Genomic DNA, 576,716 nt, shown 5'->3' on the forward strand with positions numbered 1-576,716 from the left:
GCTGGCCAGGGAGCAACCCACATGGCGATGCAGACCTCTCCTATCTAGCCCGCTGCTCCCCTTAGCAGTGTATTTCAGTCAGTCTGCCTGTTCTGCTCCCCACTCTGTCTCTGGTGAATCCTCTTACTGCCCGCCCCCTGCATCTATGGCCTGTATCCTAGTTCTTGTATGCATAAATAAATCTTAAAAAGAACAGAATTAGTTTTATTATTTGTCATAAATAAAGATGGCTCTATGGTATTACAGCACAATAAGAAATATTTTAGTAGAGCAATTGACTTTCATTATAATTTTTAAATGTACTTTTACTTGAAATTAAAACCAAATTAATTTTTATTGTATGTATCATTAAATATTAATATTCTAATTTATATCTAATCTATTTTTGAAGCCACGAAGCAAGGGACACATGACAACAAATTTGAATTTGGTAGGCAAACTGATTATGAAAAAAAAAAATCCTAAATTTTGTTGCCAATTAAAAATTCAAACAGTATGCTTCCCCAGTTATTTTATAACTGATTTTCATAGTAAAAAATTAGAGGAAAATATTTTAGGAAATACAATATTGGGGATAAGCTTTGGAAGTAAAACGTCACCATAAGATATAACTCATTGGTACAAATGCAATCAGAAATATGAAATTCACTGAAGTATTTTGTTATACATTTCTATGTAACTTATAATAAAGGTTTGTTTTGAAATGTGAGAGAAATGGCATCATTTATAAGTAATGCTTGCATTTTCCATAAATGCAAAGTGGAAAAGAGACTTGGTAGCTTATTACTTTTTGGAAAATGTAGTATTTTAGATATGATTACCAGTTCAGTGGATAATACTTATTTCTAAACTTTACTATTTATTAAATAAGAAATAAGCTAAATTTAAAAAGCTGTCTAGTTACAATATGAACTTAAAAAGCAGTTGCATTTTTATATACAACTGAACAAGAATGAAGAAGAAAAAAAAAGTTAAGAAAATGATTCCATTCATAATTGTATCAAAAAGGTAAAATACCTTGGAATTAATGTAAGCAAGGAGGTAAAAGACCTATAAAATAAAAACAATAAGATATTATTAAAGACTATAGATCCTGGGCCTCACTGGTGGTACAAGGGATTAAGTCTCAGCACTATGAAGCAATCTGCAGGCAATGCAGCGCAAGTTTGATCCCCCCCTTCCCCCAGGGAACTAAGCCAAATAGTGCAGCAGACCTCTCCTGTCTTGCCCCCTGGTCCCCTCAGCAGTGTATTTCAGTACATCTGCCTGTTCTGCTCCCCACTCTGTCTCTGGTGAATCCTCTCATCCTCCCATACCTCTGGCCTACACCCCAGTTCTTGTATGCATAAATAAATAAAAATAAAATCCTTTTTTAAAAAAAATATAGATCCTGATGTAAGGAAATGAAAAAAACATTCCATGCTCCTGTGTAGGGACGATCAATATACTCAAAATGATTATTCTAGCAAAAGACAGATATAAATTTAATGAAAACACCATAAAAATGCCAACAATATTCTTCAAAAGAAATTGATCAAAAATATTAAAACTTATATGGAATTATCAAAGTCTTCAAATAGCTAAAGTAATGCTCAGAAAAAGAGAAATGTAGGCATTATATATCTAAACTATGAAACACCATTAATTAAAACAATGTGGTATTAAAATAAAAACAGACACATAGATCAATGGAACAGGATTGAATGTTCAGAAGTAAATCAATGTATATATTAATACTTAACTCATGATAGAGGAGCCACTGCCATGCAATGGGTAAAAGAGAGTCTCTTTAAATAGTGTTGGGAAAACTGGATGACTGCATATAAAAGAATAAAATTGGCTCACTTTCTAAGAGTGAACAAAAATAAATTCAAGGTGGATTAAGGACTTAGATATGAGACCTGCAAAAAAAAATATATAGAAGAAAATATTAGTGATACATTTCTGACATCATGAATGAGATAGTTTTGGAGATTCACCCTTACTGCAAGGGAAATGATAGTAAATATAAACAATTGGGTTTATTTCAAATTAAAAATCTTTATACAACAAAAAATATAAGTAGACTAAAATATTTTACTGAATGGGACAAAATACTCACAAATTACACAACTGAGGAGTTAATACACAAGATATACAAAAATCGTATTCAATTTTACAATAAAAAACAAACAACCCCATTAATAAATGGGCAGCAGATCTGAACAGACAAATTATAAAGTCCTCCACCAGTTCTGGAGATGATATTTCAACCCTATTACACTGCTGGTTGAAATATAAACTGATGCAGCCATTATGGAAAGTGATCTAGAACTGACTTAAAAAACTAAAAATGGAAATACTGATGATCTAGTAATCTACTCTTAGGCATCTATCCAAGGAACATGAAACAATCAACTCAAAAAATTATATGCTCTACAATGTTTATTGCAGCATTATTTACAATAGCTAGGCTGTGGGAACACCCAAGTGCCCACTGAGAGAGGCCTGGATTAAAAAGATGTGGTATATCTACACAATGGAATAATATTCAGTCATTTGGAAAAGCAAAATGTGTCCATTTACAAAAAAGTGGAAGGAGATCAAAGGAATTATGTGTAGTAAACCAAGTTAGAATGACAAAGATAAATACTGGATGTCTACATAGCAGATGATTTAACAAAGCAAAGTGTTTATGAAAACTAGCTTTTTATAAATAAAGCTTCTGTGGTTAAGAGAAGGGAGGAGGGAGAACTGGTCAAAAGTGTATAAGGATGGTGATAGGAAAAAATAAAAATATTTCTCTTAATTAATCTTATTAAAATGAAAGACTAAAAATGTCCAAATCAATAAAATTAAAAGCTAAGTAAGTGTACTTATAGAAATGACACAGTTTGCACAAATTCTATTCCAATATGAAATAAAAATCTTATTCATTCACTTAAGTTTGCATAGTATGGGCCTCCCTGGTGGCACAGGGGTTAAAGACAGTGCTATCAGGCTATCACCAGCCATTGAAGCATGAGTTCGATCCCTGGCCAGAGAGCTAACCCACATGGCACAGCAGACCTCTCCTGCCTTGCCTGCTGCTCCCCTCAGCATTGTATTTCAGTAGATCTGTCTGCTCTGCTCCCCACTCTCACTGATCAATCCTTTCACCCCCTGCACCTCTGGCTTATACTCCAGTTCTTGTATGCATAAATAAATAAATCTTTAAAAAATAATATTTTTTTAGAAGTTTGCATAGTATCTTAATATCTTTTGAAGGAATAAGTATACCTAGTAATGACAACATTGTGGAGTTGATATTAAATGCAAATAAGCCAGGTCTAATTTTGTTTTGTTTTTAATCATAAGATTATTCATAGGTTATTTTAAGTTACTGGAGCAATAACTTGATTATGAAGTTTAATTCCATCAGTACCTAATCACCAACAAATTAATAGACTAACTTTCTCTGAAATTTCTGTTCTCAAAATCTATTTTCTTGTCTATACATTAAGGCAATTAAAGAAAATAAAACAACTGCTGTATTAAGGAACCAACAGTTTAAGTTAATAACTATATTTTAATGTTATCTATGGTCCTATCAAGAAAAATATTAGTTGTATGTATAAACCACTTGAGGTATGTGTCATTTCTATAACTTGATAACTCTAAAATTGAATGAATGCCTCAAATATAAACATTAATAATCATATTTATTTTGAGAAATAAGGTATACTTCTACCGTAATACTAATGAAGTCAGTCTAATTAGAAAATAAATAAAATAAAGCATTTTAAATATATTTTAACATTGGTAAAAACAAATCCAACCTCAGAAGAGAAGGAAATAATGTCCAATTAAATATTGATCAAATACCATTATCAAATAATTCATCTATAAAATACTTGCTATAAAAGACTCTGCAGCTTGTCAAAAGCAAATTCTTTTTTTGGCATGGCCATAGTAGACATATAGTCACCTCTCATTTGTCTGTGTCCCTAGGCCCGCCTTTCCCTATACTGGAGATGGAGGTAGCAAGGATCATCTCATCATCAAATATGTATATTTGTTTTACTATATGCAACTTAGATGCAAATATATAATGAACCTTATGCTAAATAAAAATGTGAATTTCCTGATCTCAACATTTAATGAAAAATCTGTGAGCATACTATAACATGAAGAATATAGCAAAATTTGGCTATCTGGCCTCAGGGCAAAAATTCAGGGATTCATGCCAATTTCAGGAATGAGTTTTGTTTGGAAACTGAGTTAAGACTTCCATGTATGCTGCCTTTTGTGGGTTGGGTGGACAGAAGGGGTTATCATTCAGTATCTATCATCTATCTATCATCTGTCTTCCATCCATCCACCTACCCACCCACCCACCTACCTATCTAACTAGCTTATTTAAGTTGTGTCTATTGAGGTAGCATTGAGGTAACATTATGTATGTTTTAAGGGTGTAAGTTCATACCTCTACAAATGTATGTGATCACAGCACTCCTACCATCAAAGGAGTATCTCCCTTTTATAATGAAAAAGAAGTTAGTATAGTTTCTTTGCAGTGTAGTACAGCAGATTAATTCTGCAACAGTAAAATCTGTATTGATTCACCACGTATTGCTTCAACAGTGGGTGTGACAAATAGGTATTTCTGGGTCCCTGCAATACCCTTTAACAATAAAGGCAAACAGAGATAAATTGAAACAAATAGCAAATCCTTCCAGATGACTACATTCTTATGGAAAAACCCCAAGTCTCTGCACTGCTAAATGAGATTGTTTAGTAAATTAAATCAAGATCAACTGCTGATCTGCTTAATGTAGACTCAAACCTCCTGGGATCTTTCCTTCAAAAACAGGGTGCTTGGTTTAAAATGAGGAAATAGCAGTCACTTCTTTCTGGCCTTTGCAAACCAAGTCAAAATTAGGTTTTGAAATCCACAGGGCATTTAAAAATCACAAGCATCCGATAGTAATATATTTTTTTAAGATGGAAAGACTAATGTAAGTATAAAAAAATGATGGCCAAATTTTATGCTAATTCTAAGCTAGTGGTAGAATGAAAACTTTATTTTTTGGAAGTTTGTATAACCACAGAAGATAAAGAATGATAGCAGGATATAATTTAAAACAAAATTAGAATGTTTCTATTAATTTCTTACCTTCCCACATTTAGTAAATTTCAATCCTATTATCTTTAAGCTAAAATTAGGAATATATTCCTAGTTCAGATAGTACAAATTCAGTGTATACTTTTTTAATCATTAGGTTCTTGACTTTGGTTAAATCACATACATCTGACACCAGTATGCTTTTTTTTTATGTATTCAATATTATGGCGTGTCTTTCAGAGGTATCTAAATGTTAATTATTAAGGTTATGAATAAACATTTATTTGTAGGCAAAAGTGAATATCAAAACTTTTAGTTAACTTGAATGCATTTATCAAAAGCATTTAATAATCATTACACATCAACAGTACTTTCTCTCATATTACCTTGATCTTTCTTCCACTGCCAGACACTATCATTTACATAGTTAACATTTCCCCCACATCTCACCATTTAGTATTCATATGATGTGGACAAACTTAACCTGATCAAATTGCCTTACTTTAAAATGAGGATTAGAAAATTTACACTGCTTTCTTATAGAGTTGTTGTAATAACTAAGTCAATATCATCTTGGGAGTTTTTAAAAGAGGAAAAAATAGGTAAGTAGAGAGCTAGAAAAACATATCTATACATATAATGTCATATACAGTATAACACTTCACGTATAAATAAATATAATTTACATAAACATTTAGTACATAGGAAATGTATTTAGGAAAAGATGGAGGCAAATTGGTTGATGTTTATTTATACATTTAGTTATATTTAATAAAAACCTCCATCAGTCTGGACCAAAATATGAGTGAAGATAAAAAACTACATTGTTTTTTCCCGAGAAGGCTCCAGTTTTTGCCTTTACATGTAAATCCTTCCTGTTCTTTCCCAAAATAATTCTTGAACATCTTTAAAACATGATGTTCACTTATGACATTTTTCCTTATGTGACAGCAAGTAATGTATTTAGCTCAGCAGACTACCTGACATCTACTGAATATTTTTTAGCTGTAAGTTGTTATAAGACCACTTTCCTTTGAAGCCATTTCATTTAGTAACACACCTTATCTCTTTTAGTCTCATTTGCAGGTTAAAGTGTTTCCTTGAGTGATATAATGAACTGGTATAATTAGCGATGGAAAACTATGTGAATTCAGCAAACCATTTGAATATGACTTAAAATACACAAACATCTTGGATTTAAATCATCAGAGAATTAATTGCAGTCCTATTTCTGAGCAATTAGAGCAACTTATCAACAAGTTTTACTTATTAGTAATTAACCTTTTATAATACCCTATATGAGCCATCTACCTAGTAATCTAAATACAGCAAATAATTCTTATGGAGAAACTTTATAGAGTTAGTGCGCCCAGCAGTGTTTATATTTTACTCACAGTATATTGTATAAAAAATTACAGGATTCTTAAAATGTACATTGGGGGACAATATTTCTCTAAGATCAATATAATTGTAAAGGAGTGTGGTAAGATTATGCTTTGGCCTATCCTTGGAATCCATAAACCTATTACTGCTTTTTAATATCTCTGAATAATTGTGAAGCTCCACATTGGTAATGATTTGTAATTTACACTGTGAGCAGTTGGTGCAAATTTTTGTTCTTTGCTTGACATCAATTTCTGAAATGGTTAAAAAAAAGGTAGCTGGTGGAAGTGAAGGGAAATGCAATGGTCTATGGTAGTGATTGTTCTGAGCCAGATGACACAGGCTCTGATATGGTATTTTCAATAGTAGAATGTTCTGGATTTGCTGTAAAGGGAAAGCATATTTTTAATTTCTAAAGTTACTGGCTTATATGTTGCCTATGGTGGTAACTGATAAGAATGTTTAAATCTCAGAACATCATATTCCTTTAAGATTATAAAGGGTGGTCCACCTTTTTTTCATGTGGTTAGCTGTTGCTTTTTTAGCACTTCTAATGGATCTTTCTCAGCTTTTCCTTTTCTTTCTAAATCTATTTTTTATTCTCATGTTTACCTTCATGAGGGTATACCATTATTAAGTATAACAAAGTATAAAATACATCTCAATAGTATGGATCATCTACATAGGACAAGGTACACTGAAGAAAAATTTTATTTTACTTTTGCAATCAAACCGATTGGAACAAATCCATACAATAGAGCACACCATTAATAAACAACCATGACTATTTTTCTATAAATATATTTTCCAGTTTATTTTCACTCACTGAAGTTTTATGTTATTTTGTTATTTTCTCAATCTCCATGTACGCATGATTCCATACTTAGATACACACACAGCTTCCATTCAATCAGTGGTTAGATGGGCAAATAAATATAATCAAGTACTTTGTATATGGAGGTTAGGGCTGTTGTGCAAGACTTACTTTCTAAATAATCCAGTGAAAAGACATATTCTGAATATTTTTATTTATGCACATAGAGGTGTTTAGTAATTTATCATCAGACTTATCTTGTCAATATTCATAGGAAGTTAATTTCTTTTAAATCCTTTTTTACAAGCTTGAAGAATGAATTACACATCTGCATTTTGATTTCCTCTTAAAATATTTTTCTACAAGACTTGTCATCAAGTCAGAGGGGACAGGAGAGCATATGGGCTGTCCCACAATGTGACATTTGGTAACTACTCTCAGTCTCAGTTTTCTCATTTAGAAAATGATACTACCCTGAAACTTGCATCATAAGTTGCTGAGAAAATATATAAAACAATTCTAAAAATAATTAATATAATGTTTCACGTGTACATTCATTCCCTATTGCCAATGCATCTTTCTTCACAGTATTATTGAAATAATTGAGTCAATTTTTGCTAGTCTCACCTTCTACAGCTTCAACTATTTCAATAAGATAATGTATGTGCAACAATGTTATAATTTTGGATAAACATATCTTATAATGCCTGTTATGAAGATTCCCAACATATGTTTTCATATGAATATAATGATGAGTATTTTTATAACTGTGTTCTAAAGTATATTAGCCGAATACTTTAGTCGAATAGTTTAAATATCTAATTGATTGCATTTTTTTAGTATCCAATTAGTTAGGACAATAAGAATAGTTTAATAGGTTAAAATAGCTTTCATTTGCCCATTGATAAACTGATAGCATGAAGATCTCAAATTGAAATTTTTGTCAAGGAAAAGTAATTTGGAGAATATTAACTAAGTTTGGGGAGGGTAAACACAAACCTGTATGATTTTACTTTATACAACTCATAATTCTATAAGTAGGTGCTATAATTATTACTCTCCTACCTAAAAATGCTGAAATTTGAATATTTAAAGTAATTTGGATTATAATCTAGAGCTTGTACTGTGAATTAACATTTCTTTGTATAGTAATACAATTTATAAATCTCTACATATAGATCAACCTATGGAAATGGGTACTATTTCAATTTTTTACCAGGAAACAAAATTTCAGCTCTCTTCTGAAAATCAAAATTGCATATATGTATATAGCAAAATCCTATTTCAAACAGGGAAATTAATAAGCAGTTAAAGAATAGAAGAAGGAAAGAAAAAGCAAAACAGAAGGAATGCAAAACTAATCTATTAGCAGAATTATCTCTGGGAAGTAGCATTACAGACTTTCCATTTTTTATATTACATATTTATATTATACATTCTAGCTTAACCCTGCATAAGAATTACTTTCTTAATATAAAGGGAGATAGTATTTAAAAAAGAACCTCTCCCCCCAAAATACCAATCCACTGCCAATTCTAATATTTTAAGACAATAATTATTTGTGCCTAAACTTTTTACTTACTAGAAATGAAAGTAAGTCTGTAAGAAGTTAAACCAATTTATACTTTGTTTGAGATTACAGCGATAAAAGGATTCCAGAGAAGTTTCTCTAATGAAATGTAGTATTCTTCATTTAAAAAAAATCATTGTCCTATAAGGATGCACAATGTAGGATAATATTAATTATAAGTAATTACTGGTTCATAAATAAATTCATATTCTTAAAGCTTCAGCAGGAAAATTGAAAAGCAAAGCTTAAAAATTCAACATAAATTCCAGTAGGAAGATTATGCAATATGTAAATACAATTTGCTTTTAGCCATTTAAAATTGGCTTCATTCTGGTTACATATTTTATGTACTGATCTTAATGAATTCCATATGTTTATTTATTTCCAATCTTGAGGTTTATATAATATAGAGAATTTAAATGAGTCAGAGACACTTTCTCACCTATTGTATCCCCTTATGCTTTATAGCTAAGAAATCAAGATTTTACAAGTGGGTGTCATGTAAATGCTGACAGTTATTTGTCTGTTTTTGTTTGGCTTTTTTCATACTTTTTTTGTCATACTTTTGGTTTTCCAATAGACATGTATCAGTTACATAAATTAACATAATTAACACATTAACATTTCTTAACATAGAGCTCTGTTGGACAGATTGGACAGTGCTCCTCTCCTAAAGTCATCAATTGCCTTCCTCTTTGCCTCTCACATCCCCATATGCGGTTAGGAAGATGACAAAAGACACTGGGATAGGAGGGGCAAGGTAGTAGCAGAGAATATGAAAATGTCTTGTGGTTGAAAAAGACAAGCTACGAAGTTCGAATATAAGAAATATCGTGTGTTTATCCCAGTGTTATGGCAGAAAATGAGATAAAGGAGAGGGAAGATTTCCCCATTGATAAAAGTCATCCCGAGAAGTATCAAGGTGACAGGAAACCTGTGTCTGGTGGTCACATTTGCTTCCCAAGGGGTTCTAAGAAAATTGGAGAACAGAATCTAAGAGCCTCCAAATTTCCACTGGAAATATAGCATTGCTATACTCCTCCCACTTTGTGAAACATGAATTGGGGTGGAACAGAAGTATCAACAAAAGTAGCATTTAGTAAACTTGTTACCAGGTTTTAAGATGGCTAGCTCTCTCTCTCTCTCTCTCTCTCTGGTCAAAGAAGATAAATTGGCTGTTGTTAAGGCTCCCAATGGTGTAAGAATCAACTTCCTCTCCAGTTTTGCCAATTCCTCTTACAAAAAGTGTAAGAGACTGAGATGTAAAGTATCATCTCAAGCAGAGCGATCTTTGCTCTCATTGTAAGTAAACTTTTGTGCACCGATACATTCTACGTAAAGAGACTAGGATATTAATTTTTATGATTAATATGGAAGACTGATACCTGTCAGTTTCCAAAAACAACTATTTTATTGTTAACTCAGACATTCTAATAGATGATAATGTCCAGGCAAATACTACACAAAATAATGGCAAAAGGAAATTCTTTGCTTTAAAATATTTAACATTGAGTGATACTTGCACTTTGTGTTCTTAACACATGATTGCACAGCTTATATAAATAAATTGCTGGTTTGAAATCGACTCATAGTTTAAGGCAGAATTCTGATTTATAGATTGACGAATAAAAGCCTGAAATTGGTTTCATGCTTATTTAATCATGTAAGTGGTTTTTTTTAATGTCAACATAGTATTTAGATTATAAATGAATCCATTTGTTATAAAGTTGTAGTCACACTTTACAACAAATGTGGAATACTTTCACCTACATGGCAAATTTGAGGGAAGATCAAAGTAAACATACAATTCAACATAAATATTTTATTATAATTTTTTAAAGTAAATATTCCTCCTATTGAAATAAAAATAGATTGTTAAGACTATTTAAGATTTTAAGTTTTTCCTTTTAATCAAATTTACTAAATTTGAACTTAAGTCTGAACTTCAACTTCCTCTTCTTCTATAAAGTGGGATTACTTGTATTTCCTTTACAGGTTTATTGTAAGATTTAAGGATGTTTCATGTAAGTTTGCTTGTGAAAATTCTAGTACTTTGCCTGGCATGTGTGCTCAAAAAACAGATGGCCCCACGATTATTATTAATATTCTGCCTTCACCAAACATTATTTATGTAGTCTATTTTGTAAATGATCATATAATTGGAACTTTTCAATCATTTACTACATAACTTTTTGTAGTAAATGTTAAATCTTCCCACAAAACCTGCAAAAATGGCACTCAAATGGAGCTTTCCATAACAGGAAGTTTCTTGATTCTAAAATACTCTTGATATTCGCCACTTAGATTATTGATCACTGTTCTTTACTCCATTAAAAAAAAATCTTATCTTCTACAATATTTACACTATGAAATTCTACAAAAATGTACTCTAAAAAAGAGACATAGCTATAGAGAGAAAGAGAATGAAGGCTTATGTTTTTAAGGGCATTTGTGGCTTTGAAAACACCAGCTACATATTTTTAAATGAAGAACTAAAAGAACAAGATAAGTATTTTGATAATAAAGTTTTAAAAACCACTTCCATTAAAAGAATTAATGAGAACCTTTAACATCTCATTCTTTGCCAAATTTATTTTAAAACTGTTAGTGCTTCAAATGTTAATTTAAATAGCCTTAGTTCCATTAATATACTGAAAGTGAAAATTAGATAATTTTTACACATAAGACTGGAAAGCATTATTTGAACTCTTAGTGGCATCAAATTGATTCTGATTTAGTCCTACTTGAGTAAACTAAGATTTTTTTTGTTGGACAAATATGAGCAGGCAAAGACTTTCTTACCTATTCATGTTATTATTACTATTTGAAATTTGTTTTGTGCCCAGACTAACTGCCTTTGGTGTTTTAATGTGTTATGATTTGTCATAGGATTATCATATGCCAGGTGTTACAGCATTATCTGAACAAATGTATAGGGTATACACACGAATAACTTCAACTACACTTTGATGGAATACACTGAAATTTAAAACCACAATTTACCATGCAAGCTTAATATGACTTGCACAGGTGGATGTCAGACATGAGAGTGTATGCATAGACAATTCCCCAGAACTGACAGGATACCTCTTCTGCCATCTTTGGCAGTCACTGTTTAGAAATTAATGAGAATATATATGAATTCATGAAGAGATCAGCTGGGAACTAACATTATCTACTAATACTGACAAGAAAGAAAGTCCCCTCTCCCTGGGCAAATGTGTGTTAGTTAGGACCATGCTTTGAAAAATTTTCATTCTAAGATTTCTGCTGAGAAGTCACTAATTTATAGGGAAATACTGACTCCCTGTTGCCAGGGAAATCTACTATATTCATTTCTGATTATTTTAAGAGTCGGGCAATTTTTTCAGTGAATGACTGCAATGTGTACACAATTATAGTTTACTATATTCAATTTCAATCTCAAGTCCCCATACTGCCAGGTGGAGAAAAATAATCTGTCAGTTCAGATTGTGGTCAGGGGTTCCTCTGTCAATTCAGGGATTTATGTTCCTCCTATTTCCACCCCAGCATTGGATTTAGTTCTGAAGGTATTGATGGGGGCAGAGCTGATTTTCTCAAATTTTCAGATTGTATCTGCTGTTTCATCTGCATCCTGGTTAGTGGGGGTACAGGCCGATGCTGCTATACCCTTCCCTTCCTCCCTGCAGAGGTGATTGGTTTATGGACTTCTCAGCTATACCTGCCCCATGCGTGTCAGCACAGAGAACACACCTATAGGACTGCACCTGGAACATGCTGGTGCAGGGGGATTCTGGGAAGTTTGTGCTTCCCTGGACTCCATCTGAGAAAATTTCTCTTCTGTATTCAAAACCAACTGAGGCTTTGATTGGATTTTTTATTGATGTACAGATCACACACCTTATGCCACACTACTATCTTAGCTATTGTTGATTCTTGAGCTTTCCTCTCAACCTTATCTTGAAGCTGCATGGAGACAAGTGGATTGGAGTGTGTGTGTATATATGTATATATGTAGTTATGGGAGTCATTTGAATCCGTTAACAGAAATTTTATGTCCAAAGTTCCTCTTTCATAAACCTTCTCTCATAAACCATTTTTTTTTGATCTTTTAAAAAACAAAAAACTTTTTAAGAACACTTGAACTTTTCACACTCAACAAATAAACTCACAGACATCATCTCACACTTCTGAGATTGGCCGATATCAAAAAGACCAGAAGCAACAGTGTGTTAGAGGAAAAGGAACCCTCATACACTGCTGGTGGGAATGCAGAGTGGTTGAGCCCCTAAAGAGAACGGTATAGAGGTTTCTCAAAACATTGAATACAGATCTACCATATAATCCAGCAATTCCATCCCCGAGTATGTACCCAAATGATGTAAAAACACTAGCTTAAATGTATATATGCACTGGTAAGTTTACTGCAACACTGTTTGCAATAGGCAATTTATGGAAACAACCTAAATTCCCAAGGACAGAGATGTGGAATACATACACAATGGACTACTACTCAGCTATAAGAAAAGATGAACTCTTGCCATTGCAACACCATGCATGGAATTGGAAGAGACAATGCTAAGTGGAGTCTCAGGAGGAGAAAAAGCAAATATCAGATGGTTTCATTTATATGTGGAATATAGAGAAACAATACAAAGGGCCAGACAAAACCAAACCAATAACAAAACTTAAGAGTGTGACTATAGAATTGAAACGACGAGACAGGGAGGGTAGAGGGAAAAAGAAAGAGGTGGCACAATGGACTGTGGTGGAGGACTGTGGGTGCCTTGGAGGTGGGTGTGGTGTGGTGTCGTGCCATTTGAAAAGATGTTATCCTATGCCTCTCAATCATATGAAGTGTTGTAAACCAATGTTACCTAAATAAGTTTTATTTTTTTAAATGTAAAAAAATAAATACAGAAAAACTTAAACTCAACAGTCAAGATTTTTTGTTTCTCTTGTTCAGCACTGGTGTTTCTGCTGTGACACCCTGCCCAGAGTTAATTCATTCAAAGATAAGGTCTAGAAAGTGAGATAACTACAGGTTTCTAAAACAACAATAACACCAACAGTAAAAATATTACAATGGACACAGGCACATAATGATTAAATATATTGAAGTAGTAACAAACTATGACTGGTTCTCTTTCATTGCTTTAAAAAGATCAAGCCTATTATTTGTAAAGGATCAGAGGAGAATGAACATTGGATATCTGAATTAGAGATTCTTTCTCCCCTTGGTTTTTAGAAAAGCAAAATTTTTAAGAGTCAGATCAGATATGAAATGTTACTGATAAGTAAAATTTCACAATTGCATTCTCTGTAACTTTTGATCTTTGTATCTGCAGTTTAACAAAGGAACTTGATTAGTTGACACTTACGCGATATTAGTTATTTTAACAATTTGAATTTCAGGAAAATTATCTCCGATGAAGAGATAGATTGACCGAATGTAAGATCTGCCTTGATTCCTTGAAATAGTCTGATTAGGAAATAGCTCTCATTCTTTAACTTCTAACTGATAGTAACTGCCTCTTTTCTTCCCCATAATATCCAAATTACTTAACTTCCGACAACCATGACCTGACTTGCCCTAGCTCTCCGGCTTTTGCTTTTTTCTGTTGCCTTCATGTATCTGGGTCTCAGAGCCCTCTGGCCTGCTGCCTTCAACATTGGAGCTTTTCACAGTCCGTGAACTGACATGGCCCACTCCCTTCACCAGTGGTGCTCCTTGCTTCCCCTCACTGACCAGGCTCCTGCTTTCATTTCCCAGGTCCCTTAGTTCTCTATACCCTGGTCAAAAGGAACCTCCAGGCTCTCTCAGATCTCTTCTTTGGCACTTCTTTAAGACTCAACTAACTCTCTTGTGGATATTTTTGCAATAAAAAGAGGACCAGACCCAGAGAGGAAGACATGGGTTTTACCTATTTCAAACATGGCAGCAAGGTCACTTCAAATCAGAGTGTTAGTTCAGTTCTGTGGGCTTCATCGCCGCCCTTGCACTGCTTTCAGTCTGAGATTTAGTGGCTATAGTTTTCAACCCCTGTGTACAGAAGTCAAACCTCAACTATGCTCGTATTGAAAAAATATTTGTTGAATCAAATAGAATGTCAGGTGAGAAACCGGAAGTTTATCGATAAATCCAATGGGGAAAATAATGGTAAGGCCTAGTTATTTTATTTGACTAAATAAATGGTAGTGATAATAAATGACATTTCATTGGCAAGGGAAGGTGAGGAGTTGTTATGGGTTCCCTTTCCTGTCTTCTATCTCAGTCAACAGCTGTGATTTTCTTCTCATATCTTCCGAGTAAAGGCTTTAATACTGTTTCTTTGTACAATTAAGAGATAATATACAAGGTAGTTCACAGCAAAGAAAAGGACTAAAGGTTAACTACTCATTCACATTTCATTTGACAAGCTTCTGAGTAAGCTCAGGAAGCCATGGCAGGTAAATACCAAGTGAGATCACTTTATTTCAAAGAAGATAAAATGAATTCAGTTCCTGGACAACAATCTAAACCTTTTTCAGTATTTCAGCGAGTGATATTTGGTGTTTTAGTTCACTGCTATAGCTTCATGGTGCTACAGATTATCTATCTATTTCAGAGAAGATAAAACATAAGCTTACCTCTATCCTTCTTAGCCCATCACATCTGCTATTCAATTATGTGCTCTTTGCTTGTGGGTACCTGAAATAGTGAGAAAGAATAAAACAAGAAATTTAATATGACTCAACAGCATTTTGTCAAAGGCAAATATTTGCAATATTAATTGATGACAGACACACACTTCATAAAACTATTAGCATGCAACTCCAGCTGCAAAAACTGAACAGCAATATGCCTAGCTGGTTAGCAGCAAAAAAGTAAACCAATCACATCGACAAAAGCCACCATAAACAAAAAAACTGTATTTAAAAGATGAACGGTTTTGGCATTCATCCCTACCATCAAGTCTTTCACTTTCTTTTTTCCATCAAAATTTAGCTTACGTTTGATGTTAGCAAGAGTTGCATTACTATTATTGTTAATTTTAGTTCTGTTTATTACCTTGAGGGTTATATCTTGTAAAATAATTTTGATGCCTCTAGTTAATGTTAATTAGTTGTTTTAATAACCTATAGACCTATTTGTTATGTTTTTGTAGGTTTACTTTTTTAACTATCAGGAACTTAATAACTGAGAATATTTAACATTACTGTTGCATAGGCAAAATTACAGAGTTACTATTAGTGTTACCTGTTTAACGTTTAGTCATCCTTTGAGTCCTGCGACATATTTCCTTAATAATCATCAGCCATCAAGTCTGATAGTCTCAAAAGAAATATCAGCCCTCTAAACTGCCTTCAAGGGCGGTGATATTTAGCACTGAAAATTACAAATAAAGTTTTTGAGGTTGAATAGCAACAACTGGCCAGTGACACTGATGATTTGTTTGTCAAAACAAATTGTTATAAACTACGCAAATGAAGTCCACACACTCCTTTGAGTGAAAACAAAGTGAATCTACGCAATGCTTACATGTTGGATGGGATATTTAATGTGCGGGGAAACTCAAAGGTTGAAGAACTAGGCATTTAGACAGTGGTAAGTGGTAATCTTACCTCTTTATACTCCATTACTCTTTCTCACGAGAGACATGCTAATGCAAACAAGTCAATCAGAATTTGTGTTTAGCAAGATAAAGCTTAGAGGATAGTTTAAAATCCATTTATTATTCTAAATCCATTTTTTTCCATTAACATGTTATACATTAGTGTTTACTAACCATGATTCATGTAACAGTTTAGTTTGTTAACTTTTAAATTATTTAACAACCATAAGTTATTAATACATTTTTAAGTATTACACAAATATCTTAAAACAGGCTTGGGTTCATTTTTGTAATTTTTAAATAGAAAACATTTTAGGCATCTCTTGAAGAAGAAATAAAGCAGGCATTTAAAGCTAGAAAACAAGTAATTCCAAATTTAGTTTTTACAAAAGTTTTCAGCTTTATTGACAAATTATGGCAAACATATTTGACAAATTGTGGTTTCCTATTTAGAGAAGCTTACACATGGAACTTTATGTGTGTTTTTTTTTTCTTTTTTAACAAATACAGGTTAAAACACTGAACAAATTCAGTTAGCTACATACATACAGTAGCTGCTTGTTTTCAACCCCATTAAAACAGCATTTAAAATTAAATTTACAAACTTAATATCGAACATCTTCATCTAACTAACAGATATTAAAAGACAGATTAAAACATCTTATCTACAACTTTATTATCAGCTAGTTCAAAAATCATATTACAGTGTTTAGCAACCCTAAACAAAGGTTTTGCTATTTGATTGAGACTCAAAATCTGTTAACAGATTCATGCTCTTTCTTAAAAAAAAAAAAAAGAAAAAAAAAGATTACACACAACAATGAAAAACAACCAAGAGAGTTTCATCCTACTGAAGGGTTTATAGACAATGCTCGCCAACGTCTTTTTTAGTCCGTTTTGTAAAATAATACTAATGTCAATGTCACGCCAACAGCATAGAGGGAAATACAAGAAATATATGGGAGTAATCATGAGCAGTTATCCCTAGAATAGAAAAAAAAAGGACTATTACTTGTCTTGTTGCTGTTTATGTGGAGACCACAGGCTATCAATTGTCTTTGAGGTGAGGTCACAGGTGAGGAGGACCTTCAATATCTACCATAGGGGTGCTCCCTGTATCCCCCTCTGGCTGACCTTGGCGGCGGTGCCTTCAGGCTGGAGCGGGTCGTGGCCCATTCTTCTGGTGCTACGAACAAAAGAAAGACGGTAACATTTACGTGGCTTCAGTTATCAAAACAGTCCTTTAAGATGCAATAGCTAACAGAGGGAAAGAAAATACAAATTCTCAACACTGATGACCAAAATCTTACTACCTTTTCCACACCATCAGATCATTAAAAAATAAAGGATAGATTTTGAAGTACAACCACTTGGAACTAAACTTGCAGGATATTTTTCAAAGAAGAGAAAGTTAAATTCCTTGGATAAGGACTGTGTAACAAAATAGAAAGAGGAGTGTCAGTGGAAATCACTCCTCATTTAATCTTGCATATAGACTTCTATAAGGAATTGGATATAAAAAATCAACCAGTGGTTCTTTGCCCTTGATTAACTTGAGAATTATTTGGGAATCATAAGATGAAAGGAAAGGAAATTAAAAATAACTAAAGCCTGTTATCTTTCTCCCAAACCAAATGGCTAGAAAAGTACAGCGCAGGACCTACATGTTTTTTCAAATGGTCCCCTAGATGAGAGGTCCAGGGTTGAGCTCTATTGTGCTAAACTGTCTTAGGCAAAGTTAGTGAGAGATAAGCAGGTATGAAGTAGAGTGAAACTTAAGCAGCAGTATTAGAAAAGAAAAAAAAAATCAGATCAGCTTTACCAAGTAAACAACTTGGAAAATAAAGATTTATTAGTACACTAGGAAAACTCCTCATTTACCTGTACATCAGATTTCCAGTAACCTCAATGTTTTGGAACCTAGCCAAAAAATAAGACACAGGCTATCAAACTTTTGAGCACTGTGACAAACAGCTTTTGTATACTCTGTCTCCACAAGAGGAGTGCAGTTTTTCAAAGGCTCAGGGATGAATTCTGGATTTATGGTGACTTTTTATGTGACTCCAGAAAGTAGGTTATCTGGGTCAGATCATTTCAATCAGAATTCAGTTCTTTAGTGAAGCGTAGATTTCACCCATGGGATATCATGAAAGGAAGCATAGGCATATGAAAAAAAGTTACCAGAGAGTGACACATTAACATTGACAGCTGATCCTAAAAGTGGTGGTAATGGACATATCAAGTGGAAAATCACTATAGACTGAAGCCAACTGATGTAGGGCATACACCCCTGGATATTTTAAGTGTCGCTAAGAATAACTTTGTAGAGTAGTTTAGAAAAATTAAGGAAAAATAATGAGAAAAATTTAGATTGCACTTATTACACTATAAGATGAAGGACAATGGTTTACAAAGTGGAAAAATGATCAAAAGACTATCAACATAGGAAAAGATAACATTTAAAAGATAATAAATTGGTTTCTAAAGGGACCCTTCATCAGGACATCTTTATTACAAATGATACCTAATGACAAATACAATGATACCTTTCTCTGTTTAAGGTACATGCTTATGTTTATTTCAACATGTTACAGGACAAAAGACAGAAGTGAGACCCTAAATAAACATGAGGAATGTTGTCTTTGCTCAGAAGGAGATCTACCTTGACTAGGGGTTGGCAAATTGCCATCTGTGAAAGAAAATTGGCCAGCTGCCTGGATTTGTAAATAAAGTTTTACTGGAACACTGGTGTGCCTAGTTGTTAACATATTGTTTAACTAGCTCCTTCACTCTAAAGTCAGAGATGAGAAATTGTGACAGAGACCATACTGCCTGCAAAGCCTAAAATATTTATATCTCTGGGCTTTTACAGAAAAGACTTACAGACCCCTGCTCTAGATCCTGTTGCTCTCTTTTTTTTGGGGGGGTGGGAAATTGTGGATGTTCATCTTTCTGATGTGATTTTTTGAATAGAAATTTACCCCTAAGCCAGCAGAATTTCTCAACATTATGGAAAAATAATTTTGTGTATGTATTTTATTGAAATGAAACAACACTTTCTTTGATGTACTAGAAGGGAAAATGGATTTTGCTTGCAAGCAGAAAGTCCCTTCTTGGGTGTATGGAATATGGATTCACACTTTATTTGTGAGCAATCAAGATATGTCAATGTCTTTGTGCTCTGGTTGTAAAATTTATACAATTTTACTATTGTTTTTGACAATTTTTACTGCCTTTGTCTAGAGTGTTAGAAATGCATGGTTGCAGTCTATCAAGTTTAGTAACAGAAAGGATACAGGTTTTAAGTTATTCCAGGGAATAACTTTGATATCATATAATGTGTCATTGTACATAATATGGTTAGTCAATCCCCTCATCTCTCACCAGAAACCTGTATTTCTTTACTGTAAGTATCAGAGATAGAAGTGATTCTTAGGAATCCAAAAGGATTCTAACTTGAGTCCACCATGGAACCAAAGGAAGTGACAAATCATTATATTAGATAATAAGATTTACCTGAAATTATAAAAGCCTAGAAACATATTTAGAATTTATTGGTATTCTTGGGATTCTAGTCAACAAAGAGGATTTAAAATATTTTAAGGCTTCATAGATATTTTGGAATCCTGGCCAGTTGTTTCTGTTTCCATGATGTGGCCTAAGATGTCATTCAAAAAAATCATCACAGACAACAAAATTTAGAGATAATCTGACCTTTGGAAAATGAGAAAGGAAGTAAGATGCTTTAAATATCAAGATCGTTGTCATATGAGAAGCACTAGCTAAACTATGCGTGTAAATCAAGCAAATAAGTAACAAATGACTCCTTTGGGAGGGTGTAAAATAACTTATCTACAGATTAAAACTACTGGGATGGTTTACAGAATTAGAGATCTGGAAATAGAAAGCGGGGAGATGAGAAACAGCTTAAATGACTTGATTAAATTCCTACCATCTCTGCTTCCCAATTCAGATTTGAATATATTATATAATACATGAAATAAATGGAAATGGGGCAAATAAAGCATTCATTAAATCATTTTTTTCCTTTAAATAAATAAATGGTATTACTAAATAAAAAGAAACTTTTAATTCAATTATGCAAATTAACTAAAACAAAGCTCCTATTCAGAAAAACATTGTTAGCAATTAGGTTGTAGTATTCTATATATTTAAAATTGATCAATGCTTTATTTTTTAAAGTACACCTCTAGTTTTTTATTAACTCAGACTGAATTTTTTACTCAGTTGAATCAAGTTTTACAGAACACCTTAGAGTCTGTCTCCATTACATGCTAATAGGCATCACTGAGGAGCATTTTGCTTTGATAAAGGGGTATAAATTACCCATGTAACTCTTCTTGTGCAGTAAATGTTACTCTAGTTACTTCAAAAACTTTTGCATCTCAAATAATCTGCTCTCAGCAGAATCAAGCCTATTAAGTGAAGTGCATTTCTCCATTTGTTCTCATTCCTGCCTTGGGACCATGTATTTTGGGAAGCATTCAGAAAGAAAAATCTGGATGATTTTTAAAAATTGCAAAACTGTGTTCTCTGGATATTCCAGAGATTCTATAAATATTGAGGCCTTGGAGGTAAAAAAACAAAGCAAGGGGCCAATTTAGGAAAAGTCAGTGTTATTTAACTCTTCAAAAAATAATCTTTTAGTGTATATCACCTTCAGAGTAAATTAATTTTATAGATCAGTTCAGAATAGATATAGGTTATTCATACTTTGATAGACCTAATAGCTACACATCTGAGATCTGAAAAACAATCTAAAAAGAGAAAAGGAAGGGAGGGAAGGAAGAAAGAAGGAAGGAAAGAACAACAGAAAAGGACAGCTCATGTTATTTTTGGCACGCTGTAAACCAATATGCAAAAAACCACAAGTAAAGTAGGAAAGCTAAATTAATCTCTATGATTACAAGTCACTAGTGTCTGGTTTGCCAATCACATAAAGAACATTTCAACACAGTTGATTGAAAATCATCCTGACTCTGAGTCAGTTTGTTGCTCTCAGGTCGGATTTTGATCGCTCTGTGGAATCGAGTCTATTTAAAAATGGCTTTCACATACATACTTACATGATTTTTTTCCTTTTTTTTTTGGAAGGGGGGGCTACTTATTTCCAAACAGAATATTACGTGTGATGCTTTGCTGTTGGTGAATCTTATTATAACAATAACATCTACTGTCTTTATTTAACTTTAAAATACCCTATTATTTTTTAAAAAATGAGGATACTAGCAACAATTCTCAGGGTCAACACAGTGATAGGCACTATCTCTCTCTCTCTCTCTAGCAAATAATCATTCATTTTTCTGCAAGGTAGGGGTGAATGCTGCCTTTCTTCTAAAGATGAGAAAACTATAGCTCAGAAAGTATTGTTACTGGGATGATGCAGAAATTTTTATCTCTGTTTTATCATCTTTTCAGAACTCTGCTCACAGGAAAGAAGTTCCTAACTACCACTACCTCTCTCTCTCTCTCTCTCTCTCTCTCTCTCTCTCTCTCTCTCTCTCTGTGTTATTTATTTATTTATTTATTTATTTATTTATTTATTTATTTATTTATACTTAGAAAACAGGACTTAATTTATTTTACTCTCCTTGGATTATATAATAATTGGTGATTCTGACAACAAACATTTAATTAACTAAATGAGTGAGATTCAGCTTTAATTTTGTTAACAAGAATGTGAACTGCTTAAATTGAATTTGTTAAGGTACAAAACTAGGTGTTTATTCATCCAAAGTAAAAGCATGGTTGTATGTTCTGCTCTGAGCATTTTGAAATATTAATGGATTTTTGGAACTAGCTATTAGGTCTATCAAGTGGCTCAAACCTTGCAGAGATTATTGTTTTAAGATGCAGAGAGTAGGGCCTCCCTGGTGGCGTAAGGGGTTAAGATGCAGCCTATGAAGCTATCTGCAGCCACTGTAGCATGAGTTCCATCAATGCAGCGGCAGACCTCTCCTGCCTTGCCTGCTGCTCCCCTCAGCAGTGTATTTCAGTCAGTCTGCCTGTTCTGTTCCCCACTCTGTCTCTGGTGAATCCTCTTACCCCCACACCTCTGGCCTGTACCCCAGCTCTTGTATGCATAAATAAATAAATCTTTAAAAAAAAGATAGAGAGTAAAACAGAATAGTTCTAAAGGAGAAATACAGATGACCAGCATCTGTTTTCAGAGATGAACATCAGGCATGTTTGAAGAGGTAATTTTCAGTTTACCCTCATCATGCGTTCAGGAAATTCAGTTTCTAAGAAGCATTTACATTTTTTATCACTGTTTCAAATGCTTTAATTAGATATTCCCTATTAGAAAAAAGTAACACTTGGCCTGACCCATTTGGAGAATTAGTGAGTAACGGACCCTTCTATCAGCTCTCTATTCTCTGCTCTACAATTTCATGATGCACTTGGCAGACACTCAGTAATTTTTTACTGAACAAATTATATTTAAATAGTCTATAGCTTCATTTTGTACCATAAAAGAAGGCCTGGGTTTCCCACAGATGAATACCTTTATTTCAAATGGGAATACCAGGGCAATGTTGAGCCCTGTATTTGAATTTTGGTTCCGTCCTCTTTCTTGTTGAAAGTTCCCTCTGTCAAATCCCTTCTTAAATGCTGCTCAATCTAACAATGCAATGACCAAGCTTTGTCTTTTCTTTCTTAATGAGGATTTTAACCCATCCATTTCTATTCATAGCTGAGCTTATTCCACTGCAAAAACATTATCATCTTCCCATTTTCTTTTTGTAGCCTAGGGATGGGAACCCTTTCATAACATGTTTTCCTGACCATTTTCCATTTTTAGAGTTATCTTTATTTAACACCCTCAATTTAATTCATGTATATACCTAATTTCCAAGTCAGAGTGTGGTTTCACAATTTCATCTTCTGTACTTAAGCTAAAGTAGTTTGAATGACTTTATTTCTGATTTTGAGCTCCAAACGGGTAAATAAAGAAAGAGACCAACAATTTTGTGGCTACCCTAAGAATCTGTATTTCCATATGAGCATGAAAATGTTTCTGCAGATTTATGTTTAGTATTTTGTATTTAAAAAAACAGATCCTTTTTCTCCCAAATAATTCCAAGAAACATCCCAAGTACCAATAGTTTAGCTTTCATGGTGAATGATTTTAATAAGCATTCATGTTCCCAAGTGAGGGCATAAAGACTTGGAATGTTAGGAAGAATCCCTGCTACTCACATAGGTTGTGCTTAGTGTTGTTTTGAAATTGTCTGCTCTATCTTAGCCCCTAACTTTACACATTTTACACATTATCATATCTAATGCTGACTTAAATCTTTTCATTTCTAATTACTACCCATTAATGACTGAGATAGTTATATACATAGATAAAATATTTCATTGTATTCTTGACTCTGTTGTTCCATATCTTGCAGCTATAAAATAATATAAACAGGTACCTGATATTTTTAAATAGTGTATCTCTATCTTCTTAATTTGGAGTTAAGATCTTATTAAATAAAAAGGAGACGGTGGAAAATGGATTTCCAAAATAAAAGGTACATGGGAAAAAAATAGTGAGTGATAGTTGGACACAATATAGAAGCTTGTCTGACTTGATTAAAAAAATACTTTTATTATAGTCAAAATCCTGAATCACTCAAAAGCCTGAAGCATTCAGGGCCTCCCCTGGTGGCGCAGCAGTTGAGCACTGGGTTGTGAGGCTGCCCACAGTCTCTGCAGCGCCAGTTTGATCCCCGGCCACTGGTGAGGGTCCCAAAAAAAAAAAAAAAAAAAGCCTGGAGCATTCAGGCAGAGACATCTCTTTTTGAGGTTACATAAGGGTTTTATACGAAATAATGGAAGGAAAAATAAAATGGTAATATAAAATAGTATTTTATACTTTTCAAAGAATTCTAATGTCTACTTCAGTGAAGAATGTAGGCTTGGTGACAGAACTTCACAGACAAAGAGACTGATTTGTAGCTATTTGATGGTCTCACTCCCCCAATATCTCTCATGTCTATACTTGAAAACAGAAATGAGCCTAGAGTAGTATATTCTCATACCACTTTAATTATGGGAATTAGGAAAAATCAGCCTTTAAGCAAAAAAAAAAAAAAATGTTAACCAGGCTGTTTGACCAGCTCTGAGACCATGTCCTCTCTCTGCAAAATCCTGGAATTACCTGGAACAACTGGAGTCTCATTATTATTCATGGAGGGCCCCTTTGTCCACTCCTAATAATTTATGCAAATGAGATGACTCAGGATGGATGCTGGTCATGCCAGGGAGGCCAGCCAGGACATTAGAAGGTTTGGGGTCTGACCAGCCTTTCCAACCTGGGACTGGGAGGAGACTAGAGATTGAGATGATTCAATCTGTCATGCCCACATAATGAAATTATAATAAAAGCTCTGGACAATGAGGTTTGCATGTGCTTCCTTGGTTGGCAATGTATCATATTATGCTTACTATATTTATTACAGTATTTTATATTATACTTTATTATATTACATATCATTTTATTATATATCAACGTACAGGAAGATAATATGGCTCCGAAGGTTTCAAAAGCTTTACATTTGACACTCTCAGACCATAACCTGTGTTTCTCACTTTGTCTGGTTCTGATATCTGTCCTTTTTCTATATTAAAGCCCTAATTGCTAGTTTATTCATTTCCTTAGTTCTGTGAGTTATTATGGCAATTCATTAAACCTGAGGGGGAAGTAGTAGGGACCTCCAAATTTATAGCTGGATGGTAAGAAGTAGTTAGGAGGGGTCTGCCAAATTTCTGACTGGAATGTGAGGTGTGGGCAGATTTTTGTGGAGATATACACTCTTTACTTGTGAAGTTTAACCTAATTCTGAGTACCTACCCTAGTATCTTTGTTGAGCTCCCCAGTCTTCCCAGTAGCCATGACTGAACGTACCCTGCTAGAATTTCCAAACGTCATTGCCTTCTAGGGTATCTGTATATTGTTGCTTCTGTATACCCCTGAGCATGTAGGGCCTTCCCTTATATCTCCATGACAATTTTCAGGGTCCTGAGACAATGACCAAACTATTCTGTTCTGACTCCTCCATTGAGTAAGCATATCTTGTTACCAAGTGAGCTAAAGTTTTGACAAAGTACTAGCATGGTTAGGTCATTTGTACAATACTAAAAGATATTGATTATAAGCCATCAATAACTATAATTACATTTTCTACTGACATAGTTTTTCAGCAATCCATATATATCAGTTCCCACTGAGTATTTTGATAAATTATAACATGTTTCATAAATGAAGTGTAACACATTTTAGAACATTGTATCTTTATTTTTTAAAATCCATGCCCTCTATAATAAACATAAGTCTCACAAGACACTGGAAATTCTGTACAGACTCCCTAAGCTGTTATGTCTCCTGGATATATATGGTCTTAGCTGGTATATTTTCATGTGGTTAAGAAAATATTTTCCCAGCCCTATATTTTGTATTCTAAACTGTGTATTTTAAAAACTCTTCTTTCTACATTCTAAATGTAAATCTGTATCATATTAAATGTACATTTTGTACATGATCACTTAACTACCCCTTGCCCTCAGTTAAAATGATTGTGCCATTAACTCAGCAGAAAAGAACATGATAAAAGACTTTCCTATAGCTTGTTTTATTGTTTCATCAAGACAGCTGTTACATGCATGTGGACTGTAATATTTTGTGGACTCTGTCTGTTGGGTGAATTTCATACAAAGTCAAGTATAAAATTTCACTTGTGCAAAAAGGGGCTAAATTCTATTTTCCATTATTTAAAGGCATACTTGGTGTTCTTGTCTATAATTGCCTATAATACAATGTTTGCTTACAAAATGCTCATTGTTCTAATTACATTCAGTCAAAGCACATAATTTGTGTGTTACCTTCAAGAATGTAAAAAGCAAGTTTTGGTCATTCCTAGTAAGATGACAGACTACTTTTCATGATGCTCTCTGAAATTTATTCTCAATCTTAGGGCCACTTAGGAAGTTTTTAACTGATGACCAGTTCTCACCTCCAATGATTGTGATAAAAGTGGTCTAGAGCAATAACTGGACATTATTATTATTTTAAAAATTTGCAAGGTGATTCTGAAATGTGTATTTAAGCTTAAAACATCTCTGATTAAAATACTGAAAAGCAGGTTGCAATTTTGCCTAAAACAGTTGAATTCAAGTGCATATTAAAAAGTTGAAACTGTAAATAGATATAATTTAAAAGTCACAATGCAAGCAATGAAGTAGTGGTGCACTGATCTTTTTGATTATTTAGTGTCTATGGAAGACAATCTGCATTTATTATGAAGACTAGTTGGATTAGATATCCATCTCATTGCAACTTCTGAAATAATAAGGAACACAAAATTAGCTACTTCTTGTTAATTTTATAACTGCAGTTTAAAATACTCTAGAATCACAATTTCATTAAGCCTTACTTCAGTTAAAAACAAAGTTTAAAAATCTATATTAAAAATGAAATTGAATAAATCATGTTGATATATTTTTCTCATTAGCATATCATGTACAAATTTCAATAAAAAGTAAGTTGTTTATATATTTCAGTTTTGAAAGTGACCTATAATTCTTGTCCATGTTGAGAAAACTCATTTTCATTTGCACAGTCAATTTTCTCTAAGTTATATTTCTATTTATTATGAAAAAATGGACAGTCTTTGTTCTGGAATCACATGGCAGGCATGATTGCCAGTTAGCTCCATTTTCCTTTGCTTTATTCACAGATTAATCAATGCAGGGCTTATTTTCACACTGGGATAATAATCACTCCAGCTCCTCAACACAAAATGAGTATGTTCATGTTCTGCAATCGAGTTGAAGTGAGGCACTCAACTGTCCTAGAATACGGCACAAAAATTCTTTTTGCTTTCATTCATTTCAAGATAGTGTATTAATATTATCCTCCTTGCTTCCACACAGCTGTCATCTAAAATGCCACTAAAGAATGGGTGCATAATTAGCTCTTCAATTCATACATTAAATATATTTTAATAAACAGCTCTTTTCTCTGAGAAGAGAATATTGCTGTCCATTCTCAGCTGTCAGTCTCAGAGAGAATATAGAGGGTGTTTCTTATGTGAAATGTTATTTAGTCACGCTGATTTATCCACTGCATCTAAAATGCACCCTTATTGAATTATGAGCTTTTCAGACATCCGAAACAATTATAGTGACTCTGGTAAATTAGAAAATATGTTTAAAATGCAGAAACTGATTTGGAATTTCTGTGAGTCAAATATTCATGTCCCAAAATAAATTCAAGCTATCCAAAAGTCATGCTTTGATATTAATTTAATAATGATTTTTGAAAATCAATTAAATATGTAATAAATTTTAATATATCAGGTATTTAATCTAATGAATAATATAATTGTCTTTTAATACTAGTATTTATTTAAGTATTCCATATTTAAAATTTTGTATTTATATAGCTACAGTAGAAGTTTAACATTTATTATTACATTGTTTGTAAATATCTTGAATAATTTAATTATAAGGAAATCCAGAATTATAAATGATTTTCTCTGGAGTCCAAATGGGTTTGTTACTTCAACATGAATAGTGGCCTTAAAGGAGAAAAATACAATTTCACTCTGGTGATACATACAACACAATGCATGAAGATTCAGAGTGCACTGTCACACTGAATGATTGAATTTTTACTTCACATGGTTGATTTCAAACCATTTTAGAAGGAAGTCCAAGTGAGATATACCACACAGGAGTCTTTGGAATGCAAGACCCAATTATCCTGGAGAGCACTTTTTCCTCTGCCAGTGTCTCTGTTTTCACAACAGTTCTTTTTCTTTTTTTTTCAGGCATCTGGAAACAACCCCACAGTTGTTACTGCCAACCTGTGCAAGAGAGGGGGAAGTTTGGGGCAAGGGACTGTGTACTTTCTCACACACTGGCCCAGAATTGAAGCTATTTTATAGAATATGGACATTCCAGTGAGATTTAGTATTTTTTACTGACCATACAAACAAATCTGAAGAAGATTTGCTAACCATAATGGGAGCAAACAAATAAGTGGAAATATAAAATTTACATTTTGGAATAAATGTCATTGATTTAAAAGGCAGTGCACAGTTCATTAAAGATAGATTGTAAATGAATATTGTATATAGTTAATAGTCTAGTTAATATGTGAGGTATGAGAAATTAATTAAAAAACATCAGTCTATATTTGACATGAGTGGGTCCAAAATCACTGCCTCACATGTATATTTAAATTTTATCGTCTGCTTGTTTGGATATCACAGAAAGAGCGACCTATCAGCAAGAAGCTTGTACTTAAAACTCCCTCTACATAATATTAACACAAAAATCCGAGTGCATATAATGCATATTAATGCAATTAGGCTTCTCGATTATGATTTTGAGCTCTTACTATTTCTCATCAGGTAACCTGGTCCCTGTATACTGTCTATAAAGAATATGAAAGCATGAGAATTCTCCAAATTTAAATCTCATGACCACATGGATATATATGCAAGAATTGTTTTTACTTCCTGGTTATACAAAAGAAGGGAGTATCCCTTTTGAACTGAACATTTTAATGGTTAATTCTGATAGTTCATGTGAGAATATATTAAACTCTGTATCTTGTTAGGTATAATCTGATTAAGAAGTAAAAAAGAAAAAACTTCTTTGTGATAGAAAAATAAGGTATTTTAAAGTAAAATAGCCTACGCTGTATCCTCTTTTTAAGTAAAGTATATATCATGATGGTTTAAAATATTGGTAAAATATATTTTAAAATGGAAATAATGAGTAAATATGGAAGTGAAATTCAGGGTGATTAACATTTCTTTTTAAAAAGAATTCTTTGATAGTGTATGTGTGTTATTTTCAGAGTAAGAAAAAAATAACTAATTTTTAGATTAATCAGACCTATGTATCTGCTTAGATTTCTAAATGCCAGTGGGAAAAATTTCTTTAAAAATAAGATTCATTTCAAGGGTGCATCATTTAAAGCATAGGAACTTCTTTTCAGAGTTCCTGAAAGCTGTTCTGTGGTCCAGTGTGTATCACAGATGGGTCCCCCTGAGCTGACAGGATCCTGGGGCAGGGGTATAGCCTTGGGATGCTGGTATCCTGGCTTCTAAGCAGCCTCCTTCCTCACTTCACTGTGCTTCACACATTTCTAGCTTTATGAGATATACCCCTTGAAAAATGGTTGCCACCCATTGATTAGATTTTTTTTACTTCAGCCTCTGAAATATCATCTTCTGACTCCAAAAAAAAATAAGTAAATAAATTCTGTCCAGAATAATTATTTTCTGACATGAAAACCAGGAAGCACTTTCCAAATTAAAATTCACAGATTTTGATATATCAACATTTTCAAACAAAGAGTAAAACACCTTGGATGTGAAGTGTATTCTTTAGCTAGTGCTGCTTGCTCAATAGCATCAGAAAAGCCCAGTAGATCAGAAAAGATCACGACCCAGAAGAGTAGTCTGTGTTTAAGCATATGTGTGTCTTGTCTTTGAACATTAAGAATATGGCCCATTTGGCTAAATTTTAATTAGTAAAATATGTAAAAAATGTTATTAAGTAAAAATTCTGGTCTAATTGTTTCCTTACTCTATCTAGGGAGTCTAATCTGTTTCTGCATTTTCCTTATTACTTTATTAAAAAAAATGATGAACTGCTTTCTCTTAGTAGAGAATTGCTTGTTGGTCATTTGATACAGAATGAAATCTAGTGTGAATGGGAAGTGCAGATTCTAAAGTAAAAGGGATAATTAGTCTCTAGACTTTTCTGCAGCAGCAGAACCAAACAACCAAGAAGAAAGAATTAGCGGTGGTCCTGGCTCTCCTGGTCAGCCCCACTAGAAAGTCTGAGAAGGAACAGTTCATATGTACATACTTTTCTCCATAGCCTTACACAATATTAACATTTTAAAATGTAAATAACTGAGACACAGAAAGTTTTTCTCTTATTATCAACTACTCTGTTAGATACCATAAAATTCATGCTGCCACTGATTTCATGTCATTCTGTACTGTTTCTCGAATTGAAGTGCCAAGTATAAGAAACAATAACTGTATTTTACAAATGAAAATCCCATGTTTTAAAAAGTGATTTATAAATAATAGTATAATTTTTCATTAGAATGCAAACAGTATTTCCAAGACTGAGAACGATGCTCTACATGTGTTGGCCATTAAATCAAAATGCGTTAAATGATTAATATTCTCTGACCTTCTACAGAACTGTTGCATTACGTAGTTTATATTATGCATTATTTTTTATATGTAGCCACATGTTACTCATTACTAGACAGTAGGAACAAGGTAGGGGACAAAGTCAATCATGTATACCATCGTGTTCTGAGAGCCTGGCAACAGGAATGTTCATATAAGTGAATGGATTAAGCCCAGGTTGTATCTTACTTATCTATCATCCTTAATAAATAATCATACAAGGCATGTGACTTGAGTCCTGTTTTATTAAAGGTGTGCTTAGAATAATGGACATGTACTCATTGCTGTGCTGAATTCAGGGAATGTTGCAGTGATTAAGTGTGAATGCTCTGGAATGTTAGGTAATCCCTCAGCTTGGCCTGATGTGGCTTTGGAAAAGGCCTAGGTTTTAGATACTGTTTTTATTAAGCACCACATGAGACCTTTGAATCCATCATTCCAATAAGGGAAAGATACACATAGAACAAAATTAAAAGCTATATTTTCTGAGGAAGCTCACCAACTGAGTCAGATCTGTCCAAATTGCAAATTTATCCATCTATTTTTTTTTCTGTGAAATAATTTCTGAAAATACGTTGTAATTAAATGTAGTCTATCCCTATCTCTCACAACAGTGAAAAATTAGGTCGATTTAGTGCTAGAGAAGCTGGATTTTGGAGAAGAGTGAGTCTGGAGCTCATTTTGGATTGATCCTTTATTTTCTTCATATAAAATACCATAGAAGACCTTGTTCGTTAGATTAGTGAAACAGCAAAAGGCAGGAATTAGAGAAATCTCACTAAACTGAATACCCTTTCTAAAGAAATACAATCCTAAAGCACCAGCTCCTGATATTTTCTCCAGGTTCCATTGAGCTATGCCCTCACCTTCAACAACAGCAATGACAAAATATTAGACACACCTGAATTCACATTCTTGTTCTGAAATTTGCTAATTTTTTACTGAGACAAGTTACTAAATGCTATGCACCTTAGTCATTTATCTGTAAAACAAAGATGACAATATGAGCACATACTCTCAAGGACTCTAACGGGGATGAAATTATATAGATACACATATAATTCATAATAAAGATTATTTCTGTATTTGACCTTCACTATAAACTGCTCAGTGCAGGTCATAATAAATGGGCAATCAATAGAAATTTATATAGCTTTCCAACCACCGACAATATAAGAACAGAAGGTGAGCCTCATAGTGATACCTCTATACTGATACCACCTCTTCCACAGTTAATCTCATCATAAAATGGAGGTGAGAGTACTTAATATTTCAACTTATTGCTAATGAAGAAATGAGGAAATATATTTAGGTAATCAGCTAGTTAATAGCAACCACTGTGCTGGTCAGTTATTTTTCTACTCCTACTTCTAAATTTGGCCTTGTGATATTCCTTCCAGGAATGTTTGTCGATTTGGTGAGTGTTTCAAGGAGGATGACCTTCTTCCATTACTTCCCATGTCTGAACCTTCCCTTTTGCTTTCTGAAGGAACTATATACTTTCAATGGTAGCTCCAAATACATAAGCAACAATCACTGTCTCTTTTACAGGCCCTCACAGAGAAGAACAGAGTAGCCTTGGTATTATTTTAATAAAAATCTATGACTAAACATTTAAGTAAGGGTTATTTTTGAAGGTTGCATACGCACTTTTTTAAGGAACCAGAAATTATGTTTTAAAAATGATGATACATCAAAGGTAACAAATAAAATCTTACTGAATTGAAATACAATTAATTTAAGTGGCATTTTAATTGAATAACATAGTTCTGAAATTACTTAATTTCATAGACTGATATGCTTATTGACTACTAATTTTTGTGGGCCAAGTATTATTTGGCATTTTTAAGAACAATGCATGCTATAAAAGAAAAACTAGACAGCTATAATCTCTAAACTTAAAAGATTTAATATATTTTAAATGCATATAACTCTGGTGATCTTTATGATGTCATTGTTAAATCAATGAGTCAGACAATGGCTATAGTAAAACACAAGAGATACTGTTCAGAAGGCTCACTATTGCAGTTGAAAATAATCTGTGATTGTGATTAATTGCTTTTGAAATTTCGATCAAAATAGATCTGTCCAATTTTCTGGCAATGTCAAATCTCACCATGGAATTACATGAATCAATTTAGTCTGGACTTCTGTAAAACTGGGAGGGAGAAAGATAAAAGTAATTTCTGAATTGTGAGTGACTGATAGATGCTCTGATTTTCACAGTTTTAGTAAAGAAAAGGTCTTACCATAGCTGTCATAGGCATCCTCACTTACTCCATGACCGTAGTCATAGTATTCAGGCACACTGCAACAGATTTAGACAGCAATCAATGTTACTGTAATCAGAGGGAATCAACCCAGAAACTTATTTGGAATTTGAAAGCAAAACATGTGCTAAAGTAATACTGTAAGAACCTGTAGGCATAAAACACAATCCCAAAGAAATAGCCAGTAAGAAAAACACAGGTGATTGACAAGGAGTGCTATGATTTTCTCACAAACACCTCAGTACATCTTTAAGTCTGTCTTCCAACTTCATAAAGCAAATTTGCTGTGAAAAAACAAATGCTTCAAATTTTGTTCAAGAATAAAGTTATAAAAGGTCTATATCCAAGAAAAACGGCTATATGAGAAGAGAATCTGGTGAGTCATGTATGACTTTTTAATGTTGTTACCTTAGGAAATATGCATCCATTTCATCTTTATTTACAAACACTGAAATTATATTTATGGTGCCTTCCAGCCCTCCCACAGCATGGCCATGTACTTCCCAAGTAAACTATTTCTTTTCATTTAATCTTTTGCTAAATGCTTCCACATTTCAATAACTGATTAAAAAAAATAAAAAGGTGTTCTTCCTCCATTTCTTACTGAAGGTCCTTAGTCTTTCCTGACTATAGTTGCCCTCATTTGTCCTGCAGCAAGTTAATTCTTTAAGGTACCATTTCCATTAGCACCAAGTATCTTATATATCTTGCATCCTCAAAAAGTCCTCCTTAACCTGTGGTTCTTTCTAGCGACTATCCCTTTCACTATCCCTTTAAAGCCACATATTTTGGTAAGAGGTGACTCTACTTACTCTTTTCATTATTTCCCCTCTCATATGCTTTTGAAGACATCCCCATCAGGCTGTCTTATTGAAACTGTTCTTGATACCACCTTGACATTTTCAAATCCAATGGCCAAGGCTTGATCCTCATTTTACCTTAGCACCATTTAAAATAGTTGCCCATTTCCTGCTCTCCCTCATGTAATTCGCTTGCTTCTGATATGTCCTCTCTGTTGGATCTCCTTACTTCACTTCAGTTTCTCATTCTTTTGGAATCTTATTGTTTCAACCACCAAATCTGGAGACCACTGGGGCTAGTTATTACAATTTTTTTTCTATTCTTAATTACACCCAGAAATCTCAATTGGCCCAATGGCTTTAAATACCATGTCTACTCTGATGCCTTCCAAATTATACACCCAGCTTTGGGACCTCTCCTCTCCTCTAGTCTCATATATCCATTTGGATGTCAAACTCATCATATACAAACAAAATTTTGATTATCATTCCAATTCAGACTCTTTAAATTCTTCCCAATTGCATAAAAGATAATGCCTTAGTGTTAGCCATGCCATGAGCTTTGGCACCCTCTTCTTTCTCACACCTAATATTTTTTATATTTATTTATTTAAATTTATATGTATATTATACATAATTTTTCACATTTTTTACAATGTTTGCTTTCTTTTCTCAGGTGTAGTCCCCAAAGAATTTCCACCACCAATTCACCCATGCATCATCACCATAGTCCCTTGTGCTCTTCCCTCTCTCATTTTGATCCCTGTCCCTCCCCTGTAGAATGTCTGTTTTATAGCTGTTTGTTTTTGTTTTCTTTTATTATGTTTTTTAATGTTATTATTTTTCCCTAATGCCTTATTTGGTCCCCCTATATTCATTCTATAAATGAAACCATCTGGTATTTTTCTTTTTCCTTCTGACTTATTTCACTGAGCATAATCCCTTCTAGCTCTAACCATGTTGCTGTGAATGGCATTAGTTTATCTTTTTTGATTGCTGAATAGTATTCCAGTACCACACATAATATTTAATCCAACAACAAATTCTTTCACTTCTACTTGCAAATTATATACAACATTTGAACATTGAACATTTCTGAACATCTGCACTGTTATTATGACAGTGATTAGAGGTTATTTCACATAACATCCTTCTAACAGGTCTCTGTGGCAGCCTTCTCTGTTTCTATTTTTCACATAGCAATTAGAGCAATTCTTACAGAAGTCAGTTAGTTTTCTACTCACAGTCCATTGGAGGTTTCCTATATCCTCTAGGAAAAAAGCAAAAATTCTTATTTTGCTTATAAAAGTATTTCTTAGATCTCACCTTCTACTATTGTCCCCTTTACTCACTCTGCTGAAGGTATACAGAGCAAGTCCCTGAAAATGACCAACACATTCCCATGTCAGGACCTTTTGATTTGTTGTTCCCATGACCTAAATCATGGTCTTTGTAAATACTTAATTTTCCTTTCTTCTTTCAGAATCATTCAAATGTCATTTATGGGAGTTTTTCTTCATTTATCTATTGAAACTAGCATTGCTTTGTTCATCTTAGCATTTATCAATCACCACTGCACATATTATATAACAAAACACACAAACACACATTTGTTTATTTACTTATAGGCTATGTTCCCACTTCTATAATGTAAATAAATAGCTCCCTGGTAGAGGACTTGGTTTCTCCTTTATTCAGTTGTCCTCATTGTTCAAACAACCAGCTATAGAAGGGTTGAGGTTGGGTGATAGATACCAAAAAGTTAGACTAGAAGGACATATCGAATATTTTGTTGTTGTCTTTATCACTCAGGGCAATCCGATAGGTCTTATTATATTAAACAGTTGGATTTCATGACATTTCACTAGTAATAAGGAAAAGTAAGCAAATAAATATCTATATATTAGAGATGAAAAGAGAGGAGTGTTTGGTCATCTTTATCTTCCTGGGAGACCATAAATAATACACTAATTCAATTTCAATATAAATAAGTTGAGAAAAAATTATCTTAGGCAGCCCTCACAAACCAGAATTATACAGAATTTTTCATACAGAAAACTGTATGGTAACTTGTTCTCTGCATTCTCAGGCAGTTCACCAAAGGCTGGATGCTTATCTCTTCTTTTACATTTTTATCTTAGTGGAAATGATGCAACCTAGTTGAGAGCCATTATATATGTTCAGCAAATTTTGAAAAATTAGATACATTGATACCTGGATGATCAAAAGGTGATAATCATAAGAATATGATAAGAATAAATAGGGAGCATCATTCCTATTTTTAGGGAAAGAGAAAAAAATGAGGGCAATAGACAAAAGCTTTTCCCTGCCTTCATCAGTAACTTTCCCATGAGTAAGCCTGGTTCTGTTTACCAAAGTGTGAATTAGTGTAGCACCAAACAGTATCTAGTAGAGTGACTTTATTGGATATAGTTTTTAACTGATAGAGTTGGATATTATTTTTAACTGATAGAGAGAAGAGAGCGAAAAAGAACAGTCATGAGAAAGAAGATGAAAAAGAAGCTACAGTTATTGTCTATCTTAAGTGATGCTTAAACAACTTAGAAGGAATTTTAACATTTAGAACTCTCAAGAGTGAAAAGTCAAATATGCAAGAATACTGCAGAACAGTGAGTAATGCAAACTTATGACAATAATTATAGTATAGTCTTCACCTTTGTTTACCCAAATATTATTAATCATTTCTTCTACAGGAAAATATTTTCTGTGAATGAATAACTGTGCAGCTGGTCAATCTACTCCACACCACCCTTGAAACAAGATATGCCTTTGTGATTAAATCAGGAGACATGGGATGTACAGAGAAGTGAGGTGGCACCCGAGGGCATCTTGAGGCCCTTTTGAACTTAAGAACAAATTCCTCATATTGGATTCATGCACCATCACCTCCTCATGCATTGAAATTGATACAAATAGAGACACTACCTTGGGAAGTCATGAACTGTACCATGGGAAGCACTTCTGCCCTGAAATGAGCAGAGGGAGCAAAATTACTCTATATACCTACCTACCTCAGGGGTTGTGATGAGAAAAAAAAATGTTTCTTTTTTTCCTGCTTGATGCACAGAATTTTGATTTCTGCCAGAAATTTAGTTGAATATCAAAATCAGCATGTAGATATGCAGAACTGTCATTAAAATCCCCAAATGTGGGATATCAGCTTAGTGGAAAGGTGAAGGATGCAAGAACACATTGTAGGATAGAAAAGTGATGGCCTTTGTTACGTTATTGCTAGAGAAAATTTGGAAGGCAGATCATATAGGCCAATTATACTTTGGCACTAGTTGGAAAAAGTGATCCTTGCTGTTTTATAAATGTATGCAAAATATATGAGTTCATATACGAACAGGCCATTTTTCAAGAAGAAACAAATGTGTTTTCTAAGGGAGGCTATTATGCCTGATTTGTTTGTTAGTCTACAATTTAAAATGAGAGAGGGTTCAGAAATTTGGGGTTGGGGATGAGAACAGGCAATTGTTTCTAGATTCTATTAGCAAGAGTTAATGAGTTTTACTCAAAAATGCCCTCACATTTCCCATTAGACTTATTGCTAAATGAGATATCTAGGAAAATCTTCAGGTCCCCAAACTGCGCCAGCAGGAAGCATATTACCAAAAATTATGAAATCACCAATGAAGGAATACTCTAAAGCACTCAATTCAGATATGGCCATTTAATGAGGAAGACCATTTAATGATCAGGATAAGGAAGAATCTTACAATAAAACCAGAAAAGAAAAGGTTGTCAGATGCACTAACCAGAAAACTTATTTTAATATTGATGTGTTTCAATCTCTGCTTACCAGGATTATAATTGTTGTTGCCTATGGAAAACACAGTGTTTCTTTCTGTTTCTATTGTAATTATCCCACTCCATTCCTACCAGTTTATATTGGGTATTATTTAAAGAGAGGATTAAGAGTAGAGAAAGACAATCTGTCTATCATTAGAAAGGTTGCCAGATACCATAACAAGACCTAATGTAGAAGTATGCACATTTCCAAGATTCTGGATTTTGAGTTAGTGGAAATAACTGGAATTGAAATCTGTGGCCAGAAGTTAGGTATCTTTGTTTGTTTTTCACAGAAAGAATGGTATTCTCTCATACTTGGGTGGCTAGAGGGTTAGGTCATGAAAGACTATAGTTGTTCCCCTTCAAAATTTATTTCTCTCTCCTTACATAAAAGAGATTATCCACTCAAGATTACAAATCCTAGTCTCTCTTTCCTTTTGAGCATGGACATCTGATGAGTGATGGATACAAATTCTTCATGATTTACATAAAAGTATAAATGTCTTGTGCATTACTTCCCTTCAACACCCATGCACCTGACTGGAAATGTCAATAATTGGAGCCATATGTCAACTGGAGCTAATGTCAATGACTGGAAGATTCATGTTAATGATGGTGCAAGGGATTGAATATTGGTGTGTCTCAAAATTCATGTGTTGAAATTCCAATCTCCAGTTATAATAGGAGATGGGGTTTTGAGAGGTAATAAAATTGTGAGGATCCTCATAAATGAGATTACTACCTTATAAAAAACATTTTTTTTTTTACTTTCTTCCATGTAAGGAAACAATGAGAAAAATGGGAAAAATAAGGAAAACAACCACTCATTTATTTTATGAGAGGAATGAAATTCAAAGTTTAAAAATAATGTAATTTATCAAAGCAGGTATGATTTTTACACTGCTCTACTGTTTTTCAATTTTACCACCATATGGCTTGGCTAAGCAAAGTAGACCCTAGTATTGTCTCTCTGTGTTTCATTTCACTACTTCAGGAAGTTGCTATTTAATTTCATTTGTTTAATATATTATGGTGTTTAATTATGTTGAAATCTGAGTAAAAGTGAACAAATGAATTCAATATAAGCACAACCTGGTTTTTAAAAATTTTAATTTACTATTATTTATCTTATGTTTTAGAAAATAGTGATCAAGATTTCTAAATGCACTGTTACAATAATGGTGGTATTAATTAAAAATAAAGTTAAGATAATTATGGGTGATTTGGAACTTGATTACTCTGGTGGTTATAGCAGATGTAATTTTCCTAGAAACTGGCACATATATAAAATCACAATATAACATGTTAGCTGTAGTGATTCATTGAAAAATATCTAATTGTCAATAAAATTCCATGACATTTTGACCTTTTGAAATGAAGATCTTAGACCTGAATATATATTTGGGAAAAATAATAATAAATAGAGTTAGTAACAGAGGGAGAAAATATTGAATTTAATGTTTATATAGAAAAATGTGACTTTTGCAAATAGTGTTTTAAAAATTCTTTTCACTTTCTATCCCTTCTAGAACAAATCTTACTACAGATTTGTCTTACTACAGAAACTAATTACTTATATTATTCCTCTCTTACCTTTCCCAACATATTCTTTCTCTTTTATTATTCCCAGTTATATTAAATAATTGTATAGTAACCATAAAGGAAAAGTAAAAAACTTAGCAACTACAGATAGATACAGTCTATTTTGTAAAACACTAAAAATCAAATAAGTGGGACTGAAAAACTCTCATGGAAATTACAGTCTAGCAGAAAAGTCATTAAACAAGTGATAAGGAGTGATTCATTCTCCTCCCTCTCCCCATTCATCAAATGATGAAACACCAAAAAGAAGGAATAATTAATCACTCAGGTAAAATGGGTGAAGACGACTTACTAGCAGGCGGTCAGCACCAGCAGAGCTCAGAAGCAAGAAAAAGTGTGCCTTCAGCAAAACTCCTCCAAAGTGGCTAGGGGGTTAGGGTGGGAGAGAGGTGCTCAACACTGGATTCAGACAAAGTTTCCACGGGCCATGTCTTAAAGGACCTTTTAGTCATGCTAAAGAGTTTGGATTTTATCAAAGAGCATTGAAGAGGCCTTTACATTTGTTTCCATTGTCCAAAAATTAACAATGATATAAGAAAAAAAATAAATTTAATGAAAAAAATTTCAAAAAGGAAGCACTGAAGAAAATGAAGGATTTAAGAAGGGAACAGACATGATTCTATATTGCCTTAAATCTCTCTGCTGGGGATAGTTTTTGTTTTTACTGCTGTGTCATCAGCAATTGGCACAGTATCAAGCACATAGTAGGTACTTAAAAATATTTATTCTATAAATGAGTGAATTACTAAATTCCTATAAATATTTATTTTCACAATTGCTATCTCCTTTGTGTTTATATATTTCTATTTCTTTTAACTCCACAAGCTTGGTGTTTTTGTTGTTGTTATTATTGTCAAACCAAAACATGTGTGAGAAAATTTGCATGTTAGGATAAATTATTTGTGAACGTAACATAATTATTTCATTTCATCAGATGCTATTTTCAGGATCTTCAGTTTGAACTGCTGTGTTTTCTTTTTTCACAATATTGCAGAGATTAAAAGGATAGGAAATACATAATTCAGAGCTAACTTCATTTAGCAGCTCAAAAAAGTATTTTGGAAGATTTGATGGATATTGAGAGCAGTATATAAAATTAATTCTGATGTTCTGGAGGCCCAAATTTCAATGTGTAAACTACAAAGAAGCATGACTTAATAAATTATCCTTTTGCTAATGTTTTAGTAACTTCTACGGTATAAAACAGAATCCACATCTATTAAATGCTACTTCTTTATTGATTTAAATCTTCTACTCTACTCCCTCACCACTTTTACAACCTGATTTTCAGAACTGAGAAAGTTAAAACAATAAGGTTCCTTAAATAAGAAATTAAGTTATTTGTCTCTTTGAAATTCTACTTCCTCTCCCCTCATGGAAGCAATAATAGCTGTAATAACCACAAAAACCTGCGTCTAATACTTTCTAGACACAATACATGGCAAACTCTGCTAAGTGCTTCACAGAGCTTGTCTTATTTGATCATCACAGCAATTTTTAAGTTGGTGATATTAGGCAAAGTACTAAAGAGGAAATCTATGTTAAATTGATTAAATTGCTTGTCCTAAATTACCCAGCTCTTCAGTGGTGAAGCTGGGAGGTGAGCCCTGGTATACCTGATGATAGAGTCTACGTGGACCACTTACAACTCACCCTGTCAATTATATGTATTCAGACAGTCATTCTCAGTTTCATCTGCATAACATCAGGCTAAAAGATGGGAAACAGTTTACTTAAAGTCAGTATGATATTGGGCTAATTGTGATTAAGAAGAGCAGATGAGTCACGAGGTTGCCTCTGCATTATTTGTCCTATTCCTCTTCAGAAAATTCTCAGCTACCATCAAGAACAAGGGCTTGATTCATCATACAACCTACTTAGCATCCTCTTCCTCCCACTTCAATTGTTCTTCCAAGAAGTCTTTTCAGACCCCCAGTAACCATAAAATGCCCCCACAATTCTATGCATCTTCCATATATAGCACTGTCATTGTTCCAATTACACTTTTATATGTGCAGTTATTTACTTGTCTTCCCAATTAAATAGGATTTCCAAAAGGTCAAGGTCATCACTGTCATTCATTGTATTTGGGTCATCACCGTATTCATAAGGGAAAGCCCAGTTCCCAACAAGCAGATGCTCAAGAAATATTGACCAAATGCATGAATTAAGGCCCTGGAACTTCTGAACTTTCTAGTAATTCCAATTTAAACCATTTATCTTTAACCTACGAGCATAATCCCACAATCCATTGCATTGATTACTAACTTTGAATCCCTCCCTCCCAATTTGGAGAACTTAGTGCTATCTTCTTACAATCTAATTTTATTCATTTACAATTTGTTTTAAAAACTATATGATTTAGGATCTAGTGCTATCTCATTTCACTGAGCCCTTCTCATTCAATTCTTTTTGGAACAAACTCCCAATCTCCTTTACCAACTTTCTTTATCCTTCTGTGATTTAAGTCTAATTAGAGTCAGCCCTCTAACCATATATAATGAATGTATGGGAGACTTAAAGGTTTTGAGATACTCGTATGAGGAAAAGAAGACTTAATGCTTACTTAGCAAGTTTTTAGGTGGCAGGATAAAAGATGTTACTCACAAAAGAATAGATATGTCTTAGTGGAATTGGACAATATACATTCAAGTTATGCCAGGAAATCTCAGCCTTGGGGTAGAAAGTATGGAGACTGAGAGAGAGGGGGGTACATAGGCAGGTAGGTAAGTAGATAGACAGGCAGGCAGATAGATAGATAGATAGATACATAGATAGACAGACAGAAAGATAGATAGATAGATAGATAGATAGATAGATAGATAGATAGATAGGTAGGTAGATATTAGCTAGGCAGATTGAAAGGTAGAGAGCACAATAACCCCTTTTTTAATATTTTTGTGCATAGTATTTTTTTTAAATTTTTTTTTTATTTATTTATACAAGCACTGGGTACAGTCAGAAGCACGAGAGGGTGAGAGAATTCACCAGAGCCAGAGCGGGGAGCAGAGCAGGCAGAAGGACCTAAGTACACTGCTGAGGGGAGCAGCGGGCGGCAGGAGAGGTCTGCGCGCCATGCGGGACCCTCCTCCGGTGGCCGGGGAGCAGCCGGGGATCGAACAGGCGCTGCAGAGGCTGCTGGCAGCTTCGCAACCCAGCACTCAACAGCTGCGCCACTGGGGAGGCCCACAATAACCCTTTGATTCATTTTTCTGGCCAGTTTTTTTTTAAAGATTTATTTATTCATGCATATAAGAGCTGGGGTGTAGGCCAGAGGGGTGGGGGATTGGTGAGAGGATTTACCAGAGACAGAGTAGGGAGCAGAACAGGTAGATCGACTGAAATACACTGCTGAGGGGAGCAACGGGTGGGACAGGAGAGGTCTGCTGCACCATGTGTCACCTCCCTGGCCAGCATTGAATTTGTACTGCAGTAGCTTCAGACTGATTCATAGTGCTGATGCTTAACTTAACCCTTGTGCCACCAGGGAGTCCCCCAGTTTGTTTTTAGAAAGGTCAAGGATATAAATTTAACACTCAAAAGTAATTCCTTGTGAGGAAGAAAAAGTCCTTAATCTCAAGAAAGGAGAACAATGAAGTCTCAATTCTCTGACCTATTTATAAGGAAATTGGTATTTCTTCTAAAAATGACACAATATAAAATCAGGTATTTGAACTTAAATTTGAGAAACACTATTTGCCATTTTATTGAGTTTGTCATCTTGTGCAAATCATTTAATCTCTCTAAAATTCATTTCTTCTCCTTTAACATGGCAATAATGATATCTACCTCAAGTATTAATGAGATAACTGGTGACAGTTCTATGATAAGTGCCTAGTACTTAGCAATGACTCAATAAATATTAATAATGGTTGACTGTCCAATCAATAAAGGCATAGATATAAAGCTCCTCTTTTTCATATTCATAAAGGTAGCAATGCTGATAGAGATTCCATCTTCTTGAAATATTCTGAAACATGAAATAACCATACATGCCCTCTTAAGTTTCAGTTGATGGTATTTAATGTTCACAGGATGAAATATAAGCTGATTATTCATGAGGGAAGTGACATATTTTCTCTGCTCATAGATTAAAGATCTAGATAAATGATCTATATAAGGCATCTAGTGTGGAATTATGATCAGCTTTGCAACGATCACCTTTCTAGAAAATGGATGTTTTAAGAGAACAACTTCATGGCCCAAATGAGAGTGAAAAATAAATTTAGACATGCTTTTGTTTTCTGGATTCAACATTGTAAATACCTTTCTGCAAATGGGCTCCTTTTTTAGACACTGTAATAATTTTTTACAATTCGGCTTTTATTTTTTTGCTTATTTTGACCCTTTATTGCATAAATGAGGGGTGAGCAATTTTATAACAAAAACATTAATCTTCTGTTTTATCATGTGGAATTATCATTATAACATAGCAATTATTTTCCATAAATAAGACCTTCAACTGACTAATTAGGCTCAGTGGTACATGACATTACTAAATGAACTGTTACATGCTTTTTGATACAAATACACAGAAGTTATTGAACCATAGTCTGAAGTGGGGCATGATTTAACTGTATACATATATTTCTTCGACTAGGTCATAATTCATGAGTATCAGTACGATTTCAGAGCTGTAAACACCAGTATAATTTCTAATCACTTTAATACTTTAATCTAGTTGACTTTGAGACTGAATTCATTGGTGGAAGCTGCACTTTGGTTATTTGTTAATGGTGATTTATATTCTTTGCCATTCAAATCACAAATGGACTCTCACATGTGTTGTGTAATGTTCCAGAACTGCTTGCTTCTTATTAAAGGATTATCTTCATGCATCAAACATTGGGCATTTAAAAAAAATTAAAGAGAGTCTAGAGAAAGAATATATAAATAAAAAAATGATTCCATTTTAGTAAGACTTTAGGTGAGGAAAGAGACCACATTCATGCAGAAACTCTCAGGAAATAACTAATGTCAGATGAGGCTCTGTCTCTGCACCACCACTGTGATGTAACATCAGCTTCCCCATTAATATTCAGACAGATCATGATGTTCAGAGTAGGCATTTTCTAATATGACCTAATATGTGTTACCTTGGCATGTGGAAATAAGCTCATGTGTGGCCCTGTGGTCTTGAAAGAAACTATCACCATAACTTAAAAAATGCCAAATACCTAGATTTAGGGACAGATCAGATGAAAGCTACTTTAAGGCACAACAAACATCTAGAGGCAAGGTTTTGTCATATGAAGGCTTCCTCTACTTGGCATGTGAGACTCCACCCTCTCTCAAGATACGGCAGGCTGCTATCCTGTTCCTTAGCATAGGATATAAATGCCTCATTTGTTCCATTTACTTTACAATTTAAAGCCATGTAAATTCTCCAAATCAAATTTGGTCATTTCTCACACTAATCAAATATTAATGTGTTTGCTCCTCCAGCCCAAGAAGAATCTAGAGGGATGAGAAAATCCTTCCCCTTGCCGCCCCCCACCCCACCTGGGTCCTGACAGTGGTATGCTTTGAACCGAGTTCAAACATTGTATTTTCAAATATCCTTTTTCAATTCAATCCTCAGAAAGCGAGTGATAATCTCTTAGCATAGCATACAAGTCTCTTTTCTCCCTGTGTTCTAGTGACTCATCCAAAATCTTTCCTACCACTCTCCTAATTGCCATACCCTGCAACCCAGCATGGTGGGCCCCTTCATAACTTCACGTTTTTGACTTGTTTATCCTCTTATGTAGATGAACCTTCCTTAATTTGTTCACCTAGGAAGATCCTCCTCAACAGCCACCTTCTTATTAAAGCTTTACCCCAAGTGGGCCTTGCTGGTGGCTCAGGTGTTAGTCTCAGCACTCTCGAATTATTAATAGTCATTGCAGCACGAATTCAATTCGATCCGCAGCCAGGGAGCTAACCCACATGATGCAGCAGATCTCTCCTATCTTGCCCGCTGCTCCCCTCAGCAGTGTATTTCAGTCAATCTGCCTGTTCTGCTCCCCACTCTGTCTCTGGTGAAACCTTTCACCCTCCCATACCTCTGGCCTACACCCCAGCTCTTGTATGTATAAATAAATCTTTAAAAAAAAAAAGCTTTACCCCAATTCCACCTCTTCTCACTAGCTTTCTCTAAGAATTTGCTCGTGTCTTTGTGTACAACAGCTCCTACTGTATCAGAGCTCTTTTACTGCTTTGTTTTTACTTCCATCTAGTACAATGGCTATCAATATCTAGTGTTCTTAAGTATCACATGAATACTGTAAAATCATGCAGATTCCTGCACTCCATTCTTTAGATTCTGAATCAGGTGGCCTTGAAGGGGCCCAGAAATCTGCAATTTCACTTGCAGATGTTTCTGATGCAGTCACACTCAATAAGAAAAGAAACTACCTTGTCAACACCAAAGCCTGAGCTATATCTTACGTGTTTTGAATACATAAATCCAAAATACTGACTTTCAATGAATGTATGTTGACTAAATGAATATTTTTAAAATGCTGCATAATTTTTTTGTGAATAATTTGTAAGATAACTGACAGTAACGTCAAGTAAATTTGTCGCTATGTTTACAACTGTTCTCATAAAATTTTAATTATTGGCCAACATCAATTTAAAGGTTGCTACTGAACACTATCATTGTCCTCTATTTTCCCAAAAAGTTTTAGAAACTTATTTAAGATGAAGAATCCTAACAGGTGCTAGAAAGTATAATATGCTTGTTTAAGTATTTTAAAAAGTAGCCCAAAAACAACGAAAGGCCTAAACAAGAAGGTGAAATATCAGAGATAAATGTACCCTTTTGTGTTTAGGTTAAAAAAATCAATTGCAGAGATGCAGGAGGGTGTTAGAGCTGACTTGACAGCAGTTCATTTAGAAATAACCTAGGTTTTCAGTTGAAAACAAAGTCAATAAAATCCAATAATGTGACAGTCACTTAAGAAAACCAGATGATATTGAGGATTTTAAAACAAGAAGCATGGGATGCAATAATGTCATTTCTTTGCACCAGTCAACTCTCATCTGATCTCAAGATCATTGTGCTTGATGGACATTTGGACAATTGGGATACTTTTAGAAGGTAATAACCAAGGTAATAGGTGACATGGCAATCAGGGGATTCCAAAAACTTTTGAGGAAAACCACATTATGAGGGCATGCTTGTGTTGGTCTCAGTCCATTGATAGACTGGAAGTACCTGGGAGCACTCACCTGGGATTCAGGTAAAATTCCCATAAATTCTTTCCTTTTTAAGTTAACAATATCACTGCACCGGCCCTTATGAGTCTTATTATGATTGTAAGATGCCCTTTAGCAATAACTATGAGGAAAATGAAAACATAGATGTTTATTACGTATAAGACAAATTACATGGCACATCTGGGTCACAGTGAAATTGAGGGACCTGCTTTTATTGGGGCAGAATGTGGGAGTTTAGAGTTTCATGGGCTTAATATTTACTGGCAAATTGCAATCATAACAGTGTGATCTTACATAATAGAGTGGGAATTTAAAGCATGGAGAGAGAGACAAAAGAAGGAATCAAGTCAGTCCCAACCAATTAGCTATCTAAATCAATCTGGATTTATAAAACAAAGAAGCCTCAGTGGAGGGAGGCAGCCTGGCTCTTTATCTAGTCTCCTGATTGGTCCTGAGTAGCCCTCTTAGATAAGGACGCTTCTTTGATATTGATGCCTAGGCAATCAAACCCTAAGTCAGGCACTTGCATTTCAGAAAAGAACATGAGCTCTGGTATGTTACCGTACAAGGCAATTATGTTGGACACTGGCTTATTATTGGCAATGCAAATGTTGCTTAACAAACAATCCCAAAATGTTAGCACTGTAAAACCAAAAACTCCTTACATCATCCCAATTTTTGTCATTTCTGCTGGTCCATGGAAGCTTTGTTAATAAGTGGACCTTACTGCTTACAGCCATGGACAGCTGTAAACAGGACAAGAATCCATACAGCCCCATGGGGGCTCCTATACAGGGACAATCATCAATTATCTAGCTTCTGTGATTTTGATTAGACTGGGTAGTAACTGCTCTAGGCTGTACTAGCTGGGGGCTCTGTTCCAAGCCATATGTAAATGGAGCTGACATGGCCCTCCCTTAGGTTGGGGTTCCATGTGTGCTCATTCAGGAGCTGGGACAAAGAGCAGAGCAGCTACCTGGTGTAAGCTCTTCTCACAGCAAGGACGAGAGGGTAAGTTGGAAACACACAGTCTTAAAGACTGGACTTAGAAATGCCATAATGTTATTAGTCAAAGTAAGATACCTGATAGGAGTCAGAAAAACATACTTTCTTTCTTTCTTTCTTTTTTTCTTCTTTTTTTTAGAAGGACTGAAAAAAAAAAATCACACAGTGAGGGGCCAGGACACTGGGAGGGATGAAGAAAAACTATAGTCAAAAATGCACTCTGCCACACTCTGGAGCAGACTCTGAGCAGACTGCTCTGGATATTGATAGAAGGACATTATCTTCACAAACAAAGGCTGAAATGTGAAAGAAGTCCAGTTTTATTATGTGTAGCTTCACAAAGCTGATTAGTGATCAATGTATAAAAATGGAGATTACAGGGAAGGTGATGTTACTTCAATTTAAAGTTTCCAAATAAGCTAAGGTGTTTAAAAAAGGAAATAAAGTGTTTCGGATACAATGTGGTATTAGAACAGGGCTCAGTCTTTGGAGTTGAGCAAGAATCAGTTCAAAGCTTAAACCTTCCACCAATAAAACTATAAAGTCTTGGGCAAGGTAAATATTCTGAATCTTTTAGCACGGTACTCATCCTATGCTATGTGTTTCTTTGTATATCTGTCTTCTTCCTGCACTGTCTCCAAATTATTTCCTTATAGTCACCGAAAAGATATCTTTCACAGGTCATATAGCAGCCTCAAATAGAAAAGACACTTTGTTACTGTGCTCTCTGAAGCATTTTCTGGTTAGACTTCTTTTTGATTTTGATGATAATTGTGTGAACAGAACTGAGGAACCAATGGATTTGGCTATCTAAAGATATGTTTGGTTTGATATCTATAATGTTATTAATTTTTAAATATTAGTTGTCAGCATCTAAAATCTAGACATTGCCCTGAATAACTTACGGGGTAAGTTATATTTTCCCCAAATAGCCACCACAAAAATTTCCATTGTTTACCATGCCAATACATCATTGAATGGTGAAGTCTAATACCTTTTCTTTTGAGTCAGTCTGGACTTGTGATTTGCTTTTACCTAACAGAATAAAGCTAAGTCAGAAATGGCAATGCAGCCTCTGTTTTTTTTTGGGGGGGGATGGTAGTGGGACTGGAGATGAATACTCAAGGCGCTCTAAGAAACCATGTTATGAGGAAGTCCAAGCAACATGAATAGCACTGTAAGAGAATCCCAAACAGCAGTCCATTTATATTATCAGTTGACATCTAACATCAAGTGCTAGACACACTGGAGAAGAATCTCCAGATGATTCCATTTTCTAGATACATCAGAGAACAATATTCAGATGATTACAAATTCTAGCTATTGATTTTCCCTTACCCATGAGGATTCCCTGCTGAGGCCCCAGAAATGGGGGAACAGAAACAATTCACTACCACTTGCATTGTTAAAATTCCTCACTTGCACTCTTAAAATTCCTGATACACAAAATTATTAATCATAATAAAACTTTTTTATGCCACTTAGTTGTGGGGTGGTTTGTTATATAACAAATAGTTGGAAAGATTAGATTTCCAGATTTTCTTGGAAAAAAGACTTAGCACTACTGGAACCTTGCCTCCATGGATTATGTGGCCAAAATATCTGAAAGTTGAATACAAGACAGTTGCTTTAGGCAGAGCACACACTTTCCAATTTGCCACATTCTCTACTACTCCTTATTGTTATACTTTGACAATTAGTACATTTATAAACACTCTTAATCCCTTAAGTAGGTTTGTTAATTATCTATTAAATAAGTTTCTTTTTGATGGTTTGTTTAAGCTTCTTTATCAGCCATTGAAACCAGAACTTCAATATAGGTTCTTTAAATGATCAATGCTAGGCTTTTTGCAACAGTTTGTCAAGATTGTAAGATGATCGAACTAACGCTTCCCATTTCTGAAGCTCTGATTGTATAAGGTTTGTTCAATACTGTCCTGTTTCCTGATAAGAAATGCCCCCATGTCTTTTGAAATTATTATTAATCAATTAATTTTAACTGGGTAACATTGGGGTACCCCAATCATGTATTACTACTATAGTGTGTGCACCACCAACTTGCCCATATTCCACCACCAAAGACCAATATGCCTCCTTTCTTCCCTTTTCTTTTCCCTCTCCCACCCCCTCCCCTCTTGGCATCTCAGTTCTATAGTCAGCTATGCTAAAACCATGAAATACATAGAAGAAAACATAGGCAAAACATTTCACGACATAAGCTTTAGTGATGCCTTTAGGGATTTATCCAAAACAGCAAGGAAAACAAAAGAGGACATAAACAGCTGGGACTACATAAAACTAAAAAAAACTTCTGCACAGGGAAAGAAAACATAACTAATATAAAAAGATATCTATTGAATGGGACAAAGTATATGCACACTGTACATCTCACAAAGGACTGATATCAAAGATATTCAAAGAACCCATAAAATGTTACAAAAACAGAATGAATGCCTCTACTTCTAAATGACACATGGACTATCCTGATGAAAATAAATATTGAACCAAGGTTCAATTATTAACTGAGAGATGTCCTTAAATTCTCTTTAGGGATTCATTGCTCAAATGAGTAGGGAAAATGGCTTTTCTAACTATACTTATTAGAGTCTTACGGAAAGTACTTAAATGTATATTTTTAAATATAAATGAATTATTTAGGTAAGTATTTATCATTGAAATTATCCTTAATGTTGATTTTTAAATGATGCACACCTGAAATTTGTATAATGTTATAATGTAATGTCACTTCAGTAAGTAAAATCAAATACAATCAATTCATAATAAATAATTTTAGGTACCCATGACTTCTTTCCTAAAACTACCAGCTATCCTATATGTTTAAAATACATGTGATATGAGGACAAAAAAATACTTTGCATAGGAAGCTGTATTCTCAGCTTTTTCAGGTAAAATCAAATGCCAATATCCACTGTTGATGCTTGGAGAGTCCTTTATATGGTAGGAAAATACAAAAAACTTGTAGAATAACTGTGGGAAAATATCTCACATCTAATAACCTGCAATTTCACTCTCATTGTTGGCTATAGTTTGAGACATAAGAGAATTAAATTACAAAATGAGGATGAGTCACTATACCAAATGACACTTAAATGAATAGGACAAACTGTGTTATAAACATAATGTCGTAACTTTTATTAAATTGCTAAGTAATTACAGTGCCTTACTTATACGTTTTTATTAGAAGGGATTCTGTAGTTACTTAGTATCAAACAGGTTCACATTAAATTTGCAGCATTAAAAAAATAGTAGTGAAGTAATTTCATTTTTGGTCTTGCTTAGAAGTATCCTTTGGTCAGAACCTTTTGGAATGCATGCAAGTAACTTGCTACATTCTTGTTATTTTAAATTCATATTTTCTCTGGCCTATTCATATACATAATGGAAATCTACTGAATTAATGAGTCAATTTAGATTTTTAGACAGTATTTATTAGTCTTTATGCCTATGGCCTCTTGAGTTGGTATATATGGTTTTGAATCCAACATTTACTACTTGAATGAACTTGGGAAAGTCACTTAATATTTTCCAGCTTCAATTTTTCTCTGCCTTACACAATGCTGCAAGGATTTAATGAAATAAAGTGGGCAAAACAATCACTACAGCAGCTAGCACAAAACTAATGTTAGTTATTATGAATCATTAATTCCAAAGAGACTCTCAACAACAGAGCAGATGTTTCCATCCTGTGGGCTCTGACCATTGAGGAGCTACAAAGTTTCTCAAAAGGGTGCAAGCACCTATATATTCACAAATGTATCTATTTGTTTGTTCACTGCATATTCTGACTTTTTATAGTATACACTTTCTTAAAGTATATCCTTTTATTTCTATAAAATATAATAAAAGCAATACTGTTCATTTAGCAGTTTCATGTCATCATTTATATCTTCCAGCAATTGATACACTAATGTGTAGAAATAGTTGTTGAGGGTATGATAGCAATTGTTGTAGTGGATCTCTTCCATTTGTCAATTCAAGTCCACTCTTTTCTCCAGCTTGCTCTAAACCCTAAAGATTACTAATGTCAAGTTCTTCTACTCAGTTTCTAGTCCTCTTACCTCTTAATGGGTCTAGCTACTGAAGCAAAGGTCGGAGACTGGGAGGAAGGAAAAGAGTAAGGTTGGGGTATTAATTCCCCAACCTTCCTCTTTGTGGGATGGCCACAGGCATGTCCATGGTTCTGAATCAAAGGTCTCAGTTCCTTTCAGCAGGCATCTCTAACAGCATCTCTTTGTCCCATTCATCCCTAGTTTTGGGGGCAAACATACTACCCTAGATATGCTAGCCCCAGGGTATTGCATTGTCCCTTTCCCTCCCTTATTACATAGACCTCAAATTATCCTAATTTAAAAGTCTCTTTATTTTTTGCCATAGTGTGTACGTGAAAGTTACAGACAGTCAAAAACGATCTCATTCTAGAAAATTTTGGGGACCACAGTCATATAGGAGAGGGAAAATTACCTTTGGCCTCCTGGCACATTCCTTCATGAATCTAAATAAGCTTTCCCTTCCTGCCTCCCAGGTTATGTGAGTTCCTCACTTGATTCATACTTTACAGTAAGGACAGCAAAGATTTTCAGTTTGAAATTTTTGCCATTATGCCAATCTACAGTTAAAAATTTTCACATTCAAGTTATATTAGCATTAAAATCAAAGATCAAAATTGGTCTTGTAACTTTCATTTGTGATTCACTAATTGTAGTTAAGTACATGAAAGTTACGTTTTCCCCTACATCTGTGCTTTGGTTTGGGATAGGTTCTCACCTAAAATTTGGCCATTGGGAGACACCAACAGTTGGTAAAGCTTGTGAATTTATATATATGATTTCAGAAGATTGAGCTCTGAAAATGTTAATGGCTTTGAAGAGTACATAAAAAAATGGGTGTAAGAACATGAATAGAATTTAGTGTTTGGCCCAATTAGCGGTGTTAATCACAAAATGTAACTTGTCTTAAGCCAAAAACTTCAAGTAATTGAGTTCCCCTGGAAACTGCAGTATCAGTCCTCCAATTTGAAGCTTGCATAATAAATTCCTCAATCTATTTCTTCACTTTTACACCTCATAGACACTGACCAAGAATAAAAAAACGGGAAACATACCTCATATCATTATCATTTTTTTGCCAGTCCTTATTATGCAATTTAGTTGAGTTGCCTGGTAAGGAATCTTTAGTAAAGTCCCTTTCCTGATCATTTAAAATTTTCCAGAACTAACACCACCTTACAAGACAACTGGGGATTAATTAAAGTTGTTATAGCTTCTGAACTTCAGGTGAACCTTTGTGGGGTTTTACTTTGTGAGCTTCCCTTTTCATCGAAGATGATATAATTATTCTATTGAGGCACCTGCCCAGTTCTGTTTCATATTCTCCACAAATTCTGTATTCATCTGTTCTGACTAGTCAGTTAACGATCATTTTTCCTTAGAAAATATTACATTTTATCTCAGTTCTGCCAAGTCACACATAATGTACTATTTTACCTTTGAGATTCTAAATCAGCACTTCTTCTAATTTTGACTATGATGATGCCAAAATAATATTCAAATTGCTTTAAATGCTATAGAAATTTTATGATTATATATTTCTCTTTATTCCACTTTTCAGGAAACTTTCTCCATTTTCCTCCACACATTCAAATTATGTTTTTTTTCCCTTTCAAATCATACTTTTAAGAGTCTAATAAAAATGCCATCTCTTGAAAAAGATAAGTACTGGATGGTGTCATTAATATGTGGAATATAGAGAAACTAAACTAAGAGTCAGATAAAGACAAGTTTGAAAACTAACACTTGAAAGCTGACTATAGAACTGCACCCAGAGGGGGAGGGGAAGGAGTAAAAACTATGGGAAGCCTACACAAGACTATAGCGGGGGACTATGGGACTATGGGTGATTTGGTGGTGGGTGAACCATGTGGCAATACTTGAGATGGGGGTATACAAATATCATCTCAGTTAAAAATAAATTTAAAAATAAATAAGAAAATTAATGCTGGACTGATTCTCATAAAAATAAATTTTCTCTCACTTGTAATTCCTAATACTTGATTAAGATGTCCTTGCTTTTCTTCTATTTATTTGTAAGGTTTATGAAAATATTTCTCCTCAAGTCATTAGAAGACAATATACCTGAAAATAGCACTCTGGACACATAATAATTTAGTAAGTGCTTATTTAACTCAACTGTTAACTTTATCTTCTACAGGCATAATTGGATCAACAGAAACAAAATGTAAATTTTTTTACATCATTGTTCATTTTTAAACAATATTTGCTTCCCCCCACCCCTCAGGTGTAGTCCCCATAGAGTTTCCTTCCCCAATGCACCCATGCACCATCACCTCTGTCCCCTGTGCTTCTCCCTCCCTCCTTCTGATCCCTCTCCCCCCTCCTCCCCTGCAGGATGTCTCTGTTTTATAATTGTCTGCTTTTGCTTTGCTGTGTTTTGTACTGTTATTATTTTTTTACACTGATGTCTTATTGGGTTTCTTATATTCCTGCTATAAGTGAAACCATCCGATATTTTTCGTTTTCCTTCTGGCTTATTTCACTGAGCGTAATTCCTTCTAGTTCCATCCACATTGCTGGGAACATTAATGAATTCTTTTTTTTTTCATTTATTTAACAAAGCTTTATTGAAGACTTCTAGTGTGCCAGATACTCTATAAGTATTAAGGATATGTTTGTACTAAAATAGATCATTAATAAGTGTTATATAGAATATTAGTATCAGGGTAACTAATCTTGGAACCTGCTTTCTTTATCCCTTCTTGTTTAGCACTAAGCAATCTCAGAATCACATACATATTTTGTCAGTAAATATGAAACATATAATTTTGAATACTGCATCTCTTTGAGGGATGATGTTTTTACTTTTTTATCTCTACAGTGTAGATACATACAAGGCCTGGCATTCATGTTTCAACAGTCATCTTTCCAGCACATACTCTGTGAAAGATGCAAAGCCAGCTACTATGGGGAACATGAGAGGTCCTGAGTAGTAAGGGTAATAACAGGCATACACAAAAATGATCCCAATATAAGAGAGAGAAAGAAAGACAGAGAAATTCAGATCAAAAGAAATATGATAGGAACTACTAGAATTCAGGGCAGGAACAGGTTATTCCAAAATAAAGGACTAGGGAAGACATTTTTTGAAAGAGTTTCTTTTTGATGGGGTAGTAAGTTGAGGAGATTTTTCATAGACAATTGAATTTATAAGAAAGGGAAAATAAAAGATAACAGATGTTCATAGAAAACATCTTTTTTACCTATATTTCATTAAAACAAGATAAAATATTGTCCCCAAATTATTACATATTGTCATTATTTTTATACATAATTATGTTCCATTATTCTACTATGCCCTTTACAAATAGTTGAAGATAGACTTTTCTAATTCCCATTTTTTATGTTCCTTGTTAAACCCATTTAACTCTGAATAGAAGAAAGATGCAGACATTTCTTCACTTTCATAAGATTATTCCAAAATCTCTATGAGCTAAATGTAGCTCCACAGAGATATATGAAGAAATTGTTTTACTCTATTTTAGTTGTATTCGCAGTATGTGGTAATTGTGTTTTCGTACCAAATTATTTCCGAAACAATTTCTAAAACAATATTATCACTAATTTTATGCATTGGTATAAAATAATGAACTAACAAAATGACTGACAATATTAGCAGATAGTATAAATTTTCAGCAAATTTGCAAACAATACTTTATGCAGTATCTGTGATGTGAACCAAAGCTTTCCTCTAATTTATTTCCTAAATAACTATTGTGTGACAATATGTAATTATGACAATTAAGATCCTACACACAGTGAAAGTTTCTTAGCTCATAATTTTTTTTATTTACCTATTACAAATTAACTGATTACTCAAAGTTGAAAATGGTCATTTACATAATGGTAAGTTATGCTCGATTTTAAAGATATCAGTATACATTCATCAAATTACCTATAGATCTCTCTTTAAATAGAACATCCCTTCACCCATTTTTACTGTGCTTCCCATTAGTCTATGAAAAATGCACACTTATACACTACTTGTAAATTTCCCCCTCTACAATGAAGTTAAAGTTATTTCTTTACCACTTCCCCTCTTCCAAATAGTACTCAATGCATACATATCTCTTTGGGTATCAGTGAAATTGATCAAGAGGTGATTAATGCTCTAATGGAACTCGTTCCATTGGTTTCTTTTAATCACACATAGGAATAACTTTAACTGGCATAAAGACTTTTGCTTTCTCATGAAATTTGTAATTTTTTTTTAGAAAACACACTTTGGGTGATTTATATTTGTAAAAATTCATTGGCTGCTTGCCAATTTTATACATAATTACAAAAAGTAGAAACAATCCAAATGCCCTTCAACTAGTGAATAAATTGTGGTATATCCTTACAATGAAACATTACACAGCAATAAAATAACTAAGGAATGATATGTAAATATGAATAAATATTAATTACATTAAGCTAAATAAAGAAGCCAGACTCAAAAGATTTCATATTGTATTGCTTCTACTTATATTCTAGAAAAGAAAAAACTGTAGTGACAGAAAACAGATAGTGATTTGGCTTATGTGGGAGCTTATGTGGGGAAAAAAAAGTTGTCCATAAAGGGTCATAAAGAAACATTTTGGGGTGATTAAAATACCTTACATCTTAATTTGTTGATGGTTACATGGTAGTTTGCCTTTGCCAAACTCATACAACTATACCTTAAATGGGCAAGATTTGCTGAATGTAAATAATACCCCAATAAATCTGACATTGAAAAAGTAAAAATTCATCAATGTCACAAATTTTGAGTCAATTTAGAGCTATATTCAATAGTCATCAAGAAACTCATTAGAAAGAAAAGAAATTCTTGTCTCCCTAGACAAGATATTTTAAGAATTTCCCCCTTTTCAGAGATCAATAACATTTCCTTATCTTCTGTTCGACAAACCAAAATTACAATTTAGGGGAAAATTCATATTAAACAAGTGCCTTGTTTTCACTGTTGTCTTAATTATGAACTCACTAAAATGATCTCTAAAAATAACAGCATTTCATTAAATACAAGCTTGTTTAATGAGTTGATTGGTTATGATAATCATCTAGTCTTAAAACACTACTATTTAATTATTAGCAATTGCTAGATGATTATCCTCTACTTCTCACAGTAAGCAACTTAATAATTCAGAAAGACGGTGGAGAAAAACCACTGCTACAAACTTGAATAGAATATAACTTATATTCAGAGCATGAAGTGGTAACAGGACTACAAAAGAGGCTGAGAAGGGTGCTATAGACAGCAAGCACCTTACCTTTGTGTTTGGGTGGCATAGCTGCTATCATAAGCCTCATAGGTCTGGTCATCATATTCACCCCCATAGCTGTCATCATACCCCTGAAGCAGAAAATAGTAGAAAGACCTGTTAGCAGTCCATTTGGTTAACATTTGATTTCGGTTAGCAAGATTTTATGTAATCTGAACTTGGTTTAGTTTCTATGTTTGCTTAATTACTCTGCATCACGTTTTACTAGGTAAATAATCTCCTTGAATATTTCATGTGCCATTAATGTTCAATAATTAAACTCAGCATATCGAACTAGCAATACCTACTCTAGGATTTACTTAGAACTTTGATACTAACGAAAGATAGTTTAAGGTACTTAATATAAATTTTTTTTTGAAAATATTACGGGTAGATAATAGCAGCCCTGTTAGCCTAATGGTGGTATTCACACATTTGTTGCAACTCCACTGAGAGTTTTTTCTTTCACTTATAATAATAATAATAATAATAAAGACTGAAACTCTAAAATACAAGGTCCTTAAATTGTCTCTATAGTTAGGAAAAAATATGTAGTTGTTAATGTAAAAATAAAAGGAAAGAAAGGAGGGTAGGGAGGAAAAGAAGGAAAACAAAAAGATATGTTAATGCAACAAAATATTTTATTTTGTTGTGCATTATATACCTTTTAAATTTCATGAATAAAGATGAGTGGTTAGTTTGATTACCTGACTAAATTAATGCTAACAGATCTAATGCAGACATGTCACTGCAGAATGTACCAGGTTGCTTGCAACTACCTACACACTTCAGTTATCCATCACTGTTGAATGATTTAATTTTATTTTCCTTTGTGGTCAGTGACTTTACTTTAAACCCTCTCTTTTAGATTTTTCATCTCTTATTTTACTATTAATTTTTGTGTTATTAAACAAAATGGTTAATGTTGCTTGGCTTATGGATGTTGGTCATTTTCTATTGACTAAGCCACTTAGACAATTAAGGACTTATTTCTATTGTTGAATCTTCCCCTTATTTTTCCCTATATCTGTTTCCTAATACAGTTTTACCATTATTTTTATTAGGTGATATCTACATTATTATTAATTATAAATAATAGTGATTTAATAACGATCATTATTAATGCAATTTTTAAAATTCTCATTTACATTTTTGTTTCTTCTCAAGTTAATAATTGCTCATTCAATTATTTTCTTGTTTTTTTAATATATTTAGAAACAGTATCTTCAGTTGATCCAATAGTTACATTAACAATATTTTCAAATATTTAATAACATAATTTATCACTTCCTTTTGTGAAATAAGGAGACTAGCTCCCTCAGGACATTATTTTTGCTGGTCTAGTTTGATTGATTTCCAGGCCTCAAGGCAAAGTCAGAGTAGTTTTCCTAAGACACCCCTCAACCACCATCACCCCCACTGTTGTGTGCAATTCCCTTTGATCACATTCTTTCACCTCTTTGTTCTCATTTCTTGCTGAAATATACATTTTAGGAAACTCTATTAAGAGGTATACTGGAGAGAAATTTTCTCTCTCTCTGGTTTTCTCTTCTTCCATTTTACCTTCACTTCTATAACAACTAGTTTTAAAAAAAATATTACCTTGGTGATATGTATTTTTAATTATATAAAAAGCTAAAATAACACTAAAATGTATACCTCATCTACTATTCATCTAGATAAACCAATTAATGTTATTTTGTCCCATTTGTATTATCTTAGTTTATATATATATTTTTTTTTCTAAACCATTTGCAAGTCTGCTCTAGAAATATATTTTATTACTAAAAACTTTAACTTGCATTTTTTAGTATAAGGATATCTACCTACATAAATACAGTAATATTAACTCTCCCCTAAGTTGGAAAAAATTCCCAATATTTACTGTGGGATCCATAGTTAAAATTATGCAATTATCAAACATATAATTTACAGCTATTTTTTTTAAAATCAAGTTCATGAATTACATTTGGTCATATCCTTTTTGTCTTTTTAGATCTAGGATAAGTCCTCCAGTCTTTTATTGCTTTCTACAACACCAAACTTTTGAGGATTGTAGACCAATTGTTTTGTAGACTATCCCACATTCTGAATGTGTCTACTTCTTATAATTCTATTTTGCTTCATTATTTTTGAAAGAATACTACACATGAGACAGTGTGTTGAACATTTTCTAACTGCAAATTTTAAGTTCTAGTTCTACATGTGATTGGCTAAGTACATGTTTAAGCTAATAAAATATTTTCAATCAGAATTTTGAAAGTTTTGATTCAATGTTTGATACCATTACATGTTACTATTGAGAATTCCTGCTATTTATAGATGAACACATTTTGTTCTATATCATTTGATATTTCTTTTCTGGATACTTCTACAATTTTCAGTTTTGATGTTCTGAAATTTCATTGTGCCAATGTGTGTTTCTTGTTAGTTGTGGTTGAGCTTGTTCAATCTGGAAGCTTATAATTATACAATTCTGGAAATGTGGGTTAATTTTTCTTTTTTCTGATTTGTGAGTCTATTTTATGAGCTATTGACTCTTCTGATTGGTACATTAATTTTATCTTTGTTTTCTAATGCAACATCTCTCATTCTTTATTTTACTCAATGAGAAGATTCTATAAATTCATCTTCTAACCTTTCTATAAAATATTTAACTTCAGTTAAATACACACACACATTAACAACTGCAAGGATGAGGATAGTTTTCCTTATTCTCAGGTGGAGGTTAAGTATCCTATTCTCAGCCCAAGTGTTCATCTCCTGTCTGGTGCAGTAAGAGTTAATGAGCCTCATGGCTGGAATTTCCCAGAACTGAAATAGGCAGAACAACCCAGATGTCTCTCCTGGGGATCCACTTAAATCAGTAATTAGGGTATTAATGATATTTTCCATAGGGAGGAATATTTTCTCAAGGGGGTATAATCCTCTTTGCAAGCATCCAGACTATTGTTCCTTGCTATGATTATAAAGATATGGATGGTTTCATTCACTTCTACATCTTATTCATTCACACAGGAAATACTATACATTCAATATGGCATCAGTCACGGCAGCTGGTGCTGGGCAGGGAGCAGGGCACAGCAAAGGCATTCCTGGAGCTTATACACTACCTGTCTTTATTTTTTTTTCACGTGACCATTTTTTATCTCTTCCCCGCCTCTTGTGCCCCTTGTCCAAGTCTCTCCTCCATTTCTCTGAACCTCAAAGCCCTCAGGATGTTTACTGATATCCAGTAGTTTTGGAAAGTGTTTTTATATTGTCAAATTATCTGTTATATGAATGTCCAATATTTGTTTTTATTGTTCTGCCTTGTTTTGCTCCATGTAATTTTTTTTTCAAATTCTCTCCATTTTGTTGAAAATAGCTACATTTCATCCTTTCTTATGGCCACTGATGCTATTTTCTTCTGAAGAAGATCAAGTGCTCCTGGTAGGCAGTTACAATAGCAGCAGTAACTGGAGAGCTGGCTTGTAGCAAAAAGATAGAAGATTTTGAAGCTTAAACCATCTAATCAACAGATATAACTTTGGATGTCATCAACATATAAATGATGGGTAAAATAATAACCATTGTTCAGAGTGTCCACTGAGAGTTTAGGCTACACCATACTTGACATAAGTATAATATTCTAAGTCCCACTTCCCCTCCATAATTAGGAAAGAAAAGAAATGACAGCAAAGAGCACTAGCTGTAAAACAATCGTGTTTTCTAGAAGATGTCCTATTCTATAAAGAAACTCAGACTTGAATTTTTAAAAGACATTATTTCTTGAAACGTCTGTTGGGTAGGTCTACTGCCCACCTGTGACTATGCAGGTGCCTCTCTTTTTCTTTCCCTCTTTTTTAATAAACCTGTCCTTTTAAACTGTAAAAAAAAAAAAAAAGATGGGTCTGTTGTAAAATTCCCATGCCAATGTATTTTCTTAATATTGACCTGTGTGCACCTCTGACTGTATGTGACCTGTGAGTTATATTACTACCCTGTATACACCAAATGATTCTGACAAAGATGGAAAGCTAAGCAGCGTGTGTGTATATTATTAAATTTCCTCTAGATACATAACTGTTCTAATTGGTATAAATTCACAGAGCTTTTGAAGATTTCTTACAATTCAGAAAATGAAATCATCACATAAAATACTTTAGAGCATCTCTCATCGCGTATTTTGGAAAATGCAACTTTCCAAAATACGGTGTTACTGACAGTGTGGTTAATGGCTATTGTATTGAATTTAACTATTTATATACAGACTATAGCTTAATACAATATTAGAAAGTATAAAACTGGCATCTTTTTGTCAACTAAAGAGAAGCGAAAATGTCTTATGGTGCTCATAAGCTACTGGGACTTCCCGAATAAAATCATTTGGAAATTTATATGATATGAAATATCATCCTGCCTGTTAAATGCCCACACTTTTTTAGAAGACTTAAATTTAACAGGCCTTGGTGACAGATTTAGCATTTGGTCATTATTCTCATTTGGGGTTTTATTTTCTGTAAAAGGTCAGTGGGTTTATAAAGAAAATAAAAGGAAATGATGTGGAATTTTCTAATACAATTGAGAGGAAAAGAAAATAAAGTCAAGCATGCAATCAAGCACCATAAAACATTCTAGAATTAAGTAATTTAATTATGAGGGTCAAGATCATAAATTTGTCATCAAACTTTAAAATACTAGACACAGAAGCAATTTGTAAATGGTGCCCTTTAATGTTACTGAACATAACAGGTTAGATAGAAACGTGGCATTTAACTTTCTTTATGAAGTGTAGTTAATTCTTTTAAACATATGTCCCTTTCTTAACCTAATGCATTAAATCATAAAATTCACAGTAGGTCTACTTCATATATAATCTCTTATTACTACAAAAACACTTAATGACCTTTAAGATTAAAGAACATGTTATCAAATATTATTTTTTGTGTGAGAACATATTTTTATTAATAATCAATTTATAAAAAAATTACATCAGGGCCTCCCCTGGTGGTGCAAGCAGTTGAGCGGTGAGCTGTGAAGCTGTATGCAGCCTCTGCAGTGCTGGTTTTATCCCGGCCAGCCGGTAAGGGTCTCACATGGCATAGCAGACCTCTCCTGTCTCTCCCGCTGCTCCTCTAAGCGGTGTATTTCATCAGTCTGCCTGTTCTGTTCCCCGCTCTGTCTCTGGTGAATCCTCTCACCCTCCCGTGCATCTGGCCTGTACCCCAGTTCTTTATATAAATAAATAAATAAGTCTTTAAATTGTTTTTTTTACATCATTGTATCATCAAATATTATTAAAGTGAAAGCTCAACATGGAATATTGTTTTAATTATCAATATTCCCTTCAGATGTAAATGATGACAATACTTAGAACCAGTGATCTGCTTGATTTTGGATTATTTATACTTTCTTATGTTTCTTTTCTTAAAAGTTTTGTTGCCATGTGAATACGTCCCCACAGTTTTGTCATATACACTGTTTGATTTTATGTAACTGAGTTTCTTATGAAATAACAAAGATTTTAATAGTGTCCCCCACTGGTTTCCTCCTGTGGATTGCTGACTGGTTTGGAACAGCCTGGATGTGAATCCTCCCCACTGTGTAGCTTTTGTTAGCGATGTAGTAGGTCAGTTCACTCACATGTGTGGGAAGTCGTTATCTGTTCAAAACAATCCTAGTGCATATTGGTTGACATGATCAGCAGGGGGTCACTGCACCTAACATTCTTGCTCTTTAATGAGGCGATACTTGAATTTTCTGAGTTTCCTACCAAAATCAATAAATATGTCTCTAATAATGGGAAGGTAGTCTATTATATTTTCATCTCTTAAATAGATTTCAATTTTTTAAAAAATTTTGCATATATATGTACATTCATTGGGAAGGTTGGAAATTGCATATTTCTGAGATCCAACTGTGGAAATAAAATATCACAATGTCTATATAAGGCCATTTCTCAGCAATGCATGTGCATATTCTATATACAAAATTAATCTCTGGGAAGGCTATTTCTAACTTTTAAATTATGTCAGTAAAATAAAATTAACCCATGAGGTTATGTATATTTAAAAATGACATTAGTAATGTTCTATTCAAGTGAACTTATAGGCAACAAGCATGTTTTGGGAGACCACTAAGTACTGGTATGAGAAGTGCCTACACACATAGTATTTCATTAAAAACCTAAATCAACCCTGTATGTTTCATACCTTTTTAACTATTTTACAGATTAAAAAATAAATAATTTCATTAGGCCATACTCCAGCAGTAGTTGGCCTGGCTAGAATTCAAACCTAGTTTCTGACATTGCCTTATTCTTAATTTCTGGCTGTTTTACTAAAAGCCTAATACTGATGGCAAAATACAGTACTTATGACTATTTTTTGAGCATGTAATGTTTTAATCACAATAATAACACAGTTTGAAGTTTTAGCTGTTGAAATATGTGCTGAGGAAATAATTCATACATATTTTGGGTTAATAATGTTTTCTTATATTTTTTTTTAAATAAATTTTATTTTTATATTCCCCGTACAATTGCAACCCCCTTATTTTGACCCCAATCCCTCCCCTCCACACCCCCCACTCCCCATAGAGTGTCTCTGGTTCATAGTTGTTTGTTGATTTGGATTTTCACTTTCTTATAGTTATTTATTTTCCTGGTCCCTTATTTAAGTTTTCTAGATTCCTGCTATGAGTGAGAAGCGATGTTTCATCTTTAAGTGTGAATAACTCTTCAAGGCCTGAGATTGTGATCTGCTTATAAGTTAAGGAACTGGCCGACTGCTGCTTCATGAACGCTGGCCTGACATGAGACTCCTGGGTCAGTATAAAGGGAATTCATTGCTTACAACCAGGCAATTGCCTGAGCTTCACATTGGTTTCTGTCAGTTTCCCATGTGTCCCAGACCCCACAGGGGCTGTGCATGCGGGGCCAGTTTGGATGCCTGTACACAGGAAGGAACAATGAACTTATGGAATCTAAACGTAAGCAGAAGCAAACCTATACCAATACTATTCGGGGGAGGTATTAATTCATCCCCCCCAATTTTTTTTTTTTTTTTTCCTGCACACAGTCCTAAGAAACAGCACAAATAGTAGTCAGGATCCTGCATCCCTTTCATGCCCAGTCAGAAAGTGTGGGGGCACTCAGGGTCCATGGCAGATTGTTTCTTCCAACAAGAGATAGTAAAATGCATGATCTGAGAGTCCTTTAAAAGTGATTTACAGTATTAAGGAAGGAAAACTAAATTTTTATATTATTTTCTCATTTACAGATAAATAAATAAATATCTGAAGGTTAGGTCAGTAGATAATGATTTGGGCCTTAATTTTATCTCTTCAGCAAAATTTAATGGGCCTCCCTGGTGGTGCAGAAGTTAAGTCTCAGTGCTGTTACATCCATGGACTGAGTTAGATCCTAGGCCAGGGAGCCAGGAAACTGACCCATATGGCACAGCAGACCTCTCCTATCTCAACCGCTGCACCCCTCAGCTACATATTTCAGCAAATCAACCAGTTCTGCTCCCCACTCTGTCTCTAGTGAATTCTCTCACCTCCTACACCCCTGGCCTATATCCCAGTTCTTCTACACAAAAATAAAAAAATAATAATAAAAATAAATAAATAAATAAGATCTCCTGTATTTGTTTTTTTCCCCTAGTATGCAGTGAAATATATATTTTTTATAAGATTCCATTGTCAGTAGGGTACCCTCACCTCCATTTTTATAAATACTTTTCAGTAATTTAGGAATCAGACAAATATATTTAATTCAGTTAATGAATGGCCAATGAAACAGGAAGTTGATAGTAATGTGCTAAATAGCGGTAGTTTATGACAGTATCTATTTTAAATGTGTTAACACATTTATGTTATTCACATGGTAAGCATCCTAACTGCTTCAGCATAGAGCCCAAAGCAAATGTTTTAAAATCAGTGTAAAAATCTCTAAGGTCTTCTCAGTCAATCAACAGAAGAAAGTCAGATGAAATGGGGAATGCTGTTATGATTAAGAAAAGGATGAAATTTTTGAAGACAAGTCATGCTTTTCACTTCCAAGCACCAAGAGGTTAAAGATGAATAGAAGGGCATCACCCTGTCTTAATGTACTTCTGATCATAGGCATCTAATGGGCTGACCATACAAAGGAAGAGGTTTTTTTAGTCTTTTTACCTCCTGAATGCTGTGCAGTGCCTTGAGATGGCTGCTGAGGGTTTTGTATTACTACTCTACACTATTAGAAACCAAAGCCTATAATTTGTTAGCATCCACGTAGCTGATCTGATTCAAACTCTCTGAAGCAGGGAATAAATAAGAAACAAAACAAAACAGAATGCTAACATTCATCATTCCATAATGACCCTTGCCACGGTTCATGGTAATACAATTTTGGTTGTTGAAACAGGGGTTTTACAGCTTATAAAACAAGAGTATGATGGCATGATGTAGCTATGTAATATTTTTCAATAATTCTTTCCGTTAAGATCAAAGTTCTGACCTTAAGTAACATTTTTTTTTCAATTAGATAGCAATTTGAAAATCTATCATTTACATTCATAAATAAAGCTACTTTGATATTTTGCTTTACACAACTATCACTTTCTAACAAATAATGCATCAAGCAAATGTGAACCAAAATGAAATTATAATTTTATATAAACCAGCTAAGTAATTTTCATTTTCATGGCATTCTTTTCTGTTAAATGTTACTATACATAACAACAATCCCTTTATTAACCTAAGAGGAAGACATTCCTAATCTTTTTGCCATTTCTATGATTCAAAATACATCAAGACATACTGGTGTCCTACTATTCATCTTTAATCTTTCGGTACTTAAGAGTGAAAAAGAGGAGTTGTCTTCTAAAACTTGATTGTATTCTTAGTCATGAAAGCATGACCAATTTTATTTTTCTGAACTGTTTTCTGTTTCAGTGGTGTTTATTTTCATTGAGAAAATGTAAATATTCAAGTTAAATAGGCTATTATTAATAAAATACTAATTAACATTAAGTTAATTAACAATTAACTTATTGACATTGCCTGATTATGCAGGGGTCCCACTAATGAATTAGATTTAGTTCTGATCTTAAGTATTCTACTTTTTAAACTACTATCTCCAAATCTGATCAGGGACTTTGGTTGTTTTTTTTTTTTTTTTTTTTTTAATACAGTTGAATCTCTCCTTGAAGTTGATGACTCAGGACTACTTTTCAAAATAGCAAAGATGGAGGCTGATAATATGATATATTAGCAAGTAGGGACCTCCATGTTTACTGCAACCAGACTGTATTTTAAGTTTTAAGGAGATGTCTTTGAAAAACTCAATCTAAAGATGCATCAAATTTATTGTACGGAATTTTGCTTTATTAAAATTTTTACATTTACTATTACAAGTACCAAATGTACATTATTTGGACTAAAATGATCACTTTTCCATACAGAAACCCAAATTTTGATCGAAGAATAATTAAAATTGTTGAATTTTTCTATTAGCTATTCATTTTCGCGGTATTCACTTCTTTCCAAATTTAATATTGGGTTGGCTTATAGAGTTAAAAACTATTGACTTTCATTCTTGGAGACTTCATACATTCTAATGCAGTACTGCTCAACAGATATTTCAGTGATGGTAAAATTTCTCTATGCTCTCTGCTATTTAATATGGTAGCTACCAGTTATATGTGGCTATTGAGCACATAAATGTGGCTATTGTGACCAAATAAGTAAATTTTAAATTTCAATTAATTTAATTTTAAACTTAACTAGGTGCACATTGGACACTACCATGCTGGGCATTGAAGTACTAGTGAATAAGTATATATGAAATTTTGAGCTGTCCAGAAAATTTTTCTAATTTTTTTTTTCTCCAATCCAAACTTAACCATAGAGAGAGAAAAAAGGAAAAAAAAAAAAACAAACAAATTAAAAAAAAAAAACAAAACCACAGGACACAGATTTCATAAATGATGTTATTTTGATTGTAAAAAGAGTGGTTTTTGTATCTGTCATCCATCCCCTACTTCATCTCTTCGTGTCCCATTGTAGATATTATCCTTGATTTTGCCTTTTGTGATTTTGAATGATTTTGCTTTATAAAGAATGAGAAGGACTGTGAGCTTGGAGAGCATTTCTTTAGACTTACATCTTATTAAAAAAAATGAAGAAATCATTAAAGACATAATAATCTTTGATAATTGAGAAAATTTCAATATATGAACATCCAAACAACAGCAAAGAGTAATAATGAGCTGGGGAAAATGAGAAACACTTCTTGATTTTGTACTTATGTTTTTTATAATCATTTTAAATAATCAACAAAAGGAGGAAAAACTAAACCCATGTGTCTAACACTTTGATAATTTAAAATCTGCTATTTTAAGATAGAATCTTATATGTTATCATTTCCACTATATTCCTTATTGTTCCTTTATAAACTAATAGAAAGATCTCAGGGTTTTATGCTTAAGGAGGTTTTCAATATTCACAAAATTGATAATAAAGAGCTATTTTAAGAATATATAAGATTACTATTTGGAAAAGGGCAGTAGATACTTGAAACATTCTATTTGTGATATTATCTACTTTTTAAAAGAACAGCAGCAACAAAACAACATACTTGCCACAAGGAAGATCTTAAATATAAGTAAAAGAAAACAGGGACCTTAAAGATCATCACAAGAGATAAAAGGTCACCTTTTTATTATTCTAATTTTAAGTAAGTTTGATAAATTAAATAAACAAATGTGGTTCTGAAGGGGCTGCCAGTAATACTGGAAAGGTCATTTTTAACAAGTCTGGGCTATGCTGAAATCTCAGGTCCATGAATAAGGGCTAAATTTTGTTCCTGTGACAAATGGTAACAGAATGAAAGGAGCACAATGATGGAGGTGAGATTAGCACAAGAACTGGGAAAAATTGAGAGCAACAAGGAGAACTAGCTAGATATGGCTATGTGGTTCAGGCTCTTCTGTCTGAATTTCTGTGAAACATCCTCGGTTAAGATTGTTCTAGTCACACAGCTCCTAGTGAGCTTTCTTTAAGCTTTCACTGTTGTCTTTTACATTGTCTTTTTTTTTTTTTTTAAGATTTAATTTTACTTACTTAGGCATACAAGTACCACGGCATAGGACAGAGGTGACAGGGGACAGTGAGAGGATTCACCAGAGACAGAGTGGGGAGCAGAACAGGCAGATCTACTGAAATACACTGCTGAGGGGAGCAGACAGCAAGACAGGAGAGGTCTGCTGCACCATGTGAGTCAGCTCCCTGGCCTGGGATTGAACTAATGTTGCAGTGGCTGGTGATAGCTTCATAGCACTGAGACTTTAACCCTTGCGCAACCAACGAGGCCCCTAGTCTCTTACATTCTTGACTCAGGCACCACCAGTTAGGCCCATTCAACTCCCTACACCACCACGGCACTGTGCTCCCCAGCTTTACCCAACTTCTTTGAAAAGCAACCCAGTGTTCCCAGACAAATCTACCTTCTGATTCTATGCTTCTTTCCTTTCTAGATTTAACATTTCCCTCTCATATTTTTCTTGTTTACCAGGGAGTATCTGTTCCCCTTCTCGTTTATGACTGAAAAAAAAAAAAAAAAGAAACTCAAAACTAGGAGACAATAAATCATCGCAGGGATAGTCCAATTTGACAGTGCTACAGTTCTTTCTAAGATTGAATCCGTATGTTCTAATTTTATACTGAGTAGCCTTGCACTCGAATGGCGTCATGTCTTATCAGGAGTAAGATATATAGGAGGCAAAAGAGTAATAATAAAAAAAACTAAAAAAATAAAATTGCCATTAGGTAAAACTAAAAAAAGAACAAGGTAAATGACAACAACAGTTTTAATGTTATCCCTTTTATTACCATATATAACCAAAAACATCTAACTTTTTACTATGTCACAGCATCATCAAAGACATTTGAGTAATACATTCTGGGACCTATGCTAAGAAATTTACATAGATAGTTCCATTTAGTTTTAGGAGGCTGTTACTCATTTCACCCCCATTTTACAACTGAGAATACTCTTGTATGATTTCTGAAAGTAACATTGTAACTACCTAAAGCTAAATCAATGGCTTGATTTCTGAAGTTCTTTAATAACCCTGTCTTTTCTATTATATATTTTTTTAATATTTATGGTCGATTTTCTAACTGCTCCAACTACTAAAAGCTTCTACACATTAATTCCTACATAAGGGATATGTGGCATGTTTAAGCACCTGAGCTCTAGGGAACTGGGAATGGTCTGTGAATCTGGCAAAGGAAGCTATCTGTGACAGAAACATTAAGAACTGCATGTGAAACAAACTTCTCATGGGGTCATGCACAGTAAGATATATCCTAATGCAGCAGCGTAAACTTTATAATGTGCCCTATGTGGGGAAAAAGGCCCAGAGAAAAGAGGATAGGACCATCAGCTAAATGACACAGAATGAACTGCTCATGATGTCATCGTCCTGCTTTTGTTAAATAAGCATAACACCTAATGGCTGAATAGTGTTGGATTTCCCCTGGAAAAGCAGGAAGGAGCTGCTCACTTAATTCTAAGAATTAATCAAATTTGTACATTCTGATAGAGGACCCAGTTGGCAGAGATACTTGATGACATTTCCTAGTTTGCTATAGTTACCGTAACCAAATAACACAGACTGGGAGGTTTACACAACAGAAATAGATGGTCTCATAGTTCTGAAAATTGAAAGTCTAAGATCAAGATGCAACTCCCTAGTGGTGCAGGGGTTAAAGACACAGTGCTGTCATGCTATCACCAGCCACTGCAAACATGAGTTCGATCTCTGGCCAGGGAGCTACCCACATGTCCCAACAGACCTCTCCCATCTTGCCCGCTGCTCCCCTCAGCAGTGTATTTCAGTCAATCTGCCTGTTCTGTTGCCCACTCTGTCTCTGGTGAATCCGCTCACTGTCCCAAGACACCTCTGTCCTACACCGCGGCCCTTGTATGCATAAATCTTTCAAAAAAAGAAACCTATAGAAAGGTTCGATTTCTTATAAAGTCTCTCCTTGCCTGGGTGCTTTCTCATTGTCCCTTCACATGGTCTTTCTTTTGTGTGTACATAACCCAGCGTCTCTCTGTTCTCTCCTCTTCTTATAAGGATACCAGTCATGTTGGTTTAAGGTCCACTCGAACAATACCATGTTTAAATTAATTAACTCTTCAAAGGCCCTGTCCCCAAATACAGTCACATTCTGAGGCTGGGTGTTAGAACCTTGACATAATAATGTTAAGAGGAACACAACTCAGGCTATAACAGGAAGTAAGACATCAAGAATCAAAGGAAAGGGTGGGAAGAACCTGTGGCATCACAGATCTAGGGGAAGGTTTTGGGTCAAATCTAGTCAGACTGCCATGAGTCAGAGTCCCATTCACATTTTGGGTGACTCTTGGATTATTCTGCAAGGTTAGGGCTACTTTCCCATTTTATAGATGAGAAAAGTTAAGGTTCCTCAGGTTTAAGTCACTTCAAGGACTCACAGATTAATGAACAGCAGACAGATTTTTACTTACATTTACTGATTTAAAATTCTGTTTTTTTTTCATTACATGATGCTATTAAATCTACCCTTCCATAAGCTAAAATATCCAATATAATTATAGCTAAAATACAAAAAGTTTTGTTACTCAATTGTGTTATTTTTAAAGTTTTATTCCACTATTTCGCTCTAACATTTTAATTTTGTTTATAGACTTTAACAAGCTTAAAATCCTAATTATTTCACTGGGAATAATATATTTTGAGTGCCTGTAAGGTGACAGCCACTACTTCAGTGATTGTGATACACAAATGAGTAAAACAAAAATTTCTCCAACAATTGAGCTGACAGCCTAGTTGGTGGTTTAAAGTGGAAACATAGAGTAAACAAAGTAATTAAACTGAATATGTATAATGTCATATGGGGATATTATGGAAAATAACATTTTCAAGATTTAGACTGAGGGGAAGTGGGTGTGTAATTTTTTTTATTTATTTTTTTAATTTTTTATACAAGCACTGGGTACAGTCAGAAGCACGGGAGGGTGAGAGAATTCACCAGAGCCAGAGCGGGGAACAGAACAGGCAGAGTGACAAAATACGCTGCTGAGGGGAGCAGCAGGCGGCAGGAGAGGTCTGCGTACCATGCGGGACCCTTACCTGGCGGCCGGGGATCAAACCGTCGCTGCAGAGGCTGAGGGCAGCTTCACAACCCAGCGCTTAACCGCTGCACCACCAGGGAGGCCCGGGTGTGTAAATATTAATAAAGTAGTCAGGGCTGACTTTCGTGAGGGGGTGATTTATGTATCACTGTTTGAACATGAAAACATGTTCTAGATTAAAATGAAAACAACAATTAAAAAAAAAAAAAAACGTGGAGAACTCACTAGAACCCAAGACCTTAGTTAACTTTCATTGGGTATTTTATTCATGACCATTTAACCCATATTCACACATGTGTCAGAAAACAAATTAAGAACTACTTTGGAAATAGTGATTCACAGGCTTGACGGAAAGGCTGCTCTCGAGATGAGTAAGCAGACCTTTCCTGCTGTTTTCCCTCACTCTCTCCCCACTCTCTTTGCCTCTCTCTTCTACTCTTTCAATTTCTCATTGCTTTCTGTCTTTTAGTAGTCTCTATTTGGCAGGAAACATTCCCACCATCTGCTCTGTAATCACATTTTTCAGTTGCTAAGCAAAGAGAGAAGAAAATTCCCTTCCAATTTCGGATTTCAAGCTCCTAGAGAAAAACTCTGATCAGTTTAGGTTGCATGCTGCACTTTATACCTGTCATTATGGCTGGGGGAAGGGAGTAAGAGCTACCCCAAAACTATCTTACTTCTTAGAAAGGAGAGGGTCAGATATGTAATATTGGGATGCCAATTTTGATCCCCAAAGCTGTATGGAAACAGGAGATGTGGAGAAGGACAGGAGTGTGAAGATATGGCATCCATATAGAAGGGTTAACTACAGCACTCATCTCCACAATCAATGTCTATTGTACAATGGTGTGGAAGACTGATCATGGCTCCCCCAAAGGTATATCCTGTCCTGATCCCAGGAATATTTAGCATTTCTTCATTTGGCAACAAGGCTTTGCAGATGTAATTAAGGATTTTGAGATGAGGAGATAATCCTGCATCATCTTGAGTGGACTCTAAATATGTCACAGGTGTCCTTAATACAGAGAGGCAGAGAAAGACCACACATCCTTCCCCCACCCCCAGGGAAGGCTATGTGATGACACAGCAGAGACTAGAGTGACACACTCACAAGCTAAGGACTGATGACAGCCACCAGAAGTTAGAACAAGCAAGGAAAGATTCTCTCCCAGACTTTCTATCGCCCTGAGGTCACCTTGCTTTTGGACTTTTGACCTCCAGAAATGGTGAGAAAATTAAAGTCTATTGTTTTAAGTCACCAAATTTGTGGTGATTTCTTATACAAGATATAAATAACTAATACAGAATTGGAGAAGCAAATAGGCAGTGATTGAACTAGAATTCTCTTCTAGCTGATAAGATAGACACTGTCTGCATTGAAATACAATTCATGTTTTCTGACAGGGAGTCACAGAAAATGGAGAGATGCCCTGCCTGTTATTCATGAGAGAGTCAAGGGAACACTACAGGCTTGAGAGCAGATCAACCCTCAGTCCTATGTGCGCTGCAGACTTAGTGTTCAAAAAGTATCAGGTGCATCTATGACTACTTCCCGAACTTTTGTCTTCTTTAAATTGTGGTACAAATTTGAGAAGCAAAGACTTCGCTTAAGAGTCACACAAGTGCAGGATTCTGTGAACCCACAGAAATAAGTAACTGCCGATTGGGTATGGACTATGCCTATGCTTCTTTGCATCAGTCTTCACACTTGATACATTATCCTTCATAGGACTTGACTCATGGTTTTCACGATTTTTTAATTGATTATTGGAAGACAATTCAATATTGAGTGTGAAGACTATTTACTGACACAGTGAAATGGATGTAAGCCAAGAAATAATAGAAAAAGAAAAAGTTGGAGCACAGAGAGAAATAAGTAACAAATAAACATGAATGAAATTAGGGAAATGTTTCTTAAACCATAACTTTGAAGGCCAGTGTAAGGCGTTGCCGTGCTGAAATGGAAATGATAGCAGTGTTTTTAAACTCACAGGTTTAATGGGTGGAACATTTTCAATGTCAAGTTTTTCTTCAGAAATTTTCATTACAGTTTTGATGACAATGCCAAAATTTATAATAGAACTTAGTACAACCATGTCTATTTGAGCTCAAATGATGTACTTAAATGATTTTTCACAAGTTAATATTTTTCAAAGGTTACTTTCAGGTACTCTCTTCTCTTAATAACTTAGCATGTATAGGTTAGTTACCCTATGTGTAGGATATTTTATTCTCAAGGATGTGTGAAAACAGACCACCAATAGATAAGCTACAAATAATTTTTAAAGAAATGTTTTAGAATTTAGATATTTTAAAATATCAATATCAATATTCTGACTTAAGTGGTCTGTACGGGGACTGAACATTAGTAAATTCTTAAAGTTTCCAGGTTATAGCAATAAACAGCTAGGTTTGGGGACTCCTGCTTTGGAGCCTTGCTAGGCTTTGACTGTGGAGAAATATGCTGAATAAGGCTGAATATTCACTAAAACTAGTCTACAGAAAAATGGCCTATAAGAAAATTTAACTGCAATGAGAATCCTGGCAACTGCTGAGGTTAGCTAGAATACATGAATAAAAATCAGTATATTATTTTTTAAACTTACTTTAATAATTAATTAAATGGGGGAGGGCCTGATACAGATTTATTGGGCCAGAAGGAGGAGTCAGGGATGGCCAGTGCTATCATTCGGAAACTGCACTTGTCTTTCACTTTTGAGTTGCTTAAGCAACATCATCAGGTTAATTCGTTGCTCTAGGGACAATCCTGCTACGGGTGTGTAGGGTAAGTAAAGTATCAGGCTTTTCTGCCCTCCTGCCATTAGATTAAATGCATGCCTGATGGGGGACACCTGGAGTAGGATGTGGACATGTGTAGATGGGTACACCTGAGCTGAGAGACTGGGCTTATAAAGGTGGTGTCACAGGGATGCCAGCAGAGCGAAAGAGAACCAGTGAGAAGAGCAAGCAAAGAGAGCAGCCCCTGCAGAGGAGCAAAGGCCATGAGAAAATGCCAGAGCCCAGAAACAGTGAAAATTTGCTGGGGGCTAGGAGGCATACCAGGCTCCTGGCCCCGCGCCGCACCCCTGCCTGTCATGTGCCTGGTAAATCCCAATAAAAGCCTGCAAAAGCCAGGGCCCCAAGACTCTCCTCCTTCACCTGTCTGCATAGGGTCAGAGAGATCCTGCCCTGTGCCCTTCCTGCCCCTCCAGGCTGCCATCTTAATAGTGTCGATACTGACTCTACTATTACAGTGGCTTTTGGTGGGGAATTTTGTGCAGTAACCCATTTTCTCAACCAGAGACATAGTTTTGGCAAATATATAGATGTATGGACATTCTAATTAATTAGGAACTAATTTTAACTCGTTAAATATGAGTTAAAATATTTACAGAGGTACATATTTACATAAAAATTTACAGAGGTATCTTTACTATAGGCCAAGTACATTATGAATTTTGTTGGTTTCAGAGTTGACCTATGACTAGCACTGAGCATCATTAATTAGCAAATAGCTCATATTGGAAATGCCAATCAGGAAATACAGTGTAATCTAGTATACTGAAATGTGAGCCTATAAAAATAATCATCATTAAATACCTATTTCTCCTTCCTGTCACTCCTCGATACCACTATTTGAATTTTAATAGCTTTATTCAACAATAACTGATACATGGTAAACTGCAAACATTTTTCAAGTGTGTAGTATGGCAAAGGTTCACAGCCGTGTCCACACATAAGATGTGCCAGTGAAAGTATCACCCAATCATGATGCTGAACTTATTCACCCAAAAGTTTCCTTATCATTCTCTAAATCTCTCCTTCATCCCTCCAACCATCACTGCGCCCAGCCCGCCTCACCCCATCCCCAGGCAACCACTAATCTGTCTTTTGCTACTGTAGGCTAGCTTGAATTGTCTCAAATTTAATATAGAAGAAACAATACAGCATGATTTGCTGTCTTTCATTTAGCGTAATTATTTTGCGATTCATTTCTGCTCTTGTTTTCTTCAGTTCATTCTTTTTGATTGCTGACTGGCAGTTTATGGGATAAGTTTGTTTATCTTTTAATCTGCTCCATGTTCACTTGAGAAAAATGTGTTTATTTTGCTGCTTTAGGGTAATGTTAGAATGCTATATATTTTTATAACCTTTACTCTGTAACCTAGTTATATCTTTGTATTTAAAGCATAATTTTTGGAGACTGCATAAAGTTAGATCTTTTTAAATTATTCATTGTGACAATCTCTGCATTTTGATTGGGGTGTTTACAACTATATTTTGTGTAATTGGGTGAGATTTAACACTAACATCTGCCCCATTGCCAGCAGTGTTTGGTATATATTAAGCACTTGATTAATGCCTGCTGATTTTAATGAGTTAACCAAAGTTCCAAGTTGGGATTTGTTGAATGTTGTACATGGTATTTTGGGTAACTTAGAGATGTGAAAGTTAGATCCTCCTACCCCCTCACCTTATTTTATAACTGTATCAAATACATCCCACAGGGTCCATATTTTTTCTAAAACAAGAGTCCAACATAAAATGCAGTTTTGTTGCATAACTTCTAGCAAATTACTTTATCATCCTATGGTAGATTTTTTTATGTCCATCTATAAAATAGATATATTAATTCTGTCTGTAAGTAAATGATTGTTGCATGGCTAAAATGGAAGTCCATTTGTATGCAATAGATAAGAGTTTACCTCACCAGCTACTTAAAATGTTAATGAAAAAAATGATTAGTTCTAAGGACTCAAACCTTTCAAAGAATTCAATGGAAAAAGTTTAAGAGAACAGTCACTATTTCTTTGTTCAAAAGAAAAAAAAAACAATATTTTAAACTAGACATCTGCTTTTATATGCAGGCTAGCAATGTTGTTAACTATGGTAGTTACCAATCCATTGCTGATCTGGCACTGGTACACTGGAAGTACTTACACTTGCACACTCACTGCTTTATCCATTTATTTTATTTTATTTTTTAATTTAATTTATTTATTTATTTATTTATTTATATTTTACATCTTTTTTTTATAATGTTTGCTTTCTTTTCTCAGATGTAAACCCCACAGAATTTCCACAATCAATTCACCTGTGCACAGTTATCAAAGTCCCTTGTGCTCTTCCTGCTCTCATTTCTGTAATTCATTTCTTTATATCCTTCTGAAAAACACATAAATTAAAATTCTATATCACTCACAGAGTGCACTTCTAATGTATTTACAAGAAACCAATTTTAATCGTAATTCTGAACCTTTTTGCATCTCATGATTTAAAATATGAGAAAATATTAGCAAAATGGACTTATTGTTCTTAATGATCTCTCTTTAGGCTTTTTTTTGAGAAGAATTTTGTTTAGTCTGCCAGGTTTTAGAAGTATCCCCAAAATTAGCAAGCTCTTCTAAATACAGATGAAGTCAAGCTCATTGAGTCACTTGCTACCAGTAACTTACTCCTTGGCCATTTTGTAAACATCAAACTAGTTTGGAAAACATGAGCTCTTCCTTTTCCCTTATTCGAACATTTCAGCCTCAAGTTATGGTGAACAGGTGGCTGCTTGATAGAATTGATGGGCATCATAATGGTAGGACTTGGCCAACAGACAAATTAAATGAACACTAGCACCCTAAAGGAACCAGAATATGTGCAAAGGATTGCCATTTCAGCTTTAATTAACTTTAGTCTTTGCCCAGAACAAGCTGTCTTTTGAGCCTGACCTAACATTTTTAAATATCTGAGCCAGTTAAGCAGGTGCTAAATGGCAAGCTTGACTTAATGAAGAACTCGGTTCACTTGTAATTGTTTACTTATTTACAAAATAAATTGCAAAAATAATATGCATTTTAAAAAAAGGTCCTAATGGTGAACATCATCTAAAAACAGTTCATTTAAAATGCATATTGTATTATTTTTAATTGAGAAATTCTTTTCTACATGATCTGACTAAATATTTGGAAGTTATTGTAAGTGAGGAAATGTAATAAACTTATAATTGTTTTCCTAAAAGTATTTGTACTGTTTCTAAAGAATGTTTACAAATAAGTATAGAAATGGCAAGAACAAGGCCCCAGCAGATAACAGGTACCAGTGGACCAGGCAGGACTCTGCAAATGATGATTTCTAAATGAAAAGCCATTGCTAACAAAATAGAAAATCAAGAATTTTAAGACTATTTTATGACATTCCTGGTTTTAAACTACTTGATATGAAATAAGTCATTTAAATTTTATTTTAAAAATCAATAGTTTTTCAGGGTTACTTCACATTAAGTTTAAATGTAAATATGTTGTCAGATATAACACAAATAGATTTATTACTCCTAAAGCGACAATTTTGGGAAATGACATGGGGAAATGCTTATGTAGTTTGTAAATTTCTCAATAGTTGAGTGGTAAAGAATTTTATTTGTGTCACCTGTTGTTTATTAATATTTAAGTTATTTTATGTTATAAAATTCAGGTAAATAGTGCTGAAATGTATCAGGAATGAAATTAACAACAGTTTTTTGTTTGTTTGTTTGTTTGTTTTTTACCAGAATATGTTCCTAACTATTTTTTATGGACTGGTTTGATATGTTATTGGGCGTAGCTATTTCTGTTATCCTTTAGGTCAGACTTCCTAAAGAACCTCTTTTTAAACTTTGAAATGTGCGGTCGGTGAAGAGATGTATCACATACATGATGCAAATAAGAATGCAGATTAGAGAAAGTAATTGTCAATCACAGAGGCTGACTTCCTTTGGAATTAATCAAGGTGGTTGGGTTTAAATTTAACTGACACTTTTGACTGTTACATATTTTAGAAAACAAGGACATTTCTGCTTAGCAATTTCTATAAAGACCTACTTGATTTTGTGCCAATGACACACCATATATGTTTACGTTTTCACTAATAATAATAATAGTAATAAGGTGGTGATACCAGCTTATAAAATTCTAATGTCTCATTTCAATCTGAAAGATTTTGTACACACCAACTAATACGCCCCTGAATATTTATATAGGTATTTGGTACTATCTGTCTGGAGATTAACACCATAAATGTCAAATAAAGATCTTCTAGTACAGATTTTTTTAAGCCTGCTGATGGAAATCCTATGACATAATATACATATGTATAAAATGGAACTGTCATTACATATTCAAGTTACAAAAAGTTTGGAAGATTAGTATGATGTAGTAGAAAACCAAGGAATTTGAAACTAGATTAGTCATTATTTAAATTTTAAATTTAACAGGTCTTCATCCTGTAAAATAGTGATACTAATTATAAACAAAGTTTTTGGGTAGGGTGGGGATCATTAATTTTTACAACTAAACAAAGATGCCTGGGTACCAAAAAAGTATAAAATATATTATTTTTCCTATATTTGCTTTGCCCCATTAGGTTTTTTTTTTTTAAACTTTTATGTAATATCTGTTATTACTAACAAAATAAGTTGTTATCATATCAAAGAATGTAAAAATAATATAAAAATATTGTGGTCTAAAGTACCAGAATAAAACTTTCAGTGGTTTTCATTGCTATGAGTACTTTGTAGATGTCATTACAAAATGACTTAAACTGGTAAAAAATACTTTTCGCTGGTTATTTTTTATACAGTTCAGTGACCAGCCTAGCATAAATCAAGGGCATAGTCCATGAGAATAAAAGAAATTGAGCAATTTGGGGAAAGGCTCTAGAAAATGAAATCCTTCACAACCTCTCCATAATCATTTCTCAGGTTTAGCAATGGAATAACTGGTCACTTAATCTTCCCTTTTTTGGCCCTGGGAAGCAACATTGAAGAACATGTATGTCACAAACAAAATAAGGCCTCTTAGCCATTCTCAGAATGATGTCAGAGAATTTCAATTGCAATTCCTTGACCAAAAGTGAAATTCAAAATCTCTCAGAATAGGATTAACAGGAGCAAGAGGGTAGGACAAAGAGCAATCACTCCCCACCCCTGCACCTCCCAATCCTTTTTTGCCTGCAGCTCTTCTGAAAGCAGCCACACAGTAAGCCAGCCTGATCTTTCTTCCATTTCTCCAACACCTCAAACACTCCAGATGGAGGCAGGCATGGAGGAGGCCATTATTCAGGGTCCTCTTTTTTGACTTTTATAAATTTGACTTCTTCATTCCCCAGTCTGCCCTTGAGATTTATTCTATTTACTCTTCCAAGAAGAGCTCCAACTTCTTTATATATGAGCATAACATCTATCCAATTTCTCTCCTTATTTTTGATCTTAATCAGAACAAAAGACAACCAGTTGAGTCACAGAAATCAAAGGGGCCTCCTAGAATGCGTAATGGAAATGGGATGGAAGACCACAACAGCGGGTCCTATTTTGTTGATTCATATATTCCCCACTCCTGGCACTTAGAAAGGGCTGGGTATATTATTCTTGGATAAATAATTAGGGAGGCAAAGAGTTCCTGAAAAGCTTGTGCTGTACAACAGTATGTAAAATTCTGAGCATACACAAATATGAGATCATTGGGAATCCCTTCAGAGTTGAAAATGGGGGAAAAATTTAGGTGATTGTTTTATACTCAATGAAAGTACATATGAATCATATGGTGTTAAAATGGATATGTATCTGGAAGACCTCATTCACCAGGTTTTAGACTTACATAGAAATATAGTATCACTCTGTGATTAACCCTTTAAGATAAATGCAGTTTGTAAATTACTATGCAGAATGTTGTGGACATGGTCTATATTTTGTCTTATATTTCTCCACCCTCTTCCAGTTGTGCCTTGAATTATTTTTCCAAAATTTCAAAGACATATAACCAAAATTGAATTAAAATAAAAATACTATATTGCATATAAATTAATGAAACAGAGCTACTAGAGGCAATTGCTCAAATTACAAAAGGGGCTTTAGAAAGAATCTATCTTTTCATTCAAAGAGCATGTGTATCAGTTTCCTTTAAAAGTAAAAGGATCTTATCACTTTCTCTAATTTCCAGCTTTTCTTTGGTGTCATTGATGATTTTTAGTTATAAAAAGGGTGAATGCTTGCAGTAATAGCATGTGATAGATAACCATTTTTATAGTTCGAAAGGTTGCATTTTAGGCTGAAGTTAAGTAGAAGTCACCTAAAAATATCTATGATAAAACTTACACTGCATTTGATAAAATAACAAATTTTATTTTTAGAAGACCTGGAATAGAGGATTAAAAAAGTGTATTTTCCATGCTGTACTAGTAATTCATTGACAAAGAGGCAGCAATGCTAGAAACCGCTGCCAATACACAGGAGTAATGAAGGTATTTTGCTTCTCATTTGCAAATAAACACTGAAGCAGAGAATGCCAAGCAATCATGGGGAAACATTAAAAAATTCATTTTAACTATTACTTATTCATTTGGGAAAGAACAGAGTGGAATTATAAAATGACGCAACAATGAAAGCATCTAGAGAGACTGATGTGTAGAGAAAAAAAGAAATACCTACGATGCCTATGTTCCCTGGTGATAGACGCCTCAAAGGAAATGCCCTCTTTAATTTGGGAAAGAACACAACATATGTTTGGTATCTTGCCAGGATTTCAGCACTCATATTGAGGGTATGGAATATTATCTAAGTAGCTCTAAAAAGAAAGGTTGTAAGATTTTACATTTTATAGCAGTTGTCATACTGCTTAATACAAACATTTACCAGAGGATATCTTTGTGACAAAGAATGACTATGCTAATACATTAACATCAACTGCAAAAGTCAGACTTTTGAGAATTTCACTCTATGGACTAACAACGTTTAACACTAACATGTTTGGGTCAACTTGTTACTGGCTATTATACCCAGGACTGTGTGATATGCTTTTTCATCTTTAATCCCATGTGTGCTTCCTATCATAACTCAACAAATCAAATATTTCTTCTCTCAAATTAAAGCTGAAGAAATTTAGAGAGGTTATGATAATTTACCCAAGACCACACAGTTGGATAATATAACAGCCAATTCAAGTACCATGTGTTTCTCTAAGAAGAGAGCATAGTAAGGATGGCTCACAGAGGAGGATATTAAAAAAATGAAGTAGGGAGTTAAAAGATAAAAAGAGGATTCTTGGATACAGGTGTCATAACATAGGGCAGTTTTCTGAAGACACAGGACAGATGACACTCTTTGTCAGGACATAGTGCCAACACATCACAGCTCGCTTTCTTTTGTCTTCATTCCTTTTTTCCCTTCACCGTCAATTCCAAATGACATACTCCATCCCATAATGTCATGTGGCTTTAGATGATATTTTTGTTCCGTCAATTTCAAGAACAAGATGTAAGAAAGAACAAATTGACTATTGACTGGAGGCCAACCCTTCTGCCTTGATTTTAGACCCTTAGCAATTTGGTTCCATTTACTTCTGTAACCTTATTTCCCAGTGTTTTGCTCACTGACAATCCACTACTCATTTCCTGTCTAACCTCTGTTAATGTCAGACTATTTTCACATTGACATTTCTTTTCCCTCTGTTGAGTTTATTGCTCAAATGTGCCAAGTTTCTAATGTTTTAAGGGAGATAACAGGGGTGTTTAGTTTACTTGGCAATATTGGGACATTTTCTCAATCATAATTCGAGCTTCTAAACTAAATAGCTTTCCATCCTGCCATCCACCAACAAATTAGAACAAATTTCTCTATTTAATACTGCTAATTTAAATATATCAATGGACTATAGTGTACCAATTTTTATTAATTTTATGATACCAAAAATATTTATTTAATCTCTCTTGGTTTCACTGCTAAACATACCCCTAATAGGTAAATTCTCTAATACAGAACTCTCCCCCCCCGGGGAACTTAAAAAAATATATCCCCATGGAATTATTATGATATAGGATAATAGAAAAGCTAGACATTTGTTTTGATACTCTGGCAATAATATAAGGTTGAAAACAGTATGGGAATAGTTGAATTAGTTTTAGAACAGTTTTACATGGGTATGTGGTTGAAAAAAAATTTTAATTAGAATCACAGGGAGAAAAAAGTATGGTAATCTGTAGAAGACAGTGGCAAATGATATATTTCTTCTGAGCATATCAAATTGGGAAATAAATCAAAGAATAAATGTGACAAGAATGTGTATAAAATATTTTACTTCTTAAATCTCTCAGAAAACAACCTCATGAGATAAGACAGACCAAATATGTCTATTAATACTAATAATTAACATTTGATGGCTATGATTCTTCAGACTATTGTAATTTGTCCTCATCAAAAATCCAAGATGTAGATGGTATTCATTCCCATTTTACTCACCATAAAATGAGGTAAGAAGTCTAAAACCACACCGCTAGAATGTGTTCAAGTTGAGAGTGAAATCCACACCTGTCTAATTTTAAAGTATTTATAGATAGAACCAACTATAAAATACTCTAAAAAACAGAAGAAACCATCAAGTTGCAGTAGTTTATTTCCTCTCCTGGGTTACATTTCAGTACACTAACTCTATGTATCTTCTAAAGACAGGCAACATGTTTTTAAATATATCTTGTAGCCTCAGCACCCATAGACAAAGAGCTTTATTTAATTGATGACTTAAAAGCAGTGATCTGAGTGAATTAGTTCAGTTATTTTATGCACAACAATTTTTTTTCAAAGCAAAGTTGGAAAAAATATATCTCTGTACCAAAATGCCTATTGATTTTGAAAAATATGTAATATCATATTTTACTACACATGACAGAATTCTCTTCTGAATTCACTGATTCGTTCAAGATTATTTTCACTCCCTCCAAAAAAATCCAGCTATCATTCTCTAGTAATTTCTGTCTCACAAAACAACACTCAGTTAACCCTAATCATGGATTTTCTTTCTGAAATCTCTATTTCAGCTCCTTGGAAAAATAATAAACCATTTATGGTACCTATGTATCTGTTTCTATCCACTGCTGTCCACACGAAAATCAGCTTGACTACAAATGGAGTGTCTGCCCTTGTGAGTTTCATGTGGGGCTCCTATTTGAAATCATTTTGTGTTCTCCAGGGGCATCTTCACACATATGAGGTATCTATCCTATTTAGCAGCATATGGGCCTTTCTCTGTAACTTAGATCAATTTATTACAGAAAATGATGGTGTTATGTTTGAAATGCCTGGTAAAGTTCCTAAAGTGATAATCATGTAAGCCACTGGACAACATTTAAAAATAGTAAATCCCAAACATATGTTGCAAATTTTATGAAAATATGCTCAATCATTTTTACATGGTGCAAAAGCACAAAAACAGCAATTTAATTTTATTTACATGGATTACCTAACATCTCTTTCATTCTATCTCTAGATACCAGAATAGTGTTAAGGATTTTAAGACAGATATGTGTATAATTTATTCCCATAGTAACTCTCAAGTCCATGTTTATAAGGAATAGTTTTTTAAAACAAAGGATGAAGTAAAACCTGACCAAATATGGATACTATTCCCAAGATAAACTGGAATATCCCCTTTAAAAAATCAATTTTAAAATGTCCAATCTTTTTTACAATTTCTTTCCAAAATCATATAAGTGTATAAACTTGAATATTACCAACAAAATCTACTCTTCAAAACAAGCAAATTATAAGTTAAAAAGAAATAAAACAAGTAAAATCAGCATTTTCCATGTTATACATTTTCTATTTTTTCTCTTTCCTCAAAGTTTTAAAAATGGATGTCAGTTGTTGCTGCTGAAGATCTATAAAATGAAGCCAATAACTAAGTACATAGAACACCATTTAAAAATTTAGAGACAGAGGCCTCTGCTGGAATAAGGGGTTAAGTCTCAGCAGTAGGAAGCTATCTGCAGCCATTGCAGGATGAGTTAGATTTCCGGCCAGGAAGCTAACCCACATGGCACAGCAGACCTCCCATGTCTTGCCCACTGCTCCCCTCAGCAGTGTATTTCAGTGGATCTGCCTGTTCTGCTTCCCACTGTCTCTGGTGAATCCTCTCAGTCACCCCACACCTCTGTCCTACACCAGAGCTCTTGTATGCAGAAATAAAATAAGTCCTTAAAAAATAAAAATTTAGAGAGAAAGAAACTCATTGTGGACTAACTTTAAATCTTTAGCATCTCATTCTGGAAATTTTGGAAGATGAATTTTATCCAGCAAATATAAACATGATAATGAACCCTACTGGTTCCTCTATGGCAAATTAAGAATTTGGATACATGATGAGTAGGGTCACATTGAAGTATATATTTCCAGGAAGAGAAATTGGGGAGTGTTTTTGGTTTGGGGAATGTTTTTGGTTTGTTTTGCTTTCCTTTTTTTGGTTTTGTTTTGTTGTATTTTTCAGAGTTGATTACCCAGAATCCCTATCCCATATTAGGAAACCTAAATCTCTAGTTATTACTGATACTGTTGATTGGCTGGTGATCTCTGGGCTGATTGGTTAGTTTTCTCTGCTTATTTTTTTCCAGGAAGTGGTCTCACTGTATAAACAAAGAATCAGCTTAAAAAAAAAAAAAAGACTTATTTTATTTATTTTATGCATAAAAGAGTTGAAGTTAGGCCAGAAATGGGGGGGGGGGGACAGTGAGAGGACTCACCAGAGACAGAGTGGGCAACAGAACAGGCAGACTGACTGAAATACACTGCTGAGGGGAGCAGCGGGTGAGACAGGAGAGGTCTGCTATGCCATGTGAATCAACTCCCTGGCCAGGGATGGAACTCTTGTTGCAGTGGCTGCGGACAGCCTCATAGTTCTGAAACATAACCCCTTGTGCCACTAGAGAGGCCCAGAATCAGCTTTTTAATCATTATTTTGGCAGGTTCAGGTCTGTGCCCTTCTCATCAGGCTGGGTGTTCATGCCAGGATTTGTCACCTCATGGTTTGAACACAAATCAACTGATTTTAGTTGCCAGTTTTGTGTTTCTGTAATAAACGATCAAATACAATTTCTGAAGTGCTCAAATATAACATCTGCACTAGAAACTTGATTCGTTTTTATTAGTTCTGAGGATTATATGAGAGATTAACATGACTTATAAAAATTTAGATAGATTCAGTACTCAAAAAGCTTTAACAGAGAAATTAGTTTTTTTCTCCTCCAGGAAACTCATATTGACCACCAACCTAGCAGCATTTGTGCTTAAAATTGTGTATCCATTAGCTATTACTACATAAAAAATACCACAGACATTTTAGCAGCATACAACAATAAGCATGCATTTTTCACTCATGTATCTATGAGTTGTCTGGCTGTGCTAATCTAGGCTGGCACCCAACCGGGGGTTGTGTCCACATGTCTCTCATCCTTCTTGGACTAGAGGGTCACTCAGGCTATATTCTTTTCATGAGAATAGCAGAAATGGAAGGGGACTCAAGCACATTTCATGCCTTTTATTAGTTTGTTTTCATTATATGCCATTAGCTTAAGCTAGTCTCATGGTCAGGGCCATAGTGGAGAAGCACGTGTGGTCCACCAGGAAGGTATGGCAACAACATGGTGCATAATGTTACTACAGGAGAGTGAAAAACTGAGTCCATGAGTTGACATCACTACTATGTAGGAGAGAAAGTGAAATTTCTACAAAATGTAAGTCACTGGGTTAGAAGGAGTAAAGATCCCCAGCCTTCATCAATTTATCTGTAATCAACTACTTCTTATCACCCATTTTCTGTTCATTTTTGTACCTGGCTTCTTCTGCTAGAAAGTCTTGCTCTCCCCTTTCCTAATCTGATAGATTTTTTACTTTTCCGCTAAGCTCAAACATGCTCACCCATTATAGAAAGTACATCCATCCATCTGGCTTAGGTCAAGAATACATTTCTGCCCCTCTAGCCCATAACTTTTCACACAATGGCCTTATTAGAAGACTTTGAATGCTTTTGAATATTTTTGTTCCTAACATTGCATTGCCTCTAGCATACAGCAAGTGCTCATTATTTTTTTTTGAAAGACTTTAATAAAAGAAAACACAAGAAGAAAGGAAAAGTGATGTGTCTCTACCTTCAAAAGTCATGCCATATGATCAAAAAATGCTTATTTTCTTAATAGCTTTATGCATATGAATTTGAATTAGAATTATGAAAACTTATTTATTAAAATGAAGTCAATAAGTAGAATACCATTTAAAAATGTAGCACCCTGTTTGCCCCTTTAAAACAACATAACATACATTTATTCCATGGAAGTAATTGCATTTTCACTTTATCTAGAACTATAACATGCATAGGACATTAGTAAGAATAGCCATTGCCTATATAAGCATGAGTTTGGTTGTCAATCATAAGTAAACAACTGAATTGCTGTATTAGAGAAAAGATGCAATGTTTAATTATTATTGATGGTTGTTAGAATCACTTGATAAACTCTAGTATTACCCTTTAAAATTAAAAAAAAAAGGGGGCCTCCCCGGTGGCGCAGCAGTTGAGCGCTGGGTTGCGAAGCTGCCCACAAACTCTACAGCACCGGTTCGATCCCCAACCTCTCCTGCCGCCCGCTGCTCCCCTCAGCAGTGTACTTCATCAGTCTGCCTGCCGCGCTTCTGACTGTATCCAGTGCTTGTATAAATAAATAAATATTAAAAAAAAAAGGGACACACTGAGCAATTAGATCATAGCATTCAAATCTCATTAAAGTATGAAAACAACCTTAGAATGATTCTATCAAGAAAGTCTCTTTAATTCATTAAAAAACACTGAAATTTTAAATCTAGCTATAAGTATAGAATTACAAACTAGGAATAATTTTGGAAAATAGTATCCAAACTAAATTATTTTAACATTTAGTCTTAGAATTACTGAATTAATGGATTATATAATTTGAAACACATGTATATATTTAACAACTTAGAATTAACAATCTTAGTTCTGTGTTGTGGGGTGTAATTTCTTATTAAGCATCTGGAATATTTATTGCATTAATCATTAGAGTAACAAAATAACTTTTACAATGATCTATTTTATTTAATGACTTTGTTAGGAAATACACTTTGTCATTCAGTGATTCTATGAATTATTCCTTTTGCATTAAAAAATCAATGTCAGAAGTATAACATGTGAGAAATAACTCATAATATAGATAAGAGTGATTTTTTGAGAATATGACCCATTTCATGATAGCAGTTTTGTTTCCTGAGTAGATTTAATCTCAAAATTAGCACTGTATGTGGTAAATCTTGAAGTAATAAATGGTGCCAATATTATTATAATGAAATGCATAAATATGATATGTTCCACCTAAACTCTGCTCATTATCAATTCTAGTGAATATATTAGGCTGAAGGTAAAAATATCCACTTATTTTCTTTACTTACAAAAAGTAATTTCATGTGGTTCAACCAAGTAAAAAATGTTTGTGAACAAAACACTCCACATACATGTATAGTTATAAAGGAAAACTAGTGTTTCATTTTTTATTTATACTGACATTAGAATGTTAAAGTTAGTATAGTTATAGGCTTTAAAATCTATGCATAAAACAGACAAAAGAAAATAAAATGTCATGGACAAAGAACATAAGACATGCTTTCAGAATCTAATATTGGGTTAAGAGCAAATTTTACAAAATGAAAATCTTCTATTTTTGTCTCTCACCTCCACAAAAATTGCAAACTGCTATTGCTATTCACAATGTAGAAAAACTAATATTCCTGTTCTTTGTGCGAGCACAAATCTATGTATACATTTCAAAGAGAAACTGGACATTTTTCAAAATTTAATTTTGTGTATGCCCTCGAACCTACAATAGCAATATGTCCATAGAACTCTACCATATCATACAAATAATCTAGAGTGTACCTGCAATTGGACTGCTTTTTAGCAAAACAAGTAAGAGAGTGAGTTGAAATCCTGCAGAGTTTGTAACATAATAACTGGATTGGTGGGTGGGAACAACAGATGCAGATTCTGAATGTTGTCTATGAGTATTCAGTTAGTCTTAGTAAATTAACTATTCAGTTGTTTCAAATTTGATTTGTAGAAGTATACAATGTAAATCTGATATTTTTGCTTTTTCTCAGTATGTTTAGCAAACACACGTACACACTGCCCCCCCGCCCCCGCCCCAGGAATAAGAAATTGTTTGCAGTGTCTTAATCTCATAATCTAAAAATAAACCCAATAAAAAATTTAAATAATTTAATTTATCCACATTTTCCATTAAATAATCTGTGGAAATATGTAATTCGCAGAATTATACATGTAATATTCACATACTATAGGATACTTAATCAATTAAGCTATTTTCATTATTTGTAAATATTGCTAAAAGTGTACTATTATGGTGTGCACAGTTATGATGTCATTATAATGCACAATGATATAACTTACCAGGTCCATTTAATTAGACACTTATTTTATTTTCAACATCTGGCTATAATAGTGCTGTACTGAACATCTGTGCATATAAATCTTTGACTCATTTCTCCTTATCTTTGTAGGACAGCTTTCTAGAAATAATACTGACTGCCAAAGAGTGTCCATCTCTATTTAGTATAAAATTATGAGTGAAATTACATGACTTCAGCATGACCACAGTTTCAGTCTTGTAATTTTTGAGGATTTTATATAGCAGATACAGGTAATAAATAATTTATACATCTTAACTCTTACCTTTTTTTTTAATTGCAGAGGAAAACCACAGATTTTTCTTTACAAAGTGACTACTCAGCTTTATCTATGCCTCTCATTTTAAAAATGTCAAAAAGTATCATATTAATAAGCACTTCAACTGTCTCCTGCTATGGATCTGTATTTGGTTTTATTTTGTTGACGTTGTAAATTGGTCTAATCTATTATCAATCCAGAAAGCCCTGGTATTCTTCACTAATAGTCGATACCAATTTGAGTAACAGGATTTCTAACTTTCTTACAATCAGATTAATTTGGAAAAGTTATTCCTTCCTTCCTTGGTAAAGCAACATAATGTCATTTTGCTGTAAACACACACACACACACACACACACACACACACAAGAAATTTGCTGTGAAATTGAGGCTACCAGTGAGGGGAGATAGAGGGTGGACAGCAGGGTGGTAAGGGGCACAGGGAACTATGGTGGGGGACTCTTGAGTGCCTAATGGCGGAAGTGATGTGGCAACATACATCTGAAGAGGTGTGATCCTGTGCCCCTGATTCATATAGAGTTGTAAACCAATGTTACCTCAAAAGAAAAGTATGAGTTTTTAACGTGGACTTGGATTTTTTAAGCACTAAAAGTTTATCATAATCAGCTCAGCTTAGTAAATATGTACTCTTCTCTCTAAAACTACATGCCTCTTAAAAGTTGTTTTATGTGTTATTTTGAATAAAAACACACTAATGTACATCATAATTATGATGTTAGAGGTAATCTAACCTATTCTATAAGAATGATATTGTAGTGAATTCTCAAATTTATTGGAGATGATTTTTTCTATAAAAATTCTAACTCAGTGTTGGTCAAATATTTGAACAGTTTTTATTTAGTGGTATAGGCAAAACAATGAATTTATATGTTGTTAAAATATAAAGTTTTCTATTAAAAATTGTTGCGAAGTAAACCTTAGTCAATTTCATTCTCTGAAATATTTGTTATTTTTTACTTCTGGCCATGTCATCTATGACTAAAGAGAAATATGGGAGTACTGAAAACTATTCTACATAGCTGTTAGATGAGTTTTGCGCGGTGATTATTCCTAGCTTATTGTCATTTCAAACAAATCATTTGCTTAAAACTATTGTATTTTAATGAGAGTGGGAGAATAGTTTTTTCCAGCTGGAGCTCAAATGTTGCTTTATTTTATCATGCAAAATATCAGTGTGAGAATAATTTGTTGGTATATATTTGACACCTAATTGTAAGATATTTATGTAGTATCTCACACATATTCCTATTTGGCTTTTGTAAAAGATTCTTGCATATTTTATGCAAATGTACTATTCCCTTGTTCTCAAAGATAGACAGCACATTCTAATTAAGTAAAACTCTATTATAGAGCAAATTCAGACAGGCTAATTGTATTTAAACTTAAAACTTCCAAGTTCTTTTTTTTTTCCTTAAGTTCGCATGCTGAATCTAACAGAATAATTTTCAATGAGTTTTACTAAACCAAATTAAATGGAATTTATACAAAATATATTATTCCTAAAAGTGAAATGTTCATAGACTACACTTACAGAAATTACATGTCATTATGTTTGAAAACAGGCATACGAAATTTTCCCTTAAATATCTTTTTTACATATTAAATCCAAGATACATGTAAAATCTGATGACGGTAATTAAAGAAATGGTAGACTAAATTTAAGAGTAGGGTTTCTAAACTCAAACTTCAAAAATTCGGTTTGCATTATGGATTTAACAGTTACTTGGGCAACTTCTTAACCTCTTTATCTTTTGGCTTCTTTACTACAAAACTATTACGATAATAGTAGTTATAAACAGAACAGTATTTTGTATCAAATACTCCAATAAATACTGATACCATATTAGTAGTAACTTACTTTGTGTAGTTACATATTCAGTCACTAGTTAATATTTGTTGAAAACTGCATGCAGAGTAAGTGTAGATAGGAGCAGTTTGTAAAGGTAAGTTGCAAAAGGAGAAAGACAAATACAGAAATATTTCATTCGTGTGGTTTATAAAGAAAGAAAACACAAAACTATACCATAACAAACTCTGGAAATCTGACTGAAGAATTGAGGCTATAGACGGGAAGGATGCAGTGTAGGGAGCAAAGTTGGGAGGGGACCCAGTGGACTATCATGGAGGATTATGGGTGCATTGGTGATGGGTGTGGTATGATAACATACATTTAAAGAAGTGTGAAACTATATTCCTAAACCATTTAAAGTGTTGTAAAACATTATCAGTAAAAAAAAATGCAATTTACAAAAAGAAAATCTAGAGTATTTAATATTATAAAAGTTACTAGGAGAGCATAGCGTAGCGACAAAGTAAAGTTAATGGAGCCTTTGGCAGTGAATACGAAAATAAAAGTTATATATAAAGTAGGCTTATTATGGAAAGAATAAACAACTAAAAAAGTGAAATTACTATGCACACAAATCATGGAAAGAAGGAAAATGTAGTGTTAGTATTTTAGAAGGAACTATCTACTATAGGCAGGTGACGTTTTTTTAAAGGTCTGTACTGATGATTAGTCAAGGAAAACTCAAAAGAATCAAGTTAGAGACCTTGCAAATTATGTTTCTAACATTTTCTTTTGTCACATAAAGACAGCTTTTGGGTTACAGGAATTGTGTTGGTTTGCCATAAATTCATTATTCTAAATGGCTTGTGACCAGGAGAATAATTTTCACTGTATTTCTTTCGTGTTAGGGTTTCAGTTAGTACCTTTAATGGATGCACCAATGTGATCTATAAATAAATCTATATTGGTAACCAGTGATCGCCCACCTAAATACATTACCTCATTTAATTCCCATAAATATCCACAAAAGGCATGATTATGCTTGCTTACTGTCAAGGAAACAAACTTTCTTTTCTACCTGTGCTCAAAGTCCCAGAAATCATTAACTACAAAAGAATGATCCAAAGTCCTTCTTTACTTCTAAGAGTTCATGCTTTACTTGTGACATCACACTGTCTTGATACAATTCAAAGGTAGACATTATATAGTGTAGAAATTACAGGGCACCAGGAAGCGATGGGAAAATGAAAACAATTGATATCTTAAAAACACTGTTCATTTGAAACAAATACCTACATAAAAAAAAGCAGGCGATGGAAAAGCATTTGTTTTCAAACTCTAAGGAGAATGCTAAAGCAAACAAAAAATTGCAGCCCACAAAATACTTTAGCAATTATCCACATCCATAAAATAAAAGGGAAGGTCCCACTGTTAATTAGGAAGTGTAAATTTGAATGATATTGTTATTAGAAAGTTAATTGAAATTTGTGGAAAATGATATTTTAAAATGTGGGAATATAAATATTCATTATTCATGTTGATCGGCTAGTACTGAATTGACTCAAGCATATAACACTTGTAAAATCAATGACATTTTATATCCACAACAAGACTATAGATTGTACTGACCAAAATGAGAAATGCACTTTACGTATGAAGAGTGCTTTCCAAAAGATGTCTTTATTAGAAATAAATAGAAAACTGTGTAAAAATAAAATACTATCAGGATTTCCTCCTTATGTGCTCACCAGAGTGCTTTCCTACCTTTCTCTTTTCGTGTTTTGAAGGATTTGCCCTTAAGTTTCAACAAGATTTCTAATCCATTAGACTTGAAGGATGCTTAAATGAGTGTGATATAAAGCAGCAATTGCTAAAGATATTAATCAAAGATCTCACAATATACCTTACTTGTGATTTTTTCACAACAAAAGCAGAGGCAGACAACAGCGTCCTGAATCTGCAAAAATAATTCTTTAACAGCAGTTCAACTTACAGAACTCTTGACCTACATTATTTCACATGGTACTTAAATAACTCCAATTCATCACTTGGTTTTTCTCCTTTAATTTAGTTTTCTGAAGATTTCATTCATTGATTTTTAATTAAACTACCTTCTGTTCTTGAGACAAACCTAATTTTTCCATGGTCAGTTTTTTGTAGTTAAATTATTATTATAATTGCTGGATACAGGTCATCAATAATTTCTTTAGGATTTTTTGCATCTGTGCTCATTCTTGAGTGATAGTGTTCAGTTACTTGCCTTTCATGCACTGCCCTTTTTAGATTGTGCTGCTTGAGTTAAACAGCTTCAAAAATTAATTCATGAATGGCTTTTGAATCTCTATATGCAAGAGTAGTTGGTGTGAACATTGGCATTTGCTCATTGTTTCAAAAACCGAAGTACTGAAATCATTAAGGTCAAGAATTTTCTCATATAAGCGACTGGTGATGACTTGCAATGTCTCATTAATGGTTTAGGGTCACTTTCAATTTTTGAGCCAACTTTGTCACATGATATTTTTCTGTGAATTTGTCAGCTTAATCTAAATTTTAACATACATTGGTATTATGTTGGTTATATATACTTTTATTATTTGAATGTCTATAATTTGTTCTCCTTTGGGATTCTGGTAATTTATAAATTGTCTCTTGATTATTTAAATCAAACGTTTATTACTTTTTTAAAAAATTACATTTTTTTTAGCTTCTTGAATGTTTCTTGTTCATCAATTTCTATTATTATCCTTTTTTTCCCCTTTTTTTCCTTTGGGATCATTTTGCTTATTTTTCTCTTTGTCTCTTAAAATGTATGGCTGGCCCATTAAAAGTTAGCCTATCTTTCTTAGTAATGGGTATAAGGCTCTAAATATATTTCTAAGTAAACTTTTAAGTACATTTCCAAGATTTAATATGAAATATTTTCATTATAGTTGAATTATGAACATTTTCTTATATCCATTATGAGTTCTACCTTAAAATACTGATTATAAAAAACATGGTTCTTATTGCTTTGGAGGTTAATATATTGATAGAGAAAAGTCTCTGTATATTATATTCAGAGGTCTTTAAAATAGGACAGATTTGCTCTAAAACCCTTTTTATGAAAAATGTTTCTAAATCATCTGATGTTCCTGAAAATAAAAAGAATGTGATTCTGCTGTTATTAAGAGCATTGCAAAAACTACAAATCATTACAACCTACAGTTTTGTGAGTCTAAAGTGCTGAAGTTTTTATAATTATGAAATTACTCTCTTCTTTAGAATTTTTTTTTTGCTTTACTGTTATTCTGCTCAGATATTAACATAACTAATTAAATGTGTTTTCCTTAAAAAAATTAGTATTTTCCTTAAAAAAATTACCAGATTTATGTATACATGCTTTCGATATTGTTTACTCTTGGTGTAGTTCATCTATAAGTATTATAATGAGTGTTATATATGGATTTAATTCCTACCATTCTATCTTGTTTTTGAATTATCTTTCATGTTCTATGCTTTTTTTTTCTATCTTTAATCTATTAATTTTTTTGTTCCATTCTGTTTTGCTATTTCAATATACCCACTACATTAATAACTCAGTTTACTAATCCTTTACCAGATGTGAGCAGACCGTAACGTTCTTACATAGATTATCCTCATTTGATGATCACAATTACCTTGTGGGGTATAATCATTACCCATTTCACTGAAGGGGAATCTGAGGCTTACTGATCTAATACTGTGCATGAGATCACAGAATAGTGGGGCCCAGTACACACAGCCAAAATTGACTTCAAAACCTTTGCCATAAATGATAACATTTTAATCAGCAAATAAGCTGTTTTCTCCAGAAAGGAAATTTGGTTTTTCTATGGCATATGAACTAACTATATTCTAAACTCCTGAATTCTCTGTACACTTGACTGGGTAGAAATTAACTAATCAAAAAATTTTTGGAAATAGTGTTTTAATATCAGATAATATTGAAACTTCAATATTGTCAAATATATCATTCAGTATATCAAATGATATAAGAAGAGAACATGGAATCTAAATGGTAGAAACTTTGCAAACTATGAAACTGCTGAAATTTGAAATATAGTCAAGACTTCTTCATAAAGTACCAAAAAGTAGTTCATTACAAATTTAGAAAGTTGTAGGCACAAATACATAATATTTTAAAAAGCATTGTCTCTGAAGAGAATTTTGGTGTATCTGACAAATTTTGCTAGAAACTGAGAAAAAAGTGATCTCATTTTATTTGCATATTTTCTTTACTATCTTCTAGTAATATACTATCTATATACTAGACATTCTGTAGCAAACTATTCTTTTTTTTTTTGTATGCAGTTGTCCATTTTTCCCAGCACTACTTACTGAAGAGAACTTCTTTGCCCCATTATGTATTCTTGACTACTTTGTTGTAAAGTAGTTGTCCATATATGTGTGGGTTTTCTTCTGGGCTCTCAGTTCAGTTCCAGTCATCTATGTGTCAGTTTTATTCCAATGCCATACTGTTTTGGTTACCATTGCTTTGCAGTTCAGTTTTAAGTTGGAAAATGTGACTTCCATTTTTCTTTTTCCTGAGCACACTCAGCACTAGGAAGAACACACAAGGAATTGGCCACAGACTGGGGAGAGCGATAGCATTCAGGTTCACAATTGTTTGGCCCACAATCAGGTAAGGAGAGCCCAAGGAGACTATTAGCTGCAGTATTTTTAGGAGCTCAAGAGAAGTGAGATGGCACAAAATCCCTTATCTGCCTCTTTTCCAGTCTCTTCTTTTCCCCAGTCATAAAAGTCACACCTCAGTACTTTGGTAGCTGCAAGGGAAAGAGAGCTTCTCCTGCTGCATCTTGCACAACTGATGTAGCTCAACAATCACTGTTCTTGTTTTACCCTAGCAAGAGAGTCACTGCCAACAGATAACAGCTGCATGCAGTGAATCCTGGAGGAATTACTGTTTTTGGGGGGGTTTCTCTTAATGTTGCCTCCACCACGACCAAACGTCATTTCTTTCTTCTCCAACAGAGTGCTGGAATTTTCCCTTTGGAAAGTCTAGATTTCTGAAAATTCCATCATGTGTGGACATCTGCCCAAGTTAGCACTCTCCATGTTTCCCACCTCATCCTCCACCCTCAATCCCTAAGAGAGGGATCAGGACATGTTCTCTGTCTCTGCTGTCTCAGGCTTATGGAGTTCTGTCTGATTATTAGAGAATGCACAGGGCCTCCCTGGTGGCACAGGAGTTAAGACGCAACCTATGAAGCAATCCACAGTCACTGTAGCAAGAGTTAGATTCCCAGCCAGCCAGGGAGAAAACCCACATGGCGGGATAGACCTCTCCTGCCTTGCCTGCTACTCCCTTCAGCAGTGTACTTCGGTCTGTCTGCCTGTTCTGTTCCCCACTCTGTCTCTGGTGAATCCTCTCACCCCCCGCATCTCTGGCCTGTACCCCAATTCTTGTATAAAAAATAAATAAATCTTTAAAAAATCATACATTAATATATACCTATTATATATACATATACTAGTTCATACATATACATACATACTAGTATATGTATAAGATAAAAACTACTGAACGTTTAATTATTTAAGTAGTTATGTAATTAAATGTTAAGTTGCTAAAGGTCACTGGAAATGGATAGAAAATTAAAGAATTGATCATGAAAAGAGACACTGAAGCCTCAATTTTTATGGACTATTTAATAGCTCCATAAAATGGAGTCAAAGAAGTAAGTAAAAATCTAGAATTTAAACATCCTCTATGAGGGCCTCCCCGCTGGCACAGCGGTTGAGCGCTGGGTTGCGAAGCTGCCCACGGCCTCTGCAACGCCGGTTCGATCCCCGGCTGCTCCCTGGCCACCTGAGGCGGGTCCCACATGGTGCGCAGACCTCTCCTGCCGCCCGCTGCTCCCCTCAGCAGTGTACTTCGGTCCTTCTGCCTGCTCTGTTCCCGCTCTGGCTCTGGTGAATTCTCTCACCCTCCCGCGCTTCTGACTGTACCCAGTGCATGTATAAACCAACCAACCAACCAAATAAATAAATAAAAACATGCCTCTATAAAAAATAAATAAATAAAAAACATAAATATCTTCTATGAGACTTGGTATTCTTTTGCTAGGTTTTTGCAGTATCTCTCATGAATCTAGTACAGTAAGATTATAGTGCTCTAGGTTTTTTTTTGTCTTCAAGATATCTATTCCAAAACATTATACATTTTTAAAGCATTTTAAAACATTTTTAAAGCATTAATAGGTAGTCAGAGATGTAACCAGGCACAGATATAAGCTATGTGTATTCTTTTTTTCCCCTTTCGTTTCATCATTTTGAGTATCTTGAGGGCTTTTCATTGCAGATCCCTAATGTTCTAAACTAAAAAAAGAAAACGTATTTCTATTTCTATGTATAAATTTACTAAGCCCTTTTCATTCACATTACTTGTGGTTTTGTGAATAATATATATCTTCAATAAAATAATCAAAAGATAATAGCAACACTATGACACCTTAATTAAGCAAAGTGATGGCTTAGAATTTCTTGTGTAAAAGTGAAATTTCTTTCAAGCACATAATCACTAAATCTCTTTTGGTAGACTGCTTTTCAGTTAACTCCCTTTCAATTAGAGTTTCTTAAATTAATTTCATGATATATGAAATCAAAACCACCATTAATACTATTATGACCCCGAATTTATCCATACTATTATACATTCAGATATGGGATATACTAACACAGTGTTTAGAAGAAAAAATATAGCTGGGTGGGCAGTAAGGAGGGATATGAGGTATGTTTTATTCTTACTTTTACATCCATTTTCTCCTACTTTCAATACTTGTAATTCTACTGTTGTTCAACAGTGCTATGAAAATATTATTTATCAGTATTATTGATTTTGATGATTTTAAAGTAGAAAGTTATGTGCATTAATCAAAACATGACTACCAAAGTCACATGCATACTTCTCTGTAGCATTTCCTCTTTAAGATCTGTCTATAAATAACTGCAAATGACTTTTTTTTTTCCCCTGAAAGGGGGCGGGGGACCTCTGCTTTCTTAGCAGCCACAATGCTCAACTCCCCTCTTCCTCTTGGCCTGGATATGTGTACCCACTCTTTTCTTGATGAACTTGTCAGCCCGCCTGTCCTTGGAGACATCCATCAGCTCTATGATGTACAGTTCATAGGGGGCAAAGCCACACACCTCCAAGTTTACATCCCTTATGAACTTGAAGTACACACTGTGGTGCCTGCAGCAGTGGCAGTGGTGGCTGTGTCTCGGCTTGTGCAGCTTCTTCATTGCATTTGGGCCCTTGTTGAGGCCCAAGACCATGGGGTAGAGCAGAACCAGGCCTGAAACCTACAATGGCTGCTGTGGCAGAATGCAGGTGAAGCTCAAGGTGGAATTGTAAGAATGCTGTTCACATCTGTGCTAGTGTCAGTGAGCTTCTCTATCCTTTGAGCTAAGAATAAAATTTCTTGGTCCCTAATTAATTGTGGTATAAAATTTCTACAAAGGGAATAACTAAGAAGATTATTTCATGTTTATGTAAATCACCTCCTATAGAAACGAACTGCATATGACTACATAATTTAGAGTTGGAATAAGACAGTGCTATTGAAAAAATATTTTCAAGGCAGTTCTCTTACCAACAATGCAAGAAACTTTAGTGAGGTGATCACATCTGTTCTTTTCTGCTGTGTCTCAGTTCCTTCAAACCCCTCTCCATAAAGTATGAAGTAAATGCTACACGTGTCTCATAGTCATCATGCTCAAAGTTAATTGGGTACTGTATTGGAGAGTGGTCGTGCAGTGGAGGTAGTAGTATATTTACTCCCTTAATATAAACTAAACTAAAAATAAAACTTGCTGTGATGTGCTGTTCTCAGGATCCTCCAGATATTGGTCTTAACTTAGAAGCTGGATCTGCTTCTTTGGCTACAGAGCCCACTGTCACTGTAGGCAGGGGACATACCTTCACAGCTCCACCTGCATGTCTCACCTGTAAATCTCCATCTGATAGTCTGGCATGAAATTTCATTTCTTAATTTACATTTTATAGTTATATTTAATGTACATTTTTATGTTATAACTAAGAATACCTGCCTATTAAATAATGTCTAAAGGAAATTACAATATTTTCATCCAAATTCTAGTTGCAAACATGGACAAAGGAGTCTCCAATGACTTCTGTCTTCCTCAGTGCATGATGCAATATTTAGAAAATGTTCTACATCTTATTTTAGGAAGGTAGGGAGTTAAAATTTCCTTTCTTCAGTATTTTATCTATAATTTCATACACTTGTCTTAGTGCAATTTGTAGCCTTGGGCCCTGGAAATGTCTTTTGTTCTCATCTATTCACTGGGAAATCTCAACTAAGTCCTGAAAGTGTCATCAAAGAGACACGTAAGGGGAGTTACATTTGTGCCTCCACCCTCCTCATAGTGGAATGTGGGAGGATGAACAGAAAGTGGCAGGTTGAATTAAATATGTGAGTGCACATGCGTGGGTGCCTTTGCATGAGTGTATTCTAGAGAGAAGAAGAGAGAAGCAAAGACACGGAGAGTTATGCTCTCCACATCACCTGATAAGGAGAAGATAAAACAGATTTAGGGAAACTGTCTCAAAAACCTAGGGAAAAAAGGGAGATTAAGAGAGGTTTCTTATCCTGTGTTATTCTTGACTGTAATACTGATGTAATTTGAATCTTGACTTTGTTTTCACAGATCTCCAGAATGTGTTTTTTCAGTCATGGGCTGAATCATGCTGCTCTGTTTCCACCTCTCCCCTCCTCCTCTTCCTCCTAATAATCAATTCTTTAATTGTCCAATGTGAGTGCAAACTGGAATAAAACAATTTGTCAGTTGTTTGCAGACACAAAGACACAATTCTTTTATAGCCAGCCCTGTTGCCTATGGAGACAATTTTATTAAAAAGTGTAAGAATCAAGGTTGTTCCCAGCATCCCATTCAGAGGACAGAATGGCCACGGGCATCCTTTCAAGAAGAAATATTAAAAGCCTACAGACACTGGAGCTATAGTCGTACTTTAAATGCACCTGTTATCAAAACTCACACAGTTGCATGTATGTTCTCATATTATCAAGGTTATTTAGATAAACATAACAACAACAACATAATAATAATAGTAGGCACTTACTTATACTCCCACTATGCCTGGCACTGCTTATGGCACTTTTACACGCATGATTTCATTTACTCTTAATAACAACCCCATGAGGTAGGCACACTATCATCCTTGTTTTAGACATCAGAACATAGAGGCATAGTAGTTAAATAGTTCATACACGGTCACACAAATAGTGGTGGAGCTAGGACATGGACCTAAGAAATCAGACTTCAGGGACTATGCTCTGGCCACTGGTACTGAGGCAGAATTTATTTCTCAAAGATAACTGCCTCAATATTGCATATCCAATTTTTTTTCCTTTAGCATAATATTGATGACACTTCTGCTCAAGAAGTGGGGTCTATAATGCTTCTCCTCCTCCTACCCCTTTAAATCAGAGCTGGGGTTTGGGACTAATTTGGAAATGATGCTATTCTTTTGATGCTTCCTAATAAACATTGTTTCCATAGGAAACAGAGCTGCCTAAGAAAGAACCTGACTTTGTGTCTGAAAACAACTGAGTAATTCAAGCCAGATCAAAACAGGGATTCAGCTTTTACCTGCTTCACTATGCTGTGAAGAAACCCAAATTAAGGTGTAAGAAGAAAGACTACATTGCCAGGTAGTCACACTCTACCCATGGCCAGGTGTAGGACAGTCACACCCATGGCCAGGTGTAGACACCCTGGGGGATGCCAGCTATAGAAGCATCCCCATTTTTCCAGTTCCCGCCACCATCTGACTTTCCCCACACCAGAGACCTGATTGAGAACTGTCTAGTCAATTCCTAAATTCCTGATTTCCAAATCCCTCCAAGAGATTATAAAAAATAACTGTTGTTTGAGGCCACATTTTGTGGCTTCTTATTTAGCAATATATAAACAGAACATCTTTTCTATAGAATATAAGTGGATTCGATTTAAAATGAAGCACAATTACTATATATGTATATGTACTTGTAAAAAAAAAAAAGTGTTTTAACTGTAAGTTTACATTTTGTGATATATATCGATGTCCCAAATAGAAATATTCTTACTATCACATCATTGTTTAACTTTCAGAAATTGGTTTAACCCAGTTACCAGTTTTGTTTTGACATCTGTTATTTCAAAAGATGGGTCAATTTCCAAAGAAACTCTAGTAACTAGGCCTTAACAGTTACAAGTTTTCATTTTTAAATTTATTTTGTTGAATTTTTTAAAAATATAACTTACTTTCTATACCTCCTTTAAACATACTGTGTTGTAAGCTAATGTAAAAAAAAATAGAAAATCTAAAAAGATGAAAAATACAGTTTACATACTATCTTTCCTATGTCAAATCATTTCTCATGATGAAAGCAATCTGCAGTCCTGCAAAATATCCCTTTTTGAATAATTATAATAAATTAAAAACAAAAATCACCAGACAACTATGAATCGGAGACATTCTGCAAGGGAGAAGAGAGGAGAGGGATCAAAACAGGGCTGGGAAGAGCACAAGGGACTATGGTGATGGTGCATGGGTGAATTGGTGGTGGGAATTTCACGGGAACTACACCTGAGAGGCGAAAGCGTACATTATACAAAAATGAACAATAATGTAAAATATATATAAAATAAAAAAATAAATGAAAAATACTAGAAATGTTTTCTCATTCATTCAAATAGGAAAAAAATTCCCTTTTTTTTTTTTTTTGTGAAATATATTCTAATTTGTGAATAAGATACTACAAAGCATCATGAATAATCCAGCCAGAAGACCCCTACTGGATAACAATATTAAATCAACTGTTATGTTAGGGAAAGACTTGAAGAACAAATTAAATTCTTATTCATTCACTCAAATAAAGCGACTGCTTGAATGCTCACCCAGTAGGCATTATCTCATCACTCAGTGGACATCTTACTTCAGAAGGAACATTTCTCCTGGCAACCTTAATTACTTTATGAATTTAAACATATATATGTGTATATATAGGTATAAAGTAAAATGTGAAAGCAAGCGATCAAAACCATTAATAGTTTAAATCTATAATGTTTATTCATCTTAAATATTTGAGCACAGAATTCTTTTCAAAAGGCAACCATATTGAGTCCCTTGTTTATATGTATGTCTGCTAGAGAGAGACAGAACCCATTAATATAACTGAGACTATTCAAATGGGTCCTAAAACAAAATAGAAAACAGATTTTTTATTAAGTTAAACTATAAAAATGAACCTATGTCCAAAGTGCTAGTATAGTACCATCAAATGCATTTTTTTTTTTTTACTAGAAGTCAGTATAATTACAATGAAATTGAACATCAGCATTAGGTTTCTGATGAAGTATTGACCAAAGAACAAATGTGATTTCTCTCAGTGCATGATCTATTTTCTCCTAAATGTAACTCTGTAAAATGCCACCAAAGGAGTCATTGCCAGAGTCATATCTTTGGAGTGTGTGCTCATTACAGACAAAACACTGAAAATAGATATGTGAGAAATGCATTCTTCGTGGGGTATTTTTAGATTGGATATGAATTACAGTCGCACTTTCTATATTTCAATTAATATAACTAATGGAAAGATAGGACACTGTAGGATTTCTGAATGAAGTTAGAAATTATAGGAATGTGAAAAATATATCCAGAGTACCATTTCATACATTTTTTGCTTTTGTTTCTAAATTAAATTCTAATTTTCTTTTTCTTCTCTTTTGCTACATCTATATATACTAAAGCAACAAATTTGTCTCCTCTGAGAGGAATGAAGGGAACAAAGTAGAAAATTAAATAACGTTAATTAAGTTTGGCATAATAAATGGGTCTAAAGCAATTTGTTAAAGGCAACATCTATTTCTTTAATTTTAGGATTGAAATAAAAACAACAAAAACAATTTTCTGCAAAAATAAATTTCTGAATACAAATTTTCTATTTAAGTACTAGCAAGTGGACTTCATCAGAGAAAAACAGTAAAGTGTCAAGAAGAGATGGTTCATATTTAAGTACGAACCTCCTTTCACTATATTTGCAGAAGTCAAAATGTACTAATATCAGACTAATGTTTTGCAGTCCCTTCATGTAGATGGCAGCAGAGTAGGCATAATAAATCAATAGAACAAATTGTCAGACCAGTAATGTGGCTTCTGTTGTTCTGCTTCTCATTAAAAGCAGTGGCAATTGAAGAAAAGCTATTACTGCATTCAGAATTCTTAATGAGGTTTGCTACCAATTAGTTTACTGTCTAAGTATATGCTTTGACATTTGGTTAGCTAGGAACCTGAGCAACTTTTCATGCAAAAATATATTACTACGCATAAGCCTGAAATGCTTAGTTATTCTAATGTGTAAGCCAGTTAATAGAATAGGTTCTTGCAAAATATCGTAAGAAAACATTGACCTTCAAACTTCTACCTACTTCTGAGCTGAAGTCAAATCAATAATGAGACCTAAAGCCAATGTTTTATTGATATCTGAACTAATGTGGTTTGCAATTTTTTTTTTTATTATTAAGCTTTGTAAACCAAAGTCAGGTTAAATTATTTTGCCCAGAAAAATGTCAGCCTCCCAAAACTGTCTGACACATGTGATGGAGTTTCTTTGACACATTCTCCTCCATACTCTGTTCTGTCTGCTAATCTTTTTTTGAGTCACTTCAAGGCTATGAATAAATATTGCAATAATTTTTATACTGTAACAAGGATTTTTAACTGTATGAACCACAGGGGAAGTCTGGCAAATTGGTCATTGAACATTTTTAGCTTTATCATTGTAAAGAAAGATTCAAAATGAAAAGAAAATTTGTAAGATAAGTGAAATCTATACCTTGTGTCAGAAAATCTCATGAAAATTCATGCTAAAAATAACAATATTCACATCATACATAAGAGATTTTTAAGCAATTATTAAATAGACACTGTTTATTACAACTTTAGAAAGAATATGAAGAAATAGCAAAAAAAAAAAACCCAACAACAACAACACTGACTTAGGGACAAAATCTCTGTAACATTTAGAGTATCTGAAAATTAAATACAAAAAGCTACTTCTAAATCAGAGTTGAGTAAAATAATGTAGTACAATCTAGAGAGCAATGAATGGAGGTTCTTTTCGGGATACAGAAGGAAGGATATCTAGAGACAACATATTTTTTGATATCTCTGCTACAATATCATTTGCTTAATCTAGTTCTTTTCTACTTGGATGTCTTATTTATTCCAATCACAAACACATTTAGCATTTTCCTCACTGCCTTTCATATTTCTATCAATTCAGTATGTAAATGTCACAAAACCACCTCTTTCTACTCCCTTGAGATCTATATTCAGCCCATGATCAAATATGAGCTTCTTCATGTATCACCTGGGTTACATTTCTTATTTGACTTCCAACATCACTGAATATCCTTTTAGCTACTGGATCAAAATGTCTATATCATAGGCTCCATGTGTTTTACATGGAGAAAAAAGTTATCTCCTTTAAGTATTATTTTGAAAAGTCAATAATGTTCTTCTCTTCCTGTCTTAGATTATGGGAAGAAATCTTTGTATTTCTCATGGTTATATATAAATTAATTAGCTTTTCTTTTTTCTTTTTTTTTTTTTAAGAAGATTCACATTTATTTATTTATTTATTTAAAGATTTATTTATTTATTTATACAAGCACTGGGTATAGTCAGAAGCGCAGGAGGGTGAGAGAATTCACCAGAGCCAGAGGGGAGAAAAGAGCAGGCAGAATGACGAAGTACACTGCTGAGAGGAGCAGCGGGCAGCAGGAGAGGTCTGCGCGCCATGTGGGACCCTCTCCCGGTGGCTGGGGATCGAACTGGCGCTGCAGAGGCTGCAGGCAGCTTCGCAACCCAGCGCTCAACTGCTGAGCCATCGGGGAGGCCCTAAATTAATTAGCTTTTCATTCTATTTTGATATTACTAGATGTCATGATAATGCTAGAAATTTTGCCTTCCTTTATATAAGACATACTAATTTCACTTGCTTTCACTTGCTTTAAGTCCTTTTTTAATGGAAAGCTTAATTAAATTCCATTTATTTTTCTACTTTTCTTCCTTTTAGAGAGGAATCTGTACGTTTCCCAACTCACATACATAAACCAAGAATAAAAATTGAATTTTATAAAAACAATGACTTAAAATGTATAAAATGACAATCTGAATATTTTCTTCACATTCCTATCATCTCTAATTTGTAATTTTCTTCACATTCCTATCATCTCTAATTTGTAATTCCCAAATGTCTTATTTTTCCTTCAATTCCAATAACAGTAATTTAAATGTGACATTTTTTTTAAAGATTCACTCATTTATTTATTTATTTATACAAGCACTGGGTACAGTCAGAAGTGCGGGAGGGTGAGAGAATTTACCAGGGCCAGAGCAGTGGGCAGAACAGGCAGAAGGACCAAAGTACACTGATGAGGGGAGCAGCGGGTGGCAGGAGAGGTCTGCGTGCCATGTGGGACCCTCCTCCGGTGGCCGGGGAGCAGCCGGGGATCGAACCTGCGTTGCAGAGGCTGCGGGCAACTTCACAAGCCACCGCTCAACCGCTGCGCCACTGGGGAAGCCCTAAATGTGACGTTTAGACTGCAATTCATATTAAACCTAAAAAACACTGCAAAGAAGTCAGTTGACCTCATATCTTTCCAACCATCAAGACAACATTATAAATCATGAAAGAAATCACCACTTCGGAAAATAATAAATACATATGTAACACAGTGAAATTTCCCTACAAGAGAACAGAAATAAAAAATATGAATAAACCATAGATTTAGAGGTGAAATGAGTACCAATATTTTATAGTATACTACTGATATTCTTATATTGTCCTCATGTTAAAATCATATTTTAAGACATCAGATTTAAGACATACTTGAAGACATCCATTGTTGGACCCTGAGAGTCCCTCATAATCTAACAAAGCTTGCAATTAATAGGATTAATATCCCTCCGAGAAAAGTTTTTGAGTTTATCATCAAATATCATGTGTCCAAATAAATACAGCTGGGAAGACTGTAAAAATTACAGGAAAATTAAATCCCACAGCAAACGGAGAATTTAGAAAGGAAAAGGTGGGCCTCCCTTGTAGCATAGGAGGTTGAGAGAAGCCTGTGAAGCTGTCCGCAGCCTCTGCAGCGCTCGTTCAATTCCCGCAGGCCGTGGAGCAACCCACGTGGCGAGCAGACCTCTCCTGTCTCACCCACTGCTCCTCTCAGCAGTGTATTTCGTCAGTCTGCCTGTTCTGTTCCTCGCTCTGTCTCTGGTGAATCCTCTCACCTTCCCTCACATCTGGCCTGTACGCTGACTCTTGTATAAATAAATCTTTGAAAAAAGAAAGGAAAAGGCACTGTGGCATTTTGAGAATGGATTAAAGAAGGAAGGAAAAGATAACTCTAGATGAGAATGTTACTATTATTTGAGATATTTATAATGAGATTTTATATTTATTTATAATGTTGTCTTGTTGGTTGGAAAGGTATGAGGTCAAATGACTTCTTTGCAGGCATATATTACACAGAAGGAAGACTAACTTTCACTGTGTGACAATATTGTGTTTAAAATTATCCTTACTGTTATATTATTAAAGTCTACTGGCCACCAAGACCAAACTATAAACAAACAAAACTGGGCATATTAGCTTGTTGCTATCAGGGAGATCACATAATTGGGCAGACCATTAAACAGAAGGGATTGGTGAAAATTTGTGTAGTTAGTAGTTGCTGGGACTATATAAGTCTGTGAGGAGTTACTGTTTCTGCACTTTTTGGATCTAATAGTTCTGAATAAGCTGATATTATAAGAGTTTTAGCTTAGTTTGTCATGAACACACTTATTTGATACAGTTTATCTGTCTTACAAATTACAGTACAGTCTTGCAAGGTGTGGTTAATATGTGAATTCTTAGATCCCTGTTTATCACCTTGTTTTTTACTTTACCAGAATCAATATAGTCAGATCTCATAAAGTTAAATGAAATTAACTCATGTTCTGGAATGAACTTGATAGTAACTAATCATAACAACAACAAAAACAACAAACCACTTCTTTCTTCCTTGGGGATCTCCTGTTCATAGAGGTGGTGCTACTGCGTACTAGTCACTATTTTCCTTCCTAGCCCATTTTCCTTCCTAATCCTAGTCCATACTAGGCCATTTTTTTCTCCTACTTTTCCTAGCATCCCACTGCTGCTCATCATCTGTTGGACCACCCCACCCCATTCCTATCCCCATGTCAGTAACAAAGAGTTCAGTTCTGGGTGTAGTCTGGCTGAACCCCAACAATATTAATGAAAGAAAACACTGAAATTGTTTATTCTTTTATGGATATATGACTAAAAATTTACAGTAGCTGACTTTCAAATACCACTCAAATGAGAAATTCTACAATTCCTTGTAGCCAGTGGCAAAAATATGGCAATAGGTCCTCAGACTGAAACAGTTGTTTACTTATTCAATAAGAACCATAACTTTGAGCTACTGTTACCTTCTCTAATAATATTAAATAACAACCCACCATGATAGAAATTATAATAAATGATTACAATCCAGTTATGGGCTAGAGTAATAAGCATTATTAAAAATTGCATGCATAATGTTAATATGATTCAGCCTTATCTAAAATTTGGAATTACAGAGGTTTGTTTGAGTTCAATTGACTGGTGTGAAGACAGCATAAATAACATGAAGAAGGTAATAACATCCTATCCCTCCAAAATGCCATTACTTGTGCATAAGTAGTTAAGTATATACTTTAACTTGCAGTTTTAACAAAGGTTATGGGTTCTTGCTGAACTATTCATGTATCAATATTTACGTTGTCTTGATGATTTACTCTACATTTGCAAGAGGTTGTTTGAGATTTTACCTAAGGTTAATGACCATGGACATAAAAGAAAGTAACTATTTTGTAGGGTGTTTAATTCCATGATCCTGGAATTACTGGAGGGCTAGTGTGGGATGGATATTCATGAACATTTCTAAGCAATGACTCTACCGCAAAGCAGTGATGACATTTCTTGAGATTTACATTTAATGGTAATGAAAATCAGCATTGCGGAAGATGGTGTTAAAGTTAAAAAGAAAAGCACTTGTTTTGGAAAATAAGATGAAAATCACTGCTCTATAACTTTTTATACCTGTTTAGAAGTCAAGAACTATGCCAATGAACCTCAGCTTCCTTTGCTTAGTCCTCCATTTGTTACTTATATTGTAAAAAATATCACATTAACTGCATTGCTCTACCACAGAAGAATGGTAATTACAAAAACCCTAACTAATATATCAAAAACAAACAAACAAACTCATAGTATTCTTTATATCTACTGGTACACAGACTTTGTTTTGTGCTATAGGAAAAATGTAAACACTTCGTCCTGAAGAAAAATGAGATAAATTAGATATGAAAAACTGGATGTCATGTTTTAAGATAGTTTGCTTAAGAAGTACATTTCCTATGGGGGAGATTTTCAGTTCTCAAAAACTTTGTCTATTTTTACCAACAACTGTGGCTTTGGATATTTGTTAGTTATTAGCCATATCAGTACCAAGTCAAAGTTGTGGTTTTGTACAATATGCCCTGAAAGCTCACCCTACTAACCTTTACACAGACTTACAAGTCACTGGTGCATAATAAGTATAGCCTCCACTTAATGAAGCTAGATCTTTATATTTTTAACACTCATTTGGAAAACCAATTAACTCTGGCTCTATTGAACAAATTGAACAGGAAATAAATCAAGTGTTAAAACATTGGTGACGAGCCAGACTTTCTGTAATTAGGGTGCTGATATGCCCAAGGCTGTCTATGTGAAATTCTATATTTTGATTGACAACATCCACAGATTAAAGGCATTGCTATTTTATCAAAATTCACTGCCCTATCTGTCATCACTATATCCAGAGACTTGAATCACAGGGAAAGTTACTTAAAAAAAAAACAAAAAAACCCACACACAATTTACAATAGAATTTCACTTACTATTTTATATTGATCTTGCCGAGATAATATCTACTGTAATAAATGACAATTTTATTGTTCTTCACGTAAGTTCCAATTTAGAAAAGACATTTTGCTGACTGTTTAAAAAAAGCTTTCCCACTGTTGGGCCTCCCCGGTGGCGCAGCGGTTGAGCGCTGGGTTGCGAAGCTGCCTGCAGCCTCTGCAGCGCCGGTTCGATCCCCGGCTGCTCCCCGGCCACCGGAGGAGGGTCCCACATGGCGCGCAGACCTCTCCTGCCACCCGCTGCTCCCCTCAGCAGTGTACTTCGGTCCTTCTGCCTGCTCTGCTCCCGGCTCTGGCTCTGGTGAATTCTCTCACCCTCCCGCGCTTCTGACTGTACCCAGTGCTTGTATAAATAAATAAATAAATAAATAAATAAATAAATCTTTAAAAAAAAAAAGCTTTCCCACTGTTATAATCAGACTATTAGGCAGGGAAAGCATTTTGAAATAAAAGAAAGGGACTGCAGGAAATAGAAGGATCAAGGAAGAAAAAAAGAATGACAGTAAGAATGTTAGGGACACTTAAGATTTATTGAAATTTGATATAATCTAAGATAACGAGAAGAGGATTGACTAAAAAGAGAAGGAGAAGCTCCAACAGTAATACATTGGGAGTGTGAAATCTACACTGCTCCCAAGAGGCTGAGGAACCAGCATCCAGAAAAAGGAGGAGCCCAGTGTGCAGACAGAGGTACCTGGTTTGGGCGAGAGAATTCATACAGTCTGACTGGGGTCTGCATGCAATGTACATTCAATATGCCTTGTATGGATGCTGTTCCAGGTTCCCCACACAATTCTGACACCGGAAAATGGAAATGATATGAAGATCACTGAAAATGTGTTTCCCTTTATAAATTGTTAAATCATATTTTATTATATTTCTTCCTTTCCTGTGAGTTTGGTTACTCTAAATGATTCCTTTCGAACCTTCCAAGTTTAGAAGTATAGTAAAACTGGGTTCTTGATCTATATAGTTAACAAATTAAGCATAATAAGATTATACCATACATTCTTGTTACCCTCTAACAATTCTTTTTTTCTTGATTGTTTAAGCAATTATTTTCTAGAATAATGTCCCAGTAGTTTGATTAATATATCAAAGAAAATACGTAAATCAGTATAAATTGAATTACTAAATCTCAAGGATCTGGGAAATCTCTAATGACCTCGGTAATAAATTTAGGATATGATTTCATGAAATAATTCCTCTAAGTTTCTCTCTTCTTTTGATTTTTCCCAACATCTTTTTCTTTCAAGAATGTTCATTTTAGCTGTGATATTTAAATGCATGCTCACTTAGCCTTTGTACCAGCCCTTTTGTAAGGCATGCATTATTTAATTTGTGAAAAATAAAGTAATGATTTCATTCACACAAATAATGTTAGGTAAATGAATGTGATTGATGAGGCCAATAAAGGGCGTAGATAACAAGGGTCTGAGTAAAGAGTTTTTCTATCCAATTTAATGGAGAATTTAAATGAAAATTTTTATATATTACTTTATTTTCTTCAAAATATTACCTAGTATAATGTAACTTTAGCAAACAAAACAAAATTCTGGATCTTATTTTGCCCCTATTGTGATTTTCTTTTCTCTCTTCTTCCTGAGACATTTTAAAAATCTGGTTTCAACATTTTTCTGACCGTCTTTTTATGTTAGATAGAAATATCTATAAATAATATTACATTTTATTTGCAACATTTTGTCTCTTATTCTACTGATTAATAACTGAGGCCATTGTTTTTCCCGAGTGAGAGCCACACCCTTTATTCCAAATAGAACTTTACAGAAAATTTGACTCCTGCTTATGGAAACTAGACTCAGAATTAGAGGAAGCAAATTTTCCACTCTTCTAGAAACTATGTAAAGAAATACAGGAAAATAAATGACTGAACATGACAATTGTTGAAGTTAAGAGACATGAGCAAAGTAAGCAGGCTGATGAGGAAAGATACTTCATAGGAAGTGACTTCTAACTGAGATCTACTGAAAAGGAAGAGATGTGTAAACCAAATCTAGGAATGAGCAGCCCTGGTAAATTTTTGAATTTTGAACAAATGTGAGCTTTTCAAGAAACAGAAAGCATTCTCTTGAAATCCTCTGAAATACATTCCATTCTAATCATTTATTTTCAGAGAAGGCACAGGAGGTTCATTAATTGCCCAAGCTAGAAAGCGGTAAAAAAAAAAAAAAGCGGTATGTATATGTTTTAATATACATACAAGTAATTGGCTTGTGAGCAAGAGAATTAATAATATGGGTTAGGAAAGGTGACAAGAAGCTTTGGTTTGTTGTGAATGGAGACTGCATATTTGACTTCTTTTTTTCTTTCAAAATGAAATGGGAAAAAATTTAAGAATTGTAGCAATAGAGTGATACCTGATGTGTATTTTAGAAAGATGATGCCTGTTGTGAAAGAATGGATTACTGGAGAAGTTAGTAATGAAAAGTCCTTAGAAGGATCCTAAGGAATTCTAGCTAAGAAATGATTGTGGCTCAGATCTGGCCACAATGTGAATGGGAAGGTTTGGGATGTGTGTTCTGATCGAAGCAACGTAACTTTCTGATGGCTTGATGTGGAAGGTGAAAAATGGAATAAAGAGGATGGCTTGAGCAACAGGTGAATGGAGCTATTTCGGAGAAGATGAAGAATAATGGACATGGGACCATTTTGACAGAGTCTGAGATTATAGAAATTCAGTTTTAGCTATTTTAAGCAGGAAGTTAGATTAACAAATATATATCTTAGGGAGAGTTTAATTCTAGAAAATCAATTTAGGTTTGATGAATGATAAACTATTTATAGGGTCAAACCAATCCATGCTTCCTATCAAGAATAATTTTTGTGTTTAGGGAGTGTCTGCCAGTCATATTTGTATTTGTAATTGCTTTGACAGAAACTTGTGTGTTACAAACTCATACCACCCATTTATGCAGCGGGGATCTCATTTCTTATGACTCCTTCTGTGCTTGTGAAACACACTTAATAAAACTAATCACTGTGGCTGTGGTTTTTGATTACGATTTTTGGAGATAAATTAAATGACAGTAAACACCAGATAATTGGGGGAAGCAAGTGCTACCTAGACAGTCATAATTGTCTATGACCCTTTCCTCTCAGGTTTGTGGTAAATAATTTGATGGAAATGAATAGATTCCAAATGCTTAAGAAGAATTTTACTCAGAATTAGGAAATCTATTTATATGGGCTGACTACTTTAGCTGACTCAGTCTGGATTTAAACCTAAGATTATTATTTCCTTTCCTTTGATTTCCAGAGGTTAAGCAATATTAGAGACTTCTATATTTCTTTAGCAGTTGAACAGTTTTCCCCTGGTAATCTGATCGTTTCCATCTTAGAATATCTGGCTTTCAATTTTCTGCTACTTCAGCAATTTAAAAAATGTCGTTTTCAGATCACCACTGTCAGATCTACTGGAGTGCTACTTAAACAATATAAAAACCCAGGCCCTACCAATAAGTCTTAAATAAGAAAGCCTAGATTTAGAGTTTCATATTTTAATAAATACCCAAGATGATTCTTATTTTTCCTAAAATCTAAGAATTGTTTTATATAATCTATCAAATGTGTGCAATGTATTGCCCATTAATTGACATGGAATATGACTAAGGACTCAGCCTACTTCACCTGGAAAATTTTCAGTGCTAATGCACAGGTATCCATGACCTAAATGATGACAGCACATAAACAATAAGATAACACTTATAAATGACCTATCGCTGAACAGAAGTTGAACATTTATTGGCGAGCTTATTCTTTCCATCTCTTCTTCTTGCTTATGTTCCATTATCTCTTTTTAGTTTGCTACAGTAATGAGAGGTAGAAGCTCAATTTACTATTGCAATGCATTCTTTCCCATTTCTAAGTCTTCTGGAAAAAATGAATTCTTTTTAGCTAAGTTTTAAATGCCTTACAAACTGCTTCCATTATTGGCAAGTTGATCACATCAGCAGATTTATTTTTTCTATCAAAGTAGTTTCTCATGTTTATATAACTCTAGGACTACATAAAACAATACCTAAGGACCAAGAAAAAGGATTCTTGTTACAAGAACAATTCAACAAAGTCCAGATTTTATAGTTGACTAGTATAGTCTAAGGCTTGAGTCTGCTAGTGTGCTTACCTAGATAAGACTTCCTTTATTTATGCAGTTGGAAGACATAGTTAGCCCACTGTGTGAAATATTCCATGAATGCTTTTATTATTTGCAATTCTTCCTTTTCTCTTTTCTTAAATTACTCTCAAAATGACCTCATTAATTTGAATGACTTTAGTAACCACCTCTGTGGATAAATCTCAATTGAATGGTCCCAAACCAGCTTATTTCTGATGAATTGAGAACAATTCCATCTGTTCAAAACGGAGTTCATCCTCTTTCCCTATATTTGCTCTTCATCCTTGTAGTCTATGTCAATGAATGATATCAACATTTTCCCAGGTTCCTAAGGCATCATCACTGAACCCTCTGTTCTTTTTTTTTTTTCACATCTAAAACTAGCAAGTACTATCAATTTGTTCTCTAAATATCTCCTGAATGTCTTCATCTTACTGTACAAGTAAAATATTGTACATGTACTCACAGTATACATTCAATTGGCTTTATATTAGATTACCTTCTTTAACCAGTATTTAAGCATCATCTCTAACCAGTGCTTCATTCTTTCTATATGTTTTCCCCTCATCATCTTCTTGCACTGAATTCTCTATACAGTGTTATAAGCCTCTTTTTTAAATATTTAAAACCATTTAGTGGTTTTCCATTATTATGATAAACATGTAACCTCTTAAAATATCCTAAAAGTCTCTTGTTTATGTGGCCTCAGACTGACTCCCTAGGTTGACTTATTTCTACTCCTTATTTCATACTTTTTCTGTTCAGTTCTCTGAGTGTAGAAGATCAGCAATGAGGCTAACACTGGAGCTCTCTAATTCTACCTTCATTCTTCAAACTGTGAAATGGGTTTTAATCTCAGTTTACAAATTCTCTCTTCCCCCTTCTCATGCAAATTCTCTCATTCCCTTACAGAGAGATCAGTAGTATCTCTTTCCTCTGTATCCATGATAGCACATAATATTTCTATGGCAATACATGAAATTGTTTACCATAATTGACTGTTTTTGTAACTTTATATTGCAACAGTTGGTTAACTCCAAGAGGACAGGCAAAATTAACATTGTAATTTTTTTTTATATATATCCAGTGTCTGACATGATGCCAAGGTTAATCTAACGTGCTAAAAAGTGAAAGATGTGCTAATTCTAACGAAAAGGTGTTTTCTTGGTTTACTGAGTGGAGGCAGACGCTAAGCTTGACACGACACAGAAGCTAAGGGCCCTAAGGATGGATTTAGCCATGTCTACCATGGTCAAGAAGTGTAGGGCTACTGAGATATATTCCAAATTATTGCTACCCCACAGTTCTCACTTAGAGTTCTCTCCAGCTTTTTGTGAAGGGATAATTAAGAGTATATATTGGAATCCTTCATCAGAGTTGTATATAATTTTCTAATTAAGCTAAAATGTTTCAAATATGTTTTGTTCTGCTTAATCTTGTGGGCTCAGACTTTTGTAACTTAGCATTCTTCATAAAATTCTCATTTAAAGAAGTTTTTTTCTAGATAAAGAAAAGGCTAGAATTTTTCTGATGGTGATAGGTTTACAGTCAATGGAACAGGTGAGCAAACTCAGAAATAGACTATTTCCCTGAGAATGCTATCCCAATGGGTAATTTATCTCTGAACACGATGAATTTTATAAGCAAACCAGTTCAGTTTTATGGTTCTATTTCATCATTGGGGCAATTGCACCCAAATGGTTTTCCATTATTACCTTTCCTGGCTTTTAGGATATATATATATATATATATATATATATATATATATATATATATATATGAATAGTCACTTCCTGATAATAGCATTGGCTTTTTGAGTATTTATGTGTTTCAGATGATTTTGTCAAAGTTAGGATAAAAGTAAAAGTTGCTCAAATTTACAATTTTCAAAAAATGTGTTGCAACCAAAAAACATGGACATTACAAAATTAAAATAAAGAAACTAAGGGTCAATAAAACATGCATACAGGCCTATTAATGAACAGTGCCTGAATAACATATCTAAAATACCAAATTAATAATCCACATCAAATCATGTAGAAATGTTTACTATTGATCCTTTCTTAATTTAGTGATACGAAAAAGCATTTAGTTTTATTTTTGGAGTTTTCCCAGAAGAGAGTTTTTCCCCCTTATTTTAATAATACAAAAGATGCATAACTTTAAAAGTTCAAAGGGTATTTTAAGAACTTGAAGCACTTAGGTTTATGGCTGGCAAAGCTCTGAATCAGTTTTTGCTCCTATTTTTATTCATCTTGTCTAGTCAACATCTAATAAAAGCACATTACTCTACTTAGAATCTGAATTGGAAGACATATTTTCAAATACATCAGGAAAATTAAGGTACTCTACAAAAACATAACATACATATAACTGAGGAGATTTGATTTACATTTTAATAAAACATCAAATTATTTGGTTTAGGTGGTTCAAATTCAATTGTTTATGAATACCAACTTATAAAAAGTTGCTTGACATTTAGTAAAAACTTAAACTTACTGAAAATAAAAGTTACTACACATTTTTATTTCATGAAAGTAATACATTATCAGTCATGTCATTCAAATGGCTGGTTGCCTACTGTACCAATATTAAAACTAAGCAAATGTGTTGTGTTAGAGGATTTTAAATCTATAATTTCACAGCACTTATTTGAAAATTTTTCAGAGGCTCAATTTTCTATTATGTATTTAATTCAGTATTCAATTTAATATTCATTTTATTTTAGTTAAAATCAAGGGAAAATTATTTCATTAGCCAAAAGCATGTGGGAAGGATATAATTTAGGTTCTAAAAATGGAATTCATTTATGTTAAAAGGGCATTTTCATAAAATATTATTAAAGCCCTTAAAATTATATTTGTTAAACAATCCTCATCTGATCATACACACATTTTCTTTTTTCTGAAGTAAATGAATTTCAATTTAAAATAGTGTTTCCATATTGGGATACATTATGAGGGTTTTTTTTTTTTTTTTTACGACCTACCATTATTTTATATCCTTGTTAATTTTTTCTCACAACATATTGATAGGATTTCTTCTTTCAGGTGTGGTCACCATAATTCTCCCACCACCAAAGCATCCTTACTACTCTAGCATAGTCCATTGTGCTCTTCCCCCGACCCCATTTTCTTCCCTCCTCCCTATTTCTCCTCCCATCCTGGATGCTTCAGATCTATGTTCAGCTCTCAAGAGTCAGTTTAAAGTTTGTCTGTCTGACCCTTTGTTTGTTTTCTCTGCTTTCCATATATAAATGAAACCATACAGCATTTATAATTTTCATCCAGGCTTGTTTCATTTATAACACCTTTCAGCTCCATCCAAGTTGCTGCAAATGGCATAAGCTTATTTTTCTTGATTGCTGAGTAGTATTCCATTGTGTATATATACCACATATCTTGATTCATTTTTCTGTTTTGGGGGCATTTAGGTTGTTTTCATACTTTGGCTATTGTAAACAGTGCTGCTATAAACATAACAGTGCAGGTTTCCTTTTGAATTATTAGATAACATTATTAGGTAAATTATTAGTTAAATTCTATGAATGGAATTTCTGGATCACAAGACAGATCTTTTTTCAGTCTTTTGAGGAATCTCCACACATCTTTTCAGAGGGACTGGATCATTTTACATTTCCACCAACAGTGCAAGAGGGTTCCTTTTCTTCCTACACCCTTACCAGCAGTTATTGTTTCTGATTTTTAAAATAATTTTTGCATGAATAGATACAGATATTTGAGCTGAATTTGTTTCCATAAGTAACTGTCATAATTCTGTATCTAATCACATTTAATCCTCTAATGTGACTACATATGTAGGTCTGACAAATAGGACCTGTCACTATGTATTCATGCTAAAATTATTTTGTATAGTTTCATAGTAAGTTTCACTGCAGGTAGAAAAAATATATTATCTGGGGGTCTTACCAGTTAATATAATTGAGAGAGTTATGAAAATTCATGGGGAAAATTCATGGGGAAAACAATCACTATCTCTAATCTGTTGTTGCAGTGACCATTAAATTTGTACTTGTGCCGAGAGAATTTGGTTATGCAATATGTTCACCATAAAAGGTAGCACATTGTAGTGACTAAGAATTCAGGCTATGGAGGCCAAGTGCCTGGGTTAAGATGGTGATACTACCATCTAATGTCTTTGTTAATTAAAGCAAATAACTTCATCTCTTTGGGTCTCAATGTTCTCATATAGTGAATGAGAATATAGTCTATTTCACTTTATTGTATGAAGACTAAATTAGTATTTGTAAAAAAAAGAAATTTAGAATGGAAACTGCCACACATAAAATATTTAAAAATTGATTTAAGAAACAAGGAATGTCACCATTTGAAAGACAACTGTCCCTTCCAAAAATAGACTGGCTCATTGGGGCATCATTAACAATGGAGCCTATGTATAGTGGCCCTCTATAAAGTGAATGGTAGAGGGCACTGAAAATATCCACATGGAGGTGTGCAGAATTGTAAGCTACTTGTGTCTTAACATTCTTTATCACAAAATTTGATTATCTCAGTTTTCTTTGGAGAATCTACTAGAACTACATTTTACCTTAGGACATTTTGTTGTTTAAAATATGCTTTAATTTCAGTTTTGAATTTTTCTTGTTCCTTTTTAAAGCACCGTCAGACTGGAGATCTTATTAGGTTGTTGGATGCTTCAGAAGAGGTTTCTATTATTCTATTCTTATTATTATTCAGAATAATAATCAATTTATAGAGATTAATTTACCCAAGATGCTACAGCTAGTTCGTATGGTAGAATGGAACTGAATCAGGTTCAGTCTTGATTTCATAATTTAAACTATTAATTATAGGGCCTCCCTGGTGGGGGAGTGGTTGAGCGCTGGGCTGCGAAGCTGCCCGCAGCCTCTGCAGCACTGGTTTGATCCCCGGCTGCCAGGTAAGAGTCCCACATGGCCCACAGACCTCTTCTGCCACACCCACTGCTCCCACAGCAGTGTACTTCCTCAGTTTGTTTGTTCTGTTCCCTGCTCTGGCTCTGGTGAATTCTCTCACCCTCCTGCACTTCTGACTGTACCCAGTGCTTGTAAAAATAAATAAATAATCTTAAAAAAAAAAGACTTTATCTTCCTCTTTAAAAAAAAAAAAACTATTAATTATACATTATATTACATTTTATTCTTGTTCAGGCACTTCTCTGATTTTTTTTTTTATTAAAAGATACCTTAAGGATTTGTGAAATATCACTAAGAGGGTCTACATGGTAATAAGTCAAATAGTAGGGCAACAAAAAATTCCTTCTCTCTTTTTAAATTATTTTATCTTTCAAACCAGGGATGCAAATAGGAAATTGAATATCCTTCACTTGACAAAACATGTACAAAGATTTCTAGATTATAAGTAATAAAATAAGGGATTTTTCCAAAAGGTTTATTTTCTCCCTAACCTATTTTCAGACACTAGCCCTGATTTCATATCAAAAGTTGTGCCTTTTAAAAGTTTTCTGATTATGACTATTTTCTTTTTGCTCCTTTGCTTTATTCACTCCACTCTATGCTCCCTGGAGGCTGACTTCTATAGGCTATGTTTTTTTTCAGTATCTCTTGATACCTGGTCTTCTCCTTGGTTAGAAGAAGGGGAGTCAATGACAAGAAATCAGAGGACAGGAAGAAAAATATTATGAGGATATTTACCCTCCACTACCTCCCTTTCTGTTCAACCAAATGGCTTCTGTAGGACAGACCCTCCCTGCTCTGTGTGGTTGCTTTCACAGATTCCATAATAGTGCCTTCAGCTTTCCCTGTCAGGGAAGATTCCATAGGTTTCTTGCTGATACTGGCTCCTGGCTGATTCACTATCCCTAGTTGAGTGGTCCCTTCATTGGTCTCCCCTGAACATTTTGTATGAGTATACCATCTGACCAGTGCTGGCTTACTGGCCCATACAGGTAGTAAGCACTAAGTTTGACCTTTCTGCCCTCTAAAGAATCTCATGTTGAATTTTCAAAGTGATAGGATAATTCATTGTCTCCTGTCTGCTGTAAAAATGCTTATTTGCATAAAAATCAGTGGTTCTTTGGAGAAATATTTTCTACTTATTTACAAACATGTCATATAGAATTTGGCAAGCAATTTGAAAGCAGAATACTTTCATACATTTTTTAGTGTGATTCAGAGAACCCAAAGTAACATTAAAAGTGAACCCATAATAATACATAGAAAAATTGACTGCCAGCTAAAAAGCACTAAAGACTGTGTGTGTTCTTTTGTTCAATTAAACTAAATCTATAGAACATGGTTTTAGCAAGGAAACCACTAGGACTACATCAAATAAACTCAACTTTACTCTATTAGAAAATATAGGGCAGCCAAAAATGAATTCTATCACCAAGTACTGAAAGTAGAATATACTCTTGGGGTTTCACAGAAACCTATTTAGGACAAGCCCGTATTAGTTACAGTTTTACACAGCAGTTACTAAGCATCATTAATTCACTCATCTCTCAATAGCTCTTTGCAAAGTGCCAGATAAACAGCATGAACATGTTATCAAGGTCAGAGTTGGTAGGAAAGTGTTAAAGCAGCCTTCCTATGACCCCTTCACTCTCTGTGGGAGAGGAAATATATGTGCTGTCCCTTGAGAGAAGGAAAGCCTGAAAACACAGTTTATTTTCCTGGACTATCGTAACTCCAGGTAACCAGACACATGACACATGCTAGGAGGAAGGAATCTTCTTTACTGAAAGTGCTAGGCACTTGTCCCTGGCTCAAAGATTCCACATGGTCAACAAATCCAGAATTTCTGGACTTCTGGTTCCCTACAAAATTCATATAACTAAGACAACATGACAGGATAATGTACTATATTGCTCAAGTTGTCATAATAAAATATTAACTGGGTGGGCTTAACAACAGACACATTTTCTCACAGTTATTGAGGCTGAAAGCCCAATACCAGGATGCCAGCACAGTTGGGTTCATATGATTTCTCCATATATGGACAAAGCTTCTCACTGGGTCTCAGATGGAAGACCCATCTGAGAGGAAGAATGTACACGTTGTGATAGCTCTTCTTACACGTGTTCTAATCCCTTCATAAGGTCTCTATCCCCATTATTTTATCTAAACCTAATCATCTTTAGAAGTCCTTGTCTCTTTATACCATCACATCAGGTTAGGGCTTTGACAAATGACTTCTGAGGGGAAACAGTTCAATTCATACCTGATAAAAATGGTGCTATTACATAATTTAAATGCTCTCAAATCTGTAAGGTAACCCTAATGAACTTACCTAGAGACATTGCTTTGGGACATGCCTGCTGAAAGAAGACTCTAAGAGTCGTTTTTGATGTCCCAGACCTCACTTTCCTTTGCCAGAGCCTCTAGATTGCCTATATTCCGGGTAGTTTTTGAGGATCTGATTTTCAAATCAGATCCTACATCTAGGGAGGATATAGTATACAAATAAGCACAGAGATAACATCTAATTACAAATTTTGATGATGGATATAAAGAAAAGGTGTAGGATATCTTAAGAGAGTATAATAATATGACCAAATGTATATTTGTGTCTTAGCAAAGGTTTCTCTGAGGAAGTGACTTTAGGATTAATGGCTAAATGTCAAGTTCAGAGTAGCAAAGAGTTTTACAGGTTGACTATGGGGTCAGAGTGTTTTAAGTTTCCTTTAAGTACTCCTTGTATGATTAACTGTTATCATTTTTCTCCAATGTCATTATTAACCTAGCATTTGATAAAACATCAAGCACTAATCATAACTGATGATTAATTCATTAAAAGTATTTTTATTCTTTAAGATGTGCCTCAAAGTTTCTCTCTTTTGTTTATCTTGTCTGTACTTCTCAGGTACCTGAAAGATAACGATTTCCATATTTTTTTCTTCTTCTCTATCCCTTGACCTACATCAGCTACAGCATTTATCACATTGACACTCCATGCTCAGTTATGAGACTCCAATGTCAGATACAATATTTTGCTATCTTCCATTTATATTTATGCACTTTTATTTGTATTTGTATATTGCTCTACACCTTGCATATAGGTAGTATTCCATGCAAGCTTGACAAATAAATAAACAAACCTCAGGTTATAAGGTTGTAAACACTTAAATTTACTAGTATGCAATGGGTTAGGATTATTAACTTATCTTGGAAACCATTAAGTGCAAGTGAAATTACTGTTAATTTGGTAATATCCGTTACTATAACACCAGTTGTGTGTCTAGTCACATTAATTTGTACATATCTGTTAATATAATAGAGATTGTGTGTTTGTATGTATAGATGAAACTAAAGATCTATGTAATTCTTTATATTATTAACTTGACATGGAAAAATAAGCTATTGAGGAGAGATATAACCAAAAAGCTTAGAAATCAAAGGGATTTAATAAAAGAAAGTATAGTAATCTTATTTATTAAAACTATTTATCTGCATGTTTATTAAGCACTGTGGGAAACAGCCACATAGCTACAGGTGGGCCAGAGTAAAGTAGACATGTTCTTCATAAGCTCATATAATAAAATTCAATAAAAATCAATTGCAAGGCCTCCCTGGTGGCACAGTGTTTGAGCACTGGGCTGCAAAGCTGCCCACAGCCTCTGCAGCACCAGTTCGATCCCTGGCCGCTGGGCAAGGGTCCCACATGGCGCGCAGACCTCTCCTGCTGCCCGCTGCTCCCCTCAGCAGTGTACTTCGGTCCTTCTGCCTGCTCTGCTCCCCGCTCTGGCTCTGGTGAATTCTCTCACCCTCCCGTGCTTCCGACTGTACCCAGTGCTCGTATAAATAAATAAATAAATAAATCTTTAAAAAAATCAGTTGCAATGTATCAATTTGAAACCAGAGTATCACAAGACATTCCACATTTTGTGCAGGAAAAATGGCAAGATTGGACCCATAGTCTGGGACCTTAAAGAAAGTTCAGCCAAAGCGACAGAATAGCAGGGAATGCAACTGGATGAGCCCGACTGGAAAGCAACATGGAGAGCAGAAGCAGGTTTTAGAAATCTGATTTTATTTTTTATTCTCTATTCCCAAACATAAATATTCCAAAATAACTGCAAGAGAATTTCTTGCAATTTCTACTCAATTTATTTAGAATCAATGCTGTAATAAGTTGAAAATACTTTAAGCTGCGTATAGATAACATCCTGAGAGGCTTAAAGCAAAGGAAATATGGAATCTGCAGTGAAACTACATTTTCTACAACCTCTCTAACTATGTTCTTGAAGCAGATAATAAAGGGAGGCTGAGGGTATACTGATATAGCAGCCAAGAGAAACAAGTCAGAAGGAGAAAGAAAAATATGAATGATTTCACTCATATGTGAAATATAAATAAAACAAAGAAACAGACAACACTAACCCAAAACTAACTTTAGAAAACAGACTATAGAGGGCCTCCCCAGTGGTGCAGTGGGTTGAGCTCAGCGCTGTGAAGCTGTCCACAGCCTCTGCAGTGTGGGTTCAATTCCTGTCCCACCAAGGAGATACCCACATGGCGCAGCAGACCTCTCCTGCCTCACCCGCTGCTCCCCTCAGCAGTGTACTTCCGTCCATCTGCCTGTTCTGCTCCCCACTCTGTCTCTGGTGAATTCTCTCACCCTCTCGTGCCTCTGGCCTGTACCCCAGTTCTTGTATAAATAAATCTTTAAAAAAAACAGACTATAGAATTAACCAGAGAGGGAGAGTGGGTGGGTAGGAATGGAGGGAAGGGGATCCAATGGACTATGGTGGATGATGGTGCCTTAGTGGAGGATGTGCTGCGGTAGCATAACTGATACTTCTGAATCAGTTATAAGCCAATATTATCTCAATAAAAATAATGCAATTTAAAAAAATCAAAAACTGAAAAAATGTAAATTTAGTAAAAAAATAAGTGATAAAATAATGTGGACTCAACCACAGCTTAGTCAGCTTTGAGTGGTTAGTTTTCTGTTGTCTTTTCTTTTTTAGGGCAAATACAAAGTGAAGTATAGGGGCAGTAATATTGAGAGCTATAAATTCAGGAGTTGTCAGAGATCTCTAACATCTATCCAAGTATTCCCCAAATTTATCCTTTCCCAATTCACTGCCTTTGGAAGAAAATCAGAAAGAATAATTGGTGAGCAATGGATAATTTCAGCTGCCTAGCTTTAATTTTTCCTAAAGTGATGGAGAGAGATGTATGTTGAAATCTCCATTTAGTCTTGACTTCTGCATTTCTGCATCCTGCACAAAATTTATTTTTGAAGCTTTTGATTCCATTTGCTCTCTCATCTTATTGACACAGAGGTTGGCAGTCCAACCTTTTCTCATTAGTCTGTCTGCTTTAGGTTGACACTTGTATCCCCAGCTTCTCATTGTAGGTCAAATGTCATGTCTAGGTCCCTGTTAAAGGTAGCGTGCCATTCTACCTCTGAGCCAAAGGGTAAAGTATAAGCTGTAATAAATGCCTCTTTCTAGGAAGCAGTATACTCTAAAGTCATATTTTTAGTCATGACAATAAAATAAAAATTACATTAGGGATATAGATAATTTGAACATCTTATAACATTTTATTTCATTAAATCTAAGAATAGCTATAAGTAGGACATTATTTTGTATACCATTAAGGTTGGAAAGTAGTAATTTTACTTCAATTCTTGATGCAGAGATATACCTCTTTTTCAAAGATGTCATAATGTGAAAATCATACATTTACAAATTTGAGAAGAGCTGTAGATACACAAAGAATTTTTTTTTCTTAACATGCTTAAAAATGCACAATGAGAAGTCAGAGAATCAGCAGTTTCCCTTTTTTTAAAGTTGGTAAATCTCTGTGATTAGCATTAAGACTCCTGAAGCCTTTGTAAGATGGTTTCTATACCAAAGGAATTCTTAGATTTAAAGGACATCGGGCACTATTTATTTGCTGCATTAATTCTGGAAGGTTATCAAATGTCTGGCTTATTATTAATATGTTATTACACTTTAGACTAAAAATCACAACAGGCAAAAAGTATTTATAATGAATGAATCACCAACTGCACAACTTCTAAAGGCAACAAAGGGAAAGAGTGCTTACAATGTACCCTCAGTAATTATTGTAAAAGGTATGTTGAAATCTACACACCAATTATTATTGCTATTTCTATCCCCTTCATCTATTATCGAACATGGAGTAACTTTAGAAAGATATCCTGAAAGCCTAGTCAATATTATTTCTCAGAGCAATTTGTATTTCAAGTAGATTAGTACAAGAAACTTTATAATATAACCCAATTAAAAGTTGCGAGTTCCCTGTACTTTTAAGAATGTGATATTTTCAACATATACTAATTCTACATAGTATAATCAAAAAATTTATCCATGATTTCTCAGATATTTTCTTAAATTGTAGTTATAACCTAATTATATTAACAAAATTTCCTATTGGTAAATCCATATGATGTTATTTATTCAAAATATGTCAATATAGAACAATTTAAGGAATAACATAATTGCATATTAATTTTCCATAACAATTTCCATGGGCAGTCTTAATCATAGTAAACATACTCTAAACATAATTAGGGGTAATGAGTCATTAAATGAAGATATTTATAACTAATAAAGTGGGAAAGCATAGAATGTCATAAATCATTCTAGATACTATACAGAATCTATATTTTATTCAATTGGGCCACTTTATATTTTGGGGTTTGATAAGCACACCTTACTTAAAAGCATATTCTCTAAGTCTTCTATGCATGCCTCAAAAGTTTAAAGTGTTGAAAATACAATAAAGTGTTTCAAAATAATTGATAATATGACAAAGTAAATGAAGGTTGCAGTGGACATTAGGAAATCTAAATTCAATGGCCATTTCTGCCTTGGGAAAGCCCTGACTTTTTTTCTTCAAACCAGATAACTAGAATACATATCTAAAAGGATTACTGGGAGGAACACATAAGAAAATGTTTGTAAGAGCTTATTTTAAACTGTGAATCAAGTTGGGCAGCTAGTACTTTGTTAGGGATTAGGGCCAGCTGACTAATAACAAACTCTTTAAGAACGGTGCAAACAGAGAATGATAAATGATTGCACTGCAGTCATGGCCTGGCTGCTGCTGATCCTGATGCATTTGGAACCTAAAAGACCTGTGGTTCTATTAGGAAGAAGTCTCAAAGCATCATGTGTATAAATGGGTTTGGAGATAGAATCATAACTTTTTGGTTTGAAGTCAATAACAAAGAATCAATTTTCTAAATTCTTTAAAAGATCAGATATAGGTTTCATGTTTTTATCTTTAAAATAGTGAATTTTAATCAATATATATTAAAATTAACAAATAGCGAATTAAAATGAAATTTTAGAAATATCTTAATAAATTATAAATATCTGGATCACATATACAATTTTGCTGATCCTTATTCATACATAGGGGTCACAATTCAATAATTTTTTCTTGTTACAAGTTGCCTATAAAAAGCCCCATTTCTTTTTTATTATCTCAATGGAGTTACCAGAATAGATGTTTAAAGGACAAAATGGGAAGGCTGTTTACATTAGATATCTCAGTATATCCATGAAATTACAGTTTGTGGAGCTATTATTGACATTGGTATGAATGATGTCTGTAGCACAGAGTCTTGACAATTTGTTAGCAATGCTTTCTGGCCTGAGTGACATTTTCACATTACCTACATTCTTTGTCCTGGAGTCTTTTCAAAGCTCTTGCTGTTGATTAAATTCTAGGCCAGGCAATTGCTAACATCTCCAAAATGTAATATTTTTGAAATAGCTTTGAAAATGCTATTTCATTCACACATCCTGGAAGAGTTTCTTTTCCTATATAATACCATATGTTCAGCTTCTATCATATATTCCCAATTCAAAAAACCTTCTGTCTTATGATGCGTCACATCAATCAAAAAGGTGTTTATTTGGAAGACATTTGGTGGTGAGCTATAACATTCCTTCCAGATACAAATTAAATGAAACCCAGCATATAGTTCTTCATCATTCATCATTTGAGGTAGTTGGACAAGACAAGCTTTAATGACTTGAAAAACTCTTCCAAGGGCAAGTGTAGCTCCAGACATTTTGGTGTCAAAAACACTACAGTAACACAGAATTTGTGCTCAGTTTCTCTCCATAATAAAATGTATTTCTGGGACTTTTTAGAAGAACATAATATCCCTTAACAACTTCCACAATTATCTTCAACAAATTATATATATATATATATTCATATATGAGATATATACATGATGTATATATACACAAATATAAGTATACATACATATGTGCGTGTATATCATTCTCTTTTCTTCTCTTCCCTGCCTTCCCATCTCCTTCTCTCTCTCCCACATTTCTTTTCCTCTACCTTTTATTTGTGTAATGATTTCTACAAGTGCTTTTATATAGCAACCAGTTTGGCTGAAGATTAACATGGAAATCAAAAAAACATATGACTATATTTTGGTAGATTTCTAAATGGAATAACTTTACATTCCTTTTCATTCAAAAATAGTCTTTACCTATATTTTGCTTAATGACAGTAATAGTTTTGCTTTGAACCAATCATGTTATTTCTGTATATACTACTAAACATTAATAGCTTCAGAAAAAAATCTTAAAGTATAATTAATTAAATAAAGGGAGTACTTTGTGGTGCCAAATGCATTTTCCCCATTTTTGGAATCCAAAGGATTTTTTTTCCTTCACCCCACTTCTTCAATATTGTTACAAAAACAAAAAGGATATGTGTTTTAATCAGAATATGAAATACAGGATAAAATGAAACCACATAATGAAGTGAACATATGAACAAGTAAATGTAATCACTTAGCATCATAAAGCTAATTAACAGCAAAGATGATGTGTTTTTCACCTTTGATAGTTCTGATTCTGGTTTAATTTTCTTTATCATAATTGAAGTAAAGAATACTCTCAAAAGTTAATTCCTTTTGGTTTAAGGGCATCTATCATATTTGCATTTTTATGTTAGTTCCTTTAGACAGAAATGCAAAGATGTTACTATGCCAACATCCTTAGATGATGAGAATTATAAGGTAGAGACTTGGTTGTTTTCTTGTGATTCTAAGTACGCGGTTTAATGTACAATTCTCATTAGGAAGAGTACAGTGAAAATAAGTCAATTAAATCTTAATGCACAGGTGTCCTTTTTTTGTTAAAAGGAAAATTTAATAGAAAAATACTAATCTACTTCATGATTACTTATAAAACTAAGCTATATTTATCATAAGATTTATTAAAACTTGGTGTTGAAAATTTTTAAATAAACACATGATTTGAAAGAAAAAAGTTAAGTATTATTTCATTTTTTAAATCTCTCTGCTTTTTCCCTTTTCCCCTTCCTTTCTCCCCCCAGCCTGCCCTACTTTTCTGCCTCCATCTTTCTTAATCTCTTCTTTTCTTTCAAAGTTGTGTCCATAAGAGCAAAGTGCATCTGTCATATGTCTAACTGGAACTCTTTTCCCCAGAATGATGCTTTCACTATCACAGATTTGACTCTCCTCAGTCAAGATTTTTAAATTTGCCAATACGATTACAAAAGTGAGAAAAGTTTGAGATTCATGGTTTGAATTTTGGAGCTTGTAATCTGTAGTGATGCAGCCAAAATCTACTGCTGACATTTTGACTAATGCAGAAGGAAGTAACAACTTCAGACAGTGTCAGTTGCAGAAAACTTTTCAAAAACACTTTTCTCATGCCTACAGAGTGATTCTAGGCTAAATGTTTTCATTAATGTGCTTTGTTTGCCATAAGGGTGAAGTATAGGGGAGTCATTGGTAGATGTCAGGAGTCTTACTAATAAGTTATGTTGTATGAACCTTGGACACAGCTCATTAATCATAGTGTTACATTTTTCTCTTTTCATGGCCTAAAGACACTGCCATCAGCTGGAGCCATTTCAGTGCCATTTCCAGGATTCACTGAGATAATCAATATAAAAGGTTTTGAACGACACAGGGTTCTGTAGAAAGGTAAGGACTTATTCTTAAAAGTTTGTACATGATGCCTTGCAAACCCTTTAAGGAATCCGATATACTCCCTTAGTATAAAACAATATTGTATTAACATTATTTCTAAATTTCAAATACATAGAGCTGAATGTTTGGTGTCAATCATTGCACCATTGCACGTATGTATTACCCTTCAAGGGAAACACTAATAGGAATAGTTAAAGTACTAAAAAATTTAGAATAGGCTGCAGACATTAATAAATTACCTAATCAGTTTTGAAATCTAGTAACAATTTATTTCCTCAGACTTTCATACACATATTGAGAATTTGTTGTTTATTTTGTTATTTTTAAAGTTGGGGAAATATCCTAGGATGGCAGACTTGTGAGCAACTTAATAAACCCACCAGGTCAAATCGCAAGTCTCAGTTTTTAAAGTGATAACCCCAAGGTTCATGAAGGATTAAGTGCTACACAAAAGGTCACCACCTGATTCAGGACGAGCAGAACTAGAGTGGAAACATCTTCTGATTCTCATTCATGGTTTCTTTTTCACTACCAAGCACACGTAATCACACCTGTTTGGGAGATTTAAGGGTCTGCTCAATATCATCAACCAACATTATTTCTCCTTTTGCCATCATTTCTTTCTTTTTCTTTTCTTTTTCTTTTTTTGCTAGAAGTGACCATACAAACTACTCTGGAACCCTTTTCTCTCTATGTGACTATTTTGGTAATCAATGCAGAAACTTAGTCCATATATTCAAAATATTTACCAAGATTTTTATGCCCAAACTCCACATAGGGCACATTTCATATTTTTTCCATTTGTAAGATATAACATTGGATGAGTCTGAAAAACTGACAAAATGACAAGAAGATAAGCAGGTTGTCTTCTTTAACTTTATGATTTTTTCATGTTTTATTATCTATCTACTCAGATAAAATTAGGTGGGACACATTTTTAATGCTTCCAATAAATAAGAAAAATGTGCCTGCAGCATGAAAAATCCTATGACTACCTTGCATTATTTGCAACAGATGAATCTAATTTGTATTCAGATACCAGTGCTATAACTAACTAGAGAAATAAAATGATGTCTATGACCTCTCTTCAATTATTTAGTAAGGATGAAGTGTCAATTGGCTCAAAGTAATGATGCCATGGTTATATTTAGTGTTACACCTATTAGATGGAAATTCAAGATGAAATATGCATATAAATATTTATATATATATACACATTGGATTAATAGCCCTGAAGGTTAAACAATCCATAATCACCATATTACTTTTAGGAAATAAAAGTGTTTTTACTTCAATTAGTTGGTGTTGACAAGATTCTTAAAATTCTTCTATCATATTATGCAGGAACAGTGGTATTTTTTTCCTTATACATTTTTATGCTAGAAAAGAAATGAAGTAGAATTATTTATCCATGTAGCAGTAGTAGCTGAAAACATTCACTCATGACACAGTCCTTCTAAACAAGGGCCATAGGAATTTCTAAAAGATCTCCAATATATAATAAAGTATAATTAAGAAACTTTAGATGTAGAATACCATCTAAATATACCATTTTGGGTTTAACCTTAAATGCGGGGATCTTAGTCATGTAGTCCATATACATTTCCAGACTTTCCTTATGTACAGATTCATTATTTTTGAAACTAGCATATGTAATTGGGTATGCTAATACTATTATAACTAAACAAAAACACTAAGATTCCAGTGCCTCATAACTATTCAAAGTGCACATTATTATTCAATATTTTGGCAGCTAGTGAAATAATAGAGACTATGTGGGATATCAGTTTAACACAGGATTCTGCATGACTTTCTGTGTCTGTTGTCACCAAGCTTTTTTGCTTGTTTTTTTTTTTTTTTGAGGATCGTCCCTTCCTTAAGTACCAACGACTAAACATGAGAAACCCTATTATTTTGGTGTAGGACAGAGTCACAATAAAACAAATAATTGAAGGTAATGGATTCATGAGTACTAAGTAAAAATGTTGCCAACCTTAGTGGAGGACAGAAACATTCAAGCATCACTTCAAATGAGACCATTTCTGCCCTTTCTTCAATGCATGACAGTATAATTGATGTAATAGGTAAGGGGTGATCACACCAGCAGGGAATGTTTCTGCCTCAGAGATGGAACAATCAAGATCACCTTCCATTTTCCATCACCAGCCCTAAGGGCCACAAAAAAACTGAGTGAGTGACAGTTACCACTGGAGGTTTTTCTGGTAGGGGCAACGAGTTAACAGCTTGTAGGAGACCACAGCCTTATGCAAAGGTTACCCATTTTGAAAAATTTCTGTGAACAATTCTCACTCAACAACTCAGGAAATCTACAGTATTTGCTTAGCAGTCTAATCAGAAGTGGAGCAAAAAACTGGTGACCTTTGGGAGATGAAGATGAAGCAGATATCCCTTCAGCAACAAGGAGGAAAATCTATAGCTGAGAACTCCTGTTGATCCTAGACAATGACAAAAGATTCTCTCTGGTGCAAGTATAAGAATCAGAACAAATTTAAACCCGGTACATTTTTCTTTAGAGCTAAGAAAAGGGAAGGAGAAACATTTGGAAAAGGCACAATGGAAGCACACTAATTTGATGAAATTACTTCTATTCACAAGTGGATTTTTCCATAAGAACAAACGACACATGTATCTCGGTTCAGTGTTGATAGACCACGTCTTATAGCTTCAAGTGTTGTGAAGTTAAAAGTTTGGGTAGTATGCTCAAATTTGTTTTAAAGAGTTTGTTGTTAGACATACTTTGTAAATCTTAATTCTTTAGATATTCCAACTGAAAAAAGCCCTTATGTTATATTTGAGTACTGCCTATAGAAAGAGATAACAATTTAAAGAAAAGATATATTATGAAACATTTAATAAGCAAAGCACACGATATGTTTTATTATTCTTAATATTTTCATATATCTCAAAAATACCTCTTTAACATACAATTTGCCTCAAAATATTTATATAATAAACCCCATTGTCAGAATATAAAAATAGGGCCTCCCCGGTGGCGCAGCGGTTGAGCGTTAGGTTGTGAAGCTGCCCGCATCCTCTGCGGCGCCGGTTCAATCCCCGGCTGCTCCCCGGCCACCCGAAGAGGGTCCCACATGGCGCACAGACCTCTCCTGCCCCCCGCCCACTGCTCCCTTCAGCAGTGTACTTCGGTCCTTCTGCCTGCTCTGCTCCCCGCTCTGGCTCTGGTGAATTCTCCCACCCTCCCGTACTTCTGACTGTACCCAGTGCTTGTATAAATAAATAAATACATCTTTTTTAAAAAAATATATATATAAAAATAAAAACACCTTGTCTCTTCAAAGAAATCAAAGTTCTTTAACTTATACTTCCTTCTTCCACCTTTATATAGCTCAGAATCAAAGAAAGATACAAAAGAGTCACTGAGGTCCAGAAACAATGGGGGATTTTTCCAGAATCCTATGATTACCTGTAAATAAGAGTACACTTGAATCCATCTATCTTTTTCCATCATTACAGCAAGCCAAACTACCATCATATTTCACTAAATGCATTCATATATAGCCTCAATTTCCTCACTTGCTTATCTCTAATTCATGCCTGTGCCGTAATTAGGGTGATCATTTAAAATTATGAATGTGTTTGAACATTCTTTTGTTTAAAAGTTTAAGGGTTTTTCATTGCTTACAGCCACCAAAAAAAAAAAAAAAAAAACCTGAGCAAAATCCTGTTCACTTCTCCAGGGTCATTTCTCACCATACTTTTACAGACTTTCAATGCTCCAGTAATTTTAAATTTCTTTTACAGCCCTTTGCCTACCTTAGGGATTTTGCAGATGCTTTCCTTTGACTGAAACACTGTTACCCTACTATAAGCGGTTAATTGTTCATAGCCTCTGGATCTCATCTTGAAGACCCTGGCTCAGAATAAATGCTTCTTCAAGCTTCCAATCTAAAACAGTTTATTTTATATCGTCACACAGCAATATCTACTTTTCTTTCATAGCAACTGGATTATAATTTGCAGTTATGTATTTATTTCTGTGGTTTTCTGTGCAATTTCTCTATCACCACACTCCATTTAATAACTGTTTTGAGTTGCTTTGCATTGAACATCCTGTCCCAGCAAAGGCTTGGCTAGTAGCAAGACAGTAAATAATGAATATATGCAAAAGAAAATACATGACTGAAAAGGTGGATAGGTGGCTGAATGAATAGAGCAAAAGACTAATATCTAAGGAGACAAAGTATTTAATAGCCAATTATACAAGGTCCTTTGTTGGCTATGTTTAAATCCTTGCTTTGCTATTTATATTCTGTGTCTTCCTTCTTTACTTACGTTTTTACGTTTTATTATAATAATAAAAGTGAAATGATTTGTAGAAGAGGAGAAGCTAGCAAAGAGGTAAAAAGTGAAGAGACTACAGAAAAGTGACATGTTAAGTTATTATAAAACAGTGAAAGGTCAAGACCATAGGTGTTTGGAGAGTCTTACATTAGAAGGAAGCAAAGTGATTACCTGGAAAAAAGGGAACTTATCATTTGGATATTGAAAGAAGGAAGTAAGGAAGGGTCATAAGGAAATATAGAACAGAAAATATGGAGTTCAGAAGTTCATGACTAGAGGCTTCATTTCTTCCTCCATTGGAATGAATATTCTAGGATCAAAATATCCACATGTTGTTGGTGCACTAATGTTAAGCAAAACGTAAGCCTTCCCAAGAGCAGGTTCCACATCTTTAAATTTACCTCCTATTCTACATTGATGTTTTGCATGTGGAAATATCAATAAATACCTTATGAATATATTTTTAACTTTGAAGAATGCAAGCTTTAAAAATTTCACCACTCATGTGTAAAATAAAGTAGCAAAATAGATCTGGAAAGTAAACAAGATCCAGAAGATTAATTTGGTTTTACAAGATTAATGTTACCCTCTGATTTTATAAACAACCTCATTCATAAATATTTATTGGGTCTTTACTGATGACATGGCCCTGGTCTTGGTACAATAGATTAAACACTCGTTATTTCAGATGAGGCTGGACTGACTTCATCTTCCAAATGAGCCTACACTTGCATCTTCCTGGGAACAGTATGAATCATTTACAACAGTTAGTACTGAAGAAGCAACGTCGATGTGGTAGCATTTATTATAAAACATACTCATTTGAAACAGTAATTGTTCTGCTACCAGGGCACAACCCTTTATAACATCCCTTAAACCGTTTTTTTATGAAGATGGAACTTTAATTTTTTCAGTAGCTACCAAGTGCAATGCTTGAGTACCTTTCCTCATTTGTTTTTCATCATGTATCACTACCCAGAGGCAATCATTAGCTAATTTGCTGATTTATGGCTGCAGTTTATGAGCTTTAAACAATGCTAAACCATTTTTGTTCCTTCCTGGTGCACTGGCAGATGAAGAATGTCTATCCTTTATATTCTTAGCTGTGTAAAGAAAATGCACCTCGCCCTATGTGTTCTTGGCTTCTATGACATCTGAAATTGCTGCCTTATTACTTTCCTGCTGGATCTTAACTGAAAGCAATGTTTACCTAGCTACCCAATCTGAAAGCTGCGAAGTTCTTTATGCTGCCACCTATGACAAAACAAGGTCAGAACACCAGTTTAACATGGGAATCTAATAGCTATTACATATGTAGTATTCTTGTGACATACATATTGAAGAACAAAATTGGTTACTGCTATGGAGGCTGACAGACCTGGCATCCTAGCTGTGTGAGACATGTTTTCATTATTCAATGAGACACACACATTCACAGTGAAAACTTGCTTTGAATAATGACAATCTAGAGTGACCCAAATTTCACAAAAAAGAGAAGGTTCCAAATGCTTCCCAGCACTGACCAGGTAGTTCTGTTTCACATGTCTAAAGACTTGAAAAGTTCAGAATATAAAATACCTTATATGTGTTTCTGAATGTGGGGGTAAAATACACATATCTGATGAACAATAACAAATGTGGATGTGGAGTAATTAAAACCATCATACATTGCTGGTGGGAATGTAAAATGGTGTAGCTACTTGGAAAACCGTCTGGCAGCTCCTTGAAGAATTAAATGCAGTCATGACAGGATCCCACAATTCCATTCCTCCCTAATATTGAATATGTTCTGGTAAACATTTCCAGAGACTGGAAAAGCTGTACACAAATATTCATAGCAGCATTATTCATAGCAGCCCCAAAGTAGAAATGGCCCAAATTTCCATCAACTGATAGATAAACAAGATGTGGTACAGCCATGCAATGGTCTATTGTTAAGTCATAAAAAGGAATAGAGGGGAACCAAATAAGACATTGGTGTAAAAAAATAATAACAGTACAAAACACAACAAAACAAAAACAGACAATTATAAATCAGAAACATCCTGCAGGGGAGGGAGGGAGGAGCACAGGGGACTGAGGTGATGGTGCACGGGTGCACTGGTGAAGGAAATTCTATGGGGACTACACTTGGGGGGTGGAAATATTGTTTAAAAATGAACATTAATGTAAAAAATAAATAAAAAAAGAATAAAGTACCAAAACAGATGAACCTGGAAAGGGCTGCACTAAAGACACAAAACAAGACAAAGCCACAAATTATGATTCCATTTTTTTTGTTTTTGCTTTTCTTTCTTTCATTCTCTTTTTTATTGAAGCATATAGAAAAAACAAACTCATAGAGACAAAAAATAGATGAGTGTTGGCCAGGGTTGCTGGGAGATGAGAATGGGCAGAATAAGTGATAATGGGGACAATTTCTTCTTAGAGTGATAAAACTGTTCTGAACTTAAGACTGTGCACATCTAAAATTCACACAACTGTGTGCATATATTAAAAATCAATGAAAATGCACTTTATAAAATGACTAGTACGGTATATGAATTATATCTAAAATATTCACATTAGTATTCATGTCTTCATGTGATAAGCTCTTAACTTTAGATATATTAGATAATGTTGGACCATTACTTTCCACCTACACATAGAAAGCTTATTTGGATCATTTTTTTTTAAAGATTTGTTTATTTATGCATAGAAGAACTGGGTACAGGCCAGAGGTGCAGGGGATGAGAGGATTCACCAGAGACAGAATGGGGAACAGAATAGGTAGACTGAAATACACTGCTGAGGAGAGCAGCAGGTGAGACAGGAGAGGTCTGCTATTCCAAGTGAGTAGCTCCCTGACCGGGGATTGAACTCATGCTGCAGAGGCTGCGAAGAGCTTCATAGGTTGTGTCTTAACCCCTTGCACCACCAGGTAGGCCCTGGATTAATTTCTTATAAGAAGCATTTTCAATTATAACAAACATTATTCCACATTTTTATCAAAAAGCCTATGCTTTTGTTTTTAAAATGTAGTTGTTAATATATGAAATTATCATCCAGTCACATTTGATATTTTTCCCCTCTTTGTAATAAATAAACCCCTAATTCTCTTTGCTTGAGTTTCTTTAATGTGCTTGATGTAGCAATCTTTTCTGTTTCAGAAAGGAAAAATTAAGTCATCGTTAATATTCACACCAATTTAAAATTTGAGCTGTTTTAAATTGATCCTAGTGCCGTTGGGATAGGGGAGTGATGGAAGATGTTATTTCAACTTTGTGTTTCTGTTTCTTGAAGTCTACTGAGAGTTCTATCTCACACAAAAACAAACACATTTCTAAAGGCCTCAAATTACTATATTTCTCAAAATCTATTCAATGATTTCAGATACTTTACTTCATTTCACTAGGGCTATAAAAATGATCTCTTAACTGGCATTGCCCAAGTCTGGTCCACCTCTCTAATTTATCCTACACATTTAATCTTCACTAAAGCACATTCTGTTAGTGCTCCTCTCCTCAAGAACCTTCAAATGTACCACTTTCTCACTGATCTTAGTAAAATTTCCATTAAAGTATTTTGACTTCCCCCTCCCCCGACACTAATTCTAATGTGGAATTTATATTCCAGTCAGCTAGAATCCTTCCTATTTTCTCATAAATCTTCACCATGATCACTGTGCTATCCCACCACCTGGAATGATTTCAATAGTTCATCACTACTGCTGCTGATCCATCCAGTTCTAAAGGCTGATGTCAATCACAGGCAACATATAATTCTCAAGAAAGCAGGAAATGTGTTTTGTTCCCTAAATTAACCATAGGGATTATAACAGTGCATTGTACAAAGTAGAAATTCAAGGGCCTCCCTGGTGGTGCAAGGGGTTAATACTCCACAGCCAATGCAGCATGAGTTCGATTCCTAGCCAGGGAGCTAACCCACATGGCCCAACAGACCTCTCCTGTCTCACCTGCTGCTCCTCTCAGCAGTGTGTTTCAGCCATTCTGCCTGTTCTGCTCACCACGCTTTCTCTGGTGAATCCTCTCGCCCCTGTACCTCTGGTCTACACCTCTGGCTCTTGTATGCATAGATAAATAAAATAAATCTTTTTTCAAAAAGTAGAAATTCAAGCAATAAATAAGTAAATACATTAATTTTAATTTATAGTTAAGTGGAGAAACTAATAACTTCTATTTATTCTTGGTTCTCCTGAAATCAATTCTCTTTTCTTTTAAAATCAAGCAAAACTATTTTTCACTGTATTTAACATATGGCTAGACATTTAAGTGTTTATATTTATGTCCCTCCTCTCATTTATTTCTTATTTCCTTCATTCTATCATATTTCACATTGAACCTGATGTCTCTTCAATCAATATTGGCTGAATGAAATTAATCAACAGGTAAACTCATGCCACTCGGAGCAACATGGATGGAGCTAGAAGGAATTATGCTCAGTGAAATAAACCAGAAGGAAAAAGAAAAATATCAGATGGTTTCACTTATAACAGGAATATAAGGGAACCAAATAAGACATCAGTGTAAAATAAATAATAACAGTACAAAACACAACAAAGCAAAAACAGACAATTACAAATCAGAGACATACTGCAAGGGAGAAGGAAGGAGAGGGATCAGAGGGAGGGAGGGAGGAGCACAGGGGACTGTGGTGATGGTGCGTGGGAGCCTTGGGGAAGGAAATTCTATGGGGACTACACCTGAGGGGGTGGTGGGAAGAAAATGTTGTTTAAAAAATAAATAAAATAAAATAATTAAAAAAAAAAGAAATTAATCAACAGGGATCAATATCCCTTATCTGCTTTGCATTTTTTTTTTTTTCTCTAAGCTAGTTCACAAGTGTATTACATACTTAGAAAGAGAAATACTTTACTTAGGAATGAACAAGGTAAACTCTGGGTATTTTAATTACTTAGTTTTTATGAAAGTGTTTTGTTTCGCAATTTTGGATTTTTATAAAATTTGCCTGTTAAAAATAAGTGTGATTGATATATAAGCCCTCACAAATAAATCATTCAAAAATTATGTAGATTCTGAAGGCAAAGATGTGTATTATAAACATTTTCCTACTTTACCAACAGTCAGTGCTAGCAGTGGCTATCACTTAATAAATCTGATTCACCTTTGGAACAGAATTGATGCCAGTGCAATTTTATAACACTTCTCAAATGGGAGACTAAATCTGAGAAAGCCTCTCTATTTATCACTCTCTCAAAGGAAGAGTGGTATTTCTTGGAAATGTTACCATTTCTAGGCAAGGGTAATACAGACCAAATTATAGACTACTGATCAAATTATATCCTGCATGGAGAATGCCTTATTGTGTTAATATTTAAGTGAACTTGCCATGTAATAGAAAATCTAAACCAAAGGTACTACCCTTATTTTACCAAGGTGGCTACACGATGAGTTTGCTAGGATGAGTCACATAGATATGTTCTGTCATACATTACTATCTTTCTGCTTGGTGGCACAGTGCATATCTATGTCTCCCTGTTAGCCATGAGCTTGGAAAAGTCTGGCCTGAGCTGGATTTTGCCATTAAATTAACTCTATTTGAAAATATTTCCACTTAAGAAATGAGTTAAAACTGAAAAAATACTAATCATAAATAATTTGCAAATACAAGTTTCACTATCCACTAAGAAATCTTGTAATAATTATTTATAAATCGATTTTCAAAACTAGAAGGTATTCCTTGTAGATTAAATAATTATAAAAGGTAAGGACTCCAAAAATGAACACTACAAAATCTGGTGGCTCTAAAAATATGATAGACTTCCTGCAAAAAAAAAATGTTATGTATGTATTATATATATATTTATATATGCCTGATAAACCTATCACCATTGAGTAAATGGTTGCATAAAAAGTCAGACATTTAAAAAATTACATTTACTATAATTTTCCTTCAATGCCTTTTTAAAAAAATGTTATTTGGTTCAAGTAAAATGATAGCTACAGGTAATTCATGTATGATGGTTTGCAGTGTAGTAGAGGCAGAGTAAAAAAAAATTATACATATATATATATATATAAAACTCTCATAGTTTATCCTAAGAAATTAGCTTACTTCCCAACATTTGCTGAGGAAAAATTTCGTTTGTATAAAATATATTATGAACATTTATTGCATACAGCAAACATTTATGTAGATTAAGTAAGTGGTTCTAATTTTATCTTCTATTTTGTAAGGTTTGCAAAGTTTCTCCCAGTGTTCACCTTCTCTGTGTAACGACAAACACAAATTAAAAATATGAGGCTAAAATTTCTGTGTTAAAAATAAGGGAAGAGATTTTCCTCCCTTCATTTTTGTCAGAGCATTTTATTTAGAAAACCTATAAGTACTTTCTCCTCTTGTTGAAATGTATATAAATTTCTTTTCTTTAAAGATTTATTTATTTATGCATACAAGATCTGGTGTACAGGCCAGAGGTGCGGGGGTAAGAGGATTCACCAGAGACAGAGTGGGGAGCAGAACAGGCAGATTAACTGAAATACACTGCTGAGGGGAGCAGCAGGTAAGACAAGAGAGGTCTGCTGAGCCATGTGGGTCACCTCCCTGACCAGGAATCAAACTTGTGTTACAGTGGCTGCGCATAGCTTCATAGTCTGAGACTTACCCCATGTGCCACCAGGGAGGCCCCAAAATGTATATAAATTTCTTTGAAGACTAGATAGGCCTTTTGTCCATCTTTGTGGCCTTGGAATATCTTTCTCAAGGACTTGTGAGCCATCCCATTGAAACATAAACATTAAGGGAGACAGCACCCAGTCCCCTAATTTCTGTAGGTGGTTAGAAACCTAACTGTGAAGGGTGCCATGCTCCAAGTTGCAAAATTACCTGCTATCAAAAAGATATGATGGGCCTCCCTGGTGGTGCAAGGGGTTAAGACACAACAAATGAAGCTTTCTGCAACCACTGCAGTACGAGTTTGATCCCTGGCCGGCCAGGGAGCTACCCACATGCACAGCAGACCTCTCCTGTCTTGCCTGCTGCTCCCCTCAGCAGTGTATTCCAGTCAGTCTGCCTGTTCTGTTCCCCACTCTGTCTCTGGTGGATCCTCTCACACACACACCCCCCACACCACTGCCCTGTGCCCCAGTTCTTGTATGCATAAATAAAAATCTAAAAAAAAATAAGAATTTTTTTTAATTTTTTCTTTACACAAATTCAATTATCTAACACAGATGGTCATTTCAATTGCCAGGTAAAGTTAAGATGAACTAACTGTGTGACAGATGGTTCTGTCAAGTCCTCTAACTTAAGGATTAGTCATTGTTTATCTTGAAAACATACATGGAATAGATTGTATCTGTTTCATTATGTAAATGGGAGAGGTTACTTTGTGTTTGCAGAATGCCTAAGATGTGCATCATATCTTGCTTAATGCTTAATCAATAATAAAAGAATTTTCTTTTTCTACTACATTTTGCAGAGGATTTCTGGACTGGGGGAAAGACATACCTTTTAATTTTATTTCCCCCAAATTGGCAAATTATTAACATATATAGGTATGTTATTCAGGGCAATGAATATAATCAACTAATTGTATTTCACAGATTAAACTATATTTGATAAAGTTTTTAAAAATACTGCTTCTACTAAATGTTATAAACAAATTTTATTATAAAATTGAGAAAACATAATGGATACTTTTGCTTTCCTCTTCTTCTTGGTTTATACACTTGCAGTAATCTCCAGTGCCCTAGCCCATTGTTACCATGCTGGCTCCTAAAACTCGATGATCTGCAGTTGTTTAAGTGTCACTGGGGTCAGGCTGTACACAGGGGCTGCAGTTAAAAGACAAGGCATGGTGGTCATGGAGAACTGGTATCAGGAAGCTGCTTTCTTAAAAGCTTTCTAAAAGAGTTCACTTTTTATGGAACACCATTTCTGAAGTAGACTTTTCTGCTTCTATTTCCGACAACATAAACTCCTAACTCCTAAAGTTTATCTACAGAAAATTATTTTAACATATATGTAAGTGAACAGGCAAAGCACACTATTACATGCATGTTACTCATATATAAAATGCTCTAGAAATGAAGATACTAAGAATGCACCAAAATGATATATTAATATTAAGAGAAAAAAAGGGGGCCTCCCCAGTGGCTCAGCAGTTGAGCTCTGTGTTGCAAAGCTGCCTGCAGCCTCTGCAGCGCCAGTTTGATCCCCAGCCGCCAGGAGAGGGTCCCACATGGTGCGCAGACCTCTCCTGCCGCCCGTGGCTCCCCTCAGCAGTGCACCTCATCAGTCTGCCTGTTCTGCTCTCCGCTCTGGCTCTGGTGAATTCTCTCACCCTCCCGCGCCTCTGACTGTACCCAGTGCTTGTATAAATAAATAAATAAATCTTTAAAAAGGAGAGAGAGAGAGAGAGAGAGAGAGAGAGAAGAGGTATATTTTCTTCTTAGTGGATTCCAGGAGATTCATATATCTTATCTGTTCTTCAATGTACTCAGCTCCTGTAATCTCTCTAAGGAATTTCCCTATAACCAAAACCAAAAATCCCTGTCCCCTTCAGAATCCTACCATCAGTCATTCATTTCTTTTATTGTGTTTATCATAATATTTTGTATACCTGTTTATTCCTTTTATATTGTAAGTTATTTGAAGGCAGGGGGATTTTAAAAAATAATCTAACCTATGTTGAAACAAAATGCAAGTAAAAAGTTTAACTCTGAATAGTTAAGTAAATGCATCGCCACACAAATCTGAATTGAACTATTTGGTTGCCAGATAAAATACTCAAAGCTTTGAAAGAAAGCAAAAAGATGGACACCACAATCATTAAATATCACAATAACAATAGCTGCCCAAGGATTGTGTAGGGATGAATTTGACTCACCTCACTGTTTCCATTTAATTAAGGAAGCCAGATTTTGCTGGCTAACTTGTATATTTTCTCCACTAATGATACAAATAATTTGTCTGACGGAACAGATAACCATAAAGATTGATGGCCTATTAGACACTAACCAGTTTACATCTAATTAATCAGCTTGTATGCTATCTTAATATTTCTTTATTAAATTGCCTATAAATACCCTAACTTCTTAAATGCTCCTCGAACTGATCATACTATCCATTGCTTCTTTCACTAACTAACGACACATATTCCTGCCCTGTCTGTCTGAGAGTAATGATTTTGCTTCTTTTAAAACCGAACTTTAAAAGTAATACTTATCTTCATTAAAATAGCTATTTCTTAAATCTCATTTATGTCTGACTAAAAGGCATGATATATTAAAATATTTCCCTTATTTGAAAATAAACATCACAATGTACATAAACATAAGTTTCATTCAAACTAAAATTCTTTTTATAAGCTCTAAATATAGAGAATTAGTAGCATCTTTCTTTGAAATATCAACAATGGGCTTATTTTAACCATTACCTTGCTAAGTCTAAGAAAACCTACCTGTACTTAGCATTGACTTTAGATTTCAAAGGTCTGAAATTAATGACCCTCAGGGAAATGAATTTTTTTCTTAAACTAAATCATTCCCAAAGACACAGAAGGAGCTTTCAATGAGATGCATAAAATGCTATTAATATGATTTATAGACCACGATTAAGTTTCTATGGAATTTTATAGTGAATAAAAAATCTCTTAAGATCTCCCTTGTGCTTAAAGGTTTATTAGAACTAATCTTAACCTTATGGTAAAACAGGCCCTCGCATGCTGCCCAGCTGTTGTGGAAGGAGCCTTTGCTCACTGCCGGGGATGGAAGTACAATATCCATGGACCACTAATACAATGAACTTGCTATCATCTTAGTTGACTTTGTCTGAACTTTGAAATAAAAAATAATTTTCAGATATGAATGCTTTCTAAAATTGAAACTTCTTCCCATAGCCACATATTACAGATCTGATATTTGATACCTTTACTTTTTTTGGCCCTAGTTTCAGTCCTATTCTATGGATTCATCTTTATTATCTTTTGTTCGTGGGTCTTCTGCTGTTTCAGTGAGTCCTTGCTTAAGTCACAGCTCTCGAAAGCCTAGCTCCAAGTCAGTTTACTGAGTCGGTTGCCTAACAAGGCTATTCTTAGTTACAACTTCACACTGTAGTTATTAAGATTATCTGCCATATACTTTTAACAATTTTCAGCCATTGAAATTATGTTTTTAGACTATGGAATAATGTAGAAAAATAATTTAAAAGTTGCAAAACAATAATTACAGTTATGTGACCAAAAGCGTGGGCATTAGGAAAAAAGACTAGGAATAAATGAACTAAAACATTAATGAGATCTTTTGCTACTCCTTTCTTTCATTTTGTTGACATTTTGATTCTATAGCTCAGTACAAAAATGTATTGAAAAGCAAAGAAAGAGTGCCCAAGCAATTAAATATTTTGAAAAACCTGAGCAGAATTTAAGTAAAAATCAAACTTAAAAAAAAATAAGAACTTTCTCCTTTCAACTCATTCAAACTGTATTGATTTTCGCTTCTAACTTGTTTTAATAAAAATCAAATCTCCCTTTTAAGAACTTCAAGCTTCAAATGTTTGACTCAAATAGCCAAACACCAAAGTTATTTAGAGATTGGTTACTTTTCAAGATGAGCTATAGAGATGTTTAGAGGGAAAACAGAAGTTCTCTATATAAAAGTCACTGAAGATGATTCTATCTTAGAGAAAGTAGAATTAGTTGAAAAGCCTCTTGATGCATATGATGGTGTAGGGTCAGGACTGGACCACTGAGCAGGTTTTCTGATCCCATGCGGACCGGGTAAAGGAGGAACCAAGAGTCCTCAGTGGCTTTTACAGGTTTTTTATTTAGATTTGCCAGGCATATGGTAGGCAGGGGTGCTGGGGGGCCAAGAGGCTGGCAGTCCTCCCAGCACCCAGCAAATCCTCACTCTATCTGGGCTCTCTGGCGTTCTCTCTGCTTCTCTTCTTCTCTCGGCTTCCATTCGTTCTTGGCTTCTCCTGGTGTTCCCGTGACACCGCCCTTAAAAGCCCAGTCTTAGCGCAGGTGAATCCCATCTATGCCCACACCCTACTCCAGGTGCCCGTCATCAGGCATGCACTCAGGACCGCAAGGATCCACCATCTATCCTGATGGCGGGAAGGCAGAAAAGCCTGACATTTTTCCTTACCCTACAGATGGCTTTTGGATTTAATGGTACAAGTGACTTTGAAGTGCTGCCTACCTTCTGTGGTGCAAATCTGAAAAGGAAGGAAGCTACAGAAGCAGTGGCTCCTCGTAGCAATGAGTCTGTATTCACAGGTAGGGCTGACAAAGTTCCCCAACAATGGACTCCATCTCCACTAATATTCATACATTTAAAAATAAAAAAAGCCTTCATTTATAAAGTCTGAATAAACAAAGTGCTCATCTGTCTTTCATACAATGACCATCTAGATGTGGGGAGAAAATAGCTTGCTCTCTTCTGCCATCTTGACTTCTCTTGTAAGTGTGACTGGGAGGCATGTCATGGCTCTGGGTAAAGGAACGCTACTATCATAAACAAACATATATGTTACATTTTATAACTGCTAAATATATTAGGATATTATAATCATTTGATTTTTGTCAATTTTTGAGAGGCACTTATATAAAGAATAAGTATAGAGATTTTGTAAACAGAGGTTAGCTCAAATTTCAGCTCTGTCAACTACTGACTGTTTTTCCTTTGGTAATTATGTATCTTAGCTTTCTGATCTGTGAAAAGCAGCAATAACAAGTATACTAGGTACTATGCACATCCCAGGCTTTCTCCAAGGGTTAAGTGATTCTACAAACGCATGCATATAAAAGTGACTGACAATTAATAGCACATGTAACTGCAATCCCTTGGTATACATGATTTCAGCTGAGCTGCCAGATTCACCATCAATTGCACCTGGGATTTTGCTGGTTTTTCCTGAAACCTGGGAAAAACACTAAGTCCACATAGGCAGAACCCAAAGGTTTAGGCCGCTCAATGCTCTAGGACACAGCAGTCCACAGATGAATGTACCGCACTGTCTTTCAGTTGGTAGGACAATTCTGAGATGTCTTCCCCGGGCTCTTGATGAGTCCCCATTGCTAATGAGCTCCTATTTTCCACAGCAATAATCACTCATTGACACACCTCTCATTGACCTTTTCTTTTCACTCGGCCTACACCTGAAACTTTGGTTGTGGGTCTCACCTCTTACCTCTTACCTACAACTAAACACTTGCTTCAGGGTCTGCTTTTGTCAGAACAAAAAAAACCAAGTCAGATCTTACTATACCTTTGCTCGGTTTCAGCTACACCCATGATATTTCTCCCTGTCTTCTCATCTCACTGCTTTTTCCTTTCCTGTTATATTTAAAGATATTTTATCCAGCTTATTGTTTCCCCTTTCTCTGATGCTAGATGCTAGATTTTCACTTTGTGCTTGCATTCTCCATTTAGGATTTTGTCTATGCCTCCTCTTCCCTGCCTCTTATATTATGTCCAGTGTCAACACAGAGATCATATGTCCTATGTTTTCACACTGGAGTGTCCAATTTTCACTGGTAGGGGTGGGAAACAAATAATAATGATTTATCCAGAATCCTGCAAGACACTGTATTAGCCTGCTAATAAGAGAAAGTCTCCTTTACTTTTACTTTCACTTCTTTGCAACAGTTATTTATTTTCACCAAGGGAAGATGACTGAGTCTAAAGGAAGTTTCCCAAATCTTTGTAAGGCTGCTTAAGTGTCTCATGGTTTTAATTTACTGGAAAACATAAGAACATGTGGGGGTATGATGAAAAATTTATACTACAGTCACTTTAATTTGAAAGATAATTGTGAGATATTTCCTATTTTAGAGGTAAGTTTTATTTTGGAGAGTTTCTTTTGCTTCTTTAAGTTTCAGAAGACAAATTAGATGGTGTCTTCCCAGATTAGTGAGTTAGTGTGCTGTTTTTAAAAAAACAATCACATTTGTTTTCTTTCTGATTTTCCCTAGGTTTACAGGTATGTTTTCTGCTAGCACCTCAATGGCAGTGACTTTTAAGACTTGCAGTTACTTAAAAAAGTCAAGACCCGCTCCTGGGATTGCTGGAGGTAAAATGGACCCAGCAATATAATGCAGTAGTTTTGTTAATCCTTCTGTGTTTTTACACATGGTGCTGGCAGAATATCTTGGGAAAAGACATTTTCTCAAGAACAACTGTAAGATGCAAGGCTGCTTCAAATACTGTGCTGATAAACTTGGCTCCATTGTGAAGAACCCATCTGAAAAAATCCTCTTGCTTCAGGACACATTTAGTAATACAAACAGTAATTCCCATAGTGATGACAGTGCCAAATAGACTTTCATTAAATGACTAGCCTTCACAGAAGTTCCTCTTTTAAGATAGATGGATGTCAGTAATTTTCCAAATTGTCTATTCAGAAATATTTGGAAAAACTGTTTAGCATAAAAGTGTTAGATACAATTAACATATTCATTCTTTCAACTTATATAGTGAAAACATTTCATAAATTGACTAAACATAATTTGAAAGTAGACTTTCATTATATCGGTTGACAGAATGGTTACATATTTTTTTCTTAAACTTTCACAACTTTATTATAATCCTTTTTTACAAACATAACTATAATTATAGATTAAAATGTAAAAATGTTGATCTATCATTTTTTTATTTTTTATTTTATATATTTTACATCATTTTTCATTTTTGTACAATGCATGCAATTTCATCTTGGTTATAGTACTCATAAAATTCCCACTACCCTTGTATTTATCCTACTCCCTTCTCCCCACCTGTAGTGTGTCTCTGGTTTATAGCTGCCTGTTGATTTGGATTTTTACTTTATTATAATTAGTCGTTTTCCTGATCCCTTATTTAGGTTTTCTAAATTCCTGCTAAGAGTGAGACCATCCAGTATTTTTCTTTTTCTTTCTGGCTTATTTCACTGAGCATGATCCCTTCTAGCTCCATCCATGTTGCTGCAAATGGCATGAGTTTATCTTTTTAGATTGCTGAGTAATATTCTTAATAAGGATTATTCATGTAAAGAAAAAAAAATCAAAGCTGGCATAACACCTTATTATCTTCCCATGTCTCTTCAGAATAATTGTTTCTGGATTCTGAAAGGATCTATAATCAGTCTTTCCATGGATAATGGAAAAAATAACTGCTTATTATATATTCAACAAATAACAATTGAAATGGTCACAATGCTTAAGAATAGGCCATGTTAGTGACATAACTGATATTGTTACCAAGTAAACCTCAGTAACTTACATACAGAGCTTCCCTTTGTAGCTTTTGGAATTGACTGAACAGTATGATCTCATAAACCTCAAGCAGGGCAATACCAATGCAATTATAAACATGTGTGGCAACTCCTGCACTCTGCAATACTCTGAAACTCTTGGCATTCAATGTTCTCCTTCATTAAATGACAGAGTACAACATGATGTGGATTTTTTTACTGACAGTAAATTCAAATTAATATTTTTAAATATCAGTACTTTTCTGTATCCATTCTTGTAACTTTGAATTTTAGCTGTTCTTTTTAATACTTGAAAGTTGCCTTTGTTATATAATGTTTTTATATTTAAATATCAGATGAATTTATTCATCAGTAGGATAATTTTGCAGGTAAAAAACAGTAACTAGCACTTACATACAATGGGTTACTACTCAGCAATCAAAAAGATAAACTCTTGCCATTTGCACAGCATAGATAAGGCAGAAAGGGATTATGCCACATGAAACAGGCAGAAGGAAAGAAAGAAATAGCAGATGGTTTCACTTACAGGGAGAATATAAGAAAACTGAATAAAGAGTCAAGAAAAAGACAAAACTTGCAAAGTGACCATAGATACAAGGCATATACCAGAGGAGGGGGAGGGGTCAAAACAAGGGAGGGATGAGCACAAGGGACTATGGTGATGGGCCACAGGTGCCATGGTGGTGGGAGAAGTATGGGAACTATATCTGAGGGGAGAAATCATATATTGTACAAAAATGAACAATGATGTAAGAAAATGAATTAATAAATTTATTAAAATTCTAAATTTATTTAAAATTATTAAAAATAATTTTTTGAATTTATTAAATTATTTAAAAATTTTATCATTAATGTATAAGAATGCATATTGATTAAACATACTAGCTTGCAGAACAAACACAAAAGTAATCTCTAATTTAAGAATTCATGATATTTAGCTCTTTCCTACATAAAGGTGTAAATTTTTCTCTTCCTACTTCTCCGCCAAAAACAGAAAGCACAGGGAATAATACATTATTAACGCAGTCAATATTTGTGTTTCTACCACAACATCTACCTTGGTTGAGAAAAATGTATCTTACAAGAATATGCCATTTAACATAGGTGAGATGATGAACACCTCATTTAAATGTGTCAGAAAGATCCTAGTAATGAGAACCATACAAATCTGAACAAGAAATCTGAACAAATGAACAAACTCGGTGGATGTCAGCCTCAACCCACTGTATTCCATCCCTGCGTCAGTCTGGGAGTCCAGTCATAGCTCCTGATGTTGTGATTTAAAACTTATTTCTTAACCCCTTTCACTCTCTGGCATGATTTTCACATTTATTTTCAACTTGCTAGTTAGAGTGATAAAACTAATTTACTTAATCAGTTTTTATTGATCATTCATTATTTATAAAACAATGTAGGAAAACAAGTCCTACTCTATTCTCAATGCAATTTACAGTCTATCAGAAGAGATGGGCAAATATGTGACTGACCACATTAAAGATAGACTGAACCAAGCATTACTTTTTTAAGGTGTTAGTTAAGGAACTATGGTGTGAATTATCAAGTGGGGGGCATGGACCACTGAGTGTACCTCCTCACTTATAAATGTGATGTGTGTGTATGTGTGCATATTTATGTCTTTGTGAGGTAGTAAGAGTTACATGCAGAATACATGCAAAGATGTGGAAAAACATAAAATGTTCTGAGGTAGTCCATCCATCAAGTTGAAGCGGGAGTTTACAGAATCTAGATGTGGGGGAAAGTGAATACAGGAAGTCAGACTTCCCCATGAAAATCCAGTTTCAGGGTAAACAGAAATGCTTTATAATATATTTATATCATAGGTGCCCGTAAGTGAATTCCTTTCAATCTGTTTCACTCAGACCCCACTTTTGCCTGAAGGTGACGCTCTTCAGAAATTGCACGATCTACACTGTCAGGACTGATTCAGGCTTAACTCTGAGAAATTGGTTGCAATTACATCTCTGTAACTGCTTGTCCTTCACAGACCAGAGGAAGCCTTGAACAAGGAATGTTCCACATTTCCATTAAGAACTGCATCTATCCTTCTCTTGAATTTGTCATGACTATAACTTACATCATTAAAATCAAGTTTCTAGTGGGTATCAAGCACAAATATGGTTCTGTGCCCTCTCTTATGAACTTGAGAATTATTTTAATCTCCATGCCCACAATAGTTAATTTTATATCACTTTTTTTTTCTGAAGTCAAAGTAGCATATTTGCCTATAAGTTTTTCTAAATTAAATGTAATTGCCATCACTGTATTATTTTATTATTCATTATCTTCCTGTTTCATCATTTACCATACGTTTCTGATTTTTTCCTGAGATTCTCTGTGAAGTCAGGGTATTCTAAAAAGAGTCAGGTCTATTTCCTTCTTATTAAAAAATGCCAGAAAGGAAGACATTATTTATTTATTTGTTTGTAGTTGTGGTATATCCTAGAGCAGGCGTAGTTGACAAATAAACGACCAACTTGAAAGATTAGGTTTTGTAACCTGTTCCAATTTCTCACTTTATGGCCTCCGAACTATTACCTTGAAATTCAGTTGTTCCCTCTCTGCCTTACTGATTGCTGAAGTCTCTAAGTGGCCTTAATGTCAAATCTAAGGTGCTAAATTTTATAACAAGATCAATTTCCACAACATTTTTACTGCCAAATACATTTTTTAAATGATGCATTAAATTTGAGTCTGTCTGAGGCACGATGGCTTAAACAGGTTCTTTCAGAACAAAACAAGTAGAGCACTTGTGTGAATATTTTTCTGACAGTAGCTTACAATACTAGATTATTACAAATGGCAGGGACATAGCACTACCAGTGAGGTGACATGGGAGAATTTATCATCAGAAGTAGGTAGCTTTATAGAATATTGGTATTACTGTACCTACATTCTTCTAAAAAAAATGAGGATCCAAGCTCATTTATCATGTAGCAAGACACTCACCTGCATTGTGACTCAGTCACCCAGCCTTCAGAAGCTCTGACAAAATGAGATTTTTTTCTTTAATGCTATTCAGCTGTCATAGTGAGCAATTTGACTATGTGCTGCATCACACATGTATATTTAAATGAAAAGGCCAAGGGGGGTTATAATAAAAATAACTCTATGCAAATCACCACCACCTGATGTTACATTCATGCATGTAATGTTTTATCCCTCCTCTGGGACAATGTAATTCCCAAAAGGAAAGGAACAAACTCAGAAATTCATAGAAATTAAAATTTCAGGGTCTTCTTTTTGCCACAATGGCAGAAATATGATCCCTGTATATTTGAATCTGACATCTGTCATGAAATAAATACAGAATGTAGTGAGTGCTCCTCATTGGCAAAATGTGGGTTAAATGCAGCCCTGTTATTGTTAGGGAAATAAATTGTATTGGAACAAAGTCACTCTCCGTGTACACAGTCATATATAATTTGCAAAAAAGAAGTACTCAGAGAGGTCTACTTGTTTTTCTTTTTCTCACTCTGCCTCAGTGGAATGCATTTGGGTCTTGTGCTCTGTCCTCTGACTTCTGTTTACTACTCATCCCTATTTATCCCCTCAGGGGGCTGCAGAGAAGTAACTTCCAACAGAGAATAAGGATAAAACTACTAAACAAAACAAAAAAAACTTGTTCTCTATTATACAACTGGAGCAAGGGCTAAAATTGCCTTTAGCAGATGGGTGCCTCTAAAAAAAAAATAGTGTAAAAACCACTGTGTTAGAGTGATATTATGTATAAAACATATCTTTAGAAAGTGATTCAAGCATTTGGCTGAAGCATTATATGACTACCTTACATTATTTTACTTATAGAAAAAAATGAATATCATTTTTCTCTTCTCAATCTTTTTTTTTTCTTTTTTTTTTTTTGTGGTCCCCTCGCCGGCAGCCGGGGAATGAACCAGCGCTGCAGAGGCTACGGGCAGCCTCTCAGCCCAGCGCTCAACCGCTGCACCACCAGGGGAGGCCCTCAATCTTTTTTATTTTAACATGAACAGTGTGGTTTTCATAAACAGCTGTCCAAAATGTTTCATAAATGAAGATTTTATCACTATGAAGATAAACTAAAAAACAAGATTTGTAGTTTAAAAAAGTGTAGTAAGAAAGTTAATATTGAGGGTGGGGGATCTGGGGAAACATTGGTGAAAGGGTACAAATTCTAAACTACAAGATAAATAATATCTAGAGATCTAATGCACAGCATAGCCATTATAATGAATGATCTTGCATTATATATTTCAAAATTAAGAGACTAAATCTTAAATGTTATCATCATACATACAAAAATTGTAATGATGTAAGAAGACACAGGTATAAATAAACTGTTTTGGTCTAATTAATTTCCTCTAGCATCTGTAATGCTTCTCATTGACCCCTCTTCTATTCCACTTCTATATAGATTATTACATCACCATTCACTGGCAAATCTTGCCTCTGGCATGCATCTACCTGCCTCAGTCCCCTTTGACACATTGTCACAGTCATCCGTATTTGTCCCTGGAATACTCAAGCTGCCCCCACTTATAGTCAACTTATTAAATTCTCTTCTAGGCCTTTTTTTCCACAGCTTGTTTCAGTATTTTGCCTCCAACCCATCTTCATTTTCACTGGTTCACATAGTCTGGTACATTTAATAGGTGGTCCCTTGAAGTATTTCACTCATTTCTTCTCCATTGATGTCACTTGCAAAAGCAAACAGTTCAAATGATATTTTTGCTAGCTTCCCCAGGGATAACAGAGCAGAGTGGACTGAAGCCTGACTGCTTAATTTGAAATCGCAGTTCTGCTGATCATTACCTGAACGATGTTGACTAACTTACTCCATCTCTCCCTACATGAAAGCCTTCACATATAAGAGGTTAATAGTACTTAACTCCTAAAGGTGCCAAGGAGTATGTGTGAATGTGTGTGTGAGTGTGTGTATAAAGTGCTTAGGTGAGCACCTGCCGTGTTTTAAGTACCAATTTGTTACAGCTTATAGCTTATGAGCACCACCTTTGGTATCATATTTATATATATTAGCCCTGCTGTTTACTGGCTAGGTATCTTTGGACATACCACTTATCCTCAGTTTCCTTAATTGTACAGTAGGAATAATATCAACATTATAAAGTTGTAATGATGGCAGAAGGCAAAATAACTAAGGATAGATTCTGGGTCATATTAAGTCTTCAAATCAGTTGTTTATGTTGTCATTATTATCATCATTATTATTACTATAATTATTATCATCATCATCATTTTCATTTTGTTGCCACTTTTCATTTGTAGACTTTCACGGAACTTGAGTATGCATCTAACTGCTCCATATTACAAATATGTTTAGTTTGGTGGTATTTCCAGCAGGTGTCACAACACCAAACAGTGCAGTAGGTTAGGAAAACATCAGCATATGTGTCACATGGTGAAGTTCCCCCTTAGAAATTGTACTTTATCCTGAACCTGTGAGCTTTGATTTTTTTCCAGGTATGTTACTATTCCCTGTTTAAAGCCAGGAGCTGTGCCTTTCACATCTGTATGCCCAAGACAGTATTACATCTGAAGTCAAGTATTTCTAGCTCTGTTCTTAGTTACTCTTAGTTTTATCCAATACTTTGACCCCAAAATTCCCTAATGGAAAAACAAGGATAATGCCTTTTACCTTTTAATATTAATGTGAGATGATATCTGTAAAAAACTTAAAATATAATAGGTACCTTTTCAACCCTCATTGCAACTCCCTGTGTAAAGTAGCATAAAACAGAATGTATGGTCAATACATGTTAACTTCAACCCAATCAAGTGGTTGCTAACTGTATTAGTCATATATATGTAGGATTTTTCTCAGCCTCTTGTTAATCTGAACCTAGCATTTGCAACAAATCAAAGAAAGAACCAAAGGTGATAGATACTTAGATTTAGAAATGTGCATAGAAAAGGAAAGTTGGAGAGGCTGTTGAAAGTGGGTATAGCAGCAGGAGTACAAGAAGAGAGGTAATGTTTGAATGAAAATGTTCATAAATAACTAGAGACTTGGAAAAAGAAATTGATAGGGAGAACCAAGTTTTAAGATGGTTTGGAAATGAAAACTGAAATTGCGTTACTAAAATAACCTTCTATGAATCTTTGTGAGAAGGGGGAATATGCCTGCGTGAAACTTGGTAGTTTGGGAAAGAATTTTAATGGAGATTGCTTTCTGGGAGGAATGTCATTTGTTATGTTTATCTTGGGATATTTGCTGCTTAAGTTATATATGAAAACTATCATATTGTCTACATTTTGAGTGTATTTTCTCATGTAAAAGAAAGAGTTAAATGAGATAAAGATATGGAGTGAAATATATTTTCATTGCATTGTATTTAGAGCTCTATGCATGTAATTTTGTTCTAAAGTTTACTGTATTTTGACAACACATGCTTACATTTAACAGCCAAAATGGCTCAGGCACCAACCAATCAAATGTGAGGTCACATGAAACAGAATGGACACCAACTGGTGCATTTGTACAGACAACCTGAACATATCAGTTGTGGATACTAGTTATTGGATATTAATTTTCCAGCTGGATATTAATTTTCCAGAAAAGGCATAAACTCTAACTGTTGTATTTAATAAAAATAGTTCATTGAAAGTGGCCATATGAAATTACAACATGGGCTAAAATTACAGCAAATGGGGATTTTTATTTTTTAAGTTTCAAGTAGTTGTCTCTAGTACTGCTGCAGCTCTTTGAAGAAGAGAAAGAACATTAAAAACAAAATCTCATTCTTTATGACATAGAATCCCCATGATTCATGAAACATGACTGCTGTTTTAATCATTTTCTTATACCTAAAATAGAAAAAAAAAAAACAGGGATGATTTGGGATTTATGTGTACAGGTTGAGAAGAGAAAAGAAAAGATGACCTGTAAAGAACAAGCTGGTCATGCCCCAGCTTCCTACCAGCTGCTTTTGCAGCTCTTCTGCTCTGTTAGAATCCATGGCAGAGTAAAACTGAGAACAACTCATTTAACATGGCTATCTATAAATCAGAGATTCTGCAGACGAATGAATATAGAGACATGAGGGTTCCTGAAAAAGCAAAAGTCCATCAAAGGCATATTCTCTGTTTTGCTTTTAAGACATACAAAGGTTTAAACAAATATATTGAAAATATTATTTCTCCCATTTTTAACAATAAAGGTAAATTATCTTCATTCATATTTTGACAGTATTAAAAAGCATTGCAAAGAACAATTGTAGATTCCCCAGTAATGTCTTTGGCTCAGAAAATATAAAAAATAATCACAAAGGTCTGTGCATGATGGAAAGATTTAGTGGTCACTATTTTCTGCTGAATGGGAAAACCACAATATAGGAAAGCCAAATGCAGACAGGGACACAATCCTGTTTCAACATTCCTATTTGGCTTGCTATCAAAGCCTTGACAATCTAACTAGGCAAGTTGTATTTAATTAAATTTTCCTTGCCATAAAATTGTAAGGGTGGTATTGCCAAAACACAAAACAATGTTTTTCAATCAGCAAAAGTAAAATGAAGTTTAGCATTCTTAGATGTGATTTGTCACCCAATGAAGAGACTAAACCTTTCAGTAAGTATATAAGCACCAAAATTATATTATAATCAACTCAGAAGATTATAAAATTATAATCAACTCAGAAGAAAAAAATGATTAGAAACGATTTGTTATTTTAAAACATAATTATAAAAAGAGAGACTGAACTCACTTCCATTATTAATTTTAACCCATGTGTATGAATCAAAGAGGAAATAAAATAACCTAAAAAATACAAGTAATGTTAAAACAAAAGAAAAGTAGCACTCCCTAAAACTGAGATAGTAGTTTCTGGAATTTTTGACAATGCTCTTCTCCCCATATTTGTAGCAGGGACTTCAAAAGTATCATAGCCTTTTTTTCCTTAGTAAAACCTAGTAGAAACTTTAAAATACTTTATGATATAATATTTTACATCAGCTAGACTCATCTTTAAAAGGTGCAGAGAGAAAACCTATTTTCATCCTTGTAAACGTTACAAAAGACATTAGTCATCATGGTAATTATAAGGCACAGGTTTGGATACAATCCTGAGCATTGTGGCCAATAAGAGAATCTGCATCTGTTCTAAAATGACTTAAAAATCTGAAGCCTAAAACATAATGCAAGAAGAAATGCTCAACTTCAGAAGAAAAATGTACCCAATTTTAAAAAGATGGCTTCTTATAATTTTTTTTTTTTTTTTTTTTGGTGGGACCCTTGCTGGTGGCCGAGATTCGAACTGGCGCTACCACCAGGGCATGCCCATTCTTATAATTTTTTTAAAGATTTATTTTTTTTATGCAAACAAGAACTGGGGTCTAGACCAGAGATGTGGATGGTGAGAGGATTCATCAGGGAGAGAGGGGAGCAGAACAGGCAGATCTACTGAAAACATATTGCTGAGGGGAAGCCAGGGATCGAACTCCTGCTACAGACTGTGTCTTTAACCCCTGTGTCACCAGGGAGAGCCCAGCATCTTATAATTTTTAATAGCATTTAAATATCACAATCTTTTCTATGGAAAATTGAAACACAGTAGTAACATATGTTCATTGTATGGGTTCAAAGATAGTTCATTAACCTAAATATTTGAGTTATTTTAAATATTAGTTACATTTCAAAAAACAAAAGTCTCCAATGCACTCTAGCAATTAATATTTACTAAGAGAAGACAAGGACATGAAACTCAAGCCAGATGTGTGATGGAATACAAATATCCATTCTAAAAACTCTAATAAAAATCTCCCTTCATGGGGTAAAGGCTTTTGGCTATTATACAGAAAAGTACCACACATGTCTTTTCTCAAATGCATTATAGATCAGGCTCATAATCTTTCCTTCCACAAAAATGGCACAAGAATTGATTTCAATTATCATTTAATACTTATTTCCTTCTCCTGTCAAAAAATGTTCTATACACATGAAATTGAAGGTTGGCAACCTGAACTCATTTATGGAACTTTTAAGGATTATTGATTTACCAGTGAAGTTTCTAGTTCTTTCATTGTAACTGGAAGGATGCCTCAGAGTCTGAATGAGATGTTCAGATGGACTGGAATGCTGATAGGAGTAGTAAAGACTGATGGAAATAAAAGCTTCTCAAAAATTTGCCAACATGATTTTATAAATTAGGTTAGCATGATTGATTATACATGGCCAAAATTTCTCATGTAGCAGTGAACTCACAATTCTTAATACTTTTTGGGCACCCTTCCTTATCCTTAATATGTAGGCATAAGGACTGGAAAAAATGTGAGGTAATTTAAAAATAAATTGGATATATATCTTTGGAAACTAGAAACTATTTTATGTACACTAGGGTTGTTTTGTTTGCAATGTTACGCCAACATAAATGCTGCAAGAGTTTGTTTATTTAAGTCTCTATGTTTTCAGTACAAATACATGTTTTCTTACATCACTGTTAATTTTTGCACAGTATTTGATTTCTCCTCTTGGGTGTTTTCAGTATATTTTGAACATATGCCTTTACATGAACATTTATTTTCCTATACGACCTCTGTTAAAAGGACAGACCCTGGGCCTCTCCTGGTGGCACAGGTGGTTGAGCACAGCGCTGTGAAGCTGTCCACAGCCTGTGCAGCGCCAGTTCAATCCCAGCCGGCTGTCGAGAACCCCACATGGCACAGCAGACCTCTCCTGTCTTGCCCACTGCTCCCCTCAGCAATGTATTTCATCAGTTTGCCTTTTCTGTTCCCCGCTCTGTCTCTCGTGAATCCTCTCACCCTCCTGCAAATCTGGCCTGTACCCCGGCTCTTATGTAAATAAATAAATAAAAATTAAAAAAAGAAAAGACAGACCCATCATAAGGAATAACATACTTATCAACAGCATGAACACAGCTATAGAGAACCATAGAAGAGAATGGTTTCAGTGGGGAAACAAATTAATAGGTTTTTTTCATTAAGCAGTAACCCACTCACAACCCCCAGTCCAGTCCTACATATACACTTTCTATTATATGGTGCCATTACTTTCCTCTACAGCAGTTTATGGACCTTGAAAAACTATAATGTTTTGCCTTCTATTTTTAAGAAAATGGCTACAAAATTATGGACACAAATTAGGCATGAACTTGGATCTCTTGAATGAGTAAAGCAAGCTCTACCAACTGCAAAGTTTTAAAAGCTGAAAATACTACAAATATCACAAAATCCTGAAAACAATGTCATGTTTTAATTAATTAGCTATCTGATATGCCCTATAATGTTTTTATTTTTTTTATAATTTTTTTTAAAACTATGGCTTTATTTTTTTATTTTTTTATTTCTTTAAAGATTTATTTATTTGTTTGTTTGTTTGTTTGTTTGTTTATTAATACAAGCACTGGGTACAGTCAGAAGCACGGGAGGGTGAGAGAATTCACCAGAGCCAGAGCGGGGAGCAGAGCAGGCAGAGGGACCCAAGTACACTGTTGAGGGGAGCAGCGGGCGGCAGGAGAGGTCTGCACACCATGTGGGACCCTCCTCCAGTGGCCGGGGAGCAGCCAGGGATGGAACCAGCACTGCAGAGGCTGCGGGCAGCTTCGCAACCCAGCGCTCAACCGCTGCGCCACTGGGGAGGCCCCTAATGTTTTTATTTTTTGAAGAAATTTTTCATGTAATTCAAATAAACACCTAATTTGACAATTTTATGTATTATAATATAATACATTCTATAGAAATTCATTATTTTCCTCTAGTATAGTAATAAAAAATTATGTTATTGATAATTTGGAAAAGCTTTAGTTTCACAACTCAACTAGTTAAATACTTAGGATTATGTATCTCAAATTTAGGAAAATCTCTATTGTTTCTTTTACAGTATAGCTGAATGATATGAAGGGATCTTCACAGAAGAGAGCTGATTCAATACAATTCAAATCTTTCTTCTCCACCACTAACCACATACACCCAGCACCAGTGCCAGAGTTCACAATTAAATAGTAGTCAGACCTTTGCCATCCCTGAGTATTTATGTCATGATACCAGGTGAGATAAGAGTATTCCTAGAATCATTTTCACAATTTAACATTAGCAATGTCTAAATTATATAAATAAAAATGTTCCACTTTACTCAACTAAATGAATCTCAAATTCAAACTCTATAATGCAATCTCACAAATTATTGTGCCCACAATAATTCATAGTTTTTATTTGTATAGCTCTTTCACCTACTTTATTTGTTTCATCTCCAGCTATATTTATGTATGTATGTATTTATTTATTTATTTTTAGTGCAATTGTAAATAAGATGGCTTTCTTAATTTCATCTTCTTCTATTACATTATTTGTATATAGGAAGGAAACTAATTTTGTCCTGTCGATTTTATATTCTGCCACTTTGCTGAGCTGGCTTATTGTTTTAATTAGCTTTTCCATGGAGCCTTTGGGGTTATTTATGTATATTATATCAGCTGCAAATAATGATAGCTTTACATATTCTTTCCCAATTTGGATTCCATTTATAGCTTTCTCATGCCTAATTGCTCTAGGACTTCTAATACTATGTTGAATAGTAATGGTGAGAGTGGACAGTCTTGTCTTTTACCAGATCTTAGTAGAAAGGCTTTCAGTTTTTCACCATTGAGAATGATACTTGTTGTGGGTTTGTCATATACGACTTTTATTATATTAAGACACTTTCCATTTAGCCCCATTTTTTTCAAGGGTTTTTAATCACACATGGATACTGAATGTCATCAAATGAGATTTCTTACTTTCTCATGTGCTTTATTCTTTCCTTTTTGTTGATGTGGTGAATTACATTGATTGATTTTCGGATGTTGAACCATCCTGTGTTTCTGGTATAAATCCTATTTGGCCATGGTGTATAATATTTTTAAAACACTGCTGGATTTGGTTTGCTAAGATTTTATTAGGGGACTTTAATATCTTTCTAGCAATATCATACTTAGTTTCAATTCAATTGCTGCTACCAAATGATTTACTTATAACTGTGAAGGTAAGATATATTTAAGGAACCCTTTCTGCCTTTAGGATGTAACAGTAAGTGGGGAAAGAATAAAAATTATTTCTAAGAGAAGGTAGAGTAAGATAAAATCCCTCCATAGTAATTAAATTTTAATCATTAATTGCTAGACAAACTCTTGTCTCTCCCACTAGGTGGCATGCTTCTGAGAGTAGAGACAATCTCTATAATCACAGTTTTGTTATTTCCAGCACTTAGTTTCTGGAGGTATTGAGCTCTTCATAGTTGGAATTATTCATGTAGGATCTGGGAGGTGTCTTTTTTTTTTTTTTTAAAGATTTATTTATTTATTTATACAAGCACTGGGTACAGTCAGAAGCGAGGGAGGGTGAGAGAATTCACCAGAGACAGAGGGGAGAGCAGAACAGGCAGAGTGATGAAGTACACTGCTGAGGGGAGCAGCGGGCGGCAGGAGAGGTCTGCACACCATGTGGGACCCTCGCCCGGTGGCCGAGGATCGAACTGGTGCTGTAGAGGCTGCGGGCGGCTTTGCAGCCCAGCGCTCAACCGCTGAGCCACCGGGGAGGCCCAGGATCTGGGAGTTGTCTTAAACATTGCTTACAGGATTTAAAAACTGACTAGTGGTGTGAAATATAAATGATGTACATATAAGTTTAAAACAAATACTACGTAGGACATTTTATGGCTAGATTATATATGGCTATATTTACAGGCTTTGCACACAGAAAACTAGGTAGAAATCTCAATTCCAGGATAGAATGTGCTCATCTACTAAAATAGTTCATCAGTAACAGTTTATTAATGCTATCATCAGATTAAGTGGAACTTGGTAGGTTTTCAGTGGCTTGAGTGCTAGTGGATTCTATTTTAATTTATTGTCCACTGGTAGAGTTGATCAGCTTAATATTTTATTGTGTGAGACTTGTTTTTTTTAATCTACTCTTTCAATTCCTAGTCCACTTCAATCATGATGATAGATCTGTAAAATGATCTTCTCAGCAGAAGGTCAGTTAAAAGAGGCCTTAAAATATTTAAAGTCTGCATTGGGGAATGTAACAAACTAAAATTCACATTTATTTTTTTTCAGACTCAGCTAACATTAATGATGGTTTTAAACAGCAATCTCATTTACAGTAAACTGTTTCTTGTAAGGCAAACTGCAAGGAGTGGATTTGATTATCTATATACATTCTATGTGGTCAGAAACTTAATGCTGAGACTCAGCAGGGGAGAAAGAGAAGTCTAGAGAGTGAATTGGCTCATAGTGTCATTTATAATAAAGGGAGCATTTCCTAAGAAATTTTATCTGAAAGTTAAGGACTCCTTTGAGATTTCTACCATCAACTCAGTATGGTGTTATTATTTTGTTATTGAGACACTTAAACTTTTGCTTTTTTTACCCCTTAGAGAGGAATCAATAGTTTAAAATTAGAGCAGAGCATAGCAGCTCTTGAGTATTAATCTGGGTTTTATGGAGACTTCAAAGATTCCTGTCAACAGCTTATCAGTCATGTATTAAACTTTGTATGTACTCACTGGATCTCTTTCAGGAAAAATAAATTAAAATGTTTTAATAAAAATAACATAAAAAGGTTTTAAAAACAGTATACATGATTTCCTATAACACTCAGTATATTATCAAAGAAAAATTTTGAGAGTCTTCCAAGCTCATAACATTTTGTCCTTCTCTGGAAAATAGTGTCTGCCCCTATTACTCTTTGGAATTAGGTCTCTAATAACCAAGCTCATACTGTATGAATCTCACTCCTTATCGATCCTTATGTTATCATACCTTAACCATGGTGGCTTATCCTAGCTTTGATTTTTAGAAACTTCTACCCTATATAGTGGCTAGTGTTAGAGACCTGACAAGCCTGGGTGAATATGATTCTCTTACCTGGAGATCTAGATTAGGACTGAGAGATAATGAGTCAGTTGGTATCTATAGATGGTTAGAACTGAACAAGTAAAACAATTTGTGCTGGGCCATGTGGATCAGAGAGACCAAATAACTGAATTTTCAGAATAAAAAGAAATTGAAATATATGTACAGAGAAAACAGAGCTGAGGTAGGGGAGAGATTCCTAATAGTTCTCATTCCTTTTTCCAGACTTAAGTCTTGATGGTATACCGATTACTGAATTTTATGACACCACAGCCATATAATGACCTCTCTCAGGTTTGCTTACTTGTTTACTGCAAAAAAAATAACAATTCCTTTTGATAACTGCAATCAATAGTCCCTAATTCATTCACAAAATGTAGGTAAATAACCGTGTCTTCAATGGGTTCATAACTAATTCAGGGCAGAAATTAAAGAATATAATAAATAATGAAATCTTACATAATAGTTACCTTTGATTAAATGCCTATAATGTTCTAGGTATTTATGAACGGTTATATTATACATGCTTATGAGTATTTATTTCTATTCTTCAACACAGTCTTGCAAGACTGAAATGATTACCCCATTATATAGAATGGAAATTCAAGACTCAGGGTGTTACACAGCTAGTGACACAGCTAGTGACACAGGTAGAATTCAAACATCAGGATGCTGCTGTCTGTTTGGAAAGTCAGGTCCTCTTTATCAAGCAACAAAACTCTTTCCTGAAAGTCAAACACCTTCAACAGGATCTCAAACTGAAATTTCAACTCCCCCCTCCAACTTCTCATTTCAATAAATGATGCCTCAATTTAACCCAATTATTCTGTCCAGGCTTGAGATTACATTCAATTCACAAAAATTATTTTACTCCTTTTTTTAAATACACCATATCTCTATGCCATCATCAATTCCCAACACTATTTTCACAGGCACTCAGAATCTGAGCACCCCCTCCAAGTCATCATTTTATCAATGGGGGATATTGCAATGAGTTATCACCAGTCTCCCTGTTTCCATCCATGTGTCCAGCCCCCCTCACATATTCTATTTTCCATGAAGCATAATCTATTTAAAATATGAATATTAAAAATTTGAATTTGATCATACCACTTTCTTGTGCAAAATGAAACTGCAAAATGTATTGGCCTGTCAGCCCCTGATAATGTCTACTACCTTCTCATACCTTCTGCTCTAACACTGTGTTTCCCTTGATGTTCTCCAAATATTTCAAATGGGCTCCAAGTCAGGGAAGTGATGCCTGTTGTCTCCTCTACAGCTCCTGGCCAGGACCCTCATTTAATGTACACATTTGCGTAAGTCTACACTTCACAGAGACTTTCCCTAATTTTTATGGCAGTACTCTCCCTCTGTCTGCAGAGCATTTATCTCTACATGTCATTACTTCATTTATCTACTTATATATGTTTGTCTTCTGTCTCCTCCCAGTAAAATGTAAGTTTTATGGAAGCAGGTATTGCTCATATTATTCATAGCTATACCTCCAGAAACTTCAAATGGAGTATGAAATAAGATAGAGGTTCAGTCAGTGAGTGAAAAATAAAATAAAGGGGCTAAGATACATTAAAATTGAAGTAAAAAGTTGACATTACATGGTTGTAAATATTTTCTTTAACTTATTCTAAAAGCTACTCTCCCTTTGAGATTCCCTCACTCAAGAGTTTTTAAAAAAAACTCTATACTTTTGTAGCTATTCTATATGTGTTTTGTATTCCAATGATTAATTTACTATAAATGTTGGTGATAATCTCCAGTGGTTTGCCAACCTTGTTCTCTTTCATAGTATCCTACATGCTGAGTAAATTCTTTGATTAATAACAATGTTGAGCATTATTACTTGAAGACATCTCTCTCTCTTTTACTTTTTGAAAAGGATTTGACTGTTTGAGCCTCTGTTTGGCAGGCAAAAGCACCACAGTGGTAATATTCATAAATAAGGTAAAGCTATAATGTCCCTCATTTATTAAAAATCAATCCCATCATCCTTATTACAGATTTGTAATTCATTCATTTAACAATGATTTATTTTGCACACACTGTGACTCAGGAATGAGGTGGCAGAAACAGGACATGGCTCAGTTTTCCCGACTATGGACTTGGTTACAGGGCTAGACTTGATTACTTGTTTTGTGCTTCTGTTTTTTCAATTTTCAGACAGTCTAATATTTTAAATATTGACTTTACATGAAATATATTTTAGATGATCTCATTAATCCTTTTTCAGTAGAAATGGATTTCTAAACAATAATCTGTCTTCATTCTTGTGTCAATATTTCCATTCAGGAGGTAACATTATTAAAAACTACAGTATATATACTCTAAGAATGAACATATTCTTGGTGACACCTCTGAACTATGTACACCTTACTTTAGGATTAAGTTTTGCTTGGTTATTAACCAGTCCATAAAACACTTAGAAGTTCTGAGTGCCCAGCATGTAACTGGGACTGTCCTCGATGAGTTTACCCTTAATGAATACTCATTCACAGAGGACATTTATGAGGAGAGCATGTCTATGGGTGGTTGAATGAAAATAATAGCTAGATCAGAGTATGAGCATGGTGCAGAGGTTACAGTCAAAATTAATTTGCTTCATAGCATGATCTTGCTGGCATCAATTCAATTTAACAGAGTGGACTTACTCTGGCTATGAAAGTGAATAGGGAACATCCATTTTATAATTTTCACAATTTTGCAGGAGAAATGGATACAGGGATTAGAATGCAATGTGATCAGTAGAAAACTATCAACCTGGATGAAAGTTCTCAGTGCATCATATAGTCTATGGGAAGCAAGGGCCATGCTTACAGACATTGCATTTCTTCTGTTCATTTGATTATTTTGAGGTCTCTATATCTACTAATCCCCTATTTTTTTCATATTGTGAAAGAGAAAGTAAGGATATCTAAATAAAAGACTAGTCACATGGAATTACATTAATGCCAAGTTTTAAAATATAATCATATTGTAATTGTCAAATACCCCTTTCCTTAGTGAGTTTTATGTGGAATCCCAAGTCTTCCCTGAGAGATCCTGTTGGTCAAGCTGAACATACAGTTAGGCAGGGGGCCTCTCACTAGGGCAAAAGTCCTGATATGAGGAACATACTAGGAAAGCCAATATCTGCTGAAAACAGCAGGCAGACATTTATTATGGCTAAACTAGCAAGATCAGCTAGACTAACTTACATATAAGAATTAGCAGAATATTAGGTAAGAATAGGAACTAGAGATAGTATGGAGTCCCCCAAGTGATAGCTCCTGGGCACTCCATCCTAGCTCGCACCAGACTATGATGTATCCCAGATATCACACCCCCTGTAACGCATCCCCACACATGTGAATTCCCCACATGCTCGTCCATCTTCTCTGAACCTGGTTCTAATTCAATACAAGACTGCGCATTGATCGGGCTGCACCTTTTAAGTGTAAGCCCCTCTAAAGTGACTTGGACTTTGAGTTATTTTTCCTTGTCCTGTGTCACTCCCAATGCTGTCACTCTGGGAAGCAACAGTTTTACGCTAGTCTTTGTCATGTTCCTGGAGAACAAGATGATTATATGATGATTATATGATGATTCACATTATATTCATACTCATTTCCATTTTGAAACTGATCATCATGTAAAGATAAGAAAACCTCAGGATAGTTTGATTCTTAAAATGCAAAGCTATTTATAAGATACAATAACCCCAATGATGGCACCTGTAAAAGGAAAGCTTCTTTCAAAATGCTCTCATTTAAACACACTACTGAAATCCTGTTGCAAATGACATTTGTTTTCTGCAACAAACATCATCTGCTATATTCATGGTATGGAAGTGTCTTTGATGCTTAGCTTGTTAATCAATTTAATTCTTCCTAACAACTAATTTCTCAAGGGTACTTACATATTCTTCATAAGCCTCGTGGGCTGGAGGGGGAGGTGCCCTGTATCCTGGCAGTGTTGGTGCCCCCCGGGCTCTTGGAGTAGGGACACCTCTTGCCACAGGGGGAACTGGAAGAGCTCCACGGGTCACAGTGGTCCCTCGCGGAGTGAGAACACCTCGTCCAGGTGGTGGGGGAGGAGGAACAGCACCCCCACGACCCCTAGTAGAAACAAGTCATGTACAAATGAGAAACAAGTGATGAGGGACAGGAACTAAAACAGACAAATCTCTCATCTCACAATCTTTATACTATGAGTAGAAAACTCAATTTGTATCTGTATGCTTGTGTGTATGCGCTCCATTGAGATTCTTTTTTTTTTAAGATTTATTTATTTATGCATATAAGAACTGGAGTACAGGCCAGAGGTGTCGGGGTGTGTGTGTGTGAGGATTCACCAACGACAGAGTGGGAAACAGAACAGGCAGATCAACTGAAATACACTGCTGAGGGGAGCATTGGGCACGTCAGGAGAGGTCTGCTGCACCATGTGGGTAGGTCCCTGGCCGGGGATCAAACTGGTGCTGCAGTGGTTGTAGAGAGCTTCATAGGCTGTGTCTGAACCCCTTCATAGGTTGTGTCTGAACCACCAGGGAGGCCCCCCTCCATTGAGATTCTTTAGGATGCAAAGTATGTGCACATCGTACAAAACAAATTTTATAAATACTGATTACTTATGTAAACCATGTAAAATACCTTGATATTTTCTTTAAGAAACAAAAACAAATACTATATCAAAGCAAACAAAAGACAACTCACTCTAATGTTATTGCAAAATTTTCAGGAAGACTCAAATTAGTGCATCATCTAATAGATGTCTCACTGGGCATCCATGAAACTGAGCTGCTGAATGTCATTATCTACTCCATGCTGGAATTTATTGACAGCTATCTGCAATGCTGTCATTTACAAAAAAAAAAAAAGCAACTGCACTGTAATAAAATGTGGAAATCTAACCATACTGATATCATTTTGCTTAGTACAGTAGCTTAAGGTCTCAGTCACTTGAAATTACAACTCATTGTCTCTGTTTTAACATCATGCATGTAACACACTGCCTGATACAGTTCTTGCTCTAATTTATTTTCCTCTGGTCCGACGGTGCTAGTGAAATACATTAATACTCTGCAATAAACAGAATAGACTGAATGTTCTGTAATGCAGTGTTTGACACAAAAATAACTTGTACTAAAAGCCTAAGATCAAATGGTTGCAGTCAACTTTTATGGTGTTCTGAGGTCTTTGGAAGGTTGAGTATTTGTCTGAAGTCTTTGGGAAAAAGCATGGCTATTTCACTTTCTATTATGTCTGAAAGTTTGGCCTCCAGAAAGCAGTGCTTTCAGCAGAAACACTAAAGCTTTGGGAAAAATGATGATCATTGGGATGTCAACAGTCACACTGTTTGGCTGCACCCACATATGGGGGATGTAGGTTATGCTTTCTCCTATGAATAGCAGTCAGCTGGCTCTTTCTTCCTCGCAGAGTATGAGCTTTTATGCGTGCATAGTAAGAATGCTGGCAAAGCTTTTAAAAGTTTTAAATAGATTAGAGGGCTGATGAATAGAGAAATTATCAAAGAATTTATTGTGAAAGCTCTCTCAGATTAGGAGAAGGTGAAATACAAAAGGCCCAAAAGGTCCAATGCTTGCTTCAAGCACAATATTGCCAGAAATACAGTATATTATCATGACAATATATAAACACATCTATAAAAAAGGATATAAAGACCAGCTTTACCTTCACTGGGCCTCCAAGCACCTATTTCCTCATAAGTTGGGTGATCATTCGCCCAAGTTTGCCCAGAATAGTTCTGATTTACAACTGTTGTTCTAGTTTCCTGTTCAGTTTAGCATTTTAACACTCTCCAAAGTATCCATGTGTGGGTAATAAATTATATGGTTATCCACTTTAAACTATAATCACAAGTCCTGACTGTGCCACTAAATAATCAGAGGTAAGTATTATAACTCCCTAGGCCTAAGGTGAAACTTTTTCTAATGGGTAAAACCAGATTTTCATATCTGTAACAATTCTTTCTGCTTTAAAATTATATGATGCTTGCATCAAATATAACTTCTCATCCCATCCCTTCATTGACTGTCTTCCAGACTGTCCTAGCAAGTGTGTCTCCTGAATCTGCCTCATTACCTCCTATTCACTCTGTCCTTTCCTTGGAGTATTACCCATTTGTCCTTTCTCCAATTCAACTAACGATTTGCATCACCACTTTTAGGATACTGCCCTTGCTGAGTCCATACTACAGTACTCTTTATTTTTCTAACTACTCTAAAATTCTCCATCATACTTTCTTTACCTCTTCCTGCTCACTTCTGAAACATGTAATCTAATTGTTGCTTCCCACATTGTTAAAAATACTCTTGAAATCACCGGAGACTACTGAATTCCCAATGCACTGGATTCATTTACAGTGTCCACAATGCTACTACCTCCCTGCTATATTTATTACTGTGTACTTTTATCTGGAAAATGGCCTTTTTGGACTTTGATGATTGTGCTTTTTTCTGTGTTTCCTTCTTCTTTCTTACTCTCCAGCCTCTTTCCCTGGCTTCTGAATTTCTGAGCCTTGCTTGGAATGTGGTTGTCCCCATTTTCTGTCCTCAATCCTATTTCTTTTTCTCAGGATGCACCCTGCAGTCACTAACTCTAATGTTGACTATTATCTCTTTCTGTCCTAAATTAGGCCGTGTCCTGGGCCATGCCTCATATCAAAGGTTCCTTAAATTATTTGCATAATAGAGTTACCTAAAAACCTCTGAGAAATTCCACAATCCAGGCCATATTCCAGGTCAGTTTAATTACAATTTCTAGAGGCAGGAAGACCTCAGTGATTACAACATACAGGCCAATTTTAGAACCACTACCTATGAGGATTTTGTAATTAAAATATTTTGACAAGCTTGTCATGTAGTCATTTCTAAGCGATTTTTAAGGTTGAGAACCAAGGCACAGAAAGGACAAGTCACCTGCCCAAGGTCACATTATCAATCTATAAAGCTAGGCTTAATGATCAGAATAATTATATACTTCATTTAACATGGTCTTTTACCTAAGCCTATTTGATAATATCATTACTCTTTCACTAGATTAGACATCAGAGAATTACCTTGGTCCTGGGCTACTCATTCTTTTCCAATATCTAGTTGGGCACTACTTTTTATAACATGTAATCTACAATCTAGTCCCACATGTCCACATTCCAAGGGTTGTTCATTTCTGCCTTGGAAAATGGACTGTAATGGCTTCCTTGTCATGCATGCATTTTTCTGTTTAACTCTTTCTGTCTCATTGCTCTAATACTTCTTTCTCTACCACCTATAGCAATGTCTGTTTAATATTTCTTAGAAAAAATATTTTTCCCTTCTTCAACAAACCCATTAGTTTTATGTTCGAGTTCTCATTGAGGTAACAAAAACATCCAAAATCTCTATATTTCATCTTTCACTGTTTGCTGTCACTCAGCATGTAGCGGTGATGTACGTTAGGGATATCGTGTATCTTCTTTTTCAATTAGTCAATATAAAGTATTATATATGTAAAACTTAGTTCTCTGCCATGCATTATTACTGAAAACTAGTTTGCAAAGATATATTTATTGAAATAAATCCCATTACTTAAAAGAAAATTCAGCGTATTAAAGTTTAAAAACATTCCAGGAATCATCTTTGTGAAGGATAACTGAAAGGCTTAATAAAGTCATAATTTCATAAATAGATACAATTTAGCATTCACCAGTTCATGCTTGTGAAAACTTATCAGTATGATTTTCTGTAGTGTGAAGCTTTTTTCCTTATTCCTTTTTAAATGAGAATATATTATTCTTCAAGTGGTTTGAAACAGAAGACAACAGAAGTCTGGTCCATTTATTTTATTTAATGTTAATACCATCAATGATCTCAATATAGCATTGTATTGAGTTTTAAAAAGTTCAATTTTCAGCATTAATTTTTCTTTCATTTTATATGCACAATATCAGTTCTGTTTGATATAAGGGATATTCAATCACATATTTCTTCTAAAATATTTGTAAGTTTAGATCATTCTGCACTATTCTTTATTAAATTTAAAATCAAACTATTGAAATTGAAATTTTATATTGTCGTCTCATATATGGCGAATATAAAATTATATTGAGGAACATCAATTACAAGCAAAAAATTTTTTCCAGTGATGATACTTATAATCGCATGAGTAGCTAATTAATTATTATTTTAAATGGCCAAAAGGTATCTAGAATAGAAAAAAAATTTCCCCCTCTATAGACATTCTAAATATAAGCTTAGATAACAGCATATAAAACTGCCAAAATTGACATTTTTTAACTACAAAAATGAGTTTCAGTATTTAAATCATAAGATTTTGTAGATTCATGGTTGTTTACAATAATATATTTTACTACCCATCATGTTAAGTTTAGAAATGTATGTCCATAAAAATGTTGTCACATTAATATTAGAAATAAACAAATGTTCCTGAATAGCACAAAAGAATTCTATTTTTAAGGATAAAATTGTAAAGTATAAAAATGTAAAAATGTGCCTTTAACATTTTCATAAGATGTTTTTTTAATCAAATGTAATTTCCATAATTGTTGCATTTTACCTTTTGATAATAAGTTATTTTGATACTTATTTGGAAATATATCATTCTTAATTTATTTTCCTGTAAGCATAAAACTCTTCAGGTGTTTATAACATAAATGTTAAAAATAGGTGATGTGATAATAGTGGTTGAAAATATTTGGGGCATAATCAAAGAAACAAATCAGCAATGTTGTTAGACTCTCTTATGATGATCTCAAGGCAATGCATGAAATAATATACTTGATCTGTGTCCTTTAGAGATTTGAAGGCCAACTATAATAGGGTGAAAAGAATGACTGAATTACATAGTCTGTATGTGAAGGCTATGAGTATTTTTTACTTTACCTCTTTGCAAACCAATTCTTTCTGTTGAAAGCTTTGACAAATTCAGACTACTACAAAATAAATTCTAATGCAGAATGACTCCAACTTCTTTGCAAAGTGAACAATATCAAATAAAATTCTCTGATAACCAAGGACATTGCAAAGTCAAATGCATCTTAACTTTAAATATTTTTATCATCATTCATGCTTCTGGCTTTCTAGACTAGTGTCTATCTGTCTATCAATCAATCAATCATCTATCTTTCTATTTACCTACGTACCTACCATTCTATCATCTATCTAGCATAACCTATCTATCTGGCATGGCTGTAGCAATTCAACGGTCACTGTAAGGCAGAGTCAAAATGTATAACTTTCTCTTCAGGCAAAGTCATTCTGGTTCAGAGAGGCAAATGACTGTATCATCCGCATGCCCTCATCCTGGGGACAGAACCAAAAACTAGTAAGTAACATTTCTTCCTCTTAATTTCTTAAGATAGTAAAGAGCTCAAACTGTGAATTCTGGAATCAGACTGCCTGTGTGACCTTGAGAAAATTCCTAACATATTTCTGTACCTTAATTTCTAGCCTATGAGTAATACCCCTATTATGGAGAATTTGATGAGACAATTTATGAAAGTTCCTGTGTGCTTTATTAAGCATTTGTTGTTATTGTTGCTAATGTGATTTATCTCTAGCTGTGATCATGACATAAAGCAGGTTAGCTAGAAAGATTGTCATCCTCCTCATTTGCTGTTAATTTATTTAAAGTAAGAACTAATGTACCTTGAAGGAGTTGTGGGAGCTATTCTGATCCCTCTGCCTCTAATACCTCTGCCACGACCAGAGTCTTCTGAGCCATTTAAGTAAGATAATTCACGTAGTTGTTCCTGACGAATTTCATCATTGTAGTCCTAAGAGAAAAACATAACCTGATGAGTGAAAACAGGGAATTGGGTCCTTAAAGCAGAACAAACAATAAGAAAAACAGTTTTTCTAGAACCTTGTATGCAAAAATATAAAATGACATAAATCTAAAATACTGTGTATATTTTAAGTTCTTATTTTTATATAGAGATATTGAAATTACTTTAAAAAATAAGGATGTACTGAACAGGAAGTCACATGAAATTTGCTGGGCTATCACTTGATATGTTAGCAAGAAAAGGGAAAGTAACAATATAGAGCAAAATCTTGAAATGTACCAAGGTTTTAATTGTTAACATGAGGATTACTGAAAAACAACTTTACTGGAATGAATGGTAGATTATGAATTACTGCATGATGTGCAAGTAAATTCTGATGCATAACCCAAAAAGGGGCAATCTCAGGTATCAATAGATCAATCCTGTAGTAGATACTGCACATGTGTTCAAATTTAAGTGGAAATTATAGTTTCAGACAACAGGGAAACTGTGCATCTAATGAATAATTGATAGGCAATGTTTAAAAACAAGAAATTTCTACATGTTCAAGCACTGGGCTGATGTAAGTGATAGTTGCAGCAGAAAGCAAATTTCATGGGATTAACCAGAGATTCAGTAAAAGTCAAAGGGCCTGTCTCTATCGCTCATCAGTGTGCAAATGTATCAGTCACTTCCATAGGACAAAAAGAGTGCATCTGATTCACTAAAGATAAATGTTATCTTCAAAAACTTATCAGTATTATCTATTTCTTTTTTTTTACTAATACACACACATGCATATGCACATCTGGTTGTACAGTACAAAACTGAGTAACTGGTTATTTTTGCCAAATGGCAATCTGATATTACTTTTTTTCCAGTAAACATACATTTTACTGAAACCAATGGAGTGAATTTTCTAGTGCTAAACAGAGGTCCAGGTATGAGACTAGAAATATTTGCAAAGAGCAGGCTAACAAAAATGATGTTTAAAGTTTAGTTGTTGGCCCCAAAACAAATGATGTTAGCTTAGCTCTGCACTTATGCATTTACATTAATATTCAATGAAAACTGACTACACTCATCCACACACCTCTATCTAGAAGATGGCAGGGATGCATTCAATATATAAGATTTCTAATGCACAACTTTATTTCATTTTCCAAAATCTGCCTTGACTACAAGCAAAAGTACTAGTCACTTCAAGGCACTTATTTTCTTATTTTTAACATATTGCTTTTATGTTTATCCTCTTCAGCCTCTGATTATAGTGATAATGGGCTCAACACAGTTGGCTGACAGGAGAAAATTGCAGTTTCTAACAAGTCATATATTATTCAATTTCTACCTCTTAATTTTCACATTCAAGCAATAACCAAACAGAAAAAAATAACTTGTCTATTATTTTTATCAGGATCAGGGAATATGATAAATCTCTCCTTCTAACTGAAGTGATAAAAATTAAACATTAATTCCATAATTTTTCTATGTAATACTCCCAACTTGAAAGGGGACCTTCACAGCTTCTTATCTGAAGAAAATCCATGGGCTTTCAGGGTCCTTATAAATTATTAAAAGTATTTTCATTTTGGCAACATTGAGGGTTGAAACACTAATGAAAATTTGCAGATGACTTCAATACATACAAACATTTACTTTGGAGCACATTTTTTTTTTTTTGTCAGAATCACAAAAAGTCATTATATGGACACGGTCTTACTCATTTTATGATGAATACAGGGGAGGGCAAGAGGAAGCAGAGGAAGGAAAGATGAGGAAGAAGGAGGAGAAATAAACCAATCAGATGGTATGACCAAATAATTCCCAATTTGCTCAATTCTACATTCATATCTGGATAGGTTCCACCACATTGACTCTGGAATTGGCTATGTGATTTATCTTCATCAACAAGACAACAAAAAAGCAGAAAATTATAAAGGACTTGCACATTGGGGCTTGCTCTTTCTTGTCACTGGATACATTCTGCCAGCAGGTGAAGAAGCCCAGATGACTTTCTGGTGTATGGGAGACCAGTTCTCACTTTGCTTCCCACCATGTGAATTACCAGACATGTGACTCGTCCATCTTATCTACCCAATACTGGGAAAGCTGATGGAGTCAGAAAGATCACCCACTAAACCTCAGAATGGGAAGAAATAAATACTAACTTGGTGCTTTAAGCCCGTATTATGGTTGGCTATTTTGTGTAAAAGCTAACAGATGCAGAGATCAGCAGAAGTATTAGAATCCAGAGTCAGAGAGGCACATCTCAGCAGTCTTTTGCTAGTGCCCTTCAAAAGGAGGGTTCAGAGAGCCAGATGTGATTTGATCTATTTTTTTTTTTTTTTTGGACAAGGTGTAAGCATGGTCTAGAGGTAAATATAAGTGAATGCCATACTCTGGCATCACCATACTTTTAATTGTTCACTTAAATTTCTGTCTTCAGAGTCTATGCTCACCAATCCAAGTGCAGACTGAATACAACTGTTAATCTTATTAACATGACTGACACTGCAACTAATTCATAGTGTACATAAAACATCTACTGTTGATATATTTATATAATCGAGTGTCTGATGAGCTTAGTTAAATACACTCTGTTTTAAGAAATGAATCATCTACCAGCATGAAGTCATTATGAGAATGCAGACCTCTAACTACAGCTATAATTGACTAATAATCCCAGTTGTTCTAAAATCCTATTCCTCCCAAGGTAATGTTACCCCTGAGCTTCATCTAGCCAAGACGCTAAAGTAGGCCCCTTCCTGGGAATCACAGAATTCCTCTAACTGTGCCTCCAAGACTCCCTGACAGTTTTGCTGAACTTCTCTTCAACATCAACACACCAAGCCAGTGAAGTCTGTTTTCACTTCTTTCCTTTAGGTCAGATATCAGCCTTCCTTTGCTTCCTTTGCTCATCACAAGAGCATTTTCTATAATCATATCCTTATATGTTTAAGCTCATATTTAATCTGCCTCTTGGAGGACTCACTAATATATTGTGGGCTCAGTTTCAGAACATAATAAAGTGAATATAACAATAAATTGAGTCATCAATTTCTTTTGGTCCCAGCACATATAAAATCATGTTTACATTATACTACAGTAAATGAGCATTGGTTCTAACTTTTTAAATTCCTAAGTGACAGTAGTTTCCCACAAGAGAATCAGCCTGTCCTTTGAAACTTTCAAGAGCCACCCATTTACCTTGCCTCTTTACTATGAAAATCCTAGATGGCATCATTCCAAAGAAATATTGTCTTTCAAGTAAACAATGTCATTATTTCTACAAATGCAATATATGTTTCTATATTAAAAAAAATTTTTTGCTAACACATGCTAACTATAATCTGAGTCATCAGCATTTTAGCATATTTTTTTGGTCAGGGTCTTGCTTCAAAGTCGATAGCTGATGACTCTAGGATGGTGGTTGCTGAAGGCTGGGGTGGCCATAGCAATTTCCTAAAATAAGACAATGAACTTTGCTGCATGAATTTATACTTCCTTTCACTTAAGACTTCTCTGTAGAACATGAGGCTGTTTTATAGCATTTTACCCACAGTAAAACTTCCTTCAAAACTGTAATCAATCCTCTCAAGCCCTGCCACCACTTTATTAACAAGTGATTGTAATATTCAAACCCTTTGTGTTCATTTCAACAATTTTCACAGCTTCATCAGGAGTAAATTCTATCTTATGGGCTATCTATCTATCACTTTCTTGGCTCACCCATAAGAAGCACCCATTAAATTTTCATCATGAGATGGTGGCAATTCAGTCACATATTCAGTCACATATTCACATATTTGAATTACATTTCTCGTTATTTCCACCACTTCTTCAGTTACTTCCTCTGCTGAAGTTTTGAACCCCTCAAATTCATCCATGATAGATAAAATCAACTTCAAATCCCTTGTTCATATGGTATTTTGACACCTCCCATGTTTTAAATGGCATCTAGAATGGTTAATATTTTACAGAAAGTTTTCATTACTTTGCTTAGATGCATCAGAGGATCACTATCCATGGCAGCTATGACCTTGTGAAATGTAGTTCTTAAATAACAACACTTGAATGACACAATGACTCTTTTATACATGGGCTGTTATATAGGAGTGTCTAAGGGGAGAAATCATATACTGTCTAAAAATGAAATTTAAAAAGGCATGAAAACAGTATTAATATTCTTGTACATCTACATCAGAACCCTTGGGTGATCAATGAAAGGAATCTTTTTTTTCCAGAAAAGAGGCTCTCAATAGTGGCTTAAAATATTAAGTAAAAAATGTTGTAAACAGATGTGCTGTCATCTAGGCTTGTTCGATTTATAGAGCAGGCAGAGTAGTTGTAGCGTAATTCCTAAGACTCTAAGGAATTTTGAAATAGTAAATGAGAACTGGTTTAAACATGTTAAAGTCATGAGTTACATTAGCCCCTCACAAGAGAATCAGCTTGTCCATTAAAACTTTGAAGAGCGACACAATGACCTCCCCTATCATATATTATAAGAGTACCAGATAGCACCATTCCAATATAATAACAACTCTAGATTGACACTCTGTTGTTTATTGTAGCCAACTTCACCAGTGATCTTATATAGCTCTCCTGAATAATTAGTTATTCTGCAGTTTCTCTATCATCACTTATTGCTTCTCCTGTATTTTTATGTTATGGAGTCAGCTTCTTTACTTAAACCTCATAAGCCAACCTATGCTAACTTCAAACTTTTCTTCTGCAGCTTCATCACTTCTCTCAGCCTTCATAGAACTGGAAAAGTTAGACCTTGCTCTGGATTGGCTTAAAGAAATTCGTGACTAGTCTGTTCTATCCACACCACTAAAGCTTTCTGCATATCAGTAGTAAAGCTGTCTTGCTTTCTTACCACTTGTGTGTTCATAGGAGTAGCAATTTTAATTTCCTATAAGAACATTTTCTTTGCACTTACAAATTGGCTAACTGGCCAAGAGAACTAGCTTTCAGTATGTGTTCACTTTCAATATGTCTTCCTCACTATGCTTAATTATTTTAAACCTTGGATTAAAAGTGAATGACATGGGCCTCTTCCTTTCACTTGATCACTTAAAGACCACTAGAGGATCATTAACTGGTCTAATTTCAGTATTCCTGTGTCTCAGGGAATAGGAAGGCCTGAGGAGAAAGAGAAAGACTAGGGAATGGAAGGTTACTGGAGCAGTCACAACACACACAATATTTATGGATTAAATTTGCCATCATACATGGATATATTCCTTGATACTCCAAAACAATTAGAATGGTAACCTCAAAGATGACAGAACACATACCACCACCAAATTTGATGAATCTCCAGGGAATTATGTTGAGTGAAAAAAAAAATCCAAATGTTTGCATAATGTAACATTTCTTTCATACAACAATTTTGAGATGAAAAAAATTTTAAAATCAGTGGTAGACAGGGGTTAGGCATGGGAAGACATGAGCTGGGAGGGCATGAAGAAATGATATATGATGATAAAAGCAAAATGGGGGGAATCTTTATAGTGTTGGAACTTTATTTAGCACCTTCATTTGTTTTTTTTTAAGATTTATTTATTTATGCATACAAGAACTGGGGTGTAAGCCAGAGGTGCGGGGTGAGAGGATTCATTAGAGACAGTGAGGAGCAGAGCAGGTGGATCTACTGAAATACACTGCTGAGAGGAGCAGCGGGAGAGACAGGAAAGGTCTGCTGCTACATGTGCACATCACAGTAAGAAAGAAAGAATACAAACAACCACAAGAAATGTTAAGACCATTCTAGTGAGACGTGTATGGCAAGATTGAGACTGTTAGGGATAAAAAAAATTTTTTGGTCTAGAAATGGCTAGAAGTGTAATGGTACCATTAAAGAGAGAAAGGAATAAATGAAGAAAAATGTTTGGAGGTGAAGAATTTATAAATTTTTTGAATCATGTTAAATTTAAAATACCAAAGAGACATTGAGGGTTACCTTTAAATATATATATGGGTTGGGGAAGTAAATTTAACTGTCATCTACACACACTTGGGATAACTGAAGGGCAGAAACTGCATAAGAGAACAATAATGTAGTAACAAAAATTTTTAATGATAATTTTATCACAAATGTATATTACTAAAAATAATTAGTTGACTTACTTGTTGCAATATTTGGAGCATTAAATTTTAATTGACCAAGTCTTTTTAAAAACTCAGGTTTTTCTAAATAGGTAAGCAACAAAATATATATCAGTGCAATAATAGTAATGAAACATCTAAATATTTCAAATAAATGCAGAGGAGAATTTTCAAAAACATTTAAATGTAGGGATACTTGAAATTATAAATAATTATCCTCGAGATTGAATATATCCTGGGTATTGTTATTATAACATATATATGTATATTATTTTGTAAATTCCAAGATCTACAACTTTACATTATAGTATTTATTTCCAGTCTATACTTAAGCACAGATCTGATTTTGAATCAATGTTTTATAACTAGCACATGAGTCTAACTGAAGCTAGAATATCCTGTTGAATATTTAATTGTTGCTTTAGTTATATAGAATCTTAAATATACAAATAAACAAAATATTCCAAGTTAACCTTGTAAAAGCTATTTTTTTCTGGCTTAGTCACCTTTATTTTATTTTGGAAATGCTATCTTTTCAGAAATATGCCACACAGTAGCTACTTGAATAATATTGAGTTCTAAGATTCTGGAGTCATAAAATAATTATACATATGAATGGACAGTTGCAGATTTATGACATATTTTTATGCTCAATTTGCTAATACAGCTGCTCATTAAGAAGAATAAAATAAGCTTATAAGTATTAATGATGATAATTTGTATTACTACCTTATTTTAATGTTATTCTATTTATTACTTCTGTATTAAAAGACATTTGAGAGATAAAGAGATAATAGACAAATGATCTTCTAAGACAAAACTTTATAAAGGACAGAGAAAGATAAAGTTATGATAATTCTTGATGAACCAAAAGTAAAACTAAATTACACACATTTAGAATAAGTAAATAATAAAAATCAACTTAATATACATATTTAATTTGTATGTAAAACTGGAATATTCAAATTTTAAAGATAAGGTGACCATATTATGAAGACAATATTCTTATAAAAATGAAGTTATGATATGGATAAAATTCAAATGTTATCTTAGATAGGATTTCAAATTACTGGAATTCCACACTTTAAATAATAAACAATGCTATACTACAGCTTATAAAACATTTACACAATAAAAATATACCTTGCCATGTATGAGAGTTACAGAGTGGTTTTAAAATTGTTGATCTGTGCTTTTAGACAGCAAGCATTCAAATAGTAATCGTGATTCTCTCAATGAATGCATCAAGGTTCAAATAACACATGAATAGCACAGGAAAACATTTTTAGAATTGATCCAAATTTCAATATTATTATTCCTGTAACATCAAAATTTTTGTTTTGTTTTGATTTGTTTTTGCTACCAAAATCAGTTTTTAAAATTTGCTATCTTAAAATAGTAACAACTATATTCACAATAGTTGCTATATGTTCTTTTTGCCCAGGGTGAGGTAAATTCACCCTGTGAGACCATTGCATGAAATTCATGAATGCCCTTTTTTGCATCTTCGACAAGGCTCCCCCACTGTGACGGCATATGTTATAAACAGCATACACAAAAGCTCAGAGCAAACAGATGTTTAGATGTTCCTTGAAAGGACTCCTGTTCATCGTGTGCATATTTAATGTATATGCTTAATTTCCCAGTTACATACACTCATATCCATCTGTTATGATGGCAGTGTGCCCAAATACAAATTGGGAAGATTATTTCACTTGCGTATACTTGCCAGGTAATGACAGGTGTAGGTAGGCTACCTGGGGAAACAGTGAGGAACCACTTTCCTGCCAATTTTTTTCCTCTGAGACTCCACCAGACACTCATGCTGCATGTTAAAACCATGATGATAGCCACAGTAGCATGTGAACGTGTATCTGGTTCTACCAATACCAAGACATCAGATGCTGTCAGGGGAGAGTTAAATGCAGATTGTAACATGTGTGGGCCATGACAAAGAGACCTGGGATTTCCTCAGCCCCTACAAACAGGTTAGGAGACTTTCACTAGAGTAATAAACAAGAACATGCAGAAGGTAATGGATTCTGTACCCACTTCTTATCTGTAGCTGAATGTAGAATGGGTAAGAAGGTATTTCAGAAAATAACTAGTGCTGTACAAGATGGTATTTAGCAAGAAATTTTAGGCTATTAAATAACATCTCTCACCCAACAGAGGGTGTGTTTTAAACAGCACAGACTTGGGACAGAAAAACTCATTAACAAAATGTGGTCAAAGAAAAGTAAATTAAGATTTATTAGAATATTTTCAGTTCATGACTCAGCATAAGGTCTATAGAAAGGCTTTATAAAACTTACTTATCAAAGGATATTGAATACCACAAAGGAGAAATGTGGAATTTGTATCTTGACTGCTAGTGATAGCAATTTCTTTACTTGTGAATGCTATCTCTTTTATTTCCATTGTTAGTCATATTGCACATTATCTAAAAATTATCAAAGAATAAGTTAATAATATACAAATGTAAAGGTTCAGCAGAATTATTGATAAAACTTATTTTTACTTTAGTAAACACTGAGCACTGACATATGAACTCTAGGAACCAACACCTTTGGAATGATCATCAAAAGAAGGATTCATTTCTTTGTAAATATAACTTCACCCATCCTAACTAAAATCAGTCACTACCTCAGGTTAGATTCAGACTGGTAGATAAATATTTAGATAATACTAAAACAGAACAGATCATTATTCTAAAACTATCAAGGTCTATTTGTTTAGGTACAGTCAAAATGATAATATTTTTTTCAGCAAATATTCTTGGCAATTTATCGAACATATGATACAAGAGCTTTGCTGCATTTTGAGTTGAAATAGGTATTCATTAATACTTTGACATATTCTATCTACCTTGATGTGTAAGTGTAAAAAAGAGCTCATGGTTAAGAAATAATTGATAATAGTTATTGGTACTTTGACCCAATAAGCAGGAATTCTTCTTAACAAATCATGATAAGGTCACATTTGGAAGAGGAGTAAAATTTTTGTGCATGAAAACAGCTAAGAGGATATAGCCATGTGGTGATTTTTTTTGTCAATAACCTCACAAAGCCAGGCCTTCCCCTGGACGTGGGTAATTTATATATTCAAGATGGAAATGTATTTTAACAAAGTTTAAAAAAATACTCAAAGGAGGGGGAACCCTACACTTCTACAATGGAAACAAAGATGTAAACCAATAGTAACTCAAGAAAAAAATATATATATTTTTACAAATACCTAAATGAATTTGCTAAAATAAGGTCTATTTTTACATCATTTTTTTGATCAGCAAGTAAGTGCCAGGCACAGCTGTAGGTGTTAGAGACACAGTTGAGGAAATCCCCTGAACTAGTGGGACTTAGGTGCATACCAATGACTAAATCCCTAAACTTGTGCATGAAATGTAATAGTAATAAACATTTCAAAAAAATAAGATCTACATAAGGATACAAGCCATCTGAATACTCTGAATCAGTTCAACTTTTATTTTTTTTGTTTTAAAAAATAGTTCCCAATATTACATTTTTTTGTGGTTGCAATATATTTTACTAAAAAATGCTGAACTCTATATTTTTGTTTTAGAAAGAAAACAATATTAACTGAGGATAGCTATGTAGATGGTTTGTTAGAAAATACCTCTGAGAACCTTCTTTTTTTTTTTTTCCTCCCAAATCAAAAGACTGTGATGATTTCCTTGGACTATATCTTTTTAGGAAAACCAAATCTGCTCAGTCATAGTCACTTCTGAAGCTCTTTAAAAAGAGAAAAAACAAGCTGCCCATGTCTTTTTTATTTGTCCTGTACCTATGAGTTACCACCAAATTTAATCATTAAAAAAGGTCTTTGCAGAGTATTGTTCTTGAATATTTAATTAGTATAGAGTAATATTTAAAAGTAATTAAATGCAGAATCTTCTGCCAGATGGGGAAGTTAAGGAAGACGGGTGAAGGCAAAAGGAATGAGAGTATCCAGTGAAGGTGAAGGGCATAGGTGAGGGGATAAAGGAAGGAACAGGTGATGCACAATTTGAGTCCAATGTCAGTAACTGAAAAAATGTTTTATTACTATAAATGAGTATAATACCAAGAAAAGTATTTGGAAAAAATGTGTCAAAAGATAATCTGAAATTCCCCAAGCAGCATCATGAAGTAAGTTAGAATTGCAAAGTGAAAAGAACATGGATTTAGAGTAAGAAGACCTGGATGTATGTGCTTTATTCTTTTCCTTGCTTTCACTGGTTCTGCTTTAATAAGAACTCATCTTTCAGACTGTTCAGCTAGGTTTCTTTTGTTCTTCAATTTACTAAGAGCTTCTAATGTATTATGAATTGTATTTACCTAAGTAAAGTGGATTTTCTCAACATCCAAAAGTGTCTTGTGTTCAGAACCCTCTCTGTTGGAGGAAACTTTCAGGCAAGAAAGACCTGGATTCATTTGCTCTTGTGGGCCCCTGCAGAACAGCTTGCACAACTGGGATGCTTTTCTGAAAGGGGATGGGTTATCTCTCTGGTATGGCTTCCCACTAAAATCCTTATACCACAGCCCATACACACAGCTGCCCTCAAGAGCTCTAGTCAGTCAAACCAGGCAGTCTCTGTTTCCTTCCTCTCTACAATCAATACACATAGCTGATAGTCAGAATCACCCTCATTTTGCATGTTGGAGAAAAGGTGCACTGCAGAAAGCCAGGAGGTTAGCAGCAGCGCTGAAGGTCCTTTCCTAAGGTGCTGTTCATGTCTTGCATCTCCTCCTCCATTAATCCTGTATCTCAAAAAGTAAAGGCAGTATCTGTTTTATTGGATTTGTGTCCAGTGTCAGATGTTTCAAATCTTTCCTCCCTAGCAAGATGCTTTCATCAAGGATATGGGAGAAATGGTATCAAAATTTAGCATTCAGGACACAACCTTTCCCCAACTCCCTCCCCCATTCATTTATTTTTAAATTTTTTTGCAAAGTGATCAGGGGAAGGTAGCCATTGAATTGTTCTATAAAGTCCATGCTCTAGGACTTATCAACATTATTTCTATGCTCTATGATTAACTAAGGCTACACTCTGATTCGTCTTTGTCCTAATTAGAGAAATTACAGGCTCTAAAGAGGTAAAGATAGGCTAAAGGAGTTTCAGTTTTCCTTTATTTCAAAATGCAGCATCAAACACCATCTAGATACTATCAACTCCTGTCCTGTGATTAACAGCGAGATTTTTATTTTGTTCTAAACATCTGAAATAACAGGTTTATACCACTCAGCACTGGGGACAGAAAGCAGGGTTTCTATTGAACATGCACAAACACGATGGGGCAAGCATCCAACAAGAGCTGGGAAGGAAGTATTTGGTACTCTTTTATTCTTCCTTCAGTGGAGAAATACATTATTATTAAACATAGTAATATCATAAATATGAAATATAACAAATATGTTTATTTGTTTGTATGTTGTTCCAGGTGCTGGGAACATAGAAAACAAGATATTTGTTTCTCAGTAAGCTTATATTCTAATGTGGAGAAATGGACTTTTAAGGCAAACAAAGAAATAAAAAGGTCATTTCAGAAAATAAAATGTGAAAGAAAGGAACAGGGCAACATGAGTGAAGTAGAAGCAGGAATAGATGGGAAGTCAGTAAAAACCACTCAGAAGAGTGAATAAAGTGAGTAATAAGTGAATAAAGAGTGAATAAAGGAGACCAAAATGAAAAGGAACTTGTCAGATGAGGAAGGTCATTAGTCTTAAATGTAACTGTATGTAATACAAAGGCAACATGCCAGGGATGAGTTGAGTCTCTGAGGAACAGTGAGAAAACCTGTGCATCTACAGCAAAAATTTAGTGAGCAAAGAAAGAGTGATATAAGGTTAAGAATCCTGAGTGGGCTCTAGATCATGATGTTGCTTTGTGGCTTTATTCTAAACATAATAGAAGACCATGGTAGTATTTAACTAGACAAAGAAATAACTACTTTTTATAAGTAGCAGAATATCCAGGATGCCATGAGGAAGATGGGCTCATTAAACTACAGTAAAAATGAGGGAGAGGTTTAGACAGTACTATAGTAATACATGGACTCGGTACTGCTGTCGCCTCTGCTCCTACCATGGAGCGTGGTGGAGAGGAAGAGCCATCGATTACTGTGGATATTTTTGGAGGGAAAACTGGCAGTGTGCTTAAACTGCTAGTCAATTATAAATGGAAGTTATGAAAAATGCAGATACAAAGGTGACTTCCAAATGTTTTGGTTTGTAGGATGAAATCAATTGTGGGTGTCATAACTGAGATGGGAAAGCTAGTGAATGTGAGTTTCCCTCTTGCTGCTCTCCATTCTTAAAAAGGAAAGCAAATATTATTTGTAGCCAACAGGCCATTTTAAATTGGGTTTTAGCAGGATTCTTTCTTATATTGGTAGCCTGCCTTCTGGGTAAATACTCAAATCTTTAAGAACTCTGCTAACAATAAAAACCACAGAAAACAGTCTGTTCATCAGATATGGAAAAATAAATACCTATAAATAAAGGCTTGTAGGGATCAAAAAGAGAGTCATGGAAATTTGTCAGAACAGTTAAGCATATTTTAAAGTACAAAGCAATGAATCCAAGACAGAAGAGTGACAGGTTAGGGAAGAGTTCAAATCCAGTTTTCCAAAAGGATCATGACTGAGGTGGACAGTAGAAGGGTGTGTGTATGGACAGCAGGTTGGGAGACTGAAGACTGGTGTTCACAAGATAACAAGCACTCACAGTAAGTACTCGATGGCATCATTATGGACAGGCTCTGGAAGGATCATTCAGAAATATGGACAGGTATTGAAGCTGGAGAAATGTCTCATTTTTTCTAGAGAAGAATGGTTACCAAAGACCAATTCTGTAATGTCAAGACTTATGATATTGACAGTTGGGGTGAGGGCAGAATTCAAACTTTGCTCCTAACTAGCTTGTACCTTTAACAAATTGTTTCTGGTCCCATTTTCTTATGTGGAAAGTGAAAACAAGATAATCCTTGGATCTCCACCTAACTTTTCATCAAAAGAGCTACTGTGGATATCAAGAGAAGGGCAGGTTACTAAATCATTACTTTTCCATAGCAGAATTGAAATATAAATGTATAGAATGTATATATGCTATGGACATGTGGAAATGTGGCTGTATGCTTGTCTATATAGTAATTTTTTAACAAAATGTATATTCAAAAGACACTTTGCAAGCCATTTTGTTTTGTATATTCTTTGCTATGAAGTCACAGAAACAAAAAGAAATTTTACAAAAAAGGATTTAAAAAATAGTATCAATAAACCCTTGTGAGAAAAAGAGAATATTTTAAAAAGAGATTTATGCTTTGGCTTGTTGTACTAGGTTTAATTTTGGTATAGAATATGAATTGTAATACAAGCCTTAGAGTCTAGCAGCAATGAAGGGTTTTTGTGGTTATTAAACACCTCAACTTTACTCAGGCATTTAGCAGACCGCAAAAGCCACTAATTCGCTGTCTTCTGCACTGTCACGGATATTGCTTCTAAAGCATCTGTAGTAAGTACAGAGCAGATCTATGCTTCTCTTTCCTTTACCACCCTCCAGATAATTTATAGATTAGAAATACATATCCTACTCTTGCCATCATAATGAGCAAAAACATTCTTCCAGAGATTTGATTCCTACTAGTTTCTATAACACAATTCTAAACCAATTCTCTTGAGGCTTGTAAATTGATCATTTTGAGGCATAGAACTGAAGTTGAGCACTTTTCATAAGGAAAATCTGCAAGAAATGGACAAATTTTTAGAAGCATACAACCATCTAAGATTGAATTAGGAAGAAATAGAGATCCTGAACAGACCAACTGCAAGCAAGAGAGTTGAAACAATAACCAAAAAACAAAAACCCAAGGGCCAGATGGTGATACTAGTGAGCCCAACCAAACTTCAAAGAGGAAATAATTATCTAGCCTCCTCAAACTCTTCCACAAAACCTGGGAAGAAGGAATGCTTCTAAATACATTTTAAGAGACCAAAATTACTCTGATACCAAAATGAGAAAAGGACATCATAAAAAAGAAAACTATAGACCAATATCCCTAATGAATACAGATGCAAAACAATCATAAACAGAATTTTAGCAAACTTAATTCAACAATATATTAAAAGGATAACACAGCATGACCAGGTGGGATTTATTCCAGGACTACAATGATGGTTCAACATACACTAATCAATCAATATAATTTTCCATATCAACAAAAGGAATGACAAAAATCATACGATTATGGCAATTAATGCAGAAAAAGCATCTGAAATGAGTTGGCATTAAATTATGATAAAAACTCTTAGTAAAACATGGATAGAAGGAGCATACCTCAACATAAGAAAGGCTATATATGCTAAACACCAGGTAGCATCATAATCAATGGTGAGAAACTGAAAGCTTTTCGCTAAGATCTTTAAAAAAGGATATCCACTCTCACTATTGAACAACATAGTATGGGAAGTCTTAGAGTGATTAAACAAGAGAAGAGGTAAATGCAATCCAAATTGGAAAAGATGTAGTAAAAACTATTACTGTTTTCAGATGGCATGAAAATATACATAGGAAACCCTAAAAACTATTAGAAACAATAAATCGGTTAAAATTCAGGCTACAAAATCAATGCTTGAAAGACTTGTATTTTTATACGCAGATAATTAACTAAAAAGTAAAAGAAACCAAGAAAACAATCCTGTTTATAATAATATTAACATCAAAAAGTATTAAATACCTAGAAACTAACAAATGAGGTAAAAGTCCTATTTAATAAAAATTATAGGACATTGATAAAAGAAATAGAACAAGAAAATGGAAAGATATTTCATACTCGTGGATTGGAAAAAATAAAATTGTTAAAATATCTATCTTACACCAAACAAAATATAGATACAATGTAATCCCTGTCCAGATTTCAATGTAATTTTTCAATGAAATAATGGTAAACATTGAAATTTACATGGAACCATAAAAGACCCCAAAAGTCAAAGCAAGTATTCTTTTTTTTTTTAAGATTTATTTATTCATTTATACAAGCACTGGGTACAGTCAGAAGCGTGGGAGGGTAAGAGAATTCAGAGTCAGAGCTGGGAGCAGAGCAGGCAGACCGACGAAATGCACTGCTGAGGTGAGCAGCGGGCGTGGCAGGAGTGGTCTGCGCGCCATGTGGGACCCTCGCCTGGTGGCCGGGGATCGAACCAGCACTGCAGAGGTTGCAGGCAGCTTCGCAGCCCAGCACTCAACCGCTGTGACACTGGGGAGGCCCCAAAGCAAGTATCCTTGAGAAAAAGAAGAGGAATGGAGCTACCATGCTCCTAGATGTCAAACTATGTTACAAGTCCACAGAAATAAAAACAGTATATAATTAGAATAAAAACAGACACACAGACCACTGGAAAAGAAGCTAAAGTCAAGGAAGAAATTTACATTTATATGGATAGTTGATTAATGACAAAGAAGTTACTGTATACGATGGAGAGAGTCTCTTCAACAAATGGTTCTGAGAAAACTGAGTAGCCACATACGGGAAAATGAAACTCAACGACTCTCCTACACCGAAATTAACTCAAGGTGGATTAACAACTCGGAGGTAATACTGAAAACTATAAAATATATAGAAGAAAACACACAAAAAACACTTCATGACACTGGTTTCAGGGATGCATGAACTCCAACAGCAAGGGAAACAAAATCAAAAATAAAGAATCGGACTATATTAAGCTAAAATGCTTCTGTACAGTGAAAGAAACTACCATTAAAACAAAAAGACATTCTACTGATTGGGATAAAATATGTGCATGTCACATTCCTGACAAAGGGATGATATACCTAAGACCTACAATGAACTCAAATAACTCAACCAAAAAAAAAAAAAAAAAGAAAGCAAATGAAAAAATGAGAATAGCTAAATAGATTACTTTCTCAAAGAAGACATACAGATGGCCATCAGGCACATTAAAAAAATGTTCAACATCACTTACTACCAAGGAAATGCACATCCAAACCATCTCACTCCTGTGAAAATGGCTTATATCAAAAAAAATCCAGAAACAAAATTGTTGGTGAGGGTGTGGAGAAAAAGATACTCTTACACACTATGGAAAACAATATGAAGGTTGCTCAAAATATTGAAAATAGATATATGATCTAGTAATTCCATGTCTAGGTAGCTACATGAAAAAAAATCACTAATTTTCAGAGATGCATGCACTCCTATGTTCACTGCAGCACTATTGACAATAGCGCTAAGGGATGGAAACAACCTAAATGCCCTTTGACAGAGCAGTGGATTAAGAAAATGTGGTATAGGGGCCTCCCTAGTGGCGCAGGGGTTAAAGACTTAAAGACACAGCACTGACATGGATAGAAATAGAGAGGATTATGGTACATGAAATAAGTCAGAAAGAGAAAGACAATCTGGATGATTTATTTGTATGTGGATTATAGAGAAAACAATCAACAACAAAAACCACCCACAATGGAACTGACAAAATGAAAACAAAATAAACTCTATACATATTCGTGCAGAAAAGAGGTTACTACAGTTGGACAGAGGAGTAGTGAGAACAAAAGCAGGAGGGAGTACGATGGTCTATGGGAAAGAACTATGAGTGTTCAGGTGGTGGAGGTGGGGGTAACACACATCTGGCCAGGTGAACCCACTCCCCTAAATTATATACAGTGTTAGAAACCAATGTTACTGGGCCTCCCCGGTGGTGCAGCGGTTGAGCGCTGGGTTGCGAAGCTGCCGGCAGCCTCTGCAGCGCCAGTTTGATCCCCGGCTGCTCCCCGGCCACCGGAGGAGGGTCCCACGTGGCGCGCAGACCTCTCCTGCCGCCCACTGCTCCCCTCAGCAGTGTCCTTCGGTCCTTCTGCCTGCTCTGCTCCCCGCTCTGGCTCTGGTGAATTCTCTCACCCTCCCGCGCTTCTGACTGTACCCAGTGCTTGTATAAATAAATAAAAAAATAAATAAATCTTTAAAAAAAAAAAAAAGAAACCAATGTTACTTCGGTAAAGGGGAAATAAAATATAGGTTTGCAAACATCAGATATTAAAGAGATTTGAAAAAATATATAAAATAGATTAAAATATTTAAAACAAACATATATCAAAACCACAGGTCACCAAAGGTAAGAGTGAATCCTAATGTAAACTACGGAATTTAGGTGATGATGATGTGAAAATGTTAGTTCATCAATTATTACAAATGTAGCACTTTGGTGGACGATATTGGTAATAAGAGACTATATACGTATGTAGGGGCTGAGAGGTATTTAGGAAATCTTTTTAAAGTCCTCTCAATTTGGTAGCAAACCCATGACTTTTCTAAAACTAAAATTAATTTTGTAAAAAATCAGGATGATTTTGATAGCACAATGCCATAAAATAAAATCCATTTTTTATCAGTTAAAACAATATATACAAGTTTAAAAAAAACATGGCACAAGAGCAGTTATTTGTTCACTCTCATGCAAGGAAGCTGCTGAAAATACCTCCATATGCACTGCTGATCTCAAAGGAGCCCTAAGTGCATCACGAACAGACCAAATTCATCTTTATGGCACCTCAGTGAATGATGAAGGGTTAGAACATTATTACCCCCATTACGGACTCGGAGGTTAAATGATGAATGTGAGGGAAATCACAAGCAGAAATTTAGTGGTGGAAAACATTTTAAATGACTTATATTTCTCATCTTTGTCCCAGTTAAATTATTCTTTTTGTATTTTCTTATCAGTCTGAGATCCTGTCAGTCTAGGCCTATTCAGACATTAGGCATGCTGAAATCAAAAGACCACAGATTTCTGAATCAGAGATCCAAGTCCCCTACTTGATGCATATTATAATAGGCTGCGAAGGGGCTGTGCTTCAGAATCCTTGTGTTCGTTTTAGAAAACAGAAATGTCAATCAAAAATAACATATTTTGCTTGTTACAAAACTGGTATTTTTGCTGCTGCTGCTGCTGGTAGTAGTGGTGTACATGTGTGTCTGATATGTATGTAAATGTGTGCATATGAAATGTTTGGCTAATGACTAAATACAAGGCAAGCAAATGATATAGATAAATGAGAAATAGGATAGGCTGTTTTCTACCACTGGGGACTGGAATGATGAGCTCCAGTTAGGATTCTGTCTGTGTAACAATACAAAAATTACCTTTCTTCCACTCTACTATTTATTTTATTATCTCTAAATGGAGTTAAAAAAAAGAAAAAAAACCAAACCTGATTCCACTTCTGGAAACTTGAAGATAACTCAGACTGTAATGTGAGTATTTAAGTAAACATCTATTATCCTCACACATGAACATTTCCATATATATGTATCTGTTAAGCAATTAGAGAATGAAAACTTGAGGGCAAGGATCAGATAATTAGAATAGTAGAACACAGCAGACTCCAGTTTATATGAAGTATGTCATTATAGAAAACAAATATCTAAAGGGGTCAGGGAAGGGGAAACAAGAGCAGCGGAAGTGTTACACAGAGAAATGTGGTTGAGTAGCTCCCATAACAAAATGGACAATAAATGACAGTAGTCATTCCTTGGCACTTTGGAAATCGATTGTACAAAGCCTGATGAGATCTAAATGCATAGTGTAATTAGATGAAAACTCTTATGTCAAAATTATTCATGTAAACCAGCTAGCTCAGGAGACTTTTTCTTTGTTAGCTATTATGGACTGGCTACATTGTGCCTAATTTCTATGTGTAGAAACATGACTACATGATCCTTCATTTTGTGTCTACTTTTTCAAAGGTAGACCTTTTGTCTGATTTCCTCATTTTGAATTCTTTCTGGTCATGTTCATGTGACTTAAAATGTAAGATGGGGCCTCCCTGGTGGCTCAAGGGGTTAAGCACGGCACTATGAAGCAGTCCACAGCCTATGCAGCATGAGTAGGGTCTCTAGCCGGCCAGGGAGCAAACCACACTGCGCAGCAGACCTCTCCTGTCTCGCCCGCTGCTCCCCTCAGCAGTGTATTTCAGCCAGTCTGCCTGTTCTGTCCCCATTCTGTCTCTGGTGAATGCTCTCACCTCCCACACATCTGGCCTGTACCCCAGTTCTTGTATGCATAAATAAATCAATCTTCATTTAAAAATAATTTTAAAACTGTGAATGAAAAATAAAATTATCTGTATTGGATTCTGGAAAGAATTCATACATGTGATGGTGTGGTCCCAATGTCTAAGTTAGATTCAGGAGTTGATACTTGTTATCTGTGCAGTTTAATATAATCATTAAGTCTTCTGGTGCCTACATTTTCTTATCTATAACCTAGAAATAATAATAATATGGTTGTGGGAGGATTAAACAAGCATACATAAATTCCTTAAGATAGTGTCTAGCACACAGTGAGCATGTGATAAATGTCAGCTATTTATTTTCCCCAAACAGATTACAGTCTCCCTTATTCTGATAAGCCACCTATTTAAATAAGGCAAGTCCATTATATTCATCTTATTTTATTTCTTTGAAAATTTTTCTTTTTTTTTTTTTTTTTTTTTTTTTTATTGGTTACTTGCATTTATTCCTTGGAGAAATGCCTATTCAGATTCTTTGAAAATTTTTCACTAAAAAAGGGAATTTTGACCTGCTAAATATGTGTGAACATATTTTACCCCATGTTTTTTCTTAAGTAGGAAAGAATTTTAGGGCTACAGTAACTTATGAAATATGAAAATATTTTCACTATTTATCCTTAAAAGGTTAAGTCCTTTAGTGAGAATGTGCTACAGGCAAAATCTGATTTGATGAATTCAGGAAAATTCATAGTCATGAATCAGTTTAGGGCTGCTTCTTTGTATAGCAAATTTAACCAAGAGTAAACTCAAGCTATTCTTGATTCAGTATCTGGAAAAGAGCCAATCCTAAAAAGGTCTGCAGCCAGAGCATACTTAGTGATCATAATATCATTGGTATGAAATGGGCTATGGCAGACCAATAAAACAAAAATACTGACTTTCAAAGGGAGGTTTTCTAGAAACACAGCTGGAAAGAAATGTTTCTATAAAAAAAACACTTATGATGAAATAGGAGATTCATGCAAATCACTCCATAAAAGCAAAAATTAATAAAATGTACATATAAGTAGAAATAGTAGCTGGTGTGTGTGTGGGGGGGTGGAGAATGGCAGAGACATTACTTATTTCAAAATCAAGCACTTTTTTTTAATAAAAGAAATAACTAAAAATGCAGGGAACTGTTTTAAACAAAAATAGTTATTAAAGGCAAAATTTTAAATTCAATTCATTTAAAAATGATGTATAAAAAAAAGTAAAATATAAAATAGTTCATTGGCTCAAATCAGTAGCCCCATTTTATTTTGTTGTTACATTGCTGTTAGCTTTGATTATTTATATTCCACAAATGAGTGAAACCATCTGGAACTATCTTTCATTTTCAGAAAATAGAAGGATCTCAAGTAGTCTCACTATTTAAATTGCATGGTAATATCCCTGGGCAATAAACAACAAAGGTCAAAGCTACAGGATAAGTTAAATTATCTTTAAAGTTCCTCTTATTTCCAGTGTTTTGTTTTCATAATCAATGGTAAATTTTACCCATCAATGAGTGTTCTTCTACCATTTATTTACTACATAACTTTGCTTGCAATTCAAAATAAAGAGTACATTCTATTAACTTCCTGAGCTTATTTATATACACAATAAATTGCCTGCTAGGAATCATTAGAAACTTTTAAACAGAGGTATCACATATATGCTTTAAAAGGATCACTAGGTCATTCTGTATGAGAATAGGCTGTGGGTAGGTGAAAACCCACGGCAGAAGTGGGCAGAGCAGTTAAAGCAATAACTTGTTTATTATAGCTTAGCAACCTCGGACTGAGAAAAAGCAGGTATATGAAAATAAAGCCAAACAAGCAGGAGGAAAACTTTTTACATATCCATTAACCACTCATTTTTTTTTTTTCCTTTCTAATTGCAGTTAGTTCATCCTCCTTAACTCCATACTGGTAATTGGGTAAAAGGTGGTCAGACATTAATGGGATGGATTAATTAAACCAAGAGCATAATATGGCCTTGAGTTTAAAACTGATAATACTGTTAAGCTATTTAATTTGTTCACTTAATAAGCACTTTTTTTTTTATAATGTGATGCCTCAAACAACAGGTAGGCTTGTAACTAGTTGAATTTATTACTTGTAAAATTAACTTGCTAGGAGAGTGACTGCTAAGATTTCCAACAAAGGGGCCTCCCTGGTGGTGCAAGGGGTTAAGCACCGCACTATGAAGTGGTCCACAGCCTCTGCAGCATGAGTTGGATCCCCAGCCAGCCAGGGAGCAAACCACATGGTGAGGCAGACCTCTCCTGTTTCATCTGCTGCTCCCCTCAGCAGTGTGTTTCAGTCAGTCTGCTTGTTCTGTTCCCCACTGTGGCTCTGGTGAATGCTCTCACCCCCCTGCATCTCTGGCCTGTACCCCAGCTCTTGTATGCATAGATAGATGAATCTTAAAAAAAAAAAAAGATTTCCAATAAAGAGTAGAACAGTTGACTGGATGCTCTGTTTCACAGGTATGAATTGTGTGCAGTGGTTTACAAAGTAATTACATCACTACTTAATAGTGATACAGTGGTATTTGTACAATCCACACTTTCTGAAAGGAAAAAAGCAAGATTCAAAATTAGTGCCATGGAAGCATTAATGAATGATAATTCATTAATATGTGAAAGCATAGTGAGAACCTGCGATGTACCAGAAGTAGTGACATTTCCTATAGTTACAAAGATAAATAAGATCCTACCTTTCCTTCAAAAATTCATAATTTTGTAAAGTAACATGATTTGAAATAGAGATATACACATATATACACATTAGTATTATCAGAAAAATTAACTCAATACTTCCTGTGTGTTACACATTTTATTTTGAATGTATTATAACTACAAATTTTCACATATCTATAAACTGGGTAGAAATATTATTGCCATTTTGAGAATGAGAAAATTGAGATATAGATTAAATTATATTCTATAATTACACAGGGAATATAAATAATTATGAAAATGTAATTATTTATATAGAATCATTGGGAAGTGTGTTTGGTACTACATAAAAACACTGTGGGTTTATCGAGGTCTCCAGTTTGTTTTTTAAGGTTTATTTATTTATAAATACAAGAGTTGGGGTCTATGTAGGCCAGAGGTTTGGAAAGGTGAGAGGACTTACCAGAGACAGAGTGGGGAGCAGAAAAGGCGGATCCACTGAAATACACTGCTGAGGGGAGGAGCAGGTGAGACAGAAGAGGTCTGCTGCGCCATGTGGGTTAGCTTCCTGGCCAGGGATCAAACTCATGCTGCAGTGGCTGCGGACAGCTTCATAGTGCTAAGACTTAGCCCCTTGCACCACCAGGGAGGTCCTGAGGTCTCCAATTTTGTAGAGACTATAGGGGAGGATGGATGTAACAAATGCGGTGGAATCTGTGTGACAAAAAAAAAGGCACAGAGCATGCTGGAGGAACTCTAAGTGCTAAGGGACAATGTATTTGTTTTTAAGCACTGTGCAAGAAGTATTCATCATTGCTGGAGGTTGTGAGGGAGTGAACTTAGAAGCAGAAGGGAGGTGGCAAAGTAGTAAGGAGGCAAATTGTAAAAGTGCCATTTTGAGGAGTCAGAAATTGATCATGCAGGCAAGGGAGTTACCTAGGTTTTTAAGTAGAGTACAAATGCTGAAAAAAGGCTCTGGGTTGAAAAGATGTTGAATTCTCTCCTGAGCTAGTAATTGTACAACATGCTGGGAGAGGGGAAGTGAGCAAGCACAAATTTGGGGTGCAAATTTGGAAGAACAAACCAGGATAGAATAGTATTAGGACAGCGTCCAAAGCACTGCACTCAAGGGGCTGCAGAAAATTCAAGTGTGATCTGGTTCAATGGAAATCTTAGCAAAGAAACAGGAACTTGGATTATTGGTCACAAGAATTCTTATTATCAGGCAGCATTAGGATGGGGACTAAGTCAATGATTTTGGAACTCAGAAAAGAACTTGAAAAAGATTTGTATGGTGCCATGAGCAAACTGGAGGGAGTGAGAGCCAAGGGAATGAGGGTACCATCCAGAAAGGAAAGCGTGAGAGAGCAACACAGACGAACAACCATTTTCCCTAGGCCCTTATTTAAAAAAAAAAAAAAAATTAACATCCTCATTTATATTTTTTCCATAATATATAATTTCTCCCCTCAGATGTGGACTCACCTCCTGAGTGCTCTGATACATGGTCTGCTTTCAAGACTCAGTCTTACAAATATTTCTTTGTTTGATCTTTTGTTTAGTTTCTCTAGATTCCATATATAAGTGAATCTATATCCTGTCACCTTCTGGCTCACTTTAGTTAGAATAATCCCTTGTTATTATCTTTTTTTTTTTTTTTTTAAGTAATTGTGAGCCTCCCTGGTGGCACATGGGGTTAAGTCACAGCACTATGAAGCTATGGCAGCCAGCGCAGCACCAGTTAAATCCCTGGCCAGGATGCTATCCACATGGCACAGCAGACCTCTCCTGCCTCGCCTGCTGCTCCCCTCAGCAGTGTATTTCAGTCAGTCCGCCTTTTCTGTTCCCTGCTCTGTCCCTGGTGAATCCTCTCACCCCTCCACCCTGCACCTCTAGCCTGTACCCCAGTTCTTGTATGCATAAATATTTTTTTTAAAAAAGTAACTACGGGGCCTCCCCTGGTGGCACAGTGGTTGAGTACTGGGCTGCGAAGCTGCCCGCAGCCTCTGCAGCACCAGTTCAATCCCCGGCCACCGGGCAAGGGTCCCACATGGTGCTCAGACCTCTCCTGCCACTCGTTACTCCCCTCAGCAGTGTATTTTGTTGGTCTGCCTGTTCTGTTCCCTGCTCTGGCTCTGGTGAATTCTCTCACCCTCCCATGCTTCTGACTGTACCCAGTGCTTGTATAAATAAATAAATAAATCTTAAAAAAAAATAAAAATAAAAAAGTAACTCTGTGTGTGTGTGTGTGTATGTGTGTGTAATGGAAAATTGTGGGAAATGGTTTCTAGCAAATCTCTGGCTTTCTGACTTCTTTCATCACCTCCATAATCCTCACTAACCATCATCTAGTGTACTTCATCAAGCAGTATTTTGTGACACAGTAAAGCTCAGGAGAAACTGCTTAAGATTTAAAATATGACAGAGTTTACATTACTGATTTTGTCAATGAATAGCTGGGAAAACTAGAAAATGTGCTTCACTGTTCAGAGAGACTAATAACAGAAACAACAATAACAAAAGTAAGAATGTAGAAGTCCATCTTACAGATCTTTCAGGGGAATAAATGATAACAGATATAAAGTACCAGGTTGGCACATAATAGATATGTAGCCTTAATTTTTTTAAGTTACAGAATAACCACTAGATGATAAATACTGGGGTTATTATGAGCAAGTCATGTTTTCACCCTCTAGAAACAAAAAAAAAAAATCAATTTTCAGTTTTACAGCAAAAAATAAAAACATTTAGTGTTACTAAAATTTGAGAAGTAGCTTCACAAGGTACTGACTAGTTCAAGAATAATGCTTGTTACCAATCCAGAACACTATAGAGAATATAAAACAGTTCCTGTCATTAAGTCGCTAAGCCAATTATCATGGGGCTATGACAATTTTTAAATATACATGATTACCCATTTTAAAAGCAAACTTTCCTCACATACCTGAGGTAAGGATTTGATTGTTTAAACTCCCTAATCTGTCCCTTGAACACCCTAACATTAGTGACCCAAGGGAGTCCTGTCATCATATTAATAATCCATCAGTTTGAAAACACAGGTTGACTCAATTCACAGTAAACAGATGAGAATATATTGTAACACATAATACATATAACATACATTTGTTGCACAGAAATGGGAAAACATAAGGATATATTACTTTTATTTTTTTAAATTCACTATAATGTTGCAGCATGTGAGAGTTCTCTGTATAGAAATAGAGTAAGTTGTGAGAGCAGATAATTATCAGAGTTTGGTTCACAAACTTAGAGATGGACATTGTCGATCTCTTCTCAGTAAGCTCTAGCAGATGGCAGATACCCCCTCCACTTGGTGGGGGTATCTGGTGAAGAGCTTTCTGGTGAAGAGGAAATGCCAGCCAGATGCTAACACTGCCTACATTGGTAAGTACACTATGTTATTGCGTTTACCTCACTATATGCAATGCTAAAACTTCCAAAGCGTACTGAGAATTTTCTATAGAAAACAATTTGATTGTTAACAATTCACATCTTGATTGCCTATTCAATTCAGTATATAATGCAGCAAACCTTTTTGCCCTGTATATTCAAACTTACACTTAGTAATTTTAGTTCCTCGAACTTACTTAGTGTAAAGTTCTAAGTTAAGCTGAATGAATTCTAGAGGAAATCATCACTTTTTCCTCCTTCTTATTTACAACTCTCCAATCTCCAGAGCAGAAAAACACTATTTATGTGATAAAATTATAATACTGTGATGTGGAAACAGGTTAGGGTAGAGGAAACATGAGTTTGTTATTTGTATCATCTCTATTCTGCTGAGCATGAGTATTTTGTTATAAATTGTTTGCACCGTTATTCAAAATGATCAAATCTTTCATTCCATTACTTCATTTAATCTGACTATATTTACATGTTTGGTATTCCTATCTATATGCTTATGTCAAATTTAACTTATGATCTATACTATATCTATAGCAGAATATAGAGTTTGCAATGCTGTGGAAAGACTATAAAATTAAAATTAAAATGATTGGTCTATAAGATTCTGATTCTCTTTTCCATTGTTACTATTATTTTTAAGGCTAATGAAGCTCTTCAGTGGTAAAATTTGAAAATAAATAGTATTACTTATTACAAAATATCATATTTTAACAATTTCATTAAAATTACAAGTCTGTTACAATAAAATCCCCTCTCTAAAGATGGCTGACAAAGGATCTAAATGAAACAACAGTCAATACCAATCTATGAGAAGGCTGAATATAGTGCTCTTGTGCAGATATGAGCATCACTAGAAAATAGACTGAGAAGAAGCACTACTGTGGGAAGCCATAAATAAAATAGTGGGATTATAAATCAGAATTTAGTAGTTTTTCATTTTAAGATTTATTTATTTGTTTGTTTGTTTGTTTGTTTGTTTATACAAGCTCTGGGTACAGTCAGAAGTGCGGGAGGATGAGAGAATTCACCAGAGCCAGAGAGGGGAGCAGGACAGACCTACTAAACACACTGCTGAGGGGAGCAGCGGGCAGGGCAGGAGAGGTCTGCGTGCCATGTGGGACCCTCGCCTGCAACCAGGGATTGAACTGGTGCTGTAGAGGCTGCAGGCAGCCTCGCAACCCAGTGCTCAACCGCTGTGCCACAGGGGAGGCCCAGTTTATCATTTTATTTGAACTACATTTGTGAGCTCTGGGCTTGATGGTGTATGAACTTTTCCATGTGTCATCAAATTACACGTTAGTGAACAGCCATGTTTCATTTTAGATAGTTGTGATAATCCTAGTTAAATACTCAGTACAAAAGTACCAGCCAATATAGTTTTTATGATGTATCATTATTTTACATTCTCGCTTATTTTTTTTCAATATAGGTTTTCTTCCCTCAGGTGTGGTCACCACAGTTTTCCCACCACCAAAGCACCCACAGTCCTCCAGGATAGTCCATTGTGCTCTCCATACCCTACTCCCATCCCCATCAGCCCATTCCCATCCCATTTCTTCCCTCCTCTGCTTCCTCCCCCTCCACTCCAGGACACCTCAGATCTATGGTCAGTTTTCAAGGGTTAATTTTAGTTTGTCTTTCTCTGATCCTTTGTTTTATTATCTATAGTCCAATTATAAGTAAAACCATTCAGTAATTTATCTTTCTCCTTCTGGCTCATTTCACTTACGATAATCCCTTCCAGTTCTATCCATGCAGCTGCAAGTGGCATGAATTATCTTTTTAGACTGCTGAGTAGTATGCTACATTTTCTTGATCCACTCATCTGTTGCATTCTTTTTTGTTTTGTTTACTTTTAGATATTCTAGAATAATAGTATTTTGGCAACCTGACTAAATCAAACTTATAAAATGATGCAAATTCCAAGTGCCAATGACATTTGTTTTCCACTATTATTTGATGCTTTATTTTTTAATATTTATTTTTATTTATATATGCATGCAAAAACTGGGGTGTAGGATAGAGGTGTGGGGGTGAGAGGGTTCACCAGAGTCACAGTGGGGAGCAGAATAGGTGGATCTACTGAAATACACTGCTAAGGGGAACAGTGGGCGAGACAGGAGAGGTCTGCTGCGCCATGTGGGTTAGCTCCCTGGACAGGGATGGAACTCATGCTGCAGTGGCTGGTTACAGATTGATAGTGCTGAGACTTTAACCCTGGTACCACCAGGGAGGCCCTTAATTGATGCTTTATACAACATTCTGTAATATGCAATTGTGCGTGCTATTCCTAAAAGTGTTAAAACCCAGTTTTAAAAGTAATCTTAAAAAATAAAATTAATGTATCCAACTTACATCATAGTTTTTTCTGAATCTGATGATTATAAAATCTTTTGTTTGAAGTAATTCTCAGAAAACAACTTTGGAAGAAAACCCGAATTTTATTAATAGTTATACCTTATAAAAACAAAATCTTAAGATTGATTTTCAACAGTAGCCCTTAACATGTGTAGGTGCAGGCCCAAATCAAAAGCTAGTAAGTGTTTCTCTACCTGTATGAATTTGGCTTAGGGAATATTTTATTACAGGACCTAATTTCTGTCACTTAGTCATCTTAATAGTAATATAATATGAGTCTGCCCAAAGGCCATTTTCCACCATCTGGATACATATGGGTTATTAAGACTTCCTCAATCATTCACATACAACTTACTGCTAAGTGAGGGGAATGCAGGAGTAGGAAATCCAGAGATTCAGGGAATATTTTAGCAAGTTAGAATATATCACAGGGAGAGATAAAATTGCTTACTCAAATGGGTTAATTTAGCAGAACTCCTTGATGCTATTAAGTTTTTGAACATTATTATGAAATAGAATAAAACCACACTGGGAATCCAAATTTGATAAGAAGAAAACTAGTAAGCTAAAAAAGTTATAAATTGTCTTTTAAAGCTATTTAATGAGAGGAAAGTCTATATTCACTATAGATATATAACAACTACAAATAACGGATTAAGTCATTGTTTGTAGTAACTTTTTGCATGAATGAAACATGTCATCCAATTGGGTTTCCTTGGTCCTCCCATTCATTAAATAAAAGATCAAGATTAATTGATTCCTTAACCCTCTCCTCCAAGCAAATCTAACATCCTATAGCTTGTCTTTTTTATTTGTAAAAGCAATGAAAACAGAGTGCCGAGAGATGGCCATGTTCTGATAAGTAGCAAATCATAGAGGAAATGCTCAAGGAGAGTAACTTCCCCCACTGTGTGCCAATGAATGGATCAATGTGTGAATGAAGCAGCAGGTGATAAGGACTCCATCCATATATCCCCTAGAGAAAGATGACTAGTGAATATAAGTTTAGTGAGAACATATGTAGAAAAAAGAAGAATCATAATGAAAACAAGTAAAGTGGAGAACCTCCCCTGGTGGCGCAGGTGGTTGAGCACTGTGAAGCTGTTTGCAGCCTCTGCAGCACTGGTTAGATCCCGGCCAGCTGGTGAGGGTCCCACATGGCATGGCAGACCTCTCCTGTCTCGCCCGCTGCTCCCCTCAGCAGTGTATTTCAGTCAGTCTGCCTGTCTGTTCCCTGCTCTGTCTTTGGTGAATCCTCTCACCCTCCCATGCATCTGGCCTGTACCTCAGTTCTTGTATAAATAAATAAATAAATCTTTAAAAAAAAAAACAAGTAAAGAGGAAAGTTAACTCAAGCAGGGTAGTTCAAGAGGTGCCTTGAGAAAGTTAAATACTAGATATCAATAGAGTTTTGTTTCATTTTAATGTCAAACCTAATATACACTGTATTCAGAAAAAGATAATTCAAAATTTACAAATGCACATTTTCTACTCAGGTGGGTAGAACTAACCTGCTGACAATTTTTATTTTAAATGAGTGACTCCTTGTATATTTGAAACAATGGAACCTAATGTCACATAATAATAACCAACAAATAATTTAATTGTGTTACAGAGAAACAAAACATTTTCTCTATCTGTATAATAGCAAAATCCATACACATTTTCATTGAAAAATCACCAAACATATATATATATATATATATATATACATACATATATATATATAACTATATATTATCACAGAGATAAATTATGTTAATTTTAGAGTATGTGACCATAGATCTAAACATCTCTTTTAGTCATCTGGCTGAAATTTTGAAATAACTTACCCTTGTACAAAAATATACAAAAAATCTGAATGTTGGAATGCTACCTAAAACATGACTAGATATTGATGTAATATATATATATATATATATACACATACATATAATCAAAGAAATGAGCTTTATATGCTCACATTTTTAGAAACAAAGAGTTTTAAGTATTATTTCATGCTTTTGAAACAGCACTGCAGACTATTCAATTCTTGAACCTAACAGAAAAGTGAGGCATCACTTGGTATAAGACATCATGGAATTTAAACATCACAATACCTTCTCCAGGTTATACAAACACACCTAACATGTATCATGTAATTAAAGAAGCACTCTCCTCGATAAACTGTACAATCCTGAATAATATACATCTGGACATTAAAATTTAGTGTTGAATTTATTTTACAAGGTTGGTTTTTCTTGTTTAGTAGAAAACTTGTTAAGATGCCAGAATTTATTTTATAAGAATCTAAAAGAAATTTAACTCTGAATCTCCAGGAACTGTATTATTATTTTTTTATGAACTGGAAAAAGCCCTCAAGTTCCAAATTGGATGAGAGAAACTTGGAATCCTGGAATTGTTTTAGATTTATTGAGGCAAAGATTCAGGTTATTGAGAAAGTATGTAAGATAGCATAAATTCATAGGAATAGCATACCTATCCCTTTCTTATTTTTTAAAAGCCTCATTTTTCATTAAAGGAATTTAGATAGCCTCATGAGGTCTAGGGTTGATTAAACAGGACACCAAAGAGAGAGCACCAGACAGTAAATATTGCCTGAGAGTCATCATCCCTAGAATTTAACAAAAGTTAGAGTATCTGGAGTAACAGTTTTTACAAATTTACTTATACTTCTTTTTTCCATTTGCCATAACCGATCTCACCTCTGTTAATTCTGTTCTAGACTAACAGTAGGACGAGGTTGATTGAGATGTAGCCAAGCAAGAAGGAAGTTAAATACTAGGGATGACTCAGTGGGAATCAGCAAAGAGGTTTTTACAGCAAAGCAAGGGGCTACACAAGAAAGGAAGATAATATGTCAATCACGGAATTCTTAACAGGTCATTTATACAATATATTGTGTTGGAGACTGTTAGAATAGGCATGCAAGCATAATATTTTATTACCTAGAAAATTATAGTCACAGAACATATTATTTGTGGTTTTACAATATTATAATAGAATTTTTGCCTATTATCCTACATTATGGAGGGCAAATTTCCCTGAATGAAATTATTTGTTTGGCTAAATGTTGCTAAATCCTTGATATTATTTGTATTCTGCACAATATATTAAGATTGAATGAGAACTGAGACAATTTAATACAACTCACTCAGTTTAAGGTTAATGAGATTTGAGAAACAGTAAGGTAAGAAGTTATTTACCTGAGGACAAAGTGGAAATAGAACACATGAATCCTCACCCTATCTGATCTTTTAGCAACTTAGTATTTTCTGGTGACATTATTTAACTATATTGACACTAACTATAGAGTATGTACATATTTTCCCTTGTATTCTTTGCTTCCCACCCCTCACTTTTTGTCTCAGAGTGTTATATTTTCTTTTTTACCTGTATTAACTTGGAAACTATTTTCATTATATACTTTATATAAACAAAATGACTTCAAAAAGTATAACATGAATATAGATAGTTTACATAGGGATGCCTCAATACTGCTGCTACTAAAAATGCTTGTACTTTATTCTGAACTGAAAATCCATTTTTTATTTTCTTTTTAGTTTGGTCTGTGTCATTTTAATCATATCCCCAGACATGTTATTATATTTTCAAGTCAATAATTATTTAGGTTTTACCATCATGTTTTCTTAACTTTGGATTTTTTTTGTGTCTTACATTCCATTATTTTCTTTTATGTTACTTTTCCTTTGGACTCAAGTATATTTTTTGTAGTTCTTCCAGTGAAGGTCTAAAGCTGATAAAATTACTTTTTTTATATATCTGAAGATTATCACTGCTGTTCTCTAACTCTTGAATAACAAATTGGCCCACAATTGAAATGAAACTTGATACTCATTATTTTCTGTCAGATTTTGAAAATATTTCTTTATTGTCTTTATCTAGTTTTGCTGATTAGAAATTTGTCTAATTTTATATTTATTGGTGACACCTTTATCCCTAACACCTTTAAATTTTAAAATATTCTTTGGTATCTTACAGTATAAATGAATGTGTCTAATTTATTCTTACTAGAATTTTTAATTATTTCTTCAGGCTTAATTTGTTTTCACTTTCAAAAATATGTTTTCATATTTTCACTTACAGAAAATATGTTTTCAAAGGGTGTTGCCATTTTTTTAAAATTCTCTTTTGAAAATCCAACTAGACATATGTAGAAAGTTTTAATTCCTCCATGATTTTCTCTTTATCTCCTGATGCTGTGTTCTGGGTAATATTCTAATATCCAGCTTCATCTACATTAGTATTTCCCATAGTTGTATTTGGTCCAAGCTTTTTGGGGAATTTTAGGTTCATTTTGTTTACTTCATTTTTAGAATTAAATTCTATTATTTAACTTACATAGGAGCAATTTTATATCCATAACTTATTGGGTCCTCTCCTAAATAGTTATATAAATTCCCTCTGAATTTCTGGCACTTGAAGATTTCATTTTCTTTCCATTGTTATTAGTTCTAATTATTCAACATGGCATTTGTAAATTAAAGGGGTAGTATAGTCTTTTTCCCATGTTGGCTAATTTCACCATCTTGAATAGGAACTTCAGTGAACATTCTACATCTCCAAGCAAGCAAGCACATATTGAAGGAGAAGATTAAAGTTAGTACATTGATGTTACCTGACTTTAAGCCTTACTATAAAATTATACTGATAAAGACAATGTGGTATAGACAAAGTAATAGACAAATAGATCAATGAAACAGGGTAGGACTAGAAACAGATCCATATAAATATTGTCAACTGATCATTTACAAAGGCACAAAAGCAATACAATGGAGCAAAGAAACAAATGTGGTGAAACATTTGAATAGCCACATCTAAAAAATATCTAGGTTGTTTCCATAATCAGATGAGTGGATCAAGAGTGCTGAAATATGGATGGAGCTAGAAGGAACTATACTAAATGAAATAATTCAGGACAAAGACATGTACCAGGTGGTATAACTTACATGTGGAATATAGAGAAAACAAACAAGAGGTCAGATAAATTCACACCCAAAACTAACCCTTGAAAACTGACTATGGAACTGAGGCGCCCAGAGGGGAAAGAAGAGGAGGAGGGGAATGCACACAGTGTCTAGAGAGCACAATGGATTATGGTGGGAGAATGTGGCGCTTTAGTGGTAGTTGTGCTATGGTAACAATACCTGTAGAGGCAAGGATCCTATACTTCCAAAATAAAACAATGATGTAGACCAAAATTACCTCAATTTTTTTTAAAACTCTAGAGATAGACATTACACCTTTATAAATTTTAACCTCAAATAAATCAAAGATCTAAAGTGCAAAGAATAAAAATTCCCAGAAGATAAAAGAAGAGAATACCTAGAAGATTTGGTGATATTAAGGTGATAACCTTTTGATACAACACCAAATACCTTATCCATGTAAAATAAATAGTTGATAAGTTGGACTTTATTAATGTTAAAAAGCTCTGCTTTGTGAAAGTCAATGTGAAGGCCGCAGATTAGGAGCAAACATTTGCCAAATAAAAAGATGATAAATGAATCTAACTCAAGTACACAAAGAACACTTAAAATGAAATAATAAAACATGATTAAAAATGGGCCATGTATTTAAGTAAACACCTAACCAAACTGATATGCAGGTGGCAAATGAACTTATTAAAAAAAAAGATGCTCTACATCATATACCATCAGGGAAAAAAGCAAATTCAAACAACATGAGATAATATTATCCAACTGTTAGAATAACCAAAATCTGAAATGCTGATAATAACAAATGCTAGCAAGGATGTGAAGCAATAGGAATTTTCATAGATTGTTTGTGTCATGCAATACGATGTAGACACATTGGAAGACAGTGGCAGTTTTGTTTACTTTTTTACAAAACTAAATATACTTTTACCAAATGATCCAGCACTTGCATTCCTTGGTTTTTATCCAAAGTAGCTGAAAACATACAGCCATATGATAACCTGCATATAGATTTTTAGAGGAGCTTTATTCATAAGTGGCCAAGCTTAGGAAGCAACCAAGATGTCCATCAGAAGGTGAGTGAATAAAACACTGTGACAAATCTAGACATTGGAATGTCATTTAGTACTAAAAAGAAATGAGCTACTAAGTAATGGCAAGACACAAAGGAAAATTAAGTGCATATTACTATTTGAATAAACCCATCTGAAAAGGTTACACATTGTAAAATTTCAAGTGTATGACATTCTGGAAAAGATAAAACTGTGGAGACAATGAAAAGATTAGTGGTTGCCAGCAATGGGACAGGGTGAACAGCACAGAGAATTTTTTATGGCAGTGAAAATATTCTGTATGATACAATTATGGATATAGTTCATTATGCATTTGGACAAATCTATACAATGAACAACACTAAAAATAAAACGAGTAAATTAGAGATTTTTGATGATTATGATGTCACAGTAGATTCATCCTGTATAAAAATGTACCTTTCTGGTGGGTGATAGTGATGATCAGGGTATTGTGGCTATTGCTTGTGTATTTATAGGGTACATGGGAAGTCATTGTACCTTCCACTCAATTTTGTTGTAAATCTAAAATTGCACTAGTCAAATGATATATTTTTATTTTTAAAATAAAAGATAGATTTAGAAAAGTTAAAGAATTAGGAGAAGTATTTATAGACAGAAGAAACAGGGTATATTATGGAAGTGAGGATGATCACAGTATATTGTGGGTAATTATTATTTTACCACCCTTGACCACACCAACTATTCAGAGAGTGAAAGACATGCAACAGATTCTGAAGTATTTTAAGAATCTGAAATATCTTTATTGTGAATATTTTAAGTAAGAGTGTAATGTGAAAGATCATTTTTCTGAGAATGTTAATTTATCAGTGTTCTACATTATGATATGGGAGAACAGAGTTAGGAAACATTGCAATTTTAAAAGGATAAATGCTCAGACAAGTAGAAAGGTAACAGAAATAGAAAAGAAAGGGAAAACTGACAGGAGTAACTAAATGTACTTACACTTACTATTTTCTACAAAAGATGTAATGTTTCTTGAGAAAAAATACAAAAGCATGAACTAGAAATAAAAGGAAATTTTATAAAGAGAAAGAAGCAAAATTATTGATCTTATGATACTATGGTTTCTGGTTTGCAGTGCAAATACAAAGGTAAAACGTGTGCAAAAAAAAAAGAGTACAAGATTTTTCCAGACACAACTTCTGAAAAGAAATCTAATTCATGTCCATCAGTGGTTTTCACTGGGGACTGTTTTACCCCTTAGCAGACATTTATCATTGTCCAGAGACATTTTTGATGAGCATGCTGAGTGGGGAAGTGGCTACGATACTGTCATATATAGTGGGTAGAGGTGAAGGATGTTGCTAAATAGCTTCCAGTGCACAGGATGACCCCTAGAGCAAAGAATTATCTGGTTCAAAATGAAAATAGTGCTCAGTTATGAACCTCTAATGTACATTCATGAAATATACCCTCACAACTGTTGCTAAATGAAATAAAAAGTAGGGTTTGGCCATTATGTTACACCATTATGTGAAGATATATGAAGGTATTCAATTAATCTAAGTACTAAACATGCTTCTCTGAGTTGCACAGGTGATCCACTATAACCTGCTCTACTTTTTTCCATTGTAGTTATCAAAATCAAATTTATTTTATTCTTATGTCAAATTCTAACTTACTTATTTTATGCTTATTGCATATTCCTGTTTTGCTCACGTGCAACTCTGCAATTATTTGAAAATAAGATCCATTAGTTTAGAGATTTTTGTTAAGTTAAGCATTGATATTTCCCATCACCAGTACTCAGTACTGAGTCAACTATTTATTTTTTTAATGATTTATGTTATTTATTTATGCATACAAGAACTGGGGTATAGGCCAAAGGTGAAGGGGGGCAGTGAGAGGATTCACCAGAGACAGAGTGGGAAGCAGAACAGGCCGACTGACTGAAATACACTGCTGAGGGTAGCAGTGGGCAAGACAGGGGAGGTCTGCTGTGCCATATGTGTCATCTCCCAGGGTGGGGATCCAACTCATGCTTCAGTGGCTGCCTCTAGCTTGAAAATATTGAGACTTAACTCCTTGAACCACCAGCAAGGCCCATGAGTTAAAAACCTAGTAAATACTTTTTGAGTGAAAGATCTTTGAAGAGGGCCTCCCTGGTGGTGCAAGAGATTAAGTGGCAGCAGTATGAAGCTATCCTCAGCCACTGCAGCATGACATGAATTGAATCTCCGGCCAGGGAGCTAACCCACATGGTGCAGCTGACCTCTCCCGTCTTGCCTGCTGCTCCCCTCAGCAGTGTATTTCAATAGATCACCCTGTGCTGTTCCTTTCTCTCTCTGGTGAATCCTCTCACCCTTCCACACCTCTGGAATATACCCCAGTTCTTGTTTGCATAAATAAATACATCTTTAAAAAAAAAGATCTTTGAAGAAACAATGTGACGGACAGAATTCCTTAGTACTGATTACATAATTTTAGGTAGAAACCAAAAAAATTTTTTTTTAGTTATAAAACCATCACCATGTATCACAATACCTTAACACCATATTTTTAAGGTTAGTAAAATTCATACAAATAAGTCAGGATCCTTATTTGGAAAATCCTTTGTTAAAATTTTTTAATTAATATTTCTTACAAGGAGATAATTATGTTCAAATGTTTGTTACACTAAAAATTCTTCTAAGCACAGCCAGAAGGCAGAATATATTACTAATTCTTCCCTAACACTTTCTCCAATTCTATATGTTTTATTTATATTTATTTTATTTATATTTTTATAACAAGATGGAAAAAAACACATTTGAGCCACATCTTTATTTTTGATGACTTTAACACCCAAGTGCCCATAGAAATATTTGCAAGTAAAGTTGTATTTATTTAGAAGCATTTTCTTTGCAATGTGTTTCTCTGTGTTCCCTGGAATCTAAATTTCCATTGATTTAGTTTTCAATGCCTTTCCTTGATTTTAATTTTCTATTATCCCCATGTAAAATTAAGCCAAACATCTTTCAAAATATACAAAAATATGCTAAGTATAAATAAAAAACATTGTTAATATCAAGTATAAAATAAAAATATGTAAGAGAGGATGCCTAGAATAGTTACATCAATACATGAAATCCATTTGTGATTTAGTAGTATTTATTTATATGAAAATGACTTTTCACTTACACAAAGCACTAAAATTGCACACAGAATGCTAAAATCCAGAAAAATAAAGAACTGGCTAATCTGCATTTATAAATCACATTAATGGGTTGTGTGTGTGTTTGTGAATGTGTGCACACTTGTGTGTGTGTGTTCAACAACATGTACACACATAATACAGAGTGAGAGAAAGAGTGAGAGAATGCAGGGTAGAGAGAAGTATACTAATCCTTTTATAAAGGTACTAGAAAATAAATTGGTCAGGTAAAGTACCAGGAATAGATACCCAGATACAATTCAGAAATCTACTCACAGATCATAGAATAAGTACTCTCTGTCACATTTAAAACAACCAGACATTATAACTATATTTATGTATCAGCTCTGTTCTCATAACTTAGATCCATACTGATGCCCTCTAGATTAATCACTTAAATTCCTATAGCAGTATTAGATAGAAAAATATCACATATAAAAATGCATGAAATTCACCTTCTAAGAATTACCTCTTCTTCCCTTTCTTTTCAAGTTCAACATTGAGTGCTTAAGAGAAAAATGGCCTTCAAAAGTAAAATGACTTGAAGCCTCACATTATCCAAGATGCTTTTGTGCTTGACACTACATCTGTATATCTATCGGACATGTGCTCGCAGTTGCTTTTTATAGTGCAGGAAACTGCCCTAAATTAAAGCCTATCCGAATATGCCTTAAACCTACTTTCTAAAATAAAGAGAAAAAACACTATGAGTACAAGACAACATAAGTAGACCTTTCTGGTATTAGAACAGAGAAGAGAATGATCTGGAGTGAACAAATAGACAAAAATGCAACAGAAATACTGATTCTTCTAAAATTGTATTACTGTTTCCACTTAGACTCTGTAAACCAAATTACAGGGATCAAGATCAAGAAGAAAGATATGACCAGTGTTTCTTTTTAAGTATGTCAGTCTTTTCTATTACAATTTACCCATTGAGATTAGACAGCTGACAATCATCCATTTCTTACCACGTATCTAATATTAGGCACCTGCAAAATTGAGGTATGTTCTCATCTGTCAGTTAATGTGGATAGGCAAACAAAATTTCAAATAAGCACAACAGCTCTGAAATAATAATTTGGGAAAGACTGGACAAGGTGCTTCAACTTCACTATTAATACAACATCCAATTCATTACTTAATTCCAGGGCACAGTCACTGACATTCTGATACATCCTGTCCTGGCATATTCACAGCAAAAATAAAAAGTTCACTAAATAATCTGAATTAAAACCTATAGTACTGAGGGCCTCCCCTGGTGGTGCAGAGGTTGAGTGCTTGGCTGTGAAGCTGACCACAGCCTCTGCAGCGCCGGTTCGATCCCCGGCCACCACTGCCTGCAGCCTCTGCAGCGCCGGTTCAATCCCCGGCCCCCGGTGAGGGTCCCACATGGTGCATAGACCTCTCCTGCCACGCCTGCTGCTCGCCTCAGCAGTGTACTTCGGTCCTTCTGCCTGTTCTGCTCCCTGCTCTGTCTCTGGTGAATTCTCACACCCTCCCACGCTTCTGACTGTACCCAGTGCTTGTATAAATAAATAAATAAATCTTTAAAAAAAATAAAAAAATAAAACCTGTAGTATTGAGTTAAACACTATTAATGAACAGATGGATTTTTCAGCAAGGGGAGTAAGATAGGATTGGAAAGTCTAAGGGAAATATGGAATTTAGTTTTGTACACAAGGATTTCTGACAGAGAAATTAAAATTATGGTCTACAACCATGTGATTCATGTCTCAATACTGGATCAAAAATTCAATTTAGTGGGTCTAGATGATCCAATTTTATGAAGAAAGAAAAGTGAAAAAACATACATTTTCAGCATATCACATAAGCAGCAGGAAATGTATTATGAAACTTCACTTCATATCTGTAATACAATAGTACACTGAGTGATAATGGGAAATGTGTACCTTAATGTAAGTCTCAGTTAAAGATTTTTAAAAACAACTGGCATTTGACAGCTAGACAGATGCAGCCTTGATTTCAGCTAAACGGGGAAAAAAAAACCTTCACATAGTAATGATACACTATGAGAAAATGATGTATCCCTACCTGCAAAAAATTTAGCATGGGTGTCCTAACAGAATACAAAGAAAAGTAGTCTTCTCCTAATTCACCTAAGGACAATATTTGAGAAATCAATGGCTATATGAAAGTTGCTATTTTAGTTAAATTTTATACTACAAAGATACTTGGGAAGAAACTATTTGGGGAATGCCAATACCTTTAAGAAATACAAATTTTATAAAATTAAATCAAATATCAGGATATTTTGTACAGATAAGTAACATGTATAGCTAATTAAGTGGTCTTGGAGTCTAAATTTGTATTAATATGTACTCATTTGTTTGTATGATTTATATCAGTGTCACTGTAATAATCACTAATGAACGAGTGCATTAAAATTATTTAAAATCTAGATTTTGTCTTTTAACTGAAAAAATCTTAGTAATAAACAAAATAGGTGAGAGATACAGGTATATATCTCTGCATGCATACACACATACATGTACGCACGTGCACACACACACACAGATTTTTACCACAAGGCAGACAATTCTTCAGGTTACATCAGTGTCCTTCAGATAATTGAGGAGAAGGGATGAGGCCAGTGACATATCCAGCCACATCTATGCATCTCTGAGGAAGTTTCTGAAACTCTATCATCAAAGTTATTTTTTTCTGTATTTAAGATTTGATTTTGTAGGACAGAAAATCCAATTCTTAACAAAGTGTCATTTTGAGGATGAAGTTAGAAATAATTCATGGTAGGCAGTTCATACATCTGTGGTTGTGGGGTTAGCACTGCTGGTAAGTGTGGGATTAATTCTGTGGCAAACTCTGCATACCCCACTTTTCAGGTTTCCATATGGAAAAATTCAGCAAGAAGAAAATACTTTCCATTCACACATGAAAGACCCCGTAACAGAGCTGATGTGTGAGAGGGAAGTAGTCTATTTTGCTCAGCCCCTCTCCCCTTCATTTACTGAGAACCTTCCTTTCTCTAGGAAGACATTCTCATCTTCCCCATATTCGAATCCTAATAACATTTTTTTTAAGATTCATTTATTTATTATTTATGAATACAAGCACTGGGTACAGTCAGAAGCGCGGAGGGTGAGAGAATTCACCAGAGCCAGAGCGGGGAGCAGAACAGGCAGAAGGACCGAAGTACACTGCTGAGGGGAGCAGCGGGCGGCAGGAGAGGTCTGCGCGCCATGTGGGACCCTCCTCCGGTGGCCGGGGAGCAGCCGGGGATCGAAATGGCGCTGCAGAGGCTGCGGGCAGCTTGGCAACCCAGCGCCCAACCGCTGTGCCACCAGGGAGGCCCCTAATAACAAATTTTTGACAAAAGTATGTGACTGCCCTAATGCTGCACTGAAAAGGTAGAAATTCTATTTAATTTCAGATATTATAGTACCCTTTGAAGATTTAAAGTCACTCAATTTACCTGCAATAAAGCTGATGGCAATTTTGTGATTTGCTTATCAGTCTCTTTCGAAATTGAAAGGAAAAAAAAGAGTTATATTAGTTCTCTATATTCCTAACTAGTCACCATGATTAGTATTTCTGAGCTACTCACCTCAGTGTGTCCTGAATGACCTCCCCTAAGTAAAAGACATATTATCAAGTGAGTACATTGAAATCAGTTTATTAGGAAGGCAAAAGACATAATTAGTACTTAAGCTAAACTATATATATTTTATAACTCAGAAGACACCCAATTCAATTCACGCTAATAAATAGTATCACTTTAAGGCACAATACAATAATTTTTAAAAAGTTTTGTTTAAAATTTCTGTTTTCAGAGTGGTAGACCTCTCCTGTCTCGCCCAATGCTCCCCTTAGCAGTATTTTTTGTCTGCCTGTTCTGTTCCCCACTCTGTCTCTGGTGAATCCTCTCACCCTCCTGCACCTCTATTCTGTACCCCAGCTCTTCTATAAAAATAAATAAAAATCTAAAAAAAAGTAAAATTTCTGTTGTCTCTCAAATTATGTATTGACAATAATTTTATAAATAGCACATGTGGGGAAATCTTAAAGAAAAACATTAAAAATTTCACTTTCAATTTTAGTTTTAGATTTGTGTAAAAAGGTAAGACAGTTTTGTGTATTTGTATAAAATTATCTAGACTAACTGTTAAAAGAATAACCTATACCTCCAACAATTTATTTATATTTTCAGATATAAATATTTTATTTATATTTTCATATATAAATAATTACCTATATCTTATTTAATTGTTAACACATAAAATTTTTTCCTTGAGTTATGGAAACATTTACTAAATAACAAAATTTGGTATTCTATCATAGCTGAAAGTTTTGAAAGGAATCAAACATACTGGTTGTTGTTAATATTATTATTGCTTTTCAAAAATGCATAACTGGAAGGTGAGTAGCTGTGTGACTGAAGATTCCTGTATCTTGGAAAATAGCAGTATTTGGCAAGCTTATTGGATGACAGCTGAAATACTGTTGTAAAAGACTCTGTGTGAAAATTCTATTTTGGTACATCTTAATTCTCTTTCCTTGGATACAGTACAGTTCCAAGAGTTGAATGGCTTGCTATTTAACAGTAAGTGCTGATGTTGAAAATTCAATATATTACTCTGGAGTAAATGATCGTGTAGTAATCACTACTGATACCACCAACTTCCTTCTGAAACAGATGCTAGGAAATGAATTTCCTGAATTAAGATAGTAGAGTGTTGAAATGCTCACTAAAAGTTAACATTCCAGATGTTCCAAGACTCTTTTAATCCTAGACTTTTTTATATAGATCGAGGTACCGTCTGTTTCCCCCATCAATCAATGATGTTGATGTGATTCTGAATCCCATGTTAACATACTTCACATTCAGTGTTATGAAAGTATATATTTACTATGAAATTATCTTGTCTTTATTTCTCTTATACTAGCATTTGTTTTATTTTCCTCCTGGGAATAGTATTATTTATCTTTAAAAATTTTAGAATGAATAAGATAAGAGATCCCTTGAGGTTTTTGTCATCTTTCCTTTAAGTTGTTTTGCCCATGATCTCCCCATGTCCTTAGGATCGTCCCCCATCTCCCCTGTTCCCCCGGAAAATAGGAGGCATGAGGTAGCATGATGACTGGTTGCAATTCATGCCATCTCTGTCTGTTCTGTGGTTCTCTCTGAAAGTACAAGAGAGTAAGCATCATTCAAATATGGGCAAGAATAAGTAAGAGAAATACTCTGATATCCCTGAACCTGCTTTGGGAGAGAATTTTCATATTATGACAATTACTGTTCACAAGGTATCTTAGCTGCTCCTTTTAAAAGTAGACTTGGAAATTGACAAATGGCTCCATATGCAAAGGATAGTAGTGCCTTGGGAGAAGAGACCCTTGGAATGAATTTAAACAGACTCTCAAAAACATTGGAGGTGAGAGGGTAACTGGGTAGCTGACATTTATCAATCTACCATTCATGTTTAGTTTTCATGCAAATAGCATATTTTAGTATTTAAAACTTAACTTTTTACTGTACTAGTATTGTACTAGTCTAGTGTTGTCACTACTTGTTTTTATCACAAGAAATTCTTTAGAGGACGCTAGAAAATTTGTCTCCTGACACAATGGTCAGGATTAGAGAGCATTTGTACAGCATCCTGCTGTGCTAATATGTCTTGATTGTCCACTCATCTAGTTCCTTTAAATGTATTAATCTGACAGGAAAATACTTTAAGATATTTAAAAGCAGGAATAGAAAATCAGCATGTGGTATAAATTACTGAATACTTTTATTATAGGATATACTAATCTTGGGTTAGTGACCCTAAAGTGACCTTGAAAAGCTATATACAGTCATGTTTAAAATGCACAATTTAACCTGAAGTGAATAAAAGGTATTTATCACATCAGTGTCTGCCTAAGTAATCCCTCTCTCACTTTGTGAGAATTTTTTTTTTTTTGCATACTGTCACGGAAGTTCAAAGTAACATTATTAGAGTTACTATAATTATAGTTTATAAAGTTCAAATAGCTTTGCTCAGACGAAGTAAAACACTATCCGTAAAATAAAAGAAAACCACACTTCACAAGAGCTCAACTGTTTATTAGAATTCTGTAATTATACCCAACACACTGCACTGAAGAATAATGATGTAACTGCCATCAGTTGTAAGTACTTGATGATCAAGGCAAAATTCCTAAGACTCCATTAACAGTTTCCAGTTCATTTTTTATTTACAAGTCATCATAAGAACACGGTAGAGCATTTTGCTTCATTCTTCACTTTTGAGTGATGACTTTAGTTATTAAGAACGTATTGTAAAACATTCTGGAACACTCCTCCCTAGTCTAGCAGGCAAGAGAACAAACCATCTACATGGACTTGAAGTCAGAACAGGCTCTATCCTATCCTTATTCAGGAATCTACTTCTCAGAGGACAAACCAGTCTTTCAGCCCACACTAATGACAAGGAGCCAGGTAAAGAAGATTTAACAATGGGTACAAAACATTTGCTTCTCCACAGTATATTCTCTAGAAATCAAGGACATAATTAAATTCTAGCTTTTACTTTCCTCTGCACATAGTTAGCATTAACATTTCTTTAGGTCAAGATACACAAGATGAAAGCCTATAAATGAAAACCAAGTGCTCCCCATTGAGAATAATTATATTTTTGACATCAGTGACTCAAGTGAAACTAAACTCAAACGTGTGATGGTTGGAACAGTTCTCAGAGAGCAAAACCTGTCAGATTGCTTCAGGGTTCAAATCTTTAATTTGATTATCTAATATACTCTTTGTCTAACTTTAATTAAGACTTTTACTTCAGTCAACATCATTTTTAAAGTATTGATTAAGTGGCCTCCCTGGTGGCACAAGGGATTAAGTCTCAGTATATCTATAGGCAATCACTTCAGCATGAGTTGGATCCCCAACCTGTGAGATGACCCACATGGCACAGCAGACCTCTCTTGTCTTGCCTGCTGCTCTCTCAGCAGTGTATTTCAGTAGATCTGCAGTTCTGCTCCCCACTCCGTCTCTGGTGAATATTCTCACTCCCCCACACCTCTCACCTACACCCCTGCTCCTATATGCAAAAATAAAATAAAATAAAAAACTATATATATATGGATTTTGGTTAAAAACTATATATAAAAAAAAAGCAGTGGGAGATTCACCAGTCAGAACCATAGCATGAATGGCTTGATGCAGGGATTTCAAAGGCTCTGGTGCCACTAAGCCACTGACTTATACTGACTGGTAGGAAGAAAAAATATTTCTGGATTTTCTACACAATCATTTTTCTATAATCTTGCCATGATAATGTTTAATTTTCTCAATTTGAACTTTTAAAGCTATTCAATGAATACACTGAACATTAATTCAAATTTAGACATGGCATTTAAATGTGCAAAATTTCATAAATTATCTACAACACATCAATCTCCCTTATCCCATATCCTGCTGCCTCAAATCAATTACAATTTTCCACCTAGATATCAATGACTACTACAAAACTAAAAAGATTTTATAATGATTACCACATTTGAATATGTAAAGTACATAGCACATGTTCTTAAAACAATATTATAACTTGCTATTGTAGAGCACCAAAAATTTGCCACCCTTAAGAAGTCTTGAGCAAAAGGCTGATTTCATGGGAGGCGCTCTGAAGGCTGGTTAGAGGTTGCTTTTGAAAGATATCTACACAAAAACTTCTGTAAGGGGAGACCTGACTTCTTTATCTCTTAAATAGAGATGGCAGAACTTAATCTGCATATCTGAGTCTACTGTGCATTCCTTGGTAACCTTCCTTTTCTCCCTTTAAAGGCTTTTTGTCTTACAGTTCTCCAAAGAGGAAATGCAAATGACCCACAGGTATATGAAAAAATATTCAACATCACTTGTAATCAGGTAAATGCAAATCAAAACCACAATGAGATACCACCTTACACCCCTGAGAAATGGCTCATATTAACAACAACAACAACAAAAAAGAAAACAAAAACAGGAAATAACAAATGTTGGTGAAGATATGGAGAAAAAGGAACTCTTCTATACTGCTGGTGGGAATGCAAACTGGCCCAACCACTATGGAAAGCTGTGAGGAGGTTCCTCAAAGGACTAAAAATGCAGCTTCCATATGCCCCAGCAATTCCACTCCTAGGAATCCTCCCAAAGGACACAAAAACATTAATTCAAAAGGGCACCTGAACCCCTATGTTGACTGCCGCACTATTTATAATAGGTAAGATATGGAAACAACCCAAATGCCCCAAAATACATGACTGGATCAAGAAGATGGGGTATACATACACAGAGGAATATAAACTCATGCCATTCGCGGCAACATGGATGGAAGTGGAAGGGATTATGCTCAGTGAAATAAGACAGAAAGAAAAAGAAAATGATTGGATGGTTTCAGTTACAGGAGGAATGTTGGGGGACCAAATAAGGGATCAGAAAATAATAATTATAACTAATTGAAAAACAAAATAGGCAACTACAAATCAGAGGCACTGCATGGGAGGGAGAGGGATTAAAAACAAGGGAAGGAAGAGCACAGGGATAAATTATGGTGATGGTGCACAGGTGAATGGGTGGTGGGAATTATATGGGGACTTTACTGAAAGGAGAAAATGTACATTGTACAAAAAGGAAGAATGATGTAAAATACATATGAAATTAAAAAAAAAAATTAAAAAACCCAAAGGCTTTCTGTCTTAGCCAAGCTATTTAACACAGAATCCGAGCCACAATAGTCCATATATATATATGGACTCTGCCCAGTTCAACATGACTTTTCAACATTTTTATGGGCATTGAAAATAAGAGTAGGCCCTTGATAAACACATTGATAAGGGTTAGAAAAAGAAAGATTGTAATGGCAAGTGCTTTTGCAAATGCCTTCATCCCCTCCTGCATACATGTGCTGATATGACTTAGACTCATCTAAATTGAAAGAAATATATTGAAATTTGAAAACATCCTTACAATTCTTTAAATTGTCTCAGGAAAACGCATTATTCTAGTTCGGTTTTGCCTGGAAGTGCAAAATTTCACTTAATGTTGCTAGCATTTTGACATAGCTGCTTTCATGTCTGATGACAAGGATGCTTTTCAGTCACCAACAGAAAAAGCTAGCCACTAGACTGATTGTTTACTGCTCTCAGGCATAAAATTGTAAAATCTGAACCTCCTGTTCATGCTCATGAAGTTCATTCTTCCATAGAAAAAACAAAGAGTGTATGACCAAACTATGCTTTAGAAATCTAAACAATTCTGCTGATACTGTTGGTCAGATATAGTGCCATGACCTCATTGCCATCTGAGAAGACACAAGTGCAGCTAGAGAAATAACAAATTGAGAGACTGGTCAGAAAGAGTGAGGAGAAGGGCATGGGGCACAAGCAAATAAAATCCAAGCAATATACCAGTTAACTCTGTAGCTAGCAAGGAAGAGAGAAAGTTGTGAGCAACTAACTTAAAGAAGACCTCTAATAAGTTTCTACACTGGAAAAAAAAAATGGGCCAGGAAAGGAAACAGGATGAAAACACCACAAGTGAATAAACAAGACATCAGAATAAAGTTGGCACAAAAGCAAGGTCTGTTAAATGGTAACAAAGAAATATTCTAGCAGGAGGAGGCTCCACAGACAACTCAATGCCACTGGGCATAACACTGAGAATCAAGCTTCAGTGGCATGTTATTATTTCCTGAAGCACCTGTCAAGTTCTGGCACTGTCTTTAGGGCTTCCTTTTCATTTTTTTTAAAAGATTTATTTTATTTATTTATGCATACAAGAGCCAGGGTACAGGCCAGAAGTGTGGGGAGTGACAGGATTCACCAGAGACAGAGTGGGGAAGAGAACAGGCAGACATGCTGAAATGCTTTGCTGAGGGGAGGTGGGTGAGGCAGGAAAGTTCTGTGCCATGTGGGTCAGTTCCCTGGCCAGGGATCCAACTCTTGCTGCAGTGGCTGTGGATAGCTTCATAGTGGTGAGACTTAACCCCTTGTGCCACCAGAGAAGCCCCTTACTTTTCCTTTTTAAATCTTAGAACTTAGCCCATGGTAGCTGTGTGTGTGTGTGTGTGAGGGGTAAACAGAGAGAAAGATATAATAATATTAATAATCATCATAAGTGTTTACTGATTGTCCTTAAGTGCCTATCGCCTATGTAAGTAATCAGAAAGATTCTATAAGGTCAAATTTATAATTATCCTCCATGGTGCTGTGGGATAGCACAGATAGCTTTGTCCATAGTCATAGCTAGTAAGCGAAGGAGCAAGGATTTGAATGTAGGCCATGTGGTTCTCAAGTTTGTGTTCTTAATATGCTATAATTATGTATTCAAAGCACAGCATACTGAAACCATGCAAACCTGGGAAATGTCACAGTTTGTGGGTCCTCACTGGTATGCTGACACCTGCAAGGCAAGACTTGCTGGTTTCAAAACCCAAACCCAAAGTAAACAATCCAGTCAAGAAATGGGCAGAAGAACTTAAAAGACATTTCTCCAAAGAGGAAATGCAAATGGCCAACAGGCATATGAACCACACTGACATACCACCTTACACCAGTGAGAATGGCACATATCAAAAAAACTAGCAACAACAAATGTTGGTGAGGATGTGGTGAAAAAGGAACTCTCCTACATTGCTGGTGGGAGTGCAAACTGGTCCAACCACTATGGAAAGCTGTGTGGAGGTTCCTCAGTGTACAAAAAATGGAGCTACCATATGACCCAGCAATTCCACTCCTAGGGATCTACCCCAAAGGACACAAAAACAATGATTCAGATTAACACCTGTACCCCTATGTTTACTGAAGCACTATTTACAATAGGTAAAACCTGGAAAAAACCTAAAAGCCCAAAAAGAGATGACTGGATCAAGAAGATGTGGTATATATACATAATGGAATATTATTCAGCAATCAATAAAGATAAACTCATGCCATTTGCAGCAATGTGGATGGAGCTAGAAGGAATTATATTCGGTGAAATAACCCCGAAGGAAAAATAAAAATATCAGATGATTTCACTTAAAGCAGGAATACAGGGAAACCAAATAACACATCAGTGTAAAAAAATAATAACAGCACAAAACACAACAAAGCAAAAATGGGACAATTATAAATCAGAGACAAACTGCAGGGGAGGAGGAGGGGGAGGGATCAGAGGGAGGCAGGGAGGAGCACAGGGGACTGATGGTACACAGGTACATTGGGGAAGGAAACTCTATGGGGACTACACCTGAGGGGGACTACACCTGGGGGAAGCAAATATTGTTTAAAAATGAACAGTGATGTAAAAAATAAAAAAATTAAAAAAAAATCAAAACAGCAAAACCCAAACCCCACTGATACGTGATACCCAACCTGCACAGGGTGTGGTGGAGGTGTAGGGGGCACAGCCAAATTGGCATGTCTTCCACCAAGCCAGGAGCCGCAGAGTTTCTCTTCCAATACCATTATACATATTTTTTCCAGCACATGTAATTCTGATTCTCATGAATCAATGTAAATGGCTTTCATTGTGTAACGTCAGCTAGTAGATTTAGAAAACATCATTAAATGTAGACTGCTAGATATGATACAACTCACTAATGAAACTGGAATCACAAATCCTGTGTCTTCTGTTTCCTGGATGTCAAGGATCACAGTTGTGGCATTGTTAGTCATGTCAAACACCTTCCACCAGTACATTTTCTGTTGTTGCGCAATGATTTTACCCAATATAACCACTGCCACGGTCACAGTGAGCACTGAGGGAAGAGATCACAGAACCCTACCAATCCGCTTCCTACCCTTTCATACACACACCCAGAAAATTCTACCAGGAGTTAATAAACAGAAAACATGGGACCAGGAAAATTTACCATGCTGCACATATCCATGTTTACAAACAAATTTACATACATTCTACCAATCTTCCTTCCTTCTTCCCGTATTAAATGTGTGCTTGAAGTCTCTAAAACATTGTACCTCAGTTCAAACACAACTGAAAACGCAAACAATAATACATCATACTGATTAGCTTTTTTAAAATCACTATCTTAAAATAATTTACATTAGTACCCTACTTTTATCATGATGATTGAATGATGCTAGTCCCTCATTTAGTCTCTGACCTCTCTGTTGACAGTTTAACCATTTCACTCTTTTCTCTATAGGCACATTCCATGATATGACAAAGACACAACAGAACAAGTACCCTCCTGAAGGTATGCTCTTAACTGAAGTTTGGCTCTCCCTTCTCTAAAGCCACATTTGTGTGGGCTACTTCTATACCTTTTGGATGTCAGAGTAACAAAAAAGAGGTTGTATCCATTCTCATCAATGTTGTTTCCAATGTTTAGATTTCTGTTTGGAGGGTAAAAAAAAAAAAAAATGTCTGAACACTTGAATAGAAGGCCTTTAGGCCACCCTTCTTCATATGCTGCTGTTTATGCACTGTCTGGATGTGAGCACATTCATTTATTACTTAAGTTTGGCTTATTCTAACAAACTATTCATTAACACAAAAGATTTCAAACAGTCCTATGGATATCTCTGTCAATCTCCTAGCTGTCACCACAGTGGCATTGACTTCTGGTCCACTTTCAGGCCGCATCTCATTCTCTCTTCGGTGTTCTTACTTTAACATTTGATCTTTCTTTGACTAAATAACTTATCTATCTCTTATCTTCTCTTTATTATAGTCCTCCTGTCCACTGCCTTCCCCATCTCTTGTGCTCAGATTTAACCCCATCATTATAATTCAAACCATGCCCTCGACAATGTCTTCTATTTTCCTGGTTCTTATTTCTACATTAAATTCACCCAAAACATATCCAAATCTGGACAAAGCTAAATATCTGCCTACTAGCACCTATATGCAATTGTCTAGTGCAATTGTCGTGGACAGTTGGAGGGAAAGCAATTCAGCAGAGTTACAGTGAACAAAAATGTCACTATTATAACCTCCACTGCTGCCAGTCTAACAGCTTCAAATGTTTATGGATTGTCTAGTCTCCCCTACTATCCGCAATAATATTATATTTGTTTTTTGGTTTTAATTCTTCCTAGTCTTCTGACCCAGCATGTGCTCTCTCCTACCTTTGCACATGACATTACCTTCTGCTATACAGGGAGTTACTGGATAAAATTTTTAAGAATGGAAAATGTTGCTTTTGATTAAAAATATCAGGGTATACTGTTAGTTTCCACTTCAGTGGCCACTATTCTCAACTAGCTGCATTTAAGAACTGCCTACAGAAAAAAAAAATTAAAGGTATATTTAAAGCTATCAGTAGTTTCTTTAAAGATTTAATCTTGGATGTCATGAAATTTCAGTTGATGCAAATGAGAAACACTGACTTGTGAAACTTCTTTAATTTAAATTTTATGGATATATCAGACACAAGTAAATCAAGTCTGGTAGCTCTTAATAAAGGCAGAGAATAAATTAAATGGAAAAACACACATTTCAGCCAGATTTCTTTTGGCATTAACAGGCAGTAAAATGATCCACCACACACTGCCAAGCTGCAGAGTTTTGTAGACCAATTCTTAAATGTAGTATGTAGTTTGTGGCAACCATCTGCTGAAATCTCTTTACTTCCTGTCATTTGACTCACATGGAATTAAAATATCAATAGAAACAATTTCTTCGGGGAAATTGGAAAACTTAATAGGGAAGCCAATTAAGGATTTCATGAGATTATACAGTCTAATTTCTTGATATTTCTACTATTCTTCATTATATAAAAGGCCTAAAAATAAAAAATAAATGTAATAAACAGTAGATGCTGCTAAGTGTAAACAGAAATATGAAGATAGTTAGGGGTTAAGCAAATGCAATACAGTATTGGATTCACCACAAAAGTCATGTTTGCAGTCATTGGCAGTCATAGAGAAATTTTAATAAAACAGATATCGTAATAAAAAAGCAAATCTTATTTCTATAACAAAATATTAAATGTGTTTAAAAGCCACTGTTAGGAACTTCTTGGCCCCTTATCTCTGTGCTCCTAAATTACAGTGAGGTTTATGTTTTTCCTCTTTGATTGATTTAAGACTTGGATCTTCATTAGAACAAACAAATCAAGGATTCCCTGTCTCATTATACGCTATGACTGATAGATCAAGACTAGGAGATGAAATATGGAGCCTATAATTAGTATTTAATTTCTTGATCTTTGTTGACAATGTTTCTCTGCATTCTTTTGGCGCCTGGTTTGGCTTTTGGCTTCACTGGTCTCTGTGATAGTCCCCAGTGTTAAAAATACATGGTCTTTCACACATCAGGGGTAGGAAGAGCACAAAGAACTATGGTAATAGTTCATGGGTAAACTGATGGTGGGAATTTCAAGGGAATATAACCGAGATGAGAAAGCACACATTACAAAAATGAAAAGTGATGTAAAAAATATATAAAATAAAAAATATAATTAAAAAAAAATACATCCTCCTTTAAGGTCCCCATTACTTCATATTTGTTGAAGCTGATCTCCTGACCCATCTAGGGTTAGAGAACCTATTATCTTTCCCTCAGTCTTGTAATCTTCCCTGGCTTTAAACTCTATGCACCCTTATTATCTGCCATTTCCTCTATTCCTACTCTCCTCAGATTTGTATCCTTCCATTATATGAAACCGCTAGTGAGAACTACCTGATTACAAAAAGGATTTATGGTGGCTCTGAAAAAATTTGCAACAGTCCACAATAATTCGCAGATACCAATTAAATTCTAAATGCAGCTAAGACAAAATGTCTGGATCTTTGAATCCCATCCTTTTTAGTTTAACCTGCAAGCTAATTTAATCCATTTGGATTAAGTTGTTAAATTTCCAGAATAATAAAAATATATTGTATTTCCTTTTTGAAGCACACAGATGGAATCTGGTGTCAATCATAGTATTCATATATTTTAAGCTACAATCCACACAAGTTTTAGGTAAATCATGCACATATTCATATTCATATTATTATTTTTTAAAAGATTTATTTATACAAGAACTGGGGTACAGGCCAGATGCTTGGGAGGGTGAAAGGATTCACCAGAGACAGAGTGGGGGGCAGAACAGGCAGACTGACGAAATACACTGCTGAGGGGAGCAGTGGGCACGACAGGAGAGGTCTGCTGCACCATGTGGGGCCCTCACCAGCTGGCCGGGATCGAACCAGTGCTGCAGAGGCTGCGGACAGCTTCACAGCGCTGTGCTCAACTGCCTGTACCACCAGCGGAGGTCCCATATTAATATTATTAATAGTATCTGACTTCATGAATTTTATGGTTGTTATTTCATGCTGAAAATATTAATCTACAGAGAGAGAAAGTGTTAATGTACACATATTGGGCATATCATCCAGGATAGCATTCTTGGAGATGATCTTTGTAATTCCAAAAGTTGTTTACCTGTTTAAGTCAAATTCAGAATAAAAATAATATGGATAAACTATCATTGGATATGTGTTCTTTCTAAGTAGATTTATTTTTAATAGGAATTATATAGAGTTGAGAGAAGACTTTGAATCAAAAAATTCAACCTTAGTGAGGTTAAAAAGTAAAAGAAACATCAAGAGATTCTAGTGCAGGGTAAGATGGAATAGGCATACTCACTCCACACTGCTTCTCCCACCTAATGCATAAAACAGTTACTTGAGGGCTCTCAAAACGAAGATTGAAGAAAAGCAAGATTTGAAATAACATTGAACTGTCGATGAGTTTACAACTTAATTCCCTTCCCTTTGTACACTGGCCTGGATTCAAATCTGTCCATTACTTGGAAATGAGCATTATCGTGAATAAAGAAAAACTTGAGCATTTTCCCTAAAGTGTCAAGTATGGCTTTGAAAAGAAGTGCTGAGAAAAATGCCATTGAACAAAGAATTCAAAAGGGTGAGGAATTCTTCAGTGCTGAATCAAGAGGGGTGGGTTTCATGCACAGGAATAGCCTGTTCAAAGGTCCAAAAGTGGGAGCAAGACTAACTTATTCAAGGGAATGTAAGAAGGTTACAGCAACATCAAAGATAAATTGTGAGGTAGGCAGGTAATGTAGCATCTTAAAGGCCATTGTAAATTCTTTAAATTTTACTCAGCATGAAGCAGAGAGTTTTTGCAAGGCTTTATACACAGGCTAAATATGATTTGACCTATGGTTTGCAACTGATCATTCTGGCTGCTGTGTTTGAAGTAGAGCCTGTGGAGAACACAGGAAAAATATAATAATTACAACAGCACATTTTATTTATTTTTTTTTTTTTTAATTTTCTAGAGGCATGTCTATTTGTTTGTTTGTTTGTTTGGTTTATACATGCACTGGGTACAGTCAGAAGTGCGGGAGGGTGAGAGAATTCACCAGAGCCAGAGCTGGGAGCAGAGCAGGCAGAAGGACCGAAGTACACTGCTGAGGGGAGCAGCGGGCGGCAGGAGAGGTCTGCGCGCCATGTGGGACCCTCCTCTGGTGGCCGGGGAGCAGCCGGGGATCGAACTGGCTCCGCAGAGGCCGCGGGCAGCTTCGCAACCCAGCGCTCAACCGCTGCGCCACCTGGGAGGCCCGCAACAACAGCACATTTTAAAGGGCTAACTTATAATAAAAAATGACTCTAATGTGATATACATGTATCTATATGTGATACAGATACATACACATGGATACACATGACTGTTCTTTAAGAGAATGCACTAGGACCCTGTGGTTCATGGGAAAATTAAGGAAATTTAATTTATAAATTCATTATGATCTGAAGGCAAGCATATCACATAGGCAATCTTCAATAAGTATGTCTCACAACTAAGCTTTGATAGGAATTGGACAGTCAGGTATTTGAGTTTATAATCTCTTCAAGGATCTGAAGGGCAAGTCTATTGTATTGCCAATCAAAGGTTAACACTTTGAAAGTTTACAGTTAAGTCTTAAAAAGCTAATCTTTGAACTCACTGACACAGGGGTTACTTTTGGTTATTTCTGATATATACAACAGTTCATAAGGATGTTATATGGCTGTAGAAATAAATACAGGGTTTCTCTAAGATGCTACCTTGTTAGACAGAAAAATGACCTCACATCTTGTCAGCCTTTGAGGAAGCAGTAACTGTGGGCACATTCCAGACTATTGCCAACTGTTCTAAAATGGACATGGTGTGTGACCCCCAATTTTGTACTCCATCGCTATAGTTTCTAAATCATGGACTGCAGATCCTGGGAAGTCAGATATTTTTGTGGGAGCTGTCAAGGTTTTACAAAGTTGACTATTTACCTACATTTGCATGTTAATTTTACCTTTTGATTAATATAGAAATACAAATGGATTTTTATCTCGCTTTCTAACAAAAATTAGATAGTAGTGCATTTATTTAGGCCAGGTAAGTCTTAGGTTGTGGTTTCAAAGCATCATTTCATTTTAACACAAATCAGATATACAACCCCAACCCCACTTACTCCTTATATAGAATATTGGTTCTGGATTTCAGCTTATTCAAAGTGAAACAAATTTACATTTTAAATGTGACATTAAATGTGGAAGAGGATTGTTCTTTTGAAGGCAAGTATGATTAAAAGGCTAGCCATATTTGTTATTCATTCTGTTATTATTTCTCAAAAAGGTAACAACATACTTGTTAATTATCAATTGAGTTGTTCATTTTTTAGTAGTGAAATAAAACAGCAGTAAATGTACTCGAACAGAGCACTGATAAATGAAATGTATGAAAATGTATGAAAAAGTAGAGAATATTTCTTGTCAGTGTGGTTACCTGAGCCTACATACAGAAGATGAGATGAAGGCATCATTTAAGCTAGTTATAAATTATGTCATTTAGTATTATGTAATATGTTATGAAAAAAAAATCAATGACATTTATTAAGAGAATACCCAAGGATAAAGAGATTTCAGGATGAGGTTAAAATCATCATTGTTTTAAGAAATAAATTCCCATAAGATAGTATCTTGATAGAACTTTTTTTGTTGTACTGTAAGTTTCTCAAGTACATTGAGAATGAATGATATAGATACCTGAACAAAAGGATACTTGGTGAAATACTGCAACACTGGCTTAAAAATTAGTTGTTTCTTTATCTCAGGACCTCTCTGACTCCTTAAAATGGTAATTTGGGCCATGCATCTCTAAGAAGGAAATTCTGAAGGCAGCATTTTCTGAACTTAATTGACCACAAGGCCACTCACACTTTTTCTTTGCTACCAGACCACCGTGTAAATGAATGTGCTCTAGAGTGTTCTGGGAAATAATGGCCTTGCCCATAATTTCTAAATTAAGAAAGCTCCTAAATGCAGTTTGAAGGAGGCACATGGTCTGCAAAATCTTACAAGTTCCTCCTAATCCTCCACATTTTGATGTGAAAGCCTGTATATACAGGCCCCTGATAAATTAAGGAGAAATGTTTCTTCCTGATAACTGCACCTATGGTCCATAAATTAGAATGAGTAAATTAGAATAATTTCTAATGTTAAAAAGTAAGCCTGAACAAAATTTTGTTATTTCCTTTATACCTAATTATATCAGCTTTTCCATTTAAAAAAAAAAAAAAAGGAAACTTTTAAAAATTTCATACTGTGCCCTATAGTGGTCAAATTTGTTATCCACTTGACTTAATGAAATATAATGATACCTAGGGCCTCCCCGGTGGCGCAGCGGTTGAGCGCTGGGTTGCGAAGCTGCGCGCGGCCTCTGCGGCGCCGGTTCGATCCCCGGCTGCTCCCCGGCCACCAGAGGAGGGTCCCACATGGCGCGCAGACCTCTCCTGCCGCCCGCTGCTCCCCTCAGCAGTGTGCTTCGGTCCTTCTGCCTGCTCTGCTCCCCGCTCTGGCTCTGGTGAATTCTCTCGCCCTCCCGCGCTTCTGACTGTACCCAGTGCATGTATAAACAAAACAAACAAACAAACCAGCAAACAAAAAAAAATAAATAAAGCATGCCTCTATAAAAAAAAAAAAAAGAAAAAAAAAGAAATATAATGATACCTAAAGATAGATTATAGATCCATAAATGTATTCATTTCCCCACCCCTGAATTCTGTCCCCCTCTCATCCTATAGTTCATTATTACATGAATTCAATTATAGAAAAAATCAAGGGTGAAATTTAAAGATCTATGATTTATGGTTCATTGTATCAAAATTAGTGTTATGGAGGAATAAAGATGTTCATTAAAAACCCACACATGTCATACATATTTATACATGTGGCAGAAGAACTTCTGACAATTGCAAAAATACAGTAAAACATCTTTAACCTTTTCACATTGTGAGAGTCTACTTCTATCAATCAATATTTATTGAGGCTGACAGCATATGTAGTCATATTAGACAGTGTGGGGTTTATAAGTACATCAAGCTCTGATTTCCAGTAGACTGGGTTAAGGGAAAAAGAGGATAGATATATGTGCAAATAAAATACCCACTTTCAATTCATTTTTCTCCAACATATTACATATGCACTAGCATACTGATCAATCAAATTTTAATTTCTGAAAAGCATACTGACTATTGCTAAAAGATAAAATTTTTCCCTTGAAATAAATAGCCTATTACCACTTGTTGTGATTGGATTTTTTATTTTTTAAAAAAGTAACTTCTGAAGAATTTAATTAGCTAATGTGATTTATACACATTCAGTTATATAAAAAATAAATTAAGCAATCATTGTCTCAGTCTAGTTATCAAGTGTTTCTGACAACTGGGTTGTAATATAATAACAGATGAATGAGTCAAGCAGTACTGGCAGAAATGTGCTTCAAAAGAAAACAACTTAAGCAGATTTCCACACAGTGAAGTTAATGAAGTTAATGTGTGGTGAAGTTAATGAAGTTAATGTGTTTAGGCAAAAACAGTCTATCAACAGGATGAAAAAAAAAAAGAACATTTAGTCAAATATGTGTGTATTTTGATTTACTCATAGGTAAACATCTGGGTACTTAGAAATATTTAAATATTTCACTCTATATTGCATTATAAATGTAATGCCATGAATATCAACTTCTATTTTGAAGAGTTTAAAATGCTAGTATTTGGGTCAAGATGAGCTAAGTTTTATTGTTCTTTGGAAAAGGGGAGTTTGGTGTTGGCTTCCTAGAGCTGAGATGGGGAAAATAAAGAGAAAATGTTGAACTCAACTGATAGGATCTTAGAGAGTTTTACCATGTTCCAGTGCTCAGATTCAGTTTGAATATATAGCCTTCGAAATCAGTCACAACCTTTAATGGATGTGAAAGCTTGAAGGCTTTGAAAGCAGTAAATGGGCACAGATTCAAACTGTGGCAAATATGGTTCCAAGGCAAGCCTGGGAGAAGACAGAAAGAGGATAGGCTTCCTGCTCTTTCCAGGTTCCTGACCTCTTAAGTACTAACACACAGACAATAAAGGTCCAATTAGGATTTGGAGAGAGGTTTAGTTTTCGGGTCAATGTTATTTTCTGCAGGAACTTCCCTCTGTCCCCAACTCCCCATCCGACCCCCCATAACACCATGTTAATGCATGTAAATGGATAGTACAAATCTTGAAAGGATTGATATTTTCCAGATGGACTGGATATGGAAGAGCGGAAAATCACTTTAGGTCTGTTAATAGTTGCTTTGTATAACTAGATGCCCTGATAGTTGGAATATAAATATTAATTAAAGTCATATCTTCTTGGAGAGTTGTTCCCTTGATCACTATATAGTATCCAACTTTGTCCTGATTACCTTTTTTAGTTGAATGTCTAGCTTATTGGATATGAGAACAGCAGTTGCTGATTTACTCATTGAGTTATTAGCATGTATGACCTTATTCCAGCATATTACTTTTAGTCTGTTTTTGTCTTTCTATTTTATATGGACCTATAGACATACAAGAAAATCTTGTACCATCACTAATTACAAGAGCAGCGCATTTTAAAACCACAACACTAAGATACCACCACACCCCTGTGAAAATGGTTCATACAAAAAAAAAGAATAGAATTAACATAGGTTGGTGAAGTTAAAGTGAAAAAGTAACTGTCATTCACTGTTGGTGGGAATGCAAGCTGGGAGAGCTCCTGTGGAAAATGATATGGAGATTTCTCAAGAATATAAAAATGGAAACCCCATATGAACCAACAAAACTGCTATTAGATATCGTAATAAAAAAGCAAATCTTATTTCTATAACAACATATTAAATGTGTTTAAAAGCCACTGTTAGGAACTTCTTGGCCCCTTATCACTGTGCTCCTAAATTACAGTGAGGTTTATGTTTTTCCTCTTTGATTGGTTTAAGACTTGGATCTTCATTAAAACAAACAAATCAAGGATTCCCTGTCTCATTATATGTCGGGGCCCAAACTTGAGGCCCAGACCTGAACATCCGGGTTCTTGCCTGAAGCAGGTACTGAATGTTAGCTCCAGGGAAGGTTTCAAGTTTCCTATTGTGATGACTGAACCTTTCCCCCTGCTTGCTACTGTGGCTTGTTTGCATTGGTGGTCTCTCCTTGCTAGAGATAACGAGAGACCTCCTCCTCTGAACCCTATATAACATTGTACACATTCCTGAATAAATGAGACTGGCGATGATCCTGGCTTTGTCTCCACTCCTCGCGTACCCCTGTCCCATACCAAGCCCCTGCTTCCTCCCCTGGGTACCCCGTTGATCTGCCCGGCTGGCCCGGACATTTGGCGCCCAGCGTGGGGCCCGGGTACGAGGAAGAACTTACAGAGGGAGAAGACGCCCGAAAAGGAAGCTAGCTAGCTCAGGAGGAAGCCTTAATGACGTGGGACCCTGCCGCGTCGTGGATAAGGTAAGCTCAGGTACAGCGTCTGAATCATGGGACAGGAAATAAGCCAGCATGAGATATATGTGAAGCAATTAAAAGTGGCACTTAGGACGCGAGGAGTCAGGGTCACAAAAAAGGATCTACTCCACTTTTTTGATTCTGTTCAAGACCTGTGTCCTTGGTTCCCTCAAGAGGGCACAATAAATCAAAAAAGATGGAAAAGGGTGGGGGGAACCAAACAACTGCCTAGAAGTGCTTCTCCCAGCACTACAGGGGCCCCATCCCCCAATGATCGCTGTGAGGACTTAATTCCGTTTCACAGTGATGCGAAGGATGATCCATCCAAAGAAAAACAAAAAAAACCTTTAGAGAAAAATGAAAGGGCCTCTCCCGACCGGCCCAAAATAAAAAAGAAAAACAAAATTTATCCCTCTTTGAGCAAGTTTACTTTTGTAGCTACAAACCCTCCTTGCTCATCTGAAGAAGAGGACGGAGTTTTTCCACTGCTTAACTCCAAAAGCGAAATCAAAGTTGCTTCGCAACCTACCCCCACTATCGCAAAAGGGGAGGATCCTGAGGCAGGCGAAGTAGATTGGAGCAACCTGGAAGAGGAGGCTGCAAGTTTCAATCCCCACTCTCCTCCTTATTACACGGCCGCTGTTGCCTCTGCGCCCTCACAACTCGCTGACCCTAATCTCGACCTTAAAAACCAAAATCGCCCACCTTGAGGAGCGCATGCGCCTACAGGCTCGTTATCATAAACTTTCCCTTCAACTTCAACAAATTCAGTTAACTTCTTCATCCAACTCAGATCCCGCTCCGCCATTATGGGGGAGGGGTGACGCCGAGGCCACTTCAAAGCCGCCGTTAAGGGGCGGGCTTGAAGCTGACGTCACCTTAAAGCCGCCATTATGGGGCGGGGTTAGCGCCGAAGCCACTTTAACTCCTCCCCCGGCTCCCGCGGCTTTGTCTGCTTTCCCGCCTCCCAAGAAGCCCTTTTCCGCGGCTTCTGTCTTTCCTGTTATTGAAGCTCCAGATGTTCAAGGCCACCTCCGCCGCTATCACCAACCACATAATTTTCAACATTTAAAGGAATTAAAAACCGCTGTTACCCATTATGGTGCTAGTGCCCCTTTCACTCTCACAATTCTTGATTCTATTGCAGAAGGGTGGCTCACTCCCCTAGATTGGCAAACTTTAGTAAAGGCTGCCCTTGACGGCGGAGATCATTTACTTTGGAGAACTGAATTTCAGGATCTCTGTAGGGACCTGGCCCGAGAAAATAAACGGGCTGGAAACCCATGGACTTTTGAAATGCTCACAGGCTCATGAGCTTCATCATCTCAACTCTCGCTCATTACTGCTTTTATTTAAAATTACTCGTGACCAAGCCAGACAAATTGTAAAAGCCTGCTCCACCTGCGGGACAGGTCTTCCTGTGCCCCATCTTGGTGTTAATCCCAGGGGCCTCGTCCCCAACGCCCTCTGGCAAATGGATGTAACCCATAATTCTCAATTCGATTCACGTTACTGTGGATACCTTTAGTGGGTTTCTCCTTGCCACCCTTCAAACAGGTGAAATCTCTAGACATGTTATTGCACACCTGCTCCACTGTTTCTCCATTTTGGGGATCCCAAAACATATTAAAACTGATAATGGCCCATGCTATACTGCAAAGGCCTTCAAAATTTTTTGCTCTACCCTGTCCATTCACCACACCACGGGCATCCCTTATAATCCTCAAGGACAAGGCATAGTTGAGCGTGCCCATCTTTCGTTAAAAACCACCATCCAAAAGATTTTACATGGTTCCTGGTACCCCTCTAAAGGTAACCCCCGCAATACGCTAAACCATGCTCTGTTCATCCTCAATTTCTTAAGGCTTGACGCTCAGGCGAAAAGTGCGGCCGATCGTTTCTGGCATACGGAAACGCAAAATCAGTTAGCAATGGTAAAATGGAAGGACCTTTTGGACAATACTTGGTACGGCCCTGACCCAGTTCTGATCTGGGGAAGGGGATCTGTATGTGTCTTCTCACAGACTCATGATGCAGCCCGATGGTTGCCTGAACGGCTTGTCAGACAAATTGATCATAAGCACCAACCCAGGGACATTCAACCTCCCTGAGGTATCTTTTACTTTTGATTTCTTACAGTATGGTGACCGCTTCCTGGCTCATCCTCTATGCTGAGATGTTACTTTTCTCTTCGGCCTTTGCCGGCTTCAAGGATCCAGGCAAGATTGTGCCTTTGACTCAACATCTTCATGGTAAACCTTGTGAGTACAGGTGGGGCTATTTCTCTACCGCTCCTAATGGGTATGTCTCTTACATTACTTGCCCTGGCCACATCACATATTTGGTCACTGTTGCAGGCTCCAGCCGTAAGTCCCGCTATAAATGCCTCCGGACAGCTATAGGTGGCCCCTCACATGGAGGGCAGTGTACCTGCACTTCCTTTGCTGAGTCAGTACACTCCTCGTGTTACTGTTATAGAGCAACCCTGGGGTGGGGGTGGAGTCCACAAAGCCTATATGAAATTAGCTTTGGGACATCCTTTTCCCCCTAACATTACAAGACCTTTTCTGAATGCATGGCCAATAATAATAAGACTTATTATACTGCTGTTCTTATCAGGACATCCCCTGCGAGTCAGCTATAGGCCTCTACCTTGCTGACCACCTGTGGTGCTAACAAAAAGGTGGGTGACACAGTATGCTGGGCAACTACTGCCCCAGTACATGTCACCGATGAAGGAGGTCCTCAAGACAAAGCCAGAAATCACTTTGTCAGTACAGTCTTAAAACAGCTTGCACCACGCCTTCCCCCTGTGCTTAGCTACCATCCACTTGCCCTTCCTGCTGAAAGACAAAAGTTGGGCATTGACTACAATACTTTTAATATCCTCAACTCTTCGTTCAATTTACTTAATTTAACAAATTCCTCACTGGCCAATAATTGTTGGCTATGTTTACAAATGGGTTTCCCTGTGCCTTTAGCCTTTCCAACAACCAATTCCTCACTTGCGCCCTACCATAATTGTTCTTTCTCGGTTCCCATCTTGGTTCAGCCTATCCCGTTTTTTGAGGCGCATTGTTTCACTTCCGATCTTAATACCTCTCTTGACTTGGGCGCACTAGCTTTTTCAAATTGCTCCACTTTTACCAATGTCACCTCTCAGGTGAATTCTCCTCTTTGTCCTCCCGTGGACACTGTTTTCATTTGTTGAAATAACCGGGCGTATACCGCATTGCCGACTAATTGGACTGGTCAATGTGTGTTGGGGTTCCTTCTACCTGACATAGACGTTGTTCCTGGAAGTGAGCCCATGCCCATTCCAACGGTTGACCATTTTTTCAGTAAAAGTAAGAGAGCAGTACACCTAATTCCCTTATTTGCAGGCCTGGGTATAACTGCCGCTGTGGCCTCAGGGACAGCTGGATTAGGCATATCTCTCTCACAATATACTAAACTGTCTCAACAACTTATTAATGATGTTCATGCTCTTTCTAGTACTATTCAGGATCTTCAGGATCAGGTTGACTCCTTAGCTGAGGTAGTCCTTCAAAATCGACGGGGCCTTGATTTACTAACTGCGGAAAAGGGGGGTATTTGCTTGTTCCTGCAGGAGAAATGCTGTTTCTACGCCAACAAATCAGGAATTGTCCGCAATAAAATCCGACAGTTACAAGATGACCTGGAAAGAAGACGCCAGGAACTAGCTGAAAATCCACTCTGGACTGGTCTCAATGGACTCTTACCTTACCTTCTTCCCCTCATGGGTCCCCTATTAACCCTTTTGATATTGGTTGTCGGGGGCCTTACATTTTTAACAAAATAATCTCCTTTGTAAGACAACAGATTCAGGCCCTTCAGGCAAAACCCATTCAGGTACATTACCATAAGTTAGAGATGCGAGATAAGGGAGGCTCTTACTCAGACTTACACTCAGTCTGAAGAAATAAGACTCCCTTCCCCTGTGCGATGGACTGGTCAGCCAATGACGGGTAAGATCGGGGGCAGACTCAAAATGGCTTGAGGTGCTAAATCGCCACACGTCTGTGACTCCTGACGACCTAAGACAGGCGCAGTCCCCGAGGGTTTTTGTCTTTTCGCTCTCTCATTAGAAATAATAGAAAGGAGGATATGTCGGGGCCCAAACTTGAGGCCCAGACCTGAACATCCGGGTTCTTGCCTGAAGCAGGTACTGAATGTTAGCTCCAGGGAAGGTTTCAAGTTTCCTATTGTGACGACTGAACCTTTCCCCCTGCTTGCTACTGTGGCTTGTTTGCATTGGTGGTCTCTCCTTGCTAGAGATAACGAGAGACCTCCTCCTCTGAACCCTATATAACATTGTACACATTCCTGAATAAATGAGACTGGCGATGATCCTGGCTTTGTCTCCACTCCTCGCGTACCCCTGTCCCATACCAAGCCCCTGCTTCCTCCCCTGGGTACCCCGTTGATCTGCCCGGCTGGCCCGGACAATTATACACTGACTGATAGACTAAAACTGGGAGATGAAATATGGAGCCTATAATTAGTATTTAATTTCTTGATCTTTGTTGCCAATGTTTCTCTGTTCACCAATACATGGAAGCATTTCTTCTATTACAATATCATCTATGTTTAATTTATGGTTGTGGATAGTCTAAACAGCGGTAAAGCTTTCTTATTTTTGAGGATGTTAAAGCATTTTCTTGCAGGGGAGAATAAACAATGTAACTACTGATTCTTCAGGAAATAATGTTCATAGAATCATTTCAACTGGAAGTGGAATTTTGGGTGACTGCAATAAAGTAACCTAACATGTGATAGCCCACAATCAATATTCTTCAACCTCATTTTCTTTTCTTTTTTTTTTATTTGCAGACTTTTTAATTTTTTTTTTATTTTATATACTTTTACATCAGTTTTCATTTTTGCACAATGTATGCATTTTCATCTTGGTTATAGTCTCCATACAATTCCCACACCCCTTGTTTTGATCCTATTCTCTCCTCCCCCGCCCCCGCATAATGTGTCTCTGGTTTATAGTTGCTTGTTGATTTTGATTTTTACTTTATTATAATTAGTCTTTTTTCCTGGTCCCTTATTTAGGTTTTCTAAGTTCCTGCTATGAGTGAGTCCATCCGGTAATTTTCTTTTAGTTTCTGGCTTATTTCACTGAGCATGAGCCCTTGTAGCTCCATCCATGTTGCTGCAAAATTGCATAAGTTTATCTTTTTTGATTGCTGAGTAATACTCCATTGTGTATATGTACCACATCTTCTTGATCCAGTCATCTATTTTGGAGCATTTGGGTTGTTTCCATAGCTTACCTATTGTAAATAGTGCTGCTATAAACATAGGGGTGCAGGTGCCCTTTTGAATTAATGTTTCTGTGTCCTTTGGGTAAATATCTAGGAGTGGAATTGCTGGATCATACAGAAGATCCATCTTTAGCAGACTGAGGAATCTCCACACAGCGCTCCATAGTGGTTGGACCAGTTTGCACTCCTACCAGCAGTGCAGGGGAGCTCCTTTTTCTCCATATCCTCTCCAACATTTGTTGTTGCTACTTTTTTTTTAATACGTGCCATTCTCCCTAGTGGGAGAATTCACCAGAGCCAGTAAGATGGTATCTTATTGTAGTTTTGATTTGCATTTCCCTGATTACAAGTGATATTGAACATTTTTTCATATGCCTGTTGGCCATTTGCATTTCCTCTTTGGAGAAATTTCTTTTTAGCTCTTCTGCCCACTTTTTGACTGGGTAGTTTACTTTGTTTTTGTTGAGTATCATCAGCTCTTCGCAGATATTTGCAAACAGTTCTTTATCATTAGTGTTGTGTGCAAAAATTTGGTGGGGTGTCTCTTTGTTTGGTTTACTGTCTTTTTTTGCTGTACAGAAGCTCTTTAATTTGATGTAGTCCCAGCTGTTTATCTTTGCCTTCACTATCACTGCTTTGGGTGATGTGTCTTTAAAAATATTATTGAGTTGTATGCCATGTAGTGTTTCACCTATATTTCCTTCTATATATTTTCTGAAGAAGAAGAAATCAAGAAAACCATCCCTTTTATTACTGAAACAAAAAAAAAAAAATCAAATACTTGGGAATAAACCTAACAAAAGAGGTAAAGGACCTATACAAAGAAAACTATAAAACACTGTTATAAGAAATAGAAGAAGACACAAAGAAATGGAAAGACATCCCCTGCTCATGGATTGGAAGAATTAACATTATCAAAATGGCCATCCTACCAAAAGCAATTTACAGATTCAATGCTATTCCAATAAAAATTTCAATGATATTCTTCAAAGAAATAGAACAAATATTGATGAAATTCATATGGAGCCACCAAAACCCCCAAATAGCCAAAGCTCTCCTGAAAAAAAAAAAGAAGGGTATGGAGGTATCACACTCCCAGACTTCAAGCTATACTAGAAAGCCATGATAATCAAAACTGCATTGTATTGGAACAAGGACAGACACAGACCAATGGAACCAAATAGAAAATCCAGAAATAAACCCTCTGATTTATGGTCAACTAATCTTTGACAAAGGAGCAAACATTACGCACTGGAGCAAAGAAAGTTTGTTCAATAAATGGTGCTGGGAAAACTGGATCGCTACATGCAAAAAAATGAAGCTTGACTACTACCTCACACCAGACACAAAACCAACTCAAAATGGATTAAAGAACTAGATATAAGACCCAAAATCATGTTTATTTTCTTAATAAAGAGTTATACTTTCTCATTTTTTTTATTTACATACATTTAGGGCTAGTTGGCAATAGGCAGTAAAGCTTCATATTTATTCACTGTATACAGAATCGTATTCCTTCTCAATGAGAAAACATCTCATGATGATAATGGGTAAAAATAAATTAAATTCTAACTGTGCTATAATTGATACAACATTTGTATCCTGTTTTACATGAAATTTGAAGTGAGAACTATGCTAAAAGGTAATAAATTACAGTCGTGGTGAAATTAATTCATGGTAAGATAAAAAAATCATTTAAGAAGAGAATATTAAGAAAACTGACTTTTCCATTATAGTTATCTTTTAGGTGGTTTTAAACAAAATGACCTATGCTTCTCAATATAGATCATTTAATTTTTTAACATAGAAAAATTTAGCATTTTAATGTAATTTTAGTCATACATTTTTATAGTCCCTTCTCCCATACTAAGAGTTTGATGCTTCTAATGTAAGACCCTTAATCTAAAATCCATGCATGTGAAAGTCCTGGGCTTTTGAGTTAAATATCAATATAGCTGTACATTTTTATGAATAGAGTATCAGAGGTTTTATCTGATTCGAATGTGATCTCAAAGTTACCTGTGATTTCCCAGGCAGTCAAAAATAAAAATGACAATATACCTTAAGAAGTCAAAGTCCTTATAATGTTATATGATGTGACATTACAATTCTTAATATGTCACGAGTTACATGGTATGCAACATTATCATTATGTTATCATTATCATTCAACCCCTGCCTTTATCTTTCTGCAAGGTGGATTTTGAGAGTGCTGAAAGTCAGTGAAATCAGTGGGATAGGTGAATATTACTGGTTCAGACATTTCATTTTGGCTTGCTGCTCCCTGTCCTGTATTTCAAGAAAATAATGTCCCAAATAGCATAATCAGAAACATTTATTCATTCATATATTTGTACTTTATAAAAGTCAAACTAATTTAAGCAACACTGAGAACATATTTGGACAATTTATTGAAAATCCCTAATACATATTCATTAAATGGATTGGATACTGCTATGAAGTTAGAGCTATAAAAATATGCATTTTAACTGGAATATATTTAAAGGAAAATAGAATCTGTTTTATTTTCTTTTAAAATTTTAAAAAAGTATCTTATTCAATTAAAGTCACCAAATATAGTAACACATATAAAATTATAATATTGCACCAAATATAATTATTATGTTTGAATTATTAGACTGCAATAGAATTTCTTTCCCTATATTTTACAAGAAATATTTAGATGCTTCCATTGAAATTTGAGAAAGAAAAGAAAGGAGAAAGGAAGGAATACACTATAATAGTATAGCAATGAAATTTGAAGCAGAAAATCATTTTATTTACTTCTAAAAGTACTCTGATATTTACATCAGTTTTCTAGTTGTATGCCTTGAATCAGTCATCATAGATTTATACAGGAATAAGAACAAGGGGCAACAGTGGGAGTATAGCTGAAAGGAGAGATTAAAAGGGCCAAGAAGGAGAGTGAGCTTGAGCTCTTAAGGCAAATCAACATGTAAGAAGGAAGAGCCTAGTTAAAACTATGAGGGAGAGGAAGACACTAAGGGCGGAGGGAAAGAAAACTTGGGAAGAAGGTATGAGTGAATAGGCACACAGAGAAAGGTGGATAATTTTAATGTCGAATAAATTTCTCTGCTCTGCATAGGATGACTCAGGATGCAGATATTTGTTTTTCATTTTGTAAATTACCATTTTTTGGTACTTAAAGATATGGTTTGTCCTCAAGTTGGGAGTGAAGATAAAGTGCTCAAGTTGTAATGTTTAAAGAAATCAAAAAAGAATACAGACAAGCAGTCCTTATTTAAAAAATACTCTGTTCAACTGAGTTTTGAGGATGCAGATATTTGTGAGGCTTGTATTATTACTTTCTCTGCTCTTAAGATTTTTCCATGAAAATCTTAGTCCCATCTCTGTCTCTCCATCTCTGTCTCTCACTGTGTGTACGCGTGTGTGTGTGTGTATATATGGTTTCAGTTAAAACTAGTTTTTATTCAAAGATGGAGCTAAGAGAGAGCCTAGCACTTATTTTATGATCATTGCCACCAACAAGAGACATGATTAGTCCTCTCCAGTAGAGTATGAGAGCGATGGAAAAGCAGTTGGGTCCTCATATTTTGATAATTTCCCTGAAGAGGGGGCATCTGATCTGATATATCTCTCTTTTGCTACCTGACCTTGAGCAATTCAGGCAACTTGCTGACCTCTAGTACCATCACTGGCAAATGAGGGGTTAGATTCTACCAGTTTTCAACTCCCTTTTTGGAACTCCATGGCTTTGAAAATTCATTAGGGGAATGGCAAAAATAAGGAATTATTTTCAAGAATTTTCTTCCCAACTATTAATACCTAAATTGCCTTAGAGACCTATCAACTGCCCTAAGATTAAAAATACCTTTCTAGCTCTATTATAAATATATAAATGTGTCTATAGGGATGACAAAGTGGGATAGATTTAATTCCTGCATTAGGGGTATCTAAATAAGGAAGGTTTGAAACAAGACTATCTTTGCTCATAGAAACTAAGATCAATATTGTTATTTTTTTAAAGATTTATTTATTAATTTATATAAGCACTGGCTATAGTCAGAAGTGTGGGAGGGTGAGAGAATTCACCAGAGCCAGAGCAGGGAACAGAACAGCCAGACTGACGAAATACAGTGCTGAGGGAAGGAGCAGCGGGTGCGACAGGAGAGGTCTGCGCACCGATATTGTTATTTTTACAGTATAATTTGTGTTTTTGTCACATTTTAGTTAAGATATCTAAGCTTTGAACAAAGGGACACCTTCCTTGTATCACAAATTTGTGCACTTACTAGGTAATTGTTATTCCTAACCACTGAGTATACCCCTTTAAATAAAGAATACTTCTTACATAATGAATCTTTTTTCATCATGTATAGTTAAGTCTGCATTTAAATAAGTGCCTAGAATAAGTGCCTAGAATAAGATTACACCTGCCCTTTGCAAAAAATAATTTTAGCTGAAATCTTACCCTAAATGTAGCCTGTCTATTTATGAGTTTAAGGAGTGTAGTAATTCACTTTTTACCTGTGAGGTTCTTCTTTCACTTTTAAAACAATTCCTCCCTAAGTCTGATAGCCATTTTTGTTTATAAATCATCTTTTGAATCTTAAATGTTTCAAGCCAGAAGTAGATTTAACTAAGAAGGGAAGGGCAGAAAAGGATAAAGTGTAAAACATCTTGGGAACATGAGCTAAAATCAGATGTTTTCTATCCTTTAGCATGTCCTGGGTAATAGGACCAGAAAGGTTGGATGAAATTATTAGAATACTCTGTTTGCTCAATATTATCTTAACTTAAAAACTAGTTGGGGATTTTGGACTCCTGGATAAGAAATGTGGCTGAAACAACACAAAGTTTCTTAAAATTCTAAGATTCTACTAATGTTGTTATAACAGAAAAACTAAAATTTGCATTTTAGAAAAAATACCCTCTAAAATTCTAAGTTTCAGTATAGAGAAAATAAAAACAGAAAATAAAGGGTATCCAGGAAATGGTAACAATCTAAAGGAAAACAGGTTTTCAAGAAAGTCAAAAGAAGTTTGTACTGAAAAAAAAATTAGTATCAATAGTTATTTCATATTCAGAACAATGAGCTATGTACCGATCATTTCCTTTATATACATTATATAGTGCCATGGTCCTGGTGATTAACTACCTAATGAAAGATGACACTATTACTACCGTCACATATCAATAATTTAACATTTCAGTGCATGTTACTTGACTGGATCAATTTAAGAAGTGTTTCCTTTTTCCATGATGTGAAGAATTAAAATGACTGCATATTTATATTGTCTCTCAAAAACATCATAGTATCCTAACTTTATGTGTTCAGTCATAGGAACCTAAGTACCCATTTTTCTTAATGTTAAAAAGTAGCAACAAAAATTCCAAATATCCCTGATTTCCATATAACCTGATAAATATGCATTTTCACCCTCTGCATGCCAGAAAATACTCTCAAACATCAGCTATTTTAATTTACTTCAATTATAATACCTTTAAACTCCTCCTCTCTTATATTTGCCATTTCATGTGGGAAAACTAGATGAAACTACAAACAAAATAGTGAAGGATACCACTATCAGGAGAAATCTGTCTAATATAGGGCTCTGAAGATAGAGTTTTAAAAAATCACCCTCTGAAATCAGCATTCTTACAAGACCAAATTATTATCCTCTAGTAATTATTGGTAATTATATTTATCTTCAAGCAAAATTAGAAATCCAAATATCCAATGGTAAACACAATATGGAATAGGCAAAGGTGATATTTTTCTGCCTTATTCAAACTAGTTTGTGCCCGGTATCAATAGCTCTGTTATTAAATATATATGGATAACTGGATCAAAGCTTAGACATTCTGGGGTCTCTCTGGTGGCTCAAGGGATTGAATCAGCACTCTGGAGCTGTAGGCAGCCACTGCAGCATGGAGTTCAATCCCCCATGAGGGAGCTAACCCACATGGCACAGCAGACTTCTGCTGTCTCACCTGCTGTTCCCCACAGCAGTGTATTTCAGTCAAGTCGCCTGTTCTGCTACCCACTCTGTCTCTGGTGAATCCTCTCATCCACCCCTACCCTGTACCTCTGGCCTATACCTCAGCTCTTGTATGTATAAATAAATAAAATATATCTTTTAAAAAAACTTAGACATTCTGTTCACCTCCTATTATCTAATGTGGAAAACAATGTTATTGTATGAAAATCATGGATTTTCAGGTAGACTTTGTTTTGCCATTTAATTATTCTCCTTATGTAGCTACATAATATTGATCAGTCTCAATCTCTTCTTCTATATAATAAGCATTATACAACCTTCTCAGCTTTGGGAGGTTAACAAAAGGTATTATCTGTAAGCCATCCACTAGAGCACATGGCATAAATTCCAGACAAATATCACTATAACTTTACTAGAAACAATCTGGAGATAATAGATATACAGAGAAAGGAGAAATAAGCCAAGATAATTTTAATTTATCCATTGTAAAATAGATTCAATATTATCTCAGAATTGGCTATTAATAGAAAATAAAAATTGTTCTTGACATATTTATCACTAAAGTAAACACAGTGAATTTCCAAAGAGGTTTATTATAATACTTCTACCACTAGAGAAAGCCCTTCATTAGTATTTGCATATGATAACTGGACAACATCTGTATCAAACATATGCAACCATCCATGTATCTAGTCTTCAAAGAAGGAGAGGTTCACCAGATGCTATACTGTCTTGTGGAGTATCTTATTATAAATATAGAACTACTGATTTATTAAAAAGTTATTTTGTGTCACATTTATTGTCTAAATTTAGAAGTTCTGCTGACTATAAGGTTACCTGAATGCTTTCTTTTTTAAGCTGTATGTAAAATGAACTATAAAGGGCATTAATTCTGGGAAGATAGTGACCTGACCTGAATACAGCTTCCTTGTAATTTTCACCATTTTCTAGTATGCCAGCATATTTTGGTCTGTGATGCTCAAGCCTATGTGCATGCCAGACTTCAGTTCTCTGGGAGGCCTAGATAACTGAAGAACTAACTAAATAACAAGTTATACCAGTGGATTTTAATACCTATGGTTTGAGTGAGTAGTAGATAACCCCAGAATGTTAATGGTAGATGGGATATTTGGGAAAGAGTTAGGCTTACAAAGATGTATACTTTATTCAAGTACAAAACTGCCATAGAGTCATATAAAAATGCCTTTTCTCCCTGGGCAGCAACAAATCAAAAAGGGCCAGAATGTGTAAGTCCACAAGGCTGGGAAGGTATGGGAGTTTGGAAAACAAGAAAGTATTTTTCAGGTTTTCATGAAGCCACCCCAAACCATATTCCCCACCCGTCCCCCAAGGATGGGTTCCTCAGCTCTTCATCCTCACTCGACAACAAGCACGGCATCACCCGCAGGTGATTTTATGAGACTCACCGGCCTTCGTCAGCTTACTAGTGCTTAACAGCCACTCAGCGCTTCCCAAACTCAGCATCAGTACCAGCTTTTGCCTTCTCAGTTGGCTTTTCTTCTCTGTCTAGCTGCTGGGCATACACAGGCTGCTTTGGCCATTAAGGTCCACTGGCCACCCCCAGATTCCCATCTCCTGGGGTGTACAAACAATCCTCCCCCAGGCTCCCAAAAAATTAACTCGCCAAAGTTCCTCTGCCTTCTGGCTGGATTGTCAGTCCAAATTCATCAGTCTAAGTCCATCAGTCCAAGTCCATTAGGCCTCTCCCTGCATCAGCACTGGCGAGCTCCGAATCATGGTCCTCTCTTCCCTGACGATTCTTGCTGCCTTGGGGGTCGTTGGCTGGTCCTCTTGGGCATCTCCTCCTCCAGGCCTGGTCTCGGCCCGCAGCTCCTGGATATTGTCCATCCCCTGTGCTGCCACAACATGTCCAGTGTTGTCACAGGCTCTCAGTCTGCTACTCCTGAGTCCCTCCAGGTCTTCGGAGGGCTCCATACCCATCTGCATGGATCATCTTGCCGACTTATTCCAATTGTAGGGGCAGGACAGGCCACAATGCAGGTTTTCTGATCCAGCAGACCAGGTAAAGGAGGAGAGAGTCCTGGAGCCCTCAGAGGCTTTTGCAGGCTTTTATTGGGATTTACCAGGCACACGGCAGTCAGGGGTGTTGGGGAGCCAGGAGTCTGGCAGTCCTCCCAGCCCCCAGCAAGTCTTCACTCTGGGTTCTCCGGCCTTCTCTCACATTCTCTCTGCTCTTCTCATGGCTCTTCTTCTCTCTTGGCTTCTCTGCTCCTGCTGGTGTCCTTAAAAGCCCAGTCTTAGCCCAGGTGAATCCCATCTACATATGCCCACACCCTACTCCAGGTGCCCGCCATCAGGCATGCATTCAGGACCACAGGGTTCCGTCTTATATCCTAATGGCGGGAGGGCAGAAAAGCCTGATACTTTTTACCTTACCCTACCTGTGAATTATGTACCACTTTTAACTGCAGGATAAATATTCAGTAATTTTTTTGAAGATTATATAAACTTTCTATTTAAACTTCTGAGATATTCTTTATATTAGATATTGATAAAGTTAAGAGGTGAAAGAGGTATGTTCTTGCATAGAAACCTACATCTTTAGGAATGGCTTATCTTTGATAACACAGGCCATTGTTTAGGAGTGCTGCCAAGCCTTCATATTATAGCATACATACGAAATTGTGAAAGTAGAGCTTTTGATTATAATGTCAGTTAATTGGAAATAAAGGACACATCAAGATGAAATCAAGGTACTAAGATTAAAAAAAATGATTCTGGGCATGTGAAAAGCAAGAATAGCTTATGGGGAAAAAGTAGCACTTCAGAATTAAGAACTCTAATATCAAATGAGATTTGAGATAATTAATAATAAAATTGATTTATAAGATTGAAAGCAGATAATCATGTCCTGATTCTAGATTCATAAAGTGAACATTGATATCTGTACTGGCAAGTAGTCTGACCCAACTTGCAGTAAGACTCATAGAAAAATCACCCTCAAATAGCTAACTATGGCTTCTTTTAGGTATCTTCCAGGTTTCACCAATCAATTACCAAAGCTAAAGTGGGTGGCTTTAATTATAGAAATACTTAAACTGTCACAATATTTTAGTTAGTTACATTATTATTTTTAGTTCTATAGACCTATATTATCTATTGCAATACCTCAGTCAAGAAGAAATATTCACTATTAGAGGATTATTAATTTATCCAAATATAATCAGAATATGATCATGGTGCTATAGCAATACAGGAAACACTTCTGAGTAAGTAATAATTACATAAATACATGTGGCTTTGTGCTTACTGTTATTAGCTACCACACAAGAACAATATAGTCATACAAAAGAAAAAGAGGAATTAATTGATTTGAAGATAAAATCCAAGGAAACTTTTGACATTTTAACAACCACAAAATGAAGGGATTTTATATAGGTTATGGATTCTTTTTCCCTGTCTGCACTGGATTTTTGTTTTGTATTATTACTGACCAGTCTTTAGCTTATAGGATGTTGTTGCTATAAATATTTAGCTCCTGTCATCAACCAGTCAAAATGTATTTGCCATTCCCACACCTTTGTAGGTCTTGCCATTTTTCAGTGTTGGTTTTACTGGGTAGTCGGATTTTGTTTAATACATTGTTTTCCCTACACAGTCACCCCTAAAGGTGAGTATATAAGAGATACTGCCAAATTTTTACTTATCAAATTATAGCATGAGTTTCAAAGATACACTTTTATGTTTATTATCTTCCAAAAGCATATACAATTTTTTCAGTGCATGAAAGTCTGTATTTTCCATCCACTAGACTAAAAATATAGCCTTTGCTTTTCAATTTTACTTACATATATTTACTTTCCTGTATGATTACTATTAGTACTCAGTGTAATTTTCCCATTTCAGAGCCAGGGTGAGTCTTCAAAGAATAAAAGGCAAAAATGTTCTCCATTTGCTTTTACCATAAAGAGGAAAGGGGTTTTATTTTTCCTCTATAGTCAGACTCTTGGTAGGTTCCAATATCTCAAACTTGAAATGATATAATATGCCTAATTGCCCATTTCAGAAATCACAGCTGTCACCAAGACACACAGTCAATCTAATGCAGGAAAGAAATAAACAATCTGGAATGATACAGTTTTTTTCTGTGTTGAACTGACTTAAAGTTTTATATGCAAGACTGGTGAAATGAACAATTACTACACATACCTACACAGTAAAAAAACTTTATATATATATAAAAGTTAATATGTATATGCTTTTTATATATTATACAAACCTCTAGCTATGATCATTAGACTTAAGGCAGGCATGACAAATACTTTTCAAATTCTGTCCACTCTGATAGTATTATAGAGCTGTGATGCTGTTTATTTTTTTTTTAATAGAGGCATTTTGTTTGTTTGTTTTTTATTTATTTATTTGTTTGTTTGTTTGTTTATACATGCACTGGGTACAGTCAGAAGCACGGGAGGGTGAGAGAATTCACCAGAGCCAGAGCAGGGAGCAGAGCAGGCAGAAGGACCAAAGTACACTGCTGAGGGGAGCAGCGGGCGGCAGGAGAGGTCTGCGTGCCATGTGGGACCCTCCTCCTGTGGCAGGAGAGCAGCCGGGGATCGAACCAGCGCCGCAGAGCCCGCAGGCAGCTTCGCAACCCAGCACTCAACTGCTGCGCCACCGGGGAGGCCCAGTAATGCTGTTTATTTAGCATACTGTGCAAGGAATGATTTTGAGGTCCTGGCAGGGCACACAAAAAATGGAGATTGTGATCTCTTAATTCTGTCAAAAATTCTAAAGGACATAATGATGTAATAATATATTTATTATCTGTGACCCTTATCCAATTCCTAGTTTGTGTGGAAGTCCTTCATTCCATCTATACTTAAATGAAAGAATGTATAAATACATTCATATTTATAATCTATAAAAGGATATACAAACAATGGAGAACTTTGCTGAACACATCATAATTTCCAATTATATACTGTTTTGTTTCAGGTGTGGGGGTGAGAGGTTTCACAAGAGAGAGCAGAGAGCAGAACAGGTCAACTGACTGAAATACACTGCTAAGGGGAGCAACGGGCGAGACAGGAGAAGTCTGATGTACCATGTGGGTTAGCTCCCTGGCTGGGGATCAAACTCTTGCTATAGTGGCTATGGATAGCTTCATAGTGCTGAAACTTAAACCCTTGTGCCACCAGGGAAGCCCACTGATTAAATTTAATTGAAGGTAAGAGGCAGTCAACTTAGGAAAATTAATCACTCATTATAAACTAGGTTGAAAAGGAAAGTATTCAGGGATGCCATGGGCTCCATTTACAAACTTAATGTAAATACTGCCCCCTAGAATTGTGCAAGGAACAACCTGCCCAACCACATGCAGCAGTGCTTGTGCCTAAGCTACAGAAGAAAGGAAGGTTTGTAAAACATAGGACAACAATATTTGTTTCGCTTTTGCAGTTTATAAAAGGATGAGGACATCTACATTGTTAATGCATAGCTTAGAATTTCATCTTTTTTTGTCACTCTGTCAAATTACTTATTTAACACCCCAATCTATATTTGTAAGACAAATTAGCATATACAAGGAAAATTTTAATATACAACCCACACAAAGCATTACAAAATTAAGATTAGCAATGTTCAAATTATTGGTATTTTATTGACTTGCCATTCTACTTGTTTTGTTAAGACTCCAGTGACTGAATGAACATCATCAGGCAGGAAATCTTCCCTAGGGCAATAGTTACTATTTTGTCTTCAACAACTGCTGAATTTAAATCATTTAAAATGCTGAATCTCTTTTGTTTCGAACACCTTATAGCACTGAGACATTCTGGGAGGAACTGAATGTTCCAAAGTAAAAGATCTAACCATGGAAAGATATTCCATTTTGTAGGAGAATTACATATCAGCAGAACTCCAAAGGTTTATTTTACATTAGTTTTCTAATGTCTCTTACTGGGTATAATTCTTTACTCACGTTGTTTGTAAGTGTTAATGTCTGTACATTTTAGCAGTTGTGAACGTTAACATTAAGTATGAAAAGAAACCTGGAAAACTATGTGATTTCCTAAAATTAAAAAAAATGGTAAAAATGAATACCTTCCTGAAGATGGATGAAGCAGACAGAACCTTTTCTTGAGGTGGAGGCAATGAAGCAACTGAAAATAACTATCACAAAGAAGTACTTTCACTGATTGCAAAATTGGCTAATATTGAGAGATCGCAGAATGATTATCTTTTATAAACTTATTGATTCAAAAATTTATTCACTTCTTGAGAAAATACTAAGTGCCACTTGTGTGTCTGGTAAAGTTCAAAATTAGGGAGCAAATCAAAGAAACTAGACAATATCTCTGCCCTCATGACATTAACATTTTAGCAGGGATAAAAACAGCAAATAAACAGAGTGTGTGTGTGTGTGTGTGTATACACACACACATAAACAAAATATCTGAAGGTGGTATGAAGTATGAGTAAAAGAAATAAGAAGGCTAGGGATTGATGGAACAGTGGATTTCAGAGTTGAACAGGATGACTAGTGATACTGTTAACAAAATATAACAAGATTGTATAAAAGGCTACTTTTGACTGTGGGGTAAGGAAAGATCGTCCAGCAAAGTTAACATTTTAGCTAAGATCAGAATGACAAGGAGATAGGTAGTGTTAACATTTTGGAGAACAATCTTCAAAGTTCCTCCCAAGTGAAGTCTATACCTGTAGTGCTGGGTGAATGGGAGACAGCATGTCTGCAACACAGTGTGTGAACTGCTGGACAGACAGAGAAAAAATCCCAGAGACAAGTAGTAAGATGACACATTGGCCAACATAACATTTTTCCATCTTTACCTGGATTTGTATTTTGAAGTATTTTGATTGTGGGGTACAAACCCCAAACCTGACCTAAATAGCTACATATGCCTCTGAATCACCCCTGATGATTCTCATTCCCATTCTATCAAACTGTCCAACAAAAAATGTGTCACACATGATGCTAAATAATGGGGATCCAAGAGAGAAACTGCTAAACCTGCTCTCATAGTCTATATTTCAATGGAGAAGATATAAACAAAGCACTATCTGGAAGTCTAAGAAGTAAGGGAGATGTATTGCTGGCATTCATAATAAAAATGTGTTAACCTAGCTTGCAGTCAAGGTACAGATATATATATAGCAATGAAATAGTATTACATTTCAAAAATTGTATCAACTTTCTTCCTATTACAATACTAAAATAGATCAAAACTTACATTTATATCACACTTCTTCATTGTCTATGTCCTTTTATAGACATTTATCACATTTAATATTCACAACAACTGTTATAGAGGCCAATTATAATTACCATTCTTTAAAAGATGAATAAGCCCAAGCTATGAGAATTTAAATGACTTGTTATAGTCATGGAATGAGTCAGTAATGTAGGCAGTCCTAGACCTTTTCTATATCACCAACATCAGCAAAGGCCTGATCTGAGCTAAATATAGTTAAACTGTTTTCTCAATAGCACTAGGTATTTAGTTCACAGGCTAAAAGAAGAGAGCATCCTCATTCCTAAGAAAAATGGTATCAATTTAGGGAGGTGATCAGATAAGCACCAAATAAAAAGTTGTACAGAAATTATGTGCTCATATGAAATTAAAAAAATAATCAGTATGATATGAGATTATCTTATGACCTGTATTGACAGAAATGTTTAAACTGGGCATGTACATAGATTATGGGGTTGGATTTAGATGCTTTTACATTCTGACATTTTCTGGGACATTTCCTTTTCCCATTCTCAAACTCACTTCCAATCAATGACTCTTACCCAACATTTCCTCTGAGGTTATTGCTTAGCTTAGAAATCTGTGTTTTTTCAATGTCCACGTTAATTTTGGTCTCTTTATCTCCCCCTCTCTCTCTCGAAGACTTCTACCCAGTCACTCCAGGAAACTTTACTCAGCTTGCCCTTCTAATTATCTTATTCCCAGCTCTAACTTTGAAACCAACATACATATTTGAAGGACCTCTTCCTAGGATACTTAATTATCAACTTTTATGAAAGCTTCATTCATTTAGCATTCCTCTGTTTCTCAGAACAGTACTAAATTCTTCTCAATCCACAATCCTGAATTTGTTGCCCTCCTATAACAGCAGTTTTTTTTTTCCAGTTTTTGCTTAATGTCAACAAATGCCTGGCTTTATTAATGTTGATTATTTTATACTGTGTTTGATGATGAGCCAGGACCTAGCACACTCTCACATTAAAATGCACTAGCTATTTTAAAACAATATCATTGTCTTATTACATGTTATATATCTAATCTTTTTTCTCCCACTATACATGCAAATGCTCTATATCAATTAAGAATTGCCAACAATATGTATCAGCTAACAAATGATTAAGACAAAAGAGAAAAATATATACGTTCAATTATGTATTTATGTTTATGTGTTGCCTAACCTTCATGGCTATGAACTGGTGCATATATTAATAATGTACTGAAAACAAATACTGCTGTCAAGCCATCATTATGTGGTGATATGCCATTTACCTTGCTAAATGTTTTTTGTAAAGTATTTTATTTTACCTTAATATCAACTCTATGAATAATGAGTTTGCAACACGAGTTTCTTTCTTAAAAGTCAGTAAGATCAAAGGCACATGTTTAAAAAAGAAGCTGATGAAAAACATCCGTATAAAAACTGAAAACCACTTACGGGAACCAGGAATTTTTTAATCTCTTCCAACGCATGACTCATACGTGAATAAGCTTCCCCAGGTGGAGCAAAGACTTCAATTAATACATGAAGCTCATCACTCAAGTGGGCATATTTGGCTTCTCCACTCTTCCTTAGTTCTTCTTCCTGTGAAAGAGGGTATTTTTAGAAATACAAATCTACTCATTTTGCATTGATTTAACATTTACTGAGAATATGACAAAAGGGTATAATCTAAGCAAATTTACCATAAGTAGAAACCCTTTGAGAAATAAAAATCTGGTACCAGCCATTTAAAGATTTTAAAATTATTTTTGAGTGTTTCAATGATTTAAAAAAAAAAAAACCTGGCATAATTATCATCTACAACAGATTTTAATCAGCTAAATGAAGACACAGCGTCTGAAAAGAAATTTCAGATACACCATTAACACTTTAGGCTCCAACACTACATTCTGAAAGAAAAGGATTGTTTTTATGTCTGATGAGCAATACGTTGCAGATAATAAGACAAAGAGTATTACTTTTCTTTAAGGAAACCACAGCTTCTAGTTATTCTTGAAGAAATGGTAGATGGTTACTTGTTCTCTAGAGTTGAGTTAAGTAGGAAAAACCACTGTAGGCTTTGCACTGCACTGTATAGGCCCTGGAGGAAAACAGCATTTTCTCAGACTGTTTCTCAGGTGGCCTAGTAGATAGCATGTAGCCTTGAGATGCAGTCCATATGTGAAGAGAGCATTAAATAACATCTAACCTTGATATACAGTTCTCATGACAAAACATATTTCTGTAAAGTAGGCCTAAACTTGGCCTTGTGCCCATTTTGTCTACAAATCACATAAAAGCTAACAGGGCTCCTCTGTGGGCCTCTCATGGCCACACACTGGGCACAGGACACTGCTGCAGCTGGACACCAGGGGGGCTGCAGCTGCTGGATGCTGCCACTGTTGCTATCTGTGTATCTCCCCTGCCTCATGATATAGACTTGTTCCTGCACCCCACATATGGCCTTCACTACCTTTTTTCTCATCTGCTGCCATCAAGACTGGGCAAGCTTGTAGCTGAGGCCCGACACTCATATTCTAGTCAATGCTTCCACGGGATCAGTGTAAGGGCAGGAATGGACCACAGTTCAGGTTTTCTATGATACAGCAGACCGGGGAAAGGAGGAGTCAGAGTCCTCAGTGGTTTTGCAGGTTTTTATTGGGATTACCAGGTACACGGCAGGCAGGGGCGCTAGGTGGCCGGTAAGCTGGCAGGCCTCCGAGCCCCCAGCAGGTCTTTACTCTGGGCTCTCTGGCCTTCTCTCGGCTTCTGCTTCTCTTGCTTCTCTCTCGGCTTCTGCTGGCGTCCCTGTGACGCCTCCCTTAAAAGCCCAGTCAAATCCCATCTACCTATGCCCACACCCTACTCCAGGAGCCCGCCATCAGGCATGCATTCAGGACCGCAGGTTTCCATCATCTAACCTAATGGCGGGAAGGCAGAAAATCCTGATACCTTTTACCTTACCCTACAGTCCACCCCCTCAGGGTTTTCTGCCATACAATCTACATACATACAATTTTCTTAGCAAACATAAACAATGCAGCCATGGCCCACAAAAGCAAATACATTACAATATAACAACAAAACACAACAGAACACAAGTAAGTCCAGGCAGGGCACCAACCTAGTGGCAAAAGACAATTATTGGTACCAGCAGATGATCCACCAAATCTGCTGCTGAAGGCACTGCTCATACAAGGGAGGGGAACCACTCACGGCATCTACTTTAACACACCAGAAGCCATCAGGCTTCTTGGCCTTTTCTGGCTGTAGTCTCGGCTACAAGCCACACACAGCATCCACCCCCAGGATGCACTCACTCTGGGACTGGCGATTCTATACTGTTGGGGGTAATCGCCAACCCTCAGGGTTTCTGTCTGCCGTTGCTCCAATATTTGGCTTTCATAGCCACCAATGCGACACGCAGACCCCTGCACTCAGACCAACCCACTGCACAAGCACATGGGTTGGGGATCCAAACTCTACATTTGGCTTGGGCTCCACCCCAAGCCACGTTCCCCACTGGTCCCCCAAGGACGGATTCCTCAGCTCCCCACCCTCACTTGAGAACAGGCAGGGCATCACCCACGGGTGATTTTACGAGACTCACTGTCCTTCCTCAGCTTACTTAGTGCTTAACAGCCACTCAGGGCTTCCCAAACTTAACATCAGTATCAGATTTTGCCTTCTCAGTTGGCTTTTTTCCTCTGCCTAGCTGCTGGGCATACACAGGCTGCTTTGGGCCACTGAGGCCCACTGGCCACTCCCAGATTCCCATCTCCTGGGGTGTTCAAACAATAGCATCCTCCCCCAAGGTCCCAAAAACTTAACTTGCCAAAGTTCCTGCGCCTTCTGGCAGGATTGTCAGTCCAAGTTCATCAGTCCAAGTTCATTAGTCCAAGTCCATTAGCTTCTCCCTGCATCAGCACTGGTGAGCTCCGAATTGTGGTCCTCTCTTCCAACGATTCTTGCTGCCTCAGGGGTTGTTGGCTGGTCCTCTCAGGTGTCTACTCCTCCTCCCCCCAGCGAGGTCTTATCCTGTAGCTCCTGGAACTTGTCCACCTTCTGCGCCGCCATGACGTCTCCAGCACAGTCACCGGCTCAGTCTACTACTCCTTAGTCCCTCCAGGTCTTCGGAGGGCCCCATACCTGTCTGCATGATCATCCTGCCGACTACGGCAATTGTAAGGGCAGGAATGGACCACAGTGCAGGTTTTCTATGATCCAGCAGACCGGGTAAAGGAGGAGTCAGAGTCCTCAGTGGTTTTGAAGGTTCTTATTGGGATTACCAGGTACACGGCAGGCAGGGGCGCTGGGGGCTGGGAAGCTGACAGGCCTCCCAGCCCCCAGCAGGTCTTCACTCTGGGCTCTCTGGCCTTCTCTCGGCTTCTGCTTCTCTTGCTTCTCTCTCAGCTTCTGCTGGCATCCCCGTGACACCTCCCTTAAAAGCCCAGTCAGATCCCATCTACCTATGCCCACACCCTACTCCAGGTACCTGCCATCAGGCATGCATTCAGGACCGCAGGGTTCCATCATCTATCCTAATGGCGGGCGGGCAGAAAAGCCTGATACCTTTTACCTTACCCTACAATCAGTTTATCTTCAAATTCATACCCACATTTCTCTCACTGTTGCCTCACTGTGGTCAACAGGAGTATATTAAAGGGGTGCTGGTGGTTAAGCATGATACTGACATTGATTCTGCATGAGCTACATATTCTCTAAGTAACCAAAAACACATTTCCATTGGATCAGATTTTTCTGATCCAAGCACTGAAGCCTGATTAATTCATTAATTCATTACAGGTGCAGAGAAAATTAGCATACTAACGGGTGTTAGCTATTTTACACATACCTCTATTCTCACAATAAACTTCTGCATTAGTCACAGATTTCAGAATGGCAACTGAGCTTAAAAAATAACTTTGAATAGCTTCAGCAATGCTGAAATTCAAACTCAGCACATACTGTAACTAGATGTGCATTTTTTAAGATTTCAGGGGAAAACGTGGTTTAAAAAATTGTATTCATTATGGTTTACTTTTATTGACACACACAGGGGCCTCCCCGGTGGCGCAGCGGTTGAGTGCTGGGTTGCCAGGCTGCCCGCAGCCTCTGCAGCGCCGGTTTGATCCCCAGCTGCTCCCCGGCCACCGGAGGAGGGTCCCACATGGCGTGCAGACCTCTCCTGCCGCCCGCTGCTCCCCTCAGCAGTGTACTTTGGTCCTTCTGCCTGCTCTGGCTCTGGTGAATTCTCTCACCCTCCCGCGCTTCTGACTGTACCCAGTGCTTGTATAAATGAATAAATAAATCTTTAAAAAGAAAACAAAACTTTTATTGACACATTTTCCAATAAACCAATAATTTTTCCAACTAACTTTCAAAAGATAAAAATAAAAAAGTGATTCTTAGTTTTATGTAGGAGTTAAATGGAAATGTGACTTGAGCAGACCTTTACTGGATAAGCAAGAACATATCTGTTGTTGACTTCATATGAATCTACTGTATGTCACATGTTAATGTGTTTGATTAGAAATGTCCATCATTTCAACCCCTGAAGGATGTATGAAAGAGATGAGATGTGTCTTGTTTCCTTCTGCATCCACACCTACTCAAATCCCTCTAATAGCAACACCTTCAGGCCTGAGCATCCTCTCTCCATTCCCCTAAGCATATTTTCTATCCTCAACTAGGAGTTTGTACCTAAAAGTATATCTCTTAGCATCTAATTCTCAATTTGGAAAAGAAGTAGTACCTGGCTGCAGGACACACAATATTGGTGGAGAATAAGCATTTCCTTCTCTTTTGGGTCCTGTTGGGATGCAGTTGCTGTTTGAGTAGTTAAATCACAGTCTTCCTGATAAGCCTACACTCCCCAAATTGCTTTCCAGCTGATATAGATTACCTCCTGGCTGGATTTTAGAATGTCATATAATAAGAGGTACTATATTCAAATAAAAATTATAGTAAATATAGTAAAATGATCCTGATTAGATATATCTGTATTTTAACCATTACGCTAATGTTCATGAATAAATGCAACTTTTTATTTAAAAATATTTTTGCCTCTCTCCTCAACATCCCACCAAACTCACCCTTAAAATAAAGAAATGAGGAAACTGAGGTACTTTGAGATTAAGGAACTTGCTACCCAGAAGTCAAGAATTAATCAGAATTCTGTTAAGAATGTCATCCAGAATTCACTTAAGCACGTGATAGCAATGGTAAAGAATTCAAAAAAGAGAAGTTAGCACAGCAGAACCCACAGTGAGTTACTAGTGGCTATTTCTAAAACTAAACTTTACCTCATCAAAGGTGTACTATATTTGAACTCACTCATTGGAGTGACTTTCCCCTAAGCAAAATATCCCAAGCTGTAGTTTCTTCTTCTGTGAAATTAAGATAATGGTACTTACATCAAAGGATTTTTTGAGTTACAAAAAAATTGAAAAAATTTTGTCACTATAAAATGCTCTAAAATCCATCCCTGTTTTCTCAAGAGGTGTTTTAAGATTTGGCTATTTCAACAGAAACCAAAATATATGTGACTCAAGAAAGTAAAAGAGATATTTCTCTCTCAAATGAAAATACAAATTATAGGTAGCTAGGGCTCTTCTCTGCAATCTTACTCTGGGATCCTGGTTTCTCCTCTCAACTCAAGGTCTTTAGAATGTTGTTCTCACATGTGCTGATGAAGGAAGTTGTCCATCACCACTTCTGAATTCCATATTAAGGAAAAGGAAGAATATGTGGATAGGAAAAAGCTTACTTTGAGGACATAAACAAAAGGATGCATCCATAAATCCTGCTCTTTTGATCTTTGTTCAAAAGCACAGTCTTTTTTTGATCAAGAGCACAGTCATACGGTGGCCCTGGATGCAGTGGAGGCTGTGAATGTGGTATCAGGCTGAGAAGTCATAAGACTACCTAAAATGTAAGAGCTTTGTTTATGACAGCAACACATATGAATGGGCACTCATGATAATGAGCTGTTTTTGCCATCCAGGGATAGGTAAAATGACAACTGACTATTAAGGTCTAATTTTGATAAAGAGCTAGCTAGTGTTTGCCAAATTTTATACAATAACAATACTACCTCCCCCCACTTTGGATTTATAACTGAAAGATCCAAGTTTCATTTTTTTTTTAATTTTTCTAAAGATTTATATATTTATGCATACAAGAGCTGGGGTACAGGCCAGAGATGCGGAGGGGTGAGAGGATTCACCAGAGACAGAGTGGGAACAGAACAGGCAGACTGACCGAAAATACACCACTGAGGGGAACAGTGGGTGAGACAGGAGAGGTCTGCTTCGCCATTGGGTTGCTCCCTGGACAGCCAGTGATCTAACTCATGCTCAAGAGGCTACCAACTGCTTCATAGTGCGGTCCTTAACCCCTTGCACCACCAGGGAGGCCCCCCAAGTTTTATTTAAATATAGGAAGACATCATTGCCATGCTGAATAACACAAGTATCTGGATACCAGTAAGTGTATTTGCAGTTATTTAATAAGTCACCTAGGCAGATCTTAAACAAGAGCTCCAAATAAAATTTGGAAAAAAATGTTTGTCTTTGCAATGAATGCATTATATAACAAGTTGATTATGTGTTTTTTTAATATTTCTGTCCAATTATCTCTTGTATCTTTGTTTTATAACAAGGTCATTGCACCCTGGGAATTTATATTAGGTATCACAAGAAACATAAAAGTAGAAAGAGCAAAAAATCAAAAAAATAAGAAAATTAAAAATGCTAGAAAAAAGTTGGGTGCAAATTGAAATGAATGGCTCCAAAGTTAACACTACATAAGACTTGTCTCCATCTAATCAAGCACAGAAAAGGGCACAGGAATTAAATCAAAATTATGTTAAGATGCACATAGTAGAAGTGAATCTATTTGAAATGGTACAAAGTTCTGTTAAAAATACAGCACAAACACTTGATATTACTTAATCTTACATGGAGAAGTACATTTATTCCATTGAGGTTGTTTACTTTATTGACCTTCCTTTAATGATTTGCAGTGTTGAACCACTACAGTGTGAAAGGGGGGCCTCCCTAGTGACACAGGGGTTGGGCACCGCACTATGGGGGCAGTCTGCAGCCTCTGCAGCACCAATTCAGTCCCTGGCCGGCCTGGGAGCAACCCATATGGTTCAGCAGACCTCTCCTGTCTCGCCCACTGCTCCCCTCAGCAGTGTATTTCAGTCAGTCTGCCTGTTCTGTTCCCCACTCTGTCTCTGGTGAATCCTCTCACCCCCTGCATCTCTGGCCTGTGCCTCAGATCTAAATAAATAAATCTTTAAAAAAAATGTGAAAGGGATAGTAAACTAATTATTTTATTTTATGCAAAAGTACTCCTTGAAAAATATAAGAGATTTAAAGAAAGTATTTAGAAAATATTAAATTTGGATTACATAACATATCCCCAAAACTCTCTACTTCTGTGTTATATCCTAAAGTAAAATACAAGTAAGACATAGCAGCTTTAATCAGTTATTTTAGAGAGAAAAGTAAAGTACTGAAAGAGTGTAATTTGAATTACACTGGTGTATTTAATTGTTAAAATGTTTTTTAAGAAATCTTTCTTAGTAATTATCATTACATCTTCTACAAAAGATAATTTCTGACTTGGAAATAATTTGACAATTAGGAAACTTTACTCTTATTTCAGAATAGCATTTCATTGAAGACAATGTGAATAAATCTCAAAAATTACAGATTTTTTAAATTAATAAACAACTCTAGATACACTATTTTATTTTCTTCAAGTCTGTATTTTTACATTAATAAGACGGATGCAGTAGGAGACATAATTTTATTGCTTCTTAGGTGACAGGACTGCAAATTACATTTCATAGATGATTATTTTATCTACATTGCTATATTTTATTAGAAATAATGCTATTTCCCTCATTTTACTGATGAAGGAACTGTGGCATAGAGAGAGAAACTTGTCCAGAGTTATGTAGACTATAAATCTTGGTGTTGGATTAGAATCCAGATAATCTCACACCAAAGGTCAAGATCTTATTAACTATGCTGGTATATATAACAGTAAGTAAACTTTTAATATGTCCAGATTTCCCCATGGATATTCTAGTTTCTCAGAAACTTTGGCCAGTGATCTCCCTGCAATTTCCTGATATCTAGTTCCATGCAGCACTTGTTGTCCACGGTATCACAGTGCAGGTTACAGGTCCTTATACATCAAGCACATCTCCCATGAGTTTCCTTACTCCTCACCCAAAATGATTCTGATTCCTTAGTAGCTGTGTGTTCATCAGTGATGGAAGATGTTATTTTCAAATTTCTTTTTTTTTTTTTAAGATTTTATTGATTGATTGACTGATTGATTTATACAAGCACTGGGTACAGTCAGAAGCACAGGAGGGTGAGAGAATTCACCAGAGCCAGAGCGGGGAACAGAACAGGCAGACTGACGAAATACATTGCTAAGGGGAGCAGCGGGCGCGGCAGGAGAGGTCTGCGTACCATGTGGGACCTTTGCCAGCAGCCGGGGATCAAACTGGTGCTGCAGAGACTGCAGGCAGCTTCACAGCCCAACACTCAACCGCTGTGCCACCGGGGAGGCCCTATTATTTTCAAATTTCTCTTTATTTCCTGCATTTTGAGGGGCTTATCTAAAATTGCTAGTGATTTCTCACCACACTGTTTAGCCCTAATTTTCTCTAACTATCAGTTGCAAACAAGGCATTAATCCAAAATTCTTAAGGCTGAGATCAGATTAATTTGAACAATTTCTCCTGAGTACTCAAGGAATAGCCCTAAACAAATGTGCTTTATGACGGGCCATTCTGTTTCCTTGCAAAACTTGTACAACAGTGAGGACAGAATGGTTTGAATTCTCCAAAGTATGTTTTTATTCTGGGGCAGGGACTCAAGTAAGCTCACGCTGGGGACTTTTTCTATTTCAGATGACAACACAAATTCTGCAAAATAGAACACAGTGTTAGATATCTCTTTGGGCTCTAGTCCTTAGTCTAATCATGTGGTGCCTGGATTTCTAAGTTGCCAGTGTTAATACAAAATTCAAAATTTCTTGAAACACCCTAAATTAGTCACTCTCCAAATAATTTATGGGTGATAAAGAGTTCACTTAAAATATCAAAGGGGCAAGAGAACCAAGATGTCATATTGATAATCTCATTATACACGACAGAAAAAAAAAATCCTCATTCTCTTGTCCCATGTCCTTCCTTGCTTCATTACACAATTTTACTTTTTCTCTTCTGCCTCTTTTGTATTACTTTCTTTCTCACCTGGAATTTCCAGGGGAATTTTAAATTAGTTTCACCTCTATTAAACAGAGTAATTTAGTTATGGAGTGCTAATTCCCAAGTTGATATGTCCAGCTCATTATAGAGCTCAGCAAAGTAAAAGGGACAACAGTTAAATGACTCTTCTATCCTTAGAAGAAACAGTGCTGATGTGGTGGGGAGGCTCCCTGGTGGCACAAGGGTTAAGCACCACACTATGAAGCAATCCACAGCCCCCGCAGTACCAATTCGATCCCTGGCGGGCCAGGGAGCAACCCACATGGTGCAGCAGACCTCCTGACTTGCCCGCTGCTCCCCTCAGCAGTGTACTTTGGTCAGTCTGCCTGTTCTGTTCCCCACTCTGTCTCAAGTGAATCCTCTCACCCCCCACATCTCTGGCCTGTACCCCAGCTCTTGTATGCATAAATAAATAAATATTTTTTTAAAAAAGAAAGAAACAGTGCCACTTGAAGAAACATGCTACTTGAAATGACCCTTTGGAATCACATACAGGTACATACACAAACATAAATGTAGAATTCATTAAAGAATTCTAGTGAAAGAAAATGTTTCCATTTTATCAAATTAAGTAGTCTACCGCTTTAGGGATTTATTTTATAATATGTGATAAATTATTTACAGTATGATGTGAAGCATGTATTCCCTTTTGTGATACTCTAGTCATTGGCATTTTGCCCTTCCAGTCCCCTGAAAGGCATGTATTACCATCATCACCATCAGAGAACTGAAATGCTATCCTGCTCATCATTTTTCAAAGACTTATGTCTTTATCTTACTGTATACATAATATATATTATATATGTCATATTGTCCTTTAATAAATATCAAACTACAAGAGTATTAGTCTTTACTCTCATTCATTTAACTGACTTCACTAGATTTAACAAGTATTTCTTGCCTTGTAAAATGTTTAAGCTAATGTTTAAGATAATCTCACAGAATGACCTCTACCACCTAAATTTATAAACAAGGAGTCAGTGGTATTTTTTCCCAAACTTATTTATTATAATCAAATATCAATCTTGTAGACACTCAAGTAGTCAGGGGTCCAGGAACATGTCCTGGATAAGGACTTAGAAAATGCCAAGTATAATAGTTCTTCTAGTTATGGTTCAAGTAATAACTGTAAACTTAAGCAGGTATTTTTTTCTTGGAGTACTCAGTTCCTTAATATGCAAAAGGAGAGGTTCCTAGAGAGGTACATTTCAAATGATGCTCTCTGGAGCCATACAGGTTCCAGAAATGTGCTTTATGATACACCTTGGAGCAAAATAAGGATTGTTCCCTATCCCATTAAACACCTTACCTTAACTTGGACTTGTTTATGTATAAAAAAATCTAGAGAAGAGGATATTGGTTCACAAAGTCACTAAACTAAAAACAATAAACAACATGAAATATAAATAGTCATCAAACTTTTCTTAATAAATTTCATGTCTCCCCATGTTACTTTCCTGTACAGGCGTTTTCAACTTGCTACTTAAAACTTTGTAGAAAATGCTACCTTACAAAGATTGTCTACTAAGATATTACTTGGAAAACTGAAAATCCAAAATGGCAACTATTCATTTTAATCTTTGGGCATCTACAATGAGGCAGCAACTGTGCATTTTACAAACTATGTCATAGAACCTTTAGATGGATACAAGAAGCAACAAAAGAACAAAAGGATTTTGAAGTCAGAAAGATCTAGATTTGAATTAATGGTTCTGCTATTAGGTGCAAGTACTATGCCTGGCCACTGTAAACACCAGAAAAGTTAAAGGTCTTTTTTTAAAATTTATTTATATATACAAGAATCAGGGTACAGGTCAGATGTGCGGGAGGGTAAGAGGACTCACCAGAGACATAGCGGGGAACAGAAAAGTCACACTGACCAAAATACACTGCTGAGGGGAGCAGTGGGCGAAACAGGAGAGGTCTACTGCACCATGTGGGTAGCTCCCTGGCCGGCCAGGATTGAACCTGCACTGCTGAGGCTGTGGACAGCTTTACAGCACTGTGATCAACCACCTGTGCCACCAGGGAGGCCCTAAATATCTTTTCTCTAATAATTTGGTTGCAGTTATTCAGTTACTAAGATATTTTTAAAATTGGTCTGCACAACTTGTAAGCCACACACATATGTTAATAGATATATATTATGAAAATTAAATTCACTTGGAAGAAAATAATTACAGACGTTTCAAATTAAGTGTTGCTTCAACACAACCAAGAGTGCATCAGTTTAACACTGGTTAGCTTATTCAGTTCATTTAAATGTGTAAGTTAATTCTAAGAGAAAATACTATAAACTTGAAAATTACCCTAAGCTAAAGAGCTATGTGTAACTTAGTAATTTTAACTTTCAAATAACTGTAAATATAATGTTTACAGTATGCCACATGAACCATGTTATATTGAAAGGCCATATTATTATGGTAGTTAACAATCCAGATTCTATTTATGATGGTCAGGATGAAAATTCCAGCTCTTCCCCTTAATAATGTGGAAACATGGGCAAGTGACCTCACTGTTTCATTTTCTAATTCCTCATGTGTAAAATGATACAGATAACAGTAATAACATAACAAGCGTTATTCAGTTATGAATATCATTATGCATTATTATGCTAAATATCTATGATCCAAAAGAATATACTAAATTATATATGAACTGAAAGAGTTAATGTGTTCAAATCTCAATTAATCTTCTAGTATAGATCTTTCAGTAACAGGAATAAACTAATATTTTTTTAAGCTGAAAACACGTGATATAGAGTACACATAGTTTTATATTTTGGTTTGACCTTAGCAATTATTATTGTCATATTTTATCATCAGAGTTATAATTTACTAGTGTGCCTTTTGTGGATTATTTCTTCTTAATGCCCCAGGGAACTTTCTTTTAACATAAATTCTTTTTTTTAAGTTTTTTTATTTTTTATACCAGAATGGGGGTACAGGCCAGTTGCATGGGAGGGTGACAGGATTCACTAGAGACAGAGTGGGGAACAGAACAGGCAGACTAACTGAAATACACTGCTGAGGGGAGCAGCAGGCATGACAGGAGAGGTTCTGTCGCATTATGTGGTCTCTCCGTGGCTGGCGGGGATCGAACCAGAACTGCCAAGGCTGCAGACAGCTTCAAAGCACTGCGCTCAACCGCCTGCGCTACCAGTGAGTCCCATAACATAAATTCCCTTAACAAATAAACAAGTTTGTTGTCTGCACAGCTCTCTCCATAAAGAAATTCAAATAAACACAATTTATTATTTATACCTTGGCCTGAATGATATTTATCTGAATAACCAATTTAAATGCATTTTAAATACACTTATGCAAAACTTCTTTTATGCCAGTACAAATTAGTTGTCTAAAATTTATCCACACAGTATTGATACAAATGGATGTATATAAATACATGATAGAGATGGCTTGATCCTAAAGAACACTTCAAGTTCTGATTGCCGTCACTTACAAATCTCTTCTTTGTTTTTAAAGATTTATTTATTTTTATACAAGAGCAGTAGGCAAGACAGAGGAGGTCTGCTGCACCATGTGTAATTCTCACTGGCCGGTCAGGATCAAACCTGCACTGCAGAGGCTGCGGACAGTTTCACAGCACTGTGCTCAAACCTCTGCACCACTGGGGAGGCCCTTACAAACCTCTTCTTTCTTGAATAGAATATGGCAAAAATTCTTCCAGGGGAAAACTATCAATGCTCCACATGGGCAGTTATGGGAGGGGACTCTTCACAACAGTAACTTACACCCATTCTAACATCTACTAGATTCATGAAGGGTAACATACAGGAATCATCAATGGAACCAGGTCTGATATTTTTAAAAGTAGGTCAGGAATTTGAAAGTCAAGAAGTGTGTTGTACTTAACAGAAGATTATCTGTGCTTCAGTTTGGAGATGAAGGTTTACTAACAGGTAGGAGCCTTAGTTCAGGAAAATCAAGTATTATACTATAGATTATCATCCATGGTGGTCTAACTTCTCAAACTATAAAAAGGACATTATCCAAAGCAATGAAGAATCTAAATATAATAAAAGGTATTCACTGTTCAAGAAAAAAAAAGGCAATCAATCTTGCTCAGATGGAATCTATAGAAAGATTTATAGGACTTCCCTGGCGGTGTAGGGGTTAAAGTCTCAGTGCTAATCATGGAGGACAGGAATAAAAAACTAAAAAGGAGGCACCACAAGACCAGAGGCTCACACAAGGAGGTGCTGGCAGCAGAGATTAGCATAACCATTGACACAGTTGTGGACACTAGTATCCGAGGTATGGTCTAAAGATATTGAGACTGAGCCCATTGTAGAATCTCCGGTACCTTTCAAATTCTACATAGTCATCCAAAATTAGCAACCAACTGACAGCTCACAAGGAGTGACCCCTCCCAAACAGAAGAAGACTGTATCAGTGCAGTCTCTGCACAGGCTGGGGCAGCAATCCCTCTGCCCACCTGTGACTATGCAGGTGCCTCTTTTCACCAACTCTCTCCCTCTACAGGGCGGCAGCCTTCTGCCTGCCTGTGACCTGTCAAGGCCACCCACCTGCAACCATGCAGGCCTCTCTTAGCAAACCTGTCCCTTCTGGGGCTGCTCTTCCTGCCCACTCTTCATTCCTGCTCTTCCTGCCGGCTCTTCCTGCCTGTCTATGCAAGTGTCTTTAACTGTTTTATCCATTCCCTGAAAAACCTGCCCTTTAAATATAACTAATGTCTCTGTCTCATGAAGAAATCTGGGAAACTCGCCGCATGTTGCTGAAAGGGGAGCTCTGGTGAAACCTTTCCCAGACTGAACCTAAGGACCCCACACTCCAAAACCACAGACTGCAAAAACGACAACACTATTAAGCAATTGCCAGTCACTTGGGCCTGAGTTCACTCCCTGGCCAGGCAGCTAACTCACATGGCACAGCAGACCTCTCCTGACTTGCCCGCTGCTCCCCTCAACAGTGTATTTCAGTCACTCTGCCTGTTCTGCTACCCACTCTGTCTCTGGTGATCCTCTCACCACCACCCCCTCCCCTCCACCCTTGGCCTATACCCCAGTTCTTATATTCTTAAATAAATAAAAATAAATCTTAAAACAATCTTTACAGTCTTCCTCCTAAATTATCATATGAAAGACTTCTGTCCCTAAACTGTACTTAAAATTCATTTGTTTAGTAATTAAATTAAAAACATTTATTTTGTAATGATATAGCAACCTAAGAACACAATTATCTAAACGTGTTTCCGTAACTTCATTATTCCCAATTTCAACTGATATAAATGGATTTTGTTGGGCTTCAAGAGAGGGAACTGTTATGGAAATGTGAAAACACTCCTGGGAAGTGGGTTGAAAATCATTGGTGAGACGCAGGAAGAGGGGAGCAGACCCTGGAAAGAACCTCACACTCAGAGATCCACAGGTTTTGTCGGGGAAAGATACGTGAATGCAATGGTTCTCTGGGAGAAAACATTAAGAAGCAGGTATCAGTATGCCTCATTTTTGAAGGTAGAGAAATCAGGACAACCAGGGACCAGAGTTAGTTCCATAGAACTTCCATTCATGAATTAGAGGATTTATCACTATTTGATTTCAACAATCACATCTAAAGTCAACAGACAAAAAAAAACAAACAAACAATGAAATCAGGTAGAACAACTGAGTGCATGTCATTTGAACACATACCAGCTAAATTGCAGGAAGAGAATGGTGAACATTTGTATAAACACATTTTAGGAAGCAGTTCAGGAAATCAAATGCTGGCACAAAAATTACATGGTTTTAAAAGACATGATTTCCAACATAAGGGCAAACGCAGATTAAAAATAAGAAATTTAATTCTCTCTGTTAAAAATAAAGGAAGATATTTCCCCATACTCCTTCTTCTCAGAGCATTTATTTTAGAAAATGTGTGATTTTAAGTGCTTTCTCCTCCTTTTGAAATATATAACTCTTTGAATACTAGATAGACCATCAGTTTTATGGCTTAGGAATGTTTTTCTCAAAAACATGGAAGCAATCTTGAAATATAAGCATCAAAATAGATAGCACCACTATCCCCCAGTTTCTGTGGGAGGGTAGGAGTTTAACTTTGGTGTGTGCTTTGCTCCAAGTTACAAAACCACTTCCTGTCATAAAAATATGAGAAGTTTGTATTTCCCTTGGATAATGTCAATTAGCTTAACAAATGGTGTGATAAAGAACTCTTTCTTGAGGATTACTTATCTTTAAATTGAGAAAAAGTACATCTGCTTGGATATACAAAAGCATAGCATGTCTTTGTATTCTCTTAGGGAATGCCCATAAGCTCTTAAGAGATTGTCGTTTACATTCTGGTTTAATGTTCATTCAAAATGTGTTTTCTCTACTATACTTATGGACTGTATTTGTAGACTGAGAGATTTTGTTCTTAATTCTATTCCCCCTATATATATATATATATATATATATATATATATATATATAAACAAATGGTATAAGATGCTATTGATACTCTACTCCCACCCACTAACATTACTATCTTCAAACCACCAACAGATATTTACATTTTTGCCTGAGGGCTTGCACTGTTTGCAGAAGACATCCTACTTAAGTTAGTAACAGGAAGGATCTGACATGAAGTATTACCTGTCCCCTAAGGAGTGATTCTCAACAAGTGATTACGTGGATTTGCTTTAAAAAAAAAAAAAAAGATTTATTTATTTTTATACAAGAGCTGGTGTACAGGCCAGAGGTGCGGGAGGGTAAGAGGATTCACCAGAGATAGAGCAGGGAGCAGAAAAGGCAGACAACAGAAATATAGTGCTGAGGGGAGCAGTGGGTGAGACAGGAGAGGTCTGCTTCGCCAGATGGGATTCTCGCCATGTGGGATTCTCGTCCGGGATTGAACCAGCACTGTCAAGGCTACAGACAGCTTCACAGCACGGGGTTCAACCCACTGTGCCAGCCACCCGGGAGGCCCCTGGATTTGCTTTTTAAATATCCAGCTCTCTAACCTTTAGATGGACTAACCTGCAGGTTTTCCTTTCTCCAATTACGTCCTTAAGAATATCTTCATTGGGCCTCCCTGGTGGCGCAGCGGTTGAGCGCTGGGTTGCGAAGCTGCCCGCAGCCTCTGCAACGCCAGTTCGATCCCCGGCTGCTCCCCGGACACCGGAAGAGGGTCCCGCATGGTGCGCGGACCTCTCCTGCCGCCCGCTGCTCCCCTCAGCAGTGTACTTCGGTCCTTCTGCCTGCTCTTCTCCCCCCGCTCTGACTCTGGTGAATTCTCTCACCCTCCCATTCTTCTGACTGTACCCAGTGCTTGTATAAATAAATAAATAAATAAATCTTAAAAAAAAAAAAAATATCTTCATTGGGGGCCTCCCCGGTGGCACAGCAGTTGAGCGCTGGGTTGCGAAGCTGCCCGCGGCCTCTGCGGCGCCAGTTCAATCCCCGGCTGCTCCCCGGCCACCAGAGGAGGGTCCCACATGGTGCACAGACCTCTCCTGCCGCCCGCTGCTCCCCTCAGCAGTGTACCTCGGTCACTCTGCCTGCTCTGCTCCCCGCTCTGGCTCTGGTGAATTCTCCCCTCCCTCGCTTCTGACTGTACCCAGTGCTTGTACAAATAAATAAATAAAATCTTAAAAAAAAAAAAAAAGAATATTTTCATTGTTCACAGGCTTGAACTTGTTTGAGACTGTATCTAATATGGTTTTACTCCATTTTTAATTTTACTTCCTCACTCCTCTACCAATGATTTTCAGGGGCCACCATTCAAATAAATTTCAAGTAATTAAACTTTGTGTCTTTTTCTAGGGAAAGGCAAACCAAACCATCAGGACAGTAGATTAAATTAAGAAGGAGACGACTAAAATCACACTTTATTTTCCAGAAAAATTAAATGCAAAGAAATGTACATGAATATAAAGAGTTCATAAAGGAAATAGATAGAAACACTGAAATAGACAGATCCACTAAAGTTAATGTGTAAATAATAGGAACTCCATAAGAAAGCATGATACAGAAAGAACAAAATTAATAAACAAAATATAGAAGACAATACTGCCCAGTCTATAGTTTATAAGAGTTCATCTTATTCCATTCTAGATTAAGGAGAAAGAGATTCATACTATGGTGTATCTCCCTAAAATCTCAACTTTTAGTTAAACATTTCGGCAAAAAACAAATAATAGCAGACTCTTAAAAACCTCTAAAACTAGAGCTATAATGGGAAAAATTGTAGTTGGCATTGGAATTTTCATCTAAAATTTTTTGAATTAAAAATATGGATATTATATTTCCCTGGAAATATTTACAGACCCTCTGCTGAGTGTTTTATGTATATAATTGTCATTTTACTAACTTACAAATGATATAGCATTTGATAAACTTTTTCAAGAACCAAGAATTTCATGAGTGCAGAGTTCCCAGGGTCATGGAGGCTGATGGGATAATAAAGTGATAATTCATTATTTTAACTATACTACTACAAAGTATGGCATTTATTATACTTTTCCAAGAAAAACAGTGTTTAGATAACCTGGAATTGAAATTAAAAAAAATTACTAATGCAAAAAGACAAGGCCCGTTTCCAAGTGAGCTCAGTAGCTAGAATTAATGAAAATTTAAAATGTTCTGAGTATTTGCCAAGTAAAGCAACAAGCAAAACAAAAGATGTTTGGCAAGAACATGTGGAAGATGGAAAATATTTTTATATCCCTTTACTTAGCATGATACCTGTGTCCTGTTTTCCATTTTAAGAAGAGGTGTCCTCATCTCATGGATGAAAAGATTTAATGAAATATGAAACAGGCATCTTTTGAATTTTGAATAGGACCCAGGAAGAAATTTTGATGAAAAGAAACCTATGAACCAATTAAGAAGTGAAGACAGCTAGTAAGCTGGGTAAGGGGCTCTCAATTAAGTCCACTTTAACCTGATGGTTATTGCCAGAATTGCTTTTGAGCCTCATGAAGCTGCAAGGGCAAGCTGCCACTGCCAAACAATAATGGAAAAGCAAATACTAGTAAATCCCAGTTGGCAGGAAGCAACAGGCCAAATTCTTGCTTCTGAAAGAAAATTTAGAGGTGGGATATCAATTTTAGGGAAGATGTCTTGTGCAACCAGACATGTTTGTAGCACACACAGCAGCAAGATACCAAAACAGGTCTGACCCAAGATGCTGTAGTGGAGGGACTACACAGAGAGGAAAAAACAAGAAAAACAAAAGGCCACAATAGCAGCCTAGGAAGTTGCTGTGGAGGTGCAGAGATGATGCCCACTGGGGAAGCAACTGCAACAGACATATCAATTTGATGATTACACTGCTAGTCAACTAACCAGGGGGAGATGCAAACACCATTCGGGCTGTAATATAGCCAGACACAACTAGAATAAACCTGGTAGCAGCATGAAATGGCATCCAAATCTACAGCACAGATTCAAGGTCAACCAATGTCACAAACAGAATATATGGTGTTGCCACTTGCTTCCTTGCAAAAACCAAACTTGAAGACAGTTCCTTTTTATAAATTTCTGTTGATATCCTGTTTACTTAAAATTCAACAAACTCAACACACCTTTTTAATCTGGCACTGGCTGAGCTCACCAATGCATCTTCTGCCCTTTCTTTTGCAGGTGCCATTTTGCAATCACAAGAAAATTCTTACCTTTCTCTGAAATCATCATCCTCTTTCAAACCTCTATGGACCTTTGTTCTTATTGCAAAGGTTTAGAAAAAATATATTCAGTAAAACTTCACAGAGCCAGCAATTCAGAAAAAATTTCTCCTTAGGAGCTTGCTTATAACATCTTTTATATAAGATCATATCATAAATACTTGCTATCATATTACAAATAGTGATAATATTCTCTACCAAAAATCAGAATATTTGCTTCCATGGATACTCTTAAACAAGGAGTGTGCCTTTCTGTAAGCACTGTTTGTGTGTGTGTGTGTGTGTAAAATATGGGAGAAGGATGGATTAAGGCAGAGTATATATAAAGGACACTTTTCAGATCACATCTAAATATTATTAACATATATAATCTGTAGGTAATTTTTTAATTGTTTTAGTACCAATAGGAAGTTCAGCTTTACTACTTAGATAATAAGCATTTGGCATAGGAGTTAGATCTTTTAGATACTATAATGACTTATTACATGGTAATTTTTCATTTCCATCATTCACATTGTCTTAGCAAAAATGTAGTTTTTAATGTCTAAGAAGAAAGATTCTCCTATACACCTGGCATAAGAATGGGGGAATGAAGATTATTCACATTTTCAAAGAAATCAAATACATTAGAAAGTTAATTTTAAGTAAATGCTAATTTTGTATTTCTTTCTTTTTTTTAAAGATTCATTTATTTTATACAAGACTGGGGTGCAGGCCAGATGCATGGGAGGGTGAGAGGATCCACCAGAGACAGAATGGGGAACAGAACAGGCAGACTGATGAAATACACTGTGGAAGGGAGCAGCGGGCAAGACAGGAGAGGTCTGCCTCGACATGTGGGATTCTCGCCGGCCGGCTGGGATCAAACCAGCACTGCAGAGGCTGCAGACAGCTTCACAGTGCAGAGTTCAACTGCCTGTGCCACCAGGGAGGCCCCCTTAATGTGTATTTTTTTTTGTGAAGAGTTCACCTTTACTTTTGGTTTTATAGACTTATCTCTACAAAGTATATATACTTTGTATCTGCTAGAAAATACAAATCTTATACCAGAAATACCCAAAATGTGAAAATTAATGTACATCAAAGGAAGGGTCTGCTGTGCCCGTCTGTAATTAAATTTCAGGCACTAGTGTTTGTTAGGAATCTGAACTTGTGCACTGGACAAGCTACCAAAAATTTTTCTTGGGTCTGGGAATTTCTTTTGCAAAATGTTTTCTTTAAATATCTGAAATCAACTTTTTTGGAAAAGTGTGAAGTAGAGTATTGGGAGGGCAGCTAAGGACCTAGACTTGGGGACCATGGACACTTTATATATATATACGTGTGTGTGTGTGTGTGTACATATACAGGTGCACATCTTGCCTTGTATCTCTCAGAAAATATCTTTTCCAGGAGAGGTTTTTTTTTTTTTTTTTTTTTTTTCTCACTAACCCTTACAGATGTTATTTTCAAAGTACCATCTGAATATCTTTCATTACTACCTGCCCACTTTTAAACAGAATTTAGCCTCACTTACTCTTTACCCCAGGGCAACAAGCATCTTTGGATGCTGCATAAACAGTAAAGTGGAAACATAATAATTTTAAGAACTAGTGTTTGTTCCATAGCACTGATAGCTGGAGAATTGCTATAAAATTAATAGAGTCCGCAAAGTTTTTATCCAATTACTTTTCAGTATAGTGATCTTTCTGCCACTGCCAGCCCAAGCGCAAAAGTGTTTATGACTACAGCAGTCAGCATTGGTGAATACCTCTAGAGAACACAGATCAAGGACAGAAGGATTTTAACTGCCTTCCATTTCTTCAACACCATCACCACACACATACACACACACACACAGAGAACCAAAATACAGATATGCACATATATATGCATATATGTACTCACACATATCTATGTATAGATAGCTTTTTGAAGAGAGTCAATATATTTAGTGGCTTGTCTCTGATGCTAAAGCTGCTAGTTAAGGCTCTGAGAAGAAAAACAAAAACAAATAAGCAAGCAAATATATGCTGACTATCTCAATGCACTATCATAAAACTGTGAGTTTTCTTATTTATGATCTATTTAAATCTCATAACGGGCTAATATTATCAACATTTCAACTTTTCAGGAAATGAAGGATTCTTTGAATGTCAGACCAAATTTTTAAAAAAGACTGATTCAAACATTTGACTCAATGATAACTCTTAAGCTTGCAACTGATAATTACATCTTTTACATATCAGAAAAGATAAGTGAAAGTCAGACTTGAGGCTCAATTGTGACCTGCAGAGTATTTTGCTGTTTATCTCACTGCCAGCCATTTAAAGATAGTAGCTGGCAGGAATGCAATGACTTTTAGTGCACAAGAAACTCTCCTTAGTAAGCTAAATGAAAGGTACCAGATAAATTACAAGTTACTAGCTCTCAATGGTCACAAGAATTCTAATAAGGCCTTAATTTTCAGGGAAGGATTTCTGCAGAGAAAAGTAATCCAAGGGTATAGCCATCCCACTCTTAAAGACTCTGTAGGGCAAGAGCAGGCATTGGGATAGAGTTTAGCTTTCAAAAAATATCCCTCAGGGCAGCATGGATTGACTGTGGATTACTTTTATTCCAGAGTCTGACTCTGATAAGAAGACATCTAATGACTTATTTAAGCTATCCCTCCCCTTTTGTAACAAACTGGAATTTTCCTGAAAAATGAGTACATGAAAAGACTGCATTGACAGTTCTGTACTAAAGAGTCACTAACATATGTGTTAATTTATTTAAGTAACAAATATTTAAGATGCACATTTATGTTAACATTCTATGCTATGAGTTTTCAGGAGGGGCCCTGATCTCAGAGAGCTCACTGTTTACATGGAAAGATAAAGCATGTACACCATAATAGATTTTGGTAAGTGATAAAGGTCAGAAGAAAAGTTGTGGGAATTCATCCCTGAATGTATGCATTGATTCAGCAATGTTCACTGAGCCACTCCACTGCAGGAGCACTGGCCCAAGCAGTAACAAGACCTATCTACCCGCTTAGTTTACATCCTAGTGGAAGGAGAAAATAATGAAAGTATGCAAAAATTTATAGATTTTTATAGAAGTTTATACATGTATACTTCACATCACAAGTGCAATGAAAGAATGGGAAAAAAAAAAAGTAAGAGGTTGGAGGATTGAAGAGGATCAGATTACTATTTCGAAGGAGTGGGCATGTCAGGCAGGAAAAAAAAAATTGATGTGTTTAAAGAACAGAAAGAAAGTCAGTGTGACCTGAGTGTGAAGAATAAAGAAGGAAATAGAGGCAAATGAGGTCTGAGGTCAAAGACATAGACAACTAAAACCAGGTTTTGTACGATAGAGAGGTTAGAAACAAGAAAGATGTTTTTGACGTAGCTATGTATTTATAGTCTCTTTGGAGGAGAGACTACTTTTTCTGAAAGTAGCTTGATATGTACTGTACAACTAAGAAGAGTAGAACAGAAATGTTCAATTTTCAAGTGATAATATTGCTAATATAACATTTCAAAAAAATTAAAAATGTGGCTCTTTTTGTCTTACTTTCAATACTTTGCCAAAATACAAAGAATAATAGAAGATGTACTGGTTCACCTGGCCTTTGAAGGATGGCTGGGGTTTGAAAAGAAGGGAATAGGTCAGGAAGACGTGCTATCATGAATAGAATCTCACTCACCTGTTTACCTTGGAGAGTCCAGGTTTGTAACAGTCTTTACCCAGTTATGAACAGTACTTTATTTCACTAATAAATTGTTTAACTATGAACAATAAAATATATGGTTGGTCTTAACACCAGCAAAGACATGGAGGCAGGACACCACACATGTATCAGAAAGAGCAAAGGTTTTTGCCAGTGGCTGCCAGGCAGGTGTCCAAGGTATGCCACATGAGCTAGTGTGGAAGTCAGGGGAAACCTGAGAGGGGAAAACCTGTAGTCATCATTGGGGAAGTGAATTTTAATTCTCTAATCTAGGGAGGGATGTTTAGGTATTTGGAGAGGATACTATAAATTAGTACCATGATCTGGAGGGGAAAAAAATCCATAGGTAGTTTTTGCAATGTTTTATCTATCCAGTTTTAAGCCAATAATCAACCGTCTACCTGCCAAATATATATAAATAAATTTATGTCTTTCACACACATATTAAATGGGACAGGGTTCCAACTGCTTATTTTAAATCAAAATATTAATATTTAGTAAAGACTGTTATCAATGTATACCAGCTTGAGATACCTAGCTATAGGTTGCCTAGTAATATTGGGGAAAAGGAATACTCATACACTGCTGGGGGAATACAGACTGTTCTAGTCCCTCTGGAAAACAGTCCAGAGGTTTTTGAAAATATTAAAATATTTCTTCCATGTAATACAGCCAATTCCACTCATTAGTATCTACCTGAAGACTTCAAAACTACTAATGCAAAGGGATATATGTTCTCCTATTCTTTGCAGCACTATTCACAGTCAAGCGGAAACAACGGAAGTGGGATAAAGAAAATGCCACACACACAACACACACACACAATTCATTGTAATAGTACTTAGCTATAAAACTAAAGCAAGGAAGATGAACTGTTATCATTTAAACTGGAGAGGATTATGATAGTGAAATAAGCCAGAAATAGAAAGACAAACGAGGATTTCACTGATCTGTGCAATATAAAGAAACCAAACAAAGGATGACACAACTAAATAAAAATAAACCATAGAAATCTGCATTCCAATTGAGAATACCAGAGCAAGAGTGAAGAGTTTGGAGGAAATGGAGATGGGGTCCAATGGACTTAGGTAGAAGATTTTTTGGTATTATCCGTGGCGTGTATATTGGTGGTGCGCATGGTGTGGTAGCACATGTAAATCATATACAATGTTGTAAATGAACATTTACCCCCCAAAAAAAACACTTAGAAATAAATAAAATTGCCCATAATTTTTGTATTAATTTATCATAGTAGGGAAGATAATTATCATCCTAATGGTTGTAGGTAAAAAATGTACTTAAATGCCAATAAGATAGGCTCTCCCACTCTAATCCTCAACTTGTAGTCAACAAAACTTCCAGACTATCTCACCTGTATTACTGAAAGAGTATCATTTACATTTTGAAATTAATTGTTAAAATTTTGAACCTTGGGCCTCTTTGGTGGCGCAAGGGGTTAAGACACAGCACTATGAAACTATCAGCAGCCACTGCAGTCGATCCCCAGCCAGAGAGGTGACCCACATGGCTCAGCAGACCTCTCCTGTCTTGCCCGCTGCTCCCCTCAGCGGTGTATTTCAGTTAATCTGCCTATTCTGCTCCCCACTCAGTCTCTGGTGAATCCTCTCACCCCCCACAACTGGCCTGCACCCCAGTTCTTGTATGCATAAGTAAATAAATCTGAAAAAAAATTCTGAACTGAAGAAACAGTCAAATGCAGCCCATTATTCAAGTTTTATCTACTCCTGGTTTGTTTGCCCCAAACATTTTCTCTGTGTTCTCTCTCTTGCAAATTTGACGATGAATATGTTATTGACATTCCCATCTAAGTTCACAGATGAAATTATTTTGCTTCAATTTAGGATCTATTAAATTACCAAATTGAGGATTCAGCCAGCTATGTATCCTTCTAATCCTCCATAAAGTCCTTTAGTGGATAATAAAAGACATTACATATCACTGACTCTGGAGAACATTCCACCAAGGTCTTCTTCCAAACAACATCCAACTCAGGTTATACCTTCTTTTCCTAAACTCTAATGACATAGTTTCCTTGTTCCAAAGATGAACAAACAATGCCCTTCCACAAGACATGCAAGTGTTTTAGAAGAAACAAATTACTCTAGCCTATTCAGAAAGCAAGTGTTCAAAACATGTCTAAGAAAAATGTCTTGGACATAGAAGTTGCAGCCCAAATCAAGAATAAATCTTACTAATTTTTGCAAAGGAACTTAGTTTGGAGATAAAGTTATCATAATTAATTTAAAAATGAAAAATTGGTATAAATTAGCATCAAACAATTTATTGTACAGAGTGATACTAAAAATTAAAATATTTTCTCTTTAATATATTTAGTCAAATGCAAAACCTGAATGAGGGAGACTAATTGAACATTTCAAGGCATTCTGAAAGATCATGAGAGAAGTAAGAATCATTAAGGCTTTTCAATTAAGGCAATTTTAAGGAATGAATAGCAATTGGATTAATACATGAATAAGCATTTCAATCAACCATTTTTTAATCATACTTTATTGACAAAATTTTACCTACATTATATTGTTGCTATTTCTTATACTCCTGAAAGATTTTGTCAAAAGTATAGGGAAGGCATACAATACCCTCTTAGAAAAATAGGTTTTCTTGGTCACAGGATTTGTAATTTTCCTTGAAATAACCTTTAATTTCTTCTCTATCTTATGAACAAAAACAGTGGGAAAATAGGCCAAATTTGACAGGGAATTTCTTTCACAGCCTGCAAAATTAATTTATTTATTGAACTTTATTTTCTGAGGTCATGTTATTAAACCAAACAATATATATAGAAGTTCTAAAAAACATACTTTTGGTCTGTTTTCTGGCATATTTTTTGAAATATATTTTGTGTGTCTTCTCTTTAGTCTTGTGCTTTCCAATTTTCAAGCCAAGAGGTAAAGGAACCACCTCACTTCTAAAGGAAATAAAAATGTCCATATGAAATTGATCTTCAAGATTATAGGATAAAATGGACACCCTTGTCATGTTCACCTTTACTGGCTGAACATGTGAATCAAATTCATGCCAACTGCTTTATATTCACTTAAGCATAACTGCATTAGAAAAATATAAACATATATATGCACATATTTGTTTTTAACTATATTTAGTCAACTTTAGTCTTCCTCATATTTTCAAGGCTATTTTTGGTTACAATTTTTCATCCATATTGCTTATGAACTTTTTTATATTAATGCATTTGCAAGCTGACTAAAATTCTTTCTTTCACTAAGGTAAATCATAGATCAATTTGGAAATATTCACAAATTAAAAATCTAGTCAAAACTTATAAACTGACCAGAAAGCGACCTGTCTTATTTAATTAGGATAAATGTTTGACTACCAATTTCCACATCAACTTTTCCATTGCACCAGATCAGTCACCTCTAGCAGAAATAAAGGCATTCTTAATGGGCTTTTTGAAAGTACCTTCAGAAATGTAATCTTTTCTTTCATATTAGCAAACAAATCATATCATAAAGAAAGGTTTTAATTAAATTTGCAGTAAATTGACATTTATAATATTAATATTGTGGAAACCTCTATAAATTAAAATGTGGTCAAGCATCATTATTATGAACAACAATGTTCATATAACTTAAAAATGTTTTCACTTATACCCTTCTCCTTTATACATTGAAGGCACAAATTACTTTATCAACCCAGAAAAAAACTCCTCTTATATTTCACAACTGGTTTCTAAAGTACATAAAATTACAAATATTTTTCTTATTCTACAAATTGCATAACTTTCAGTCAACCAACTAAACTCAAATAGCAAATCATTAGCACAAGGAGATTTTTGTAATACTGGAACAAATTGAATTTTAAAGCCAGTTTAAAATAACATAGCTATGAAGTCTTAGAAAGCTGTAGAGAATATACGCCCATAAAATTCAATGTAGTATCATTTGATAAAAACTTTATACTAATAAAATAGAAAAACATGGGCGTCCCCAGTGGCGCAGCAGGTTGAGTGCCTCGCTGTGAAGCTGTCTGCAACCTCTGCAGCGCGGGTTTGATTCCCAGTCAGCCAGGGAGAAACCCACATGGCGTAGCAGATCCCTCCTGCTTTGCCTGCTGCTCCCCTCAGCAGATTCTTCCATTTGTCTGCCTGTTCTGCTCCCCATTCTGTCTCTGGTGAATTCTCTCACCCTCCCGTGCCTCTGACTGTACCCCGGTTCTTGTATAAATAAATAAATAAATATTTTTTAAAAAATAGAAAAATATTAAATCATTATTAAAAGCAAAAAGAAAATTTAAGACTAGCTGTTCCTTATATTATGATGGAAATCCAAGGACATTAAACAAGCTTTTTTCCCCACTACTAACAGCAAATAAAGTAAACAACAATAAAACTGTAGCTAAGCCCAAGTGGCTACCTAATGTAAATCTAACTTGTAACAGAGATAAATGCAAGTGAGAGATAGAAAGGATTGAAATATCTGGAAAAGAAGATTTTAAATCTCATTAAAATATATCATCTATGATGATAAGGTTCATAATCATTTCATTCAGTACTACCTTGTCATTGTGTAGTATGGCTTCTGATAATTAACATTTATCAGCTGTTTTTGATGAGCAAATGCATCATTTGGACCTAATGACTTGATCCATAATATTTACATTTATAGGTGTGTTTGTAAAGTGAGATATGCAACTCTGAAAGTCCAATTTTATAGAGAGAAATACTGAATTCTAAGAATTATAAATTGAAAGCCATCACTGTTTTTTTTTTTTAATTGTTAGAATTTACAGCTCCAAAATTAAGTATTTATAACAAATCTTAAGATTCACTAAGATTTATGGGCCTCCCTGGTAGTGCAAGGGGTTAAGCACAGCACTGTAAAACTATCCACAGCCTTTGTGGTATGAGTTTGATCCCCAGCCAGAGAATAAACCCACATGGCACGGCAGACCTCTCCTGTCTTGCCCATTGCTCCCCTCAGCAGTGAATTTCATTGGATCAGCCTGTTCTGCTCCCCGCTGTCTCTGGTGAATACTCTCACGCCCCTGTACCTCCAGTCTATACCCCAGCTCTTGTATGCATAAATAAACAAAATAAATCTTTAAAAAATTCATTAAGATTTATGGCAAAAATTTAAGTAAGAATATAAATTTAAACTTATGTTCTTAAAGGGCAGGTCATGCATCATTAGTTTGTCAAACTACAGGTCAAGACCCATTTTGGGTTAAGTGACAACAACCCACTGGATTTCAACTGAAAATTTAAAAAGTAAAATAGAATGAAATACAATAGCTACATACATAGACATATCTAGTATCATTTCATAAAGTTTTTCTTTCAATGATATGAAATCACATTAGTTTCTTATTGTTATTGTAACACATTACCACAAATGCAATGACTTTAAAAGTACAAAATTCTTACAGATTTTGAGATCAGATGTTTAAGTCAGTGTGTCAGCAAAGCTCCATTTCTCTGGATACTCCAGGGGGAAAAAAGCTGTGCTGCCTTTTCTGGTGTATAGAGTCAGCTTGCATTCTGTGGCTTCTACTTCCATCTTTAAAGCATGTAACTTCAACCTCTGATTCCATCTTCATGCTTCCTCATTCTATCTTTACCTCTACTTTTTTCTGACTCTGATCCGTCTACTTCTTCTTAATGACATTTGTAATTACACTTAAGGACATTTGCATCCAAGCCTACTTGGATGACCAGCATTTTCTCTCCATTTAAAACCTTTAACTTAATTACATCTGCAAAGTCTCCCTGACCAATTAATGTGACCACTTTACAGGTTGTGGTATTAAGACATGGACATCTTTGGGGGCTACTATTCAGATAACTATATTTGTGTGTGTGTGTGTGTATGTGTGTGTGATATAAAAAATATACTTCTTACTATAAATTCTTGCTTAAAAATCAGAAATATTCATTTAAGCCCAGTAATAGGTTAAATTTTGGTAGCTGATAAATACATTCACTTCTGAGTACATGCATATAATACATACAGTATCAATACATAGAACTTTCCTTTTTTATATTTGTTGGATATTTTGGACTTTCTATAAAACACAGGATCTTTGCAAATATTAATAACATATACAAAAGCTGAACTAAAATGACAATGGGGTGAACAAACCTCAGAGGTGAAAATTTATTAGATTTTCATTTCAATTTTCCTTGTGCTTGCTACTGACACATCTGTTTCATTCTTAGATTGAAGAGAGATGGATTACCTTGTATTGCTTTTACTTAAAGAAGGTTATTTGAGATATTATTTGAAAGATGCAAGTGAACTTGGAAAGTAGATCAAAGGGAATATCAAATTCTAGCAAGTTATGATACCATACTCATTTTAAATGAAGCAGAGAAGCTATAAAAAAAGCCTTGATCTCTACAAGGCATTTTCTGAATATTTAGAGCACTTTCCTTGAGTAATCGGGAAGTAAACACTATTGAAACTATTAAATTTTGTTCTTTTAAGTTTCCTGTTCAGGTATTATTAAACAGTTACCAAAGCAATTCTTTTTTAAATTCAACCAAAGGTGTTTGAATTTTTTCTTCATGAATCTCCAAATCTTTCTATTATTAAAGATGCATCATGTGTGAAAGGTGATGCTTATATTGTGATGTGATAGCTTTTCTTGGTACTTCACTATTGCTATAAAGAATGAATAAAAGAGATCTAAAAATTATTTTTAAAATACAGCATTGGGGAGTTTTCCCAATATTGATTACATGTCATAAATACCTGTTGCTTCTAAGATTTATATTTTTTCTAAAGATTTATTTTTTACTTATCCAATAGCTGGGGTACAGGCCAGAGGCGCGGGAGGGTGAGAGGACTCACCAGAGACAGAGTGGGGAGCAGAGCAGGCAGACAGACCGAAAGCACTGCTGAGGGGAGCAGTGAGCACGAGAGGAGAGGTCTGCCATGCCATGTGGGAATTTCCCTGGCAGGCCGGGAATTGAACCTGAGCAGCAGAGGCTGAGGACAGTTTCACAGCGCTGTGCTCAACCCACTGTGCCACTGGAGAAGGCCCCTAACATTTACATTTTTAATGATCACTATATTAATAATAGTTAAATAATTTTAAGCAATTTCCTTTTAAATAAAAATCTGTTTTAGTGTGTTAAATACTATATTATTTTGTTTTAAAATGTTATCTGAAAAAATATATTCAAATATATAATAAAACAATATAAAAATCATTAAAATTATTTTAAGATATGAGGGAGGGATTCCATAAAAATATACAGATGATGATATAAATGGTTAGTGTGAAAGCATCATTTAATATTATTCCTTTGAATAATTATACTTTAGTGTAAATGTCATAACAAAGAATACATGTTTCTAATAATTTAATTTTCTATTAGTTATTTTTATATATTACATATAAAGATATGAATCTAATAATAATCTAAATAAATTAACATACTAGTTGAAAAATTGAAACAAAATTTTATAATCCCTTCATTAAAATATTTGAGAATTTAATATATTTGCTATTTCATGTCATCTATTCACATGTAAAATTTTGCATAGATAAGCCTCATATTTATAAAGTCTTATCCTTTTTCTTTTTGGTTACATTATACATGTTTTCAGTGGATTTTTTCAAATTATTTTCCTTTAAAATACAATAGTTATATTTTAAATTAAGACAAATTTCCATATCTATTTTAATAACACTGCCTCTAAGTGGTGGGTTCCTACAAATATTTGAAAAAATATCTTTAAAATTTATCAAAACTATAAAGACAATAAAAATCCCATTAAAAAGGAAATTCCCCAACCATAAGAAGAAGATGAATTAACATAATTAATGTGAGAAAGCACTTCCCAGTTTGACTGGGTCTCCAATCTTCTTATCTATCATCATATCATTTTTAAATTATCTTGTAATTAAGAATTCTCTTTATTGTGACATGATGGAGAACATACATACTAATTTAACCTCAAATTCAACCCCAGAGAAAATAATTTTTCTAGATGTCATCAGTGAATAAGGTAATAGGCATTCTAGCAAGTTTACTGAGCTATAACATTTACATTTACTGGTATTGATACAACATTCATAGCACTACCCTTATTTGCCTCTGACCAGATTCCTTGATTAAAACATCATACTGGGAGTGGAATTGCTGGATCATATGTAAACTCCATCTTTAGCAGTTTGAGGAATCACCACACAGCTTTCCACAGTGGTTGGACCACTTTGCACTCCCACCAGCAGTGCAGGAGAGTACCTTTTTCTCCACATCCTCGCCAACATTTGTTGGTGCTAGTTTTTTTTAGTATGTGCCATTCTCACTGCTATAAGATGGTATCTCATTGTAGTTTTGATTTGCATTTCCCTGACTACAAGTGATGTTGAACATTTTTTCATATGCCTATTGGCCATTTGCATTTCCTCTTTGAGAAATTTCTTTTTAGCTTTTCTGCCCATTTTTTGACTGGATTATTTACTTTGTTTTTGCACAGAAACATTAATTCAAAAGGGCACCTGCACCTCTATGTTTGTAGTAGCAGTATTTACAATAACTAAGCTATGGAAACAACCAAAACAGATGACTGGATCAAGAAGATGTGGTACATATACACAATGAAATATTACTCAGCAATCAAAAAAGATAAACTCATGCAATTTGCAGCAACATGGACAGAGCTAGAAGGGATCATGCTCAGTGAAATAAGCTAGAAAGAAAAAGAAAAATACCAGATAGTCTCACTCAGAGCAGGAATTTAGAAAACCTAAATAAGGGACCAGGAAAAAGACTAATTATAATAAAGTAAAAATCAAAATCAACAAGCAACTATAAACCAGAGACACACTACAGGGCAGACGGGGGGAGGATGCAGTAGGATCAAAATAAGGTGGGTGGGAATTGTATGGGGACTACAACCAAGACGAAAATGCATACATTGTGCAAAATATGAAAAAATATTTTTTACTATGTAAAAAACATAGTAATACAATAGATGCTAAGATTTAAAATCAACAATAAGAAAATCGCAACTGAACATTCAGAAGAAAAAATGCTTATTGACTTAAATACTTCTGAAGCTCTGATTTATAACAAGCAATTGTCATGCAAAAAGGAACAAACAATGGAATTTGTAAACATATTAATATATGTGATTACCAATTATAAAAATAACAATTGCAAACCTAAAAGGTGATTTAGGAAAGAGAGAAAGAGAAGTTAAATGCTGAAACCTATAAAATATAGTTCAGTTGGCAATACTGAAGTGTCCTCATTCTTTCTATTATTTGTGGGTGGAGTTAAATTTCAGATTAACTAATTCTTACTTGAGCTTACTAAACATTCAAAGGTAACTAACAGAGCATAAAAAAGTGTTTGATTTTTAAACACAATTTGGAAAACTCAGATTAAAAAAATCCTAATTTGAATTTAAAAGACAAAAGAGGGAAAAAATAAAAGCATATCAAGAGAGCTATTAATAATGGTGAAAAGCTATGCAGCTGTCCCTCTTTACCACAGTTTTGCTTTCTACTGTTTCAGTTGCCTACGGTCAAATAGTCTGAAAATACAACATACCTTTAGACATAAATATTTTTTGAGAGAGAAAGGAACATTTATAAAACATTTATAACAGTTTATTTTGATAATTGTTATATTTTATTATTTTATTATTCTTATAATAATTATATTATTATAATTGGTAATTGTTATATTTTATATTTTATTATTCTTAATTTCTTACCGTGATTAAATAAAGTTAAACTTTGTCATAGATTTATATATATATTGGAAAAATAGTATAAAAAGAGTTCTGAAGTCTATGACTTCAGAATCTTATTGGAGGGATCTTGGAAAGTATACCCCATGGATAAAGAGAGACTACATTAATAATCATAAGTAACTATAAATTTTGCAATTACAAGTCATAAGTAATTGCTTTTTTAATTCAGTTTTATGATATTTAAAGACACCCAATCCAAACACAAGGACACATTAATACTGAAAGAAAATAATTGGGGGGAAAGCTATGACAGGCACTATTAAACAAAATGTATCTTTAAACTATAAGGCAAAATAGAGGTTGTTGCCTTGATACGACTGGCTGGCGAGTTTTTTGCTGCCATTCCCACCACTGTGGTTGTATGAGTTGGGAAGTATTCTCAAAACAAGTTACAAAGTCATGAGTCTTTCCACCTCCACTTTCAATTTCTCAATAATTCTCATTAAACAGTTTATTTGTAAATATTTTCTTCACATTTATAACTGGTAGCTGTGAGACAGTTCTCACAATCACATTACTTTACCACTTTCGCCAGAAAAAGGTTGCTTTATTGTTTTGCTATTTTTTTTCCTTTTAACTTTATTTGCCATGTATATGCTATAACTGTTTTTGTTAGAAATGTATTTCTTTTCGAAACTCTCAGATGTATAAAAACTGATGTATACACACTTTATGCTTCTATCTCAGGGAATTTTAATTTGCTAATAAATGATTACATCTCAAAAATAGAAAGCAAAATTATAATTAACATTTTTAAGAAAACTATTAAAAGACTGTAACAGCTATGCTGATAAACAGATATACACCACACAGTCCACTCTTTAACAATATCAATTAGAAAACATTGTAACTTAAAGCTAGTGACTGAAAAAAGATACAACCTCAATGTAGGTCCTTTTTTTAAGTCAAACATTCAATATCATACTTTCTTTTTTTAACAAAAAATCCCTGCTATTTTATGTCTTCAAATTGTCATATTTTTAAAGATAGATTTGAAGGAGAAAAAAATACTATTTATGTTGTGCTAACTCCACCATACAATGACAAAATCCATGGAAAGAATCTGCAAAAGTAAATACTAGCAGAAATGAGTTATTAATTTTTGTATGTGAAAGAATGCCAGGAATTATCCATATATGGACATGGAACGTCTTAAATGAGAATGTTACACTTCTGATTGAAATAACACACAATTTTACTACTTATTTATTCAAGTTTTCTAATTTAGGGCAAAATATTGTTTGCATTCAGGGTCACCTAAAGCAAATAAAATACAGATTTTTGGCTATTACCCGAACTCTTATAAAAATTCTTTCTTGAAAATTAAAACAATGTTTCTAGTCTTGTTCATTCTTGGACTTATACAAAGTATAAGATTTGCTAATAAAAATTACAACAAAAAGGGGCCTCCCTGGAAGTGCAAGGGGTTGAGCACCACACTATGCTAGTTTGTTTGTTTTTTAAATATTTATTTATTTATACAAGAACCGGGGTATAGGCCAGATGTGCAGGAGGGTGAGAGATTCACCAGAGACAGAGTGGGGAACAGAACAGGAAGACTGATGAAATACAATGCTGAGGGGAGCAGTGGGCGCAACAGGAGAGGTCTGCCGGGCCATGTGGACCCTCACCGGCTGGCAGGGATTGAACCGGTGCTGCAGAGGCTGTAGATAGCTTCACAGCACTGCGTTCAACTGTCTGCACCACCAGGGGAGGCCCTAAGCACCGCACTATGAAGCAATCCGCTGCCTCTGCAGCATGAGTTAGATTCCAGGCTGTTTCAGGGAACAGCCCACATGGGGCAGCAGACCTCTCCTGAGTTGCCCACTGCTCCCCTCAGCAGTGTACTTTGGTCAATCTGCCTGTTCTGTTTCCCACTCTGTCTCTGGTGAATCCTCTCATCCATTCCCTCGCAATCTCTGGCCTGTACTACAGCTCTTGTATATATAAATAAATAAATCTTTTAAAAAATTATAACACAAATATATACTTTTGTTTGATGACTGTAAATCAACAAAACACATAGGAAGTTATGATAAAGAACAAAGATGACTAATAATTTTTACTATTTTTCATTAAGCTATCAATACATGAGTTTGTATCCAGCTATTAATTATACAGTACAATGCATATCCTAAATAAATACTGTTTTTGAAATTTACTTTTTAAAAACAATGATGAGAAACCTATAAACAAACAAAACTGAGGCCTAGACACTCAACCTCTACGATTCCAAAAATACTGCATCTGTCTCTTATTAAAAATTCTAACTTTAAGGTGATGTGTTTCTTAGTTACCCACACATGTCTATATTTTGTGGTTTCTAATTAAGAGCTTGTTATTAAGTAATAATCAGGCATATTAAGGACAGCACATTTTGATAACTTAAATTTCCCCTAAAAATGTACAACCAGGCCATTTAGAAGAAAATAATTAGACTTGACTTAACAGGTTTCTGCCATCTGCTCAGAATTGCAAACACTGAACTCAAGGAGTATCTACAATGCAGATGAATCAGGTACAAAAAGATTCTATAATTTTCTCCATAATGCTGATAAAAACTGTCATGAAAAAATCAAATGACACAATATACACGTATGAACATTATATTAAAAATCAGCATTGCCAAGCATTAACACAATGCACATGAAAATAAAAAAAAAGAAAGTAAGTAAGTAATGCAGCATAGTGGGACTCAACATATGACAAAAATTTCATGCTTAGAGGGAATGTATTTTTAACTACTGATTTTTCAGATACAACTTATATTTGTTTCTATTCACATTAAAATTAAATGCTCAATAAACAAGATCTTGAAATAATTAAAAAAACTTGTCAGCCAACCTCCAAATTTTCTCTCCTATTTCTCATCTCACTAAATTAAAAGCAGAATACTTAACAGATAATGTTAACATCGAGGCCCATTCAATCATGTGAAAATGGATGATGATGGTGAGTAGGGCACGCTAGTTAATAAATAATGTTTTTGCCCATAGAAACAGATTGATATATATATATATATATATATTTAATTTTGTATGAGTCAAAAGGCTGTCTGTGATACACACACATACACACACACATACATGTACACACATATGATGGTGCCTGCTTTTCAGAGTGAAAAAGAAATAAGGAAATGATATAATCATGTACTTATATGTAATACAGGACTGGGGAGAAGACTTGGGAAGGAAACTTGAAAGGCTTATAGGAGGCAGATGGAGCAGAGCGACATGAGAAGAGGAAGCTGCATGTGCTTCTCAGTCTTGGATTTGTACCAGGGACTTGAGGCACATGGAAGGAGACACTTGAAAGAGATGTGGGTAAGAAAGCTGTGGGGACTTTTAACAAAGCCAGTCTTTTTTTTTTTTTTTTTTTTTTTTAAGAGAGAGAGAGATTCTTTTTTTTTTTTTTTTAAATAGATTTATTTATTTATTTATACAAGCACTGGGTACAGTCAGAAGTGCGGGAGGGTGAGAGAATTCACCAGAGCTAGAGTGGGGAGCAGAACAGGCAGACTGATGAAATACACTGCTGAGGGGAGCAGCAGGCATAGCAGGAAAGGTCTGCATGCCATGTGGGACCTTCACAGGTGGCCGTGAATTGAACTGGCGCTGCAGAGGCTGCGGGCAGCTTCGTAGCCCAGCGCTCAACTGCTTCGCCACAGGGGAGGCCCAACAACAATGCCAGTCTTGACTTTGTTTTGACTTGTACTTTGATTTTGCTCCTTTTCTTCCAGACTTGCCTGGCTCTTTTAGCCCCTTTCTTATGGTTCCCTGCCAGAAGGTACCCTAGACCTGTAGCAAGTTTTCAGGCCTCAATAGCCCTGCTTTGGGCCAACCCTGTTTGGCTGTGCTTTTACCCAAGAGGGGATGGATAACTTTAAGTGTTTCATTGGGAAACTATTATCCTTTCTCTCTTCTCTCTATATATTATGCACACTAGTTCTATTTTTTTTTTTTAGGATTTATTTATTCATGCATACAAGAACTGAGGTACAGGCCAGAGGTGCAGGGTGTGAGAGAAATCACCAGAGACAGAGTGGGGAGCAGAACAGGTAGTTTGACTGAAATACACTGCTAAGGGGAGCAGTGGGAGAGTCAGGAGAGGTCTGCTGCACCATGTGGGTTGCTCCCTGGCCAGGGATCAAACTCTGCTGCAATGGCTGCAGATAGCTTCAAAGGGGTGCATCTTAAACCCACTGTGCCACCAGGGAGGCCCTGTACATTATTTCTATTAAAGTTCTTTTCTATTGAAAGTTTTATGCCCTAAAAGTATGTTTTGTCATAGTGCAGGGGATGGCACAACCTACTTAGAGCACGTGAGGTTTAGGAGTCGCCAGCACTCCTCAGTTTGCCTGCTAGCTTTATTTCTTTCTCCATATAATTCTTAGGTAGTGTCTCTGCTCTCAATGAGTTCTATACAATTTTGTCCTGTTTTTAATGTATTAGCTTAAAATATTTGATAAGAATCAAATATATAATTTACAGTTTTTGCATAAAAAAGGATAAATGTACTGGAGATCTTGCTTCATGTCCTCCTAAGCATAAAAAGCAGTTTTCTTACTGGCTTGGCATTATTTATTCAATCTTTTAATTGAAGTTTTAGTTTTATCAAGGGAGTCCTACAACTTGTCGAAAGGCAAGTTTTCAATTGTTCTGTGAATAACTAAATGACAGTTAAGTTACCTGAAATGCTAGACATAGCAAATTGCTGTATCTGTTTCCTTTTGAACATTTTAAAACATTTTTAACTTGATAGAGTATGAATGACAGAAAAAAAGAGGAAAAAAAGTTAATTTAATTCATATGGTAATGAAAGATCTAAAACTGTAATTTAAACAACATAAAATCCAACTAATTTTACTAGCATAAAAAAGATTAACTGAGGGCCTCCCCGGTGGCTCCGCGGTTGAGCGCTGGGTTGTGAAGCTGCTCACAACCTCTGCAGCGCCGGTTCGATCCCCGGTTGCTCCCCAGCCACCGGAGGAGGGTCCCAGATGGCGCGCAGACCTCTCCTGCAATGCCCGCTGCTCCCCTCAGCAGTGTACTTCGGTCCTTCTGCCTGCTCTGCTCCTCACTCTGGCTCTGGTGAATTCTCTCACCCTCCCACGCTTCTGACTGTACCCAGTGCTTGTATAAATAAATAAATAAATAAATCTTTAAAAAAAAAGATTAACTGAATAATCTCATTCTTAACTAATATTCAATGCTCAATTTGGATTCTAAAATTACTTCTTTTCAGAAGTGAAAAATATTAGATTTTATTTCTGTCTCTTCATATAATGTATGAATTATTTTCATTTGAATGCAATTATTATTGATAGCTGGTCATAAAACTGTCATATATTTAATCAATTGTATAAATTACATTATACAAGAAAACAATAAGAATCTGGTTTTACTTCAGAAAAGTCTTGATAATACACATAGATTTATCTACAAATTCATTCTCCTTTGGTTCTCCAATCTTGGATTTCTAACTCTGAGTTTTCATGGCATAACATACCTATAATATTCAAGGACGTTTAGAAACATTTAGAATGACACTCAAAATCATGAAAAACATCCAGGCTTGGACATATCTGACACTAACACCAGGACACCTTTAAAAGTGATTCTGCTCTGGTTTTTTAATCTAATTTATATAATTGAGTAATTACTATATTGCTAGTTCAGTCATATCTAAAGCTGCTATAATTATGCATTAATACACACATAATATGCGGTAACATTACAGAGTTAGAAGAGCTTTCTATTTATGCTGTTTGACTTTTACAGATAGAAACGCCATGGTTGAATGTTATAAAAAAGAAATGCTTAGAAACATCACTTGAAATAAGTAGAGCCTAGCCCAAAAGCAGGCCCAGTTCCATTTAGCCTAGCAAGATATAAGGAAACAGTGGAGGAAATAAACATGCATGCTGGTGTATATTCACACCCCACTACTGGTGTATATTCACACCCCACTACTCTACTTTAATCAGTATTGCTCCTTTACTTCTAGTAAATAATAGTATCCTGTGATTTATAGAAATAAAATGGAACATTAAAAAAAATTTATAATCTGCACTGTATAAACTGTTGGTATGAGGATCTTGATCTATTGAAATAGCATGCCTGTGACAAGATAATGAATCTTACTCAATAACAGTCATCTATTTGCCAATCAAAAGCACATTCATACTTTTTAATGTTAAAAAATGTCACCCTGAATGCATTAATATACTATACTTTCATTTTGAAAGCTAAATGCAGATGTAAACAAGTAAAACTCTAAAATGCATTAACACAACAAATTATATGATGCCTTTAAGTGTCGTATTAGTCCTGCTGATAGTCCTGAAATAAAGGTAAAGGCTGTGAAAGAAAAAAACTTTACAAATAGATACAAGGGAAATAGCAACAAAATCAACTGATGGCACAAGATTCCTTGAAAGAAATAGACAAATGATATTTGAAAAGGTAGATATATACTCTGTAAGAAAAAAAAAATGTTAATGTGCTTTATCAGATATCAGAAAAGATTTCAATCAATTGTTAGGTTTTCACCCTGGAAGTAGATTGCTCACTGGATTTGGAAAAGAAATATCTCTTCATGAAATGAAAATGTTTAGCCAACAGCGGTGAAAATTTATCGTATTCTAAATCATTCTCAGGTTTGTCAAATGCATAAGACTGTTGGAGTTAACCATCTGTTTCTATAAAATTATTAAATCTAGGAACATATTTATCTTTCTGTATTTCAACTTCTAGGTAGCCACCAGTTAACACAGTATACTGTTCATTATAAAAGGAGAGGACTTCTGGGTGAACTAGAAGTGTGTGATTAAAAAAAAAAAGATTACTGATGTATGTAAACAATTTACATTGTAAAATATAAATGTGTCTAAAGACCAAAGATCAGGACTTTTTTCACCTTACATCCCATTGTTCTTTGAAATCACATCATTACTTTTTTAACATCTATGTAGTTAATTGCATTTTCAAGGCATTAGACCATCATTTCTAAGTTTAATGATCCTATACCTCAACCAAAATAATCTGTTGAACCTGAGCTCCTTATGGAGGAAAATACATCATTGTAAATGTATACAACTTCAATTAAGATATTATTTCAATACATCTTAATATAATCTCATAATACAAAGTAATATTTACTTTGCACTCCACCCACTGACCATCTTAGATGACTCCCAAGGTCTGCAATCACATTGAATATTACTGTAATAAACCAGCAAAAGTGATTGTACTGCACAAAATACTATATCTTAATGTAGAGATAAAGATAACAAAATTTACAAAACTTATTTACACTCCTTTGACAATAGCTTATTTGGTAAATACAAATTATTTATAACAATATTTTCATATTATTTCCAAGCACATGCTAGGTAACTAAAGTGAACAATTAAAATTCCACTAAATACCATTTTTTAGCAAATCATAAATTTACTGCAGTTTAAAACTGTCTAACATCATAATTTTAATGTTGAAATGACTCACCATAGATGAATGTTGAAGGCAAAATACATTATTACAGCAATATATCAAAATAAAATTATTTATGGATTTCTATCAATCTTTCTAAAAAGTAAGATCTTTAATCTTTTTTAGTGACATTACAAACTAAATGTTTTCTGTAGTTAGTTAGATTCAGTTCATCAAATTTTGTATTGTTTGTCATCAAATCTAATTTCTGTGGGCCCTAAAGAATTGATACTTTGACCTTTTATTTTTTCATCATTCTATGTAGCTGCAGTTCTATAATTTAACTTAATGTAAATGCTGTCTCTATTGTGGCAATGCAAAATTTCCAGTAACAGAAACTCATTAAAATATATTAAAAGTATTTATCATGATTCTCATGAGTACCAAAACACAGCAACTAGAAGCCTGGGATACATAATCAGTACAAATAATTCAGATAAAACTCTCTCCATTTGTCTACATGTAGAAGAAGCCAGAACGATAACAATTAAAGAATAAGATAAAAAATTGTTTTTCAAAAATCAATGTGATATTAATAATCATTTCCATATCTAAAAATCAAAAGAAAATCATGCTTATAAACAGTAAATAATTTTAAATTATCCAATATTGTAAAATTCATTAGTTGATGAAACTGACAATTAATTTTGATGGGTGCTTGCCCCAGTTTCACACTCAAGAGACAATCTGGCATACAACTCTTCTAAAAATTCTATGTTAATCATGATTTAAGCTTTATTGTCTCAGACAATATTTTTCAATTTCGCATTTTCTTTCAGTCACTATGTTCTCAAATTTAGTACATTATATGCTCATAATTTTCTCTTCCTAAATTTAATATCCGAAGAAAGCAACTTCAAAGATGTTGGTTTCCTCCATCTTTGGGAGGAATAATTTTTTTTAATAAATATTTATTGTGAAATAAAATAGAGAAAAAATAAACACCATGATTCCATTCATATGCTGTATATGGGAAAAAAAAAACAAATAAACTAAATAAAACAAAAATAAAGTTTTTGCCTATAACATCAAATCACTAATTACTGGAAGGGAAGGAGGAACAGGGGTAGTTAAATCAGGTAAAAGGTGTCAACTACATGTGTAGATACATTTGGACTTTCATTGGTGAATTTAATGTATTATATACAAATGTTGATTTATAATGATACTCCTGAAACTCACATATTGTTATAATGCAAAATCTCTATTAATACTATATAAAAAAGGAAGAAAATGGAAATCTTTGCAAGTCTTAGTGATGTTTTGTGATTTATGATACACTAGATATGCAAATAAAGATTATAATGTTATTTTTAAGATTTATTTATTTATGCATACAAGAATTGGGGTACAGGTCAAAGATGTGGGAAGATGAGAGGATTCACCAGAGACAGACTGGGGAGCAGAACAGGCAGATTGACTGAAACACACTGCTGTGGGGAGTAGAAGGCAAGACAGGAAAGGTCTGCTGCTCCATGTGAGTGGCCAGCTGGTGATGGAACTTGCACTGCAGAGGCTTCCGGATAATGTCATAGTGCTGTGCTTAACCTCTTGTGCCACCAGGGAGGCCCGATTATAATGATTTTGATGTGAAAAAAATGCTTTATAATTTATTTTTGGATAATAAAAATTTCCCCCCATATAATGACATTTGTTTTCTAAAACAGTGTATTTACATTTCAGTTTTTATTTCTAAAGGACAGAGACAAGAAAAATAACCTCATGTCATAATAAAATAATCCCATAGTAAAAATAATCCCAATACCATTATCACATATAAAATCATCAATAAAGCTTAAATTTCCATACGTATAAAATCAGTGTTGATATATGTATGTCTACATCTAATACCTTATGGTCAACTTTCTTTAAGTACATGATGGACATTTTGTATATGGAATTTCAAGTTTTACTTTTATTGCATTATGACTTTCAATTGTTCTTTTGCTTTGATGTCTCTCTTGAGAACTCCTGCTTTATATGTGGCAGATAAATTTTGTCTGTATTCTACATACATTATTACTTCAATATTTTTCATCTTTTTCTTCACTTAAATTTAAATTTAAAATATTACCATTTGTGTTCACTTGTCTATTTGTTCTTCCTAATTTTCTCCTTATTTCTTTTTTTAAAGATTTATTTTTGATATTTATACTATATATAAATATATTTCAGTATGCTAGACATTTTTGTGGTATCTTGTTTTCTGGACTATTTATTATTTTATTTTCACTTAAAAACACCTATTTAACGCTTTCTTCTTAAAAAAGACTTATTACATATGCTGGTCATATAAAGTTAATTTATTTATACAATACCTGGGGTACAGGCCAGAGACATTGGAGGGTGAAAGGAGTCACCAGAGACAGAGTGGGGAACAGAACAGGCAGACTGATGAAATACACTGCTGAGGGGAGCAGCGGGCGAGAATGGAGAGGTCTGCCCCCGCCATGTGGGAATCTCCCTGGCCGGCCAGTATCGAACCCGTGTTGCAGAGGCTGCAGACAGCTTCACAGCGCTGTGCTCAACCCACTGGGCCACCCGGGAGGCCCAGCTCCTTATTTCTGAAATTAATTTTCTTTCACTTATAATTCTTTCATCAATCCTGTCACCTCTTATAAACCTCTCATTTTACTAATTACTTTGAATTTGTCTATTACTGAGTTATCTATAACATTTTTATTAGCTTGCCATTAAATATTAGATTATATTTTTCATTGCTTGGTGTACAATGTCTTTGTTTAATTTTGAGGCTTTATCACTTTTTCTTAAAAAACTTCCTATAAAATTTAGCCAAGACCCATTTCTATTGCTCATTTTAAGTGAAATAAATACTTCACTTTGGTAAGTAAATGAGCACTACCACTCCTTTTATTACTTTTTCAAAGGGATTTGTTTAAAAACAAACAAACAAAAACTGCAGCCTCTGAATAGCTGAGATCTGCTTTCTCTGCTCAACAACCTTACTTTGTTTCTATTCCCACCAGTGTCACTCGTCTACGTTGGAATTTCAAGATTTTACAGTACCTGGACTTTTTCATAATCTTTGGATTTTAAAGTGGACCCAATGACTTTCCCCATTAATTGAGAGTCAAACCACATCATACTTTTAATCTCTTCTTAGCCTGAACAAACAAGATGTTATTTGTGAATTTTCCTATTCTGTGGACAATCAGAAACCAAACTTTTTTTCCTGCTTTCTTCTTACAAATGCATCTGCTAGCAATAGGATCTCATATCTTTGACTGACTTAATCCTACCCATTTTATTTTGGGGTTTTTGAAAGATAATTGCTACTTATCTTTGGCATAGGTGTTTATTTGGTTGTATTTTGACCTTGCTGTCTAACATATACTATATTTATTTTCTCTCTCTGTATTACTTATCTCCATTATATCTGTATATATCAGGAGAATGTAAACTCTAAATAGGTTTGAGTTTTTGTCTCCTTTTAAAATTAACTTTATATGACCAGCATATGTAAAAAGTCTTTTTTTATAAAGAAAGCATTAGATAAGTGTTTTTAAGTGAAAATAAAATAAGGAATAGTCTAGAAAACAAGATACCACAAAAACGTCTAGCATACTGAAGTTCAAAAATAATTATTCACCTTGGAAATAAAGTAGCCCACTAACGACTCTTATTTTCATAGTTTCAGTGATCAAAACTAGATTGCAGTTGTTGGTATAGGGAAAGTGTGCTGAAGAACATAAATTGTAGGAAAAACGCAGTCTGAATTTTTTGGTACCAATTGTATGCAATAGTAATTATTAGAAAATTAAGTAAGCAGAGACATAAGGAGGCAAATACAATGTGTATTTTTGTTTTTTAATACACTTTATAAAACTAATGTTCAAAGAACACTGAGCTTAGCATAGAAAACTAGAACTAAGACTTTTTAAATTTTTTTTGAACAGGGTATTTCAATGAGAGTATTTGAGAACCCATCCCTTAAAACATCATCTGCATGTATGTGAACAGATTCAAACCTCTATTGATTATTTCACTATACTAAAAATGACTGGCTTTATGTGAATTGTTTGTTGCATATAGAGCAACTATAACATTGTTCTGATTAGTATATGATTTTCTATGCGACAAAAAATCCATACTTATTCTGTAGCCACTAATTTCCATTTATATTTTTTGACTTATATTTTTGATCAGCTCTTACTGTCTTATAATTTTATTATACTTTTTTAAAGATGTCAGAGCAAGTTTCTATGCCATTTTAATACAGATTTGCACAATTACATTAAATGTGTATATCATGTGCAATATCAAAGTAACACTCACTGTCAACTTATTTTCTTAAAAACATTAGCAAATAACCCCTGGTTAAATAAATTAATGTACAACTCTCAACTGATCAATGTGACAGCATGTGAAAATTTTCTTGTCAACATAGCAGATAATTCACAAGATGCTCTGCCTAGAGTTTTAACAGCATATCTTCAAGATAACTAAGATTTAGAAGTGATAATTTTCTATTTTTCTTTGTGTCTTGAAGTTACATTGTCCGCTCTACAACTAGAATTTTGCCAAATTATTTGGGCAACAAAAAAAGTATTAATTTTATATGCAGATGGATGTGACAAAATATATCCTTAAACTGGTAAGTTAGATAGTCTCAAAAAGAGTCAACTATGGACACAAATGATAGTATGATTCTACAAAGTATGGGTAATAATCTATCACATTTTAAAATTAGATAATTCTAATTCTGAATTAATTTAGAATTAAATAATTATAATTGAAACATTAGCTTGATATATACACATACTTTAATAATGTTAAGCATATTAAAAATTCATGACCAAATTTTAGTGGCAGGTATAATAAAATATTAGGCATAGTAATAATAGTTATTTGTCAATACTAATATGATTAATATATCAACAATGGTATGTATTACTTGCTATTTGGGGGGAATAGATTATTTTTTACCATGAATTACAAATAGTACTAAACAAAAACTTCAAACAGTTTTTCAGTGACATTCTTCTGATGAAACTGTTTCACAAACTGTACCAAATATTAGCCAGCAGACTACCATGCCTATCATCTATTAAAATGTCAAAAGTTGTGAATAAATAACACTACGAGGAACTAGAGGTACATTTTGAATGCCATTTTTTTAAAGATTTATTTTAAATATTTTTAAAGATTTATTTTAAATTTTAAAAGATTTATTTATTTTTGCATACAACTCTGGGAACAGGCCAGAGCTGGAGGGGTGAGAGAATTCACCAGACACAGAGTAGGGAACACAACAGCCAGACTGACTGAAATACACTGCTGAGGGGAGCAGCAGGTGAAACAGGAGAGGTCTGCCTCACCATGTGGATTGCTCGCTGGCCAGCCGGGGATTGAACTCATGCTGCAGAGGTACGGATTGCTTCCTAGTGCAGTGCTTAACCCCTTGCACCACCAGGGAGGCCCCTTGAATTTAAATTTTAACTGTCATAAATAGGTTGTGGAAAACAAACATTATCTATATTAATTATAAAGTATGTCTATCCTCCACTACATGAAACTGCTGAGTTGTTAATGTGCACTTAGCACCATTAATAAAGCACACAAAAAAGATCAGAAATGCAAGCAGCATAGGTAAAATAGAAGTGAGTATAGCACATTAACAGACTTGTGTTGTTGTTTTTTTATAACAAGTCAATCCCCACGGTTCCCCCCATAAAAGCAGCTTATGAAACTGAAATACATGGATTACAATGACAGATAAAACTCTGTTACTATTATACACAGATTTTGCATTTTTAACTCTAATGAATTTACAGATACAGATATGAAATATTTTACTAAGAAATAAAATCTTTCATTGGGAAAAAAAAAACACATTATCTCTGAAATAAACCCCATTATAAAAATATCCACTCTAAGAAAAACTCCTCAGAATCCCAACAAAAAGGATATATATTGAACTTAATGATGAGAATTTAATTTTACAGTAAAGGAAAAAAGACAAGAGAAAGCATATTTTTTTTTTGGAACAACCACAAGAGATTCACCACTGAACTGTCAGAGCTGAGAAATGGGAAATCTGCTTTAACATCAGATGCGAGGGAGGAGATGAAGACTTTTAATATCACCACTCCGGTGCATCAGCAATAAAACAGGGATCTTGCAGCATCTGTTCAAAGTCTGATGTAATTCTTTGGTGAGTATTCCCTTAGAACAATATAATTTTCTGAAGTATCAACCCTAGAGTGTGCAATTCTTCAGAGAAGGTTAAATTTTCCTCTCAGTTACAGAGTTTTGAAAATGCCACTGCTAATTACAAGGAAATATTAGACACTCCATGAATTAATTTGGTAGAACTATTTAAATTGATGCAGATGGCTTCACTTATTTAACAAATCTAATCTCTCTGAGTAGGGAATCAGAATCTCCAGTTTGCTTCTGATCTCTGGTATCCTAATCTATGACATTACCGGAAAAATATTTTTCCAAACCTTAATGTACAGATGATTGTTTGCATAATGAAAAAATAAATAACTAATAAGTGTCTCTTATAGAACTAATAAATGTTACTGATGACAAGTGAGCCACACAAAAATCAGAGAATAAATATACATCAACAATTAGGAGTACTTCTTTCTAACTTTCTAAAAAATATATAATCCTATGATAAACATATTAATGAAAAAGGTTATATAAAAGCCCATATGTTAATTTTGATGAATAATTGTTGTGAAATCATATAATCATACAAAGACATATATGCATATTCATAGTAATCTTATTCATAACAGCCAAAACTATAAATTACTTACATAATCATTAAAAGAAGAATGGATAAACACGGTGGTAGAATTATATAATGGAAAATGTCTCAGTAATATAGAAGAACAAACCATAGTACTGATACATGCAACAACAAGAATAATCTTCAAAAGCATTAAATAAATCAATTTATGAAAATACATTAAAAGGTTTAATGATTGCAACATAATGAAAATCAATGGCTAAAAGAGACCAGGGGTGGAATGTGGCCCAGAGGAAATTCTGGGGGTGGGAAACATATTCTTAACTTGATTGTGGTGATACAAACATGAATATACTCATTTGTACTCTTAAGAGTGGTAGGTTTTCATATAGGTAACATATACGCAAATATAAGAGAGACAAAAACTGTAACAATCCGGTTGTGGTGATATTAAAAAAAAACAAAGATTAGAGGAAAAACACTTGCACTGAAATGGCTGAAAATTGGACTTAAATTTTAATAATAATTTATAGCAATGTATAAGAATTATTTGCACACTTCAATACACTGTGATCAATTTTCTACCCTATAAAACTAAACAGCAATTGAAAAAATGAGAAAAACTCCACAAAAACGAATTCTAGACACAGGAAGATTTGTTGGAAGAGCCCATCCTGCTCCTAGTCTCCCCCTGAGGATGGGACTAGAATGATGAATATTTCTCTGTGCATGTTATCACTAAAGTAGACTTGCTGAGTCAGGCATCATAAGTACAGGGTTCTACTTTCTCCTTTTTATCCAGAGTGCATACCATCTATGATAAACAATTCAGAAGACAGATCATGATATTTCCACAAATAAATTTAATATTTACTAGTCAACTTAATAGATGTTATATCATAACAAAGAACTAGGGCCAACTCAATCTTCATATCTTATAGGAAAACTTTTGTTATTTAAAGTAATATGGAATCATTTTCTATTTATGTATCTTGAGCATAACAGTTTAGGAAATATTAGGAGAGAACTTAGAATACTTTATTCCAATGGTACAGTTTCTTGAAACTAATCTGCTAAATTAAGCAGACATTTTCATGAAACCAGTCTTCTTGTTTCTGATTTGTATTTTACATCTAATAACTAAATATTTATTAGTTTCTCAATAATATCAAGATAATTACTGTCTCTTAGGCAACACTAAAATTCTAAAATTCATGCATTGATCTAGTATCTTTACTTTCTGCCAACTTTAAGATTGTATAAAACAATATTTATATGTATATGTGCATGACATGGAAGCATGTATGTAATATCTCAGATAAGTTAAGTGAAAACAAACATAACCCACAGTCATTCTTAGAATATTAAGGTTTTCTCAGTTTTAATCATTAATTCCCAAGTTATTATGTTAAAGAGTTGTCAACAAAGTATAGTGTTGCCTTATACATCTTATGAACTCTTCCTTAAGAAAAATAATTACATAAAATAGAAAATAAAAAAAATGTTTTCTTTTAGATTACTATGATTATTGTTATCATTAAATAAGGTATGAATGAAACTTTTTCATCTGAACATATAGAAAAAGAGTTCTGAAAATATTAACTTATCACAAGGTAGAATATATCTGTCAAGATGATGGCTTCCTACCTTATTCTTTATTGTTCATGCTCCTGGATTGCTAGGGGTGACTGTTGACTTGATGAGCTTTATTCAAATAAAATATTACGCTGGTGGTTGTGCAGCTGAATAATAAATATTGCTAATACATCTCAGTAATATTCAAGAAGATAGAAATGAGAGCTATTAAGGATTCAAATGATAAAATCATTCTGATTTGAAGTTACTTTGGCTTTAGTTTTTTTTTAAGGTTTGTGAAAGGAAGAAAATTTTACAAGATTGGGAAAAATATCCTGATTTTAAGTTACTTTGACTTTAACGTTTTTTAAGATAGGTAAAAAGAAGAAAATTTTAAAAGACTGGTAAAAGCATTCCATGAAAATGTCAAATAACAGAAATCAAATATTTGTCAAAACATGCAAAGCGTACAAAGGGAAGGGGAAACACAAGTCTCTTCTTGAGAAAAAGGAAGCATCAAATAGAGGGCATAGTTTAGAAATGTGAATTGGGAAGCTTTTGGAGACAATCCAATTTCTCAAAATCAAGAATCACATTTTTTAAAAAAGATTTATTTATATTTTATACATATAAGAACTGGGGTTTAGGCCAGAGGTGCTAGGGGTGAGAGGATTCACCAGAAAGAGAGTGGGGAGCAGAACAGGCAGATCTAGTGAAACACACTGCTGAGGGGAGCAGAGGGTAAGACAGGAGCGGTCTGCTGAGCCATGTTGGTTAGCTCCCTGGCCGCTAGGGATAGAACTGGTGCTGCAGTGGCTGAGGATATCTTAATAGCACTGTGTCTTTAAGTCCTGCACCACCAGAGAGGCTCAAGAATCATATCTGCTTTTTTTAAACCTCAGAAGAGTGCTAGAATTATAGAATTTAGCAATGATATATCTACATAATATTGGCTGGCGATTCCACATGCAAGAATATGAGCCTATCAGTTTACAGCTCAAAACCCTGATTGCATTACTATTTTCAAAATTTAAAAAAAACGTTCAATACAAAACATAAAACACCTGTGCAGATAACATTTTAAAGAAGTTTAGATGATTTCTGATATCCAGATAAAAACAAGTTTCTACTATACTGCTTTTTGGTAAGCCTGATCCTGTGACCAGCGTAAGGTCTTGGTACAAGCAGTGCCAAACAGCTAAAGGCAAGTTCCCAGAGATGCCTTGTGAATGCCTGTGAATGGCATCCCAGGAAGTGTGTAAAACATTGTCCTGGCTGTAAAACATAAAGTGATGCAACTGACTGTGTTCATAACAAAATATACAAAATTTCATTTGCATTCTGGGCATTTCATTTTCCTTCAGCTTTTTGATCTCATTCTTGGTGAACCAACAAACTCAGAGAATATAAGTGAACTCAGTAATGTTGCTATTCATTTAATTGAAGAGCTAGTGACTTCTTCATCTTTCTCTGGGCTCTACTTAGCATCATAATTATAGCCAAAAAAACCCAGAGATTTCTAATTTTTATCAAGGATTGAACAGAAAACAAACAACTTAGCGTATTCATGACAATGCTACGCAGCTAACAAGTGATTCAGATATTTATGACTAATAAAAAATTCAACTTTTGAATGATTTGTGGAGTCAAAAAAGTAATAAGGAGAAAACAGAATACTAAGTCAAAGAACCATTACTGCAACTAATGAAATTCAGAATCTAAATTAGTGCTGATAGTGCACTTCAGTTAAGTGCAGAATTTTTCTCTTTAGCCTTCCCACACTGGGCCTATTATCCTCTTAACTGTATCTTCAAATTCTCCAAGCTGTGCTCAAATAAGTTGTCCAAGTTTCCCTTCAAGAAACACAGCATATATTGGGGTCAAGTTTCAACAATTTAAAGTAAACATTTAACAGCATCTTTCTAAAAACATATAAATGGTCACCTTTTCATCAAAGGCTGCTCTAAAAGGTTAAATATCATTGCTAGTCGACATGTTAGATAATCATTCCCAACACATTTGACATTAAAATCACCCATAAAATTAAAAATACGTTGTCTTAAAATGAGCAAAATAGCTACTTAGAGAATTTGTGTTTCTAATATTCAATTCCCTTATTAGACCAATAATATTTGTATATGGGATAATTGTTTTGGTTATGAGATCCATGAGTAAAGCAAAGATAAGGTCCAATGTGAAAAATAAAGCAAATATTCACATTTAAAATATATATAGTCCACCCCAAATATTTATTGTAACAATAATTTAAAATATACTAATCATGAACAAATACTAACCTGACCACCCTATGATTCAGCTTAGATATTCTTCACTAAAAAAGAAAACTGGTTAAAAAAATAAAGACAACTGGTATAGATATTACTAATAATCTTGATGGTCTATATATATTACAACTTGATCCTATATCTACATTCCATGATCTATAAGAAATGTAAGAAATAACTGATGAAACAGGAAACAAAGTTAATATTCTCAGCACAAAAATGCCACTTGGTCCATTGCTTGGCTAAGAAACCTTCAGTGATCTGAAGTGGTGAAAAAGAGGCCACTAGAGGTGGGAACAAAGCAGTTGGGGGCACAATGCTTGGATGGTGGAATGGGGTGGTAACAGACACTGACATCTGTTAACATCTGTTAACATCTGTGACATCTGGTAACACATTCACATCTGACAAGATGTGAATTTATTTCCCTAAATCACATAAAACAGTGTAAACTAAAGTTACCTCAATAAAGGAAAAAAAAAAAAAAAGAGGAAGCAAAAAAGAAACTGTCCCAATCTTGTTCTGGGGCAGTACTTTGTGTATGGCAGTATTTACTTCACCATTTAGGATTCATTTAGAAAATGTGATAAAATGCTGGAGCACTTGCTTTGTTGGGTTGCAATAAAATTAAGAAGGCTTATAGAGAAATTAGAATTACCTGCCCAATTAACCTTGAATCTTGTGACATTAAACCAGACATCCAAAGACACAAAAACGTTAAACCAGCTTTATGACTAGCCTAAAACTTTTTAACTAGAACATTCTATTTTTGGTGACTGCTGTCTCATGAAATACCTCTACCAAACAGAAATCTTTGAAATCGTCTTTCTTGGAAGCATTTTCCTATGCTAGAAACTTTGAAATGAATTTTTGACATATGCTTCCATGATTTGAGAATATGCCTGAACAAATTCAAAGTAAGTTCCAAGAAAAAATAAGCAACAAAAACACAGAAAAAAACATAAAACTACAACAAACCCTAGAAATTATCAGTAATGTGTGAATCAACATGAAAGGGTGTAGAAGCATGAGAAGAAAAATTATCAGTATTTGGAAAATTGCTAACAATATTGAGATCATTCAATTTTATAAATAAAGTAATAGAAATTGTTTCCATTTCTCTAGTGTCATGTAACTAACCATCACAAACTTTGTTCCTAAAATAATAATGGTTTCAGGCCTTCCTTGTGGTGCAGGGGTCAAGTCTCAATGCTAACAAGCTATCTTTAGCCACTGCAGCCTGGGTTCCATTCCCTGGCAGGAAGCTGACCCACATGGCGTAGCAGACCTCTCCGGTTTCGCCTGCTGCTCCCCTTTGCAGTGCAATTCAATAAACCTGCCTGTTCTGCTCCCCATTCTGTCTCTGGTGAATCCTCTCTTCCCGATACCTCTGGATTAAACCCCAGTTCTTGTATGCATAAATAAATAAACATTTAAAAATTAATAAAATAAAGTAATAACAGTTTCATCATTATTATCCCTCTGCATGGGTTCAGGATTTAGACAGAGGACAGCAGGGTATAAATTGTATATGCTTCCTGTGTGTGGGGCTGCAGGTAGGAGGACTCAAGCAGCTGGTGATCATCAACTGGCTGGGAGCTGGTATCATATGCAGAGTTTTTTACTTGCATATGTGGCACCTGCACAGGTGTGACTCCAAGTCTGGACTCAAGTGGAACCTGTCATTGGTGTTTACAAGCCCTCTCCATGTAATGTTCTTTTCCACACAGGAGCAGCTCAGCACTGTCAGAATCCTTGAGGGAGCTTTGCAGTTTAAGAGACTGTACTCTTGGACTTAAGGTAGAGTGTACAACCTCTTACAACCTATCCTCAGATACCATGAAACAGCAAGGCCTCTGCAGTCTATTGCTTACAAACAAGTCAGTAATATTACCCAGGGAAGGAGAATTAGACCCTATACATCTCTCTCTAAAAGAAACGTCAAAGGATTTGCAGCAACACTGAAAGCAATCACAGGATGTAGAACTTAAAATATTTCAGAGACATAGCTGGTGCCCCTCTGTGTTGGTATATCACATTTAAATTTGGTTGTAATATCTTGAAGTAGACAGTACATAACAGGACCAAAAGAGATAGGACTTCCTCAGTGGCATAAAAGAAATAGACAATCATAATATGAAATGTCTAGAAAATTTTCTGCCTTCTCAAATTCTATTTTAATAGCTCAGTGAATAAAAACTTTCCTGCAACTTGGTGTGACAGATGATTCTGTGAGCCTCTTACTCTACTGCACAAGAGCACAGTCCAAATAGTCAAAAGACAAGAGAAAATGGAGGAAAAATTTCTGTTAGTGACATTAAAATACAGATTTTCAGACATAATAAATATATGGTTAATGACTAAGGTCTTTGAAATTTTTCAAGTAACAGGTCTTAGTGACGAAAACAAATATATTTGTCTAGCTGTGAACATAATTTGACATAGAGGAAATTAATAATTTAAAATCACATAGATGATTTATAATACATACACTGCCATCTCATGTCTGTCACTGAAGCTTATGGAAAACTGAGCCTAGGAATATCTATGATTTTTTTTGTCATTCTGAGATCAAAACACACAATGGTGAATGACATTTTATTTACATATAAACACATTCAAAATGCTTATGTGAAAATTGTATCACTAATAGTACTCTTTAACTTAAGCCTAACTATTTTAATTGTTTGGTCACCCAGAGTTCAATACTCTTGCATTGGTTCATATTTGGGTTTCACTGCATTGGGATCTTTTACTCTGTTACTCTAATTTCTTGGAATTTCATTCAGAGAAACAAAAGGATGCACTTTTTCTTAAAGATTTATTTATTTATTTATACAAGCACTGGGTACAGTCAGAAGCGCGGGAGGGTGAGAAAATTCATCAGAGCCAAAGGGGAGAGCAGAGCAGGCAGACTGACGAAGTACACTGCTGAGGGGAGCAGCGGGCGGGAGGAGATGTCTGTGCGCCATGTGGGACCCTAGCCAGGAATCGGGGGTCGAACCCGTGCTGCAGAGGCTGCAGGCAGCTTCATAACCCAGTGCTCAACCACTGCGCCACCGGCGAGGCCCAGGATGCACTTTTTAATAAACCAACAATAAAATCCTACCTATCTGACATTCATGATACTCTCATTGTCCTTCGCAGACTCAAATGTTATCTAAGGGTTATGGTAATCTGTTTTTGGAAATCAGAAAGTCATTCACCTTTTCAACAGAAGGGAAGTTGAGAAAAATATAGTTGTTTTGTGCAGTTTATTAGAGGTACAGTTAAATTTAAAATGTGTGAGTCTGGGCTCTTGATTTTGTGGGATTACAAATTGCTTTGTTGTTGAAGATATTAAAAAATTGAAACAGCAGTCTAGGCAACCAATCCCAGTCTGACTGACAAGCAGTGTGATGGCTTTTCCCCTTCAGGATTTGAGAGACTATAGTACTGTTTGATGTGAAGCAAAGCCCAGAAGCCAAATGAAAGAAGGATGAGGGATGCGGGGTTCATACCCACTTTGCCCACCAGGCAGCCTCACTGCTTTGAAGGTTTTTAGCTGATTTCATTGTTGATGAAAATCAGTCTTGCCATGAAATCAGAAAGGATTTACTAAAGTAGCAATCATCAAATACAGAAGATATATTATAAAATAGAAATTGCACTTTATTCGCACATCAAAGAGAAAAAGACTTGCCTTGAGAATTATCACATATTTTCAAATAAAACTATACCATACAGCACTTTCCTTAACATATTATCACTAGCAGGTTTTAAGACCATATGCCATAATTTATGGCAAGCAAATTAATAGCTTATTAACAGAAATGCCAAAATACCTTTCATTACCAAGTAATTTAATGGCAACATGACCATTTGTGATTTCCATGTAAGGGAAATGGATATGTACGCAATAAATTTGTTTCTATGCTTTCCTGCTGCTTTTTCACTCTTATCTTAGCATGTTCAGACTTGTCTGATTTTCTCTAACCTCTCTAACCTTTTTCTTGGAGATACTATGTTTGTTCCTCACTCTTTTCAAAGATAAGTCTGTAGAGCCACTGCTTCCACTGTTCTCCCTCACCAATCTTTGCCATCAGCAGCTCTAAAAATAGCAGCATTATCTGAAGCTACAGTAAGTTACCCCAGAAGAATCCTCAGAAGCAACTGCTAGTGAAGCTGGCAGCTGTGTGGTTATTTAGAATGGCTAGCCATATGGTGAATGAAGGACTTAAGGCTTTAAAGAAATTTCTGAACTATAGTTAATTTCCTGAGGTATTCTGAAATATTGCAAACATTCTATGTATTTTAATACCTTTTACCATCAAAATTTAAAAGGTAGCTTCTACTCACGCATTCCTGAATGAACTTATATAGAATGTGAGTTCATATATTCTGTGATCTAGGAATGAAATCATAAATATAAGGTAGGATATCTTGCAATTGATTTTAGCTTGGATACTTTTTAAAAAAAAATCATTTATGCATACAAGAACCGGGGTACAGGCCAGATGTGCAGGAGGGTGAGAGGATTCACCAGAGACAGAGCAGGGAGCAGAACAGGCAGACTGACGAAATACACTGCGGAGGGGAGCAGTGGGCGAGGCAGGAGAGGTCTGCCGCATAATGTGGACATCTCCCTGGGCGGTGGGGATCGAACCCACACTTCAGAGGCTGCGGACAGCTCCACAGCACTGTGCTCAACCACCTGCACCACCAAGGAGGCCCGAATACTAGTACTTTTTAATTCAGCTTGATTTTTAATTCAGCTTGATTTTTGTTTTCTTTCTCTGCATACAGAATCACTGGTTAGGTGTACCCAAACAAAAAGGAATGTTTCCCAACATCATAAAAAACAAAGTAACAAAAATAAAAACATTAAACTTGTTAGAATCTTACTACACTTTACCACTAGAACAATTTTTCCATATTATGCAGTTATATAATGATATAACAAATCTTAAAATCATATTATTTTATGGATTAAGATGTCTTATTAGATATATAAGAGCAAAACTAAATGAGATTGTCAGCCTCTCTATTAATTCAAATGATTGATAATTTCTTAACTACTATACAAGGAAAATGGTAAAAGAATGTTATATTTTGTGAGGACTTCAGTCTCATCTAATAATTTATCTTCTATATATGAGAACATTTAATTTACAGTTGAGCATACAGCAGATGTGCAAAAATATTTGTGCATAGTTATTTTGTCCTACCTTACTCAACTATACAAAAAATTCTTTGTCATGAGGTAAAATCAAGTTTTCGACATATCTTGTGGAGCAAATTACCTGCACACTGAACACAGAAAAAAATCTGCATTATTTCCTAGAAAGTGGAGCTAGTAATTGCAAACAAACCAATTTAACAAGTTTGTAGCAAAGATGCCTGGCTATGGGGCTGCCGTGCAGGATGCTGACCTAGTTTGTTTCTTTTTTTGCAAGTGTATAAGTTGCTCCTTGTAATGGTTCAGTCATTTATTTATTTATTTATTTATTATTGAATAGAATGTAAAAAAAGCAAAAACAAACCTGCAGCTGCATGTTGATCTCCTTAATGCCTGCTGATAAAAACTTTGAATAAACATCACTAACCTTTTTATACTTGAGCTACCAGGCCCTATTCAATTGAATACAAGTTGTTTTTTATTTCTTATTCCAATGAAATTTGCTTTTGAATAAACACAAGACTAAAGGTGGTATTCCTAAATCTTAAGGCTATATGACTCATTTATTTATGCTTGAAAAATTGGCAGAGGTCTTTTACCCAATCTTTCCATCTTTTTCTTTTACTCTTTCAATCTTGTGGTTTATTATCACTCTCTCTACATGTGATTTTATATGCCCTTCACATAAAGGTAAATAAACACTATATAAGTAAATATATAATTCACTTATATATACATACCTATATATGTGCATAAATACATACATGCTTATATATGTTTCTGTGTTTGGGTACATGATATTCCAATGACAGCCACAGGGACATGTTACATAGTTAGTTAAATACATAAATCTAGAAGCTAAGGGAGATATTGGGAATGAATATATATACATCTATATATATATTTGGCTTCTGAAGCACATAAATGTCATGAGATTATGAAGGCAAGAAAGAAGTCTGAAGATTAAGCCTTGGGCTCAGCAGTCCAGAAGAAAAAGATCTGGTTACAAGGATTAAATAAAACAATAAAAAAGGGATCACAGCAACTGAGAGCAAATAATATTTCAATAATTTTTGCTATAAAGATGAACACAGTGGGGGATACTGGACCAAGATAACAATGGAGGCAGTTCACTGCTTTACTCATATTAGGATAATCTGAAAGTTATCCAGAAGGGCACTAGACTCAGAGTGTCCCATGAGTTAGGGCAAAATAGAATAAGGGATTATATAAAAAGGGGCACTGAAGAGTTTCAATACCAACAAAAAGTGGGTGCAGGGAGAAGGCTAGAGGTATCTCCTAGGCAGAAGCCTGCCCTACAAACCTCAGAGTTGCCTCTCCTGTTTGGCAATTAGTGCCGGAGAAGGGAAGTCTGAGTGGTACAGAGGCATACCTTTGACTAAGCGGAGATACTATTAGACATTGTGGGTATGTTCAAGTCATGCTGGATACAGACAAAATAGCAGCACACCAATTAGTAATTTACCAAGGATTTATTTTTAATTTATCAAGTGTTTATCAAGGTAAATTTTATTTCAACTGTGTGCGCAGCACCCTTGGCAGTTGAGGTCTTATCTACATTCTAAAAATGGTATTTTATCAATATAACATGATATATTATTACCATTGCTACTATTAAATGTTTTAATTTTAATTCATTTTGTAAAGGAACAATGAAAATACTGAAAACATAGACAAACATGATGAATCATACAAAAATTAATGAAAATCAGGATTCTAAATAAATGTTATCCATAAATAAAATCTAATAGAAATTTCATATTAGGAAATTTGTTTCCTACTGTATTTCAAATACTTATGGTGGTTCCTACCATGTTCACAGAGAAAAACTTTATGAACAGGTAAAAAAATCAAATACACAGGAATAAAAAATTTATACCCATTGGGGTCTCCCTGGTTGCACAAGGGGTTAAGCTATGAATCTCACTATGAAGCTATCAGCAGCCACTGCAGCACAAGTTCGATTCTCAGCCAGGGAGCTACCCACATGGGACAGCAGACTTCTCCTCACCCACTGCTCCCCTCAGCATTGTATTTCAGTAGATTCCCCCCTTCAGCTCCCCACTCTGTTTCTGGTGATTCATCTCACCCCTGCACCTCTGGCCTGCACCCCAGCTCTTGTATGAATAAATAAATAAATCTTTAAAAAAGGTTTGGAGAGACTACATGGAGGCTCTGGGTGTATAAAGCTAAATGGAACATTTTTCTGGCCTAAGAAGACATAGTCTAATAAGAGAAACAGAAAAATTCAATAAAATACATTAATTGATAAGAGAGGGTTTAGTCTATTAAGGGAGTTCAAGAAAGCCCTAGTCGGGGATGTTTGATTTAAACGTTAAAACTATGTAAGAGTAAAACACACAATATGAAGATTAATTACAAGACTTGAGATATCTAGGGAATGTATAAGAAAATGTTAAAAAATATATGAAAACACAGACAACGATTATTATGTGTCAACTGGTCTCTCATTGTATGTATTTATATATATATATAATTATAAATATATATATAAACTGGTTTGTGACAGAGACCATATATTTATCACATGACTACATACTATCTTATGCAGCCTTAAATACTTTATTTCTTCTAAACGTAATCAGAGATAGTGGAGGTAGTAGGGTTGAAAATAAAGTTATTTCTAAAATTATACACAGTATTCAAAAAAGGAGACTAGCAAAAAGAATTCCTTTTGCAGTGTACAGAATTACTATCCATTCATTTTAAATACACAATGACTTGTTCTACCTTCAGATAAAGAATTACAATAAAGACAAAGTATGCATGATATATTCACCAGTTCAGTGACATTTCTTCACTTAATATTCCACATTAACAGTGAACATAAAACTCCAAAGCAATTTCTAAGTAATCCTTATAGTCAGAAATAAATGTTTGAACATTTTGTCTTCCATGGAAATTTTCAAATTAGTAAGTATAGCCTGGTCAAATGGTACACTGTAACATATACAACTTTTTGCAATGAATTTTAAAATACCTTTATAAGCAAATCTCTATAAATAGCTGCGTACTCTCCAATTATTTTTTCCAAACCAATGATTTAAAACACACAAAAAATTACTATTGTTTTATAAAATGGAAAATGATGTTGTTCAGATGTGAAATAAATAATTTCAAACATCAAAATTGATAAATCTCTTAGATTATTGTTGTTTGGGGGCCAAGTGATTTAAAATAATATTAAAATATTTCAAAAATAAGTGAAATTATCTTAGCTATGAAGATAAGTATTTGAAATTACTTTAAGTAAAAGGATCAAAATGAAATAGAGCACAAAAATAAAATGAGAGAATGATATAATGATGTGTTTAGATGACATAGTTAAAGAAGGAAAGGGATCCAGACACAGATTTCAACAAAATGAACACAGACGTTTAGCAAAATTAAAAAAAAAAAAAAGACACAAAACAAGTGAAAAGATTTGTTAGCAAACTACACAAAGGACTTGAGAATAAAACAGAATTACACGTTTGGAAAAAATAAAGTCGATAATTGATTTTTATGACAACAGAGAATACATCAGAAAATGTAGGAGTGGTCCCAGAAGGCAAAAACCATAGGAAAAGATGGAGGAGCACTTTAGATATGCTTACAAATCTGGCCATGAATCTTACAGGTAATCTCCTATATGTGTTAAATATCAAATTCAAAGTCAGTACCTTTGCTTTGTCTCTCATTGATCCTTTGCCCAGGATGGACATTTTAGCACCTGTTTCTTCCTGTAGCCTCTTCAAGGAGTTTCCTCTTGGTCCAAGCAATTTTCCCACAAAATTGAACTAGGAGACAAAATCAATAGGATGTCTGTTTTAAGATAGAGGAAATTGATAATTTGTATTAAGAACAATTAATGGGTTATGGGGTTTTTAATCTATATCATTGAAAGTTATGGACCTCTCTTATCCCACACAGACATTTTGGATTTCTAACCTAGGATTCATTTTAAAAGGGTTGTGTCTTCTAAACAAACACCAAGATCAATATGCTGAACATATCATTTACTTATATAATCAAATAAATAAACCACATACTTAAAAAAGTGGGGGACGGAATCCTACTGGGTTCTGGAGTGACAAAAACAAATAAAATTAAGTAACTGCCTTCAAAATCAGCTTTTCTAATTTTTTTAATCTATGGTTCCACTGTAAGAAATACACCACAGTTAATGATGAAGGAATAAATGTTTCTCCCCTGAATCTAAGATAAAGATAGCAATGCTTCCACTGTATCTATTTACTATTCTACTGGAGTGTGGATTAGACAAAAAGATAAACAGAATAGTATTGAAATTCAGTAAGATTACACCTAGATGGCCAGTTGATTTTCAACCAAAGTGCCAAAGCAATAATATTTGAAAAGTAGGTTTAAAAAAAAAATGGTGCTAGAGTAAGCAAATATTCTATATCCTAAAAAGAAACCTATCATTTTTTTTCAAAAAGAAAAAAACCCTGTATGCAGGGGCCTCCCTGGTGGCACAAGGGGTTTAGACACAACCTATGAAGAGATCCACAGACATTCTGTTCCCCACTCTGTCTCTGGTGAACCCTCTCACCATCCACACCTCTGACCTATACCCCAGTTCTTGTATGCATAAATAAATAAATCTTAAAAAAAAAACCTGTATGCAATTGTTCACATTTATGCATCACTATCTTGAGCTCCATCACAGATCTAAACATAAGAACTAAAATTACATAGATTCTAGAAAGCATACAAAAATACCTTTGCAAACATAGACTAAAAAAGATAAGTAAGAAACAAAGAACACTCACTAAACTTTTATTGATTCCCAAACCATTAAGATATTGAATAGATAAGCCACAGAGTAGAAAATCCTCCCCAGCATACATTTGAAAAATGACTAGCAACTAGAATCTATAAAGTACTCTATCAAGTTGATAAGTGTATACATATGAACACAGCAAACTAAACTAAAATAAAAGATCAAATATTGACAACGATATAGAACTGGAGCCATCACTGTTGGCAATTTAAAATGATGCAGCTGGGCCTCCCTGGTGGCAGAGCAGGTTGAGCACAGCGCTGTGAAGCTGTCCGCAGCCTCTGCAGTGCAGGTTCCATTCCCGGCCGGCCAAGGAGATTCCCACATGGCACAGCAGACTTCTTTTGCGCCCGCTGCTCCCCTCAGCAGTGCTTTCGGTATGTCTGCCTGTTCTGTTCCCCGCTGTCTCTGGTGAATCTTCTCACCCTCCCGAGTCTCTGGCCTGTACCCCAGCTATTGGATAAATAAAAAATAAATCTTAAAAAAAAAATTAAAAATTAAAAAAAATTAAATGATGCAGCTACTTTGGAAAGAAATTTGGCAGTTATCTATGACGTTAAGCACAGAACTCACCTCTGATATAGTAATTCTATACATTTTAAAAAAGCATATGGCATATGTTCACCAAAAAACTTTCACAAGAATGCCCATGACATTGTATTCACAACTACCATTAAATTAAAAATATAAACCAATGCTTATCCTTGAAGAACAAACAAGTTTATTTATACATAGAATGGAATTGATCACCAAATGATATACCAGCATGATGTATCTCACAGACATTACCTTGAGTGAAAGAAGCCATACAGAAAAGAGTACATTATGTTGATTCCGTTAATACAAAATACAAGAAGCAAGAGTAATGCAGGTAATTCACAGGAGTGGTTGCTTGTTAAGAATAGAAAGTAGGGGTTGGGTTCACAGAAAAGTGGCATGAAAAAGATACCTCAACGATGGAATTGTTTATATTTTCTTAAAATTATAGGTGTATAAGATGCACACATAAGACCTGTGCATTTCACTGTATGTAAATAGTACTTCAAATAAAAATGGGAGAAAAAAATTAGAAGGTTAAGTACTCATATAAATATTTTTAAAATATCACAATGAAATGTTGTACAAAGTAAAACATGTTCCAGGCAGCTGCAAGAGAAAATTTTACTATATTTTTAAGAAATATGTCAGTTTAATGTATGCAAATTATTCCAGGGAAAGTTATGGGACAATATCCTCCAATTCAATTAACAAATAATACAAGCTTGATACTAAAACCAAGGAAATTTTTAAGGAAAAAAATCTACTCATGAAACAAAGTTCACTAACATTACAGTAGTAATAAGATGTGTTGTATTATTAAAAAAATACAAATACATGATTCAGTTGTTTATATCATAGGTACACAAGTAGTTAAAGATTTATAACCCCTAATTATAATTCACCTATTAACAAATTAATGAAGGGAAAAGTTAACATTTTATTTAAACAGAACAGTAATTTGATAATATTCAAATGTAATCATTATAAAACTCAGCACCCGAAAAATGAAGGAAGTTTCCTCAAACCTATAGGGGTTTCTATTCAAAACCAATAAGAATCATATATTCAATGGTAAAATAATATCATAAATAAGGTAGAAAGACACATTATTGATGTCCTGTTCAATAAATATTTTAAATATTAAAAAAACAAAATAACACAGTTTATAAATTATATACATAAGGCTTAAAGCAACTCTTAAAAATTTATTAGAATTAGTAGAAGAGTTTAGCAAGATATTTTATACAAAATATATATACATAAATAATTGTATTTTGTGTACAAATGGCACAGAATTAGAAAATCCTTTATAGAGAGATACCATTTTTGATAGAATAAAAATGTTTTCCAAAGAATGAGTTTAGCTATGTATGTTCATAACCTTTACAAAGAATAAATAAAATACATATTAAAATGTATCAAATTGATAAAGAAAATTAGACTGCTTTCATGAATAGGAAGTTCAATGTCATATAGATTTGTAATATTCTCAATTGCATATAACTTCAATACAATTTGATTCTAATTACAATCACAATCAGATTTGAATCAACTAACAAATTGGTTCTAAAATGTGTGTGAAAAGACAAAAGACTTAATGATAGCCAAAACAATCAGAAGTTCAAGACTAAGTTGAGGGCTATTGCCATCACATACAAAGATTTATTATAAAGTTGTGTTGATTATGACAGTGTTTTACATGGAGTTCTGAGGCACAGATAGCAAATAGAACACTATCTACAAATTACAAAAATGGACTTTTAACACCATAATCTAAAAAGGGGAGGTCCCATGTTCCCTGTTCCACCTAAGGAAAGTTGGAGTTGAATGGTGAAGGGAAACTAGAAAAGAAGAGGGTAGAGGAGACTTAAGGCAGAAGGACTGCAGGATGGACACAGAGAGAAATATATCAAGAAGAAGCTGAGTTTGCTCCTCAGCCTTGGACTTGCACCAGGAATTTGGGGAACATGGAAAAACACACTTGAAAGATTCATGTGTGAGAGACCCGTGGAGAGGTAGACAATGATAGATGTTACCTTGACTGCAACTTGATTTTGCTCCTTTTCTTCCAGACTTACCTGGTCACTTCTGTCCCTTTCTTATGGTTCTCCCGTATAAGGATCCTTAAGACTCGTGGCAAGCTTTTGGGCCTCAGTGGCCCCACCTAGGGCCACCCTGTTTGGCTGGGCATCTGCCCACAAGGGGATGGGTAACAGGGTGTTTCTTTGGAAAACTGTCATCTTTTCTCTTTCTCTATTACACACTAATTCTATTAATGGTTTTTCCTACTGAAGGTCTTACACACTAAGAATATGTTTTGTCTTTATGTGGCAGATGGCAGAACCCATTTACAGTGTGCAAGGTTTGGGGGTCATGGGGTGCCCCCTCAACCTACCCATTAACTGACTCATTCTTATGTGACTATACAACAGAGGAGAAGATTACAGATCACAGAGGAAGAAGAATGACCCTCTAAAGACATCCATCCCCTAATACACAATATTTATAAATGTTACCTTGCAAAAGAGACTCTTCAAATCTTAATAAATTAAATATATTGAGCTGATTATCCTTGGTTATCTAGGTGTGCCCAGTGTTGTTACAAGCGAAGAATGAGGCTGCAGACATTGAAATAATGCAACTACTTGCTTTGTAAATGGAAGGAGGACATGAGTCAAAGAATAATAGATTTTAGAAACTGGAAATTTCAAAGAACAAATTCTCTCCTAGATCTTTCAGAAGAAATGCAGCCTTGCTGACACATTAATGTCAGCCCATAAGAACCATACCATACTTCTGCCCTCCATAACTTGAATAAATTTGGTCTGCTGTAAGCCATTCAGTCTGTGGTAATCGTTGCAGCAACAACAGGACATTAACATATTATGGAAAAGGGGAATGACTAAATAAATAGCATAATTGGCTATCCTACTCATGGTCAGGAGAATGAAACTGTCTCCTGCACTATTAAAAATAAAAAAAGATGGATTATATAGTTAGGGATGAAAGGAAAAATTTGAGAATTTCTAAAAGCAAAGTGTAGGAAAATGATCCCTAAGAGTTTTAAAACAAGAAATAAATACATGTTAACTGCAAAATAAAAGTGTGAGTAAAGTTCAAATACCTGTTCATTAAATTACACTCAAAGAAGGTGAAAACATATAAGTGGCAAATCAGGAGATATTTACATCATGTCACCTATAAAGTATTAGTTTAAAAAACAAGTATACCTTAGTAAGGAAAAGGCAAACAAATTAATAATAATAAAATTGTGATTACATCATCGAAGGATGATGGCACAGGATGGCAATAGGAAAGTATGAAAATTTCAGCCTTATTAGCAATAATATCAGGGCTAAATAATTTGTAAATCTTACATAAAAGTAGATATTGTTTTCCTGTCAGAATCATGTCTGGTACAAATGATTAAATAAACTGTGGCACATCCATGGTGGAATATTTTACAACAATGATCCTAAATTACCCATAACTTTATAAATCCTCATTAATACCTGCTAGAAATAAATTTTGAGTGAATAATTCATGTTCCACACATATTATGCTACTTTCACAAAACTCAAAGCAAGAAAAAAATAATATTTTCCTTATGAATATATGTATAAAGTAATAAAATTAATATTTAAATAACAGGGGCAATGATTAACACAAAATTCAAGATCTTGCTAACATCTTACATACATAGTGGGGAATGTAATCAAACAGAACCACACAGGTATTGAAGCCATGGGTAATATGGTAGAGTTTAGTTTAACTTAGGGGTTTATGAACATGCACTTTATATTATGCTGTTTTCCACTCTGCATTAGAATTAGACATAGTCTTTAAATATATAAAATATTACATAACTTTTGAAAGAAATCATATAGCACAATTATAATTTAGTAAAATCTGGCTAAAGGTTTCTTTAATATTTTCTGTTATAATACATCCTTGCCTTTTTACTGGTGTTACTAAAACATGGAACATAAAAATACCAAAATACTCAAAGCAACATCTCCCTTGAGAATGCTTTCAATTCTGAAAGGAAGACACAGAATTCCATATTTCTGGGTGGAAAAGATTACTGACAAAAAACACATACATGGTTAACACTCTCAGAATTTTCTGTTCTCTGCCTTGATTATTGTGACATACCTCTCAAAACCTCCATTTCAACACAGTAGTTTAATTTCTCACCAATGACTGATTTGAGTCCAAATTGGTTTGAAATTGTAGCAACATCCCATTTTAAATCTTTTACAAACTTTCCTTTAGTAGAGTGCATATATCCAATAGAATGAAGGTGTTATATAATCAGAGATTTAATCTAAAAAATGATGAAATGTACTTTTTTATGAGTAACAATTATACATTATTTCAAGTAAATGACCCTTCTATTAATGTGCTTTTAAAAATTATAAATGTACAATCTACCATTTGCTTTTACTCACAAGAATTCATCAAAGAATTTTTGCTTATATGATTTCTCTCTTCCCTAATATTTGATATTTGAGGATCCGTGCAGCAGTGAATTACTCTGAGAAGTTTTTTCATGAGGATTTTCCTAAACATATCTTTTTTGAAATTTTAAGAATCAAAACTAATTATAAAGTTGGTTATATACTTTCAGTGTTGTGCTTTGTTTGTGAACATTTATTTGAAGATAATCCTGAAAATAGTCAATACAAAGTTCTAACAAGACATTTGTTTCTCCTCAGCTTCCATCTCATACATAATCCCATTTCAAATAAAAACCAATTGATATAATTCTGACTGGTAAATACTTAATTGACAATACTTGATTCTAACTTTTCCTTTAAAGTAAATTTCTTTTTTTAACACAGAAATAAAACCTCAAAGACTATTCAATAGTATCTTCAGTATTTAGCCATAATTTAATAACTTGTGACTCTCTAAGATTCTTAAGATTTAAAAGAGTGAACACAACCGTGTTTTTGGAATGGGAGATGGAAGGAGTAAACAAAGAGGTGGTGAAATCAGGAAGTAATAATTTCAGCAAAACTCTAGCTAGAGTAGCCTAGATTTTGAGAAAAAAAACGTGTTCACTGAATTTGCCGTTATTATAAATTTTGTTCTATGCTAAAATACCACTCATTACAATATATTTAAATCTTAAAATGTACACATTTCAAAATAAATAAATGTTAATACACATATGAACTAGGAGTATAAAAAGGAAAATGTACCAAAAATACAAAAAGCAATTATTCTTGCTTGCAATAAGATAAAAATTCCATTTGGGATTGTGCTCTTCAGAGGTTTTCCTCACTTGAATTTGGAGGAAGAATAAACAAATGAAGAAGAACCCATTTATTACAAGTATAAAAATGTAGATCCTTTGAAATGTGCTGATTGTTTATATCTATGCTTAATATTCACTTCAGAGGTTTAAAAATAACAGGGTGGATGTCAAAATCATACTACATAGAATGTCCATGGTTTACAGAAATGACACAAAAATGAGACAAAGCTTATAAAAATGATTCAGCATGAAGTTTAGTAATGAAATATACACACAATTCATGTCCCAATCATCAGTTATAAATAATTCTTTACTATGTTTCAGCATTTTTGTGTGTATAAATCATATATTCCTGTCATAGATATCTAAAGAATCTTTGGTTATGTTTTAAATGTTTTTTATATCCTGTGTGGAGCCATCCTTAAATATTTTCTGAGACACACCTTTGTCATATTTATGTACTCCAAGGGCACCTTCCCCAAGCTCAAGTTATTTTTATTTGATAAGATTCATCTAGAACATTATTATTAGGTAAAAAGCATAAATATTAACAAGCAGCCTTAATCTTAACTATAACCAAGTGCAAACCGCAACCCTAATTTGTCAGCATACACAACTTTCTGAAAAAAAAAAAAAAAACATTCCTAATGTCAGTAGATATTGTCATAGAGTCATGTAGAGGAGGGTGACTTGTTTGCTCAGTATATACAGGTACAGACATAGAGCTGCATGAATGTTTTATCCACATCTTTGCACTTTGAATATGTAACAGATATTTCTTTGACCCTTCAAATAATCACAAAATAACACCTTCATGTAAGTTATATTCTTGTATTTTATAGTTTTAATTTCTTGAAATAAACCACAATGGTGCCAATTCATAGAATATATAATTTCTAAAGCTAATATTTTATATAAATATCACATAACAGCTAACTTACATAATTTGTTAGCATGCAGCTGCTCATAATATTCCTTCATGTTTATTAGTACTCTCAGATCAGTGGTGATTAGCCCCACTTTTCTTGCTGATTGTAGTGGTTTTGACACTGTCAGTTTAGCACAATTTTTCTCAATTTTGACAACCTATAGTGACAACTTTTGATTTTCTACATTGTTTTCATTTTCTACATTGTTTCTCCTTTTATTCTCTATTTGTTTTACTTCTACTCTAATCTTTAGGATTTCCTACCTTTTGTTCACCTTGGATTTAGATTTCCCCCCTAGTTTTTAAGGCAGAAAGTTAGTTTATTAATTTGAGCTCTTTCTTCCTTTTTAAATGCAGGGTTCTTTCCTGTGTTTTTCCCTCTATTACTTTTGGTTGCTATGCTTTTATTTTTCTATCATACAGTTATTGGTTTCCTCTTAATGCTCTTTATCAAAGTCTCCCTTGCTCACAAACACTCTTTGTCATGTATTTCTCCATTTGCTGTTCCAAACAGTATGTGTTCTCACAGGGAGAGTTGCAGATCACTTTATACATACTGCCTACTTCCACACTCCCCATCAGACTCCAGCACTATGATCCAACACCAGGTGAGGGCCTGTAATAAAACACCAACTCTAAAAACATGCGTCAGTTTACTCCAGGGTTGGAAAGGCTGTCAGTGTGCTAGGCTGCATCCTTTCAGGAGCAATCAGTGCAGAACATGGGGCAGACTCAAAAGCGTTCATTACCCAAACCACACACAGACCCACCAACACAAGGCTGAATCCTCACAGACACAAAGGATTTAAATAAAAAAAAACTCTGATCAATTACTAATAAAATAAAAAGTTAGTGTTCATCTCAGTCATGCCAGGACTTCTGAGTCACAGAATTTCAACATAATAAATGCATTCTTTTAAGTTATTACATTTGTGATGATCTGCGAGATAAATTAAAATCTGTAATTTGCTTTACCCCAAATTACGCATCCAATCATCTTAGAATAATTTGAATACTACTGTAGGGTAAAGAAAATGTCAGGCTTTTCTGCCCTCCCGCCATCAGGATAGATGATGGATCCTTGTCCTGAATGCATGCCTGATGGCGGGCACCTGGAATAGGGTGTGGGCATAGGTAGATGTGATTCACCTGGGCTAAGACTGGGCTTTTAAGGGCGGCGTCACGGGGACGCCAGCAGCAGCAGTAGAAGCAGCAGCAGAAGCCGAAGCAGAAGCCAAAAGAGAAGCCAAAAGAGAAGCCAAAAGAGAAGCCAAAAGAGAAGCTGAGAAGCAGCAGAATGCACGCCAGAGAGCCCAGATAGAGTAAATACTTGCTGGGGGCTGGGAGGCCTGCCAGCCTCCCAGCCCCCCAGCCAGCACCCCTGCCTGCCATATGCCTGGTGAACCCCAATAAAAGACCTGGAAAAAACCACTGAGGACCTCTGACTCCTCCTTTACCCGGTCTGCATGGGATCAGAAAACCTGCACTGTGGTCATTCCTGCCTTTACAACTACCCTACTAGATTATGAAAAAGTTTTTTAAAAAATCACATTTTCTCCCCTGTATCTTCACATTTCGGGATCCTTCAGCACAGTTACCCTCCCTGTGAAACAACCAAAGACATGTGCAGGCATCTGATATGGTTCCACTCATATCACCTCTTGAGACTTGGGGACAGGGAGAACTGATGAAAATGGGCCAATGTTTACGCTGCTTGCAGCCCATGAGTAATAAAGTTGTTTGTCTCTGACTCAAGAGTAATGTATTGCCAGCCTCCAAGAACTGTGGCAGGTTAACATGTTCACTAAGAATGAGTGTAAATTTTTGAGAATATTCCATCTATATTTAGCTACCATTTTCACACATAATATTGTTTATTTTTGCCTAATAAAAGAGCTTTTTTTAGCATTCCATCCAAAATGTTTCCTTTGGTATTGATACTCTAATGCTTCATTCATTTTATTATGTTCCTTTCTGCTCAAATTTATTTTTTTAACCTCCTACTTAATTGAAGCTAATTTTAATTTTCTTTCATCCCAACTTGACTACATAGCAAAATATTTTTTCTTTACTTATTTTATGTACTCAGTGGCAAACAATGATCAACTGTAGCTGTATCACACATTTTTAGTTAATGCATATACAAATATGCTTTTTCCCTTCCAAAACTGCCACTAGAAATAAGCTAAATACTATCAGTATACTCCTGAGGAATCTAAGCACTCTGCATAGTTTTAACATTTTTATTTCTGTGAGCTATAACCTTGAAGTATTTTTTGGATTACCCAATTAATTATTTATTAAAGATTTATTTATTTATGCATACAAGAACTGGGGTACAGGCCAGAGGTGCAGAGGTTGAGAAGATTCACCAGAGACAGAGTGGGAACAGAACAGGCAGATCTACTGAAATATACTGCTGCGGGGAGCAACAGGCGAGCCAGGAGAGGTCTGCTGCACCATGTGGGTAGCTCCCTGGCCTGCTGGTGATTGAACTCATGTTGCAGAGGCTACAGATAGCTTCATAGTGCTGTGCTTAACCCCTGTGCCACCAGGGAGGCCCAGTTAATTAAGTTCATCTATGTCATTTTTTGCTGCTTAACATCTTCACTAACTTTTGAATTTTATTTTTTAGAATTATTTTTCATACTTATATTAAATTTGAATTTTTATTATTTTCTTTCTTTGAATACTTAAGATGTGTGTGTATGTGTGTGTGTGTGTGTGTGCGTGTGTGTCTGAGAAAGAGAGAGAGAGAGAATTGCATTTTATAAATACTTTACAAAGTAATTTACTATTTACTTATGTTGGAAATCATGGGTTATCAATGGTCCCATTTAATGTTTATGCTCATTTTAATGCCTTAGATTCATACACAACTTAGGAATATATATTTAGATTCAGACTTGCATTTGCTCTAGTATTAGTGTTTTAATCTATATAGGTGCATTTTTCTTTGACTTTGGCTTCTATAAGGATTAAAATCTTTCTTGGTACTTTCACTGCCTGTTTGGAATAATTTCCCTGATCTCATTTTCATAGTAGGAATCTTTTCATGGCCCCAGGATGTACACAATGCACACAATTTCAGATGTAGGATCTTTCAGGTCTGACCATAGGCACTTATAAGACTTTGCCTGAAAGGCTTCCTGTGGGAAAGTTGTCCTTCCCACATCAGACTGATGCAGCAAGCTAGTGCTTTCCAGCTTACTAAAAGGAGTTGGGAGTCAAGAACTCAGATCCACTGCTCCAGCAGGTACATGAGCATATCTGTACTCCTATTCTCCCTCTAGAGGATTTCCATGAGAACTCCTCATCTGGATCTTGAATGAGGCAATTTTCCCAGTTCTGATTCAGTAACTTCCACTCAGCCCTACCTCTTCCCTCCCCCTCAGGACTCTGTGTTCACACAAAGACAGTCTTTTGTTGGGACTCCTTAGCACTGAGACAATCCCCCTCATCTGTATTGTATCTATTTGATGTACCCTTGGTGTTATTCCAAGGAGAAAAATGACTGGTCTTATTTCATCTCTTCATTAGACAGTCACAATAAGTGACCAAGGACCTGGTTATTGCCTTCAGTTAGACTGACTGACTGTCTTAACTGGCCACCCTGGAACTTAGTAGCTCTCCATGTAATAATTTCTCTATTAACTAAATTGGAAGAGGGAATGAATTGATGATTTTTGCCATGATCTAGTGAAATAATACATCACAAGGCAATATGAGATTGGGCACAAACAAAATACATTAGAAATACATAAAATCAATAGTTATAGTGTCTCCTCTAATTAAAAAAATATGAAATACAACATTTATCTTTCTAAGTACATTTGCAACATAAGAGAAAGGCAATTTAACATACATTTGACAACGTATATAAAAATAAATAGAATGGCATTTTTGTTGTTTTCAGCAAAGTGCCCTAAAAATGTTTCTGAGTAAGACTATTTGTATGACATCTTGTTTGCAAAATCACCTAAGTAGTCTCCAGCACTTTTGTAATTCACTTTGACCAAATTACACCTTGGCATATTTTAGGAAGACAAATAGTCTAACTGTGAATTCCAAATAAATTAGAAATATCTGCTTTAGAATCCTCAGATCAATATCATGAAATAGAATGCAAGAATGAAAATTGTTGTAAAATAAACTATTTTAGCAAGGTTCTTAAATTGATCAGAGGAACACAGCTTTGTCAAAGATGTAGAACCTTTATATTATTAAACATATTTAAATGCCTCAAGATTATGGTTCCATTTCTGGATATTTAAAGAATTTTAAACTTCTTTCACCAAAACAAAGTTGAAATTTGGTTATATGACTTTTAAAAGCAAGCATCTCCATTATTAATTTAATCTTTAGCAAATGAAGAAACAAAAGGAATCTGCTTCTTTATGATTACTTATACCATAGAAATGGTAACAGGAATTAAAAGAAAAATTTACTAAATTCATAAAAGTGTGCATAAAATGTAATAATTACCCTAAACCAAAGATCTAATATTCTGAAGAAAATTATACCACAGAACAGAAAGTACTATTTAATGTACTTTAGTTTCTACTTCCGTGGTGGTAAAAGGTTTTAAAGTGCTTTGATGCAAAGTGGCAAATGACATACTTTAGAAACAATCAATATTTTTTGCATTTGCTACTAAAAGGTAACATTTTGTGTGTCATTGTTGGGAGATTTGGTCATAGAGAAGTCAGATATATTTTTAACCAATTTCTTCTCAAAATCTTTAATATAATATCTTAGTTTTTCCATTGGCAAATTACATACCCAACAGATTTGCAAAGAGATAATTGTCAACATGGCAAAGTCTACTAGATAAATTCTGTGCAGCTCTCAACAATGTTTTAAATCATGAACTAATAAGCACAATCATTTACCATGATCCATTACTATCTGTTCCCTATGAATAAAGGAGGCCTTAGGTAAACATGCATAACATGCATGTTTTACTATACTTTCACTTAGTATGCTGTTTTTTCTTTGTTTTAAATAAAAAAGTACTTTTTCTATGAATTTGAATACTCTTATTTACAAATAAATATATTAATTATCCTTGTAAAATATGACCAATAAAATACATGGCTTTATTTAAATATATAATCACCAAAATAAGAATTCATGTAAGAAACCACATATATTGCCCTATTGAAAGCCTGGGATCAGGCTTTCAACACTTACCAAAATTTTTCTTAAAAATTTAATTTGCTCTTTATATTTGTCACTGTAGGGAATTCTAAGAAAAATGTAAACTATGCATGCATACCTTTAGAAAAAACAGCACAGAGTAGTTGAGGACCTTCTAAATGATGCTGGATCTAGTTCAATTTCAAACAAAAAAAGTATGGGGGCCTCCCAAGTGGCCTAGAGTGTTGGAAATTGGGAGGAATAGTCATTTACTAAACTGTCTTAAATAGAGCCATGCAAAATGATAACTAATACAGAAAAATGAAATCAAATATTTACTAAAATACCAAAATCAGCTCAGTATACTGAAGGGCAATATATTTTTATTTTATACATTTTTATATCATTTTTCATTTTTGTACAATGTATGCATTTTCAGCTTGGTTATAGTCCCCATACAATTCCCACCCCCCCCCTTTTTTTTGATCCTATTCCCTCCTACCTCCCCCATCCTGTGTCTCTGGTTTATAGTTGCTTGTTGATTTTGATTTTTACTTTATTGTAATAAGGTTTTATCCTGATCCCTTATTTAGGATCAAGAAGATGTGGTACACATACACATGGACTATTACTCAGCAATCAAAAAAGATAAACTCATGAAATCTGCAGCAACATGGATGGAGCTGGAAGGGATCATGCTCAGCAAAGTAAGCCAGAAAGAAAAAGAAAAATACCAGATGGTCTCACTTATAGCAAGAATTTGGAAATATTGAAGGGCAATTTATTTTACAAGTTATTCAAGTTAAGGAATATTTTTGTATTAAAATGTTCCTTAATAAGATATAATTCAAATGCCCCTTTGTTTTTTCATTCATTTCTTCTCACTTGTTGCCATCATTAGAGTTTTTTTATTGTTAAGATTTATATGTTCATAAATTTTCAAATACTTTTGGAGAGAAAATAACATTTATATTATATATATAATTATGTATTCTATGAAAAATCAGATATAAGTATCTGGTGTCAAGAATAAATAAAACTGCTATTGTATTGTTGGAAATAACTTTAGAAATTATTGTGCAATTGCAATAAATAACAAACACTAAAAGACATGCATCTGAGAAGAATGAAGAAAAGAGTTGTACAATGAGACTAAAACAGCTACTTTCGGTGGCAACTAAGCCAAAGTTGGGTTCATCTCTTAAAAAGAAGCTAATAGAATTGTAGGTCTAAAGCTGAATTATTACCCAATTTGACTTCCACTCTAAAAGAATACTGAATAAATGATTAAGGATTATTAAAATAAATTTTTAGACAAGGAAAATAACCAAAAATAAATTCTTAGTTTATTAAAGAAGCTAATGCACAGTGTGTGTGCGTATACTAGCTTGTGTGTTAACACCTCTTTGTGTTACAGAAATGTTGCAAGGGAAATTTTGTTTATTTATTATAAGAAGAGTGTTTTAGGGCCTCCCTGGTGGTGCAGTGGTTGAGCGCTGGGTTGCGAAGCTGCCCGCAGCCTCTGCAGCGCCGGTTCAAACTCCGGCTGCTCCCTGCCCACCAGAGGAGGGTCCCACATGGCGTGCAGACCTCTCCTGCCGCCCGCTGCTCCCCTCAGCAGTTTACTTCAGTCCTTCTGCCTGCTCTGCTCCCCACTCTGGCTCTGGTGAATTCTCTCACCCTCCCGCGCTTCTGACTGTACCCAGTGCTTGTATAAATAAATAAATAAATCTTTAAAAAAAAAAAAAAGAAGAGTGTTTTATATTGATCTGGGTTGAAAAAGTGAAGAAAAGAATAAAAATTAAGAATTTCTAGTGAAAACAGTTCTCCCTCTTTATTCCATGTTGAATTTCTCCTTTGGGGGGTTAACTGATTCATAGACTTCCATTACATCTACTTTCCCACATCTAACTTGTACATGGGGCAGACACATGAGGTATCCATATAGTCTTGGCTTTTTCTTAGAATTTTTTAATGTTGAATATAGACGAGACTATCTTCTGGTGTGTACATTAAAAATGAAACACTGAGGGCTTCCCCTGGTGGCCCAGGCAGTTGAGCACAGCATTGTAAAGCTTTCCACAGCCTCTGTAGCGCGGGTTTGGCCCCCGCCAGCCAGAGAGAATCCCGCAGGAGACCTCTCCTGTCTCGCCCGCTGCTCCCCTCAGCAGTGTATTTCAGTCAGTCTGCCTGTTCTGTTCCCCTCTCTGTCTCTGGTGAATCTGCTCACCCTCCTGTACCTCTGGCCTGTACCCTAGTTCTTGCATGCATGAATAAATAAATCTTTAAAAATAAATAAATAAATAATAAAACACGTTAGTTTAAAAAAAAAAATGGAACACTGAGCTAAAAGTGACATTGTTTCCTGCCATTATGGGAAGGAAATTTACAGTTGAAGAGAGGAAAGCTAAAACTTATGGGGAAAAAAAAAAAAAAAACAGAGAAGTAAGGTGAGCATGAATGTTGTTTGTAACCTGTCTACCAACTGTTCCTGGGGCTCAATTTGATCTTCTATTTACCATATTTGAATGTTCAAATTTTCCCTCAACTATGTAAAAGAGCCCTAGAATCCACCTATTTAATCTATGATTAAACTAGCTCAAGCTGAATTTCAGTCACTTGCAATCAAAACAATTCTGAAAAAGTGCTTTTATATGCTTATGATGTGTACCACTAAAGCACTTCATTATATCAGTTGTTAGCCAAATTTAACATTGTTTCTTTGGAAACAATTAGGAACATAAAAATAGATATAATCAAGAGATAAACAGCTACCAAATGCAATCATGGATCCAATTCCACGATAAATAGAACACATCCTAGTTTCCTTATGTTAGAGAAGGACATCAGTCAAATATTTTATTATTCCTGTTAAGCACTTCCAATTAGTACAGATTTCTGTGTGGCCATATGGTTTTATAAGGTGAAAATCTAAAGAGATATTGGATAATGAAGATTGTAATAGCTTCCTATCTACCTCTGGTATCTATTTCCATATGGTTTACTGAAAGAAAGGGGATAAAATGTGAAAAAAGGAGGATTTTTTAGCCTAGCCCTGCTGACTCTCATGGATTAGTGTTTAGTTTCTTAAGGACAAAAGACATAAAAAAATATACAATTTAATTTAAAAAGAAGAAAGAGACCACACATAAAAGCCAGAGATATTTTGGAGGTTCAATGGTACCTGATGGTGCTGGACAGCTGTCATGATAACCACCACCAGTGTTGATGGAAAACATTTTCCCCCTTTCTGAATCAAGTAAAGTGGAGCTCCCATAACTAAGTTACTGAAGAGACAAAGTCATAACTTTTTCTGTGTGCACCTTGGAGATCAGTACATCTCCAGAGAACTAGGAGGATCTGTAGATCTGAATTCAGAGTATGATTCTAGAAATACGAGAGCTATTTATGTGGATATCTCAAAGGTATGATTAAAATGAAAAGAAGCAGAATAAGTACTATTAGCATGAAAGTTTCTCTGGAATCAACACAATTATTCTTAAGTATTAACAAAGATTATTTTATACATGAAATTATTCATGCTGTACCATTAATGATGAAAACAGTGTTTTTTGAAAACAAACTTAATGAAGTAGTGTGTGGATTTATAATCATGGCTTCCCACATATCTCAGAAAGATGCCTTCAGCTGAGAAAAGTAATCCCATTAAGTAGTTCATTAAATTTATTTCACCAATTTTAAAATCATGATTTTCATGTCAAATTAAAATATAACTTTCCCTTTTCCTTCAAAAAGTAAAGTTAAATCTGAATTCTTATATCTCATAAATTATACATCTTATATCTCATGTCTATAAAAATCACAACAACAAAATAGTTGCATATATATGCAAGTGAAATCAATTACCCAACAAAATAGCATCATAAAATTATTAGTGTATTATTAAACTTTTAGAAATGAAAACTTAAATATTAATCTATTCTTTAGGATTACAAGAGAATATTTTTCAGCATCTACTTAATTTGGTATTAAGCACCTATCATGTTTGCAATATTAATATTAATATTAAAGTGCATAAGAAATAAGCATATTATTTATTTGCGATATAAAAGGTCATGAGGATAGCTAAATAAAATTGTGTTAGCCAGATAAGATGAAGTTCTGAATTAAGGTAATGAAGAATATGGGTGAAAAAAGGCATATATAGAGCAAGAATATAATATAAAAAGAAAACTAAGAATAACCAAAGTATGGATAGTACCAAGAGTGGAAGAGAAGAAGCATTTAAGAGAATTTAAAAAGAATGGAGGATATTAAGAATGTATGGAAGAGAGAGTTTTTCAAAAATAAAAAAGTGGGAAAACATGCTATAGAAAATTCTAGTTTACTTACATTTAGTACATATTAGAATTAACAAAATCTACAAAAGCAAAGAATTGATAAGTGAAAATTTTACATTTAATACAAACAAAATTCTGTGAAAGGACCACATCGATGGAATTTAGTGCTTAGATAACTAAGGAAGATACTGACAAATCCACTTTCAGTAGAATGATGAAAGGCAAAGGTTAGATGTAAATGTGTTGAGAAATAAGTAGAAAATGAAGGTTCGGGTTAGAATTAGGGTTAATGTTGGGCCTCCCTGGTGGTGCAGAGGGTTGAGTGTCGCACTGTGAAGCTGTCCACAGCCTCTGCATCACAGGTTCAATTCCCGGCCAGCTAGGGAGAAACCCATATGGCAGACCTCTCCTGCCTCACCCACTGCTCCCCTCAACAATGTCTTTGGTAAATCTGCCTGTTCTGCTCCCCGCTCTCTCTGGTGAATTTTCTCACCCTCTTGTGCCTCTGACCTGTACCCCAGTTCTTTATAAATAAATAAATCTTTTTAAAAAAAATCCTAATTACTTTAAAAAAAAAGAAATAGGGTTAGTGTTAATTGTAAGGTTGCAAGGCCATGGAATGTGATTACATATTAAAATGAATGCAAGAAGAGAATGGAAATAAAAGTATAAGAATGAAAAAAATGAATAAAATTATGGCTAGAAATAAGAAAATCATAGAAACTGATGAAATCTATTTTCCTTGGGAATGAGTGAAAATATGCTCTTTCAACAGTTGAAAGGAATGACAAGGGGGTTTCTAAAGAATGGTGATACTTTAGAATTTGTTATAGATAATTTGAAAGGGTGCTAAGTATAGATAAATAAAAGAACTACTAATGCACACTAAAACTCAACCCTTGATGTTTAAAATATTTTGAAAATTATATATATATATAATTGTAAGTATCAAGTTCATTTGATTCCATTTTTGATGATGATAAAAGATAGATAGACAGACAGACAGATAGATAGATAAAGAGGCATAAAAGCTTAAAATACAAATGAAACATGGGCAGTAACTGCTCACAACAAGGACAGTACTACTGAGTATTTCAAAGTGACAGTAAAATCTAAGATTCTGACTAAATAGGAAATAGAAAAGGTTTTACAGACATGAAAACTAAGAAGGTATGGAGAGACTAGAAGATTTGGTATTCAGAAGAAAATGTTTAGTAGAGTAAAATATTGGGAGATCTTAAAAATATAGAGAATGTTTAGGAGAAAATTGAGAAATCTGGGTTTTAGTTATAAGAGAACAGAGAATTGTAGGAAGGTGAGGACAGAGGTTATCACCTAAATGTTGAAATCTCCTTGGGTATTTTGATAACTATAAATGGAGCAAGTAGATAGTAAATCTGAAACCACTAGGAAATACTTAAAACTAGGTGACAAGGATGTTCCAGAACTACACACACAGCATTTGTTTAAAATGAAGAAAGAAGAAATAGGGCATCTAAAAACCTGAAAATAGGAGAATACCAAAATAGTCAAATGGAGTTCATGAGGAGACATGTTGGGCCAATTTGAAATTAAGAGTTTCAAATGAAGGTACATACCATATTTCCCTGGTCCACTCAACTGTTTGGGGGCATTTATGTTGATTCTATCACTTGGCTATCATAAACAGTGCTGCAATGAACATAAGTGTGTATATTTCATTTTGAATTAGTGGTTTTGTGTTATTTGGGAAGATACCTAGGAATAGAATTGCTGGGTTACATAGTAGATCCATTTTTTTTTTTAATATTTTGAGGAACTGCCATACTGTTTTCCGGGGAGATGGACCAACTACATTCCCACTAACAGTGTAAGAGGGTTTCTTTTCCTCTATATCCTCATAGCACTTGTTTCTTGTCCTTTTGATATGGGCCATTGTGATAGGTGTGAAATGATATCTCATTTTGGTGTTGATGTGCATTTCCCTAACTACAAGTGATAGAGTATTTTTCCATGTGCCTGTTGATCATGTTTATGTCTTATATGAAATTCATGTGTAACAACATGGATGTATCTAGAGGGTATTATGCTGAGTAAAATAAGTCAGAAGGAAAAAGATAAACACTAGATGGTGTCATTTATATGTGTAATACAGAGAAACAAAAAGGGAAAGATACAATCTAATTAAAAACAAACCCTAAAAATCTGACTGTAGATTGGCAAGAACCAGAGGGGAGGTGAAGAGGGAGGTTGAGGGGCAAAAAAAAATGTGAGGACTGTGGTGGTAGACTAAGGGTGCTTGGGTGGTGTGTGTAGTATGGTAACGATACCTGAAGGGTGAGGTCCTATACCTTTAAAAAACAATCAATATTGTAAACCAATGTTACCTGAAAAAAAAAAAAAAAAAGAAGAGTAGTTCTCAATCTAGCAAGTGTGTTCCAGGATCCACTCTAAGTTCTGAAGAGCAATTAACTGCTATAACTACTCAAAGTTCACCAGTTAGAGAGAGTATCACATTGAAGAAAAATTTCCACTAGTGGAATAAAAAACAAAACATAAAAGTGACCACACAAGTAAAGAGAATACAAGAGAAAGGAAAATAAGCAGGATAACCCAAAGTGTTATACCACATAGTTTTACTCAAAAGAAAAAAAAAAAAAGAACTATGTACACGTAGAAAATGTCTTCCAGAATGATGGCGGATGATGGTGTTTAGAACAAAATCTCGTTAGGTAGAAAAAGCCTCAGTTAATTGCGTGGAAGTTGCCTAGGATTAACAGATGATGGCAAAGAGGTGGAGAAGTAACACTATGGCAAAGACAACAAAAACAAGAATTAAACAAAAGTAATCAGCAATCAGAAAATTCTTTTTAAAACAATTTGGGACTTGAGTTGTTAATAACAAGAATTAAATTTAAGTAAACAGCTTCTTAACTATACTCAAGAAATTGATCCTTGAAAGTTTAGAAATGCTTAACAGGATCATATACTTCTACTCACAGGCATGAGTTTCAAAGCTCAAAACTACTTGGCTGACATGATATATATTTGTCATTTATCTCAAGAAAGCAATAAAAATTAACCATCATTATTAACTACTATGTATTAGTCAATAATTCTGTGCTTAGCACCATGAGTGCATTATTTTGATATATTATTCCACAGCGAAGCAAGTTCCCTTTTGGTGCATAAGCTATACAATGAAGCAGTACTATATCGACCAGTAAACCCCTATTGCCTATAGTAAGTCTGTCATTTAACATTTATTGAATACCGGTTATACATGATGCTGCAAAGAGATCAGAATATGTTTATGTGCCAGAGAGAACAAAGATAACATTTTTGTTATCCAGGAGTCTGATTTTAAAAGAAATACAAGTTACTAAAATGAAATGTACACTACAAATGTAGGCCTGCATTTAAATGGAAATTTTCTCCAAAGAACTGAAAGTTCTATGCTACTGACTTCAATTTTATTTCAAAATCACATAAATAAAGAGGAAAATATCACTATATTATAGATATACTTAGATACACAATTTTAGCAAGTGTCACAAAGAATATCGACCCACAAGCACTTTGTATCACTCAGTATGATTAGAATGGCAGGTGCTCCTATGAGAAATAAAGTTACCACAGGCATCATATCATTCCCACAACCAATGGGTGACACAGTAATTGAGAATGGTGGAACATGCCACACCTTGCACTGTAACCCAGCAGCTGATCTGCCATGGAGAACATAGCTCCAAGGGCATCTGGGTGCCTGCTGAGATGACTAAAGTGCACAACACCCATCTAAAGATATAAGCACTCCCATATCCCTAATTTTATTGAACAGTACATTTAAATTATACTATCAGCAGGGGGCAGAGGGAAGCAAGTCTTATTGGTATATTCATAAAATATTATAGTAACTCAAGAGTTACTAATTTCATATACAGCTATTAATATCATAACTGAATCATAATAATATACATTTTCATAAGGTTGTATAATGAACATAAAATTATAATTTTCTGATAACTTTAAAACAACATATCAATATTTTTAATTACTTTGCTTTTACACATGAGGAAAATCAAAGTAATACTTTGAAATTCCAATTCCCTGGGCATTTAATAGAAAACTCTTAAATTAATTGACTTAAATAAGTTACTCATTTCACAGTAGTGGAAGTTTTTGACATTTTTCATTTTCTTTAAGTAAACTTCATTTTTCAACAATTACTTAATAGACCATATGATTACAGTTCATAATTGCAAGTCAGCAGCCAGAATTATTACCAATGAATAACAGATACTGATTTTTCACTAGAAAAAGTACCAAGATATACATATCGTCTCATGATCATCATGATCATCAAAATGTTCGACCATGTTATCATTAGGGAAATGCAAATCAAAATCCACAAGGAAATTTCACTTGACATTGTTGAGAATGAATGTTAACAAAAATCAAGATATAGCAAGTGCTGGTGAGGATGTACAGATAAAGGCACCCTAATGCACTGTTGGCAAGAATGTAAATTGGTAGAACCACCACGGAAAACAGTATGGAGGTATTCAAAAAATTTCAAATAGAACTAACTACCATGTGATCCAGTAATCCCACTTCTTCATTTTACCTGAAGAATATGAAAGCATTAACTTCATAGATTCAACCTCTGTGTTCCTTATAGCACTATTCACAAAAGTGAAAATACAGAAATAACCCAAGTGCTCGATTACAGATAAATGGATAAAGAAGATGTGACACGTATACACAATGGAATAAATACTACTCAGCCAAAAGAAAAGATGAAATCTTCTCATTTGCAAAAACACAGATGAACCTTGAAGGGATTATGCTAAGTGAAATAAGTCAGAAAGAGAAAAACAGTACTGTATTATATCACTTATTTGTGGAGTATAAAGAAAACAAGCAAATGAACAAACAAAACAAATCCACAGGCTCTGACAACAGAATGACAACACAGACTCTGACATCAGAGGGGAAGCAGGGAGGGAATGGGTAGAGGGGGCCAAGTGGTTGGTAGTGGATGATGATTGGACATTTGCTTGTGGTCCCAGTGATAGTTACTGAGGTGAGTAAATGTGCTCCTGGAGACTAGATAGCAGTGCTCCTGGAGACTATATACTTCATAACAAAAGAGAGAGAGAACTATAGCACAGAGGTAAAAATCACAGGTGCCATTGCCTGCTGACTAGGGAGCAATCTCAGTTCTGATTCTTGAGTACTTGAACAAATTAGGGAACGTCATTTCTTTACCTAAAAAGTGAGACTGATAATAATACTATGGTTTGTTATGAGAATTACATATAAAACATTAAAAAACAATGCTTACCAATGCTCACTACATATTATTATTATTAATTATAATTATTATCCAGATTTTAGATTAGTGAAACATCAATGAAATAAGGAACCTCTAGGTATGCAGTGTTGGGTTTTAGTAGGGAGCACAATAAAAAGACTATAAAATTCCCCTACTTCATAGTTAGGTCTATTATTGCTGTTCTCTAGTCATATACAATTACACATTTCCTTAAGTCACGCTTCCAGCGTTCTCTATGTTTTTTGTTAGTTTGGCTGTCTGTCTGTCTGTCTGTCTGTTTTTAATGCTCTGTATCCAACAGTCCCTGTTCCCAACAACCTGAGACTCCACTGTTCATTCCCCATGCAATGAATCTGAGGTTTGGTCCTTGATAACTCACTGCATAACATTCACCAAAATGGCTATTGCTTTCCTATATTAACCACAGAGAAGCCCAGAAAGTCAAATTCTTCAGAATTATTTGATGAATACATCCTGGAAATAGACAATAACTTCAAGGAAATAAACATCTCCAAACAGGCGATCAGCTTCACATGTTTTCTCTCAGAGCCCATTGACATCACAAAGTATGGGCACAACTGAGTCAAACTCTACACAGAGCAACTGTATTAGGTTCTTAAAAAGTTCTTTGAAAGTGAAAACAAAGATGTTACTGTATTTCCCCTTTGGCCTCTGACTGTGGAAAAAAATAGATATTTGATGTTAATCAAAACTGCCTACCTGACAGGAGGTATGCAGGAATTCTCTGTACTTTCTGCTTAATTTTGCAGTGAACCTTTTAACCCTTCCCAAAAATAGTTTATTAATTTTAAAAATTACTTACTGATTAGAAGGAATATAATACTTCATTATAACTCTGCATCTCCTATTATGTTTTACTAAAATTTCTTTCTCTGGAATAGATATGAAATTATAAATGACCTTTTCCTTAATCATTCTCTGACTAATTTATAGACAAAAGTGGAAAAACACATTGAACAATGAAAGGGCAAGGCGATCATTTAATTCCATTGCAGAAAATGAAATTCTACTTTGAAGAACAATTAACAGGAAATTTATAAGGCATATGAGTGCTGGACTAGGAATAAAATAAAGAATGTCCACTGTTCCTCTCTCTAGTTTTCATTTGGGTAGAAAATAAGATGAAAACATGGGCCATCCAGCAGGTTATTTTTTTTTTCACATTTATTTATTTATTTATACAAACACTGGGTACAGTCAGAAGCATGGGAGGGTGAGAGAATTCACCAGAGACAGAGTTGGGAACAGAACAGGCAGACTGACGAAATACACTGCTGACGGGAGCAGCGGGCTTGGCAGGAGAAGTATGCACGCCATGTGGGACCCTCACGGGTAGGCAGCAGGGGATCAAACTGGCGCTATAGAGGCTGAGGGCAGCTTCGCAGCCCAGCGCTCAACCGCTGAGCCACCGGGGAGGCCCCAGCAGGTTAATTTTTAAGGGCCGAAGGCATGATTTGGAGAGTTTTATATTACTGGTTCATTAACTACTAAGAACCAATGGAAGGATTGGCCATTTTATAAATATTATCTTTGTGTAAGTAAATGTTTACTCATTTGTATATTTCACTTAATTATGAACAAGTGATGTTCCCTACACCTTTTATTCAGTTAAATAGGTAGAAATCTATTTTTAAAATATCACAAATGAACTCTCGAGAATATGCATTACAAAATAGGATAAAAATAAGGAAATGTAGAGACTGCCTTGACCTTAGCTAAAGTAAGCCAAAGTCAATAGAAAGAGTGACATATAAGCATTAGTCGCAGATGGCTTTGCCAGATCCAAAGGTAAAATATAGTTTCTACACAAATGGAAAAGCCTCAGGAAATTCAATAAACACAATTTCCCCCAACTGATTTTTTTCATCCAACCCATTATGTAGAAAAAAATGAAAGAATACAAAACTACTAATAAATGAGTGTGGTAAAAATACAGGAACTTCAACCAGTAAGTAATTTTTAAAAACAAAAAAGGTGTATTTGCATAGTGGCAATGAGGAACAGGAAACTGAAATAAAAAGTATAATTTAAAATAATATACAAGTATGAAACACTTAGGTATAAATTAGATAAAATATATAGAGACTGAAAAGGAAAATTAAGAGGATTTAACAGATGGAAAGATATACTGTATTCATAATCAAAAGACTCACTATTGTTAAGATGTTACATTTTTCCCCAAAATACATCATCTCTTGCATCCACGGATGCATTGTAATACCATTGTAATTCAATATCCAAGAAAGGTTTATTTTTTATAGAAATTAACAACTGGAGTCTAAAATTCAAACGAAAACTCCAAGGAAGTAGAATAACCAATACAGTTTTTAAAAAAGGATAAAATTAGAGGAATAAAGGTACTTACTCTGAGACTTATAAAAATAGACAAATCAGTGCAACGAATTGAAGAATTCAGAAGTAAGTGTATACATATATGGATAGCTTTTTATAACAAAATTTTAAAGTAAATTTAGTTGAGAAAGTATAATCTTTTCAAAAAATGCTGGAAATATTTTACATGTATATGACAGAAAAGGAGCAAAAGGAGGGGAGAAGGGTAAGGAATGAATGAACAAAGGAGAAAGTGAAGGAAAGTGGAAGAAAGTAAGGCAGTAAAAAGTAAGGGAGTGAAGGAAGGAGGGAGAACAGGGAGGGAGAGAGCAGAGGGGACGGAGAGTGAAAGGAATAGAAAAAAGAAAAGGAAAAAAGATTTCTACCTAAAATTTTATTATATATAAAAATAAATTAAAATGTACACTCTTAATGTATAACCTAAAACTTTAAAATTTCTAGAAGAAAACGCATAAAAAACCTTTGTGACCTTGTGTTAGGAAAATGTTTCCTAAATATGACTGCAAAAACAAGATCTACATAAAAGGAAATATTGATATAATCGGTAAATTAAACTTGATCAAAATTTAAAATTCTGCTCTGCAGAAGACACTAGTGTCAGAAGATAAAAAGACAGATTACAGGGAGAGAAAAAATGTTCAGAGGATGTACCAAACCAAGGACTTGAATTCAAAATATATTAAGAAAATTCAAAATTCAAAAATAAAGCAACCATAATTAAAAAAAAAAAGGCAAAAGTTGAACAGATGGTCATCAAAGAGACAGGCAGATGGCAAATAATAATTTGAAAAGATGCTCTATATCATTAGTCCTTAAGGAATTGCAACTTAAAACCACACAATGAATCTAGAATCTACCAAGAAGAATGGTTAAAATTAAGAAAGAATGACTATAACAAGTAATGATGATATGGAGAAATAGCCAGACATTCCTGACAGAAATATGAAATAATAAAAACACTGGAAAACAGCTTTGTTCTTTCTTAAAACACCAACATGCAGCTACTATATGATTCTAGAATTCAAAATCTTAATAATTCAAAAGAAATTAATGTCTCTGCCCACAGAAAGTGGGCACACTAAAGGTCATCTCAGCTTTACTTGTAACAGCCAAATCTAGAAAAATAAAATGTTCAACAGTGAACAACTGTGATCTATCCATAATAAGGAGTGCTGCTCCACAATAAAAAGGAATGACTCATTTATACATGACAGAAGATAGATGAATTGCAATATAATTATTTTCAGGGAAAAAAGCCAAAAAGGAAGCAATGGCTCCCCCCAAACTAACACACCCTATAATTTTACCTATAAAAATTTTGAAGGGGGGCCTCCCCGGTGGCGCAGTGGTTGAGCGCTGGGTTGCAAAGCTGTCTGCAGCCTCTGCAGCACCGGTTCGATCCCCGGCTGCTCCCCGGGCACGGGAGGAGGGTCCCACATGGCGCGCAGACCTCTCCTGCCGCCCGCTGCTTCCCTCAGCAGTGTACTTCGGTCCTTCTGCCTGCTCTGCTCCCCGCTCTGGCTCTGGTGAATTCTCTCACCCTCCCGCGCTTCTGACTGTACCCAGTGCTTGCATAAATAAATCAATCTTTAAAAAAAAATTTTTTTTGAAGGTATGCAAACTAATTTATAGTAACTCAAAATAGAAAAGAACTTGCCTGGGGAGAATATGAAGTGGTGAGGGGTAGGAATGGAGGAGTAATAGAATCTTTTAGACAGGAAAATTGGGGAGAAGGCGAGCTTAAGATCATGATCTTGATTTAGTAATCATTTCCTGACATATACATACGTAAAAACTTACCAAGTTTGATACATTCTACATGCATAGGTTACTTTATGTATCTGACTTTTACTTCAGTTGAAAATGAAAATGAAAACAAGTAAAGTATATTTTAATGGCCTAATAAACTGAACTAAAGGAATTGCTTGCAACTTGTGATAACCATGTTCAAAATTAAGTCAGTGGTTACAATTTTTCTTGTACTTTCATAAAACATAATTTGCTGTTATTTTATGCTAATTTTATAAATCAAAGTTTCTACATGCACAGTTAAATTTAACACACATAACTGATTACTACTATTTTAGGGAAAAAGTGAAGTGTATATATCACTTCCCTTAAATATTACTAATAGCATTCTAACAGTGCACACAGAATTTTATTATTATTCTGAAATTAAAATACTACTATGAAGTCTATAGGAACTAGATCTGCACAGATTCATTCATTCATCAAATAATTTTGAATGTTCTATGTGTTGCTTTTGTCACAGCATAACTTATTAAAAAAGTCACTTGATGGAGAGGTCCAATGAGAGTTCTGTGAAGTTAGACAGTATTAGAATTCAATTTAGACACTTCAGATCTTGTATATATTTTTCTTTGATTTATTACAGTAGTTCTAAAAATTCAGCTGCATCTGATTCAACTAAAGATTTTATTTATTAAAAAACGGATTGCTGGACACTAACCACAGTTACTGACTCAGAAAGGCAGAGTTGGGCATAGAATTATCTGCATTTCTAGTAAGTTTCCAAGTGAAGCTAATGCTGCTGACCCAGGAATTCTATGCTGAGAGTCAGTGACTTATTAGTGATTATTTTGAAATAGTTGCAAATAATTAAGAACAGTTTAAATTTGAGAAGTAATAAATCAAGGTACACTGTTAGGAAAAAAGATCACTTAGAAAACTCTAATTTCACTTTAATAATCACCTTACATAAATACCTTGATCACAAATGTGAAAACCTGTAGTTGCCTAAATTTGGCATTTACACTTGCAATATTTCTTCACAAAATGGGATCGTGTATACCATAATGCACAAAATCTGATTTCCAAAGGTAATGGGAGACAAACATAAAAGCAACTTTAATGGGGCAAATGATACTGTATATTTGAGCATTCTTGTTACTTGACTTGGCTATACTTTTAAAGTAAGAACATTAAAATATCACAATGAAGCAACAGAATTGGAAGAAACTCTTCCAGCACAAAAGATTCAGGCAACACTGAGTAAATAGAACATCTCTACTGGGATTTATATACCAGCAAATTTGTTCATTCAGTTCCCACGAGGAAGAGGATAAAATAGAAAACTGGAACTTAAACAGAAAAGGGTAATAAAATACCACTCCCCCATCTTACATAATGACCTCTCCAAAAATGAAGAGTTACATAATGGAAGGATGGTAACAAAATATAATAAAGATTCTAAATTACAATGTAGGTATCCTGTGTATTTTTATATTACTAATAAAGGTCATTTTGTTGTAAGAAAGTAAAATGTTTTCCACCAAAAAATTTAGTGGATTCCATGGTTTGAGTAAAATTGTGCAATGCAAATATTTTTAGAATACAGACAGTAGTGCACCAAAATAATCTACAGCCAGAAACTCTCCTTGTAATTCTCATATAAGCTGAAGTAAATACTTCACAGAAAAATTAGAACATGAGCAAATGTTTTAAGAGCTGTCTCTATATCCATCTATTCATGACTCCATCTACCTTCCCATCTAAATAGCTAGCTATTGCTTATTTTATTGTCATTGTTTAAAAAGAAATTAAAAATACATTCAGATGAATGCAGACACAACCTATGATAACCTACAGGACACAGGAAAAAGATTACTAAAAGTAAACTATATCTATATAGCAATACAGGTCACCATCAAGACAGCGCAAATAAATAATCTTCTCTGTCACCTTAAGGAACCAGAAAAAGCTGTAAACAAAGTAAAACCAAAGGAAGGAAGGAAGCAATAAAAATTAGAGTGTAAATAAGTGAAATAGAAATTTAAAAGGCCATCCAATTTAAAAAAAAATACATACAAAATAGATAAAACTATTGCTAGGATCACCAAAAAATGGAGAAAACTCAATGAACAGAATCAGAGTAAAAGAGTAGTTACAGCAGACACCTCAGAAATTCAAAGAATCATAAGAAATTACTATGATTAACGGTATACTAGTAAATTGAAAAACCTAGAAGAGATGGACATATTCTTAGAAACATACAACCATCAGAGACCAAATCTGGAAGAAATAGAAAATTTGAACAGACCAATTACAAGCAACAAAACTGAAATCATAATCAAGAGTTACCAGAAAAACAAAAGTCCAGGATCAGAGGATTTTAATAGTGAGTTCTACCAACCCTTCAAAAATGAACTAATAACTAATACGCTTCCAGAATTCTAGAAATAGAGAATAATTCCAAAGAAATTTTATGAAGCTAACATTACCCTTCTACAAAAACCAAAGACAACATAAAAAAAAAAAATACAGACCAATTTCCCTGATGAAAATAGATGTAAAAATACTCAACAAAATCTTAGCATACTGAAATGCAACAATGTATTAAAAGGATCATAAAACATGACCTAGAGGAATTATTCCAGGGACACAAGAATGGTTCAGCATCCGAATATAAATTTTGTAATTCACCACATTGACAAAAGGAAAGATAAAGATCACAGGATAATATCCACAGATGGTAAGAAAACATTTGCTAAGATTCAACATGCAATCTTGATTAAAAACCTTCAAAAATGGGACATTTGGAATATACTTTAATATAATAAGGGCCATAGATGGCAAAGCCACAGATAACATCATTCTCAATGGTGAAATATAATTTTTTTTACTACATTGTGGTATGTGACAAGAATTTCCACTTTCACCACTACTGTAAGTGCAGTGTTAAAAGTTGTAGCTAGAGCAATTAGGCAAGAGAAGGGTATGAAAAGAATCTAAATTGGGAAAGAAGTAAAAATATCATTATTTGCATATGACATGATGATATACATAGAAAATCACAAAGACTCCACTAAAAATCTAATTGAAACAATGAATCAGTTCAGTAAAGTGGCACGTAACAAAATCAATATACTAATGTTAACAACAATCTGGTAAATGGAACAAATCAAGGAAAGAATTCCATTTAAAATCACATTAAAAAGAAATTAAATATCTGGAAACAAACTTAACAAAGGAGGTGAAGAACCTATACAATGAAAACTATAATTTATTTACTTGTTTTTATCATTCTTTTTCATTAATTTATTTAATGTTTTATGATAACTGAAGTAATATAATATTATGATAATTATGATAATATTAGGACACACAAAGAAATGGAAAAACAGTCCCTGTTCATGGAGTGAAAGAATCATTATTGTTATAATGGCCATCTTACACAGGCAATATACAAATTCAATGCAAACCTTGTCAAAAATTCAGTGGAATTCTTCAAAAAAAAATAAAAAGAAATATTACCGAATTCATATGGAAACACAGAAGACCCTAAGAGCCAAACCAATATTGACAAAAATAAGGAAGAACTGTGGTATCACACTCCCAGATTTAAACTGTGCTACAAATTTATAGTAATCAAAACAATACTGGTACAGTACTGGAACAAAAACAGGCAAATAGGCCAATGGAATAGAGTTGAGAGTCCAGATATAAGACCTGAAAATATAAAAACATAGGTAAAAAAAAGACACAATAGTCCACAACACAGGCTTCAGTGATATTTTTGTGGATTCGTCTCTAACAACAAACGAAATAAGATGTGAATAATTGGGTCTATATCAAACTAAAAATTTTCTGTACAGATAAAGAAACTATCATGAAAACAAAGAGATACTCTACTGAATGGGAGAAAATATTTGCACATGATCCATTTGACAAGAAGGTAGTATCTGAGATCTACAAAGCATTAATATAACTCAACAAAAAGAAAACAAGGAACCCAATCAAAAGTGGGCAGAAGAGTTAAATAGGCATTTTTCTAAAGAAGACATACAGACAGAAAACACCTATGAAAAAATGTTCATCGCCATTATTGTCAGAGAAATGAAAATTAAAACCACAATGAGACACCACCTCACACAGGTGAGAAGGGCCCATATTAAAAAGATCAAAAACAAGAATGGGGAGAATAAGAAGCCTTTATACACTGTTGGTGGAAACGAAAACTGGTCCAGTTCCTGTGGAAAATAGTATGGAGATTTCTCAAAATACTAAAAATAGATCTATCCCATCATCTATCAATTCTACTCCTAGGAATCTACCTAAAGAATGCAAAACACTGATTTGAAGTGATAATCTCCCCTATGTTCATTACAGCAATATTTACACTAGTCAGACTATTGATACAACCAACAAGCCCAAAGACAGCTAAGTGGATTAAGTGGTATATATTCACTTGGCTATAAAGTACAAATTGGCTTTAAAAGATAAATTCTTAACTTTTGTGACAATGTGGATGAACTGCAGGGGATTACAATAAGCAAACTAAGACACAAGGAGAAAGACAAATACTGGATGGTGTGACTTATATATGTGGAAAATAGAGAAACAAAGTTAAGGGTCAGATAGAATGGAGCTAATAACAAATCTTAGACATTTAACCACAGAAGAGTCTACCATAGGTGAAAGGAAAGGCAAAGTAGGTGGGGGCACAGTGGTCTATAGTGGAGGCCATTTGGCACTTGGTGGTGAGGGTTGTATGGTAACATACAACTGAAAGGTGTGATCCTATACTTTTAAATTAATACAATGTTGCAAACCAATGTTACCTCAATTAAAAAATAGTAATAATTATAAACATACTTTGAATAACAAGTTTCTCCCTTCTTAAAAAAATACCTGGATATCCAAATTCTCCATTTCAGAATTAATGTTCTCATACATGTATGACCTTTGAAAACTCAGTTTTATTCATAAAACAATAAATCTTGATATAAGCCACAATTAATTTTTATATTAAGGGTATTCATACCATGCTGTCATGGAGAAGAGAGTGGAGTTATAATGTTTACATTCTGCTGAGCACTTTTCGCACTACTGTACAGCTCACAATAGGCTTAATACTCCTGATGTTAGAATTTGATTATACTCCTGGATGTAGGTGCAGCTATTATTGGTTTTATAGAAAAAGACACATTGTAGCTAAGAGAGTACAAGGTATTTTTCCAAGGTCAGAAAACCAAATGGAAAAGGTAAAATTAAATTCAAACCCCAATCTTATGCACTCCCATGATTTTAGTTAATCTTACAGTTGTGAAATGACCTTTCACCAAATACAGAATGACAAAATCAATCATAGGGAGAAAAAGTTTATGTATATACTTTGACTTGCTTTCTGTGAGTTATTGTAAAAGTAAAATAATTTTCAAAAATCCAGAGAAATTATTTTCTAATTAGAATTTTTTTGGAAGCAATTTCTATGGATTCATATTTCTTAGAGTCAGCTGGACTCCATGAGAGTCTAACCTGTCCTTGCTTTTTCCCCTTAAAACACCAGTATGTATGGGGACTATAACCAAGATGAAAATGCATACATTGAGCAAAAATGAAAAATGTAAAAAATATATAAAATAAAAAATAAATAAATTAATAAATACAAAAAAATCCACCAGTGTCCACCACCAGCAAATGGCATGAATTATAAACAAGATCAGTTCCATGAGCATCATCAAAATCTTTGAGGTTATATTTAGTCAGAATTATTTCTAAGTTTTCTGAAAACTGCTACAAATTTACCATTAAATTTAAATTAAATTTAAATCATAATCATTAAATTATGCCCTTTGTTGTATAAACAGAATTATTGATGCTGTTGGTTTTGTTTTTGTATTGCATGCCCTTCAATAAATTATATTTGCTCAAAGTTGCTTAACATTTTAAGGAGCATTACAATCATTCAAAATGTTTGAACCCTGTCCCTGATAGCACTTCTCAATGTAATGCTTTTTATAATTCGTGTTAAGTATGAAAATCCTATGGTGTTACTTGACAACATCACATAGTTGAATTACTGTGGGCATTTATAAACATTGTTCCTTTTGTTGTTGTGTTATGTTTTGTTGTTCTGTTCTGTTCTGTTCTAATAGAGTTGCATATATCACTTAATAAACTAACTGTGTATGCTTCTTTTGCAATATTTACAGTTTATAACATGTTGGATAGATAAAACAATATTACACTGAGTCATTGATTTTTTTTTTTTTTACCCTGTACACACTCTTTAACGTGTGTGTACGCAAACTGCTTTGGTAAAGGTTACAATTGACTTCCAAATTGCTCAAATTGCTGGACAATTCTCTGTTCTCATCTTACTTGACTGCTTATGAAGCATTTGGTATCCCCAGGGATCTGAGTGAGGTCTTCTGCTCCTACCTGGGTGGCCTTGTTCACCTTGGCTTCAAATTTCAAATAGTAAACATTTACTCAGGACCCAAATCCTGAACACTAATCTCAACTAATTTACAAGGAATCTCTTCCTGTGAGAGATTGTCCATGACTTTGAACTTCACATAAGATACAGCCCTAACTTATTAGGAGATGGACTATCACAAATGTTTCTCTCAACTTACACCACTTTGAACTCCGTGCTTTGGGCCAAAAAAAAACTTAAAGAGTTCTTATTATGCAAATCTGCTTCATGCCTTATTGACTTCTGTCCTTCTTCCTGGAATGTCAAAATTTCTCAGTTTAATCACCAGTTTTATTATGAAATATTTCCTGAACCTTCCTCCTCACTATACTCTGTGTCCACAGCAACCACAAGGATTCTACTTATAAACTGTGTGTGTGTGTGTGTGTGTGTGTGTGTCTATGTGTCCCTTTGTCTGCCAGCAACTCTTTAAGGTCAGAGATCAGACTTTTCTAATTATCAGAGCATGTAGTTCAGTAATGCATATAAATGTCAAAAAAAATCACAAAGACTGCCAACTGTGATTAATTCTAGCACTGACATTTTGAGTCTTATGAACAGTAATATCCACATAAGCTGTGATATCCATTAAGAATCTGGTTTGGATAAAAATGTTTATGGGTAAGTCTACTCTGTTACCTGTAAATACATTTATACTTATGGTTTATTTTGCTTCCCTTCATTTCTGTTTTATAAACTTATGTTCATAGTTTGAAGGTATTCATGATCACCCTAACCATAACAACAATCATATATTTTATGGAACCAAACACTGCTTATAGTTTCTGGTGTATTTTGGCACCATTCTAGGGAGTATATATCTTTTCTTCTACCACATCTCAAAGTTTTCCATTCTTCTTGGAGCTAAACAGATTCCCTCACCTTCTAATATCTTTCATGGAGTCCCGTGGTTCCCTGTTCACAGAGAACTGGCCAAGTCTTACCCTAACTTTTGAACTATGGTTTCTTTAACTCTATATATGGGTTTCTCTGACAGAACAATCAGGTAATACGTACACACTTTATCAACTTGAGTCTCCTATTCCTATTCCTTCCTTTAATCAAATTAGTTTTCCTCTACATGACTGAATGAGCAATAATAAATTAGAATTGCAGCATCTTTTATATAAAATGATGAGGATATAAATAGTAATTAGGAACCTGTTGCCAAACTCTAAATAGAAGATCTTCATTTGGTGTGTCTTAGAGTAGGGGCATGGTAAATATGGTGTCACCTTCTTTGATATAATTAAGGATTCTAACCTAAGGCACTGAAAGAGAAAATACATATATGAATAATGACTATGTGTATGCTGGAAGTGTTTTTAAAATAGAAAAATTCAGGGGGCCTCCCTGGTGGTGCAGGGGTTAAAGATAGTACAATCAAGCTATCACCAGCCTCTGCAGCACAAGCTCATCCCCAGTTGGCCAAGGAGCAACCCACATGGAGCAGCGGACATCTCCTGTCTCGCCCGCTGCTCCCCTCAGCAGTGTATTTCAGTCACTCTGCCTATTCTGTTCCCCACTCTGTCTCTAGTGAATCCTCTCAGCCCCCACACCTCTGGCCTATACCCCAATTCTTTGTATACATAAATAAAATAAATCTTAAAAACATATATATAAATTCGTAATTCTATATTCTGCTATAAATTTACATAATGAGTCTTACTTAGGAACATGTTTTTCAAACACAAATTACAAACTAACCTTTAACATTATTAGTTTTTATTTTTACTTTTCTTATACCTTTTGTGTGAGAAATTTAAATTCTCTCAGTAACTTTCAATTACATAGCAGTGTTATTATCTATTGTTGCCATGCTTTACATTAGTCTCAGGATTATTGATCTTAAAGCTGAAGCTCACAGAATTTTAACAATCATGCCCTATATTCTCCCACCCACCAGTTTCTGCCAACCACTTTTTCCACTGTTTCTGAGTTTGACTTTGTTTTAAAGCATCCACATATAAGTGATACCATGAAGCATTTTTCCTTTACTGTCTGGTTAATCTTACTTAGCATAATTCCCTTTAAAGTCCATCTATCATACCAAATGGAAGAATTTTCTTCTTTCTCATGGCTGAATAACATATGTGCATGTGCAGACATATACCACATCTTTACGCATTCATCCAGAGATTGAGTTTGTTTCTATATTTTGACTACTGTGAACAATGTGACAATGAACATGGGAATGCAATCTCTCTTCAATATCCTGACTTCATTTCTCTTGGCAATATATTCATTTGGCAATCCTTTTTAATTTCTTGAGGAATATCCACACTGTTCTCCATAGTGGTAGAATCAAAGTATGTTTCCAGCACCAGTGCACAAGGGTTCCATTGTTTAACATCATCACCACCAGCACTCATCTCTTGTCTTCTTGGAAGGTATCCATTCTAACAGATATAAGATGATATCTCAGTGTGGTTATGATTATTTTTCTGATGATTAGTGCTGTTGAGCAGTTTTTCATATTCCTGTTGGCCATCTGTATGTCTTCTCTATAAAATACCTATTCAGATCTTCTGCCCTGTTTTTATCAGATTATTTTTGTTTAAATTCTTTGTATGAGTTGCATGAGTTCTTCATATATTTTGGATATTAAGTTCTCATCAGACATAGGAATTGCAAATATTTCAACCCATTCCATGAATTGTATTTTCATTTGCTGATGATTTCCTTTGCTGTACAGTTTTTCTGTTTGATATTATCTCACTTGTTTGTTTTTGTTTCTGTTGCCTTTACACTTGGTAAGTCCCAAAAAATCATTGCTAAAACTGAAGTCAAGTTGCTTACTCCCTATGTTTTCTTCTAGGAGTTTCAAGGTTTCAGGTCTTGTTTAAGTCTTTAATCAAATTTGAGCTGATTTTTGTACATAGAGTAATATCAGAGTTTCATTGTTTTCATGTGGCTACTCAGCTTTCCAACACCATTTTTTTTAGAGATATCATCATTTCACAATTATAAATTATTAGTTCCTTTGTCAGAAGCAAACTGAACATATATATATGTATATATATATTCAATGATTGTTCCATTCATTGATAGCTTGATTATTTATTCAATCAGGCTATTATTACATACTTAGAATGTGCTAAGCAACATGGGTTATGTAATAGCTAATGACTAACAAGAAAATGGCCGTTTACGTCTTGTATCTTTCCCACTTGTTATAAAACTAGTAATATTTTCTTTTATTCTTTTACATCAGCTTACCTGAATAATTTAAAATCAGTATCTTTCCTGCATTCAAAAGCTGCATATCCATATCTTCACAAAAGTCTATTGCTTTTCGGGGCCTCCCTGGTGACACAAGGGGTTAAGCACTGCACTATGAAGCAATCCACAGCCTCTGCAGCATGGGTTTCGATCCCCAGCCTGCCAGGGAGCAATCCACATGGGGCAGCAAACCTCTCCCGACTCGCCCACTGCTCCCCTCAGCAGTGTACTTTGGTCAATCTGCCTGTCCTGTTCCCCACTCTGTCTCTGGTAAATCCTCTCACCCCACCACGCATCTCTGGCCTGTACCCCAACTCTTGTATACATAAATAAATAAATTTATTTCTTCTCACAAGGCAAGGACAGTTAAGAATTTAGTAATACATAGACTTGTGATTAAGAGCATATTCATCAGGCAGACTAGATTCATATCATGGTTCTGCCCCTTACTCATTTTAGCAATGTTATTTTGGGCTCCCATTTGCCCAGCTTATAAATGGAGATATTATTAGTAGCTATCTCATAGCATTGTTGTGATGATTCCTGTTATTGAATTTTCCAGTATGCTTTTTGGCCTTGTAGTTGAGAAAATCTCTGTAGATGTAGATGGATTAAGATCCCAATTTCCACTATGTAAGATTTTCACTTTATGAATGTGTTTTAATGAGTATTTTAGTGGAAATGTATGAAAGATGATTTTTGGAGCTAAACAATACTTAAGCCAAGGACTTCAGATTTATCTTGAATATTGTATTTTTAATGTAGAACATAAAAGCATCACAGATATTAAAATAATAACTGCTTTTCAAATCTTGTTCAATGAATGAACATTTTTCCTTCCACTTCATAATTTTAAAATTTATATATTTTTAAAAATGTATTTTAATGTAGATACTTATAACAATGTCAGAATTAATAATTTTCTTCAGACAAAATTAATTAAAAGGATACATTAAGAATATGAACATTTTAAAACCATATCCCAGCCAACAGATTAAAAGACAAATAAAGATAAATTCAAAATGGTTATATTCTGTTACATATCTAACATGAGTATAACTACTTTATATTATATAATTACTATGTAGTAACAATGACATTTCAGGAAATGACATTTCTTTGTAGACATGAGAAGTATGATACGTGTGACTATAATGGCATGATAAATAGGACCCTTTTTATTCATGAAGTTGGATGTCAGATGAAGTTGGATGTTGGATGAAAAATGTGTATCATATTCAATGTATTTATTCCAAGGCTTGCTAAAATTACTCTTTTTTGCTGCAGATGGATAAAATAACAGCCACTTTTCTATGTTTTATGGATTAAAACAGTAGGAAATGATGGCTTTAAATTTCCCATGTTTACAATTTTATTAAAACACCACAACAAGTTATATACTTGATTAAAGATTTATGGAAGACACATTGAACTGCATTCTTATAGGTAACTGTCGTGATTTTATGGTGGACTGCTCAAATATTGGAGTGCTCTGACAACATCCTTCACAGCTACAGAAAGGAAAGTTCCAAGGTGGAAAAAATGCAGTCATAAAAAATGTAACACAGGAACAAAAAAAGAATGTCATTAGAAACATAATACATAAACATAGCAGTATTTTTGAAATACTGGGTTAAATTTAAACAGCAACAGATACATTAATAAAGAAAGAAACATTAATAAGATCTAAATCTTTATTATAGCTTAAATATTTAAACAACTTCCAAGTTTAAAAAGAAATCAACTAGAATGTAAAATATTTTCAAAATCAACTGAAGAAGCAATAACCAAAGAATGCTATTTAATGTGTTTTCCAGGTCTGTGCTATTGAATGAGATGACCACTAGTCACATGTGACCATTTAAATCTAAATGAATTTAAATTAAGCAGTATTTAAAATTCAGTTCCTCAGTTACACTTATGTATTTCAGTGCCCAACAGCCACATGTGGTTAGTAACTAATATATTATTATATTAGTTATATATTATATTATATTAGAGAGCACAAAGGCACATTGTCAGAGAAAGTTCTATAAAAGAACAGTATTCCTGAGTTCTAAGGAAATACTAACCTTGAGAATCGGGAATGCAGAGTTAAATTGTCATTATTCCCTAAATCCAATGCATATCTATTTAATATGATGTTTCAAAACTGTGGGAAACTATCTGGGATTCTTTTTACATGATTTGCTGAAAGAGTACCTGGACACATTTCTCAAATAGACACATATTTGGACCTAACCACTAAACCCAGATGTTAAGAAACTAGTTTCAGTGTTTATAATATTTTTTCCAAATACCATAATGTTCAGAAGAGATACAACACTATCTGTCAAAACAAACAAAAAACAAAAGCAGGCAGTTCATTGGTTTCACAGTTATTGGCATGAGGAAGCAATGTAAGAAACACTGGGGTGTCAGCAGTGGTAGAATCATCCCTTTGGAGAGTAGAATGTGATGAAAAACAATGTCAGACAGTGAAATTGGGGTCCTTTCGGTATTTGGCTAGAGATGGCTAAGAATGATTAGCTAATAGTCTTGAAATGTTTGTAAATGTTTATATTTTAACAGCAATGCTCAGATTACTAAATCATTAATAATTTTCAACATAATCCTGTAAAGGAGTTAGAAATACATCTCTATTACTTACAACAAAACAGAGATTTAATGTCTGATAAACAAATGAAAATGCCAGGACTCAGATTCAATGATTTGTTGTTGTTCTAAAGTTTCTTTCCTAGCTTAAATAATTAATCTAGTTATCATCTAAATAATTCTAATCATTCATCAAAATATTTTAGATCATTGTTTTCTATTCAGAACTGTCTATTTCAACCTATCTCCATTCCTTATTAATGAACAGGTGTTATTTATACCATTAGAACTTTCATGCATTCATTCAAAACACAATCCACCATTAAAATAATATTTCTTCATTCAAAAATAGACAATATACTAGATACTTTATATGTATGAGATATACGTACCATTTTCTTTTCCATTTATCTCTTTACTCGTCTCCTCCCTGCCTGTTTTTTGCTATAAAAGACTGATAATGACAGGTTTCTATAGCCTCTGGTTTCCAGTTTGGTTCTACTAGTCTACAAGAAATCAGAGGCAGTGAAGAGAATACAGTATGAGGTAAGGCTATTTATTCCACTGGTTCTTCTCTGAGATTCCCATAGGTGGCCATGCTCCATCAATGTCACTGTTTCTCTTAGAAATCTCAGTAGGACTTCCTCTCATAGTAATGTCTGTTTCCTCTTTCCTTCCAACCCAATAGAGGTACAGCTTGGGTATCAGGAGATGCCCACTTTTAAATACAAAGAACTCATTATAACTGAAGATGCAGCACCATTCCATGACAATATAAATATATTTTTATTCAAGATTATCTTAATTTTCTATGATTATTGTATAAGAAATAGTGTTTTCTTTTGCTTTGATGATAGATTTGGTTTCTTGAAAAAAAGATGATTTTTTTTCCTCCCTTATGAAAAAAATATGGTAAACCAATTATAATGCACTGTCATTGAGTGGTTAGCTTGGCCTCTCCACCACAGTGAGCAACTACAATCACGTGAGAGTCCTGGCTTCTGCCTGGCAAATGCTTGCCAAGCATTTTAAAAGTACAGCAATTTAGACAGACTTTTAGTCTGCTCCCTGAGGCAAAGCTCGTAGCTCTTTGGTGACATATGTAAGAACTCATTAACAGCACCTGCAAAGTTGGCCAGCTCTCCCTATTTGAAATATGCTCCTCCACATTCCCTACTGCTAGGTCTGAATGCCTGGATGCTAATCCTCATTCAATTGACTCTCAGTTTCTCTAAAATCAATGTAATTCTCTGATTCTGTGACCGTTTCATCTTTTAAATTTCTAGTATCTAATGTGGGCAAACTTTTGGGTATAGCTCAGGCATATAATTTCAAACTCAGTTTTATTAAAGGTAGAATTGGAAACAGAAGGTGTTTAAGAGGCTTATTCAGGTAACAATAATGACTGCAACTGCCAGGTATAAATCCAAAAACACTGTAAGATTTGTAATAAATAACAGCTGATAATTGGCTTCAGTGTCAGTAGCAATAAGAAGCAGTGAATACCGGACAAATGTGGCAAGTATCTAAAGCAGAGTCAGTACTCAGCAACTTCTCAAACACTTAGTCTATCAAAGCCCAGCATTAACTGTATTTCCAATTATTTTATAAAAGTTTTTTTTAAAAAATGGATAGATTTTCTATGTGAAATACAGGTTTCAAATGCGGTCTACTGACTCTTTTTTTTGTTTTTTCGTAATCACTGTGAGGATTGTGCACACAGTTCATGGGCTCTGAATCAAGTTTAATACATCATTTTAAATGTATGAGTTCATATCCTGATGTTTCCAAAGTTAATTGAAGAAAGACTGCTCTAAGCAGTTTAATTATTGTCAATAAGATTTATTTAGTTGGGATTTTAAAGTCACTTCAAAAAGTTCACAATGCATTGTCTTTCGATGTTTGCTGTTCGCCTGCCTGTTTGGCTGTTGTGTTTACTTGCACATTTCCTGTTCCCTCATTCCCATGCCCACAGTTGTTAGATCTTAATGACTGACATGTGGGCTGACTCTCTATGGTTAAGGAGCACAGCCGTGATTGATCACCAGATTCTGAATAGGACTTACGAGTCAAAACAACAGCATGCAAGGGCACTCAATAACTTTGTCTTCTTTATTGCAAATACTGTATGCATAAAGGTTATCACATACTCCTCCTCAGCCATATAGGTGCTCTTGACAACCTTCAATTTTTCTGTAATTGTATCCATTTTTCAACATTGTGCCCTTGGAATGCATTTGCTGTTTTGACTAATCAGATAACTTGAAGATGCAGTGCTACTTCTGCAATGAAACCAATACTGATAAGAGTCATTTGGTACTTTAAAGGATCCATATTTCAGGAGAAAATTATGCTATCAACTGTGATTTATGTGAAATTCTTATTATTTGTAACACAAAATGGCCTCTAAATTTCCACTTATGTAAAATTTAACCAAAAATGTTATCTCTTATTACTGTGACCAATTCAAAGGCTAATAAAAAAAAGCAATTCTACAGTAAGTTCGTCATATTGCATTTTCATTTAACTCTAAAATAGCAGCCTGTTGCCAAACAAAAGGACTAACAGAATAACTGAGGCTTGTCAAGACCATCTAGGTTGATTAAACCTAGACACAGTTCCATGTGAAATATGCTGTGAACTAGAATTTACGGACCCATTATACTTTGTAGATATGACTTATGTAGATTACTCCCTCAAGATAACTATGTGTTGTCATTACACAAAGTATAAGGTTAAATATAAACAAAATTGCATTTTTGTTTTATCATATAAAACTGCCAGGATGTTTTTATAGAAGAGTGTAAAATTGGATATTTTAAATTATCCAAGGCAGTGTATAAAATGGCTGCTGGCAAGTCATAAGTAATTGTTTGTTATTCACTTTTCCCTCAGCAAATACAATGCTGCTCTTTTTATCCTGAAATAGACAGTGCTGAAAACAAATTGCATGATTTTTTTAATGGAAAACGGTATTTTTCAACCTTTAGTTTAAGATTTTATTACTTTTCAATCATGGATAAAATTTTTTAGTAAAAAACGTTTTATTAGATGCCAGAGGGAACGCACCTTAGAAAAGTCACTCTGAATTTGAATGTAAAATTCATTTATAATGAAAGATCTAGAAGAAATACAGATATATTCTGAAACTAACATTTGTTGCCACACCCCTATATTGATTCAATCTTCATAGCTCTCATTATATCACACCTTCATCAGTACAATGCACACTTACTCAGAGAGCTATTTGATACTGATAACATGAATGTCGCTGACTTTTAAGTCAGTAGTCACATGATGTAAGTCAAACCATTATTTAAATGACAATCAAGCATATGAGCTGCCTTAGTAGAATTAACCCAGCTTCTGTGCAGTGCATATAGTCTATACTTTGCTACTGCCCCAAATAGGAACTACACCTTTCACCCTTGTCAAGAGAATTCAACTTTGCAATTGCTATCCCTTCACTCTGCCCATCTTATTTACTTTCAAATATTTATTTAGAATATTAAAATGTCTGAATATAAATAAAACTTACCTTGAACTCTATGATCTATTCACCTAATTCCATATTTACAAAGATACATATTTTTCAGGAATTTCAGTATATTACTTCTTATCCATGTTTCTCTTAAGCAGCTAGTTTTCTAGTTTTTATGAAGAATTCTAAACTCTCTTAGCAGTACTTGAAATATGATTCAACTTTTTGAGGTAAGCAAAAAGGTTAAGTAATTGATAGTTTCTGGTGCACAGAAAATACACCATGAAAGGCATTTATATGCAGGAGATAACAAGAGATGAAGCAAGAGAGACAGCATACAAATAATGGGAACTATCTAACATGATTAAGGACTTAAGATTTTACAAACAGATCTTCATTTGAGATAAATAATTGTGGCAGCTGAATGAAGGATCCATATGTAGGGATAAAATTAGTATTGGAGGCATTTGAGAGATTTCTATAGTGTATCAATCTCTGGGTTTCAATAGAGAGCTTAAGAAAGTAAATAATCAGGGGTTCTCAATCAAAAGTCAATTAACAGTCTCACAGAATTCATAAGCCCTCTGAAACACACACACACACACACAAATTCCTTATGTTTGTGTGATACACAAAAATTACCCACTCATGCCCCATCTAAGAACAAAAAGTCCATACTTATTAAAAAAATGAAGTTGTATAAAATACACCATTAGAATGCCACCGAGTACAGTTTTAAAAGAATAGTGATTTACAGTCAGGGAAGATATAATGACACTGGGGACATTTGGAAATATATGGAGTGTTTTCTGATTGTCAAGAACTACTAATATTTCATTCACAGTATCAAGAGATGCTGAAATTTTTCAAAGGTGTTGGGTAATGAAGAAGTGAGTATGAAAGCCAGAATGGAGTGAATTTGGAAACTAAAGGTCATATCAAATCGAATACAGTGAGAATGGAATTATTTCATAAAGCTGAAAATGTAAGAGGGAAAAAATACTGGACAGTTGCAATATATATACTTCCTTTTAGAATAAGAAAGATTTAAATATGTATATTGACCCAAAGGAAACAGCTTATAAAAAGGTGATACTGGCAATACTAACAGGACAATGATCTATGAAGATTGGTATAGATGTGTCAGAATTGGCAAAGAAATAGATAATTTGAAATAAGCAGGACAGAAAAAAATTCATTGAGTGTAAGACAGGAAGAGCAGTCCTTAGGTTTTATAGAGGGGCAGATGAGCAAGATCTTGCTTGATGATCTCAATTTTCTCAACAAAACAGAATTGAAGTTTGGTGTAGGAAGTGTTCCTAGCCTTTTGTCTGTTTACTATAGTAAATCATATTTTCCCAAAATGTCCTTTTCCTATGCATAATGAATATGATGTTCATTTATAATTTTCAAAAAACTATATTATAGATCCATAATAATCATATTTTGTATAGTCAGTCGATATATCTATGCAATCAATCTATAAATTTTCATTTACTTACTTATTTTATTTCTGAGCACTTATTCTATCCCATGCATTATCCTGGCATATGCTAACATACAGAGTAAGTGGATTTCCTTAGGTGCCTTTCATTTACCTGAGTACTAAAATACTTTCGCCTTTATCTTAAAAAGAAAGCTGAGTTACACAGCACTTACTCAACTCAACAAAAACAAAGCAAATGACACAATCAAAAAATGGGCAAGCTAGCTAAAAGGATACTTCTCCAAAGAAGTGCAAATGGCCAAAAGACATATAAAAACGTGTTCAAAATCACTTATTATCAGGGAAATGCAATCAAAACCACAGAGCGATACCACCTCACACCTGTGAGAAATAAAACAGAAACAACAAATGCTGGCGAAGATATGGTGAAAAAGAACCCTCCTACACTGCTAGTGGGAATGTAAACTGGTCCAGCCACTATGGAAAGCTGTGTGGAGTTTCCCCAAAACACTAAAAATGGATCTACCACATGACCCAGCCATTCCATTCCTAGGAATCTACCCCAAAGGCCATAAAAAACACTAATTCAAAAGGAAACCAGCACTCCTATGTTTACTGAAGAACTATTTATAAGAGTCTAGATGTGGAAACAATCTAAATGCCCCAAAACATATGAGTGGATCAAGAAGATGTGGTGTATATACACAACAGGATACTCCCCGGTGATCAAATAAGACAAACTCATGCCATTTGCAATAAGATGGATGAGTTGGAAGGGATTATGCTAGCGGAAATAAGTCAGAAGGAATTAAGATAAATATTGGATGGTTTCACTTACATATGGAATATAGAGAAACTGAACAAAGGGTCAGGAAAAAGGCAAAACTTGCAGCTGACCAAAGATATGAGGCATTCAGCAGAGAAGGGGGAGGGAGAGAAGTCAAAACAGGGGAGGGAAGAGCATAAGGGACTGTGGTGATGGACCACAGATGGTATGGTGGTGGGAAAAAAATGGAAACCACACCTGAGTGGATAAATCAAACACTGTCCAAAAATTAACAACTATGTAAGAAAGTAAATAAAATTTTTAAAAGGTGATGTACAGTGTTCTTAGTGAAATTTATTTTATGTAAATTCATGGTTTGTAGCATGATTTCTCTGGGCTAAAATATTTTGCTTTATTAATATTTCATCAAACAAGACATGCAATCAAAAATCCCTGAGTAATATTAAATAGTCTATACATCTTAACTCACCCAAAGTAAAGAAAGAGACATGACAGCTATCAGTCCTGGGGGTCTTTACATCTAAACTTCTTTTTCAGAAATTTTATACTTTTCTGCTGATTATTCAGAGTTTGTGGCAACTGTAACAAGAAAAGTACTGATGAAGGTAAGCAAGAAGAGTTGATCTTTTAAAATACTATAAGAAAAATGTGGGTAATGTGTAGTTATATTTCCAATTGTCAAAGGTCAAGGTCTACACAAAGAGCATACAAAACTAGAATTGGATGAAAAACTATTGCTTTATTTCTAATTGTTGTTTTAAGTTTCCACTTGTGCTTTTATGAGTAAAAATGTGTCAACTAACCTGAGAAATTAATAATTAATGTTCCCTGAGAGTAAAATTTTGCAACCTGGCCTCTCTTTAAGTAGATTTACATGGATTTCAATTAAAAAAACCTCTGGTAGTGTCAATAATCAGTTGCTTATATAGGACTGCGCTACACACAGAGTGTTAAAAAAAAAGGTTTTAGTGTGTGTGGTTTATTTGAGAAAGGATTCTGGCAAGCACTAGAGAAATGAGAAAGTAAAAACAGGGAAGGAAGTCATGAAAAGACTTCTAATTATCATGTTATTGCTATGAGCAACTGTGAGTCAATCCCACTGGGAATCTCTGTGAGACAATGTAGACCCACCCAAGAAATGAAGAATCTAGGTAATCATCCCCAAATCTCATTTGCCATAAGCCAAAGGCAGCTATTGGGGTTGTTAGTTCATTGGCACACTTGACATGATCTGCGATAGGGCTGAGAAAAACCCTCAAATAGCAATTTGAAGATACTTCAAGTCAGACACCATATGCGTATACTGAGTGGATAAATACCAAGGGACAGTGGTCTGCAATAGCTGCTTTTCACGAGCTGCTATTTTGTTCACATACACTTGTCATAAAATATATCTGAAATGAACTGCATGTCAGTTATGATCATCTGATTCTTATATTTTGCAATTGGCTCTCCATAGTTATGTAGTTTTAGGTAGCTAAAAGCTTGTGCTGTAACTTGTTTGGTGTAGTTTTTCCTATAGTCAAGCTTTTTATTTTTTATAACAGTGAACATTATGCAGATTCAGTTTTCAAAACAAGAAAATATACTCATCCTGGGAACAGAGAGAGTGCAAACTCACCCTTTCTGCAGCATACTCTATTACTATCAATATTACAACTGTAGGGGTTAAGTTGTAGTTGAAATACCAATTTTGAATTGAGGACTTCAGCATCTACCTCTAAGCTGTAAAGTAAATTATAAAATATTCAAAACATATGCCTCCAAACATATCTGTTCTTACTGACCTGAAATTATAATTTCCCTTAGTTCCTAATAAACTAAACCTACACCCAGAAACTACATGTGAATTATAAGAACACTGATAATTTGAAGGAGATGGAGCTTTTAAAGTATATAGCCTCATTCCAACAATATACCAGTAAAGTGAGCTCTTGAAAACTGGTGTCCATAAACACCATTAGCTCTTCTAAGTACCTATCATGTTTGTTTTTTATGTAAATATGGCTTTATTTTCTATCTAAAACTGTAATCATTATAATTATTCTAAAGCAAACATCAGTAGCATTGTAAATGTAAGTAAACATCCAGAACATCCCAACAGAATAGACAATTTGAATATTAGAAGAAATACTATATTATGAAGGAATCAGTCAGAATAAAACATGACCATGAATTCTGGAAGGGCCAGAAAAATGCTAAAGTTTCTACCAAATTATATGTTTATGCTTTTTAAAAGAACACTATTTAGAATCCCTGTAATTAGAGATCTACATATCACCTAAAAGCAGGTGGTAAAATATATCTAGGCAAACATCATTTATTACACACACACACACACACACATACACAGAGAGAGAGAGAGAGAGAGAGCGAAACAGACAGACAAGGGCTAATTTCCAAAATATACAAGTGCTTTTGTAATTTAAAAAAATCAATAAGCCAATCAAAAATAGAAGTCCTAAATAGACATTTTTCTAAAGAAGACATTCAGATGAGCTAAAGAAAAATAAAAAAAAAAAAGTTCAACATCACTTATAACAGAAATGCACATAAAAACAACGAGATACCACTTCACTCCTGTGAGAATGGCCCATATAAAAAAGAACGGTTACAAAAAATGTTGGCAAATATATGGAGAAAAAGGAATTCTAGTCCACTGTTTGTGTGGCCTCTATGGAAAATAGTATGGTGATGCATTAAGAAAATAAGAATGGAAATCCTATATGATACAGCAATATCTCTCTTTGATATTTATCATATAAATATGAAAACTAATACAAAATATTTATGTACTCTTAAGCTCATATCAGAATTACCCGCAACTGCCAAGTCACAGAACCAATCTAAGTGCACATCACCAAGAACAGATACAGAAATGGTGGAATACATACTAAGTGGACTAGTAAACAACTATTTTAAAAGATGAAATAGTGTCTTTTGTGACAAAACGGAAAAACCTCAAGGTGATTATGTTAAATGAAACCAGTCAGAAATTGAAAAACAAATATAGTCTGGCTTCACTCATCTGTGGACTATAAATAGCTAACAAACATACACAGGCAAACTACAGCAGGAATAAATCTCAGACTAATGTGAGAATTTAATGGTTACCAGAGGGATTAGGGAGAAGGTAAGAGGAGATGGGGGAGGGAGGCAGTAGGGTATTGGCACAGGTGGTTTGGTGGAAGGTGAGGGGAAAATATGTACTTATATAGGAATAAAAATGTAAGTTAAAATTAAATAAACAAACAAAAGTAAGCGGTCTCAATCATATCTTTCATCTAAGTATTTACAAACTGATTACCAGCACCAAGCACAGGAATAACACTAAGGGCAGCAAGATTTTTTTCATTTGCTGCAGTCCCAAGTCAGTAAGTAAAAATGACAAGTCTATACATCTATGACAACGCTAACTTTCGATATATGCACAGACACTTTCACAAATACATACAAAAATATTTTGGCTCCAATAAATTGGATGAAGGTGATAAAAAAGTACAAACTTCCAGTTATGATATAATTAAGTACTAGAGCTATAATATACAGCATGATGACTATAGTTAACATTGCTGTACAGAACATACAAAATCTGTTAAGAGAATAAATTATAAGTGTTCTTATCACAGGCAAAAATTATTTTATTTTCCTATTTTTGGTACCTTAGTCATTTTTTTTAATCAATATGAAGAGACAGTTGCTAATTAAACTTATACGATAATGATTTAATGATATGGGTAAATCAATGCATATTATACAGTGTGGTATGTCAATTTCCCACCAATAAAAATGGAAAAATACTTTGTAAAATGACATATGCATAAGGTCCTCAAGTGCCCAGAGAATCTGGGCATGAACAGTTCCCATGGTAGGAGTCAAAATCTTTATGCCCAATCCACATCCCCAGAAGTTCTTGCACTCAGTTAATAAGATTTTTATTATTAAAACATAATATATTATAATGTATTATATTATAATCATAACATAAGGTACACAAAAGAACATTGACATGACCACATGAATACTTATTTATCTCTCAAATTGGTTCCTCTGAAGAAATTATATTTTGGGAAACTAAGTTTTTCTTGCTTACAGAGTTGCCTAGTTCCGTGAGCTTAGAAGTTCATACTATGTTGCCTTGATTTCCCGAGGATGATTAGTCCTAAGACATTGCAGATGGCCCAAAATGGAATAAGTAAAACTGTTTTTTCCCTGCTTCTTCTCAGAAATACTCTAAGGAGCAGAATATCTTCCTTATATCTGCCAAATCACAGCAATATGTTTAGTAAGCTAGTAGTCTCTTATTTCATAAATTACATTATCAATATATCTTTCAGAGAGAAAAAGAGAAAACACCCCACTTCCCAGAAGTCACTGGTCATTGGATGCTGCTGAATATTACTTTGTTCAGTTCTACCAGTGTTTCTTCTTTTTAAAAATCCAGATAGACTGAATCTGGGAGTTTCAGGTCAGGTCATCACAAAAGAAACTACTACTCAAAGATCGTTTACTGTAAAGCTATATTAGAAGAGGGATGTACAGTAACAAAGAACTCAAATAATTCTAAAAACCACAGGTACTGTCGGGCCTCCCCTGGTGGTGGAAGCGGTTGCTGTGAAACTATCAGCAGCCTCTGCAGCGCAGGTTCAATCCCGGCCGGCCAGTGAGGGTCCCACATGGCGCAGCAGACCTCTCCTGTCTTGCCCGTTGCTCCCCTCAGCAGTGTGTTTCGTCAGTCTGCCTGTTCTGTTCCCCGCTCTGTCTCTGGTGAATCCCTCTCACCCTCCTGCGCATCTGGTCTATACCCTGGATCTTCTATAAATAAATAAATAAATCATAAAAAAAAAAAAAACCCACAGGCACTGTCAACATTTCTGAGGGGGCTTCCCTAAGGTAATATGGGAAGTCAGTGAGTAGAGGTATAATGAACATAATCATTAAACAACTTACAATGTCTTGTTAAGAAGATGTGTGGCGTGTGTGGGGTGGGTGGAGAAGAGAAGAGAGAAGAAAACATTATCTTTATCTTTTTTATTTACATCGAAGATTCCATGCTTTACTTATACTGGATGCCTAAAAGGGCCAAACAGCCAGTTAATAAGTAATTCTTAGTACAAAAATCTCTGCATCTGAAAGGAAAAATCAAAGTTCTTATAAGTGTTATCCATTATGGAGTGAAGAGCAAAGAAACAAGGACAGACATACTGCACAGGATATGGAAAACAAAGTTAAATGTCCTAAAGCAAGCAAACTGGAGTCACAAGTACTATTCATGGAAAATCAATTAAGGCACCTTTTTATATTAATATTCACAGAACAGCCTGACTTCATGGGTTGACTTTGGAAATTAACAAAAAGTTATTTGTAACTGGATTACATTTGGTCATATTTTTAATTTATTATAGCTTATATAGAAATAAAAACAAAATCCTCTTTTGAAACAGTCTATTTTAGACCATAGGCTATATGTCTGATTTTTATTATTTATCAGTATAAAAGACAAGGCCCATAATATGAACATAAATTAATCTACCAAGGCACTTTTGACCACCTTTTATGAATGAAAATATCTGTTCAGCTCTAAGAATAAGGAAATAAAAGAGAATTTAGCCTCAAGAAGTCAACTGGTCTTAGAGACAAGATACTGTAAATTAAAAGAGATTTATAAAGCAATGTGATATATATAATGATATAAGCAAGCACAAGATTCATCATAAGAGCACAAACAAGAAAACACCCAGTATTCTCTCATCTCATTCAAAGTTGTTTATAAATCACAGCAGTAACAGAAAAGCTTCTGGGTATTCACTTGTAACATCAAGAAGAATCTTACTCCTTCAGGGATTATGCTAAATGAAATAAATCAGAAAGAGAAAGACAAATTACAGGATGATTCCATTCATATGTGAACTATAGAGAAATAAAACAAAGTAACACAACTAAATCAAAAGAATCCTAGAATTATGACAACAAAATTTAGGCTTGAGGGTGGATGGATTGGGAACGTTGGGGAGTGGGGGTACAATAGTCTATAGTAAAGGACGATTGGTGCTGGTAGTGGATGTCGTGTAGTAACATACATCTGAGGATGTGTGAAACTATTTGTCTAAATCATAAAATAAAGAATCTTATTCCATCACTATCCTTTTCTTGTCCCCAACCCTACTGAATGCTGTTTCTTAAATGTCCTAAATCTCTTTCTAATTCTTTGAGGGGCTTTCACTTATTCTGGAGTCTGATACAGGCACCATTTTATATGCTTCCAAAGCATCCTGCAATTCACCTCTGAGGGTTTATGTAAACTGTATTGTAATGTTCTTCTTGCTAGTCTATTTCCTAAACTAAAAGTCTTTCATTTCAAGGAATAAGTGAACATTTAAAATATGAATATTACTACTGGTGTTTGAAATTCTACTGACTAGCAAAGTACATGACATAAATAATTCACTCAAGTATTTATTAAAGAAATTAGCTTGTGGAGAATACATGGAATGGTAAATTGATATAATACAAATGAGACACTTTATAAGAATTCCACAAACATTAGATATCATAAAGACAAGTGTGATATGGTATACAGCTTATAGGAACATATTAAGTGACAGTCAAAAAGAAAAGATTTGAAAAAAACAAACTTAGAGGGCTTCCCTGGTGGCACAAGGGGTTAAGACGCAACCTATGAAGCTATCCGCAGCCTCTGCAGCATGAGTGCTATCCTTGGATGGCCAGGGAGCAACCCATATGTTGCAGCAGAACTCTCCTGACTCGCCTGCTGCTCGCCTAAGCAGGGTACGTCAGTCAATCTGCCTGTTCTGTTCCCCACTCTGTGTCTGGTGAATCCTCTCACCCCCCACACCTCTGGCCTGTACCCCAGTTCTTGTATACATAAATACATAAATCTTAAAAAAAAAAAACTTATTTAATTTATACCAAAACATGGTAGTACGAGGCTACCTATGACCAGTGTGTTTATCAGAATAGGCCCATGGAGTTAGACAAAGCCATGTTCTAACCTCTTACATTTAACATGTACTCACAGAGAATGATAAACCATCTAATGATCTAATGCAACTGTACTAATTTACTTTTTCACATGTGAAGTTAGTATATTTAGTCATGAATTGTTAAAAGGATAAAAAGAGATAACAAACATAAAGCAGTTGGCTCTGGTTCACATGTAGTACATTTTGAATGCAAACTAATCTTGCTTTATTCACTTTGAATCCATGGTAATAACAGATCAGCATTGAGAGGGGTTATTCATATAGCCAAGGGTTGATATTCAATCCAGCTATCTTGGGTTGGTTCATTTATTGTCACATTCCAGTTTCATCATTGGGGTAATAAATAACTCTTTTCAGTCATGGCCCTGCCTGAAAATATTTTTGCTGCCACCATGTGGTTGGTGGCAGCAGATACAAAGATCACACTTAACAAATTATTTAAAAAAATCTTTAGCTAATAAATATTGGGAGCTTGCTTACCATGTTCCAGAAGATGGAAAGTGATTCATATCATTATCTCATTTCATTTGGGAAAAAAAAAAAAAAAACAAAGAAAACCTGTGAGATCGGCACTATCTGTATCTCCATTTTTGAGAAGCTCACCAATCACTGACATGGGAAGGACAGTACCCTTCCTGTTTCATGCAACCAATAAGTGAAGTTATAGAGACATCTCTGAATTTAGAGAAGTACTATTTCAGGGCCTAAAAAAAAATGTTGCTCATTCTAAATGGCATTCCACTAAAGATCGAAATTTGAACTATTTGGAAAAGTATTTGACCCAAATGGACAACTTTCAAAGCATCCATATAAAAGGGCTAATTCTTCCATTACTGCATATTTTGCCTCAGTGTATAAGTTGTATTTCTCACAAATGATTTACTAGACTTTTCAGGTCTGTGTCATAAACACAGAACCCAGTGAATACCAAAAAAGGAGAAATCAAATCAATACTAATGATTTTAAGCAACTGATAGAACTCAATTTTATTCTTATAATAGTTTAAAATCCAAAGATAATCTTTCTTTAAAGTGCTTGATTTTAAAGTGATCTCAATTCTTCCAGAATAATCTTTCAGCTTTATTTTGAAACTTTCATTCACCCCTGGACCCCTGCATCTAATCACTCACTATCTACCCTAGGAATTTTTAATCTGAATCCTTTGTTCTAAAGGCAGCAAGGAACATAATATAAACTCTAGATTCAGCCACTCACATTCTAACTTAGCTACAAACAATCGATGAAATCCTGACACACAATTAGTCTGGCTTCTTCATCTAAATCTTGTATAACCTTATGTCCTATTTAGATGTATGTATATTGAAGTAAATATATAAATACTTAAATATGCATGTGTGTATATATATATATATGCATGTGTGAAATTAACATTGCAGCATTTACCACTTATGAAGTTAATAGGTATTAGTCTCCCTCCTAGCAGAAAAAAAAAATTGATTCACATACTGTAACGTAAAATACTTGTTTCTTTTTTATAATTGAGGTAACACTGGTTTATAAGACTGTATATGATTCAAAGGCAAAGGATCACATCCCTAAAACATTTGTCTCAACACCTCACTGTCACAATGCCAAAATTAATCTTATTCTCTCTGGAAATATTCCTGAAGATTCACCAGAGACAGAGTAGGGAGCAGAACAGGCAGACTGACGAAAAGCATGGCTGAGGGGAGCAGAGGGTGAGTCCGGAGAGGTCTGCTGTACCATATGGATATCCCCCTGGCCAGCCGAGAATCAAACCCGCGCTGCAGAGGCCGTGGACAGCTCCACTGTGCTGAGCTCAATCTGCTGCACCACCGAGTAAGACAAAAATATTTCTAAAGTCATGGCAAAGAAAAATGTTATTTAATCTTCTGCAGGACTCTATAAATCTAAGTTAGATAATGATACATATCTTAGAGACACACATTAATCAAATATTGAAGGATTCTCAAGTTTTGGGTAGTGAACTGAAATAATAATTGACATAAAAATTTCCTTTAGCGTGATATAAGATTACTTAATCAGGTTATTTAAAAGGGTTAAGATACAGAATTTGAGTAGGAAGCTGTCTAAAATATGATTAGAGATGATCACGGAAAATCCATATTCAAATCTTGACCTGACTAAATTCCTCTCTGTAGTTCATTTATCCCTTTGCACCTGCTTGCTCCACGGAGACAGCTGGCATAAATCGGAGCAGGCTGCTCTGTGACTGTCATTCACACACACACATTACTCCTCAGGAATGACTGAGAAGTAACTTGTGCATGACAAGCAACCTCAGGGAACATAACTCAGATCTGAAATAAACAAATTAATGCCTTCAGTCTGTTACAAGCTCTTTAAATTGCATATTTAGATTCCATGAACACAACAGGATAAAGATATGGAGGCCTGGATCCACCTGATTGTGTTGGGGCTTTGGTCCAAGTGAGGCTTACTGGTAATTATGTATGTGAATGGAGGGCTTGGAAGGGAAACCCTGGATTTTGAAACATTATTTCACAGTTTATAGCTTGCTCAATGGGATAAACATTAAACTTCACATTTTAAGGTCATATCTCAAGGATTAGTTTCACTCTCTTCCAAGACTTAAATTCATTACCATAAACTATGAATGAATTGAACATTTGGGAATAACCTGCTTAGTTTTAAATAGAACATGCTGCACAAATTCCAAATCCAAATTTGCTTGTAAAATTCTAATGCTGAACAAATGATGAAAGTCCTTAATACTCGTTTATTGCAAAATAAAATCTTCTAGTAATAAAGAAAATGAATGCAGTGACACATTTTTGGTGTTCATGCCTATTTTGTCTCAATTAGTAAAAACACACTTTCTTTGTGCGTTGTGCTGATTGGTGTTTGATAAAAAAAACACACTTTTGATAAAAAACACATAATGCATGGCCCTTGAAGTGATTTCGTCTTTATATTGTTAAAAAAAAAAAAGCACAGAATAATAAGTAAGCACAAAGGTCCCCTTTTCAAAAGAGCATGCATTTGGAGAGAAAATGTAAATATTCATTCCACCAGTTATTTTTGCTGGTATTATTTTAAAACATTGGGAGAACACAACAACAGATGAACAGTGCTTTCTCCTGGGGCCATGCTTACATCACATTATGTGGAGCAGAGTGGCAGGCATCTGAGAGCAGCTGTCAGAGCCACTCACCAAATCTAGTTGGTGCTGCTTTTTTCTTATTCACAAACCAATTAAAGAAAATGTCTTCCCTTGAAAAAAAAAAAAAAGTCTTACAGCATTATATCCAGTTTTCTTGAGCCATGAGTACAAACTAATGGGAAATCTTTTGCTACTGCCATAATCCCCCACCTGGTCTTTACCTAAAACACTGATAATGTTTTTTAAGGCAACAATCTCAAACATTTCTCAAAGAAATCCTACTTGATCGTCTCCCCTACCCATCTGCCCTGAAATCAAAATACAGACCTTTCTCAAGGTAAGGAGTCTAGAATGGCTGGGTATTTTGTTTCTTTTTCTCACTAGTGGAAGCTCTATCATTACCAGGTCAATCATCTTGGCAGCAAAATGACCAAGGTACTTCTTGAACAAGAAAACGCGGGAGTGGGGTATTAGCAGAGTATGTATGGCACATAGTGAGAGCCAGCAGAAAGAATGATAAAAGAAGTTAAGTGACTTATAGGTCAGTAAAGATAGGCAGAGGTGGAACAAATAAGCCACCAACCAATTTTCATAGGGATTCTGTTTGTTGTCTCTTTAAATCTCCCTCACCCATTCCTATTTTTTCTGTCTTATCTTGTTTAGTCTATCACTTTGTAATCTAGAGCTGAATAGAAGAAAAAAGGAATTGAAAGTCCTGAAATTATTTCACCAGTGATTTTACAAGACATCTGGCTAGAATACTTCAAGAATGTATAAAATCTTAATTAAAAATTGCAAGAAAACTGGCCATAGTTTCCAGGCTTATGTGAGAAAAAGAAGCAGCATTCTGACTTACATTCTTTCTCAAATCCTGCTAATTTCCTCGTTAGCAGGTAATCTCCTCAGTGTCTCCTACCCATCATAAATGGAAAGAATACAAAAAAGGAATTAAGAGTTCATAAGAAAAGGAAAAACAAAATATCATGGGAACAAAGAAATAAGAGTATCACAAATGATGTTGAGAAGTATGTCAAGTGAAGGGTCATTGTTTTTAAAAGTACTAACCACATGTCTTTATTTTACTTAGATTTTGGTTATACACCCACACAAAGATTTGAATTTTGAGGATTACTCATGCCTCAAATACCAAAAGATATTAAGTTACTGACAGCAAATTCTGGGAAAATGGAACTATTCAAATCACACAAACAGTATCATGGAGACTGGATTTAGGTAGTAGAGAAATATGGAAGGGTCACATGAAGAAGAATGTCATTATTACTTGCTTAAAGTTCACTGTGAAGAACAGACCTAAACGAAGAAAACTGAGTTCTATGAAACACATCAGAAGTCTATTGCATAAATGAATGCAGATGGCCTAGAAGACATGGGGTGGCAGTGGGGTGGGAGAAATGTGAATGGGTTTGAGCTGTGTTTTGCAGGTAAGAATATATAGGATGTTGTGACTGTAACCTCCAAGTGAAAGTCAAAGACACAAATTTTTGTCTTTGCAATAAGGAAGATGATGTGCCATTCACTGAGATAAGAGCAAAATGATAAAATTATTAATTAATGAAAAGAATTAATTTGATTTTGAACACAGTGAGTTTAAGTTGCCTCAGGGACACTCAGGTGAAGATGACGACTAAGTTATTAGACATAAATGTAAAAATTAAGAAAAGAAACTGGTTAAAGACATGAAATTTGGAGTCATAGCAAGTAAATGGTTCTGAGGATCATGGCAAGACATGAAACTGCCAGGACTGATATAGAGCAATGTAAGGGACCTACACCAAAAGTACAAACCTATACAGATTTTAAGGCCACCAGATTTGGCTCTGTTCTAACAGTGCTTCAAATAGCAAAATAGATAAGCATCATTTTATTCAACTAATTTGCTGAACTATTATTTTTCCTTAATGCATGAACACTGTTCATATAATCTAAACCAATTTTCTTCATACAGTTGTTTTAAGAATGCACAGACAACCTATTCTCAGATCTGTCTTCTATAGTTTATAAAAATACAAGAGTTCACATAAGTCATTTGCAAGAAGAATGGAACTGGGAGGGAAAAGTGATAGTTTCTGCATAATCTTTCCATTTTTGTAAAGGTTGGAGTGCTCTATTCCATTGGTGTGCTTTGAGGGGAGAAATCCCATCATAATTTCAGAGTACATAATAGGCTCATTCTTTTTTCTCACACATGTGAAATAGGGTTGCAGCAATTTCTCTGTCTAGTTAGACAACATATTGTTTAGCAGCAGAATTCTGAATGCTAATTTAATGCATTTTACCATACATTTCCCAGGATGTAGTCAGAAACAATTCTATACATGTTAAAAAATAAAAGGTTCTTAGTAAAGCCATCGATCTAATTACATCTGATAGCTTGAACATAGAATCAATGTATGGAGAGAAGCTTTTAATAATTTCAAACCATCTGTGATGCAAATATAAAAATGATAAACATGAAAAGTGTTTCTAAAATTCCAACAAACTATGTGGTTTTTGTATGTCTTATACTATACATTTTTATCAACCAAGAAGTTACAATTGAATAGTCTATTTCAGAGAGAATTTTTGAAGACTACATTAACCTTACAACAAAACTTTCTCTGGCTAGTTCAGTAGACTTAGATTAAACTAAAGTAAGATGGAATGAGATACATGATCAAATGTTAGTAATAAAATCAACCCAATGATTAAGATGACTCTATGCAATCAAAAATTAGTTTAAGACTTGGAAATTAGACCCCAGTAGATTAAAATAAAACAACCAGAAGTGTTCATATATTTGAGGGGTTTTCTTAGTTGATGAATATTCTGATATGCCACAGCTACTTCACAAATTAAATTTTACTCATTAAAACTTAACCTAAAGGGGCCTCCCCAGTGCAAAGCAGGTTGAGCGCCTCACTGCAAAGCTATCCACAGCCTCTGCAGCACAGGTTCATTTCCCGGCCGGCCAGGGAGATTCCCACATGGCTCGGCAGACCTCTCCTGTTGCTCCCACTGCTCCCCTCATCAGTGTATTTTGATACACTGTTCTGCCTGATCTGCTCCCTGCTTTGTCTCTGGTGAATCCTCTCACCCTCCTGTGTCTCTGACCTGTGCCCCAGTTCTTGTACAAAAATTAATAAATCTTAAAAAAAAAAACTTAAGGTAAAAATATAAAATTAATTTTTTAAAGATTTATTTATTTATACAAGAACTGGGGTACAGACCAGATGCGTGGGAGGGTGAGAGGATTTACCAGAGACAGAGTGGGGAACAGAACAGGCAGACTGATGAAATACACTGCTGAGGGGAGCAGCAGGTGCGATAGGAGAGGTCTGCTGCACCACGTGGGACCCTAGCCGGCCAGCCAGGATCAAACTGGTGCTGCAGAGGTTGAGGACAGCTTCACAGCGCTGCACTCAACTGCCTGTGCCACCAGGGGAGGCCCTAAAATTAATTTTTGACTGAACATTGATATTCTTTTTGAACTATAGTAAGTCAAAGTATAGAGAGGGAAATATTCTTGTATGCTTTTTGTTAGATACTATTGCTGACATTATAAAACAAAAAAAATAGATATTTTTGGCATTGAGAATTATTCTTTCAAAAAATTTTGTAGATTTTATGACACCATGAAATGAATATTTTTTCAATTAGATTAATTATAATACCTTACTCTAAAATAAGAATATAATAATGATGGTGTATGCTAAACTCAACATGGACTATGACTTCTAATTTCATATTTCTGATTTACGATTTCTAATTTCATTACACAGTCTATCATGCAAAAGAAGAAAAGTTACTGTTGGTACAAGAGATAATGAAGTTTTCTGAAGTTTCAATATTTGTTAAATAGTTCTGGAACTATACCACAATATCCAACTAACTTAAATGCAAAACATCTCACCCTCATTTAGTTAGTACTTGTACTTAAAAACAGATTAACAGCAGCAATTTCTATTTCAAAAAAATGGGACTTCATAGGAGGACATAGGAATTACAGTGTCAAGGTATGTGCTCAAGTGTTTAACACAAAGTGGTGAATTACTGTGCATTGAAAATTGAATGTGGAAAAGTACAACAGTAACATGACTTATATAAAATCATTTTTAATTTAATATAATAAGAATATTTACTTTCCAGTTATGACATTTCATAAAGTTCAATTTTCAAACTCCCAATTTTTTGAACTAGGAGGTGGGATATACATGAATAAATGCTTTAGAATTGTATCCAAATAAATAAGTATGAAATTTAGGTTGTAAATAAACATTGCAGGTATTAATGACAAAAACCATGTCTAAGATTTCTCTTTTTCTTCATTCTTGATTCATTATTAGAGTCCTAAATAACTTGGAACAATTTAATTATCTCTACCAAAATTTCCTCCTCCATACAATATATATTCCACTGACATAATTAAGTGGGACAAACTATATCACAATATAAATTACACAAAAAATTGCTTGGCACATAATAAACTATCTAATTAAAGCTTTTATTAATACCAATATAATAACTACCCCTTTACTTTCATTTTATTCCTGCTTTTACTAATGTCTTAATTGCTCTCCCTTCCAGCAGCAGTGTTAGAGGTCTCTTAGGGAAATCATTCCAACTAAATATTTTATTATCACAAATACACACAGGCTGGTAGACAGTAGGTGCTTCCCCACCAAAAAGAATGTTAAGAGGGAAAAAAAGGAATATTCAATGCCTATATTTATGAAAACTTATACCATGTGTTGATACCATGGCAAACACATATATTTTTAAGTATTTCTAATGAAGCCTCATGGCATATCCTTATACTCATGTTGCAGGTGAAAAACACTTAGGATAAAGGTGTTTATAGAAATTTCCATTGTCATAGTTGGATAAAAGTGGAGATGTGATTGAAATTTAAGTCTATATATTTCAAAATACTATTATTATATTATACTATGTCTTCATAACTCTTTTTTAGTGACTAAAAAAGCCTCTATGCTTTAATATATTTTTACAGATTTCTTTCCAGAAACAAAATCTACAGGAGAAGAAGCCAAACCTAAAAATTGACAGGTTACAAAAAAAAAACAAATTAAGGTAAAAATTGACAGGTTACAAAAAAAAAAAACAAATTAAGGTTTCTCTGTTGAGAGGACTTAACAGTAAGATAAAGGTTACCCTGATTGTACCCCTCTGCTCCTCTAAACCCACCATCCCAGGGGCCTCCCTGGTGGCACAAAGGGTTAAGACACAGCACTATGAAAGTATCCAAGGCCACTACAGCACGAATTCGATCCTTGGCCAGGGAGGTAACTGACCTGCATAGCAGACTTCTCCTAATTGCCTGCTGCTCCCCTCAGCAGTGTGTTCAGTCAATCTACCTGTTCTGTTCCCCACTCTGTCTCTGGTGAATCTTCTCACCCCCCATAACTCTGGCCTATACCCCATTTCTTATATGCATAATTAAATAAATCTTTAAAAAAATAAATAAACCCACTATCCCAAATCCTCTCTCTTCTCCATTATTTTTTTTTTCAAATAATAGTCTCTATTTTCTATATCTTTGTCACCTTTTCATGTCTTAGCCTCTAGATTTTAAGGGAAATTGTTAATGGCAATCTGACTTCAGTATTTTATGTAAAGTACTATAACCCTAATGCTTCTGTATCTATCCTTGTAGGAGGCCAAATTAGGACAACTCTTGAAATCTACTAGAGAACATCTTGAAATAAATGAAAGTATCTTTTTCATTTTCACATTTACATGTCAAATGCCATGAGTCTGCATAGAGATCCAATAAGTATTTCCTGAATGACTGAATGAATTAACTGAATTAATATTCAGAATTATGATATGGAGGTCTTGTAGGCTCTTCAGTAAAAGGTCAAATAATGTTCAATATACTGCACTTACTAAAAATGGATAATTAAATAATAAAACCATAAGATTACATTCAGAAATGAACTGAAAGTAACTCCTGAGTTAACCTTTTAACTTCATTTTAATTAGAAAATTTGGTTCCATAAAGTAACCGATTATCTTGGCATTCAAGTCGAGTAAAATCTTCACTGTAGGGCCTCCCTGGTGGTGCAGGCAGCTGAGCGCTGCTCTATGAAGTGTCCGGAGCCTCTGCAGTCTGGGTTTGATCCCAGTCGGATGGCGAGAAACCCACATGGCGAAACAGACCTCTCCTGTCTCACCCACTGCTCCCCTCAGCAGTGTATTCCATCATTCTGCCTGTTCTGTTCCCCCACTGTCTCTGGTGAATCTTCTCACCCTCCCGCACATCTGGCCTATACCCCGGTTCTTGTATAAAAATAAATAAATCTTTAAAAAAAAAATTCACTGTAATTGCTTTCTTCTTGTACTTAAGACTGTCTCTGGTAAAATTATAGAAGCTGTAAGACTCCAATGAAGACTGTGATACTGGGGTCTCCTTCAGAGAAACTGTAATGTTACTACTGTAACAGTGATAGGTCCCCTGGAAATTCTGTAGGAAGAAGCTGAAGGTGATAATTGGGACATCCTTGTTCTAAATTCACTCTAGAGTAACTGTGTTTCCTCCAACAAGTGTGTCTTAGAGAAGAGGCTGTATAAGTAATTATTCTGCATCCATTCGGCAAATAGTTATTAACCACCTACTATGTGCTAAACATTGTTCTAGGTGATGGGGACATGTGACTGATCAAGAACAAGGAGACTTGCCACTTTGCAGTTTATATTCTGGTAAGGGGAAAGCATAAAATTAACAAGTAAATCATCAAGTATGTTAATAGGTAATACATGCTACAGAAAAAAAACTAGAAAATGGTAAAGGAGCTCTACGTACTTGGGATAAATGAAGATGCACATAGAGGAGTAAAAAAATCAAAATAAACTACTGTGATTATCCAGAAATGAAAAGATAATTTAGGTCAGGGTTATGGCAGAGGAGGTAGTAAGACCTATCGGACTCTTGGATGGGTTTTGAAGTGAAAAGTACCAGATTTGCTTGAAAGGTTAGTCAGTCTATGTGGGGGATAAGAGAAGAGTCAGGGAGGAGTCCATGTCGCTTTCTGGATCTTACCAAGTAAAAGAACAACACTGCCAACAACTCAGACTGGCAGAGAGTATGCAAAGGACATGTAGGGTAAGAAAAATAACCACTGAATCTGAGCTGTCTAGACATCCATGTGGTGATATTGAATCAGCTGCTCCACATCTACCTTGGCTGGATTACCAGCTTATGCAATAGGGAAAGACCAGAGTGTGAGTGTAGAAAGAAAAGAGCACCACAGATAATCCCTGGGGAACTCCAACATTAATAAGTTATGCGAGAGGATAAACCAGCAGAGGAAGCTGAAAAATGGAATAAATTTTAGAACATGACATAAAAATAAATTGTGGCATCCAGAAGCTTAATGAAGACAATATATTAACAAAAGTCTTAATACGACCATGGTTCAAGAATCTCAAGTGAGTTCTTTAATGACGCAGAAGGCACAATCAGGGCCAATGGTACCCAACTTACTGGGATAAAGACATATTTTAACAAGAAAAAAAATAAACAGCTACATCCACTCAGTATTAGATCCAGTTGCCTTACAATGTAATGAACTTTCTTTTTAATCATTAAAGGTATTTATAGACAGGCTAATGAGTATCTCACATAATGTAAAAATGATTCCTGAATTTAGTAGATTAAACTGTACAACCTATAAGAAACATTCCAACTAATGAGTCTATTATTTCTGCCTCACTTAACACAATAGGAGAAATACATCTGCTTTTCTGTTTTTCCATGAGTGGGCCTGTGCCATCTTACTGGTATTTGTCCAAAATTATCTCAGTGTCTCTTTATATTAAAAAAAAAGTGAACCATAGCAAGTTTAATGCAAAGAAGAGAGGCTTTGATGCAAACAGACCTGAATTCCAACGTTAAAACTTCACTGACATATTGTGTGACTTCAGAAAAGTAATTTAAACATCTTTAAACCTTAGTCTTCTTCAGCAGAATGTTCTTGAAGGAATATAAGTTCAATGTATTTTGTTCAGTATTTGATAATATAGTGGGTATTCACATACACACATACACAAATAAAACCCTTAATTAAGAATCAATTGTGTTGGGCCTCCTGGTGGCGCAAGGGGTTAAGTGGCAGTACTATGAAGCTATCTGCAGCCACCGCAGCATGAGTTTGATCCCTGGCCAGGGAGGTGACCCACATGGAGCAGCACAACTCTCCTGACTTGGCCACTGCTACCCTCAGCAGTGTATTTCAGTCAATCTACCTGTTCTGTTCCCCACTCTGTCTCTGGTGAATCCTCTTACCCCCTGCACCTCTGGCCTATACACCGTTCTTTTATGCATAAATAAATAAATCTTTAAAAAACAAGAATCAATTGTTCCCTTAAACTTGAGTTTTAGAATACAGTCTTCATACAAGCGCTCTATTTACTTATAAACCAGGAACAGAGGTGAATGTTTTTTTCAAAATGACAATATTTTCATCTGTTTTTTAAGTTCATAACAGATTTTTATGACTCATGCTTTGTGTCATATTTCCTACTAGATGTTTTAAGATGTCATTTGTTTCCTTTACATTAAAAGAACTGAAACGGGATCCCAGCTTAGGGGCACTGGACACATCGTGCCTCCAGGCTCACTGAAGCCTGCTCTAGCTGTTGTTCCCTAGAGCCTCCAGCCCACCACCCTTCCATGTCCTGAGTGCAGGCTGGTCTAGGCAGGGGCCGGGCTTCTTGCTTTTGTACTTGGCTCCAGGAACATAAATGGAACAATCAGGTTAGAGCTCTCCAGATGTCATTCAAACCTTTAGTTAATTACTCAGATTTAAAATGGAAGTGAGTCGACTGGTGCTAACCAGCACCAATCAGATGATTAGGACTGAAAAAATGGTCCAACAAAGGCTTGTAGGGTGGGGGACCCTGAGAGGATATAAGGTAGAGCAAGAAGCAGCTTGACTCATTGAGCAGCCAGTCTCTAAAGAATGAAGAAGCATTCAGCAGATGACCTCTGTGGGATTCAGTAGACCTCCACAGATCTCCAATGACTTCCATATCTCCAGACTGCCACAAACCTTCACAGAGACCTGGCTGCTGCACTTGCCTCTGGCCCTTCCTCTGACATGACCTGCAAGGAGCACCATCAGCCTTAGCCCAATATATCAAAGAGCTGTTGTCTATTGATTGGTTCATATCAATAGCTTACAAAGAGTTGTAGCACTGGTGTCTCTAACACCACTGCATGGTGACTGGTATTGACTGGCACTAGTGATCAATGAACTGGCACACTAACTGGTCACCTTTGAGAGCTGTCCATCACCCCTGGTTCTCCAGCACTGCCTCCTGGTGCTGTTGAGTCAGTGACTGTCCAGTCCAGCATCCAGTACTGTCCAGCTTGGTCTCAGACTGCTGCTGTGGGCTGCTTCAGTGTCGACTCCACAGCCCCACCTTTGAGTATCTCCAGCTGTCACTGTGAGTTGGACCCTGGTACCTTGCTGATCAGTATACTACCAACTCCAGGCCTCATTGATGGGACAGTGCCATCTTGAACAAGGAGACTTTGTTTGAAATTACTGGTCACTACAGACACTACCTGGGGTGAGAGAGCAGGCCATTTGTGGTTGTATAAACTCCTTGTCTTTTCCCAATTCCCTTTTCATTAAATAAAACCCGTTGCTGCTGAACCTTGAATGGCCTGAGTGGTGTCTTGAATTGTAGAAAGTGACCTACTCCATAGAAAGTGACCTACTCCAACTTTGGTATTGCCCCTTAGGACTGTTTCCTCACTGTGTTAAAGCCACATAGTGTGACGAGGTTAAAAAAAAAAAAAAAACACATAATGAAATAAGAGTGACTGGTTATGAATCTAGAATTGGTTATTTTCTATTAATCTGAGTGAGGCATGCTAGCTCATTTGAGACTCAGTTTCTTATCTATAAAATTGGAAGAATAAATTTATTAGGATTGTTGTGACAATTAAATGAGTAAGTATATGTTAAAAATATAAAATGTGATATATATCCGAACATTCAATGATTCTTAGTTTTTATTATTTGTCTCTCTATCCCAGGAAAAATTTCAAATAGAATCAATTTTTCCTATTTAAAATGTTTGCAGTTAGTTGACCCTATTTCTAAAATATCTTGATTATTAGAAAATAACAAGTTAATAATAATTAGGTCACACAGTGCAAAAGAGCCTGCAATAAAAGAGAGTTTCCGGGCCTCCCTGGTGGCTTAGGGGTTAAATTTCAGCTCTATGCTGTGCCCAGAGTTCGATCCCCCAGCCAGGGAGCTATCCCACATATGGCACAGCAGACCCCTGCACTGTCACCCACTGCTCTTTTAGCAGTGTATTTCAGTAGATCCACCTGTACTGCTCCCCACTCTTTCTATGGTGAATCCTCTCACCCTCCCCTCTGCACCCAGTTCTTATATGCATAAGTAAATCTAAAAAAAGGGGAATTCCCTCCATTTTATTTATTATCTATCAATTTAGACATATATCTTTTATAATTAAGAGAGATAAATTATTTGATTTTTATACATTAATTTAATAGTACATATGCAAACATATAATTGTAAAATAAATTACTAGATGCTCAACTGCTTCCAAAAACTTGGACCTGTAAGATTTTATATTACTTCTACCCAACATAATTGAATCTTGATTTCTGGGTAACATATCATGAATACATTTTGTTCCTATACCCTAAGACTATTTTATACTTTAAATTAAATTTGTCGGTTGTTTACATGTTTACATAACTTGTGGAAGAGAAGACGCCTTAATTTTTTATTCCTTGTATCCTTTCTAGATAGTTTGTTTTGTGCTAATCTCAAAATACAAAGTGCCTGAATCTATAATTTATTTTCTTCTACATGTCAATAAGTCTACCGAGGTCAAAAATAATATGGGAACCCATTCAATTGATAATGAAATGCTTCTCAATTTTAATAGTGATCTCTCTTCTCTCTCTAGTGTCAAAGATATAGCTATATAGAAAGCCATTTCTTCAGCAACAACAAGAGAAATGATAGATGGACATCTGTGCTCTAATGTATATAAAGGAATTTATTAAAAACTCCCTTAAATAAGCAAACAGGCAAATGAAGAGGGCAAAATTGTGGACAGGAATATAAGAAGGAAGATCTTTGGTCTCTTAAGAGACCTTTGAGTAAGGATACAGGTTTTAACACATTTCAAAAGGCATTACCTTTTAATGATCTTTTTGAAGGGTTTTGTAGTTTTCTAGTTCAGGGTAAATGTGAAATAACCTGATGGAAAATAAATAACTCTTTGAAACAGACTGAAGATCCCCTAAAAGGTTTTGACACAGGAAAGGAAAGATTATTTAAGGCATTCTAAGGAACATATTTTGTGAGGGTGTGATGAGCCCATGAAAATGGATGTGCCAAGCACATAGAATTCAGGACTAGGAAGAAATTGGGTCAAAGTGAGATGGGGATGAAAACTGCAGTCTACAAGAACTTAGGATTTTTTCTCTGCAAGGATGTGTGAACCCGATTGTCATATATTTTCTCAATTGAAATTTAAATTCACAGGTAAGAGACTAAGAAACTGGTATAAATAACAAAATCATAAAGCTCATTAAATTCCCTCTTTAATTTCCTTCAGAAAAATTAAAGGTGATGTTACACAGCGGCCTCTATTTCATAAACATAAAACAAGTTTAATATGTAAGCTATAGAGTGACTTTTAGATAATCTCAATCCTTATAAAAGCAGAAGTGTTTACAAGATTATAGGTAGGTAGGTATGCCTGGCTTTGAAATGTGGTTATAACTTCTACAGTTAGTAACCTTGAGCCTCTATTGGTCATTCCTAAATGATCTGATAGCTACTTAAAAAGTTAGAAAAAATAAGACTCATCATGGATTTGGATATGGATATTTCATCTTTCAAAACATAAAGAAGGAAACAAACTCTGTAGGAAAACCAACTTGGCTGAGGAAACGTTTTACAAGTAGGCACAGAAGGTGACTTCTCTCTCTGCGACTGAGCAGAGTAAGATGAAATATAGAACATGTTTGGTGCTTTTGAATATATTTTGGAACTTCAATTTTCTGCATTAATTTACACAAGGAATTGATTTGAAAGGCAGCACAGGGAAATATGGCTTTGTTTGATCTTAAGAGGGGCCACATTGGGGGCCAATTTATACTCCTGGTGATCCACTGATTTAAAAAAGTTGGCAGTAATTCAAGTGAAGAAAGTGGACCTTAGGGCAAAATTAATTGAAAAACTGGGATGATGTATTTCAGAGGATTCTGAAGCAACATCAAAAAGATATTTTAAAAAGGTGTTGAGAGGCTGAATTGCCAAGGTGAGTGAACAAATAGGTACAGTGTAGGAAGCAACAAGTAGCTCTCTTCCTTCTGATCCTCTAATGCTTTCTCAGTGAATTCAGGCTGGCCACAGTCAATTCTTTTCCATGTCAAACAATAACAAAACATAACTTCAGCAACTTATGTACTTCTTCTTCCCTAAGTCCATAAAAGACTTTTTGGTTAAGGTATAAGAGATTATGGCTTTATTCTCATTCAACCAAGGAAGAATATTATCTCCATTGATAAAAAAAAATTATAATCCAAACTGTTTCTTTTATTGTCCTGTACATACAATAGCTTTGCATGTCAACACTAAATCATGATGCAGGCAATTGAAACAGAAACTAAACTCAAGATGCATACTTCCAACATTACAAACAACTTTATATAGGAAACCATGACCAAGTTTACATATGCAAAGTTTACAGAGAGAACAATGAGTTATAACCACTGCTTTTGACTATAACATGCATAGCAATTAGTATTGTTGAAATCTAAAAAAAATGTGAAACATACTAGGAAACACTGCAAATGTACATTTGCTTTGAGAGCTAATGTTAAGGATGAAAGAGCCTTTTGCATGACTCTGTTAGGAAACAGATGTTCTAAATATCATCATCAATCAATTTCTTTACTAATCTTTTTACCAAAATATTAAAAACAGTAAGACAAAGTGTTAAAATAATTTAATAATATGGAATATATGCCCTAACTTCAGTGACTAAACATAAGGCACCAGATAAATCATTCTTTTTTTTTAAGATTTATTTATTTAGGCATATAAGAGCTGGGGTGCAGGCCAGAGTTACAGGGGGTGAGAAGATTCACCAGAGACAGAGTGGGGAACAGAACAGGCAGACTGACCAAAGTACACTGCTGAGGGGAGCAGTGGGGTGAATCAGTAGAGGTCTGCTGTGCCATGTGGGTTGCTCCCTGGCTGGGACTCAAACTCATGCTGCAGTGGCTGCAGATAGCTTCATAGGTTGTGTCTTAACCCTTGGACCACCAGAGAGGCCCCATAAATCATTCCTAATGTGCTAGAACAGCAGTCTTATATTTTCTGTAATTTAAGATCTTCAACTTGTATTTCAATTCTATGTACTACTCAGTTTAGTTAGCAAATTAACTTGGCATTGATGTTAACTGAAACAAAATTTATACCAAAAAATCATGTAATGAAGACAAGATAAGGTCATTTCTGCAAGAATTCCCAGGGTATTTCATGCCCATTGTTGGAGAGGACTGTTCTATCACAGTATTAATTACTAGTTCAAACAGACATTAGGCATCAAGGGGAAATGTTCTGAAAAGCAAGTCCTTGTCCAAAGTACCCCCTAAGGGATAAATCACATTTATTATAAAAGACTGTATTTTAACTCTATAAATACTATTATGTCCTGTTCAACACAAATTTTGCTGCTCAAAAATGTGCATCAGGGGCCTCCCTGGTGGCACAAGGGGTTAAGACGCAACCTTTGAAGCTGTCCGCAGCCACTGCAGCATGAGTTCAATCGCCAGCCAGCCAGGAAGCTACCCACATGGTGTAGCAGACCTCTCCTGACTCGCCTACTGCTCCCCTCAGCAGTGTACTTTAGTCAATTTGCCTGTTCTGTTCCCCACTCTGTCTCTGGTGAATCCTCTCAGCCCCCCACACCTCTGGCTTGTACTCTAGTTCTTGTATGCATAAATAAATATTTTTTTAAAAATGTGCATCAAATATGGCTCACATTTAGTGATTGCAACCTTAACTCAATCCCTCAATATTTTTGTGCAAAGAGGGCAATGATCATTCAGCAGAAGAGAATCACCATTTTTCAAATAGAGTTGGTTTCCAAAGAGTTGTTGCAATTTTATTGTTAAAGTATAAAAACAATAAAACCCAAACTAGGTCAACTTGATAGATGATTCTATTCTGTTTCTCAGTGTTCTTTTTTTATAAAAGGACTTTAAAAGCTCTCTTATGTGTGATAATTAGGTGTATGCAATGCACATCTGTTAAAAAATAAAGTGGTTTGTCACTCTATTCATCAATAAAAATGGTTGATTTTCTAAAGTATAAATTGTTTTTTGATAATATTACATAAAGCTATTAATCATTAGGTGTTAGTTTTCACATTCTTCCATAAGAAAAAGCTAACACAAATACCTGCATATCCTAAGTCAAGTTAAAAACATCAAGCAACTCAATATGGGACGCCATGACCAAGTATAAATGTGCAAAGTTTAAAGACAATGACTGACGACCACTGCTTGCCTGATACGAGGTAGTAAAATGATTCTGACAACAATATGCAGACAAGTAGGAGATACTGAAATTTAAAAAAAGACATAGTGTATTGTACTATACATGTATACATACATGTATTCAGGGGGAAAATGCAATGGTTCAATGAAAAAAAGAGTAGAATCTAAAATAAAAAAATAACAGCAACAACCTCTCTAAATAATACCCTCTTAACAAAATTATGTCCCTGAGAAATTCATAATCCCATAATCTGTTACCTCATATATCAAAAAAACTATATATTCTGCAATTTCCAGAATTAATCCCAGTTTAAGGAGTCTGTACAGAAATTTACTCATGAGATCTGGTTTATTTCAATATGAATATGTAGCTTTGTTGTTTGATTATCTACCTGTAAATTATGAAATTAAATCTCACACAAAAATTGGGCTTCCTGGTGGTGCAAGGGGTTAAGCCTCAGCACTATGAAGTTAATGGCAGCCACTGCAGCATGAGTTGAAATCCCAGTCAGGGAGCTGACCCACAATGTGCAGAGACCTCTCCTGTCTCACCCACTGCTCCCCTCAACAGTGTATTTCAGTACATCTGCCTGTTCTGCTCCCCACTGTCTCTGGTGAATCCTCTCAACTCCCCGCACCTCTGGCCTACATCCTAGTCTTGTATGCATAAATAAAGCTTAAAAAAAATTCACACAAAAATTGACACAATAAAATATTGCTTTCAACATTCATTATATTAAATCAATGCAGACTATTATAAAATTCAGGATAAAATCTCATACACACTGTCACTTGGCCATCAGAATTTGGAATGCCTTCTACACTTTGCCTATCTAATTTGACAGAAAGAGTTACATTCTGTTTTGTCACTGGACCTTTTATTTCATTCAATATTATACATTTCCTCTAAGAGACACATATATTCACTCAGATTAGCTTCCCCACATCCAAACTGTAGAAAATGTTATTCCAAGAAACAGTATTAACCTATATCACACTTAGGCCTTCCTGGTGGCGCAAGGGGCTAAGCACCACACTATGAAGCAATACACAGCCTCTGCAGCACAAGTTTGATCCCTGACTGGCCAGGGAGAAACCCACATGGTGCAGCAGACCTCTCCTGTCTCGCCCGCTGCTCCCCTTAGCAGTGAATTTCAGTCAGTCCGCCTGTTCTGTTCCCCACTCTGTCTCTCGGTAAGTCCTCTTACCCCCCGCATCTCTGGCCTGTACCCCAGCTCTTGTATGCATAAATAAATAAATCTTTTTTAAAAAAGCTTATATCATACTTAAACATGATTTAAAGGAGGAAGTTTATAATCTAGACTATAATGGGTTAATCAAGATCCTCTAAAAAAGAAACATTTTTCTTCATAACCCATTATATTTCTACCATATTTTATTAGAATATAAAAAATTTCATGTATATTTCTATGACTTTGCAATTTAATATTAATGATTACAAAATAAATCTAATAAATTTAATTTAAAAATTTAAATCTATATGTATATATGCATACATAATGCATCTTTCCTGCAATTAAATAAATCTAACTAAAAAATTTCACAAAAAAACAAAATTCTACATGTCCTAAAACCCCATTGGAAAGTTAAATTTTATGGTTTGGTGGGCCATAACAGTTTTATCCTTGTTTGAAGTAATTTTAAATACAACATTCCACTTAATTGTATTTGCTAAAATTTATCATATTAGAAGACAATTAGTAAACCACAGCATTTATTTCTATAATCTTTGTTATTAGGCTAATTACATGGTCTTTGCTTCAGATTCACTCTTCAGAAAGTAAATTGCCAGCTTGAATCTTTGAGTTTCCATTTTGAGCTTAGTTAATTTATTTGAAAAAAGACACAAACTCTTTTTACTCATTGCAGTTTGTGAATTTAACTGGTGATTCAAATTTTGTGTGATAACAAAATGTCTAGTGAATACAAGAGACTAGAGGTTAAAATCCGAAGGTCTAAGAAAGAATCTATAGATTTTCTAGATATAACAATTCCCTGCTAATTGGCTAAATGTATATATATATCATTGTTAGCTCAATTCCCTCTTATAATAAAAATATACACTTTAATGAGAGCCAAAATACAATCAAATTGAGTATGCATAATTGGATAACTGTAGAACCCTTTATATGTTAAATAAATGATTAAAATATCTAATTATGCATCCTACATAGCCTTCAGTGGAAAATTACTCTCATTATAGAAGCAGTTTTTCATCTTCAGTGTCAGTATCATATATTGCATATACTTATATAATGAAGCATTAAATATTTATTTCATTAATGGATATGTATGAAATAGATAGTCATTTTATTACTTTTACCTTAATTCTATAAGTACAAAGCACATAATGCAGTACCTTGGGATATTGTTTGACTGGAATCAATACCCTTTCTGAGAGCTTTATGTTTTTGTTGCTGATGACATCAAGATATTTCTTTTCTTCATCTTCTTTTTTTACATCAGAACCTTGAAATTTTTCAATTTCTGAAAGAAATCACAAAAACAATAATTGAAATGAGACGTCATCAAAATTAGAATAAATGTTCTCATTACTCTCATTCTTAATATTTTTGAAGAATATTGATAAAGGGACTGAAATTGCACCCTGTTAATAGCTATAGGAACCTTGCTACTGTATATAAGATGACCTCTGTCAACTAAAACTAAAAAGTGATAATTAAAGCTGTTTAACTTCTGCAAAACAGATGATGCATTTAATTAATTTTTAACATCTTCAACAAAGTATGTGGAAGAATATGACCTTTAGCTATTTAAAATACCTCGTAACATAACATTCCTAGGAACGACAAAAGAGAAAATATATTTTAAAGGTTATATGTTTTATGTTTATCAAGAAATATTTCTTAAAAATATCTGTAGGTAATCATCCATTATCTAAAACAGAGTAGAAAGGAGAAATAGTTTATTTTGTATTCTAACTAAACTTAAAATCAATTAAGAAGTTGTATCACCATAAATTGTATAAAGATTGAGCTGTATATGCAACATTCATATTCATAGACATGAAATTATCTAGGTGCTTGATAGGAACTACTAGTTTTGACCTACGAAAATACTCCCAAGATAGTCATTTTTGAGCAAATGTACACTAATCCATTCTCTCTTTTTAAAATCAACTGATTCCATAATTTTTGAATCTCTACTATCTCTACCACTGATAGAATGGAAAATAAGAAATATCTCTGCTTTTATGAAATCTATATTCTGATGAGGGAAAGAACAAACAAATATGAATATATGTGCATAGGCATATTCATATATGGGCTAAAGAATAAATACAATAAATCTATTAAGAATATAAAGGACAAGTCAAGGGGTGGGGTTATAACTTTATAATTATAGGATATTCGCACAGAGCCCTGAATAATGACGATGATTAAGCCATGAGGAAAGAGAGAAGCCAAGTTTTACAATCTGATGAAGAAACAAGCTTGACTTACTCTTGGATAAGCAAGTTGCAAAAAAATTTATGTGGTTAAAGAAGGTTTGATATATGATTTTAGGACAGATCATATAAAACCCCATGTAGAACATATGAAATTTTCTGCTTTTTATTGTGACTGTATCGAAAAGATAGTCATTTGATTTTTATTTGTAAAGATACATCAGAAGTAATATGAGAAACAATCATAGCAGACTATAAGGAAACCAGGATCCCAACCAGTATTTGTCTAGCTGAGAAATAATACTGATTTGGCTTAATGGGGTCTAACAAGATAGGAGAGAATGTAACTAGAATCTTTACATGGAATACATTGTATTATGAAAATTCAGTATTGTAGAAAAATCTTGAAAAATGTGTCTTACTAATTTATTATATATTTCTTGGATAATTGTTATCACCATAAAATCACCTGTATATATTGCTTCCCTTCTTGCTCTTGGCCAATCATACTGTTTCAGAGCTCTATTACACCAGTGAGAATGGCATATATTAAAAAAACTAGCAACAACAAATGTTGGCAAGGATGTGGAGAAAAAGGAACTCTCCTACATTGCTGGTGGGAGTGCAAACTGGTTCAACCACTATAGAAAGCTGTGTGGAGATTCCTCAACCTACTAAAGATAGAGCTTCTATATGATCCAGCAATTCCACTAATAGGTATTTACCCAAAGGACACAGAAACATTAATTCCAAAGGGCACCTGCACCCCTATGTTTAGAGCAGCACTATTTACAATAGCTAAGCTTTGGAAACAACCCAAATGCCCAAAAATAGGTGACTGGATCAAGAAGATGTGGTACATATACACAATGGAATATTACTCAACAATCAAAAAGATAAACACATGCAATTTGCAGCAACATGGATGGAGCTGGAAGGGATCATGCTCAGCGAAATATGCCAAAAAGAAAAAGAAAAATACTGGATGGTCTCACTCATAGCAGGAATCTAGAAAACCTAAATAAGGGACCAGGAAAAAGAATAACTATGAAAAAAAAATCAAAATCAACAAACAACTATATACCAGAGACTTACTATGGGGGAGGGGCTGGGAAAGGAGGGATTAGGGTCAAAATAAGGGGGGTACAATTGTATGGGGAATATAAAAATAAATAAATTATTAAAATTAAAAAAAAGCTCTAAGTTAAAATAAGAATGTGACAGCTACTTTAGTTTTGTTACAGATGAACAAGAACATTCTGCTTGAAGTAAAGAATAGATAACAGTTATTAAGTATGGAGAGGGAGAGAGCAGGATGCAGAAGGGTTTGTAAAGGAGGGAAGAAGGCAGGAAGGGAGAAAGAGAGGAAGGGAGGAGGGAGGACTGGAGAGAGAGAGAGTAAGAGGGGGGAGCAAACAATCAAACAAGATTCAACAGACTAGAAGTAATTCCAACAAAATAATTAGTTCCAGTATACAGTGGTTAAAATTCAGGGTGCAGAATATGAACAGCACATGTCTGCCCCAGTTTCATATCTGAGACTTAAAAAAAAAATCTTTTGTTCTTTTGTGCTGTAAGGATAATAAGTTAATATAAGCGAGGTGCTTAGAAAAGTGTCTAGCAAAATCATACTTGCTTTTTTATTAAAACTTAAAAGGATCAAGTAACATTTAAATTAGAGTCATAAAACAAATCTCACTGAAGTGGGAGCCAGAAACTGCTGCCTAAGTAAAGAAAGCACTATAAAGAAATAGGACTGCAACTGGCTGAGCTGAAGAATCCTATTGTATAATTCTTATATATCAAGAATTTTTCTAATGTTTTTAAATAATTGTAGTATCTGCCATATTGCAGTTTAGTATATTCTGTAACAGCAAGTAAAAATCAGTGTCAAATAGTTAAATGTCTGGATTAAATTTATTCTGAAAATATGAATAAAACTTCAGGAAAAGAGACTCTTGAAAAATGCTAATACGTATCTTCATAATTAAGTCACTTTACCTACAATCACAATCCATACTTGCTAAAGTAAGTATATTGAGTATTTAACAGTGGCTTGCAAAAATATTTCTGCCTAGTGGGCCTCCACGGTGGTGCAGCGGTTGAGAGCTGGGTTGCGAAGCTGCCCGCAGCCTCTGCAGCACTGGTTCGATCCCCGGCCACGGGGTGAGGGTCCCACATGGTGCGCAGACCTCTCCTGCCACCCGCTGCTCCCCTCAGCAGTGTACTTCGGTCCTTCTGCCTGCTCTGCTCTCTGCTCTGACTCTGGTGAATTCTCTCACCCTCCCGCACTTCTGACTGTACCCAGTGCATGTATAAATAAATAAATAAATCTTTAAAAAAAAAAATTCTGCCTAGAATTTTTCTGACCTCCAGAATAACGGTTGGTTTGAGATTTTGTAATCTTTAACATATATAAATTGGTGTGCTAATTTGTTTCTATATATTAATGCCTCACACAAGTTATTTTGTTGGGGTTCTATTTTTCCAATTGGTACATTACATAAACTCATTTTTAAAAAATATATGACATATAGTTGCACACACAAAAAAATTAAATAGTTCAAGCAAAAATCAGTTACTTAACCATAAATGGTCTAAAATCAATTTTTAATTAAGCAATTATATATTTTAAATAATCTTTCTAAATTAAATTGATTATACAATAGTCATTCTATATTTTGCATGATCTAGGGAATTTTTCATTTATATCATTCTCTCATGCTAATGTATGAAAGTAATTATTATCCCACTAACTCATTAAATAATACTGAGTTACAGTCTACCCCATGTCTGGAAAATTAACTATACAGGGGAAAGAGTAAAACTCAGAAAATAATGATGAGGTGTTTGAGATTGACAAGTCACCAGTAACTAGACTTGGATGAATTTAGAAAGTAGAAGACATCCTACCTTAACCAAGTACATAAAGTAAAGGGGGAGAGAAGGGAGCATAAAGGACAGCCTCTAGCAAGTAGTCGTTGAGTCAAGGTTGATTCAGTGTGTGTGTGTGTGTGTACACACGTTTGGAATATTCATCTGATCTGATCACATTTTTAATTTTTCAATTAATTTTTAATGTTGTTTAAATGTCTTGTTAGCTTTAGTCACTTAAATCAGCATTTTCCCTAGTGGCGTTCCATCTCATCAATGTACACTAACTTATTTAATCTTGAAATCATATGACCAATCTTATTATAATGACATGCTAAATAATACTAAATATGTTTTTAGTGAGACAAATTATATAGAGATTTTATGTCTAAATATCTTCAAAAAAGGTGAAATATTTGCTCTTCCGGGTACTTATTCTAAAATACCTCAAGGGAAAGACAAAGTTAAAATATGTGCAAACAAAACATCTAGTGCTAGGGAAACGTTAAAAGTCTCAAGATACATTGAATTACCATACAAACTTTGAAAATATTTTTAATATAAAAGAACAATTACATGTACGGTATAACTGTAAAATGAATTAAAGAAAAGGTGTGGAATTAGTCTGGGAAGAAAACAAGTTATTGTCAGTAAAATGTAAATAACCTTTAAATGGAATGACAAGGAATGATGCCAGTACTGAGTTGTTTTGAAATTTATGCTCGTCGAAAACCAAAAGTCAATAAGAGGTTGTAAAATATCCTTTCAGTTGTGGACATTTTCAGAAGGGACTTTAAAATACACATGATATTGAACTACCGAGTGATTAGAATTCTTTATTATAAATGGAGCATGAATGACCTGTATTACCTAATATCACTGAATAAAGGTTATTTTACTTGTCCCACCTTCAAATTATATAATTTTAGTTTCCAAGTAAAATGCTTTCTGCGCTTTGTATTTGAATATAGAACTAAATATTTAATGATTACTGTTAACAGAAAGAAAGAGTACAAATAGAGCAGAAAAAATTTCCTCCTCATTCTAGAATCCTCCAGCATGAAATTTCAGACACCAATATATTATAATACAGTGTGATTCCAACATTTCAAACTCTATCCACAACAAACAGGCAAATTTACACAAATAGCAATTGTTTGTTGTGAAATGTGAACCTAATAATAAAAGAGTATGAGAAAATGATTTAGCATAAATTTTACTTTAGTAATATTAATCACACAAATAAACATTTTCAAATTCCAGGGGAGGGGAAGAAGATGGTGAACAGACAGTATCTTTGAGTAATCACTTTCCACAAGAATACTGAGAATAAGCAGAGGGAGGAGTCACGTCTGGAATAGAGCTGGGGAAGTGGGGAGCAATATCTCAGCAAGAAGGAGAGACACAGGCCATCAGGAAAGGATACAAAGACTGGGAAACAGTGAGTCAGGAATGGTGCCAGTTCACTGGGAGGGCTACAGGCTCTTTCCCCAATCGCCCCACATGCTCTCTGACTGGCCTGGGAAGGAGAGAACATAATTCAATGGAAAGCATAGTGTGTTCCACATTTCCACTAGGGACACACAGGTGAGCAGAGACTGGGTCCAGTGGAGAGAGCCTCACAGTTGTATTCATGGTCTGTGGCTCCAAGGAGTGTCCACAATCACACTGGGAAGCCTGGGAAGACTTGCTCCTCCCACATGACTCGTGGGACCTCCAAGATGTAATCACTGAGAAGCTATGGGAGGCCACAACTTAGTCTACTTGGCAGCTTGTTCAGGGCCACCACAGACATATCTCATGCATAAATGTTTTCACGGGGCTTCTAGCTAAAGAAGTTCTAGCTAAGGGTAAGTTCTAGCTAAAGAAACCATGCAAGAGAAAGATATAAAAGGAATACAAAAAAGAAAAGAAGTAGAATTTTCATTTACAGATGACATGATAATATACATGGAAAACCCTATAGAGTCCACTAAACAAGTAATTGGAATAATAAATAAATTCAGTAAGGTGGTGGGGTACAAAGACCAATCTGCAGAAAACAGTTGTACTTCTATATGCAAAAAAAAAGCTTAAAAGAAAAAAACCCAGAAAACAATTATTAATTCAAATTTAATTTTAAAAGCAGTAAACTAAATGGAACATGGTAGAGGATTATTGGCACACTTGTGGTGGTCAGTGCGTAGAAATACACATTTGTAGAGCTTTATTTGGGGGGGGTATTTATTTATTTTTTTAATTTTTATATTCCCCATACAATTGAACCCCCCTTATTTTGACCCCAATCCCTTCTTTCCCCATCCCCCCCCATAGTGTGTCTCTGGTTCATAGTTGTTTGTTGATTTTGATTTTTTCTTTCTTATAGTTATTCTTTTTCCTGGTCCCTTACTTAGGTTTTCTAGATTCCTGCTATGAGTGAGACCATCCAGTATTTTTCTTTTTCTTTTTGGCTTATTTCGCTGAGCATGATCCCTTCCAGCTCCATCCATGTTGCTGCAAACAGCATGAGTTTATCTTTTTTGATTGCTGAATAACATTCCATTGTGTATATGTACCACATCTTCTTGATCCAGTCATCTATTTTTGTGCATTTGGATTGTTTCCAAAGCTTAGCTATAGTAAATAGTGTTGTTCTAAACATAGGGGTGCAGGTGCTCTTTGGAATTGATGTTTCTGTGTCCTTTGGGTAAATACCTAGGAGTGAAATTGCTGGATCATAGCTTTCCATAGTGGTTGGACCAGTTTGCACTCCCACCAGCAGTGCAGGAGAGTTCCTTTTTCCCCACATCCTTGCCAACATTTCTTGTTGCTAGTTTTTTTTTTTTTTAAATGTGCCATTCTCACTGGTATAAGATGGTATTTCATTGTAGTTTTGATTTGCATTTCTCTGATTACAAGTGATGTTGAACATTTTTTCATATGCCTGTTGGCCATTTGCATTTCCTCTTTGGAGAAGTTTCTTTTTAGCTCTTCTGCCCATTTTTTGACTGGATTATTTTCTCTGTTTTTGTTGAGTCTCATCAGCTCTTCGTAGATTTTTGTGATCAGTCCTTTATCATTAGTGTTGTGCACAAAAATTTTCTCCCAGTTGTTGGGGTTTCTCTTATCTACTTTATCTCAATCAACATAATGTGAAAAAAAAAACTTGCAAATTTCAATATCAATAAGTGTGAAGAAACATCAATAGTAATTTTACATATATATGTAAATATAGTCATATATATCCATATCAATATCCTATTATGTGTGTGTGTATGTTACATCATAACCCTGTGGGATCAGTTAATAATTGTCTCACTTTTCAAATAAATAACTGTAAGTGCAAAGACCTAATATAACATATCTTCTAAATAAATACAAAAGCAAAATATGGAAAAAATTCAAAAATTGGTAAGTCATCACTGTAGTCTTGCAGTTAATGATAAAAATGATAGAGCCAGACTTTTCTTTAAAATATTACTTAGATAAGTACCCTTATATAAAATATATTCTGGGGAAAGATAATGAAGTTTTATGTATTTTCTTAACTATTTTCTAGGATGATCAGAGTTCAGTTTTGCTTTAAAATATTCCAACTTGCCCTGAATAAGGATTTCTTGTGTGATTTTTTCTTTCACCATATTTTCAACTTTTTTGCCTATTTTACATTCCAATATTTTGTTCTTATTTTGCACATGTTTTATTATAAACTGCCTCAAATATATGTAAAAAAATAAGTGATAAATAATACTTCACAATATTTCAAAATTTAATATCCTGCATTATTAATTATTTAGCCAACAATCTCTACTAATGAAAATACATTTTAGTTTTCTGGTGGTTTTTGAAGCCATATCTGCTGCTTCAAAAGCAGATTTGCCACTTCCTAGTATATAATCTTAAGCAAGCTAATTGCTCTCAGTTCCTTAACTTTTTTTAAATAAGCAAATCTATCAATGACATTATGGGAACTAGCATTTTGTGTATACCTCTCTGGCAATAATGATCATATTAGATTGATTATAATGTTTCATATATGTCTCCTATGATAGTTTATGAGTAGGCGGTTTACTCATTTTTATATCCCTGTACTTCAGTCGGTAATTAACATAGTAGAGAAGGAAACTGTGTCCAACACTTACGTTTTCCACAAAGAAAAATGAAGTGGATGATTTCTATTAAAACAGAGCTTAGGGCCTCCCCGGTGGCGCATCGGTTGAGCGCTGGGTTGTGAAGCTGCCCGCAGCCTCTGTGGCGCCGGTTCAATCCCCAGCTGCTCCCTGGCCACTGGAGGAGGGTCCCACATGGCACGCAGACCTCTCCTGCCTCCCGCTGCTCCCCTCAGCAGTGTACTTTGGTCTTTCAGCCTGCTCTGCTCCCCACTGTGGCTCTGCTGAGTTCTCTCACCCTCCCGCGCTTCTGACTGTACCCAGTGCTTGTATAAATAAATAAATAAATCTAAAAAAAAAAGATAAAAACCATAAAAGTTTAAAAAAACAAAAAAAATAAAACAGAGCTTAAATGATAACAGGGTCACCTTATGCATAAAAAAATACATTAAAAAATGGGTCACTGAGACTCAAGGTGACCAAGTCCAGTAGTTACAGCAAGACTACTGATAAAGTTCCAAAAGCATTTAAAGAATGAGAACTTGTTATAACATGAGATTATGTTTTCCTTTTTATTGAGGATATCAATAACCATTTCAGATCCCTCAATGGTGAGTCAGAAGTGAAAATTTGCAAATACTAAGTACTACATAAATAATTATTTTGATGATTGAAATCAAATGAAATAGAATTAGTAACTGCTAAACTTGATTTAAAAATTATTTGTGTCTGTTTTCAACAATCCAATCATATTTAATAATTTTAAATACTACCCATTCTTTTTTAATACCCTGAGCGTAATAAAACAGTGAAATTAATACCCACCTTAAAACCAGTACCCACTTGGTCCCCCTTTCCTGGCTACTTATTCAAATTCCAATCCTGTTAAGTCTCGGCGCACAGTTCCTCTCCCCATGGAGCTGTGTAGAGCAAGCACCAGGAATTTAACTCTGTGAACTCATTTAATTTCTATATTATATCGTCAACCTGTACTAGCTTTCAATCCTAACACCCTCATTCTGTGGCCTTGGACAAGTCATTTAAGTGTTTTTGGCTTCATTTGTTCCCTCCTACTCAAATGCCCACCTTAAAATGAACATCAAATTTCATGAAGGGAAACCTAGTATAGTCTTTAAAAAAAAAAAAAAAAAAAAAAAAGATTGATTTATTTATTTATTTTTGCACACAAGAGCTGGAGTACAGGCCAGAGATGCAAGGAGGTGAGAGAATTCACCAGAGACAGAGTGGGGAGCAGAACAGTCAGACTGAGCGAAATATACTGCTGAGGGGAGCAGCAGGCAAGAGAGGAGAGGTCTGCCAGGCCATGTGGGTTTCTCTCTAGCCAGCTGGGGATTGAACTTATGCTGCAGAGGCTGTGGACTGCTACATAGTGTGGTGCCTAATCCCTTGAGCCACCAGGGAGGCCTGAAACCTAGTATAGTCTTAAGAACACAAACTTCCCTTATAAAGTGTTGTATCTGTCACTTATTAGTTGTGGGACACTTGGCATCAAGGATGGTTAGAGTCACTGCTTTCTAAACACGTCCTATGTGCTAGGCAGTGACTAATTCCTGCACATGGACTCGTTCACTTTACCAGTTTACTTAATTTTTGTGTGTCATATTGCTCTCTTATAAAATGGGTATAATATAATGTTGTTGTCAGGGTTAAATGACTCAATTTATTCAAAGTTCTGAGAAGAGTATCCTGGCATATAATAAAAGGACAATAACTATTAGCAAATTTCATCTTTATTTGCAGTTGGGAGTTGGACATGAAGCTTCACTGAACTCTTTTCTGTCATTAAATCCAAAGATCATTATAACTAATATAGTACAATATTTCAGAGGCGAATACTACATCCTTGGGTAGATAGTTAATTATGGAGGATACATCCATGACTTATATGCCAATGTTTCTTTTACTAGAACAGTGTTATGCACATTTCAAAACTGTAAAACATTATCATTTGAAAATAAAAAAAATAGGATGAAAAATTTTAATGACAAAAATGAGGCCATGGTGAAAATTAGAATAGGATATGAAACAAATCCACCATCAACAACATACTGAATTTCATGCATAGTACTGACATCTAGCACTCAGGAGTGGTACTTTACACGAGACAAGGTCAAGTTGATTTCTTTTGAACCTTGTTAAGTGACAGAAACTAAGTCTTAAACTTTAAAGTAAATGTCTTTTTACTAGCTTTGGGTTTGTCTTTGGGGACTCAATTCCAAAAGCAAGAGAAACAAAAGCAAAAATAAGCAATTGGGACTAGGTCAAACTTAAAAACTTCTGCACAGTAAAAGAAATAAGTATTAAAATGAAAAAGACACATTACAAGAATGGTAAAAAAAAATATTTGCACGGCTATTATCTAGGGGGGTTAATATCCAAGATCTGCAAAGAACTCATACAACTCAACAAAAAGAAAATAAACATATCAAAAAACATCGGCTAAAAAGCAACTTAACTTTATAGTTTCCATTCTACCACAATATTTTGGGTCACCCTAGAACAAGAACACATAACCATTTAAACATTAACTACTCCCCAGTCATCACCATTCTACATGCAGCAGTCATCAAGTCCTATTATTGATTTCATCTCTGGAGCTCCTCAGAAATCCAGCTTCTCCATTCCCAGCGCTCTGCTACTACTACAATCTCATTGTCATCGTTTCACTTATGACAGAGCCTTTCAACTAGTTTCCTTAAAGACTCATGTATAACCCATCTTTCACATCCATGCTGTCTTTGTAACAAACACAGATTTGACTATTACACGTTTTTTTTTTCTATTGGGATTGCTTATTCTCTGGCAAAACAGAGCATTCAAATTTTCCTTATTGAATGAATAAATTCCATTACTCTGACATGTACCTGCTTCTCAAAGCCTGAAGGTTAAATTCGTAATTTTTTTAAATGTCACTAAAAATTGATCAACCAGTATTTTTCTGTTCCTTGCCACATTCTAATCTAGTCTCTTGTCAACCTCAAACAAACACTGCATTCTGTGCTCACACACACACTAAGCAAACCATGTACTTTCAATTGTATGGGGAATATAATCAAAATGAAAATGCATACATTGTGCAAAAATGAAAAATGATTTAAGAATTATATAAAATAAAATATTAAAAAAGTCCTTAGGTTTCTGTTCCTGATCTTTCTTCCCCTAGCTAGAGAACAATTAGTCTTTCATCAGTGTAGACCCAATCTAAACACTCACTTGGCATCACTACCTCTTCCCACATCTCCTTTAGCATTTTGTACTTTAAATACAGCACTTTTGTCACTTTGTGATGTGCCATTTACAAGTATTTTCTCTGTGAAACTGTGACTTCCTTAAGCCAGGACCACATCACATTTATTACTTTTTACTCCCAGCACTTAATCCAATGAACAACTTCAGGTATATACTTAAAAATCATACCTACTCATCAGACTGTCAAACAGGTTTTTACTAGAAGAATGTTCCCTGGATTTTAATACAAAAACTTCATAGAATATATGAGATTTTCAATACAATGTCCTTTAGATCACTGTTTACATGGGAAAACATATTCATTTTATAAAACTCAATACCATTTTTAAAAATGTATATGTATTTCCACAGAATGCAATACAACATTTTTATATCTGGAGTGATGTTAACCTCATTCTAATGTTTTGAATCCTTGAAAAGGGGAGACTGACTTCTAAAAGAGGAGACTAGCAATCAAAGCAACTTTCCATAACAACCTCATATTTTAATCATTAAGTGCTACTATAAGTATTTTTACAACCAACTGTAACCTTTAATTACTTATATGTTGTGGTTTACCAATAATTTTGGCTATAATTTAGGAAAATGCTTGGTCTTTGACATGACATATAATACATCATAAGTTTTTTCACATAAAATAAGAAAAATAATCTCTCAGGCAGCATTTTATTCAAAATATATAATTTTTAAAATGAATTACTAATGTCAACTAGAGAAATGTACAATTACTATGTATTCATATGAACTATATTAATTTTCAGAGCATGAGTAGAACATATATCTTACATTAGTGGGAAATCAAAAAGCTTACTTTGCAAAATTTATCTTGAGATATAATATAACCAAAGGAAAACAAGACATTTGAAATAAGTAGTTTAGATAAAGTTAAGACCTTTTTCTGTCCTTATTTTATGGTGCTAATCATCTAAGTCAGCATTTATTCATCGTTTAGGCCAATTTTACAGAAATATATAACCAGATGTGTTTGAATTTATATTAATTTATTTTCAAAATGTTCAAAAGCTTAATTGCATTAGGAATTTCTTGTGTTTAAAAATTAATTGTCCTGAATTGAACAAAGGTGAACAATTTTTCACTGGATTTAAAAATTTTTAATATATTGATATTAGAAGGTATTTAAATAGATCTGAATATATAACCTGCTTCACATTCATCATGCTCCAGGGCACAATTTCTTCACTCAATACTTTCATTTACGCAGCAAATGTTACAGAGAATGTCTTAATATGTGTAAGTCATTGAGAGCGAGAAGAATAATTGACATTCTATCTTCAATAGTTAATTATCTGGTGATCAATAACTGTCAATGTCACAGTGAAATGGTCCTTATTTATTGCCATTCAATACCATTCTTAACTAGTTTTTGAATTTTTCAGCATGTATTCTTTTTTCTTCATCCCTACATTTAATAATATTTCAGAAACTTGAATTTAAACAAAACTAACAAATCCTTAGTACAGCTCCTTTCCACTAATTCATTTATTACAGATGACTGATAAATTTCTTTACCCTCACCATTCTTTATCCCTCTCCCCCTTAACCTCATTTATTACTCTGTGCTAGTTTTTAGTAAGTATTCTCCTTTTTCAAATTGTACAAATTGTCAAATATTTGTCATTTGTCATTCCAACTTACTTTACCACACATAATTCCTTTAAACTCTTTCCATTTTGCTGTTAATGGCAGCATTTTGCCACTCCTTAAAGCTGAATAATATTCCATAGTATGGAAATACCACATCTTTTTGATCCAATACACTTTAGAGGCACTCATACTGTTTCATTGACCTAGATATTGCAAAAAATGCTGCAAAAAATGCTAAGTTTTTGGATTAACTGTTTCACATTCTCTGGGTAGATGCCCAAGAGTGGGATTGTGGGGTCAAACAGTATTTCCATTTTTAGTTTTCTAAGGTAAATCAAGATTACTGCCTATAATGTGTGCACCAGTTTATATTTCCACCAATTAGTGTAATAGGGTTCCTCTATTCTGCATCCTCATCACCAATTGCTGTTGGCTTTTTTAACAAATGTGTGTCACTCAAGGTGCAAGATTATAACTCATTGTGGATTTAACTGCATCTCTCTTATTCAAAGAGATGAACATTTTTCATGTATCTACTGGTCTTCTAGTCTGGTGAATTATATATTCAGATACACTGCCTATTTATTAATGGTATGTTTGTTTTTCGATTGCTGAAATCTTAAATATTTTTTATGTATCTGGAATATTAAACTCTTGTCAGTTATGTAATGTGTATTTTCTCCCATTCACTAGGGTGTCTTCTTAATCTACTTATATTTTCTTTCACTGTGTATAAAGCTTTTTAACTTGAGGTAATCTCAATTGTTTATTTTTGCTTTTATTTCCCTTGCCATGGAGATCAAGTCTCCAAAGACATTTTTATTGTTGATATCATGGGTATATCACCAAATTTTCTTCTATGTATCTTATCGTTATAGGGATTATACCCAGATATTTAATCCATTTGGAATTTATTTTTGTGTATGGAATACATAACTCCATTCTTTCACATGAGGTCTTCTTGTTTTCCCAGGTATCAGTTTGCTAAGATTTTATTGAAATTTTCTGCATCTTTGTTCATCAAGTGTACTGACAAGTTGTTTTCATTCTGTGTAGTCCTGCTTTTGTGTTGGAGTAATACTGGCCTCAGAAAATACATTTGGAAGATTCTCTCTTCTTCATTTTTTTGAAAGACTTTGAGAAAGATAAGTATTCTTTAAAGTTCTGATAGAACCTACTAATGAAAGCATCTAGTTCTGAGCTTTTGTTTTTTGGGAGACTTTTGATTACAATTTCAATATCCTTGCTTGTCTTTTCCTGTTTTCTCTTTCTTCCTCATTCAGTCTTGAAAGGTTACATGCTTCTAAACTTTTGTTCATGTCTTCTAGGTTATGCAAAGTTTTGACCTTGCTATCTGTTAGCTAGTTAAATTCTTCCATGTGTTTGTAGTTGGATTTTGGAGAGTTGTTGTCTCCATGTGACTTCATATTCCACTGAAATCTCAAGGTCCCATATGCTATATAGTTTTTGTCTGCCCATTTTGCTTTAGATTTCCCTATTTAAAAAAAAATCTGTAGCAGTAACTTAGAGAGTTAAGACTACTCTTACTTTTCCTGCAGTTGGCATTATAGTTTTATTTCATTTGATATTTTCCGTTTGACATTTGCTGGCTTCTGGTACTGAGACTTGTTTCTTTAGTTGCTGAGTCAGCAGGGTGGGCGAAGGTACTGAAAGAACCAGTCACTGGTTCAAATATGCCAGCAATAAAGGAGGACTGGCTTGTCTTTGTGGAAACACTGACATCTCTCTCTCTGGGGTTATGATCTGAGACTCTACAGTCTGTACAATGGCAGTGCACTACACGGTATCAATACCAGCCCCAAGGTATGGGGCAATGGGTAGGCTGTATAAAGCACTGTCTCTCATCTCCTTACTGGGGACTCAGCCTGTATTGGAGCACCCAATTTTAATGCAATCCAATCATTGTTTTCTGTTGATTCCTAGCTTTGTGTCAAATATGTGGATTCCTCGAGATTTTCTACCCACCTTACTTCCTACCACAAATTATTTTAAAGAGAGAATATCCCTGTATTATTCCTCCAAATAACAAAAATTACTAATAAAATAAATTTAAGGAAGAAGCAATGTCTGAATGAGAAACTTGGTGTTGGTCACCAAACTAAAGTCCCCCCATAGGAAAAAAAAAACACATTCGTTAAAAGGTACAGCATTCATTTTTCAATCCTAGTAAAAGTGAAGTTAATAATGGTAACACTATGAGAATTTTTACTGAGCTATGGAATGGAAAAAAACCCTGGTGCATTGGACACTCAATAAATCTTCAGCAAACAAATGTAAAACTGAAGGACATTTATAAAAATGCATATAGTGTTCACGGTCCAACTAAGAAAATCAGTAAATTCTTATACCCAAAGGAATGTCTCAACTTAGCCAAGATAACCTCAGCACTGATTCCTAGCTTAGGCTGTACAGTAGGGACACTAAGACCTATTTTATATGAACAAGTGCAGAGGTAAAATAACAGGACTAAATATTACAAATTACTTCTAAAATACGTAATTTATTTTTTAAAATATTTATTTATTTATACAAGAACTGGGATACAGCCAGATGTGTGGGCGGATGAGAGGATTAATCAGAGAGAGAGAACGGGGAACAGAACAGACAGACTGATGAAATACACTGCTGAAGGGAGAAGCAGGCAAGACAGGAGAGGTCTGCTGTGCCATGTGGGCATCTCCGAGGCTGGCGGGGATCAAACTGGCACTGCAGAAACTGTGGACAGCTTCACAGCGCTGCATTCAACCACCTGTGCCACCAAGGAGGCCCTAAAATATGAAATTTAATGCAACCTTTTGAAGCACTGCTTTGTAATTGTTAAGCTGCCTGTGTCTAAAAATTTTAGAGACAAAATGAGCATCTGTCATGGATTCCACAAAACGAATTTCCATCTCTAAGTGGGCAAGTAATCAAATGACCTGAAAGTTCCCTGTAAAAACCATAATAAAAAGAACATAAGTGTCTAATGAAAATTGGACTTATATAGAAAATAGTATTTGAAACTTCTGTCTAGATGAACTTCCACCATTTGCAGGGTCAGGGGTATTAGTGTTAGCAGATGTTTCTTTTCTATAATTCTGCATATTAAAATTTACAAATCAAAGTGAGAAACTTCAAAGAAAACATTCTTCTATCAGCATAGACAATTTTCTACATAATAATGAGACTGGTATTCATTATTTCTAAATTTGCGTGTTTCCAATTAGGTGAATGGCCTGATAGAATTAGATGTCTAGAACTCTTCCAATTTCTGTTCCAGAACAGAACGGCATGGGAAGAGCCAGACTTACTCTCAGCTTTATCTACTACTACAGGAGACCTTGCCCACATCTGGTTGAGCATTCATTAGATGCCACCAACCTCAACCTTGCATAGGGCCATGTCTTGGAGTTATTTAGACCTGGGGTGAGCATATGTCTGGTGTTCTCTTTAACTGGAAAAAAGAGTCATCCATCCCATGCCATCAAGCTCCAGCCACACAGGCCTTTCCCACATTCTTTAAATTGAGAGTATGCACAACTGTGATGTGGTCTGTCCATGGGAAGGTGGACACTGAGCCCATACTGCCCAACTTCAGTCATACATTCCCGTACACTTAATCATTTATAAGTGAACATGGTTTCAAATGATCAGGGATTTTAGGATTTAAGGTGCTCAGAGTATGTTCTAGAGAATGAGGGTGTAGGCACTGGTTCTACAGAGGCATTACAGTTTGGCTCTGTGAGACTCCTTACACCTCACAGAGAAGGCACAGTTATAGGAGAATTATAAGGAACTTCTATAAATGGCGCTCAGAGCAAAGAACTCTCTGGCCTAGGCCTGATAAGGATGCCCTCTGGCATTTAATTATGCAAGACAAAAATCACAAAATCACCATGACAAAAGAATTTATACAATAGTTAGAGCTATTTTTAATGTTACGGAAAAGATACAGTTAAAGGGTTCAACAAATAAAAATTCCCTTCAAAAAAGGAGTATTAATTTATAATAAGTAATTTGTCATATGTAGGTAATTTCAAAATCCCTTGGCTTATTGTTTTCCCTAAAATCCATTACAATATAGGCAAATGTAATGAGGATATGCACCATAATACCAAGTCAAAACCTGCAAACTTAATTGTAGACACAGATCCAGCAGCATTTCTAAACACTTCAGTTTTTACTGTGGAAAAACTATGGTACAATTAAATCAATGTGAGTTGTAAATGGTATCTTATACAATGCATCAACAGTCATTTATAGAAACTGTTTCAAAATTACTCTAAGACCACTACTAAGAATAATGGGCCCGAAAGGAGCTTACACTTCTAGTAAGACATGTATTTGCCAATTCAAGTATTTATCACACTGAGCTTTCTTGAGCCCAGTCTTTCAGACTAGTAAACATGAAAGCCCTCTCGTTTGTCTAGTAGAGACAAAGTCCATGAATTTATAAATACAGATTTTAGAGGAGGAAGAGAATTCTAATGCTTATATAAACAGAAGAAAGGAGCTTATGTAAAAAATAGAACAGAAAAGGTATAATTAAAATGTGGCAGATGTGGCAGACACCTGAAAGACATTTTGAAAGTTGTAAGAAAGGATTGTGAATTTTTAAAGATGTTTAGGATAATAGTGTGCAGTTCATATTAAAACGTCCAAGATGCTTTAAGATGTCGTATAAATGACATCCAGATAATATAAGTAGTAGAAAACAATGAGCTTGCCATGGAAAATGCATCCTTCTAAGAAAATTAAAGTAACATGCTGATGAAACATTTACTGTGCTTTAGACAAATATTAGAATAATAAAATATTTTATCCTATGACCTTAAAACACTGAAAAATTATTGTAAAATTATTTGTTCATAATGCCTTAAGCTAAAAGAAGAGATTATTGTTGTAAAAGACAAAGTTTGGTGACCTCAATTATTATACATTTCAAAGTTATGCATTCTCATAAAATTAAAAATGTATAAATGTTTTGAGAATGTATAATTATTTCTTGATTTCTGAAATATTTTTCTTAAGGCTATCCAAAAAGTTGTGTTTAAAAAACCTTCAGATTCACTCACATGTGAAAATAAAGGAAAACCAAGGAACTGACAAGACTAAATTAAAAGAAACACTAAAACTATGACTGCAGAATTGAGGATACTAGAAGGCGAGAAGAGAGTAAAGATGGATAACAAAGGGGAACAGGGGGACAATGGCCTAGGGGTAAGGACTATGGGTGCTTTGATGGTGGGGTGGTATGGTAACCTGAGGAGTTGTGAACCTATGCCCCTAAATCATACACAGTGTTGTATACCAATGTCACCTAAATTAATTAATTAATTAAAATAAATAAATTACCTTTAGGTTCAAAAACTCTAATTACTTAAATGCAAAAAATGTTTTTTAGTGTAGTTTTGGTGGAAACAATGTGAAAACAAGCTTACTTAAAACAAAATAAAAATTAATTATAGGATTTATGTTGATTGAGATTGTACTTTTCAAACTAGTACACAAGTTCTATTATAGTTATAAATAGTATTCAGCAATACAGTCATATCATTTCCCAAATTTTATAATTAGTGACTAGGAATTTCACCATTTATTATTCAGAAAGGGTATTCTTCAGACTCCTACACCAACTTTGACTAATAATTTATCTCCAATTCCACACCATAAACTGTCATTCTCACAAAAAAAACATAGAAGCTTGGCAATGCCCTTGATCTTTTGTATCCCTTTTTCTTTATACATCTAAAATGTTATTCAACCTTCACAGTTCCTTCTTAAATGTTGTCAGGCTATAAACAGATACATGTAAACATGTGTATATGATAAATACACATTCAAGTATGAAATGAGAAAAGTTATGCTATATAATACATAGACACACAGAAGTAGGCAGATGATTGACAGAGACATATGTACACATACACACAGACAGAGATGGATGGTTTTATTTTTCCTTCAATTTCTGAGTGTAGTTGTTCTTACTTCACATACAGATACACTACTATCGAGCTATGGCCACATCTAGACAACTCAAGGTAGGGCAGAGTCAGCATTGTTACATGTTTATCTAAGAAACAGGCATTTTTTGAAGGTGATTGGGACTCATCAATTAATAAAAAAACTAAACCGTAATAGAAAAATAATGGTATCACATCTGCATATATAACACATTAACATAAAATTTCATTATTTTAAATGGTCAAATATGCTACCTAGATATGTACTCCAATATAGGTTGCAAATGTCTGTTTTGTCAAAATCAGAGGCCAGTTTGTTTTATATGATTAGTAAAACCAGCTAAAGTGCAGAAGCCATGAAAGAAATGGTAGCCAGTAGCCTTTCATAACAAAACCTAATACCTATTTAGCTTTGGAGGTAAATGGATAAAATTCTACTAATTTATCTCACAAGGCACATAATATTAAAGTGAAAGGGCATGAAAGAGAATTTTAAAGTTGAACTAAGGTTTGCAACAAATAAAAAATATATATAATAAAGATCTAAGGAAATTTAAAAGGATTCCACAAGACTATTGCTATCTAAACATTACTATATGATAGTAAGCTGCCTTTGACATGCCATCACAATTGACTGCCATATGACTAAACATAATACCACTTCTACATTTTGAAGAGTATTCCAGGTAAATTTTTGACAGTAGGAAGTAATAAATGATTCCCTGAAAAGGCATGGTAGGAAGAGTAAAAGGTGCTTTCAAAATCTCCCATCCCTACTATTCTCCATTCTTTAATAATATGTGGGAAACATAAGTGTAAAGGGAAGAAGATCTGAAGAGTCAAAAACAGTAGGATACAGGATCATATTACTATGTGAAAATGAATTAAGCCTCAATTGTAATTTATAGACTATACCTAAAGTGTTACATCAGGTCATATATAGACCATATGTGTGCAGATGTGTTTGTGTACACACATGCATACACATACAGGTTTACTACTACACTATCATTTGATACTGAGAATACAACACAAAGTGACATTTAAGCATGTGATATTGAAAAAATAGTATCACTGCTATTTATCTGGTAGAGAATATTATTATCCAAGAAAACTGACTTACTGCTTAGAATAATAGAAAATAGAAGAGGAAAACATTTCTAAGAATTTTCTGGCTAACAGTTTCCTGATAAATACTTAACACATGCTAAACATGCTACATTTTTCCCACAAGCTACAGTTAAGAGTTATTCATACAATAAATCACTTCATCAGAGGAACCTAAAGATGATGTCAGATTCAATTATCAATAATAATATAATCACTGATTTTATTTCCATGGCCTTAAAGATGAGGGTAAGAAACTGCCAGTGTTATTCTCTAAAATACAGAGGAGAAATTCACATCCAGGTATTGACCACCAAGCCAAAGAACTTTTCTTGATAATACTCTACTGTACTACAAAGTTTCTATCTATAACACTCAAAGAATATGGCTATGCAAATTTCAAACCTAACCTAAATTTTTTTTCTTTCTCTAAATACACGTATGTGCAAATACTCATACACAGTTCTAAAGTATCCCTTTTATTTTTTTGCCTCTTAACTTGGGATATCTCTGAAAAACAAACCTATGTCATTAATAAGCATCAGAATTCTTGCCTATATCAGTTAGTCTTTACCAAAACAGATAAATTATACCTTCATCAAATAACATCATCCTGGTACATAAAGAGGGAAAACTCAACTTTGGTGAATCACATTTAGTAGAATCATAAGGAGAAAAAGATGTCAGATTTTAGTCATAAGATTTCAAAGACAATTCTGGGAGATAATATCCTTGTTGATACAGAAAATGAGTATCTTAAAGTTCTATTTCTAATACATGTGTGTTTGCTCTCTCAAATAGCTTTTTTTTTTTGCCAAGACACACATGGTGATAAAATACTTTGGCAGCACTTAATTTAAGTATAATATGTATTTAGAAAATAATTATCAAACTGCAAGATTTTGTCCGTGGAAAATTAGATAGCTTTGTCTTATATCCCTTGCAGGTTACTCTTGCTATATCCTCATATCCTAATTTATGCCCTTTATGCTTTGTTTAATTATGTAATTTGATTTATATTAAAGAAAATGTATCTATTGCCAAATTTCCTTGTGCAAAATAAATTAGTGCGGTAATTGCTGTTATCCTTTAATTCTTGAACTCTACTATACACATTTTATACTACTCCATCATAGGTAAAAAGAATTATATGTCATAGTTCAGGATTACAGAATGCAGCTCTGAAATTTTAATATATTAAGGGCTTCTTTCAGTACTAAAGAGTACTGTAAACCAATAAAGATGTAATAATAACAATTTTCAAAAAACAAAACTTCCTAGGGAGAGCAATATATGTGAACTATAAATTCATTTAAAAGATAAGTGCTGGTATTAGTTTAAAAAGTTAGATCTTACCAGACCAGTCAGCACTCAGATACATACAACAAAGTGAATATATTGAAAAGGGAACAGAAGCATGCCTGGGGATGACTGACTGATATCATTTATCATTTTTACTAACATCCTTTTGGCCAGAACTTATTTATATATGACTATGGCTTATCCGAAAAGGAGATTTTAAAAAGCAGTCCTTTCATTTTCTGAGAAAGGGGAAATTTACTTAGCACAATCCAGCAAGTATGTAACATACTGATTTTGTGAACAGTATTAAAATTTAGTTAAATAATAGCTACTTATCACATTACTTTCTTCCCCTCCTGAAAACATCATAATGATAAATCCTCTTATTTCAACATAGTTGCATTTTTTCCAAACTTGAAGGTCTGAAAAGCTTTTCCAACTTTCATCAACAGCTTCCTAAATAATTTTTCCTTTATTTGTTACTGATATTTATTCCTTCAGTTAATTTAAGGTAAGAAATACAAAGCAAACCGAGGCTTAAGTGAAAAAAAAATCAATTAAAAATAACAAAAATAGGGCCTCCCCGGTGGCGCAGCGGTTGAGCGCTGGGTTGCGAAGCTGCCCGCGGCCTCTGCGGCGCCGGTTCGATCCCCGGCTGCTCCCCGGCCACCGGAGGAGGGTCCCACATGGCGTGCAGACCTCTCCTGCCGCCCACTGCTCCCCTCAGCAGTGTACTTCGGTCCTTCTGCCTGCTCTGCTCCCCGCTCTGGCTCTGGTGAATTCTCTCACCCTCCCGCGCTTCTGACTGTACCCAGTGCATGTATAAAACAAAAAACAAACAAACAAACCAGCAAACAAATAAATAAAGCATGCCTCTATAAAAAAAAAAAATTAAAAAAAAAAAAAAACAAAAATATCAATTGTTTAGTTGAATTTGTTGCCCTTCTATTATTGATAGAAAGCTGAGTTTCAAAAGAGTTAGATTTCTTCTTTCCATGTAGAAATTTAGTCAGTTGAAAAAACAAAATTGAAACAGTAGCAAGACCAAAATGCCAAGTTAATAATGGTAAAGTTAAAAAAAAAAGTAATTATTTGCACAAGCAGGAGAATTTTTCAATTTTGACCCCCTAGAATTCAATATACCTTACCTACTTAACAGCAATACTATATCATCTCCTCATCTGGTTGGGGAGAGTTGTCTAATAAATAATAGGACAAGGAGGAACATAAAAAAAAACACATTTCCCATTAGAGTAGCTTCCTGCAGAAAGAAGAAGATTGTCTGAGATCTGATTATTCAATTCCTTCCTCAACCATGTAAGTCACTCCTCCTCCTAGAAAAAACTCTAGGAAGGAGAGCAGCTGGTGTGTTAAGTCACTGCAGAATCTTCCACATGAAACCAAATAGTAGGTACTGGAGGAAAGCCATCTCCTAAGTAAATATGAAAAGCCATTTTTAAAAAGAATAATACTTAAATTAGAAAATAAAGTTTTCTTGGGTTATTTAAACCATTCTGAGTTTACAGACTTCAGAATAATCTCCCCAATTCACAAGAATATTTAACATTTTTATATTTTTTGTTTATTCTACACTAAATTGAGATCTACTTCAAACCACAGATAACATGTAACTCACTTAAGATTTTCACTTTATAAATAAAGATATTTAAAAAATAAATTTAAGACTCTATGATCATTAAGATACCAGAAACTGTTCATAAAATCTGTATGTCATTTAGAAGGTTTAAATAAGAAAATTTTCATTGTGATTTTTTAAATTATAAACAAGTGAAGAATAATATTTCATAGATATTGAGCTGATCATATGCTGGCTTGACTCAACATACTAAAGCAATAGGTATGAACTGTATATAAGTTACAGAAATTTTAATTTTAGATTCCGTTTGGATTTTATGTTTGAATTCCAAAAAACTCAGTAAAGCTGACTTTCAGGTATTAGCATCACTGTACATAAAAACATTTGAACTGCTTCTAAAGTAAACCTAGTGCCACAATTATTTATTCTATGGACCTTTAAAATACCTCAGTAGAGCATATCTAATCTGCTTGTTTTAAAATGGAATCCAAAAATACTAATGAAATATACAGAAATGTGTATATACTATAAAAGCAATGGACCATTTAGAGGCTAGGGACTAAAAGGGCTTAATATAACACCATAAAATACGTTTATTCTGAAATTCTCAGGGAAACTCAAGTTCATAGGATTTATGATGATTCATTTAGATGTTGGTGGTCTTGGAAGCAAAGCAAAAAAAAAAAAATCTCATAAAGTTTGATCCACTTTTTCCAAAGATTTTTGAATATATTTCTTGTTTTTTCTTTCTTTTTTTATTTATTCAACCCTTAAAATTTTCTCCCCATGGGGAAAAGCAAATTTCAAGTAGAATAGGACAGACTTAAAGCCTGATTTCCTAAACATTGGCTTGACACAAAGAGCCTGAATTAAAGCACTTGGGCAGATTTTCCCAGACATCTTTATTTTCAATCATTGGATATCCATGCAGTATATTGAAATCATGGACCCAAAACTTGCAACATTGGTTACAGGAGTTGATATCAAGAGCATGAGGACTAACAGTACAGAAATTGTATGGTCTGAAAGTCTCAATAGCTCTTCAAAAAGAAATGAACTGATTAAAAATAAAGTGTCAAACAACAAAATTTGAGACTATGTTCTTGTTATTTTCAACATCTCTGCTATATCGTTATATATTCTGACCACTGAATTATTTCAAAGAGAATAATACATAAACTTATATAATGCAGAAAATTCTGTCTCTGTGTTTTTCAAAAGGGAATGAGACTCTCACACAAACCTAAAATTACATATTGAAATCTCAAGTAGACTCTTTCTGATCAATCAAAAGATTATTCAAGGGCCTCCCTGGTGGTGCCAGGGGTTAAGTACTGCACTATGAAGCAATCCACAGCCTCTGCAGCACGAGTTTGATCCCTGGCTGGCCAGGGAGCAACCCACATGGCGAAGCAGACCTCTCCTGTCTCACCCACTACTCCCCTCAGCAGTGTGTTTCAGTCTGCCTGTTCTGTTCCCTACTCTGTCTCTGGTGAATCCTCTCACCCCCCACCCCCTCACCCCCCCAGCCCCGCATCTCTGGACTGTACCCGAGCTCTTGTATGCATAAATAAATACATCTTTTTTAAAAAAGAATATTCAAATGAGCATAAATAAATAAATAAACAAATACAGCTTAGAAAAAGAAAGTAGCTTTTAACAACTGGTTTCTGGTTTTAGTATTCAAGGGATATATAGTCAGTGTCATGTCACTGATTATCCTCAATTAATATGTCTAATGTAGAAGAGGTAATTATATTTTAAGTGTGTTTAAACACTTACTAAGAACTTAAAATTCCATATGCTGTATAGGCTCTGTAGGACAAATGCTAATGATATTCGATTGTTATTATTGAATGTCTACTTTCCAAACAAATAATTAGTAATACAGTGTGGTAAATGTGTTAAGAAAAATTATAAAGTACCAATGAAAGAGAGAATGAAAAATTAGCTACAGTATTTGGAGTAAGTTCATAAGTAAAATAATATCTAGTTTACATTTTCTAGGAAAAAAACCAACGAATGCCTTGATTAAAATGGTCTGATCCTAAAAGAAATGAGAAATATGTCAAATTGTCCTAAATACATAACATCGAGACATAATTTGCTTTTCATACTCATGAGGACTTATTTTTAAAGTCTAAGGGGAAAAATAAAGTGACATAGAACCAAAAAGCATTAAAATTCAAACACTTGAAAGTCTAAATGAATGAACTCTAAAATTTACTACTGATTGGCTTTAGGGGAGAGATTCTGGTTTCACAAGCACCAGACTGGAAAATTTGAACAAACTCTCCTACTGGATTTAATACTATAACATTTCCTTAACAGTAACAAAGGAGCCAGGAGAGGGAAAATGACTGGGTCAAGGTTCAAGAGAAGGGAGAAATTTGTAGAGCATTTGGGTTGGCTTTTGCCTTTGAGGCATCTGCCAAATCAGAAGAAACAGTAAAAGTAACAAGTGGCATGCTGTCTCTAGATGTACAGGAACAAAATGTAGTCCAGGGCAGCTGAAAGGTAAGAGTAATAAGGGTAAACCAAGAGAAAGGATGCCTCAAGGAATGGTAGCCAGTTTGCCACTCTGCTGAGTAGCTCAGAAATATCTCAGGCCCTGATAGGTGAATGTGATTTTTTAAATCTCTACTTTACCAGGAACCTGACCAAGCAAAAGAAACTCTCTTTGGAAAAAGATACCCTAGAAGAATAAGTAAATTTTATTAACAAAGTCCAGGTCACAAAACTATGGGCACAGAAAAAAATATTACAACAATAACTGAATACAAACAGAAGGAAGTTACAGAATTGTTAAGAATGAAAGTTATCGGGGGCCTCCCTGGTGGCTCAGGCGGTTGAGCGCAGCACTATGAAGCTGTCTGCAGCCTTTGCATTATGGTTCCATCCCCACCGGCCTCGGAGCAACCCACATGGTGAACAGACCTCTCCTGTCTCTCCCACTGCTGCCCTCAGCAATGTATTTCATCAGTCTGCCTGCTCTGTTGCCCGCTCTGGCTCTAGTGAATCCTCTCACCCTCACGCGCATCTGGCCTGTACCCCGGTTCTTGTATAAATAAAATAAATCTTAAAAAAAAAAGAATGAAAGTTATCAAAAACTGATTGACATCCAAGTTTAAAGAGATAAATGTGAAAGTAAAACTGTTCAGATAGGAATTGAGTCATTTAAAGAATTGAAAAAATATTCAGAATACAAATATTCAATAATGAAATTAGACATTAAACAGGCACACATGATGACCCACAGATAAAATAACAAAGTTCAAATCAAAAGAAATTGGAGATTTTATAGAAAAAAGCATGAAGAAAATAAAGAACAAACATATGAGAGTATAAGAGGTATAGAAGCTTCAGGAAAGGATATAATATAAATTAAAATGGCATGCCAGAAGGAGAGAAAAGTTAAATCTTAAGAAATGACTAAAAGGCTCCCAAAACTGATGAAATATATCAATCGACATTCAATATTCCAGTTAATCCTAAAAAAGTGAAATAAAAACAAATTCAGGGCCTCCCTGGTGGCGCATGGGGTTAAGATGCAACCTATGAAGCTGTCCGCAACCGCTGCAATGCGAGTTCTATCCCTAGCTCCAGAGCTACACACATGGTGCAGCAGACCTCTCCTAACTCACCTGCTACTCCCCTCAGCAGTGTATTTCAGTCAAACTGCCTGTTCTGTTCCCCACTCTGTCTCTGGTGAATCCTCTCACCCCCACACCTCTGGCCTGTACTCCAGTTCTTGTATGCATAAATAAATAAATCTTTAAAAAAAAAATTCACATGTCTAACTACTACATGAAATAAATTTTTAAATAAAGATAATATATTATTAGTTAGAAGAAAGAAGGCATGAAGGCATTTACTAGAGAGGAGCATGAGACAGGTTGACAGATAAGTTCTCAAGTAACAGCAATGCAAGTCAGAAAACACTTGAACAAAAATAGCAAGAATTTTATATCAAATAAAAATTTTTCAAAAATGAAGAGGGACTAAACAGAAATTAAATCAAAACCAAAACCAAACAGACAGAACTAGCTAAAATAAATTCAGAAACTAACATATTAAAAAAGAGAGTTCTTGGCCTCCCCTGGTGGCGCAGCAGTTGAGCGCTGAGCTGCGAAACTGCCCCCAGCCTCTGCAGCACCGGTTCGATCCCTGGCTACCGAAAAGGGTCCCACATGGTGCGACAGACCTCTCCTGCCACGCCCGCTGCTCCCCTAAGCAGTGCATATCGTCAGTCTGCCTGTTCTGTTCCCTGCTCTGGCTCTGGTGAATTCTCTCACCCTCCCACGCTTCTGACTATACCCAGTGCTTGTATGAATAAATAAATAAATCTTAAAAAAAAAAAAAGAGTTCTTCAGCAAAAGAAAAATGACCTCAGATGAAAGTGAAAACATGAAAAAACAAAGCAGAGCCACAGATAGAGCAGCTACATGGAGAAATCTAAATGACTAATGATCTTTAGGATGCAACAGTAGTAAGGTTTTATTATATGTGTGCATATGCATATGTATGGGTATGTACACACACTCATACAGTTGACCTTAAACAATAACAAAAATTACAGAAAAAATCTTCATGGAACTTATAGTTGGTGCTCTGTATCCATGAATTCTGCATCAAAGGATTCAACAAACAACAATCACCACTGACTGAATCTGTGAATACAAAATTAATGGATAAAGAATACACGTGTAAGTGGACCTGTGCAGTTCAAACCTGTTGGTTGAAGGATTGACTGTATATAGATCTTCCTCAAGTTAAGATGAAGTTACATCCTGATAACCCCTCCAAGTAGAAAATGTAAATCAAAAGTGACAGCCACATGGCACACTGTAGAGTATCAATTGTTTACCCAGGATCACATTATAGATTGGGAGCTGCAGTTTACTGGCACTGACCAGAATCACAAGAGTAACATACAGCATTTGGGGAAAACATACAGCCTGGGGTAAAAGATCAAAATTTAATATTTAAAGCACATTCGCTACTAAATGTATACTGCTTTTGCACCACCATAGAGCTGAAAATTTGTTAGTCAAATCACCATAATGGGGACCATCTATATATGAAATCAAATATATAGCTATACACATGTATATCAACCATAATATATACACACAAACACACACACATGTATATATACATGTCTGTGCAACATATATACATGAATAACTCATACAACAAAAGTGGCACATAGCCCAAAGGAATTAATGGAATTAAAGTGTGCTAATTATTAATACTGATAAGAAGAGTGTTGTTAGCAATTAACATTGGACTATTATTGTCCACCATTAGAAATTATGTATTGTAACTTCTAGTGCAATGGATGAAAGAATAAATAAGCATACTAATTTCACAATACAATAAATTTTAAAAAATGAAGTAAGAATCAAAAAATACGTAGTGACATCATGGGCCTCCCCGGTGGCGCAGCGGTTGAGCGCTGGGTTGCCAAGCTGCCCAAAGCCTCTGCAGCGCTGGTTCAATCCCCTGCTGCTCCCCGGCCACCGGAGGAGGGTCGCACATGGCGGGCAGACCTCTCCTGCCGCCCGCTGCTCCCCTCAGCAGTGTACTTTGGTCCTTCTGCCTGCTCTGCTCCACACTCTGGCTCTGGTGAATTCTCTCACCCTCCCGTGCTTCTGACTGTACCCAGTGCTTGTGTAAATAAATAAATAAATCTTTAAAAAAATAGAAATAAAAAGTATTTAAAAATAAATAAAAAGTAAAAAAATATATATAGTGACATCAAGCAAGTGATACATAAAGTACGAAAACTATGAAAGATTTAAAGGCAAATACAACAGTGATTATTTTGAATGGAAATTAAGTTAAAGCTCCAATTTAAGAAAAAGATTCTGGGCCTCCCCTGGTGGCACAGCAGTTGAACGCTGGGCTGCAAATCTGCCCTCAGCCTTTGCAGCGCCTGTTCGATCCCCAGCCACTGGCAAGGGTCCCACATGGTGCGCAAACCTCTCCTGCCATGCCCGCTGCTCCCCTCAGCAGTGTATTTCATCAGTTTGCCTGTTCTGTTCTCCGCTCTGGCTCTGGTGAATTCTCTCACCCTCCCGCACTTCTGACTGTACCCAGTGCCTGTATAAATAAATAAATATTTTTAAAAAAAAGAAAAAGATTGTTGGGCTAGAAAAAATACATTTGCTATTTATAAAAACCATAATATATACACACAACAGTAGTTTCCCTAATTAATAGGGAAACAGTAGAAATAAAGGGATGTACTATGATATACTGTGAATACACAAAAGAAAAGACAGCTGGAATGGAAATACTAGCATCAAAAAGGTTCAAAAAAACTAAATTAAAAGAGGATCAGCTCATGGAGTGGAAAGGTTTAATTTATCAGAGATACAATATCTAAACGTATATTTAATTGCATGGCCTAAACATACATGAAACAAAAGTGAATAGTTCTATGTACAAGAGAAAATAGAAAAATCCACCATCATAGCTGGGCTAAAATTTATCCCTCAATAAATGATGAATCAATTGGTGAAAAAAGGGAATCAATATTTTCAGAAAACTAATTACAAATTCAAATTTAAGGACACAAAAACCTCTAATTTTTAATGATATTTTTAATAGAAGACTAATCTATTAAAGTTTACAAATTTATAAAATGCCCGTTTACTGGGCCCAAAACTAATTTTTACAATTTAATTGAATACAAATAATATAGTTTGCAGTCTACTGATCTGTACAAATCAGAAACAAAATAATGAAATAATTATAAATCCCTTATATTTGAAAATTGAGAAATATAATTCAAAAACCACTGACAGATGATATCAAACAGAAAACAATTTTAAACATATAATAATTTGAGGCCCTCCCTGGTGGCACAAAGGGTTAAGTCACAGCACAATGAAGCTATAAGCAACCACTGCAGCATGAGTTCTATCCCCAATCAGGGAGCTAACACACATGGCGCAGCAGACCTGTCCTCCCTTATCTGCTGCTCTCCTCAGCAGTGCATTTCAGTAGATTTGCCTGTTCTGCTCCCGACTCTGTCTCTGGTGAATCCTCTCATCTCCTACACCTCTGGCCTGTAGCCCAGTTCTTAAATGCATAAATAAATAAATCTTTTTAAAAGATTAAATTTGAAACTGTTATAGGTAACAGAAATGAATTGAGTACACATCTGAGAATCAGTATTTTTGCAAATTCACGTAGGATGTGTATATAACCAGTGCATATTTGTGCAAGTATATGAAGAATGTGGGTATTCATTTTGGTGAATATAACTATAAATGTAAATTTTTTACCTGGTATTCTAATGAAGAAATGTCTCAACTATTCAAACATTGTTGGAAACACTAGTTATGTAGAACTTACTGATTGTCTATAGTTTTTGATCTGGCACCATCTTATGTTTTTAATAATTATGTTAACAAGCAGTTTTTTCCTTATATGCTAACTTTAGAATTTTTTCATAGGTAACCTTACACAGGTGTTAGTCCAATCCATCTCTGAAATTCTATTCAAAATAGTTAAGGATGCAGTGTTTAGGAATGGAAGCATGGCTTAATTTTCCATGGTTAACTGGCTAAAAATTAGGAAAGTAAAAATCTTTTATATCCCAATTTGTGACTGACTTATATTCTCACAGAATAAAAACATGAAATGAAATGACTCACGATCCAAGTATCAAAAGAAAGAAAAGTTGCATGCTTAATGATAACCATATCTGATATATGTAGTTAGGTAGGTTGAGACACAGAGATATCAGTTTAAAAATAGAACACATTTCCTTACTCATCATCCCAAATTAGGCTTCTTGGTTTTGATATTTCCTCTACTATCAGCTAACCCAGTAATTCTCAATTCAGAGTGATTTCACCCTCAGGGGGTATTTGGCTCTATCTGATGATTTTTTTCTTTTCATAGCAGAGGGAGATAATACTAGAATCTACAGGATAGTAGTCAGGAAAGCTGCTAACTTCCTACAGTATCCAAAATGGATTATCTAGTCTAAAATATCTATAGCACCACAGTAGGAAACCCTGGTCTAATCTGACCAATCCAAGAGGGTTATCTTACTTTCCTGTTTCGTGTACAGTAATTTTTTTAATGTTTTTAAAACTAGAAAGAAGGTATAAAGATTAGATTACACTTATTTTCATCATCTGCAGACTTAATAGAATTTTAGTGAGCTAGTCACACCTATGTAAAAGTATCTTTTAATCATTTATCTGATAAGAGGAAGAAATACAATTACTATATAAATGTGGGGGAGCTCATTTAAATAGGTATTAAAGATTTAAATTGGTTTACATTTTACACAATCATATTAGAAGCATAATGCTCTTCATGAAACCTGGTTATTCCCTTCATGAATGTCTAAAATCCCTGAGTCAGAATCTGATATGTTGGTGGAAGCCAAAGTGAAACCTTGCTGAAAATCTCTATCTTTATGCATAGGCCTTGAACATGTAAAATATAGACCTGAAAAAGGATAGTTTGCATTATCTACATATATGAAATGTATTTCAAATCCCCTTTCATTTACTTTTTGCAAATCTGTAAAGTATTAAAGCAAAAATATTTCATAAGATGATATGCAAATGTCTGTAGCTAATTGTGATGCAAATTTATTGGAAAATTAAATAACTAACACAAAGACAGAACTCCATGAATGAAATGATATGCAGAGTTATCTCACTACTATGTAGCTTACAGATTCTTTAAATGGATAAAAAGTTGTTCAGTAAACGTAAGTAAATATTACAAATCCAAGATTCAGTTGAGAGTTCCAGTTTGTGATAGGGCAATTATCTTTCATCTTATGAAAGACTGTTTTCAGCAGACTATTTACAAATACAACACAGTTTTGACTATCACTGAATTTAGAGCAGTTATGCTAGTGATCAAATCCTGGGTCAGTCACTTTTATTTTTTTTTTAATTTTTACATCATTGTTCTTTTTTTTTTTTCAAGATATATTTATTTATTTATACAAGCACTGGGTATAGTCAGAAGCACAGGAGGGTGAGAGAATTCACCAGAGCCAGTGGGGAACAGAACAGGCAGACCTACGAAATACACTGCTGAGGGAAGCAGCGGGCGGCAGGAGAGGTCTGCGCATCTAGTGGGACCCTCGCAAGCGGCAGGGGATTGAACAGGTGCTGCAGAGGTTGCGGGCAGCTTTGCAGCCCAGCGCTCAACCGCTGTGCCACCAGGGGAGACCCCATCATTGTTCATTTTGAAACAATATTTGTTTCCCCCCACTCCCTCAGATTGAGTCCCCACAGAACTTCCTTCCCCAATAAACCCATGCACCATCACCTCAGTCCCCTATGCTCCCCCCTCCCTCCCTCTGATACTTCTCCCTCCTCCTCCCCTCCCCTGCAGGATGTCTCTGATTTATAATTGTCCTTTTTAGCTATTTGTGCTTTGTACTGTTATTTTTTTTTTTATTTACACAAGCACTGGGTACAGTCAGAAGCGCGGGAGGGTGAGAGAATTCACCAGAGCCAGAGTGGGGAGAACAGGTAGACAGACGAAGTACACTGCTGAGGGGAGCAGCGGGCATTGCAGGAGAGGTCTGAGCGCCATGTGGGACCCTCACCAGGAGGTCAGGGATCGAACCAGCACTATAGAGGCTGTGGGAAGCTCCGCAACCCAGCGCTCAACTGCTGAGCCACCGGGGAGGCCCTGTACTGTTATTTTTTTACACTGATGTCTTATTTGGTTCCCCTATATTCCTGCTGTAAGTGAAGCCCTCCAATATTTTTCTTTTTCCTTCTGACTTATTTCACTGAACATAATTCCTTCTAGCTCCATCCACATTGCTGCGAATGGCATGAGTTTATCATTTTTAACTGCTGAATAATATTCCTTTGTGTATATATACCACATCTTCCTGATCAAGTCATCTATTTTGGGGCATTTGGGTTGTTTCCAGGTTTTGCCTATTGTAAATAATGCTGCAATAAACATAGGGATACAGGTGTTCTTTTGGATAAATGTTTTTGTGTCCTTTGGGTAGATCCCTAGGAGTGGAATTGCTGGGTCATATGGTAGCTCCATTTTTAGTAGACTGAGGAACCTCCAGTGGGTCTGTCATTTTTAAACAAGCTAAGAAAGAGGCTTTACTACTTGGAATGTGATTAGAATATATCCTAGCACTTAATCATTATGTCATTTTAATTAATGTTTTACATATGATTTTATATTTACCCAATTCACTATCACCCAAAACCTTTTGAAAGTAAGTAGAAAGAAATAGCAAAAGAAAATCCAGAGGTCAACTGAAAATTAAGACTGATATCTCGGTGTGCTAAGTAAAATGACAGTACTTCTATCAGTAACTTGACAACTATGCAAGTTAAGAGCTTGACTGATTTGTATTTTGCTTTTCCTAAATAGTCACAGGCCCTAATCATCATATGACCAGCGGCTCAGATGAAAGTGTGATGACTGTAACTGACTGGGAGATGTGTCAAAGCACATGCAAAATTCTGCCTAGGTCATTTAAACTTATTTTAAACTTATTTTATTATATAAATATATAAATAGAAAAATATAAATAGATTTCAATATAGTTTGAAATCTTGCATATTTGGGTTTTTTAAACACATGGGTTACTTTACCTTGAAATTTTGTTTTAAATCTATTTTGGAATGATCATAAATATAAAGAATTTCTTTTTTTAATTTATTTAATTATTTTAATTGAAGTAATTAATTCTTCTTCTTACTATGTGAAGAAGAGCTTTTGATTTTATTTGTAACTGCCTCATAGTCAATCATTGCTTGAGAGATCCAAATACAAGCACAAATGTAAAATTTCCTCAGCAATATCAAGTGTGCCAAGAATATTCAACAATAAGGAAAATAAAATCACCAGCAGTATTTTGCACCAAGCCTAATAATAAATTATGCATATGTAGGTGCAGCTGAAAACTAATTGGCAAAATTATAAAATATTGTTTGTACTACATTTTAATTTCAAAGAACATCTCTAATATCTTTAATTTTTTCTTTGCTCCCTGAAGAATTTGCTTTCCCTGGAAGCATTTACTTGGCATGTTTATTTGAGATAAGGGGGAATAAAATGGTCAACCTAGCTGTAACAGACTGTTCAAGATACCAATCTCTCTGGATCATCACTGATGAATTCTTATGAAGCACCATTAAAGTATTTCTTATGAAGATTATTTATCCCATTTAACAGTAATGAATTAATATTGTGTTTAATACATATTAATACATTTTGAAATAACTTGTCATTATAATGTGTTTCTGCATTCTATGCAGGTGGCTATGCTACTGAATCTGGACAACACTATCATAGTGTTATGAAAAAAGAAGTTATTGAGACAAATGATTAAACTTAGGGGAGAACGTTATTATTTTTCTTTAAACAAATTCCAAACTGATATGGAGAATACTCTTCTATATTATAATACCAGAGAACACATGTGTTTCTAAATTATAACTCCATGAAGAAAAGAACTGTGCCAGTCTTGATAAGACTTCTATTTTCAGTGTTTAAAATAGTGCCTGGCAAATACTGTCACTTAATACTTACTGAAAAAAATCAATGTCAAAATTAAAGCTTAATTGCCCCCCTACATGTAATTGAGAATTATTTCCATATTATCCAATCCCAATGTGTACAGAATGAAATTACATTTTTTGACCAAGTCACTGCCCAATTATGAAATTACTTTAAGGAAAGTAAACCTAAAATAGAAAAAGCTATCAGTCACTTTTCCACTGAAACATCTCTCTCTCACACACAAACACACAAAAACCTGAAACTCATTGACTATACTATGTACTTAGATACACCTCCATAGAATGAGCCAGACAAATATATTCCTATCTTCTCTTACTCAATGTTTTCTGATCTGAAACATTTTCTCTCAAAATGTCAGAAGAATAAGTTAGGTTAGTATTAGATGCTAGTAACACAAAGCAAAACTCAGATAGGTTTCAATAAAATAATTGATTATTTGACACATTAAGAAACCTAGAGTTAAAGCAAATCATCAGAGAATTAGTCTACTAACACAATGGAACTAGGTCACAGAGAACTTGATTCTTCCTGCTCTGCCACCCAACCAAAGAGGAGCAATTGACAGCAATGGCTCCTTCTTACATCTTAAATGCGAAGAATGAAATTCCTCTTGGAACCATGGCCATAGTCCTTCCTTTTAATTTTCCCAGACTAAATTTGTTTGCCCACAGCTGACAGGGAAATATCCTGTTATGACTGACTCAGATTCAATGGGATGCAATTTTCAAAATAGTGAAAGAAATAGCATCCTCAGAAGCACAGAGCTTTGTTGAGGTTCAGATACCAGAGTAAATTCTATCTCCACTGGAAAGAAACAAGGCATGCAGGGTAAAAAGGTGATATGCACGTTCAACAGTTTCCTTTTCAGTTCCTCTATCATATATGAAATGGAAATATTATAAAGGTTTCCCCTAAAACTATCAGTATCCAAAAACTAAAGACTTAAATTTTCTTATCCAGCCAATATAGTTAGTTGTTGAACTTTTAACACTTAAAGGAGATTTAATACACAGTATATCAAGACTAGCTTAGCTTTCAAAAATCTAGTCAATAAAAGTGACTCCAAACTATGCTTCCAGTTGAAATCTGCCTATGTTATCATGAAATCAAATAAAATCCTGTTGGGATCTTTATGGTATCCCTAAAAAAATAACACCTTTCTTCCATGCTCAGATGAGAAGTAAAATAAAAACCTGCAAATGAAGTTGAAAATATCCCCTTTATTGCTGATAGGTACCAGCATAGAGAATGCAATTTGGGACTATTGGCTAAAGGTGTACTTTGTTAACCCACATAGAACCTCACAAAGCTCTCTGCCCTGGGGAAGAGCTGCATGCATGCTCCCTGATGATGCACTCTTCTCCCAGGATGAAGCAGGTGTGGCTGAAAGAGCAATCACAGATTTTGAATCAGATATGTCAGTCTACTACCAGGATGAAGGCTAGAGAGGTTCCAGAGTAATATCAACAGATTACAATGACAGGAAGCAAACCAAAGGAGGAATGGGAAAAAAACATTCTCTACAGTTAGTACATTTTGCTATGTAAAAATTACCAGGATAAAAATTTGGAGATAAAGAACTCAACATGGATTTGAGTGTATATTGATGAACAAAAGCAGATTTTATCATGATTCATACCATATACACATAATCACTGTAGAATAATTAAATATGTTTATATACTATATAATCATATAGTTTAGGGGGGTAGATACAGAACTGTACTCTTTACCTTATTTCCAATTCAATAAATTGAAATAATGCACAAAAATGCAGCTAAATTAAATGCCTGGTTCAAAACAGTTTGACTGATAAATGACAACATTAAAATTAAAGCACTATGATACCAATCTTCTAAACTAGCACCTCTGCTTTGAAGGGGGAAAAAAGAGTTCCTGACAGAGACTGGATTTGATTACTCATTTATAAAATACCAGTTGTGTGACCTTGGGCAAGTCATCTAAGCTCCCACAGGTCCTCCCTCACTCTGTATGAAACATACATGCATTACTTCACATCTCAGCACAGTTGTGAACATTTAAAACCTGCATCCATAAAGGTCAATGAAAATGAATCAAACCGCTCATTAACTCAGTCAACAAATAATAAGTACTTTTATATGTAAGGACTTGAAGACCAATGAAAAAGACAATGTTCCTCATCATATTTCAATCTGAAACTGAAAATATAAACATTGGATTTTTTAAAATCCTATATTCAAAACATTGTGTTAATGTGAAAAGTATGTTTGGAAAGTATAATTCAGTAGTCACAGAGTTCTGGGAACAAGTCTGATAGAGAGAACAGATATTAACATCTTTAAAAGCTTAATAATGCCTATTTGGGGCTGACTGTCTCACTCCCTGATTTGGGCAGTGAAAGATGACCAGTTCAAAGGAGTGCTTGAAAACAAATCATCCAATGTTTTCACTTATACATGAAAAACAGAAAAACAAACAAAGGGTCAGATAGAACTAAACCAATAAGAAATCCTAGAAGTCTGACCTTACATTTGAAACTACTCAAGAGGAAGAGGAGGGTTGAGAGTAGGGTGTGGAGGGGGCCTAGTAGATCATGGTGGAAGACTAGAGGCACCCTTGTGGTGGGTATGGTAACATGCATATGAAGAGGTGTGATCCTGTACCTCTGAACATATACAATGTTACTGAAAACCCACATTGACTCAACTTAAAAAAAGAAAATAGAAATCACCCAGCAGAGTTTCTAACACTGCCACAAAATCATTATTTAATATCATTTGTATTGGCTAAAAAAGATTTGACTAAGATTAAGGCTAAGCTTCTGGGTCAGGGAAAAGCCCTTTGAGGATCTTCTTTTGCACCAAAACCTAAGTAAAACAAGAATTTCAATAATTTTTAAAAATGCCAGAATATCTCATTTTTAAGAGGCTCTGGTGGTTATATAGAACACCCAATAAAAGATAAAATGCAAATAATTCTATGAAATTATAAGATGTTTATTGTAGTACAAACTGAGGATATTTTCATTCACTTTAGGCTTTCTGAGTTAGCTCAAAATAATAAAAACATTGAACTAATGCTTACATGAACTGTTTCTATTTTAAGTTTTCAATTTGTTTGATAGGCTGAGTAGTAAATTATTCTCGAAATGCTGTTGTGTTTTTTTTCACTTTTTAGCCTTCGAACTCATCTGTGTTCTTATCTCTGTTTTATATATTTCTCTCCCCATTCCGTCCTGATATTCTAATACAGCCCTACACTGTCAGTGTTTTAGTGTTCAGTCAACAGGTACTACAACCTGCCACTTGACCCTAAACCACCTATTTACCAGACTACATTTTGCCTTTATTATCCTCTCAAATCTTTCTGAGGATAATTGTTACAGAGAATTTTGTTTTTTAATTTTGTCTTCTGTCCCCAGAATCATATGTATTTCCTGTGGGATCAGATATTATGTACACTTATCTTGTGTTTTCTCACTGAATATTCCCAGTGACTTTCCCAGGAAAGTAGTTGAATTTCTCCTGAGAATTTGATGAGAATAAAATATTTTCAGTTATACTCATTTAAAATATTATAGTAGAAAAACACTTTAAATCTACTTAAAACTTAACAAAAAGTGGCTAAATCAACAATATATATACCTCCATATTCCTTACTATAGTATACCTCCCAAATATAAACCTATGTATAACTTAGGAGCTTATAAAATTTGAAAACCATGTTAACTGTGTTGAAAATAATTAGTAAACCTACAAAATGACAGATCAAACATCTTGACTTTTCTAGATCTTTTATACTAGGATAATAACCATAAGTCAGCAATATTACTGATCTGGACTAATGTTTTTTTTACTTTACTTGAAATTTAGAACATTTTCAAGGCTTTTCCATAACTCTTTCTGTTATTGGTTCTACTTCAGGGAAGCATACATCAAAATTGTTCACTATCATTTCAAAAGAATTCTTGATTATAAATTATTTTGGCACATCATAAAAAATACCCCATGTACAGAAGTGGAATAAATAAAGAGAAATATGCACCCCCATGTACAATGCAAGATAATCACAATGGCCAACAGTTGGAATCCACCTAAGTGTTCATCAACAGACAGATGACTAAGTAAAGAAGACTTGATATATATACACAACGAGATACTATTCAACTATTTTAAAAAGAAGAAAACCTTGCCATATACAATAACATAGCTGGACCTAGATGGTATTATGCTTAGTGAAGTTCACACAGAAAAAGACAGATATATGATTTCACTTATATGTGGCTCAAAGTCAATGGTTGGAAAATAATCCTACAAGAAAATGGGATCCTCAGAAAAGCAGAGACAGACAGATTAAATATACTTTATGTCATTAACAAAGGTAATTAGCAATGGGTATAGACATGATATAAAGACTAAAGAAACAAACACAAGGAAGACATCACTTTCAACAATATACACTCGCCAAATGAAGGTGCATCAAATATAAATGCAACTATTAATAAATATGAAAACAAACACTGGCAAAAACTCAATAGTTGTAGGGGACTTCAACAGCCCGCTGTCATCAATAAATAGACAAACCAGAGAAGATTACCAAGGAAATAGTAACATTAAAAAGAAATTAGATCAGATGGGCTTAATAGACATCTATAGAGCACTGCACCCCCCAAAAGTTGAATGCATATTCTTCTCAAGTATGCACAGGACACCCTCGAGGCTAACACATGTGGGGGCAAAAAACAAATGTCAAAAATTTATGAATATGGAAATCATAACAAGTATATAGTAACCATTAATGTAGATGATAGGCATATTTTTAAACATCTTAAATATTTTAGAATAGGTTCACTACTAAAAATTTGTGAAGCTATAACACATAGTTTCCATATATCACAACCCTGGTTTCTTCTATTACTAACATGTTACATCATTATAGTATATTTGCCACAATTAATGAATCAGAACTGATATATTATTAACAAAGTATTACACAAATATTCATTGAGGTATATCTACAAAATATCTGACCATTACTGCTAAGAAGATTGAAAATTAAGCAGAATACACACGTAAGAGGATTTACATTTGGGCCTCCCGAGTGGCGCAGTGGGTTGAGTGCAGCGCTATGAAGCTGTCCACAGCCTCTGCAGCGTGGGTTCGATTCCTGGCCAGCCAGGGAGAAACCCGCATGGTGTGGCAGACCTTTCCTGCCTCGCCCACTGCTCCCCTCAGCAGTGTCTTTGGTCCGTCTGCCTGTTCTGCTCCCTGTTCTGTCTCTGGTGAATTCTCTCACCCTCCCGCGCCTCTGACCTGTACCCCAGTTCTTGTATAAATAAAAAATCTAAAAAAAAAAATTTACATTTTATCTTCTTGAGAGTGATGTATCGACATTCAATACTTAGAATTCTCCTGCACAGGACATTTGTGTACTTCCCATTTATGTATTTATAAATTATTTATATCAAAGTGGAGTCGTGGATATTTATCTTTTGGTTTACAGTCTATCATTTCTTTAATTTTTTACTCAAATTGCTCCAAATTTGCTACTAGAATTTTCTCAGTGGGCTCCTGTGTCCTTTGGACATATCTTGTGATCACAGTCTAGTTTTTAAGAACTTTCTTACTTTATACCATGAAATGATGAATGAACAGGCTCATCTTGTATATATATATACTTTTCTAGTTTGATAAACAGTGATTTCTTGTAGGACCCTAATTTCTTTTATAATATGAAGAAATTTAGTAAAAAGCAAGCTCTGGATATTGGGTATGCTTGTTGCTCTTGGGCGTTATAACTTCCAGACATTTCATAGACATAGCAAGGAACTATATGAGTGCATATGAATTTTATATATATATAATATATATACAGTATGTTATATCTATAAATGTATATAAAATTTATATTATAAAATTATATAATATAAAATTTATTTTATGATAAATACAAGCTCATACTGATGTGTATAATCTGAATCCATTACCAAGGGATTATTCCAGCTTTTCCTACTTGCTTGTAACCTGTAATTCTAACAATGAGAAATATGACTGTGACTCCTACTGTCTGCCATACACATCTCATTATGCAAGGGCAATGTACATATATGTGTATATATACACATATGTGTATATATACACAGATGAGAAAGAGAGAGAGAGAGAGATGCATGTGTATATACTCTCTCTCTCTCTCTCTCTCTCTCTCTCTCTCTCTCTCTCTCTGTTTCAGGACTATTAGCCGTTATCTCTACAGGCACACTTTATCAGCAGAATACAGTGCTGAAGTGCAGTTACTTTTGTCTTTAATCTTATAGACTGCACTCATTTCTAAAGTTACTTAAATCATCAACTTCTTCCCATATATGGGTGTTTTTCTTACTGTGTTCTTTCTGTAGGTTTGAAGTATTTCAACATAAAAAAGTTATTGAAATCATAAAATACAAAGCATTATATTTTGGCAAATTTATAAAATCATAATACCATTACAACAAATTGCTGAGGGCCCTCATCACGCCTCTGAAGAGAGCATATACAAAAGTGACACAGAGGGGAAGCTTTACTAACTTCTTAGAATCTTCAAGCTAACTTTATGAAGAAAAACTAAGGATGGTGAGACTAGACATCTTACAGGTACACAAAAGAATACTTTAATGAAGTAGTAATAGAAAACCCCAAAAACTGTCTTTATTTTGTTTTCAATAACAAAAAAAAGATATAATATCATCTACTTGAAGTAAAAAGCTCTGAGTGAATTAGAAAAGTGCTGAAAGCATGAGAGTTTATCCAACAGAACAAGGAATAATAAAATAATTTGATTACTAAGTAAAGCTGCTGATATTTGAATGTATGTTTACCCCTATATTCTAGTCATATAGTGTTCTATGTGATTTTTAACACAACAGTGCTCATTTATCCTGAGTAAAAGTGTTAAAGTCAGGGATTTCAGGGCCTCCCTGGTGGCATAAGGGGTTAAGTCTCAGCACAATGAAGCTATCAGCAGCCACTGCAGCACAAGTTCAATTACCCGCCAGGGAGCTACCCAACATGGTGCAGCAGACCTCTCCTGTCTTGCCCGCTGCTCCCCTCAGCAATATACTTCAATCAGTCTGCCTGTTCTGCTCCCCACTCTGTCTCTGGTGAATCCTATCACCCCACCCCACCCCTTATACCTCTGATCTGTATACCCCAGGTCTTGGGTGCATAAATAAAATAAATCTTTAAAAAAAAAAAAAAGGCAGGTATTTCCACTGAACCAGAGAGGCAGAGAGGCAGCATGTCATTGCAGTTAAGAGCACAGATGACCAGATGGTTTGAACCTCATTTCCACCATTAACAAAGAGTGTAACTTTATAGAAATTACTGAACTATGTGCCTAAAAAGAATACTATGTGCCTAATTTTTATTTGCAAATGGGGATGATAAAACACTTGTTATTAAACTTTTAACTTTACTTCAATTAATAGGACACTTAACTATCATTCCATTAACAAAATTTAGGCAGAAACTGGTGATTCAAGAGAAATATCATCATGAGTAGAGAAGAGACAATGTTGATTGACTTCAATCAGTTAAAACATATCAGCCATTCTCCACCAGTTTCATGAATATTTTAGCCATCTATATGCATGAATCTGTCCTGACTATCGAACATTCAAAGTCAGATTATTTCATTTGATGATGCCTTTTCTTCCTCTTACTGAATACAAATAAAGATACATTTTGAGTATGGTTTCTAAATGACTAATTTTATTTATTTTATTTTTGGAAGATTTATTTATGCACTAAATGACTAATGTTTTAAGACAGGAAGTTCCCTGTTGTAGTAGTTGACCTGTGCACTGAAGCATCTTCAACAGGATCGCTAATACCTACTTATTTGATGGCAGCAAGACTCCCCCGTCTTTTGTCACAAGCAAAATGTCTTCAAACATGCCTAATGACCCCTGGGGAGAACATCATCCTGGTTAAGTACCAAAACTTTAGAAGAATGGTATTTACTAAATTTATTTTTTTTTTAATTTTTTTTTTTTACTAAATTTAAATAAGAGAGACTTTGATAACACAGTAAAGACTGTAACTATTAGTTAAAAAGAAGTATTTTAAAGAACCGAATGACTAAATTTTATTCCAAAATGGAGTCAACTTCAGTGGCAATGGAAAAAAAAAAAAGAAAGAAAAATACATCTCTTCATCTCTTTTCTAAATTATGTCCTCAAAAGTAGAAAAATGAACAATATACTTTCTTCTCAGAACCACTGCTTTTCGTGTCTCTCTAAAGACATCTGCCCTTATGGCATTGACACAATTTAAAATCCAATCCAAAGTTGGCCTGCATGTTATGCCTGAGGGACATGGCTGTTTGCTTTTATATACTTTGTCAGGTGCCACAACCATAACCCTCACAGGATGACAAAAGCTATGGAAGATACAGTATATGTACTCAGATCAATTTTTCAGAAATGCCTTTCCATCCTGTGAGCCTTGCATCAGTTTCAGGATCTAACTTTGGAATTAAAAAGAAATGTCACAGTGGCCTAACTACAAGATGCAATGCCATTTTGGCATTGTACAAATTTACCAGCAATACCGTAACACACACCATAATAGGATATTAGTTGTAAAAAAAAAAAAGTGTTTAATAAGGCAGGAAGCATTCCATTTCTGTGTATTTCTAAATGGGTAAGGCACTTCTTGATAAAGGTTAACAAAATGTAGTTATATATATTTGTGGGTCAATTTCAAATTTATAATGCAAACAATACTCCACTACAGTAGATGCTCTAAGATTCAGCCACTTCAACACAGAAATCTTAAATGAAAACAATCATACTGCTAGCCAAGCTTGTACCTACTGTAGACATGTTAAGTGATTATAATGAGATGTCCACCCTCTAGGACTGTTTTCTTTCACCTTTACTATTAAGTGTGAAGAAGTACAAGATTCAATGGACTTAGAAATCCAATATCATAACTACCTGAGAAAAATTTTAGCGCATTCAAATGGAATAGAAAAAATTAACTACAAGAAACAGAAGCACTATAAGGGACTAATGAGGTAGTATGGGATTGGAGTATACTCTGTGGGTTCAAAAGTCTGCTTTCAGTTCATAATGCTGTGTCTCTTCACAGACAAAATAAAAAGGTCTATTCTTTCTCACCCAATTGCTGGAAGGTTAGGAGATATGCAAATTGCCAAGCCAAGATGCTGAACCAACATAGGTACAATCATTGATGAATGTGAATCTTTAACAGATTAAGGGCATATCCTATGCATCATGTACTAAGACTCTATTAGTTTTTTTAATACCTTTTCTATAGTTTGTAAAAGTATCTCATATCTTCCCCCTTAATCAATTAGTGTGACAAATCATATGAATCATATTTCCAATTATCAAATCATGCTGTCATTCCGGGAACAAAATATAAACAAATAAAACAAAACATTACCTGTTCCTGTCATCTGTTACTTTTAAAAAGATTGCTGAGTTTGCTAATAATTTATTTAGGGTTCTTGCATCTAAATTTATACATGAAATTATTTTCTTTTTGTTTTGCTTGCTCTAGCAGATATTTTTTTTTTTTTTTTGGATGGGCTTTGCTATCATAAATACAAGCTGATATATTTTGGATTCAACTCCAACACAAGTGCAAGAAAAACAAAAATAAGCAAAAAAAAATTGAAATATGTCAAACAATCTTTTGAACAACACAAGAGACCACCACAACATACAAAGGAAATTTGCAGATTAGGAGGAAAAAAAAATTGACATAGGTTAATTCCCAAAATATCTAAAGAGTTCATACAACTCAACACAAAACAAACAACTCAATGAAGAAAATGGCCTAGAAACCTAAATAGACACTTCTTCAGAGAAGAAATACAGATGGCACGCAGACACATGAAATAATGTTCAACATCACTTATTATAAGGAAAATGCAAATCAAATCACAATGAGATATTATCTTTAATATATAGTTTATATCAAAAAGGACTGGAAATAAATGTTGAAAAGTGTGAGAAAAGATAAGAACAGCCATATGCTACTGGTATGTATGTAAATCAGTATAGACTCTATGGAAAATGATATGGAGATTCCTTAAAAACTTAAAAATGGGACCTCCCCGGTGGCGCAGAGGTTGAACACTGGGTTGCAAAGCTGCCCGCAGCCTCTGCAGCACTGGTTCGATCCCCTGCTGCTCCCTGGCCACTGGAGGAGGGTCCTACATGGAGCACAGACCTCTCCTGCCACCCACTGCTCCCCTCAGCAGTGTACTTTGGTCCTTCTGCCTGCTCTGCTCCCCGCTCTGGCTCTGGTGAATTCTCTCACCCTCCCACACTTCTGACTGTACTCACCCAGTGCTTGTATAAATAAATAAATAAATCTTTAAAAAAAATTAAAAAAAAAATTAAAAATGAAGATATTACATGATTCAGCAATATCTCTGCTAGGTATTTACCTGATGAATATGAAAGTAGTAATACAAACACATTTTGCTCCTCTATGTCCATAGCAGCATTAATCACATTGGCCAAAACACAGCATCAGCCTGTATGTCCATCAACAATGACCAGATAAAGTAATTGTGGTAATATATACACAATGTGGACCTCCCCTGGTGGTGCAGCAGTTGAGTGCTGGGCTGCGAAGCTGCCTGCAGCCTCTGCAGCACCAGTTCAAATCAGGCCACCGACGAGGGTCCCACATGGCGCAACAGACCTCTCCTGTCTCGCCCTCTGCTCCTCTCAGCAGTGTATTTCGTCGGTCTGCCTGTTCTGTTCCCCGCTCTGGCTCTGGTGAATTCTCTCACCCTCCGTGCTTCTGACCGTACCCAGTGCTTGCATAAATAAATAAATAAATAAATAAATTTTATATACACACACACACACACACAATGGGATACCACCCAGCTATTTAAAAAGATGAAATAGTGTCGGGGTCTCCCCAGTGGCCCAGCGGATGAACGCTGGATTGCAAAGCTGCCTGCAGCCTCTACGATCCCCGGCCATAGGGTGAGGGTCCCACATGGTGTACAGACCTCTCCTGCCGCCCGCTGCTCCCCTCAGCAGCTCTCCGCTCTGACTCTGGTGACTTCTCTCACCCACCTGCACTTCTGACTGTACCCAGTGCTTGTATAAATAAATAAATAAATCTTATTAAAAAAAAAAAAGATGAAATAGTGTCTTTGGGGGCAAACAGGGTAAATCTCTCAAGGCGATTATACAAAGTGAAATAAGTCAGAAAGAGTAATGTGACAGTGTGTTGGCACTGGGCAGCTGCTGGAGGATTAGTGAATCCACGCATATTGTGAGATGAGAAGCTGTACTCTCAAAATTATAGTTATATTGACAAATATAAAATTAATAAAAGTTGATGAAAAACATAAAACAAGCATTTCCATATTTGCCTATGCTCTTACCATAAACATAGATTCAAACAAAGGTTTGATGGGATTTACTTCTATTTACAAATGACTCCTCCTACTGATAGGCAACTGTAGCTTTTTTCTTATTTTTTTTGTATAATTGATGTATAATAATAAAATGATTCTAGGTGTATAACATAATGATACAATATCTGTCTACATTGTGAATTAGCATCACAATTAAGTCTAGTTGTCATATGTCATCATACAAGGTTAATTTCTAGGATTTACCTTCTTGAACCAAAAGGAAACTGATATTCACCTGCTTATAATCTCTTTCTATTGTCTTATTCTGTCATAAAAAGAAAATGATAGCTGAGCAAAATGCAAGTATCAACATTATGAAGAACTGTAACAATACTTAACAGCTATTATTAACTGACAAAAGATTATTTTGAGAATAAATTAAAGATAATAGACTGTATTTCAGGGAAGCATAGCTCAAACATAAAGAAGAAACATATTCTTTGATTTCCAATATTCTTATCTACGTAGGTAGGTTAATTGAGTCAATCCAGTGACCTACTATATACTTGCAAGTAAAAGTGGATGTAATATTAAACTTAATCTGTTCTAAAGAGCTCTACTACAAATCTCTGAACTTCTTGAATCCAAATCTCATGTCTTGAGAAGGGGATCTCTATGGAACACAGACGTTTACACTTGCCTTGCCATGTTTCAGCCCTTACATTTAGAACAGTCTGTGATATTAAGTGGAATGAGGAGTAGATTCAGCCAGATAAATATATACCTTATGACCTCAGGTCTGTGATTTGGATCACACCACAGCAAGTTAACCTTTGCTGATACCTAGAAGGTAAAGGAGACCTGCTCCAGATGATGGGACTGATGGTCTTTTTATGATATCTATGGTGTATTACCAAGATCTTCATATACTAGAAAGCTAAATTCTCAGCCAACATTTCATGTAGTGGAAGGGTTTGAGGAATGATTACTAAATATCTCAACCCAAGGTAGAATGCTTATTTCAGAAGTGTTCTTCATCATGTATCCTAGAAGTTAAGTTGTATTTTCTAGTTGTTTTTCTAACATTTTAATATCATAAATGTCATTACTACTCTACTATCTTAAAAAGGAAATTTTAATTGATTAATTCAATTATTAAATTATTATTATTTCTTTATGTAGGCTACATAAAGAAAATCTTAGCATCAATACTCTATAAAAAGACTTTGTGGTCTACTGTTTTAAATGGAATTCCTCTAAATTCAAACCATGGTTGTAATCTTTTGAAAGTTCAACATCAAATAATTACATTTGATTTTATTTCTGTTTCTACTTCAAGTACTTCCAGTTGAAAGCAGAGTTCTCACCTAAACATATGTGATTGATGAAGTGACTATTAGCAAGGGTCAGCTCAGGTGCTTATTTACAACTTTAAAGAGTATATCTATATTTTTAATACAAAGTAGAGAAAATATGTTATAATACTATCTGATGAGGAGACTTTAGAAATATGAGAATCACAACATTCACATACATACATATATATGGACTTACACCAAGTAATATGCTCTAACTGGAGAATTTACAAATCTTACTGCAATTAGTTATAAGATATATAAAAATCAATGTTAAATTACCTCCATAAACTGATACTAACTTTGATCTATGGAAGAACTTTATCAAAATATTTTTTTAATATTTATTTATTTATTTATAAAAGCACTGGGTACAGTCAGAAGCACAGGAAGGTGAGAGAATTCACCAGAGCCAGAACGGAGAACAGAACAGGCAGACTGATGAAATACACTGCTGAGGGGAGCAGCTGGCGGAAGGAGAGGTCTGCGTGTCATGTGGGACCCTCACCCAGTGGCCAGGGATCGAACCGGCGCTACAGAGGATGTGGGCAGCTTCACAACCTAGCGCTCAACCGCTGTGCCACCGGGGAGGCCCCAACTTTATCAAAATCTTTAGGAATGTATATTAAACTAAGGGCTTCTTTTTATAATGAAGTGTCTCCCAAAAAGAGCCAAGTAGGTATAACAGTCAGAGAAACAGGACAGAATCACAGCCAGACTATGGAGTGCCAAGACATGGACAAGATCATTTTTGATTATTCAGCAAGTTATGTAAGTCAACAGGAGTTACAGGATTTTGGACCTTAGAAAACATCTTCTCTATTGAAACAAACCTGATTTACTTCCATAAGAAAACCTCCACTTTGCTCTCTTTTCTACCCACTGCTAAAAGTTCACTTCTCATACCCTAGTTTTCTTCAGATCACATAAATCTTTCACCTTTTAAAAGTTTATTTATAAGTTATGCTGGAGGAATACATATATACCAGGAATTCAGTTTTGTTCTTTGTCATCTACAGCATATAACTTTAAATATTCTTTTCAAAACAAAAGGAGTAAGAAAATTTTCAGTGCATGGTACATAAGGCAATTATTCAAAGTCAGCTTGCAGAAGAAAGATATAAAGCCATTTTCAAATGCTGACAAAGTAGGAAAAGAAAAATGAACCCTCATGTATATTTAATAAAGCTTTCAGGGAAATATATCTATACATATCTTAGTGATTTCAGATTCTTTTAATAATTTCCTAATTTGGTAAAACAAAATACCACACTGCCATGCCTCCCTCAATTGATTTCCATCAAATATACTAATAAAATACATAGCAATTTTCTTTTTTTAATTAAAAAATGGAACTTACCAGGCAAGCCATGAAAAGTGGCAACATTTATACTTACCTAATGGTGAATTATCATAAAGTTTTTCTGAGGAAATCTGTAGATCATTGAATCTTAAGGTTGAAGCTTGGTTGAAAGAATTGTATCAAAAATTTATTAAAAAGGGCCTCCCCGGTGGCGCAGCAGTTAAGCGCTGGGTTGCGAAGCTGCCCACAGCCTCTGCAGTGCTGGTTCAATTCCCGGCTGCTCCCCGGCCACTGGAGGAGGGTCCCACATGGAGCGCAGACCTCTCCTGCCGCCCGCTGCTCCCCTCAGCAGTGTACTTCAGTCCTTCTGCCTGCTCTGCTCCCCGCTCTGGCTCTGGTGAATTCGCTCACCCTCCCACACTTCTGACTGTACCGAGTGCTTGTATAAATAAATAAATAAATAAATAAATAAATAAATAAATAAATAAATAAATAAATCTTTAAAAAAATTTATTAAAAAGATGAAGACTTGTCTGATCAAATGCCAAATACTTTCATATATACAAACTGTCTCCTGGGAGAGAAGGAAAAAAATTTTTCTAAAAGCTTAAAGGAATATCAACTCTGTCAACTCTGATTATACTGGGAAGCAGTAGTATTGTGTTAATAATTGTCAATCTACCCACTAGGGCCTCAATTCTACTATGAAGTTGAGTTCCACTTCCACAGATAGTAGTACAGATTAAACAAAAGAGAGCATGAGCTTACATATGAAGTGAATACAAACAAGAAACTTCTGCCTTTATAGAAGAAATTTTGCAAACTGTACTAAAATGATAGACTACCTAATTTAGAGAAACCTCACTAAACATTTTATAAATATTATAATTTACATAACAAAGTTATTCAGAATGTGGATTTTTTTGGGTCTGTCCAAACTGTATTCTAGACCTGCCACATCACTCATTCTTTATGTTAAGTTCTCTAAATCTCATATCTCTCATTTGGAAAAGAATGAAAATGATAAATCCTACAGAGCAATTACTAATAAAATGGTAGAAATTGCAGTTAGTGGTACAAAATCAATGCTCAAAATTTTTCAACTACTACTAAATTGCAAGCAACTGGATTACCATTGTACCAATAATATTATTCTTCTTGTTTACATAGAGGCTGCAGATAAGTATTAAATTTTGATTTGAAAGACTATAGAGAATAGTTGTACTTTCCAAATCCAATAAAATTTCAGTGATGGTGAAGGAGAGTTTTACTACTCTTACAAAATGAATCTTCATTATATTTTCTTTAATGGAATAACTACAAGTACTAACTGGAAAATAAATAACAAATTAATTAATAAATCTCAGTTATTGGCCTATGTTAGCTCTGTTAGCACTACAAAATTTAATCAAATTGCAAAATGGTGGGGGTGGGAGTTGTTTCTTTTTTTTTTTTTTTTTTAAAGATTTATTTATTTATTTATACAAGCACTGGGTACAGCCAGAAGCACGGGAGGGTGAGAGAATTCACCAGAGCCAGAGTGGGGAACAGGCAGAATGACGAAATACACTGCTGACAGGAGCAGCGGATGCTGCAGGAGAGGTCTGTGTGCCATGTGGGACCCTAGCCCTGCGGCCAGGGATCAAACCCCAGCGCTGCAGAGGCTGTGGGCAGCTTCGCAGCCCAGCGCTCAGCCGCTGCCCCACCAGGGGAGACCTGGGAGTTGTTTCTAAGACAAGAAAGAATTAATAGAATCAGACTAAATTACTAATACAAAGAAAGAATTATTGTTTAAAAACTTGGATTCAGCAAAATGTTTGATCCAGTCTCAATTTTACTGATGATATTATGTCTTCAATTTCAAAATATTGTTGCAAACTCAATTGAATTGACTGGTTTTAGTTTGACTAACCCCCCCACCAAAAGACATATTACAAAATAATTACGAAGTAAACATGCTATCATTACAACTACAAAAAAGCAAACAACCAATGATGTACTGAAGTCTACTAAAATATATGCTTAAAGACTATGTTCAAAAGATTACGGTGATATTCAAATTTAAGGACTTGGGATACAGAGACAAAATAGAACAAAACAAGCTTAAATACTACCATGTCCAAATGCAGTATTTTTGGATAAGTAGTGATTTATATGTTGGCCATGTACATTTTAGCAAAAATGTCTGTAGATAAAAATTAATGAGTCTCATCAATCTTTTATAACTGAAAAAATCTGTTCTAAAAAATGCTTAAACATGGGCCTCCCCGGTGGCGCAGCAGTTGAGCGCTGGGTTGCGAAGCTGCCCGCAGCCTCTGCGACGCCGGTTCAATCCCCGGCTGCTCCCCGGCCACCGGAGGAGGGTCCCACATGGAGCTCAGACCTCTCCTGCCGCCCGCTGCTCCCCTCAGCAGTGTACTTCGGTCCTTCTGCCTGCTCTGCTCCCCGCTCTGGCTCTGGTGAATTCTCTCGCCCTCCCGCGCTTCTGACTATACCCAGTGCATGTATGAACAAAACAAACAAACAAACAAACAAACAAATAAATAAAGAAATAAACATGCCTCTATAAAAAAAAAAAAATGCTTAAACATGCCCATTCAGCTATTTCTATAAAAATTCTCTAAATAACTGATAGACTAAATGTGTAAAATTTCTCAATGGAAGTGTTCCACTATTGCTTAACTGTCACAATTATTTATGTACATGTGAATGCCACCACACATTTATTTGTAGTCACAATGATCAAACAACAGAAAAGTCATTTATCCTTATGGAAGGTCTCAAGCTGTATGCCTTCCTCAGAAGATTGTGTAAAGTATATACTAAAGTACATTTTAAAAAATACTCAGAGTATGCCTTATCCTGAAAGCTATTTTTATTTTTTTTAAAGATTTATTTATTTTTATACAAGAATTGGGGTACAGGCCAGAGATGCACGGGGGGTGGGGGGTGAGAGAATTCACCAGAGACAGAGTGGGGAATAGAACAGGCAGATGGACCAAAGTACACTGCTGAGGGGATCAGCAGGCGAGATAGGAGAGATCTGTCCCACCACGTGGGTTTCTCCCTGGCCAGCCAGGAAACGAACTTGTGCTGCAGTGGCTGTGGATTTCTTTATGGGTTGCGTCTTAACCCCTGCGCCACCATGGAGGCCCTGAAAGCTATTTTTAAATGCCAGTTTCTAAGGAAATATATTGAACGCCAAAAGCTATTTGTCATAAACCACGTATATTAATACACCAAGATCGTATTTGAATAATTATATAATTAAACAGTTACTCCAAGTTTTCAAAAGAAACCATGAGATATTGGGAAAATATCTATTTTCCCTTCCTTCAACTTCTATAGAGTAAATATATGGTGTAAATTAATATAGGAAACACAGACTTATAACATGAAGATCAAAAATTGTTTCTCACATATATCTCCAATAGTAAGATGTACACATTTAACCCAAATCACAAACTGCTAACTCACTGTCTACATGAAAACCAATATATTACATATGTTCTGTTTCTCTCTAAAGTGTTTATTTCTCCACATGGAATAATTAAGAAAAATAGCTTTCATATTTATGACAAGAACATGTTCATATACCCTCTACTGAAGATCAAGTTCATGCTGCACATTTCCATAAATAAGCCTTGCCTCAAATAACCAATATGATAAATTTATTTAATTAAAGTTCACATTTAAAGAGACAGCTTCCTCACATTACAAGTTCCACTGAGGCACCAATTTTTACCAACATGTTGTCTCTTTAATGATCATTTTGTTAACTGTAGCACTGTTCTTCACTGAGGCTACAATTAAGTTAGAAGAAAATACTTTTGTGTCATTTAAGATGATAAATGGAAATGGTTTCAAGGGCAATGGTCTGCCATTCACAACCTTTTCTAAAGTCAACCCCAGGGAATGCACTCTGAGTCTCCTGTCAGATGAATAAAGGTTTACCTATAAAAGAGGACAAATTGAATCCTCTCGATCAGTTATTATAAATGAAATACTGTATAGAGTATGTTCAGACTCATTTACACATGTATATAACATGCTCTCTTGATTATATTCCCTGTAAATAATGCCATAAAACACAGATTTTAGAATACAACTAGTCTTGTTTTATCTAAGTATTATTAGACAAGTAACATATAATTCTACTTAAATAGATAACTCCTAATGGTGAATTCTATAATCTAATTTAGGAAATACATGTAGTCTTTGATTTTGCATATGGAAAACTGAGCTCATGAAGGAAGGAGAGAAGAGAGGAGAAAAGAATGGGAGGAAGGAAGGGAGAGAGAAGAGGGAAGAGAAAAAAGAATGAAAATAATTTCTGAACTCCACATCATGTCTTTGTATGTGCGCATGTCACCACACACTCACTTTTAGTCACAGTGATCAAAAATACAGCTAATTCATGTATACTTAAGGTCTCAAGCTGCACATATGGCATTACCTCTTTACTTCAAAGTCCAATTAAGAAATAAAATTATTTTAAAGATCAGAGAACAGATGATATTTGAAGCTGTGAGGGTAAGAATCATACAGAAGAGTAAATGTTCAAAGTAATTTAAAATCCAATTCCATTAACATTTATAATATCTCAAAGTAGGATTTCTAAGAACCTGAATGAATAGCTTACCTATTACTAAGGAGGAGAACATTCATGGCATAGTACTTCACATAATATTTATTGACTAAATTTGTAAGAGGAGAGGTGTAATAAATTTCTTAGAAATGTGTTCTTTCCTTCTGGTTTTGATATTTTTAATAGGCTTTGACAAACAATAAAGATAATACTCATTGCTTGATGATACCACTCAATATTATCAGTGCTGGACTCTAGGAGAACAATTTAGTCAATGAGTTTGCAGCAATACTTCCTTACTTTCAGGAACTCTATGCTTCCATTCTATTCATTCTAGCCAAAAGAACATCCTGTTCTTCTCCATTCATCCATTACAAGAATTTTAACTCACCTCCTTGGATATAACTTTGTATGACTTTTGCATACTCAAAGCATTTTCATTCAATTAACAATAAATACCAGCTTCATGTATGTTTTCTCATTACTTTGAATAGCAAATTTAAATCTTCTTGTGCAAATAGGATTTCTTTTTTACCAGTTTTAGCAACTCTAACTAAAATGATTACAAATTTATTGAGGCCAGAGACAATGCAAGACATGTTAGCACCAACCATAATTCCCAACAGTCTCTAGAGGACTCAAGTCAATATTTATTTGCTGATGGTATTTCCAATTTGTCCTGAGTGAAGGACAGAACTGGACTCTTAGCAGCAATCTAGACATAGTATATACATATATACATATAATGTTACAACGCAATGTTATTTCAATTTAAAAAATTATCAAAAATAATAATTAGTCCCCAAGTTAATGTGTTTTTGAACCTTTGTTTGGAGGTACTTTGGGTTACCTAATATAAAATGCATAGCATGAATATTTTTTCTATTCTCTCTAGTTAAAATAACAACTTCTCAAAAATCCAGTTAAAGGAAAACTTCCTATAAACATCTCTTGGTTTGAGACATTAATACTTTGAGTGTGAATTACAGATTTGCATTTAAAATATTAAATAATAATTAAATATATATGATTACAATGATGGAGTAAACCAAACAAATTATACAATAAAGCAATCAGAATGGCATATATAAACTAAATATTATCAGTAACATCCTCAGAGTGACCACTGGTGGTTTTTCCCGTGTTTAAATTTTTCATGGCTTCTACTTTCCTCCCCTACATGTTTACATGTGTGTACACGTGCATGTACACGTGTATGAGTGTGTGTGTGAAAGAGACAGAGAGAGACTTTGTGTAAAAAAATAACATATACTTTTAAAAAAGAACTGGGTTTAAAACTGTTGTTTTCTAAATGTTCAACATCACTTGTAATCAGGGAAATGCAAATCAAAACTACCATGAGATACCATCTTACACCAGTGAGAATGGCACATATTAAAAAAACTAGCAACAACAAATGTTGGCGAGGTTGTGGAGAAAAAGGAACTCTCCTGCACTGTTGGTGGGAGTGCAAACTGGTCCAACCACTATGGAGAGCTGTGTGGAGATTTCTTGACCTACTAAACATAGAGCTTCCATATGATCCAGCAATTCCACTCCTAGGTATTTACCCAAAGGACACAGAAACATCAATTCCAAAGAGCACCTGCACACCTATGTTTATAGCAGCACTGTTTACAATAGCTAAGCTTTGGAAACAGCCCAAATGCCCAAAAATAGATGACTGGATCAAGAAGATGTGGTACATATACACCATGGAATATTACTCAGCATTCAAAAAAGATAAACACATGCAATTTGCAGCAACATGGATGGCACTGGAAGGGATCATGCTCGGTGAAATAAGCCAAAAAGAAAAAGAAAAATGCCGGATGGTCTCACTCATAGCAGGAATCTAGAAAACTTAAATAAGGGACCAGGAAAATGAATAACTATAAGAAAGTGAAAATCAAAATCAACAAAAAACTATGAACCAGAGACACTTTTTGGGGGTGGGGGGTGGGAGGGGAGGGATTGGGGTCAGAATGGGAGGGTTGCAATTGTATGGGGAATATAAAAATAAAATTTATTATAAAAAAAATACTTTTAGCCAAAAATAAATAAATAAATAAATAAAAAATAAAACTGTTGTTTTCTGTATCCCAAATTTCATTATGAGATCTTAGAGGTGAGTGAATACCTTCTACTATTTCCCAGTGCCCTTTTTTTTTTAAAAGAGTAAAAATTTTTTTTTTTTTAAGATTTATGTTTTATACAAGAACAGGGCACAGGCCAGATGTGTGGGAAGGTGAGAGGATTCACCAGAGGCAGAGCGGGGAGCAGAACAGGCAGACTGACTGAAATACACTGCTGAGGGGAGCAGCGGGCGAGACAGGAGAGGTCTGCCCCGTCATGTGGGTATCTCCATGGCTGGTGGGGATCGAACTGGCACTGCAGAGGCTACGGACAGCTTCACAGTTCTGTGCTCAACCACCTGCACCATCAGGGAGGCCCTCCAGTGCCCTTTTAATCAAGGAAAGTTTTTTGTTTTATGTATGCATACATGAATGGTACATCATTTGCATATCCACACAAAATTATGGACACCCATGAGATATTTACCTGTTCACCTCCTGGCTCTTCCTTGGGTCAATGAAAAACTTCTTTTCAATATTTTTGTTTGGGGGATCAGAATAATCATTAAAATGACCACTCTTTTTCTCTCTCATTTCCCTCCACCCCCCTTTCTTTCTCACTATCAAATATAATTGTAAAGTACACAATTTGAAAGTTGTTTAACATTGATCTTCCATTTCCTCTGGAAAAATTATCTCTGAGTGTATAAAGGTGACACATAGAGAAAAAGGAACAGGAAAAGGAAAATAATCCTATAATCAATGCAATGCATTTTGAGTAATTCTTAAAAATAAAAATATTTATAGTAATTTGCCATTATTGTAATAATTACAACAATACAATTTGTATTTCTGGAGTCCATATTTTACTGGATATCCTCACACCCAAATGCCTCCCTACTTTACTCACCCACCTTTTCCTTAAGTGATTTTAAATGACTTGAATGTTGACTTAATAACTACTGCAATTAGCATTAATTTTCTGAAATGATAGAAATTTGCTATCTCTGGTATATATGTGGGGACATATTCTGTTTCTCTCCTCATGCATAACTCTGGGTTCCAAATGCCAGAGTTCTTTTACAACTTGGGGATTTCTCCCATTAATCAGCACCCATGCAGAATAGCACAGGCATCATAAATTCTAACTTTTTACAGAGACTGAAATGACTGACCATCAAAATATCATTATTGACAGAAAGTCATACACAGGGAAGTAAAGGTACAATAGGAAGTAAAATATGACATTTCTTCCTTGCAAAAATGGTGTCAATATAAAACAAATGTCAAAAAAGCTATTAAATCATAACTTTTATAGTTTTTTTTTTCCTGTTGCTGCTCATCTTTTATATGCCCTACTACCTAGAGTAGTAGGCTGATTCCAATATGCTGAGGTCTGCCAGTTCACTGGTTCTAAGATCATAGACACATTTGTTAACCTTTATAAACTACATTCATTCATTCAACAAATATTTTAATGTTCAATATATGCCAACTACTTTTATAAGCTTAGTGAAGGAGAGGGACAAAGGATTCTGCAATTACAGAGTTTACAATAAGTGAAAAGAGACAGGCAATAAAGATAGAAGTTAATAAATTTAAGTTAGTGACGAATGTCTTCAATAAAAGAAAGGTTGATAACGGGACAGAGGAAGGTAAGGAAGTCTCCTTGATTGAAAGGAGCTTGGGAAGGCCACTCTGTCCTGAGGCAAGAACGTGATGGTATCAGTCCTATGAAGTTCTAGGGTTCGGGGTGGGAGGAAGGTGAAGCATTCCCAGGGAAGTAAACAACTTCCTTATACTGCAAAGAGCCAACAGCTAGTCAAGGAAGAGAAAGGAAACCAGGCCACTGGAACAAAAGGAGCAGTGGAATGAAAGTGGTGTGACACAAGGTGAGAAAATATCAGACCAGAGAAGAGAACAAAATGTAAGCTATAATGCACACACTGCATTCCTCTCATCACAACAGGCATCTAAGAGTTTGAAGGTTGATAATATGCTCCAATTTCTGAACCCTCTGACATCAATTGAAAGAATGGATTGTAGCAGGATTATTAAAGTACAATAATAATAATAATAATAATAATAATATAAAGTTATTAACTTGAGAAAGCATGAAAAGTGTTAACAGAGTATGTGGCATATTTTAGGTCTTAAATGTTGGCAATAAAAATGTATTGTTGCTGTTGTCCCCCATGAATTATGAAATCTGGTTAGTAAGTTCTGACTTAATAACCATAGTTAGAGACCATAGTTAAGGTAAACTTTACTTAAGATAATGCAAACGTAATCACTTGCATATAAAGCCACTTTATAAAATGAGAAAAATAAGCAGCTTCTGACTGCAAATGGATCATCTTCTGAAAGTTTCCTCATGTATTCAAGTCTGGAAATCCACAGCACACTTTTGCAGAGACAGTGAATGCTATTTATTTTCCCAGGGTAACCTAGAGGTTTCTACTTAATCTATAATTTATTAATAATACAATTCTACAGTTTTAATTTTGGACTTATGAGTTTCATATGATATCCAAGAGTAAAATAAACAAGTGTCACTGGATGCTAAATGAGTATCAACACTATTTTTTTAATAAGTTTTTTTTTAAAGATTTATTTATTTACTTATTTATACGAGCACTGAGTACAGTCAGAAGCCCAGGAGGGTACGAGAATTCACCAGAGCCAGAGCAGGGAGCAGAACAGGCAGACTGACGAAATACACTGCTGAGCAGAGCAGCGGTCGGCAGGAGAGGTCTGCACGCCATGTGGGACCCTCGCCCAGTGGCCAGGGATCGAACCAGAGCTACAGAGGTGTGGGCAGCTTCACAACCCACAGCTCTACCGCTGTACCACCAGGGAGGCCCTGAATACCAACACTATTCTAACACCAATTAATATAATCCTGCTGCAAAATCATCAGGTAAATAGTTACTGTTGGTCCCCCACCTTACATAGATTGGACACGATGAAATGAAGAGGTCACTAACCACAATTCTTCATCCTGATAAGAAAATCTGACTGTCAGAGAAGTCTGAGCTAAGTGGGGTTTAAAGTGAATGGAACACAGAGGCTGCCGTCCTTTGACTCTTCCTAAACCAACTCACTATGTCAGCCCTCACTGCTTCAAAGAAAACAAAAATTCCACACTATTCTTGAGCAGTTATCCACCCAGTCCTTGATCTCCACTTCTCTTCTTCTGTCCAAAGAGAACGTATCTGGCCTTTTACCTCAAATGCCCAGTCACCTCTTTTAAGACTGACACTCATAGATAAACGCATCAAACTTTGAAGCTAAATTCTCTAGAAAAGTCACTTTAGGAACTGTCCCATTCTCCCTACAGTAGATTTAACCAACACTGATCAAGGGAAGAGATTTCTTCAAGTTTTAGGTCTGAGCATTTCCATTTATACTGCCTTTATCACCTTTATTTTAATTATAATCAGTAAGTATAACACCAAAGTAAATTAGTAAGAACATGAAAAATTAAATACTCATTTCTGAGGAAAAAAATGATTTAGTAACAATTCATGAAAGAGTTAGTGTGGCCTATGTTTTCTCGTATTCTATTTCTAGGACTTTATTATTTTATTACACAACCAGAATTCTCTCTTCCAGATATCTGGGCATTTGGAAAGACATTTAGTTCCAGAATACTAACTAAATAGATGTACTTGCTTTTGTAATCCATAATAATAGTTTTTAATGTAAAAACTAAAAGGGATTCCAAATGAAAGTGCTAAAGCTATTAAAGTAGTAGTATTTAACAAAATTTAAGAAAAGACAATGATTTCTCTTTCTTAAAATCTATAATTGCCTTTTTTTTTTTACCAAAACAACTAACATTTGACACATTAGGCCATAACTTTCTTCCTGATTTTGTCCTTATCAACTTCTCTAGTCTCTATTGTCAGTAAGTGTCTATAAGGCACATAGAGCCCCTACTTAAGAGTTCTGGGCTAGAAAATTAGAATTTGCAGCAGTGTCAGCAATGTTTCCAATGATGACATCATGAAACCCACCTGTCTCGACAAGTTGCAAATAATAGAGAGCTTCATTTTATAACAGGAGAAATGTGTCACCACTTCCTAAAATGACACCACAAATCATTATTCACGATTTCTAACTAAAGGATGCATGAATGCTCCTCACAATTCTACAAACCCAGTATAAAAATGAAGAGAACTCTGAATATGAGAACAAACTATTTTCCACTAGTGTTACGTTAACCAAGTATTCTTAAAGTAGAAAGCAAACAATGGCTTTTTTTTTACCATTTTAGGTAACCAAATTATACCATAAGAAATAACTTATTTTAAAAATAACTTAAAAATCACTTGCTTCATAAGCAAGGGAATGGAATTTTCCAAATGCATTCACATCAATACAATAAATATTAATTTTAAGCTCATTATCACTATTTTGTTGTGGGTATTAAGTAGCCCACAAATTGGATGATATTTCTGAATACTTATGTGGCAATAAGGCTTTTCTCCCATCCCAAATTTACATAAATGTCTGATGATACAAGACATGGCAAAACTTAATGTTTTCTCATTTCAGGTTTTTATGTATTTATTTTAAAAATGAAAAATTTGAACTTTTTTTTATTCTATCAAAAAGCTGCAGGGATGTATGACCCAGTAAATAAATTCAATTATCTAAATTATGTTGAAAATACAATAGTCTTTTACTAGAAGACATGAGTGATAAGGACTTCAGGGTTCATTGTACATTTACAGCACTTAATCTCATCAATCACATTATAAAAATATCCCATTTATATATAGATATAACCAGATAAGTTAACCTCCAGTGAAACTGCATTAAAACTTACTTTCAGCCATACTATTTGAGATTATGATTGTGTTAAGCATGTCTAAACAAAGTCAAACATTTTTATATTAACCTACATAGTTAAATAATAAAAAGAAATAAAGTTTAAAACATAAAAACATGCGAACGGGAGAAGGTGAAGATGGCGGAGGTCAGGGCAAAGGTATTGGGAGTCCAATGTCAGCAAAGGGCGGTCCGGAACGTGGCGCCGCTGGGAGCACGGACAGCCTCCCACATTACCAAGGACACACTCCCGGGGCCCTACCCCAGGACCCCCGAAGAACGGGCAGCCTCCGCCAAGAAGTATAATATGCGAGTGGAAGACTACGAGCCCTACCCGGACGTTGGCTTGGGGTATGACGACTACCCGAAGCTCCCTGATTGCTCACAGCAGGAGAGGGATCCGTGGTATGACTGGGATCATCCAGAATTGAGGTTGAACTGGGGTGAGGTGATGCACTGGGGCCTACACATGTATATCAGGAACCGTGTGGACACGTCCCCCACGCCTCTTTCTTGGAATGTCATGTGTAAACACCTCTTTGGCTTCGTGGCCTTCATGCTGTTCATGTCTTGGTTGGGTGACACTTACCCCTCCTACCAGCCTGTGGGGCCAAAGCAGTATCCTTACAATAATCTCTACCTGGAACGAGGTGGTGATCCCACCAAAGAACCTGAGCCGGTGGTTCACTATGAGATTTGAGGAGACTTCGTGGGCTTTGTGCCCCCTGACTAACTCCCTCATTCCTAGAGATTTAACCTTAATGAAATCCCTAATAAAACTTAGTGCTATGGTTAAAAAAAAAAAAAACAGATCTTATGATTTTGAAATGCAGGTTTTTAAACAAAGGTTTATTGATATTTATTCAATCTTAACTGGAACTTAACCCAGTATTATGTGAAATTCTGACATTCTGATTGCTTGGAGATTGAAGGGCTTATCTTTAGAAACACAACTTTACCATTTTTATTTTTTATTAGCATCTAGCATAGTGGTCTAACATTGTTATTCTCAATATATACCTGTCAAAATGAATTACTAAACTGTTAAATAGACAAAATTATCTATAAGTATGTACACATCACGGTAAAACTAACATTAGTTCAAAATTTTGCCACAAATATATATAACATGTATTTTATAATTTTCTCTAAAGAGAAAATGTTCTCTCTAAAATCAAACAGACACAAAACTGGTACTTTGGTCAGCTTTACTGTGTCACAGTGACATTCCATCAGGCCTACATTTTAAACTTCCAGACAAACAAGCAAAAAATCAAAAGCTCAAAGTTTGAGTGTATAAACATAAAATTTATATGAAATAGGTCTGATATTCGTACACTGTCTTATACTGTATTTGCCAAGAAAATTCAAATAAAGGGGATCATTTGTAACTTAGAATTTTATATTCACATTTTCTACATCGTTTAAGGTAAAATATATTTTGTCCACCCTAATATTAAAAATCACATTCAGTGCTATGAAATTTCCATAGAAAAATACCCTATTTACTTTCTAGAGTGATTTTACAAATCATTGCTTATAAATGTTTAATTCAGCACAAGATGTAGAATGTTTCTCATGCTTAAAAACTCAACACTTCTTTCAGATATTTTTAGTACCTAGCAGTATGTTGTTATATCAGCTCATTCTTTCCCATTACACAAATTATCAAACATACCTTTGAAAATATTTTTCAAAATACGTTGCTGCCTATTGTTTCAATCAAATATTAATCTCATTTAAGGGTCACTGCAATGGAAACAATACATGTTTTTTGTTTAGCAGAGTGACAGTTTCTTCATTCCAACTAGAATAATTAATATTCTACCATTTATTTTTCTCAATTACACTCTAAAACATGAAACTGTTTTGACAATCTATTTACAAAGTACATATAAATAATGGTTTGTTTTACTTATGAAACAGTGTTTCATTAATATTTTCTATTTACTATATACTATTAATTACAACTTCATATTCAATAATTTACAAAAACAAGTACCAAACTTCTGGTTTTATATTCTTATCCATAGAGTAACATGTACAATTAATTCATGCAGTACATTGAGTTGTTCAAAATTTTGCAAGTCGCAAACTGCATTAATTTCTCAGACCATAATATGAACCTCAAGATTAAAATTTTAGGTAGGTCCTTACTGTCCTAAAACCAAATAAAAGCAAAAGGGAATTAACATATATCTGCAGTGGTATGAACCTCTATCTCTGAATTATATGTGGTGCTGTGTACCAACAATAGCTCATTAAAAAAAGATAGAATTAAAGGAATACCTAATGATAAATATAAATTTCAACCACATACTTAATTATATAGTATGTAATTATGTATTATGTATTATGTATTTATAATGCAATAGGAAGACATCAATATCATTTCTTATTTAAACTAAATCTGACTTAATATGACAACTAAATTGGTTATCCAGTCAAAGAAATGGAAAAAAAGATATTAACAATACATATTCTTCCATTACTGCTTCTCACCTTTTGACTAAAATCAAGTATAGTATCTTTTCTTATTAGCCTTATAATTTTTATAATCATATAAAATCTGACAGCAAAAAGTTAATGAATATTAGTGATTGAGTCAGAACGTTTTTTGAAAAAATATGAGTTGGTAATTTTCCCATGTTTCCTTATGCCCCATACTTTAAGGTCAGTTTTAAAAATAACAATTATCAATGTTTCAGGACCTGCCAAATGGCTCTCATTGCAGTGATTTGTCATACCAAAATTTCTTATTATAAACTCATTCCTTCATCAAAAACTCTAAGACACAAAGAAATATGTTTTTGTCAATGTACTCTAATAAAACTGTTGCATTTATTTCAGTAGAAATACTTTATTTCTTTATTCATGTAAGGAATTAAAAATTCAACTTGGTGGCTTTCTGAGGCTACACTTAATTTGTTGATACTACAAAGGCATAGTTTGGTTATTCTCTTTTCCTTTACAATAGTTTTCATCTTCTATTTCTACACACTTCTCTTTCAAGAATATAACAGTTTTGAGCTATCTTCTTATAGTGAAACATGATGAACTGGCATTACAACATTGATATATAGAGAGAGGTTAATAACTACATAATTCTGACTTCAATGAATTGAGCAACTAACCTTTTTTAAATTTAACTTTTTAATTCATTATTCCCTTTCAATCTTTTGAGTCTATCTTTTCCCATTCTTTATGAGAATTATTGAGTCTAAAAGTGGAAAAGGTACCCAAAAACTATGTGGCACTCAAGGTTTTCTCAGAAATTTCTTCTCAGAAATTCCAAAAATGTATTTTCTCATGTTAACACCTGAATAGCAAATGTTTCAACTCCCACCTCTGCCCAGTAAGGCTCATCATAACAATAAGTCCAACTGTCAAGTATGAAGACGGAGCTGGAGTGGATTATGCTAAGTGAAATAAGAAGGAAAAAAGATAAATATTGAATGGTTTCACTTATATGGGGAATATAAAGAAACCAAACAAAGGCTCATGAAAAAGACAAAACTTGTCTTTTTTACTACTTGTAAGTAGTAACATGAAATGTATATTATTATAGTATATAATAAGCATATGATATTATATTAGTTTTAGGTGTATATATATAATTATTTGATATTTGTATATACTGTGAATGATTGCCACATTAAATCCAGAATGAGCTTGGATTCACAAAATCTCAGAGAACTAGTAAACCGAAAATTTCACGTAAAAGTTAAGTGAACTAAATGAACAAAAAAGATTTCTAAAAGTATTTATAGCATAATATATACAAAAATATTTAGAAAAATTAAACTTATTTGATTTTGCCCATATACATCATTAAGTGATAAGGGATAAGGATAAAACTGATCACTGAAAAAATTGTCTCTGCATGCCACCTTGCTGAAAGAGCAGCTACTTCCTTTCAACTACAAACCAATTTTAGAAATTAATTCGCTTAAACTTTGATGGGCAGAAACCACAGTATTACTATCACAGACGTGTGTTTGTGCAAGTGTGTTTGCATACGTAAATTTCCCCTATATGCCATGTATGTATGTGTGTATATGTGTGTGTTCACATGTATCTTTTGAGATGTATCATCATTAGCAGTTACATAGAATCTCCTAGATTAAATACATAAAGAGGGATTAAAAAGGATCAGGCTTTTTTAAAACAAAGATAGTTAATTGAGGAAGGATTAAGAAAATGGATTAGCTAAGTACTATGTTTTCAATTACATTTAGTTTAACCAACCTGAAAGTCTATAAATATTACAATAGTAAAATGAGAGACCTTGTGACTTTTCACAAGATTTCTTTTTTTTTCTTTCTCAATTAGAAATATTTTCTATTCACTTGTTCACTGCAGGCTTTCAGCTCCCAGCAGCAAATGAATGGGCAAAGCATGGCAATGGGCCTTTTGAAACGAGAAGACTGTCACTCGCAAACTACCAGCTATTTCTCTTTTGAATACAAACATGCTATTTGAAGTAATTCATTTAGCTTTTTCTAAAGGCACCTTGTATAACCTTGCAAGTGGTGATTTGTAATATGGCAGGCTGTTACCAGGCAGCTACAATATTTTGCCTCAGTTCAATACAGAGCAGCATTATTCTGAAGCTTATTCATATAGCAATATTTCAATGGAGGTACTTTCCAAATCCAGTTCATATTTATCCATTTGTTGTTTGAGTAGGCAGGAGGAAAGTGGGTAGAGAAACCACCTTCCTACCTATTTAGTGGATTCTTCTAACTCACAATGAACTCTAGCAGGTTCTATGTCCTACACAACCGAAAAGAAAAAATGGATTAGCGAATCTCACCTTACAGAACCCTATGCATTACAGTATACAACTTGCCAATCTCTCCTCAACATTTCTTTAAAAAAAAAAAAAAAAAAGGGCCTCCCCGGTGGCGCAGCAGTTGAGCGCTGGGTTGCAAAGCTGTCCGCAGCCTCTGCAGCGCCAGTTCGATCCCCAGCTGCTCCCCGGCCACCGGAGGAGGGTCCCACATGGCGCACAGATCTCTCCTGCCGCCCGCCCGCTGCTCCCCTCAGCAGTGTACTTCAGTCTGCCTGTTCTGCTTCTGGCTCTGGTGAATTCTCTCACCCTCCCGCGCTTCTGACTGTACCCAGTGCTTGTATAAATAAATAAATAAATCTTAAAAATAAATAAATAAAATGTTTCCCTTCATTAAAAAAAAAAAAAACTCCTTTTTTTTTTTTTTTGAAGATTTATTTATTTACACAAGCACTGGGGTTCAGGCCAGAGGCATGGAGGGTGAGAGAATCCACCAGAGACAGAGCAGGATCAGAAGAGGCAGAAGGACCAAAATACACTGCTGAGGGAAGCACCAGGCGAGACAGGAGAGGTCTGCTGCGCCATGTGGGAATTTCCCTGGCTGGTCAGGAATCAAACTGGCAACGCAAAGGCTGTGGACAGTGTCACAGCACTGCGCTCAACCTGCTGTGCCACCGGGGAGGCCCTCTTCTCAACTTCTCAACCTCTGGATACAACTGCCCAACTTCCAACAGCTAGGCCCTGTATATTTCTGTCCTAAGGGCTGATGCTGGATGTCAGACTGCTTTTTGGCCTTCAAGCGTCAGGATATTACTGTTCAATAAGAGCTGCTCTGAATTAATGGCAGATGGAACTTGGCATAAATACCCTTGTGCTCTTTCACATGTTTTATACCAGCTCCTCTTTATTTCCCAGTGAAATAAAGTACAATTGCCTATGGTAGTAACTTTCTTGAAAATAAGCAATTTGGCTACCTTTCCTACAGGTTTAATTTCCCCATATTCTAAGATCAACTCCAAAATAAGTTACTTCCATTCCAAAATTCCTTTCAAGGTCTGCCTTTACAGGAGAAAACTGTAAACAGAATGCATCTCAAGCTCAATAAGTCTGTACCTAATGTCACTCAAAATGAATACAGGATATATCTGATATTAGTATCTACCCTAACACACGATCAACTATGAATATATCAAGGGAACAGCACAACCTAATAGCTGTATTATTTATTCTTTTATTCCATCTTCTATGATTAGCAGAACTTGAATAAAAGGCTAAAATTTATGCATAATTATAATTAGACTAAAAAATATTCAAACAAAAAACCCTACTCTTTAGAGATTAATAAACTTGCTTTGTTGTTTTCATTATCTTCAGTGCTTGCATTTAATAGTAGTAGATTTAAGTTTCTATATTCATTACTCATCTCAGCTTCTGCTTTTAGAGCGTGCATTCAGTCAGGTGACCAGAGGTTGGTTACAGAGTTTTCTAAGGTTATTAAGTTTCTAACAAACTAGGGGTTTATACAAACCTAGAGGATCCTCTAAAACATCACTCATATAATATCGATTACTAAGGTCTGGAAAGTGAATTGCACTTAGGTTGTTTTTCTTTTTTTTTTTTCATTTCTACTTGAGAATAGACAAAATAAGCTACTAAGGGTAAAGAGATGCACTAGAGACTTTATTCTTTCCTTTTCATCCACTGTGGACCTTACACTAATATTGTTAAATTTTCTTATGTATATAAAAAGATTTTATTTAAAGGAATTAAATTTCTCTATGGACCACTGTTTACTATAAATTACATATCACAACACTGCATATTTAGATAAATTTCAAATTGGTCCCATTTATGACAATATAAAGAATTATCATTCAATACTACAAAATTTATGAAACATGACATAAAATGCATATTCACAAGTCATCTAATCAAAACATCTATTTTCAACAAAGTATCAATAATATATTTTTTGAGGAAAACAAAAGTTATTTCTCCTTTTCTCATGACTATCTATAGGTGGTCATAAACACCCCTGGGGAGTACATACCAGTACTTCATACTGCTGGACCACTTGATGTCACCCCTATTCATTTTTTTTCATGTCCAAATGCAAACAGAAATTTTCTACTGCATCCCTATTTCTAAACCCCATTCATTCATTCTCGTCAGGGAGCAGCCTTCCTGCCTGTAAAAACACACTCCCGCGAAAATTACCTTGTCAGAAACTAGCACTGATGTATTCTGTCAGTCCAGATCATTGTTAAATCTTCTTTTTGGTTATTAGTGCTGACATGATAAGTACCTATATATTTACTATGTGATAGTGGTTAGTATCTGTGTTTTAGGGATGAGCGTAAAGTCAACAGTAACTTATGCCCTTGAGCAATTTCAAAAACTTTATGTCACATTTCATGATGATGGCAATGCTGGCAGTTAACATGTCAATGAAGATCAATGCGCTATCATTGTGGATGCAGATATAGGTCTCAGTTGCTCATCTCTAGGTGTATCTGTTTTACTGAGAGAAGGCTTATCAGTTCTATATAATTGCTATGTTGCTTCTGTACAACATTCTTTTTCCCTTGAAAACATAGAAAAAGCATGTAACATACTACTAAGAACTATAACATCATTTTTAATGGAAATGTTTAATGTGTATACTGTTCTGTGATAATAGAATCTATTATTGCTATTCAGGACAGTGCAATTTCGCAAGGTTTACTAGATATCACCACTTTCATTAGTAGCAAATACCTTGCTTCTCTATTGATAGAATGCTATATTTGTTTAATTCCGTAAACACCAAGGCCTCTAGCATGGTTAGTCCTCTCAGTTAAAAATAAGAAAAGTATACTCACATTGCTGTAAAGATTATGTCCTAAATTCTGAGGAAAAGGCAAACATCATAGTTATATATTATTTTAAAGCACAGTATAAACATATACTATGTTATGTTCTCAGGCATTATTTCCTTTCATATTGGAACAGACATGCAGAACAATAATACTGTACAGTAGTGCATATCTTCAAACACTATGATCCTAGTTTTTGTTATAATTTATGTATCTTACCAAGTATCAAATTTACATTATATCTTTGAACACTTTAAACACAACAATGAGCAAAGAAAAATCTTTTTAGCAAATGATGCTGGATATTAAAGTAAAAAAACACTATCTTGATACTATATATAAAAATTACTCCTAGGTGAGACATAAACCTGTATCTAAAAGTTAAGACCATATTGTCTCTAGAAGAAATAACTGAGAAAATATTTGTGACTTATGACAGGCAAAAAACTCCCCTTGAGAGCATAAAGCATAAAGAAAAAATGATAAATTAGACTTCAGGAAAATTAATAACTTTTCTACCTCAAAAGACAGTTAAGGAATTAAAAGCGAAAACACACAGTAGAAGAAAAGATTTGCAAGACACATACTTAACAAAGGGTAAAAATTCAGAACACAAAAATAACTTTTACAACAATGAAAAAATCAACAACCTAATTAAATATTTGTCAATGTCCTAAGTAATCATTTCAAATAAAAGAATACATACAAATGGCAAAAAAAAACCACAAACAAAATACATTCAATATCATTAATCATCAAAGAAATGCAAATTAAAACCACAATAAGTTACTACTTCAAATCACTAAAGTAGCTGTGATTAAAAAGACTGAGAACTTCTACTGTTGGCAAGGGAGTAAACAAACCAGTCTTCATACATTATTGGTAGGAGAGTGATATAGTAGAACTACATTAGAAAACTATTTGATAATCACACATAAGATTATACATATATCTAACCTAACATCTGTAATTCTACTCCAAATAAAGTGACCATAAATCCATAAAAAAAAATTTTGTATGTGAATGTTCACAGTAGCTTATTCATAATAAGTAAAAACTGAAAATAGTCCCAGTCCGCCTAGGACAGACTGGATAAACAAACTGATACAGTCATAATATGGAATACTACTCAGCAATAAAGAGAAATTACTGACAAATAGACTTTCAAATATATTGTACTTAAAAAGGAGTACATACATATCATTCCATCTATATAAAAAGTTGAAAACCAAAGTGAATTATGATGACAGAAATCAGAATAAAGGTTGCCAAAGGAAATGCAAATTAATGGCAAGAATGTAAAAGGGATGTTTCTGGACCAACTGAAATAATCTTTATTTTGCCAAAAGTACTGCTTTGCATAAGATATACTGTCATCGGGGCCTCCCCTGGTGGCACAGGTGGTTGAGCGCTGCGCTGTGAAGCTGTCCGCAGCCTCTGCAACGCAGGTTCGATCCCAACGGGACGGCGAGGGTCCCACATGGCACAACACCTCTCCTGTCGCGGCAGACCTCTCCTGTCGCGCCCGCTGCACCCCTCAGCAGTGTGTTTCATCAGTCTGCCTGTTCTGTTCCCCGCTCTGTCACTGGTGAATCCTCTCACCCTCCCACATATCTGGCCTGTACCCCAGTCCTTGTATAAAACAAATAAATCTTAAAAAAAAAGATATACTGTTATCAAAACTCATCAAATTGCATACTTAAAAATATATATCTCACAGTTCAAATATTTTACATCAATTTTTAAAGTAGGAAGAGTAAAGAAAAGAATATTGATTTCTGTCACTGGATTAATAGTGTACATAAACTTAGCTAAGATTTAAGAGATGACTACTTGACCTATGAGATAGTTGGCAAGAGTCTGTAGCATACATAGGGAAACAAAGACTCAGAGAAAGTTAGAGATTTACAGCAGTCACAAAGCAACAGAGTAGCAGATCTGGTTTCAAACACTAGTATTTTTATTTTGCCTACCATGTCCTTTCTACTATAATAGCAGCTCTCAAACATTCTCTGTCTCTCTTTTTCTCCCCACAGGAGAAAAAGATTAGATAGACAGACAGACAGAAAGACAGACAGACATAGAATCACAATCTTTCTCCCCATAGGGATAGCACAAATCCAAGGGGAAAATATATCTTGAAGACAATAGTGGTAAAAAAAAAAAAGTCACATGTGCAAATAGGAACTGTCAAAGAGAGAAAGGGGTCAAAATGAAGGAGGAAGAGCACAAGGGACTACAGTGATGGATCACAGATGCTGTGGTCAGAGAACTATGGGAGGCCTCCCCGGTGGTGCAGCAGGTTGAGCACAGCACTGTGAAGCTGTCCACAGCCTCTGCAGTGTGGGTTCAATTCCCAGCCAGCCAGGGAGATTCCCACATGGTGTGGCAGACCTCTCCTGTTGCACCCACGGCTCCCCTCAGCAGTGTATTTCGTCAGTCTGCCTGTTCTGCTCCCCGCTCTGTCTCTGGTGAATCCTCTCACCCTCCCACGCCTCTGGCCTGTACCCCAGCTATTGTATAAAAATAAATAAATCTAAAAAAAGAGAGAGAGAGAGAACTATGGGGACTACACCTGAGGAGAGAAATTAAATACTCTCCAAAAATTAACAACAATGTAGGTAAATAATTAAAAAAAAAAAAAAAGAACTGTCAAAGAAAAAGTAGCTGCCTGCAAAAGACTTGGAATAAGGAAAGACTCAAAAATAAAAGGCACAGAAAAGGAACGTGGATGAATTTTACAGCTGTGTGAGAAGTGATAGAGTTTTGTATAAGGATGTTTCATGTTACACACTAGGACAGTCACCAAGGTAGAAGTAGAGATGATGGCCTGGTGTAGGATTTGCATTGTAATTTAAAGTGAGCAAGAGAGGGCCTCCCCGGTGGCGCAGCGGTTGAGCGCTGGGTTGCGAAGCTGCCCGCGGCCTCTGCGGCGCCAGTTCGATCCCCGGCTGCTCCCCGGCCACCAGAGGAGGGTCCCACATGGCGCACAGACCTCTCCTGCCGCCCGCTGCTCCCCTCAGCAGTGTACTTCGGTCCTCCTTCCTGATCTGCTCCCCGCTCTGGCTCTGGTGAATTCTCTCACCCTCCCGTGCTTCTGACTGTACCCAGTGCATGTATAAACAAAACAAACAAACAAATAAATAAATAAAACATGCCTCTATTAAAAAAAAAAAAAAGTGAGCAAGAGAAACAATACTCTGCAGCTGTCATTATGTTGATAATTTATAACTAAGTGTCCTAGCTCCCATACACAAGGAAAAAGAGAAATGTAGAAGTTCGTTACCCAAATAATACAGATCCTTAATTACAGGAATGAAGTTAGAATCTAGGGAGTCTGGTTTCAGCATTTATGCTTTTAACCCCTATATGTAAATGCCCCTCGCATTCCATTTCCTCCCAATGGTTAAACCATGTAAAACAGCTATTTTTAGGTAAAAATGATTAAATATTATCTATTTCATATGTTTCAACATACTATTTACTCTTAGCTCTCCTCTTCTATGCAACTAAATTTCTTGGAAGAGATTTCTAACTTAATTCTCTCATGATCTCAATTCCTAATTACTCCTCAACCTGAAGAAATTAAGGGTTTTTTCCAGTTCCTCTCTCAATGTTCTTTGCTGCCAGATCTATTAGAGATATTTTACATTGATACCACTTGACCTCAGCAGCATTTGACGATATTAGCCAAATCCTCCTTAATCCAAGTACTCTATTTACTTGACACTGAACCTACTTGATCTTTCCCACCTACAGCTAGGAAACTCCTTTTAGTCAACTTTACCAACCACTTTTCTTCTGTCTTTTCATTAAGTGCTGATGCCCCTCAGGACTTGATCTAAAGTCTCCCTCATACTGCACCCACCCTGCTCTCCCTAGGTGAGCTCCTCTACTTCTTCAGGCCACTATCACCCAGGGCTGAGGAAACCTAAACAATTACCTTCACAGATCCCCTTCCATTTGCAATTGAAGTCAGCATCCTCAGACTTTACAAAAATATATCCATCTGTACTCAGAATTAACCTCCTTTGAATTCCTATCTCAAAAACTCCCATCACCATTAAACCAACTAACCAAGTAGACAACTGCCTTGACCATCCTTTTTCTTCATCTCTTCTACAAGATTTGATTCTTTACATTTTACTTGCTAAATTTCTATTTAGCTTTGTTCACTTCCACAGTCTCATTATCTCAATACAAGTGATCGTAATTTTGCTCCAGATCTGCTGCTCTAGTTGTTTGACGGCCTTGCCTGTGTCCTGCATCTACTGAATCCATTCACAAGTTGTAACATCACATGATGCTTTATATGAAATTCTGATATCACACCTGTCCTTTTTGAAAATCTTTAAATGATTTATCGCTGCTTTTGGCATAAAGTCCAAACTCAACATAGTTTACAAGATAAGCCTCTGCCATTCTCTTTAGACCCACTTTTCAGGGCATCTTTCTCCTTTGTTATATTTTCCAAGCGTACTTAAATTCTACCTTTCAAAATAAATGTTTTCCTTCTTTACATTAATTTGAGATGCTATTTTCTATATCTGTGTTTAATTTTTATAGCCCCTTTTGAGTCCTGCTCATATCCTATTTATTGGTTAAATCTCAACTAACAAGCACCACCCTCATGAACCCTCTTCCATGACCTCTTGCAGACTTCTGTAGGTGCCCAACCCAAGACTCGTAAAGCATCATCTATTTTTCTTATCATAGCACTTCACAGGTCCTATGGAAATTATTTATTTAATTGCTTATAACATTTTTTATTAAAGATTTTTTTACATTTATGCACACAAGAACTGGGGTACAGGCCAGAGATGTGGGGGATGAATGGATTCACCGGAGACAGAGTGTGGAGAACAGGCAGACTGACCAAAATACACTGCTGAGGGGAGCAGCAGGCAAGTCAGGAGAGGTCTGCTGCGCCATGTGTGTATCTCGCCAGCCGGCAGGGATTGAATTCATGCTGCAGAGACTGGGACAGCTTCGCAGGCTGCACCCTAACCCCTTGCACCACCCCCGACAACCTAAATATGTCTCAGAGAGTGAAAGCGAGCACAGATAGTAAGAATCAACTCTCATTGACCACCCATATCTCGTATATGTTTCACACTCCTCTCACTTAAAGAAAAACCTTTGGTGTCCTGCAACTCATTCCCAGCGCTTATCACATCATCTAAGTCCATTAAATCACTCCTAATTATCATACAATGGTCTATCCTATCACGCTTTCTTTAAATGGATATTATTTCCAACATTTCACTAATTTCAGAATACTAGCTTAATGCAAAGATGCCTATCCTGAAGTCCATTACAAAACAATATTATATAATAAAATGCCATCTGCCTCAGCATATCAAATGTGCTTTCATCTTCACACAATTCCTTAACTTCCCTCTTCTGCCATATTTGGCTGGATAAAAACAGCAGCTTCTGGCTTTACCTTCAAAAAAGGAAACTTTAGATTTATCCAGAGACATGAATAAGCCTAAATTCAATTTAACAGTCACTTAACTTTCCCCATTTATAACATTTACATACCTAAACATATGAGCTACAGATCCTATTGTACTTATTCATACGCTACTTGCATTTTATGGCCTTCTTTTATATAGCGAGTATATTGCTGCATGTAAGTCAAATTTCTAAAAAATCATATCCCTTGCATTTGTTGGAGACAATTATATCAAAGAAAATTATTCTACAATGTCATGTATTTAACCCTTCTAAGTTATTTCAAAGTAAGAGTTTGGTATTTCCTTAAATAAGTTATATTCTTCAATATCATTTAATGTTTTGATATTTAATGGCTGCTGTTTGATTTTTTTCACATTATAATTGGATATTACTTAACTGCTGATTTACTGTCTAAAACATCCAAACTGAAGATATTACCCTTTAATTAGCCTCATTATCTTTCACCATAAAATACAGACAATAATAACTGACTTTTTAAATATAATAGAAGGCTCTGAACCAGAGTGTATGTTTAATAAAAGTACCTACTACTTTAGTCATCTTCATTTTTCCTCAAAATTAATAAAATTCTTCTCCTTTAATCGCTTTACTGTGTTTCTCTCAGTGGCTCCCTTTCCTGAGTTGCAGTTAGTACCAATCTTTATCTGACAGTCTATGAACCTGCTAAAAATATCTATCCTCTAGAGAAAATACATTCATTCTGCTGTTGTAAGAAGGGTAAACTTAATCTTTAGTTGTTTTTTTTTTTTTACAGGAAATGTGCATCAATCATAGCATTTATAACAGTGCATAACACTTATGATCATCTGTTTCATAGTTTTTCAATCCTCAAACCTCAGAAGTTGTTGAAAGCATTTAAATCGTTATGTTGCCAAGTTTTCTGTTTCTGACCACCTGTGAATTCTGCTCACTTCCAAATTTTAAACACAAACCAACACTACCCTCAAGACACAAGAAGAGGACTGACAGTTGTTCCTTCTTCACAGAAGAATTCAGCAAATGTAAACAGGTTCCTAAGAAACATGGGGAAAAAAGTGCCTCAGCAAATCACACAAAGATCTGCAGTCCTTTTTAGAATTGGGGAAAAAAAGCTTGGAATGTTCCCTTATTCCTTGCCACCTCATCATGAAACTCCTGCAGGAACAACGGACAATATAAGATATTCAGAAAATTCAGGCTGTTTCAATAATATCTAAACCCCTTTTATACTTAGGCAAATAAATTTCCCTTTTATATAGTTGCTTGTCTTTTACATTTATTTTACAAAATTGCATAATAATCCATCCAATACTTACTTGAATTCAGGAATACATGTCAGGATTTAATGTCAGTAACAATGTTGATCATGACCTTCCTTCAAAACCTGGCCAAAGCTGAAGAAACACTTCCACAGGAGATGGTTATATGGCTTATGGGTGAGAAAACCTGAATATCAGCTTTACAATTTGTTGGTTGTTTGACTCTAAATAAATGAATTTCTCTAAGGTTTCATGTTTCTCATTTGCAAAATAATACTAATAATTATCTCACAGGGTAGGTGAGTGGGTTAATTGTGATAATGCATGCAAATTATCTGGTACAGTGCCTCCCCACAAATACTGATAGCAATCATCATCATGATGACACCATGATGATGAAAAAGAATTTTCATTTTTATGACCAAAAAGAGTCACGATCTCCACTGAATTCCTAACTATCATCAGTCTGTAAAATCCAGTAGACCTTACCATGTTATTATTATTATATCTTATGTAAACATTGCATACTATCGAATCCTCCACAGATGATTTAAAAAACTAAAAAATTAAACGTGTTACTTCTTTATATATCATTAACACATGTTGCATATAAATGTTACCACCATATTCAGGGTCATGTGTTTTTTGTTTAACACATGAGTCGTAGTCCAATGGGATTCATCATCCCCATACTATAAGGGGATTTCTAGTAAATGGACTAAAACTTTTGCCATTCATGTGTTCTTGAATATTTACTATCTCCCGTATCACCTAGTATTTTTGGAAGTAACATTCACAAAGCAAAAGTAGGCAATGGAGGATAATTTACAAATTATTTATTTCTCAAAATAACAATGATTGAACAATAGGCTACTTGACTATGTCTTCTAAAAATTTTAGCAATAAAACATGCAATCACTTCAGAATTCTCCACTTGAGAAAATGAAGAAATCACATGATGTGGGCATTTTTCTAACATTAATTCAGGAGATTAGAAATTAATCAGTACTCTCCCACTTTAATCTATATCCAAATCAGGCTTGTTTAAAAAAAAAAATACCCTTCGTGTGAGAAAATAGACTCTATTTCATTCAATGAATAAGTCTTAAACTGTTGCTTCAAAAAAATAAAATGGCATTAGAATACAATTTAAATTAAGATATATTTCTCATAATTGTATTAGACAAGGAAAACAAGTATCTTCATAGAAAAATGTGATGACATCATATATAAAGTTATTTCCAACAGTTTCTAAAAACTACCTCTCAAACTTATTTCATGACTACAAATGTTGTGGGAACCAAGACATTTAATCTAGATTGCACACTTAAACTGAAACTAATAATAATCAGATCTCATTTCATTCTCACTCTTAGGTACATTACAAAGTCATCTGCACAGTGAAAAATACTATCATAAAACAAAAAGACACCCTACCAAATGGAAGAACAATTTTGAAAATCATACATCAGACCAGAGGCTAAAATCGATCTACCAAAAATTCATACAATTCCACAAGAAAACATCCCAATCAAAAAATGAGCAGAAGAGTTAAACAGATACTTCTCCAACAACATACAGACCTCCGACCAGCACATGAAAAGAGCATTCATCATTACTCATCACCAAGGAAATGCAAATCAAAACCACAATGAAGGTGTGGAGAAAAAGTAACTAGTTCAGTCTATAGGAAAAACAGTATGGAGGTTTATCAAAATATTAAAAATAGATCCATACAATCTAGTATTTCAACTTCTATGTATCTACCCAAAGAATGCAAAATTACTAACTCAAAGGTATATATGCAGTCCTATGTTCATTATAGCACTATTTATAACAACCAAGTTATGGAAACAATCTAAGTGTCAAGCAACAGATTAGTGGATTAAAGAAGGTGTGGTATATATAGATATACTGAAATACTACTCAGCTATAAAAAAGGAAGAAATCTTGCCACTTGCCACAACATGGATAAAACTGGAGGGGATCAGGCTAAGTGAAATAACTCAGAAGGAGATTGACAAATACTGAATAATTTCACTTATGTATGGTATATAAGGAAACAAAACAGAGCAACAGACTAAACCAAACCAATACTAATTATAGAAATCTGACTGCAGAATTCAGGTTACCAGAAGGGGAGTATCTGGGTGAGAAGCAATTGGGGAGACAACTGACTGTGTATGAAGATTATGTGCACTTTGATGATGGTGTGATGTGGTAACATACATCTGAAGAGCAGTAAACCTGTGCCCATAAATTATATATAAACTGTTGTTAACCCATATTATGTTCATAAAAAAATATTATACTTCTTTAAAAAAGAAATAAGAGAAAAACATTGTCTACATGGATTTATCCTGCTCATGCTCTTCCTTATATAGTTACTAAAATATTAATACATAAAGCTTCACATGCATTCTCAGAAAAATTTATAAAAAAACAAAAACATATACATGAATTCAGACTGGTATATATATAATAAACTTAAGAAGACTTTGAGAAAAGTGAAAATAAGAGGGAAGACTGGCCGATATTATGACATCCAGGAATAAATGACAAGGCAGTGGTTTCCCTAGATTTTCTTGTGCCTCATATATGTCAATGAGGTGTTAGAAAAACTAGCATCCAAAATAATCAACAGGTGACAACAAAAAACCTTCACTCTGCATTGCCAAAGGCTAGCAAATGGGCAACCTAATAAGACAGAAAACTTCTAGACAACAAACGTCTTTGCCCAGTGAAACAACACAGAAAAAAATGGTGGCGCATACTGAGCTCCTACCATGAAAGATTTCCAATCTCATCCAGCAATCAGAGAAGACTGCACTGTGCAGTATTGGTGGCGTAGTATTAAGCACAGCTGCCTTCCAGAGAAGACTAAGAAAGCAGGACCTCATTTCCACCCAGAATAAAGAGGCCTCCTTTAGAGGCAATGGAGTCATGTAGAGATCCTCGACTTCTACCCTAAAGAATAGTATTAGGCAAGTTCTTCCCTCCAAGCCAGGGCTGTGTCAGAGAAAAGCTCGTTGCTCCAGCAGTGTCCACAGTGGCCAATCAGAGGACAGTACAAGACGCTTCTCCCTGTCCCGCCTGGTGTCAATATGTCCATGTGAGGAACCTGGACTTTCACTTCCACCAGAAGCATCAAGGTGCTCCATTCTCTCCCTTTACAGGCATGGTATAAGGGGAGCCTTCTAAAAGACATTATTATTTTTAAAGTGTGACAGACTCAATTTGAATGAGTCACTTTGACAGCACTATGTGTACTGAGTGGGGAGCAGAGGGATGGAGACAGTAAGGCTAAGAAACAGAGAAGAGAAAATCAGTTGTGTAGTTTGGAAGCCAACAGAGAAGCCAGGAAATTGGAAAAAGATCAACAGTGGAAAATACAGCCAAGAGATCTGATGAGAAGTCAGAAAATTAATACTGGATTTAGCAGTTAGGAAATGATTCTGTAACTGTGGTCACTGATTTTAGGACAATGATGAGGAGAAGCCAGATTGAAGAGTTTTAAAGAGGTAAATTGAGAAAGTGAGGCAGATAAACTAGATTGATATTATCAGAAACTTGATGGAGATGAAATAAGGGGGGGTAAGAGTCAAAAAATATTATTTTTATTAATTTTGCAAGTAAAACAAGTATTCTATTTTTTTAATTACTCTGTTTAGAATATGTTTATAAGCTGCTACAAGCAAAGGATGGAGAGAGAGGAAGAAGATGAAGACAGTGAAGAATGGATGTGGAGGCTGGTGAGCATTAGGGTCAAGGACACTGGAAAACAAGTCAACCTTGAACCAAAAAATCATTTACATTTCATGGGAATGTACATAGAAAGAAGGCATAGGAGGCTTTTTAGGTCGTAGGAGCCAGATATCTCGATATCCTCCAGCAAGAGGACAAAATCAACTGTCAAGAGTGAAGGACATGTGGTATTATGAAGATGCTGAAGAGGTTAGGAATCAACCTTGAGATAAATAGGACCAGACCTAATCAAGTTCAACTAAAACATTGACAAAAGACTTTTGTCAGTGGACGTTTGTTAGAAAAACTTCATGGACTCTTTTTCCAAAAGATAATTTATTGCCTAAGTTGGTGTATGAGTTCAAATTTCACTCAGTAGTGATTCAAGGAAGATGGTGCTTATTTTATTACAAAATTAAGCTTCAAGTTGAGGTTATGTCCACAATGTCATTTAAAAATTAAGGAAAATCTTAGAAGCATTTTTTTTCACATTTGTAGAATTCCTGCTTATATTTTTATGATACTTACATTAAAAATTCTACTTGTCTATACAAAATACTGCTCACATTGTCATAATAGTATTTATTTTAACCTTAAAAGAACAATAGATGTAATATTTCCTGTTTTATAGATGAAGAAACTAAGAATCAGAATGGAAACAAATAACATGTCCTATATTTTACAGTGGTAGTCAGTTAACACTCAGTCTCAAAATTTTGTTTGCTAAAGTAAAGCAAAATTTTTCCAATATATCATAAATGTGTTTTAACTTGCAAATCATAGACACATTACGATTAATTTCGACAACTTTTGCTTCATATTTAAGAAACATAAATAAGATTTTCCCAAATTCATTAGGAGGAAAAAATAATATTATTAATCAAAGGAACAATCATATGAATACAATTTTTTTATGAAACATTGGTTTTAGACATTATAATAAATTTTCTTAATTTAAGGATTCACCACACTTTATGGAAAATATCTCCAGGAACACAATCTAAATTTTAACATGATCCTTATTTAGAATTTAAATGTAGTTAAGTCACTACAAATCACCACTTGTGATAACTATTAATCCTTGTTTCTTTCATGTCTTAAAAGCTCATCTTTATCTACAAATATGAAGGACAACCCTACATGGAAGGCCAAACTGTCAACAAAATTTAAGAAAAGCACATAATATTTTTAAAATGCCATATAAACTATTGGAATAGTTGGCAATATTTGACTTCATGTCTGATAAGCTAAGCACGACAAGGAGGAGTCTTCACATATTTGTGAGACTTCGGGTTAGAAAATCTTGCCGAGCAAAAGACCAAACACTTTGAACTGAAGAAGGATTAATCCTCCTAAAAATATGGAATCACCGTAATTCAACCTATAAATTTGGTAATTGTATCAATCAGCAGACAGACATGCTGGACTACAAATAAGACTATTTCCAGGTATATTCATATTTAGCCTCAAGCCTTGATAATAGTAGTAGACCTAAGAATATACAAGTGCCAAAAAATAACATATCTGTGAATACACTATAGTGCAACAATGTATTAGTAATCAGTAAACTAGAAAGGGTGAAAAAAGTTTCAAAAATGTTCCACCATTGATTTTACTGCTCTGAATACATAAACACCACTCCTTTACATCAACAGTAGACCCAAACTTAGCTAGAATTACAAAGAAACGTATAGCTCATCTAATGCAAATCCTTGATTTGAGAGACAAGGAAAATGAGAAGCAACGTTTACCAATATTCAATTTAGGCAAAAGTAGAATTAAAATCCAGGTATCTGGATTCATACTTTAGTGCACTTCCCAGAAGTAGCAGAGATATAAATAACCTCATCTAATTTCATCTGGCAAGCAAATTCAGAGGCTGAGTGGAACTTTAAGGATCATGCTGAGTTTGCTGTTTTATCATATTCAAAAGCACCTTCCATTACAAATGTATAATTAATATTATAATCACAGGAGGAAAATTATTTTAATTAATCAAACGTATTATAAACACTTCAAACCATATTATCTTAGATCTTTTCTAAGTAACAATCAAGTACATAAAATGTCTGGGCTCTTCCATTAGCTTTCTCAGAATCATTCCTACTGAAAACACATAGCAGAAAGAAGTGAAATGAAATAAACTAAAATAAAAATGAAAAAAAAATAACCAACAAAGTAGTACTTTTAACCTCATGGCCTTTGATTCTAAACAAAGTATTCTAACTGAGCACTGATTTGCATCTATCACCAATCAAACAAGCAAAGTAAGTAACTGTGAAAGCTCATTGGTTTATATCAATACCCTTATATATATAAGCTTCCGGAAAAGCATTCCGAAAAACTAAATCATCTGGATCATTTTTATTACTCACTCAGTCTTGAGACTGTCTGCACAGTACTGACTAAAATGTACTTCACTGTGCACCTTCCTTGCAAATGAATATCTATGTCAGGTTTATTTATAGCCATTGCCTTCAATCAGTACATTTCCAGGTATGAAAAATAAAATCTCAACATTACTCTCCTATAGAGGGTACCTGGAAATTTTGTCACATGGCCTTTGAGAAGATAATTAACAATCTATAATGAAAATGTATATTAAGATATTTTAGGGATCCCCAAGAGCACTAATCTTTTACTCTTTAACACAGGTAAAGAGCCCCAGGTACAATTAGAGAATTCATTCAAACCCTGTGCATCTTTTTGCAAATCCCTTTATATACTCCAAGATTATTAACATTTCCTCTTCCATTCTCTTTTTCTCATTATTTCTCTGAAATTTGGGTACCTCTCTTTGTTTCTTACTTAGATGCTTTTCTCTTTATTTAGGAGCTTTTCCTGTTAATTCCTTACAAAAGCAGGACATGCTTCCCCCTACTGGGAAAAAATTAAATTACAAGGTACATTCAAACATGTTCCTAAGTATCAAAATATCAAGTTCCTGAGAAACATAAAATGCTAAGGAACCAGGTGCATAGCTTTCTCAGACTGCTTCACCATTGGCAGAAATACTTAGGTACTCTATTAAGAGTTTCTCATATGAATTTCTGTAGTTTTGCAACTTTCAAAAGCAAACTAAAACTACCATCAGAGATAAAGGAATCCTCATTGAAAGTACTGTCCCAAAGAGAACTCCATTTAGTAGATCAGAGAGAATTTTCAATCTTCAATTTTTTTTCATTTTATACACATACCAGCTAAATGAAGACATGTTTAAAGAGATACTGACAAAAATGATAGAATAATGTTCTTTCAATCTTTTTAAACAATTTTAAACATTTATTAACTTTCAATATTCCTATTATTTTATGTAGTTGTAGTTATGATTATTTTAATAAAGTAGGAGAGTTTAATTTTTAATAAACTTTACTTTTCCTCTTAAATGTCAGTATTTTGAACAGTAGCCAAGAAAGTAGTAATTATAATCATAATCATTGCATTTTACATTTCCCAAATCCTCTAGAAAATCAAATCATTCCTACAAAATAAAAGATTAGTTGTTCCACACATTCAGTGTTTTATCTTTCCTTAATCTTTTAGCATGCAAAAATGGAAAAGGACCTTATACTCTATTTTATTGTGAATAACCCATAAAGAAATTTTAAAATAAATCCAACGCCTATTTGAATCATACATGGAGGAAGAGAATTTCTCCTTGTATGCACAACAAAGTCTCAAAAAAGAAAATAGATCTTTTAATGCTGAGGCACTAAGAGGAAGTTGTCACTTTTAGATTTGCTATAGGTAAATCTATAACATAACAACCTAAGCTACAGAATTGCATTGTAGTCAATTTGATGATGAAGCAATTCATTATTAATGAAGCCTTCATTCCAAAAAAAAAAAAATGCAGCTTTTTTTCAAAGGAATGTGTAGGTATCACAGATATTGTGGGTATCTTTGACAGTCAGATGGCATTAATTCAAAATAAATAGAGTAATATGGTTTAGATTCTGTGAGAAGTTTGTGTGTGTGTGTGTGTGTGTGTGTGTGTGTGTGTGTGTGTAACCAACCTTTCAAAGCAATGCAAAAGACAAGACATGTTTCTCTAGGAATGAAATTACTGACATTACAGGTCCACAAAAGAAAATGTACACTTGGTAAAACAGTTGATCAATTGTGGAGTGTTCTCAGGGAGGACTATCTCTCAGAGTACCAATCATCACACTTCAAATAAATTTATCAACACTTTTTTAGCCACAAAAGCAAACAAACACTCACACTCTAAACCAGGTTAATACTAAGACTTCCCACAGGAAAGCCTTAACTGGATTACAGGTATCAAAATTACTTCCAAAATGCAGCCAGGGAGGGGGAAAAAAACGCTGATATGTAGCTAAGAAGCTCTTACAACACTAGACAGATCACCATTTACTTCCAAACTGATTTCCCTTCCCTCTACGAAGTGAAAACATCCCTGAAGACCGCGTTACACTTTATGGTTTCCCTATAAATGATCCCAACAGGTCACATCACTGCTGCCATTCGATCGCCTAGCCCTGGTCTTCCCTAAATTAAGACGTGGAGAAGGAGCATCGCTGCTCGCCCCGAGAGCGGGCTCCGTCCGCCAGGGCTCTGCTGCGAGCATCTTCGGGGAGACCAGCGTCCCCAACTTCACTGCCCTAACCCAACAGCGGGCGAGCAAGGCGGCCAGGGGTTTGTGCCCATCTGTGAGGGCAAGTCCTACCTTCCGCCAAAAGGCGCGATGCATGCACAAAAGATGGATCCAGGCTATCTTTCTCTGCCATCAGCTCAGGCAAATATTTCTCCTCTTCCATAGCGCGGACTTCGGACCGTCCCCGGGCGAAGCGCAGGGTTCCGCTCGCTCGGGCGCAGGGGCGCGGGGCAGCGCTGGCTGCCGCGCTGCTCCGCTTCCGCCGCGGCGTGGGGAGCCCCGCGCGTCCTCACTGGCCCATGCACCTGCGACTCCCGCCGTCGGGCTGCGCGGCCCCGCGCCCACACCTGCCGGTCCCCGCCGTCGTCCCTACTTGCGCGGAGCTCGGCTCACACCAGCGGCCTTAACTGGAGAGGCGGGAGCAGGCCGCGTCCCACCTCCACCGGCCGCTCATTGGGGGTGCTGCCGCAGGAGGCGGGGCCCCCGCGAAAGCCGCGGGACGTCATTGGGCAGCACGGCACGTCGGATCGCCTGACTGGCAGGAAGCAGCTGCAGAAGGGAGGGGAGCGCAGAAGGTGCAAACGCTTTCTTCTTGCAGCCCAAGCCTTGCCTGATTATTAGGCATGCCCAGTTGTGTGGAGCCCTCAGTGTCTTCAGTTGAGGTGCGGAGGGGGGTAGGGTGGGGCGAAGTGGGAAAAGCACCCCTTAAACGGAAAAGCGCAGGTCCAAGACGGTGGGGAAGACGGGGATGAGGAGTGAGTCGCCGAGGGAGGTGGGAAAGAGCCAGGGAAAGTCTCAGGAAGGTAGATGGGACTTCACCTGTGTCCCTAAGGCACAGGTGTTTCCCGCATGCAGCTCAGACGCACTCCAGTGTGCAGGAATCGGCAGCGCACCCGGTCTGGAAAGATAATGAAGACTGCATGTGGTCGGTGGCTGGTATTTCCAAGAGCCTGACCTACATCTGGGGAACGCAGTAGAATGTTCATTGATAAACAAATAAAGCGGCTTGGTGGGCGATAGCGTTGTACAGCAGCACGCTTCCAGCGTACAATCATTGGGGTAGCTAATTAGTTCTCGTGTCTCTTCCACCCAACCCTCCTATCCCCAATCCCTTTGCATGGGAGGGAATTGGGAGGAGGATGAAGTGCAAGACTGAAAAGCAACACAATTAATCACAGTTTGGAAAGGAATTGGGAAGACGTGGGATAAGGAAGAAACTAGAAAATAGGTAACTACAGATGCTCTAGTGACACCCCTCCCCCCATTATGGATGTGATAGTCTCTTTCATCAGGTGCTGTGGAACCACTTTGTATCTATCCCACCTCTATTTAAAAGCCAGTCAAACACTGTTAAGTATCAACAGAGGAGGTGGTGCCATCCTTCTGTTACAGATGGGGCCCCAACTTGCTTCTCCAGAGGTTACAAAACAATCTCTCCATCCTGTTTTCATTAACATTTTTCCAATTGGTTTCTCACCTCAACATTTTTTTTGGTAGGGAAGAATTGGGCTAATTTTCCTACAAATAAATCATGCTGAAACTTTTGCAAGTGTTCACACTGTATTAAAATTTTTCCTCATTTGTGTTTTAACAGAAATTATCTTTTACTCTACTATGTTTTAAAAACTTAACGTGCTTCACATCTGTTATCTCCATCTGTCCTCACAGAAGCACTCTAAAAAATATGGGGCAGATATTACTTTCTCTGCTTTAGAACTGTGGAAACTAAGGCAGAGAAAGAGAAGTTCAGCAGCCCAATTGTTATAAATAGCTAAAGTTTATTTTAAAAATCAAGACTCCTCAGTAACAATTAACTCCAGATTGCACTTCTTTAGTCCACCTTTTGGAGAGTGTCTTTAATTAATTTGTGTTTATCTACATTCAATAAAATTTGTTTTGGATATTGAAAAGAACCTACAGACTCTGCTAGAAATTGGAGAATCATGTGGTAAATGATACAGGCATTCATTGCCTGTCATCATCGAGATGATTTTCTAATGGGGAGAGACAAATAAAACCAAATACACAGGAGAACTGGTAATTGCTGGCTGCAATGAAGGCCAAGAGGGAAGCAATCCAAGAGCTAAGAAAGAATACAAGGGAAGACAGATTTTTTTTCCCCAGGGTAGACATGCAGTCTTGCTAAAAGGTTGACATTTAAGGCAAAATCTAATGGAAAAGAAGGAGCTATGTGTGTAAAATGAGCAGAGAAATATATTACAGCAAGGAATTTACCCTTGCAGAAGCCGTGTGATAAGAAAGAGCTTGACCTATTCCTGGGGTGAATGTGACTGCAGTGGTCTGGGAAAGATGGGACAACTATGCATATGGCAGGGATGGGAATAAAATACCTAAATTTGCTGAATGAAAAATAATCTTGATTTTGTTCCTCCTGTTAAGGGGGGCCCAAAGGATTGTCATCTCTGCTTGGATGTGCTTCTCAAATGATCTATTTCTGACTCTTAAATTATTTTCAAAGATTATAGTTTAAGATTGAGGGGATATGCAGAGAACACTTGGTATTTTATTTGAGTGTGTGTAGGATATTGAGTAGCTATAGGAATATGTATTCTATACCTGGTTTGCAACAGGGGTATGAAAGGAAAAGAAGCTACTCATTTTCAGAGTGATGGAGACAGGAGCTGGAATAGCAGTGGAGGGTGGATAAGATGCTAACCATTGGTAATAAATTGTAAATGTTTTGGAATGACTATAAACTAGAAAAGTTATTTGCAATAATTGCAATCACATTTTGCTTTGCAGCATACTGAGAGATTAAAAGTATATGGTACTGTTGGGAAAATGCACACAAACCCAGTTTCATGAATCAAAAAGATGTAGTAACTCTTGTTATGTCCAGCTACAGCAATTACATTATCCATTCACAGTTCTGTTTTCCATGATTAAAGGTATACTAAGAAGATACCATGGGGAGTTGTCAAAATGCTGATTTTATTATACAATGTCTCTGGATATCTAGGTCATTATAAATATGGTAGCTAGCTAACATTTCCTTTTTCTAATTATTTTCAAAAAAAAGACTATTTTATTTCCTCAGTAAACTCTGCCTCATAACTAGAATATGTGTAGGGTAAATGGTTTTCAGGCTTTTCTGCCCTCCTTCCATTAGGATTGTCCTTCCTCATGGGGCACCTACATATTGTTACTTTAAGTTATGTTGTTTACTTCTGTGGTCCATTTTAAGTTACTTTAAGTTATGTTGTTTACTTCTGTTGTTTACTTCTGTGGGCCAGCTGAGATATTCCCCAAGAGAAGCAGAGGCAGGAGAGAGGCAGAAGAGAGAAGATGAGAAAGAGCAGGAGAGAGAAGAGGAGAAAGAAAACCAAAGAAGCCCAGAGTGAAGACTTGCCCTGGGCTGGGAGGCCTGCAAGCCTCATGCCCCGCCCCACAAAACCCCCACAACACCCCTGCCTGCCGTGTACCTGGTTGCAGCACTACATGTAAAGCTGAATTAAAGCCTGAGAAAGCCACAGAGAGCTCCAGGACTCTTCTTTACCCTTCTGCTCCAATCATAGAAATCCTGCTCTGTCCCATCCTGCCCCTACAATATGTCCTATCAGGAAAAAAAAAATATGCTTATGTGGGTTAAAAAATGAAAAGAAACATTAAACTAACCCTTAGGCTAGTTTATACACCTAGCACATGACAGACATCTCAAAATAAGAGTGAGTAAACCCATTGGCCCTTAATAACCACAGTGCCTCAGAATTAACTCATAAAATATTGCTTACTTCAAAATAGTATATGATTTAATAAAGGCAAACTTTCCAGGTACCTTATAGATCAGACCCATCTATACAGACTACACACACACACACACACACACACACTCATCCAACATCAGATCCCTGTGTTTTTAATATGACACTCTTGTCAATGTGTTCTTTCGTTTCACATAAAGATACTTTATAGTTACCACAATTACTCAATGGATGTTCTCAGAGCAACTTTATTAAAGCAAACATTTGTAAACACAAATGTAAATAAACGAGACCCTTCTATAGATGATTGTTGAATAGAGAGTACTATGTGCCTGTACATGAATAAATTATAACAACTGGTAAGCCCACCTCTTATTCCAACAGTGTAAATAATTTAACCAAAATCACCACTGAATTGATTTGTATAAGATTTATCTTATATAAGATTTGTCTCATTTTAAACAGGAATTCTAGTCCTGAAGGTTTTCTAAATGGTATTCATTTACAATATTATCATTTCAAAAGTAGCACTGTAACAGGGTGGTCACCAGGAAAAACGGAAGTTTCAGGTTCCCTGCCTCACCCAAGGGAGGGTGGAGCCGAGCAGGGAGAAGAAGCAGCTGCCGAGGAGACTGAGGAAGGAAGGAAGCAGGATGGAGAGCCAGGAGCCCTGGGGGAGGCACACGGAGCAGAGAGACAAGTGAAGAAACTGCACTTGCCTTTTGGTCGTGGACTGGGTGACACAGATGTGGGTGGGAGACCCGTGGGGAGGTGACAATGGCGGTTTTTGCCTTGATTTTTTGTTTTGCTCTTTTCCCTCCAGACTTGTCTGGTTGTTTCTGATCCTTTTCTGTGGGCCCCCACTGGAAGATGCTTTAGGGGCTTGCTTTGGGGCAGGCTTTGGGGCCTTGCTCTGAGCCAGTCCTGCTTAGGTGGACTTTTACCCATGAGGGGACAAGTAACTTTGGGTGCTTGATTTAGAAACTATATTCTTTGCCTTTCCTGTATTATTTATTAATTGTATTAAAGTTCCTTTTCATTAAAGTCTCATAAGTTTTTGTGTTGATGCGGCTGATGGCAGAACCTATTTAGAACAGGCAGATTTTGGGGTCTGGGGTGCCCAGAGGGGAGAGCCCTGCCCTGTAACAGCACATTTTGGAAAATTTTACACCATCCAAATTTGACCTTGTATGGTGAATAAGGCACTCAATGTGGAATATGTTATGTTACTTATGCACAAACTATGCGTTTATAATTTTCATATGAAATTATAAGAAAGACCAAGCTAAAGAGCACTTGACCATGCTTATCTTTGCACATTTAATAAAAAATTTCAAGCTGTACTATTAAAAAAAATTCACTGTTTGTGTTTTAGTGTTCTCATTAACTTTAGGGATTCCTCACTAGCCTGACTACCTACTCTAAAGATTCGGTGCAATCCACTAGCAGTGAGAACGACGAGTTAATAGAATTGTAGCATCTCAATCATTTGTGTCATGATAACGGAGAGCTAAGTGTGTAGCGGCAGGAAGGCACAGAGCAGGATTCTATGATCCTAGGCAGAGCAGATGGAGTAAAGGAGACTCCTGGAGCCCTGGGTGGCTTTCTCAGGCTTTTATTGAGCTTTCACATGTAGTGCAGCAACCAGGTACGGAGGCAGGGGTGTGGGGGTTTGCTCAGGAGACTGGCAGGCCTCCCAGCCCAGGGCAAATCTTCACTCTGTGCTCTCTGGGGTTCTTTCTCCCCTTCTCTCTTCCTGTTCTTTCTCCTGCCTCACAACACACACACTCATGTACGCACACCTTATCTTTCTTATTTATTCATTGTGAGTTTCCTCCATGAAATTTTCTGTTGGCCTATCTGTCCACTTCCTAGTAAACTAAACCTAAACAATCTTAATTTAACTCTGCTGGCAGAGGTCACTGACTACAAATGTGATCCTCACACTTTTAAGAATCAGACATGGGCAGAACCCCAAGGATATACCAAAGATGTTAATGAGCTTGTGTGCACAGGGAGGCTCAGCCTACAGAGTAAATAGGTTTAAATATGTGTCTCCTCTTTCCTGATTTTAGGAATTCCTACATAATCATTTGCTCTCAAGAGAAAGATGTCAGTAATAGCCATCTATATAATTCTTACTATAGGCCAGACTTACATCAAATTTTGCATTATGTAACAAATGACCACAGGATTTAGCAGCTTGTAAGAATAAATTTTTATCATGTTATGCAATTTCTGAGCTTCAGAAATCTGGGATGACCTTAGCTAGGTGGTTCTGGCTTAAGGTCTTTCATGAGTTTGTGGTAAGATTTTGGTCAATGCTGCAGTCATCTTAAGGCTTGATGAAGATGTAGCACTCATTTCACATAACTGTTGGCTTCAGTTTGTCATGAATTAGGCCTCTCCGCACAGATGTTCACAACAGATTTCTAGAGCAACACAAGGATGTAAATACCAGGAAGCATGGGCCTCCCTGGTGGTACAGGGGTTAAAGTGTCAGCGTTATCAAGCTATCTCCAGTGACTGCAGCCTGAGTTTGATCCCCAGCCAGGGAGCTAACCCACATGGCACAGCAAACCTCTCCTCTCTCTCCCACTGCTCCCCTCAGCAGTGTATTTCTGTAGATTTGCCAGTTCTGCTCCCCACTCTGTCTCATGCGAATCCTCTCACCTCTCCCATCTCTGGCCTGTACCCTGTTCTTGTATGCATAAATAAATAAATCTTTAAAAAACAAATAAATAAATTCTAGGAAGCAGGGATCATGAGACTAGTTACCACAATTCATTTAATTCATCTTTTAAGTGGGTACTATTACATCCTCCCCTTTTTACAATGAAATAATTTGAGGCATGAGTATTCTAAAATAATGAAATTGTTTTGAGTTACTGAGTCTGTGATGTTTTGTTATAATAGCTATAGAAAAGTAATAGGACACAATCTGAACATACTCCTAGGTTGCAGGGACTTGGACTTAGACATCTATGAAGGGGCTGTTATTCAGCCTACTGTACTATCCATATTTTTAGACTTATAAATTATGAAGTATGTATTCTTGTAACTGTATTAGTCCATGAAGAATTCTCATCTATTTAGGCCAAAATAATTTTCATATATGATGATAACCATTGTAAAAAAAAATGTATTCACTGCTGTTGTCAGTGCACTAGCTTTCAAAGCTTTTTCCTTTTTAAAAATTCTCTGATAAATCCTCCATAAAAAGAAAAATTATTTCTACAAAGCAGCCAAATGGAAATGTGACTGAGCTCAAAACATATAATATTCTCCCATGAATACTAATACATCTTTTCATTAAAAATAAAATATAGCTCAGCTAAAAAGTATAGGCAGTGCTCTGTTTCACCAATGTTTATGAAGAGCTCTTTGGAATAAGTTAAAAAAATGTACTAAAATCTCAAAAATGGTTTGTGGAAAGTAAAATGAGGGAAAATTTAAATTTCCTACAAGGCAAACAAAAGAACAAGTAAAACCAGATCGATGGCAGAAAAAACAACACCAGAGAAATCTAAATAGTATGCCAACATTATATGACAGAAAAATCTTTAAATAAAACTAATCAAAGTGCAGACTGGAATAGCTAAGAGCACTGAAAATCTAATGTTATTTAAGATGAATATTGGTTTCAATCAGTTTTGTATATTCATTACTGAAAGTATAAGTGTCATTCAGGGAAAGGAAAAACAATGATATTATTGGCAATTGAACAAATAGCAAGTTTAGGAAATGTTTAGGATTGACAAACTTTCATATGGTATTCAGGAACACTTAATCCAATTGGATTGATTTCTGGTCGAAAATAAGTGATTCTATATACAGTAGAACACTTCCATACTCATTACTGTACAGGCAAAAGGTCTTATAATGTACTTTTACTTCCTTACAAACAATTACAGCAGCAGACAGGGCAATTTATAAGGCATTCATTAACTTAACCCTTTATTTTTGTGCCTGAACTTGCAGAGATGTTTACTAGTCTTTACTTTTAAACAGTAGTCTAAAAGTATTCAGCATATTTTCTTAGAAGGTACACAACTTAAGATGTTTTCTTAGTGTCTACACAATTTAAAAAAAAATAGTATTCACCCTATTCTATTTTTACCAGGGGAGATAAGTTTAGTAGCTATGGATTTCAAAATGTTATTTCAAAATACATTATTTTAAGATCAATTATGATCACTTTCACATTCAAGATAAAATTATTTACTCAAATATTTGTTGAAATTGAATTTTTTTCCTGAACTATAGCTATAAAATAGGAAAATGGAAAAATATATAATAGGAAGATGAAAGCCAAATCATCAATTATTTCAAAAAATATATTAGCATATTGGGATTTCAAATCAATTTATATTTTCTATTTTCATAATCCCTCTTTCACTTCTTTCCTTCTCTTGGGGTATTGGCGTCATCAAGGACCATGAACTTTAGAATCACCTACATGGTGTGTTGGAAGGAATTTACTGCTCTCACAGCTTGTTAGAACCATCACACCAGCCCAAGATTACTTAACTCTACATTTCTTTTTATTTTAGAACAGAAATAACCAACTTTTTAAAGCAATAATTGTATGTGACTGTTTCTGTTATTGTAGTCAATACCTAATACCAAATACAAATGATGTAATAGTTCCAATAATAGATGACAGTGGTTGTGCTATAATGGCAGTGGTTACGGAGAGATAGGGACATATTCAAGATTTTCAATATATATATTGGGGCTAGACAACAAAGGACTTGAGAATAGATTGGATATGGCAGGGTTAGGAAAATAGAGATATCAAAAATAATCCAAGATAAGTGACTTGAGCAACCATTTGATAGTTGGTCCATCATTACTGAGTGGGGAGACAGACTCAAGGTGAAATAAGGACTGCACTTTATATAGATTTCAGAAATATTAAGTTCTTCCTTCGTATTTGTTTTAAATCTGTCTTCAGAAATAAACATATTCGCTAAGTAAGTTTTAAAATTTCACAGTTAATTATAATTTTACCAGAAGATCTATAGCCAGTTTTGGAATTCACTGAACATAATTTTTTTCTTTATATTACTCATATGTACATTAAGTTGCTGTGTAAACATGCCATTTTCTTTTCATTGTTATGTACTACAGAGAGGGAATACACCACACAGAACTTATATTTAGACTAGTAGCTTTTCTCATTTTTCTCTAAGGGGAATACTAATGTCTTTGAAGGCTAGTGATTTACAATGTTATCTAATTCACACCTTAGTGGTAGGACTTGTCATCATTATTTTCCAGATGGATAATTCAGAGAAGTTAAGTAATGTCACTAAGGTTACCTAACTAGGAAAAAAGAACAATAATTCCAAGCTAGATCTGCCAAATACTAATGCCTGTGTTTGTAACTGCTACAGATTGCTTCTTTCTCCTATGTTAATTCTATAAATAAGCCAAATAAATCCCATGATATATCTTAATGCTGATTAATTATAATGAAAATTTCTTTTAAAAAATATTTACATATATGCCCACACATATCTATGTATATATAATCTGAAATTTTTCCAATAAAAAGCAATATATAAACAGTTCAACTAGAGTAGAACTTTGCATGAGAAACCCTATATCAATGGGTAGCCTCTGGCATTGATTAAATTGAAGTTTAAAAAAAATATAATTTAGTGCCATCTTCAGACAGTCCATTATCAAAGCATAATGCCTTTTAAATGAGTTGAAAAAAAAAGCCCACAGGCTATAAAATGTAGTAAAATCAGGAATGATAGTCTGTTGCATGATATTTAAATGAGAAGTAAGAGGAGTAAATAAAAGGGCACTGCCAATTCAAGCCAGGAGAAATTACAGTGTATCCACTAGGGAGAAGGCTGAAATATATTTTCATAGAAAAAAATAATAATTTTGCAATATAGAAAGTTCTTTTCCCTAGATGCCTTCTTTTTAAAAATGTCCTGATTTTCAATGAGTATATTATGACTCTGTAGTCTACAGTCTAGTTATTTTGTTTTCTATATAGAATCATGCAAATTGCTTGTCCTCAGTATTAAACTCAAATGCAAAGAGGTTATATAAAAATACAAACTATACCCTGCTTACAGTCATTGGGGACTTATTATATGAAAGGATTTGTTAAGTGATGGGTGGATACAAAAGAGAAATTAATAGTTTCTTACCTCAAGGTGTTCAGATCCCAGCGAAAGTAACCCACACATATACAAATAACTATATTTAGGTGAAGGTTGTTATTATGTGTATGCTATCTTTCTACATCAACAAAAACAAGCTTAACTTATGGATTTATTTGTTGTATAGTTCACTGCTAATTATTGCGTGAGAGGTAAAAACAATAATACATAAAATGAATTTTAACTCTAAATCAATTTTTCAGCTGACTACTGAACAATTAGAGCAACACCAGTCCTTCACCTCTTATTTTGTACTTTTTCTTTTCAGTGATGTTTCTTAACTTGTTCTGGATTTTAACAAGACCACCATCCTCATATTCTATTCTCTTTTTTGAATCAGGAAACTATACACTTTTAGGTGATGGAAAGATACTTTTTTCACCTGCATCTTTCCTTATTCTGTCCGTATCACTTGAAAGGTGAGTTTCTGGATGGGCCCCCTCTGGAGCTGAGGAGTATATGAGGCAATGTGGCTCTACAAGCAGGGGGTGCTACATTTCTTAATTAAGAAAAATTAGCAGCCTGGGCCTCCCTGGTGGCGCAAGGGGTTAAGATGCAACCTATGAAGCTATCTGCAGTCACTGCTGCAGGAGTTCGATTCCTGGCCAGGTTGCTACACACATGGCACGGCAGACCTCTCCTGACTTGCCCACTGTTCCCCTCAGCAGGGTATTTCAATCAGTCTACCTGTTCTGCCCCCCACTCTCTCTGGTGAATCCTCTCTGCCCCCCATCCTCTGGCCTGTACCCCAGTTCTTGTATGCATAAATAAATAAATCTTTAAAAAAAAGAGAAAAATTAGCATCCTTTGTGCTTTCCTAAATTTACCCCTAATTCATCCAATCTTTTTTTTAAAGAATTATTTTGTATACAAGAAATGGGGTACAAGCCAGAGGTGTGGGGGGAGGGGGTGAGAGGAGTCACCAGAAACAGAGTGGGGAGCAGAACAGGCAGACTGACTGAAATACACTGCTGAGGGGAGAAGTAGACGAGTCAGGACAGGTCCGCAGCACCATGTGGGTTGCTGGCGGGCCAGGGATGGAACTCTTGTTGCAGAGGATGTGGATAGCTTCCCAGTGCTGTGCTTTAACCCTTTGCGCCACCAGGGAGGCCCAAGTCATCCAATCTTGACTAAACTTCCGGATAGACATTATTTTTTTTTTTTAAATATTAAATTTTATTTTTATATTCCCCCATACAATTGCAAACGCCCCATTCTGACCCCAATCCTTCCCCTCCCGCCCCCCACCCCCCAAAAAGTGTCTCTGGTTCATAGTTTTTTGTTGATTTTGATTTTCACTTTCTTATATTCATTTTCCTGGTCCCTTATTTAAGTTTTCTAGATTCCTGCTATGAGTGAGACCATCCGGTATTTTTCTTTTTCTTTTTGGCTTATTTCGCTGAGCATGATCCCTTCCAGTGCCATCCATGTTGCTGCAAATTGCATGTGTTTATCTTTTTTGAATGCTGAGTAATATTCCATGGTATATATGTACCACATCTTCTTGATCCAGTCATCTATTTTTGGGCATTTGGCTAGACATTATTTTTTTAAGTTGCTGATATTACTATTTAATGATAGATACTTTGATGTTTAAAAGGTATAGTCTTTATAATATTTTCTCCTTAAGGCAAATATTTCTCTGTGCTTCTATTTTTTCTAGTATTTTATTTTATTGATACTTTTTCTTTAAGTATGTATCTACATATCCACACACACAGACACGCATGTATACACACACACACAAACCAGATAGTTATTTATAAAATATAATACATGTAACTGAAAATTTAAGGGAAGAGAGTTAATATACTTCGATTGAGAGAATAAAAAAGCTTAAATTAATGATTTACATAATATTATAGTCATTCTTATTTATTCCAATGCCCTAATTCACATAAAAATTCCCCTGCTTATAAGGAACTATGTTTTAAATACAGGTATATAGATAGAGGAGTGGAGAATTTTGAGGAAATTTTAGGAATCAGGCACATATTTTCTTTTACTCATAGAACCCTAACGACATGGTTTAATCTAATAATAGGGCACCAAAAGCATAAATTAAAAATGCAAAACCAGTTTACATCAGACTACAAATCTTCTGTACAACAAAGGACATAGCAAAATGAAGAGCAGAAGATATTGCAAATCATAATTATGATAAGACATTAATATCCAAAAATATAAGGATCTCATAATTCTCCACTCCTTTATCTATATATAGGTATTTAAAACATAGTTTTAAGGTGAAAATTACAAATAATCTGATTTTAAAATGGACAGAGGACCTGAATAGTTATTTTTCCAAAGAAGAAATACATATGGCCAATAGATGAAAAGATTTGCAATGTCATTAGCCATCACAGAAATGCAATTCAAAACCACAATGAAATATTACCTCATAGCTGATAGAATGGCTGTTACAAAAAAAAAAAAAAAAAAAAAAAAACAAGACATAACAAGAGCTTATAAGAACATGGAGAAAAGAAAACCCTTGCAGACTGGTGATGGTAATGTAAAATGTTGTTGCTACTATGGGAAAGAGTATGGAGAAATAGGCACGTCTGATAGGTAAAACGTGAAAGCAGTACAAAGATCCCTTAATAAATTAAAACAGGAACTACCATGTGATTCCATAATCCCACTGTTGGTTATATTCAAGGAAATAAAGTCTGTCTTGAAGAAATAACTGTACCCCCATTTCATTTCATCATTAATCACCATATCCAAGATATGGAAACAAGATAAGTTTCAACTGATGGGGAAATTTATAAAGAAAATGTGATACACACACACACACACACACACACACACACACACACGCACAGAGGAATATTATTCTGCCATGAAAAAGAAAAATGTCCTGCCATTTGTGATAGCATGAATAAACATGAGGGAAATACAGAGAAAGACACATACTGTATGAGCTCACTTTTATGCAGAATCTGAAAAAAAAAAAGGCAAACTCATAGAAGCAGAATGGTATGAATAGAATGGTGTTTGCTAGAGATTGGTTGGTGGGTAAAGGCAATGAGGAGATGTTTCTCTAAGGAATAAAGTTCCAATTATAAAATGAGTAATTTCTATCCGGAAATGATTAAGATGGCAACTTTTGTGTTATATGGTTTTTTGGCACAAAATATAAATAAATAAATAAATAAATAAATAAATAAATAAATAAATAAATGAGTGAATGAATAAAATGACAATGCTCTGAGAATCAAATATGCAGCCTCTGACTTCATCCAATTCAGTGAAATTTATTTAGGCTTTCTTTATCACATAGCTTTTTTTCTTTATAATTACAAGTAGTATTCCAAAGTTTGTGAATTCTCATTGTTGGTTTCAGTATTTTATAAATATGTCAATTTGTTCAAATCATTAGTATTACCATTTTCCTGATCAGCTTCTTTTGTCAGCGCTTGAGAGAATTATGTTAAACTTTCACTATAACTGTAGATAGCCAAATTTTCTAGTTCTATTTTTCCTTTTTGTGTTTTTTTTTTTTTTTATAGAGGCATGTTTTTATTTATTTATTTATTTGTTTGTTTTGTTTATACATGCACTGGGTACAGTCAGAAGCGCGGGAGGGTGAGAGAATTCACCAGAGCCAGAGTGGGGAGCAGAGCAGGCAGAAGGACCGAAGTACACTGCTGAGGGGAGCAGCGGGCGGCAGGAGAGGTCTGCGCGCCATGCGGGACCCTCCTCTGGTGGCCGGGGAGCAGCCGGGGATCCAACCCGCGCCGCAGAGGCCACGGGCAGCTTCGCAACCGAGCGCTCAACCGCTGCGCCACCGGGGAGGCCCTCCTTTTTGTGTTTTGAACATTGTTATATTTATTGTATTGGACATAAATTTAGGACTATTATATCTTCCTAATTGACTGATATCATATCATATATTTTGTTATTTCCATGTGGAACATTTTTTTTACTCTAGTTCAAAACTCCATCAGCATTTCTTTCAATGCAAATTTTCTATAGTTTTTGTTTAAAACTATATTTGTTGTCTTTATATATAAAAAATATTTTCAGTAAATGATATTCAACAGTGGCAGGTTGATTCCACCAGCAACCCCAGCACTTCAACTTTGCTATTTCAATGTTGTTGCTGTTGTTTTAATTAACTTTATAAAAGTATAATTTTCATACAGTAACATTCACACACTTGGGATGTACAGTTGATGAGTTTTGACAAACTTAGCCATGTAAACTTTACATCAAAATGTATAATATTTACAAAATGTTTCATTATGCCCTCTCACAATTGTTGAATTCCCACCCAGCCCCACAAATCTGTTTTCTATCATCATAAATTAACATTGCCTTTTCTAAAAATTTATATACATTGTGAAACTTAATAAATGGAAACCTAGTTTTAACTGATGTTGGAATCTAGAAGAAAATTCTCACATGTGCACTCAGAGCCCAGAACCCAATGAGAAGAGACATAACTAGCCTCTCCCACAGAAATTGATACTGCTTTTCCTTTGCTGCTTCACTGGGAGGAAGGAGGAAGATCCTCCTTGCTCAGTAAAAAAGCTCTTCTAGTGAGAAAATGTCATAACCCAACAAATGAAAAACTGCTATACTTTTAACTTTGTTTCCTCCAATGGACTCTTCACTTATAACAGCCCCTCTCGACCTTATAAAGGAACATTATTCTCTTGTGGGAAATGTGTAGGTGGTTGACAGTGAAATCCTATATTCTGAATTGCTCTTCCTTGATTTTTTTCTAAATAGCTCATTTTGCTGGTGAAATAATTGACTGTTTATTTGTTAAGGTCAACAATGTGGAATGATACCTTGCATAATTCACTCTATTTTGTTTCTCCTGAGCAATATGGAATTTCTTTTTTTTTTTAAAGATTTTATTTAATTTATAGAAGAACCGGGGCGCAGGCCAGATGCGCAGGAGGGTGAGAGGATCACCAGAGACAGAGTGGGGAACAGAACAGGCAGACTGACTGGAGTACACTGCTGAGGGGAGCAGCAGGTGAGACAGGAGAGGTCTGCTTGTCATGTGGGTTGCTCCGAGGCCGGCGGGGATCCAACCGGGGCTAGAGAGGCTGTGGACAGCTTCACAGCGCTGCGTTCAACCGCCTGCGCCACCAGGGAGGCCCCTCAATATGGAATTTCTAAGGTTTATTCATATAGTTGGATATATCGGTAATTTCTTTATTTCATTTTTTTGCTTTTATGCCATTATACCAAAATTGTTTACCCAATCACCTGTTGAACACTTGGGTAATATCCAGTATTTTATTATTATAAATGAAAAGCTGGTATGAGGTCCATGTACAAGTCTTTGTGTGGACATATATTTTCATTTACATAGGATATATTAAAATGAGTAGAATTTAATAATACAATGGTAATTAGAACTTTAATTTTATAAGAAATAGCAATGCATTTACAAAATGGTTTGTACAATTTTACATTTCAACCAACTATGTCTAAAACTCTTAGCTGCTTAAAATTCTTGACAACATTGATACTGTCATTTCTTAAATACTGCTAACTGTAAAAGCAGTGTATCTCATTTATTTTAAATTATATTTCTTGACTACTAATGAGGATGATCAAAATTTGTATATGTTTGCTGACTTATTGTGTATGTTCATTTATAAAGTGTGAGAGTTTTTGTTTATTTTACTGATTTTAAAGCTTTTTCTAAAATAAGCATTACAAACTAAACCCTACTAATACTTTAACTGAAACTTACTAAATATTATCATTTCAAGTTGTTTATATTGTTGTTATTTTCAATGGATTCCAATATTTGTTATTTACCTCAAAATTGTTCTTCTACCCATAATTTACATAGACATGGGTTGTCTACATTCTGAAACTTTGAGGATTATTGGGATTTTTCTTCTATTGATTTCTAATTTAGTTCTGTAGTGATGGAGATCATACTATGATGAAGATCATATTATGATGTAAATCAAATTTGTAGTGACATATTTCTAAGTAAAAGTTCTATCTCAACATTCATTGAGCTATTGTTGGATAGAATATGATGTTATATATACACACACATATATATGTAATATATGCATGTGTATGGTGATATAAGACATGCCATTTGATTTATTAACATATTAGAAAATATATAATTTTGAAATATAATATATTATAAAATGATTATATGTAAAATAGCTCTATATGATAAATATGTACATATTATAGACAAATATTAAGAAAAATCATATATGTTAATACACTTACAAGCTACTTAACTAACATTCTTTCTGATTTTTCCAATTTTTGACTGAAGACAGTTGAATCATGCTATTTTTTCTTTAAGTACTACAAATTTTTTTCAGGTACTTTGAAACTGTGTTTTAAATGTATACACATTTAGAATAGTATAGTCTGTTTATAAGTTGCTTTCTTTTATCATTATGAAATGATTATCCTATAATATTTCTCCACCTTATATGTAATATTGCTACTAGAGATTTCTAATGTAAAGTCTTCATATTTTATATTTTTCCAAATTTTCACTTTTTGCATTTTTTAAATATAAATCCAGGTTACTTGTAAACAGCTTAAAGTACTCTTAAGACTTTACTCTTGGGCCTCCCCTGGTGGTGCAGCGGTTGAGCGCTGGACTGTGAGGCTGCCAGTAGCCTCTGCAGCACCGGTTCATTCCCCAGCTGCCTGCGAGAGTCCACACACACACAAAAAAAGAAGACTTTATTCTTGCTTTCAAATGGAATAACACCATCTACATTTAATAGTCATCAATATACATGGGCTTATAGCTACCTTCTTGCTAATCTTTTTTTATCATTCTGTATTACTTTTTCCCTTTCCTTGCTCTTTTTTGTCCTTTTTGATTAGGTAGGTCGTTCTGCTAAGTCTAGATCTACTTATTCTCCATTATTGAAGCAAGATTCCTGAGTATCTGATAGCCTGTAAATTATGAGGTTTTTTTTTTTTTTTTTTTTTTTTTTTTTTAGCCTAGTTGTTTGAACAGGCACTATTCCTAGACTTTCTTGTTTCTGGATGCTGTTCCTTTTAATACTTCCAGATAACATGTCCAGACCCTGTGTAGTTTCCTCATTTTTTATTTTTATTTTTCATTTTTTAAAAGATTTATTTATTTGTTTGTTTGTTTGTTTGTACAAGTGCTGGGGTACAGGCCAGATGCACAGGAGGGTGAGAGGATTCACCAGAGACAGAGCGGGGAACAGAACAGGCAAACTGACTGAAATACACCACCGAGGAGAGCAGCGGGCATGACAGAAGAGGTCTGCCTCGCCATGTGGGATTCTCACCAGCCGGCCGGGATTGAACCCGCGCTGCAGAGGCTGCGGACAGATTCACAGTGCTGTGCTTAACCGCCTACGCCACCATGGAGGCCCCCTCATTTTTTAAAGATTTATTTATACAAGAACTGGGGTACAGGCCAGAAGCATGGGAGAGTGAGAGGATTCACCAGAAAGAGTGGGGAGCAGAATAGGCAGATCTACTGAAATACACTGCTGAGGGGAGCAGCGGGTAGACAGGAGAGGTCTGCAGCGCCATGTGGGTTTCTCCCTCATCAGCAGGGAATTGAACCTGTGCTGCAGAGGCTGCGGACAGCTTCACAGTGCTGTGCTCAACCCCCTGCGCCACTGCGGAGGCCCATGGGTAGTTTCCTCATATGCAAAAACGAGTTGGTTTATTATTGATTATTTGAAAAGGACTCGGCAGATCTCTGGAGTTCTCTCTGTGAACATCTCTATCCTCTTTGGTACTCAGATTTATAAATTTTAGTTTCATTGCTCTCTCTGCACTGTTACCTCCATATTTTGCAAGGTGCTCTATCTGTGACTTGACTTAAAAAATTCCCTCACAGCAAAATGAGAGAATAATCAGGGAGCTTTTCTTTTTTTGTTTCCTTTCTTTCAGTCATCATGCCCATTATTACTTAATCACCACTATTTTTATTGTTGAAATATCAGGATAAATCTAGTCCCTGTTTTTTCATCTTGATAGAAAGCATAGTTCTGCAATAAAAATTTTAAATCAAAACTGAACACACCCATTGTAGCGAGGGTACTAAAAGAAGTAGATGGCAACAAATTAGAACAATTAAAGAATGTTTATATGCCAAGGGGTTATTTACAGAGGTTTGGTACCATATAGAGGAACCACAATAAAAGTCTAAGTCTAGGTTAAAAGTAGCAGAGCTATTACTATCCACAGTCCCTTTGGTCCTAAAGTAAAAGTTTTTCACTGGAACCCAGAAAGGAGTTCAAGTTGAGAAGACTTCCTTGAGAGGACCCAAGAATTGACATGACTCTGAAGGGATGGAGCCAACAGAAATATTCTACGTTCTCACTGATCTCTCTCATTCTTCCCTACCTTCTTCTGCTAAAAGGATAAATCTAAAGCAGAATCCAGTGAGCAAGGGAGAGTATGGATCAATTTATAGCTTCTTGGAGCACAGACAGAGTGATTTGCAAAGGAAATATAAAAAAGGTATCCATCACAAGATACTTTTTTGGCAACCCTTCACCCACTCAGTTCTATGAACCATGTTAGTTTGATTCCCTCAAGTTCCTCATCTTATCCTACTGGTCATTATTTCTGTATATTTTACTGCTTAATATGTTACATATTTATTGCTTTGAACCCAATTACTACGGTCACTGTTTAGTTAATATTGTCGCCATGTTTCCTTACACTTAGCTATAACCTCTAAAATGCACTCCTGGCTTCTCAGTTTTAGCTCCTTTTCTACAAGTTTATCTATTCTTTGGAGAGAATGGAGTTTGGTTTTTTTTTTTTGTTTTTAGTTCAAATCTGATCACATCATTTCTCACTTTTATATTTTCCAATTGTTTAAGCTTCTCAATAGATTTTGAGACAATCCATTTTCTGGCTTCTACTATTATCTTAAGCAAGAAAAAGTCCTAATAAAGTGCAAAAATGCAAAGCTGGTGTTTTTCATGAGTTTCTTCAGATAATTCCTGATCATCTAATCCTTCATGTGTCATCAATCTTTTGTTACCATTGTTTCTGTGTTACTTTTTCTTCACAGTGATGAATTTCTTATCTGAACCAATTGTGCCTCTTTAATACTCTTTAAACAAAGAAATACTCCTGTTAATCTTATATTATTTCTCTTTATAAAACACTTTTTATGTAGGTTATACCTCATATCAAATTCAGGTGTGAATTCGTTTTTCATTCTTAAAGTATTCAGGATCAATACTTAATTCACTTTATTGCTTAGTGAATCATCAATTAATTCAGTTACTAATACAATTTTATTTTATGTGCAGATTGAAACACTTTATATGGTATCTTGCAATTTTAAAATCTTGGTTGCCAAAAATATATTTGAGTTACTTTCTTTTTAATCAAATACACAGAAATATTGTCCAAATGATCCTTCATTTATCTAAAACTGTAGAAGTCATTTGCTGTGTTTGGAAGGGAACAATATTTGGTGAACAATGATAAAATTTGTGTTTTCAGAAGTCCCAGCTTCTTCTAGTCCCACTGTCATCCCTTTTTTCACTAAAATGTCACCCCATACATTATCCTCATATTTATATATACCCTCCCTTTAAAGTTTAATTATTTCTGAGATGTCTGAGTCTTCATCTCACTCCACTATTTATTAGCTTATAATCTTGGATGAGTTCCTTCTTGGATGTCAGTTTGCTCATCTGTAAAATATGAATAACCTTTACCTCAGGACAGTTTTGTGAGGAATAACTGAGGTAATACATCAAGAAGCTTAGGGTAGTCTATAGGTGTTATTATTATAAAACAATATAAATGTCTGGTCTGACCCTTCTCCTCTGTTAAGGCTATCAGTTAACCTGATTGTGCTGCTGTTCTTCATCACTTACATGTCCCTGAGTACCTCTCCCTCTCAATGATCTTACTTTTCCTGGGTCTTCAATTTCTCCCTTGACACTGGCTCTTTAGTATCAGTATCTAGACATTTTTGTATATTTTTTTATTACTATAAACATGCTTTTCACAAGCCACAATATGACTCATATTCCTCCTTTCCTTTAGTTTTTTTGCTTAAAAGTCACTTTATTAGTCAGGCCTTTCCTGAATTCTCTATTGAAAACTGCATTGCCCCTCTCGGCTTCACATCACCCTTTCCTGTTTTATTTTTATTCAAAGCACTTATGGCTGTCTCATGTTTTATTTATTTTCTCTATCATTCTACTCAAAGCATGTGCCATGATGGCAAGATTTTATGTCCATTTGTTTTATCATAACATTTCATTTCTAGTGTTTGAGATTTAGTAGGCAGTAGAATATATGAATTAAGGTATGGGAAAATTAAATATTAATTGTTTGAGGACCTGGAATATTTCACTATTGACATATCTCTTGGCCACGCTTCATAGACCAACATCTACAAAGAGATATCTCTATTGAATTCTTTTCATTTTCTGCTCATTTTTCATTCTCCAGAAAGCTTTTCTTTTCTCCATTACAATTAAGTGGCATTTAACAATTAAATTTTAATATATGTTACATTTAAATGGTACAATGGAAACATTAGTTATGTATTTTGTTATTAGCTTCAACTCAAGTAAGTCAAGTTCATACTTTTTAGGAAGTGAAGTTCTAAAATTCAAATAAGTTTTTCCCTTTTTGGCAGATAAGAAAATCCTGAATAGTATATATTATTTATTTAGAGCAAACAGAATCCAATACTGAGAAAGATATTATGAATATAATGGGGAATAATAATGTGAGAACAGACAGTGTAAAAAGTGGAGATCAAGACAAGTATTTACATTTCTTACAGGAGAGAAATCATAGATATGTGTAATACCATTGGGTCTGCCAGTAATAGAGGGTAAGACTGTATTAGGAAGAGGTTGCCTCAGCACCTGGTATGGGATATAGAGGCAAAATCTTTCTAGGAATAAAATAAACGAGTAAGACACAAAACCCAAAAAAAACAGGGAATTATTCAGCTTCCATTACTAGCCATGGTATTGAAAATCTCCTATGATAAATAACTATTCAAGCTATATATTTTGCATATGTATAACAGTTGTTTAAAAGAGATACAGTAACCAAGGGAAATAACTGAGTCTGAGAGGAAAAAAAAGCAACCCATGTTGAACAGTACATACCTCAGGATTTCATTGTGAGAACTTCTTAACAAACTGCAGATGAGGGATATACCCAAGAAAAGAACGATGTTCTCTTAATGAAGAAAGCAGATTGTAGTCCAGGGAGACCAAAAGAGCTGGGAGCCTCAGGGGCCTCAGAACTTTAGTCCTAAAAATCTCTCTAATATTTTCATAGGGCTTTGGCTTTTGATTGACATCTAAGCTACGAGTGTACGAAAGGGTCTCAGGAAAAGCTGGTAGCGAAAAGTTAGCAAAGACTAGAAAACAAAGAAAAGATTCAAAGCTGCACATTGGTTAAAAAAAAAATACAGATTGGAGTTTAGGCTCTTCTAGTATGGACAGACCTGTATAAAACAAACAAGCAAACAAACAAACAAACAAAAAACAGGCCTTCCATTTAAAGTGAAGCAAGACCATACTGTGCTTATAAAAACCATAACATAAGAGTAGGGATCATGTTGTTGGAGTATGTGCAAACCAAAACAGCCCCTTCTTAAACAATATTTTTCTGAAAGTTTGCGTTTTTTTCAGAGAATTTATAGCAGAGTCTGCTAGTATATAACTCTATTCATGTAATTCCCCTTCCCATAGAATAAAATAATACTACTTAAAGGATATTAAAGTTGGGGGGTCTCGCTGGTGGCACAGGGGTTGAAAAGTCTGAGCACTATCAAGCTGTCACCAGCCACTGCAGCATGAGTTCCATCTCCAGCCAAGGAGCTCACCCACATGGTGCAGCATTCCTCCCCTCAGCAGTGTATTTATTTTTTTTCTTTTAATTTTTATTTTTATATTCCCCATACAATTGCAACCCCTTTATTTTGACTCCAATCCCTCCTTTCCCTGCCCCCCCCCATAGTGTGTCTCTGGTTCATGGTTGTTTGTTGATTTTGATTTTTCCTTTCTTGTAGTTATTCTTTTTCCTGGTCCCTTATTTGGGTTTTCTAGATTCCTCAGCAGTGTATTTCAATAGATCCATCTGTTCTACTCCCCACTCTGTCTCTGGTGAATCCTGTCATTCCCTGTACCTCTGATGTACACCTCAGTTGTTGTATGCATAAATAAATAAAAATAAATCTAAAAAAATGTAAATGTATTAAAATAACCCCCCAAATTTAAAGGGCATTAAAGTTACCCCAAAATTCTTAAGATAGTTTCTAAAATATCTTGCATCCAATAAAAAACACTAGGTATATGAAAAAAAAAACAGGAAAAATCTTAATTATAAAGATATAAAATAAACATAAATATAACACTGATGTTGGATTTAATGAACAACATTTTCAAAGTAACTTTATATGTTGTAGAGGAAATCAAGAAATCAAGGAAAATGTAAACAAAATATATGAACAAGAAAAGTTCAATAGAGTTGAATAATAAAAATAAAATAGAAATTTTATTATTCAAAATATGTCAGATTTAGGGCCTTCCTGGTGGCGCAAGGTGTTAAGCACAGCACTGTGAAGCTATCCACAGCCTCTGCAGCATGAGTTCAATTCCCAGCCAGGGAGATGCCCACATGGTGAAGCAGATCTCTCTTGTCTCGCCCGCTGCTCCCCTCAGCAGTGTATTTCAGTCAGTCTGCCTGTTCTGTTACCCGCTCTATCTCTGGTGAATCCCCGCATTCCCTTTATCTCTGGTTGGTATCCCAATTGTTGTATGCATAAATAAATAAATCTTTTTTAAAAATGTCAGATTTAAAGTAACCATAGGGTGGAATAAACTGCAGACTTGATACAGCAGAAGATGGGATTAATGAACATGGATATGAATAATAGAAAAACACAATAATTAAGTACAGAGAAAAATCTATGAAAAAATAACAGTATAAGACACATGGAACATGGTTATAAGAAACATGTAAGGCTTGCTCATAGATCTAATATATATTTAATTGGAATCCTAATTCCAAGATGACGTGGAAGCCACTTTTGATGAAATAATGGTGAAAGTAATCAAATCTGAAAGAAGATATCAAATCACAAATTCAGGACTTAACACAAGCCTATCTTACATTAAAAGAAACCCAAATACACATACACCTAGACATATCATGTCCACGTGGCTGAAAATAAATGAGGAGAACTAAATCTTAAAAGCTACTAGAGGAAAAAGAGTCATAATCTTCAAAAGCAAAAGACTCATTATCTTGAAAGGCAACAAAGTGAGTTATGAATATCAAAATTCCTTGTAAAACCTCTTTAAAGTAAAGGGAGGGACCTCCCTGGTAGCGCAAGGGTTAAGATGCAAACTTTGAAGCTATCCACAGCCACTGTAGCACAAGTTCAGTTCTGGCCAGCCAGGGAGCAATCCACATGGCACAGCAGACCTCTTCTGACTTGCCCGCTCTTCCCCCCAGCAGCATACTTTGGTCAATCTGCCTGTTCTTTTCCCCACTCTGTCTCTGGTGAATCCTCTCAGCCCCCACACCTCTGGTCTGTACCCCAGCTCTTGTATGCATAAATAAATAAATCTTTTTTTAAAAAAAGGAGACCAAAAAATACACTTTTAATTCAGTTATATAATATTTATCAAAAATAGCACAAATGAAAGTAAAATTCTGTTATTTTCAGAACAAAACAAAATTCTTTAAATATTTTATTGCCAGCTGATCTAAACCTTTATCAAGATTGTAGAGAGTTATCTGTAGGGTAGCAACTAAAAAATAATTTAAAAATCTTAGCAAAAGGTTTTTTAGTAAATAATTCTCATTATATGAACCTTAAAATAAATATAAAAATGTGGCCTATTTGTAAACAAAATAATTTGGTAAAAATAGATGATAAATACTTTAAAAGAAGTTCGATACCATAAAAATATATAGTGTTATAATGCAATATCAGTTCTATAAAAGATTTTTAAAAGTTCTACAAGAATTTGATGGTCGAGATAGAAGTGCCTTAGTTACTGCATAAAGTAATAGGAAACTTGCTATTTATATAATTAGCACTCCTTGAAGATTAGTGAGCCTTCAGAGCCTGATGAAAAGTAACAAGACATAGAAGATGAGTAACAATAAGTCAATGTTTCAGGAATCCAAGAAATGCTCTTTGTTTATTTCCTCTTCACCTTAAATTTCTGTGCTTGCTATTTGTAGCAATGAAATATTTAAAATATATCAAGCAATCATTGGAGCCATATGTTCTTGAATATATGACTTATCTAGAAAATTTGCCTAAAAGTAATAATAAACAATGGTGGTAAGGAAATTGTAGGTGTAAACTTTCTATATATTACCACAACTTAGTATGAATCTGAAGAACATTCTGATAAAGAAGTACATTATAACCACTAGAGAAAACACTAAATTAAATAAATTCAAAAGTGTAACTAAAAGTTCATGAAAGGCATTAACGTGTTATAATAAAAATATCCACCTAATACAAAAGGTGGCAATAAAGAGAAATGGAACAAAAGTCATGAGACAACAGTAAACTTACCGCAAGATTGCAACTGTAAATCAAACCTATCTATGATATCATTGTAGATTTAGAATTCTGGTCAAATGGCAGAGAATGTCAGATTGGATAAAAAATTAAAACCCAAAAGATCCAGATGTAATTTCTCCGCAAATAACAAACTTTACATTCGAAGAAATAAATAGGTTAAAAGTAAAAAGATGGAAAATGATATGCCAACAAATCATGCCTAAGAAGATGGATCAAAAACAATAGCTAGGATATTTGTGAAGGATTTCTGGAAAAGTGCTGGGGTTCTGACCTGTGTGAATAGAGAGGTTAAGACAATGACATCAGTGCCATTGAAGGGTTTCGGTGAGGACTATTGGTGCACACTCTAAGCACATCAGGCAGGTCAGTGGAGGGGTAGTGTGAGCAGCATTTTGTGGAACTTTGAGTGTGAATTTAAGAATGGTCATAAATCTACTCTCTGGGTTCAGGGAGAAATGGGGCAAACATGTTTATTATGTGAAGGCAGGTATTGGAGCCTGAAAGAATTGGAAGATAGTCTTCTATTTGCTCCTCACGGCAGGGACCCCATAAATCTTTGTTTCCCTAGGACTTAGTTCAGTGGTTATATAGGTATATAGCAATAAATATGAACGAAAGATTGAGAAAATTTTAAAAGGCAAGGAATTAGTTACAAGCAATTGGACAGATATTTAGTTAATAGGATTTGAGCTCAAGGTCAGAGTAGGATTCATACACAGTTGATTTCAAGCTGAGTTACTGAGCTACAAACTAGAGCACTTATTAATTTGCCTATTTAAAAATAGGATAGTGCACAGCGGTGTTATATAGATAGCAACTATGACAAAAACGAGTAAAGACTGAGAACATGAAAGTTCATTCCAAATACAAATGGCCACTTATTGATGTTATAGCAAAAAGATCTTGTTTACTTGATGGTGAAGAGAAGTACTCAGTGGCACCTTCAGATCAGTGTTCATTAAATGTAAAGGTGGGTATTATTTAGGGGAAAAAGTTGTAATCATATAATATAGAAAAATATATTTGTAAAAAGTAGAGCATATATAAATATCATGTTAAATTGAAAAGGAATTTTTTAAAGAATAAAAATTAACGAGGAACCCATATTCAGGTGTAAATTGTTATCATTAAGAAGACAGCATTTTGGGCCTTCCTGGTGGTGCAGGTGGTTGTGCGCAGCACTGTGGAGCTGTCACAGCCTCTGCAGTGCCAGTTTAATCCCCACCAGCTGTGGAGATACCCACATGGCACAGCAAACCTCTCCTGTCTGGCCTGCTGTTCCCCTCAGCAGTGTATTTCGTCAGTCTGCCTGTTCTGTTCCTCGCTCTGTCTCTGGTGAATCCTCTTACCCTCACGCACATCTGACCTGTACCTCAGTTCTTGTATAAATAAATAAATCTTTAAAAAAAAAGAAGAGAGCATTTTATTCTAGAAAAACAGAAACATTTTCAGTTATTTGAATCTTTATCTTCCAAATCAAATATACTTAATTTCATTTTAACCCTGTAATTTTATATTTAATTAATATATATGTGAGTATAATATGGTTAGTTAAAATATATAATTAATTTAATTATGTGATATATTCATTTGATAGTATACACATATAACCTCATCTTTGTGAACTGTACTCTTTATCAAATTAACAGCTATTGATATATAGTGCCAGACTGTACCTACATAATATGCATACCCACACATTATTTAATCAAAAGTCTGTTTCTATGCAATTTTTATAGCATTATATGTTAACATTTTTAATTGTGCTAGCATCATGGTTAAAAGTAAAATCATGTTCACTGTGTTCATTGTAGTTTATTAATCTTCCTTCCTGAGGTCTCATTATCACAGATCATATTTTCATCCATTTTGAATTATCTCCTTCCCCAAAGGAGATACTGCAAACTTTCCCTTCTCTTTCATTCATCCACTTTCCTCTTTCTTTAACCCCAAAGATGACTTTGTTGACAATTTATTAATAAAACTGAGACATCCAGTATGAGTCTCACATATTTGTTTTTTCCTCAAAACTCTCACTCTTAGCACTACATTAACACAAATCATCCTGGTAGCTTCACTCATTATTTCTGCTTTTGCTCCTGCCTACAACTGACATTGCCCAGACTTGCCCAGGATAGGGCTGCATCCCTTATGAACCCCTTATGCCATTTCTGACTCTATCCTCCCTTAAATGTTTCCATTTCCCTTGGCCCTACTTTCTTCACCTCTACTCAGGTATTTCCCACATTGAATACTTTTCCTTTACATTTCTGTCAATGAATTTGATTCAATATACAATTAATTAGTTAATTAATTAGCCAACATGTAAAATAATAATGGAAATGACTAGTGAGACCGAGTTCCAACATTAGGGACATCTATTTCCTGATAAATTGAATAGTACAATACGTGAGTAACTCCATGAAAGTAAATTAAGGTCATTTAGTGATGTACACACCAAGTACAATTAGGGTCCAAGAGACAAAGTAACCCCCTACAAAGGCTTTCTCAGAACCATATAAATCATTAAAACTCAATTTCAAAATTTCTTTAAAGACTTAGTAAGAAATCAGTTTGGTAGCAATCAAGTTAGAAGGATCGATAGGCCTAATGTATGACATCAGAAAAATTATAGCAATCGCTTAGGAATTATGCAGGGAAATAGAAATGAGGTAAAAAAATGTAGATTTTAAATAAAATATGAAAATTCTGGAATTGCAGAGAGAAGAGTGTTACCTAATTGTAAAAGCAATGGATAGCTGCTGGAAGTTTTATGTGAGGTTGACATGTTGGTGTTTTACATTATCAAACTTTTTCTGACAGTGATATTTAGTATGTTACTGTTGAGAGCAGCTGTGTTGGAGGACAGGATTCAGGCAGGAATTTATTTTAATTTTTCTTTTAAAAAGCAGCACATCTCTGTGGAGAGACATGTGTAAGACTTTGGGACCTGAATCCAGGCTGCTGTGACTCGAATACTGACTGCGCTGCTTATTCGTTTGCTGATTTTATAAAAATAATTCAGTATTCCAAGGATCATTTTACTCATCTGGGAATAGAAACTGCAATAGTACTTCCTTCTTGGATTTGTTGAGAGGATTGTGTAAGTTACAAAAGGGTCATAGTACAGTGTTGGCATTGAGAATGTAAGGACTCAACAAATAGTCCAAGCTAGTGTCGTCATCAATAGTCACACAATACACAAAGGGTATGATCCTATGCCTTTAAATCATTTACATTGTTGTAAACCACCATTACCTCAATAGATGATAAAAGTAATAATTTTACAAAAACAGGGTCATAGAATAAAAATTGGAAAACAGAATATATAAGTAAAAGCATTTTGGGACTAACAGAATTTTTCAACTTATCAAGCAGATGTGGGAAAGAGTCAAAGATGGCTCAGAGGTTTATTCTGGATAAGTCAGAGACTACCTGTGCCATTAATCAAAACATGCAGGTCTTCAAGAGTTGCTGCTTTTGGAGCTGAAGTAATAAATTTGGGTCTGCTCATGCTGATTTCAAGGTACAAGTAGGTCATACAGGTAGAGCAATTATTATGCAGTTGAAGATGCATTTTGCAAATCAGGAATAGAAATATAAATTCTAGAATTGCACAGACAAGCTGAAGTCTTGAGAGAAAAGAAAATCAGTGGCAGAATGAATGATACTTTCAGGAATGAAGAAGGGATTACCACACCTCAACCAGCCCCTACGGCTTCCTCTGATTCGCACTTCTCACATAGGTTTCATAAACTAATCCTCTTGCTTTCCCTGTAGTGGTGCCACCATTGTCGGCCACATCTGCTTTAGTTTCCTCACTCATATTTCATTTTTCTCTTCAAAACCCAGCCAGCAGCATCTGTGCAACTGTGTTTGCACAAAACAATTGAAAGAACTGAGGGCACCTTTCTTTATTGTATCTAATGATTCTTTGTCAATGAAATAACTCTTTTAGGAATTGCTTTCCTCCACGCTGACACTCAGACCAAATAGACTGGAAAATTATTCAAATGCCAGTAGCTGTGCCATACGCAGAACGTTTATGTTATTTTCCTAGAGGATTCATTAGTTCACATTATAATTTTTAATCTATTAATTCAAATTGACCCTTTGGGTGCTGTGAAATTTTCCCAATTTATTTGTTTTCTATTGTTTATTCTTCTTTCTAAAGTTCAACCCTCTCTTTAAAAAAAGTATATATATTTTAGCTGCCCATGTCTTTGGATTGTTCTTGGGGCAATCCTCAAGCTGTGTCTTCTGACTCAAATGGATCAGCAGCATATCCAGTTTCCTCTACCTGCCTAGCCTCTGGAACAAACCTAGTTTCTTAAATTGCATAGTAACAAAATTTATTCGGTAAGCTATATTGGGGACGCTTTGTAATTGAGAAATTAGCAACAACATCAGCTGTGAATAACCTTAGAAACTTGGGTCAGAAGCAATAGTAGTAATACAAGGCTGAAAACTTTTTTTAAAGCAAGGAAATTAAAGTTTTGAGAACTTGCATTTCTATTACTGGAGGTTAGCTATTTTTAAATAAATAAAATTTATCAAAACAGAGATTTTGCAAGTCTTGTTGATATCTGCTTGAGATATCAAACAAGTTAAGAATCCTTACATAAAATGGTTACTTTTAAAAAAAAAAGATTAGTTTTATTCTGTATATTTCAGCAAGCATTTGTGTGATAGGGAGTTATCAGAATTTGCTTTTCTATTACTAAATATCAATTTGATATATTTTCTTCCTAGCCAAATGTGAGACATTTATTTAATGGGTAATTTCGGGGTCAACTCTTGCATTGTTGGACATTGTTAATACTTCTGAGGCAGGAGTCATAACCCACATAAAGATTGCTCATGACTTTTGCAAAGAATTGGAAGCTCCATTCCAGCTTCAACCACAGTCTGGATACAAGAAAGGGGAAACATGACTAAGCACTGCCTACATGGTGACTCCTCAATTAATGTAGTAAATAAATTCTTAGAAACTGTAACTTGGAAAAGTAAAATAAAATATAATGAAGGCAGCTCTTGGAATAATTCACTTCTCACCAACTTTCTAACAAAACAATGTTGAAAAAATAAAGAGTGAACCTGCCTAATTTTGCTTGGTTCACTTGAAAAAGTGTAACTTGTGTCTCATATCAACTTTTCTTTGTGCAAATGGGGAGTGGGAGACAAAGATGAAGGAATAAGCAGAACAAAGGAAAAACGTTTGTTTAAAAATGAACAATGATGTAAAAAATTTAAAAAAATTAATATAAAAAAATTTTTAAAAAAAGAATGCCCCAGGTGTAACAGAGTGAATCACAGCAAGCAAATAGGTATAAACACAGATCCAGCCCTGGAATCCAATAATAATTGATTTGGGTGCTCCAAAATATTTTCCAAGGCAATTCTGTTGAAAGCATATAAAAGAAAGGTGATCTATTTATATTACTCTAATATATTTTAATAAATTCCATATACTTTGATCTAACTTCAATTTATCACCAAGTGTGTGATTCAATTGACTACACAGAATGATGATGCAATAAATGTTAAAAAGCAGTGATTTACCTTTGATATATACCATAAGAATTTATATTTACTGCAAAATTATCTGTATTAATACTCTCATAATTTTGATACTCTACAAATATTTATAGAGTGCCTGTCATATGACAGATATACTCAAGGCCTTGCATATACAGTAGCAACAAAACAAATATTAATCCCTGACTTCTCAGAATTGTAGTGTAATATGCAATTCACATGTTAATTTATTCTGTAGAGTAATCTGTTGAGGGAAGTAAATTTTGCTAGGAGCACAGCCCAGAGAAGTCTAATATGCACCCACAGATCAATCACAGTTGACAGTTTTAAAAAACACATTGTTCCATGGGGAAAAAATACATAATAAAAGTTGAATGAAACCTAAGTTTTCAATAGGATTTTACCATTTACAAGATAATTTTCAAATTATAATGTTAAAGGAAATGAAAATATTTGCACAGCTACATAGTTACATATTGCTAGTCTTTAATGATCACTTGTTCTCTTATTTCATGTCAGGATATCTTTTTAGTTAGAATACTATAATGCTTATAATCTAAATTCATATTATTTCTAATCTCTAAAATTTGATAATTCAATTACCAATTTACTGAACTGTCTGTGCTCAGAGCTAATACATTTGTAAATATATCAAAGACAAATATTTCAGTTTTAAGGAATCAATCTAATATGCGCATAGTCTTTAAAAGTTTTTGAGTTCTCAGTAATAAATATTTAGCCAATCCTAAAATATAATGCCAAAATAAAATTTCAATATATTTATTTAATGATTCAGTAAAAACAGTAAGTTTATGTTGTTTGTTACAATAAGAAAAAAAAAAGTTCTGGGCGGTTTAGCACTGGGCTGCGAAGCTGCCCACAGCCTCTGCAGCACCGGTTTGATCCCCGGCCACCGGTGAGGGTCCCACATGGCCCACAGACCTCTCCTGCCACCCTCTGCTCCCCTCAGCAGTGTCCTCCATCTGTCTGGTTGTTCTCCTCCCAGCTCTGGCTCTGGTGAATTCTCTCACCCTCCCGCGCTTCTGACTGTACCCAGTGCTTGTATAAACAAATAAATAAATCTTAAAAAAAAAAAAATCTATTCTCAAAAAAAAGTTCTGTAATAATAATAGAAATTTAAGTAATTATTAATTGACTAGTTTAACAGCTTTAAAAATTATTATAGCACCAATAAATTATTTATTAATTATAAGCTAATTATTGATGGAACTTAAAGTGCTGAAATTTTCACTTATTTATATTCAACTATGAGAGAGTCAACAGGGTTAAGAAACACATACATGCTAATATTACCTGAAGACAACCATATGAAGCTCTCGCTAAACTTCAGTCTATCACTGGCAGTTCCATAATCTCAGGAAATCTAAACATTACAAAAAGCCTGCTATCAATACTGGATTTTGCCTAGTGGTTTAAAGATGACTGTATTTGCCATCTTTAAAAACTTAAAGAAGACATTAAGGAACACAATTGTCTTGATAAGAATCTAGTTATTTGTTTGGCACCTGCTGGAAATTGCCTGAGAGCATGCTTCCTTACGTTATTGCCTTAATAGAATCCTAATAGATGAAAATAGAAAATGCCAGTTGCAGTGAGGACTCTACTAGCCCAGTAATGGATACAGCACACATCTCCCTCCACTCCTGATCTCCCTGCTCCAGGGAACACCTGTGGTATGATGAACAGAGCACTAGATGTATACTCAGTGAGCTCTTGCTTATTGACTTAGTAAACTTTGACATGAATTATCCTGGATTACAAAAACATTAAAATAGTGTAGTAGTTATTTTGCATAGATGCAGGGCTGTTGTGCAGATTAACTGAATTCAGCTACGTGAGTGCATGTGGTAATCTATCAAGTATAATACAAATTCGAGGCATCATTATTTCTTTTCTCATGGAAAATTCATCACATTGTAGCTAATGTTGATTTAATATAACATTATCCATAGTCTCAGTACATGCCCCACAAAAATCAATGCAGATTTTTATTAATACAAATTTACATTAAATTTATTTCCAGTCCTAATACTATGCTTTGTATATTTTGACAATCGGACTTTGGCAATGCAGTGCAATCTGACAACCTATGTGTTGGGCCACCGTTTACATCTAAGATGTATTCCAGACTCTCCAGGGCGGCAGTAGGAGGTAAGAAACATACCCTTGAAAAGTCCCACTCCCATTGCCAACACCAGCCCCCCAGAGTCAGCCAAGGTGGAAGTGACTGTGATAATTTGCCTTTGGATTCCTTCTGTTCTCTTAGTGTGACCATCAGTCCACAAATATATGACAGATGTAAATTCACTCCAGGAATGCCTTTGGAAATTAGTTGCAGAGGCATTAAAATTGCAAGATAATTTTTTCTGATCTAGATAGCTCATATATTATTCCTTAAGCTACCCGAACTTCTGTCTATTCAAACCCTTTAGATCTTGTTGAGTTTAACTTTTACTCTCTTAACTTGGAAAGAGATGTTCTATCTCACATTCCTCTTCCTTTCATACACAAGGCAGTTGCTCCTTAACAATTTATGAACATATACTCTCGCTGGCACCCCAAATGAACCAAAAGATGACCAAAAGTGCTCATCATTTGGTCACCTTCCCCTCTCTCTCCTATATGCACACACACAAAGACACTCACATCACCCAAGAACAAAAAATAATTTCCAGAGACAAGATATTTTAAATCAGGGGTTACAAATTCAAATGCTGCCAGGCCCAGTTAGATAATGTAAATACAGAATAAAAGATAACACGTAAAATTTTAGAACATGGTAAGTGGAGAATGTATGTTTATCGCAATATATCAAAGTCAAATGCACCCTGTACTGACAGCAAAATATAACAAGCTGATTTCAACCTGAAAACTGCTATTTTGTGACCCTTGGATTAAACATGTTCCTATCTTTTAGAAGGAAGAGAAGTATCTTCCTAACTCACCCATACTTGATAAACCTACCTTATTCACAGTGGATTTATAGTTACCATTATAATGGAGAACAATGCTTTTTTTCCTCCACTGTCACCACATTCCTTTCAATTTCACTGTAGTTGTGTGGTGTGGTGCAACACAGTTGAAAAGGTGGCATCCTATATTTCTGAACTATATACAGTGTTACCAGTGTTACCTCACTTAGAATTTCAAATAATTGTGTAAAAATAAGTTGGGAAAAAATATAAATAAATCCTTTGAGTGAAAAATAATAATAATAAGGAACACAGGAAAGTTCCTATTTCAATGGGTGCATCCTGATACCCTAGTGGAAATGAGCACTGAAAGTGTTCTGTTGTATTCTTTTTGTTTTTTTAAGATTTATTTATTTATTTATACAAGCACTGGGTACAGTCAGAAGCACGGGAGGGTAAGAGGATTCACCAGAGCCAGAGCGGGAAACAGAACATGCAGACTGACGAAATACACTGCTGAGGGAAGCAGCGAGCGTAGCAGGAGAGGTCTGTCATGCCATGTGGGACCCTCACCCAGTGGCCAGGGATCGAACCGGTGCTGCAGAGGCTGCGGGCAGCTTCACAATCCAGCGCTCAACCGCTGCGCCACCAGGGGAGGCCCTGTTCTGTTGTATTCTAATACAAGTTCTCTATGCAGTCTCAGTCTGAGGTGGGTTTGGGTTTGTTTACTTACTCATACAGGAATTTCTTTAAAAATGTGTTTAAAGGGGCTTCCCTGGTGGTGCAGGGGTTAAGACACAACCTGTGAAGCTGTCCGCAGCCTCTGCAGCACGAGTTCAATCCCCCAGCTGGCCAGGGAGCAAACCACATGGTGCAGCAGACCTCTCTTGTCTTGCCCGCTGCACCCCTCAGCAGTGTATTTCAGTAGATCTGCCTGTTCTGTTCCCCACTCTGTCTCTGGTGAATCCTCTCACCCCCCCCACCCCAGGCCTGTACCCCAGTTCTTGTATGCATATATAAATAAATCAATATTTATTTAAAAAATGTGCTTAAAAATCACAAAGAAAATCCAGCCATAGTCTTGCTCTGTAGAGAATCATTCCTGAAGAGAAGGACTGAGATGACACTATGGAATCCCTCCTTCTGGGCAACAGCAAACACCCTCTTTTTTTTTTTTTTAAGATTTATTTATTTATTTGTTTGTTTGTTTGTTTATGCAAGCACTGGGTATAGTCAGAAGCACGGGAGGGTGAGAGAATTCACTAGAGCCAGAGCGGGGAGCAGAGCAGGCAGAAGGACCGAAGTACACTGCTGAGGGGAGCAGCGGGCGGCAGGAGAGGTCTGTGCGCCATGCGGGACCCTCCTCTGGTGGCCAGGAGCAGTCAGAGATCGAACCAGCGCTGCAGAGGCTGCTGGCAGCTTCGCAACCCAGCGCTCAACCGCTGCGCCTCCAGGGAGGCCCGCAAACACCCTCTTTTAATCTACTGGCTCTGAGGTTGATGTAGGGGTTTGCTCTTTGGATTGTTGTGCAAATTTATTCTTTCTTCCTTTCTAGAGAAAAATTTGGACACCTATGCTTCATTAAATTAAATGATTTTTCCCAGACCTGTGCTTAACTCTTTCACCTCTGTGTTCCATAAACAATTTTGGTTCCCTAATCTACCTCTCCCATGCCTTCCTGACCCCAGTACACTCACATACACCACTATAACCTGCCCTTGACAATGGAGGGTTTAGAGTTAGAAAAAAAAGGAAGGGCTATCTGTTTATAAAATCTACATCATAAACACATCAAACTATGTGTTTATAAAAGAAACTAACAGTGTTAGATAAATGTCTACTATCTTCCTGCTTTCATAAAATCCTGTGAGACCATGTTCAAGCTTAGAATTCTTGGACATTTCAGAATCTACACTGCATACCAGTCCATGTCCTTGACACCTCCCAGCTCTATCTCAAATGTGAGAGACATATATATTGTGAAGTTTAATTATAACAAATATTTGAAAAATATGTGATTTTGTACAGTGTAAGCTCTCAATAAATGGCCATTTCTTTCCTTTTGTCTACCTTAAAAACAATGTGATCATTATTCCTTATATACCTGTGGATATATAATTTGCATTCCTCATTTGTTATCATTTCATGTTACAATATGAGAAATAGGAACATGGTTGGAGAATGGGTATCTCAGCCCACATTGGAGGAATGGCCTTCTTTGGATTTGTCATGCTATGGTGAAAATATTTCATGTCAAATTTCAGAGAACCTTTAACAGGAATTAAAAGTTATAAGTGCAGATTCTTTACCCCTAATTCCTCGAACACCAATCCACTTTGCCCTGAAAAGTAGAAGGAAAAGAGAGAGAAGATTGAAAAGCAAGCCAGAATAAAATTAAGTACCAGGCCCCAAGGTGTACGTGGAGAACTTTTTAAATTAGAAGAAGGAAATACTTATGTTGAGTCTCTGTGTGTGACTTTTTCTCATCTTTGCTGTTCATTTTCTTAGGAAAATGGAGGTTTGGGGGTTTATCAACAGAAAAGAGTCACAAGGGTGGAAATGACTGTGAAAGTAAATTCAAACAGTTATTTAGGACCTGCTGGTAATCCCAACTGTCAGGGAGGCAGCTGTTAAAATGAGAACCAGTGGAAAAAGAGGGACATCCCACAGGTTAAATTCCAGAGGAACTACTGGCCTTCTGAGATCTGACATCGCCTCCCCTTCAATGGTGATTTATATTATTCTAATTCAGCCATGGAGACTTTTCTTCTGTCCTTCTCAGGGACTTTTTTTTTTCTTTATAAAAATACATTTTAAAAAATATATTCATCCATTTAAAGTGCATACTTCCATGGTTTTTAATATACTCAAAGTTATGTGAAATTATAACCACAGTCACTTTTATTTTTCTCACCTCATAAAAAAAAAAAACCTGTACCAGTTAGCTATCACTCCCCATCCTCCTATCCCCAATTTCCAGTCCTAGGCAACCACTAATCCACTACTTTCTGTCCCTATTATTTTATTCTAGATTTCCATATGAATGGAATCATATTATCTCCTATGATTGCCTTCTTTCACCATAATGTTTCACATTTCATCTATGTTGTAGGATGAGTAGTCAGTACTTTATCCATTTTTATGGTCAAATAATATTCTATTATACATAAATTATACATTTTGTTTATACACTTGTCTGTTATAGACATTTGGGTTGTTTCTACCTTCTGGCTATTATGAAAAATGCTTCTTTGAACCTGTATATACAAGTCTCTGTGTGGATATATGTTTTAATTTCTATTGAACACATCCCTATGAGTGGAATGATAAGTTGTATAGTAATTATATACTCAATTTTTTGAGAACCTATCAATCTGTTTTCCTAAGTAGCTGTAACTCAACATTCTCAGAAGAACTGAGGATTTCAGTCTCTACATATCCTGGCAACAATTGTTAATACCTGATTTATTTTTTATTATGGCCATCCTAATGGATGTCAAGTACCATGATCACTGTGATTTTATTTACATTTCCTGATAACTAATGATGGCAAGCAACTTTTCATGTGCTCATTTATCATTTGCATATTATCTTTAGCAGAGTACATTTGAAACCCTTTGTCCATTTTTAATGGTATAATGCAATCTATCAAAATGAAATGATCACGTATAACTCTATAAATAACATTTCAAAAATACATTCATATCCCTGGCTTTTCTCCATTTTTTATTAAATTATTTTTTATTGTTGAACTGTCAGTGTTCTTTATATTTTCTAGGCACAAGTTGCTTCTCAAATGATTTGCAAATATTTGCTCCCATTCTGCATATTGTCTTTTGACATTCTAGATGATGCTATTTAAACAACAAAATATTTCATATTGATAATGTCCAATTCACATATATTTTAGATTTGTTGTTTGTACTTGTGGTATTATATCTAGGAATTCTTTGCCAAACCCAAGGTTTGGTTCATGAAAATTTAGCCTAAATTTTCTTCTCAGTGTATTATAGTTTTAGCTTTTAATTTTTATGTCCTCTGCCAGGTGGGATACTCTTCATTTAGCTCTTTGATTAATTCTTTTATACTTCAGGCCTTGTCTCAAAAGCCATGTCTCCAGAAAGGTCTTTGCTGACCACTCTATCTAATTTTGACTTTCCTTTCCACATACTTCTAATCACAATATTATAGTTATTTCTTTTGTAGTCATTTTGATAATCAAAAATCACATCATTAAAAAATCTCTGTTAGTTAAATTAGTTTAAAAATCTCTCATTAATCAAGTTAATGGTCAATTTCTACCCATTAGAATATAATTTCCCAAAGTCTGAATTACTGTTGGATAATAGTGTTAGCATTTTTTGGATGACCAATAAACGATATATTGATGAATGGTAAGCAATAAAAAGGAGAATCCCTATGAAGTTTCAGATCAGAGAAAGGAAAAAAAATTCCTGTTAAGTAAAATAATGAGTAAGTGAGTTCAATGTTTCACCATTCTGGCATTTAAATGTTGGATTCTATTTGTATTACTGGTAAAGGTAAGACAGTAGAGTATCCAAACACAAAAGAAATGCGATTTTATTTTTTCATAAAAAAGAAATGTGTAGGTGGCAGATACTAATAAACACAGGTCTTTGTTTCATTAGCTTAATTTTCTAAGGGTTAAAAAAAACTAGTTGATTGGAAAGCTAAAAGTTGATATCTGGAAAATGAGGCTGATCTTTAAAGATCACCTTGAGACTATTGATCTAGTCTCAAAAGGTCAACTATTTGAATACACAAGTCATTTACACAAATTAAATGCATTACAACCAGAAATAATTTCCACATTTTAATGTGTATGCTCCTGCAATATTAACTAATGGGAAAAAACATTATAAAACTGATCTATGAATACCAAAACTTTTTTTTTTCTGAACTTGAGAAATTTTTCGGCTTTCATGAATATGAATGTAAATCCTTTTCTTTGATCTTCTCCTACAAAGTTATAGCACTCCATAAAGGCTATCAATATCCAGATCCATTATGCATGATATTTTGGAATTTTTTTTTTATTATATCCTGTCTATACACCTCTCCACATTGAAATAACTTAGGTATTATACTTTGCACCACAAGATTTTTCTTTCATTATCTTTAGCTTTATTTCAACAATGTCCAGTCTAGGACATGCTATCATTTGGATATTTATATGAGCTAGTACTTCTGTCTCTAGACTTTCTCCACTGCACTTTCTTCACCCTCATCTGAAATATCTTTCAGAAATACCATTAAATTTCTTTACACCCTTATCAATGACCCAGCATAGCTTCCCAGGGTGTTTTCCTTTTTTGGCTATTCTGCCCTCCCAATCTGTAGTACTTCTCTCCATATCTCTATTAATCAATACCCCACTTTGCTTTCATGGCTTTTGCCAGTTCAGGAATTACCCAGCCTCAGCACATACCAGCTCTGCACAACTGGACCCGGGTATCTCAATCTAAAGTCTCAGTCTCCTCACGACCGGAGGAGTGAGGATTCTAATTCTCAAGAGTAAAAATATTCTCAATTCTAAAAAGAGTAAATTCTAAATTCTAAAAAGAATAAATAAAATTTAAAGATATGTTATCAAAATTTTAAAGGCATGTTAACAAAAAAGAAAAGGGAATATTTATGCATGTTTTCATGTGGAAAAGGAAGAACTAGAGAAGAAAGCAATTAATCTAACAGACAAGAAAGAAAAGGATTCAAAATAACATGTATTAGAGGAGACAGAAGCAATAAAGGAATGTTAGGCTGGTAGTATTTAATAGTAATAGGAAGATTAGATACACTTCAACCATGTAAAAAGAAAGACTTTCCTTATTTAAATTAACGTAGATATTTGTGGAAAATACAGAAAGTCTTGTCGAAGTTGTAATCTTGGGAGAGCTGATGTAAGAAATTCACAAAGAACTAAAGTAGAGAGGCTGATGTGCAGCAGTCAACATTAAAAATATTGAAGGATCTCAAAAATTAGGTTTGTCACATTGTTGATTATGGAAACAGAAAAACCTGTATTTTATTCTTACCATTAACTTTGGGGTCCTTTGTGGTAGTTTTTGTGGCTAGAATGTTGGGTAAACCTCAGTGTCTTTCTCTGTTAATTGGATCAATGTGAGGACTGATTAGATGATGAGAATTCCAGCAAACACAGCTTAGCATATATCACAAGAAAAATATTCTACTTGTGTACTAATGTTTAAAACTGACTCAAGACTTCATTGTAATGTTCATTGCCTGGCAATTACATGTTCAGGATTCATTCACTTATTGTATTATTTGTCAGAAAACATGTTCATTGAAATAATTTCTAAATTATTGATATTCTAAATTTCTAGATTGGTGATATTCTAAATTTCTTGAATTAAAAAAATATTATGTTGGATGCATTTATGACAAATGTGCCATATACAAAATGTCAAGTGAAGAAATAGAAGTTCATTTTTGCAGCACATGGTTTTGAAAGCACATGGTTTGCAGCACATGGTTTTGTCATATTGAGTACTGTAATTCATAAAACTATGGAATTTCCAGTGAGGATATCAGGAAAAGAAATTAATAGTCTATACATTTTTATCTCAGAAATAGAATGCTGCAAGTTGACAAAGGGTCAAAAATGGTTTTAATGATTTCTAAAGCACTTGAGTTCAAAAGAACTACAATAAACAGGTGTATCTAACAAAAGAATGCAGGACAGGAGAGACCCTGCAGCCAGGTGTCTCTATAGGATAGCAATACTCTAGGCTGAAATAATGAATCCCCAAATGTCCAGGAGAACATTACTTTATTTGTTTAACATTTGAAATATATATGTCTCCAGTAATTTACTCTATTCTAGCCCTAAAAGTCTTCTAAAGCTAGTAAGGAAATGGATGTGTTTGCTTGTGAGAAATAAGACAAAATTTCTAATGGTATAGGTTTTCCACTGACAATGAGGGTAGAGTTATTAAACATAATCACACATCCTAGGAGCATATCTAGACACCTTTTGTGTCTAACCTGTTTACTCTACATTTTATTCAGCCACTGACAATTTCCCATGTACTTGACTATTTTCTTGAAGGTTCAACTAACAGCACCTCACCTGAGCCTGCACAGGTCCTCTTCTTCCTTACCCTGTTTCTTAGAAACTTATTTTGCTCTCAGAGGGATGTTGACCAGAGTAGCTACCCTAAACCAATGGGTACTGGAACTCTATTCTGAGGCATATTTTATAAGATTCCTCAAAAGATCTTCTAGAATTGAGTGTCCATCATTCATAACACAGGCAGCCTCAGTAGATGCATTCTGTATAATTCCTTCTTCCCTGTTTGCTCACCTGTCACTCATCCTTGCATCCAAGATTACATTCTCCAATAAAACACACTTAAGCATTGTCTCAGGCTCTGCTTTGGGGGATGCTATGCTAAGACAAAGCAAATGTTTCTCCCTTTTTCTTTAAATTCTTTAAATACACCTTTTTCTTTAAATTCTTTTTCTTAGGAAATGATCAAAATCCATTGCCCAGGTGCACAAACAGTCATAATATTTTATTTTACTTGTTTATATTTTTTTGCTGTGTAGAAGAAAAAAATAGAAAATAGTTACTTCAAGTTTACTTTAGGAGGAAAATTCCCATTGTAGTACTAATGTTTTCCTTTGTGTGAGCAAAATTTTAAATCATATTCCACGTGATGTTTAGATTTATAGTCATCTTGCCCAGTTATGTAGGTGCTGCTCTGAAGGTACTTTGTAAATATAGCATAATTAGTTGACCTCAAGTAAAGGAAATTACACTTGAAAATGGGGATGGATCTCATGCAGTCAGAGGGAGGACACAGCTCTCCCTCTGTAGGGATCTCTGTTGGCTTCCCCTGCTCACCCTCCAGACCTTTGGTCCCAGGAAGGTGGCTGTGCGGGTTGGCAGCACAATCTCAGGAGAGGGGTGGAGGTAATCATGGAGATACTGGATAATAGAAATATCTCCAGGCAACTGTTCCTTGACATAGCCTTGGGACTTGAGAGACTGCACAACCTTGTGACATGGAGACAGAGAAAATGGACCTCTTCCCTTCAACTTCCCAAAAGATTTTGGCCTGGATATGGTCAGGGGGTGAATGATGGAGGAGAGGAGTAGAAAAAAACTGAAAAAGGACGCACTATAAGACCAGAAACCTGATTCACACAAGGAGGTGGGAGTAGAAGAAATTAGCATAACAATCGTTGCAGTTATGGAAACTAAGATCCTTAGGTGCAGATGACACAGTTATAGAAACTAAGATCCTTAATCACAGGGCGCATTCTTGTCTGCCAGCTCAGGATGGTTAGGCTTGTAGGCATCCCTCTTGGTCACCATCATGCCTTCCTTCTAAAGGTGTTCATAAATGGCAATCCGGTCCTTCTTGGGCATGAACATTGCTGGACAGAGCTGGAAAACAAGATCAGATTTTTTAAAAGGATGTCTGACCCAAAAGAAAAAGCAATCATAGCTTTATTCACCAAATTCTAACACATTATAAATACTGTTCATTTCTTTGATGTCAGCTTGAAATGTTTTATCTTTCAGTAACATTGAACTGCCTATAGTTTTCAGCACTGCTGATTCATGTGTCTCTTTGCTTTTAATCACACTTTTCTCTCTGCCTGGATTTTGTTTCTTCCATATTCCCCCCTTCTAACTGCCAAGTTTTACCTCAAGTTTTATTATGGTCTTTAGTTTTGTCAGAAATCTATTTCTAGCCCTACTAGTCCTGGTTAAGTGTTCCTCCTCCAGGTTTTTATAATAGTTTTTGTTTAAAATTACACTGTTTCATTAGGCTTTTTTATGACAGCATTTATGTTCATCAACTTTCTTAAAACAGAGGCTGCTGTCAGCTCTTTGTACAACATAGGTGAGAATAGAGGCTGGTTAATCATAGCCTCTTGATAAGTATTATTTGGATTTGATTAGTTTGAATCAGCTTGTAGAAGCTGTTCAAAGTGAGGTACAAGTTGAAAATATTAAGAAGTTCAAAGAATATTTGAAAAGTAGATACTGTATTGACTTACAAGAAAGGAATAAAGTATAGATATAATTAAAGATTATTTTCATGGAAGGCATTGTTCTTTAGGCAAATTTCCCTGCCACCCAGTGAATTTGGAATATTTTATTAGATAAACCAAGGTTCTTTAACATTCTGTTATTTCTCAATTCTGGTGTACAATTTTACTCCTTTATTTTATCTTTCTACTAATTTCTCATTCATTAACCAGAATCAGTAATATTCAGCAAAAATTCAAGATTAAATTGACCCATTTAGGATTAAATTACTCCTTGATTTCTTATATAAAATAAACATTTACCTTGATGACTTTTATTGGTCAGAAATTATTCTTGCTCTTAAAACATTTTGATCTAGGGCCTCCCCTAGTGGCGCTGGGCTGCAGAGCTGCCTGCAGCCTCTGCAGTGCAGGTTGGATCCCCCCACCAGCGAGGGTCCCAAAAGGCGCACAGACCTCTCCTGCAGTGCCTGCTGCTCCCCTCAGCAGTATACTTTGTCAGTCTGCCTGCTCTGCTCTCCCCTCTGGCGCTGGTGAATTCTCTCACCCTCCTGCGCTTCTGACTGTACCCAGTGTTTGTATAAATAAATAAATAAATAAATCTTTAAAAAAATAAATAAAAAGACATTTTGATCTATTCATAATTTTAAACATAAATTGTGTCCAGTAAAACTTGAAACTTACAAGGTGACATATTATTCAAGGGGTTTTATTTTTCAGACTATTGATAATTTGCCTAGAATACCTCAAATTTCTTCCTTTATAAATATCTTTTTCTTTTTTATTTATTTATTTTTATTTATTTATTTATTTGTTTGTTTGTTTGTTTTGTTTATACATGCACTGGGTACAGTCAGAAGGGCGGGAGGGTGAGCGAATTCACCAGAGCCAGAGCGGGGAGCAGAGCAGGCAGAAGGACCGAAGTACACTGCTGAGGGGAGCAGCGGGCGGCAGGAGAGGTCTGCGCGCCATGTGGGACCCTCCTCCGGTGGCCGGGGAGCAGCCGAGGATCGAACCGGCGCCGCAGAGGCCGCGGGCAGCTTCACAACCCAGCGCTCAACCGCTGCGCCACCGGGGAGGCCCTATATCATTTCTAAAGCATTTCCATTTAATTAGTATTGAAAACAACTCAAATCAACTGGTATGTATTTATTGATTAAGACAAAGGTAACAACAAAATGTGGCCCTGCCTTTATGTATGTCCAACTTAGTAGAAAAGACATTTATTCATTCACATATTTTTATCCTTGAAGAAATATTTGAAGTGTTTCTTAATGAAATACATCTATACAGTAAAAAATAATAATAAATCACAATTGAAATAGTTCAAAGCAAGGAGGAGACAAGCATTCAATTAAAAGTGATTTAAGAGGAAAATGACATTAACCCATAATATACTAGCTAATACTAGAACACAGAATAGGAAATGTTTCCTTCAAAGTAGGAAGAAATGAGGAAAGATTTCTTGGAAAAAGCAAGATTTGAACTTGAATTCAATGAGCAAGGAGACATTTATAAGTGAAAAAAAGGCATGTTAGGTTAAAGGAACATCTAGGAAATCACAATTCTTATAGAATGAGTCATTTGGTCATGTAGGCATGGGCATATAGTAGGTATGGGAAGGGTGTTAGTAAAGATAAAAGATGCAAACTGGAGTCATATATTGGAAAATATTTGACAGCATCTAACCAGCTTAGGGCAAGGGAGACACAAAAATCTTGAGCAGATTGTGACATGAGAACTCAGGTGAATTTAAAAGAAAAAGAATTGGATGGATGGGGTGGGGAGCAAAGGTGGAGGAGGCCCAATGGATTGTGGTGGGTGTAGTGACACATCTGAAGAGTTGTGACACTAGACTGCTGACTCATATACTGTGATGTTAACCAGTGTTACATTGATTAAAAAATAAAATAAAAAAGAAACAATATGTAATTATAATAATCAAGGTAAGAAAGTATTAAAATCTGACCTAGTTAATTGGCAATATTATTTAAGAGTTGGAACTGAGTTTATATTTTAATATTTCATAAAATATAAAATATTCTATAATGGGGCCTCCCTCATGGTGCAAGGGATTTAGACAAAACCTATGAAGCTGTGCGCAGCCACAGCAGCATGAGTTCAATTCCCCGGCTGGCCAGGGAGAAACCCAATTAGCGCAGCAGACCTCTTTTACCTCACCCACTGCTCCCCTCAGCAGTGTATTTCAGTTAGTCTGCCTGTTCTTCTCCCCACTCTGTCTCTGGTGAATCCTCTCACCCCCTCCCCCGCATCTCTGGCCTGTACCCCAGTTCTTGTATGCATAAATAAATAAATATTTAAAAAAATATTATATAGGGCCTCCCGTGGTGGAGCAGTGGTTGAGCGCTGGGCTGCAAAGCTGCCCACAGCCTCTGCAGCACCGGTTAGATCCCCAGCCACCGGCTAGGGTCCTACATGGCTCACAGACCTCTCCTACCACGCCCGCTGCTCCCCTCAGCAGTGTACTTCTTCAGTCTGCCTGTTCTTCTCCCCACTCTGGCTCTGGTGAGTTCTCTCACCCTCCTGCGCTTCTGACTGTACTCAGTGCTTGTATAAATAAATAAATAAATATTTAATAAATAAATAAATAAATAAATAAATTACATTTAAATAATGTAATATGATATAAAATATATATAGAATATATATTATAGAATATAACTTACATAAAATCAGTGCATAAAGATTGTTGGTAGATGGATATAAATTTAAGGAATTTTATTCTGTCTCAGCTCTATTTCCTTTTCAGTGTATGATAGGACTTACTATTATTGAAGTAATTTGGATGGTTGGTATGAATTTGAATACAAAATTTAGATTAACTCAAAAGGCTTATAGTATCATAGAGAAGTAACTTACTCTAGTTGCTAGCTTTTTAGAAAAACAAAGTAGTATTCAAGAGAATAATGTCAATGATATAAAATATTTTAAGAAGATTTTTGAAGATTATTATCCTTAAAATACTTTTAAAAGATTTGATGAACATTTTTAGCTGCATTTACTACAAAATATATGAAATATAAGAAGCATGTTACTGAATGATTTATTGAAAAGATTTTTTTTTCTGATATACAACATAATCCTGTTTCTTTTTTTCCAATTTATCAATTTCTCCCTCCTTTTATACATTATTACAACAAACAAATAATCTTTATACTCTAGAATATCCAAGTCTCCACTTTGAGTTCCATTCTCAAGGCTGAGATTATTGTCTTCTTAGTTCTTTGAGTTAAAAGATTATCTTCTGGAATTCCAAAAACTACCTTGCAGCAGCCATCCATACTTTCCTCATGGCTTACTTGATTTTTGTTGTCTGTCTCCTGGCTGCCAATCCCTGCCATTTGTCCATTGTAGATAAGAGCAACTGGGATTTTAGTTTGGATATTGCTCAATAGGAAGTGTCAGAAAGAATTTTAACAGTTCAGCACACCTTAAATGTAGTATTTTCCCCTCTTCATAGTCTTCATTATCTGTACTTCCCATACCCACACACTGAATTGGGCATCTGTGGCCTTGTTTTAAGTAGCAGGTCTCTGCTTCCTGTGAAGTTATAGCTGCAGGAATATCATCTGCAACTCTGCCTAATTCTCCTAGCATAATCCCTTCAACAAAGAACTACTGACTGCTTATTATTTTAGGAAAATTTATAACTCTTTACTTATTTTCAGCTTTTTATCTACTCTTCTAATTTTATTTTTCTTCCTGATTTTTGTCAAGGTTGTGGTTCAAAATTATTTAGCTTCCGCTACAAGGAGTTCTTTAAGATAGAAATGAAAGGCAGATAAGAAAAAGCCCAACTGAGAACTGTCTCTTCAGCAGGGTAGAAAAAGTGCTATTATATTAATATCATATACAGGGGAATAATTAACTACATTTAAAATTAAAAGTGGGATATCCTCTGTCAATGAAAACTTGAAGTCACAAATAAAGTTCCTAGGAACCTGTGCAGCAATGTGTTGAACTGAACTACTCCTTTGTAAAATAAAGTTTAGGGCCTCCCCGGTGGCGCAGTGGTTGAGCGCTGGGTTGCGACACTGCCTGCAGCCTCTGCAGCGCCGGTTCAATCCGGGAGAGGGTCCCACATGACGCTAAGACCTCTCCTGCCGCCTGCTGCTCCCCTCAGCAGTGTACTTCATCATTCTGCCTGCTCTGCTCTCCCCTCTGGCTCTGGTGGATTCTCTCACCCTCCCGCACTTCTGACTGTACCCAGTGCTTGTATAAATAATAAATAAATCTTTAAAAAAAAATAAAATAAAAAAAATAAAGCTTAGCTGCTTTGTCATTATTACCATGGTGAATTTAAATATTAGTTGTGGTTTTCTACTAATCACAAGGAAGCAATTTTAAAGGGATGTTTTTCTTTTTTTTTGTATTCTTTGAAAAAATAATTTCAATTTTCCTATATTCCATATTAGGTGATATTTGTTTACTTTGATTGAATTGAACCACAATCAAAATCTAATTTTGCTTTGGATTAAAGAGGAATGCTGTATGATTTTGAAAAATGTATTTTTCTCAATCAAAAAGTTACTGGGAATGCCAGAAGTTAATACTCAGCCTCGTAGGTGTGCAATCATCAGTCTGCCCTTATGAAAGTTGCAGCCTCCAGAGAGAGGGGTTAGACATCCTATTACATTTTTAAATTCTAACATGGTATAAGTCATAAAAGCTGAAAGTAGAGTTATTTCATATTCAATAACTGCTACAAATACACACTGAAAAATACATGTAGTATATTTTATTTTCGAAAATAAAATTATGAAGTGATCAAACGTTCATATACGGGATATGTCAATGTTTCCTGTTTTCTAAGGATTTCTTTCAAGGGATTCATAAACTATAACAAAATCAAGTGGTCTCTCAACATGGAGAATTTATATTGATCTATGGAGAATTGAAATTGACAGTAATTTAAATTCAGAAACCAGCTTAAATTTATGGGAAGTGTTGTGAGATGAAAGGGATAATGCTACCAAAGTCCTTATTGTCTGGTTCTGCTTTATCTAATTCAATGTCAGTAAGACTTTGGGGAGAATTATTCTCAAATTATTGGTCCTTGGTCTAGCTACATTTCTCTTTTAGATTGAATTTTCCTTTGTACTTTAGGACTTTAAAAATTATTATGATTCAGGAAATGACTAATAAGATATCTTTCATTAGAGTCTGAAAATTACTTTGAAATATTCAGGGGAGAGAAAAATCAGTGTTCAATCCAATCAAAGTAAAACAAATATCACCTTATATGGAATATAGGGAAATTTAAATTTATTTCCAAAGAATACAAAAAAAGAAAAAAACATTCATTTAAAATTGCTTCCTCCTGATTAGTAGAAAACCACGATTAACGTTTAAATTGACTCTGGATGAAGATGAATGTTCTATTATTTTTGGAAAATGTATTTCCAAAGGCCTTTTCAGAACATATTCATGATGTGGTTTTATTTTTACACACACCCCAAAGAAATAAAGTCCATGCTGCCCATAAAGAATACAAACAATGTTGTAACAGGTATTTTTTCAAAATCTGTGATTTATCGGCCTATAAATACAGAGCAGATAAATAACAGCTAAAAAGCTGAATATACTTAATCTTTTTAATTTGGTGTTTTAAAATTTTGATTTCTGAGAAAGAAATTCATATACCTGGTTTTTGTTTAATTGGCTTACTCCTCTCATGATGGCATCTATATGTTTAAATTTTGCTTTTGATTTTGCCTGAATATACATTTTCCATACTTTGAATAGTTTCTCTAAAACTTGTGCTAGTTTTTCCATAAAGCTATGGATAATTATTAGGTAATGTATAATATTGATAGTTTTTGGCAATAGGTATCATTTAACTAATTTTTACATTAGTTGTTTCAGAGACTCCCAAATACCTTGCCTACCCCTATGGAATAGGAAAACATATTCAGTTTGGCATTCTGTCCTTAGCTTGCCCATATTTAGTTTAGCTAAAGACTTAATTATAAATACCTGAAAGTTAAGTACCACTATACCTACTTAACACAGAATTACTATACAAATATATACAATTTACCAGTGCCATTATCTATTTGACAACTGTATCAGAAACAATATAAATCAATAATGTTGTTTGCTTTGACTAAAGATGAATTAGGGTGTGGTGGTTTCTGTCTAATGCAAGCAAATATTTTTATAGCTGTATTTTAATTGGTTGTTAGGGTTTCTTAATCTTGTTAGGGGGTTCTTAATCTTGTTAGGGGTTCTTAGGGTTTCTTTAATCCAGAATACTATTTCACAAGTCATAAAGAAGAGAATTTACTAATCTTTGACCCTTCCCATTCTTGTCAGAAAGAGGCTTTCTATCAAATTGATCCCATCCTTTAAAAACTGACTTGTGTCCCTCAAAATTCACTCTTTGAACCCAAATGTCCAATGTGACTGTATTTGAGTATAGAACCTTTAAGGAGGTAATTAAGTTAAAATGAAGTCAAAATAATGTGGCCCTAATCTGTTACACCTGGGTCTTTCGAAGAAGAGGAAAAGACAGCAGTAATCTCCATCTCTATCCCAGAATGAACAGAAAAAGTCTATGCAGACAATTTTATTAATTTATTTTTTACATCATAGTCCATTTTTAAACAATATTTGCTTCCCCGCCCCAGGTGTAGTCCCCATAAGCGTTTCCTTCCCCAATGCACCCGTGCACCATCACCTCAGTCCCCTGTGTTCCTCCCTCCCTCCCTCTGATCCCTCTCCCTCCTCCTCCCCTGCAGGATGTCTCTGATTTATAATTGTCTGTTTTTGTTTTGTTGTGTTTTGTACTGTTATTATTTTTTTACACTGATGTCTTATTTGGTCCCCCTATATTCCTCCTATAAGTGGGAAAAAAAAGTATATATATAAAAAAAAAAAGTCTATGTAAGGACACGTTGAGAAGGCAGCTAGCTATGAGGGGACACCTTTAACAGAAACCAAACCTGCTGGCACCTTGATCTAGGTCTTCAAAACCTCCTAAGCATAAGAAAATAAATGTCTGTTGTCTAATATCACCATCTGTGCTATTTTCTTATAGCAGCCTGGGCAGACTAAGACAATTTCACAATTTATTGTTTTATAGTTAATTAGTCATAGATAATTATTCCTTAAAATATTGTCACAGATTTTATTTTTTAACAACCTTGTCTTGATATTTTATGAAAGATTTTAGTAAAGAAGTTGTGCCTATAAAAGTCTGCTATTTTCCAAGATTTTGAAAATATTCACTTCAGATCTGATTAAATACAAAGTTACCAAATCAAATTTTTCTTAAGACACCAACTAAATTGTAGGTCAGACCTTTTAAATTCCATCATTTTGGCTTCTGTATCTATTGAACTTTGCAGTTGTAGTTATGAATTTCAAAGATCTTTTATTAATTTTCATTTCATGTCTATCTTTGCATTTTTTCTCACTCCTGTCTAGAAATTCACATTTTCTTGTTTTATATGACTGTTTTTCCTTGATGCCTCTTGAACTTCTCTGTCAACTGTTTTTCTTGTTTCCACTTTCTTTTTATCACCTAAATTTAAGATAGGCATTTTTCTGCTTGGCTCATCCTTTGCTGTTTTTATAATTTATTTTACCTGCCTTTCATGCAAATTCAGGAATTCAACCCTCATGTCTGTCAATTTTTTTTTTTCAGTTTTGGTGTTACATTTTTGCTCTTTTCTATGGGTACATGTTCTACTCAAACCTATTTTTTTTTTTTGCCTCAACACTTCCCCCAGAATCTATGCCTTGCACCCCACATCCCAGCAATTCTTTCAGCACCTCAAACTCAGTGAGGACAAAGTAAATGCATTTCCTTCTCTACCAAATCAGTGAACATGTTCTTCTTCTCTATTTTGTTACAAGCACTTAGACACAAAAGATACTGCTATGAGTAAATCCTCCTTTCCTGCATTTCCCAAATAAAATCACTTACAAACTGTTGAATTTGCTTCTAATTTATAGATATACTCATATCTCCATTGTTATTTCTTTTGTATAGGCCTTCATTGATGGTTGCATGTACATAATAGCACTGAACTGTACAGTTAAAAAATGATTAATGGGCCTCCCTGGTGGTGCAAGGGGTTAAGCACCTCACTATGAAGCAATCCACAGCCTCCACAGCACAAGTTTGGTCCCCGGCTGGCCAGGGAGAAACCCACATGGTGAGGCAGACCTCCACTGTCTCTCCCGCTGCTCCCCTCAGCAGTGTATTTCAGTCAGTCTGCCTGATCTGTTCCCCACTCTGTCTTTGGTGGATCCTCTCAACCCCCACATCTCTGGCCCATACCCCAGCTCTTGTATGCATAAATAAATATATCATTTAAAAAATGATTAAAATGTAGAACTGAAGCTATAGGAGGGAAAGGTGAGTGATGGGGAGCAAAGGAAGGAAAGGGCACAATGGACTGCAGTAGAGTGTAATGGATGCTTTGGTGGTGGTGTGGTATAATAACACATCTGGATGGTGCAAATCTTCACTGCTAAATGATATGCAGTAATGTAACCCATTACCTCAGTAAAAAAAATACAATACAAATTATTAAAATGATAAATCATAAGTTCTGTGTATTCCATTACAATAAAAAGGGAAAAAATACAGTGTGTCCTGAATGAAAGAATTAAAAAAATTTAGCCTCAAAATATTTCTTGCCAGGGGCCTCCCTGGCAGTGCAAGGGGTTAGGACATAACCTATGAAGCTATCCATAGCCTCTGCAGCACGAGTTCGATCCCAGGTTGGCCAGGGAGCTACCCACATGGTGCAGCAGACCTCTCCTGTCTCGCCCACTGCTCCCCTCAGCAGTGTATTTCAGTCAGTCTGCCTGTTCTGTTCCCCACTCTGTCTCACTCCCCGTGCCTCTGGCCTGTGCCCCAGCTCTTGTATGCATAGATAAATGAATCTTAAAATATATATGTATTTCTTGCCATATCAAGTTCATTCCTGATGAGTCAATTTTTTGTTACTCAATTGACAAATTATACAGAGTACTTTATGTATATAAACTCAGATCTATCTTGTCAATAAAAATTAGATTATATTTAATTTACCTATAAAATAACAGATGATGCACTAAAGTATGACTTTTATCATGAGTGATTTTTTTCCATTTCAATTTAATCAATACAAATGGTTACTTTAGAGTTAAATAAATATTATATACTTAAAGATATAAATAACCTTATATAACCCAGGTCATAATCAATTATAGTTATAGAAAGTCCTCATAAATAATACCGTAGTATCTCTTATATGATTTTAGTATATTTTCTCCTGAGCTCCTTGGAAGTGTACTTCTATAGGAGTATTAAGATACACATACATGTACTTGTAGGAATTGGAGATACTCTAATTATCTTCCTGTTCCTTTACAGGAACACTATATCTGATGGCTCATAACTTCTGAAGGACCCAGGGGTAAAAGCTCCAGACAATTTAAAAGAGTTGTGGTATATTCTCCAGGCACCAAAAGGATTTATTACATGCAAATTTCCATTAGTGCTAATGGGTGTTATTATAGGTGATTCATACTTTTGAGATAATAAACTAAAAGTTGGTTTCTATATGTTCACTTTGAATGAATCTCTCCTTTTGTTTTGCAAAATTCATAGAAAAAGATGAGGAATAAACAATAATTCAAATATTTCAAAAATAACTATAGATGAAATAGTGCTCTTTATTATAGTCAAACAATTCCAAATGTTAATTTTTGAATTCTCAACAATATGCCCCTTCATTCCTGTCTCACTTCTTTGATAGTTACTCAGTATAAAACTGATTTTAATGTTTGGTTGATGTGCTGCTGTTATTAGTCATATAATACATCTCAAAACTGTATAAAAAGGGTTTTTGAGCATAATTAAAATCAAGTTATCATCTATCAATAATATTAATTGGTACCTATCAAGATTTTCAACTAGATCGGGACAAAAATTTTATCTCTTTGAGATGCATGTGTTTTGGTAGAAAACTAGTGTAAACTGATACATGGTTATAATTTTCTCCACTCCTTATCCCAATGCCTTATAGCCTTCCTCCTTTGAGTCAGATAGGAACTCTGAGATTTACCTTAATGTTGACATTCTGTGGTTTTATGATGATATGGCCCTGAAAAAATGAGGTAGAAAGGCTAGAAAGACTATTGCATGTAGATTTATGTTTAAGGCCAATTTAAACATATATCCTTTGGATTCTGCTTTTTGAAGACACATTCCAATTTTATTTTGTTTTTGAAAATTTTCTCACATATACTAGTCTACATTCTTCTATTATTTTATTATATTAACTCAGAATGCAACTCATTCCCATTTATATTGTTTCAGTGAATATTTCAATCTCAGGAATAAACAAATCCCTAGGAATTTTGCTCATATAATGGCATAATGCCAAGTTTATAGCTTTGTTGAGTAGCTTACACATGGCCTTTGTCTATGTGCAAATGAGCAGAGAAGCTTTTCAGAAAACCAATCATTCTCCCAGACTGCAGCTTCCAGCATTTCATAACAAAATCTTAAGTAATGGTTCAAAATACATGCTGATCTTGGTAACATATGCAATGATGAATAAAATCATTTTAGCTCTACAGGTGCAGGCGATAGTTTCAGATTAGGAGCTAGCATAGCAAGTAAATGTAACTTTTTGCAAATTTCCTTTAAGCGTTTGTGATTTAATTGTGTGATTTCATAAAGTCAGAGAAAAAAATTTCCACGAAAACAAAATATAAATATTTTGTACTTGACAAAAGAAGTTATACTTGGTTTTCAGGTATGACAATTAAATCCAGCAAGGATTAAAATATACTTATTTTTAGTTGAATATGCAAGATTTACATGTTTCATCAACATTTATATTTACATCTTCATGGTGACTGAGCAAAAATTATTATTAGAAATATTATGATTCAATTCTGATACTATGTAATTTACAAATGCTGGACTTGACATAATGAGTGAGTGCCCGCTCTTAAAGAATGAAGTTGAATTGAGACATAATCACACATGTACATGCTGTGTGTTTGTGTGTATGTATTTAACAAAACACTGAAATGATGAATAATAAAGTTAAGTGGAAACCTTAAAGGAATGGGAGGTGGGGAATCAAATGGAATGATCTGCATTAAACTTTGCTATTTTGGAGGATATGTTTAACAATTCTACCTTCCTTGAAAAACTCTTTTCTTAATTTTAGTGCAACACATCTCACTGGCTGCACTACTTTTGACTCTTTTTCCCAGCTACATTGCTTCACACACATATAAATATTAGAGAAACTCTGAGTAAATCCTACTGCTGCTTTCTTTGCCTTTCATCCTTGGCTTTGATTGTCATCCATATTCTGATGACTCCTATATTTTTATCTCCATATTAATCCTCTCCTGTTAGAGCCAAAGTAGAATCTATTCTACTATCTACTTGACATCATCATGTAGTTATTGCATTAGCGTCTCAAGCATGTAAAAAATAGATTTGAAAATATCTATTCTAACCCCTGCCAGCAAATACGACTATGTCTCAACTTTCCCTACCTCCATATTATTCGCACTTCCATGTCTTCCCAGATGTAGGAGTAATCACTGATTTTTTTTATTCCCTTTATACCCAACCAAGCATCAAATAGTTGCACTCTCCCACCAGAGCACCATACCCACTCCTCTCTATCATTGTCACTATCGGAGTTCAAGACAAATGACCAATTTACCAAAACATTGTTTCTTTCTTTGTAAATGAACAACTCAGCATTAAATCAACCGTCTAAAATCCAATAAGTTAAAAATTCAATGACCAAAAATGCAAATTCACTCACACATTCATATAAAATATATAGTTTCCAGCATATCATGGATACACGGTTTCAAGAGATTTTGAAAATTCTCTTGTTTATATGGTGAGTTGATTTATAGCAGTTTTTTGAAAGAATTTTTATTGAAGTAACAATGCATTATTACATTATAAAAATTTCAAGTGTTCATCATTATAAATCAATACCTCTATAAACCAAATTACATTCACCACTAAAGGCTCAGTTCTGCCTTTTACCATGTAATTGCTTATATTGTTAAATCTTAGTTTCATTATTATATAGTGAATTTGTTGGTGAAAATCATTTCAGTATCTATTTTAGGATTGATTAGTATTTCATTCCTTAAGAAATTCTCAAACATTAACTTGCTTGAGCTTATTGATGAAGTTGTGAGTAAATTTATTGGAAGGTAGAAACTCACTCTTTCATTTTAAAGTACTGTTATATAAATATATGTCCAAATTGACACATCACTGAAAATGCAGAAGATATTTTCATTCCCAAGCCAAGGAATGTTAAAACAACAGTAATAAACAACATTTTGTTTGCCTGCTTGAAATGGTGCATAATACATAAAAAACAATCTGAATACAAAAAAACAAAAGCTTTAATTGCTTAAGACATCTCAGGAATCTCTAAATTTTATTCAAACTATCTGTTTCAATCAAAATATCTCTAAGCTGTATAAATAGGTAATATTTTCTAGTAAATTGATATATTCGGCAAATTGACCATTCAGTGTATTGATCATTCAGCATATTTATGAATTATTTTTTAAAACTCAGTCATTTGGTAATTGATAAATGTTTTCCCTTTGGCAAATTGAACTACAATCATTTGTTAACTATGTTTTATTTATTTATTTATTTATTTATTTGAAGATTTTTATTTATTTATACAAGAACCTTGGTACTGGCCAGAAGTGCAGGAGGGTGAGCAGGGAACAGAATAGGCAGGCTGACGAGATACACTGCTGAGGGGAGCAGTGGATGAGACAGGAGAGGTCTCACCATGTGGGATTCTCACTGGCCAGCTGGGAATCAAATCCGTGCTGCAGAGGCTGTGGACAGTTTCACAGTGAGGCACTCAACTGCCTACACCACCAGGAGGCCCCGTTAACTATGTTTTAATTGGAATATTACAAATTTTCCTAACTTGTCTCCCTTTTCCTTTATTCTTGTGCATTCTACCAAATAATCATTCTTAAATGAAAGGATGTTCATATCACTGTCCACTAGGTGTGTATAAATGAAATCCCAATGCATACAGTATTTTTTTAAAGATTTATTTATTAATAAAAGAACCTGGGTATAGGCCAGATGTGTGGGAGGGTGAGAGGATCCACCAGAGACAGAACAGAGAGCAGAACAGGCAGACTGACTGAAATACATTGCTGAAGGGAGCAGCAGGTGAGACAGGAGAGGTCTGCCATGCCATGTGGGTATCTCTGAGGCTGGCTGGGATCATACTCGCACTGCAAAGGCTGAGGACAGCTTCACAGCGCTGTGCTCAACTGCCTGCGCCACCAGGGAGGCCTTGCATACAATATTTTCTAAACTCCTTGTAAAAGCCTTCAGTCCCCTTAATGCCCTGACTCCCAAAACAACTCCAACTTTATCTCGCATTGCCAGTCATTCCCTCTTTACCATACTTTAGTCGCCTCTATCTCTGTCCCCCTGCAGAAAAGATCAAACGTTTCTGTCTAGGATCTTTGCATCGTTCTCTCTGCCTGGAATTTTCTTCTCCTAATTCTTAGTTAACTCTTTTTAATCTGAAATATTACTTTATTAGATAATCATTGTCTAACCATTTATTTCTGGAAAAAAATGTTTCTATTATTCTCTATAATAACTATGTTTCTCATTAATTCTACTCCTTTCAACTTTTCTATATGTATTGGGCAATAATTTTATTGTTTAACTCCTTGTAGTACGCATTTTGCAAAGAAAAAGAGACTTGTTTGCTTAGTCCAACATTGCATTACAAAAGGCTTAGCACATGTTACATGCTTTCTATATTATTCTGTGAAATAAAGCTATCACATAATACTTGGAAAATAAAAATAAATTAAATGGAAATGAATTCCAGTGGAAAATATGGATTAAAGAATCATATCAAAACATGTTTAACATGAAAATAAAGTTTCCACAACAGGCTATTAAATAAAATAATTTTCTAAGGAATATAAAAGGGATACTGATATTTAATAGTCTTGCTAAAAAACGTAAACTTAAGTTGATTTACTATATCTAACTGGATCTTTACACCAGTGGCTATATCAACTGCTTTGTAAGGAGCTTAAATTTATTTTGGTTTACATTCAGAAAAATATTTTTATAGTATTGTTAGAAGGTAGGGTGAGGAATCCCCAAATCCGCCTGCTCTATATCGGTTCTGCCATCCACTGCATCAACACAAAACATATTCTAATGTATAAGACCTGCAATGGAAAGAAACTTTAATACAATTAGTGTGCAACAGAGAAAAGGGAAAGAATAGTTAAACTAGTTTCCACATGAAACACCCTCTAGGGTAGCAGGTAGAACATGTCAGTGGAATTCAAACTTTACCAGAAGTTAACTTCTTATGGTTTCTAAGAGTAGAGCTTGGAAAACAAGCTCTACTCATAGAAACATATTATCCAGACATAGAGAAAAATTAGTCCCAATCCAATAATCACAAGTGCAGTCACTTTAGATGTGGTATATCTAATTCTGGGCACCACATTTGGAAATTGACATTAAAAAATAAGAGACAACGAGAAGATAAAAATTCCTGAGGACTGTTATTTAAGCAAAGGATATATGTTACCATAACTAGAAGACCAGACGTGTTGTATGGAAGGAAAGCTTTGAGCAATGATAACCTTTAAGGTTTTCTTCCCCAAAATTGAAATTTCTGATCTTATTTTTATAGCTTAAAATTACTTTCAAAATATTGATCAGTGAAATTACAACTTTAACAATACTCCACAGAGAATGATAATCCTGTAACGATAAAAGCAGTTGTTTTATTACTATAGAAGATTGTTTATACATATAATATCATCTTGATTACACAGAATATCTTGGAAAAAGCATATTATTGTCTGTATCATATAATTATCAAACTGAGGAACAACATTAATTAATAATATTTCCCAAAGTTCAGAGTAGGAAAAAAGAATTAATAGAATTTGACCCCAAATCTTCTGTACTCTCTCATCCATAGTCTTTCTATTATAATTACTTATTTTTCAACACATTTACATTAATTAATATTTTATGCTATTATACTGAGTATAGGTTACCATGGTAAAAAGGAATGTGTTTATGCTGAAAGAACAAAAAAAATCACAAAATAATGAGTTACGTCTTGAACCTGGAAGTAAAAGCAAATGACTTGTAAATGAACAAAGAAAAATTTTTAATAAAAAATATATTTTTCTCTTAAAGTGGTTATTTTAATCTATACTAATTTCATACAACTCTTTAGTCACTAGTAAAATATGTCATAAAAAGAGTAAAATAAATACGGTCTAATGTTCTTACAGAAAATAGTATTGCCTTTGGGAAACATGTCATCCTTAGAAATCCACAAGACTAGCCTCAACAACTATTAAATTAAAAATTACACTTGTGTTGGTATTTTACAGTTTAAAATTTTTATCAGAATTGTCGTCATATGATTCTCACACAATATTTTTTTCACTTTATATTTAAGAAAAAGGGCCTCCCCGGTGGCGCAGCGGTTGAGCGCTGGGTTGCGAAGCTGCCCGCGGCCTCTGCAGCGCCGGTTCGATCCCCGGCTGCTCCCCGGCCACCAGAGGAGGGTCCCACATGGCGCGCAGACCTCTCCTGCGGCCCGCTGCTCCCCTCAGCAGTGTACTTCGGTCCTTCTGCCTGCTCTGCTCCCCGCTCTGGCTCTGGTGAATTCTCTCCCCCTCCCGCGCTTCTGACTGTACCCAGTGCATGTGTAAACAGAACAAACAAATAAATAAATAAATAAACATGCCTCTTAAAAAAAAAAAAAAAAATCAGGTATTTATATTTAAGAAAAAAATGGAGGATCAGAAAATTAAAATAACATTTAAGGCACAGCAGAAGCAAATGGTAAAATGAGACTACATTTCAGTATTTCTGGTTGCAAACTCTGTTTCAAATAACTTGAAAACACAAAAAAGCAAAGGTGTCAAAATATATATAAAATAATACAAAGTGCTGTATATCATAGAAGCAGCAGGTTGATAGCAATTCAGCATTACTTCAATGCTGACATTTTGAGTCTAGGAGATAGTCCACCCTTAGTGCCCTTGACTAACTGAACATACTTAAAATACTATGTGATAGCAAATTGCAAATCTGTATCATTTTCAAGACCATCTTTATTTTACTTATCTTTTTATTTTACTAGTAATTATATTCTATGAGGAGAGAGAGAACCATAGCAATGTTTCTGCTTGAAACAAATTCTGTACTGTCTTTTTATATAGATCGGCTTTGTTACAGATAAATTGAGCTAATTTATCATCAAGGTTGGTAGTGAAAGTGTACCCTTCATAGAAATATAGTTAAATTTGAGTAAGTGTATTTTTTTTATCTAACAAATACCCTAATAAATTATTTCTTATAACTAATAACCTCTAAAAGTAAACATGAAGAGGTTACAAATTAACAATGCTTGACAACATTAATATTACCTTTTCAACATCCCAGGAATATTCTTCACCCTGATTAACAAATGTGCTTAGACGGTAATTCAACTTTATGATGCCAAGATATAGAATACATTTAAGTTTATCTTAAACTGTAAGGTAATAGGTAACAATTTGCTAACTTCTTTCTTAATTATTATTTTTCAACAACATAAAGTCTAGTTCATGGGTTGTCTTCTCAAATAACCTATGTCAAAAATATACCATCTATGTAGTGTATTTTATTAACAAATAATGAAGTTATACTTCCTAGTCATGTCTAAATTGAAGAAGATAGGGGTTGTAATTTTGTCTCTCCTTATCTAAAACTAGTCTTGTACATTTAATTGTAAAATACTCCTGGGGGAGCCTCCCCGGTGGCGCAGCGGTTGAGCGCTGGGTTGCAAAGCTGCCTGAAGCCTCTGTGATGCTGTTTGGATCCCCGGCTGCTCCCGGCCACAGGAGGAGGGTCCCTCATGGCGCTCAGACCTCTCCTGCTGCCCGCTGCTCCCCTCAGCAGTGTACTTCGGTCCTTCTGCCTGCTCTGCTCCCGCTCTGGCTCTGGTGAATTCTCTCACCCTCCTGCGCTTCTGACTGTACCTCCTGCTTGTATAAATAAATAAATAAATCTTTAAAAAAAAATAATAAAATAAAATAAAATACTCCTGGGGACTGACTGAGCATGAATTAGAGAACGAAATACCTGAGAAAAACAGAAATGTTGTAGCAGATAATTTTTTTTAGTATTTAACAAGAACGTATTATACAAAGTATATGAATATAAAACATCACATGTTTAATTATCTTATATGGATCAATAATACCATTGATGAGCCTGAATTCATTTTTTTCCCTATTTATTGTCTACTATTAACAAGAATGTTTGGATAGAAAAAAATAATCAAAATCAGTGAAAAGTTAAAAAAAGTCAAAATCAAGAATCTCCTTGTGGCTCTTATTCAGTACTCATACTCAGATGTCGTCAGAGTAGTTTCCTTGCTTTGTTCCCAAGAGAAATGTCCAATAGTTAATCAGAGGGTCTCTACATCTGGAGAGTTCCTTAGCATGAAGCAAAATTGGAACATCAGTTGGACATAGGAGACCAGCACATACTGAATCAGAGGGATGGGGTAAGACTCATATTTCATGGAATAAGAAGTGAAGAGAATCACCTGGAGGCAGTAGTCTGGGTTAACAGTCACAGACTCAGTCAGGCACCCTGGAAAGAGGAGAGCTGAACCATGTGGAGCCACACGCCCTTGACTGAGGGGAACCCCATGCAGCAGAGCATGGGCATAGACCCTCCTCACAGACCAGGCCACTTCCCCTTAAAAAGGACCAGATAGTATGCTAGACTTCACACTCTCCTCAACACCACAGGACTGATACTGACCTTGTGAAGTGAATTGACAATACGTACATTACAGATTCCTGGGTCTGGAATCCCAGAGGCGAAGGTACCAGTCATGCCACAAATACAAGCCAGCCTTTGCCCTCTCTCCCCAGTGCATTCATACCAGTGGCTAAACACCTCGGGATCCTCCCTAACAGATAGCAACAGTTAAAAACATGTTTTGGTACATATAAAGTCAGCACAGGTCAAAACACTAAAATCTAATAAGATCAAAGCACCACCTGCATGAAAACTAAAATAGGATCAACTCACTAATTTACTACCACAGATATTTCTATTTATTTTTAATTTTTATTCATTTGTTTGTTTGTTTATTTGTTTGTTTGTTTATTTTTGCCTTTGCGAAAAAAAAGAGCTTATTTTGAAAATCATTTGAAATGCTGAGTTAGAAAGAATGAGACCCAAGAGTCAACAGATGTAGATTCCCAATTCCAAATTCGTATTCTTTTCAACTTCCACTAATGATAAAGTTCATTGTCAAAGAAAGTTGCTTTCTTTGGTAATTCCTATTTTTAGGTTCCTGGAAAAGATCTTTCCCATGAGCCATCTTTTTTTTTTTTGGTAGAGTAGGGTTTGATTTCTAGGATACAGTGTGTTTTATAAAATAGGTAATTTTGGGCTTCCTTGGAGGTGCAGAAGGTTGAGTGCTGCTCTGTGAAGCTGTCCGCAGCCTCTGCAGTTCTGGTTCGATTCCTGGCCCACCAGGGAGAAACCCACATGGCGTGGCAGACCTCTCCTGTCTTGTCCACTGCTCCCCTCAGCAGTGTCTTGGGTAAGTCTGATTTTTCTGTTCCCTGCTCTCTCTGGTGAATTCTCTCACCCTCCAGTGCCTCTGACCTGTACCCCAGTTCTTGTATAAATAAATAAATCTTTTTTCAAAAAAAGTAAATGAGTTCTTAAGTATTTAATATTTTTTTAAAAATTATTATAAAATAGGTAATTTTTAAAAACATTAAGGTAGGTCTTCTAGTTCAACAAAGTAGGGGTGATGCTTAGCCACAGGTAAGTAGAAAGGTTATCTAATATTTAATTGCTTACAATCTTGCTGCTACCAGAAATCCACATGTGGAAATGACATCCAGGAATATGGTCATATATGAGGTTGCTCTGTCTTTAATTGTAAATGTTAACCATAGCTCTTCCTATAAAAGCTTAAGCAACCTGCAGTTCCTTCTTGAAAACGTCTTGAGTCTTGGAAGAAGGGTCTGTAAATCTATGACAATATCCATGGAAAACACTAACAGCTCCAATAAAAACTCCTTATAAATCAGGACATTAAATTGGAAGTCTACAAAAACAATATACTAACAATGTTGATTGAGTTTCCATACACAAAAGAACAAGCTAGAAAACAAAGAAATTAAGAAAACTACCCCATTTATTGTTGCATCATAAAGGATTAAATACCTGGGAATAAACTTAAGAGAAGATGGGAAAGACCTGTGCAATGAAAACTATAAGAAATTCTGAGAAGAAACAGAAGAAGACTAAAAGAGAGGAAAACATATTCCCTGTTCAGATTGGAAGAGTTATTAAATATTATTAAAATGGTTATTTTACCCAAAGCAATATACAGAGTCAACACAATCCCTATCAAATATTTAATGGCACTCTTAAAAGAAATAGATCCACAAAAGATGACAAATAGCCAAAGCAATTTGTCAAGAAAGAAGCCCCCCCAAAAGCCCCCACAGGCTGTATGTGCAATTCATATATGACAAATGTGCCAAGAGTATAGAATGGGGAAAGGAAAGTGTCTTCAGTAAATTGTACCGGGAAAAGTAGACAGTCATAGTTATATGCAAAAGAATGAAACTAAACCACTATCTTTCACTATTCACAAAATTTAACCAAAGTCGATGAAAAACTTGGGTGTAAAACTTGAAAACAAATTAAGTATAAGGAAAAAATACAGAACACATTTACTTCAATTAAGTCTTTGGGGACTCACTTCCAACAGTAAGGGAAATAAAAGATAATTAACAATTGGGACTATATCAAACTAAAAACTTCTAAACAGCAAGAATCTATCATTAAAATGAGGAGACACCCTATTGAATGGAAGAAATTATTTTCACATCATATAGCTTACAAGGGGTTAATATATAAGATCTTTCTAGATCTCTATAAATATCTCATATAGTTGAATAGAAAACAAATAATCAATTTTTAAAAAATGGACAGAAGAGCTATCTATACACTTCTCCAAAGAAGACATACAGATGTCTACATGAAAAATGCTCACAATCAATTATCATCAAGGAAAGATAAATCAAAGCCACCATTAGATACCATCTCACACACATAAGAATGGCCATATCAAAATGCCAAAATAAACAACTCCTAATAACGATGTAGAGAAAAAGTTACCTTTGTACACTTGTGGGAATGTAAACTGCTCCAACCCTTATGGAAAAAAAATAGTTACTCAAAGTATTAAAAATAGATCTACCTTTTGATATAATAATACTGTTCCCCGATATAGACCTGAAAAATTTAAAAGTACGAATTCAAAGGGATATGTGCACTCCTATGTACACTATTTACATAGCACTATTTACAATAGCCAAAGTATAGAAACAACCTCAATATCCAATTACAGATGAGTAAATCAAGAAGAGGTTGTACATACACACGCAGAATACTACTCAGCTATGAAAGAAAAGATGAAATTTTGACATTTGCAACAACATAGATGGACCCGCAGGGGATCGTGTGAGCAAATAAAATGGAAGGAAAATCACAAATACTGAATGATTTCATATGTGGAATATAGAGAAAAAAAAGCAGACAAAACTATAAAAAAACTAAACCAAAACAAACCCTAGAAATCCATTTTTAGAATTGAGTGTGGGGGTGGGGGCAAGGGGAAGTTGGCATGGGGACCAAAGAGGGAAGGGAAGCCAGTAGGTACAGTGAAGGACTGTCCTTGCCTCGGTGTTGGGTGTGATGCAGTAGCACATGTGAATAGCTGTGAACCTATCCCTGGAATCATATACAGTGTGGTAAATCACTGCTACTTCAATATAAAAATAATACAATAAAAAAGAATCTTCTCTTGGTATAAAGAAAAGATTTTCATTTTCTCTCTAGCTTTTTTTATTCATTGGCCCTTCTATTTCTCTTTTGCCTGTGACTATATCAAAAGATACTATGGTAGAGTAAGAAATCTCTGTTACTTGATTTTAGGCACTAGGGAACAACCCAAATGATACAAACTATCATGAGTGTTCACAATGAGCCAGGCATTGTATTATGGATAAAGGTGAAGGGAGGGGTTAGAAAAAACAAGTCATAGTCTCAGTTAAATAAAAGTCTCTTTCCCTTTGATTCTATACTCTTTAAAGGATCTTAATTTATGGTTAGTAACAGTAATTCAATGATGTTAATAATGATTATGAGTATGAAGTCTACTGAAGTGAGAGACTGCAACATAGCATACGACCTTTATTGGACAAAGAAAAATAAAAATTGATTATTGAATTTTACTATTTTGGCCAAATATCATTAAACAGCATGCCATTCATGAAATAGAGAACAAAATAAAGAAAGCCAGCATGTCTCCAGAAAGCCTAGCTGACAAAATATGACACCAACAGAGCAAAATGCTCCTCGCCAAGCTAATAGTCCATAGAATGGTGGTCGCATGCAATTTATAATTTGACTGTGAGGCCTGCATTTTCACTGATGCTGCTAAATGTCAGTACTTCCACCATGTCACACTGAACAAAAGGTAAGGCCTTAGATGAAGCCAACAGCTGTGTCATCTATGAAAGTCATCTTAGGTAAATAGTATGTCACAGATTCATGAGGGCATTAAAACAGATATAGGCATCATGCCATTTGTTCAACTCCATGAGCAGTAGCAGTATTACAAGTGTAGGGTCTGCCATTAACATGACAATCCCCATAAATCCTGAGTCAACAAATCTTTGGGACACATTCAATTCTGCTTCAGTCAAATAAACTCAGTGTAAAAATGGATTACTGCTCTATGCAAAACAGAACCAAAATCACGATAGAATGATGAAATTCTATGAGGACATGTCTAAGCATAATTTCAAGCAACAGGGCATAGCCAATGACTGCTGGGAAACCATAGCAACAGGCAGACCAAGCTGGCATTTTAGTAATCTGAGATGGGATGGTTCTTATAAAGGGGGGAAGCTGTGCTGAGCTGTAAGAAAGACCAAGCCCATAAACATAAAGAAAGCATACTTCTCTTGTAGAAAAGAATTCAGTCTTACAAGTTACAGTATTCTAATAAATGTCAGCAATATAACTCTACTATTAAACAAGAATCACACTGGAGCCTCTTATACCTTTAAGATCACATATGAAGACTATTTAACAATGAAATAATTATGGTAATTTATTATTTTATCCTTCTTGGATGCTATTTGAGAAAAATATTATGTTTATATCAATAATAATAATAATAATAGATCATACTAAGTTCCAATATATTCTAAGTAAAATGACAAAGAACTTTATTTGGTGATTTAAATTTTAAAATTTATGCTGTACAAAAATGTTATAAATGACAGCATTCTCAGAACATGGAGTTTCAAAATATTTAAATAAATCCTCTGTCAAAAATGGAACATATAAATTTTTCATTATAAGTATTGAAAACATAAGGAATATACAAATATGTAGAGATGAAAACCCTAAGATTCACTGTATATTTCTGTAAAGGAAAATACTTTCTTTTTCCCTCCATCTCTAATATAAGGTATTTAATAAAACATAATACAAAAGAACCACTTACAACTAATAAGATGAAAGACGCTCTCTACATTTTTGCTCATTATTATTGTCTTGAATATTTATAAAGCTGAATTACATTTTTTTCTCCAAGAATTAGCAATGAATCTCCCATTATATTTTAACCAAATAAATAGATCTTCAAGAAAAGACCTTCAAAAAAGGAAAAAATAGGATTTTGAACTCAAATTTAAAGTACAAATTCCTGGATAGCATTTTATTTGAGATACTTTGCTGTGCTATAAGTAAGATAGAAAATCACATTGAAGATCTAATTATTTATGAATTGAGATTGAAAGCAGTTAGGTACATAATTGTTTTACAATATGATGAAAGAAATTTTGTAAAAGCCTAATGCTTATATATGACTATAGACAAATTAGTTTAAGACAATCAATATTATAAAAATGATTCTTAATATCTGGTACAAATAAGTAATTATAAATGTAAATCTAAACTTAGATTTAATTAACATGTGAATATTTTAACTTTGTTTCTACTGAATCCTATCAAATTAAAATGAACAAAATATAGACAAAAACCTTTCTTCAATAAAGCAGTAAAAAGATAACCAAACAATGCTTAAGTTAAATAAGAAAACCTATTTATTAAGTACTCTGAAATTTGAACCAAAATACAGAGGGAAACTAACTCCTTAGATACAAGGGGTGAGGGACAGTAATGGTGTCCCTAAAAGTGTGAACCAGGGGCCTCCCTGGTAGCACAGGCATTAAAAAGACAGCACTATCAAGCTGTCGTGAGGCACTGCAGCACCAGTTCCATCCCGGGCCAGGGAGCTGACACACATGGCACAGCAGACCTCTCCTGTCTTGCCCACTGCTCCCCTTAATAGTGTTATTTTAGTCAATCTGCCTGTTCTGTTTCCCACTCTGTCTCTGGTGAATCCTGTTACCCCCCACACCTCTGGCCTATACCCCAGTTCTTGTGTGCAAAAATAAATAAATATCTTTTTTAAAAAATGAAGCCAAATTCTTATTTTGGATATTAAAAAAAAAAAAGTATGATGAACCACATTCCTAAAATCTGTGTCCAATGTTTCTCTAAGACAGAGATGGGTGGTCACAGAAAAAAATATGGGTGTTGCATCAGTTTGGCACATGATAAATTCAAGAGAAATTAGAACTGAGAGACTATAATAACCACCCTTTTTACTATTTGAAATAAATTTTTATCAAAGAAGATTGCCAGTAGGGATTACAAGTGAGGGAAGAAAAACAATGATTATAACATAATGATCCAATGAATTAAGAGACTTTCTTATGTGTCATATGAAATAGCTGAATGTAAATAACCTAGGGAGGCTTTGAAAGATAATAAATATGAGACTTAGTGCTTTACACAACAATCTTGATTCTGTGACTGCCCCCAAATGTCCTCCCTTCACACCATCCCTGTGTTATTATTCAGCAAATGACTAGCTTGAGTCACAGATGGGTAATAATAGGGAAAGAACCATGATGGCATTTGTGTATGCATATAAGCAAAACTCAAGGGATGGAGAAAGAGAAAGCAATACAATTTCAAACACAGTAGATTTGAAACAAAGAGGAGGAATTTAGATTATATATTTCTCTTTAGGTTTTATGTATGTAGATGCATGATACTTTCTATGAAGAATGAATCCTACACCTGCAACATCAACAACAAATAAATTCAACAACAAAAAAACTGAGGAGAGCAACTTGAGGAAAAAAGAAATTATGGTTAAGGAAGGCAAGAGCTGATGGTGGCCTATATATACTAATGGTGAATAGAGTAAGAATTACTTGCATTAGAGACAGATATTAGAGAAATGACCAGAAATTAACAATTCCAAAATAGAAAGGAAAGAATAAGATGTGTCCTGTTGATAGTTTATAGCATCCATTTCATATATCTTCCAGACAACATGAAGCTGCTTGCTCGCTCGCTCGCTCTCTCTTTCTGTGGGTGAAGGGCAGGGGATGCATTTGAAAGATCTGATTTAATCCCTGCAGGTCAAACAAGAACTTTAGAATGTCCTTCATTAGGGTGCAATAGAAGGAGAGTAAAAGAAAACAGAAAGAGTATGAAGATAATAACTAAATCAAAACAATATTAGAGAAGCAAAAAGAAAAAAAGAAAGAATGTGAGAAAACAGTCTGGTCCAATATCACATTTTATAGAATGCTCAAGAAAGACTTGCTTAATTTGGGTGAATGAGAGAAGATAATTGACTTTATAGAAGAATTTATTGAAAAAGTAGGTTAAAAATTCACATAAAAAAACCTTAAGTACATTTCCCCCTGCATTTTTTAAATTTTATTTTATATACTTTTTACATCATTTTTCATTTTTGCACAATGTATGCATTTTCATCTTGGTTATATTCCCTGTACAATTCCCACCCCCCCTTATTTTGACCCTAATCCCTCCTTCCCACTCCCCCCCGACTGTGTCTCTGGTTTCTCTGGTTTATAGTTGCTTGTTGATTTTGATTTTTACTTTATTATAATTAGTCTTTTTCCTGGTCCTTTATTTAAGTTTTCTAAATTCCTGCTATGAGTGAGACCATCTGGTATTTTTTTTTTCTTTCTGGCCTATTTTGTTGAGCATGATCCCTTCCAGCTCCATCCATGTTGCTGCAAATTGCATGAGCTTATCCTTTTTGATTTCTGAGTAATATTCCATTGTGTATATGTACCACATCTTCTTGATCCAGTCATATATTTTTGGGCATTTGGGAACTCTCCCCCTGCATCTTAAGCTAATCCTTTCCTGAAAATCCTCCCTCCCATACATCTGTATGTACATCTGTAACTTTCTATAAAGTCTTTTTTTTTTTTTTAAATAGAGGCATGTTTTATTTATTTATTTATTTGTTTGTTTGTTTTGTTTATACATGCACTGGGTACAGTCAGAAGCGCGGGAGGGTGAGAGAATTCACCAGAGCCAGAGCGGGGAGCAGAGCAGGCAGAAGGACCGAAGTACACTGCTGAGGGGAGCAGCGGGCCGCAGGAGAGGTCTGCGCGCCATGTGGGACCCTCCTCCAGTGGCCGGGGAGCAGCCGGGGATCGAACCGGCGCCACAGAGGCCGCGAGCAGCTTCGCAACCCAGCGCTCAACCGCTGTGCCACCGGGGAGGCCCACTTTCTATAAAGTCTTATAAACTATCCCTGGCACTTTGGAACTGCTTTCTATCACTGCTATTTTCACTTAGAAGATTGTAAAGACATTCTGAACAATGTAATAAGAATTCAAGTAGAGATCAAGCCTTAGGAAACAAAAGTTCTTCTGAAGTCAAGAGAACATTATTTATGGTGACCTCAAGAGTGTTTGGGAGTTCAAGGTCAAAGGAAAACTAGATGATAATGGATGGAAATCCAAGTTCTAGGGACAGATGGCAGGAAGGTCTAGAAGAGGCTCAAGAGTTAGGAATACATATATATTACATTATATGAATGAGGATATTTATTATTCTAAATTAGCAACTTAGCAGGAAGATAAAAGTTTAGATAGATAATAAGATAGATTTTTAAGCTTATTATTCTACCAGCAATTTCACTAATGATTTCTCCTTCAATCTTTCATTCTAATTAATAAAACATGACAGTGATTTACAGATATCATTTCCCTATTAAAGCACTTTACTGAAATATTTTTATATCCTCTTATAAAATAAAAAAATCACAAAGGACCTAAAGTATCTCAATGTCCATGACTAATAGGCTCTAACCGATACTTTATTTTTTTAAATTAGCTTGTTAATTTTCTGCTCATTCTGTTCATATGTATTGATGACTTCATTTTTGTGGTTTTAAACTTTTCAGAGGCCTCTCAGGTTTCTCTTTCATACATACACATTTACTTTGTACTTTCAAACAATAGATTCTCATCTGTCATTGCCTACTCCTTTTTGATATTTACAGCAATCATTTCTCTACACTCTCTTTGCTTAAAAAACTTGTTAACTTTTTTTCTCAGCAATAAGCATGATCAGACAATTGAAGATGTCTCTAATTATAAAATACAGAATATTTTTGAAAATATAAGCATCGGTCACTTACTTTTCTTATTAGTACAGAACATTACACTCAAAGATACATTCACCTCAATGCCTCCCAGTTGTCTCAAAAGATTATTTCAAAGTGTAATTGCTTTATACAAAAGAGTGAACACTCATATGTTACCATGGTATTGACAGTTGCAAGTCAATATGAAAAAAATTGTAGAATCCAAACAGGAATATAGAGAAAATGCACATCATGTTCCCATGTGAGTAACAATTCCAGGCTGAATCTTCACTGTGGAAAATTAATTTCATATGATGAGCAGTCTACTGTGAATTAGTATACGAATCAACTAGTTACTATCTTTTATAAAAACAGAATATTTTATGGAGATATCTCTTCCATGAACTTTGAGCATAAATAACCAAACTGAAAAACAGACATCTATTTTACTTCACTAGAAAAAGAAATTAATCTTTTTCATCATATAGTGAAATTTTTAGCAAATTTTTTTAAAGCCCTTTTAAAAATATATTGAATTTACTCTTTTTGTCTTACCATTTGTAGCAAAATAAGAATACACTAATAAGAAAATAACTTTCAGTTTACAGACACAATGAGGTGATCATTGTTTAATGACTTCCTAAGAAGGGAACTCAACATTCACTTTCTAATATGTCTGTAATTTGAATTCAGTGAAATTACTATTGGTAAAGGTCCTCTTCTAATTAAATACAAACAAATGTATCTTAATTCATGTCCACAACAGAAGTAATCCCTTTATATCACAGACAAATTCAATGCTTCAAAAGGATTTAAATAACTAAGAAAGGTGCTTAATCAAAAACAGCTAGTTATTCCAATTAACTTTCTGTTAAACATGAATGATGCTTCATTTCCAATGTTCTCTGCAATAAATGGTGACAATTACTTTATTCATTCATTTATTGATCGGTCAATAAATATTGAATAACCACCACATATATAGAACTGCTTAAAACTTCAGGAGTCAAATTTCCCAGTAATAGAGTAACAGAAGATCTAATAAAAAATACAAGGTATATACACAACTAACTACAATAAAATTTGATGAATCTTATTTATTTTTAGACTATTTCTGCTGAGGAATGTGAGGCTTATTCTGGGCAGCCATGTTCTCTACTAATAGTTAAGGTGCTCTTTATTTTACTTATTTTATTTTATTCCTCTCCAAAATAAGAGGGCACTTATTTTGTGCCCTCTTGACCCTTCCCCGCCCTCCTCCCTTTCAACCGCAGAACCCTGGGATATTTACTGATATCCACTGATTTTTTTTTAAGTCTTTTTTTAAAAGATTTATTTATTTATTTATACAAGAACCGGGGTACAGGCCAGATGTGCGGGAGGGTGATAGGATTCACCAGAGACAGAGTGGGGAACAGAACAGGCAGACTGATGAAATACACTGCTGTGGGGAGCAGCGGGCGAGACAGAGAGGTCTGTTGTGCCATGTGGGACCCTCGCCAACCAGCCTGGATCCAACCAGTACTGCACAGGCTGCGGACAGCTTCACATCGCATCGCGGCGCTCAACCACCTGTGCCACCAGGGGAGGCCCGATATGCACTGATTTTTTACAGTGTTTAACATTGTTGAATTAGCTATTATATTAATCTCCAGCATTTATTTTTATCATTCTGATTTGTTTTGCTGAAAATACCGTAAATTTAAAATTGATGATTAAGTTCCCAAATGAAATATACTATCTTAACTTTATGTCATTTCTTCCCAACATTACCATTATAATACATCTAATTCATTTTCTTATTATTTATTTTGTTATTTTTTTTTATTGTGGTAATATTAGTTTACAATACTGCATATCATTTAGGGATATAGGTTAATACAACTTCAGATGTATTTTAGCACATCACACCCACCATCAAATCACAGCAATCTAACAAAGTCCATTGAGCCCCCACCCCACAGGACCCCACCCCTATTCTCCCCTCTAGTAGCCTCATTTCTACAGATTTCTAAGGTTTGATTTGGTTTAGTTTTGTCTGTCCCATTGCTTTTCCCCTCTACATTCCACATATGAGTGAAATCATCTAGTTCTTTTGTCTTTTTCCTTCTGCCTTATTTCATTTAGCATAGTCCCTTCTAGTTCCATGGCAAGATTTCAACTTTTCTTATAGCTGAGTAGTATTCTATTGTTTAATAACCTTTAATATTTGAAATTTCATTTGACCTTTCCTTGACAGTAACATATTCCTAATGATGAGGATAGTGGTAGTGATGATGATAATGGCTTTAATAGTAGCTAAAGATTATTGGATATTTTGTGCTAGTCACTGCTCTAAGTAGCTACTATATATTAATTCAGTAAATCTCACATTTCCATGAGTTAAGTGCTATTATAGTCTCCATTTATAGAGAGTATACCTGAAAGACACAGAGGTTAAATAACCTGTCCAAGTTAACACAGTTAGGAAGGGGCAGAGCTTGGAAGAAAAATTTGTCCATCTGTTTGTAGCTAGAGGTTACATTGTCAATCACACAAATACTGTCTCAAAATCATTTATATATATATATCATAATATAACATAAAATACAATGGAGAAATATATATAGAATTATTGTCCTATACAGATTAAAGATTGACAAATGCTACCTTTATGGAGCTAGATAATAAATATTTTAGGTTTTGAAGATGACACAATCTCTGTTGCAAATGCTCAATTCTGCTATAATGCTCAACTCTGCTATAATGCAAAGTAGACATCAACATGATATAAATAAATTGATGTAATGGTATTCTATTAAGACTTTATTTACAAAAACAGGAGCCTCCCTGTGGCGCAAAGGGTTAAGACGCAACCTATGGAGGAATCAGCAGCCACTGCAGCACGAGTTCCGTCCCTAGCCAGGGAGCTACCCAAATGGTGCAGCAGACCTCTCCTGTCTCACCCGCTGCTCCACTCAGCACTGTATTTCAGTACATCTGCCTGTTCTGTTCCCCACTCTGTCTCTGGTGAATTCTCTCACCCCCCACACCTCTGGCATGTACCCCAGTTCTTGTACACATAAATAGATATATTTTTTAAAAAAACAAAAAAAAAGACTTTATTTACAAAAACAGACAATAGGCTGAATTGGGTCAAGATTGGTTACAAAACATCAAGTAACAAAATATTAGATGTAGCTTTTGATTAAATTTATTTATTTCAAGATTTAATTACTATAGATATGTTTTTTAAAATATAGGTGATTAAGAAGACTTCCAAAATAACAAGAAATTAATTGAACAACATATTCCAAAATTAAAATAAACAACATTCTCACACATTTTCAATTGGTTCCTTATAATTGTTCCTAGTAACCTTTAAATTCTTGATTAATTGCTTCTGCTCCACTGCTGTGAGACCTTAAGAAATTAAGGTTTAAAGAATTCAGGAACTTTTCCAATCTGTAAAATTCAGTTAATAATGTAATATTATAAATTACCTATACAGGCTCATATTTCAGACTCATATTTCTAGTCTTTCCTTTATTTGATCAGCATTCTTCCTCAAATTGAATTCTTCCCAAATTGGCATTATTTTCCTAACATCAGTTTATAAAATATAATTTAGATACAATGCAATGCATTATTTGAGGTATATATTTTGTTAAGATTTTACAAGTTATATACCAATGTAAGTAGCATTGTCATTAAGATAAAGAACGTTTCATCACCATTTAAATCATTTTGTGTTTCTTAACAAGTAATACCAACTCCTAGCACCAGGCAATTATTGACATGCTTTCTTTCACTATAGGTTTGATTTTTTCCCCTATAATTTTATGTATATGGGTACACTGTATATGAATTTTACCTGTTGTTTCTTTCATTCTTTACAATAACTCTGAATTTCATTAACGTTGTTGCATATGCCAATGTTTATTCTTTTTGATTTCAGTACTATTCTATTGTACAGATATATGAGAACTTGTCAGCTATTTATTGTTGAGCATTTGGTTGCTATCAGTTTAGCTCTTTTAAGAATAGAACTGATGGGGCCTCCCTGGTGGTGCAAGGGGTTAAGCCTCAGCACTATGAAACTATTCACAGCCACTGTAACACAAGTTCAATCCCTGGCCAAGGAGATGGCACATGGCACAGCAGACCTCTCCTGTCTGGCCCACTGCTCCCCTCAGCAGTGTATTTCAGTAGATCTGCCTGTTCTGCTCCCCATTCTGTCTCTGCTGAATCCTCTTACTCCCTGAATGTCTGGCCTGTCCCCCAGCTCTTGTATGCATAAATAAATAAATCTTTAAAAAAAAATAAAACTGGGCTTCCCCGGTGGCGCAGCGGTTGAGCGCTGGGTTGCGAGGCTGCCCGCGGCCTCTGCCGCGACGGTTCGATCCCCGGCTGCTCCCCGGCCACCAGAGGAGGGTCCCACATGGCATGCAGACCTCTCCTGACGCCCTCTGCTCCCCTCAGCAGTGTACTTCGGTCCTTCTGCCTGCTCTGCTCCCTGCTCTGGCTCTGGTGAATTCTCTCACCCTCCCGTGCTTCTGACTGTACCCAGTGCATGTATAAACGAACAAACAAACAAACAAATAAATAAATAAATAAAACATGCCTCTATTTAAAAAAAAAATAAAATAAAATAAAACTGGTGAGTATTCTTAATGAATCTGTGTGTTAACATTTGCTTTCATTTCTCTAAAGTAAAATTTGGGATCATATGAAATGTGTGATTTTAATTTCATTTAAAAATCTCCATTTTTTAAAATTAAATCATCCATCAATTACTTTTTTTTTCTTTTTCTTTCTTTATTTACTTATACAAGCACTGGGTACAGTCAGAAGTGCGGGAGGGTGAGAGAACTCACCAGAGCCAGAGCGGGGAGCAGAGCAGGCAGAAGGACCAAAGTACACTGCTGAGGGGAGCAGCGGGCGGCAGGAGAGGTCTGCGCACCATGTGGGACCCTCACCTGTCCGCCGGGGATTGAACCCGCATTGTGGAGGCTGCGGGCACCTTCGCAACCCAGAACTCAAATGCTGCGCCACCGGGGAGGCCCCATCAGTTACTTTTGACAGTTCCAAATTCTCTCACTCCTAACCAACACTTGATATTGTCTGTTTTTGATTTTTTTTCTTAGTTGGTGTTTAGTAATATTTCATGTGGTTTGAATTAATTTCTATTACCTTAATGACTAATGAATATTGGATAACTATTCATATATTTATTTGTCATTCATACATGTGAATGAATATCTCTTCAAACTTTTGTCTGATTTTTAACATAGGGTTTTTCTTTAATCTTACTGAGTTTAAAAAGCTCTTCATAGAGATTATATCATCTCCGTAGATTTTCACTATGTAATTTTCTCACTCATATGTTTCTTCTGAATGCAGAACTATTTCTTTAACATTTTTTGGAATGTAGGTTGGCTGGTAATGAATTCCCTCAGTTGTCGATTTTTTGAAAAAGTCTTTTCTCCCTTATCTTTGAAATATATTCTTGGAAAACAATTCTGTATTAATGATTGCATTTTGTATTGAAAATTTTTTTCATTCTGCATTCTAAAAGATATCACTCCTCTGTCCTCTTGCTAGTTTCTCAATGTTTATTATCTTTTCATCTTTTTTTCTCTATTTGTAATATGTCTTTTTTCTCTGAGTTCTTTAGAGATTTTTCTTTTCCTTTTGGTTTTCTGTTGTTTGAATATAATGTGTGTTATGTGTGAGCGTCCTCTTTGGAATTCTCTGAGTTTAGATATGTATCTCTGAGGTTAGCATAAATTCTCTAAAGTTAGATATGTATCTTCCATTACTTTTGGATGTATGATTCTTGGCCATTAGAACTACAACTACTGACCATTATCACTTCAATTGTTTCTTCTTTTTTCCTTTTTCTTTCTACAGGGATTCATATGTTAAATCACTTGATTACATGATACTGTCTTACATTTTTTTGTGTTTTCTCTCTTTCTCTCTCTCTGTAATTTCTGTCGACATTCCTAGAAGTTCACAGTGTCACATATATCAATGAACCCATGGAAGACCTCCTTCATCTCTATTACCATACATTTTATTTAATCTTTTAAACAGATTCTCACTTACAGTTCTCAGCTCTCCTAATAATACCCATCTTCATTTGCATGTTTTTTTATATTTTTACAAGAGTCTAAAAGATTAACAATAATTATTTTAAAATTCTTGTCAGATGGTTCCAATATTTGGTGATCTTGCAATCTAATCTTGTTTATTGATTGTGTTTTTATACAGGGTTATTTTTTCATTTTGCATATCTCACATTTTTGTTGAATTTCACAGTGCATGAAAGTAGAGAGAGGCAAATTATTTCTGGGGTTGAAAACAGTCTAACTCTTTTTTTGCTTGACCCTGTGTGTGAGAGTAAAGTCAATCTAATCATAAGTTGGTAAGCTTGGGATTTTGTTGTTGCTATAGTTACTCTTAGTGTACATCTAGCTTCAAATTCTAACCTCATAGTGAGAATGAGGACTTGGATGCCAGGAAATTTTGCTGTTTTCCTACTTCACTCTCACTGTATCAGAGTCTCTATCCAGAGATTGTTCCTCCTGAGCACTAGACATTCCATGCTAGTCTCATGGAGTTTGACAACTTAGTGATGTAAAGCAGGGCAGGTGCCCCATCCAATGTCTTAAGCAGACCTAGTGTCAATGTGTCTTCATAGTGGAACTTTTAAAATAATATTGTTGATTTTCTAGTTATAGAAAATTTCAGATAATCTGGACTTGGGACTATTTCCTTCCTTTTCTCAAGGACAAAGAGATTTTTTTTTCCTGTTCTCCTCCTACTACATTGTCTTTTCACATGGGTCTTGGGTGAACAGTATTTACTGCTCTTTCACCAAAAGATAATGTTTCTGTTCTCTAGGAAACAAGGATCCAGGTGTGGTATTCTGACTTTCTGAAGGTGACAAATAGTTTCTTAGGTCAACCACGCAACTGCCAAGTTTTTCATGAGCATTCCGTGAAGATCTGTGTAGAAGAGTCATTAAATGTGTACAGATTTTGTGCCTGCAGCTTCCAGGGTTCTAAACTCTCAGATTACAACCTTTAGCATTCATTAAAAATTTAGTTGAATTATTTTTATAACTAGTATGGCAGCTTAGATTTCCTCTTGTGGCCTGCCCTACATAAGTGAGTGCCTGCTATTCACTTGAAAGAGCCTACCTTTCCTTGGATTATCTATTACTTTCCCTATGATCTGACCTCTCTGATAGGCTAAAGAAAATTTATGATTTTTGTAGATTATGTCTATGATGCACTAAGCAAAAATGGTAATCTCGCATTTTGATACAGTAAATGCTCATTTAATGGCATCAGTCAGTACTTAGACACTGCAACTTCAAGCAAAACAAGGTATGATGAAATCAGTTTTACCACCGGTTAATTGATATAAACAACAGTTAAGTGCCTATAGCACTTGAAGTCAAGTTCAGCTGAGTATGTCATAAGTTAAAAAAAGTCACAAAAATTAAAAATAAATGCAATAAAATTCTATCATAACCCAGGGACTCCCCTGAGTAGTTTGTAACTCTGGAATTTCCAAAAGCGAGTATGTCAGCTTTTCTTTCACATTGTGTTGGTGATAGTAAGAGATTATGCTAAAGAAAAGAAGCCAGACATAAATGAGTGTATATTGTATAATTGCATTTATACAAATTTCTGGAATAAGAAAAATAAACTCTGGTAAAAAAAAAACAAGAACATTAGTCTTTGAAAGGGGATGGTGGGTGAAGATTATCTCAAACAGGCACAGGGGAACTTTATATGATAATTTCCTTTATATTGACTTAGATAGTGGCTAAATGGCATCCAGTTTAAAAGTGCATAGTAATAACTATGTAATAACTGCTTATTATATGTAAATTATACTTCCATAAATTCTAGCTATCACCAGAATGAATAGGAGATGAAGTTAAAATCAGAGTTTAATGACCTCAGAAAAATTGTGAGGTCAATAGAAGTTTTATTTCTAGCATTAACTCTTTTTAAATATATTTTTTAAAGATTTATTTATTTATACAAGCACTAGGTACAGTCAGAAGTGCAGGAGGGTGAGAGAATTCACCAGAGCCAGAGCAGGGAACAGAACAGGCAGACTGATGAAATACACTGCTGACGGGAGCAGTGGGCACGGCAGGAGAGGTCTGTATGCCATGTGGGACCCTTGCCTGGTGGCTGGGGATCAAACCAGCACTGCAGAGGCTGCGGGCAGCTTCCCAGCCCAGCGCTCAACCGCTGCACCACTAGGGGAGGCCCTCTTTTTAAATATTTTAATGTTCATTATTTAATTTAATCTTTACTATATTGAGTGGTGTGCGTTATTATTACATCCATTTTACACATGGGTCTTCTGACATAGGTTTGACTCTGTTGAAAGATTTGTCTATGTCATAAGTTAGAAATGGTCCAATAAATAAAATAAATGCAGTAATACTTTACTGTTTACCACATCATCTTGAAGGACTGTAAGTCTTCATGGTGGAAAAGAGAACCTTTTCACTTTTTTCACATTACACAGGTAATAAGGAAGCCCCCACCTTCATCATAGAAACCTCACATTAAATAAATATGGTAATATCATTCTTAAGTAAATTATCTGCTCTCAAATGCATTCTTGTCATTAACCTCTTCAAGTTAACTGACAAGAGCATTTTTTGATCATTCCAATGGATAGTGTTTCCAAAACAACTACCGGACTATGGGTGCCTCCTGTTACTATGCTAATTAAAAACATTTATTCCATTGTTCATCTGTTTACCACTTATGATCAGGATGTTTTTAGTACTTGGATAAGAACTATTTTTATACAAGTTATAATGAGAAGGACTAAACTTATAATTATCCAAATAAATACAGCATAAATAAAGGTCAATCAGATGAGAATGTGGCTATTGATCAGGAAAAGCTTGGAGAAAAATGGGTATATTCTGTGTATGCTAGAATCACAGTGTATAATGTGGTTTTAGTCCTGAAACTCCATTAAGACAGGGTATTATTGTTTATTATGTTTCTTTTCATTTAATGTTCACACAAAGCCCTAGCCTATAAAAATAACCATCATTTCAAATATGGTAGTAGTGGTTCATTTGTAATATCACCAATACAAATATCTCCTCACTGTCTGGAACACACATTTAATAATTCAACAGCCATCATTATCACTAAGTATTTTACAAGCCTTCCACTCTATTCAATCGTGTGACCATGCACAAGATACTGAATAATGATGGAAATGATGAACATGATTTGAACTTCAAATGTTGACTCATAATATGTCTCAATGACCTGATAATTCAGCACAAATTGAGCTTTCTCATTTCGAGTTGCTACATATACTAGTTCAGGTCCCCTACTGTTGCTATTTCCTAGATATTATTTGTTCAGAATGTACTTCCTTATAAATGCATGCTGGTCTTGTGATTGGTTCAAGTAAAGCAAAGCCAAGTGGTTGTGAGCATTTGTTTGGTGTCAGAATATCGACTACCTCCTAGGACATCATTATCTCAGGATTACCCTAGCATTCAGTGCTGATTACATTATTTGGAGCTACTGGCAAATTATTTTCAGAAGGACCACATGGCTTTTTTGTCAAAATATGATTTTATACTGTAATTGGAAGATAACCTTAAAACAATCATAGAAGTGAAAGAAAATGTCTAAATATCTGCCAATCCCTCTCTGAGACTATTGTGTATGTTTCAATAACTTGAAATATCTATATTCTATTCTGGTCATTCAGTATAATTTAAAAAAAAAAAGAGAAATAAGGAATGCTTGTGATTGTTGAGATTCACCCTCCTTTGTCAAATAGCAGATAGCGAATACCCACAAAAACAAGAAAACCACTCTTTCTTGTACTGATATTTCATAATAACACTCTAAACCAGAATTATCTTTCACTGTTTTGAATTTGGTGAATCCTATTTTTGCCTCCTCTTTACTCAGTTCAGCTCTGTGAGTGCCAACAAGATAGTAAATCAAGTGATAATGTCCCTTTCTGATTTGCTGGCCTAGATTATTTATTACTTCTAAGAGCCTGATTTTCATAGTTCTTTATATAACTTGAATTACTTATTAAATTAAAGGAAAGAATCTAGCACTGCAAGGAGAATGTATTTTGTCTTGATATTTTTTTTCTGAGACATTATAATCAGATACTACAGGGCATAAACAACAATGATAATAGAGGGGAAAGTTGGGCTAAAAGAGACAAATGCACATCTAAAATCTGACTTTAGGTTGTATTTCAGTTTCAATTCCTGCTCTGTGTAATAAATAATAAAAGTGTTTCTAGTCCATGTTTCTGCCTTTGTCATTGATGGTAAGTAGTTCATTTAGGTTCTTTAATAATGAAATCAACACATGATTTTCAAAGTTTTCAAAAATGTTCATTTGAAAGCAAATCAACATATTATGTTTTCCAAAATCCAACTCTGAGTTTGGATGATATCATTAGCGACATGTCCTCCCAACGCTTTGCTCCTCTCCTCTACCAGGCTTTAGTGACAATTGTGGCTTATAAGAAAAAGTATTAATCTTGATGAGGATCTACTTTCAAGCTCCATGCCTACCAGTTACTAGCAATGTGATCTGAAATAAGATTGTTTGTCTCAATTCCTTCTGTATAGAATAGGAAAAACATTTCCTCACAAGTTTATTTGTGAGACTGAACAGTGTGGGGCAATATACTCTAGAATTAGTTATATATTAGACAGAATAAGGTTTTCTATAATAGAATTTGATTCACAAATAAAATAATCTCATTGCAATGGAGTTGTACCTACGTATCATTGATAAGCATAGGATGTGATTAATGATAATACAGCAGATATTATGTTTATAGACTTTCCTTTCTAAGAAAGGAAACATAAAACTTCCTTAGTAGTCAGTCTCTCTCTTTTTTCTAGTTTGTTCTTGTCTTTTTTTTTTTTTTGCATGGAATGATAATCAAAGTATTGTTGAACACTCCCAGAATTCCAAGTGTTGACAAATATCCCGTATATTGTGGGAAAATTTCATTTCCAGCTTTGCCTCTCAGCAGTAAGTCATCAGTTTAGGGAATGGAGCTGACAGTAATTTAAGATGGTATCACATCTCTGATTCCACTTTTTTTGAAAATTATAGGATGTGTGTTCCATTTGTATCAAATTTGGTGTGAAGAAAGGGCAGAAATGCCAGTGTTGCTACCAGAAAAACCACTTTTGTGCCCTGTGACAATGAGAAAACCAGTCATGTCCTTTGCAGGCATTAGGTGTGCTTATGACAATCTGTCAATCAGAGAAGTTCAGAAAATACTACAAAACTAAAAGTGGTATGTTTTCCTTCACTTTGATTAAAACTTCTGAATACTTTTCTTTTGCTTAACCACTGGTGTGATTTATTCAAGAGTTACAGTAGATGGAATAAACTTTTTAATTTACTATACCTAAGTATTTCTAATTAGATAGTTACAACTACTAAAATATTCACATGGAGAGCAATCATTTTAACAGCCATCCCAGGAAGCAATTGCAAGATGCCTATATTTTGTGTAATTATATAGCTCATCCTTTGTCTTTCTCAAGAGAATTTTGCATGAGATAATAACTTCTGAAAATGATATTAATATATCCAATGCCAGAGCTATTACCAATCCTAATTTGCACCTTTCATACTACTTTGAATATTTTATTTATGCTGAAATGTCAACTATACAACTGAAAATGGCCCACAAGGAACATTAACCATACATCTCTTTAGGTAGAATGTCCCCATATCATCCTTGACAATATGAAGTGGTCTAAGATACAGGTTTGTATACATTTTGTGTTTATAGATGACTGCAGAGGATTGAAAATCCCATAGATAACTTATCCCTATTTTCATAAATCCCCAACACAGAGTTACACTTATAAAATTGGTTTGTAAGATACTAATTGAGAACTATAATTATGGTAGGTTAGAGAAAGAGACTAATTTAAGTAATGCAAATATTAAAGTAGAGATACAGAAAAGTCATTAAATGCTCTTGAATCAGAGGAATATCTGAAATTTCACATAAATTTTTTATGCTATGTGGTATAAGTAGGATAGTTAAATTCTGTTGATGAACTATCTAAGGATGTTACAAGTTAGAGTAGGAGAGAAAAAATGTGATCTTTACAAGATTATATTTCTACAGTAACAGCCATCTCTTTTCCTTTGAACTTCACTGGAAAATACCTGAAACATGCTTTTCCAAATTTCCTGTAAATGATATTCTCTTATCAGGAAATTGCTGAGTCACTAAGACAGCTCAGTTTCTTCTACTACTAGTGCAAAGAAGGGGTAGGAGAGAGGAGATGAGCTGGAATAAGCGCCAAGGTCCACTCCACTTAATATAGCAGAGGTAAATGCCTTCTCAATAGACATCCTGGATGGTTACAGTATTAAGCATTCTTGACAATATTTCCGAAAGTGCCACTTTCTAAACTTCACAAGGCTGTGAGTTAGATGACCTGTGGCAAGGCTTGGAAGAGGAGAAAAAGAAGAAATTGCATTTTAAAAGACATCCCATGCCAGGAGGTCGCACAGCGATGGCATTCAGTCCTTTGATGAACTTCCGAGCCCATCACCAGGTGTGAGAAGCCATTAGGACATACACAATACACAAGGAACAAAGAGTCAGTGAAAATGAATCACAGAAATAATGACAACTAGGAGCCCCCCAGCATCCTCTTGCTCCTTGATATGGGTGACTCACCTTGCCTTGTCCAAGAATGACAGGCACATGAATACATGACTCTGTACTCTCCTTCCTGCCCCAAAAAGAGAGGAAGGGTACTGGGGAGACCTTGGTAAAAGGCACTTTACTCTTCAGCATCCACAGCTGGATCTCTCGGCCTAAAGTTGCTGGGAATAGAGACAAGGAGTGTTTGTATCAAATGTGAAATTGAAATGAACCAGACTAGATTTTAATTACTGAAATGAGGGTGTTTTTATAACTAAAATAACAAAAATGCTATGGACTCAGACTAACATATCATTAAGTGACATGCTAAATATAGGGTAGAGGCAGTTAGTGAGAGCTCAATTGTAATAGTTCACAGAAAAAATAAAACATTTTTAAATCAATGAATTGAGATTCCTAATTTAAACTGGTAGTACCAGTAGATTTTTAATATTCCAGTTAGGGATTCTTAAAGATTTTAGAAAAGCCAAAATCATTATTTTGTCTTTGTAAATTCCTTTTTTCTCACATTTCTCTGTCCACAAGATATTTCAAGAGGGAAATTCATGTGAAGCCTCACACTGATATAGTGTGAGATATAATAAAGTAATTGGTAACTTAAGCCATGGAGCTTAGGGGTCATTTGAGATGCAGCAATATTTTGTAATATTGTGTTTTATTATCCAAATAATGAAAATGCTTTCCTGTCAGGTGGTTAGGAAGACAGTTGATAATTTTGATTCTTCCTCAATTCATTTTGAGCTGAGGTTGAAATGAGTTCACCTATGCTCATGTTCAGACTTCCACCATCTTGTCAGTATATGATATTACTCTACTAATATTTTAGTTAGATGGCTAAAATATTTTGTCATTGGGACAAAAGTGAGATATTTTTGCTAACCTGACATTTCAAATTTGGCAGAGCCATAGAATCAGACACTATGAGAACTTTTTTTGGACTTGACAATTACTCTCAGCTTTTTAGCCTTTCCTTCAAGCATTTTCTTAGTAAAATGTGAATGTGTATATAGGGGAAACATTATTTGGACATTTGATTTGCTTTTCATCTGTGCTTTTCCTGAATTTATTCTATTCTACTAGCCCAAACTATACCTAAGGCTCAGATGATTTTCGCTTGTTCCTGCAAAAATTCCTTCTTATGGCGTGATGTTTCCTCAAATTATCTGTCTCATCACGAATGTCTAACCCAGGTATGGAAGTTGTAATCCCAATCAATTACGTAAGAAAGATTTGTTTTTCTCTGAAATTAAGATCTTCATGGTTTTCTTCTGTTTACTTATCTTTGCTAGCCACATATAATAGTATCATTATGTGTACCATATATGTGATATATATCATATTGTATATAAGTATATGTTATAGATAATTTTATAAGATTTATTTTTATTTATTTATTCATACAAGAGCTGGGATCTAGGACAGAGGTACAGGGTGTGTGAGGATTCACCAGAGACAGAATGGAGAGCAAAATGGGCAGATCTATTGAAATACACTGCTGAGGGGAGCAGCAGGCAAAACAGGAGAGGTCTACTGCGCCATGTGGGTTAGCTCCCTGGCCAGGGATAGAACTCATGCTGCAATGACTGATGATAGCTTGATAACGCTGAGACTTTAACACCTGTGCCACGAGGGACGTCCTAAGTTATATATAATTTTTATCTGTATCATATCATTATATGCAATATATATAATATTTTAAGCAATATTTTATATTACTTGCTCTTATTTTTCTTATTATCCAGAAACCAAATGTGTTTCATATCCTTGTACATACTAACTGGAAGAAGTCTATACAATATTGTTAACTATTTCACGTATTAATTACTCTTAAAAAATAGTCATATCGGGCCTCCCCTGGTGGCGCAGCAGTTGAGCTCTGGACTGTGTGTGAAGCTGCCTGCAGCCTCTGAAGCGCCGGTTGGATCCCTGGCCACGAGGGTCCCACATGGCATGCAGACCTCTCCTGCCATGCCCGCTGCACCCCTCAGCAGTGTACTTCAGTCAATCTGCCTGTTCTGTTCCCCACTCTGTCTCTGGTGAATCCTGTCACCCCCCATGACTCTGGCCTGTACCCCAGTTCTTGTATGCATAAATAAAAATAAATCTTTAAAAACAAATAAAAAATAAAAAAACCTTAATTTAATTTTATGTCTTTTAGCATTGCATAGAACTTCTAAAATTTAACAAAACAAATGCACCTACAAATAAAATGTTAAGTTGGTAGAGGTAAAAATCAGCAGTGTTTCTACCATAAAATATGAGTATGGCTATTAGCTAATGTTAGCAAAATTTCCTCATGTTAGGAAGAGATACTGCCATTACAAATTTTAAGAGTCCTTTGCCAGGAATATATTTAAGATGCATACCATCATTTCAGATACTTACAAGTTTTCCTTTTTCGATCTATTGGTGTGATAAATTATATTAATAGATTTTCTAGATAATAACATTTTTTGATTTCTGGGGTGAATGCATCTTAATCCTTATAGCTGAATATTTTCTAATGTATTCTTGAGATTGATTCTGATGATGCTGTATAAGTATTTATATTATTTCAAACTATTTTTTATAGCAAAAATGGGAAATGCCATTATCTTTAGAACCACATGTGTTCATGGCAGATATCATAATTGAGAAATAAAATGCAGCTAATAAGTCATTATTTACATAATACATGCCAGCAGTTACTACTAATGAATCAGAGTTAGAATGAGACCTGAAACTTGCTGTCATTAAACTACGCTTTTCTTTTTTTTAATGTTCTCATTGCTAGTTTTAGCATTATTTTGCGTAACACCCCTTATTCTATGTCTTATCACAAATACCATTGTAATTTTTTTATTCTTAGAAAGTTTATTTAAGCTTGAAAATGTTTCGCCCAGTGCTATTTTAAGATGTGACGCCTTAGCAACTGTTTCAATGTTTTCTATAATGCTGTTGATTTGCTCAGAATTTTACAAATTCCTACTTGGTTTATTCTTAGTATTAAATCCTCAGAAAATGGTAAAAAATATATATGGATATTTCTGCTCTTAGTATAGAGACTTTGTAATTACTCCTTTTTTCCTCTTCCTTTGAAGTTTGATATTTTAGTTTCAGTGGTGTGGTTAGGTTCCCTTTTTTAATTTGTGTTTTGCTATAGTTTTTTGCTTTGTTGTACTATGAGGTTCAGATATAAGATTATATTTATATAGTGATTTGTATTGAGTTGATAGTTGCTTATATTTGAACAAATTCTGCAATTGTGTATTATTAGTCCCACCCCACATTTTTATTTTTGATGTTTCATTTTACATATTTTTGTTATATAATTCATTTGAACCCTTTTTTAATTTTCCTACTCTTACATTCTGCAGGGGTGGGGGAGGAAGAGGGATCAGAGGGAGCAAGGGAGGAGCACAGGGGACTGAGGTGATGGTGCACGGGTGCGTTGGTGAAGGAAACTCTATGGGGACTACACCTGGGGGGGGGAAGCAAACATTGTTTAAAAATTAACAAGGATGTAAAATATATATAAATAAATTTACTACTCTTACTTGTTTTTCTTCACTGCATTTTAGCAATCAGTTCACCATTTTCACTGTGCGTATATCTATAAAGTGACATGTTTTTCTCTTTTGTGTATTTTCTTTTCTTTGATTCAGTGCCTTTTCCTATCAGTTTCATGAGTCCCTTTAGCATTTCTTACAATACCAGTATAGTGGTAATGAAGTCCTTTAACTCTTAATTATCTAGAAAACAATCTCTCCTGAAAATCTGATTTACTATCTTTCTGCGTATAGAATTCTTGGTTGCAAGTTTTTCCTTTTCAGAATATTGAGTGTGTAATGCTTCTCTCTTTTGGCCTTAATGGTTTCTTTTGAAAAGGTTGCTAATATCTTTATGGGATTTCCCTTGGATGTAATATTTTTCTTCTCTCATGCTGTTTTTAAGATCTCTCTAGCTTTAATTTTTGACATTTTAATTATAATTACCTTAGTGTGAGTCTTTAGGGTTCTTCTTATTTGAAACTCAGTTAGGAAAAAAAAAATTGTTTTCATTTTACTGCTCTGTCTGGGTGAGTTCTATTGCTTTGTCTTCCACCTCATTCACTCCTCTACTTTATCCAGCCTACTGTTGGAAAACTCAATATTGTATTTTTTGGTTCTATTATTGTGTTCGTCAGGTCTATGAATTCTGTTTAAGTCTTCCTTAAATTTTCATTTGTCAGAGTTAGACCCTTTTAATTGTTGTCTATAGGATCCCAGCTCATTTGCTTACTTCCTTAGCATTCGGTAGTATGAAGTCTGGTTTCGAAGATGATGTCCACCTGCACTATTTTAGCATGGTTGCAAAAGGTTGCCAAGGAGACACTTGCCAGTGACTCAGAATTCAGATTTCAACCTAGTGTTCCTTGCTTCCCAGGTCAATGTTATAAAGATAGAATTAGTATTCCTTCACCTATGAGTTGAGCACTATTCAAGCTGGTATTACTGCTTTGGGTGTCAGAGCAAGTGAGTTCTGCTCATGAGCCTATTAAGGGATTGGTCTTCATTTCTAATTTCTCCTCACTTTTCCTATGCACACTTTCCTCTGTCCTTCAATGCAGGCCGGGGTGTTGGGGGGAGGAGTTCCAGGGACTTGTCCCCACTATGATGGATGGTAGGGTTGTGGTTCCAAGTATTAGGTGCAGCCTTTCCTCTGCTCTCCAGGAAAAAGTTTTGCACTTCAGGTATCTCTTCCCAGTTAGTTTCTCCTTACCTCTGTAGTATTTTTTTTTTTTCTTGGCTAGAGCATCTTCCCATTTCTCCTGTTCATCTGGGTGTTGCCAGATCTTTTCTTGTGGAAACTATACATTCAGTTCAGGTGTGCTTCTGTATATATCAGTCCATATTTGGTTGTAGAGTTGTGGTAGTGGGAGGAGGTAAGCACAATTTCTCCTTATCCTATCATTTTGGATCTATGCCAACCCTCTGTCCCCTTCAAGTAAGAGTATTGTGATTAATGTTCACAGTTTAAAAGAGTAAAGAACTCTAAGGACACTAAAGTATCTAGTAATATTATTATAATCCACGCTATGGAAACACTTAAGCTAGGCTTGCCAGATTTAGCAACCAAAAATACAAGATTCCCTTATAAATTTGAATTTCTGAAAAATCACCAAAACTTTTTTATAAAGATGCCCTAAATATCATACATATATTTATCCTAAAAAATTCATTATTTATTTGAAAATCAAATTTCAATGGGTGTCTCATATTCTATCGTATTCTCATATTCTATGAAAGCAATCCTTTCAACCACAGTGATCAAGAACTAAGAAAATATATAATCACTGATTTTTGCTTGTAAAAATATCTTAAAGATATACCTATAAGTACTAACTTAAATATATCATCTTATGAATTTTTAGTGTTTATTATAGTTAATGTGAACAGAATAAACTATAGAATAAGTTATTCCATCAAAGATTTAGATAAACAATTGACTAAGGCTGATTTCAACACTGCTTCATTTTTCTATGATTTCTTCACGCCTCATAAGAAAAAAAAAATTCAGGGCCTCCCTGGTGGCACAAGAGGTTAACACGTAACCTTATGAGATAATCCCGCAGCCTCTGCAGCATGAGTTCGATCCCTGGCTGGCCAGGGAGCAACCCACATGGCACAGCAGACCTCTCCTGTCTCACCCGCTACTCTCTTCAGCAGTGTGTTTCACTCAGTCTGCCTGTTCTGTTCCCCACTCTGTCTCTGGTGAATCCTCTCACCCCCCGCACCTCAGGCCTGTACCTCAGTTCTTTACACATAAATAAATCTTTTAAAAAAAGAAAAAAGATTCTTTTGATGATGAGTTCAAACAGCTTGAACACCTCACAGTTGTTGTTATTTTCCTTATACTTTAAAGTACCCAAAAAAACTAAGATTTAGAAATTTACCTGACTATTTATTGCTTTAATATCAAATAATATTCATGGCTATATCTGTGAGCTAAACTCTACCCAATCTAAGTATTTGATTTAAAATAATGTGTAATTCCAGTGAGAATGGTACATATTAAAAAAAACTAGCAACAACAAATGTTGGCGAGGTTGTAGAGAAAAAGGAACTCTCCTGCACTTTTGGTGGGAGTGCAAACTGGTCCAACCACTATGGAGAGCTGTGTGGAGATTTCTTGACCTACTAAACATAGAACTTCCATATGATCCAGCAATTCCACTCCTAGGTATTTACCCAAAAGACACAGAAACATCAATTCCAAAGAGCACCTGCACCCCTATGTTTATAGCAGCACTATTTACAATAGCTAAACTTTGGAAACAACCCAAATGCCCAAAAATAGATGACTGGATCAAGAAGATGTGGTACATATACACCATGGAATATTACTCAGCATTCAAAAAAGATAAACACATGCAATTTGCAGCAACATGGATGGAGCTGGAAGGGATCATGCTCAGCGAAATAAGCCAGAAAGAAAAAGATAAATACCGGATGGTCTCACTCATAGCAGGTATCTAGAAAACTTAAATAAGAGACCAGGAAAAAGAATAACTATAAGAAAGAAAAAAATAAAAAAAATCAAAATCAACAAACAACTATGAACCAGAGACACTCTATGGGGGTTGGGGGGTGGGGAAAAGAGGGTTTGGGGTCAAAATAAGGGGGCTGCAATTGTATGGGGAATATAAAAATAAAATTAAAAAAAATAAAATTCTGACATCAGATGAAAAAATAAATAAATAAATAAAATAATGTGTAATTAACCTTAGCTTATTTAGTGGCTTTATTTTGGGTTTTCATAACCAAATAGTGAAACTTTACTATGCTCAAATTTTATTTTATTAGAATCAACAGACAGAAACCAAAAATAATTGTTACATGCCCTCTGATAGTAGCAATTAGTTAACATCATAAAGAAATAGCTGTAAACAAGAACAGTGTTCAAGCTTGAGTCATGAATAATAAATTTACAAATTCACTTTCTTATGCTTCTCCATTGACTTGAACCTTACAAACATGTCATTGATTAAACAGGTTTTATATTATGCACGATGATGAGAAAGAAATTGAAAAAATTGAAACAACAAAAATAGAGCAACGCATTTATCTTAATAAGAAATATCTAGTTACTGGTAGGGAAATCTAGTTATTTTCCATTTTACTAACTGATAAAATTATTGGAACTCTTTTATTATACTAAGCCATAATATAAGGCCTGTTCCAAGAGGTTTTGTGAAGGCAGGAAAAATTTCTGGAAGTAAGAGAGCAACGTAAGTTAGTCTACTTTTGTCTCTGTAAAAATTACAGTCATAAGAAGTGCTTAAAATTCTTTCCTGTGATGAATGTGGCCTTCCATTATTTTCTTTTACACTCACCTCATTTATTTACTAATTAATTTATTCATCTTTTTCAAATATGGATTGAATTCCTAGTTCACACAACACAAATTAACATGTTGATTATTCCCAGATGAGTAAGTAACAACATCTTTCAAACTACTTATAAACTAGTAGAGAAATATATATGATAAAATCATGTATAACATAAAAAGTTTTAAAAACAGAAATGCATAGGGAGAATAGAGGGTAACTTTCTTATAGTGTCTGTATATATATATATATATATGAAGGAATGATGAGTTTCTACAAGAACATCAATGAGTTAAGCACCTCCCTTGTGGCACAAGGGTTTAAGCACAGCACTATGAAGTTATCTTCAGCCTCTGCAGCATGAGTTCAATCCCCGGCCGGCCAGGGAGCTACTCACATGGCACAGCAGACCTCTCTTGTCTCGCCCGCTGCTCCCCTCAGCAGTGTATTTCAGTCAGTCTGCCTGTTCTGCTCCCCACTCTCTCTGGTGAATCCTCTTATGCTGCACACCTCTGGCTTACACCCCAGTTTTTGTATGCATAAATAAATATATTTTTTTAAAAAGAATATCAATGAGTCATTGTCCTATAATCTTATAGAAAATTGCTTTCCTAAATATTTTCTGTGGAAGAGAATATTGGCATGTAGAGTGCAAGCTTGGATTGGGATAAAGGTGCAGGAAAGGAAAAAATTATGTGTGGGTGTTAGGAATTCCACCTCAAGTTTCAAAACATAGTATGTAGAGGGAAAAAGACTGTAAAAGTAGGTCAAAATGTAGGTCATGACTGAAACAAGGAAAGCAATATTTTACATGTGAGCTCTTACCTACACAATCCTGAGATAAAAAAATTTAAAATCCAAATCTAAATATTCATCTTGGCTTACTTATATCCAGTAATATATTCTCATTCATGTCTTAATTAAAGTCAAATCAAAATATAAACACTTTTGTCCCCAAAACCATCCAAATATGTTCCGATTGTTAATTCTGATTTTTACAAATGCTTCCATTTCATATTTATTTATTTTTTAAAGATTTATTTATTTATGCATACAAGAACTGGGGTACAGGCCAGAGGTGTGGGGGGTGAAAGGATTCACCAGAGACAGAGTGGGGAACAGAACAGGCAAATAGGAGTATGCTACTGAGGGTAGCAGTGGGCAAGTCAGGAGAGGCCTGCTTCGCCATGTGGGTAGCTCCCTGGCCAGGGATCAAACTTGCACTGCAGAGGCTGCAGACAGCTTCACAGCATTGTGCTCAACCCCTTGCACCACCAGGGAGGCCCATTTCAAATTTAGTCCAAAATGTAATTTCAACTGAGGGAGTCAAAATATATAAGCAATCCCATTTTAAAGGTACATTGAGAGTTTTCCTTGCACTGTTTTGGACTAGTCACCTTTGTTTAGTCACTTTTATCTTATGTTGTAAATCAATTATAAATTGGATGTTTCCAGTTTAATATGCATATGGAACAAGTGGTCATTAAACACATTTATCCCTTTCTTAATCTCCACCTCCATCTTTTCTGTTATTTGAAGAGGGATAAAGAATGTGGGTAGATGATGGCCTCTTTTCAAGGTTAAGGATATGGACAAGTGTGGTTTTGGTCAAGATGTAGGAATCAATGTGGATTTCTGTCTAGATATTTTTTGGCATTAGGCAAAGTGAATTGTAACAGCAATATAAAGTTAGTGTAGCAAGAGTGATAGCTCATGTAATTTGATGTTCTTCATTCTTTTTATCAAATAATTATCCCTAATTATTTGAATATAGTTTTGGAAAGATTTCTAATATCACAAACTAAGACAAAGTAAGACTAGCCGAAACTTTTTTCAGTCATTGCTATCTATCTATCTATCTATCCATCTATCTAATAAATTCACACCAAGGAAGTTCATCATTAATCTGTTGAAAACTGAAGAGAAAGAAAAAATTCTCAAAGTTAGCCAGAGGGGTAAAAAATAACAAATATAATTATATTAGCAGACGTCTCATTAGAAACCATGAAGAACAACGGACAGAGGGCCAACATCTTTGGAAAAAATGGGAAGGGAGCAGCTTTTGAGCACCTCATGATTTGTTAAGTAAGTGTTACTGGGGCAGTCCTGGTGGTGCAAAGGGTTAAGCACAGCACTATAAGCTATCCACAGCCACACAGCATGAGTTTAAGCCCCACCCAGCTAGGGTGCTACCCATATGGCACAGCAGACCTCTCCTGTCTTGCCCGCTACTCCCCTCAGCAGTATATTTTAGTCATTCTGCCTGTTCTGTTCCCCACTCTGTCTCTGGTGAATCCTCTCACCTCCTGCACCTCTGGCCTGTACTCCAGTTATTGTATGCATAAATAAATAAATATTAAAAAAAAGTTTTATTGAAGAAAACATGTTTCAAAGTGAAGGTGTAACAAGGTGTTTCAGGCACACAAAAATTATTAGATATTATTACCATAAGACCTATACTAAAAGAAATATTAAAAGAAGTTCTTCATGCAAAAGAAATGCAAAAAATGAAAAATTTAATCTACACTAAAAATAACCTCAAAATAGGGCAAAATATGTGAAGAATCAAAATACTTAGATTTCTATATTTTTATTTTATTTATTTAGTTATTATATATTTATGTATATATTTTTACATCATTGTTTATGTTACATTTGTACAACGTTTGATTTCTCCTCTCAGGTGTTGTCCCCATAAAATTCCCACCACCAAGACACCTATGAACCATCACTATAGACTCTTGTGCTCTTCCCTCCTGTTTTGATCCCTTTCCCTTCCCCTCCCTGATGAATGTATCCAATTATAATTTATAGTTTGCCAGTTTTATCTTTTTTTTTCCTGATCCCGTGTATGGTTTTCCTATGTTCCTTCAATCAGTGGAACCATCCAGTATTTTTCTTTTTCCTTCTGACTTATTTCACTGAGTATAATCCCTTCCAACTCCGTTCATGTTGCTGTGAATGGCATAAGTTTATCTTTTTTGGTTGCTGAGTAGTATTCCATTGTGTATATAAACCTCATCTTGATCTAGTCATCTGTTTGGGGGCATTTAGGTTGTTTCCATGTTTTAGCTATTGTAAATAGTGCTGTAATGAACACAGGAGCGAGACTATCCTTTTAAATTAATGTTTTTGTGTCCTTTGGGTAGATTCCTGGGAGTGGAGTTGCTGAGTCATATGGTAGATCCATTTTTAGTAATTTGAGGGTTCTCCATATAGCTTACCATAGTGATTGGACCAGTTTGCATTCCCACCAGCAATGTAAAAATGTTCCTTTTTCTCCACATCCTCCCCAGCATTTGTTGCTTAATGTGGGTCATCCTTACTGGTGTGAGTTGATATCTCATTTTGGATTTAATTTGCATTTCCCTGACTATAAATGACATTGAGCATTTTTCATGTCTGTTGACCATTGGCATTTTCTCTTTGGAGAAGTGTCTTTTTAGCTCCTTTGCCCACTTTTTGACTGGATCCTTTATTTTGTTTTTGTTGAGTTGTGTAAACTCTTTATAGATCTTTGATATCAGTCCCTTACAAGTTTTATGGAGTGCAAATATTTTCTCCTAATCTTTGAGATGTCTCGTCATTATGGTTATTGTCTCTTTTGCTGTACAGAAATTTTTAGTTTGATGTAGTCCCAGCTATTTATCTTTTCCTTTATTTTCTTTGTTTCAGGGAGTGAGTCTTTAAAGACGTTTCTGAGATGTATGTCATGGAGTGTTTTGCCAGTGTTTTCTTCTATATATTGTTGGCTTCAGGTCTTTTATCCATTTTGAGTTGATTTTTGTGTATGGTGTGAGATAGTAATCTAGTTTCATTCTTTTGCATGTACCAGTCCAGTTTTCCCAGCACCATTTCGAGACAGTCCTTTTTCCAGTGCATATTCTTTGTTCCTTTGTCATAGTTGTTCATATATGTGTGGCTTTCTGTCTAGGCTCGCAATTCAGCTCCATTGGTCTATGTGTCTGTTTTTGTTCCAGTACCATGCTCTTTTAATTATTATGGCTTTGTAGTATAGTTTGAAGTCCTGGAGTATAATAACTCCATTTTTCTGTTTTCTAGTCAGGAGCACTTTGGATATTCGAGGTTTTTTTGTGTTTCCATACGAATTTCATTAATATTTATTAGATTTCTTTGAAGAATGTCACTGAGATTTTTATTGGAATTGTATTGAATCTGTAAATTGTTTTTGGTAGAATGGCCATTTTGATAATGTTAATTCTGCTGATTCATGAGCAGGGAATGTCTTTCCATTTCTTTGTATGTTCTTCTATTTCTCTGATCGATGTTTTATAGTTTTCTTTGCATAGGTCTTTCACCTCCTTTATGAGGTTTATTCTCAGGTATTTATTTTTTTTTTAGTACAATTGTGGTATATCTATATTTTTCAACTTTTTACAATATAATTGATTTTCTAGGGCCTCCCTGGTGGCACATGGGGTTAAGGCACAACCTATGGAGCTATCTGCAGCCACAGCAATGTGAGTTCGATCCCCAACCAAGGAGCTACCCACATGGCACAGCAGACCTCTCCTGACTTGCCCGGTGCTCCCGTCGGCAGTGTATATTGATAGATCTGCCCGTCCTATCCCCCACTCTGTCTCTGGTGAATCCTCTCATCCCCCCCAAACTGCTGGCCTATACCCCAGTTCTTGTATGTTTAATAAATAAATCTTTAAAAAATATATAATTGATTGTCTAAATAAAAATGATAATTTATTATGAGGATACTAACACATAGATATAAAATGTTTGACAACTAAAGTGGAAAAAAGGAAGTATAACTATCCAATTCTAAGGCTATAACACTATATGCATAAAGTAGAAAAAACTTAGTGACATTAGGTTACAAATAGATTGTGAATCCTAGATCAACCATTAAACATTACTTTCAAAGTATTATGAATAAACTAGTATTTGAGGGAAATATGAAAAAAAAACAATAATAAAGAATGCAAAGAGAAAAGTAGAAAGAAAAGGAAGTAAATGAACAAATAAAAAGTAAGACACTATTTTGATAATTACATTAAATATCTGAACTGATTGAAGGAAAGGTAGGATTGTCAGATTTAATAAATCTTATGCAACAATTCAATGTCTACTTAAATCCTGCTTTATAGTGTTAAAAGTAAACAACAGAAACACCATGGATTTCCATTCAATGTCTAGTAATTATTGTTCATTCACCTTTAAGAATACATCACTTGTTTTACCTGGAAATTGATATCAAATATTAATTTACCTTTTCCTTTTTTAAATTAGGTATGGGAAAGTTATTCTTTTGCAGAAGAATTAGAAGAGCTTTCCACTTGGAGACATCAAATATAGAGAAGCAAAAAGATGAATTAGAAGGCTGAGCTAAATTAGATAAAGAAAAAATATATAACTAACTGTGAGACAAATCCTCTTTCTTGATCTAAAGCATAAGGAACTGGATAATTATCACTATTCCACTAATACCTACTCTATGAAAAGAAAAGTTCCCCCTTTGGGAGAGATATTTACCAGTGGAAACTATTTTTTCCAAGAAAAGTTCTAATTACTACATACCTAAGCTGTGCTATTCAAGAACTCCTCTCTGTATTTACACCTGCCCATAAATAGAAACACCATCCAAATTTCTATTCCTCCATCTTTTAAATAAGCAAAGTCAGATAATTTAGGAACCAATCAATCAATTAGAATTAGGTATTATATTCAAACTTTTATATTTGTGTATTTTACATAAAAAATATTTTAAAAATTTCATTGTTTATAGTTTTCCCTTTCATATAAGGAAGTTCCACAAAACTTAATTTCACTGTTCTTTAAGTATAGTAATCAGCATTGTGATAGATTATAACCGTAAAGGAAACACTATGAAATTAAGTCATTAGTTGCTGTTCAGTTAATTTCTATAAGCTTTATTTCTGTTTTTCTAGATCATATTTATCTAATGTTAATTTTTTGTCAATTACTTCATTTCCCCACTCTCAGTACTTTTCTGAGCACCCCTAATCAATCAAACATTTTATTTAAACTTTTTTGGAGTAATCAGATTACAATGAATGAACACAAAAGAGTAACCATATTATATGAAATGTGGAATATAAAGATAAGGAAAATTCATTCAGCAGAAAAATCCTCTGGCTTTTTGAATAGACACAGGTCTTGTATCACTCACCTCCTAGAGAGGTGACTGACTAGGCACATGAGTGAATGGGGCTTGAAATCACTTCTCTGTTCTATAGATTGACAGAGCTTATCATGAACATTGAATTCAGGGACAGAATCCTAACACAAGTTATACATCAGCATCACCGGATAACATTTCAAATAGGCATTTTTGGACTTGACTACACTGTTTTGAAGCAGTGGATCCAAAGTGGGAACTAGGCATCTGTGCTTTAAAATCTTTCCCAGGGCCTCCCTAATGGCACAGGGGTTAAGTCTCAGGGCTATCAAACTATTGCCAGCCACTGTGGCGTGAGTTCCATCCCTGATCAGGGAACTAACATACATGGAGCAGCAGACCTCTCCTGTCCCTCCCATTGCTCCCCTCAGCAGTGGATTTCAATAGATCCGCCTGCTCTGCATCCCACTCTGTCTCTGGTGAATCCTCTTACCACCCCCACCTCTGGCCTAGACCCCAGTTCTAGCATGTATAAATAAATAAAATAAATCTTTAAAAAAAAAAAAAAGAGCTCTTAAAAAAGAAAAAAAAAACTTTCCCAGCTGCAATTGATGAGCAACACAATTTATGAACACCTGACTTAAGTATATTATCTACATTTGTTCCTTTTAAAATAAATATATAACAAAAGGACAAAAGGAGATCTATTTTGTCCTAATTGTTACCTGTCTCCTAATACCATGAATTTTCATCTTATTCACTACATATATATGTATAGTAGTTGACAATATGCTGAAAATATCTGTTGCTCTTAATATAATGTTCCTTTCATTTATTATCTCGAATAAATCCTTACACATACATAATAACCTTGAATCAAGAAATCATTCTGCTTAGTCACACACACATACACACACACACAATCTTTGCTCTTCATCTATAAAAACCTGCAGTTTCAATTTCATCTTTGAAAGATTTCCTTCTGCCATTTGTTAAATTTCACTATCCATGGGTCTTGCCAAACTGATTATCCATCTAGTCTGAAAAGAACAGAAACTGTTATCTCTGAGATTGAAACTGGACTTCACATGTCTCTCAATAGCTATTCAATTCATACTTCAAGGAACTTTTATCTCTTTGTATGAGTGAGAAAATATTCTGCTTTAAAAAAAAGTACTGGCATTTTTGCGAGCAGAGATTGATGTATTGTTTGCTATTAGAGACAACACAATAGAAAGCATTTTGGACCACAAAGTTAGAGACCTGCATTCTAGTTCTGACTTTGTCACCACTCTATCACCATAGGCAAAACTGTTTTTTCTATAAGCCTTATATGAGTCTCTCTCTAGTCCCATAGCTCTATGAATTTATGCATTTCATCATGCTTTACAGGACTGGTTGGCTTTTACATTTCTACATTGCAATGGCAGAATTTGTCCCAACTCATTCTGATGCAATGTTGAACCAAACTGATCAAGAAGGATTCTTCTTCATATGACAGGGTAGAATAATCAAGTTAATTAAGTACTTTTAAGATCTCTTAGGGAAACTATAAGTCCCCAGAATTTGAATGTGGGGAGAACTATTGTAGTAGAAAAATTGAAGTCCATTTCTCTTGGAGAGAGGACAAAGATACAAAAGGTGGGTTGGGAAGAAGTGTGAAGTTAGAAATATTACAGAGATTATTTTGCTCTGTAATTTTATTTTCGTAACTTCAAAATCTTCAGATATACTGAGAGTATCTTTTTGTGGAAGCCAGACGTGGTGCTAATTTCCCAAGCAGAATGATAATGATAAAATCCAAGGAATCCCATGTCAATATAGAAATGAGAGTGAAAGTGAGAGAGTAAAATCAAGAAAATTATGTACATTCATAAAAAAATGCTAGCAGAATTTTATATTCTCCTGAGTTATGAAATTGGGGTTTGAACCCAGTTTAACTAAATCTCAAAAGATAGACTTACTAATAGGTGGGTTATACAAAGCAACATTTTAAGATTCTCTACTGTCAGATTTCATATCACCCTCAAATGTTCAACTTAAGAGCAGACAACAACTGTGAAAAAGAAAGACCCATTAGTTTTTCTATCTGAGTCTCAGGATTTATTCCAACCAGAAGTTTGTACAGATGTTTACTTATTCTTCCATGCGCCTTTGATTTCTGAAATTGTCAGTTTCTGTTATACTCTCTTCTAACCATCTTCCCTTCCTGTCATATTTATATAACCAATTAATACAGAAGTTCAAGAAAATAAAACTCCAAGAAAACCATGGAGGGTGCATAAGGAAGGGGAGAGCAGTGGCTCTACACTGTTTTCGGAGAAAGTTAACATGTTTATAACCAAAGGAATGCTGAGTAAACTTGAAATAACTTGCATGTTTTATAAAAAACTTCAAATGTGGAAAATGAGTGAGTGTAACAAATCTCAGTGTACCATTACCCAAACCTGACAATGCATGGTCAATCATGTTTTATCTGTACTTCCTCCATATTACTTTTTAGGAAATTTGAGGTATCACATTATTTTATCTGAAAATGTTCTAGAAACTATCTCTAGATAGATTTGCAAAGCTATTATTACACCTAAAAATTGGTATTTTCTGACTATCATTTATGCTCATATTTTCTTATTTCTCTTATAATATTTTAGAGTTTGTAAAGCATATATTTACAAATGTCTATAAATATAAGGGTTGATATAAGTTACTATGTCCTTTGTCTTTTTAATCTGCATATCTATCCAGAATTATAAAATCTATGCGATACACTTACTTCCTCTTATTTAATTCCACTGGCTTTTTTCTCCAACTGACTATCAAACAACAGGACAGAGAATTGACATATTTATCTTTTTCTTGACTTAGCAGTTACTTCCCCATTAAGTAACACGCTAGCAAGAGCACTGAATCATGTATAATTTATTATGGTATGGAAGTAATACCAAAAATCCTATTTTGTGCATTATTTAATACAAATGGGTGTTGAATTTTGTCAAAAGCCTTTTAAGTATCTATGAAGAGAATCTTTTGAATGGATTCCCCCCTAAAGTGTCCCATAAAATTAAAAACAATCCCAATCGAATTACCAAGAGAATTATTGTAGAACTTCACAAGTAAACACATATATTTGAAAAGATTAACTTATGAAAAATCAAGTGGGACATGTGTGATACCTGCTTTGTGTCTAACTGCATGTTGAGTCTTCAGGATAAGTTGGTGACTACAACTTGACTCAGCAATTCCCATTTTCTCCTTGTTGGTAACAATGAAAGAAACAAGATGGTCATCTGCTAACTGTTAAAAAAACCCTACTCTGTACCTTCTTTCTGAAGAGTCTTGTCACCCAAACATCAAAGGATAACTTTTTTTTTTAAGATTTATTTATTTATTTATACAAGCACTGGGTACAGTCAGAAGCGTGGGAGGGTGAGAGAATTCACCAGAGCCAGAGCCAGGAGCAGAGCAGGCAGACGGACGAAGTACACTGCTGAGGGGAGCAGCGGGCGCAGCAGAAGTGTGCCACGTGGGACCCTCCCTGGCGGCCGGGGATAGAACTGGCGATGCAAAGGCTGCGGGCAACTTTGCAAGGCAGCGCTCAACCGCTGCGCTCAACAGATGCGCCGCCGCGGAGGCCCCATCAAGGGACAACTTAACTTAAGAACCAATCCAAATGTTTCAAGACAAGTAACCCAAACTCAGATCACTTCCCTTCTTCACATTTAGAAATTTCCCATTCCCTGCCCCTGGAGGAACATACCTTTGGACTTTGTCTTGGTTACGGATCTGACCATAAGGCACATGATTCTTATTCTCTAATGAATGCATTCTTGATTGTAATACACATTGATTATTTCTCAGTCAACACAAGTAAGCTACAGAAGATTTTGAAATGGGGTTTGAAACACAGTGATTAAAGAGATTTCTTGTTAATGGAATTATATAGGTCAATTGAAGTGAAGGAGAAATACAAAAAGAAATAAAATTCAAGTTAGTTTTTGAATTTTCCTGTATATGGTTAGCATTTTATCCACTGACAAAAATGATTTTTAAAAAATGGTGTTACAAAAACTAGTTATATGTTTACAAGAGCATAATTATTGGGTTTCATATGTTTGATAACATTTTTCTTATTGATTGTTACTGATTTTCATTGTGCACAGCATTTAGTATTTTCATACTATTTCATTGAAAAAATACAATTTTTCAGGAAATTCAGATAGTACTTGAGTACAAAGCTAACACTATAAAGAATCAGGAAGTAAAACAATGGTTTTATTTCTTTTAGAGCATGAGAGAAAACTGTGAGGAAAGTTTAAACAAAGTATGCCTATTCTTAAGAATACCCAAATTAGCCTATGGTCCTCATGACATTAACAATAATAATAATAATATTATTATTATAATAATAAATTATAATAAGAAAAGTAATAGGTTGAGAACAACTTAAAGAAATGAGATGAGACAATATAGATGGAGTTTAGAAAACAATTGGGTAGAGAGCAATAAATCAGGTGATGAATAAATGCAACTGAGATTGAAACAAACAAACAGAACTGGAATGAACATAAGAACTTTAACATTTATTGGTTAAGACATTTTATTGTTGCCTGATTCAGCTGGAGTCAATATAAATAAGCAAACATTCCTGTGTCCATATAGCCTCTTTTGTTCTGCTTGGGAGTGAGGACATATAGTGATCTGGGTTTGTGTCAAATTCAACACCCGTTTGTGTTAGATCATGCATAAAATAGAAATTTGCCTTTCTGTGTAACAAACATTCCAAAAATTTAGTTGTTTAATCAGTAATCTTGTATATACCACACAATTCTGTTGGTTCAGCTGAGCACTTCTGCTTATTTCAGTTGGGGTACTTTATACTCTGTGTCAACTGCCAATCTATTATGTTCACAATTTAAAGACATTTGTGAGATAATATGAGGAGCAATGTCTACTAGTCAATTACACTATTATCGATAGTCTCTTCTCTTCTTCCTTCTCCAATTTTCTTTCAACAAGGACTTTTGCTTTGCTTATTTTGTGCTATTAATTTGTTTAGTCAATTTTTGTTTTTATATATTTATTTATTTAATGGGGAAGAATTGTGTTTTTTCAGTGTGTTACACTTAACATGAACTGAGAGAATGAAATTTGAATAGGATTCTGTAATATTCCAGACTTCTCTTTGATAATGCTATTTAATCAGTGTAATGAGATAAACATTAGCTTTAAAAGGGTATTTAGCTTCTGATATTGAACTTTAGTTATATTTTAGTATTGAAGTATATGACATTCTATCATTGCAAATGTTAAGACTATTTGCAGAGGACAGGATAGTATTTTAAAGATTACATTACCTAAATCATTGGACAAATAGACAATGGTAAGGGAGTAGAGCTTTTCTAAGTGATTTAATTGGTAATGAAACTGATATTATGGCATAATTTCTCTTCATGTAACACCCTCATGCATCAAAAAATTAACTTTATAATTTATGAGTGCATCATTTCACAAACTGTGGACCAGCAGTGTGGAGTTAATCCTAATGGTAGCAGTGTGGAAATTTCAGAATTGTCAGGAAATTCCTCATACATTCCTCTTGACCCAATCAGTACAGATTTACTTTGATACTTACATTCTATTTCATTGTATATTTGTATTTTTAACTTATTGTCTATAAACCAAATTTCCCTCCCAAAAGTCATATGTATGATGGTTCAGAAATTTTAATGGAAGGATTCATACATTATCATATAATAAAAGGGAATAGTAATTATGGTTGGAACATTTTGTCACAGGATGGGCTAGGGTAAGGTTCACCAAAGAGATCCTTAACAGCTAGAAGTTTGCATAAAGTAAAAAGATGCACTATGATAGTGTAGAAAGTATATGTAAGTTCAAAAGGGAGACTAGCAATATGTCATAGACAACTTTACCTGCATTAAAATTATGCTGTGGGTCTGAATGTTGCCAAATACTAGTGGTACTATTCATAATTACATTGTGCACTAGCTTTGAATAATTACTGTTAATTGATGCCTGTTGAAATGCAACAGAAAATTTCAATTAAGGTGAATGTATAGGTAAATCTCTCTTCAACACATACACACACACACACACACACACACACACATACACATACACACACATACTCGGAATAGTGGTAGAGCCTTATTATTTTCACAAACCCAGACATACGCAGTCTTTAACTTGGCATTACATAATCAGTTCATTTCTGGAAGTCAAGACTCCATTAGCAATGCAATTGCTAAGAGAGGACGATTACCCACTCAACTCTTTTGCTTAAGTGTTTTCTTTTGTTTCATAAATTTAGCTGCTTAGAGTCTGCTAGACTGCTGAGCAAAAAAATTATTAGAAGATGCCCCTGTGGTGGAAAAAAAAAAAAGTAGCTGAAATGAGTGCATTTATTTAAACCTCATATTGTTTCAAACAGAGAAATTCTGTTTATTTTATTGTAAAATTCCTAGTAGGAACTAATAGAAATTTCATCATATGATTCTGTCCTCAAAGAAATTTAAAAAAACAAAATTAGGTATTTTAGGAAAATGGGGACTTTGAGTTTTTAAAAGCACAGTAAATTCTTTATAACTGCCTTAATTTAAATGAACAAATGTAATCTATGTTAAATGTATTCTCACTCAAGATTCATGACATAATTGTGTGATATTCGGGAGCTTGAACACATTAGCCCTTGGAACTTTTAAATTAAAATCATTTAAGATTCAATGTTTAAATGTTAACTTTTACCTGCATCAGGTAATTAAATTTAATAAATTTGTGCTAACTTTATGCATCATTTCACTTCAGGAGTTCCCAGCATAAAAAAAATTCTATGATTCTCCTAATTACTATATTGCATTAATTATGCACAAACATGTTTTTGAACATATTTTAATATTTATGCTCATTTTGATCCCTGGCAGATAAAGACTATACATTACTGCTATAAGTGTAATGAAAAATTCCAATCATGCATAATATGACATTGCATTAAAGAAAAGAGAAATGACTGCAAAACCCTGCTGTGAATAAAGATTGCAAAACATTACTATATTCAATTTTGCTCTTCTTATATGAGGAGAGTCACTGAAATTTTTCTGTTAGAACTATATAGTAAATATTTTTGGCTTAATGGGCCATACATGCTGGAACACTTGACTGTTGTAAGGTGAAAGCAGTCTAGACAATATCTAAACAAATGGATGCAGCTCTTATTCAATAAAACTTTATTTATGGACATTGAAATTTTAATTTCATTTAATTTTTATGTGGTGTGAAATATTCTTCATTACCTTTCAACTTTTGAAAACATAAAGCACCTCCTGGCTGGCATGCAATGCAAAATTAGGAACCTGACTGGATTGGACTTCAGGAAATAGTTTGCCTAATTCTGCTTAATACTTATTTCCCTTTCTCACAGCTTTGGGGTAAAGTTAGTATAAACCGATAGCTAAATTTTAAAATAGATATGAAAAAAGTAGTGAATTTGTATTTTGTTTTAAAGATTGATTTACTTATACAAGAGCTGGGGTATAGGTCAGAGGCACGGGAGGTTGAGAGAATTCACCAGAGACAGACAGGGAGCAGAACAGGCAGACAGACCAAAAGCACTGCTGAGGGGAGCAGTGAAAGAGGCAGAAGAGGTCTGAGGCGCCATGTGGGTATCTCCCTGGCTGGCCGGGAATCGAACCAGCGCTGCAGAGTCTGCAACAACTTCACAGAGCTGCGCTCAGCCCGCTGCTCCACCAGGGAGGCCCCAAATTTCTATTTTTGGCATTCATTCAAGATATATTTATTATCTTTCATATGCAAAGTATGTACTGAAATGCAACAAATTAATCAAAGAGAGCACCCAGTTTCTAACTTCAAGACACTTAAAATCTACTAGAAATTTTGACTGATCTACAGTACACAAATAATTATAATCCACGGGCAGTACTACGTATTATAAGAGTTCCCAACAGGTAGGTGACTGCTGACATCTTAGCAAATAATTTCATGATACAGTGTCTTTGTGCAAAGACATAATGAGGGACAGTATCTTTCCACAGATGGTGAAGTGGTAAAATGATGAGATAAATTCTATGTAAAATAGTCAGAATTATCAGCCAATATCTTACAGATGGGTAACATTTATTAGAATAGAGATGGTAGGACTAGGCAGTTTACAAAGAGACAATTTTCTATGTTCAAAAGAAATGCTATTTTTCTCTAAGGTGAAATTAATCCAATAATAAATTTGTGTCTACTCCAAGCCTCTCAGTGGATTCAATTCTAGGGTTATAAAAATTAATAACTCACAGCTTCTATCTTTGAGTATTTTGCAATGTAGTGGAGAGTTGTAACCTGCAAACCAGTAATTATATCACAGCACAAAGAGTAGTGAATACAATGTCCTTAAAATAAGAGACTTTTGCAGATATTGGTATCTGATTAATTCTAATGAGGCAGTGGAGAGGTAAGGGAAGACTTTACAGAGGATGTAATTATTATTTTTCTGAAATTAATGACAATAAGAGTTTTCAAATATGAGAAGGGATAAAGGGATGGAAAATATGCAAACTCACAGAAATATAAAGAAACAACTTAAGCTTTTCAGACTATAGAGGTACAAAGAAAGGAAGGTGAAGAGGATGTTTGTGGGTGATGAAATTAGATATTTGTTTCAAAATTCATGATTAATTAGGCAATACTAATTTTTCAAGGCATTGCTGAAACTAAATGTATTAAAGGGTAAAACTATTTTATTCATTTTTGTTTTCTAGTAAAGTCACTCCAAGTCTTCCAAGTAAATTAGTGTGCTACTAACTCTGAAGATTAACATAAGAGTTAAATGAAGACATTTCTTTAGTTCACATTTAAGATGACCAATATATTCCATCCATATATGAAAGAAAACAGAAGCGAAATCACAAAATGTAGCACATATGAAACTAATAGCAGTTTCTTCTCCTTCAAATAGAAGACCAATTCTGGCTTGACTGATACCAATTGTATTGCCTTTGATATTTTGGGACAACCATTCTTCCTAATGATCTTTGGTTTTTATTCCCCATTAAAAATATGAGTATTACTCTATTACTTTAATCTCAAGATATTTTTAAATAATAGACAAATCTCAATGGGAAATTATGATGGATTTCTTTTTCAATTGTTTTACTAAGAATATAATGAAAAGAGTCAAGGTTGGAATTTAATACAGATTAAGTTGAAAGGAGAATATTGGAATCTAATAAGTGAATACAATTTTTTTCCTTGATGGAGTGCAAGAGCTTTATTCTTCAGAGCAAAGAAGGCCTCTGTTGGAGCTGATTGTCAGTGCAGAACTATGCTAGTTCTCTAAGGAGTTTTGCCAGTTAAAATAGTAAACAACCACTCTGAGTTTTTAGTATTAACGTGCTTTGGAATGTTAATTTTAGGAGAAGAGTTCTGTTCTACTAATTATCAAATATATACATTTTTTTTCTGTAAGAATTTACTTTTTTAACTTAACTCCTTTCTTAATAGATGACTTTAATATAAGGTTTTCAACAAGAAAATGAAAATTTTGATGAAGCAAAACCACCAACCCTCAGGCTATGCAATCTGCTGAAGTTCAGTAAACAAATAAGGAAATGAAATTCAATTCAAACCCAGATTTTCTTACCCCAAAATCACTACATTGCATTATCATCTAGTACCACTTTGTAAAACCTTGTGTACTAAATGCCATATGAGATAAAAGAAACCAAGGGAAGACAAGGCATCATGACAATATGTGATCTCCCCCTCTCTAAATTTGTCTCTTTTCACATCCCCTTGCTAACCCCTTGCTCTTTGTTACCTTAGCAAGTTTACTTCTACCTCTAGATTTTACATTTGCTATTTCTCAGTTTGCTCCACTGTTTCCACAGACAGTGGCATGGTTTGCCCCTTTCCTCTGGGCACTTGGATTTCTGTCCTCCTCCACAGAGAGGCTATTTCTGGGACTTAGCACTCTTTATTCTTCTAGCCTTCTTTATATTTTCTGTGCCATGTACCTCCTGCAATTGACATTGTATTTTCATATATTTCTATTTCCTGTTATCTGCCCTGACTGCATTCTGGTAAGCACCATGATGTCAGGAACATTTTCTTATTCATTATTTTATTCTCAGGACCTAGAGAAGTTCTGAACTCATAGTAGGTACTCATCAAATACTTGTGGAATGAATGAATGAATGAATGAACTGAGAGAAATGCATTTGGAAAAAAAGGACTAACTGAAAACAGAGAAATACAGGCATATTATAATTACAGATATAAATAGAACTCTGTGGAATTCCAAATAATACAGTAATTATTTCTAATTTCGGATCTATAGAAGACATCGCAAAGAGCTGAACGTGAGCTATCTTAGAAATGGGGATATTTCTGAACAAGAGGACATGATGAACACAGGGGGAAGCAGAAATGAATTCTTATGGCTGCATTTATGAAGGATTCTAATGAAAAATGAAGTAGTAATTTCAAGTCAGCCTCACGTTTCATTGGATATAAACTGGAAATTTACTAGCAGTGGAAAGCCAGGGAATTTTAGTGAGGAGATGAAAGCCCATCTCATCAATTGGCTCTACTGGTGGAACAATGCGTGATTTGTTCACCTCAGAGGCAGATGAACAGAAGTAGGATCTTAATGATTCTGATTTCTTGTTTATCCGTTTTAATTTGGTGAAAGTAAAACTCGTTCCTGGTCTTATTTAAAGCATATTTATTTTCATTAACTTGAAGGTAATTAATTAAATTTAGCTGGAAATCAAGTACACTTACAATTAAAGTATTTATTACATTTGTTGATATATGAATGGATTAAAGAGAGATTTTGGGACTCGTGCCCCATGGCCGCCTAGCAGGAGCCGGGCGAGCCCGGGAAGGGAAAGGTAAAATTAGAAGATCATGTGATGTTGGAGTAGGAGGATTTTTCTTAGTGACTTTAGGATGCTGGTTCCATTGTAGGTATAACTATGCAAAACAAAGAATCCAGGAAAGAATTGCCAGAGAAGGAATTAAAAATAAGATTTTATATGAAAGTCCCCACCTTGATCCTGAAAGAAAACAAACCAATGGCAACAGCAGCAGCTGAGCAATCTCGGGCATAGAACACCCAAATACAACGGAAGTCAGTGTGAAAAAAGCTGAGAGCAACTATAAAAAAACCTACCTATTATGTACCATAAAGCCTTCAATCAAGTAAATAATTTGTGTAAATTGTATTTTATTTACCTACTGCCACTATGTCATATAGTGAACCATGCTTAGAAGTGTTTCCTTGAACTAAATAGTGAGCATACATGACAACATCAAGAAATAAATCTCTCCCAATTACAATTTAAAAAAAAAAAGAGAGATTTTGATGAGTTTAAGACTATATCACAAGAAAGAAGACCATGAAGACCAAAGACCATGAAAATAGTTCTCTTCTGAGGCAGATGATTTGAATTCTATCATAGTATCTATCAATAATTTAATATATGAAGTAAACTCTGTGCCTTGATTTTCTTTACATTTAAAATGAAAATATCATTAACTTTGATTCTAATCCTAACAAAAGAAATAAGGTGTCTCAGATAAAGTGTTATTCAAGTGTAAATACCGGTAAACAATACAGACAATAAAATACATAGGTGCTAGGTCAAGTGCTTCTCTTGATGTTTGATAAGGAATACAATTTATTCATCTATCTGCTTTTAAATGATCAATATTAATATTTGATTTTTAAGACAAGTACTAGCCATTATAGCAATGAAGTTGAATAAAATATTGCCTGATCCTCAAAGAACTCATTCTAAGTACAGAAAATACATTTAGGTGGTAGGTTTAACTTTAAATTTCAAGTTAAAAACATGCAAAAAAGAAGGAATTTGTCTCAAGAATTAATATAATGAATATAGACACTAAACATATTAATTTAAAAGAGAAAATTAATCAAATTTCATAACCTAATCATAACCTAATTTTTAAAACAAAATAATAATCTATTTTGTAATAATAGAAATATTGTGTGCAAAGGATATATATAGACAGATCTATCTATCTATCTATCTATCTATCTATCTATCTATCTATCTATCTATCTACCTATCTATCTACCTATCAAAAGCCTATCTAGGGCCTCCCCAGTGGTGCAGCGGTTGAGCGCTGGGCTGTGAAGCTGCCCACAGCCTCTGCAGCGCCGGTTTGATCCCCAGCCACCAGTGAGGGTCCCACATGGCATGCAGACCTCTCCTGCCATGCCCGCTGCTCCCCTCAGTAGTGTACTTCGGTCCTTCTGCCTTTTCTGCTCCCTGCTCTGGCTCTGGTGAATTCTCTCACCCTCCTGTGCTTCGACTGTACCCGGTGCTTGTATAAATAAATAAATCTTTAAAAAAAAGCATATCTATTAAAAGGGAATAACTAAGTGGTTAAAGCACTAATGACAAAATGGTGAAATAGAAACTAATTGTTATTAATTCAGACATTGATTTCATTTCTATTATTTCTTTACCTTCTGGAGTCTAATGCATGGGTAGAATTATAAGCATTAACATAAAAACAGATAAAACTATGCATGGGTTAAATGATTCTCAATGTTTCTTAACTGACTGTGACCCATAACTTCAAGAGATATGTCAGCGTTACTGTTTTAACAAATAATACAGTATCCACACAGCACAGGGTCTCAGACTTGAATGGATACTTGCAGCACTCTAGTGGCGATTCTTTGTAAGTGCAAAGACAATTTGTAGTAAAATAAATCACAATGGATGACACAGATATTTTTTAAAAGACGGTTTGCAGTATATTCATGTCCTGACAGTGAAACAGAATCTGTTCTTCATCCAACTACGTATTTTTTACTTAAATTAATGTGTTTATTCTGTTCATTTCTCTCTTCTCAATGCTGCACATTTTGGAGAAAAACACTTGGAATATATGTAAATATAAAGTGATTAAGAGAGTGAGAAAATATTCAGGCTGTGGAGCACTTTTAAGTCAAAAACTATAATAGAAGGGCTAGTCTAGAAATATTATCTTGAGGCTAATATTAATTAGAATTGTAAATAAATGTAGATTTAAACTTCATAGTCTTATAGTATAATCAATTTGTGTCTAAAAAACCTTATTGTTTGACCAAAGTAGAGTCCTCAAACTTAAAAGAAAAAAGAACAGCATCTATGTAACACATCAAACTTTTTACCAAAGTTGTTTTAGTCAAGAGGAGCCTGTCTAAAGTTTAGTCAAGAAGAGAGTCATTGTCACTCCAAAATCATTTTGAAGGAGATATAATTGCTATTGTGGATTGTTCTCTCCCAAATGTTCAGATATCTCTTTCCAAGATGCCCAGAGCAGGCTATTTCCAGTATGTGTCACCTTGGCATTGGGAACTAAGATCAAAGGAGGTCCTACAGGCCTAGGCAGAAACCATTACTATTATTTAAATAATGCAAATTACCCAGATTTAGGATCATATTCAGAAAGAATCTTTTTATCGAGAAGCCTCTGTCAAAGCAGGGCAAACATTTAAAGACAAGGTTTTGTCACAAGAAATCATCCCCTCTTCACCATGAGACACTCTCCTCGCTCCTTGATCCCTATTCCATTTACTTAAAATTTATAACCATATAAATTCTCCATATGTATAAAATTAAATTTGGTGTTTTTCTCATATTACTCAGTCTGATGTTAATTTGCTTGTTTATGCAACCCAAGCCTAGAGGGATAGGGGAATTTTCACCTGCACTGCAATGCTATTGATACTAATTACTTAAAGCAAGAGAATAAAACAGAACATGTCATTTTCTATGCTCACTTTCTAAGGTATCTGAAAAATATAAACACTTAGACATTTATTATTGTATTTAAAGGTTTTATGTCTACAATATTCTCTATTGATAAATTTATCTTCATTATAATACACTTGATTAGTATTTGTACTGTGCTTTTAATTTCTAAGTACTTTGTAATCATTGATTAATTTCTCCCAATTCTCCATATAAAACTAATTCTTAGTAATTATATGTTCTAATTTCTTAGCTTTTATCAAATATCTTCTAACTAGTCCTCATATCATTTTTGAGAAATGAGTATTATTCTGACTTCATTCTGTAAGGAAAATAGAAACAGAATGGTTAAACAACTTTTTGGATCTGGATAAAGGGAGCAATTATGTTGAAGAGGAAAATTTCATCTAAAAGAAAATAAAAACAAGCATAGGCTATAAAGAACCTGTAAACATTTTATTATTGAGATCTTATGGATTTGTTTTTTTGTTCATTAGTTTTTAATGTTAGAGAATGGAAAAATATTATTTTAGGCATCACGTATCAGCTAGCTTTCATGAGAATTTGGGCAAACCTCTAACTTGCTTTGCTACATTTTCCTTACTTGTAGAATTGCTAATGGTGATGGCTTACTAACATTTTGGTGTTTTTTGTTTTTGAAAATTATGAAGAAATGTATTAAATAATGCATGTGAAATTTTTTTTAAAAGAACAGCATTATCTGCAATGTTATGGTTTTAGAACCCAAAGGCATATCTGCATTGTGCCGTTGATTAAATCTGTGTATTCATAAAAACTTAAATAGATTAAAAAATTCCACCTATAAGGTCATGTTTTACCTCTTTTACACTGTTGGTCAGGACATCCATGTGCCCTGAAATCTCTGTATGATATGTTCCCTGCGTACCTTTTATATCTCATTTCTTGCCATTCTCTGTCCTGCTTGTTATGTTCCTAGTATTTATCTCACTGTTTCTACAAAAAGCTCCTTTTAGATACTTCACATGTACACTGTCCTCTTTCTGGATATCTATTTGCAAATCTTCACTTGGTTACTACTACTTATTTTCAGCATTAAAAATCAATCATTTTACTACCACTTATTTTCAGCATTAAAAAGCAATCATTTCAACAAAGTTTTCTGATCTTCCAGAGCTGGCCAATGATTTGTGCTATACAATCAAAAATTATAAGCTTCCCCTTTAAAACATTTATCAGAGTTATAGTTATATTGTTATTTATATAATGGTTTTATTTAACATTTACTTGCCCCCACTAAGCAGTGAACTTCATGAGGGCTGACATCTTATCTATGTGACCAATTCTGCAGTGCCTAGAGTCTAAAATGTGTTACCTGAATATCTGTTGAGCTTATAAATTTATGTAGCACCTTTTAATCAGTTTCACTTGGTAGAGCATAAAATGTCTATCCCAAGATACAGAAAGAGTAAGTGGAATTGGGAGTTACAACAGGTCTAATTATGGGAAGAAAAGTAAAAACTGTTGGCTTAGCCTGATGAACTGGTGATGTCACTTTGCCTTAGCCATCCAAATTTCTTAAGAGAGGAGGATCCTGAAGTCATATAGAGGAAACATCTTAGAATTTAAATTTGAATATGTGGGAAATTTGAAAGCTAAAATGCTCTATCTATTCATCTCAGCTACATTATATTCTTTATTTACAAAAAAAAAAATTGCCTACACAATTAAGGCAAAATGATATGGAAACTTATGCCATGAAATGTCCTCCATTATACACCTTTAAAAATGGAATCAGGAAAAACTGTAAGGTTCACATGTTTCAGTAACTCATAAACTTTAGTCCATGAATGCATTTTCGTGGATAAATCAGGGGAAATTTGATAATTGGAAAGCCTGATTTTTCTTGAAGATATCAAACATATAATATGTTTTCCCAAAGAGGATAAAAAGATAATAATGAAAAATACAGGTCCATATAAACAGCTGGAGACAGAAAGCAAACATATAAACTAACTCATTTTCATATTGCAGTCATAATTCCTACTTCCCCCATAAATGTGTTTTAACTATTGTTATTTAATAATAATATAATTAATATTTACAATATATCACTAGTAAACCATTTTAATGATTAACAAGGAATATTGTAAATTCATCAAGTAGGTAATTAGCTTACCTAAGTTTTGTGGTTTTTTTGTAAGATTTATTTTATTTTTATGCATACAAGAGCTGGGGTACAGGCCAGAGGTGCAGGGTAGTGGGGGAGGTGAGAGGATTCACCAGAGACAGAGTGGGTAACAGAACAGGCAGATTGACTGAAGTAGACTGCTGAGGGGAGCAGCAGGAGAGGCTGAAGAGGTCTGCTGCACCATGTGGGCTGCTCCCTGGCCAGGGATGGAACTCGTGCTTGCAGTGGCTGCGGTTAGCTTCATAGGCTGCATCTTAACCCATTGCGCCACCGGGGAGGCCCTTACCTAAATTTTTAACCATAAAAAGAAGCTAAGAGGGCCTCCCCGGTGGCGCAGTGGTTGAGCGCTGGGCTGCAAAGCTGCCCACAGCCTCTACAGCGCCGGTTCGATCCCCGGCCACTGGCAAGGGTCTCACATGGCAGTGCAGACCTCTCCTGCCGCGCCCGCTGCTCCCCTCAGCAGTGTAATTCATCAGTCTGCCTGTTTTGCTCCCCGCTCTGGTGAATTCTCTCACCCTCCTGCACTTCTGACTGTACCCAGTGCTTGTATAAATAAATAAATAAATCTTAAAAAAGAAGCTAAGAATTTATAAGGTTATTCATTAGTTCTAACACTTGCTGTTTGCTGTTACATGCATATTATGTTAGGATTTAAAATTAGTCTTTTATATAAAACCTTGAATTTCACCTTTTCAACTTAAATTTACAATTTCAGTCTTCTAATAATTTTTTTAAAGATTTATTTATTTATTTATACAAGAACCGGAGTACAGGCCAGATGCACGGGAGGGTGAGAGGACTCACCAGAGACAGAGTAGGGAACAGAACAGGCAGACTGACGAAATACACTGCTGAGGGGAGCAGCAGGGGAGACAGGAGAGGTCTGAGAGCCATGTGGGACCCTCGCCAGCCGGCCGGGATCAAACTGGCGCTGCAGAGGCTGCGGACAGCTTCACAGTGTGGCACTCAACCGTCTGTACCACCAGGGGAGGCCCTAATAAATTAATTTTTGATGACTTTCCAGTTTATCAGTTTGGTTTATATACTTTCAATCTACAACGAATGATTTTTATAGAGAAATACAAACATGCCTGTTGTTCTGGCATGGAAACATAACACTTAAATTTAATAGAAAGGCTACAATGTGAAGTATTATCTACTACAATCATAAAGGCAGATGTTCTGCCGTAATATAATCTTCAATTATCTCTTAGCTATACCTGTGCTCTTAAGTGTGAAATGTTGAAGTGTTGAGTGTCTTATATTCATTTCATGTAAGTTTAACAGTGTTATAATTGTTTCACCTTTTTGATTCATATCATTTAGTCTTGATGATTTTAGCCTTCTAACATAAAAAAAAAAAAACAACTTTGTTTATGCAACAATTTCTTCTACTGGAAGGAAGAATAAAAACTGCTACTGCAGACTTTTGGCTCTTTGCTTTCTCAGGGATTTAACTGGGAGTTCATGTGACTCTATCCATCTAAACAAAATTAAATTATAATTCTCAACAAATCTCAATTAACTGGCTTGAAATCAAGATGTGGAGAGACATAGGGTTTTCCACAAGTTAACTAAAATGAGCACTTGCAAGCCCAATCATTCCTGTTTCTAATTAATAAATTATTGTGACTATTTGATAAATATATGCCTTCATCATTATCCTTTAAGTAATATGAAAGCTAAGGTCACATCTTCTTTGTTTACTACTTTTACCCACACATCTCAGGCAAAGTTCAGTTGAAGAAAATTTTAAAATTACAATTGGAAAATGTAGGCTGCAGAGTTAAGGTTGGGCTTTATAAATCCTGGTGCAGTGGACAAAACAGCTGTAAATAGCCTGTGTTTTTATATCCTTTGACTCAAGATCAAAATGCCTAGAAAATAGACTCAAATTGTTTGGTCTGGGTCCCTTGTTTGCTTCTTGGCAAAAAGAACACAGGCAAATTGACTGACAACCCCTGAGGCTGTGTGGCATGGATGAGCAAAATTCCTTCTGGAAAATCCAGGTGTTACTATGAGGCCATAGTCGAGATGGATATCATGAAAACAAAATGAACAGATTTTCAATATAGAGAATAAACAAGTGAACAGATACTGCTATACTTCAGACAAGTTCTTAACAATAGCCACATTAGAAGAGCCTCAAAGAAGTTGTAACATTTCTGCCATGTCAGTCTTGTCTAGTTCCATCAACAGCAACTTTATCTTCCGTTAAGATTTATTTTGCCAGTACATATTTTGGGAGCATTATTTTGAACTACATATTGAATATCAAGATGGCACATATCTGTAAAGCTTCTTTTTAAAATGCTAATTGTTAAATGTTAATTGTTTTCCTTTAGTTTATTACCCCATGAAGGAAGAACCATATCTGTGCACATCTGTATTCCTAGCACATTCTAGAGCCTGGCACAAAATAGGCACTCAAAAAATATTGAATAATAAACCAAGGAAAGACTACTAGGGGTGCTAACTATTTTTTTCCTAAGATTTTTCTTAACTCTTCCCTATATTAATTAAAATTAAAAATAAGTTGTTTAAGACAGAGTTTAAGAAATTTTTATATACAAATATGGAATCCAAGAAAGTTACTCCTTAAACTAAAAAAGAAGTCATCTCCATCACTTTCAGCTTAAGTTCAATTTAAGACTCTCACAAAGCATCTTAAGAACATAGAAAATGATGTAAGTTGATCTTGTGCTACATTATCCAAGCTCTAAGTCAGAAAAAGGAACATTCAAAGATTCTTTGAGAAGTTAAATTCCTACAAAATAATTCTAAAAGTATCAGGAATAGATCTTGACACAAATTTATCCAGTACAGTGTTATTTTCCTAAAATAATCCTCCCCAGCAACTTGTCAAGGGTATCTATCCTATGGACATGTATCTTCTTCTACTAAATCTTTCCTGTTGACATCTCCATTAAACAATATTACTCGTTCTGTTGAAAGTGCAATTTCTTTTGCTTGTCCTCTATACTGAAGACTGAGATATTCATATTGACTCTGCTCAGTTTGTTTTGACTAACTATAGAATATAGTTTTCTTGAATGCAATTAAACTTCTTGCCCTAATTCCTTCTTGCACTGGTTTACTACTCTACAGATACTTTTTCAGCAAGAAATTGTTTGACTGTGATGTGTCCTTTCTCAGATGAAAACCTGTTCAACCTTAGTGCTGTTAATTACATAGCAGCTAGGTATTAGAAAGAGTACTGACCTGAATTAAAATTCTGGCTCTGATATTTATTGGATATGTGCCCTTCAGGAAAAAAAAAAAAATCATCTCTTTTGTATATTTGAAACTTTTCCTGTAAAATGAGTGTCAGAATATGAATAGCAAATGTGCTACATGAAATGGGTTAGAATATGAAGACGGAACAGTCACTCATGAAAATATTTAAAAATGGTATTTTCTTCCTTTATTTCTAAATATGAGATGGCTAAATTTTTCTCACCTAGTGTGTCTATTAATACCTGAAGAGTTTGCTTCTGCTCTAAGGTAGATATGCATTTTCTAATAAAAACCCTAATCAACTAATCAATTCACATAGAGATTAAATGAATTTATGGAGAAATTTAATGGAAATTTTATGGTAGCTGCAATCAAGTGTTGACATGAATTAGTATGCCTTTAACTACTGTATACCTGCAAATGGTTTTGTTAGATCAGAAGCATTATCTGATCTAGTATATATTATTTTCACTGTATTTGTAACTGGAATGACAAAGTTAAGGACTATAAATGTCATGAAACCAGAACTATAACTTCTTTATGATATCAGCACATGATCATCAACTAACAGTGACTGGCATCTATTGGAGGTTCAATAAACATAAAGTAGAGAATAAATGAATTAATGAATAAATAAATAAGGATAAGATAATTTATGAGGATTTTTCTGTGTTTACAATGAAATATCTAAACGTACTTCATTAATCATCTTTTAGACAGGCTCTCACTGCTAACCAAATACCAATAGATCATAGACACTTCAATCTAGTTCTTTATACACAGTTTTGTGGATTTTGTTTAATAGTGCCTACTCCTTAGTAAAATATATCAATCATGCAAAATAAATACAACACAGTCTGCACTATGTAAATAATGTTCATTTTGTTCAATGTGATTTAGATTATGAAAAGCTCAGTATTATTTTATATCTTTTTTTCCCAAAGATTTATTTATTGTTATACAAGAAGCAGAGAACAGGCCAGATGCGCGGGAGGGTGAGAGGACTCCCCAGAGATAGAGTGGGGAACAGAACAGGCAGACTGATGAAATATACTGCTGAGGGGAGCAGCGGGTAAGACAAGAGTGGTCTGCTTTGCCATGTGGGATTCTCACCAGCCAGCTGGGATCGAACCCGCGCTGCAGAGGCTGCGGACTGCTTCACAGTATGGCACTCAACTACCTGCACCAAGAGGAGGCCCTATTTTCTATCTTTAAAA

At 34.9% G+C, this 576,716-nt stretch overlaps 2 protein-coding genes across 3 annotated transcripts; one reads left to right on the top strand and one right to left on the bottom strand.

The window, feature by feature from the left end:
- Positions 1 to 16,528: 16,528 nt before the first annotated feature.
- Positions 16,529 to 461,890, bottom strand: KHDRBS2 (KH RNA binding domain containing, signal transduction associated 2). Of its 2 annotated transcripts, XM_054698904.1 has the most exons (10): positions 461,537 to 461,679; positions 378,795 to 378,922; positions 306,962 to 307,078; positions 248,060 to 248,206; positions 169,424 to 169,551; positions 163,676 to 163,874; positions 56,698 to 56,780; positions 32,911 to 32,969; positions 18,309 to 18,347; positions 17,577 to 17,613 (listed from the first exon to the last, which is right to left on the bottom strand). In XM_054698904.1, the coding sequence occupies exons 1-9, from the start codon at positions 461,625 to 461,627 to the stop codon at positions 18,316 to 18,318; spliced, it is 984 nt and encodes a 327-aa protein (XP_054554879.1). In that variant the 5' UTR covers positions 461,628 to 461,679; the 3' UTR covers positions 17,577 to 17,613; positions 18,309 to 18,315. The 2 variants fall into 2 exon arrangements, with proteins under 2 accessions (XP_054554878.1, XP_054554879.1); XM_054698903.1 differs by lacking the exon at positions 18,309 to 18,347 and having other exon boundaries at positions 16,529 to 17,613; positions 461,537 to 461,890.
- LOC119252598 (NADH dehydrogenase [ubiquinone] 1 beta subcomplex subunit 8, mitochondrial-like) lies at positions 438,876 to 439,446 on the top strand. The gene has a single exon (XM_037519914.2). It carries the CDS (start codon positions 438,876 to 438,878, stop codon positions 439,434 to 439,436), a length of 561 nt encoding a protein of 186 aa, XP_037375811.1. The 3' UTR covers positions 439,437 to 439,446.
- Positions 461,891 to 576,716: the final 114,826 nt, after the last annotated feature.

This window comes from Talpa occidentalis, unplaced genomic scaffold (genome assembly GCF_014898055.3).
Source record: "Talpa occidentalis isolate TD23 unplaced genomic scaffold, MPIMG_talOcc4v2.1 talOcc4.2, whole genome shotgun sequence".
Taxonomy (NCBI): Eukaryota; Metazoa; Chordata; class Mammalia; order Eulipotyphla; family Talpidae; genus Talpa; species Talpa occidentalis.

Coding starts and splice junctions, on each gene's coding strand:
- LOC119252598 (XM_037519914.2), top strand. CDS start 438,876: ATGGCGGAGGTCAGGGCAAAGGTATTGGGAGTCCAATGTCAGCAAAGG.
- KHDRBS2 (XM_054698903.1), bottom strand. CDS start 461,627: ATGGAAGAGGAGAAATATTTGCCTGAGCTGATGGCAGAGAAAGATAGC. Junction 163,875..169,423: donor GCTCCCACAACTCCTTCAAG/GTACATTAGTTC, acceptor TGTTTCTACTAG/GGGTCGTGGGGGTGCTGTTC. Junction 32,970..56,697: donor TATGCCACCCAAACACAAAG/GTAAGGTGCTTG, acceptor AATCTGTTGCAG/TGTGCCTGAATACTATGACT.